Below are 487,587 nucleotides of genomic sequence, written 5' to 3' on the forward strand. Positions count from 1 at the left end.
CCCAGCCCCAAGTGTCACTAGTGCCGAGGCTGACAAAGTCTAGGTTCAGGGCATGAGCTACTCTGCCTGAGAATATATCTGACGTAAAGTCCTACCATGACTGAAGCAAGAGCGTGTGGACAATGAGACAGATCAGAGAATACACAGGGCTGGTATTGGAGAGACAGACTCTCTTAAATATCTGTGTAGCTATTTGGTGGAAAGAACCCAGGTTTGGCACCTGGGATCCAGCCCCAGCTCTGTCACTCAAACTTAAGAACCAAATCTTTGGCTCCTCTGAGCTTTGGTTACTTTTACCCATAAAACTTGAATGATAACATCTTCTCTGTGGAGCGTTGCAAAGAAGTGGCGCAGAATAGATGGTCATTAATATTAACCACTTATCTTCTACCCTCCACCCACTCCTACACACACACACACACACACACACACGTGCACCCACACTCACACCATGCAGGCACACACACCACCTCAATTAATATTTTTTATTGGAGTTCAATTTGCCAACATATAGAATAACACCCAGTGCTCATCCCATCAAGTGCCCCCCTCAGTGCCCGTCACCCAGTCACCCCCACACCCCGCCCACCGCCCCTTCCACCACCCCTTGTTCGTTTCCCAGAGTTAGGAGTCTCTCATGTTCTGTCTCCCTCTCTGATATTTCCCACTCATTTTCTCTCCTTTCCCCTTTATTCCCTTTCACTATTTTTAATATTCATACACCACCCCCATTAAGAAAGAGCTATAGACATATTACAAGTGGGGTTTCTGAATACAGAGTCTGGGCAACTGTAGCTGAGAGACGGGAAATCCTCTACACAAAAGCACGCAAGTCCTCCTGTAAGCTAGCTGCTTGCATGGAACACCACAATGGAGGCAGAGTCAGACATTACCCAACAATAAAGTATAAACATGAGGGGACAAAGGAAAACATTCCATAGTCACCGTTAGCTTAGAATTTCACCAATATTCTAATGAGGTGGGATTAGAAGTGAATGCCATATATCCTGCTCTGTGATAACTGTCGCCAGCGTGGTCATTAAGAATGGAGTTAACTGGTCAGTAAGCTCATGGCTCTCATCCCATAGTGTGGGTCACTCGCCGGGTTACTGCTTCCATGGACTTCATAAAGCTCTTCCCCATGAGGGCACATCCCCACATATTGCCATTAATGTGTATTAAAACAGGCAGACCTCAGTACTGACAATGGTCACGTCTGTGTTGCGGAGGGTGGGCAGAGTCAAGAAGTCATCCTCATGTGGCTGAACGTTTACCTAGGCTTTACCCTGGCTGGATTTAGATGAACACTTTTAAACAAGTTCCTTACAAATGGAATCGATGTTAAAAAGGCTTGAACCTTGGTAGTTGTAAGAATTGGATCAGCTTGGGAATTCTCCTCCCCGAGAATATAAGAAAGCTGAGATTACATGAAATTTCTATGCATGTATATCAAAAAGAAGTAACTTATAGCATTTTCTAATGCTCACCATAAAGCAGAGGAAAAGTCTCTTCTGACTGGGGATTAGCTCTGCTGAACTCAGGTCCTCTGTATATTACCACTTTACTCAAACTTGGGCAGATCACTTCCCCCTCTGGGCCTCAGTTGCTTTTACAGGCAATGAGAGAAAAACTCCCTCGCAAACAGCTGCGTACAATATTGCTAAACTCTGTTCCAGCCTGGACCTTCTCTCATCTGAGGGGTAAGCACACCTACCTATTATCTCTTTTATCTCTCATACACATACGCTCTCCTACTACGTAGCTGGGACTTGACGGCTTACCAGATGCCTGAGATGCTTCACAAGAAAGCCTCAAATGCTGCTTTTGTGCTTTGGTGAAGAAGGAAGGGGGAACACATGGAAAAAGCCAACTGGTCCTCCCCTGTGGCGGGGTTCATTCTCCTGGGTCTCTCAGACCACCCAAGGTTGGAAAAAATGTTTTTTGTGCTCATCCTCCTGATGTACCTGGTGATCCTGCTGGGCAATGGGGTCCTCATCCTGGTGACCATCCTTGACTCCCGCCTGCACACACCCATGTACTTCTTCCTGGGGAACCTCTCCTTCCTGGACATCTGCTACACAACCTCCTCAGTCCCTCTAGTGCTGGATGGCTTCCTGACCCCCAGGAAAACCATCTCCTTCTCAGCCTGTGCTGTGCAGATGTTTCTCTCTTTTACCATGGGAGCCACAGAGTGTGTGCTTCTGGGCATGATGGCATTTGATCGCTATGTGGCCATCTGTAACCCGCTTAGGTACCCTGTGGTCATGAGCAAGGCTGCCTATGTGCCCATGGCTGTCAGCTCCTGGGCTATTGGTGGTACTGCTTCTGTGGTACACACATCCTTGACAATTCAGTTGCCTTTCTGTGGAAACAATGTCATCAATCACCTTGCCTGTGAGATCCTGGCTGTCCTGAGATTGGCCTGTGTTGACATCTCCATCAATGTCATCAGCATGAGGGTGGCCAATGTGATCTTGCTGGGGGTCCCAGTTCTGTTTATCTCTATCTCTTATGTGTTCATCATTGCTACCATCCTGAGGATCCCCTCAGCTGAGGGGAGGAGAAAGGCTTTCTCCACCTGCTCTGCCCACTTCACTGTGGTGGTCATCTTCTATGGGACCTTATTTTTCATGTATAGAAAGCCCAAATCTAAGGATACCTTGGGAGACAACAAAGAGGACCTTTCAGATAAGCTCATTCCCCTCTTCTACGGAGTAGTGACCCCCATGCTCAACCCCATCATCTACAGCCTCAGGAACAAGGACGTGAAGTCTGCTGTGAGAAACCTGATGTCTCAGAAGTGCTTCACCAGGTGATATAGAAGGGCTCCACTGTGGTTCTCACCCTATTGGAGAAAGGACTTTTGAGCATTATAGCTGCCATTCAAAAGACAAGTCAAGTTATCCAGAATGGTCGCTTGCCCTTCAGCCCATTTTCAGTGAATGATTAACTTCTCAGATGTATCTTCTCAGTTTTAGTCATTTATCTGAGAGTTTCAACACATGCCAGACATTGAAGCTCTAATTACATATACAAAGACACTCTGAACACATATTAAAACCGAGCAGACTGGAACCATTAGAGTGAGTTGAATGACCTGTACTGTGTCTAAGCAACACAGTTGGGAGATCGAGGGATCTCCCAGAAACATTGCCATTCCTCTTGGATTCCCCAGGTGAGTCAGAGCAACAAGGAGAAAGTGAGAATTTTCATTGTGGACCTTTTTTATGATACTCAAATTGCCTGAAGTTCTAAGAAGAGACAAAGACAAGTTCTCCACATACAGAGCTTTTGGGTGGGAACAATCTATTCTGATTTACTGAATTTCTTTTTATTTATGAGAACATTGAGGCTATTTTTTCTCAAGGTAGTTCACTTCATGAAACACTGCTAATTAATCAAATGTAAGAAGGAGTATAGAGTTTGAATTTGCTATTCATCACTTACAGCAATTCCCAGTAGAATGCTAGTATTCAGTTAGATTTTCACCCATATTCTGATAAAAAGAAAGATGGTATAGATATGATAGATGGACAGACAGACAGTGGCTAAATATGTTTGAAGACTTTGGGGGTGAGGGGTGTAACATTTGACACCTTTCTTTGTTTTAGGACTTTGACACGTTTCTTTGTACCAGGACTTCTCAAAGTGTTTAGTATGCTACAGTACACTGTGAATGTCCAAGACACGTAAACTCTGTAGCATTTTCTGAGCATCCATAGCTCAGCAGGATAAAAGTTGGAAAGCATTTTCATACCTATGACCTTGGGAGGGTTGTTTAAACTTTCCCAGTCTATTTCTTCATACTTTAACACCTAACCCCTAGATTTCACGTGAATTCGATAGGAAATTATAGATAAGTGCCTTGTAAATGTTAAGCACAATGGAACTAGAAGATAGTAGTAGTATTTGTATCTTGAATGCTGCACAGTCCTGTGTGCCGTGTGGATAAGAACAAGACATGGTCCCTAGCTAGACGATACACACCCAAGATGAATGAGAATTTCAAAGATGGTAGCAGTTGAAAAGCAACATTTTGACAGCAACTTCAAGGAAATTCTTTGAATATGGCAGACTTATTTAAAAAGAGAATTTAGAAAGTTGATCCAATTTTGAGACTAGATGTTGGCATTGGGAAGTTTTGGCTTCAAGTGATATTTACATTTTCTTATACTTACTAAAACAGAGTTGCATAAGGATACATATTTTGTTAATAATATTTCCTATCCTTCTGTTCATCCTGTTCCTGATTTCCACTTTGCACCAGTAGAGAATAATCTTGCCATTGCAAATACACAAATGACATCTAGCGGCCATTTAAGCAAACTTCAGACGCTTAGTGGAGCCATGCCTTGAAGAGGCTTCAGGGGGTTTTCTTGTTCAACCCTATGGCATGCAGTTCCTTTCCAATGTCCCTGATTGTAGTCAACAGGCATTTGTTTGGAACCTCCAATGACAAAGAATTCAATACTTCTGTATTCTAACTTTTTCATTCAGCCCTAGCAATTTCCTCCTCAGTATGCTTAACTATACCCTCTTAGCTTCTACCTTCACTCTTAGTGAAGAGTGGGCTTAGTGTCTTTACATGAGATGCACCCAATCTCTTTCCTTCTAATATATGAAGATAGTTCTTCTGGTTCCTCTAGTTCCCTGAATCCCCTCCAGTGCAAACAGTCCCACTCCTTCCTCCTGTGCCAAAAATCACCCAACTTTATCCAACTGCCAGGTGCAGAACTGTTTCTAGAGCATCATCAACAATGGCAAGAGTTCATGATAATTCTGAAAACACTTGGGAACAATAATGATGCTGCTAACTCTATTTCCCCAGAATAACTGAGATTAGACTGGTATAGAGAATCACTCTTGAACAAGCTCAACTTTTTGATATGCTGTCCTCTGCACCCTTGCTTTTCCTCCTAGTAAAGGCAGCCGTATCATTTTATATTATGGATGACATGATCCTAATATAATTGTTAAGATAAAAATCACATAAATGGCTAATTCTACTCTTGCTCTCCCATTTCACATTCCTTGTATTTGAAATTCAGCCACCTGTCCCCTTGCCCATGCTTTCAAAAAGAACAAGATGCATCAACAGGAACAAGACAACAGAATCTGAGGAACACTGTTCTTGGACTCAGGTCATCAGTCTTTCTCAAAAATTATTGCTATCGTACCATATGATATAGGAATCCATTTTCCAAATGACAATAATCAGACTGCATAAACTTTGAAAGATTATTGGTCTCTACCACAATAACATTTATTTCATGGTGATGGCTGGACCCTAGCTAGTGGTTGACTAGAAGCCCAGGAATGATTAGGAGAAGTGATTCGATCCCCTTGCGGGGGGGAATTGATTACTTTGAGAGGATGTATTAGTTTCTAGAGGCTTAATGAGGTTAAGGGCTGATGAGGCTTGAGGAAAGGAAGGTCATAGAAAATGTCTGGATCAATGGTGATTGTATTTTTGAGGTTGAATGATTTGATGAGATAAGAATTTTGATAAGATTTATAATTCCTGCTTCAAAATCAAAATAAAAGGAAAGGTTTCAACTATAAGTTTGATCATCTTGAGAAGTAACTTTTTTGGTTTGCTAAATATTAAAACTTTAAAGTCCAAATGAGCTATGCTTAGTTATTTAAATATATGAAAATATTCAGTTCTCTCTCCTGCCTTTCCTTGTGTATTGTACATCAGGGTCAGTATTCACTCCATTTGAGGCTCATCTGGCCTCTTAAAAAGCTAGCCGCAAATAGCTCTCAATAGCACCTCTGGGCAGACACCAAAACAGTAAATCCAATCCTAAGTAAAATGTAGTGGCTCGCCAATGTTTTTAACAGTTAGGAATTATAGGAATTTAGCCATAGAATTTGAAAATAAATTGAAGTCTCTATTTAGCCATTTTTTGTTTTTAGTACAGACCAAGATCCCGTTCATTGCAAAATGTTTTCATAGGCATGAATGCTTGTGTTTGATCCAGGAATAATAAATGATTGACTGCTACCCAGCAGCAGGGTGGGGTGGGATTCCTGGCACTTTTATTTTTTTAAGCAAAGGAAAAAACAACTGAGCAGAAATGTGTTCTTTCAACAGCTTTTTGTGGAAACATAGATTAAAGAGACCTGTTTTTTAAAAATTCCTTATTGCAATAATTACAAATATGGCTACATGAAGCTAGTGGGAATACCACTTAAATCAATATAAGTTATCTGACCTAGATGTTGCCTTTAGGGGCATCAGCAAACAAGACATCTTCAGTTTATTAAATTTTTTATCTTAATGAGTTCTGAGTTCAAATATTTTCTTTTTAAATATAAATATTTGAAAAAATAAATATAAATACTTGCTTTTGTTAAAGCTAATTTGAAATTCTTGAGCATTGACTTGCATATGCACAGAAAAGCTCAGTTTTGTTGGAAGAAGCTAGGAAATCCACTGTTGGAATTTTAAAAACAGCTAATGTGTTGTAAATCATTAGATCTCATGGTGCAAATTTTTACAATATAGAATAATATTTGACATTATTTTAAACAAAACCTGATGCTAGGCATCAAAAAAGAAAAGTTTGTCTCGTTTAAGAAGTGTTCCAAATGGGCAATTCTCAAACTTTTTGTCCTGAAAATTAGCATTACTTAAAACATGGATAATATCTCACATTGATGAGAATAGAGGGAAATACTCTTATATTCCATTGATGTGAATGTAAAGTAGGTCAATTTTTTTAAATATAATGCTGCAAGTGGGCACCTGGCTGGCTCAGTTAATAGAGCATGCAACTCTTGATTTCTGGGTTGTGAGTTCAAGCCCCACACTAGGGTGTAGAGATTACTTACAATATAATGCTATAATAATAGGTAGACATACAGAACAAGGACATTAATTCAACCACTTTCCAAGAAAGAAAACTAAGTAGCCTAGAAGTCCAAAGCCCTGTTTCACAAGTGGTGTCCCCATGCATCTACTGTGGGGATGCCAGGTTTAGCAAATCAATATACAGAATGCCCAATTCAACTCAAATTTCAGATAAAGAAGAAATACTTTCATAAATAAATACATAAAAATACATATATCTAAAATGTATATATTTTATAAGTATATATACTTATACTAGAAAAAGCTTTCATTGATTATCTGAAATTGAAATTTTACTTAGTGTTTTATCTGGCAGCCCTAGTTTAATATAAAATAATAAGAACAACAAGAGAGGAAAGTTTTACCTTGCTGCTAAAAATCCTGTCCCAAGTCTCTTCTTTTATGATACCCCTTCCCTCAGGGAATGATTATTGCCAATATTCTGTCATAGGAATTGCTCAGCTAGTTTATTTTATCCTTATCCTTGGGTCTGTCTTACAGTGTCCTGCAATATTCTTCTTTCATTTTGCCTTTCTTTTCCATGCCTCAGTCTTTTCAATTTCATTTGCAGTTAACAGTTCCAAGTATATTCAAGAGTCCATTCTCTTACCTACCTCAAAACTAAAGACTGTTACATTTCCCTAGGGAAGGATATGAGAGATCAAATCCAGAACAGAGAGCACAAGTGACAAGTTAAATCTTTGGGGTGCTCAGCTGCAAAAGAAGGGTTGTTTCACTACCCTTGGTGTTTTTAGAAGTAAGCAAACAGCCCGGAATAGATGAGCAAAGACAAAATTCTTTCAAGAACATAGAGTTTACCTGGAGCCTGATTAGTTCAAATCCCATTTATCTTGATTTACAACCACTCCCACCCTGACCACTATCCAGAACTTTGGGGGCTTAAAATGGGCTGTTACAAATATAAGAAAATAGGATTAAATCAAATATTGAAAATTATATAGAAATTTGGACTATGACTTGATATTTGATGATACTATTTATGGTATGGTTATGGTGCTGTGGCTACAGTTTTAATGAGTCTTTATCTTTGAAGTACATTCCGGAATATTTTCAGGTTAAATGATATTTCTGGAATTAGCTGCTGAAGGTAGGAGGTGGAGTGTGTGGAAGTATAGATGAAACAAAATAAGTTTGTTGAAGGTGGATAATAGGTACCTGGAAGCACACTATTCTCTATGCTCTTGTGTATGTTTGAAATCTGCCATAATCAGAATTTTTAAGTAAAAATCATCATACCCATTCAGTGTAATATTATTCAGCCTTAAAAGGGAAGAAAATGCTGGCAAATGCTACATGAATGAACCCTGAAGACATTACGCTAAATGAAACAAACTGGTCGCAACAAAACAAAACAAACAAGCAAAAAAACCAAATACTATAAGATTCCACTTATATGAGGTACCTAGAGTATTAATATTCAGAGACAGAAACCATAACAGTGGATGCCAGTGTCTGGGGGAAGGGGATGGGGAGTTCATGTTTAACTGGTATAGAGTTTTCATTTGGGAAGATGAAAAGAGTTCTGGGGTGGTGATGGTTGCACTATGTGAATGTACTTAATGCTATTGAACTATACACTTTAAAATGGTAAATGTTAAAAAAATAAAATAAAATGGTAAATGTTATGTATACTTTATGACAATAAAAATGATACCAGTTTAGTTTTATAAGTAAAAAGTGCTACTTTCATAATGCATAACACAAATAAAAATGGGAAATGGCAATAAAATCTGAATACAGGGGATTAGAAACTAACTTTTAGTTCTTGAAAAATAAACACACATCCTTTTTGAGATGAGGGGGAAAAAATCTACCTCTTAGTCTCCCCAGATGGCAAAATTAAGCTTCCTTTTAAATATATTTTATCTTTGAATTTATAAAATAAAGAGAAATAGTAATAAACAAATAAATAAAAATTATCCTAGGAAAATAAGCAAGCATTGCCATGAGACAGTGTTTACCCAAATGATTAAGTATGACAATTTCTACAAGCCCATGTGTCCTCACGCTCCCTAAGAACCAGATCACAGAAGTCAGTTGAGAGCCATTACGTATTGCTGAGATCTCTGTATTGGCCATCTTCCCCAGCATATACCCTTGCTGCTTTTCCATATTCATCTTCCTTCCTAGGGGATACTACCTTTCATTCTAGTCCGTTTGGTCCAATTCTGGGAGCTTTTCCACACCAAACAAAAGCAGAAAGCAGATAAAGTGACAAAGCAGCAACTCTTACACAATTCTAAGAAAATCCCAGCACATGGCTCAAGGTGGCAAGTTTGTTCTCAAAATTAAACATCTCATGCTTGCGTTCTCTGTTTTTAATTTTCTACTGCCCTGAAAGATAACTGACAATACTCAGTTACCTCTAAAATGTCAAATTCCCTGGAAATAATTGAATTCTTGCAGTGTTCCCTATGCACCCATTCCACCACCCATATCTCTAACTCAAAGCAGGTGCCATGGGCTTGGGCTGAAGGCTCTATGGATCCTCTGATCTGGGGCCTCACAGGATACTGACCCTCTAGGGAATTCATTCTCATATAGTGACTTGGCCATGCTGTGGGTCAACCACTTCTACATCCATATACCTAAGGCAAACAGACTGAGCAACGAGCAACATGTAGTGAATGCAGCAAGAAAGATCCTGTCTCCATACAGCTAAAGCCAACAAGAGAAGATGGACATTGAATGAACAATTATAAGAGTGATGAATGCCATGATGAAGCATAGAACACCTTAGCTACCTGACCCAACCTGCAATGGCAACAGTCAGGAAGACTTCTCTAGCAAGGACTGGATGAGGGGATTGAAGTTCCAGCTCATCTTGGAAAAGAACCTTCCAAAGGGATGCTATAACTCAGAAGGTATCCAAACAGAGGGTGAAGCTGAATGAGGATGCTGGGCAGAGGAGCCCCTGCCCTAGATGGGCTGGAAACAGGTAAATAAGGAGTCATAAAAAGCACAGGCTTTGGAGAAAACAGCCCAGGGTTCCATTTCAAGCTTTATCACTTAATAACCACAGAGATGTAGGTAAGTTGCTTGACTTCTAAATTAGGGACAATTTAGAATATATACAAAGTAGAATCATTCAGTGAACAGCCATGTCCTACTCATCATGCAGCTTCAACAATGGCCAACCCATGACCAGTCTTCTTTCATTTATATCTTTACCCAACTTCTCTGACTCCATTATTATTTTTGAGGCAAATCCCAGACACTGTAATCATTACACCTATTTAAAAAAATACAGTGTATCTCTCAAAGGTAATGACATTTTAAACATAATGGTGCAATACCATACTGTGTGTAAAATTTTATCAATAATTTCTTAATAGAGTCAAATATCTACTCATTTCCAATTGTCTCCTAATGTCCTAATCATTTCTTTTCTTTTTCTCTTACAGTTTCTTTGAATAGGGATCTAAATAATCTTCACATTGTGCTTTGCTCATTTAAGTCTCAATTTCCTCATCTAACTGTGATCCCCTTATTACAGCCTGAATTTCAGAAAGGCAAGGCAGCAAAGATCATAACTGAACCAAAGCAGCCATCTGAGGATTAGTCAAGTAGTTATTACTCAGGATATACACAGGTCTTTTCCCTGGATTCAAGTTACCTGTTGCCATATACACAGTGTCCACTATAGAGGAGGAATCAGGAATGGGTCCTCTGACCCATTCAGGCCTCCTCTCCTCTGAGCCACAAAGGTCATGATGACCTTTGTTCTCAAGCCTTGCTGCTGCCCACGTAGATGCCCTAATCTCAGCCTGCCTGGAAGCCTCTTACCTCAAGACTTCGTCCCCTTTTACCAACCCTCAAGCTCTGTAGTCCTTTAACCTCCTTGCTCCCTCCCATTGGAGCCTTCCCTTGTCCCCTGCATCTGGCCCTGGTTATTGATCACTGTGTGCCACCTTGTTTTCTCTTGGCTGGAGCCAGAGACTATTTGAAATGTATCAACGTGAAGGAGATGAAGGGGAAAAGCCCTGAAGTACAGCCTCAAGGTCAAGCACCCATGAGACATTCAGGTTTTTACTACGGCCCAGGTTGTCTCTTAGTATATCACGTATACATTATTATGCCACAAACGTCATGGTCTCTTCCTATGCTTCAATTTGCATTACAAAAGGTAGACTCCTATCACCCAGCTTAGTGTGAGTCTCACTCATGCCAAAAGGAGAGTTGGGTAGGTGATGGGCTCTACAAAAGGGGTAAGCCACATAAAAATTCTGGGAAATTTTTATGGGAAAAATTCTGCCACATAAAAGTTAGGTAGAATATGCACAATAAATATTCATTGGGTACAACAGATGAACAAAATTCGTAAAAGGCACCAATCACAGTACCTGCCACATTGTGAATTTTCGATAAATATAATCATAAAATAAGTATTATTATTATTAGGTGATCAATGAGGTCTCTCTCATCTTGCCACCAAAGTCGTAAGTCAGGATGGGTTCACAACCAGTGCACACTGGAAGACCCACTTCCTTGGGGCCAGGCCAGGGGGCTCAGAGGAGTTATTGCTAGGCCTATGGATTTTCCTTCTCCTTTGTTATCTTCTCCCACTAACTCTGCACTGGTGGGGAAAGTAGGACATTATCCCTAGAGCCGTGGTGTAACCACTTCACATTTCAAACTTTGAATTGCTTCTGGAATGGCATAATTGCTAAATCTTCACATCAACTCCAAAAGGGAGACAGGCTGGGTTCCTAGACACATTTTACAGGTAAGAAACTTAAAGCTCAAACTAAAAATAACTTTTTCCCTGATTAAAGGGTGAGCCAGGACTCTGGACCCAAATCCTTATCTTCTGATTCCCAGACTGATGTTAGTTCTTTCCATTTTCCCATTTCTTTTACATTGTTTTCAATCCCAATGATGTGGTTTTTTTTTTCAGAGTGCAAATTAACACATGTCCATTGTAGGAGGTTTGGACAAAATTAAAATAGTCTAAGAAGAAATTTCATCCCCTATGGCTAACCACTCTAAAAGGTTTGAAGTAATTTCCCTCTGTCAGTCATTTTTCTACAAAAATACTTTTATATTTGAGATTATATTGTATGTGCACATTTATACCTTATGATCCACCTAATTTTATATCATAACCATCCCCACCAAGCTACTAAAAACCCTTTGTTGACATCCTTTAATGTGAACAATTTTCCATCTTATGACTATGCCACAGTTATTGACAATGCCATTTATTGATGGACAATTATTTTTCCAATATTTTTCTTGCAATTAGGGATGAGATTAACATCTTTGTTGAGAAAACTTGATCTCCTTCTTTGATTATTTCCTTAGGACTAAGTCCCTGAAGAGGATTGCTGGTTTGTCTGGACCATGAGGCTCTCACTAGCAGCTCAAGGAAAGCTCTCTCCAGTTGACACAGAAGCAAAGTAACTTCTAACTTATTTAAGTAAATTTAATAGAAAACTGTAATCTTTAATATTTCAAAATATGCTTTGTATGTTTTAAAACATATTGGTCTCATGTCTGACAGCTTTGGTAGATATAGAATTCACTAAATATTCCATTTGAAATGCAGCAAAGATCTTATGAGATCATGCCAAATTTCTAAGTACCATTAGAGTAAGTTAAACAGACCCTGTTGTATCTAATCTTCCCAGAGGTCCACAAGAATGGATATCATAACTTTGCCAGCCCCAGCCCATCATCCAAAGTCCAGACTTGAATAACTACCTGCTTATTTGACATCTGTACTTGGATGTATGATAAATCCTCCAACCAAATAAGTCCAAAATAGAACTCTCCGTTTCTCAGTGTCCTTCTTCCAATTTGTTCCTTCCCCATTTTTCCCATCTAAGTAAATGGGGGCACCACCACCTGTCTAGCTACTCAGGCCAAGAACCTAGGGATCATCCTCATTTAATCATTCCTTCACCCTCTACATCCAACGCCTCAGGGAGTTCTGTTTGCCATCTTCAAAATATATTGAAATCGAGCCCATTCAGCTGATGCACATACTTCCCTGCAAGCCTTTTTTTCATGTTTCAGAGCAGGTTTCTTCCCCTCTCCAAACCCTCCAATGGTGGCCTATTGCACTTGGGAATAAAATCCAATTCCCACACAATCTGTGTCCTGTCCACATCTTCAGCCTCCACTCCAGCCTCCCCTCACCCTTCCAAGCCCCTTTCTCACTATCAAACTTCCCAGTTCCTTTTTGCTACGAGACTCATCCTGTGCTTCATCCACACCATCACACTGTACCGCCCTTCACATTACTCAAGTCTCTGCATAAAGGGCACTTTTCTACATGCCTAAGATGGATGCCCTCCCATCCCCCTACACCTTTATTCTTCCCCACAGCCCTCATTACCACCTGACAAACAATCTCAAATTTTGTTTGTTTACTGACTACCTCCCCAATGGAATGTCTACTCCATGGGGGAAGGGACTTCATCTGTTGTGTGTATTGCTAACACATAGTATCCAGAACAGGGCACAGTATACTAATTAACATGCCCAAATAAATATTTTTTGAATAAATGAATGAGGTAGAATGTTTTCTCCATGAAGAATGAACATTAGACTCACTTAAGTTTATTACAAAGAAGGAAAAAGAAAAGGTCATTCCCTGCAACTTGAGCTACCATTGAGAGGGAGTAAACTGTAAGAGCACCATAAAGTGCAAACCACTAGACAAACAGATTATTATCGTTATGTTATTGTGACATCATACTGTAAGCTCTGTGCTCTGTAAAAATGGACATGACATACTGTCACACGAGTAAGGACACCAGTTGGTTGAGATGCTCACAAAAGGCTCTTGGCTGAAAGAAAGTTTGTTGTAAGCACACTAAATTTCTGAGAATACCGGAGAGTTCGAGCATTTAGGAAAGTAATCTTTTCAATTTTAAGAATAGAACCGGGAAAATTAGTTTTGTTTTCAAACCCTAATAAAAAATTAGTGTTTATCCCAAAGCAGTTATGTGTGGAAAAAGTGAATACTTTATCGATGAAGGCTAATCTACTTTAAAGCAACTGGATCACATTTCTGATTTCTCTATTTGCGCCATGAAATTATCCAGCCGCTGGAAATAGACAAGAGCGTCATCTAGTGGCCATGCGTATGAACTACGGCTCCTTGAAAGGTCAGGTCAGAGACCACCGTAGCCTAGGGTCCATCTTGCCAGCGGTTACCAGATTTCCCAGACATATAAATTTTTGTTTTTGTCTTTTTATGGAGACTTATAAGGAGTTGTCAAGATTTGATTCTGTTGACGCAGGATGTTAAGCAATAACAAATACCATCTGCTATCTAACAATAAAAACCATTTTAACACCCCCAAAATAGAAAAAACATAATCTCAGAATAAAGGAAATGTACTTCAAGTTGCAAATACTTGGACTTATTTTTTAAAAAATGCACCACGCAATCTTTTCTTTCCTCAGTAGGAAAATGAGACCTGGAAAGATTCATGGGCAGGTACCAATGTGAGACCGATATTTGGGAACTCTGCTCAGCTGATGAATCTGCCTGTAATAGCTTTGCTTAAATACCCTCCATGGAGGGGAGGCCCTGCCCTTGGGGGACATGAATTTCCCTGTAACTTAGGGCAGAATTGGCAGCCTCCACCCAAGCATCTTGGTTTGGGCCTGGGAATCTCCAGGAAGACACCTAAACCCTTCTTTATTTTGATGTGTAAAAGCAGCTCTCAGATCCAATAATCTCTTTCCTGATCTGAGCTCCCTAGTTCTTCAGCCTGTACTTATACTCCTAGCCAGAGACAATAAAGTACATTCTACGCCTTCCAGGGTTCTGATTGTTAAAAGTTAAGATCATAGACATTTGTGAGATAGATCCGGTGAAGAATCAGAAGTCTGAAAACTTCTTTTCCCAGACTAACCAGCTCAGAAGAGATATAGAAGTTTACTTAGGTATCAACCTTCTTGACAAACTCCAGCAAGCACCCGGGAAGCCATGGTCTCTTATATTACAAATTAAATCAGCCATACCTTTAGGTAAAGGATGTCCTCCCAGACAGCCACCTAGTCTCTGAATAATGCTGAGGTCTTTCATCGATCAACCGCCATTACTGACCTTTCTTAGTTTCATGCTAGTGGGTGGTGCTTTCAATAGGAAAAAAATGGGTGAGTGCTGTTTCATCTGTTTCAGCTGCGGGTGATAGAAAACTCATTTTCAAAAAAAAAGAAAGAAAGAAAAAGAAAACTCATTCTCAGCAGCAATTTAGATAAGATGGTTTATATCCCTTTGGTGTACAAGCCTAGAAGTAGGTGAGGCATGGTGCCCCCACAATATTGGAAACCTAGGCTCCTACTACCTTGCTGTTCCATTCCAAGGTCAGTTTATGGTCCAGCGTGACTCATGTAGCTCCAGCCATGACAGTCACATTATGGCCAGATGGAAAGCAGAAAGGCAAAGTAGAGTACTCTCTCTCTACTTCAAGACATTCCCCAGAAGTTGCATACCACTTCCATTGGTCACTCCTCGATCCAACGGAGGCTGTATTGTTGTTGTCACTTTTCTAATAATGAGGAGGAAGGGAGAGATTGAAATTGGGGAGACAACTAACTATGTTGACAACTAGCTTGTGCCACATGTATGCAAGATAAGACACAAGGCCAAATGATTACTGATGCAACCCTGTGGTCACCCTACAAAGGGTCAGCCTAGATTTTCCAGAGGGAAAATCACTAAACTTGACACCAAATTGTATAGGAAGCCACAATTAAAATCCCCTAAAATAAGATCAATGACCAGTAGGCAAAATTGGAACCAACAAGAAGTGCATCCAGTGAAATCATGATCAAGCAAGTGGGTTTTTTAACTCATCTTCTCAATTAGTGTTCTCATGCAAGAATTCTTTCCTGGTATTTCTCAGAAATGTTATGTTTTTCCAAAGCTTGAATCCTAATTAAGTTGAGAAATCTAGAAACTTGAGGAAAGCTTTCTCCCATAAGAATTGAAATTTAACAATCCAGTGGGGGGATAGGCAAACTAGGTGAAGGGTTTTTTTTTTTTTTTTTTGGTATATTTTTTTATTGGAGTTCGATTTGCCAACATATAGTATAACACCCAGTGCTCATCCCATCAAGTGCCCTCCTCAGTGCCCATTGCCCATTGGTGAAGGGGATTAAGAGCACAAACTTCCAGTTATAAAACAAGTCATGGGGATGAAAAGTACAGCAAAGGGAATATAGTCAATAATATTAAATAACTGTGTGGTAACAGATGGTGACTACATTTATCGTGGTGAACATGTTGTAATGTAGATAATTATGGAATCACTATGTTGTGTACCTAAAACTAATATAAAAATGTCAACTATACTTCAATTTTAAAAAAATGTTTTAGGGGATCCCTGGGTGGCGCAGCGGTTTGGCGCCTGCCTTTGGCCCAGGGCGCGATCCTGGAGACCCAGGATCGAATCCCACGTCGGGCTCTTGGTGCATGGAGCCTGCTTCTCCCTCTGCCTGTGACTCTGCCTCTCTCTCTCTCTCTGTGACTTTTTATCATAAATAAATAAAAATTTAAAATAAAAATAAGTAAATAAATAAATAAATGATTTACTTTATCAATTCAATTTACTTTATCAATTTATCAATATCAGGAACTGATTGTTGTATTATTTACTCTGAAAAAATAAAATTAAAAAAATTTTAGGATAGGAAAAAAATAAAACTAAAGCAGCCAAACAAAAACAATCTCAATGACCAACATAGAGATGTCTCTAGTTCAGAGGAATCCACTGATGTCAAATCCAAAGCAAACATAGAGAACGCTGAAGCAGGCAATGGAAAATTAAGGCAGATAATTCCTGGGTGGAATCCCATCAGGCTCGTCTGCAGCTGTTCCTCTATTAGAAGCAGTCGTGTACTGGAGCTGGCTCACACAGGCTCCAGAGAGCCACTTGTGTGCATCTCTTTCCAACTGTAAGTGATGTTACTTTGGGAGCTTGAAATCAACCATGGTGGGAATATTTATACCTCCCCCCAGAAGCTGGGAAATGCTAGCAGGGCTTTTCTTTTTTCCCCCAGAGAGTTTACCAGCACACACTGGTTTCAAGTGTGTGTTTGTGGATTGGCCTGCTTCTAACAGCAAGTCATTTTTACCAATAAAATAAATATTAGTAATTTTATACACATAGGATACTTATATAAGTCCTATGAATGGTTTTATTTATTTATTTATTTTTATTATGATAGTCAGAGAGAGAGAGAGAGGCAGAGACACAGGCAGAGGGAGAAGCAGGCTCCATGCACCGGGAGCCCAACGTGGGATTCGATCCCGGGTCTCCAGGATCACGCCCTGGGCCAAAGGCAGGCGCCAAACCGCTGCACCACCCAGGGATCCCCTATGAACGGTTTTAGAAAAAATGACAAATTTTGAGGCAAAATAAGTCCTTTTATTGGCAATCTCAATAAGTGATTTTGTGTTGTGTTATTAACTTTCCTAGTGGGTCTGAATGTGAATATTATTTGAAAACTTCCCAATAATGATTGCCAGCATTTCTAGGTGTTCAAGTATTCACTACAGGCTACAGTTCTTTGTTAATATTCAACGAAAGAGATGCAAAAGGAGTACGATGTGATTGCTTTTGTAGAACACTCCAACATGAAATCAGAAACTGCTCGAAAATCTAAATTGGCAAGAGCAATATTGAATTCAACAGCAAAATCAAGACTAAGGCAAGCAGACAATATTGTTTGTCATTTAAAAAGGAAACAAGGGGCACCTGGGTGATGCAGTCAGTTACGCGGCCGACTCTTGATTTCAGCTCAGGTCATGAACTCAGGGTCATGGGATGGAGCCCCACCTCGGGGCAAAGAATCTGCTTAGGTTTCTCTCTCCCTCTGCCTCTGCCCCTCCCTCCTGTGTGTGCTTGAGCTTGTTCTCTCTCTCTTTCTCTCTCAAGTAAATAAATAAATCTTTAAAAAAAAAAAAAAAGGAAATAACTTCTCTAAAGCAACACGTACCCTAATGCCCAACTTGAAGTTGTTTGGGACACTGTCAATTCAACCAATGTTAGTACCAAATGAAGGAAAGTTTTCTACATCTGGAATGCTTGTTGCAAAGCAAATATGGAAACTATCAGAGGGACTAAGTCATGCTTTGTGTTTTTAAGTTCATTTTATAAATCACAACTTTTAAATACCAAATTCTTGCAGTGTTCTCTGTCCATTTTTAAGTGATTTTATTTGGCACCTATTTTGTGGTCTCTTCCTTTTATCATTTTCTTAATCCAGAGTCTGCCTCAGGTAGAGGCCAGTTTTACATGTTATTAAAATAATCTTGTCACAGTATGTTGGTTCATGAGGATAATAATAATATAAATATATTAATAATATAAATAATATAAAACAGTATTATTTTCTGAAAACTTCTGAAATTTTCTGTATTATACTATCAGAAAATTATTCAGAGGTGCCTGGGTGGCTAAGCAGTTAAGTGTCTGCCTTTGGCTCAGGTCATGATCCCAGGGTCCTGGGATCCAGTCCTGCATCAGGCTCCCTGCAGGAAGCCTGCTTCTCCCTCTACCTCTCTCTCTCTGTCTCTGTCTCTCTCTCTCTCATGAATAGATAAATAAAATCTTTTTAAAAAATTATTTACTGCTTATTACTATGGCCTCTCATTTAAGAACATGTAGATAAATATTATTAAAAATGTGGAATGATTTGCAATATCAGGAATTTTGAGAACTGCTGGAAAGTCCAATTAGTCATTCCTGGCTATTGATATTAGTATCAGTTGGAGATTTGGAAACATTACTCTGGATCACTGATTTTCAAACTTTTTAAAGCAGCCCACCTTTACTATCAAACAAAGTTCAGCTTGGAAACAGAAGATACAGAAGATGTAAAAGGAAGCTCTGACTGAAGGAGACAGGATTTGAAGATGGAATTTTGTCCCCAACACTGCAACCAAAGTGCTGAGTGACTTGGGGCCCATCACTCAAGTGTCTCCGCTTGGTTTCCTCACTTGCAAATTGCAACTGATGCTCTACTGGACCGCGGGCTGTTGTGGGAGGCAGCAGAGATGATGCTCAGAAGACCTTTGCAAACCTGGGACACCTTTTTGAGAGTTAGGGGCCGGACAGATAAAGGATGTCCGCACACCTGATACAACCGCTGGAATGTGAGCCCTACAGGGAGAGCGAAGACTGGAACCCCAGACTCCACCCATCCTGGCCGCTTTTCTAGACTTTCTGTGAGGGCCTGTCCCTTTTAAGAACTGGAGCTTTGAGATGTAAACAAGACCTTGGATTTAAAGTGGAATCCTTTTTTTTTTTTAAGATTTTATTTATTTATTCATGAGAGACACTGAGAGAGAGAGAGAGGCAGAGACACAGGCAGAGGGAGAAGCAGGCTTCACTCAGGGAGCCCAATGTGGGACTCGATCCCAAGACTCCAGGATCATGACCTGAGCTGAAGGCAGAGGCTCAGCCACTGAGCCACCCAAACGTCCCTAGACCTAGTTGGGATAAGGCAGCAGGACGCAGAAAATCGTATTTCTCACATGAAAGTGATAGATTACGAGAAGAGGAGTGTGAATTGTGTGGAAGTTGTGGGTTCACCGAAATAGAAGGCAGAAAGTTGGGTTTCAGTCTGGAACTGCAATAAAATGTAGAGGAATATGTCAGTTCCCCTCTCTGAACTACAGATCTTCAGAACTGCTACCTCTGTAAAAGGCCAGGAGGGCTCGGATGACTCCACATTTCCATGAGGATTCATGCTGCCCCACTCCCTTGCTGAACTCAGAAACAGAAACAGAAATCAATTTTGTTCATCTGTGTCCAGAATGTTCTTGCTAAGTGGAGCTCTGGCATTCCTCAGCCCAGAGAGCTCTCTTTTGCAAATAATAGCTATTTTCTGAACAGTAGCAATAAAGTTTGCTTTTCTTAACCTTTTCCACCATCTTTAAAAAAATATTATTACATGTACTAAAAAGCAACACATGCTTGTTAAAATAAATTCAAACAATGCAGAAGTACACAAAGTCAAAAGTAAGTTTCCTCCTCCCCGCAAGCCTTTCCCCCAGTGGTAATCATATCCTTCCAGACTTTCCAGTAATTTAGGAGTTTTTTGGTTTTGCTTTTGTTTTCTTAGGGAGTAGGGGTGTTTATTTGCTCCCCCCCACCCCCTTTCATGGGACCGTTCTGTAACTTGTTGTTTTTTTCCCTATTAATAGTGAGCAGTTTCCAAGTCATTACATTTTTGTAGTGGCTATTATTCCATTTTGTAGATGTGCCATAATAATTCCAACAGGGACACTCAAATATTTCCCTATTGATGGATACTTTGATCTTTACAATGTTTTCACCATCAAAAATAATCCTCTAAAAAACAGTAATACTGTAAGAACAGCCCTGGACATGCAAGTTTGCATACATACGTTGGTGTTTCCTTGTATTGAGATGGCTGGAAATGCACAGTGCCCAACCCCTACACAGAGACTGACAACCCACATGGTTACTCTTACCCTATTCACAGCAGCATCTGAAAAGTGCGATTTCTATTTCCATGTCCTTATCTATAGCGTATTCCTAGCCCTGATCTCAACAACCTCCTTTAGTTCTTCATATGCCACCTAACTCTGGTTCTTGGCAGCCGGACTAGGATTAACTAGAGGAGCAAATTCAAGCCTAAATCTTGGTGGCACTAATAATGGTTAAGCCAAGGATACTTTGCTGCTGTAATCACAAACTTAGTGGCTTAAAACAACGCATGCATTATAACAAATTTGTTATGCAGATAACAAATGCATTGTCTTACAGTTCTGGAGGTCAGAGTCCAAACTAGGACTCAGTGGGCTTGAGTCAAGGGATAGGCAGGGCTGGGTTCCTATCTCCAGGCTCTCATGGAGAGTCTATTTCCTTGCTTTTTCCTTTCCAGCTTCTAGAGGCTGCCAGCGTTCCTTGGCCGGTGGGCCCTTCTCTCTCCAAGTCTTTCTTAAATCGCTCTGAGCTCTTTTGCTTCCCTCTTCCACACTTAAGGACCCTTTTGGTTGTGTTGGGCCCACCTGGATGATCCAGGATAACCTTACTTGGGGGCCATTTGGTTTTCAACCGTGATTCCACCTGCAAGAGTAATTCCCCTTTGGGTGTAATACGCTATATTCACAGGTTCTGGGGATTAAGATGAGGACATCTTTGGGACACCATTATTATGCCTAGCAGAGACCCCAAGAGCCTAAAGTCAAGAACACAGCCCACATAGGAGACTTCTAAGGACTTTTGATGTATGTCTGAGAAAGATCCCTCTGGGGGCCAGGCTGACAGTGGTGGAATAAGGACAGGGAGGTCAGTCAGAGGATATCACAGCAGTAAAGCCAGGGCAAAGACAGTCCAGGGCCAGGACAGCAACAGTGAAGCTTTGATCACGTACGGATTTCCCTAGATCTCTGACTTTGAAGAAAGAAGGGGTCTTTGCCACACACAGTCCTCATGAGCAGCCCATGGAGCCTCACCCTGATAAACATCTGTCAAGAACTGAACATCTGGGTTAACACACCTCAGCCCTGAGCCAGCCCACCACAGCCTCCCTGAGGCTTCGCACCTGCAGAGGCACCGGATTCCGTCTGTTTTGTCTAGAGGATGTCTGAGAGCAGGAAGATCCTCTAAACCCAGCTGTCAGGAGGAGCTCACGCCCCTGCCCTGCTCTTCCTCTGCATTCTTGGCCCTGCAACCAGGGAGGTGTTTCTCTCTGGGACAGACTGGATTCTGGAGTCAGTAGGATATAAAATAACATGTTTTCCGGAAAAGTACCTTCCTTAAAGGAAACCACTTGTTCCAAGGAGTAGAAAAGGGCCATTGTGCCTTGCCAGGTCCCCACTCTCCTTAGGACATGACACAAAGCCTCTGTCCAGGGAAATCCAGGGCAAATCAGATCCCCAGGTGCTCCAGCCTTCCCTCCATTCTGAAGATATGAAATGGGGCTGCTGAGAGTTGGCTTCCAGCCTTAGGAACCTTGGGGGTTCCTGCCCTTAGGGACCTGTGTGGGTTCCTGCCACCGCCAGCCTCGCTGTAAGGTGCAGGTGCCTCCCAGCAGGCAGCTTGGTTCCTCAGCTACGTGTAGAGGTGATGGGGGGGCTGCGAGCACCGATAGGAAGAAAGGGAGCACGAAGCTCCGTGCAGAGAAGTCCATTACACAGGACCTGGTAACAGCAGAAGGAACAGAGAGAACACTGGATTTGGAAACTGGGTTCAAGCGAGGCTCTGCCCCAGATTTCATGGCTCCCTGCTGCCACCCGATAAACACTCCTGGCCTTGCTGGCTTTCCGGTGTCAGCATGTCCCTGTTCTGGAGCTGCTACCACCTCCCACCGGAGTCAGAGGCCCTTCCTGCTGGTGGGTCTTACACTGGGCAGAAGAGCAGGGGCACTCAGGCCACCCCACACCACACCGCACACGCTGCACACACCTCATGCATGTACACACTCATGCCACACACGTCACACACATACCCCACCGCCACACCACACGTCCCACACATATTCCGCACATCCTCTTGCACCCACACACTCCACACACGTAAGAAAAGTAGGTTCACCCCTTCTCTGGGTCATCATTCCAGACTCTCCTTAATGCCAGCTACCCCATACTCATCTCTGAGCAGCTGCTCCTGCTCCACTGAGGAAGCAGACCATCTGGCATGCCACGCTCCTCTCCCCACACCCCGTGAGCGGCAAACACGCAGCATTTATCTGCATCCCTGAACATCCTTCCCAGCAGCATTGCTGCACCCACATGCCACCATCCAGGCCTGACCACTCTGACCCCAATCTGGAGCTCCGATCCTCAGACCCATCCTGGGAACCCCTCTGTGGGTCTCTTCCTTGCTGGGCTACTGTTAGTGTCTCCTTCTCTAGTCCTTGCTCAACCCGAGCTCAACCTCCCTCCCATTCCTAGGAACTATAATCAACTCTCCCTCGGTGGGCTGCCACTCCAGTCAAAATACAGTGCGCTTCTTCCCTTCAAATTATCTTCAACTGCAGCCTCCCCTTCCTCCATCCCCACTGATTCAACTGCCCCGGCACACACACACACTCCCTGCACACCACCGTAGGGCCACTGCCTTCACTCCGCTCAAACTATTCTCACCAAGGCCATTGTCAACCCTCATGTTGCAAAATTCAAGGTCTCTGCTCGGTGCTCACTGTCGCTAGCTCACCTGATGCTTCCAACCAGCTGACTCGTTCTCCCTGAGAATTATTCTCATCCTTGCAGGGTTGCCAGATAAAATACAGGACACCAGGTAAAATAGATTCTCAGACAACAAGCAATGTTCTGGTGTAAATATATCCCAAATATTGCATGGGATATACTTATACTAAACGCTGTGGGTTTTTTTTTTTTTTTGGTCTATGTGAAATTAAAATAGCCAGATGGCCTGCATTTTTATGTGCTAAATCTGGCATCCCTCCTCTCTGCTTCTCTGCCGCATGTGCTCCCCACCCTCTCGTCCCTCCTTGAGCTGCTCCTCCTCAGCCTCCTCTTCCTGTCAGCCTGCTTCAGGGTGCAGCCTTGCCTACCTTCCCTTCTCAAACTCCCTGATCTCTGGGGCAGCTTCTCCCACACCCTCGAGCCCTCTCCACTCAAGACTGGCTCTGCCCAGAGTCTTCCAAGACCTTCCCTCTAGCTCCTCTGTAATAATAGCAGATTGCAATGCTGGTGTGTGTGTGTGTGTGTGTGTGTGTGTGTGTGTGTGTGTGTGTGTGTGCTTAGATAGACTGTACCTGCCCAGCCCGACAAGCAAGGCTGCCCCCTTGTTGCCTTCATCATCTATGACCCAGAAACATGCAGGCCAGATGTGGCAAGAAGTGCTTCCCTCCGGAGCTGGCTGTTGTCCAGCCTCATCTCCTCCCCCTGAACTGCCTACTCCCTGCCCCCACATGTCCTCTGAATCACCACTCATGCTACTCCCTCAGGAACACCCTCTCCCAAACTCCTCCTGTTGAAAGTGCCCTCTTTTCTTTATGTCTTGCTCAAGGGCCACCTTCTCCCAGGCTCCTTGGGTCTTTCAGCTCTCCCTCCCCTGAGCACCTGAGTGTGTTTTCTGCAGCCTTGTTCAGGTCACTAAATTGGGAGTTCACCAAGTGCTGGGACCATGTCTGATTGACTCCCACATTCCCTGGGCAGAGCCTGGTACACAGTCGGCGCTCAGCCAGTGTGTGTTGAACAGTGGAGTGAATAAGTAAATAAGAGAACAAGTGACAGAATGAACAAATGCATGAGTAGGGAAGGAAGGAAAACTTAGTGAGTAGAAGGAGTAGATGGATGGATGGATGAGTGGGTGAATGGGTGGGTGGATAGATGGATGGATGGATGGGTGGATGGATGGATGGGTAGATAAGTGGATAGATTAGCAAGTGAATAAATGAGGAAACCTCAGGGCTTGACAGACTGCCTGCAGAGTGAGGTCAGGCTCCCCACCATCTCTTTGTTTTCAGAGTCATGTGATTCTAGTCTGCAGACCCTCCTTCCACTGACCCAAGGAGGTTGTGACCATGCAGCACAGGGACAGAGCTCTGGGCCTGGCATCCTGATATTTGGGTCTGGCTGAAAGACACCTGACCTAGAACAGAGCTGAGTTTTCTCCCCGTCCCAGTCCTTGCACTGCTGTCTCTGCCCATCTGGAGCCTCCATGCCCAAGTAGTTCTTTGTGATTAGACATGCTCACCCACCTCTGATGTCTGGGCACCTCTGAGAACAGGCCCCTACTGACTTCTGAGAAAAGTGGTGGTACCAGGACCCCTTCAAGGAAGGACTTCAGGAGTAGCCTCAGCTACAGAGCTGCTTTATATGAGGTCAAAACTTGGGGGACAGGGAATGGGGGTGGCCAGCACCGAGAGACTAAGCAGAGATAGGAGGTATTAAGGGCCCAAATCATAATTTGAACTTTCTCTCCATCTAATCCTGCTTTCTCCTTCCCCTCACAGATGTTGATCCCTATAAACATCTTGCATCCCAAACTTTGTCTCAGTGTTTGTTTGTAGAGAACACAACCTGCAGTTCCCTTTACTCAGTCCCCAGGATCTCCCTGCAGCCACTTCCCTTCCCCACGCATCTCTGAAGGCCCTGTTTAGGGGGCTTTCAGGTCCAGAGCGACCAATGACATGCTCCCAGGAATTCCTCCCTGTTCCTGGGCGGTGCCTCTCCCCAGGCTCCCCTACTCCACCCCTCTCTGCCAGCCTGACACTCTCCCTACATCTTCCCGCTTTGCACCTCTACAGCCCCAGGCCTCTCTCTGAGAGTCTTCCCTGTGGCCAAGACAGCCTGGGGGATCCCCTTAGAGCCCAGGCCCCCATGAGGGTCAGTTTTGCCACCCTCAGTAGGCAGGTCCTAGGAGACCCATCCATTCAGGGCTGAAGGGAGACATGTGAGCCAGGAGACCCAGGAGTTCATACCCTTCAAACCAGATTCTAAATGCGGCACAGCATTTATTTCCTGGTACAGAGAAAACAGATTTTCTATTAATAAAAAATGAGCATCTCTTTATTTGTGATGAAAACAAGAGCTTTGTTACATGCTGTCAATGTAACATAACATTTTAACTTATTTGGAATTCTCTTTCGGTTCATGATATTTTCATCATTCCTAAGTGATGCAAGTTACTCACAGTCTCTAAGAACAGAAGTGACCTATAAGAATATAGTAATAAAGTCTCATTCCAAATGTGTTTCAAAATCTTCTTTCTGGCTTTCTTGGTCATCAAATGGCTTGTACTTTCTGTGACTTTTTTTTTTTTTTCTTCTCTTCTGTTTCCTTCTGCAGTTTTCAAGCCTGATTCTTGAGAGACCTATATAAGGATATGCATTTTCAATTATAAAATAAATCACTCGTTCCCAAGGAAGCAGCCCTTTGGTTTCAGAATCGTAGGGCTGATTTCAGGCAACTGGTGGGGTTCAGGTCTCAGGGTTGGGTTCTGTGCCACGTGAGCTTGCAAGTGACCAAACGACTCAATGAGAGGGGCAGATAAAAATGTAAAAATGTCCACTCGAGGGCGATGTTTCCTCTGGTGGCAACAGAACCAGCTTCACGGGCATGCTGGGGTGCGGGGGGCGGAGGGGGACCTGATGAACTTAGCACCCTGTTCACAATAAATTCCAGTGATATCTGTCTCTGTGTAAATCAGAAGAGCGGGCCCCGGTGCAATCCGTCACTGCCCAGTCACTCACTCTTCACACCTTTCCTAAGCCCCAGCCTGTGGGTAGGATCCAGCTGAACTCTCAGGGGTGGGGGCTGCATTCCATCAAGTCCCACCACCGTGGATCTCCCAGGCTGGAGGGCCCAGCAAGCCGGGATGGGACGGGCAGGACAGGGAGTTTGCTGAATACAGGCAGGGAAGGCCAGGGACGCCAGACAGAGGCGCAGGACACCAGGGAAGGCTTGCTGGGGGGTGCGTGAGTCTGACCCACCAGCAGAACAAATCTGGGGGACCGTGAGGCCTCACATGAAGGTCCAGAAGTCCCGGGCACCCGTCGTCGGCTGGGCATGGTGACCCGGCCCTGTGAAGAGAGAAGCCTCCTTGCGAAAGGTGGCCACCGTGAAGCTGTGGCCAGGGCCCCCCTGAGGATCCTGGGCCCTCGAGTCACAGCTGAAGCAGCAGAGGAGGCAGGTGATGGCTACGGTGACCACAAGCAGCACTGCCACCACTCCAATCACGGCTGTTTCCATGGCCCCACGTGGCAGCTGACCTGCTGAGCAACCGGGCGTGTCTTAGAGCTTTAGGCCCCCCTTCCAAAACAGGGGGCTCTGGCCGGCACTCTGCTCTTCCAGCCGCTGTCCTCGTGGTCTCCTAGGCAGATGCTGGTCTGAGGCCCTGGGTCGAGGCCCCGGGGGCCCATCGGGCACTCCGCATTGCACCAGTCAGGCCTCAGTGGGTCCTGTTACTGTTTTCTAGGCCTTCGGCCACAATCCCAAGAGCCGTGGTCAACTCCACCGGCAGCTTTTTGGAAGAAGAGCCGTCCTGAGAGATGGGAGCTCAAGATTCCCTGGACTCGGAGGGGCTGAGAAAGAGGGAGCAGAAGACTTGGCTCAGAGGGAACCTTGCCAACCCGGCCCTCCGGTGACGCCTACCGATTTCAAGGGTTTGTCTGCTCAGACAAAAGACAAAATACTCCCCCTCGTGGGGATCCAGGATGCGCCTGGGCTCCTCCCCTGGAAGAACCTTGGGCCAGTCCTTGAATCAGCGTAGCTGCTGCCGTCCGGGCTCCAGCCGCGTGCAGGAGGCAGGAACGCAGGTGGGGAGGAGGCCACGCTGCTCTGGGCGAGGTCGGGGAGGGGGCACTGCGGGGTCACCTCTAGGGCCGTGGGGCCTCAGCAGGCACTGTGGTCCCTTTCACTTGGCCTCCTTTCTACGTGGGACGGAGGGTGCCGTTTAGATAGGACAGGGCATGCTCCCGCCAGGATCTGAGCCCCCTCAACCACTTACTCTGGGGCTCCTTTGCCCTGTGGCCCCTGTCTGAAGAAGCCCTCTTCTGCATGGCCTCCCCGCGGCCCCCCTGGCCGCCTGCTTCCTCACACCTGCTACCCACACTCAGGTGCTGTGAAAACTTACCCTGGGCTTCCCCGAGCAACAGGGCTGTACGCGGCACCGTGGCCTCCTAATGTGGGGGCCACCCCAGGGGCCAGGCCATGGACACTCATCCCTGGGTGCTGCAGCCTTTGTCCTGCTTGAGACAAGGCTCCGAGATGTCTGAGTAGCTGGGAGCACTTCCTGAATTCCTTCCACCAATTGTACTGTGGGCCAGGACCCGCACAGCTGCCTGCCCCTTGGTGATTGCACGTACCCCACCCCCCACACACACACCCACGAGTCCCAGCACTGAGCAGTTGGGTTCACCACTTACCCGTTCTGGGTGAGGGGTGAGCCAGGCCAGGCCGCCTGAGTAAGTCTGCCAGAAGGGCTGCATCCTCTCACTCCATCACAGCTCTCCCACAGCTAACCCCCCGAGACCACCCCACTTCCAGAAGGGAGGCTTTACCCAAACTACGAGGAATGGAGTAGTGCAAAACAATGCTTCCAGATACCAGACACAGCCGGGCATTATCTCATAGAATGGTTCCAGCAACCCTGTGAAGTGATCTTGTCTCCATTTTACAGACAAAATGCGTGTAGTCAAAAGCTCAATGACCTGCCTATATAGCCTACTGCTAGTAGTAGTGAAAGTAGTAGTAGTAGCAGTAAAAACAAGAGCACCAAAGGGCTATAGGGGGGTACGGGGCTCCCCTCCTTTCCCTCCTAGCTCAATACTCTTCCCAGCAGCAACAGGGCCACGGAGCAATCACCTTCTCTGCACTTTTACTGATTAGAGTGCAAAGGCCCAGAGAGGGCAAAGGGCCAGCCCAAGGTCACACAGCCTGGGTCCTTTGCAAGTTCTCCAAGGCCCCAGTGAATTTTCTTTAGTACTAGTTTTAGGAAGCTGCCTAACCGCAGAATGAGAGCAACTACTTGAACTAAAATGAAGCCTGTCAAATTCTCCTTCTTCCCTTTTCCAGCATGAGCTCAGGGCTCTTTCTCTGTGTGAGCAGCCCTGGGCAAGCTGGGCCCATGGCAGGAAGCTGGACACCTCAAATTATTGGTATTAACTGGAGCAACCAGAGCAGAGAGAAGGAAACATGATGAGCCAGTCTGTGGTGTGTAGTTTCAGATTGAATTACCAAGATCAACTAGCCAATTCAGGAGGTAGAAGGCACCAGAGGAGTCAGGTTTCAAGCCGAGTTATTTGCTCTTTGACTTCTGGTTTGCCTGTTCTTTGTGGATGCATATAGTTGGAGGCCACCTATTGTAAATGTGCATTTTTCAGCATCTTTAAACTGGAATAAAGGGCAATTGCTTGGCCTCTTATCTTCTGCCTTGTATAGGTTTCCTTAACTGATTCTGAGATTTGAGGGCCCTTCTTGACTCATCAGTAAAATAGGCCTCTGGGGATCCCTGGGTGGCGCAGCGATTTGGCGCCTGCCTTTGGCCCAGGGCCCGATCCTGGAGACCCAGGATCGAATCCCACGTCAGGCTCCCGGTGCATGGAGCCTGCTTCTCCCTCTGCCTGTGTCTCTGCCTCTCTCTGTCTGTGTGACTATCATAAAATAAAATAAAAAAAAAAATTAAAAAAAAAATAGGCCTCTGGTCCATTCTCACAATAGGCATTCAATATTTGAATGGAGGCTGGGTGGCACAATGAGAGAGACCTGGTGATAGCATGAGGATAGGCCCAGTCTGCTGTGAAGGCTCCTCCGGGTTTCAGGTCACACTGGCAGTCTGTACTGTGGGATGACCAGCAGGGCCTCTCAAGCCCAGAGCAAAAGGAGCGATCTTTGCTAAAGTGCATGAAGTGCACGTCCCTTTAGTGCTCTGCTCAGTTCAGGATCCTCGCCCTCAACCATCCCCACAACAGCTCTGTCCTGTGCTAAGTGGCAGTAGTATTATCAGGCAAGTTGAAAAGATCAAGACAGCCATAAATGCTTTCCCACAGCTCAGAGATGTCTGTACTAAGGGGTTTTTTTTCTGGGTGTCTTCTCTTATTCTTGTGACTACTGTCATCCTATGATATACAGCCCCTGCCCATGAACCTCAGATGCCATGGGACTCCCCAAGATAACTATCACTTAGATACCTATGTGTCTTCCCACATCCACTGTCATCAACTGATCAGAAAAAGACTACATCCTATGCTTTACCTTACCTTAGCAAGGGCAAAGATGATGGCAAACATCCTAGAGCAGAGAGCTAGAGCTCTCCCAGAGACTCCAGGCCATGCTTAGGAAAGACAGGCCATCTCAGTCTGACATGGAGCTCTGCAGAGAGATGAGGGAGAGGGGATGTTCCAAGCCGGCAGGCCACACACATCCATCTATTAAATATTTCCCACTTTTCAACCCCCCCCCAATACCAGGGATGGATGGGAACCCAAGCCCCCTGAGCAAGGCCCCAGGAGCCCAGAGGCCTAATCCTCTTGAGGCCCTACTGCTATACTTGGCATCCCTCAAGCCCCAAACGTCTGGCAGTGGTTATTCCAATCATATTTGCTTTTCCAGAGAGCATGAGGTTGGACAATTTTTCCTGAGCATCTGTTGTGAGGGCTGGTTCTGTGCTGAGGGCAGGGAGCCCTCAAAGGTTCTCAGATCTATGAGGGCAGAGGCCATGAACCCTGCCAGAAATCTCTGGGGAAGGACACCATGTGATCGTGTTCCAACAGAAATGCAAAAATAAATACTAATAACACATTGGAAACCTATAGGAGGGAGCAACAAATTCTTCTTGAACAAAGACCCAGAGAGAGGAAGGTACAAGAGCAGTGTGGACAGGACAAAAGGAGCAGGGGGCAGGAACCAGATCAGGGGGGGACTTGAATTACCATCCAAGAGGCAGAGACTTCCCCCCAGGGTGATGGGGTGTGTGGGTAGATCCCTTAGGCCACAGGGCAGAGATGCTTCAGGAAGGGCAGGGCTGGAGGCGGGCAGGAATCCAGGCAGGGGCACGGGGCATGGGCTAGGGCAAACATAGCAATGCAGGAGGTGGGGAGGTTGTGAAGGGCACAGCAGAGATAAAATCAGCAATACATACTGACCCAGGGCCCAGCCCAGAAATCTAGTGTGGTTGTCAGGGTGAATTTGTCTCCCTCTCCCCCTCGCACCCCACAATAGTCTCAGAGAATCCACCAGGAAATAGAAAAGAAACAGGATGTTCTGTTCCAATGAGTCACCAGGCCCCTGACTTTCTGGCCTGCTCTCGAGCCCCTCCCCACCAGCTCTCCGGGCCCCAAGGCTCTCCTCCCTCCACTTCCCTCCCAAGCACCAGCTGAAAGCCTTAGAATGAGATTTCCTTCCTCCCTGTGGAATTCCGCCAACTATTCGTGGGCTATTTGGAACATGCCTCCAGGCTTTGGCAAGAAGGAGTCTCTGCTATCTATCCCATTTTAGGGAAGAGGAAACTGAGATCTTGGAGGAGGCAAGCACTCTCCCAAGGCCACCCCGCACCGCATCCTCCAGCCAGGCCTCTCCACCCTCTGCTATACACAGGTACCAGTGGACACAGGGAGCTGGAGACTCAAGGCTTCGCTAAGAACCCCCGCCCAGTTACCAAGAAAATACTGAATTCAGCAGAGCCCACAGAGTGGGGCCTCTGCAGGTCCCGGAGCTCAGTCTGCCCTGGAGATGAGCTGGAAAGAACACTGGAGGTAGGGCCCTTGGGGACCAGCCTGAGGGGGTCTCACCCCTCTTCTCTCAGAGACCCCGGACTGTCCCACAGAAGCCCAGAGCCCCCTGCTACACAGAGAGCCCCCTCCAGTCAGGGCTGCGTGCAAACCCCAAATCCTCCCTCAGAGCTTAGGTCCTGAGCTCTCCTTCCCTAGTGCACTGGGGGCACCACAGGGCCCGCCCTGCCTCCCCCCGTGCAAGGCAGGCCCTCCAGCACCAGGCCAAAGGCACCGGGTGTCAGGCATTCACCTCTCAGAGAGGAAGGTCCCAGGGCAGTGCAGACACACACCTGGCTGCTCCCTCGCCCACCTGAGTTACAATCAAGAGCCTCTTCACAAAAGCTTCTTAGTGGTTTTTATTTTCTTGCATCAAGGCACAGGTGAACTGACCCTGCAGCCTCATACTGCCTTCTCCAAATTCGAGGGCACTGGCCCCTTCTAGGTAGCCCCCTGGCCAGGGGCCTGCGTCAGTCAGGAGACAGCACTTCAGAGAGCACAGCCCATCTTCTGTGCATCGACGTGCACCGGGGTCCCCTGGGCGTTACAGGCCCAAGGCAGTGTCCGTCCCCGAAGGACCACCCCCACTCTCACCCTGTGACCCTCCAGTGTGCACAGGGCACCCCCCCGAATCCCCTCAGTTCTCTCCTCATGGAGAGAGGGCGTGGGGCGTGGTCCGCAGAAGCCAAGCAGGACCAGGGCACAGTCCCCGGCGTTTACCACAGAGAGGCGCCCCTCTGCATGGGAGCATGGGGGTCCACATCCTGGTGATGGTAGGACAGGCGGTGGCTGCCATTCCCAGGTGTCAGCGGTGGCCTCGGTGGACGTGGAGGTGGGCGAGGTGGTGGGCATGGTGGTGGTGGAGGTGGCCTTGATGGTGGGCTTGGTGGTGGTGGAGGTGGTGGTGGTGGAGGCCCGCATGGCGCATGCCAGACACGTGGCCAGGATGGTGGAAGTAGTGCAAGTGTCCCAGCTGGCCCCGGCGCGGGAAGAACCAAGGCTGGGCCCACCGGACTCGGTTCCTCCTTGCAGCCGGTGGGTTCCTCTCCACGTCGGGGTCCTGCCGTCCGCGGCACAGGCAGGCGGCCAGCAGCAGCAGCAGCAGCACGGCCACAGCGGCGCCTATGACCAAGCCCACGAGGCCTAGCATCTGGGAGCTGGACAGTCCTTCCACTCGGCGGCTCCGTGCTGCTTACTCCCCTCCGCAGCCTCTGCCCGGCCTCGCAGTCCCTGGACCTTGTCTCAGCTCCCGCGGGCTGGAGAGCAGCCAGGGAATGTGGGCGCAGCCTCTCTGGGCTGGAGCTGCCTGCCAAGCGTGAGGCCAGGCGACTGTAAACTCTGGGGAGGTCCACGGGGAGGCTGGGTGGGGACAGAGGAGCGGTCAGGCGGGCTGTGGAAGGAAGGGCCCCGAGTCTGGGGACAGAAGTCCAGCCGCCTCCATCTCTGCCACCTGGCCAGGTGACCAAGCCAGCCCCTTCCCCTCCCTGGCCTCAGCTCCCTCCACTCTTAGACATACCACATAGCGAGTAAGAATGTGGGTTCTAGAACAATACGATTTACTGGCCCTGTGGCTCGTGCACAAGTTACTTAACTGTGCTGTGCCTCCTTATGTCTAAAATGGCCAGTAAGAGGACCTTCCCTCAGACCTAGGGTTTTCTAAGGGTTCGAGAAGTTAAGATTTATCAAGGGCTTAAGCCAGCCCCCGACACATGGTTGCCGTCAATATTATTGCAGTGGAGTCTGGACTGGGGAGACCTCAGCATTTGAGAGTCTCTGGCTCCCTGTCCTGCCACCGGAATCCTCCGGGACAGGGACAGGCCCTGTAGAACGAATTGTCCTGTACCTCGGGAGCAGAGTGAGGGACCGCGGGCAGGTTTTCATGGTTAGGGAAGCTGCGCACGGTCTCTAGGGCCTGGGGCCTGGCCAGTCTGGGTGTTAGCCCGTGCTGCTGGAGGCAGGAAGGAGGCTCTGAGCCCTGAGAGGCCAGACCCCGTCCCAGCCTCTCGGTTCCTGCTTCAACGGTCTGGACTGGCCATAAATGGCAGGCTTCTGGCCCCATCCCTGTGTTCTGCACAGCCGGAGTGACATGCCATTCCTTCCCGGTGAAGAACAGAGCGGGCAGGACTGAGCAGCCCCAGACTCCCTGCCCCTTGGTCCCGAATCCCCTCTGTTCACCCCAAACAAACCCTGTCCATCTGGCTCCCATGCCTCGGGCGCCCACTATCTCCCTGGGGAGCCCTTTCTGCCATGGGCTTGTCAAGCCATCACTAAAGCCCCTCTGCACACGCAGCTCTCCATCTCGCTCCACAAGACCACAGAGGCCCGGGGGCCCCCACAGTGAGGCCCTCACCCTTCCTACCCTTCCCTGGGGTGCTGTCCCCCGCCCCACCCCGGGAGGAATGTTTTCAGCAGCCAGCCTCTGCGTGTCCTTAGGCAAGACCATTCCCTGACCCAGCCGGGTTCCTCCTCTGGAAAAGTGCCAGGGCAAGAGGTGACCTCTGGGGACTTCTCTCTCAGACCTCAGTGAGACGAGCACTCTCAGGAGGCCTCAAACCCTTCGTGAAAACCTCCTCTGGATGAAAATGCCAAACATTCCCTTCAACCAAATTGCACTCAGGGGGCAGCAGCTCTAATGAATCCTGGGACTTTCACCCTCCAAGGGAAAGCCACTTAAACTTTTAATGATGCTAGAGCGAGAACTCCCTCCTATGGCTTCCGGGGCCCTGAGAGCCCAGCTGCCTTCTCTCAGGGCCTGTTAAGGAGAGAAGTCTGCGGCAAAGAGGAGGAAAGCAAACAGAACTTTCTCCTCCTTCTCTAAGGAGACTCCCACTCCACAGCAGCCCTGGGATGGGGGCAGGGACCTGCAAACTGCAGACATGCAGAGCTTTGGTCAGTGCAGAGGGCCTCTTGGAATCCCCCACACCCGGCCCTCACTGAGAGTTAGAGAAACTGAGGCCAGAGAAAAGAAAGAGCTTGCTTAAGGTTTTCCAGCTTTGTGGGCTACAGCGTATAAGGAAGACAGCACTATTCCAGGAGTGAGGGGGCATCCAGAGTGAGAGTCTGAGATCAGCTGGGGACCTTCCAAAGAGATAACATGGAGAGGGATGGGCAGATGTGGCTGACTGTGAATCTCTCTCTCACACACACACACACACCTACACGAGACATTTGTTTTCTTGGGTGCAAGAGTCACTTCCCATCTGGAGAGAAGACAGGATCCCAGAATGGGTATTTGATTCAATGCTTTAAGCACTTGGGGGAAGATATAATGGCCACAGTCCTCTGGGACTGCAGAAGTGTCTGAGACCTTCCTGGAGGCCTGACTGGACACCAGGGTTTGCAGGACTGATGCCTTTAGAGGAATGTGTCAGAAAAGCTGTTCCATAGCATTGTGATTATATTTCTCCCATAGGGTTTGGTCTTCTGCACACCCCACGGGCTGCCTTCCTAGCTGAAGGACTGGAGTTTCAGACCATGCAGCTAATAGGTCAGCCTTTTGGAGTTCCTATCATTTAGCTTCATGCTCGTATTTCCAGGGTGCACAGACTTATGCACACACTTACATACCTGTGCACCCCTGTAAATTGCCCTGTGGGTAAACTCACGCAACGAGAATTGCATGCACACATGCTCATCCACATATACATAAGTGCATACAAGTTCCATACAAGCTCACCAACTTGTGCTTGTACTAGATACAAGTGGTTCTTGGCTGTCCCAAGATGACAACCATTGTTTTCGGCAGTTGGTGGCACCACCTAGTGGTGAAACTGTAAAATTCAGTTTCGTATTCTGACCTGCCAAAAGTTAGTCTCCTTTTTTTTTTTTTAAAGTTAGTCTCCTGATCTTTGTTCGTGGATCATAATTTGAACCCATGCACTTAACTCCTCTCTGTTACAAATTCTGGTCCTGAAAATTTAGGGAATTTCTACGAGATATAGTACAAATGAAACCATACTGATAGATGCATTGACTAAGGAAGGGTGTCTCTGGAGGTCGTGCAGGGTCCCCAGCAGAGACTCTCTAGGCCCTATGATAGACAACCAGGGCTAGGACTACGGGTGAGCTGGCCACAGGCAGGAAACAAGCTGAGCAGATTTAGGAACTGCACAAGTGTCTGCCCTTGGAGGAAAGGCCATGACTCAGCCCATCTTTTGTTTTGCACAGAAAAGGAGGGATAATGGCCGACAGGTTCCTAACCTGGCTTCTCATGCCAGTTAGAGAAGGGAGATAATCCTCTGCCTAACCTTGGGCTGCCTCAGTAAATACTGAAAATAAGTTGCCCAGAATAGCAGCAATCTTCTGTCCTCTTCTCAGGAGCTCTCCCTGCCCTAATTATGGCCAAGTAGACCACCTCCACCTCCCTCCCTGCTGCCGACTAAACCATAAACAACCAGATTTTCTTCTTCTTTCTTCATTGTCTGAAGCCAACATGCTTGAAAATAAGCTACATAATTTTTATAGAATCATTTCAGTTACAATTCCAAAATATAGATCTAGGTCCCCCCTTTAAAGTGAGCAAATCGAGAAAAGTTGCTAGACATATGAGAAAAGATATCGAGTATTGTACCTTGTTACCAGGGTTACTAGAATCTAAAGAAAGGGAGAAACAGTAAAATCCCCAAATTTATATATATATATATTTTTTTTAAGAAAAAATGTGCAGGGGAGCCCATGCATATTGCTCAGTTCAAGAGTAGGAGAAGATAACATGGGATGACCAGCTCAGGCATTGAGACAGAAATAAAAGGGATAACTTCTGCCTTCCTCTCCCTTGGTTGTATTCAGGCTCTCAATGAGTTGGAGGATGCTCCCCATGGTTGGGGAGGGAAATCTACTTTATAAGGGATCCAATGGTAATCTCACCTGGAAATACACTCATTTCTATGGAAATCCAAGGTTTCTGTGCAAAGCATGTAGACTTCAACTGTGTCTGTGGATGCACATGCCTCTCTGTACTTTGGGAGGATGGTTTCCTCTATGAACTTAGCTTTCTTTTTTTTTTTTTTAAAGATTGTATTTATTTGTTCATGAGAAACACAGACAGAGGCAGAGACCTAGGCAGAGGGAGAAGCAGATTCCCTGCGGACAGCCTGATGCGGGACTCAATCCAAGGACCCTGGGATCACACCCTGAGCCAAAGTCAGATGCTCAACCACTGAGTCACACAGGTGTCCCAAAATTTTATATATATTTAAATAATACTCAAAACTTAATTCATACATGAATTTGGGGAAATTATGCAAAACAGGAAATTTACTTTCAGATTAAAAATCATATAAGAAAAAGACCACTTTGAGAACCTATCTTATAAGTCTGGAGGGAAAAAAGAATAAAGAAAAGAGAGAGAGAGAGAGAGAGGAAATGCCCAGGAATTCAAATTGTTTGCATAATAAACATTCTAGAAGTAGAGAGCAGAGCCCATGGAGGAATAATCCTTAAAGAAATTAAGAAAATTTTCTGAGCTGGAGAATTGAGTCTTTTTTTTTTTTTTTTTTTTTTTTGAGAATTGAGTCTAGCTGAAAAGTCACACTGAGTACTGAGCAAACTATTTGGAGGACCAGGGCAGACCATCTTGGTACACCCAGGTGCAATTTTGACATTAAAAAGGCTACGTAAAAATATATAGAAAGGAACTCAAATGGTCCAGCTGTATTGAAACAGTCTGGCAGTTTCTTACAAAACTAAACACATTCTATTACTTTACCCAGCAATCATACTTCTTGGTATTAACACAAAATAGTTTAAAAGTTATGTTCACACAAAACCTGCATGTAGACGTTTACAGCAGCTTTATTCTTAATTGCCAAAACGTAGAAGCAACCAAGATGTCCTCCCACCGGTGAATGAATAAATAAACCAAAGCACATAAAGACGATGGAATATTACTCAGCACTAAGAAGAAATGAGCCAGCAAGCCACAAATAGACATGGAGGAATCTTAGATCCATTTTAGTAAGAGAAAAAATACAATGCAACCTGAAAAAGCTACATACTGTATGATTCCAAGTATATGACATTCTGGAAAAGGCAAGCTATGGAGACAAAAGGATCAGTGGTTGCCAGGGGCTCCAATAATACAAGCAAGAATAGGGGAACACAGAGGATTTTTAGGGCAGTGACACTATTTCTCAGGACACCATCATGTTGGATACATGTCATTATACATTTGTCAAAGCCCTTACAATGTACAACACCAAGAATTAACCCTAATGTAACTATGTACTTTGGTTGACTATTGATGTATTGATGGAGGTTCATTGATTATAACAAATGTACCATGTGGTGCCAGATGTTGATAGTGGGGAAGGCTGCACATATCTGGGGACAGGAAGTATATGGGAGATCCCTGTCCATTCCACTCAATTTTGCTATGAACCTAAAACTGCTCTAAAAAAAAAAATAGTCTAGGGCAGCCCCAGTGGCGCAGCGGTTTAGCGCCGCCTGCAGCCCAGGGCGTGATCCTGGAGACCGAGGATTGAGTCCCACATCAGGCTCCCTGCATGGAGCCTGTTTCTCCCTCTGCCTGTGTCTCTGCCCCTCTCTCTCTGAATAAGTAAATAAAAAATCTTAAAAAAAAAGATTAAAAAATAAATAAATAAAAATTAAAAAAAATAGTCTATTCTGGGGCACCTGGGTGGTTCAGTGGTTGAGCATCTGCCCTTGGCTCAGGTCGTGATCCTGGGGTCCGGATGAGTCCTGCATCAGTCTCCTCGCGGGGAACCTCCTTCTCCCTCTGCCTATGTCTCTGCCTCTCCCTCTGTGTCTTTCATGAATAAGTAAATAAAATCTTAAAAAAAAAATAAAGAATAGTCTATTCTAAAAAAGCAAAAGGATTAGGAAATGATCCTATCAGCAACTGGAGCTGTTCAAATTGTCTCAAAGAATAGAGAAAGATAGAAACTTTTCTTTATTTTTTAACTTATAATATTTACTTCCTAAAACTAACACAACCCTGACAACTATAGCATAAAAACACCACAGACAAATATCCAAGGGGACTGCTGCTTCTCCCCAGGAGGCTGGATGGTGTGCCACATGCAGGTAAACACAGTACATGTTCTTGAGCCTCCTTTCTCCTTTCCTTTCTGTTTCCAGAAAGGAACAGAAGGAATCTGTACAGTCTAAGTCACCTTCCTTTCTTGACTTTTCAAGTGTTTGTAACTTTCAGAAGCCACCATTAAGAGATAACTGTGACACTTAGAACTCCATTCATTGATTTAACTAATATCTATTTAACCAGGCCCCACATTTGGTGCTAAGGCTAGGGAGAAGAAAGACACACTCTTTGCCCTCCAGGAGCTTTCTTACCTTGGGTAGGAGACAGAAATAGAAATGATTACAATGTACCAGGTAAATTCTGGGACCTAAGTGTTCACCAGTCCCTAGCAAAGTGCAAAACAGAAGGAATCTGTACAGTCTAAGTCACCTTCCTTTCTTGACTTTTCAAGTGTTTGTAACTTTCAGAAGCCACCATTAAGAGATAACTGTGACACTTAGAACTCCATTCATTGATTTAACTAATATCTATTTAACCAGGCCCCACATTTGGTGCTAAGGCTAGGGAGGAGAAAGACACACTCTTTGCCCTCCAGGAGCTTTCTTACCTTGGGTAGGAGACAGAAATAGAAATGATTACAATGTACCAGGTAAATTCTGGGACCTAAGTGTTCACCAGTCCCTAGCAAAGTGCAAAAGAGAAAGTCATTCATTAGTAATAAATTTCTTTCCTTTTCTCCCCCAACCTACTATTTTAATAATTGCTAGAATAATGACCCTTTACAAATTGATCTCACTTACACCTCCTACAAATCTATTATCCTCGTGTTGCACAGGAGACACACAGCTAGGAAGTGGCAGGGCCAGAATGGAGTCTGGGCCTGCCTGGCCCCAAAGCCTACCTCTCACAGTGCTAGACTGAGAGAGGGAAATGAATGAGACATGATGCCACCATCAGAAAGAGAAGCCATGTCTCTGAGAATCCACAGGTGAGGAAAAAGAGAATATGGGAGGAAATGGAAAGAAAGAGGGAAAAGTATTTCAAGACTTCTGCCCTAAAAATCTGAAAAACTCCTGATTAGGCTTGTATAGAACAATGTTCAAAGAGATAACAGTTTCCTGAGTGGCTTTCCAACCTATCCTCCACCAAAATGAAAAGTCTTCTTAAAGTAGACAATAATCAAAAAATAAGATGGTCGGATAGATGAATTCATGTGTCATAATGAAAAAGAGCAAATGGTTAACAATGGTTGAAATTTGATTTTAAGTATATAGCTATTCACACTACAATTTTTCTAGCCTTTCACCATGTTTGAAAGATTTCACATACCAACCCCCCCTCCCCCTCCACACACGCACGGTGTTGTAGGCAGGGGGAAGTAAGCAATAGTTGGGCAGGGGAGTAGGAGAACAGAGTTTTCTAGTGCTGTCCCACAAGGTAGCATTAGCCACATGGCAACTGAACACGTGCAGTGTGGTTAATCTGAGTTGGGGCTTCTGTATATGTAACATAGACTCCAGATTTCAAAAACTTGTACACAATAGAATGGAAAATATCTCATTAATAATTTTTATCCTATTCACAGGCTGGAATGATAATTTTTTATATGTTGAATTAAATAAAATACATTATTTAAATTAATTTCACCTGCTTCATTTACTTTTTTTTTAAGATTTTATTTATTTATTCATGAGAGACACAGAGAGAGAGGCAGAGACACAGGCATTGAGAGAAGTAGGGTCCATGCAGGGAGCCCGATGTGGGACTCAATCCTAGGACTCCAGGATCACGCCCTGGGAGTGAAGGCTGGTGCTCAACGGCTGAGCCACCCAGGCATCCCTTCTTTTTACTTTTTTAAAGTGTCTACAGGGGTGCCTGGGTGGCTCAGTGGTTGAGCATCTGCCTTTGGCTCAGATCATGATCCCGTGGTCCTAGGATCGAGGATCGAGTCCCGCCGCAGGCTCCCTATGGGGAGCCTGCTTCTCCTTTTGCTTATGTCTCTCATGAATAAATAATATCTTTTTAAAAATAAATTAAATAAATAAAATGGCTACACATGTAACATACATGCACACCCTGTATAGCATTTCTACTGAACACTGTCACCTACTGCATCCAGTCAGCATGGATCCTATTACCTTGCTCATTCACACCTGCTCTGGACCAAGGCCTATGCCAGGGCAGGCAGAGGTGAATCAAACACAGCCACAGCCTCAGAGAGCCAAAGGTCTAGGTCCTGAAGAGAAGCCAAGACAGACCTAAAAACACTATAGGATTTCAGTATCTGGGTAATCTCAGTGACTTCCTTGCTTGTAGGTGTTCATGTGGTGCCTTTTTGATTAGACTGAGGGCAGAACCTTTCTAGAGCAAATATAGAAATGTGGAGGTGGGGGGCAGTGTTTTGGGGTCAGCACTTCACATGCAAGAACCAGGGAAGGTAAACATCCCAGATTGAGGACAGTCCCACATGAGGAAGAATTATATTGTCCAAAACAGCAGTAATGTATCTGTTGAGAAACTCAGAAGAAGAAACACCTGTTTCTACCCTCTGGATAAGGACTCAGGCCTATTCACCAACCCACACAGAGGAAGCACCATTATTACTATGCAGGCAAGAACAAGGATCTTCCTAGGGTCCTGAATCAACATAACCCAATTCCCCATCTCCTTAAAGGTAAGTGAACCCTGGGACAGTTAAGGGCACCCAAGGGTTTGGCTCCCAGTGGGAAATCTGTCTGATTATGAAGACTGCCAAAGGCAGTGTTCAATTAGCCCAGGCTAATTAACCATGTGGGAGCCTGTACCCAGAGCTCAGGGCACCACTCTCCAGCACCAGGTTCTAAAATGCCACAGGAACAGACCACTTCTGGAGGTGGTGCCAAGTGAAAATGAGTCATCCCTTTGGTCTGATCTCAGGGGCTGGAGCTATGGGAGATGAGGAGTGTTGATGGGTGTCCTACATAATCAGCTAAAGGACAAGTCCCCACACTGCACGAATTTCCCAGAAGGCCTTAGTTGAACAACAGGTAAAGGTGTAAGGACCCTAGGAAAGGTGAGTATCACTGCTAGCTTGTGAAAGGATCAGAAACCCCTTCCTAGAACAAGATGCAGTGGTCCAGGCAAGAGGTGAGAAGTGTCTGCATCACAACAGGATCTGAGAGAAAAGCAGGTGGAACAGACTTAACATATATTGTTGAGATGGAATTAGAGAATTTTCTCATGCATTCAATAAAGAGAATTATGGAGAAGTAGAAGCCAAGTATAGACCTAGGGATCTGGAATGAACAGCTGAATGATAGAATAGGCAGGAATACCTCTTGAGGAACTTGTCAGTGGAGGAGAGAAGAGAGATGAGGCAGCAGCTGCAAGAGGAAATTATGTCAAGGAAGGTTCTATTTTAAAGATGTGAGAAGACAGAGCCCTCTCTTCCATGGGAATCCTCAAGGGAGATGGGTGACTCATGGAATGACATTCCTGTGGAGGATAGAGGGATTAGGGTCAGGAATAGGAGTGGAATGGGATACTTTGAGACTGACTCCCTATCTCAGTGCCTGGTGTCATGAGCCTCCAGCCAACTAGACACTTGAAGTAACCCTCCTTGGGCCTCATTACTCTTCCTTCCCGCTCACATTAAAACAAAACAAAACAAATTAAGCTATGTGCTATTTACTACAGAAGTCTAAAAAAAAGATGATAGAAAAATTGAAAGCAAAAAGATAGAAAAGATACATCAAGCAAATACTAAGCAAAATAAAGCTGGTATAATAATAGACAAAGTAAATTTTAGGGCAAAAAAATTTCTAGAGATAAAGAGGATCCATATATAAACATAAAAAATCATTTTTACCAATTATGACGTTTCATGTTCCTAATAGCATAGGAATATAAAACAAAATTTCTAAAACCATAAAGAGAAATTGACAAATTCATAATCAAAAGATTCTAACACATATCTTTACATTATTTGTCAAGCAGACAAAACAATCAGTAAAAATTTAGATTTGAACAAAGTAACTGTGAAGCTTGATAAATGGATGTATATAAAAACACTGCCCCCAGCAGAGAAGATACATTCTTTTCAAGCACACAGATACTATTGATGAAAAATTGCCAGAGAGTAGGTCATAAAGCAAGTCTCAACAAATTTAAAGGATGGGTATCATACAGACCACATTCTCTGACTACAGTGAAGTTATATTAGAAATCAAGCTGAAATAAGCTTTAAAAATTTAAACATTTATCCAACAACCTCCATTTGTTTGGGAATTAAGAAATACACTTCTGGATACAGTCAACAAAACTCAAAGACAACCTACAGAATGGGAGAAGATATTTGCAAATAACATATCAGATAAAGGGCTAGTTTCCAAAATCTATAAAGAACTTATTAAACTCAACACCAAAGAAACAAACAATCCAATCATGAAATGGGCAAAAGACATGAAGAGAAATCTCACAGAGGAAGACATAGACATGGCCAACATGCACATGAGAAAATGCTCTGCATCACTTGCCATCAGGGAAATACAAATCAAAACCACAATGAGATACCACCTCACACCAGTGAGAATGGGGAAAATTAATAAGGCAGGAAACAACAAATGTTGGAGAGGATGTGGAGAAAAGGGAACCCTCTTACACTGTTGGTGGGAATGTGAACTGGTGCAGCCACTCTGGAAAACTGTGTGGAGGTTCCTCAAAGAATTAAAAATAGACCTGCCCTACGACCCAGCAATTGCACTGTTAGGGATTTACCCCGAAGATTCAGATGCAATGAAACGCCGGGGCACCTGCACCCCGATGTTTCTAGCAGCCATGTCCACAATAGCCAAACTGTGGAAGGAGCCTCGGTGTCCATCGAAAGATGAATGGATAAAGAAGATGTGGTTTATGTATACAATGGAATATTACTCAGCCATTAGAAACAACAAATACCCACCATTTGCTTCAACGTGGATGGAACTGGAGGGTATTATGCTGAGTGAAGTAAGTCAATCGGAGAAGGACAAACAGTGTATGTTCTCACTCATTTGGGGAATATGAATAATAGTGAAGGGGAATATAAGGGAAGGGATAAGAAATGTGTGGGAGATATCAGAAAGGGACACAGAACATAAAGACTCCTAACTCTGGGAAACGAACTAGGGGTGGTGGAAGGGGAGGAGGGCGGGGGGTGGGGGTGAATGGGTGACGGGCACGGAGGGGGACACTTGACGGGATGAGCACTGGGTGTTATTCTGTATGTTGGTAAATTGAACACCAATAAAAATTAATTTATTAAAAAAAAAAAAGAAATACACTTCTATGATAATTAAAAAGAATAATAGTAGAAATTACAAATTATTTAGAACAAGACAGAAATAGAAACAGTACATATCACAATATGTGGAGTGAGGGGATCCCTGGGTGGCTCAGCAGTTTGGTGCCTGCCTTTGGCCCAGGGCCCGACCCTGGAGTCTGGAGATTGAGTCCCGCGTTGGGCTCCCAGCATGGAGTTGGCTTATCCCTCTGCCTGTGTCTCTGCCTCTCTCTCTCTCTCTCTCTCTCTCTCTCCCTCTGAATAAATAAATAAATAAATAAATAAATGTTAAAAAAATAAAATATGAGATTTAATGAGCTTAAAATTGAGAAAAAGAAAGCCAAGACTGGCAGAAGAAGGAAAATAATAAATATTAGACTGAATATAAATCAAACAAGGAATCGAGAAACAATAGGAAAAAATTCAACAAAATCAAGAGTAGGTTTTTGAAAAAAATACAATTGGCAAATGCTGAGCTAGACTAATAGAAAAAGGAGGACTCAAATAAATAGAATCAGAAATGAAAGAGGAGACACAACAAATGACAGAGAAATTAGAACATTAGAATTACTATGAACAATTACACACCAACAAACTGCATAATCTAGAAGAAATGGATACATTCTTAGAAACCCACAATCTACCAAAACTGAATCAAGAAGAAATAAAACGAATCCCACGTCAGGCTCCCTGCATGGAGTCTGCTTCTCCCTCTGCCTGTGTCTGTGCCTCTCTCTCTCTCTGTGTCTCTCATGAATAAATAAATAAAAGTCTTAAAAAAAATAAAAGAAATAAAAAGCCTGAACAGACCGAAAACGAATAAAGAGATTGAATCAGTAACCAAATACTTCCCACCAAAGAGAGTAGGACCAGATGGCTTCATGTGTGAATTCTACCAGAGAAGAATTTTAAAAAACCAGTCCTTCTTAAACTCTTCCAAAAAAAAAAAAAAAAGGAGAAAAAAAAAAAAAAGAACAAGAGGGAACACTCGCAGACTCATTTTATGAGGCCTGCATCACTCTGATACCAAATCCAAATAAAGCCATCATGGAGAAAACAAAACAAAACTGCAAGCCAATATCCCTGATGAACATGAATGCAAAAATCCTCAATAAAAAATCTAGAAAACTGAATTAAACAGCACATTAAAAAGGATTATATACTATAACAAGTCAGATTTATTCCTGGAATGCAACGATGGTTCAACATACAAAAATCAATCAATGTAATATACCACATCAACAAAATGAAGGACAAAAAACACATGATCATCTCAACTGATACAGAAGCATTTGACAAAATTCAAAACCCTTTCAGTATAGCAACTCTCAACAAAATAGAAACTACTTCAACATAATAAAACTCATATATGAAAACCCACAGCAAACATCATACTCAGAGGTGAAAGACTGAAAGCTTTTCCTCTAAGATCAGAAACAAGGTAAGGATGCCCCCCTTTCAGCATAGTACTGGAAATTCTAGCCAGAGCAACTAGGAAAGAAAAAGAAATAAAGACACCCTCATTGGAAAAAAAAAAAAAAAAAAACAAGGAAAACTATCCCTATTGGCAGATATAATCTTATATTTAGAAAATTCTAAAGACTCCACACACAAAAAAAAGCTGTTAGCACTATAAATGAACTCAGCAACATAGCAGGATACTACACACAAAAGTCAACACGCAAAAATCAGTTGCATTTCTATGAATTAACAATGAACATCTGAAAAACAAATCACAAAAACAAGTCCATTTACAATATCATCATAAAGAATTAAACACTTGGGAATTAAATTAACCAAGGAAGTGAAAGACTTGTACAATAAAAACTACAAAAATTGCTGAAAGAAATTCAAACAGACAAATAAATAGAAACACTTCCCATGTTCCTGGATTGGAAGACTTTATTTATCAAAACTACACAAAGTGACCTACAGACTCAGAGCAATCCCCAAGAAAATCCCAATGACATGTTTCACAGAAATAGGAAAACTCACCCTAAAATCAATGGAATCTTAACGAATGGGAAACAATCTTGAAAAAGAACAAAACTGGAAGATCACACCTCCTTTTTTTTTTAAAAGATTTTATTTATTTATTCATGAGTGACACACACACACACACACACACACACAGAGGCAGAGACACAGGCAGAGGGAGAAGCAGACTCCATGCAGGGAGCCTGCTGTGGGACTCAATCCCTGGTCTCCAGGATCACGCCCTGGGCGGAAGGCAGGCGCTAAACTGCTGAGCCACCCAGGGATCCCCAAGAACACACCTCCTGATTCCAAAATTCACTACAAAGTTACAGCAATCAAAACAGTGTGGCACTGGCAAAAGAGAGAGAGAGAGAGAGAGAGAGAGAGAGACCAATAGAATAAAATAGCCCAGAAATTAACCTCCACACATATGATCAGATGACTATTGACAGGGGTGCCAAGACCATTCAATGGGGAAAGGATGGTCTTTTCCACAAATGGCACTGGAAAAACTGGGGTATCTACGTGAAAAGAATGAAGTTAAACCCTTACCTAAAACCATATACAAAAAATTAACTCAAAATGGATCAAAGACATAAATGTAAGACCTGAAACAATAAAACTCTTAGAAGAAAACATAGGACAAAAGTTTTATGACACTGGATTGGCAATGATTTCTTAGGACACCAAGGACACAGGTAACAAATAAACATTAGATAAACTGGACCCTACGAAAATTTTAAAACTTTGTGTGTCCAAAAAACACTATCTACAGAATATAAAGGCAGCCTACAAAATGGGAGGAAATATTTACAAATCATATATGTGATAAGGGAATAATATCCAGAATTTCTAAAGACCTTCTAAAACTCAACAACAAAAAACCAATTTAATTCAAAAATGGGCATAGGACTTGTACTGACATTTCTCCAAGATAATATATAATGGCCAATAAGCACATGAAAAGATGTTCAATATCACAAATCATTAGGGAAATGTAAATTAGAACCACAATGAGATATCACCTCATGCTCATTACAATGGCTACTATTAAGGGGGAAAAAATGGAAATTAACAAGTGTTGGCAAGCATGTGGAGAAATTGGAACCCTTGCATACTGTTAAATGGAATGTAAAACAATAGTACTGCCACTGTAGAAAATAGTGGAGACTGCTCAAAATTTTAGAGGTTCCTCAAAAAATTTTAAAAAAGAGATGTCATATCAGCTAGCAATTCCACTTTGGGTATATGCCCCCAAAAATTGAAAGCAGGGTTAACATAGCATAACAGCATTGTTCACAACTGCTAAAACATGGGAACAACCCAAGTTTCCATCAGCTGGTGAATGCATAAGCAAAATGTGGTATGTCCATACAATGGAATATTAATCAGTCTTAAAAAAGGAAGACATCTTGCAATGGCAACAACATGGATGAACCTTGCAGACATTATGATAATTGAAATAAGCCAGTCACTAAAAGACAAATACCATAAATTCCACGTAGTAGGCTCATCTTCTTATGATTTCCTATTACCTTGTCTGTGAATTCAGTTTCCATTTACTACCACCAGGAATGATGACGGAGTGCCTGAAAGAGCTACTAAAAGGATGTCAGTTGGGCTTGGTGGCTCCCCATTCTCTGTGTGCTTATGGTTCAAGCATCAATAATTACTGACTCAGAGGGCAAATATCTCCAATGCCCACTACCTGGACCTGCCTGCTTGCTGGCAAGTTACAGTCCCTTACCAGTCATCCTGATGGTTGCCTCAGGCCCTTCCCCCTGCTCCTTGTAACTGTTGCCTGTGAGCTGAGAACCCCCAAACCACTGTCCTTATTGCAGTAATCCCTTCCTTACTTTGTTCGGCTGCGGTTTCTTCTAACAATGCAATCTCATTTGGCTTACCGTTTTTTCAGCAATTCCTCAACATTTCTGGTCTGCCGGTGGCACTCTCTCTGATTTTTCAGTGCTGTTAAGAATTGATTTTCATTTAAACATGTACAAGTTCTATCTTCTACAACATTTTGGTAAGATATCCACACAAGGATTGGATCTCAAAACTTGGCTGGTGCCAAGGACTCAAGAGCCTACTTTCTGGACCAAAGATGAAACACAGTTTTCTGATTTATAAATTTATTGATATGAAAGGCCATCCAGATTCATAAAAGTAAAAGTATACTTGAGATTTTAGCCTCATTGAAAATGACATAAAGATACTTATAAAGTTAGAGAAAGGACATATTAGTGAATATACTGCTGGATTCTGAGAATAGATCCTTTAACACAGATTTGGTCTCTTCCCTCAGGGTCTCCTAGCACTTAGAAGCTAGTAGAGGACACACAGGCACATAACTAGGGCACATAGATTTTATGTCCACCAGATTCCTTGCTCTGTGATCCTGCTGCCATAGTGATCTCCCTAGGCATGAGCCCTGGAATTCAAGGCTTCATAGTTGTTCCAACCACCTCCTCCCACCTCCCCAAAAGTCATCAAGAATGGCCTGATGTCCACCAGGTGGAGCCCAGGAGCTAGAGCCCATCAGCTCACAACAGCTCACCCCCAAATAAATCTTGCACCTATGACAAGAATAAAACATGAAGAGGAAGAAGGGTTTATCCCAGAAATACAAGGAGAATTTGACATTGGGGAAAATTATACGTCGATAGAAATCACTTCATGAACATATTAGAAGGAGAAGAGTTATACAATCAGGACACAGTAAAAGGTCTGGATTGATGGAGAGACAATGTACCTGAATGAGAAAACTTGATTTTACAATGATGTCAATTCTGCCCCCCAAATTAGTGGATGAATTAAAGGCATAATCCCATAAAAGGTTTCATGAAATTTGACAAGCTGGCTGCAAAATTTTTCTGGAAAAGAAATGTGCTAGAATAACGAAGACGCTATTGAAAAATGCTAGTATGAGGGAATCTGACCTAGAAGATATCAATATACACTAGTAATCTACAGTGATTAAAGTAGTGTGGTATAAGACAATAAAATTTATTTAAAACCTAACATCATGCCTAGAAAGAAATTCACAAATATATGAAAAATGAGTATTGATAAACAGTACTGCAACAAATATAATGCTAGAAAGTGAAAGTAATCTAGTTACAGACAACACATTCCAGGTGGCCTGGTTGGGGGAGGGAGGAATGGACTACTCAGGGGGATGAGGAAGTTTTGGGGATGACAGATAAATTCTCTGCCTTGATTGCACTGATGGTTTCGTGACTGTACACCTATGCTAAAATTCATCAAATGATATGATTTACATCTATGCAATTGTACATCACTTATGGTCAATAAGACTGCAACAAGAAAAACATGCTTAAAAGCCACACTTAACCTATGATTACAAAATCAATCTTTCTGTGTGGATATGCACATGTAAATGACCCGAAAAGTATCTAGATAGAAATATATAAAACTAGAATACCAGCTACCTTCGGGGAGTCGGGGAAAGGGAGAATGAAAAGGGGGTGTGACTTTTATACCATATACTTCTGTATTCTTCATGTGTTTTTAAAAAAATGTTTTGATGTGTAATTTGTAAAAATACATAAAAAACTATTAAAATCACTTAAATTTTAAAAGTTAAATAAAACTCCAATAACAATACCCAGTTCCAAGATAAAATGACCATTTTTGATAATGAAGTCCTCAAGCCCACAGAGGAATGGGCTCTGAGAACTGGAAGGAACCTCAAGGAGCAAGCATCAGGATGCCTGTTCTGAGAGTGGAGAAGAGGAGCCGGGTACAGTGAAAGGCACCCGGTCACAACCTGACCTGGGCAGACCTCCTTTGCACTGACTGGGGATGATGCTTTCAAGAACGGACACATCAGTGTCCCCAAGCAAACCCAGGACCCTGAGTCCGCCACTTCACCTCTCTAGAGCAGTTTTCCTGTCCATGCACTGAGGGTGTGCCAGAATGGTAGATACAGACTCATCTGCTCTGATATTCTGGAATTCTGTTTGTCTCTCTTTACCCAGTTTCCTCCCCATTACACTCTTTCCAGATTTTGCATTTCCTTGAGATCCCTATGAAAGTTGGCAGGACCTCTAACTCCTGGAAAACCTACCATTTGCATACTCACACGTTCATTAATTTTTAAGTTTATTCACCAAGAAGTGTTTATGCATTATTTAATTATTCACCCAGCCACTCATTTACTCGTTCTGGAAATACACATGGGCTACGCTGACTGGGGACTGACCTATGAGTGTGGCTCCTGACCCTGAGTCACTTTCTCCAACTTTTTCATACTAATTAAGATTTCCAAATAGATGCTGTGTAATTGGGTCTTTGGGACATCATCCCTGAAGCACCCCAAAGTTTCTAAGCTGGGCGCATTTCCCCTTCTCCCTCTAAATTGCCTCCGGGATTGCACAGTCCCTTGGCACATAGGGAGCTTTGAAAGGTGCCTACTCCTTTTGGCCTGTCTGCTCCCTGGGAAGCCATTGGCCACAATGGAGCTGGGAGCTGCCCAGGTCAGGGAGACCCTGGCCACCCACAATAAGCTACTGAGCACCCTGTGCAGCCTTGAGCACATCAGCACTTCCTAATTCCACCAAACCTGACACCCTCTAGAGAACTCCCACTGAATTTTGAGTACTTTGCCTACATCCACCCAATTCTAAAAGCTCCACTTAATTCTATCAAGTTTCAAACACTTTCCTGAATTTTGCACAAATCAAGGCATGTCTTTTAGTTTGCAAAGCTGGGTCAGTGTGAAACCATGTGTCCTGCCCACCAAGGCTCCCGGTCTTTGAATTATCTTCCAGGAAAGAGGGGACATGGGTCTGAAGGAGCCTCAAGGTAAGTAAAAAAGTGGAGATGTCGGGCCAGGGGAAAGGGCCTTGGCTGGGAGTCAGGAGCCCGAAGGAATTACTGGAGCCTTGGCTTCCCCTCAAGTGTGTGATGATGCTGGGCAAGCCTCTTCTCCTCTCTGGTCTGTTTCCACATAAAAAGGGGGTGGTCTCCATGAGAGGCAAGACCGCTTGGCTCTGCCAGGCTGTCCTCCAAGTTAGGAACAACTCATGTCTATCACCCAGCTGCTCACTCCCAATTTGCCTTAGCCTCCTGAAGTCACAGCAAGACAGGAAAAAGTTGGCTGTGGCCAGGCTAGGCGCTTCAACTTGGCCTTCCAAGGCAGGGTATGGTGGCACCCCAATGGGCTGACAGGGTAGGCAATAGGCAAGGAGCAAGAGTGAGAAAGAGGTGAGAACCACCTCTCAGAAATACCAACACAGGGCCATGGTGCACTAAGAAGAAAGGGTTCAAGGCAGCCTGGGAGAAATGAGAAGGCTCCCTGAGGGGGGTGGCCTCTGGCCCGATTTTTAGGTAGCGTATGTCCAGGAGTGAGGCGAAGGCAGAAAGGACACTATGGGCTCTGCAGACAAAGCTTCCTAACCCTGCTTTGGGAACAAGAGTTCCACAGCATGCAGCCACTTCCATCCCATCGTGGCCCCTCTTCCCACAGATCCCCCCCCTCCAGCTGAAGGACAGACCACAGAAGAGTAGGGAGACCCAGCAACTCAGCACTCAAGCTAGAAAGCAGACAAGACATTGAGCTGGTTCTGTGACCATATCCCTATTCTGATGTTTCTTTCTCCTCCTGGTTCAGCCCAGACAAATTCTGCTCCCCATCCCAAGGTCTGCTCCTTCTCCACTGACACCCTTAGGGTCCCTGCTTGGTCCTCTAAGCCCTGGCCACAAGTCTGGTGTGTGTGTGTGTGTGTGTGTGTGTGTGCGTGTGTGTGTGTGTATGTGTGTGTGTACATGGGGGGTCAAACAGTTGTTTGTGCATACATATGTGATTGGGGGCCCTAGGTTGGGGACATTATGTGGATATGTGTATATTGCAGTAGAGAGCCAATGGATGCCCATGTTTGCTAGTGACTTTAGGTGATAGATTATAGTCTGTGGACCCATGCAAAGAGGAAGCCACAGCATGACTTAACTACCAGGGGTGCAGGAAAGCACAATGCCACCTCAAGGCCACACACAGCCCTGGGACAGTGTCACTACTGACACCCTGTTAAGCAGAGGTGCCCCTCCAGGAGCCCAGTCTCAGATTCCCCAGCTGAATCTTGGAGGGAGCTTGCAGATCACGCTTCCCTGACCCCACAATGTCTCTAGACACAGTCAAGCAGAGGCAAGACCTTCATCCTGAGGTCCCAAGGCTAGGACAGAGCTCTCCCTGCTGTAGGAGGGGCCCTTCATTCCTGTGTAGGGCCCTACTTGGTGTGAGAGGAAAGTCCACAGGGCCACTCAGCCTGCACCTTGCTAGATGGTGTAGACCCAGCAACACCCAGATATTCTATATCAGGAAGGATTTTTGTGACCCTTAGCATGACTTAACAGAAAGAGGGGGAAAGAAAAAGGAGGAAGAAAAATGCCCATGGGAAAAAGAGGCTTCTTATTTCTAGAGGTATGCAGACAGTAGCAGGATGAGGCTAGGCACAGAAATTGGAGAGGATTTCTGCCTAGGAATGGTTTGAATTTAGTGGCCTGGGAGCATGTGTGTCCTCATTCATCCCCCTCATGCCTAGCATGGTGCCTGGTGTGTGGTTAGGACTCAATCTCTTCATTCTGGACCGGATAAACATGGGCCGAATAAGAGGGAACTATGTCATGCAAGGAAGGCACTCACAGGAACCAATGCTCATTCCTGACCCAGGCATGGGCAGGGCAGCGCATCCCATGGGTTTATTGACATCATGCCAGGTGCCTGAACACTAAGGAAAAGTTGACTTATGCTCATTATCTGGTGAGAAGATTGAGGGGAGAATGTCGGAAAAAGATGTTCACCCAGTGTGATAAAAGAACCACCAACATTCGGCACCTGATAAAAGCAAACTTCTGCTGTGAGCATGATGTAGGTTCACACAGCTGGGAGGACTGGATTCTAGACACACCTTGCCACAGACCCACAATGTGATCTCAGTTTCCTACCTGTATGGTGAGATCCAACAAGTTCACCTCTCAGGGAGCTGTCCATGCTGATGCCCTATGAACTCATGGGGTCCAAGCATCTCTGGCTCAGGCCCAGAGAAAATAGGAGTTGGGGGGCCAGGCCAACTAGTCCTTCAAATTTTAGCTTGAAAGCCCATGATGAAGGTCAATCCACACATAGTAGCTGATGAACAGGCCCTGTGGAGGGACAGGTAGATGAGCTTGCTGATAGGCTCAGAGTCCAGCAGTCCTTCCCATGAGAGGCACATGTCTGCTTCACACATGGAGACCAGAGCTAAGCTGAAGGCACAACCAGACTTCTGCAGGCTGAGAAATAAAGAAGAGCATTCCCAACCATAGAAAGAGTGTAAAGCATCTCAGAGGCTTCCTAAAAGCCGGGAGGACCCCTAGGAACCATCTAGTCCAGGGATCCTCACAGTGGTACTGTGGCCAGCAGAAGCCACATCACCCAGACAAACATAGTCAGAAACTGAGGATAGAGCCCAGCAATCTGTGTTTTTAACAAATTTTCTAGGTGATTCTGATACACATTAAGATTGGAAGACCTCTGGATTTTTCCCAAACTGTTAGTAGAACACTTATCTGCTGTAGGGGCGCCTGGGTGACTCTTGGTTTCAGCTCAGGTCATGATCTCAGGGTCATGATCTCAAACCCTGAGCTGTGCCAAGCCCTGCATCTGGCTACGCTCAGCAGGGAGTCTGCTAGAGATTCTCTCTCTCTCTCTCTCTCTCTCTCTCTCTCTCCACCCCCCCCTTAGTCTCTCCTCCACTTGTGGACGCACACAACACTCTCTCTCTCTCTCAAATAAATCTAAAAAAATTTTTTTTGCTATAGATCAATGTAAAAAGACCATGGTTAAGTAAGTTTGGGAATTACATGCCCTACACCACTTTTGGAAAGTCACAAATCACATTGGCAGACAAGGCTCTGAGAAGTCTTGCAGTAAAGGGCTTTCTTTTCTTTTTTCTTTTTTTATTTTTTTTTTATTTATTTATGATAGGCACACAGTGAGAGAGAGAGGCAGAGACACAGGCAGAGGGAGAAGCAGGCTCCATGCACCGGGAGCCCGACATGGGATTCGATCCCGGGTCTCCAGGATCGCACCCTGGGCCAAAGGCAGGCGCCAAACCGCTGCGCCACCCAGGGATCCCAAGGGCTTTATTTTCTATTAATTTAGTGTTGTCTCAAATTATTTTTTCAGATTGCCTACTAACATTTCCATTAACACTCTCTTAGGGAAATGTTGATCCAGATCAATGCTTACTTTTCACATGGATGAATTGCAGCCTAGAGGTGCACAGATTGCCCAAATTCAAGGGCAGAGTGTGTGTAACAGCTGAAAAAAGCCCCAGCAACATACCTCAACCCAAAAGAGACTCTGTGGATTCTCCACCACCCCGCACTCTCTTCCCCTTTATCCCAGCTATATGTCTCCTGAGCACTGCAATATGGAGTTGGTCAATAGGACAGAGATCTTTGAGTTCTTTCTGAAAGGATTTTCTGGCTACCCAGCCCTGGAGCACCTGCTCTTCCCTCTGTGCTCAGCCATGTACCTGGTGACCCTGCTGGGGAACACAGCCATCGTGGCAGTGAGTGTCCTCGATGTCCACCTACACACGCCCATGTACTTCTTCCTGGGCAACCTCTCCATCCTGGACATCTGCTACACATCTACCTTTGTGCCTCTGATGTTGGTCCACCTCCTGTCAGCCCAGAAGACCATCTCTTTTGTTGGCTGTGCAATCCAGATGTGTCTGAGCCTAGCCACAGGCTCCACAGAGTGTCTACTTCTTGCCATCATGGCCTACGATCGCTACCTGGCCATTTGCCGGCCACTCAGGTATCCCGTGCTCATGAGCCACCGGCTCTGCTTGTTGCTGGCAGGAGCCGCCTGGGTACTCTGTCTTGTCAAGTCAGTGACCGAGACTGTCATTGCCATGAGGTTGCCTTTCTGTGGCCACCGCATGGTTAGTCACTTCACCTGTGAGATCCTGGCGGTGCTGAAGCTGGCATGCAGTGACACATCAGTCAGTGAAGTCTTCCTGCTGGTGGGTGCCATTCTGCTGCTGCCTATACCCCTGGCATTCATCTGCCTGTCCTACACACTTATCCTGGCCACCATCCTGAGAGTGCCCTCAGCAGCTGGGCGTCGCAAAGCCTTCTCCACCTGCTCAGCACACCTGGCTGTGGTGATGCTGTTCTACGGCACCGTCATATTCATGTACATGAAACCCAAGAGCAAGGAGGCCCACATCTCTGATGAGGTCTTCACAGTCCTCTATGCTGTGGTCACACCTATGCTGAACCCTGTCATCTACAGCTTGAGGAACAAGGAGGTGAAGGAGGCTGCCAGGAAAGTATGGTGTAGGAGTTGGACGTCCAAGTGAGGGAGGTCTGGACTCTTCAGGTTAGTAGGTGAGGACTTCGTATGTCTACGGTGAGGACAGATAGGGCACAGGGCTGAGTCTGGAATCTTCACCCCAGTGAGGTGGCACCAAGTCCCCCTGATGCTGCCACAGAATTGCTCACAAAGCGCCGCTTGGCTCCTTCCCTGGCATTGCCCCGGTCAGCTCTCAGCCTCACTGCACATCCTCTCCTGACTGAAGCCCCCAAATGGCATCCCCTGCTCTCAGGACAAAGTATAAGCTCCTCAGTGGGGGCATTCGAGGCCCTCACAAGCTGGCCCTGCTGGTCCTGACTAACCCCCAGGCTTCTGCCCCACATTCTCCCTCCCGATCACCACACACAGTAGCTAGGCATGAGCCCCAATATTGCCCAGCACACAACTCCAGGATGGCCTGACCCTCAAGGCCCAGCTCAAATGCCACCTCCCCCAGGAAGCCTCTTCACTGAGTTCCTCCTGCTTTATTTTCAGTGTTACTATAAGAGCAGGAAGGTTCAGAATCTACTCTGTCCCAAGGTCCAGACCTACCCAACCCTAGGCCCCCCATAGGTTTTGCAAATAAATTCATAAACACATCATTAGAGGGGGGATAGGAGCAGAGCCTGGGGTCTTCCCTGAATCTGAGCAGAGCTGAGACAGGGTTCAAAGATGACAGGTATGGCCTGGTGCCCCGGGAGGTGACAGGAGAGGCAGTGATGTAGCCCAGAGTCCATGATCTCCAGAGTGGTCCAGCCATCAAGGTACCAACCACCCTGAGCAGCCCAGGGCCTATGTTCCCAATGTCTGTCTTGAGCAGCAATAGCAGCTGTTGCCATACCTTCCAGCCCAGCATCCAGGCCTCACCTGGCTCTGGGGAGACTTGCTCTACCCTTCCTTACCTCATCACAAGGATCCTGCCAGAGCTGCCCCTGCCTCGTGCTCAGCCTCTTCCCAGCTTTCCTTTCTGACAACTCAGTGAGCACATGGTGGAAATGGATGCAGATTCAGATATCTCCATTCCTTGCCCACCCCCCACCCCCACCTCAGTGGCACCAACTATATGATGCGGAATCTGGCCTGGGCCTCCAAGAAGCAGTCCAGCTCTCCTGCCCCCTGCTAGAGGGAAGCACAGTCTTTGCTAGAACCCTAGTTCCCCTCTAGTCCCTCTTTCTGCTTTGCATGTTGGTTGGAAGAGGCACAGAGGAGAGAAACACAGCCTTCTGCCTGAAGCCCCACACATTCTCTGACCACGCCAGAATGAAGGCTGCCCGCCAACAGGTCCAGCTCTGATGCCACGGGAGGAGTTTGGATGTTATCATGTGGGCACTGGGGTTTGCAATCACATTTTAGACAGATCACTGATTAGATACCATTTTTCACCCATGAAATTGGTGAAGAATTTTTCTAATACCTTATCGGTAATGAAGGTGCAGTGAAGAAGTGATGTCATACGCTGCGGGTAGGGATGGGAATAAGTTAATACACATTTCCTGAAAAGTCAGTTGACAGTATGAATCAAAAGACTTAAAAATTGCTACACTCTATGACTTAACACATCTACTTCTAAGAATTAGTTTAATATGATCAGTAGAGGCACAAAGATATACAAATAAGAATACATATAAGGACATTAATAAAAAAAGGACATTAATCATCATATTGTTTATAGTAACAAAAAGTTGTAAGAATCTTAACATCCAATCATAGAAGAATGTCCAAATAAATATTGGTGGTGTCCAATGATAGAATGTGATATAGCCTTCAAAAAATTCTTATTTTTTTGAAGAATATTTATTTATTTTTTTAATTTTTTATTTTATTTTCTAATAATAAATTTATTTTTTATTGGTGTTCAATTTTGCCAACATACAGAATAACACCCAGTACTCATCCCGTCAAGTGCCCCCCTCAGTGCCCATCATCCATTCACCCCCACCCCCCGCCCTCCTCCCCTTCCACCACCCCTAGTTCGTTTCCCAGAGTTAGGAGTCTTTATGTTCTGTCTCCCTTTCTGATATTTCCTACCCATTTCTTCTCCCTTACTTTCTATTCCCTTTCACTATTATTTATATTCCCCAAATGAATGAGAACATATTTTATTTATTTATTCATAGAGACACAGAAAGAGAGAGACAGAGACACAGACAGAGGGAGAAGCAGGCTCCATGCAGGGAGCCCGACATGGGACTCGATCCCGGGTCCCCAGGATCACACCCTGGGCTGCAGGCGGCGCTAAACTGCTGCACCACCGGGGCTGCCCTGAAGAATATTTAATATGAGAAATGCTCACAATGTAATTATAGTAGAAAAAAGCAGAATTCATAACTTTGCAGTCAGATGATCCCAATGTTATTTTTTAAAGTATTTTCGTTATGGATTTGTTAATTAGCATAAATGCAAAAAATCCTGGGAAACTATGACAAAATATTAAGAGCTGTTTCCACCAGGTGGTGGGATTAAATAGGATTGGTAGTTAGAGCCGATCATTTTCTTATTTAACTAATTCCAATATTTATAACATGAATGTGACTTTGAACTTAAAAATAAAGTGATGCATTTTTAAGAAATGGAAGATCAGGGGATCCCTGGGTGGCTCAGCAGTTTAGTGCCTGCCTTTGGCCCAGGGCATGATCCTGGAGTCCCGGGATCGAGTCCCACCTGGGGCTCCCTGCATGGAGCCTGCTTCTCCCTCCTCCTGTGTCTCTGCCCCTCTCTCTCTCTATGTCTATCATAAATAAATAAATAAATAAATCTTTTTTTAAAAAAAGAAAGAAACGGAAGATCACCTGGCTCCAGAATAGAGCACCAATGAGAAGGCCTCCAGCCCGGGGGGGGGGGGGGGGGGGGGGGAAGGACTGGTAGCAGGAAGTGAGGGAACTGTTGCTGTCACCCAGGCTCTCACAGTGGGGATAGGAGTAAGTCAGGGGAAGCCTGACCAGGGAGGGAACCACACAGGGTGAGGGCAGCTGAGAAATACTTGGGATATACAGATGACTGCAGAGCTGGGAGACAGAGACAGAGGCCTGTGGGTTGCAGGCTGGGTTTCTGGCTTATTTGGGTGGACAGAGCTGCAGCTCCCTGAGACAGTGATGGAGACGATGAGAGATGCAGGGGGATGGTGTTGAGTTCCACGCATCCACGGGTGGTGGCAAGAGGGTACTGTTCTATGAGCATGGAGAAAACAAGTGGGAACAGTCTTTGGATGGGAAGGAAGCCTGTAGAGACCTATGTACTGGACTGAACCCCTGATTTAATGGCCCTCACAAGTGCATGAGGCCTCTCCTTTGAGCAATGGACTCTCCAAAACTTTCATGAGTCCCAATCCTCACAACTTTCCGGAATGAAGACACCCTACGGCAGGGGGCCACACACTCCAATCCTCGGATCCAAGGGGCAAGATGGCAATGAGACCCGATCAGATTCCGTCCGGTGTCTGTCCTGTGCCCACCTCACTGCAGCCAGGCCCTCCTGGGGAAGCACAAGAGTCCTGGGGTCTCCAAGCCCCACAGCTGCCAAACCCACCAACTTGTGTAGTTTGAACTTTAAATTGGGCAGGGACTGCAAGGCTCCCCAGGGCATGGAGCAGAGAGCTATGTGGCAGGGGACCAGGAAGCTGGTCCTCGAAGCTTTGGCCCTGGCTCATCCCAGCACAGTATGTTTGCAGGTAATGAGCTCAGCACTTGTCTGCTCTGCTCTCCCAAGCCCTGGGTCAGCCCACCTGGCAGCCTGCTCCAGCTACCTGCATGTGCTAAAGCCATGGGGCTATAGGTATGATGAGGTAAGGACAATCCATGTAGCATGAGGACTATTCTCATGAAATCTTTTTTAAACATATGAATAAACCAGAATATTTGCTTGTGAAAGAGGACATGATACTTGCAATAGTGGCTACCACTTACTGATTACTTACCATGTGCCAGGCTCTGTGCTAAGAGCTCTGCATACTTCATCTCACTGGATCTTCAAGATCATCCCACAAGGAAACACTATACTCATCTCCACTTTACAGGTAAGGGAGGCGAGGCTGAGAAAACTGCTAGCAAGTGGCAGGTCTGGGACCTGAGTCCTGGTGGGTCTGACTCCAAAGCCTGCACTCACCTGCTCTGCCATCCAGTGAGGAAGTGGTCAAGCAGGAATCCTAGATCCAGGCATGTCAGGGAAATTGTAACAGAAGCTTCGGTCCTTTTATGTCCATCACCTTTATTTTTAAATAATTTGTGAAGCCTAAAATAAAATATTAAATGGTTCAAACTAGATTTGCCAGCCAATGAAACTGATATAATTTTTACCTTGCAAAGTAACCCTGGGTCTGTCAGACCTCAGGGTTGGAAGTTGCTAGATAGAATGAGGAAATGTTTCAGAGATTACTGGTACTAGAGGTCACCTGAGTAGTTCCATTCACAGGAGAAATTTAACCAAGTTCATACAGCAGAATCAGAACAGAGGCAACAAAATCAAAGCTGGATCCCTCACCCCTGTCCCAGGGCTCTCAGTCCTGGTTCATGGCACCACACTGCTTCTCAGGAAGTCTAAATTGGTATGTGGAATTCGACAATTATTCTCAGAGACACCTGGTTTGCAATCTCTCTATGAATCTGATTTTCCAGGACATGACAACGTGTGAGACCTTGACAGATAGATGCAGGAGTGGTTTTCTGAGTGTATTGTGAAACAATACCATACCTAAATATTCAGCAAATTTCAGGCTGTCCTCCTCGTGGCATGTGGTAGGATTATACAGAGCCAATGGAGTGTGGGCAGGTGTGACACATGTCCCTTCTGGGGCAGAGCATATAACTGCTGATGTGAATGCCTACTGTGTTCTTCCCCAACCAGAACAACTGGCAATGTCTGAATGGTGGAGCCTCCATCAGCCAGGGTCTCTGAGGAGGACAACATGGAACAGAGCCCCCTGAAAAGCTATAAAGAACATGGAGCATGAGAAAGAAATAAACCTTTGTCATGGTAAGCCATTTAGATTATGTGTGTTACCGCAGCAAAACCTAGCTCATCTTAACTGATACACCCAGGGAATGGCAGCTGCTCCCTGATGCCCCATCCTGTACCCATGGTGCAGAGTCAAAGCTGTCTGTTAGCTGGATGCATGGTATCTTCTAGACACAGACTTATTTCAGGACATAAACCTGTGGCTCCATGAGCTGGTTCTAATTTCCATGAATGTGTTATGACCAGACTCTTAAATTGTGAGAAGACCCACAATGGAGGCTCCACCATTCAGGCTACTCTCTGATGTAGCTCTTCAGAAACAGCAGCTGCCACGGCAGGGAGAAGATTGGCACACCCAACACTCTTAGCTGCATCCTCTGTTGCTGTATGTGTGCTGGTGGAGGAGATGATCTCAAGGTGAGACATCTGGGACCAGGATTTGGGGCAGCGGAATAGCACCAGATCTCAAATGGCGATCACCAGCAGCTCCTGGGTGCAGGCACTGGAGGGCAGCAGTGGTGGATTGGATGTGACCCTTTGATTAAGATAGCTCACAGTCTATGGAGAGAGAAACCACACACTACAATGCAAGACAGAATGCAATTAGCCTGAGCTTAAAGCCATGAGCATCACATCGTATTGTTGGCATAGTCAGCTCTCCGAAGGCATCTGAGCAGGCTGTGCAGAGGAGGGATGTGAGAGCCAAGCCTCGAAGGATGAGTGGAAGAGAAAAGCCACTCCAGGCTGAGGAAAGAGCACGAGAAGAGGGACGAGATAAGAGAGTGTGGACATTTGTTCATCAATGGGGAGTAGTCTAGTGAGGTTGGAGCAGGTGTGTATGAAGGGATGTAAGGGAGGTGAGGCAAGTGGGCAAGCCAGAGCCTGTTCTCAAAAGCCCTTAAATACCCCTGCCTTTCCCACTTGGTCTTTTTGTTAGAGACAAGGGCAAAGAAGAGAAATGTGAAGAAAGGTGGTTTCCCACCTTTTATCCACACAGACACATGCAACTATGTCAGGTGTCAGAATTTGAGGCTAACAAAGGTCATTTTGTAATAACACACTCAAAGAGACCAAACCCTTATACTTGCATCTGAAATGCTGTGGACAGAATCCAGACACGTGAAGTCATAACCTAGAAAAAGGTGCTTCCTTTTAACCTCTTCTTTACAGATTTCAAGTTTCACTTTGTCTTTACATCCCAGATTCTCTTTGAGGTTTCTAAAGCCCAGAGAGAGGAAGGGATGTTTCCAAGGGCACCTAGCATGAGGGAATGATTGTAAACTCTGTTAGAGCAGAAGCCACATCTGCTTCTGCTGTATTCCCATCTCCTAGCACAGGACCTGGCACATAACTATTTGTGCTCCAAAACTATTTGTTTCATGAGTGAATGAATGAGCCATCATCACACTCAAGTGATTCTTTATCTTTTTGCCAAACCTCAGCAAGAGAAATCTTAACCTTAATTGTTCATGTGGATGAAATTTAAGGTCAAGTACTGATCCAGATGAATCCGCTGCCCTGTAGCTCCAGAAACCCCCTAACAATCACCCTGATTCAGGCTGGAGGAGGGGAAAGTGGAACAGGCTCTGGCGATAAAAGGGGTCATGACAGAAGCTGGAACTCTTCTTGGGAGGTGGCAAGCACAGATCCAGCAGGAGCCCTGTGGCTGAAGAGAAAATCTTTGATCAGGATCCTCAGACAACATGTAGTGCTGGGCGGCTCACTAGAACCTTTGTGGGTATGTCTCATCAGAGCTACACACCACTTCCATTTTTCAAAAAGACTCTGAGTCTCAGAGAAGCTCCATGGCTTAGTCAATGTCACACAGCTAATTAGTGCTAACGCTGGGGTGCAAAGCTGTTTTTTTTTTTTTAAATCATGCATTGAATATCTGTTGAATGACTGCTCTTGGCCGCACTCACGTGGGAGGCGTGGGGAGGAAGGAGACAGGGTCCTGCTCTCAGGTGTAGTGGAGGAGACAGGTGCACAATACACCGTAGAAGAACACAGAGGGTCAGCCAAGGGCTAAGGGAGTACAAGAAGGAAGCAGGTAACCCCTCACAGAGCAGGAGGGAGAGAAGAGACAGAGATGGAAGTATGCTCTGAGGGACAGGAGGAAGCCCCCACTGGGGGAGGGAGTGAGGACATGCCCCTTAAAAAAGGAAATTCTTGAGGCACTTGGGGGGCTCAGTCAATTAGGCTGCTGACTTTTGATTTCAGCTCACATCATGATCTCAGGGTCCCAGGACCGAGCCCCATGTTGGGCTCTGCACTCAGCAGGGGAGTCTGCCTCAGGATTCCTTCTCTCCTTCTGCCCCTCCCCTTGCTCTCTCTCTCTCTCTCTCTCTCTCTCTCTCTCTCTCAAATAATCTTTTAAAAAATAAAATGGAACTTCTTGGGCAAGATGTAGCCCTAGGAAAAGACAAGGTTTGTTTAGCAGAGGGGGAGCCTGCCAGCCCGTACAAATACTAGATGCATTGAGGACAAGTGAGGGGAAAAATCTGATCCTGAGGGACGGACAAGGGCTCCAGTGCTGTCACAGGACACTGGCCTCTCAGTCGGCCCAGGAAGGAGGAGGTGACTGTATCCTCTGTATGTTAAATTTCATACTCAGCTCCTGTTTCTGCTTTAGACCAGGGACTACCTGGGCCATAAGACAGCCTGCCTGCCTAACAAGACAGCTGTGCCTTGGGGACATGAGGGGTCCCTCCTATGAATACCTGACACTGGCATTTCCCCAGGAGACAGGGAGACCAGCTCAGAAGAGCAATGAAAGCCACCTGGGAGAAAAGTGTGCCTCCCCCTCCTTTAGAACTAGTCCCTGACTGACATGGCCCTGACAGATTAGAACCTGGTTTTCCCTCCTCCTGTAACATCACTGCCAGTATCATTTATCTCACAAGGCAATATGGAGACCAAGAAGGGAGCCACTTGGCTGGCATGACCAGGGATAAATCATGCGACCAGTGGCTCTATTGGAATATATACGTCCTTGTATGTTCTTTTAAAAATTAATAGATGAGGGGGGCACCTGGGTGGCTCGGTCGGTTAAGCATCTAACTCTTTTTTTTTTTAATTTTTTTTATTTATTTATGATAGTCACAGAGAGAGAGAGAGAGAGGCAGAGACACAGGCAGAGGGAGAAGCAGGCTCCATGCACTGGGAGCCCGACGTGGGATTTGATCCTGGGTCTCCAGGATCGCACCCTGGGCCAAAGGCAGGCACTAAACCGCTGCACCACCCAGGGATCCCAGCATCTAACTCTTGATTTCAGCTCAGGTCATGACCTCAGAGTCCTGGGATCGAGCTATACACACACACACACCGCCTGGTTGGGCTCCCCACTCAGCAGGAAATCTTGTCTACCTCTCCCTCAGCCCCTCCCCCTGCTTGTGCTGTCTCTCTAAAATAATTTTTTAATCCTAAAAAAAAAAAAAATCAACGGATGAGAGAAGGGGAAAAAAAAATCAATGGATGGCCTATCATTCCTTTTTTATTTTTATTTTTTATTTTTTTTGGCCTATCATTCCTTAAAGAGAAATGACTGCACATCAGGCTTACACATCCTGTGGAGTGTGAATGTCTGATCCTTAATGCCCAAAGGAACCATCAAGTAAGTATCACCCATAGTTACCCACGGGCCTTCAGACCTCACATCGCCTCATTCAGGGAAGAAGGGGCAGCCTTATGATAGGTGTGGTATGGTATGTTTCTGTCCATTTATTTTTCTTACTGCTGTACCCCCAGCACCTAAACAAGACCTAGCACAGAATAAGTATTCAAAGCATATTCAGCAAATGAATGAATCTAAAATACCAAGTGCAAAACTCAGCCATATGGAGTTATAACCTAGAAAAGATACTTCCTTTAACAGCCAAAAACTCTTTAGATTACAGAGGAGTATGCCAAACATGAATCCTACTCTCTTGTCTCCCCTGCCCCCACCATGAGGAGAACAATGAAGAGCCTAGGGGGCTAGAATGTGCCTATGTGCCTTGTCTCCTTAAGTTACAGCAGAGCTGCAGAGCTGAGAGGGCCAGCTTGCAGGCCTGAAGTCCAACCCTCTCATTATACAGATGATGAAACTAAACCACCGAGGCAGGGATAACCTGCCCCCGGTCAGGCTGCTTGGGCTTCCAGGCCAGTGAGAGCTTCCTCTGACACCTGTGTGGTCCGGACAGGACTGAGGGAGAATGAGATGGCAAACCAGACGGCTGTGACCGAATACATCTTGCTGGGGCTCCAGGAGCACCATAAGCTCGAGATGGTCCTGTTTGTGCTCTGCCTGGGCATCTACTCTGTGAATGTGCTGGGGAACTCCCTCCTCATAGTGCTGAACATGTTGGACCCCCGTCTGCACAGCCCCATGTACTTCTTCCTCAGCAACCTCTCCCTGATGGACATCTGTGGCACATCCTCCTTTGTGCCTCTCATGGTGGTCAACTTCCTGAAAACGCAGAGGACCATCTCCTTCCCTGGCTGTGCCCTGCAGATGTACCTGACCCTGGCTCTGGGCTCCACGGAGTGCCTGCTCCTGGCAGTGATGGCATACGACCGTTATGTGGCCATCTGCCAGCCACTTAGGTACCCAGAGATCATGCGTAGGCAGACATGTGTGCAGATGGCGGTGCTGAGCTGGGGGATGGGCTTTGCCAACTCACTGCTGCAGTCCCTTCTTACCTGGAATGTCTCCTTCTGTGGCCACAATATCATCAACCACTTCTTCTGTGAGATCTTGGCAGTGCTGAAACTGGCCTGCGGGGACATCTCTCTCAATGCACTGCTAATAATGGTGGCCACAGTTATCCTGACACTGGCCCCACTTCTGCTCATCTTCCTGTCCTACATTTTCATCCTCGCTACCATCCTTAGGGTGCCCTCAGCTGCAGGCCGGCGCAAAGCCTTCTCCACCTGCTCTGCCCACATCATAGTGGTGGTAGTTTTCTATGGGACCATCTCCTTCATGTACTTCAAGCCCAAGGCCAAGGACCCTGACCTGGATAAGATTATTGCATTGTTCTATGGGGTTGTGACACCCTCACTGAACCCTATCATCTACAGCCTGAGGAACGCAGAAGTGAAAGCTGCTGCTATAGCCCTGCTGTGGGGAGACCTGCTCTCCAGGAAGATGTCCCATCTTCCCTGTTGCTCTTCAACTCTATCATGCATGGCAGGCTGGTAATGACTTTGAATTGCAGTGGCTAAAACCCACAAGGGTTTATTTCTCACTCTTGCTGCAGATCCATTTGCTGTTGACTGGGTGGTTAGGGTCTCTCTGAGTCATTGTCTTCATCCCTCTGGGCCTCTGAACCATTGCTAGTCACCATGACAAAGCCCGAACTGGCTCTCTGAGCTTCACTTCCACCGCCACTTCATCAGCCAATGCAAGCATATGCCACAGCTAACATCGAGGGGCAGGTGAAGCACACTCATCATGTGTCCAGAAGGAACAGGAAGACTGAGAAATGTGTGAATAGTCTAATGGCTGCCATGTTATCCTACAGTCAACCCAAGAGCCACTGGAGATTTGCCTTCCTGACCATCACTGCCCCACACGTCCAGTCAGTCATAAAGTCCTAGAGAATCCACTGCCTAATGGCTCTTAAATGGGTCCTCTCCTTTCTACTAATATGCCTCATCAAGAAGACTTCACTATCTCTCTCTCTCAGATACTGCAACAGCTGTTTTCACCAAGCTTTCTTCCTGCAAACTCCCTTCAAAATCTACCCTCTCTGCTCACTGAAACACCAATCTGAAAAAACCTCAAAAAACAAATCCCAATCAGATCGTTCCACTCTCTTGCTTAACTCCCTCCAATGGCTCATTTCCCATGAGATAAAAAACAGACCCCACCTCTCCATCCAACCTCATCCTGGCTACTTATCTCAGCCCCACTCCACTCCCACACATTGTTCGGACTCAGGATCCCCAAACTATTCCCAGTTCCCCAGCAAATAACCAGTCTTTCCTGCCTCTGTGTTTCCCCCTTGCTCTTCCCTCTCCTGTCCAGCCACTTCTTGACCTTTATCTAACAGGTACTGGACACTTGTCACAGACCAGGCTAGGCATTATACTGTGTTCTAAGTGTGTTACTGACTGGGGACCACTTGGAATGACAGGAATCTCAGTGGAGGAATACAATATGGACACTGGTAACCAAAGAGAATCCTCTCCCAATACCTTGGCATTGTGGAAACTCATTCAATTCTTACTCAAATCTGCCCCCCTCTTCCAGAAAACCCCTTCTGAGTGGGGTCTGTCCTACTCTCCATCCCTCTTCAGTGACTTCTGTACTCTGACTCTGTCCTGAATCCCAGCGATTTGGGTTAATGCATCCTAGTGACCTGATGTTCCACATCATAAAATGGACTACTATTTCTGATACTGGAACAGACATGAAGGCCACTCCTCTTGGCTCACCATTCTGCTGGCCACATCACTCTGCTCAGTGCACCAAGGAAGAGACAGAATTACAGAAAGCAGAGGACAAAGGGATTTTTTTCTCTGGCTTTTGACCTTCAAAAACCTAGGCTCTAAAGTCTTAACAGGAGAGGCTGAAGGCATAGACAAAAGATTTGGGAGAAAATCTAAGTAAAAAGGAGGTTTCTCCACCTCCAGATTAATAAAAGCTAGGGAAAAGGAAGAGAGAGGAGGGGATGTAGTGAGAGCACTGGCACAGAAGTGTCCCAAAAGAAAGAGGCCCAGAGCCCCATTGCCTTGTCCAAACCCCTGGATAGGTTTGCAGGATCTGAAAGATGCAGCAATTCATGCCTTATTTGTCAAGTAAAATCCCGAGTGGACCCTCAGAATCAAAATGGCTTCAAGGTATATGTGGGCAGCCCAGGCCTCACAGGTCTGTATGTGGCACAGAAGTCAGGGAGAGCCATAGCACTGCAAAGCATTATGCAGATGGGAACAAGAAAGCACTCGGGACCGGGCAGAATGATGGAACTCTCAGGGGATGGTGCAGTGTGGACCTCGGTGACCAGAAAACAGTCTCTCAACATCTTCCCATTATATAAGATCCTTGAGACTGCTGTGACCCTTGTGGAAGAGAAGAAATCCCAAATTGATGAAGGATCTCTCTCAGGCAAAATGGGGGCTCAAAACAGAAGTTACGTTCTTGTGATATTTCTTGTACATTTGTGACTTGTACCTGCTAGTCCAATTTCCTGAGACCTCAGCTTCCTTTCCTGTTGGGTGTGGGCACAAGGGAGGTCGTCTTGCTAATTTAAATCATCTCAGCACACACACACACACACAAACATACACACATTCCCTACTCCCAGCAGCTGCAGCCTGCCATGATGGGGCAAAAGCCTCAGGCAGAAGTTCCAGCAGCTCATTCCAGCTGGGCTCCCACCACCCCTGCTGATTTCCTCAGACCCTCTTTTCCTCTCCTCCCCATACCCTTGGCCCCAGGAAAAAAGGCAGCAGAGATCCAGCAAATACTTCATTGGAGACACGCCAGACTCCACCTGCATCAACTCAGAATACCAGTCACTCCTGCCCCAGCCCCATCAGTCCTGTAATCCCCCTCCCAGCATAGCATGGCACAGCATGGCCAAGACGCTGCCTTGGGAAGGAAGCCTGAGGCCAGAGTTGCTGAGCTGCTGGGAAGATCAACTGGAGATTCAGTTTCCCCAAGGTAGACTCCATTTCCTCGGGAATGATGCCATGTCCTGAGAGGGCTTTGTCTCCCTCGGAAGGAATCCAGGTCCTTATGAGGGCTCCATATCCCTAGGAAGGACTCTACACCCCTATGAGGGACTCCTTGGTCCTGAGGGGCTCTTGGGGCCTGCATGGGCTCCAGTCCTTAAGAAGGATCCATGGATGCAGGAAGACTCCAGGCCTTCAGGAAGCACGCCAAGTCCGTAGAAGAGCTCCTTGTCTTTAAGAAACACTCCATGTTCTCAAGAAATACAACCTGTCTCTTATCCCTGGGTAGGTTCCACACTCCCAGAAAGGGCTCTCTGCCCCTAGGAAGGGTTCATGTTCCCCAAGGGCCAGGCCCAAAGTCCCTCTCAGCTGGCACAGATGCTGTTGACAGTGGCCCCTCCTGGGCCCACAAGGCCCAGCTCCTCCTGCTCATTGATGCACAGCTGGTAACCACAGCCCCGGGCCCGGGCTCCAGATGGGACCCGGTGGTCAGTCTTAGCTCGTGGGGGCAGCAAGAAGCCCACACTGCCAGCGATGAGCATATGCCAAATGCTGTGAATGTAGAAGTAGTTGTCTCGAGTCTCCACAAATGCATAGAGTAGGACAGCACTGCCTGCAATCAGGCTGCCTGGACACAGGTAGAAAAGCCAGCGACGCCACGTGGGTGGGTAGCAGTGCCGGCGGCGGACGCTGCGTACTGTCTGGGGGAAGCAGAGAAGTGGGACTCAGGAATACAAGGCCTTGGAACCCAAGCCAGAACTAGTCATTCTCAGGCTTCCCCAGAGCCCTGGCTCAGATCTAAAGGCACCTGCCAAGACTGGTGTGGGTACCACGAATAGCACAATGATGATGACAGAGTCCAAGCCCATCTTAAATTGGGGACCAGATACTCAGGACCCTGTACCCAAGTCTTGCTGGGCCACCCCCCTCCCCAAGCCCTCCCAACCTTACCCAGGCTGTGGCCAAGATCCCCAGGGCGAAGAGACTGGGTCCAAGCAGGTTCCAGAGTCCATGCCGGTCAAGCTGTAGAGCCATAGACAGCAGCATAGCTCCCAGCAAATACAGCACCTGGAGAAAGAGGACTCCAGGCGCTGGGCTGGGTTGGCAAGAGGTACTTGGCAATGCCCCCAGGGAGATATTGGGAGTGAATTTCAAGTTGGCCCTACAGTTGTCCCCCAGGGCCCACTCTGGACTGACCTGCTTAACCACAGGCTGTAAACGAGCCATGGCAATGACAGTGACCCACACGGACATTAAGGAGCCCAGGAAATCACAGAACTGCAGCACATCGTAGTCCATGATGCAGAAAACCACAATGCCTGGCTGGTCACAAGCATGGTAAAACTGGAGGAAGAAATGACAAGCATTGAGAGAACTTGGGGCAATGGCCCAGATCCATGAAACTGGAGACAGAGGCCACAAGGGTGGTGTGCTGCTGTCAGAAAAGCAGAGGTTAGAGGTCACAGACTGAGCAGAATCCAGAAATGCCTGACTCCCTGCTCCTGAGAAGAATGTGGTAGGGAGGCCTAGTCTGCCTCACAAACCATACGTAGCTGCCAGCCCTGACCCTGTCCTCACCCTCCTAATCTCCTCCCACACACATCATAGTGGCATGCTCATTCCCCCCCATCACTTGACACTGCCCCCTCTTCATGTCTGGAAGAATAGATTGTTACAGTGATGGAAGAAAAAAATTAAAATGCTATAATGGGAAGGAAAAGGTCTTTGACCTATATAAACTTGACAAAAATCTACTAATTGGAGCTGATCTTGAGACCTACTAGCAGATTTTATGGGATCAAAAAAGTTTCCTAAGATCCTGTCCCCTGCATGTTACCCTAGGTCCTCTGGGAGCCATGGCTCTGAGGGCATCTCTTGATAGCACAAACCAGCTGGTGTAGTTGCCAGGGTTGGACTGGAGTCATCGGGCTGAACTGAGGCTGGGGCAAGAAAGCTAAGTGTTGGACCACCCAAAGGTGTCTTGGGAAGTGGCTTGATCCCTGACGGAAAGGATCCTTTAGGTACTTTCAACCTAGGTCTATTTCTTCATCATTCTATTGAAAGGCAACTCTAAGTCACAAGGGCTCAGGAGTCTAAAAGAGAGGCGGCCTTACAGACCTCAGTGAAACAGGCAACCCGGACCTCCTGGGGCATATCCTTGGCTGTGGGTGGAAAGCAGGGCGATCTAACCCACCGCTGAGGAAACAGGTCACTGAGCAATATCACAGGTCATTTACTTCTGGCAGCCGCATTCTCTGTAACTTTGGGGAAGAATAGAAATGGAAGTACCAGATCTGGTCTCCTGTTTGGCTGCATTAGGGTTGAGAATGAGACAGTGGAGGTGAAGTCAGGAAAGGAGTTCAGGAAAAAGGAGCATCCTATCCTGAACTCAAATCACAAACCATGATACCCCAACCTTAATCAAACAGCATCCCCCTTAGAAGCAAGCAGGTGGGAAACTGAACCAAGTCTGTTATGAAATGTAGCAGAATCCAGGCCCCGAGCAGAGCTGCCAACCACACAGTGGGAAAACAGACTCAAACGTTCTCTAGAGACAAAGGATGAGAATGAAATTGCTACGTTTCTTTGGAACTTGTTGAAGTTTACATCCAGTCATTCAAATTATAAAATTTGTAACTTTGATAAAGTGGAAAAGGTGAACAATGTAAGAACAGGGAGAAGCTAGAAGTTTAGAAAAAGAAAAAAATTTAAAAAGAAAACAGGGATATTAATTGGCATTGGGAAACCTTGGGTTTGATTGCGTCAAATTTTCAAGTCTTATTCTGGGTACCTCCCTGTATCTTCTGTCTTTCCCTTTGCTTTGGAGGTAAAGAATGCTGTCCCTTCAGGAAAGGGCTGCTTTGGAATGATCATGCTTTAAGTACTCCAAGCTTTTGAAATGGTTTTAAGTTTAGCGACATGGCTCCTTCTTACATATTATTAAATTGAGAGCGTGAGCTCTTACTGGGAAATCTGAGAGACTTTTCATGGGAGTCTGCATCTGCATTAGAATTAGTATCTGAACACACCTAAAAGATTGATTTTTTTTTCAATTCCTTCTTTCTCTTGTATGTGCTGATTAATTGGGAGTTAATTTAGTTTCTAAGCAAATCGATATTTTGGTCTTTTGCTATTTTAGCTATTGGGTATTGATTATTCTCTACCTCTAAGACCAAATGTAAGTACTATAGCTACTAAATTATTATTCGATACTATTTTCTGATTTGGATTTTATTCTAAAACATTAATTTTACATTTCAGTCTTCACCAAGCTTGCTCCATCTGCCTGAGTTTCAAGTATATAAAAGGAAATGCCCAAACATTTCTGGAAGAGGGACTTGTAATAAATTCTTCCATCTCAGATAAGACAAGATATATACCTGAAGAAAAGCAAAGCTAAATCACCTAATATCGAAGACACATATAAGGGAATAATTAATTGAAGGCTGATTTTTCTCCTAGGAATTTCTCTGCAATGAAAAAGGAGTAGTGGCTAATGGAGAGACTGTCTCCAGAGTAGAGAGGTTTGAGGAAAAATCATCACATGAGTATTCTATGACTGATTATTCTCCAAGCATACTAAAAAGTCAGAGAGACTTTTAAGGTAGTAGAAAACCTACAGGAGTTAAATTAAAATTGCATTGTGAAGTGAACAAGATGATGCACCTTTCACCAATCCTGATCTATGATTACTGCTGAATGTCTAAAAACAACATTGGTAAAGTCCATCACTGACCCCTTGATGGGGCACAATTCACTAGGGAAGCCAACTCACAACCTGTGTCAGCTTACTTCACTGAAACTCCTCAACCTTGGGAAGACAGTATCTTGTCATCATATATTCTGGATATATATTTGTTCCCTCTACCTGCAGTGCTTCCACTTGCCTTATTATTCATGGAGCAGAATCCACAGTTCATTGCCATGGTGCCCCACTTATTACCATCTTTAACCAGGAGATACAATTTATAGTAAACAAAGTGAATCATTCATCACTATAGAATTCACTGGTATAAATGTATTATCTATCACCCAGGAGCAACCAGCTGAACAAAACACTAGAATGGCCTACTGAAGGCTTAGTTATGGTATCGCCTGGGAGACTCTATTGTATAAGTCTGGAATACCGTCCTAAATGTTTGGTGCAGTTTGTGCTCAGTAAGCTTTAGTCATCTTATACTTTATGCCATGTATGTTCATGAGAGAATATCCCTACACTAATAAACTTTCCTCCAGGAAAGGAGGATGGAAGGAAGGAAGGAAGGAAGGAAGGAAGGAAGGAAGGAAGGAAGGAGACTTGCAGTATTGTTGATCCACTTGCAGTATTCCTGATTCACTGAAATTACAGGCTAATTTTTACATTTTCATATATATATAATCTTCCTTTGTCAACAGCAATAAAAAAAAGTCACGGAAATAACACGGAAAATTTGAGAAATTTAAGAAAAGAAATTTAGACTACAAACTGGCTTCTGTTAATATAATTCTCATCTAATTTGACATCCCCTTCAGCGTTGGACATTTGTGAGGTAATTTTTGAAAATTAACCTAAATTTTTTTCTGTGAGATTTTATATTTTGTATAACATAACTATATAGTTCATCTAATGCTTCAAAATGGAGTACCCAGGCACTACAGAACTGGAAATGCAAATACATTCACTCCATGCAGTGACTGGAATATTTGCACTTAGGATATAATGGAACTTACTGCTATTCTTTTATTTTCTGCCTCCTTTTCCTCTTGGAAAAAGTCATGGGATTTTGCCAAGGGCCACTAAGAATTACTTTCAAGGTATGAGGAACAGAAGAGGTATGATAAGGCAGGCTTGTAACCAAGATGTCCACAATCAGCAAGGAAGGCCCTAGGGGCCTCAGGTCAGCTCTTTGGGGAACAGATTAGAAGAATTCAACTAGCACTGGGAAAGATTCACAGCTTGAACTGCATGGGTTAGAGCTGTACAACTGCAATGTTTGCTGTATTTCCCTCGATGACTTCTTGTATTTGTTATACAATATAGCTCAATGATTGCATGTAGGAAATCTAGAGTCAGGCTGAGTGAGAATTCTGCTTCTACCACTCATGTTACACCTCAAGGTACTTAAATTGTCCTCATCTGCATAAAGGGATGATGATGATATAAGTACCTATCTATTACTCTAGTGGTACTGTGAGGAATTGATTAGCAGTGTTGACACACCAGATGTTATGCTGTTTCCATTATCTGAATTGGTCTGGCTATACACAAAATCAAGTGCTGGATTTGTGACCTGTTTTTCTGTTAACATACCTTACATATTATATAACATATGTTGCATTTTAAATATTTTACACATTTACACTTTATACTCTTGAAGAACAAACCTACCCCCATGCCCTGGATGGGAATCAATGTCCTACTCCCAGGTGTAGACTCTCCTGGCTTTAAAGACAGGGAAGAAGACAATCCTGTATGTCCTGGTACTGTTATCTGCAATATAACCAGTGGGTCCTTAAAAGTAGACTGTTGAGGAATGAAATAAGTATAAACTAAATAAAGAATGGTTAAGGAAAAGTAATGGGGAACCTGCCCAGGAAAACTGGATGACCAGCAGTTGTACATTTTGTCCCATATGGGAAAAGAAGAGGAGTTAGAGCAAGACTTCAGGCAACACGGTAGAGTCAGTATCTTTTCCTTGATCTTTTGCATATTATCCTATTTTTTTCTTTTTTAAATAAGCCCCACACCCAACATGGGCTTGAACTCACAAGCCCGAGATTGGGGGTCACCTGCTCTACTGACTGAGCCAGCCAGGCACTCTGCTCATTATCCTATTTAAGAAAGTGGAAGCTCTGTATGTGATGTCAGTCACTGATGTCCAATTGGGGGAAAAGGTCTTTTCTTTCAAGGACAATTTGCCATTGTATCCAGAATATAAGGAGTCATCTAGTACTAAACACTCTGGAGCCAACACCGGGATGCTTGAGCAAAGTACAGGAAAATGAACACACTCTCCCCACATCTTCCAGGCTCCTGATACACTTAGCTACTGTTACTGATTGTGAATCCAATTAGATCTGCATGCAGTCAAGAGTGGGCTGGTGGAACAGCTGTTGCTAGAGGATTTGGTGAGCAACAGTATAAAGGGCATCTGGCAGTTAAAAAGAGAGAGAGAGAATGAGAAACAGTGTCTACTATAAAAATAGAATGAAAAAAAAATAGAATGAGGCACTGTCAGAGCAGGTCTAAAAAGGGGGGCAGCCAAGCAAAATTGGAAGTGTGCTCTTCTCACCCAGCTGAAGAGGAGAAGGTCTCTGTACACAGCGTAGTTATAGCCTCCTCTTCCTCATCTGTGCATGCTCATCCTTGAGGACCCTACAACATGCCCCTCAGTTTCAGAACATTCACCCCCTACCTTCCTGCTAAATGATAAGTAGGGCTTTTGTAATTTGGACATATGTCTGATCTATTAATGCTGAACAAAAGGGAAGCACATATTGGTTTCTGTGATATTCTTGTCACCAAGACATGAGGAAAGTCTGAATCCATCTGAGATTTTTGCAGTGCTCACAGAAAGGCACTGTATGTCACAAGATGCCAAGAGCCCAAAGATGAGCTGAAAAGATCCCTAGATAAAATATCTCAGGGGGAAAGTCTACATGGAGGCTAAATCTCATTAACAGACTCACTCCTCTACCTTTTCCTTATACTGTTTATGATGCTTTCTGGTAAGATGAACTTTTCTGATTATGGAGGAGTGCAAAAACACAGACAGGGGACTGTGGACATTCTGTAATGGGAGGGGAAGGATTTAAAACTATTAAATCTTCATCAAAACATGTTCCTTTGAACTGGAATTTTATATCACACTGCCACTTCCCATGGCGTCTCAGGACATACCTGAGTCTACATAATTTCTTAGGATCCCAAGAGTCAGAATGTTCTATAAATTACCCAGTTATAGAGATCCTCTGTCTTCAAAAAGTTCCCATGAGAAATCAAGGAGGCCATGGTGACTGAATGGGGAGTACCTTTTCACACCATAAGAAAGAACAAGCTAAAGATATAGAAGTGTCCAGTGCAATGAAGACCATGAGCACAGTATAGCTAGCCCTCATATCATGAGAGATGAAAGTAAAGACTCCATATAGAGACATGGGAGAAAGTGCAGATCTCTTGTCACCATACAGAAGAGAAAAGGTGAAGCTGCAGACACCATTCCATACTGTAGAACAGCCAAGTGTATTATGGTAAAGGTCCCCATGGACAGCTGGAAACCACACACTATTTCTAGTGGCTGTTGGTTGTTTCAAGTTACAAAAAGCCTTGTTCATTTATCCTGATGTGCCTTGCAAAAATTACCATATCCTAGTGCACCATGCCGCAACACTGCTGTGGAAGACACCGTGAAGAGAAGACATCCTCATATAATGAAGGTGTAGACATCCCCAAACCCATGGAAAACACAGTGGAAATGCAGACCCTCACCCATCACCATGAATAAGGACTCAATGAAGACAGAGATGCACCGCATACCGTGGAGAAGAACATGGTGAAGGTGTAGACAGCAGCTTCCAGCACATATCGGCTCCGAATGGCCAGGACCACGGGGGGTAAAAACATGAGGTTGCTCAAGCAGAGCAGTAACGTGGACAGCAGCTGGAATCCGTAGGTGAGCGCATCTGCACTGTCGGTGCAGCCCCAGCCCCTCCACCCTGCGAGTGGGGAGGGCACAAGGTGGAAGAGGGCCCAAGGCAGCCACAGGTTCCCCACTCCTGCTGGTGGCCTCATGCCAGGCCCTACACCACCCAGTGAAGGGTGGTCTCACCCTGGCTCCGCCCTCCCAGTCTCTCCAAACCCATCCTCAATTCAAAGAGCCACCGCCCATCCAGGCCACCCCCTCCAACCCTTAAAGCCCACCGGGCTCCCTCGCCTGCCCAGCCCGCTCACCGGCCTTGCACTCGCAGGCAGCGTACAGGTAGTTGTGCGTACGCAGCAGCTTGCACTGGCCGTAGGGCCCACAGTCATCCACGCAAGGGGACAGGAAAGTGCGCAGCCGCACCTCTGCCGTGGCGTTCCGGCACCGCACGTACCTGCGCACACACCGGGCTGTCAGCTGGGGCTCAGGCCCTATATCTGTGTCCTGGTCCGCCCTGCACCACCGCGCCCCCAGCCCCCAGCCCCCATCCCGCTCACCGAGGCCCCACCCCACACAGGGAGCGCAGGGTCAGGAACCAGGTCCCAGTCTGTGGGAAAGGGATTCGCAGCCTGGCCACTCTGGAAGTGGCACTGACGGAGAGGAGGAAGCCAGCCAGGGACTCTTAGGGGAGAAGGGAGAAGAGGGGTTATCAGTGAGAGAGGGGAGGATCAGTGTGGGGTCAAGACCTAAAGAACCTTCACCCACCTGACTCCACTTCCCCAGCCCATCCTTCCTCCATATCATCCCCCAATACCCCCAGCCCCAGGCTGCTTCCCCCATTCCTCACCCCCACCTTTAGAACAGGTCACCGCTGCATCCCCCAGGCTCAAGGGCACCTCGTGAGTCAGGCATCCAAACACTGTCACATTTTCCTGGAGCAGGGAGCTCTGGGGAGGGCAGGTATGAAGATGAGGCTGTCACACCCTCCAGGCCCTGGCACCACCCCCACCACTTCTACACCGGTTAACCCCTCTCCAGAAACCCCTCTGGGAACTCACCAGATATCCCATTCCTGCAAATACTCTCCACTCCAAAGCACACTTTTCTCTCTCTCCCTCTTTCTCTCTTTTTCCCTCTCTCATCTCCATTCTTAGAAAAACTGGAGAACACCAGATCCTCCACAGCAGAGATATTTCAAAGACTGATGAGAAGGCAAGGCCCAGTTCTAAATGTTGTCTTTGAGCAGAATTGTTTAAACTCTGTCCAGACAAGAGAACACCCTGTTTCAGCCCAATCTAGCTTACTGGAAGGAGTGGGAGGGGGGTTGTTGCTGGATGTAGAAACTAGTTGTGAACAAAGAAAACTAAGGTTTTCAATCATTTTCACTTGGGTCTGAAGGCAGGAGGAGTGTAAAGAAATGTACTCTTCCTCAGGTGAAATGATCCTAGATATTGAAGGTAACAGAATGCCTGGGGGGTTAATGTAGCAACCTGTCTGGGATTTAAAGAAACCAGATATCCACAGAAGTAAATGTAAGGGGTGTCTACAAGAATAAAAGTAATTGAATGCTATAAGCTCACCTCATTCAAGGAGTTAAGGTAGCTTATTAAATGTGTATGATAGAATAAAATAAATGCATGAGGGAAATTTAAAAATCAAGATAGAAAAATAAAGTCCTTCCCTAGATATATGTGAGGCATATATTTGATGCTGACTTCCAAGCAACCAAAGCAAAAAAGGAAACATAATGAGTTACCAGATTTTATCTTATGAGTCCATAAGATAAATTTAATTAGAGTCTCAGGAAAAGCACAGCATCTAAAGTGGTGGTTCTCTGGAAAATTCTCATCAGAGCAGCTCTGTGTTCTGTCATGCATCCTGTCCTTAACCACAGAGTGAATTTCATACAACTTGCTTATAACTTCCCTCAATGCAAACCTGGGTAATATACCAAAGCATTATTCCATAAAAGTCATTCTAGTGGGAAGCCAAAGGAAAAAAAATGTCCTCCAGGTATGCAGTTCTCTGATCCAAATGTTCAGAACTTGACTCCAAGAGAAAAAAAATCAAAATACAGACAACAAAAAGAAATAAGAGGTATTCAAATTGGTAAAGAAGAAGTCAAACTCTCCCTCTTCACAGAAGACATGATACTGTACATAGAAAACCCAAAGACTCCACCCCAAGATTACTAGAACTCATACAGCAATTCGGCCATGTGGCAGGATACAAAATGCCCAGAAATCAGTGGCATTTCTATACATTAACAATGAGACTGAAGAAAGAGAAATTAAGGAGTCAATCTTATTTACAATTCCACCCAAAAGTATAAGATACCTAGGAATAAACCTAACCAAAGAGGTAAGGGATCTATACCCTAAAAACTACAGAACACTTCTAAGGAAATTGAGGAAGACACAAAGAGATGGAAAAACATTCCATGCTCATGGATTGGAAGAATTAATATTGTGAAAATGTCTATGCTACCCAGGGCAATTTACACGTTCAATGCAATCCCTATCAAAATACCATGGACTTTCTTCAGAGAGTTGGAACAAATCATCTTAAGATTTGTGTGGAATCAGAAAAGACCCCAAATAGCCACGGGAATATTGAAAAAGAAAACCAGAGCCGGGGGCATCACAATGCCGGATTTCAAGTTGTACTACAAAGCTGTGCTCATCAAGACAGGGTGGTACTGGCACAAAAACAGACACATAGATCAATGGAACAGAATAGAGAATCCAGAAATGGGCCCTCAACTCTATGGTCAACTAATCTTTGACAAAGCAGGAAAGACTATCCACTGGAAAAAGGACAGTCTCTTCAATAAATGGTGCTGGGAAAATTGGACAGCCACATGCAGAAGAATGAAACTAGACCATTCTCTTACACCATACACAAAGATACACTCAAAATGTATGAAAGATCTAAATGTGAGACAAGAATCCATCAAATCCCTAGAGGAGAACACAGGCAACACCCTTTTGAACTTGGCCACAGCAACTTCTTGCAAGATACATCTATGAAGGCAAGGGAAACAAAAGCAAAAATGCATTATTGGACATAATCAAGATAAAAAGCTTCTGCACAGCACAAGAAACAGTCAATAAAACTAAAAGACAACTTACAGAATGGGAGAAGATATTTGCAAATGACATATCAGATAAAGGGCTAGTACCCAAGATCTATAAAGAACTTATTAAACTCAACAGCAAAGAAACAAATCAGCCAATCCAATCATGAAATGGGCAAAAGACATGAACAAAAATTTCACCAAAGAAGACATAGACATGGCCAACAAGGACATGAGAAAATGCTCTGCATCACTGGCCATCAGGGAAATACAAATCAAAACCACAATGAGATACCACCTCATACCAGTGAGAATGGGGAAAATTAACAAGACAGGAAACAACAAATGTTGGAAAGGATGTGGAGAAAGGGGAACTCTCCTGCACTGTTGGTGGGAATGTGAACTGGGATAGCCACTCTGGAAAACTGTGTGGAGGTTCCTCAAAGAGTTAAAAATAGACCTGCCCTATGACCCAGCAATTGCACTGCTGGGGATTTACCGCAAAGATACAGATGCAGTGAAAAGGCAAGACACCTGCACCCCAATGTTTATAGCAGCAATGTCCACAATAGCCAAACTGTGGAAGGAGCCTTGGTGTCTATTGAAAGATGAATGAATAAAAAATAATAAAAAAAAGAATGGATAAAGATGTGGTCTATATATACAATGAAATATTAGCCATTAGAAACGATGAATACCCACCATTTGCTTCAATGTGGATGGAATTGGAGGGTATTATGCTGAGCAAAGTAGGTCAATCGGAGAAGACAAACATTATATGGTCTCATTCATACAGGGAATATAAAAAATAGTGAAAGGGATTATAGGGAAAAGGAGAGAAAATGAGTGGGAAATATCAGAGAGGGAGACAGAACATGAGAGACTCCTAATTCGGGGATCCCTGGGTGGCTCAGCGGTTTGGCTCCTGCCTTTGGCCCGGGGCGGGATCCTGGAGTCCCGGGATTGAGTCCCACGTCGGGCTCCTGGCATGGAGTCTGCTTCTCCCTCTCCCTGTGTCTCTGCCTCTCTCTATCATAAATAAATAAATAAATCTAAAAAAAAAAGAGAGAGAGAGAGACTCCTAACTCTGGGAAACAAACAAGGGATTGTGGAAGGGGAGGTGAGTGGGGGGATGGGGTGACTGGATGATGGGCACTGAGGGGGGCACTTGACGGGATGAGCACTGGGTATTATACTATATGTTAGCAAATCGAACTCCAATAAAAAAAAAAGTATTTTCACTACTTTGTCCTGGGGGGAAAAAAATCAAAATACTCAGAGGGAAAAATTAGAGTAGATGAACCAATATGTTTTTCAGAATAAATATAGTGGGCTGTTTGGGGTATATAACAAATGTCATAGCATGCAAATGGGTGTAATATAAGCAGATAAATTTAGAAAGGGACAAGGTGAAAGGTTACAGGGGGGTTGGGCCTCTACTCTTAAGATACTAAGGAAAAACAAGTATGCGTGGTACTGGTCTCTGAAACAGGCTCTTTCGTTACAATGTCAAATCAAGACCTCACTGACAGCCCAAAGGCAATAAGAGCCACAGAGAATTTAATTGTGAAAATAAGAAATGTTTTTGTGTTTAAGAATCTGCTCTGTCCTGACCAGCAGGAAGACTTGAAAAGCTGTACATCCTCTAAAAGACCACATCTAGCCACAAACCTGGTCTCAGGAAGGCTGATAGGAAAATGGGCCTGCCCCCAGAACTGGGGAATAGTAGAGTTAAAAGAATTGCTGGCTGGGGTAACAGTACATAAATTACTGGCTCAATGCCAGCCCAAGACAGTCACTAACGGTTCTGCCCTAAGCCCATTGTTAATTAATGCTAAAAACAATTACTAAGAGTTACAGAAGGCTGGCTTTTCAAGTGTGTGAATTACATAAAGCAAGGAAGACTCAAAGCCCGAACTAGTATTAGGCAGTGGCTCAAAGATGGACTTAAATTCTTTCATTCAAATTAAACAGCTCACTGCAAAAATGTGAGGTGGGAATTGGCAGCATTTCACATGAACCAGGCTCAGGGCACAAAAACCTATGTGTCCCTTAGTTACAAGTAGATCAACACAGAGACTAACGCAAAAAGAAAAAAAAAAAAAAAGACACACAGTTTTAGGTCTTCGATTTTCCAAAGCTTTTACATGTGATCCTATTATTTTTATAATAAAAAAGTAAATGCATACCAACTGGTTTGAAGAAAAAGAAAAAAGGAAGACCCAGAAATCTTAGTTCACCACAGCCCCAGATGATCCCGTGGGGTGATGTGGCAGCTCAAAGGGGGAACTTGACCTCAGGCTGCAGAAACACTGCCTGCCACCCTGATCAGACCCCCTTGTATCACTTATCTCAGAGCCACTATGACCAGAGGAGAGGGCAGAGGATGGGGGGAGGTCTAAGATGCTAAAGTTGTTCAGCTTGGGGGAGATGAGGGGCATCTGCAGGGCTGTCAAACAGGATAGGAATGTAACAACCGTACCACACCAATATGAGATGTAAAATAAGAGGGAGAACTGTGCAGCGGAAGAGGGAACATGGGAACTCCTTGTATTTTCTGTCCAATTTCTCTGTAAGCTTAAAATTGCTCTGAAAAATCAAGTCTGTTAACTTAAAAAAAGAGAAGGACAGAGATAGATTTACTGGATGTAGCTTCTGGGGCAAAACAAAGATTGGTGGGTAGAAATTATAGAGGCAGATTTTCATGGACTGTCAGGACTGCCTTTAGCAATCAGAGCTAAATATGGACTCTATGACCTCAAGAGGGAGTGAACTCCCTATCACAGGAGATATGCAAGAACATGGACACTTGCCATAGAGGCCCTTAAGAGGTAGAAGGTTAGCCTATAAAATGGATAACTGAGCCCACTCTGAGTTGGATTGGCTAACCTAGCCTACCCGTAGCATAGAGAGGCAACACTCAGGGAATGTTTGTTGATCAGACTTGGGCTGAGACATTGTCCCTAATCACAAAGTGGGCCAAAAGCGACCCAGATGTACTTCCAGAAGGAGGTAAGAACCCGCACACCCCTGACATCTTCTCCTTCAAGTTCCCCTCCAGAGCAACCTCCCCACTTTCCACCAAGAGTACCACATTGAGCTGGAGCTCCAAGCTGAGGACACCTCCGCTGTCCAGCACTGGTAGCAGCCTCAGGGCAAACACTGCAGGGCGTTCAGGCGGTAGGGCCACACTGGGGCCAAAGAAGATGTAGAAGTGGACGGAGAAGGTGTCCAGCTCATTGCGCAGTGTTGGGCGCACTGGCCAGCAGTGCTCTGGTGGGGATGTGGCCCCAGGCCCCTCCGCAGAGGCCCCCAGGGATGGCGGCTCTGGGGGCAGTGGCTGGTTGCCCAGGGACTGGGGCATGTTCATGGCAGCTCCAGGGACGAGGACACGGGACAGGCTGGGCTGTGGGCACTCTGTGGGCAGAGGAAATCAGTGCTGGGGCCTGCCACTCTCACAAATCCTGCAGCCTCACCACAAACCAGATCTGAGCCAGACAGGAATGAGCAAAGGGTAGGGAGTGATGAGAACTAGAATCCAATGTCCTTGGAAGTATGGGGCATCCAGGGTCACAGGATAGGGCCCAAGGGACTCCTAGTGGTCACAGCCAATAGGATGTCAGGGAGTCAAGGTCATCTCTCCCTCCCCAAAGGCAGTGAAGACACTGCTGAAACAGATGATGGGCCCTCCCACTGATCTGCATGGGCTTTGGCAAGGATAGCGTCCTGGCACCTGGGAAACTGAAAGAGAAATTAAATCAAGGATAGTAAGGTGGTCCCTTAGTTAGCCCCAGTCAGGTGCAAAAAATTATCTAAAGGCCTTCCAATGAATCAAAACATCAGGTGGAAGGGCTTTAGGGAGTGTGAAGGAGCCTGGATGGGGTTGGGGAGATTATAGGGACGTGGCAAAGGGTCAATGAACACAACCACCATGACTGCCTCTTCCCAGCCACAGAAGTTGACCCAGGCTGAGTGGCTAAGGTGGATGTGGGGCTTCTGACCTTGCAACCGCACACACAGCTGGAAGCGGATGGTCCTGCCAGGACCCCGGGATGGTATCTCCACACGCACGTAGACCCAGTGCCCCCAGGGGGGCAGTGCCAGCTCCAGCTGGCATACTGAGGCACCTCCACAGGACACAGAGCTTGAGTTGTGCAGAGGTGGGGCCTTGGGACGTAGGCGCAATGTCAGTGGGCAGGCCAACACCCCACGACTCCCCACACATACCAGCTGTGCTGAAACCCTGTAAGTAAAGCTGGGCACAAAGACCCTGGGCAGAGGGAAGGTGGGGGTAAAAAAAGACAGGTGAGAGGGCGAGAAGGACCCCAGAATAAGGAAAATACATTTGTGTCCCCCAGAGGGACAGGGGAGACAGGCGATCAGGATGCCTTTCTGCTTCCTTCCCTCTGTGCTAGGAGGGAGGTAGGCTGGGGTCCAACCCACCCTGGAGGCTCTGGGGGCTCCAGCAGCCCAAGTTGGCCAGCAGGAAAGTAGGAACAGGTAGATAGGCAGAGAAGCCAAAAGAACCCTGTTCACTGTTTGAGGCCAGGGAAGGAAGAGGGCAAGAGTCAGATTTGGGGAAGTATTCAACTTACTTGTACAGCGCTGAGCGATTGTGAGCGGAGAGAGTTTGCTCTGAGGGACGGCCAGGCACCAGCACAGCAACATCCAGCAAACGGCGGACAATTAGCTGCGGCTGAAGAAGGTACTGACACTCATCCTGGAGACCCTAAGACAAAAGCAGGAGTGGTGGGAGGGGAGAGACAGCAAGGGTGCTACTGAAGCAAGGAAAACAGAATCTGCTGAAGGATGGGGGACAAAGCTCCTCTGGCCTCTTGCTCCCAGGGCTAGAACTGAGGTCTCTCTAAGCTCTGGGTCCCTCCTGCCTGTTCTCCACCTCTGTTTTTCCTAGGTGCGTGGAATCTGCTATGATCCACAGCACTGGCTAAGGTCTGGGGACTCACACCCAGGCCTTCCTAACTATCAGGCCTATGCCTCCTCTATGCTAATCCCTAGTCCTGAGCACTTCCTAACAACCCCTCAAGGTCATTTCAAACCACCCCATTTCCACTCTGGCTCTCTTGGGGTTAGAAAGTTCCTTGAGGCTGCTAGTCCAAACCTACCCAGCCCACTAATCTGAATCTCTAAATTCCTTTATTCCCTACTGAGCCCTCCCAAAGGACTCTGCTTGTCCAGCCTCTGCTTTAACACCACAGGGAAGGGCCACTCTACCTCCTAGGCAATCTCCAGAGCGTAAGCAACTTGAAAATGGAAACCTTGTCTTATGCTATTTTTGCTCCCCCAGACATGGAGCCTAATGTAAAGTGCATATATGAATATCTGCTGAATAAATGGGTGAACAAATGAATCAACACAGGTACGGGTAGCTCTGATGTTTATGAAGCCAAAGCCTGTTCTCTGTCTCCCCTCCCATTGCTCTGCCACAGGGGACCCACAAATACATCTGCTCCTTCTGAATCAGGCTGGGTTTCTTCCATTACTGGACACAACAGCCACATCTAAGCTGCTCTTCTGGGTGAGGTCCCTGACCCTTGTTGACTCAGTTCACACCACCCCAGCACGTACGGCCTCCCTACTCTTCGGCAGGCAGCGTCCCTTCGTTCTGGTCCCTCCTCTGCAGCATCTGCAGCTACCTAAGCCTTCCGGACCCAGCAGGTCAGAGGAGGACAGGGCTCCTGGTGAGGCTTCTCTGTTCTTCTGGACAAATGGCCTTATGCCGGCCCAAGAAACTGGAGGCCACTTGTTTACATATGTGGTTATTCTGACCGAGACAAACCTCTAAACTTCATCCTGACAAAAGTTCCAGGCTCTGACATCCCACTGAGTTCCATACCATGGAACAAGCCAGCCAAGGTACTGACTTCCAGTAAAGCTTCCTGAGGCTGGAAGGAGGCCTTGATGATGCCAGGCTAGAAAACCTCACTACCCTCTGCCTGGAATCCTTCTGTGCCCTTTTGCATCACTGCATCCCAATGCCTAGCACACCAACTGGCAAATACTAGGTGCTAAAAAATGTCTATTGAGTTAAAGGGTGTCAAAAAGAGGAATCTTTCAGAGAGCTCAACATACCCAGTTGCTCAGAGACCTCCATCTCTGATACCCAAAGCAGATGTCCTTCTTTGGTGTCAAATCCTAAGTACCAGAAATACTAACACAAGTCATCTCATCAATCCCACTTCCTGAGGCAAGAATCACCACTACAATAACCTTGCAGCGAGCAAGCCCCTAGGGTGGGAGCACACATGCAGGAAGTGGCCCATTTCCTTGCTGGATGGACAATCCAGGGGAAAGAAACACTACTTCACATCTTTTGTGCTGTTAGCTGAACTGAAGAAGGATCAGTGGACATGACCTCAATGGTTAAAATGTGCTCCTTCCTCAAACTATAATGTTCATATCTAATGCTTCTCCCTTATTGCAGGTTCAATCAGTAGATAGCAGGGAAAGTGCAAAGATGCAGCAGCCTTCACCCTGTGATAGGATCAGAGAAAGGGCACTGGAGGCCAGGTCTGCAGGAGCTGCCAAGGCATAAGCCAAATGAGAGAGTCCAAATTGAGCCAACATCAGCAGTCATGTAAGGAACAGGGCCAAAGCAAGGACACTTGAGAAACCAGGAGGGTCAATATAAGAAGTAGAATGGGAACCAGTCTGAAAGGAGCTGGGGACAATGGCCTTTGACTGGACCCTAGACTGTCCTAGTATGCCTGGGCTGAGTTTCCTAAGGAAGGCCTTAGCAGCATGGCCAGTGCCAGACTCTGGATAGGGATTTTGGACTAAGGTGCCCAAAGACACTTGCCTTTCCCTGTAGGAATATCCCAGTACCCAGCACAGCCCCTGGCCCACAGTCAGTCAGCACCAATCAACACAGAAGAGTGCTGGACAGATTGTAGGGGGCAAGAGTGGAAGCAGAGAGATGACTGGGAGGTTACTGTGGCAGTCCAGGAGAAAGCTCATGGAAGGTGTGCTCAGAATGGGAAGAGAGAAGCAGATATATTCAGAGCACACTTTAGTTTAGAAGTAGAGATAACAAGACTTTATGGACTAGTTCTAGAGAAATAAAGGGAAAAGAAAAATTAAGTATGACACCTAAATTTGGTGCTTGAGCAAATGGTGAATGACAGTGCCATCGACTGAGAAGACTAGAGAGAAGAGGCTTGGGCTGGGAGAAGTAAGTGGGAATCAAAGAGATTTTTTCACTTTTGGCTTTGCTTTGATTTGTACACACTAAGTTTAAGACATTTCTTGGATATCCAATCAGAGACACCAAGTAAACAGTTAAATATAAAGTGTGAGATTCAAAGAAATTAGGACTCACAGAATACACTTGGAAGGCATAATCTAGAGGTGGTATTCAAAACTAGAGACACCTAGCAAGAGAATGGAGAAGTAAAAAAGGAACTGTCTCAGGACCAAGCACTGGGGTCCCACAATATGCATCAAGCAGAGACACTAAGAAAGGAGACAGAGGAGTAAGTAGGGGGCAGAAGGAATATCAGGACAGTTCCATAAAGTCACAAAGGCCATGAGGAGAAAGTGTCTCAAGAAGGAAAGAATAATAGAAGGAACTAGTTAACAGCTAGTTACTACTTAACTCTGGAGAGGGGAAATGGGGACTGGAAGGAATGAGGGGAAGAAGACTTACTTTTCACTGTATGCCTTTTGTACCTTTCGAATGTTGTGCCAGGTGCATATATTACCTATTCGAAACACAAATATAGTAATTTAGAAGGAGAAGGAAGAGCAGAATGAGCACTGTTAGTAGAGTTTAATATCTTCAAGTTGAGATACAGACCAACCCTTGGTCTAGTTTGTGGATTCAGTCAAATCCTTTCTTCTCTACAATCTGCTTCGTTGCTTTCCTTATTCTTGTTTTCACCTGCTTTTGTTTACTTTCAGATCTTGGAGCTGGCAAGAGGAAGCATATGCTCCAGACATTTGGAAAACTCTCCCCTAATGAGCCATGTGGTGCCAGATGTTACCTATAATCCAAAGGCCAGTCCCTCAGGGCAGACTGGGCACCACAGAATGAACACATGCTCCAAGACGGAGAAGCCAAGATGATGGAGGGCAGTGGGCAGGAAAGAAGAGGTTGACAGGAAAAGGGGAGAAATGAAAGGAGAAGTGAGATCAGTTTGGGACACTATGAATTTGAGAAGATGGCAGAACAATAAAAATTGACAATGCCCCCCACTATGGCTCTGTGCTGGGTGCTAGGAATACGGTAGTGAATGGCAGACATAGAAGTTCACAGACATATGGGACCAGAGCTCAGGAGAGTGGCCTGGACCAGATAAGTCACTTCCCTTTTACAGCTTTTTAAGGGTCCCAATCACTCTCAGGATAAATTTCAAACTTCTAGGTCTTTCATAATCTGGCCTCTGCTCACTCCTTCCACTCCTTTACCCAGTCCAACAAACATTCCACACTGAACAGCTTCAGTTCTCCCTTCTACACATTAGCCCATGCTACTCCCACCACCTGGAATGCCTTTCCTTGCTTTTTTTTTTTAAGATTTTATTTATTTATTCATGAGAGACACACACAGAGACAGAGAGAGAAAGAGAGAGAGAGAGAGAGAGAGAGAGGCAGAGACATAGGCAGAGGGAGAAGCAGGCTCCATGCAGAGAGCCCAACGTGGGACTCAATCCTGGGACTCCAGGATCACACCCTGGGCTGAAGGTAGGCACTAAACCACTGAGCCACCCAGGGATCCCCCTTTTCCTTGCTTTTTCAACATCAGACCTCACTTCCTGTTTCTTAAAACCACCTCTACCATACTACCACGCTGAGTTAGCCATCTCTCCTTTGTTCTCTTAAAACATCTCCTGTATCTCACTAATATATATCTTATTTATCTGTATCCCTCACACCCAATCCAAGGTCTGGGACAAAGCAGGTGCCCAAGGACTAAGGTCTAAAGGGAGGTCTGAGCTCATCCCCAAAGCTGAGAGGGCCCTAGAAACAGTGCTGCCTTCTATGGTTGGGACTGTTCAGTACCCACTTGAGGCCAAGCCTCACAGGAAGTCAAGACAATGGTATGAGGAGAAAGCAAGTCAATATGGAAGCCTAGAGGAATGCTCTGGACATCACCCACAGGCTGGAGTCTAGGCAATTAACCAGAGAACTTAAGAATCCTTAAAGGCCCATTTAAGATTCCAAAAGATAATCAAATTCTTAGAGGAACCATAAGGATGATCCTTGCCCATTCCTCACCGCCAAGCCTCTAGAAGAGGCCTTAACTAAACACCTACATGTCTCATGGTATCCAGGTCTGCTGTCATTCGCAGGCAAGGTATAACTGTGTCCCCTGGTTTCTAATATTGCCATACCTCAGGAGTTCTGCCAGCTAGCCTGGCAGACTTGCAATTCCAAGTCCCCAGACTCCACTTGCTACATCTAGATGTAAATGGCTATGTCAAAGCTGGTTCTGATCTCTCCTAACCAGGCTTTGCCTCCTATAATCTCAATCCAGGCCTAGGGCCCCCAGTTCCTCCTGCTCATCCAGAAAGGTTTTTGGATAACTAGAGCAGGGCTTCAGAAGGATGTTCTCTGTCAGTTCTCACAAAAAGAATCAAGGATCAATGTTACAATCAGGAATGGGCTCTTTGGGATTTGATCAAAGACCTAAGGCATTCCTCGGAATAGAATAATCCTTAGTTCTGATAAGAGTCAAGATCTACCTAGAACCCAGAGCATTTCCCGGTGAGTTCCCAACATGCTGTCATCCACAGAGCTCCCAGACCTTGACAGGAAGTCCTCTGGTACAGCCCTCTCAGGAAAAACAGGCCTATCACTGAGGCCTCAAGATGCTACCTCAGCCATAGTTCCCATTTCTGACAATAGCAGTGTCAGTGCACTTGTGCCTGTACAATTTTCAACTCATTCCAAAGCATCATAATACCTTCTTTGAACACTGAGCTATATAGTAGGAGGAAGAGAGGCAAGTCTGGTACCAGTTACAGAGCTGCTGCCCTCAAGGAACTCAGCTTAGAGAGAGAAATCTGAGTCAAATTTTCACTTGACTAGAAATTTCTGTCCCTTTCAATTCTCAGTGGTCAAGTCCCACCAGCTTTTATGTTCTTCAGCATCCTGTTCTTTAAATCTTTGCCCTGTGTATGCTCAATCCTTCGCCCTTACCATTGGCCCCACACACATGGCCATCCCACTCTGCCAACAGCTCATCATACCCTCCCTTCCTGCCAATGGACAAGAGTGAGACAACTATAGATCCTCTCACTACAATGAAGAAATCTGGCCTGTATCTGGAAGGGCAGGAAAACTTTGTGGAATTTCTTACCCTTCCAAACCAGAATGGAGAAGCATCCTTTGAACTTCAGACTTTAAAAACTTCTATTCTATTAACTCAGTGCCGACATTTGGAGAAAAAGGAAGCAAGAGTTGGGATGGACACCAGCTGCCCAAGACATCATTTTGGAGGAAATGGAAAGGGCTTCTCTGCCCCCAAGTATTCTCCTATGGTCTTCCAGAGGGGGTTAGGGAGCTGAAATCATGGTGGAAGAGGAATATTTTCTCCCATATGGACCAACAACTGGGCTGGAGGCTATGAGAGCCTATAGGGCTATTATCGATCAAGATGTAGAATAAGACCAGTTCTGGGTTTGTGCAGCAGCATATGACCAGTCCCTAGATGGCTTCTGATCACCTTGAATAACCCTTGCACTTTCTAATAGGGACACTACTCCACAGAGCCAGGGCCTGTGACCGATTCCAGACCTGGCACTTTCCCTTCAGCTTACCTGGACCCACTATGTCCACCTAGGGCTCTACAGATTCCAGACCTGGCACTTTCCCTTCAGCTTACCTGGACCCACTATGTCCACCTAGGGCTCTACAGATCATGACCTTGGGCCCAAGGTGAACTGCTGGCCTCTAGCTATGCCCCACCCTAGCCACCCTTATGCTGTTGCCCACCCTGGCACAAGGCTGGTCTTCTAGGTAGCCTGTGGGGGAATTCAGCAGACACAGAGAAGCAGTTTGGCCCCTCCTACCCTGGGCAGCATCAACCCACCTTGACAGAGATGTGGCCATGGGCCTGGGGAAGGTGAGCAGCCAAGAACCAGTCCCCAGGTAAGGGGCTGCTGACGTTAAAGATGCCTGAGGTGCGGTTGGGCAGTGTCCAGCTGAGGGTCAGTGAGAAAACCCCAGGCACAGCCGTGTCCCCTGGGAAGTGTGTGTGCAGGGGATTGATGACAGGGGGTGCCCCGGACCGGAAATACCTGGGGGACCAGAATGAGGAGAGGAAGGCAACAGGCAATGGGATGGGAGATGGGAAATGGGGAAAAGAAAGAACTGTCACTCATCGCCAATAACACAGTGCATTCCCTATATTGATACACACAGCAAAGTGGTTCCAGGTCAAGGAGTCAGGACATAGAGTAAAAGGTCAGCTCAGGCTCTCACACAGTCAAACAGTAGTCAGGAGACAAAGGTCTTGTTACTCACTCAGTCACACACTTCAGTCTGGACACAGGGGAGAGGTCAAGGCCAGGAGGTCAGTTTAGATACTCATAGAGTCATACTCTCTGCAAAGTGCTCTGGGGTTAAAAGGGGTGGTCAGGATGTTAACATGGACACTCACACAGTCACACTCTGGTCTGGGCAGTGGTCCCCAAAGGTGCCCCCCTGCTCCTTGAAGATGATGAGGTTCCAAACAGCCAGGAATGTGTCCTCGGGAACATGGAAGTGGAAGAGCTCAGTGCTGGCAAAGGAGCGGAAGGGACTCAGCTTGCGGGGTGAGCACGTGGAGTAGTCAGTCAGGAAGAGGCCTCCTGGGGAGCAGGCAAGAGAGAAAGGAGCAGGGTAGGACACAGGGCATTTCCGTTAAGCAGCAGGAACACCAGTCTTCCTCACCAATAGTAGCAACTCAACAAATACTCTCCTCTGAGCCAGGAGCTAACTCTCATGCTGCCCTAGCCATCATCTGCTTCACTCCTTATAATGACCTTGGGAAAAATGACCTGTTTTTACAGATATGGAAACTGAGGCTCAAACCTAGACCAAGCTGAGGATTCAAACCTAGCTCTATCTACATCCCAAAGAAGGACACTTTATATGACCCCACTGTCCCTCACTGGGGAGTCATTGTTCTCTTAGCAAGCTTCACAAAACAGAGGTGTGAATGGTGTGTGTTGTGAGAGGAAGAGGGGGAACATGGGCTCCTTGGCAACTGAGCAGGCTAGAACTCCACCTGTGGAGCTTGGGAGTCAGTAATGAACTGTGTAGCTTCCTTGTTTATTTTCTTCCCCTTTCTGTTCCCCTGTGGTCCCAGGAGCAGTAAAAACCCCAGAAGCTTCACAAAAGCTGTCTGTGTACTGGCTCAGGGCAGGGAGGAGGAGGGGAAAGTGTGGTAAGGATGCAAGGGGCCTGCTTGGGTGGCAGAGGCAAGAACAGGAGCTGGTAGACCACCATGAGAACTCCCAGGAGAGGAGGGGAGTCATCAGTCCCTCTAGGATTCAGAATGAACACCAGAGGGTGTTTCCCCAGAAGAAAGCCCAGGGAGGCACTCAACTGGTGACCCAGTGGAATCTCAAACCACTTGAAAGTATTTACACTTGGGGTTAGGGGGACTGGTCATCTCTAACTGAAGTGCCAAGATACAAGATACCTGATCATTGTTGTTTGGGGCAGAGCCAAGGTAAACAAAAAAGTCGGGTGTCAGCAGTTCTCAGGCAAATGCATGGGCACTCGGACTGCTGTGACAGGGGAAATTACCCAGTAGTTCAGCTGCATAGAAGAGTGTCCCTGATGAAAGCAAAGTTCCAGAGAATCTGACTGCTCTGGAGACTTAAAATCAGCCCTAGAGAAGCACAGAAGGATGCCCCCAGGACAGATGAGGAGGTTGGGAACTCCAGCAGCTTCAGGACAGAGCAGGGAGTGGAGGGGAGACCCTAGAGGGGAGCTTTCAGCAAAATAGGAAATACCCACAGGGCTTACCTAGTCTGACAATCTCCCTTCCAGAAATGGGAGCTATAACTCCAAGATGAGGTATTTGAAATTACAGAGAAAGAGGCATCTGGGAAAGGGAGGCTGCTGAAGGAAGAAACACAGGTAAGGAAGGCGTCATGGAAATTCAAGGTCACCCTGCAAGGAGCTGCCCTAAATATGTAGAGACCACTGGCCCTAGACTGGCCTCTGCACATCTTCAAAGGCCATGTTACACCCAAGGACTAGTCAATCCAGTTCAGACCACATGATCAGTCTCAACTGTCAGCAAGGAAGACCTGCCACCTTGCGAGCTGAGCAATGATAACAGGAAGGCAGCAAGCCAACAGCACAAAAATGGAGCTCTCCAGCACCATCTGCTGGGGTTAGGGGAGGGCTTCTCCCCAAAGCTGGTACCAGGGATGGGTCATCAGATGGGCCACTGCTATTATTAGGAAGAAATGTTGGCCAGGCCCCCAGTGCAGACCCTCAGAGAACTGGTGGTGAAAAGCAGCTAATAACTTTTGGGAAACAATGGATAAGTATAAAGTAAAAAGTACAAGTACAAAATACCTTGTGACTCAAAGGAACGTGGCATGGCCTGGAGCATTGGGAAAATGGTTAAGGCACACGAAAAGTGGCCAGGACTACAAAGATAACAGAAGGGGCTGGTGGGAAGAGGGAGTGAGCAGCAACTGGACATGGTGGGAGGAACCTAGAAGTTCTGAGGGCAGATGCTTGAGAAAAGTGTCATAGCCCCATTCTCTCCAAGCTTTGCTCTGGCATTTCACGATGGCCTGCAGAGCTGTGTCCCAGAGGAAGCATGAGTAAAGCTCTAGTCAAGCTCAGAGGTACCTGTCCTGGATGCTCCATACTTCCAAATGAAGCTAGGGCAATTCTTCATCACCATCTGAAACACACACACACACATACACACACGGACACACACAAATACACATATAAGCAAAGGCTGGCCCTGCTAGGGATAGCATTAGGTAGAACAAAAGGTCACTTCCTGGAATGGCAAGGCACACCTAGGCTATGCAACTATAGTCAGTTGAGCCCAAGGAAAAGAACCAAGGATTGGAGTAGGACCAGAAGACCCAGGAGGTACCTTCCATTCCTGAAATGAGATGGAAGCCAACAATAAGCATTTATTAAGACTATGCTATGTACTATGATGGGCTATGATGGTCCTGTGACACTGTCAGCCTCTCCTCAGGTGACACCTGTCACCACCACTAGGTCACAGAGCACCCCTACAGGCCAGGCCACAGTTGCCAAGGCAGTAATTATTAACAAAACAATAGCCCTTTGGAGGGCCTATTCAGAGCTCTTTTCCAACTTCATTACAATTCTTGCCAAAGCACCTGAACCTGCTTCTGGACAATCACCGTTTAATCCACATCTTTCTACAGTTCTGTGGCTGTCACCCTCTTCTCCTAGGTACCCCATGCTTGGTCAATGAGCTAAAGCACAAAGAAGCCACAGTGGCAGGGATAGAAACTATGAATTGGGCTCAACAGTATGGATTCTCCTTCACCTAAACTGAAAAACTGGCCTGGCTACTACCTCCACTGAGTGTCTAATTTACCAGCAGCAGTAAGCAACATTGAGCCTCTCTATAGCTCCTTCCTTCAAAGAGTCAGGCTAGGGGCACATGGATTACTTCTATATGTTGTGGAGGGCACCAAACACTGCCTTCAACAAAGAAATCCATTTGGAAGGTGATACTTCAGTGACCTGTCTATAGGAGGAGCAAGGAGAGCTAAAGAGGAACATGTGTGGGCCACAACATGTACTCTCCCCCTCACAATAACATCGGCACTCAGAAGACACAAAGGCTCACATGAACACCACAGAAGATACTAACACACAAGCATGTATGCACACTGCACATGACCAGCTTTCGCAGACCCCTCTGGTACACAAACACATTAAGTGCCCAGATGCCAGGGAACATACACATAGAGCTTGAATATTTCTGCAGGGGCATGACCTTTGGCATGTATTGATCTCCTCAAGCCTGTACACTGAACTACACCCCCAAAGCTCACTGAAACCCAACTCCCACCCCAGCTGCTCTGCCACTAATGCCAAAGACTCTCTTAGGCACATCTCCATCCTAGCTAGAGTGCCACCCACCAGAGGGGGCTGGGGCTGACGCTGTGAAGACCACAGTCATCTTAAAATGGGGCCAACTTTATGGCATATCTCCTACAGTGAGCCCCCCCGCCGCTCCTGCTCCCACATTCCACCCATTAAGAAGTTGGACTCCCCCCCTCTACGAATCACTTCCTCCCTGGCTGGTGGTCCTAGGCTGACAACTGGCAAATGAGGAAGAGTTTGTGGATTAAGCCCCCTTGTGGGCAGACAGGGGAGACGACAGGTTGTGCTTAAGTCTCTCAACTGGCTCTATTTTCCTGCTAGGTATTATGTTGCAGTGAAGAAAAAAAAAAAAAAAACACTAATATGAGATAGGAATTAGGAAACTTTTTCTGGCCCCAGTACCACCATTTACAAGCTGTATGACCTTGGGAAAATTGCCCTCCAACTGAGCCTCAGTTTCCCCATCTATAAAGTGGCCTCTGTATTTCAAGACTGCTCTAAAAGTGACAGGAATTATTCCTAAGCAAATCAAACTTATCTAGATTCATTACAAGAAGAAAACTCATTATAATGGCAACTAACCCGTGTTCATATGTTTGCTACATGTGGTTCTCAAAACTGTTTCCTTAACCCTGTTTTAATGCATGCTCAATATCTCAAAGTTTAGGCCAGATCTTCCCACACTGGACTAGAGGCTCTCTGGTGTAGGGTCACATCTCCCCCATCAAACTTCCCTTGCAGAAGAAGTTTCCAAGTTTTCTTCCTTGGAAAACCAATAGTCAAAGCAGAGTCAGATTGACACCAGGAAAGAAAACCTTGGCATCCTGGGGACTATCAGGCACGTGCTGAGCCTCAAGCCCAAAACTTCCTCTCTCCTGACCCTCCCAACTTCTCTCAGTTGTGTGAGATGAGACCTCGCTCCTCCCTTTTTCTCCCCAATTCTTCCCCAGTGATGCAGTTGCCCAGGTCCCACCTCTCCTGAATCCCTCCAGTCCATCCCTCCCTGCCAGAACCCCATATCCCTGCTTCAGTGCTTCCTGCTTCTGCACTCACCAGCCCCCGGACCAAGGACAGAGAACAGCAACAGCAGCAATAAGGCTGGAGGCAGCTGGAGCCCAGACCTGAGTCGAGGCTGGGAGAGGGGCAGGGTATGAGAGAGAGGGGTAGGTAGTGGGAGAGACTTGGGTAAACACAGAGATGAGGGCAAAGGATGAGATAATGGGCACCGGGGCTTAAACAAGGGCAGGGAATGGGATGGAAGGAGGGGTTGTAACGGGGACTGGGGCAAGGGCAGGGTTTGGGCCCCGGGTTTAAGCAAACACTGGGCATGGGGCTGGGACAGGGGTTGGACCGGGATTTGTGAAAGGAGGTGGAACAAGGGCAGAGGAGGGGTCCGGGGCCAGGGCAGGCACGGGGACTGGGACAGGAGGCGGGGCCTGGGTTGGGACCTGGATCTGGGCGTTCGCTGGGACCCAGGTCCGGGCTGGGGCCGATTTGGGAAGCGGGGCGAGGGCGGGGCTGGGGTCCAAGGGCTGGATGAGGATAGGACGAGGGGCCGGGACAAGGGCTGGGCCATGGCCCGGGGCGGGGGCGGGGCCGGACAGGCCAGCGCGGGGCGCGCGCAGAGCTGACCCACGGCTCCGCTCCCCACCCCCAGGGGGTGGCTTTCAGTGTCCTCGTGGGCCCGGCGCCGGGGTCAGGCCGGCTGAGGCCGGGCCGGGGACCTGGGTAGGAGTTCAGGCCTGGGCGACTCCGGGCTGCGCTGGACCGGCGATAACCAGGCCCCGCGGCGGCGGCCTCTGTCTGACGCTAGTATGACGCTCCGCCCCTCTATCAGTTCGATTGGTTCTTGTCAGTAAAGCCCACCCCCTGCCCCATCCTATTGGTCTTCAACTTGATTCTGCGGGCCTCCGAGGACAGACTCCGCCCCAGCCCCAGCTCCTCGACCCCCTGCCTTTCTCACCCCAACCTCGGAGCCGCGATGCCAACCTCCGGTCCTCACAGCTCCCCCACTGATCGAGCCACCCACATCTCATAGGAACCCTACAGGGACCCTCACAAACCCAGACACCTACGGTTGTCCCCACAGATGTCAACAGACTACCCAAACACTCTCACAGAGGTCCCGCAAACCCCTTTAGAAGAAGTGAGCCCTCTAGGCTCGACCCCTCTGGATCCAATGCAGCCTCCTCTGCAGACCAGTGCTGTTGCCACGGAGATTTCTGGGCGTTCCGGTTGCCCTGGTGACGGATCCCTCCTCTCCCGGCCTGGGTTCCAGAGGTTTCGGTCAAGATCCTCCCTCATTGGCCGGCCCGGAACCCCTCATCCCTCTCCCTCCCACCCTTCGCCAGATCTGGCCAGAGTTCCTTTGCGAATTCCTACAGGTGTCCAACTTCCCTGCCCAAGTGGTAGACTTGAAGGCAAGACCTCTCACTACATGCAAGGCGGGTCTCATCCAAGAGCCTTCCATCCCTCACTTAACATTTCTTCTTCCCACCTTCAGACGAGATCCTGACCTAAGGACTTGTAACAGCCAAGCCAAAGCCCAGAGGTATGTGGTTTCTCCAATTGTTGCTCCTCCAAACTCTCATCCCATTCCCCTCCTAACACCTTCTGTCCCTTCCCACCTCAGTCCAACCCTCTTGCATTCTCTAATTTTCACCCTTACACTCCCCCTCCTCCACTTTTCTCTGCCCAGTTCCTTCTGCCTCTTCTTCTCCTCCTTTCTCTCCTCCCATCCTCTGGTTCTCCACCCTCAAGTACCTTTTTCCTCTTGCTGAATGTCTGGTCAGATTCCTATCATCCTACCTATTTCTCCACTTCTTGTCCCAAACTTCCCCCTTTGGAAAGACTCTAATGAATGTTAAGTGATGTGTTTTGTATCTCTCGAGCATGGGGGGAAAGTAGGGAGCATGGAAAGTTAAGGCTGGAATCCTTAGGCAGTGTTGCAAAGAATGATAGGCCTTGAATGTCAAGGCCAAGAAATTCAGATTTAATCCTTAGGTGAAGACAACAGAGTGTTTTTAAGCAAAGGAATGCCATTGTTAGGTTTGCATTTTTAGAAAGATCTCCATTGTGTCATTAAGGAGGACTGACTTCTTTTGGACATCCTTATAAGACAATTTGGTCACACCCCACTCCACAGCATCCTGAGCTTACTCCAGCACAACACCAACTCATCTGTATTATATCATTTTGGTTAATCTGGTCTCCTCCCCAGATTCTTTCAGCTGAATCCAATGCTTAGCACAGTGCCTGGGTAAAAGTATAAGATTGGGTTCTTTTTTTTTTTAATAAATTAATTTTTTATTGGTGTTCAATTTACCAACATACAGAAGGATTGGGTTCTTTATAAAAGTGTAAGTTACCAAAAAAAAAAGTGTAAGTTACATAAATCAATGAAAGTGGCTGAGTGGATTAATATGCTGAAGGAGGCAAAGGGGCGAAGTCACTACATAATCCAGGTAGAAAATGATGAGAACTTGAACAAAATTGGAGGGAAAAGAAAGGAGAGAATTGATTTCAGGAATATTTAGAAATAGAAAATACAGTCCTTGGTGCCTATTTGAAGATGAGGTTTGAAGAAAAAGGGTAAGACTACAATAATCCCCAGAGTTCAGCTTTGATGCCCTGTTGGGACATCAAGTTAGCAATGTCCAGCAAGTAGTTGGGTATGAGTGTGAGTTACGGGGATTCAAAAAGGTCTGAGCTGGAAATACGGATTTAGGAATCATCCACATACCAGTTGGAAATAACTGAAGGCCTGAACATGAGTGACTCATCAAGGGAGGGTGTATGTTGCTCCTAGACAAAACCAGACTGCAGTCAGGGCCCTGCCTAATGCATTGTGGCATTATCCTACACTCTTAAGAGCAAACCTTCACTTTGGCTTGGCATCCTAGTCTCTAGAACTCTACTGCCTGACCTCCATGGTCCTAAGGCCCAGGACCCTGCTCTTAGACTAGCCAAGTTGCTATGTTCAGCCTCCCTCCTGGGTCATGGTCCTCTGCTACCATCTACTGATGGGATTCTGACTGCTTCAGCCTTTTGATTTTTAAGCTCCAGCTCCACAATGCACAGCCACATGTCACATGGGGTCTAGGCACACAGATGAACCTCCTGGCACCATACCTTGACCCAAAGTTCATCTTGCTTTCCCGTTATATCTCAGGTGCACTGAAAACCTTATCCTAATTCCATAACCCCCAGTGAACTCTAACTTGCAGACCCTCCACTCCCAACCTAATGAAGCCTATACCCTGTTCTACCACTAGATGGAAGCAGACAAGGTCACAGAAGAGCCTCATACCACCATGGATGCAGAGGAGCACCCCTCTTCAAAGGACCCCTCTGCTGAGGACTTACAGGATCTCCCCAACCCTGAAACACCTTTGGAGCTTTCCATCTCTGAGACCGCTTTAGAGCCTCTTACCTCTGAAACCCCTTTGGAGACTTCCATCCCTGAGACTCCCTTAGAGACCCACACCTCTGAAACTCCTTTGGAACCTTCCATCTCTGAGACCCCCTTAGAGCCTGACACCTCTGAATCTCATGTGGTACCATCTACTTCCCAAGCCCCTTTAGAGACCCACACCTCTAAACACCTTTTGGAGCCTTTCATCCCTGAGACCTCTGTAGGATACTCTGAGATCCCTTTGGAAACCCCCATCCCCGAGGCCCTATTGGACACACACATCTTTAAGGTCCAAAAGAAACACCTTTCTTTGCATTCCTCATCACAAGACCATGTCCCTTTATCTTCCCCTGATACTCTGAAGGAAGACCTCTCTGAGTATTCTTCCAGTGAGGCCTCGTGGACAAGGAGGGCCATCCAAATCTCTGAGATCCTTCAAAAGCACTCCCTTTCAAGCCCTTCAGATCCAGTCCACCTGGATACATCTGCAAAGGAAAAGGAAGAGGAAGGAGAGGACATGGAGCAGGTGGATGCCACTGACAGCACCGCACACACCGCTCAGCCTGGACACCAGCTGGGCAAGAAGAAGGGGAAGAAAGGAGTTAGCCGTAATTGCACCTGCACTTTTCCCCATTCTCATCACTGTCTTATACCTGCCCCCAGGAGGAGGGGATTGGGTTACTCTTTAACCTGGCCCCTTCTCTTAGTTTTAGGGCCTCTCACTTCCTCTTGGTTACTCAGCTTCTCCCTTCCCAGATTATACAGTCCACCCAGTGGTCCCTGCTAAGCAGGTAGAGCTGATAGAAGTGGCTAAGGCAATGCACAGAGACAAGTTTTGTGCTCAGGTGAATCATCTTTTCCAATGGGACAAGAATGCAGCCCTGAATGCCATCCAGACAGGTGAGCCCAGAAAGCCCTTCAGAGGCCAGTAACAGGCCCCTGGTCATCCTCCAATCCAACTGATCAGGGAACCTGCCCCGATCAATGGATAGCTGCCCCTTGTGGAAATGGCAATGCTAACTGCCTGAAATCTAGGAGGGGAGCAGCCAAGTGGGCCAAGGGGGATGGCATGGGTGCAGAAAAAAAAGTGAGGATGTTCATATAAAGCCCAGGTAGGGACAGGCAGCTAAGCTAAAGTCGTTTAAAAAAAAAAAAAGAAGGGCCATAGGCCAGCCCCACATCTAAGGCTCTGAGAGCCTGTACCAAACCAACCTCAGGCAGAGATGGCCTAGAACCCTGGATGGTCCAGGAGGCTTGTGGCTCTAACATGGCAAAAAGTTCCACCTTAGTCCTCTTGGTGGAATGCCATTAAAAGGCTGTCACCCTGCGTGCCAGACCCATTATCACCTGAGTACGCAAAAGCTGTGAGTCTCTTCACCAAAGAAGAGTCAGACCTTCAAGCCCTATTCATTCCAAGTATCTGCCCAAAACCAGTAGTCTTGACAGCCCCATTAGTGGCATGCTATGCTTATCTATACCTGCATATAAAGTGCATGCAGACGTTCTATGTAAACACATGCCCTCCAGTGTGTGAGCATGTACCTGTGTTGCTGAACTTCATGTCTATAGAGAATACCTTCAGAGAGAAGGCCACCCTGACCTGCTCTGTAGATTCTGTGGCTTCTAGACTGAATTCAACAGACATCACTGCAGTTATTTTTGTCTTTCATACTTCCTTTCCCTTTATAATAGGAAGAGAGTTATATTGAAACTAGATGGGCCTAAGATATAAAGACAACCAGGCAATCCTATGTCTCTCTTTCTCCTCCATGCAATTTACTTTCCTCTTCTCATTTTCACCCAGGACCCTTCCCCCTCTATCCCTGGCCAAGAGAATCACAATGATCTCATTTCTTTCTCAGTCTCAATTCAAGCATTGAAATGGTTTTGTTTGCTTATTTTAACATCTACTGTCACTCTTATTCTTCCTGCAAATGTGGGGTCATTCAGTCTCTTATTCTCCTTCTCAGAACCTCCTGCCTACTCCCCATTCTTCAAGGCCACTGCATTTTTTCACATGGAACTTTTTCATTTTCCTGTTTAAACAGGCAGTTTTATGTAGTAATTAAAGTGTCATTCAATCCTGAAAAAAAGCATCTAGGGTTCCCTCCTAATATTGGGGATCTTAAGTCTTTAGTGAATCAGTATGTGTGCCGTGTAGAGAAAGATCAAGTGTAAGTTTTTCTTTTATTTATTCAGCATTTATTGAGCACCAATTTTGTGCCAGTCATTTAGCTAGATGTGGAGCCAGTGGCTGGTGGCATGTCAAAAATAAAATCCCTCAAATAATTTGTACACTAATGAGAGAGACCAATAAGTAAAAGGATAATTATAATTCATTCTAATAATTGGTATAATTGAGGTGAGCCTAGAGTACTGCATGGCCAGAAAAAGGGGGCATCCAATCTTGGGAGCTCAGGGAAGCAGCCTTAGAAGGGATGATTTACCAAAGGTGGCCAGAAAAAGTGGGATAAGGTGGGACATGACAGGGCAAGGCATCAGTAGGAAACTACAAGAAATGCTGGAAAGAGCTCAGCTCTGGAAGGGCAGAATTGTACAGCTATTTCTGTGCAAAGTTAAAGAGTTGGGATTATAGGGATGCCTAGGTGGCTCAGTCCATTAAGCATCTGCCCTTGGCTCAGGTCATGATCCCAGGGTGCTGGGATCAAGTCCTGTATAGAATTCCTTGCTCAATGGGGAGCCTGCTTCTCCCTCTGCCTGCTGCTCCCCCTGCTTGTGCTCTCTCTCGCTCTGACAAATAAAATCTTTTTTAAAAAAATAAAAATAAAATAAAAATTTTAAAATTTTCTAAGAATTTAGATTATATCCTAAGGGCAGCTGAGAGCTACTAAAAAATTTTAAATGGGATAATAACATGAACAAATTTGTGTTTTTGAAAGACTATTTTGGCAGTAGCATAGACTGGAGAAAGACAAGACCAGACATAGGAAGACTACATTGGGCACTGGTAATAATAATGCAGATAAGAAAGAAAAAAAAATTTTTTAAATAATGCAGATAAGAAGTAGATGGGTAGAGGTGAAGAGAAATAGAACATTCAAGAAACGTTAAGAAGGTAAAACTGACCTTTGAATCTTTGGATGTATAGGATATGAAAGAAGGACATGCCTGAAATGACATCTATGTTTTTGGCTTAGAGACTGATTGGATGATGATGCCATTAATGAATGCCTAAAATAGAGTAGATGCATAATAAGTATGTGTTGGGTGAACAGAGGACAAAGGATGAGGGCCAGGTTTGGAAGGAATAATTAATTGGCTATACCACATTTGAAGTGCTTGTGGAACATACAGGTGAAAGAGTCTGGAGACAGCTGGTTGTAGAGGTCCGAAGCTCAGAAGAGAGGTCTGGACTGGAGACATCTTTCATGTAAAGATAGCTGTATGTTTGTTGTATGGAGATGTTCTAAGCAAAAAGAGATGTTATCATGCAAGTGTGATTTATGTGACCATGGAATTGACTGTGTTGTACCCTGTCTGGTATTTTCAGAGTAAGCATCTGTGCCATAGACACCTTTGTCACAAGTAGTACACTGCAAAATTAACTGACCATAAGACAATTTGCCATAAAAGATAAATAACTAGTTGACAGTTTGTTAGTTTCATCAACTGGTTGACAGTTTAGTTTCAGTTCTCCGTTGACACAGTACTCCTATTTTTATATTATATAAATCTTAGTCTTCCTAAGTGTCTATACAGTGATACAAAGCTTTGAACCCACACAACTTCCTAGACAACTTTGGAAGGTCTATCAATGGACATGTGACAATATGCCAAGAACAAACAGCAATGTAGAAGGCTTTCACAACACAATACAAAGCTCAGTTGCAAATATGTATCCTAGTATTTGGAAACTGATACCTCTTTTATTGAAGGAAGAAATTTTAGCAAAAAAAGAAAGCATCATGCCAAACAAGGGGATGAATCAACAAGCAAAAAACAAACCTACACACACAAAAAAACATATAATACTATGAATTAAAGACTTTGAAGACAAGTGCTTAGGTATAATCCACAAAATAAAATCAGTTATCTGCACAGTATTGCCATGAATCTATTCTATGCATTTTAAACTCATTTTAAATTAATTTTGCATTTTGCAATAAAAATAAAGCCATTTTTCATTTTGATTTCACTTTTCCATGTTTCATTATGTCCTTTTTAATGAATGTCCCTTTTATTTTTCATAATTTTATCTTTTGTGGCAAAATTGCTGATGGCCAATTCATCATGCAGTTAAAATGTTTGCAGTGAAAATGCTTGGCACAAAGATTCTTAAGGTGAAACTACCTAGAAGTACCTTGTACAGAGTCCAAATGGTATCCCAGATGTTTCCTCCCCCTGCCAGTCCTTGTCCACTTATAATAGGAAGAGTATTTGGAATCAGAGCAGAGAGGAGGGTCTCACTCTGGATTACATGGCCTGATGTCAACTGTCCCACTTTAAGAGCACTGACACATCTAATGAAGTCTGAGGTTTAGTTGCCAGTCTCTGTTTAAACTCTAGTCTTCCTCTGAGAACTGGGCACTGTCTCCTCTACCAGTGCTTGGACGTGACCCTTCCAGGCCCTCAGGCAGGACCTTGATCTATGGGCACTGACCCTTGTTCACCTCCACACCTCATCTGCTCATTCTGTCCTGCTGCTCTGGACAGAGTTCGGAATTCCTCTAGTGGAATCCTGGCCCCTAGTCACCTCCATTGTGACTCTGCCTGTACTCTGACCTTTAAACCAAGCCTTACTGGTGTAATGGGGCTCTGGCAGCACAGGCTGTCGGTATCCAGACAGAAGTAGCAAAGCCAAAAGCCACATCTGGACAGACTTTAGGCCCTGAAAGACCATGGGTAAGGCAAGAAAACCTAGACTGACAATTAGGCACAGAATTGTGAATTGTGGCCCTGGCCAGAGTCAAAGAGCAGAGGACGCTAACTCTTTCCCATCCTCCTTATGGAACTTCAGGGCTATGCCGAATACTGGGTCTCTCTTCCCTCCTGAAGGAATCTGCTCATTCATTTAGTCAGTCCATCAAGGAGTCTGTGCTTTCTGAGCACCTATTTTTGAGCCAGGCCTATGCTAGGACTAGAGATAGTGAAAAAACAGACCTTTCCTTGGAGGAACTTACAGTCTAAGAGGAATACAGGAGAAAAGTCCATTATAATGCATTGTACTGTGATAGAAATAGCATGAAGAATCAGAGAAAAAAAGAGAAGGGGCCCCTAGACAGACAGAGGAAGGCAGGGACAACTTTTTGGTGGATGTGACACTTCATTATGGCCTTTAAATGGGAACGAGTCCTGGGCAGCCTGGGTGGCTCAGCGGTTTAGCGCCGCCTTTGGCCCAGGGTGTGATCCTGGAGACCTGGGATTGAGTCCCATGTCAGGCTCCCTGCATGGAGCCTGCTTCTCCCTCTGCCTGTGTCACTGCCTCTCTCTCTCTGTGTCTCTCATGAATAAATAAATAAAATCTTTAAAAAACAAAAACAAACATAGTTATGAAATAAATGTAAAAAAATCTTTAAAAAAAAAAGTAAATGGGAACAGGTCCTACAGCTGAAGGTTCTAACTCATGAGGACTCATCCAGGATTCTTGCCTAGAAGTTGGAGTACTCTCAGGTCTCAAGAAGGGTGAGAAAATCTGAGTGGGATGTGCTCTCTGGTTCTCCTCCCATATTTGCATGCCTCCACCCTTGCCTTGTAGTGAAGCCAGTTTCAGATCCCACTGCTGAAATCAGACTCTCAAGGATTGTGGCATTTTGCGGGTGCCTGCTCTGAGGGATACTTCTTTGCCTCACAAGCTTCTATTGGTCTTTACCATTCATGACTTCTGGCCTACTTCTTTCTCCTTATTCTTAGAGAACCATAGGCAGCCCTTCTCAAGTTCATAGATAGCATTAATTCAGTAACACCAGGAACACAGAAAGGAAATATGAAGGTGGTCCCAGAGCTGCCCAACTCCTCCTCCTCTTCTGGTTCCTTCAACAACCATGCTTCTTAGGTGCTAGTCCTCACCATCTTTTCTGCACCTGGCCAATCATCTTTCCTTCTCTCACTTTAGACACTTCAAAGAAACAAAGTTGGGCTCTAATGAGGGAAGGGGAGGAGATGAGAATCTTCAGTTACAGACAACTTGGCAAGATTCTCATTCATCTTCAAACAAAATTTCTTTTTTTTTCTTAAAGATTTTATTTATTCGTGAGAGAGAGAGAGAGAGAGAGAGAGAGGCAGAGACACAGGCAGAGGGAGAAGCAGGCTCCATGCAAGGACCCTGATGTGGGTGGGACTCTATCCCGGTCTCCAGGATCAGGCCCTGGGCTGCAGGCAGCGCTAAACCGCTGAGCTACCCAGGCTGCCCTTCAAACAAAATTTCATTTATAATCTTGAAGACTGTCTTTAGTTATTCATGACAGGCTAGAAGAGATGGAGTGGATCCTGGGGTGGGAAAGAAACTACAACACTTGTGGAACACTGACAAAACCTGGCAGGAAAAAGTCTAAAGGGGTGGGGATAAAGACTCATGGTGGAGGTGAATACACCTAGGGAGAGAGGTGGGAGTACCTTGGGAGGGAGGCTTGGGCTATTTTTCCTTGTCACTTTTCCTTATAACTCAATCCCTCTTCACTCAGGTCTCTACATCGGCTGGCGTTGTCCCCATTATCTATGGGACTGTTTCCAGATTGGAGATGAGTCCAAATGCTTTTGTGGACACTTGTTGAGAGAACACCAGATCATCTCAGGTAGGGAGAACTGACCAGCCCCTATCAATGGGGAGTAATAACTAACTCTGGTCATGTGTTGAGATTATGAGAGAGGATGTATGTGTGTTGGTATGAGGGAGGGGGTTGGCACAGGAAGGCCAGGCCTTTTAGGTGGCCAGTCTAATCCTACCATCCATCCACATTCCCATAGACATATCCGTGCCCTGCAATGTAGGCCAGTGCCGCTGCCTCATGTTCTGCTTTATCCCTTCTCGCCCAGAGGAGGTGGGTGAGTTCTGGCTCAAAAGACGAGCTACCTTTGACCCCAAGGCCTGGAGGGCCCAATGTCGTTGCAAACACAGTCATGAAGACCACGCAGCTACTGGGTCCCATCCCTGCAGGATAAAAGGTAATTTCTAGGGTGAGGGAACTAGAGTGGTGGGCATGGGTAGGACACAAATAGTTTGGGGATAAGGATAGGGGGACTGGTAGAAGAAACTTCTCAGGTTTGAGGCTGGTAAAGAAGAGGTGAGAATGGAGTCAGCCCGTGGGGAAGCCCCAATTCCCTGTATTTGTTTTGGCTTCGCCCCTTGCCCTAGGTTGTTGCTGTAACTGCTTTGAGTCTAATTTCCTCTGTGCGGCCTGCGACCGGCGCTGGGAGGAACATGAGACTTTCTTTGAGACTGAGGAGACCCGGCGACGAGGAGGAAGGCCTCATGGTGAGGGGGCAACCTGGAACAGGGGACCATTCCAGGGTCATATCCATAAGACAGGGCAGGAAGGTGCTTCCACCTTCAACCATCCCATCCAGCACTACCTCACCCTCTCACCCACTGCATCCCATACTTGCACTGGTTTCTACCCCCAGGAGCAAATTACATGCCTTTTGCAGAGATGCCTACCCTCCAAGAAGCCATCGTCAGCAACTCTGACTCTGAGGCTCTACAAAATCAGGGGCCCTCTGGCCGTCCTGGCTCCCACGCCAGACCCCCTGGGCTTCCTGGCCCACATAGCCTCTGGCCTGGCCCTATGTCTGGCCCCCATACCTGACTCTTTCACCTCTGCTTTTCCCTCCTCCAGGGACAGACACTGTCAACACTTGGCGCAGGCCTCTATGAGCCTGGCTCAAATCAGCAATAAAAGGAAAGGAACTGGAATCTGGCCTGGTTCTCTATAGGGCAGATAGAGCCCTGCCCAGGGATAGACACTCTAGGAATTTAGAATTGGCACCTGATGGGGACGAGAGCACCACACAGAAGAGAGGTTAGATCAAGCCACCTGCCTCCACCAAACCCACTTTCAAGCTGCTAGCTCTGGCATCAGAAGGACAGAATGGCTTCGAGGAAGCCAAGGAGGGAGGGGGTTTCCAGAAGGATAGAGTGAACACTGGTGTTAGATGCAGTTGGGGACTCCAGTAATAAAGACTGAAAAGTACCCATTGGATTTTATAATTAGAAGGTCTTTGGGCACTTTAGATAATGCAGTTTCAGTGGGGCAATGGGGGCAGAAATCAAACAGCAATAAGTTTCAAAGTTTCTTTAGGAAGTGTGGATGAAAAGAGCAGGAGAGAAGTCAGACAACAACCAGAGGGAGATGCGATGTCAAGGAAGCATTTTTTAGGAGGGGGAAAGGGGGGAGGGGCCAGTAGAGAAAAAGATCTCAAAGGATGCAGGAGAGAGAGAGAAAGAGATGCCTAGTGACACAAGTCCCAGAGATGGAAGGAGAGAATGAGGTCAGGGCAGAGGTGAAGGGATTTGCTCTGGACAGGAGAAACACCACTTCCTAAGACTAAGAGAAAGGAAGGAAGAAAGAAAATGATGGGTCTTCACTGAGCTGCAGGAAGCAGGATCTTGTGGAAGTTTCCCTGTGAAGTAGGAGACAAGGTCAGTTCCTGGTTGGGAAGGAGAGGGGTAAGAGTGGGGAGTAGGAGACAGGAAGAGAGAGGTGAAGGTTTGGGAAGGCTAATGTGGGGAATCACAGAAAAATCTGATCGGTGGGTAGTTGAGGACGGCTGGAAGCAGGAACCTAGTTAAAGAGGAAGAGAAACACATAGTTAGATTGATAGTTGGTGAGGAGGGGCATCAGGGAGGATGATCAGGAAAATAAAGCAAAAAGAAGGCTTGAGGATGTAGAGAGAGCTGACCATACAATGGAAAGAAAGGAAAGCCAGGAAGCAACTGACAGATTGAAAAAAGGAACAGTCAAAGGAATAGAAGTCTTAATGAGGTCCAGTAGCCCATATCGTAGTGGGGATCAAAGTACAGGAGACAGTGGTCAGAACCTACAGGGAGCTGCGGCTCTAAGATGAGAGCAGCTGCCAGGGATCACAAGGACTTGGGAGTAAAGAACTGTGGGCAAGGGGCCAAAATCACTGAATGTGGTCAAAATCAGTAGATCACAGATTATTTTTTCTGAGTAGGAGATTCCGGCACTAGTGTGTCTGTGATCCTAGGCAAGTCATTTTGCCTCTCTGGGTCTGTTTCTGGCTCTATAAAAGAAGAATCTCTGTGCTACCTGCTCTCCCTGAGAACCCCCAAAAATAACCAGTTTCAAAGTGCTTTGTAGTTGCCTACCCTGCCTGATTGGTTTTCTACCTCTTCCCAGATCCCAGCTCCTCTTACCTCTTGAGCTTCTCCAGACACCTCTAGGGGCTCCTGCTGTCTCAGAGGCACCATGAGAACTGCATTCAATTCTAGGGCACATAGAAAAGGCCAATCTGGGGATCCCTGGGTGGCTCAGCAGTTTGGCGCCTGCCTTGGCACCTGCCTTTGTCTCAGGGCATGATCCTGGAGTCCTAGGATCGAGTCCCACATAGGGCTCCCTGCATGGAACCTGCTTCTCCCTCTGCCTGTGTCTCTGCCTCTCTGCCTCTCTGCCTCTCTCTCTCTCTCTCTCTCTCTCTCTCTCTCTGTGGGTTTCTCATGAATAAATAAGCAAAATCTTAAAAAAAAAAAAAAGGCCAATCTACATTCCTCCTCATTTGGGACGCTATCTATACTTTCACAGGAAGGGATACAATCTGGATGGCTAGAACTCCTAGGGCAAATCACAGGAGTCTGCCCTGTGAGGAAATATCTGCCCTTTGGAGGAAAAAGGCACTTTCTAATAATAATATGGCTGTACCAAAGATCGTTACTATCTCTGGAAGTAAAGAGTTCTTTCTGACTAGTGATATGCAATTAGCGCCATAATGACTATTCACTAAAACTAATTCTAGTTAACAATAAAGGAATGGTTACTGTGATAAACTCATTCAAATCAATAATATGCAAACACTATAAAGTCTACATAGACTATGTAATAATACGGAAAATTGTAAGGGGCAGAATAGGAATATATATGCAATACGTATGTCATATTATGAAAGGAAATTAGACACGAAACGTTATTCATTCCACAATCTTTGAGCACCTATGTATGTCAAGGCCGTGTGCTGAAACAACAAACCCTAATGATAGATACAATGGGGCTTTTGCCCTAAATTTTAAACGTCAGTCTAAAACTGTGTGAGTACATTAGTATTTTGTGACCCCTGCTCTTTCTGTCAAAAATATATAATCCGATGGAATACCTGGGTGGCTCAGTGGTTGGGCATCTGCCTCAGCTCAGGGCGTGATCCTGGGGTCCTGGGATCGACTCCGGCATGGGGCTCCCTGCAGGGAGCCTGCTTCTCTCTGCTTGTGTCTCTGCCTCTGTGTGTGCCTCTCATGAATAAATAAATAAAATCTTAAATACATGTATCAATTTATTAAGTATATATACATATATATATTATATTATATATTAAATATATCATCATCATATATGTATATATATGTACATAATTAAAATCCGGCAAAACAAAATATACTCCAGACCTAACCATGACGCATTTCCCTTGTCCTTCTAACCCGACTAACTGAAAATGCCAGGCACAAGGCTAACCTGCACACAGCAATTCTGATTAGGAAAGAACACTGGGTCCTATTCCTTGGTATTAGTCGTGGGGCAAAGACAAGACACTCCCGCCAACCACCCCCCCGCCCCTCGTTAAAAAAAAGGGGGGGGATGGGAACGCCCTGAAAACAAACTGCAGACCTTCCATCTCGGCGTAGGTACACAAGAACGTAAAGGAATGGGTGCCGTTCGACGAGTAAATTAAAAATCTCTGAACTGCTCAAAGAGCTGAAATGCCCTTGTAGGGAAGAAGCTGGGTGGGCACCTTCCCCACCCGTGAGGGACAGGACCCCGTCCCGGCCACCCACCCGCCTGGCGTCGCCCCGCCGCTTCTGCCGGGACTGCCGGGCCTCGGCGCCCAGGGGCGGCGGCGGCTCCCGGGGCCAGCGGAGCGCCCGCAGCACGCGCCCTCCTCCCGGCCAGTGCGGGGAGAGGGTCTGCGACCTTCGGTCTCCTAGTCCTACCAATGGAGAGAGCCACTCTCCGGGCGAAACGACTTAGGGGGGGCCAAAGGCGGAGGAACTTTCACTCTGACCAAAAGTCGAAGCTAACGGCGTGGAAAACTCGCCCTCCGGCTGGCAGAAGCCAATGGGACGAAAAGATTCGGCCTCCAGGGGGTGGCGGCGGAGCCCGCGGAGCGAACGGCGCCACCCTCCGGGCCGAAGGGCGGCAAGCGGGGAGCGCGGCCAATGGGATGACGGGGCTCGCTCGCGGCCGCCCGCGGAGCCAATGTCTGCCGCTCGCCGCCTCGGCGGCGGCGCCCCACGTCGGCCCGGCGTGCTGGCCCGGGGAGAGGCTCGGCGGCTGAGGGCAAGATGGCGGCGGCCCTGGCGGTGGCCGCCGGGCTGCGCGTGGCGCGCAGGGTGGTGGCGGTGGCGGGGCCGCGGGGGGCACAGGTGAGAAGCGGCCGTGGACGCGCCGAGGGCGTCCCGCGGGCTCGGCCGCCGTCCTCGGCGGGGGGGTCGGCGTTCCCCCCAGACGCAGGCGCGCGCCCTCGCGAGGACGGGGCCTCCAGCCGCGCAAGCTGCGGGGCTGTGGCGTGAGGTCGGGCTGGTGGGCGGCGGCGGCCACGGCCTGTGCAGGCTCGGCGCCGAGGTCGCCACAGGGCCAGGCCTTGGCTGCAGCCTTCTAAGCCTACCTGAAGCTCACCCAGCCTCCTCAGCGCCCCCTGCAGGAAGTGAGGTTTGTGAGGTTTGTCTTCTCCGAGCCAGAGACTGGCCCCCGGCAGGCTCCCAGCCTTCTGAGCGTTTTGTTTTTTTAAAGATTTTATTTATTTATTCATGAGAGACACAGAGAGAGAGAGAGAGCAAGGCAGAGACACAGGCAGAGGGAGAAGCAGGTTCCATGCAGGGAGCCGGATGTGGGACTCGATCCTGGGCCGAAGGCAGGCGCCAAACCGCTGAGCCATCCAGGGATCCCCATTGAGTGTTAACCTCTCATCTTCCCCCACTTGCCTTGAGAGAGGACTCAAGTTCATCCCAACTCTCTCTCCCACAGCGCGACAGTACGGCAGACTTCTCTGAGCCCCCTGGAAAACTAGCGCTGGGGTTACTGAGTTCACTTAATTCTTCCCTTCACTGACTAAAGGGACTGGAGTTAAAATCCACAGTAAGAGATCAGATGTGACACCTAGACGTGCTTGTGTCCAACAGGGCAATTGTATGAAAACCTGAATAAAACAGCTAACATAGGGACAGGTGGGTGGCACAGTGGTTGAGTGTCTGCCTTCTGCTCAGGTCGTGATCCTGGGGTCCTGGGATCCAGTCCTGCATTGGGCTCCCTGCAGGGAGCCTGCTTTTCCCTCTGCCTGTGTCTCTGCCTCTCTCTCCATGTGTCTCTTATGAATAAATAGATGAACTCTTAAAAAAAAAAAAAAGCTAATGTAGCTTAAAGATCAGACAAGGAATGAGTGGGAAGTTAGTAAGGTGTGAGTAAATGGAAAGAGCTCCAGTCATCTTAAAAGATGATGCAAACCACTCCCTTTTATATTTGAAGCAAAGAGGAGGGATTTATCTAAGGTAATTCGGTGGTAAAAGAATTGGGACCTAAGTTTGCAGTTCTCATCCTATGGCCTTTACCTTGAACAGTCACTAAGTTTACTAGACACATTAGGAGCAGGAATGGATGGCTCTGTCAAACCCTGCATTGTAATACAGCCTTTAACTGACCCGACTCTTTGCTGCTGAGACTCTGAAATGGAAATTTTCCTTTGTATGGGAACCACTAAGCGGTTCTTAGAAGGATGAAGTTAATGACTAACAGAGCCCAGCCTCTGCCAGCCGCAACTTACTATATGGAAGACGTATTCTTGGCTTCCTCCCTTGAGTATGTCTGACCCACCTTCAGGTCCGAGCAGCTGGGTCTGTGACTGACAGAAGCGAAGTGACCAAGGCCCAGCAGGCAGCTCCTAGGGGAGCAGCCCCAACTATCTTCTCCCGGATCCTGGATCGAAGCCTCCCAGCTGACATTCTCTATGAGGACCAGCAGGTGGGGTGCCCTGAGGCCCTGTCCCCTTAGGAATGTCTCAGCTGCCATCAGCCTGTTGAAGTAACATAGTGGCCTCTGGCCTGTCACTGCTTCCAGTGTCTCGTATTCCGTGATGTGGCCCCTCAGGCTCCTGTACACTTCCTGGTCATTCCTAAGAAGCCCATTCCTCGGATTAGCCAGGCTGAAGAAGAAGACCAGCAGGTGGGAAGAGCAGGGCCAAGGTTTGGCTTGTGGGGGTGGGGAGCCCTGGACACAGAGGTTTTGCTCCCTGTGAAGGAAGCCACCTGTCTACCTCCCCTTTCCCTGCAGCTTCTAGGACACCTTCTCCTTGTGGCCAAAAAGACAGCAAAGGCTGAAGGCCTAGGGGATGGATACCGACTTGGTGAGTGACTTTTGGCCTTGAGCTATAAATTCTCATACCTGTCCCTCAATGTAATCTTTAATCTTTGACCTTTTCCATGATCCTGACCCTCTAATCTGAAGCTCTTATTTCAGTGATCAACGATGGAAAGATGGGCGCACAGTCGGTGTATCATCTGCACATTCACGTACTTGGGGGCCGACAGCTCCAGTGGCCTCCAGGTTGAACCAACCAACTGACCTAGATCCCCAGAACTTGATGCTTGGAAGGTGGGGGGAAAGGGACCCTATGATGCTAATAAACTTGCTCTCCCTTGATTTTGGATCACTGTCTTAAATATATAATAATTATATATAATATGCATGTTATAGATAATTAAATATATAAAGATTTATACCACAAATAGGAAAGAAAACTGATTAAAGATCATGATCTGAGAGCACCTGGGTGGCTCAGTTGGTTAAGTGTCTGGCTTCAGCTCAGATCCTGGGATCAAGCCTCAGCAGGGACCCTCTTTCTCCCCCTCCCTCTGCCTGCCACTCTGCCTACCTGTATGCTCACAGGCTCTCTTTCTGTCAAATAAATAAATCTTTTTTAAAAAATTAAAAAGTTAATGATCCCTCTTGACTATGGTCTGAATGAGAGACATTAATGAGGCCCATCCTATAGTTAAAGAAGCATTTGCCTATAGATCTGTGAGTCTTCATGACTAATGGTCTACCTGGGTCAAGCTAGAAAAGTAACAGAAGCAATAAGCCTGTGTGAGTTGAAAGAGACTGAAACCTAGGAGTGAGGCTTGCTCAATCCTGACTCTCATTTAGATGCCAAGCCAAGTTCTAAGGAGGGCCTGGGAGGAGGATGGTTAATGTGAGGGCCCTTTACTGAAGGAGAAGTAATCACACCAAAAAACTGCTACCCTTTGATCCCCATGTCTCACCATTTTGCTTTTGAGTTGTTTGATGTGTTTTCAGCCTTAAACATTTTAAAAAGAATCCTTCAACTTTTGAGAATGAACTAAGAGGAGGTTACTGTTGCCCCTACACCAGCACACCAAGTATGCTTTTGTCTGATATCACAGCCCTGGCCTTGTGTCCAACACTAAGAACCACCGTAGAAAGTCTCAAAAGAATCATGCTTCAATGTGGAGGTCCCAGGAGAGCGGAACTTTAACAGCTGGGCTGAGGCGGAACAGAGTCTGGACGGAAAGCAAACTTCCAGAAAGCGGCGGGTTGAAGACTTCCGCCCCGCAGAGAATTTGCCTCCACCCCCACCCAGCCCCTTACGCCCAACTCGCGTTCTGCGCAGGCTCCTGGAATTGTTTGTCGTCTCTATGGCAACACGGTGGCTAGTGCCGGGAGATGGAGGTCGCGGAGTCTACCCGGCGGCCATCGCGGGCTCGGTGAGAGCTGCAGCTTTGGCTGCAGGTGTAAGGGGGCAAGAAAGGTCAGGGGACTTACCGTGCTGCGCTTTTGACAACTGTGATGCATTCGCTTTCTTTTAGATCTTTAGCCGTACAGCCTGGCGCTGAAGGGCTCGGGTCCACTTCAGAACTGTTGCCTTCAGATGGCAATCCTAGGTCGGCCCTGGCAGCCGCAACTGCTGCAGCTACCGCCGCAACCACCGCCAAAACTGCGGCGTTCCCCACGAAGACCCCAGAGTGCCGCTCTGAGCCGAGTGTTCTCGGTCGTCCTGGGGAGCCCTGCACTGGAGCCAGCTTTACTCACAAGATAGGCTGGAGGAGACTTGGCTTTGAGCCTGTCTGTGTTTCCCGTTTCAGCCAGGATCCCTGTACTACAAATGACCTTAGCTCTAGTCCCGTCCCTGTTCCTGGCTCCAGTGCTGGTCCTAGCCATGGCTCTGGCCCTGGCTGTGACTCTGGTCAAGGCACTGGTCCTGATTCTGGCCCTGGTTCTGCCACTGACACTGGGCCTAGTCCAGACTGTGGCCATGACCCTGAGCTCAGCCCCTACAGTCTCCCAAGCTTCAGAAACCCTGGGGAAGAGCTGGTCCCTGACTATAACTCCTGGAATCACTACAGCCACCACTGGGAACCTCAGAAACAACCCTGGAAATTTTTGCAAGTTTCAGGACCTGGTGCCCAAGGGCAACAGAAGACCCCCCAGGTTGAAGGGAAGTGTAAGGTTCTCAATGAAACATTGCCACGGGGCCACTGCCTTCTCTACAACTGGGAGGAGGAGGTATTAAGGTTTTGACCTGCTCCCTTTTCCCGAAGACTACCCCCAGTTTCCTGGGGGAAGCAGTAGTTTATGATGAGGGTGGGTACCATAAAGGATATCATGGTCACTCAACTTGGGGCCCACAGAGAGCCACCAACCACCTGGATCAAGTCCCAAGCATGCAAGATGGCTCTGAGAGTTTCTTCTTTCGACATGGACACCAGGGACTCCTGACCATGCAGCTACCATCACCCATGTCCTTCAGCACCACCCAGAAAGACTCCTACCAGCCCCCACGAAACTACTATCCACCAATTCGAGGTGTGAAGCATGAGAGAGTGGGCCAGCATGAGCCCATTAGAGAAAAAAAGAGAGAAAGGAATTCCCAGTAGTACTATGGCCAGTCCAATGGGTAGAAGGGTAAAACCCCATGATTTTCCTTCCTTTTCTCACATTTGTTTCCTCTGGGACTGCTGCTTAACCAGATTCCCCCATTCTCTATTCCCTGCCCTCCCACAGGAAAGCGTGAAGCCATGCTAGAGATGCTCCTGCACCATCAGATCTGGTGAGAGGCTGGGTGAAGGGTAAAGGAGAGGGGGAAGACAAAAATCAGGGAAGAATGGCTCTGATGCCCTCCAGGACGGTATAGTAAAGAGGTGCAGGCAGAGCAGGAACCCAAAGGGAAGCACCCTGAGGTCGAGTCTGTGACACACCACGACTACCGAAAGGAGCTGGTACAAGCCAGGCCTCCTGCCCCAACCAAGGTGAGAACTTATTACATACCACTTATACAGCTGGGCTCTAGCGGGCTGTGGGAAAGCAGCAGAGGGTATGAAAGGGAGCACAAACCATGAGTTTTTCGGGTTCTCTCTTTTACAGCCTCATGACTACCGATGGGAGCAGCCTGAAACCTTCTGGATACAGAGGGCACCACAGCTACCGGTGTGTGAGGGTGTTGGGAGTGGGGGAGAAGAAGGAGGGGAAGAGGCTGCTGTGTTCTGGCTTGGCACAGAGCAGGATCTGTCCTCATCCTGGCCCTCCTCCAGGGTGTCAGCAACATCAAGACCCTGGACACGCCATTCCGGAAGAACTGCAGCTTCTCAACACCAGTACCTTTATCGCTGGGGCAGCCTTTGCCCTATGAACCTGAGGATTATTCCCACCAACTGGGAGAAATATCTTCCCTTGCCTGTCAGGGAGGAGGACAAGGTGGTGAAATGGGTAGAACTACTATCTAAGGCTTGAGGAGGGAAGAGGGATGTGGAATATAGAGTCTATCTCCGTCTGTACTGGAGAGGTGGGAAAGAAGTAAATTCTGTCTGTACTTGGTGAACGGGCTTTCCATAAAGGGTCCTCACTCATCCTGAGACTGCCAATTCAGTGATTCCGTATGTTACCATGTTCACACTCCAAAATCTTTCCTTGGACTCACCCCTAACCCAGACTCTGACACCATGACATTTTCTGTTGTTTTATATTTGGCCAAAATATTCTGGTTTAGATACAGATATTTACAGAAGGTAGGGAAGAAGGGAATCAGGCCAGAGTGAGGCAGGTATATGTACAAGGCTGAGCTGCAAAGGGCAACAACTTCCATATAAGGTAGGGTTTTTGTGCATGTTCATTTCCATCCTACACAACAATGTCCATTTCTGGTGTGTGGAGAGATGGTGACCACTGCCCACCCAGGTACCAGCAGCAGGAGACTGTGTGACTTGGGAAGAAGTAGGGTTTACAGGAGTCCAGCAGGTCCTTTCCGCTCTCCTAGGAGCCAGTAAGTTCGCATCTTTCCTTTTCCCTGGAAGTGGGGGAGTGAAGATAATTCAGATTCTTTTATGTTACCCCCTTTATCTCCCTCTTTTCCCCATTGTCCCCATAATTGCTTTCATCCTCCCTTCCCATGACCCCTCCCCATGGCCCGCCATCACCTTCATCTCCACATCCCCCCGAAGCTCTAGCTGGAAGCATCCTAGCTCATCCAGGGCATCCTTGGTGGTGGAGGAGACATGGATCTTCAGGGCTGGGGTGGGATGGGGGCGAGGATGGTGGGAAGATGAATCAAAGAAAAGACAACAGAAGAATTGGTGGTATCGGAGAGAGCTTTACCCAACCACCACCCATCAGAAGGTTCTCAGTCTTCCCAGGGCATGCACTAGAACTAAAATATGTCCAAGGATGGGGCAGTCAGGAGCTGTAGTCTCTCAGATTGAGAGATTTGGAGGAGCTCTGAAAAGAAGAAAAGGACAACACATACAGGCTGAGGCTAGGGTTGAGGGCTAATGTTTTACCTTGACCATTAGACTCCATTCGGGAAGCAGTGTTCACTGTGTCACCAAAAAGACAATAGCGGGGCATCTTCAGGCCAACAACCCCAGCACAAACGGGCCCTAGGAGAAGAAACAGGTTGGGAGAGCCTGAGAAAAGCAGATACAAGGGCTGGAGTGAGAGTCAGCCTTACCCGTGTGGACCCCTATGCGTAGCCTCAGCTGGTCATGGGGTCGGTGGCGGATGCGGAAGGAAGAAACGGCATCCAGTAATGCTAGGGCCATCCGAGCAATCTCCGGGGCGTGGCGTTGACCATTTCGGCCTGGGAGACCAGACACCACCATGTAGGCATCTCCAATCGTTTCTACCTGATTGAGATGGGGATTAAAAGGTCACCTCTATGTGTATCAGTGGGAATAGGGAAGTGTGGAAGGAGATAAGCTGGACACCACTATGAGTCATCCTAGCAGCCTGGGAGGCCAGAACATTAACTAGATAGTAAATGCTATGGTCCTGAGAATTGGCAGGGGGCGGGGGGTGCGTTTTAAGGGTATCCTTAAGTCTTCCTATCCCACCCCTGTACCTGGCGAACACTCAGTAAATGTTTACTGAATGAATTGATACCCTGTCTCCAACAAGACATGGACAAGTAGGTTCTGCGGTCAGGAAATGGGAAGCAAGAGAACAGGGTTGACCTGGTGCGGAGTCAGGCAGGCCCATTGAAATAGGCCTCAGACAGCCTGAACTGCCCAAGGTAAGATAGCAGCCACTTGGCTTTGTTAATTGTACTGAAGCTATACAAAAGAACGTCCTGTTTTTAGGGACTAGACACTGAACTGTTCAGGGATAAAATGGGCGCTGTGCCTGCAACTTACTCTCAAGTGGTCCAGAAAATAATTCTATAGATACACAGATTTTTAAAAAAATAAAATAAAAAATAAAACAAAGCAAATGGGGTAAAATAAAAATAACTGGTGAATCTGCATTAAAGGTTTATAGGAGTTCTTTGTTACAGTAATAACAGACTTGGTAGAGTAAATCCAAAGGGAAGGGACAGAAATAGTATTATCTGTGCAATGTAAAACACTTTCCACAATCTATTATTCTCATCTTATAGGTAAGATATGTGAGGCTTAAGGAGCTTTCCAGTTACTTGCTCAAGGCCAACAATTAGTCACAAAATCAACACCTGAGCTGCATTGATTTTTACTCTGCAGCACAATAAAGCCCACCCTGTGCCAATTCAATGACTTCAATATGATTCTCATCTTATAGGTAAGATACGTGAGGCTTAAGGAGCTTTCCAGTTACTTGCTCAAGGCCAACAATTAGTCACAAAATCACACCTACACTACATTGGTTTTTACTCTGCAGCCCAATAAAGCCCACCCTGTGCCAATTCAATGACTTCAATAATTTTTTTTACAAGGTAGCTTGTCCCTCACCCTAATAAATCATCCCCTAGAGGGGATGGAGAGATGAGAAAAGATGGATAGGCTGTATTTATATGCCAAGGCAAAAGTGGCAAATAGAGGCTAACTCCTGTGATGGTTCCGATTAGGGCAGCCTAAGGATTCACAAGACTTTAGACTGAAATGTACAATTAGAGTACCAAAGCCTCATGTGTCTACAAAGGGCACCCAGTACTAGGGTGCTGGAGACCCAAGAGGACAAAATGACTATAAAGCAAGGGAAGGTGTGTAGAGTTCAGGGAGATTGGGTTTTCAAGGTGGTGTCAGGAGGAGGGTAGCCCCAGCTCTCACCTTGTAGACGTCAAAGTTGTCAATTATGGCATCAAAGCAGGTATACAGGTCATTAAGAAGTGTCACCACCTAACAAGGATGGGAAAGTAGAGCCCCTGAGACTTGAGCCTAACTTTCTAAGAATTCTTAACCCGTAAGTCCTAATAAAATATGGGAACTCCAGAACAAAATGAATCTCCCCTCCTATCAAGGATCCCTATGCCCCCAATCCCTTGCCCCCAAGCTCCCCCAGATCCCTATCCCACCCTTACTTCTCACTCATGGTTCTCACCTGCATGGGGGTGCTCTCTGCTGACAAAGCTGTGAAGCCAACAATGTCACTGAAGTAGATGGTAACACTGTCAAAGGCCTCAGCCTGTACAGTCTCTCCCCGTTTTAACTGCTCTGCCACTGAACTAGGAAGCAAGGGCCAAACTCAGAATATGAGGATGGGATGGTGGGAGCAGAAATGCATAACATGAAAGCTAAGCAGGGTAGAAGAGAAGGAAGGTGGGTGGGAAGACATTACAGACTAGCTCAAGGCAAAGTATTTCAGTGGTGGAGGGGATGGAAGGGGCCCCTTGGGGATGAGGGTGAAATGTCTCAAGTTGGGATTGTTCTGCATCCACTTGCTAAAGCAAGGTATCATAGAGCAGTGTCCTAAGAAGAAGGAATGGGAAGCCAGGAAGAAGGCAGCATAGCTATTTGAAGACAGAATTAAAACATACGGTCTACAGCCAGAAAGGCTCACTGTGCCAAGATATAACAAAGGGTTCTAAGAGCTGGGAAGTGAGTTCTCTGGAGCTTGCTCAGGGAAAACTCAACAGAGTAGAATACCAAAGGAAAATTTGAGAAAGGTGACCAAAGTCTCACTGGGGTAGAATTTGGTAGAGCAGAGCCTCAGCCTTGCGTTTCTCCTCCAGATAGGCCTGTGTGCGCTCCTCCACCAGCTTTTCCAGGTTATTGGCATACTGTTCCATGCGCAACAGCAAGTTGTCCAATATGCTCGTGCCACCCTCCCTGTGGGGGAGGCCGGGATATGGTAGCTGCTCCTGGATTCTGAAGACTCCAAGGACTTCCTACCCAACCCATTCTCTTGGCCTCCCAGCCCCACCTCATCCACCAAGACTGATGAGGTTTCTATCCCTGGAGAGCCCCTGCCCCTTAGTGCCCTCTCACTTGTTAAAGCGGCGAATGAAGCCCTTAATTTGTCCAAAGTCAGGCCGCTCAGCTGGTTCCTGGGCCCAACATCGCTCCATCAGCAAAACTAGCTCTTCATTCAGTTGGGTCCGGTCAATGCTAGGCCGGAAATATGGCCGCTGACTATTTCGGACCTTCTGAACAATCTCTGAGGGTGATAAAGGGTTTGAATGAAGAACAGAGTTCCGCAGGAAGAAGAGTCTATGGGTAGTAGATTGACTCTCACCTTTGGGGCTGAGGTCCAGGCCCTCCAAGTAGAAAGGACCACTTCGAAGTGCTATCTCCTGTAAGATGATCCCAAAACTATAGACATCAGCCTTCTGCATGCCTGTGGTTGGCAATGGGTTCCCACTGAGCAGTTCTGGTGCAGTCCACAGCTTCTCTGAAAAGAGGAAACACACTGGCCAGGTCCTCAAAAAGAGTATTCCCCAAGCCCGTAATGCTCCCCATTTTACTGTCATTCTATCTCCCTCTCCCACCCCCCACCCAGGTGGAAATGATCAAGGCCAGAGGAGCAATATAAAAGTGGGTTGTGGGGAAAGTCTCACTGGCATAGAGGGCGTGGCTGTCATCAGGTTCAGCAGTTGATCGGAAGCTGGCCAGACCATAGTCTGTGATTTTGAGCACAAAACGACTATCCACCACACAGTTGGAGGACTTGAGACTCCCATGAGATGCAATAATGCTGTTATGGAGAAAGGCCATGCCCTGCAGGATACAGATCAAGTCATGGGTTTGGATGGTATCTGGCTCATGATACCCGCTCCCTTCTCCATTAGTTAGCTGTCTAAAGATCTCAGGACCATAAAAAGCAATGAGTTACTTTTGAAAGGCATCCTTTACAGTAAGTTCCTACCCGAAGAAGCAGGCCGAATGCAGAGTCATCCGTTCTTGGTATCATAAACAGTATGTGGGCACTAGACACCAGGGACAGGAGAAATGTTTAAGGGGAGGGACAAGGGGACATCTGGGTGGCTCAGTGGTTGAGCATCTCCTTCAGCTCAGGGTGTGATCCTGGGATCCAGGATCAAGTCCCACATCGGGCTCTCCACAGAGAGCTACTTCTCCCTGTGCTGTGTCTCTGCCTCTCTCTGTGTCTCTCATGAATAAATAAATAAATATTTTAAAAATGGGGGGGGGGGACAAGGGGAGCTATCAGTTATTACCCTGGAAAGGGCAGTCAGTCTTCTGATATTGAACAGAACTATGAGAGTGAATCCAAGAATGACATGATTGACACCCATGATGGCCTCAAATGTATCGCCACTACTTAGGAAGTCATGGCTAGAGACCCAGGTATCAAGAATACCTAGATGCACCACGGAAGACTACCCAGTTGTAAACTTTAACATATAACCACGTGTAGGCAGGCAAGTCAGAATGGAAGGGAAAGCAATCTACTGGGCCAGAGAGAAAGTAGAGAAAATAGTAAATCAGTGAAACCCAGGAAAATGAACAAAAAGTAGAGGATAGCTGCCAAGCCAATGCAGAAGCCAGAAGAGTAAAACCTGCCTCCACAGGCATGGAGCCAAAGAGAAAAACCTTAGCCTATGAGGGACTTTAAGGCAGCTCCTAAGAAGACCGAGTGGTGCTTCCCAAAATGAAACCCTGGGCACCCACCCAAGTCAGCTCAGGTGGAACAGAAAAAAGATGCAGTGATCTGTATGCTAACCAAAACATCTCTGTCTGTCTAAATATTTAGCTCCAGACCTAAACAATTCATAACTCTAGTCTCTGTGAACTCCTCCTTTTTATTTTTTGATAGCAACAAAACCTTTGGGAATCACCAAATTTGTGAATACAGAAAGGATTAGGCTTCTGGCTTTGCTCTAAATCACTTTTCCATCAAATCATAATTCTCTCAAGAGTCATGTTTTTCTTGTATTTATCATCACAGTCAGCCACCACATCAACTTTACCTAATATTTTCTCTCATTTGATGGCAAATTTTCACACACATACACCACACACACATGCACACACACACACACACACACACACACAATTTTTAAATAACTTCATGAGAATTAAACAGAAAAACCAAAGCCAGCTTCAGGTGTGATACAAGTGACCCACTAGGCTAGTTCACTGGCTGTAGGAATCACAGCCCATGCAAGATTCAAATTCATATGTCTGCAAATCTGTGGACCACTGAGTCACTTCAAAATAGCTTAAAACTAATATATGGGAAGATACCAAAGGTTTAGTATAATCTTCTTTGGTTTCTCTTAGTTTTGCTAGTAAATGTTCTTTTTTAAATTTGTTTTTCTGGAAAAAAAAAAAGAGCAGCTATGCCAAATATTGGTCAGAGAATAAATGATGAGAAAAAAACAAAAGAGAAATATGATTGGAGACCCCATTCATCTTTTTCCTGCTAAGAAATCTTAACATCAACTCTTGGAGGTTTAAAAAAAAAAAAAAAAGATGATGGTGAGGGATCTGAGATATCTAAGGTAGGAAAACAAAAATTCTTTACAGGTGCAGGACTCTCTGCAGCAGATAAAGCTCCCCCAATTAAAAACCCCAGACCAGGGAGCCCTGGGTGGCTCAGTGGTTTGGCGCCTGCCTTTGGCCCAGGGCGCGATCCTGGAGACCGGGGATCCAATCCCACATCGGGCTCCCGGTGCATGGAGCCTGCTTCTCCCTCTGCCTGTGTCATTGCCTCTCTCTCTCTCTCTCTCTCTCTCTCTCTCTCTCTCTCTCTTTCATAAATAAATAAAAATTAAAAAAAAAAACCAGACCCTTTATTTACCCATTACTACCCAACCATAGGAATAAGGGGAACTGGAAAGAATGGGACTTTCAAAGTACTAGGAGAAACTGAAAGCAAAGATCAAGAAACAAAGGCATATTAGGGGTGCCTGGGTGGCTCAGTCATTAAGCGTCTGCCTTCAGCTCAGGTCATAATCCTGGGGTCCTGGGATCAAGTCCCACATCAGGCTCCCTGCTCAGCAGAGTCTGCTTCTCCCTCTGCCCCTTCCTCCTTACCCCCCCTCCTCTAATAAATAAATAAAATGTTTTAAAAAAAAAGAAACAAAGGCATTTATAGCAGATGAACTCTTAAGGAAAAGCAGGGAAGACTTACCTTAACCAGGTCATTAATGAGCGAATAACGAAACATCCAGTCCAGGTTGATGCTGTCATTTTCCAGAATATCCTGGTAGTGACATGGAATAGATTATGTACCCATCCTAGTCCTACTAGCTATCAGGTACTTATCTCCCCCATCCCTAGAATCTCTACCTTTCCCTTACCTGTAAACTCCCACGAGGACAATACTCAGTGACGATGCAAATGTTGGGAGGGTCAATGCAGGCACCAATGAAGCGCGTGAGGTGGTTGAACTGAACATCTCTCATCTAACAACAACAACCAAAGATGGGAGAGGAGAAAAAGAATTGAAGGAGTTGAAAAAGTAGATACAGAAATATACCACTACATGACAGGACCTTACTCTTAATTGTACCTGCAACTTACAATCCTTTATAAATAAGCCCCTTTCCTTCCTAGCCAAGGTTACTATTCCCCTCTCCTCTTCCCCCTTTCCTCTCCTCCATCCCTATCTACCCCTCACCCTTAACTCATACACCGTTACATACATGTTTGAGTTCAAACAGAACCTGCCGGGTCAGCTCAATGCGCTTCTTATTCACATGTTTGATGGCGACAACATTTCCCTGGTGGTGGGAGTGAAAGGGGGAAAGGGAAATTAGTATCAGGGGTTCCTGGGTGCTAGCAAATCCTGGAGAAGTGTGGGGACATCCAGGAGCTCAGCTAGACACAGAAAGGAAGGTTATGAGGGGCAGAGGTTGATGGCAAGAAGTGACAGATGGGGATGAGACAGGATGAAATGGTGGGGACCAGAACAAGCGGATGACTGTTCACCTTGAAGTGACCGGTGTTGGCAAAGATCTGGTATTTCCCATGGGCTGTCATGAGCGAGCCGTAACTGGATCCCCGCTGGGGCCAAGGGCAACATGGAGGCGGAAGGATGAAAGGAACATTAGATGATGGTGGCAGAGCAGGGGCTATCGTTACAAGCCAATGTGCTGGGAAAGGTCCAGGGTACGAAAGGACAGGCACTCAGAGGGAAGCAAAGGGACAGCTGAGACCAGAACTCACCAGCGACAGCGTGAGGCGACTGCCTGCACCTTTATGATATCGTTCTGAATTGCCAAACTGCAGCTCTTCCCAGCGAATGCGCCACAACATGCTAGCCAGCTCCTTCTCCAGCATCAGCTTTCTGTAAGGACTGCACACCTCAGTTGACTGGCAAGCCCAATCCTACCACCCCGTGAGCCGATGGTGGGGGCACGGGGGTTTCCCTGCAGTTCCTGAAGCTGCAACTATCACACCCAAGTTGGGACTTGGTCCAGGACTATCAGGGAAGGGTACATTCTCTACATATGGCATATGTGCCCTGTACTCATTTGAAAACGCAGAGGTGGAAGGTAAAAAGGTCTTTCTTACAATGGTGGCATTTGTGCAAAGTTCACCCTTACCCTTGTAAGACCCCACTCAAAACACCTGGTTAGGACACCCAGTCTAGGACCAAAAGTGGAAAAACAACACGTAGGCTAAAAGACAGCTTCACAAGAAAGGCTAGAGAGGAAGGGGTTAGGCCTAAGAGACAACCATCAAACCGAGAGGCCCACTAACCCCCAGAAGCCCTGAGCGGTGGGATGGAGAGGGCAGGTCAGTGGGAAGCCCAGAACTCACCGGAAAATGAGGAAGCTGGAAACACCAAACATGATGAAGGTGATTCCTGTGCCCAGGGCCACAATCGCCAGAGTGGAAAGTGGGGCTGAAAGAAGGAAAGAAGGTCCAGAGGGGACCCTGAGAAAGACTGTGTGGAGTTGTGGACAGGGAAGGGGTGGTGCTCGGGGTGCAGGGAGCAGACAGATGACTTGAGGGAAAGTAGGCGGAGGTGGGGTACAAGTAGAGGGAAAAACAGAGCTAAGGGTGGGGGTGGGAAGTCAGGGAGAGGAGATGAAAGAATGTAAGGGGAGGAAGGATTACTCCCAGCCCCCCGCACACACCCACTTTTATCACAGGATGGGTCGTCCAAGTCAAAGGCACAGGGGGGATTGTCCAAGGGGGGGGCCCCCTTCACCCAGGGAATAGGCCGTCCCGTCCACCAAATCTGCTTCTCAGCTCCTGAGTAGTGGGCTGCAGGCTGTGAGGAAGGAGAAAACTGGGCCCACAGGCCTGCTCCCACCAGCCTCTCCCCCAGACTCCAGGGTTTGGCTGCTTTCTCCCCCACCTCCCACCCACCCAGGATAGCGCTCCCACAAAAAAAAAAAAAAAAAAAAAAAAAAAAACAACACAAGTCCCTGCCTTAGTATCCCTGATTCTGCCTCCACTGGACCCTGGAAAGCTGGATATTCAGGGCCCACCGTCTCCTCCCTGCCTCTGCCCCCATCACCTGGAAGTCCCCAGAGTCCAGGTCTCCCATGGCCCACAGGACAAAGTCAGTCTCTCGGTCATTGTTCTTGTCCATAACAACCAGGCCAGTTACACCTAAGATAGAAAAGAGGAGCCCTTCCTTTGAGATCCACCCTAGGCCCCTCTCCTGCGCTCCCATTCCTCTAATTACCTCAGATCCCTCCCGGCCCTCATTCTTAATACACGTCCGCCTCCACCATGTTCTCTGACCCCTCCTGAATCTTCTTCTGCCCCTAGCACCAGTGTTTTCTTCTGCCCACTCCACTCCCAGGCCTGACAGTGGTGCTCTGGCCTCCACCTGACCCGCTTCGTTACCGTGGTATCTCCGTCCCTGCATCTTCTCCACAATTCGGAGTCCGTCTTCCCGGGTGCCTCCCTCTTGTATTGTCTCGTTCAGGACTTCAGCATACAGCAGGATCCCATCATAGAAGCAGCCAGCAATGAGGTTCATCTAGGGGAGGCAACATCATTAGTGCTCTCCAAATGTCCTGCCAGGACCTTCCCCAGCCCCCATCTCCCATCTCTGGGGTCTCCTTCTACTCCTTCTCTCTTCTGGTTTGCTTTCTTCCCTCCCCTTCTTTCTTTCTTTTTTTTTTTTTTTAAGATTTTATTTATTTATTTATGAGAGACACAGAGAGAGGGGCAGAGACACAGGCAGAGGGAGAAGCAAGCTCCTTGCAAGGAGCACAATGCAGGACTCGATCCCGGATTCCGGGATCACGCCCAGAGCCTAAGGCAGACGCCCAACTGCTGAGCCACCCAGGCTTCCCTCCTCCTCTCATTCCTAAGATGCCACCCCTACCTCACTGGACAGAAGAGCAGAAGGAAAAATACTGGATGAAAGCAGATAGTCCCCAGATAGGGCTGGCTCCATGGCCAAGGCTTGATGCTGAGTTAGGGAGAAGAGCCTTTCCTCCAAGCTGGCCTGACTTTCAGGAAGAAGAGATCTACTTACCAGGGAGGGGGCCAGCTCCACACCGAAATCTTCCCGGGCTCTTATCAGCAGACGATTCTGGAATTCCTGATACTCAGGATTTGGGGGTTCTCGGTAAGTGATCACCAATACTGTCTGTACCAATAGCACATGGGGAAGAGTGAACAGGATTCAAGATAGGCATGGGGAGGAGAGGAAGTAGGACACAGAAGCCTGGTGAAATATTCATGGTACAAAATACACACAGGTGAATCTGGAAGGGTTCTTAGAATCTGAAAGGATACTAAGCGCTGTGTTGTGTATGCACCTGTGTGTGTGATACACGTGCAGTGTATGTTTAATACATCTGGGAAGAGGAGAGTGGCACTCCTCCATGAAAGGTGCATGATTCTGGAGCCTGGAAAACAGATGAAATCAATTCCATCCCCCAAACCTGTCCCCTCATCTTCGTGAATCCCCTTGCCACCAGCTAGCCTCCCTGCCTGGCTGCCACAGCACTCACAGCTGCTCCATCCCATCCTTTCTGGATACCTAATCCACTATCAAGGACAACACTGATCAACAGCTCCTCTCTAAGGTGTTAATTACTGTTAATGTTATCAGTAAAGTATTTATATTTTCATTTGGGCCACTTGGACACAGCACCTCCACCCAGTGAATTAAACAGATTTCAGGTTCTATGACATGTGAGGGAAATCCTCAGAGAAAATGATTCCAACTGTGAAAAGTTGTGGGCTCATTCACTTAACATGTGTAGAACAGCCACCATAAGCAGCACTGTCCTCCATACTGGCATGGTCCTATATGTCACTAAGTAAGAGACATGTGTCACAGAGAAAACACATAGTCATATGCCTACATGCATGTCATAGATAAGCAAATGACACATGTGATCTCAGCCATGCTCACATCTCACTGGCCTTGAGTCAGTGCATCTCTTTTTTTTAAAAAAAGATTTTATTTATTTATTCATGAGGGACACAGAGAGAGAGAAAGAGGCAGAGACAGGTAGAGGGAGAAGCAGGCTCCATGTAGGGAGCCTGATGTGGGACTCGATCTCCGATCCCAGGATCAGGCCCTGAGCCAAAGGCAGATGCTCAACCGCTGAGCCACCCAGGCAATCCAAGTCAGTGCCTCACTAGGGTGCCTGCCTGGTGCCCACCGACCTAACACATTTCCCTTCCTTGGCTGCTGGACATATTGGCCTGTGCCTACACCTCAGATTGTGCAATCACTGAGATCAGCCTCTGCCTTGGATGGGAAATTGGCATTGCAACTTCAGGGGAAGACTTCATTCCAATCAATGCATTTTGCGGAATGATAGATTAAAATCTACTCACTTCTACCAGTTTTGTTCATTCTTGTCACTGAAAACACGTGTGGACACAGAGACATTAGATAAATCATATATATATATATATATATATTAAATCATATATATATATGACTTATTTTATATCAATTCATTCTAGGTGGGAAATAATAAAGTTGATTTCCAATATGTACTCATTACATTAGACTATAGTTTTCTTCAAAAGGTAATTATTCTTATTGGAGCATTTGGATCCTTGATCATACTTGTAATACTCACACCCTCAGGTAAAATTTAAAAGGAGAAGGAGAGGGGCAGACCCAGTGGTGCAGCGGTTTAGTGCCGCCTGCAGACCAGGGCGTGATCCTGGAGACCCTGGATCGAGTCCCACGTCAGGCTCTCTGTATGATGCCTGCTTCTTCCTCTGCCTGTGTCTCTGCCTCTCCCTCTCTCTGTCTCTAAGAATAAATAAATAAAATCTTTTAAAAATTTAAAAATAAATAAATAAATAAATAAATAAATAAATAAATAAATAAATAAAAGGAGAAGGAGGCTGAGGATGGGGTTTGTTCAGTAACACCTGTATTAAGAATATAAGTAAAATAGAAGACTAGGATATTGTTGACAATGTATAAAAATCAGTAAAAGAGCTCAAAAAGATTGGGCTTAACACAATTTACATTTCAATATAAAGGCTGATAATAGGTTTTTAATGCTTTTTAAATACTTCATAATTCTCTAGGTTTATCTGTTTGCTAGACTAGCAGTTCCCAAACATTTTGATTCCACGACCCCTTTACACTACTAAAAATTACTGAGGACCACGGACCACAAAGAGCTTTTGATTACATAGATTATATCTATCAATATTTCGACTTTAGAAATTAAGACTGACAAATTTTTAAAACACAAGAGTACACAAGTACACCTACAGCTGCCAGGGTGATAAGAGCATCACATGTCATGTAGCCTCTGGAAAACTGCACTGTACAATCACAGAGGGAGAAGAGTGAGGAGGCAAATAAACATCTTAGGATCATGTTTAAATAGTTTTGACCTGATGGTCCTTCTGAAAGGATTTCAGAAGCCCCCAGGATTCTAAGACCACATTTTGAAAACTGCTATGCTAGACTGTTTTGCTGTGGTTACTAGCTACTTAAAAAAAAAGAAAAAGAAAAAGAAAAGAAAAGAAAACCCCCAAAGAACTTCTATGCTTGCTCAGGGCTGCACAGAGAGAAACAGGTAAAGGTAGGTGATGGTGTCCCTTTTCACAGTGGACCCCAGGTGAGAGAAAAACAAGCAAAGGCTGCCAGAAATGGGTGTAGCTCTAGGTGAAGCCAGAAGTGCACCTAAGTACCAGCCTGGCTTTGAGGCCTACACTTAAGGCCCTCTCCTGCCACAGCAGGAGGCGCTGTGAACAGTGGCTTAAACCCACAGAGAATAGTCTCCAGAAGAGATTCTGCGTTAGAGTCCTTGGTTCAGCACTTACTCCATCCTAGCCGCTGGTGTTCCCCTCGGTAATGCAATCTCCTGCTGGTCACCTAGGTTGTGACCTCTGCCTAGGTCTCTGACCCTGAAGTCCTCGAATGTACAACCTGGGCCTCTGGATCCTTAGAGTCTGGTCATTTGTTTATTTAGTTCTATTGTATCTACTTATTCTTTCCTACCCTGGTTGTTCATCTTGGTGTATAGTACCTGACAGAACTACTCTTCTGTAGACGAATTCCTAGTCCTATCCTCGCTTCTCCCCAACACACACCTTAATTCAATTCAGTAGGCATGTGCTAGGCATGGAATACAAAGTTGAGCATGATCAATCAGCTATGGCTTACAGAGACAGAAAAATCGTATCAATATACTTATTTTCAGAGACCTCTCCCCCAGTAGGCCAGGTATCTCTGGGGTAAGAGTTCTCTGCTCTTTAATCCTTGGGTGGAGCTGACCATCCAACTTTCCTCATGCCCTGTCCAGCTTCAGCATTGGAACAGAATAAGCAGCTTCTGAAAAATACCTCATTACCCTCTTACCCTCACCCCACCCCAAAGCCTTGATTTTCCCCTTAGCATATTCTTGACTGCCTATTCCCCTTTCTCTCGTGTTATAGCAAAATCCCCCTTTGTTTTTCTAACCGAGTAACACCTGCAGCAAGTGGGAGGACTGAGAATTAATTTATCTGATTATTAGCTGACTAGATCTCATTTCCCTCAACCCTAAGTACTGGGACCCCTTGACTGGTAGCAATTTCCAGATGAGAAAGAGAGGTATTCCTTCCACATACAGCCCAAAACAATACAGATTCCATAGCCTTTTAGAGTCTCTCTATGACTCTCCTATTCTTCCTCGACTATACTAGCTAAAGTACAATTCCCTCATTATTCCCTTTTCATGAGAGGCTTTTTTTAAATTTTGGTTTTTGTTTTTTGTGGGTTTTTTTGTTTTTTTAGTAACATTCATTGCAAGTTGTCCCATGTTTGTATTTATTTGTTTATTTAGTGTCTGTCTATCCTACTAAATGTAAGCTCCAGGCAAGGACTACATCTATTATGTTCTCCACTGTATACCAGTATCTAGCACAGTGACTGGGACATAATAGGTGCTCAGTAGACGCTAACAGAATGAGTCAATCTTCTGATGAATCAAACATAGACTGTATAATGTGGTAAATTCTACAGGAGACAGAGTTAAGAATAGGAAATTCACTCCAACCTTGGAGATTCAAGGATTGTTTCCCTGAAGGGGAAATAATTCATCTGAGTCTTAAAGAAAACATACACATTATCCAGACAAAGGTGAGAAGGTTGTTTTTGGCAAAAATTACACCATAAACACAACCTATCTTGCCACTGCCCACAGTCAAGTGTGACAGTCACAGACTCGTACCCTGACATGCCATTCACAGGTACAGCCAAATATATAATGACCACCATGTAAAACTTTACTTGTTGGAGAAGATGATCACCCAAGTCCAACCCTTGTACACATCTACTGAATTTCAGATTCAAAGAATCCCAGGGGAAAAGACTTTAGAGTTATCCCATATGTAACCTCAAATCCTTTTCAGGAAAAGGAGGGATATGGATAAATAAGAAACACATATACATAAATTAGTTAAAAATTGGTAGGAAAATCAGGGAACAGTGCATGGGTATGAACAGGCAAAGATCTGGAATGAGAGAAGGAAGAGCATTCCAGAAATAAGGCACAGAAAGCACAAAGGCAAGAGGACAGGGAGGCCTAGGGGTCGGGGGACTGAGAGAGGTCACTTGGCTGGAATACTGGGTGTGAAGGATGCTATGAGGCAAGATTGAAAAACCAGGCTAACATATACTGTAGAAGGTCTGAAGTGTCATGATAAGGAGTCAAGTCTTTATTCTATACCAAGTAAGTCCTTGAAAGTTTTGAGCAGAGGAGTGAAATGAACAGAGTCCTATCAATTTCCCCTACAAATTATTTCATAAATTCATTTCTTTCTTTTTTCCTTTTCTTTTAAGGTTTTATTTATTTGAGAGAGAGACAGCATGAGCAGGATTAGGGGCAGAGGGAGAGGGAGCAGACTCCCTGCTGAGTAGGGAGCCCAACGCGGTGCTTGATCCTAGGACCCTGGGACCACGACCTGAGCCAAAGATAAGACGCCTAACCCACTGAGCTCCCCAAGTGCCCCAATTCATTTCTTTCCATTCCTACTACTGCCACTGTTGTTCGAACCCATATCACTTCATGCCATTTGAGACCCACATACAGGCAGTCTTAATGCCTCTGGTCTCTTCCTCTTCAGGTAGGATTACTACCTGAATTGTCTCTATATTTCTCTTTACAAAAAAAAAAAAAAAAGAAGAAGAAGAAAGAAAAAGAAAAAAAAAATCTCAAGGACCCTACATTCAAGTCCAAGTGCTTTGATCTTAGGTTCAGAGCTCTCCTTAACCTGATTATATCTCTGCAACATTATTTCCTGTATCTGCTTCAAGCCAACCCTTCTTTCTGGGCAGGTCAGTACCTTCCCGGTACCCCAAACAGGCCCATTTCTATCTTTGTCTCTTTGCTCAGGCTGCCTGGATCCTCTTTCCCACTCAGACTAGGAAATATGACTTCTATCCTTCAAGTCACCACAGATTCTCACTCCTTTATAAGAAGGCCTCCCTAAACCCAGCTCACACTGACTCTCCCTCCCCTGAACTCCTTAAAGTCCTTAGTGTTCTGTTCCAAGACACATAATCATATTCTTTCTCATTCTTGTAACTAATTGTACCACCATCATGCCTCGTTTGTCCAGAAAGGATGGAAGTCCTCTCAGGGCCTGGGGACAGGTCTCTTCTGGGAACTTTTCTCCCTCACAGTATAGTCTACTAAAGGGACTTAAGAGAGTGCTCCAGGATCTTGGGAGGTAGTGCTGGAGGGAATCACAAAAGTGGACAAGTAAGAAAGCATGATATGAAACTCAACAAGCCTCTGTTCATTTCACTCCTAGAAGCTCATAATTCCTGCCCTGTTCTGGAGTTTCTGTGGGTCTTATAAGAGACAGAGAATCTCCAAAGAAGCTCCTCTTCCCCCTCATGCATGTTTGGCTCAAACGATACCTGAAAGGCCTCTCTGAGGGCCTGGGCCTGTTCCCGGGTACGATTGTCCTGCCAGGGCCGGCCTGTAGATCGTGTGGGCCCTGCACGAAGACTCTCCCCGAAGACGTCCAGGTAAAAGAAGACATAATCCCCATTGGTCAGGTTCTCCCTCTGGGCCTGAAGTAGGATTTCATGCAGCATCTCCAGAGGGCCACAGATATACACAACTAGGAACGGGTACAAGACAGGGACATTCTGAGAAAGCCCCCAAACAGCCTCTTCTCTGAACCATCTGCACTTCCATCTTTAGCAAGGAAGAAAGTGCCCTAACCTATCAACCACCCAACATATGCTCCCTATCCCTTCTCCCGGGAGTCTATGTCATAAGGACCCTCAGGCCTTATGGACCATCTGGCAGAGGTCAGAGTCTGACTCCAGACCCCAGAGGAAGGGAGCTATCAGCTGTAAGCCCCTCCTCTTCACAGAGCTCTTGATTGTTGCACCCCACCCAGCCCTCCTCACTGCCCTGCTCTGCCCTGCCTTCCCCTAGCCTCAAAGGCACTGACATCTCAAAATTTCTCTCAGTGTCAGCTTTTCCCTGTCTTTCCCAAACAAATCTGCTAAATCCAAAGGTTCATTTATGGAGACCTCACTCCTTTTCTGCCACCAAGGGGTCTTGGTGTCCCAATCTCATAAGTCTCTGCTCACAGATGGACACACATTCACTACTCGAGCACGAATTTCATACTGCTCCCCAAATTCAATTCCCCCGCAATCCCACATTCTTCCCTGATGCAGGATTCACTTCTCATTCAATCTTAAATCTTATCCCTTGTTTACATCTGCCTGTGCCATCCACGGGCTCCCCTAATATAATGCCTCAACCTTCTCACAGGTGCTCTGTCCACAAGTGCTTCTCGACCCCAACCACCATGTACAGTTCCTCCATGCCCACCTCCATCCACAATTCCCCAGCGCTGAGCTCCAGGGATCCAGCGACCCTCCTCCCCTGACCCTCAGATAGCCTGGGCCACACTCACTGCGCCCGTTGGCCCGGATGAAGTGGGTGGCCTGCTCAGGACCCCCTGGCTCACGGGCATACACCTGGTGCTGCACACTGAGGTTGCTGCCCTGCAGGGCCTCAAAGACGCCCTCGATGGTGAAGTAGTGAGGCCGGTCATCTGTGCGAGCATCCAGATACAGCAAGGCAGCACGGGCAGTCCAATTGAAGTGCCCGTGTAATGTCACTACAAACTCACCCAGCTTGGGAGCAGAGGGGCCAGTGCGCACCAGGGTACGATAATGCTCATTCTTAGCTGCAAAACCAGAGGCCACAGCACCGGCAGTCAGCAGGGGGAGACGCCAATGTGAGGCAAAGCGGGCCACAGAGGCAGCAGGGTACACGCAACCGGGGCCCAACAGAAGATCGGGGTCATGGTACAGCTTGAGGTCCACAGCGCGCAGCGGTGCCAGGTACTCAGAGCAGGCGCCATCTAGTTCAGAGCTGACAAACCTCAGGTCCACGGGCAGTGCCCGACCCAGCGCCTCCACAGCTAGTGCCACAGCAGGACCCACCCGTGGCCAGGCCCAGGCATAGCTCAGGTTGTGTTCTGGTAGCACTACCGCCAGCGTCAGGTTCCGCGCCCCGGGAGGACGCACCCCACCTGCCAGGGCTGCCACCAACAGCAGGAGTGATGGCAGTGCCATGGGGAGAAAGCAGCAGCCCCCCCGCCCCCAGAACCTGGCGCCACTCTGGCCTACCAGGGAGGCAGAAGCACCACCCAGCCTGGGACCTGGGGAAGATGGCCAGGAAGAGAAGTGAGGAGAAGCTAGGTAGGCTGGGATACAGAAAGTGGTGGGGATGGGAGAGGAGCAGATGGCAGGAAGCCCCCCCGGGGATGGGTGAGGAAGGAGTGGGTCTACCAGCCTGGGGCAAGGACTGAGGGCTGAGTTGGGTGGCAGGAAAAGGGAGGGACCCAGGGGGCCTGCGACGGGGATGGGGACAGTGAGAGGTGGAGAAGCCTGATAAAGCTGAGAAGGAAAAGTGGGATGGGGTGGGGGTGGGGGGGAGGCTGGTACAAAGGAAAGGCCTGGGGGTACCTCACCGCTGAAGGGGCTAGGAGGAGGGCTGAGGGCTGCGGAAAGGAGGACCAAGGGGGCAAGGTGGGAGGGGGCCCGCGCCGCCCAAGGACTGGGACCATGGGCGGGCGGGGAGCGAAGCGAGGCCTGGGCCGGAGGAGAGGGAAAGGCAGGGTAAATCTCCCTGTGAAGGCTTCTCCTGAAGCTCCTGCTTGGACTAACGGGCCCAGGGCGCCGGTCCCATCCGGAGCTGCGGCGGCCCCGCCCGTGTCCCAGCTCCTCTGTGCTCCGCTCCTCCTGGGCCCGGGCGGCCGCCGCTGCCGGCGCTTCCTCCCGCCCCCCGCCTGGGCCCCCGGGCGCGCCGCTAGTCCAGGTCAGGTCGCCGCGGCCCGGCCCGTCTCCGCTCGCTGCGCCGGCGGCGGCGGCCGAGTGTGACTCCCCGGGCAGGCCGCCCGCGCCCGCCCCCGCCCCGCGCCTACCCCGCCCTCGCCCCCGCCCCCGCGGCCCCTCCTCCTCCCCCTCCCGCCCCACCCTCTGGCGCCTGCTGTCTCCCCCCCCTCCACCCCCTACCCCGGCGCCCGGGGACGTCCCAGGTCTCCAACCCATCCAGGGACAGCTCAGGGGCTCCGCGCTAGGGCCTGGCAGGCAGGCGAGGTTCCCGGGCGCCCTCTCACTTCAAGGGCCTACTTCTGTCTCCCCCAAGCCCCAGCCCGCTCCGCCACTCTCTCCCCATCTTGCACAGGGCCGCGAGCCCAGAACTTCTCTTCTCCCCACTCGCACATCCCGCTGTTCTTAGAGTCCCCTCTCCACTCCCCTGAGTCCCTCCAACGCTCCAGTCTCCAGGAAGCAGTCAGGAATCCCCAAATGTTTGGTATCCTCACTTGTTCTCCACCTAATAAACCAGAGCACCCTTCTCATTGCCAGGAACCTCTCACTCCTTCACCAGGAACACATGCCTGCTACCTGGAAGACTGACGCCTCCAGGACCTAGGGACTCCGATGACTGATTTTGCCTGAGCCCTTACAAAGCCCATGGGTTGGTCTCCTTCTTCCTTAGACCTCAGCCCTCCAACCTCCCTCTTCCTTCGCCATGCTCCCTTCTGGGCCCTCCCATGCCCTCAGAGGCCCACCATAGCCTGCTGGGCCTTTACCACACCATCTGCTCCAGGGACCCAGCCCAGGAACAGCCTCCCCTCTTTGTCTCCCTGCACAGCCCAGGCTTGCACCTGATAACAGCTCATGGGCTGACTAAGCAGAACATTTCCCCGCCAATGGAAGCCCACTGTATCCCCCTTGGGTTCCACCCTGCTCCCAAGCCTCCAGCCTAGAAGGCTCTCCCCAGATACCCCCATCTGGCATGCCAATCTGATCCTGAGAACAGCTTATGAGGGATGATATCATGGTTGCTGGGAGGGGCTGCTATAGGACCTTGGGGAGTTTCTCTCAAATTGTCATAAAGGAGATGTACATAAATCTATTCTCCTCCCCCTTCAGAGAGCCACAGTTTGTCTCCCCCTCCAACCCTCTTCTCCGGAAACCACAGTGCCAAGAAACTGAGAGCTCCAAGAGTAGAGGGAGGGGTGTAGGTGTGCAGGGAGAGAGGAGGGGCCTAGTTTCTTTGAGATGAAGGCGACACCTAGTGGTTTTTTGGGGAAATTAAGGACAATGACATTTTATTCTTAGGTGTTTATATATCTTTATTGAACACTGGCTGACTTGCACGCGCTGTAGGGGTGAAAATAAGAGAAGCTGAATAATTCAGCCCTTACCTTGGAGGAGCATGTAGTTGGCATCCATGGGGCACAGAGGCCAAAGGCAAGCTCCCCAACATCTCTTGCCCCAAGTGCAGTAGAAATGGAAGCCATAGGACTTCTTTAACACAGAGGGATGATAACTCCAATTTCAGCTCCTGATACTGTTAGTAAAAAGGAATTTTGTCCTATCCGAGCAAGGAAGAGAAGGACAACACAGTCAAAAGGGTGTTGGGATAACCTGATAAAGACATGGTTCAAACTTCAGATCACATCAATCAAATGATATGTTTAAGCAACTACACACCGCTTAGTAAGTGAATCCATCACACAATCTCTGCCAAAATCACCAAATTTCAGGGCTAGGATGAATCTTATAAATATATTGTTCAACCCCTTTATTTAAAGATAACTGAAAACCAGGGTCCCAGGCTGGCTCAGTTGATAGAGCATGCAACTCTTGATCTAGGGGTTGTGAGTTCAAGCCCCAGGTTGGCCACAAAGCCTACTGAGAAAAAAAAAGATAACAGAAAACAAAATCCCAGAGAAGGAAGCCATTCCTCCCCTAGATGGCTTTTTAATAGCAGAGACTGAATCCAGGTAAGACTCTGTATAGATACTCTCTAAGGTAGGGCTCTGTATAAATACCTTACTAACTCACAAACATACTGTATGAAGCCATGCTTTTAGGATAATGACCACCAAAGACCCAGACAAGTCTTTCTGGAACACCTGTAGCTGCTGTGCCAACCAATACAACTGTTGCCCAAACTCCCAGACAAGTTCAGTTACGTGATATGTCATTATTCTGAATATTAAGGGTAACTCTAAATTATGTTAGGGATTAAACTCTCAATCATCTTGCCCTCTTCCTTCCAACTGGCCACTAATACTAGAAAGCAGAAAAGGGCAGGGAAATAAAAGTTAATTGCTTAATGCAGTTTCTTATTAACATCGAGTAAATGGTTTTTGTTTTTTTCCTTTTTGAGGGGAGACTGAAAATACTATATAAATGAGAACTTTGGTTATCTATGTGTGCCCATTATCCAAGTGATCACTGCTCTCATTGATGGGGATGATAAGATTTTGGCTATATTTGGCAACCACACTGTACTTCAAAGAAAACCTGAGAAATCTGAAGGCCCTGCTAGCCTGAGCAGCACCCAGCCAGGCTCCACCTTTCTTTCTCTCTGCCGGGTTAGTATGGCCTCCTACTACTTCACAGACATCACCTATAATTTCTTCTAGATAAGGCCAGCCCAAACACCACATTTTAAATCCAGAACTAAACTGCCAAGCATCAGACCAGCTGGCTGCTAGAAGCTGCTGTGATTTTCAAACTGCCTTCTTCCTTAGTGGGAAAAAAACTCCTACCTCCTGTCATACTCAGGCCAAAGGAGGCTCAAGAGCCTTGCTGAGTTCTGGGGCCACCATGGGATTTGGACTCATGCTAATCCTCTCCATGGCAGGCCCTGATGCCCCAAACTGACTCCCAGTTCAGCACTGAGCAGCTTTACAACTTACCTGATTTCACAGCTAACTCTGGACCTTCAGGTGTGCTCCACGCCAGACCACACCTCCAGACCCGAGGGATTCCAAATAAACAAAAACAAAAGCAAAAACAAAGCAAGACAAAACAAAAACTACACACCTGCCAGTCTTCTCTCTGCTTGACTGACCTGATCTGCAGACAAGGGCTTTAACGAAAGGTGAAACTTTCTCCTGCACACCAGACAGACAGGTCCAAAGTAATCTGCCAACAGAGGGCAGAGAACAGCCATGGAAAGTAGGATAAAATAAGGCAGAAAAGATACATTTCAAATGCAGCATTTCAATAAAGGGAGAGGAAGAAGCCGTGTAAAAAGAGAAACACAGTGAAACATATTGAAGGCAAAGAGCATTTACAAAAATTCTGTATTTTTCTTTTAGCCCCAGTAAGGAAGAGATAGAATCCTGAAAATAGGTGAAACCCCACTGCTGCTCCTCTCCACCTCCCTATTTCCCTCATGCTCTGGACAGCGGTGCACAATATGGTTCTAGAACCTCAGGTCCAGTTCACCTTCTCATAATATTCTATATCCTTGAAGAGTGGCTATATATTGTTTAAAGGATCAAGGGTTTGGGGGCAGCCCGGGTGGCTCAGCAGTTTAGCTCCATCTTCGGCCCAGGGCCTGATCCTGGAGTCCTGGGATCAAGTCCCACGTGGGGCTCCCTGCAATGGTGCCTGCTTCTCCCTCTGCCTGTGTCTCTGCCTCTCTCTCTGTGTCTCTCATGAATAAATAAATAAAATATTTTTTAAAAAAAAAGGATCAAGGGTTTTTACTTTTAATTTACACATCATTTTCTTTTATTTTTTTTTATTTTTTTTTTAATTTTTATTTATTTATGATAGGTACACAGTGTGAGAGAGAGAGAGGCAGAGACACAGGCAGAGGGAGAAGCAGGCTCCACGCACCGGGAGCCCGACGTGGGACTCGATCCCGGGTCTCCAGGATCGCGCCCTGGGCCAAAGGCAGGCGCCAAACCGCTGCGCCACCCAGGGATCCCCACATCATTTTCTTTTATACGTTAAAAAGGTTTTGAATTTAAAATATTTTCTTTTGGGGCGCCTGGGTGGCTCAGCAGTTGAGTGTCTGCCTTGGGCTCATGTCATGATCCTGGGGTCCTGGGATCGAGTCGTACATTGGGCTTCCCACAAGGAACCTGCTTTTCCCTCTTCCTATGTCTCTGCCGTCTCTGTGTTTCTCATGAATAAATAAATTAGAGAGAGAGAGAGCATACAAGCAGGGGGAGCAGCAGACAAAGGGAGAGGGAGAAACAGACTCCCTTCTGAGCAAGGAGCCCGATATGGGGCTCAATCCCAGGACCCTGAGATCATGACCTGAGCTGAAGGCAGATGCTTGACTGACTGGGCCACCCGAGTGCCCCTGAGTTTAAAATATTTTCAAATCAGATCTCAGCTTCTAACTTAGCTGTCTAGATATGTATTCTGAAAGTTGATCTGGTACCATACTCTGAGGCCCAGAAACACCAATTTTGTGAAAAGACAGTCCACATGGGTAGTTTTTCTGTGGATTCCTGAGAAGTTTAAAAATGGTCAGGAGAAGCAACTGTATATGTTTATGATGATTTAAGCTTCAGGTGAACCTATTTTCTCACTCACCTACTCCATCAAAACCTGGTCCAGCACCCCTGTGCATTCCCAGTGGCTTCCGTTGCTCTTCCACACATGGCCTGTTTTCACAGGTATGTATACTGCTTTCCCTATGTTCCTAATACCACCCTTCACTATTTTTTTAAAGATTTTTTAAAATTTATTTATTCATGAGAAACACAGAAAGAGAGAGAGAGAGAGGCAGAGACACAGGCAGAAGGAGAAGCAGGCTCCATTCAGGGAGCCAACGTGGGACTCGATCCCGGGACTCCAGGATCACGCCCTGGGCCGAAGGCAGTGCTAAACCGCTGAGCCACCCAGACTGCCCACCACCCTTCGCTATTATTACTAACCCCGGTAATTACTTACCTACCACTCGTTTAGGAGCACCTGATAACATAAAGTTTCAGATTTAATATTCTCTATTATATTTCTCTCTCCACTCCACTTAAAAATCTACTTTCTTCTCAAATTCTTTCACTGAGAAAAAGAGGCACACATTCCCTCCCCCACAAATATGTCACATAAAAAGAAGTAAAGGAAGGGTGCTTGGAGAGCTCAGTCGGTTAAGCATCCAACTCCTGGTTTCAGCTCAGGTCATGATCTCAAGGTCCTGAGATGGAGCCTTGTATCAGGCTCCATGCTTTGCAGGGAGTCTGCTTTAAATTTTCTTTCTCCCTCTCCTTCTGCCCCTCCCCGCCATCACTCTTTCTCTCTCTTTCTCTCTCTCTCTTTCTCACATGAAAAAATAAATCTTAAAAAAAAAGAAGCAGCAGCAGCAAAGGAAACATGACCACAACAGTTTCTAAAGAATGGAAATGTATTAATCAATTTTAAATCTTTTGGTCTACTTAGAATTTCTTAGAGAAGCCAAAGACTGGGAAGAGGAGGAGGAGAAATCTGAAACAGGATCTGACAAAACTGTACTCTTCTTGAATGGCTGCAGTATGTCATGAAAAACAAAAAGAGTAGCTGGCTGCGGCAATCGTAGAATTGAGTGGCAGATAGACTACAAACAGGAAGACCATTCAGAGGCTCCTGGAGAAGTGCCTGACCTAGGATAATGGAGAGAAACAACAGGACTTGGTGGCAGACTAGCCCCACAGAATGAAGAGGAAAGAGTCAAAGATTACTCTAAGGCTGTGGAAGGGGGGGAAGTGGTGGGGAGAGCAGGGGTGGGGGGCAAGGGGGTCACACAGGCAAAGGCCAGCAGAAAATGTAAATGTGAGAAGCAGCTGGATGGGAATTTGCCATCTATGAAGCCCCTGCTCATCTAACATGGATGCCCCTGCTCTGGGATGGAGCCTAGAGTTGTCAGCTGTCACAATTTTTTCTTCAGACTGTTGCAACAGCCTCTGTGACAACTCTCTAGGCCTCCAGTCTCACCTCCCTCCAAGCCATCTTCCACAATGTGCTCAGATGCCAAAGCGACCTTTTGAAACAAAAACCTAATTATGTCACTTCTCTGCTTAAAATCCTTAAATGGTTCCCCATGGAAGATGTGTTTTTTGGACTGTTATATTTAGCATCAAAACTCGTCCTTCAAACACAGATTTAAATGTAAAACAAATGAAGCCCAGCTGCTCCAGATGCAATAGCAGAGGCAGACCCAGACCCCCATGCTCCCTGCTCTTAGTGCCTTCTCAGACAGAGCCCCCAAGCCTCTGGACCTCTACCCTTCAAACAATGGTGGGGGGAGCACAGATTTTCCTAAATATATGTATATGAGATGGTTTCAAGGAATCCACTTCCAGATCCTCATCTTCCATATGTACTCTTTCCTAAAACTGATCTGGCAAGGAATGACCTTGTGCTCACACAGACCTCCCACTTTATAAAATAGAGCCATGTCCCTTGCTCATGCAAACGCTAATTATGATGAATTGTTCTAGGGGGTGAAAACTGATGGGACACCAAGCAAAGGGATATATAAATGAAAACATTGATCTAGGAAAACTTTTATTTTTTATTTTATTATTTTTTAAAGATTTTATTTATTTATTCATGAGAGACTCAGAGAGAGAGAGAGAGAGAGAGAGAGAGAGAGAGAGGCAGAGACACAGGCAGAGGGAGAAGCAGGCTCCATGCAAGGAGCCCAATGTGGGACTTGATCCCGGGACTCCCAGATAACACCCTGGGCCAAAGGCAGGCGCCAAACTGCTGAGCCACTCAGGGATCCCTAGGAAAACTTTTAAAGATGAATCAAGGTGCCTTAAATTAATAGGGCTTCCTGCCTTTTCCCATCGTATAACTATTAAGGGTAAAACACCATTGGTAATGTGATGTTTAGGGGTAGCCTGGGTGACGCAGTTGATTAAGTGTCTGACTCAGTTTTAGCTCAGTTCGTAATCAAGCCCCAAGCCCCACATTGTGCTTGGCACTCAGTGCAGAGTTTGCTAAAGACTCTCTTTCCATCTTCCTCTGCCCCTCCCCTCCATTAAATAAATAAATCTTTAAAGAAAGAAAAAGAAAAAGGAAGTGGCATGTTTAGCCCAGGCTGGGATTCATTAGCCAAAAGAAGATACATTAGTGACATTTTGTAAAAGTAAATGAAATACACTAAAATAATTGGATTTTACTGTATATAAATTATACCCCAGTACCTTGACTTAAAACAAATAAACCAGGGCACCTGGGTAGCTCAGTGAGTTAAGTGTCTGCCTTCCACTCAGGTCATGATGTCAGGGTCCTGGGATGGACCCCCATGTCAGGCTTCTTGCTCAGGGAGGAGCCTGCTTCTCCCTCTGCCTCTGCCTCTGCCTGCCGCCCTCTCTCTCTCTCTCTCTCTCTCTCTCTGTCAAATAAATAAAATATTTTAAAAACTAAACAAAACAAAATAACACATAAGCCAAAAAACTGTAACTGGAAAGTTCTGCAGACTACAAAAAAAATTCAAATACACTAAACAAAAGCCATGGGTAAACAGTTAAGTAACTCAGTATTTGATGTGCTTTGTTTATAAGATAGCTAAAAGTCTACTTTATCGAATTGCCATGAGATATCTGTTACAATTACGGTCAATTCTCAGTTCATTCCAACTTGTAAAATAATCACTATTTTACATCTCCTATTAACAATATATAAAGGTAAGCTTGGATTATCAATGTGAGATTTCAACTTAAAATTGTGCAAAGGGGTTACTATTATTTTAGGGAGCTCATGAGCCAAAAATTGGAGGTCTGTGGCTCAAAATAACACTCTGAGGGGCACCTGGCTGGCTCACTCAGAAGAGAATGTGACTCTTGACCTCAGGGTCATGAGTTCAGGCCCCATGCTGGGCATGGAGTCTACTTTTAAAAATAAAGTAAAATAAAATAAAATAAAATAAATAACACTTTGAAAATCATTTGCTACATAGTGACTCTTGATCCTATCAGATGTTAGTCTCCCTTCTGGCTAATAAATATTTTAAATAACAGCACCTTTACTAATCTAAAATGAAATTCATAGATAATATAAGCTATCTACACACATAATTTCAAAACACTAATAAAACATCCTGTGATATAAAACAGAAATAAAAGACAAGAGCTGGTAGTAAAATAATAGGTATTTTAATACATAAGTGGTTGGACAAGACAAGACTTATGATAGAAGACTCAAGGAAGCACTCAGATGTTTGCACCTAATTATAAGGAATAAGTAAATAAGGATTTAAGAGAAGATCAGAAGCCATTCCATTAAAAACAACAACACTAGATTAAAAACCAGTGTTAGGATAAGTAATAACAGACCAAATTTATTTATATATGATACCCTACACAAATGTTTGGTGGAACGTTTGAGAATCATGCAGAACTCAGGAGATCTAAATCATGCAGAATTCAGGGCTTTTAACAACCAATATGTATTGCCAGCCATTGAAGTGCAAAGACTGACAAGATAAAATTCCTTCTCTTGTGGAATACATGACCCACTGCATAGGTAGAAAAGTAAATACCTGTAAAACGATATTCTTAATTATGTGGATCTGTTCTCACACTGAAGTCTAGCATCTGTGGCTTCAACTACTAAAAGGCCAGTAGCACCCACCTCCCATCACTACAGCAGTGAAAAATGTCCTATGAATGACAAAAATGCCCCTCCAAGAGCAGTACCACTGCTGTTAAGAACTGCTGGCTTACAGGATAGAGAATAAGCTCATTAGTCCATCAGATCTGGTGCCAGCTTTTCTTCCCAGTTTCTCAGCAGCCACCGTGCCTTCTAAACATACAGAACTATTTGTAGTTTCCATGGGCCACATTAGTCCATGCCCATGGTTCTTCCAACAGCCTAAAATGTCCTCTCTTTCCTTGCCTTCTGACTAACCACTCATCTTTGAGGCCTTTTAGGCCACATTTCATAACCTTTACATTGTCTTTAAAGCAGGTAGTTACTTTCTACCTACCCCACTAGACTGAATTCTATGAGGGGAACAATTCTATCATGTTTAATCTTTGTACCTTAACACCAGCAATACGTTTTAGATGTCATATAAATGAGGGCATCTGGGTGGCTCAGTCGGTTAAGCATTTTACTTTGGCTCAGGTCATGGTCTGGAGATCCTGGGATCAAGCCCCAAGTCAGGGAGTCTGCTTATCTCTCTGCCTCTCCCCCTGCTCATACCCTCCCTCTCTCCCTCTCCTTCTCTCTCTCTCTCAAACAAAGAAATAAAATCTTTTTTTAAAAGATTTTATTTATTCATGATAGACACAAAGAGAGGCAGAGACACAGGCAGAGGGAGAAGCAGGCTCCCCTCCAAGGAGCTGGACGTGGGACTCGATCCCGGGTCTCCAGGATCACGCCCCAGGCCAAAGGCGGTGCTAAACCGCTGAGCCACTGGGGCTGCCCCAGAAATAAAATCTCTTTAAAAAAATAGATGTCATACAAATGTTTTATCAATCAATAAACAAGGGATGCCTGGGTGGCTCCGCGGTTGAGCGTCTGCCTTCTGGCTCAGAGTGTGATCCTGGAGTCCCCAAATCAAGTCCTACGTCGGGCTCCCTGCATGGGAGAACCCTCTGCCTATGTCTCTGCCTCTCTCTCTGTGTCTCTCATGAATAAATAAATGAAATCTTTTAAATAAACAAACAAACAAGAGTATAGGGACACCTGGGTGGCTGAGTGATTGAGCATCTGCCTTCAGCTCAGGGCGTGATCCCAGGATCCAGGATTGAGTCCCACATCAGGCTCTCTACAAGGAGCCTATTTCTCCCTCTGCCTATGTCTCTGTCTCTGTCTCTGTCTCTCTCTGTCTCATGAATAAATAAATAAATCTTAAAAAAAATAAAATAAAACAAAATAAAATAAAATAAATAAGAGTATAGATGAAGGGTTTCACTTTACAAGAAAAGGAATCATTTCCTCTGAGACTGCAGGGAGAGATGGAGTAATGGATTCAAAGATGTAATTAGTGATAGATATATTTAACTTCTTTGTCCAGCATTGAACTCAGTAGTCCATAAACATAACCTCCCACGCTATCACAGTCTTGATCTGTGCCATGACAAATGTTTCCTTTTCACTCACCAGCATGGACAGATTCTATAACTTCCTGTTCCCTTTTGATTTTGTAAAAATTCAACCCAGGGATGCCTGGGTGGCTCAGCGGTTGAGCATCTGCCTTTGGCTCAGGGAATGATCCCAAAGTTCCAGGATCGAGTCCCACGTTGGCCTCCCTGCATGGAACCTACTTCTCCCTCTGCCTAGGTCTCTGCCTTCTCTCTGTGTCTCTAATGAATAAATAAGGAAAGAAAGAAAAGAAAAGAAAGAAAGAAAGAAAGAAAGAAAGAAAGAAAGAAAGAAAGAAAGCCAAGCCAATCTGACTGGTTTAAAAGCCCATCTCAGGTCCAGTGAGAACTCATCTCCTCCCCTTTTCCAGCCCACACTTGAGCTGTGGCTTAAGGATCCTGAAGTTGAAAGGGGAGTATGGTCCTTTCTATGGAAGGATTCAACTCAATATCTTTTACAATATGCTGAAATGAATGAAAGATAACAAGAAATAAACAGCTCTGTTGCATTCCTAAATGAGGAGGCAGGGTCACCTTCTGAGTGAGAGAAAGAACCAGGAGTTAAAAGTTCAGCAGAGTAAAGAAGACAGACACAGACTATGGATAGAACATCAGATACAAGCCATGGATAATTTCTCCCCAATTAAAAAAAAAGGCACATATACATATTACACACAAAATTTTGCACATCATTTTAGGGGTACATAGATCCAGGATCTCCTAAAACATCTGAGGGGGCCAAAGGGCCCCCGATTAACAAGTTTTAGACTAAGAGAAAGCAAACAGGAAGGTAACAGTTCATTGTTTGTAGGAAGGAGTGGTATTCATGCAAGTAAAGCAAATGCTGGAAGTTCAGGCATTTAAGGACATGCATACACTCAGAAGTAGTCCATGCCAGACGCCAGTCTTCTAAACGCAATGTTTAATCCAAATCATTCTGATTGCTTAACACTATTCAACTTAGTTTTCAGTACCATGCCATGATGCATCCTTCTATATAGTAAATATAACAAATAATTGGGGAACTTCAAGAAAAAGGACCAGGTATTCGATCATACCTTAAAATATAGTTGTTAGACTAAGCATCAGTAATACTGATTGCCTCCCCAAGGGGAATGAGGTATCTAAAGGACAAGATGGATGGATTTTTTTTCATTATATGTCATTTTCTAATTTTTTAATTTTGTCCCATGTGCAAGTATCACTCATTCAAAAACTTTAGTTGATAACTAGTCATAAACAAATAAATATAAAAAATAGGGACACCTGGGTGGCTCAGCGGTTGGGCACCTGCCTTCGGCTTGGGTCGTGACCCCGGGATCTGGGATCGGATCCCACATCAGGCTCCTGCAGGGAACCTACTTCTCCCTCTGCCTGTCTCTGCCTCTCTCTCTCTCTGTGTCTCTCATGAATAAATAAATCTTTTTAAAAAGTATAAAAAATATTGATATACAGTGTTTGATACTTTAAATGTTTTAAAGGAAGGTAATGGAATATCAAAGAGAAAGATGGCATTTCCTTAAATACATAAATCCAAATAATATGAGTCCCTCATAACTTCACTAGGAATATTTAAAATATTAGAGGGTGAAAAAAATAAATAAAAATAAAATAACATATTAGAGGGTGAAATGGGGACATCAGAGCTGCTGTAGATTAAATGTTTGTGTCCTCCCAAATTTGTATGTTGAAATCCTAACCTCCAAAGTATTAACAAGTGTGGTCTCTGGCAGGTGATTAGGTCATGAGAGTGAGCCCTTATGAGTGAGATTAGTGCCTTTACTAAATAAACTCTGAAGAGCTCCTTCACCCATGTGAGGACACAACAAAAAGATTATTCTCTATGAGGAAGCAGGCCCTCACCAGACACACAATCTGCTGGCACATTTATCTTGAACTTCCCAGCTTCCAAAACGGTGAGAAACACATTTTTGTTGTTTATAAGCCACCCAGTCTATGGTGGTTTGTTACAGCAGGCTGAATGAATTAAGACAAGAGCTAAGAGGCTTTTTCTGAAAAACAGTAACTTGGGGCAAAAAGATAATGAAGTATTATTGAAAAGTGTAATCCAATATTAGCAGATCTTAGAGTCAGGACTAGAAAATTTTCAAGAAATGAGTACTTAAAAAAAAAAAACTCGCCAAACATGATTTAGATAAATTTAAAAGCAAAGTTTAGATTGGTTGGGGTATCTCTGGCCCAAGAATAAAGTCATGAAAGCAATATGATTTTTCATGAAGTAAATCTTGACCAAACACAGGACAAGATGAACCATAAGGCTGGTTTGGACTCTTTCTCAAGGACTGAGCCCGATTATTAAAACACATAAGTACATACATACGCAGTCGGATGAGAATAGGGCTCTAAAAACAAGTGTGATGTGTACGACTACAGGACTTCCATGTGAGTAGATGAGCCTGTCATTGTTCTCAAGCACCTGCTAGGTCCCTGAAAGAGAAAAATGGAGTGGTAATGTGATGCCAGCTTCACCAGCCAAATGACAGCTGAGAACATCTCTCATCAACTATTGAGAGTAACTAACTAAACCACCTAACAAAAAGGTCACAGAAGGTTGCCCATCATCTGAGTTTCAGAAGAAAAGAACCCTAATGTTTTTCTTTCGAAACTAAGCTTTCCACTAGCCTGACAGGGGTCAAATAAACAGATTCCAGGATCCCCAGACTAAAACTTACTTATAAGGAAAATAAATGTAAATGTACTTATTAATAAATTGTAAAGCACTGTATAAGTGTTATTATGGCAATTATTAGGGATGTTTCCTACCCAAACATGAACTAAACCCCACCATCAGCAGTTTGAGACAGGTGAAATGTTTTAAAAGAATGAATTTGGTTTTATAATATTGTACAGAGGTTTTCAGCTTTTCATCCCTTCATTGCAAAGTCTGAGAATAGGAGCCGGTCAGTGGCACATGACCAAAAGAGTTTAGAAACTATTAGGTTTAGTTCATGTATAACAAATATTTGTTGAGGAGCCTTCAGAAGATACAAAGTTAAGTCAGAATATATTTCCCTGCCTCATCTACCCTTAAGGAGGAAGAGACAAAAGCCCATTTATGCAGCAAAGTGATTCCGTGATTCTGTGAGGTAGTGATGGATATACATCTTCCCACTCACACTGGCTGGCTGACCCACCCCAGTTGGTCTTTGCTCTGTTTCTTATCCAGTCCCCTCGTCTCCCTCTCCAGTGAGGCTGACACAGGCTGAGTCCCTGTGGAATTCAGTTCATGAGAGGCACTGGCAGAAAACGAGAGTCGGAAGGAAGCCAGAAACCAAAATGCTCTTCCCCTTCTCCCTCCGTCTTGGCTCGCATCTCTGACAGAAGTTGTGTTGACACCAATGGATCCAGCTGCCCTAGGCTGGCCCTCCAAAGTTCCAGCTTCTCACTTACCCTGGCCTCTGGGCCTCCTCCCCTTGTTCCTTCTGCTTAAGGATAACAGAAGATTCCTGCTGTTGTGAACCTCTGGATTGCCTCACCTTCCTTTGAATGGCTTCTCAACTCTTCCTTCACTTTTATGGCTAATTCTCTGGAAGTAATTCCCTCTGGTGTAAACACTAAAGTGATTTCTCTTTTCCCAGCTGGACCTTAAATGTGGCAACTAAATAAAAAATGAATTTACTTGTATGGAGAGCAAAGACCCTGATTCCAAAATCTGCTAAATTCAAAGCTGACTGCTATTGGTATAAGTCCAAGTGAGTTATGCAGAGAAGCACAGAGAAAGAACTGATTTTCCTCTTTTCCCAGGAGAACACAGGAGAAGAAAAGAGTTTTGGGAAATGAGAGATATGGGAGCATTATGGTTTCTACTTTCCTGTCCTCAGGATAATATGGGGAAGGAGCTGCTGACAAGGACAAAGACATAATTGAATCCCTCCTTAAAATCTGAGATGAGTCAAGAATAGACCTGCATAGAGCCAGTTTAAGACCTTCAGAAACCTAAAACATTGAAAGATTATGGTACTCTATCCCCTCTCCCAAAAAAAATGAAAATCAATCCCTTACATTTACAATGTAAGTATAAATAAGTATAACAAATTCTGATTTTTTTCCCAAAGTAATTACTTTTGCATTTTAAAAAATACATTAAAATCTTATCTGAATCTGTTTGACAGCCCTGCTTTGCTGGCACTCTAAGCAACACCCTTCGTCTGCCCATTGGGTCATCCAGTAGTTAGTCTGTGCAGCCTGCCTTGTCCAAAGCTCCCGGGGCCAGCCTCTCCAGGATAGCACATCACATGTTTCTATGGGGGTGCAGAGTGCTGGAGGCTGAGTCACCTGAGGACCCAGGAGTGGAGTAAAGGGACTCTTCAGTTCACATGGGCCCAGGGGGAGCTATGGGCTTTAGAAGGGAAAGTGAGCTGGTATGCCAACCCTAAGAGTCTCTGAAAGAGCAAGAGGGACGCGCAGGGGTCACTGGCTGGTGGTAAGGTTTACAGTGGATGTATTTCCAAGGGGTTATCCATGTACGGGAAAAGCTAATGCACCATCCATCAAAGTCATCATCCATCAAAACCACCCCTGGCCATCATCTTCTTAGAGCCAACTGTAGGGGAGGGAAGAGCATGACAAGCTGTGGCAGAGAGAGGAAACAACTGAAACCAATAACAAGAGTACAAGCCTTCCCTATAAGGACCTGGCTGTGTACAAGTTCTGACAGATAGAACCAAATAGGCAGGGAAAAGGCAGAAAGCCCAGAGATGGAGCTTTGAGCTAGACTGGGAGTTATAAATCATCTTAGCTTCCACATGAGTGCATGTGCGCACACATACACACCACTGAACTGAACCAAATATACTGGAAAGAGCACTAAATTTTCCTCTGTCAGTGGGGGGAAACATCAGTTTTAAAAGTAAAAGTTAAAATCTCTGCGTTTCCAAGTCTGTGACTATGCAATTATGTATTTATCCACTTCATGATTTTAGCTTGTGTCAGAGGTCAATAATGCCTACATTTCTATCTCCAGCTTTACTTGTCTTCATGCTTAGGAGATTCCTTCTGCCAAGGATGCCCTCCCCATTCCCATCCCATATTTCACATATTCGAATCATAATACTTCAAGGTCTGATTCAAGTGCTGCCTTCTGCAGATAATTATATTTTACTTGAACCCTCACAGTGTTTTATCTGCCTCTTTTCCAAGGAGGCTTTCACTTTTTGCCTCATATAGGAGCAATATGGGTATATCTCCTTCTTCCTGCTGGCAGTAAGCTACTTAAAAACAAAAGACATGTTTTATTCATCTTTGGATTTCCTTAGCACTTACAGTATTTGTTGATAGGAAAAACACTATACTTCAGAGTCTAGATGATTACTCCTACGATGATGTCTTTAAAAACTGTTCCTGAGGGGCAGCCTGCGTGGCTCAGTTGGTTGAATGGCCAGCTCTTGGTTTCAGTTCAGGTCATGATCTCAGAGCCCTGGGATCAAACCCTGCATCAAGCACTGTGCTTGGCGTGGAGTCTGCTGGAGATTAGCCTCCTCTCCTTCCACTCCTCCTGCTTGTGCTCTCTCTCTTTAAAATAAAAATAAATAAAATCTTTTTAAAAAATAAAATAAGAACTGTTCCTGCAACTTCATTTTTGATGCTCCCTCCAATCAGTTTAACAGTCACACAAGAAAATCAACCTCACCAATAATTATTGCTAATATTTATTGTGTGCCATATGCAAACTACTGGGCCATGAACTTTGCATCTAGTATCTCATTTAATCTTCCTAACAATCCTCAAAGACAGTACTATTATAGTGTCCATCTGGTAAAGACACTGAGGCCTAGAGATGTTAACCCATTGCCCAAGACTACCCAGTAAGTGACAGAAGTGGAATACAACTACTTCATAGTCACATCCACATTCAATCAAAAACAATATTATGCAGACTGTTCATTTACTTCATTAAATCAATTCAGAATAATTTTTAGCTTTTTAAATAAAATTTATCTTCAAATAATAAGTATTTACCACAAGTATATTTACCACATGCATATATTTTTATAGTGTCTATAATATTGAAACAATGAACGATTATTTTTTCTAAAAAAAAGAATTTTTAGAAATAATGCCTAATTTTAGCAAGTGCAAGTATACAGGAAAATGGTACTCTCATACACAACCAGTGGGAGTACAATGTGGTACAACTTCAATAATGAATATAATTTTTAATTCTTATTTTATTTTTTTGAAAATTTTGTTTATTTATTCATGAGAGACACAGAGACAGAGGCAGAGACAGAGGCAGAAAGAGAAGCAGGCTCCCTGCAGGGAGCCTGATGTGGAACTCAATCCTAGGATCCCAGGATCATGATCTGAGCCAAAGGCAGATGCTCATAACCACTGAGCCACCCAGGTGCCCCTGTTTTACTTTATTTTCAAAGATTTATTTATTTATTTATTTATTTATTTATTTATTTATTTATGAGAGAGAGAGACAGAGGGACAGGGAGGGAGAATCTGAAGCAGACTCCACACTGAGCACAGAGCCCAATGTGGGGCTTGATCCCCAACCACAAGATCATGACCAAGCCAAAACCAAAAGTCTGATGCCCAACTGACTGAGCCACCTAGGTGCTCCCCACCATTTTTAAAAATAGGCGCTACACCCAATGTGGACCTTCAACTCATTACCCTGAGATCAAGAGTCACATGCTCTACTAACTGAGCCAGCCAGGTGCCCCTAAATCTGATGATACAACTTCAGAGAGCAACCTGGCAATCTCCATCAAATGCCTTTAAAATATTTTTTTACCAAAATGAATATATACATACATACACACATACATAAATAATAAATAAGTAAAATATTTTTACCATTAACCTATCAAATCCACTTCAAGAATTTAGCTAAAGAGAACAATTATAGGACAGCCCGGGTGGCTCGGCGGTTTAGCGCCGCCTTCAGCCCAGGGCCTGATCCTGGAGACCTGGGATCGAGTCCCACATCGGGCTCCCTGCATGGAGTCTGCTTCTCCCTCTGCCTCTCTCTCTCTCTCTCTCTCTCTGTCTATGAATAAAATAAAATCTTTTAAAAAAAAAGAAAACAATTATAGATTTAGCCTCAAAGATACCCAATACAGCATTATTTATAATAATAAAACATCAGGAAAGATCTAAATTTCTAATAATGGGGCACTGTATAATTAAACTGTGTTACATTCATACATTAAAATCTGAGCAGCCCATTGCATATTATTTCAGATATATGATATCAACAGTTATTCAGCAGATATCACTTAAGTGAAGACAGAATGTTGAACCATGTATGGAATGAGCCCAGTTTCATTAAAAATACACACACAGAGGCGCCTTGGTGGCTCAGTGGTTTAGCGCCTGCCTTTGGCCCCAGGGCATGATCCTGGAGTCCCAGGATCGGGTCCCAAATCGGGCTCCCTGCATGGAGCCTGATTCTCCCTCTGCCTATGTCTCTACCTCTCTGTCTCTCTCATGGATAAATAAATAAAATCTTAAACACACACAGAGTAGAAACCTGGAATAGTATAAATCAAAGTGTTGAGAAATGCTATCTTTTGGGGATAGTATGGTTTAGAATTTTGTATTTAACCGTGTTTTCTTTTTAAAATATTTTTAAAAGATTTAGTGATTTATTTATTTGAGAGACAGAGTGTGTGCAAGAGAGCAAGCATGAACAGGGGGAAGGGCAGAGGGAGAGGGAGAAGCAGATTCCCCACTGAGCTGGGAGCCCAACATGGGGCTTGATCCCAGGACCCTGAAATCGTGACGTGAGCTGAAGGCAGACACTTAACTGACTAAGCCACGTAGGCACCCCTATATAGCTGTATTTTCAATGATATGTATTACTTTTGTAATAAAAAACTATGAGATTTTTTTTAAAAGGTATCAGAAATGAACCGATACCAAAAGATTTTAAGAAGAGTACTTTTTTTGAGAGAAACAGAGAGAGAGAATCTTAAACAGACTCTATGCTCAGCATGGAGCCCAACAAGGGGCTCGATCTCACAACTTTGAGATCATGATCTGAGCTGAAATCGAGTTGGTTGCTCAACCAACTGACCCACCCAGGCGCCCCCAAGAGATTTTTTTAAATCTCACTGAAATAGGTCTGTAGTTACCATTTAACAAATATACCAGTCAAAGCTGATGAGAGTTTTTATGTATAAATTACCAGTTTATTTAAAACATCTTATGCTTCTTTTATACAACCACACGCAGTTAATGTGCAGCTCAATAAATACTTGTTGAATTGAATAATCTTTTGTTATTATTATTTATTCATGAGAGACATAGAGAGAGAGGCAGAGACACAGGCAGAGGGAGAAGCAGGCTCCACGCAGGGATCCCGATGTGGGACTCGATCCCAGGACTCCAGGATCACACACTGAGCCAAAGGCAAGCGCTAAACCACTGAGCCACCCGGGCTGCCCATGAACTGAATAATCTAATGTACAATTTTTATAAATGATTTATATGAGGAGGAACACAGAGAAGTTCCTGGTTTACACAGGACAGTAAGTTCCTCTGTTTATAGTTCAATTACATTTGACACTGTTAACCATCACCTTGTTCTTGAAATTCTCATGACTTCTACCAAAGCTCATTTGCCTAGTCACCCTCCATCTCAGTGTCCACTAATCTCTCACTGTAGTGTCCTCTTCCTCCTCTGGATTGTGAGCTCCTCCCCCACCACCACCCTGGTCCTCAGCTTTCTGCATTCTTCTTTTCATGCTCATTTCCTCAGTGAGTTCACCTGCAGTCATGGCATCATCACCTCCACATAGATAATTTCTGGCAGAACATGACCTTGTTTCACTGGGTGTGGGCATGTGTGCTATCACTGCTACATCTATGTGGTATTTTAGTGTTGTGCAACAGTAATGATTAGAATTTTACATAACTCACCAAGGAAAAGATTGCTTGGAGGATACGAGGGAGAGTTGTTGGCATCGATGGTGGTGAACTCCTTCCCCCTCTTCATAAAGTAAACCAAATAAAAATATATAAATAGAAGAAAAGTTAGCAAAGCATGTGTTTGAAATTCTCAGGTTAATAGTATACCTTGTTTGGGAAAGGAATACACTAAGTAAATGAATTAACTGGCCAACAGACGATTTTTTTTCAGACAATTTTTTTAAAAAGACCCTAGATTCTACATTTATAAAACTCACTTAAATGAATTTATATATGGCATATAAATATGCCAGCACATACTTTTATTAATCGCATCTTTGTTTTATTATTTTGCTGGTAGTCCTCGTCAGCCAATCACATTACTCTTGTGGACTCAGCTTCAAAACAAACTGCCTCCCTCCACTTCCAATCAGATTTCTGCCTGTAAGCTTCTCCTATATGAAACTACAAGCTACAGGGGGCATGCAGATTTATTATTCAGACCAGGGTATATTAATCATAGATCTTGAAATAAGCTAAAGTATTCCTCAGACCCAATACATAGAACAAAGAGGTCAGGAATAGGAAAATAGAACTTTTTATTAATTTTTGACTAATCCCAGCAGAAAAGAAAGCAGGGAATAGAGAGCTCTACAGAATATTACTCCATAGAAAAGGTCATCAAAACCCTTAAGGCCATGAGCGAGACTAGGCCCAGATATTAGCTCAGAATAATAGCAATAAAAGCCAAGATTCATTGAAGGATAGAACCAGCCTTTAACATCTACAGGTTTTTTTTTTTGTTTTTTTTTTTTGTTTTTTATTTTATATAGTCACACACACAGAGAGAGAGAGTGAGAGAGAGGCAGAGACACAGGCAGAGGGAGAAGCAGGCTCCATGCACTGGGAGCCCGACGTGGGATTCGATCCGGGGTCTCCAGAATCGTGCCCTGGGCCAAAGGCAGGCGCCAAACCACTGCACCACCCAGGGATCCCGAACATCCCAAAGCTGATAAATATGCTTCAGACAAGCAAAACAGGAGAAAAGGAGATGGTTGAGGAAAACAAAACTTCTAAAGGTCAGAGCCACTAACACCTCTAAATATCTAGGCCTATAATCCTGGGCCATACTCCGTGGTGACTGCTTATTAGAGTGGTACATAAAGAGGCAGCTTCTGGGGCTTGCCAGCCATGCATAGGGGTTATTAGAAGTATGTATATATGGAAGTTACTCCTCAGAAAGGGAAGGCTGGCCAAACTAAACCAAAGATCAAGAGCCAAGGAAAATGAATTAGGCATCATAATCAGAGTGGCAAAGACAGGAAAAAGGGTGAACATCAGCTTCAGGGAAGCAGTAAGAATGTAACACAGTTTGTGGGATGGTTCGGGTCCATAGACTGGGATTTCTCTGTATCCTGCTGAACCTTACCAGGTTAAAGGCAGAACTCTTAAGGTAATACAGCTGTGTGGGAGCCTTCTCCTTCCTTTGAGCCCCTGCTACCTCCTGGAGTCCAGGTTTCTCCAGATTTGACGGGCAGAGGATTACCATGTTATTAGGGACACACTTAAGCTGCCTGGGAACTCCAGATCTACTCCTCTGATGCTCTATAGCCCATCCACCCTATCAAATATTATAGGTAACTTCAGCACCACCAGGAGTCCAGCCAATTACTCTGAAATTTCTCTGCAACAGACCGTAGTGGTACACCTTCCATGACACCATAACATAGGTTTCCTCCAACCATCTGGCAGCTCTCTCTCAATCTCTTATTGGCTCTTCCTTCTCTACCTGTCCCTTGGGTTCATTGGTATTCCTGGAGGAAATTTATTCTAAATTTTCTTTGTTTCTCCACTCAACTCTCTTTATCTATACCCAACCATAACTCCAATAACTGTTTCTATGTGCCAAGCATAGATTGACACATTTCTATCAGCTCTACATTAATATAACAAGTTACCCACTGGATCTCTTTACTTGACGGATTTACAAGCACTTCAAACTCAATGTCCAAAATCAGACACATGATTTTCCCCCCAAAATAACTTCTCACCCAAGTTCTCTTATTGGTAACTGGCACCATCATCCACCTACATGCTCAAGCCAAAGACCTCCAAGCCATCCTTGAATTCTCATTTCCCTCACTGTCCACATATAAGCCTTGCTGGATATACCTCCAAAATATGCCCTTAAATCCATCCACTTCTCCACTGTTCTAACCTACACATGGTTAGAACCACAATCATCCTTCATCTGAACCAGTGTAACTCCCCTTTAACTTGTCTCCCAGAGTCTAGAGTTGATTCTCTCCAATCTGTCTATTAAACTGCCAAAGTACAGTGCTGGCGAACTCATTCCTCTATGTAAAAACCTAGACTGGCCTCCCCTTTATAGGATTAACTACAAACACCTTATCATGGATTTCAAGGTGCTCCGTTATCTGTTCCCTCTGCCTAAAACATACACCCCATCTTCCACATGATCACCTCAAGACTACTGAGGTCACCACATAAACCTCTCTACTTCCTTTAAAGATTTATTGGCGGGGGGAGGTTGGAAGAATCTCAAGCAGACTCTCAGCTGAGTGCAGGGCTGGACATAGGGCTCAATCTCACAATCTATGAGATCATGACCTGAACCAAAACCAAAAGTCAAATGTCTATTAGTGACGGAGCCACCCAGGTGCCCCATCACTACTTACTTTATGGACTTTATAGTTCCTCGTCTATAAAGGAACATATATTCCAATAATACTCTGTACTTTCTCTGTAATATATTTTAAACTTAATATTGTTCAAACTTACCCATATTTATTTGTATTTTTTAAAAACATTTTATTTATTTATTCATGAGAGGCACACACAGAGAGGCAGAGACAGAGGCAGAGGGAGAAGCAGGCTCCACTGCAGGGAGCCCAACGTGGGACTCCATCCCAGGCCTCCAGGATCACACCCTGGGCTGAAGGTGGCGTTAAACTGCTGAGACACTGGGGCCGCCCTATTTATTTGTATTTATTTCCTTACCTCTACAAAATGCTGTATCCTCAGTGCCTAGGACACTCAATAACAGATTAATTATTAGAAGAATGGAAAAAATGAGTAAATGACAAAATCTAAATAATGTGGATGGCTCCTCAAAAAATGGTTCCTTAGGATGAGAGATAAAAGGTGGATGCTAGGGGTAATAGCAGACCACAAGAATCTGTCCTCACAGGTTTGACAAGGGCAGGGTTAGCAGATGTGTTTTAACCATATGCTTTTTCTTTGGCAATGTGTGCAGCCAGGGACATTGGTAAAGCTGAAGCAAGCAGACATGGGTAAACAGTACCCTGCGGCTGAGTGAGCTGCTCAGGTATGCCAGATGTCTCTAGCGTTTACCCTAACCTACCTAGATGGGCCCAATCAATCGCTCTTGGCAACAGGTACACAGGCCTGCATAATTCCAAATTCAGTCCTGCCTCACCTCTTCAAAGCTGGTAGATGAGATGACTTGTACCTTCTACTCACATGAAGGTCTTGTATATCTTCACAGTTGCTGATAACACATCCTTCAGTAGTTCCCAACCAGTTTAACATAGTCAGATCTGATCACGTAAACAATCTTTTTTTTTTTTAAGATTTCACTCATTTATCCACGAGAGACACAGAGAGAGAGAGAGAGAGGCAGAGACACAGGCAGAGGGAGAAGCAGGCCCCGCAGGGAGCCCGATGTGGGACTCGATCCCGGAACCCCGGGATCACGCCCTGAGCCAAAGACAGACGCTCAACTGCTGAGCCATGTAAACAATCTTTAAGGTACTGCTCCGATGCTCTTGAATAAAAATTCTTCAGTCCCTCAGAGAGCCACCTCTCTCCTGCTTTTCTATTTGAGATAGATCTGGATATAAGGGAAGAAGGGGACTTCGCAGCTGTAAGAAAAAGTTGGACTCCTTGAGCAAGATCTCCAGAGTAGTATTCTTTTGCCTGTGCTGCTTACTCTGCAATTGTGGCCTAACCCTGTGGCTGGTACAATTCTATGGTCTCTCCCAGCCTCACATAGCCTGAGCAGTGCCTTCTGACAGGACAAATTGCACTGTCTTCCCCTGGCACTATTTTTCTGAGTGGTTATGATGCCTATTACAGTCATCAGATGCTTGTACATTCAGTACAGATACCAAGAAACCCTTCATAGCCTCTGCACCAAGGGCTTCCCTATTCCCCCCAGGAAATGCCCCACATCTTGACCCCTTAGGTCAGACATTTTCAGTCTCACTGATGTCTCTTTCAAAATCTCTCTCCATTTAATGTCTGCATTTCTTTTTCTATTATCTAGTTCCAGTCTTACTAGCAAGAATGAGTACTATATTAATGATGTCTGCTATAGATATATGATACGGGAGTCACACCATGAATGCTATATGTAATGATCTTTTTTTTTAATTTTTATTTATTTATGATAGTCACAGATAGATAGAGAGAGAGAGAGAGAGAGAGGCAGAGACACAGGCAGAGGGAGAAACAGGCTCCATGCACCGGGAGCCCGACGTGGGATTCGATCCCGGGTCTCCAGGATCGCGCCCTGGGCCAAAGGCAGGTGCCAAACCGCTGCGCCACCCAGGGATCCCTATATGTAATGATCTTTAATCTCTTCTTCCTCACATCCATTAATTCAAATTAATCTGCCCTCTTTGCATCCATCAAAATCTTACTCATTTTTCAGAAGTGGTTCAATCTTTATTTCTTCCACAAAGGTCAACCTCAGCCATAGTGATCTCAGCCTGCTCTGAATTAACACCACTTATTATCTGGTTATTAATATTTGTACTAGTTTATAAATGCTAATAGTAAATAACACTTATCACTGATATCTGAGATGGCTTGAAGAATGGTGGTATCATTAACACAAAGTATGACTGGCTTTCAGGGCATATAATTGGTTTGTTACAGAAGATAGTTGGTTCTCTATCAGGAAGGAGATCTAGGAGTTCTGTGAAGATACCAACAGTGAACTCTTTGGGCAAAAAGATATTATAAAAAATAGGATTGGAAAAAAAAATAGGATTGGAGACAAAAACAAACTGTTTTGTTTAAGCCAAAGTCTGGTCATTTTATCTTAATAGTAACAGAAGCATGAAAAGTCACTTACTATGGTTTTCTATCCTGCACAGTTATAGCACTTCCCATATTGCACAATAGCTGGCCCTATGCAGCTGATTCTCTTCTCTCTATAGATCAGTGGCCCTTTGTGGAGAGTGGTTACTGCTCTATCATACAGTGAGATTAAACAGATTGTCAAGGATCTGAAATACTCCTTTCAGTTGAGGAATTGCAGATGGGGCAATAATATTTTCTTGACTTTGCCAAGCATACATGGATGCTAAAACACAACCTCTTCCACTAAAATGTAAACTCCATGGCACAAGGACACTGTCTAGGGTGATCATTACTGTATCTTAGTGCCTGACATGCAGATGGTACACATTTTACTAATGAATAGTTAATAAATATTAGATGAAGACAATACACAGAACAAAAGTTTAATATTTCTATTCTACGATATATCTTTTTTTAAGAGGATCACCGTTATTTCAGAATCTTCCTTTCTTACTGACTCTGTTATACAGTGAGGAAAGGCTAAGGAAGTGATCAAAATGGATAAAAAACATAAAAAGATCTAACATAAAAGTTAAAACTATAAAATTTCTAAATATAAAAGAAAACACAGGAGAACATAAAAGTTAAAACTATAAAATTTCTAAATATAAAAGAAAACACAGGAGAAAATCTGTTATTTTGGTGTAAGCAAAGACTTCTTATGCAGGACAAAAAAAGCATTAACTGTACAAGAAAAAAAGCAAGAAATTAGACTTCACCAAAATTTAAAACTTCTGCTTTTCAAATGACACTATAAGAAAAAAGGCAAGCTGACTAGGGGAAATATTTTCAATTCATGTACTCACACATATTCACAATTCATATACTCATTTGTATCCAGAATATATAAAGAACCCTTACAGCAACAAGACCACATTCCAATTTTTTAAACAGGCAAAATATTTAAATAGACCTCACCAAATATGAGATATTGGTGGCAAATAAGCACATGAAAAGATGCTCAGTATCATTAATCACTGGGGAAATGCAAATTAAAGCCACAATGAGACATCACTACACATCTACTAGCATGATTTTAAAGAAACCCGTTACTGGTACTGAGTGCTGATGGAGATCCAGAGCAACTGGAACTCTCACACAATGCTGGTAAGTGTCGAGTGCACAGGCATTTTGGAAAACAGTTTGGCACTTTTTTTCTTTATCAGGTTAAATATTTACTTACCACAAGATCTAAGATTTCTCTCCTAAGTATTTATCCAAGAAAAATGCAAACATGTCTACAAAAATACTTGTGTGTGAATGTTCACAGCAGCTTCCAAAACGTGGAAAACAACCTAAATGTCCAGCAGCAGATGAACGGATAAACTCAGTATCATTAATCGCTGAGGAAGAATGAAATATGGCTTAGCAATAAAAAGGGATGGACTACTGATATACACAAAAGCATGAATGGATATGAAAAACATAATGGTGAATTAAAGAAGTCAAGAACAGGACCCATACTGTATGATTCCATTTATATGAAGCTCTACAATAGGCAAAACTATCTATGATGATATAAATCTGATCAGTGGGGTTGCTAGCGGTGAGGTGCTTCTTCAGACCGCTTCTTGCGAGCGACTCCGCAACCAACATGTCTAACAGAAACAATAACAAGCTGCCCAGCAACCTGCCACAGTTACAGAATCTGATCAAGCGAGATCCGCCAGCTTACGTCGAGGAGTTTCTACAGCAGTATAATCACTACGAATCCAATGTGGAGATTTTTAAATTACAACCAAATAAACCTAGCAAAGAACTGGCAGAGCTAGTGATGTTTATGGCACAGATTGGTCACTGCTACCCAGAACATTTAAGTAACTTTCCCCAAGAGCTGAAAGATCTTCTCTCCTACAATCACACTGTCTTGGATCCAGATCTTCGAATGACATTTTGCAAAGCTTTGATCTTGCTGAGAAATAAGAATCTCATCAATCCATCAAGTTTGCTAGAACTTTTCTTTGAACTTCTGCGTTGTCATGATAAGCTTCTGCGAAAGACTTTATACACACATATTGTCACTGATATCAAGAATATAAATGCAAAACACAAGAACAATAAAGTGAATATTGTGTTGCAGAATTTCATGTACACCATGTTAAGAGATAGCAATGCAACTGCAGCCAAGATATCTTTGGATGTGATGATTGAACTCTACAGAAGAAACATCTGGAATGATGCCAAAACTGTCAATGTGATCACAACTGCATGTTTCTCTAAGGTCACCAAGATATTAGTTGCTGCTTTGACATTTTTCCTTGGGAAAGATGAAGAGGAGAAACAGGACAGCGACTCAGAATCCGAGGATGAAGGACCAACAGCAAGAGACCTGCTAGTGCAATATGCCACGGGGAAGAAAAGCTCCAAAAACAAGAAAAGGTTGGAAAAGGCTATGAAAGTGCTCAAGAAACAAAAAAAGAAGAAGAAACCAGAGGTGTTTAACTTTTCAGCTATTCATCTGATTCATGATCCCCAAGATTTTGCAGAAAAATTATTAAAACAACTAGAGAGCTCTACGGAGAGGTTTGAGGTGAAAATGATGCTCATGAACCTCATCTCCAGATTGGTGGGAATTCATGAGGTTCGAATTACATTATGTTTCTCATTTTAGTGAATATTAGAATTCTTGGTGAAAGGAAAGCCACTAAGGTAGAACAATGGCTTAATTTTATCCCTCGAAACTATTTAAACCTATACAGCTTATAGAAGAATAAAATCTTTCACTCCAAAATAGCAATTTTTATCACTTTGTTTTTTTATCAGTAAGTATGGATGTTAAATTGTACATATATTCAATTTATGGACAGACTATTTTGTGTTCTATTTTTCTAGTTGTTTTACATATACATTTTTCTGAGCCAACATAATCCGTGTATTTTTATTGACTATTACTACATTTTGCAGTGTGTTTATTCCTTTATAGCTTTCCTGACTTCCAGACCTCTGGTAGGAGATTATCATTGTTTGCAAAGCTGAATTTCCTGGTCATTTATTTCATTTTGAATTAAATTGTAGGAGATCCTTGGTGGTATAATGTGTGTGTGTGTGTGTGTGTGTGTGTGTGTGTGTGTATATATATATATATATGTCAAATCACTATGCTGTATATATACACACACACAGATATGCGTACATATGTGTGTATATATATATATATATCTCTATAGTGTGTACATAGTGGAAACTTCGCACATACTCATGGACTCACTGACATTGTAGAAAAAGAGATTTCCAAAAAATGAGGCCATGAAGAAATGGCCATTGAGGTTGTTCTGTATCATTTTGCTCTGGAGACGTGCTGCTCTGTATGTCATTAAATGTATTGCTTTCTTCAAAAAAAAAAAAATCTGATCAGTGGATGTCTGGGGGAGTGGAGTGAGGGGAGACTGCAAAGGAGAACAAGGGAATTGGTTGGGGAGGGGTTTAACACATTTCTACAGTCTGGGAGCATGAGTATATAGGTGCAAACATCTGCCAAAACTCACTACATTGTACACTTAAAACACATACATCATCTTATTCATAAATTATATTTCCATAGAGTCGAAAAAACAATTATTTTGCAATAGTTAAGGAGTTACTTAGGTATTTTTTGTTACCAATAGTTGAGTGAATTTGCACACCCTCTCATGATTAACCCAATCAAGTCCATTTTTTAAAAGGATTTTATTTATTTATGTGTGAGTGAGAGAAAGAGAGAGAGTGAGTGGGTGAGAGAAGGAAAGAGAATCTGAAGCAGACTCTACAGTGAATGAAGAGCCCAATGCGGGGCTCAATCCCACAACCTCGAGATCATGACTTGAGCCAAAACCAAGAGTCAGATGTTTAACCAACTGAACTACCCAGGTGCCCCAACCCAAGTCAATTTTTAAAAAATCAGGCCTAAGCAATGATAACAGTTGGAAAAAAGCTTTTTTTCTTTTCTTTTTTTTAAGATTTTATTTATTTGAGAGCGAGAGAGGGAACATAAGCAGGAGGAGGGACACAGGGAAAGAGAAAAACAGACTCCCCACTGAGCAGGGAGCTCGATGCAGGGCTCCATCCCAGGACCTGGGGATCATGACCTGAGCTGAAGGCAGACACTTAACCAACTGAACCACCCAGGGACCCCACGAAAGCTATTTTTTTATCAGAAGGTTAATGCTTCAAAAGTGAAGAATCCCCTCTGTAGGAAAATAAAACACTTCTAATACATACTCTGACTGGGGCTTGGACCTTCCAAAGAGGGTGGAGAATCATCTGGTATGTGTGTTGGCAGGGACACATACACACCCACAGGAGATGGGCAGAAATGACTCCCTGGCCACTCTCTATATGGCATAGGGGAAGAATGGCTCCACCATCAGAGAAGCAGGTGGTTAGAACAGCCAGATGGATAGTTTTTATTTGTAACTTGACTTATGTTTATTATGATCATTTTTCAAGTGGTCAGACACTGAAAACGATCTCGTGTAAACACAGGAAGGGCAAAAAGCGAAGTAAAACCTGCCTACTGCCCTCTTTGCCTGACTCATCTCGTACTTCTCTCCTTCATCCCCTGAACTGTCTGCACCTCAATCTCTATCTAGTAAATGCTAATACCACACCAGAGGACTTGGGTTAAGCCAAAAGTAAAGAAAGGTCTAGGGTGGAGGTGTTGGTAAGAAGTGAGGGGAGGGGTAATGAATTCAAAGGACATCTGTGCTTTCTCGTTGCCAGCATCCATGCCCCCTTCCTAAGAGTATTCTGATATCATTTCAGGCAATTACCTCTTCTGTTCTGTGTATGCCTTTCTTGGAAGAGGAAAATCAGGTTTTCCCTCCCTCCAAGGGAGAGAAACCAGGGACTTTCTCGGGGAGGGAAGGGGTCCTTCTCCTAGACCCTTTCTCTATATATCCTGATAGGGCCATAGATGGCCCTTGATTTAAACTTAGCCAATCAAATGATCTCCTGGCACTTCACTTCTTTAGCAGAGTGATGCAAGAAGCAAAGAAATGGTTGGCAATGGATTCAGGCAAGACAGTCGAGCAGCTCCTGCCCTGTCAGCACCAAGCCTGCTTCCTCAGGTTACCCTTCTACCCAGTGAGGCTCTCCGCAGTGGAGAAATATTTTAAATCCCCCTTCCTCTACTACCCCCATTTTTTTTCATCCCCCAGCCCCCTTAGAGTTAATGTCTGTTATCAGTTTGGTAGATTTTCTTCCAGAAAAGTTCTATACATCTCATTCTTGTTTTTAAACAAATGCATGTAAGTGTCATATAAATTGGACATGACCCATATTGTTATGCAACTTGCTGTTTATGAGCTGCAATCTTCTATTTCTTTTGCATCTTCTCATCATGCCTGATTAAAACTGTCCACACAAAAATTCTGCCAAAATTGGTGTTTAGTAGAAGTAGGGTGGGACTCAGTCAATCTCATTGTTTTACATGACGCCTTAATTATCCATAATATGATGGATTTGGGCAAAAGTTCAGCTAGTTGCACAATGGGGATACTGAAGAATACTAACAATGTGTCAAGCTGAAAGTTCTTCTAGGCAATACAAAAAAGGTTAAGCAGGGAAATCCCATGGTAAAGACATTGTTTCAAGGATAACATGGCAACCATGTATATAACATAGACCAGGAGTAGGAGAGATTAGAGAGTAGGGGGACTAGCTCAGGGGCTAACAGAAGATAGATCTGAGGAAATAAAATTCCTGATTATAGTGGGGCCAGATAAATGGAGAGAAACTTTTACTGAATTATAAAAAGTTAGACTAGTAGAGTGGGAGACTAGGATTAGAAGGGCTAAATTTGAATTCTGACTCTGAAATGTATTAGCTGTGTGATCTCTGCTCCATATCTGTTTCTCTGTCCGTAAAATGTAGAATTTAGAATATTGGGGCTTTTACAATTTTTTTCCCAGTGGACCCCCCCCCCTTTTTTTTTCTGAGAGAAAAACAAGGCAAGATTGTTCTGGCTGAAGCATAGGTAAAGGGCTTGGAGCCTCAGCTAGCCTCCATTTCACTTCTCTCAGCCACCTCTGAGGCATTCTTGAGGAATCTCCAGAGGGCTAGGGAACAACATTTGAGAAATTCCTAAAGACTCTACTACAGACTCTAATATTCAACGACTCAAGGGGGTAAACTTGGCAGAGGTGCCTAGGGAAACAGTAATGACTTTAAGAGTTGCCACAGAATCATATGATAGAAAGGGTAAACTGACCTCCAATAAATTTGCCTGCTTTTCCTTCCAGGCCAAACTCAATTTAATGTCCCAAATCTCATCCAAACCTTGTGCAAGCGGTAATCTAACCTCCATATAAACAATACAGTCACAAATAGTTCACTGCCTAACAATTCAGTTTGTTCCAATTTGAGATCCACCAAATAATCAAATAATCTTCCTTACTAAACCAAAGTCTCTCTATCACTGTCATCTGAAATAAAGGTCCTGGGGCACCTGAGTGGACCAGTGGTTAAACGTCTGCCTTTGGCTCAGGGCGTGATCTCGGGGTCCTGGGATTGAGTCCCACTCAGGCTCCCCTCAGGGACCCTGCTTCTCCCTTTGCCTATGTCTCTGCCTCTCTCTGTGTGTCTCTCATGAGTCAATGAAAAAATCTTTTAAAAAATGAAATAGGGGATCCCTGGGTGGCTCGGCAGTTTAGCGCCTGCCTTTGGCGCAGGGTGCGATCCTGGAGATCCGGGATTGAGTCCCGTGTTGGGCTCCCAGCATGGAGCCTGCTTCTCCCTCTGCCTGTGTCTCTGCGCGTGTGTGTCTCTCTCTCTATGTCTATCATGAATGAATCAATAAATAAATATTTTTAAAAATGAAATAAATGTCCTTATTCTACCTTCTGGACCTAAAGCAACTAAATCTAGCACCTCCTCCACAGGAGAATCCTTTAACTGTTTGAAAAGAGCTATCAAGTTTCCTTTATTATTCTTTATTCTCTCTTGCTCTGACCTGCCAAGATGCTCCATGGAGGTGGCCTATTCTGGTTCTGGGTCAATTCAACATTTTCTAAGCATCTAAGAGCTTACATGTGCAAGTAGATTTTCATTTATTTGTGACTTTAAAGACTTGATCAGGGGGGCACCTGGGTGGCTCAGTCAGTCACTGGGCATCTGCCTTCAGCTCAGGTCATGGTCCCAGGGTCCTGGGATTGAAGCCTGCATCAAGCTCCCTGCTCAGTGGGGAGTCTGCTTCTCCCTTTCTCTCCATTCCTCCCTGCTGCTTGTGCTTGTTCTCTCTCTCTCTCTCTCTCTCTCTCTCTCTCTCTCTAATAAATAAATAAAAAAAATCTTGAAAAGATGTCATCAAACCAGATGATCTTCCTTAAAACAAATGACTAGCTTTATAGTGAAATGTAAATAGAGTTCAAATTCATTATCTGGTAACTATTCTTTTCTTGCTAAACATTAGCTGCTCCAATTTATCAGGAATAGATTGCTTAGTTTTTTGACCCACAGCTAATTGTGAAAAAATCTATCCAGGGATCCAAAAGGACCTAAGACTTAAGGTCCACTGAGGGGACTATAAATAATAGAAATAAATTTAGCATCCTTACTTCAAAACCTATAATCCCATTAACTCTCAGGGAAATATAATTCTCACCAGTATAAAATTCAATTATCACCAAGGTGACGTGGAATATTATCAATGTTAGTAAGAAAGCTTCATCACCATTCTCCATGCCACGCACTGCATATTCTACCACCAAGTCTATAAAATCAGGATCTGTGACTTGGGCCTGGGTATCTGCCAGTCTGGGTAGTTTGGGGATGGGACGGGAAGTAGAAAGTATGACTGAGTCCCTAGGGAGAAATCAAGCTGGTAGAGCCATAGTCCATGATGCCTGTGGGAGTGCAGAGCCTTTATGGTTTCCTGTGCCCCAGTTGTCCTGGTAACCTGAGGCCTCCTTATTTGTGTTGGCATCATGGGGCCAGGAGCGGAAGCAAAGCTGGAGCATTAGCAAGATTCGCAGGAAAAAAATGTGGGTAATGCAGCAGTTATGCCATAGGAAGGTCAAGGCTAGGGCATAAGAATTACCTGGTTAGGCGTGAAGTGGGGGTAGTGTCTTATAAAAATCAGATCTCCAGATTCTACTTCCAATGTTTCTAATTCAATAGGTCTAGGATGAGCTCAAAAACCTGTAATTTTAAGAAGTTATCTCCTAGAAAGTAAGACAAAGACCACTCTTTTGGAAACCCAGGCTAAGCAAACAAATTAGCAGTCAGAGAGAAGAAGTATAACCACCTATCAATTTCAGAAAGCCCCTATTCTAGCACAGTTGTTCTCAACGTGAGCAGGATGGGAGGGTAGATTTTGCCTTCCAGGGAGACAGTTGGCAATATCTGGAGACATTTTTGGTTGTCACAGTGGAGGTCAGGGATGGTGCTAAACATCCCACAGTTCACAGGACTGGCCCCCAACAAAGGATTATCCAGCCCAAAATGTCAGTGCCATGGTTGAGGATATTCTATCCTTCAACCCCATCACCCCAAACCACAGAAATCAGTGCTACATAAATAGTTTTAGACCACAGTACAGAGAATTACATGAGGACTCCTGGAACAAATGAGACCCCAAAAATAACTTTTTTAAAAAAAGAAGTGAATGTTCTTAAAGATATGAATAAGGAAGAGACTAGAACAACAGACAACAGGGGTGCCTGGCTGGCTCAGTCAGCAGAGCATGTGACACTTGATCTCAGGGTCATGAGTTCAAGCCCCACATTGGGCACAGAGCCCACTTAAAAACAAAAAACAAACAAAAATTAGAACAAAAAACAATAAAGGGAGGGAGGTATGAACAATGATGGTGAACCAAGAAGGAAATCAAGGGAGGATGAGGCACTAGGTGGCAAGAGTGGGCAGTGAATGCACTCCCTCAATGGATGCAGCCTCTCTCCACATGTAAAAAATTGGTAAAGATCAATCTATTAAAAATAACATATGCAAAATGAAAAATGAAAGGAAAATGGATAAAGGAACTGTGAAGAGAGGAGCTTTAGGACACATCAAGCATAGATCTGGAGTAAAAGAAGGGAATAAAGATTCTTCTGTAAAAGCATACTAAAGACTAGCAATGATAAGAAAATGAGAGGACTCCTAGAAGCAGGTCAGGAATTGTATGAGAAAGGAAAAAAAATTAATTATGACCTTTGGCCCTAATTTGCCCCCCACCTCAACCCCACCCCAAGAAAGATGGGTCTGGAAAAAGTTCATTGATTTTACCATGCAGACATAATGAAAGGAAAGGGAAGTTGGAGAAAGAGGAGCACACCTAAGAACTCTTCTCAAAGGAGAACAGGGTGGTGCTCAAAGAGAATGGAGGAGAAAGCTCAAAGAGAAGGAGAAAAGATGTTTTGGGGAAAGAAGGGAAAAGATGAAGGAGAAATTTGGTAGCCACTTAATGGAGAGGAACTTTAGGGACTCTTCCTCTTTGGGAAAAAGAAATTAAATGAGGGATTTTTTAAAGCATTATTTTGAGGATATGAAAAATGAGATATACCTGCTACCCCTTCTAAGGAACCTTCAGTAAAAAGTGACATTACTCATCAGGGCTTTGGGGATTGGGTCTGCATTTTTTCTCAGTTGTGACAACATATAAGACTGGCCTATAGGCAGATCAAGAACCCATTTACACACATTTTTACCATGTTTGAAGTGACCATAAGCTTTCTGCAGCAGCCAAAAGACAGTCATATGACAATATACTAACTCCAAAAGTTTAGAGCTGTACTAACACAAGTCATTCACCTCATGGGGCTATTTAAATTTAAATTTAATTCTATTTCTAGTCACAGTAGCTCTATTTCAAGTGCTCAAAAGCCACATGTGACTAGTAGCTACTGATTAGATAGGACTGGTCAAGAACATTTCCATCATCACAGAAAGTTCTATTGGACAGTGCTGGAGTGAAGAAAAAAGCTTAAAATAAATAACAAAAATAAACCCCTTTCAAATCTTTAAGGAGCGACCACAGTGAAAAACAAGTACATTTTTTCCATATTGTTTCAAAAGGCAGAATTAAGAGGAAAAATGAGATGTCATTACATGATAGATTTCAGCTTACTAATCCTCTAGTACCTAAAGCTAGATAACAAACAGTAGAAGGGTAGCCTCCAACCGCAGAAGGAAGTAACTCATTTCATTCAGTACACACAGTCAAGCAAAAACCAGATCATCCTTCAGAAATAACGAAGAACTAGCTGCCTTCTAAGTATCTAGCTTTGAGTCTGTAATTTAAAAAAAAGAATAATTTACAAATAAGATAAAAGAGAGAAATAGAGAGTCATAAATAGAATTTTAAAAGTCACTACTGTCACCAGCAGATTATAGAGCAGGCAGGAACAACGAAAACACATAAGTGGACATGGAGTTTAGTCAAAATTAATGGTGGTTAGTTAAGGGTTAATTATTGGTGATGTGGGCTATCATGAATGTAATGATTTGTAAGGAGAAAAAAATTACACGAACATGTTAAGAATGGTTCCAATAGGGCAGAGACAAGTAGGAAAACTTCAACATGGATTATCAACGGAAACTTAACCGTTGTTCATATCAGTACTAGAACCAGAGAATCTTCTATATTCTCTGACAGAGAGAATACCAGGCAATCTGAGTATAGCAATCAAATGTTCTTGGGACTCTGGCCCACTCATCCCATTCTCCTGCCATTCACCACAGTCTCATTTGTCATCTCACTCAACTCCTGAAACTCAGTCTCCTTCACATAATCTCCTCACCTGCACAGGAACAGCTCCTCTCATCTTCATCTCAATACAGAATAGCAAATGATGAGGTCTCTTAATCTTTTATCCTAGCTATGAACTTACCCATCCTCATCTTCTAACCCAAAATGTACTTGATTATAATGCAATATTCCAAATATATATTCATATACATATACTGACTTGTTATATTACCTATGCATTTTAGCATATACACGTATAAGAGAGAATTCAAGCACCCACATGTGATAACATCCATTGTTGGTTAAAGCACTGAGGAATCTGGTGCCAGATTGTGAAATTCACTATTCAGTGCCTAGCATAACACCAGACTTAAGTGGGGTCATTCAATGGACTCTATAATTGACCATGTCATGCTTCTGGATGCAAAATATTGGAAGAGACTGAAGTAGATGTAAATTTGAAAACTTTTATTGTAGTAGGAAATACAGTGAAACATCAGTGTCTTAGAGGAAGAAGAGCTTAATCATAAGGGGAAGGTTGAAGCCTTGGTGAAAGCAAGCATAAGAGTTTACAAACAGTCCAAAATCAGAAAAAAAGGTAAGAGAAGAGGAAGGAAGACAGAAGTACATCATGCAGAATAAATAAAATCCAATTTAAAAAAAAAAAAAAAAAAAGGGGATCCCTGGGTGGCGCAGCGGTTTAGCGCCTGCCTTTGGCCCAGGGCGCGATCCTGGAGACCCGGGATCGAATCCCACATCGGGCTCCCAGTGCATGGAGCCTGTTTCTCCCTCTGCCTGTGTCTCTGCCTCTCTCTCTCTGTGTGTGTGTGACTATCATAAATAAATAAAAATTAAAAAAAATTAAAAAAAATAAAAATAAAAAAAATAAAAAAACCATAAGGTCTTACCAAAGAGAAAGGAGGAAAAGAAAAGATTTCAACAAGAGAGTTTTAAAGATGGAAAAGAGCCAGAAAGGGCTGTAGGCTTTAAAAAAACAAAAAAACAAAACAAAACAAAAAAAAAAACAATGAAGAAGTAGTGGTGTATGTTGGCAAAGAAAAGTGTAGAGTTGAGGGGAAGGAGAGAATTTATGGTAGAGGAAGTTAGTGTGAAGTTTTCCTCTAAAGATGCCCAGCAGAGCTAAGAAGGAATGAAGGTAAAAGCCACTGGGAATAAGGTAGGGCTGAGGCTGAGACAGCGCAGGAGAAAGCAGCAGGGCCGAAAGTAGGAAATTCTTTTTTTTTTTTTTTTTCAAAATTAACTGACCCAGATTTTCTTGTTTGGGGCCAAAAGCAACTGCAGGATTTAAAGATCTTTAAAATAAATTATAAAGATCCTAATCCTTTGGCCCAAGATAAATAAACTATAAAGACCATGACAGAATTAGTGTCAGTTTCTGAGACAAGTACCGAATACCATTGTAGAGTTGATTTTAGAGTCCCGACTAATAAGTGCTGTTACAGAAATGCTACTTGTAAATAAAACACCTTTAGCTTTCTCTTTTTATCAGCCACAGGGTAAATATAGAAACTTCATAGTTACATAGATGTCCACAGAAGATAATAAGTAACCTAATATACTTGGTAAAACCAGTAATTTGTCTTTGTATACTGTAGCCCAATGCCCCATCCCAAGAAATGTTTTACTTGGTTCAGGATTCACAGGACAGGCTACAGGGCTGCACAGAAGAAAGGTAAGGTTAAAAATAAAGACCATAAGATAAATGAGATGTGTTGTGCTGATACAGAACTTAGGCATTAGAAACACAGAATTCACTCAAGTCAGTGAGGGGTAAATGGCACAAAAAGTATGACAATGCCATATAACTCATCTTGATAGCTCCGTTGTGAGTTCTAAATCAAATATTGATTCAGATTTTTCAACTTTTCTATTTTTAAAATGTCAACATTTAATTGTTTGATAAATGGAGTTATGTGACTTTAAATGACTATTAAAAATAGCGTATCAATGCCTGATTCTTTGGCAAATAGGGAACAGCAGGCAGTACTGTTTAGACACAGATAACCTCACCTTTAAGTCATTCACTTCTTCTCTTGCTCAGAGCCCATTGATTCTACCTGCGAGGCCAAATCCAAATTCCTGATGCCAGCATTCAAAGCCTTTAAGGACCTGGCCACAACAGTACCTCTATGACCCTAAGTCCCACTACTCCCAAAACCTACCCTCCACTGCCCCAGAGCGCACAGATCTCTGGACGACCTTATCTCTGGTCATTTCCAACTTCCTACCTGATGTGGAAGTCTCCTTCCATCTACAGGGTCTTGCTTGCCAAGGCCTACACCGGCGCTGCGGTGCTCCAGCACTCCAGTCGGCCGCGCCCGCTCCACAGCCCCGCACTCTGCCCCTCTCCAGGCCACACCACCTTGCCCACTGGCCATTTGGCCCCGGGCCCCTCTCCTTCCCCAAGACCAGCTCTCTGGGGCCTTCTCCCTGCCCCCACAAGATTCTCCCAGGGGACAGTCCCCGCCTGCCTCCATTCAATCACGGGCTCTGTATTCGGTGTCTTATTAGGAATCTCGCACTGGGGGTGAAAGCAGGACCTGGACCCCGCGGGGCCCCTCCCCCCTTGGTTCTCTCTCCGGGACTTCGGTGACCCTCCTGAGTCTCTCCCCCCGCCCAGCCACCCTCGGGGGCTCCCGCCACCCAAATCTCCCCACCGTGGCCACTCCCTCCTATCCGGCGGGCAGCGGGGGTCGGCGGTGACTCACCGGAGGGCTGGCGGCCGGGGGGCCGGAATGCGCTCACTTCCTCACCGCGCGCACCTGCCCGGCGCCGCTGGAGCGCAGCCCGGCCGGGCCTCCGGCGGATGTTTTTTCTGTCCCCGGGCGCGGGCAGCGCGCGCCAACCGCCTCCTCCTGGCCGTGCCCCCCATAACTGGCATTCCCGACGGCCAGTGCCCCAGGAATCCCAGAGTTGGGCCCTAACCACTGACATCCCTTACACACAAGCATACACACAGTAACCACAGCGTGGCCTCCGGCCCCAAGCAGCTACGGGGATGAACACTTGAGCGCACACACCAGCAGGAATGCAAGTGGGTTCAAGCAACACCTTCCCGGAACCCACCGGAACTTATGAGAGGGGTCCTGGTTCAGCCCCAGCCTTTCTTTCCAGAAGCCCTCTACTCCTGCCCATATGCCTACCTCCTCATTCACAGATGGCTCTTACTTCTGTCCCCATTACTTCATGTACACCAATCCCCGCTGGGGCCCCGTTTCCTTCCAGCATCACCACCACCTTCAAGCTTCCTAGCTTCCCAGTCATGTCTGCCCCCTACTGGGTTGGCTCCAGGTTGCAGGAGCAAAAGACTGGTCCAGACTTCCAGATTGTCAACAGGGCCCCCTTCCCCAGAAGGGTAGCAGCAGAGCCACTGACCACTGACAAGACTTCTGGGCCCTTGTGCTAAAAAGGCCTTCTCATCCAACTTCTCCAGCCAAGAGAGCAGTCCAGAGCCATGCTTCCCACATGACAGCCTACATCGGGGTACCCTGTTTCATCGGTGTTTTTTCTCTTGGTACTCCTCTGAAATAGAAAGGGTATCAGATCTGACTAGGGTGAATACGTGGTACAGTCGGCATCTCCATCCACTTAAGTAAGCTATCTACTTGGTAGAGGACACATAGGGAGCCTGAGGTGAATGAATGAAGTCGTTTCTGAGTGGTGAAGAGGTGAGAGGCAAAAAGGTCAGCCCAAAGTAGCTGAATCTGATCCACTGGGTGACAGGGAATGGGAGTCTTGCAGTAAGAGGGACTAGAGACTTAGAAGGAAAAATTGAATGTCAAAGTGATTGGTCTTCTGAGTTGGATAGGGTCTTTGGAGTGTGGCAAATTGGAAGAAAGGGGCCATTAGTAGCAAAAAGATGGCCAGCACTAGAGTGGTCAGAAAGAACTTGAGAGTTCACATGAGTGGGGATGGGAAGCAATGGATCAGAATCCTAATGTGAAGAGCAGGAGTCCCAAAGTTAACTGGAAGGATGAGAAATGACACCTCTTTCCACGGCAGAAGTGAGGGTACCAACCTAAGAAAAGTGGGTTTATCAGCAACTCAGTTTCTCAAACTGGAGGTGGTAAGGATGACATGCAACATGAATGTGAGGAGGGCAGAAGTCTGTGGTAGGAGACAGCAGCCCCCAACAGAAGCCTTCAGCTATGCAGAGCTGCTCGCTGTCATTCAAACCAGGAAGTCTACCCATTTTGTCTCTGAGCTCTAGTACCAATCACAATAGCCTATATTTTCTGAGGGCCACGTGCCAGGGACAGTGCTAAGAGCATTAGATGCTTTACCCCACTGAAAGCCTCTTAACAACCGAGTTACTATGCTACCAATGTAAAGATAAGGAAACAGTTTTAGGGATGTGAAGTAGCTTGGCCAACATCACAGTCTTAAGTAGAATCAGGATCTGAATCCAACTAGTCTTGACTATAACCTATGCTCTTAATCACCTATCTTGGGGCTCTCTACAATCTGCAGGAAACCCAAAAGAGGATGTCAGAGGATTCCTCAATTTTCATTCCATAGAGTACAAGTGGAAATAGAGGTACCTCTGTGAAACTGGAGTGACATACCATTAGGGCATTTAGAGATGTTCCTCTTTGAAAGAACCATCCCCAGATATGGGAAGATCTTGTACCTGCTGCATGTTTGGAGGTACTAAACAATGGATAGAGCATTCTCGGTATGCCTGTGGAAAAAAGACACCCTCCTCCCCATCTCTGAGGGGCAGCCATGTCCCTAGTATCCTTCAGGGAGACTCTACCCTAGGGTCTGAGAGAAACATTCTGCACTCCAGGTGCCTGTTCGCTCTCCTGGAGCCTCTGGCCGTCGCACCCTACTGCAGCTCCTTGGTTTGGCTGGGGCACAGGATTAGCCATCCCCAGGAAATGCCTCCCTCCGGTCCAGGCAAGGATCCCAGCACACACACACACCCCTGGAGTGTGTGTGTGTGTGTGTGTGTGTGTGTGTGTGTGTGTGTGTGCGTGTGTGTTGGGGGCAGGGTGGAATGCTTCCTTCTCTCCAGGTCAGGGAAGAGATGTGGGGACCACCTGGGGGCCCTCACCCCTCCCACCTCCTTGCTGGGGAAGTGCCCAGTCCAGTGCCCCTTCCATGGCCACCTCCCTCCCGCTAGCTGTGCCGGGGCATGAATCAGCTCTCACAGCTTGTTAAAAGCTAGACCTCTTGTTTTCCTGCCCTCACCTCAGGAAACAGAGTTACAGCTTTTCCAGCTCTACTCAGCAGGGGGCCAGGGTCCTCACTTTATAAACATCCCCAAGCCTGTGAGAGCAGAGGGCACGGAGATGGTGTGAGACAGGAGCCCAAGGGAGAAAGACAGAAACTAAGACCCAAGGAAAAAAACAAAGAAAAGCCAAAGAGACAAGACCAGAGTAGCCTGAACAGAGGCCAAGAAGGGACCGTGAGGCCTGTGCTGCAGGAATGACCCTAAGGATGCTCTGGGCTGGACAGGCGAAGGGGGTCCTGGGAAGCTGGGGGATGATATGCTTGGTGATCTCTCTGCTCCTCCAGCAGCCAGGAGTCCACAGCAAGTGCTACTTCCAAGCTCAAGGTAAAGCTGGGGGAGGCATCAGGAAGGAACAAGGACAGAGGGAGCTGGGATGAGGGGGGCTTAGAGGTGATCATCTACTGGAATACCCAGACTCCCTCCAGCTCAGAAATGGGAGAGACTAAATAAGGGAGTGAGAGGCACTTATTTTCTCTCACTCTAGACCACAAGCGTTTCTGTCTGCCACCACCGCTCCCCAACACACTAACATCTCCTGTTCTTCCCTAGCCCCCTGCCACTATGAAGGGAAATATTTTAGCCTGGGTGAGTCTTGGCTCCGCAAGGACTGCTTCCATTGTACCTGTCTGCATCCCGTTGGTGTGGGCTGCTGTGACACGTGAGTGACCAAAGATGGCCAGAGAGAATGGCTCTGACATGAGTGACTTAGGGACAGCCAAGGGGTAACCAGATGGCTGTGATGTGGGAATGAACAGAATAGAGGTATGAAGCTGGCCCCGCCTGAAGGTACCACCAAGAGCTGAGAGATCAGGCTGCAGGCTACAAAGTGAGGGACATAGGGGTGGGTCTAGAGGAAAAATATTTCTGCTATGAAATGAAAAAATCCAAGTATGGTAGGCAAGAGCTTAGTTAGGGGGACTAAGAGGGCACTAAAGATATGGGAGGAATGCCGACGGAGAGGAGTGTGGGGCAGGGGTAAAGGTGGCCCTTCACTGTGCTGATTCCTGTCCCATTCTTCGGTTCCCCAGGTCCCAGCATCCCATTGACTTCCCTGCGGGGTGTGAGGTGCGTCAGGAAGCAGGAACCTGCCAGTTCTCCCTGGTGCAAAAATCTGATCCTCGGCTACCCTGCAAAGGGGGAGGGCCCGACCCAGAATGGGGCTCAGCTAACACCCCTGCTCCTGGGGCTCCGGCTCCCCACTCCAGCTAAACTCAACTGATCACCCTCCTGCTAACTGCCCACTGCTACTGCCACTCCCAGGGAAACCACTAGCAGCTGCCAATTTATTCTGAATAAATAAATTAATGCCACAGCTGAAAGCCTGCCTCTCACTGTCCATGTCATTGGACCTCGCGTGGGAAAAACGGGCCCTACTAGAGTCCAGGTGCTGGGTTCTCAGGATCCTGAAGAAAGGCAATATCATGGTGCAAGTTTCAGATGGTTATGGTGCTGGTGCTGGGACCTGGGGCTGCATATGAGGCCAGGGTAGGACTTGTGGGCAGCACCTTGATGGGGAGGTCCCAGCTGAAGGTGTCTACGGGCACTTGCTCAGGCCCTGTCCAGGTCACAGGCTCGGGCTGCTCCAAAGGAGGGAGGAGCACCAAATCGGGTTCTCGAGATGTTACAAATTCAAAATGCAGTCGCCACTTCAGGGACACTGTGGGGGAAGAAAAGATAAAGGTAGAGGCATTAGACGCCAGGAGTAGAAACCAATGCAGGATGTGGTTAGTGAATGAGAAAAAAAACATACACACACACAAAACACAGTAATCAGAAAGAGAAGGAGAAGTCACTGGGTTAGGATCAGCGGTTTCCCTAAAGAAATCTGTTAACTAGAAATGTGACAATCAGGATAGCAGGATAGCAACAATAACCATAGTGTGAGACAGTCAAAAGTTGATAGCTGGAAGTAAACATGCTGGGGAATCAGAGATTGATGTACATAAGATCTCAGTGAGTAGGGGTAAGGAAGGACACCTGCAAAGCTCTTAAGAGTTTAAGAGTCGGTGCATCTAGGAAGCAGGTTGACAGTCTGAGAAGGTATTAAGGGTCAGAGGCTGGGTGCGGGTATGTCCAGGAGTTCGCTAGGAATCAGGACCCAGGCCCCATGACATTCTATGGAAATGGGGCATTTTGCTCTCTTCCCTCCTCCAATTAGGGTCAGGGTCTCACCAATGGCTGTGCAGAAGCCCGGGGTGGAGCTGAGAGGAATGGGAAGGGAGAAGCTGGTTCTGGTTGTATGCAGGCAGGACTCCTGGTGCCGGGCATGAGTCACATGAGACACAGAGGGGACACCCCCCGTCCTGCGGCGCCTCTGATACTCAGGCTGTACACGCTCCTCGGTCTGTAAGCTTACTGAAAACTGGGAGCAAGAAAAGAAGTGGGTGCTAGCAGGCACTGGGAAGCACAGACTCTAGATGCAAAGCTTGAGCCCAACCTCAAGCTATTTTACCAAAAGGGATCTGGGTGACCACACGATTCACTTCTACATACCACCCTTCTTCATGCAGGTCCTTTTCCTTCTTCCCTAGCCCCCCAGGCCCAACACCCCAAAGGCCCCTTGCCTCCTCACCTGCAAACAAGCTACAGTTCCTTCCCCTAGGTTTAAGGTCCCCACCACATCCTCGCCGAGTCTGTATACAGATTTGAAGATGCCAAATGTCCCAACTTTTCCTCGGCCATCACTGATATTGTATAGATCTGGGGAGAATGGGAGACTATAAGCTGGGAGTCACACTGGGGAGTACCAGGGCTGTGGGATACCAGTGAATCCTCAGAAGTATGTGGCAATTAGGAAAATCTGTAATACTATGGGGAGGTGGGAGGGTGGCAATTGTGAAAGGATTCTCACGGAGGCTGCGGCAGGATGTGGCAGCCATGAGGCGCTCCCCAGCCAGCTCAGCTAGCCATGAATCCTTCTTTCCACCTTCATCCTCTTCCAAGAATGGACTAGATGGGGCTACAGCCTCATCCTGGGGAAACCGGACATCTTGAAGGCCTACAGAGAGAATGAGTGGAAAGGTGGTGCTAGGAGGGTAGAGACAGTAGAGGTTAGGGTTTTAGATTCCAATCTGTGAAGACTAAAGATAATGAGAGCCATGACCCAGGTACACATCTTAACCGATTCTCCAGAACCCTCCCCTCCCCAAACCCCTCACACCTTTACTAAAACATAGAAGCTGCCCTCCAGTCCCCCTCACAAGAACCTCTACAGATCATTTCTGCTTTGGTGAGGCTCTTCCCCAGCCTTTCCCCCCAGAAATCCTTACTTACCGGTCAGCACAAGGACCCTCAGAGGAACCCTGAGTAAAGTGATGGGTGAGTTGACACGCTGGCAGCCAATGGTCAGTTTGTAGACATACTTGACTGACTGACCCCGAAAGGAGGGTGGTCCCTCTATGGGCAGCACTTCACTGTAGGAGTCTGGTTGGGAAGTAGTAGTCAGGACAGCCAGAGGCAGCCAGAGAAGTCCTCCCTCCAGGAGCCTTACAAGGCAATCCAGGGGTGGGGAGGAGGCAATCACTCACATGATTTGGACTCTCCAGGATCTAGCCTCAGATCACAGAAAAGGATTTTTGGTGGAGTGGAAAGGATACACTGACCTCTCTCACCTGAAAGAAGAAAGACTGTAATTTAATGACCCCCCTTGTACAGTACTGGATAAGCTAGCACAGCAAGTGGGGGCAGTAAGCATTGCCAACAAAGCTTAGCCCAAATTAAGCTACCACTCTTTTCTTATTGTAAGATAGGAACAGTCTTATGCCCCCAAAGCAACAATTACATTCCCCCACATCCCCAATATGACAAAGACTATAAGGACCCACTAGAACAATTTAACAAATTCATTCACTCTCAGGTGACAATGACTCCACCCCCTTCCAAAAGCAAGGGCCCATCTCTAACCTCGGTGTGGTAGAAAGACAGTCTGGCTCTCAGGCTGGACATCTGGCTGACTGGAGTCAGGGGAGGTAATACTACTCGACTCTCACTGGCATGGAACTGACAGTGGATTTGGGCACTGGCCCAGGCTAGAGCCTCACTGTGGGAGGAGGAAAAGAAGGCATCAGAGGGAGTTCCTGACCTCACAAATACTTTCCCCAGCTCCCTAACCCCCTGTCTGGGAAGACCAACACGGTGAGGCGGCTGTCCTAGGAATCAGAGACTCTAGACCCCCAAAGAGAGACCATTAAACAGAGATGTATACTGTGGGTGAGAGTGGGAATGGGGGAGGACGGGGGAAGGGAGTGTGGAGGGCTCTGTCAACCACATCTGTTAAACAGCCCTTTCCTACAATGACAACACAATGAGCAAGAAGGTGGTGGTGTAGCTACAGGACAGCCTGCGCTCAGGCTTAGCTCTATGGGTACCAGGCTTCCTCCCAGAAGAACCACCTTCTTCAGTATCTGCCTCCGCACCTGGATGCAGAAGTGGCGGTGGGGGGCAGAGGGTTGGTGACCGTCACTACACACTCCAGCGCCTCCCCTGCCAGAAACACGGGACCTCGGCTCAACTCTGCCACCACTTCAATCATGGCAGCTCCGGAATCAGATCTAGAAGGAAACCGGAGGGGTCAGAGGTCAGTACCATGGCAAGGAGGGGGCGCATGCGGCGAGCCTGGGGGCGAGGACGGAGACCAGCGGTCACCGCCACGGCGTCTGAGGGAGGCACCAGGATGGGGATGCGGGGGGCGGATGGGAAGGACGGGTGGCAGCTATCTCCCAGGGGGCGGACGTCGCTCGGGGTCCCGGACCCCCACCCCTCTCGGCGCCAAGTTAGTCCCTTCACCCTCCGGAACCTCCAAACCGGCCTCCGCCCCCCTCCCTCCAGGTCCCAGGTCCCGGCCCAAGGCCACGGCAGCCCGTCACCTCGTGCCCCTCGCCCCGGCACCTCGCACGGTCCAAAACCGGGTCTCGGCACGGCGAGGCCTCACCTGCCCGCCCCTCCGGGACCGGCCAAGTGCGTGGCAGCGTCCGCGGCGGAGGCGGGACTTCCCTGCGGCCTCCCCCTTCCCGACCCAGCGCCTTCCGGCCGGAAGCGCCCGCCCGGCCGGACCGGAAGGGGCTCGGGCAGTCCCGCCGCCTGGGTCACCTTCCCACGGGCTGGCACCCGGGCGCAGGCGCTGTCCCAGACGCCAACCGGCAGGACCCGGCGCCCTCCCCGGGGGCGGGGCTGGCGCCACGGCCCGGGAACCGGGCTGAGGCGGCCGCGAGTTCCCAGGCCGGTTCCGGGGGCGGTTCCTCGCGGGCTGGCCCCCGGGGCTCCTCCCCTTTCCGCGGGCTCAGTCGCTCTTTGGCCCGGCAAACTAATCACCGCGGCCCAATGACGACGAGGCCCGACCCTTCCCTCCCAGGACCCAGAGAGACAACCGAGGGGGAGCCCGAGGCGGCTTCATTGCTGTCGCCGCCGACGCCGCTGCAGCAGGAGCTCCCCGGCTCCACAGAGACACTAGCTCACCTCGGCTTTCCCCAGCGCCCGGTCCTCCGAGACGACACCTAACAACCACAGTCACCCGCATCTGGACTTGGCTGGCGAGGTATTTTGTTCCAGAAGACTTGGGACCCGGGATCACCGAGGCCGTGGAGACTCAGGATCCAGGGATGATGGGAACTGGAGTCCCAGCCTCGGAGCAGACGAGGTGTGCCAAAGGGGATCCACAGGTTGATTGCCCTGAAGATGCTGGAGACACTGAGGCTGGGCAGGTTACAGACTTGGAGAGCCCTGAGGACAAGCGACCCCAAAGTGAACCGGGCTACAGCAATCCAGAGGACTCTGGGCAACTGATGGCTTCTTACGAAGGTAAAGCGAAGGGCTACCAGGTGCCTCCCTTTGGCTGGCGCATCTGCCTGGCTCATGAGTTTGCAGAGAAGAGGAAACCCTTTAATGCCAACAACGTCTCCCTAAGCAACCTGATAAAGCATCTGGGCATGGGCTTGCGGTGAGTAGATCCCATTGCCTAGGGTACCTTAGGTTTCACTTTGTTCCAGCACAAGACTTTCAGCAGAGTCAACAAGACTTTCAGAAAGGGTGAGAAAGCAGTTGAGTGCTTTGTCCCAGTCAAGTGGCCTCCCACCCCCAACATATTCTAAGCCTGTGGTTTTGGGGGTTGAGACCAGGTCACACCTCTGCAGCCCCCTTTCTCCCAGTACCTTATCTTCCTAGTAGGAAAGAACAGGAACATCTGGCCCTGTGGTCAGCCCTGCCTCTGACCTCTCACATACTCCCTCTTTTCCAAAAGACACCCTTTGGCATTTGCTATACTTTGTGGCAAGGTGGGAAAGGATAGTCTGGCTGCTTTGGTACTGACACAATGTTGTTTTATTCGGGAGTGGGAAGTTCTCAACCCTGATTCCCCTGAGCAATTGGGGTACTCCTTCTGTCTCATTTAGGCACACTACATTCTTTCTTTCCTCCCAAGCTTTAGCTCCAGCAAATGAGTGACAGCCTGCCTGCTTTCACCCTAAGGAGAGGGTGTGAGAGGTGCTATTCACCCTATTCTGGGATAAACAATCCCTGATATAAAAACAAAGACCTCTGGTCAGAGAGGCACTGCCATAAGTGTCCCCAGAGCTCTCAGTAATATAGTCTTTTAGAGCCTTTGCTGATGCCCTTTCCCCCAAGGGTTACAGACACCCCCAAGTGCTTACCCTGAGCTGTAGAAGTCCTTTAGATCCCTACAGATCTCCTCTGAATTCAAAAGCTGATGATGAGGAACCAAGATCTATTAACAGGAACAGGTGGATATGAGGACAGAAAGCATCACCCTGAGGTCATCCTTAGTCAATCCATACTGTAAACACAGCTGGAGATGGAAGTATAAAGGTTGGAAAACCCAGCCTAACAGCCTCTGAAGCAGGAGATCCTTCCCTTTCAGTCAGTGCTATAGGGTTGGGTTGGGTAGCCCATTAACCCCAGCCCTAAGTAGTGGGAAGGGCTTGGTACTGCCTGGGTATCTGGCTCCTTTGCTAGTTCCTGTGGGTGGCCTGTACCAGAGAACAATCATCCCTCCAGGCTACTTCAGCAACTGACTCAGCCTAACTTTGACCCCCAAAGCTTATGGGTCAAAATAAGATCGAGGGCTAGAGTGCTGAGAGAAGCACACTGGGTGCATGTGGTAGGGACACTAAGATCAAGAACAAGTTGGCATTCTAACTCCTCAGCCCCTAAGTATGAACTGAGTCAGAGGCCTGAAGCTGTGCTCAGCCCCCTGGACCTTGGGTCCACATACCAGGACAAGGTTATCACGGACACAGGGCTTTTAGAATGGGGTGCAGTCCTGCATTGAGGAGAAGGCTGGGGTAAGACAAGGATCAATTCTGAATGATAATTCTCCAATTGGGACTGGCATTATGGAGAAGGCCATATAGATCAGGAATGGCCAGCTGCTAAATTAAGGGAATGAGAGGTGACCCTAAGAGGATGCCAGACTGGGGGTACTCTAACCAGGAGTTGCAGCAAGCCAGAGTTCCCTTGGCCTCACTGTGGGAAGAACTCAATTTTGATTGCTCTCCCTTCCAGCTAGAGTCCATTCAATAAGTATTTACTGAGTGCTTGTTCTGTGCCAGATACTCCTTTGTTCTGCCTATCTCCATATCTTGCATTTCTCCCTCACTGCCCTAATCCCCGCTGCACCCTCCCTCCTATCCTCAATTCTTTCTGGCCTCTAGTTTCAAAGTCCAGTTTCCTCTAAGCTGGCAGAGTGGACCTTCTGCCTTTTCATCATCTCATCCTTTGCCTTCCCTCCTCCTCTCCCTGCTCCTAGAATGTACCCTTCCTATTCTGTAATCACATTCCCCCCCCCCTTGCTCCCCTTCATGTTCATCTGTCTAGTGCTTCATTGTTTGTGCGCTCCCTGGTAAATTCAGCAAATATTTACTAAATACACACCATGTGCCCTGCCCTGTGCTTGAAGCTATGGGTAACCAACTAGTCTTTGTCAATATCCCTTTCCCCAAGGAATTTGAAAGTATGTCAGATTCCTGTGAGGAACACTGAAATAACAAGACAGTGTCTGATTGGGAGTTCAGATAGTGTATGTACAAGGAACGATCATACCCAAGACAGATACTCCACCTTATGGCTTTCCTATCTATTATGTTATTTGCTCTTTCAACCATTCCATGAAGTAGGTAGGACAGGAGGTACCCTATTTTGTAGACAAGGAAACTGAGGCTCAGAGGAATTACTTACCCCAAACACATGGTTACAAGTGGTATGCTTGAACAATGGGTATACAATGGCTGGGCAGGGAGGAGAGTGAAATTGGGAGTCTGGTGGGGCAAGGGTTGCTTATCAAGGATCCATTCTGAATGGGAATTTGTAGGATTTAAGATTAGAAGTTAGGCTGAAACAGATGTGTCAGAGCCTTGAATTCCAACCAGAATCATTTGCCTATTAGACACAAAGCTGTGACAAGACCAGGAAAATTTAGGGATTTTTTAGATTTTTACTAGACTATTATGAGAGAGTAGACTCAGAAAGCTTAGTTTAAATGCTGAACTTTTTTTTTTTTTAATTTATTTATGATAGTCACACAGAGAGAGAGAGAGGCAGAGACACAGGCAGAGGGAGAAGCAGGCTCCATGCACCGGGAGCCCGACGTGGGATTCGATCCCGGGTCTCCAGGATCGCGCCCTGGGCCAAAGGCAGGCGCCAAACCGCTGCGCCACCCAGGGATCCCCTAAATGCTGAACTTTTAAAAAAGATTTAAAAGGATATGCCCCTGGGACACCTGCGTGGCTTAGCAGTTTGGGGCTGGAGTGTGATCTTGGAGTCCCGGATCAAGTCCCACATCCTCCCTGCATGGAGCCTGCTTCTTCCTCTGCCTCTCTCTCTCTCTCTCTCTCTCTCTCTCTCTTCTCTCTCTCTCATGAATAAATTAAAAAAAAAAAAAAAGGATATGCCCCAAAATATAAACACTGGTTGTCTATGGGTGGGATTTTTTTCCTTCCATCTGGTACATTCTATAGATTTTCACCTTCCACAGTTAGGAAGAAAAATAATAATTTTAAAAAGAAAAAAATTATTCCAGAGGACTGGGCCTATGGGGGCGGGGGGTAGTCGGGAAACCAAAACTGGCTCTTTTCAGCACATCAGACAAAAACTCCTAGGCTAACCTTAAGTAGTGGCAGTGCAGTTAGGGGTGAGGCAAGGTCAGAAAGCTCCTGGGGGGGGGGGGGGAAGAAAGCTCCTGAGAATAGAGAGGAGAAACAAAGATGGTCTCATGCTGTGAGCTGGGAAGAGGAGGGGACCCTGAACCCTAGAGAAGTAGAGAGGAGGAGAGATTTGGAGGGGAAGGGAATGGGTCCACTGCAGACATTTAATGGGAAGTTACAACTGGGTACCTGGAGAAAGGCAGGTGATGGCAGCCTGGGAGGTATGGCCCACTGCCCCTTCCACTCACACTGCCTCTTGCTCCTCAGGTACTTGCAGTGGTGGTACCGGAAAACCCAGGTAGAGAAGAAGACACCTTTCATCGACCTCATCAATTGTGTACCTCTGAGACAGATCTATGGTGAGCCTCACCCCAGCTCTGCTCTGCACAGAAAGGGCCCAGACTCTGGGTCTGCTGCAGAGCTAAGCAAAGAGGCTTCTAGCTTACCCACAGTGAACTGCCCTATCCCCTAGGGTTTTCTTTCCCTAGCTTTACTGAGATATAATTGATACCAAACATTGTGTAAGTTTAAAGTGTATAATGTGTTGATCTGCTATCCCTGCTTTTTTTGAGAAACTCATCTTTATAGCCTAGAAAGTGAATAATGGGCTTCTTTTCCTCTCCCCATGCCCCACTAACCATCCTGATTCTACCTCTAGGTTGTCCTTTGGGTGGCATCGGGGAGGCACTATCACCCGAGGCTGGAGAGGCCAGTTCTGTCGTTGGCAGCTTAATCCTGGAATGTACCAGCACCGGACAGTCATCGCTGACCAGGTAAGAACCAGTAGGTGGGGGACAGGTCCAGAACAGTACCCCAGGCCAGGAAGAGCCTCTTGGCCCATGTAGGATGTAGAAGTTAGATATGCTCCTGTGCACATGATTCATTCCTATAAGTATATTTAAGATGCTTTCCAGGTGCCCACCCTTGTGCCAGGATGTACTAGGAATGAGATACTCCAAGAGCACACATTTCTCAAAAGCATAAACAGCCCCAACACCCCTGTGCCCTCCATTTCTCTACTAAATGCCTCCTATGTCCTTCACTCCCCAGCTCCACTAGCTTTGCCAGTACCCAGCCACAGAGGGTGCAGGGAATTTCTAGATCATATAACCTGGTTAAAAGAACATGTAGTAAGACAGAAGGGAAAAAAAGCCCAAAGTCTCTAAATACATCGGGGGGGGGGGGGGGGAGGTGTGTAGAGTACCCACTGTTCACCCTGATTTGCCAGCCTTAGCTAGAGATCAGCTCCTCTGCTGGTGACCACTCCTCTGGAGGTATCCCTGGCTGAGGGCCTGGGAAGCCCCTCTTCTCCCCAGCATAGATCTCTAGCCTTTTTCCCTTTTCTGAAGCTTTACTTCTTTTCCCTTGTCCCTTCATCACACATGGGCCCTCGATTGCCAGAGTCACATGGTCTACCTTTCATCATCTCTCTAGCGACCTCACAGGTGGAGGTGTCAGCCACGTTCCCATTTCCTGTCTGAGAGATGCCTCCAGCTTTCAGCTCATCTTCAAAGAAAAAATGACTAGCAGACCTTGAGTCCAATTAATGACAATGCCCTTCCTAGTTCAGGTTTACCAGCCCTGCCCAGTGCCCCAAGCTTCCTCTCTGGCTCATCCATTAGGTATCCTGAGGGGAAGTGCCTTCCAGAATCGTGACTCTAGAGTTAAAGTAATTATTGCATGCTTAACATGTGCTAGAGATTGTACTATGCATTTTTGTGTGATATTTAAGATTTAAAGACAGTTCCTACAAGGTAAGTACCATTATTATGCCAATTTTATAGATGAGGAAACAGATCCAACAAGATCTAGTAACATGCTCAAGGTCATGTGGTTGGCAAATGGAAGCATTGGGATTCAGAACCAGCTCTCAATGTGGTTAAAAGCCCATGGTCTTAACCATTATCTACCATTCCAACAATGTAAAAAATTATTCTGTACATACATAAAAAAATATCAGGCATACACTGAAGCAAGGGAAGAGATATTAAGCTTTCATAGCCCCTATCCTCCAAAAGCTTAAGTTTGTATTAGAGGAATAGGACTTTGAGAAAATGGAGACTGTGAGACCACATAAGAGACAAAATGAGAGGGATAGATAGTACACTGAGAAAAAAGGGCCACTGCTCTAGACTTCGCCCATTCTCTCCCTACACATGCCAACTGTGCCCAATTCTAGTGGTAGAGTCGTGGTAGAGGGCAGGCCTCATTAAATTGGGGAGGACCTTGCCCTCAAAGAACCCATAGAGCAGCCAGGGAGTCAGAATGTAAACAAAAACATTATAACATGCTAGACTAGAGAGGTAGGGGGACAGACAGGAGAATGACTCACTGCTCCAGGAGAGGAGATGCCATTTGACCTAGACTTTGAAGGATGAGAGGTTTCACCAGATGGAGAGTGAGCAGGAGTAAAGACATGGAGGAGAAAACAGTGTGTGTTCAAGGAACAGCAAGTATATGACATGACCAGAATATAAGTATTCAAACAAGTAATGAGTCTGATGGGCAGGGAGAGGCCAGATCCAGAAGGGCCTTGAAAGCCAGGTAGAAGACTTGAGACTTTAGCCTGAGGGCCATGGGGAGTCACTGAAACATAAACACAGACTAGCATATCTTGATTTGTCTGTAAGAAAGATCACTCTGCTACCAGATGGGAAGAGGCAGAGCATAAAAGCAGAAATGGTGAGGGCACGAAGACCACCACAGTAAGAAGAGAGGGGAAGCCAGGGAGAGGAGGAGGAGGAAGAGGAGGCAGGACCTGATGGTGACTCACAGTGTGGGAGAGGGGCCTGGCGGACGAGCGAGGCTGTGGCGCAATGATAACCCCTGTAGGCTCTGAAAAGGGACGGGAGATTGGTTTGAAGTGCCTGTGGTCACCCCATTCCGGCCCATCTGCCTCTTGGTTTAGTTCACAGTATGCTTGCGTCGGGAGGGAAAGACTGTGTACCAGCAAGTCCTGTCTGTGGAGCGCCCAAGTGTCCTACGCAGCTGGAACTGGGGCCTGTGTGGGTACTTTGCATTCTACCACGCCCTCTATCCCCGAGCCTGGACTGTCTATCAGCTTCCTGGCCAGAATGTCACCCTCACCTGTCGCCAGATCACACCCATCTTACCCCATGACTACCAGGTGAGGCTCCCACTGTGTTTCCTCCATTGCCCTCCCTTCCCTAAGACCTGTCTCTGTTGGAAACTCCACAATCTGTGAAACAATGGGGACAGGAACATGACATCATGCTGGTTTTCTGGGACCTCCACTCAGTGGTAAGACAGCCTGCCTGGGAAAAGGGGGAGATATGAGGGGAAACAAAAGAGAGTCTACTGGGGACAGGGGTTAGTATTTGAGCCAGGTCCTCAGTGTGGAGGAGTGGGGCCAAGAGGGGCTACACAGGACCATCTGAGTCTGATCTTTTGATCCCAGGACAGCAGCCTGCCTGTAGGAGTCTTTGTGTGGGATGTGGAAAATGAAGGGGATGAAGCCCTGGATGTGTCCATCATGTTCTCCATGCGGAATGGACTAGGGGGTGGGGATGACGCCATAGGGGGATTGTGGAATGAGCCCTTCTGTCTGGAGCGTGATGGAGAGACGGTACAGGGGCTGCTGCTCCATCATCCAGCCCTTCCGAATCCCTACACGATGGCTGTGGCTGCACGACTCACGGTACGTCAGAGCCTGCCCTAGGCCTTAACCCCCAAACCCCGACCCTCAGCCAGCCCTGAGCCCACCCCATCCTGCTGCAGTCTCTTCGTTTCCTCAATTCCTGAGTCCCATCCTCACTGTAGCCCTTAAGCCTCTGGCACTTGGAGGTAGGAATTATAATGGGAACTGGAGAGTTAGCCCAAAGCCAGCATATTTGTGGAGCTTCTCCTCAGTCTTTGGCCCCTTGACAGGCGGATACCACGGTAACCCATATCACAGCCTTTGACCCTGACAGCACTGGGCAGCAGGTGTGGCAAGATCTGCTTCAAGATGGACAGCTGGACTCCCCTGCTGGTAATGATGGGATTTGATAGGGAGGTGGTGGGAATAGAGGCTATCCCTGTCTTGGGAGGAAGGGTGACACACCTGGCAATGAATTTCCCATTATTAGGGATCCCTGGGGCAGAAGGGGATGCCTGTGCCAATTTCTCTTGTACTTCTCTCAGGTCGAAGCACCCCCTCGCAGAAAGGAGCAGGCATCGCTGGGGCTGTGTGTGTTACAGGAAAGCTGCCACCTCGAGGCCAGTGCCGCCTGGAGTTCTCACTGGCTTGGGATATGCCCAGAATCATGTTTGGAGCTAAGGGCCAGGTCTACTACAGGTGAACGGGCCAAGAGACTACAGGGATCCCAGATGCTAGAGCTCTGATCTGGAACCTAGGTACTCATTCCTCTTTCTTTCCATCCCAGGCGGTACACGAGGTTCTTTGGCCGCGATGGTAATGCAGCACCTGCTCTTAGCCACTATGCTCTATGCCAGTACATAGACTGGGAAGAGAAGATCTCAGCTTGGCAGAGCCCAGTATTGGACGACAGGTGCCAGTGGGGCCAGTCTCTTGCCTTTCTCCCGGGCACTCACACTCCAGTTGGGACTCCTTGGTTCAGTTTCCACCCACCACAATCAACAGAGTTGGGGTGGGATTCACTTGATGCCCTCATTCTGCAGAACTCCAGAATCCTTTCTTTCCTGGGAAGTCTACACTCATTAGACCATTCCAACCTCCTGGCTCCCCAGATCCTTGCCTGCCTGGTACAAATCTGCACTGTTCAATGAACTATACTTCCTGGCTGATGGAGGCACAGTATGGCTGGAAGTTCCCGAGGACTCCCTACCAGAGGAGCTGGTGGAGAGCATGTGTCAGCTCCGCCCCATCCTCCGGGAATATGGTCGATTTGGCTACCTTGAAGGTACGGGCTGCTGGTGGGCTGCAACACAGCAGGCCGTATCCATGAGTCCAGTAGGTGCCCTACCACAAGGCAGGATAGTGGGTTTTGCCTACCCCAGGGGATCGTTGGGATAAGAGGGTAAGTGGCAGGTGTGGAGTATGCCAGTGCCCCCATCCCCAACTCAAGGACAAGCTAGAGACATTGAAAGGGAAGCGGGAATTTTGGCAAGTATGTCTCTCTCCTGCCTCCAGGCCAGGAATATCGCATGTACAACACATATGATGTCCACTTTTACGCTTCCTTTGCCCTCGTCATGCTCTGGCCCAAACTCGAGCTCAGCCTGCAGTATGATATGGGTGAGGGTCCCTTTTGTGCCCCTTCTGCCCTCTTAGCCCCCCACACCCCTGAATCCTTGTGCTCCCTTGGATTTTCTCCTTCCTCTCCACCCAACATACCTGCATCCTGCCTACAGTTCCCCTCTAGAGTTATAAACACCATTCTGCGCTCCACCTTAAGTCTGCCCATTCCCTGCCCCCTCCCACTTATGTGTCTGCTCCCCTAGCTGTGGCCACACTCAGGGAGGACCTGACACGGCGACAATACCTGATGAGTGGGGTAATGGCACCTGTGAAAAGGAGGAACGTCATCCCCCATGATATTGGGGACCCAGGTAAAAGTCCTTCTACCCCAGAGTTCACTTCCCTCCCTCAACTTTTGCACCCTCTCCTCTACCCACCAATGCAGATCAGTCAGGTTTCCTCGCCTCCCACAGATGATGAGCCATGGCTCCGAGTCAATGCGTACGTGGTCCACGATACAGCTGACTGGAAGGACCTAAATCTGAAGTTTGTGCTGCAGGTTTATCGAGACTATTACCTGACGGGTGACCAGGGCTTCCTGAGAGACATGTGGCCTGTGTGTCTGGTAAGACATGCATGTGCAGGGGCCAGTGTGCCAAGGGCCTGGCTGGTGTTTGGGGGAAGGCCAGCTGGCTCTTATTGCTCTTTAGTATCTATCTAGGTCTTCAGTGTCTTGGTCCCTCTCTAGGCTGTGATGGAGTCTGAAATGAAGTTTGACAAGGACCAAGATGGACTCATTGAGAATGGAGGCTATGCAGACCAGACCTATGATGGATGGGTCACTACAGGCCCCAGGTTGGGGAGTAGGGATTTACAGGATGCCTGAGTTGGGGAACCAGGCACCCAGGAATTGTGGGCTCAAGGAAGAATGACTCATTTCTTGTTATATTGCATGGGAGTGGCTGGAGCTGCCAGTCTGACCCCCAACCCATGTCCCTGATCAGTGCTTACTGTGGAGGACTGTGGCTGGCAGCTGTGGCTGTGATGGTCCAGATGGCTATTCTGTGTGAGGCACACGATGTCCAAGATAAGTTTTCTTCCATCCTTAGACGGGGCCAAGAAGCCTATGAGAGACTGTTGTGGAATGGTGAGTTGGAGGATCCTCAGGAGTCTTAAGGCAGCTACGGGGGCACAGGGAGCCTTATTTTGTCTTCCTCTACCCTAGGCCGCTACTACAACTATGATTGCAGCCCTCAGCCCCAGTCCTGTAGCATCATGTCTGACCAGTGTGCGGGCCAATGGTTCCTGAGGGCCAGTGGTCTAGGAGAAGGAGACACTGAGGTGAGTAGGACTAGGAGGAGGAGCCAAAGAGAAAGGTGGGTTTTTCCTGGAGGTAAGAAGCAAATTTTGGAAACCATGATTCTGCCTTTACCCCCCCCCGCCCAGGTATTTCCTACCCGACATGTGGTCTGTGCTCTCCAAACTATCTTTGAGTTCAACGTCCGGGCCTTTGCAGGAGGAGCAATGGGGGCTGTGAATGGGATGCAGCCCCATGGTGTCCCCGACAGATCCAGCGTCCAGTCTGATGAAGTCTGGGTGGGTGTGGTCTATGGACTGGCAGCTACCATGATCCAGGAGGTAAGGCACTCCCTTCCCATCTTTCTACCATTTGTACCTTGAGCTGGCAAACTTCCTCAGCCATCAAACTTCTGTAGAGCCTTAGCCATCTGGAAAGCCTCTCTTTTTTTCCCAGCCTGCCTTCCATTTCCTACCTTCAGGCTTCTGCCTATGGATCAAGTTTCTTTCTACCACTAGCTGGAAACTGTCAGAGGGCAGAGGCCCTACTGTCTCTATCTGTCCGGCTGAAGTAGCTATTCATAGATCGCCAAGTAATGTGGCTGACATCTCTTCCTCCAGGGCCTGACTTGGGAAGGCTTCCAGACAGCTGAAGGCTGCTACCGAACTGTGTGGGAGCGCCTGGGCCTGGCCTTCCAGACCCCTGAAGCATACTGCCAGCAGCGGGTGTTCCGCTCATTGGCGTACATGCGGCCACTGAGCATCTGGGCCATGCAGCTGGCCCTGCAGCAGCAGCAGCAGAAAAAAGCCTCCAGGCCAATAGCCACACATGGCACAGAACTAAGCACAGGGCCTAAACTTGGACCAAAGGAAGCCATGGCAAACCCAAAGTGAGCTCTCAGCAGTCTTGGAGGGAGGCTCTAACAGCCCAGCCTCCAGCCTGGCTTTTCCTCTTCCTCTTCACTGCCCCCCCCCAACCACCCAGTCTCCTGCAACCCTGAGCCACCAAGACAATCAGGCCCCTTCCTTTCCCACCCAAATCGCGCCAGTAAAGAGGGGTTGAGGGTGACCCAAGAGTCAGAATCACTTATTTATTTCTCTCTATACCCAATCCCCCCATTGCATGAAATGTTCAAGGAGGTCAGTTGAATTCCCCCAGGCCCATTCATGGGGTGGTAGACTTACATGGGTACAAATAAAAGACCCAGAAAGCCAGTTAAGTGTGGTGTGTTTGAACTCTCAGGCTTCCTGACACAGGAGCTCACAGGTTAGCCCTCTCCCACTCCTTTCACTTGGACACAGACTAGGAACCCCGGGCTCTGGCTTCGCACCCCCCACCTGGACATCTAGCCTGAATATCTGCCCTGTAAGATAACAGATGTGGGGCTGTGTGTAAGGAGCCATCCTCCATCTCTTGTGAAATTTGCATGCAGGGGAAGGAGGGGACAGGAACAGGGGGACTTTGAGGAAGGGACAGGAAGTGGCAATTTCAAGGGAGACTCAGCACCAGGAGCCTGAGGCAGGTGGTAGAGCGGGCTGCAAGAGTTGCCAGGGGCCTGGAGCTCCTGGTCTGAGCTGTCCTTTGGTACCTCTGACTGCAGGGCAGGCAGCTCCAGCTGGTGGGGGTCTTCACTGGGGAGGGCACGAAGCTGGCGGGACAACACTAAGGAAACAAAGACCCCTCAAGGACTAGCCTGGCTTCTGCCTATCCCTTCCCTAATGGTATTCTCAATCCTCTCACCTCCATGCTCAGCTGGCAGGCTCCCCCTTGTGTCAGAGGAGTACATAGCAGGTACAATGAGCAGACAGAAGGAGAACAGTAGGACCTGGAGAAGGAAAAAGAAAATGAAGAAGGGCTCTAGGTTGCAACCCTATCCCTGCCACCTGAAAAAAGGACCTCTCCTTCCATCACCATCCTCACCAAGACACAGGTGCTGCTGCTGCTCGTTTTGTTTGATATCTGAATCAACATGGCCTGGAGTCTCCTCAGCTGGTCCAGAAGGGACCTAGAAGAGAGGGGACAGGGAGCAGTCCCTGGTCTGGCACCCAGAGATACAATGAAACCCCCCTGTTAAGGCCACCCCTCCATCTGTGCACTGAGTTCTCTTTGGCTCTTTGTCCTATTTTTGCAAATGGATTCTTCCTCTCTGTGGACAGAATGCTTGAAGTTCCTCATTAAAACAAACACCTTTCTGTCCTGCCCTGAAAACTCCTTTGCAAATACCTTCAAGGGTTCTACAGTGCCTGATCAGCCACGCACATAACCCACCAGGAATTCAACATTCACTTTCTAGCTCAACACACCTGTGTTCCTTCTGCCCAGAGTGCTCCCTACCTTGACCCCCACCCCAGATTCTGATCTACTATCAAATGTTATCTGCCCCACTGAGTCTTTCTTACTCCTTCCTTTCTCTTTCTTGTTACTTATTAGTTACTTGTGATTTTGTTCCCAATTACTGTGAGCTTTTTGGCATCAGACCCACTAAAGGCTAAGCACCAGACCTTGCAAGTGGGAGCTGCCAAGTGAGAAATCCAGTGTGGAGCAAGGGAAAGAGTGAGACAGCATAAAACGGGAGGGACAAGAGACTAATGTTAGAGAGTTGCTTACAAATTCTGTTCTTCCAGGAGCTGTACTTTGTTCTGTAGCTCCAGGTTCTGGGCTGTATATTTCAAGACCCTGTGGGAATAATAGGATGTGGGGATATGGCCTGTATCCCCCTCCTTCAAAACCCCAACACTTCCAACTACCTCTGTCCCCACACCCCCACCCCCAGGTCCCTCTCCCTTCTGTACCTGTTCTCTAAACCTCCCAAATACACCTTCTTCTTCCTGCGGCTCTCCTGGGCAGATTTTTTGTTTCGGATCTTCCTCCGCACTCGTGTCAGAACTTGTTCCTCCATCTAAGAGAAGACAAGAAAAAGCGGTCTCATTAGAGGAATGTTGGACCAAAGAGTTGGAAGGCAACTAAGTTCAATCTTCTCACTGCAGGAATCCCTTATACAGCTTCCCTGATCAATAGGCACTTGGCTTCTGCCTGAAGGCCAGGAGTTAATACCCCCACAAACCAGACCATTTTAAACAATTTTATTAATTAAAAAAACAAAACTGGGGCACCTAGGTGGCTCAGTGGTTGAGTGTCTGCCTTCAGTTCAGGTCGTGATCCCAGGTCCTGGGATCAAGTCCCACATCAGGCCTACCTCAGGGAGCCTGCTTCTCCTTCTGCCTATGTCTCTGCCTCTCTCTGTGTCTCTCATGAATAAATAAATAAAATATTTAAAAATAAAAACAAAACAAAAAATCTTGGGGCACCTGGGTGGCTCAGTTGGTTAGGAGTCTGACTCCTGATTTGACTTCAGCTCAGGTCATGATCTCAGGATCATGGGATGGAGTGCTGCGTTGGGCTTTGTGATTAGCAGGGAGTCCACTTGAGATTTTCATTCTCTCTCCCTCGCTTTCTGCCCCAACCCGCTGCTTGCATGCACAAGCACAATCTCTCTTTAAAATAAATAAACCTTTAAAAAAATATTTTTTTTAATTTATTTATTTATTTATTTATTTATTTATTTATTTATTTATTTATTTATGATAGGCACACAGTGAGAGAGAGAGAGAGGCAGAGACACAGGCAGAGGGAGAAGCAGGCTCCATGCACCGGGAGCCCGACGTAGGACTCGATCCCGGGTCTCCAGGATCCCGCCCTGGGCCAAAGGCAGGCGCCAAACCGCTGCGCCACCCAGGGATCCCTAAAAAAAAAAATCTTTAAAAAAAAAAAATTTTCCTTATCCTAAGCTAACCGACATCTGCCTCTATGATTTCTATCAATTGAACTTACCTGGTACCTATCTCTGAGACCATATAGAATGAAGTTTTTTTTGTTTTTTTTTTTTTAAAGATCTTATTATTTATTCATGAGAGACACAGAGAGAGAGAGAGAGAGAGAGGCAGAGACACAGGCAGTGAGAGAAGCAGGCTCCACGCAGGGAGCCTGATGTGGGTCTCGATCCCGGGTCTCCAGGATCACACTCTGGGCTGAAGGCAGGTGCTAAACTGCTGAGCCACCCAGGGATCCCAGAATGAACAGTCTTTAATTTAAGCCATTCAACATTTCTTCAGAGTTAAAAGATCTGGGCAAAAATTTTAACTTCTCGGGATGCCTGGGTGGCTCAGCAGGTTAGAACCTCCCTTCAGCCCAGGGCACGATCCTGGAGTCCCAGGATCGAGTCCCACATCGGGCTCCCTGCACAGAGCCTGCTTCTCCCTCTGCCTATGTCTCTGCCTCTCTCTGTGTGTCTCTCATGAATAAATAAGTAAAATCTTAAAAAAAAAAATTAACTTCTCACCTCTCTTCGGGATGGACTGCATCCTCTTAATATCTGTCAAAGATCTGGGTTCAAAACTAGACACTGAGATGTGCTCTAGCTAGTATAACGGAGAAGAAGATGGTCACTGCCCTTCTAGAGGCAACACCTCTACTGATACAGCCTTCAAACCCCACTCACTTTCTTTGTCATCTCAAACTAACCCATCTTGTACTTTTAAGAAAATTCTCTCAACCTTCTGTAGTGTTGGTTTCACAACAGTACCACAATACTGTGCTTGTGAAGCTGCCATTCATTGCCTGAAACTTAAAACTTGGGATTTTACAATTATTCTCACTATATTACTTAGTCCAGCCTTGATGAACTCTAACCATTTAGCTACAGGTGGATTACCATGAGTTTGCTTGCACAGTCCTTTCCAAGACCCTGTACTAATGTTGCATCGATGACTTTGAATTCTTCTCAAAGAAAACACCAAAACTTGTATGAGCCCCACAAAACCAGGATCTGCCTCTGCATCCACCATATTAACGTCATGCTCCAGCTTCCTATTACCAACAAATTTGCCAAGTTTTCTAACCTCAGTCCTTCCTGACATAAAGTTAACTAGAAGTACACACTTGGGATCCACAACACCCCCCTCCAGCCTTCACTCCCACCAATGGGAGTCTTACCTTAGTAAGAGGAAGCGTCCCATGCAGAGTAAGCCCCTCCTTCTCCAACAGCCTCTTCTCTTCATCTGTCAGTATCAGCCTAGCAATCTCCTGGCATTAGTTACCAGGAGGTGGGCAGCAGAGTTGCAAGGGGATGACAGAAAGGAATGGGGAATCCGCCCCCACCCGCGCAATGTGGGAATGATCCCGCCATAAATCAAGTACCTGCTCTGCGGGCTCCTCCACTTGCAGTGGGGTCGTCTGGGCCTCTTCTTTTCCATAGCTCCCACCATCTGCAAAACGAAAAGTATAAATAGCCGGACCCACGAAGCCTCTCCTCCCCTCAAACCTCACTTTCTTCCTCATCATATTTCAAACTCACCTAGATCTATGGAAACATGCTGTTGTGAGAGAGAGTAGGTGTGATCATGGTGCACGAGACAGGAATCAGAGGAGCTAAGGACGTTCAACGATGCTGGGGGACTCAGCACGGAACTCAGGAAATCCTCTGCCTCCCATTCACTCAACGCCTGCACAGGGTTCAAATAAACAAGCCTTGACCTATCAACTACCCACCACCCCATGAACGCTCTCCCGGGATCCCCGCGCCTCCCGGGCTCGCAGCCCCCACCCACCTCGGAAAGCGGCGGCCCGGCCCCCAAATCGCCGCTTTCCTCTAGCAGGAAGTCCAGCAGGTCCTGGTCACCCAAGTCCAACGCCAGCTCCATACCGGATAACAACGGGAAAGATGTACAGAGCAGAGAGACCTATCCGCAAGCCCGGACCTGTCGCTCTGAAATTGCACCAGCCCCAAGACCCGATTCTCCGCAACTTCCAACACCACGGAAGTGACGCGCATACCCCCAAGGCACCACGGGATTTGGAGTTCCCTCCGACGCGGAAGTGGCCTAGCCGCGGCGCGCCACGTCCCGGGAGCTATGCAAATAGAGGGGACGTCCCTGCGGCCTCCTCACACCCTGAGGGCGGGCAATCTGGGAGGCCGCCTCCGCCTCGGCCCCAGGCTGAAAAAAAAGGAAGGGTTAGAGACCAAAAGGGAACTCGGGCGCAGTTCGGGCGTCTTCCCGGATCGCGCCGCACCCTTGTTTCCTGCCGGGGGAGCCGGCGGGGGAGGGGGGGGCGCCTGTTTAAGGCCGGCTCCCGAGCATCGAGAGCTGGGGCCAGAGCAGCTTCCTGCTGCCCCCACAACCATAGAGCGCGGGCCCAGGGCGCCGCCCGCGGGTGGGGGACGTTCCGGGGACGGAAGTGGCCGAGAGAGTGTCGAAGGGAGGGCGAGGCCGAAGCCCGATTACCACCGGGAGAGCGAGCGGGTTATCGGGCCGGCGGGCGGGGCACGAGCCGGGCAGCGCAGGTAGGCCGGACCGGGCCGAGCCGGAGCCTCAGGGTGGGGCCGCACGGCCAGGACCGGGAAGCGAGCGCGAGGGCGGGTGGCAGCGCGGGTGGCAGGGCGGGCGGGGCCCTTGCGTCCGCTGTTTCGGGTCCTGTTGGAGAGGTCAGCGTCCAGTGTATCTCGGCTTGGGATCGGAAGTTAAGTAGGTCGTTTTAAGGGAGCCAAGCCTTTCCTGGGATCAAGTCCTCTCTGTCTGGAATAAGTTTTGGGGAGGGTGAGGAGTTGGGTGACAGTGAGGCGCAGGGCGGGGATCGGCTTTGAGGTTAGCTGATAGTATGTGGGTAGGAAAGCTGGGGGTGAGTTTGGGAATTAGGTAGAGTTGGGTTCAGGAATTAAGGTTAGCTTATGGAGTTAAAAACCGGAGTTGACATTAGAGTTACCAGTGTGAGTCGGGTCCGTTTTATGTAGGTAGAGTTTGGATTAAGTCATTATTCTGTTTCTGGCCAACGTAAGTCAAAGTTAGGGTTCAGGGCCGGGTTAAGGGTCAACACAGGATTTAAATTAGAAGTCCAGTTTTTTAGGGATTAGAGAACATTAGCATGGAACTAGGGATAAATCGCGAAGGAATGGATCAGAAGTCAAGTGAGACAACAGTTTTAGGCTTAGAGATCAACATTTAGAGTTAAGGTCAGGAAATTCGTTCCTAGAGGTAAAAAGTAGATCAATATTAGGGGTCAAGGATTGGGGACGGGTGTCTGCCAGGAAAGGGATGAATGTCAAAGCCAGTGTTGGGAAACAGGAACCAAATTAGGGTCAGGGTTAATATTAGGGATTAGGGTTACTTTTATGGGGGTTATGGCTGAGATTAGGGTAGCTGACCTTGGATAGATTTAATTTAAGAGATTGGCAGTAGGTAAGTGCTCTCATTTTGCAGGGAGGTCTCATTCCTACGTAGTTTCAGGGGTTCTCTAGCCCAGAGATAGGATCAACTCATTTCAGGTTAGGGATCTGGGCTTCAACTAGAATTGCAGGTATCTGGGATTCTAGCTTCTTTATTTCTGTTCTCTAAATCCAGTGTTCTTGCTGTGGTCACCATGGTTGAGGGGCATAGGTTTATGGACTATGTTGTTTACAAGAGAGGTGTATAAGGCCTAGTCATAAGTGGGGGGACTACTTAGAGGGGACTGTGATTAAGGGGAGGCTGACCACAGATATGCTGTTGCCATGGGAGAAAGAAATGACTGAATCCTCTGAAGATTCAGCCCCATACCTCCCAGTCCCTTCCTTCTCTAGTTATTAAGTCCTCTTTCCAGCTCTCCTCCCTGGCCCTGCAGTTCATGCCCTCCCCACACATCCCCTTCCTGCAAGCAAGGTCCTGCATACAGAATTCTCCCCTTACCTCTAACTCTCCCATACTGTTATCTTACCACCAGTTCCCAGCTACAGTTCTCCCTCCCTTCCTACCCCTGAATCTGCACACCCTACCATAGTTTGCCCTCTCCCAAATCTGAGCTTTCCCATCATCTTAAAGCACTTTCCCACATTTTCCCCCACTCACCCACCTGCATACCTCCCGGTCATCTGCTGAATACCCCATGCCAGCCCAACATAACGGTCAAGTACCCCCAGGCCCTGCTATATGCCAGCCCCTGTCTCTAAGCCTCCTTAATTTCTTGGTCCAGTTGTAGATCCCCTTCCCCCACCCCCCAAACAGAAAAGAGGAAATGAGACCCAAAGAGGAAACTGGGTCTTGCTGATCCCACGCCCAGCCAGGCCACTGACCACACCTCCCATTTCACTCCCAGCCTGACCCTGCCGCTGACCACAGCACTATCCCCTCCCCAGTAAGACCCAGCCACCCCCACCAACTCCGGCTTTGCTTATACACTGCCAGTGTCCCTTCACTCTCCCTACTACCCCATCCCAGCCTTATTTAGTCACTGACCACTGCCCCATCTCATCTCAGCCTCCTGAAACCTAATCTAACCTCTGACCTCACTCTGTCATTCTGACATAATTATTTCCCTATCCTGATCCAGTGGCTTATCATATATGTATTTTTCCTACCACCATTTTCTCCAGCCTTTCTCTACACCTTGGCAGACTAGATACAGTCACTAACCTCATCACTTTTGCCCCTACCTGGTGTTAACCAATCACATCCCCATCTTCTGTGCCCCGGAGCCTCATCTTCATATACCTAGCTCAACCCAATCCTTTCCTTACCCCCTTCCCAATTCCTTATCTAAACTCAAGCCACCCTGGCCACCAAGTGGCTACTGATGACAGGCTGTGGGACTCCACTTTGACTTTGGCGCTGGTCCCTGAAGGTTGACAGGACAGTCATCAGGTCCTGAGAGTTTGACCTCTTGAAACTACAAATAAGTGACATTCTCCTCTGTGTCATCACTTCTCACTTGGGCTAATGCAGTGTCTTTCTGACCAACCTCCAAGGTAACTGCCAGCATGATTTTCCAAAATCCAGTTCTGGTCATGTCCCTTTTCTGCTTAAAGCCTCCGTTGGCCTGCTGTTGCCCTCCAGTAGGTAAAATACTCCTTCCTCTCTACTCCTCCGCTGTCTTTCCACCCTAACCCTGACTTCCCCATCACTGCTCCCTTGCAGGTACCATGCGCTTCAACCAGCCTGCCTGCTCACTTCCCCCAGTGCTCCTCCGTGATTTCCTGCTCCTCCACCTTTGCTTATGCTCTTCTCTCTGCCTGGAATGCTACCCCTGACTCACCTCCTACTGGGATAGTGGAGACAACTTGGGCTTTGGAATCAGAGAGACATGGGTTCCAATCCTGGTTTCACAACTTATTAGCTGTATGACTTTGGAGAAGATCCTTGAATGAGTATTTAACATCTTTGCACCTCAGTTTCTTAATCTGTAAAAATGGAAATAATCATACCTATCTTGCCGGGTGGTTGTAAAGGTTAAATGAAATTACGTATACAAAGAAATTGACATAATCATCAGTTAAAGGTAGTTCCTTATGATTTTTTTTTATTATCTTTATTTTAAGCCCTAACTTCAAATGACACTTTTCACAGACATTTTTTTGGTACCTCTTCCCTAACCTAAAGGGATCTCTCCCCTGAACACGCGCCTCTTGACTCTTACCACATCCTGCCCTATGTTAAAATTCTGTATTTAGCTTATCCACTCAACTAACTGGGAAACACCCCCCCCACCCCCCCCACCCTCAACGAAAGCGAAGGCTAGGGCTTGCTCTTCTTGCTTCCCAGTCACTGGGAGTTTGGCTGAGGGCTTTTTTCACAACAGACCCTCAGAAATGCGTGTTGGGTAAATGGAGGGAGAATGTCTATGTAAAGGGAGGAGAGATGTTGGGGCAAGTTGCTCTCTTACCAATAGAGGTGTGTGTGTTTGTGGGGAAGCTGTGTGCGTGGGATGGGGTCTTTACAGGAAGATAATGTGGTTGTGATGGGGTCTGTGTAGGGACTGCATGTTTGAGATAATGTATATATGGAGACAGTTTAAGTAGCTTTGTGGGAAAGAGCTCTGTGCATAAACCAGGGTGCAGATGGGGAAAATGAATATGCCTAGATCGGTGTAGGTGGTGAGGGGCTGTGTTGAGAGAGATCAAGTCCAGCCCTTCAGCTGCCCAGTCCAGCCTTAAATGAGCCTCCAGCAGCCCAAGGCCGGATATGTCATTCTCACCCACAACCCCACCCCCACCCCTCCTCCCCGTGGTTGCCGACTCAGAGGCCAAATTTGGTAACAGACTGAGTGTTACTCCCCCAACCCTCATACATTCTGACTTAGTCTTCAGCTTTCTCTCTCCCTTGTCCCTTTCCATAGCTCCCTGTCTTTCTGCAGCTCCCTTTGTGGGGCTCTACTCTGACTCTATTCTCCATGTACCCCAAATTCTTTACTCCCAGTATACTTACATTCCATTCCTTGCTGGGATTTGACCTCTTGTCCTCCACCCCCACCCCACCCCCAATTGCCCAACTCCTCTGGAATGCATCTCAGGAATGTCTTGAGGGAGGAGGAGTTCCCTGGGAGGGGGATATGGTGTGTGTGGGGGGGCATTGTTGCTGTTTCATAAAACGTGATAGAAAAGGGAGCAAAGTTTTCAGGCCAGAGCAGGAACTGGATAGCTTCTCCCCATACTTCCAAGGGCCTCGTTCTTTGCCCTCATCACCCTCAGTTAACTTCTCCATTCCCTTTCCTCCCTCACCATCTTGTCACTCTGTGGGTATCCACTCAGAACCAGCCTGGGAGGGTAGGCATGACTCATCTCTCTTATCGGGGTCTCACCAGAGGTTTCCGTGCTTGAAGAAGGGGGTGTCCATATGTCCGGAGGAAATGGGGGAGGCTTTCAGCTTAGAGTGGAGGATCCTTTCAGTGCTGCCCTCAACATCTCTGACTCCTCCACTTCGCTGACCTTCCAGCCCTCCAGCAGCCTCACAGCCAGGTCTGTCAAGCTACTGGGAGAGGTGACCGAGAAATGGGGAGGTGGGCAGAGAGCTGGGGAGACTGGAAGAGTCCTCATTTGTTTGGAAATAAGAGAGCGAGCCATGGTTTCTTGGGAGACTCTGGACTGTTTCTAAGGTCAGAAGCGGTCTAGTGCATCCCTGACCCATACCTCTCCCACACAGGCCCGCCTCCTGTCTCTGGTTTTTCAGTTTCCTCCACCTCACCCTTCCTAACCTCTTCACCCTCCAAAAACCTATCCCTTCCCAACTTCCCTGGCTCTCAGCCAGCCCCTGTACCCCAGCACCCCCACCTGTTCCAGCCTACCCCTTGTCCTGCGTTCCCCCCTTGGGCTGGCAGCCTACCGGGAGGGGGTGGGTGGCCCAGGTTTGTTCATTCTCTTAGTTGAAAGGAACCAATCTCTGTACCAAACTGGGTCACATCATCAGCTGCCAGGCAGACTTGTCCTCTCATGCCCTGGGTGCCGTCTGCCACCTGCCAGGAAGGGTGCCTCCAGCCTACTGAGATGTGGTGCCAAGGAGGGACAGGGAGGTCAGGGCATGGTGGATATCTTGAGCTGCACTGAAAACACCAGCAAGTGAGACAGCGGGACGGACTTGAGAAGGACTTACTGAAGATGGGAGAACTTGCGAGGAGTTGTCGTGAGGGCAGGCTGGGTATTCGCTTGGTGACTTGGAGCAAGGACCAAGTTAGAGGGACTGGGCTCTTCATCTGACCTGCCTTGAAACTCCCCCACCCACCCCACCATGGTCTCTGATATCCATTCTGCAAAACTGAAGAGCTGAGATCCCTCTGGATTAGAGAATCATCATTCTAGCTTGACTGCCAGGGAAGCCAAATATGGGGCCAGGCTCCTTGGGAAGGCCCCTCCCTCTCTAGAGGAAAGCAGGGGGCGAGAGTAGGCTGTTTGGTCTCCCTGCTAGGCTAGCTAGAGTCGGTGTTTGCAGGCTTCATTTGCAGGCTTCAGGATCTCTTGGGAATTACCTAACATAACGTCTTCATTTTGCAGAGAAGGAGGCTAAAGCTGTCAGAGGGAAGGTCACATGATGAGTCAGGGCAGAGCTCTGAAAATCCCAGACAGGAAAAAGCAAGACCTAGTAAGAGACAAAAAGAGAAAAAGACTGAACCAAGAAAAAATGAAAACAAGGCTGAGACAGGGCTAGAAAAGGAGCAGGGGGGATCCCTGGGTGGCGCAGCGGTTTGGCGCCTGCCTTTGGCCCAGGGCGCGATCCTGGAGACCCGGGATCGAATCCCATATCGGGCTCCCGGTGCATGGAGCCTGCTTCTCCCTCTGCCTGTGTCTCTGCCTCTCTCTCTCTCTCTCTCTGTGACTATCATAAAAAAAAAAAAAAAAGAAAAAAGAAAAGGAGCAGGGTAAGGGGCGAGAGAGAGAGAGAGACACTTGGCAGAAAGAAGGGAGGCACACATTCTAGTAGTAGGGACAGAATGGTGTCCTCAGGGAACACTGCATTGCAGACCAGACTCCTTCACATATCTTAGGTGGTTAGGATTGGTTCTTTAGGTGTACATAATCTTTCACTCTTTAAAATTCTGAAATAAAACAACTACGTTACTATTTGCTCTGGTAAGTCCCTCTCAAAAACACCTCTCCCTGGGGCTCCATCTTGGGGACCTCCTCCCCTCTACTGAGGATATGTTTTAATGCCCTGACCCCACGGGCCAGGTATAGCCAGGCTGGAGAAGAGAAGCTGCCACCATGGTTGCACTTTCGCTGAAGATCAGCATTGGGAATGTGGTGAAGACGATGCAGTTTGAGCCATCCACCATGGTGTATGATGCCTGTCGCATCATTCGTGAGCGCATCCCAGAGGCCCTGGCTGGCCCTCGTAAGTCTGAGTACCCCGGTGGCAGGTGGGGGAAAGTCCCTTATTCTCAGGCTCTTGGCTTTAAGGGATGACCCCGTTGTCCCTCAAGGCTACACATCCCTCAGGCCTGTGCTCAATGGTTCCCTCTCTCCCCTTTAGGCCCTCAGGCCCTGGGGAAATAGTAAGGGGCAACAGTGCAGCTGTTCAGCCACACTGGGGTCCTCGTGAGTCTAAGGGAATCCAACCTCTCTTTCAGCCAGCGACTTTGGGCTATTCCTGTCAGATGATGACCCCAAAAAAGGTATATGGCTGGAGGCCGGGAAAGCTTTGGATTACTACATGCTCCGCAATGGGGTGAGTATCACTTCAGCAAGGGCCGCCAACATTCTCTTCCATCAGCATCCCTGACTTCACCTCCTGTTTTCAGTACCTATACCTGTTGTCTCTGACCCTCTCCAGGCTTATTATCACAGGCAATCAAATTACCCTGCTTTTGAGTGAGCCACCACAGTCTTGCTTTTAGTCACCTACCTTCCTCCCCGTCTGGCTGTGGAAAAAGGAAGTAGTACCTCCAGCTTCAAGTGGGCCCCTCCTCCTATTCCTGCCCCAACAGGACACCATGGAGTACAGGAAGAAACAGAGGCCCCTGAAAATCCGTATGCTCGATGGAACTGTGAAGACTATCATGGTGGATGACTCTAAGACTGTCACCGACATGCTCATGACCATCTGTGCCCGCATTGGTAAGGGGTCTCGGTGGGGCAGAGGGCTCAGGAATGGAGGCTTCAGCTCTACCAAAAAACAAGGATGCCATGCCCAGGATGCTACCAACCCCTCGCCCTCCCCCAGGCATCACCAACCATGATGAATATTCCCTGGTTCGAGAGCTGATGGAAGAGAAAAAGGAGGAGGTAACAGGAACCTTACGAAAAGATAAGACACTGCTGCGAGATGAAAAGAAGATGGAGAAACTAAAGCAGAAGTTGCACACAGATGATGAGTGTAAGCAGAAAGAGAAAAAAGAGGGCCCTGGAAATGGTTGGGGGAAAGGGGTGGGGGTGGGGGCAACTGTTGATTGGTTAGTTATTGAATACCTGCTTTTGCAAGACACTGTTTTAGACGCAGGATGCATCAGTAATAAAATAAAGTCCTACACTCACAGAACTTACCGGTAAGAGAAGGTAGGAGATAAAGAACAAACAAACAAAAAGCCAGAGACCAGACACCACAGGCACCCTAGGGCTTGGCACTGAGGGGACTCTGTGTGTCCCAGTGAACTGGCTGGACCATGGCCGCACGCTGAGGGAACAGGGGGTGGAGGAGCATGAGACACTTCTGCTGCGGAGGAAGTTCTTCTACTCAGACCAGAATGTGGACTCCCGGGACCCAGTACAGCTGAACCTCCTTTATGTGCAGGTGTGGAGAGGATTTGCCTGGGCTAAGGGAGGTAGGGAGGGGGGCAGAGGCACTGCGAGCGGCATCCCACAGTCACACACAACACTTGCTGCCATGTGTCCTCCAGGCACGAGATGACATCCTCAATGGCTCCCACCCTGTCTCCTTCGACAAGGCCTGTGAGTTTGCTGGCTTCCAATGCCAGATCCAGTTTGGGCCCCACAATGAGCAGAAGCACAAGGCTGGCTTCCTCGAGTGAGTGATCCCCATCCCACACCCTGTTAGGGCCCAGGACTTACTGCCATTGCAACTTCAACAGTCCTGCCCACCCCCACCCCCACCAGGCCTTCTCTCTCTGTTTCCTCTTCCGATGCACTCAGGGTTTGACCCACATGGGTACCGTTTTTGCTGCCGTCAGCTATATATCTCCTCACTGGTCCCATGTGGAGTATGAATGTAGTCCAGAATCTCTGCCTCTACCCTGTACCTCTCAAGCAAGCATGGAAATTTTTTGAGCTTCTCTGAAGAATTTCACTGCAGTAGCCACAGGAAAACAGTACATTTCTCCTCCCAGGGAACACAGACTTACAAAGCTTCACAAGTCTCATCCACTGATACTCCTCAGATTGTGTAGAGTTCAGCGTGGCTTGCTTAGCTTTCTATGTGCATGGTCATCCTCCTACTGAGCTCCTTCTCCTGGTTTCCTGTGGTAGTGCTCTAGACCCTCTTCCTCAGGGACAGCCTGCAACTCAGGTTCCCTCAGTCCCTTCCCCTGTAGGGAGAGACACAGGCTGCACTCAAGAACTAATGCTAGATCGTCTCGATTTCACGGATAATCCAGACTCTGTTCCCTCAAGCCTTCCTTCTCCCCAAAGATAACACTGTCCTAGACATTTCCTCATGCCCCCAGGCCCACAGTCCATGGCCTACATATCCCTGATGCTGTCCACTCCATGCTGACCCTCCCTTTTCTGGTGTAGCCTGAAGGACTTCCTGCCCAAGGAGTATGTGAAGCAGAAGGGAGAGCGTAAGATCTTCCAGGTGAATGGGGGTAGGGGAAAGTGTTTGGGATGCCTTGGGAGCTTTGCTACTTAATCCTACTGACTGAGTGGACCCCTGCCCCCTTCCTTATCTCCTTCCACCCCGCTTCCACCCATCAAACTCTTCTCCCACCTCTCCTGTGCCAAGAAAGCAGAAGACCTGGGCTTTTCGTTTCAGCTCCATTACTGCATTTGCTGTGGAATTCAATTCAATGTTCTTGTTTTCTTTTCTTTGCCTCTAACTCGGGATGACAGTGCCTGCCCTGGGTGGGATTGATAGGAGAATCAAATGAGACAGTATGCCTGAAGTTACTGTGAAAAGTATATCTTTGTACAAATGTAAAGTGTTATCCCCACTTCTTGAGTACTCAGCCCAAAAAGCCTTCTATTTGACCTTCTACTTATCTGTTCGTGTCTCCAGAACATCTGCAAGTTGTTTAACTATATTCCTTGAAGTGTCGCTTCTGTGTATCCTCTGTCCACCCCCATCCTGTCACCCTCTCATTTCTCATACCCTGCACCCTCTAACCTTTCCTGTGTCTCCCACAGTACGTTCCCATTGTGGTTAACGTCGCAACTTGTCTGTGACACCGTCCCCCCATGTTTTGCTAAACGTTTTTCCCCATTTCCCACTCTAAGGCACACAAGAACTGTGGGCAGATGAGTGAGATCGAGGCCAAGGTTCGCTACGTGAAGCTGGCCCGTTCCCTCAAGACCTATGGTGTCTCCTTCTTTCTGGTGAAGGTGGGTGACAGACCCTTCTCACTCTGTCCACCTTATTCCCATTCTTCCCCTTTCCCCTCAAAGTCTGGCCCTGCCCTTGGTCACATTTTCCATCATCCCTAGGAGTCCCATTCTCTACCTTGCTCTGACCTCGTGGAAACGTGTGGGGTTGTCAGCCCTCTCTACTGCTCACTTGGCTGCTGCCCCTGTGCCCTTGCTTCTCCCTGGAGGAGTTTGTGGCTCCCTGCAGACACCACCCCCACCTCACCCCCCCCCCCCCCCCCCGTTTGGCTCTCCCACACTCCTTAGCACCCCCTGGTGGTCTAGATAGGATCTGCTCATTCACTCCTTGTCTGACCTCTCTGGCCACCATACCAAAGAAAAGACAACCTCTGCCTCACAGGAAAAGATGAAAGGAAAGAACAAGCTGGTGCCTAGGCTTCTGGGCATCACTAAGGAGTGTGTGATGCGGGTGGACGAGAAGACCAAAGAGGTGATCCAGGAATGGAGCCTCACCAACATCAAACGCTGGGCTGCCTCTCCCAAGAGCTTCACCCTGGTGAGTCTGGGGGCCACAGGGGAAAGGGCTTTGGAATTTCCAGTCCAGGGGCAGCTGCACAGGTCTTTCCTATCTCTCAGGATAATGTACTGAGCCCCAGGATAATCATTGAGTGACTCCAGAAAAAAGGAGAACTCTGCAACAGTTGCAAGACCACAGAGGTCAGAGTAGAGGAGAAGCTTTCCTGGCGAGTAGGTGATGTTTAAATGAAGCAGTCTTAAAAAAAATAAAAAATAAATGAAGCAGTCTTTAAAATCATCAGGACTGGGCAGCCTGGGTGGCTCAGCGGTTTAGTGCCGCCTTCAGCCAAGGACCTGATCCTGGAGACCTGGGATCGAGTCACACATTGGGCTCCCTGTATGGAGCCTGCTTCTCCCTCTGCCTGTGTCTCTGCCTCTCTTTCTCTCTCCCTCTCCCTCTGTCTCTCTCATGAATAAATAAATAAATTCTTTTTTAAAATAAATAAATAAAATCATCAGAACAGGGACACCTGGGTGGCTCAGTGGTTGAGCATCTGCCTTCCTATCAGGGCGTGATCCCAACAGAGAGCCTGCTTCTACCTCTGCCTGTGTCTCTGCCTCTCTCTGTCTCTCATGAGTAAATAAATAAAATCTTTAGGAAAAAAAATCATCAGGACAGAACCATCACCAGCGAACTGGGCTTGTAGGAAACTTGAGAGAGAAAAAAAAGGTGATAGAAAAATAATCCTCAGCAGCAGCTATGTAGTAGTTTTCCCCCTGGCTTTATATTTTGGTGTGCTGGATGGTTAACTGATACCACCTTGATGAAGTACCCCCATGAAGGGATGAGAGTTTAATAAAGGCTATTTTTCCATTCTAGGTACTAGGACTAACCCTCAGTTACAAGTCATTCAATGATAAATACTTGTGTCTTCCCAACTTTATTATCAGGACGAAAGAAAAGAGATTTTCTGGATGGCATGTGTTTGATACTATGTAGCACAAAGTCTGCTCCTCATAAATAAATTGTTGCCCTCCAGGGAGGCAAAGAAAGAAAGCGGAAATCAAAGAAGGGCAGGATTCCTCCCCAGAGCTGCCCACATTCCACCCTCTTCTATCCTGGGTAGATGCCGGCTGTCTCACCAAGCCCCCACCTTGTCACCCTAGGACTTCGGGGACTACCAAGATGGCTACTACTCAGTACAGACGACAGAAGGGGAGCAGATCGCACAGCTCATCGCCGGCTACATCGATATCATCCTTAAGAAGGTGCCACCCCAGCCTTCTGCTCAGTCTTCCCTTACCTTCTGCCCAAGCCAGTCCTTTCAAAGTGAGGGGGACCCAGATTCTGGAAGAAGGCGGACCAGGGGAAGATGAGGCTGCCTTTTCCCTCCCTTTCTCTTTTTTAATTGTTGTTCCTTTTCCCTTCCTACAGAAAAAAAGCAAGGATCATTTTGGGCTGGAGGGAGACGAGGAGTCTACTATGCTGGAGGACTCAGTTTCCCCCAAAAAGTATGAAGGGAACTGGGCTGATCCCATCTATCAGGGGCAGGGAAGGCAGGGAGACTCTAGTGACTACTGACGGGGTGGGGGGCAGGGGTGGGGGGAATCCCTAGGATGGTTCTTTAACCAGTTGCAGGCTATATCATGACACCTCACGCACCCCCTAGACCACAGGACCTGCAAAGGTGGTAGAGCTGGGTGGGAGGAGGGTGAGAGCACAGACTCCTGAGTGCTGCCCAGCATGTCCCCTCTCTAGGTCGACAGTCCTCCAGCAGCAGTATAACCGGGTGGGGAAGGTGGAGCACGGCTCTGTGGCCCTGCCTGCTATCATGCGCTCTGGAGCCTCCGGTCCTGAGAATTTCCAGATGGGCAGCATGCCACCAGCCCAGCAGCAGATTACCAGTGGTCAGATGCACCGAGGACACATGCCCCCTTTGGTAAGAGTGCATCCGCTGCCACCATGGTACCAGCTGGACCCAGCCAGGAGCTAGGCAGTCTTTTCCTACGTCCCTATTTTTTTTTTAAGATTTATTTATTTATTTATGATAGACACACAGAGAGAGAGAGAGAGAGAGAGAGGCAGAGACACAGGCAGAGGGAGAAGCAGGCTCCATGCCGGGAGCCCGATGCGGGATTCGATCCCGGGACTCCAGGATCGCGCCCTGGGCCAAAGGCAGGCGCCAAACTGCTGAGCCACCCAGGGATCCCCTTACGTCCCTATTTGTATTCCTATCTCCAGCCTAAAGTTCTCCTGTACCTTCTCTTGCCTTTAAACGCTCCCTGTTTCTCCTCCCCTCGTCATATAGACGTCAGCCCAGCAGGCACTCACTGGGACCATTAACTCCAGCATGCAGGCTGTGCAGGCTGCCCAGGCCACTCTGGATGACTTTGACACTCTGCCCCCTCTGGGCCAGGATGCTGTGAGTATGGGAAGGAGGAGAGGCCAGCGGTGCTGGGACTCTCTGGAGGGATTGGAGTTAACCAAACCAGAGCAGATCCTGAGCTTTGCCTCTCTCCCTCTCTCACTGTCTGTCTCTCTCTCAGGCTTCTAAGGCCTGGCGTAAGAACAAGATGGATGAATCAAAGCATGAGATCCACTCCCAGGTAGATGCCATCACAGCCGGTACTGCCTCTGTGGTGAACCTGACGGCGGGTAAGCCAGATGCCAAGTTCTCTGTATGGTGGGACGGGGGAGGAGGAGCGCGTGCAAGCACAAGTGTGACTGGCTCTGGGTGGGACTGCACCTTGACTCATAGAAGAGACTGCCTATACGTCTCTCTCAGGATGTGCATGTGACTAACACCTATGACTGGGCGCCTTCCCTGCCCATCGGCTGGCCTGCCCACCTCTGACACATGCTCCTCTTCCTCCTCTACCCCCAGGAGACCCTGCGGAGACAGATTATACAGCCGTGGGCTGTGCGGTCACTACCATCTCCTCCAACCTCACGGAGATGTCCCGAGGCGTGAAGCTGCTGGCCGCCCTGCTGGAGGACGAAGGGGGCAGTGGTCGGCCCCTGCTGCAGGCCGCCAAGGGCCTTGCCGGGGCGGTGTCAGAGCTGCTGCGCAGCGCCCAGCCAGCCAGCGCTGAGGTCGGGGGTCGCGGGCTGGCACCAGGGAGGAGAGCCCAAAGAAGGGGGCAGGCCAGGCTACAGGGTGGAAGTATGGGACCTATGGACCAGGAGGACCCATGGGCATATGGGCAGGAATTAGGCAGCTTCTGACTGGCGTCCACTCTCCACAGCCCCGTCAGAACCTGCTGCAAGCAGCTGGGAACGTGGGCCAGGCCAGTGGGGAGCTGTTGCAGCAAATTGGGGAAAGTGATACTGACCCCCACTTCCAGGTTAGTGATCTACCCAGCCCCTGGAACATAAGCTTCTTGGAGCTAACCTCTGACCCTGAATCTAGCTCCTGATCCTGTTACTACAAATTGACTCGTCAGAGCCAATCTGAACTTCTGTTTGCAGGGGATAACACTGGGAACCTCCAGTCCCTTTTTGGGGGATGAGAATTCAGAATACCTGAGTCCAGACCAAATCTACTAGTTCACCCTTGGCTGATTGATATATTGTAGCTTCCTGTCATCTTTTCCTTATCTTCCCTATATATAGCCCTTGTCACAACTTGACATCTTGAAGCCCCCTCCCTGCCACCCCAAGGACACTGTTCCTCTAGCTCCCCCTTCTCCACCCCATGCCAGTTTCCTCACCTGACTTGTCATCCTGGATTTCCCATGCAGATATGTGCACCCAGAGGGGCTGGGGTTCGATCTGCCCCCGATTCCCCCACGGTAACGGCCTCTGGCCTGGGCCTTCCTAGCTTTGTCCTCTCTGAGCCGCATACACTCGCTCTGCACCTCTCCCCCCAGCCCCCTAGGGGGAACAGAATGTGATGGGAGACTGGAGGCATATCACAGGCAGGGCTGGGGAAAATGGGATCTGGGAGGGTTGTATGGGGTCTTGTACTCAAGGGTGACTCCAAACCACAATTGAGAAGAAATGGAGGAGGGAAGCTAGGAGTGGGAGGGACCCCAAGAGGCGCCTCTCTCCATCCTACTGTAACAGTGCTGCCTGTCCCTCCCATCGCCGTCCGAGTGTATCCGCCTCATGCATTTCTCCCTTTGGTGTAGGCTCTGTTTCTCTTGGTTTGGGTTTGTTCCTTGGTGGGGGTCTGTCTCACTGGGCGCTCGAGGAAGGGGCTTGGGTTGGCTTCTGGTGGCTTCTGCATACACTGTCCTATGATTGGAGTCGGGGAAGAATGAAACAGCTTATGCCTCTGAGAAGGGTCCATAGACCCCAAGCCCATCCTTGGGCCCTGCTGACAGCCGTTCCCTCACAGGATGTACTAATGCAGCTGGCTAAGGCCGTGGCAAGTGCCGCAGCTGCCTTGGTCCTCAAGGCCAAGAGCGTGGCCCAGCGGACAGAGGACTCGGGGCTTCAGAGCCAGGTCATTGCCGCAGCAACACAGTGCGCCTTGTCCACCTCCCAGCTGGTGGCCTGCACCAAGGTGAGCCCCAGGGCTTGTGCTGGCTCACACCAAAGGGTGATGGTGCTATGCCCAAGAACCTCTCATTTCACCTCTTTGGCTCATCCTTACCTATCCCAGGGACTGTTGCAAAAGCCACAGATACCTCCCACTGCCCAACTCCTTTCCATGGCCTTCATCTCTGACCCTGTTTGCCCACAGGTGGTGGCACCTACAATCAGCTCACCTGTCTGCCAGGAGCAGCTGGTGGAGGCCGGACGCCTGGTGGCCAAAGCTGTGGAAGGCTGTGTGTCTGCCTCCCAGGCAGCCACAGAGGATGGGCAGCTGCTGCGGGGGGTAGGAGCAGCGGCCACAGCTGTCACCCAGGCCCTGAATGAGCTGCTGCAGCATGTTAAGGCCCACGCCACAGGGGCTGGGCCTGCTGGCCGTTACGACCAGGCCACTGACACCATCCTCACTGTCACCGAGAACATCTTCAGTTCTATGGGTGATGCTGGTAAGAATACCACTCCTGGGAAGACAGAGAACCCCAGTGAAGGCTCCCAGAGCCCAGTGGACATTCCCTTGCAGACCTGCCACCTCCCGCTAAGGACTCAGCACAGGAGACTAGGTGTTGTCTCTGAAAGCTCGGTTTCCCATCCATAAAGCAGGAATATGACCATCCCTTTTCTGACTTCTTTGGTGCATTTAGAGAATATACAGAAGTGTACACCAGAGCTGGAGTTGGAAGGTGGCGTTATGAAGAGCTAGCCTTCTCCACTCCACCTTACCCTCTCACCCCAAAGCCTTCACAAGGAGTATCTCATCCTCTCAAGACTGCTAAAAACACCCATTAGAGACTGTCTTCCTCCCATAGAAGCCTACCAGGAAATCTCACTCTCCAAGAGCCTAAACTCAAAAGACAACTCCAGGGGAATCCCTTCCAGAACCTTTGTGTCTCTAATTGCCCTTGAGAGCACTTAGGTCTACCTTGTCAGCACCACTTTTCCCCACCCCTGGTACCCCCGTAGTGTCTCTGGTTTCATTACCTGATTGTATCCTGTCCTCTCAGGTGAGATGGTACGACAGGCCCGCATCCTAGCCCAAGCCACGTCTGACCTGGTCAATGCCATCAAGGCTGATGCTGAGGGGGAGAGTGATCTGGAGAATTCTCGCAAGCTATTAAGCGCCGCTAAGATCCTGGCTGATGCCACAGCCAAGATGGTGGAGGCTGCCAAGGTATAAAGCCTTCTGTGCAAACTCAGACTGAGACCTGAAGGGAAGTAGAAAGATCCAGATGGTCACCTTTTTTGATGGGAGAGACCCAAGAAAAGCAGGAGATACACAAGAACAGATAGGGGTGCTCAGGAAGTCAGTGTACCCTAGGCTTCAGGTGGATGGCGGCCCAGGCCCCCAGCTGGTGTGACTGCTATAGTGCTTGCTAACTGACAGGCCACCATGCCCCTTTTTCTTCCTCTCAGTCGAAGGTCTGCTGTCCTTACTTGCCCCTACTCTGCTGCCACCACCTGCCTGCTTCCTGGATCTCTCCCAAGAATGCACATAAGCATTCAGTCCACAGGGTCCCACTGGCAACAGTACAGACAAAGACAAGACAGTGAGACATGGGGACACAGGGTGCAGAAGACCCGTCAGGAAGAATCAAGGAGGCCCTCACACTCTCAGGGCTCTGGGGCTCTCCACTTGGCAGGAATACCCAGGCCCCCTGATCCCCTGATGTGGTTTTTGAGATTCCCTGCTCTAAACTGTGTCCTCCTTGGCCCAGAGAGCTCTTCCTCACCCCCATTTGCTAGTGGCATATTGTGGGGAGTAGGGAAGGAAACCTGACTCCTCACCCCAAGAGGGAAAGAAAAAACAGTTCCACCTGAAGAGAGCCCAGAGGAAATCCAGGGCCTCATGACACTTCCCCTTTGCCTGCCCTGAGGCAGCTCATCTCCGGTGAGATTACCTTTCAGTGGGGAGAGTTAGAAGTGACTTTAGGAAAATGTTTGAGTCTGAAGGGTCAGAGCAGAGCGTATTTGGGGGCCACAGGGATGCTGAATGATGACTATCTTTCTACTTCTCTCAGGGAGCAGCTGCCCACCCTGACAGTGAAGAACAGCAGCAGCGGCTGCGGGAGGCAGCCGAGGGCCTGCGCATGGCGACCAATGCAGCTGCACAGAATGCCATCAAGAAGAAGCTGGTGCAGCGCCTGGAGGTGAGGCTGGGAAGCAAACCAGGAGCAAGAGAGTGGGTGCTGTGGGAGGAACAACACCAGGAGGGACATGCAAAAAGAGACTCAATCAGCATTTCCTCATGGATAGCATGGCCAGGGTGGGCTGGGAACTGGGCAGGGGACCTCCTGGGGCTTGTCCTGACTACTCTGTCCTCACAGCATGCAGCCAAACAGGCTGCGGCCTCAGCTACACAGACCATTGCTGCAGCCCAGCACGCAGCCTCCACCCCCAAGGCCTCTGCCGGCCCCCAGCCCCTGCTGGTGCAGAGCTGCAAGGTGAGACTCAGTGGGAGGAGGTGTGGAAGGAGGGAGACTTTCCCCCAGTCTGTGGGGAGGTGACTCTTATGACATTTTCACCCACAGGCTGTGGCAGAACAGATTCCACTGCTGGTGCAGGGCGTCCGAGGGAGCCAGGCTCAGCCTGACAGTCCCAGTGCTCAGCTGGCCCTCATTGCTGCAAGCCAGAGCTTTCTACAGGCAAGGCATCCTTCCCCACCTCTCAGACAAGACCCTTCCCACCCTCTGAGTCCCCGAGATTGCTCACAATTTTAAGCTTCGCCAGTATCCCCCAATGGCCTCCTTCCCAGACTGAGCTGCAGCACTCACCGTGTCCTAACCATCATCAGTCCCTGTACCTAAGCAGATGGCATATTGATCTGCCTGCCTGTTCCCCAACAGCCAGGTGGGAAGATGGTGGCTGCTGCAAAAGCATCAGTGCCAACAATTCAGGACCAGGCTTCGGCCATGCAGCTGAGTCAGTGTGCCAAAAACCTTGGTACTGCATTGGCTGAACTTCGTACTGCTGCCCAGAAGGTACGGGAGATGACTGGCTTTGGAAAATGAGGGTAGGAGCACCTGGGTAGTGCACTTGGCTGAGCATCCAACTCTCGGTCTAAACTCAAGGCCATGATACCAGGCTTATGAGACTAAGCCCCACGTCAGGCTCCACACGCAGCACAGAATCTGCTTAAGTTTTTCTCTCTCTCCCCACCATGCATGTGTCACTCTTTCTCCTCTCTCCTTCTCAAATAAATCTTTGAAGAAAGAAAGAAAACAAGGGTGGAGTTCTGGGATGATGGGTAGTCTGCAGAATAACCTACAACAGGGGTAATTGTATAACCTGGGGCATCCATGGACATGGCAATACATCCTGTGCCTGAACCCCCTTATCATTCGTTGTAGGCTCAGGAAGCGTGTGGGCCTTTGGAAATGGATTCTGCACTGAGCGTGGTACAGAACCTCGAGAGAGACCTGCAGGAAGTGAAGGCAGCAGCTCGAGATGGCAAACTTAAGCCCTTACCTGGGGAGACCGTAAGTATTCTTAAGACCTCGTTCTTCATCGGGCCCTGGGGTTTACCTTCCCACCTACACTCCAGAGCTGCCCCAAACCAACAGCTGGGGCAGCCCTGGTGGCTCAGCGGTTTAGCGCCACCTTCGGCCCAGGGTGTGATCCTGGGGACCCGGGATCAAGTCCCACGTCAGGCTCCCTGCATGGAGCCTGCTTCTCCCTCTGCCTATGTGTCTGCCTCTCTCCCTCTCTCTTTTTCTCTCTCTCTGTCTCTCATAAATAAATAAATAAATAAATAAATAAATAAATAAATAAATAAATAAATAAATAAATAAATAAAATGTTTAAATAAAATAAAAAATAAACCGCCAGCTGATCCTGCCCCGCTTCTCAAGTTCCTGATCCCCCGTTCATTCTGCACCTGAATCTCCCCCTTCATCCCTAGATGGAGAAATGTGCCCAGGACCTGGGTAACAGCACCAAAGCAGTGAGCTCTGCCATTGCCCAGCTGCTGGGGGAGGTTGCCCAGGGCAATGAGAATTACGCAGGTATGTGGCCAGAGCCAGGAAGGGGAGCTGACAGAGGAAACCATGGGAATCGGGCCTGGCAATTAAGGTGCCTTTTCCCTTCTGTCCCCCCAGGGATCGCCGCTCGGGATGTGGCAGGTGGGCTGCGGTCACTGGCCCAGGCTGCTCGGGGTGTAGCTGCCCTGACGTCAGATCCTGCAGTGCAGGCCATTGTGCTTGACACAGCCAGCGATGTTCTGGACAAGGCCACCAGCCTCATCGAGGAAGCAAAAAAGGCAGCTGGCCATCCAGGGGACCCCGAGAGCCAGCAACGGCTTGCCCAGGTCAGGTTTGGGGAAGAGGCCCAGCTAGACTAGAGCAAAGTCTCATCTACATCATCGGGCCTGCCCTTGACCACTCCTGTCTGGACTCCACCCTTCCCCTAAGTTTTAGAAGGAGGGTCTCAGGCTGAGGGGGTGCGTCACTGAACACCAGTTTGGGGCAGTCTTGTTACTATCAGTTGATATCCTGACTTCAGCCCTTCAGGCACACATCCCCTTTCCTCTTCACTTCCGGGGGTAATAGAACAGTTCTTTCCCACGTGCCATGAATTGGGGGCGGGGGGCGCTCTCCCAAATGGTGTCCATTTTGGCAATGCTTGTCTCCTTTTCCACCTCAGGTGGCTAAAGCTGTGACTCAGGCCCTGAACCGCTGTGTCAGCTGCCTTCCTGGCCAGCGAGATGTGGACAATGCCCTGCGAGCGGTGGGAGATGCCAGCAAGCGGCTCCTGAGTGACTCGGTAGGAGGCCTGGGGTGTGGGGGAGCATGTAGGAGCGGAAGAACTCCAAGCTTTTCTTTCCGCCTCTAGACCTCTCCTTGACCTTGACTTCCCAGATGTACCCCCTTTAATTACTACCAGGGTGTGTGCCCACCTCCCAGCACTCTATGACCAACTCTCCCTTGCAGCGCTCCCCATGCTTGCTTCTGACTTTGTCTCTGACCCTGCAGCTTCCACCCAGCACCGGGACATTTCAAGAAGCTCAGAGCCGGTTGAATGAGGCTGCCGCTGGGCTGAACCAGGCTGCCACAGAACTGGTACAAGCTTCTCGGGGAACCCCTCAGGACCTGGCTCGAGCCTCAGGTCGATTTGGACAGGACTTCAGCACCTTCTTGGAAGCTGGTGTGGAGATGGCAGGACAGGCCCCGGTATGAAAAGGCACAGGGCCCAGCTCAGGGGTTAGATGGGAGGTGCCCATGTGCCTGCACAGCCCTGACCTCCGACTGGCTCCCTCCCCTCCTCTTCCCAGTCTCTAGCAATGTTTGAGTGTCTGGGACGGAAGAGCCCTTTTAGAGACAGATAAGAAAGGACTGACTGGACGATGTGTTGACCTTTTCACCTTCAACAGAGCCAGGAGGACCGGGCCCAAGTCGTGTCCAACTTGAAGGGCATCTCTATGTCTTCGAGCAAACTTCTTCTGGCTGCCAAGGCCCTGTCCACAGACCCTGCCGCCCCCAACCTCAAGAGTCAGCTGGCTGCAGCTGCCCGGTAAGTAGGAGCTGGGAAACCCAGCCCTGGAATGTTGAAGAGCCTGGGGAGGGGACATCTCATGAGACGTTCCAGCTTAGGAGTGGTTACACGCAGAAGAGAAATCGTTCGAGACTTCCATGCAAATAGGACCCCAAGAGTGATGACACGGGCATGGGCATGCATGTACTCAGCTTCCTGTTCCTCCCAGGGCGGTAACTGATAGCATCAACCAGCTCATCACCATGTGCACCCAGCAGGCACCAGGCCAGAAGGAGTGTGACAATGCCCTGCGGGAATTGGAGGTGGGCACTTGGCAGGCTAAGTGGTATAGAGGTTGAAGAAGGTATTGTGGGTTTTGGGGTGAAGGAGGTGTCTGAATCTTAACTCTGTCCTCCCCCCTATACAGACAGTCCGGGAACTCCTAGAGAACCCAGTTCAGCCCATCAATGATATGTCCTACTTTGGCTGCCTAGACAGTGTGATGGAGAACTCAAAGGTAAGTGCAGCAAGGGGCCCAGGAATGAGGGGGCAGGAAGATGGAATAAGCCAGGGGCTCCTCTGGCCCTCTGAGGATAGGGACGGACCCTCCTGATACACTCTGTTTCTCAGGTACTAGGTGAGGCCATGACTGGCATCTCCCAGAATGCCAAGAACGGGAACCTGCCAGAATTTGGGGAGGCCATTGCCACAGCCTCCAAGGCCCTCTGTGGCTTCACCGAGGCAGCTGCACAGGTATTCCCCTGCGACGATCCCTGGATGGCCCCATGCCCCCCTTCCCCGCCTCCTCAGCAGCCTGACTCTGATGTAGATAACCAAGAAGTCATGTTTGCAAAACCAACTCTAAGGAAACTGCATTTACCCTCAGTGGAGATGTTTGTCAGCAATCATGGAATACCAACAGTTCTGGTTGCTCCCCCCCCGCCCCCCGAGCCCCTGCTACCTTGGGTTATGGTGACACTGTCCAGTCATGGGCTATGCTAATAAGCATATGCAAGTCCTTTTTCACGTAACTACCACTTTATTAGAATAGTACCAGTGACTAAATATCCAATTAATTGAGTTGCCACTTAGCTTTGCCTTTCTATGCAACTGTAAAGTATAAAACAAGCTGTTAGCTGTGAGAATGTTTTACTTTAGGGTATGAATCCTTAAGTCAGACTGGCTTTGAGGGTTCATCTCAGACTGTTTCCCTAAAGCCCACCAGCCTGCTTCCTCAGTCTCCCCTACATCCCTTTGCCCTGTCCTGTTGGGTAGCCTATTCTATATGGTGTGACTTATTTCTGGAAAAGCATAAAGAGGGAAAAGGAGAGCCACCATGTGTTAAAGTATAAATCGAACCTTCTGATGGTCTTCTAATCATAAAAAATTTTTGGCAACCATCATACCCATCCCTTCCCTCTCTCCAAATCTCTGAAGATTGGAAGTGTTGTAAATATCCATGGTCCCACTAGTCTTCACAGTTTTGAAACTCTTCCAAAGAGGTTTTGTATGTGTGCATGTGTATGTGCATGGCAGGGTGGCTTTCAAACCTTTTTTGACTTCTACTTAGAGTGAGCAATACTTTTTACCTTACAATCCAGCAGATACACATCTAAACAGAAATTTGATGAAACCCTTATACCGTGTGTTGTGTTTTTGTTTTTGTTTTTTTATTTTACCTATTTAATCTTCTGAGATGTTCAGACACATTTAACAAAACAGGAGAGGTTTTTTTCTTTTTTATAGTGTAATTATCATTTGCTACTGTATATCTCCACTCACATAGTACCCTGCCTACTAACCTTAGCCCTATGCCCCTTTGTCCCCACTGTCCCTGTTGGATCCCACTGGAGAGAGATTCTTTAGTCTCACCCACCCGCATCTTTGTCCCTCCCCAGGCTGCATATCTGGTAGGTGTCTCTGATCCCAACAGCCAAGCTGGGCAACAAGGATTGGTAGAGCCCACACAGTTCGCCCGTGCAAACCAGGCAATCCAGATGGCCTGTCAGAGTTTGGGGGAGCCTGGCTGTACACAGGCCCAGGTAACTTAAGGGAACGGGTACTATGGGCAAGTCTGGGAACCGGTGCTGGGCCAGGATGGACTGACCAAGTGGAGAGGGAGGGAGGGAGATGCAGAAGACGTGGAGATGCGTCTCTGACCTTCTACACACAGCGTCTCTGACCTTCTACACAGTCTTCTCCTACCCTGTTTCTTGTCACTCTTGGCTACTGCTAAGTTCCTAACTTTCCCATGATGTTTGAGTTCATTCTTCTACTTACCCCATTACAATCTCCCCATCAGTGTGTCCGTCTTCCATTTGCCCCTTCCTGCACCCTTTTCATCATTGGGGATCTCTGTCTCCCAGATCTTTCCTAAGTAAATTCAGTCTTTCCTAATTAGACTTCCAGAGATACTGCTCGCCATCCCCCAACCCACAGGGCTCCTACCCAAGTGTGTCCATTTCCCTCCTGCCCTCATCATGGCTCTTCCACATGTCTGTCTCCGCAGGTGCTCTCTGCAGCCACCATCGTGGCCAAGCACACCTCTGCGCTGTGTAACAGCTGCCGTCTAGCTTCTGCTCGGACTGCCAACCCTACCGCCAAGCGCCAGTTTGTACAATCTGCCAAGGAGGTGGCCAACAGCACAGCCAATCTTGTCAAGACTATCAAGGTTGTCAGTGTTTGAAATTCCCAGCCCCCCTCTGACCTGTCCCATCTTCTCTCCTCTAGTCCCTGCATCAGTCCCTAAGACCCTTATACCACGTCCTGTCTACCTGAGTCCAAGCCCTTTCCTAGTCATACTGGTCATCACCAGCCTCTCCCCACTGCCTTAGCCCAGGGGAAGAGACCTGGGCTTCACCTCCTTTGCCAACAGTCAGTCCTGAGAGCCTGTCACTCCCACTCCCAGGCACTTGACGGAGCTTTCACAGAAGAGAACCGTGCTCAGTGCCGAGCAGCAACAGCCCCTCTGCTGGAGGCTGTGGACAATCTGAGTGCCTTTGCATCCAACCCTGAGTTCTCCAGCATTCCTGCCCAGATCAGCCCTGAGGTGAGGCAATGTGAAGAGAGAACTGGTGGGTCAGCTGCCTCCTCATCTTTGCAGGAGTCTCGAGATTCAGCCGCCCTGCCTCCTCTCTCCCTAGGGCCGGGCTGCCATGGAGCCCATTGTGATCTCTGCCAAGACAATGTTGGAGAGTGCCGGAGGACTAATCCAAACCGCTCGAGCCCTAGCAGTCAATCCCCGGGACCCCCCACGCTGGTCAGTGCTGGCTGGCCACTCCCGTACTGTCTCAGACTCCATCAAGAAGCTCATTACAAGCATGAGGTATGGAGGGGGTAGAGAACCTGTGTGACTAGGGAACATACACTGTAGCAGAACAGGGGCAGGGGTAGTGCAATCAGATGGGATAGTGTTGGAGGAGACATGTTGTCCAAGATTTGGAGGATATGGGGAAAGACAGACTAGCCTTGTTTTAAAGGGATGTTCTTGATGTTGGAGCCTATGATGTATTTACAGGGACAAGGCTCCAGGGCAGCTGGAGTGCGAGACAGCCATTGCAGCTCTAAACAGCTGTCTACGGGACCTAGACCAGGCTTCCCTTGCTGCAGTCAGCCAACAACTTGCTCCCCGTGAAGGCATCTCTCAAGAGGTAACAGGGAACAGGGTTATACAAAAGGTGGCATCTGGGAAGAGGGTGGCAGACTTGAGGAAGATGGGGTATCCAGGAGTGTGCTCCATAGAGACGTCAAGGGTATGGGAGGAACAGGCCCAGGGGAGAGTGATTTCAATATGGAAGGAAGTAGCAGACCCAGTTCCAGGTCACAGTCAGGGCTCAAGTTCGCTTCCTTCCCAGGCCTTGCACACTCAGATGCTCACTGCAGTGCAGGAGATCTCCCACCTTATTGAGCCACTGGCCAGTGCTGCGCGGGCTGAAGCCTCCCAGCTGGGACACAAGGTACCTAGAGTGATAAGTGGGGAGTCCCACGGCAGGGCAGCAAAGATTCCTGGCCTAGCTGACCTCCATTCAAACCCCTGGCCTCAGGTGTCCCAGATGGCCCAATACTTTGAGCCACTCACGCTGGCTGCAGTGGGTGCTGCCTCCAAGACCCTGAGCCACCCGCAGCAGATGGCGCTCCTGGACCAGACTAGAACCTTGGCAGAGTCTGCCTTGCAGTTGCTGTACACAGCCAAGGAGGCTGGCGGAAACCCCAAGGTACTGAGAGTGGGAGGGAGGGGCTACTGCTAGTAAGAGGTCGGAGAAACAGGAACACCAGAGCCCACCTCCACTCACTCACTCTGCCCCACAGCAAGCAGCTCACACCCAGGAAGCCCTGGAGGAGGCTGTACAGATGATGACAGAGGCCGTAGAGGACCTAACAACAACCCTCAATGAAGCAGCCAGTGCTGCTGGGGTTGTTGGCGGCATGGTGGACTCCATCACCCAGGCCATCAACCAGGTTAGAGTCTTGGGTGTACCTGTGGTCAGAGGCTTCCCTGGACCAGTGTCCCTAAGCTCAGTGTCAGAGACCCTGATAATCTTTCTCCTTACTCCATCCGCCCCCCTCAGCTAGATGAAGGACCAATGGGTGAACCAGAAGGTTCCTTTGTGGATTACCAAACAACTATGGTGCGGACAGCCAAGGCCATTGCTGTCACTGTTCAAGAGATGGTGAGTTTGGGAGAGTATAAGACTAACCCCAGAGAGCTTAGTTTGGGCATAACTTTACTTCTTCTGTTGTCACCAGGTAACCAAGTCAAACACCAGCCCTGAGGAGCTAGGCCCTCTTGCTAATCAGCTGACCAGTGACTATGGCCGCCTGGCCTCACAGGCCAAGCCTGCAGCTGTGGCTGCTGAGAACGAAGAGGTAAGCATGGGGGCAATTGCTGTGAAAGCCTTCCCCTGCCCCTCACAGAAAATCGAGGTGGCACTGCCCTTGTCCCCATCATGTCGGCCTGTGGGGCCATCCCACCTTTCCTCTAGTCTTCTATAGAAAGGAGAACACACCCCCAGGGCTACTCTACTAAAGAGTGATCAGGGCTCGTGTAGGGACAGGACCAAAGTCACAGGGATAGAGGAGACAGCCAATGATCTAGAGATTTCCTGGTCTGCCAACCCTCCTCTGGGCTTATGGCTGCTTCTTTGCTCTTTTGCAGGCCTGTAATCTCTTCTTAGTTTTTCCTTCCCCAAGCTCTTGGCTTTCCAAGAAAGCAAGTAATTGGATCTTACCACGACACACCTAATCCCCAACCCTAAACCCCTCCTTAACCACGTCCAGTCCAAATTGTAAGCCATGGCCCGCTGATTCAAATATCCCAGCATAAAGTGCTTCTCCCCCACCTCCTCACTATGCTTAACATAATCCTCACCAGTTGGTGCCTACATGCTATTATTTTCCATGTGTAGGAGGTGACCTCCTGCCTGAGGGATATGAAACAGGAAATCTGCATGCTGGGCACTTCTTACCAACCCTTTAGTCTACGATGCATGTTCTGTTAGGTTCTTGGTGACTCCTCCAAGCACAAGCCCCGAGTACTTTTCGTAAAGCCCATCTCCCTCTTCCATCCCCTCCCAGATAGGTGCCCACATCAAGCACCGGGTGCAAGAGCTGGGGCATGGCTGTGCTGCTCTGGTCACCAAGGCAGGCGCCCTGCAGTGCAGCCCCAGCGACGCCTATACCAAGAAGGAGCTCATAGAGTGTGCCCGGAGAGTCTCTGAGAAGGTAACTGTGCTCATCCCCGTGGCCCCCCAACCCTGCAGCCCTGCCCAGTCTCCTCCGGCCTTCCCTGCTATCTCTCCCATCCCTTCTCCTGAGCACCAGTGACCTTTCCCTTCCTCGAGGCATTGACCAGTCACCACATGACTCTCCTCCCCCAGGTCTCCCACGTGCTGGCTGCGCTCCAGGCTGGGAACCGTGGCACGCAGGCCTGCATCACTGCAGCCAGCGCCGTATCTGGCATCATTGCCGACCTTGACACCACCATCATGTTCGCTACAGCTGGTACCCTCAATCGCGAGGGTGCTGAAACTTTCGCCGACCACCGGTGAGGAGGGAACCAGGCCTCCCAGAGGCTGGGTGGGGAGTGAGCTCAGGAGAGACTGCAGGCCTTGGGGGAAGGCCTGGGAGGGGCTGACTAAGCTGGGCCTCCCTCAGGGAGGGCATCCTGAAGACCGCAAAGGTGCTGGTGGAAGACACCAAGGTCCTGGTGCAGAATGCAGCCGGGAGCCAGGAGAAGTTAGCACAGGCTGCCCAGTCGTCCGTGGCCACCATCACACGGCTTGCTGACGTGGTCAAGCTGGGTGCAGCCAGCCTGGGAGCCGAGGACCCCGAGACACAGGTATCCACCTGACACCCCCACTTCTGGCCAGAACCACTCACTGCCTGTTCCCCCTTTTCCCTCTCACGGACCAGAGCCTCTGCTCCCTGATGCAGGTAGTGCTGATCAATGCAGTGAAAGATGTGGCCAAAGCCCTGGGAGACCTCATCAGTGCCACAAAGGCTGCAGCTGGCAAAGTTGGGGACGACCCTGCTGTGTGGCAGCTCAAGAACTCTGCCAAGGTCAGAGGGAATGAGAGCGACATCAGGAGAGGGGAAGATTGGTGCGCTTCCCCCTGTTCCTCAACATGACCCTCTCTCCAACTCCTCTGATGCCCCCAGGTGATGGTGACCAATGTGACATCACTGCTTAAGACTGTGAAAGCCGTGGAAGATGAGGCTACTAAAGGCACACGGGCCCTGGAGGCAACCACAGAACACATACGGCAGGAGCTGGCGGTGAGCAAGAGTCTGGGGCACCAGGGACTTGGGTCGGAGAGGGATGGTGACAGATTGTGAACCTGACTTTCACAAATATTCACAGAAGTGTTAACAGTCACACCCATTGTCCTTGCTCACTACCAGACTTTGTAAGTGAACTGTGCTGGTGTCTTTCCCCTCCTCCCCTACTTCTTAGCACTTGATAACTGCCTCCTCCCACCCTCCTGCTCTCCCCCCGCCACCCCAACAGTGACCTCCCAGCCACCACGTTCAGTGGGCTCTTCTTGGTCTTTATCTTTTTCAAACATTTCTAAAGCATTCTACTTTGCTAACAAGTTTTTCTGGATTTTTTTCTTCTTTGGCCCTCCTGACTCTTGTCTTGCTTCTTCAGCACCTCTTCTATAGTGTCATGGAGCCACCTCCAGCCTGGTAAATGTGGAGGCTAGCCCAAACTGGTACAGATCACCTGCTTTCTCTATCCTTTTCTCTGACAAGCTTAACCGGTTCCATGGTCATTCTCTAGCAAGTTGACTTCAATTCTAAGTTTAGTCATTCTCAACCGCCTGTATGACAGACCACCAAGATGCCAGGCCCTCCAGCTTCTGGCCATCAGACACTTCCTCTTACACCAGTAGCCACTTCCAGTCATGCAGGTTTCCCCTAAATCACCTGTGACTTCCTAGGGGCTACTGCTTGCCCTCTGATCTCCCCTCCCCTTCCCTCCTCCTCTCCTCTCCTTCAGTTGCTGTCATTCTCATCTCTTTCTTATCCTGCTCATTTCTGAATTCACCTTTCTATTACTGTCTTTGGCGATGCCCAAACTGAAACTCAACCTTCTGCCTCCTAAACCTGACCATTCCCTCCTCTTTTCCATCCCTTTCAGTGGTACCTTTTAATAACTCAGATCCTAAAGCCAAGAATGCAGCTATAACGTCCATTTTTCTCTCATTCCCACATCTAAGTGCATCACTAAGACTTGTCAGCACTTCCTTTGAGTGTATCTCATTTTCTCTTTGCCCCTCTCTCCCACCTCCACCTGGTCCAAACCATCACCAGTCCTGCGGTATATGTATGCCACACTATGCTCCATCTGCACTTCCTCTTCACTCATCACCCCAATGCACTCTCTGTATGTAGGGGCCAGAGAATGTTATGTCACTTTGCTGCTTGAAACCTTTAGTACCCTGGTGTCTGTGGTAAAATCCACTCTTATTACCATCACCTTCCAGACCCACGGCCTCCCCCCCCCCCGTCCCCTCTTGTCCTGCTCTCCCCCCTCCCGCAGTCCCAGCCCTAATATATGCTGGCCCCTCCTGCTGCTGCTCTTTGCACTTGCTCTATTTCAGCTTCCTGAATATCTGGCTCCTTCTAGTCCTTCAGGTTGCAGCTTAAACGTCCTCTCCTCAGGGGTGCCTGACTGGCTCAGTCAGTGGAGCATGCAACACTTGATCTCAGGTCTTGAGGTCGAGCCCTACTTTGGGTGAAGAGATTACTTTAAAAAAAATTTTTTTGAATCTTTAAAAAAAAAAAAGGCTCTCTCCTTCAAGAGGATTCCCTGGCCACCTACCGGAGAAAGGACCTCATTTTTATTTCTCAGCACAGCACCTGCTTTATTTCCTGGACAGCCCAGTCAGTATTTTATTTTTCTATTTGTTTACCTACTTATTGTCTGTTTCCAAAATGATAGTGTAGGGACACCTGGCTGGCTTAGCGCGTGTTGCCTTTGGCCCAGGGCATGATCCTGGAGTCTCGGGATCGAGTCCCACATTGGGCTCCCTGCATGGAGCCTGCTTTTCCCTCTATGTCTCTGCCTCTCTTTTTGTGGCTTTCATGAATAAATAAATAAAATCTTTTTTAAAAAAATGATAGTGTAAACTCCACAAGAACATGGACCTTGTCTCCTTCGTGCCCCATTGCATCCCTAGCACCTCACACAGAATCTACCACCTCCTGATTTTTAATTTGCTGGATGAACATATACGTCAAAATATTTTTATGACTTACATATTAGATAAAATTCTAAGTTTCGGGCAGCCCCAGTGGCGCAGCGGTTTGGCACCGCCTGAAGCCCGGGGTGTAATCCTGGAGACCCGGGATCGAGACCCACGTTGGGCTCCCTGCATGGAGCCTGCTTCTCCCTCTGCCTGTGTCTCTGCCTCTCTCTGTGTGTGTCTCTCATGAATAAATAAATTTTAAAAATTCTTTAAAAAAAAAAATTCTAAGTTTCTTGGTCTGATCCTCAAGGAAGGCCCCATCAACCTTTTGCTCCACTATCTCTATAATTCTAGAACATTTCTTGGTACTGTCTCCCTTGACATCCCAGCTATCCATGGCTTCCTGTTTACCTAAAATGCCTTCCTGTTATCTAGATCTCTTAGACCCAGCCCCTTGCCTCACCTCTACTACTCACCCCTTCAAGGCTTCTCTATAGTTTAGGAATAAAAGCCCAGCTCAGAGGTTCTTAAATTTGAAACAAATAAACTCTCCCCCGTTGCTTTGGTCAGAAGTGGCCAGCAGCCTTATGTTAGCTGTGATCTGTGAACTCCTTCAGGGTCTTGACCCACAATGAATACTTGATGAATGCCCCTTATTGAGCATGTGGGTGAATGGATCAGATTACACCAGCAGAGTGCTACACTGTCTTGAGTCTCACTCACTGTACAATTTTTCTTCTTGTTCAACCCCCAACAGGTCTTCTGTTCCCCAGAGCCACCTGCTAAGACCTCTACCCCAGAAGATTTTATTCGCATGACCAAGGGTATCACCATGGCAACAGCCAAGGCTGTTGCTGCTGGCAACTCCTGTCGCCAAGAGGACGTCATCGCCACAGCTAATCTCAGTCGTCGTGCTATCGCAGATATGCTTCGCGCTTGTAAGGTAAGAACCCTGATAGTGAAGCGGAATCCGAGGTGGTATGGCTGCTTTGGGGCAGACCACGGGAGGGGAGAAAGCGCAGGGTCTTGGGAGTCCTGGAGCTCTTTGGGATCCTAATGCTAACTCTCTGGGACAGGAAGCAGCTTACCACCCAGAAGTGGCCCCTGATGTGCGGCTTCGAGCCTTGCACTATGGCCGGGAGTGTGCCAATGGCTACCTGGAGCTGCTGGACCATGTGCTGCTGGTAAGGAAGGCGGGCGTTGTCTGCACCCTGTACCAGCCCCCCTAAATGAGGTCTCCTCTCTGTGTGCTTCACACCCAACTGTCAATTTGTTTGTTCAGAATGCCTCCCCACCCCACCTTCTATTTCCCAAATCTGTTCTCATTCCCAAGCCTCCCTTCCACTGGGGCCCCATCATTCTTAGCATCTTTGATTTTCCCGCTCACGTCTTCCTCTTCATTTCTCTTTTCTCCTCTCTTCCCACCTGACCACTCCCTTCTTTACCTTCGATGTCTCTTCCTTCTTCTCATTTCATCATTCTCCTTGCTCCTTGCCAGCCGGTGAGTGACACACGACACGGCCCCACTGTCTCCACCACGTGTGTGGTATGGTGCCCAGAGCGCACCTGCACAGAGGGCATGGGGTTTGAGGGCTCTGGTGTGGAGCGGTCTCTGAAGGGGGCAGGGGTCACGGTCGGCCCTGTGTCTGAGCTCTGGCAGAAGCTGAAATCTGATGCTTTTGCTCCCTGCCCTCTTTCTTCGCCAGACCCTGCAGAAGCCAAGCCCAGAGCTGAAGCAGCAATTGACAGGACACTCCAAGCGTGTGGCTGGTTCAGTCACTGAGCTCATCCAGGCTGCTGAGGCCATGAAGGGTGAGGGATGACCGGGGGCAGGAAGGAAGGGCAGCCTTTTTCATGGGGAGAGCTCCGCCTCCTGGTTGGGCTGCTTTGAGCCGCCCTCTGCTCATAGTCCCCACAGGTGCCAGGTGCTGGGGACACTAACCATGCTGCCCAGTGCTCCTGACCTCCCTGCTCTGCCTTAGTCCGTTTCTTCCTCCCTTTGCCCCACCAGGAACAGAATGGGTGGACCCAGAGGACCCCACGGTCATCGCTGAGAACGAACTCCTGGGAGCTGCAGCCGCCATAGAGGCCGCAGCCAAAAAGCTGGAGCAGCTGAAGCCTCGGGCCAAACCCAAGGTCAGGCCTCTGAGTCCCTCTTCCCGCCCCGCCTACTGGCAGATTATCCCCACCTTCACTTTGCTTATCTCTCTGCAACCTTTGTCTGTTGTAGGAGGCAGATGAGTCCTTAAACTTTGAGGAGCAGATACTGGAGGCTGCCAAGTCCATCGCGGCGGCCACCAGCGCCCTGGTAAAGGCAGCGTCAGCTGCCCAGAGGGAACTAGTGGCCCAAGGGAAGGTACGCACTCAGATACGAGGAATGGGAACAGCAGCAGCTTTGCTGTCCACACTCAAATTGATGGGGGGCAGGGGGCTTTTACCCACCCATAGAGAGCGCAAGTCTTGAGTTGGCTCCCCCTTCATCCACAGGTGGGCGCCATTCCAGCCAATGCACTGGATGATGGGCAGTGGTCTCAAGGCCTCATTTCTGCTGTGAGTACACAATCCCCACTAGGTATCTCACAGGGAGGTCTGTGAAGGCAGGAGAGGGGAAAGACTAGGGCAAGAGGCATATTCTAATCTAAGCCTCCTCACTTTAGGCCCGGATGGTGGCTGCAGCCACCAACAATTTGTGTGAAGCCGCCAATGCAGCTGTACAAGGCCATGCCAGCCAGGAGAAGCTTATCTCATCAGCCAAGCAGGTGGCTGCCTCCACAGCCCAGCTCCTTGTCGCCTGCAAGGTCAAGGCTGACCAGGACTCTGAGGCAATGAAACGACTTCAGGTGAGGAACCCTGATGGTCCGACTGTATCTTGGGCTGTGCTGCTTTTTTAAACCGTTACCCCCAGGGCACCTGGGTGGCTCAGTGGTGAGCATCTGCCTTTGGCTTAGGTCTTGATTCCGGGGTCCTGGGATCGAATCCCACATCAGGCTCCCCATAGGGAGCATGCCTCTCCCTCCGCCTATGTCTCTGCTTCTCTGTGTTTGTCATGAATGAGTAAATAAAATATTTTTAAATAAATAAATAAACCGTTACCACCAAGACATGTTTTTCTGTGAGGGGGTAGAGAGACTCTCTCAACTGAGTTCCCTGCCTCCCACTGCCTTCTCTCTGCCCAGGCTGCTGGCAATGCAGTGAAGCGAGCCTCGGATAACCTGGTGAAGGCAGCACAGAAGGCTGCAGCCTTTGAAGACCAAGAGAACGAGACAGTGGTAGTGAAGGAGAAAATGGTTGGGGGCATTGCCCAGGTGAGCTTTGCCCCAGACGCTCTAAAGGACATTGTCAGCAGGACAGTCACACTGCCTGCACTGGCCCCATGACCCTGTACCCCAGGCATGTACTTGCTAAACTGAGTCCCGGATCTCCATCCCTCAGATCATTGCTGCACAGGAAGAGATGCTTCGGAAGGAACGAGAGCTGGAAGAGGCGCGGAAGAAGCTGGCACAGATTCGGCAACAGCAGTACAAGTTCCTGCCTTCAGAGCTTCGGGATGAGCACTAGGGTAGCCACTTCTATTTAATGCAGACCCAGCCCAGAGACTGTGCCTGCCACTACCAAAGCCTTCTGGGCTGTCGGGCCCAAGCCGCCCAACCCCAGCACTCCCCAAAGTGCCTGCCAAACCCTGGGCCTGGTCCTCCCCAGTCCCGCTGCACATCCCCTGTCCCCTCCCTGACTCCAAGTGCCTTCATGCCCTAGGGCCCCCTAAGTGCCTGCCCCTCCCTAGAGTATTAACGCTCCAAGAGTATTATTAATGCTGCTGTACCTCAGTCTGAACCTGCCAGGGCTCCTGCCCGCTCCACCCTGCCAGCAGCTTCCAGCCAGTCCCCACAGCCTTGGCTCTACTCCTCTTTTTTTGATACTGTCTACCCCAACCCCCAACTACCTGTGGGGGCCGCGGGGTTGTAAGCCCCAAACAGGTCATGCTCCAATAAAGGTGATTCCGCCTGCGACCTCTGCCTGGCTTTGTGAGGAGATGGGAGAGTCCTCTTGGGGAAAGGGAATGCGGAGGAGAGACTGGGATTCAGTTCTGTCACCAAGGTCATCTGGCTCAGAAATGGATTGGGGGCTCATGATGGCAATCTGCCCCCTGCGGCCCCTTCCTCCTCCTTGCACCCAGATCCCCAAAGTCACCCAGAGCTGGGAAGCCAAGAAGTCCTATTCCTGTTGTCCCCTAGCTCACTGGCCAGCGCCTACACCTTACCAAGTGCCATCCTTCTACTGCTAGGACAGCAGCTGCCACTGCTCTTTGTGGCTACCAGGGACACTCCGTTCTTCATAACTGCTCATGGTATTTGAACAAATCCAGTTCCTGGCCAAACTCAAATTTCCAAAAGCACTTTTGCTGAAAAGAATAAGCCTATAAGATACAAGTGTCTGAGCCTCAGAGAACTATGGCCACAGATTTGGTCAAGGCTGTTAACAAGCAAAGAATCCAAGTTGAGGCTGCATCAGGTAGATTCTATTGCTGACCCGGCTGGGGCATGTATAGGCCCTCCCAGGCCTTGTTGTTACTCCTGCCTAGAATAGCACTAGAAGAAAATGGAAAAAGCTTGACCTAAGTGTAAGGCTTCATTAGAGGGCACAGCTCCCCTCATGGCCAGGCAGGTACCAGTAGCCCTGTTCCAGGAGCCCTGCTGATCTGGAGGTTAAGTGGAAGGATGAGGTCAGGGAGGTAGATATTGTTTCCATTTCCTTCCACGTCCCCCCCCCCCTCTGCCCACACGGCACGGGCCAGGTGGCCATCCTCTTAGGTCTGCCACAATTCTCATGCATGATTCTTTTTTTTTTTTTTTTAATTTTTTTGTATTTATTTATGATAGTCACAGAGAGAGAGAGAGAGAGGCAGAGACACAGGCAGAGGGAGAAACAGGCTCCATGCACCGGGAGCCCGACGTGGGATTCGATCCCGGGTCTCCAGGATCACGCCCCGGGCCAAAGGCAGGCGCCAAACCGCTGCGCCACCCAGGGATCCCTCATGCATGATTCTTTAACCAGCCCTGTTGCCCAGTATATATCCTTGCCTCTCCCTCCAAGTAAAATTCAACACCACCCACTACTTCTCTTGGGCACTTTTCACCTTGAAGCCACATCTTCTATTCCTATTCCATTAGAGTAAGTTTAAAGTAGGTGGAATTACTTTGTCTTCCCCAGGGCAGCCCATCAGGGAAGGTGCCAACTTCCTACCAACACTCCTGTCACCTGTGATTAATTCATTCAATATTTACTAAGCCATGCCCACACTAAGCACTGGAAAATAGAGATGCATTATCACCTCTCTGACGCAGAGGCCTGGCAACTCCAGTGCATACCACTGTGGCCCCCTCAACCCAGATTCAATGTCCTAGCATCGTGAGTTGAGAACCAGAGAGATCAAATCCCTTCTACAACCTCTCAACAAGCAGTAGTCCAGACTGTCTGAACTCCAGCTATCAGCCCAGGACAGCTGCTTATTCCTGCCACCACTTCGCTGCCATGTCCTTAGGAACTGTGACCAATCACACACCTCTTACTAGTGATGCCTCAGGGAGACCTCTGGGGAGGGGCTCAAATACCCATTAAACCAGCAATTCTGGGCAGCCCCGGTGGCACAGCGGTTTAGCGCCGCCTGTAGCCCAGGACATGATCCTGGAGACCCTGGATGAGTCCCACGTCAGGCTCTCTGCATGGAGCCTGCTTCTCCCTCTGCCTGTGTCTCAGCCTCTCTCTCTCTCTGTCTCTATGAATAAATAAATAAAATCTTAATAAACCAGCAATTCTTAAAACCAGCACTTAGGGGTGCCCGAGATGAGACCCTTTCAGGAGTCCATAAGTTCAAGATCATTTTTTTAAAAGATGTTATTTATTTATTTGAGAGAGAAAGAGAGAGCATGAACAGGGAGGAGAGGGAGAAGCAGGCTCCTGCTGAGCAGGGAGCCTGATGTGGGGCTCAATCCCAGGACCCTTTGAGCATGAGCTGAGCCAAAATTGAGGCAGACGCCTAACAGACTGAGCCACTCAGGTGCCCCCAAGCCCAAAAGTATTTGTTGCCAATGATATAATTTGAGCTTTCAAGTAAAAATTAGAATTCTAGAAAACTTAGGTCTGCTACCATGAGCTTCATAGCTTCTCAAAACTTAAAACTTAGACTTTTCCATTGAAACCAAACATGATATTAAGGAATTTGATTTCTTTTTATAATGCATAATGAAATGTGTCAATATTTGGAACATTTGCATAGCTCATGGATCAATATTTTCTAAATGATAAATGCATGATGTTACATAATTATCCCTGGGTAAAAAATCCAACCAAAGTGCAACACAGACCAATGTAACATAGTACAAAAAAGTTATTGATGTGGTTTCAGATTCCACATTGCAAGTAACCCTTAAGAAACCACCAACTGTCAAGTATTGAGGTAGTAGCAAAGAATATACACAATTACCTGAAAAGACTATAAATATACTACTCTTTTTCCAGCTATATATCTGTGTGAGGCTAAATTTTCTTCTGAATATACAGCACTTTAAACAAACCACCCTAAATATAAGGGAAGGGAGAAGAAATGTGTGAGAAATATCAGAAAGGGAGACAAAACATAAAGACTTCTAACTCTGGGAAATAAACTAGGGGTGGTGGAGGGGGAGGAGGGCGGGGGGTGGGGGTGAATGGGTGACGGGCACTGAGGGGGACACTTGACGGGATGAGCACTGGGTGTTATTCTGTATGTTGGTAAATTGAACACCAATAAAAATTAATTTATATAAAAAAAATTAATTCCCTTTAAAAAAAATAAAAATAAACAAACCACCCTATAACAATAAAAACAGAAGTAGATTTTGAGAATCCATGTCCTCCACTAAGCCAGATATTAAACAGATTTGTAAAAATGTGATACAACTGCCATCCTAACACTAATTTAGGGAGGTGAATATAGTTTTTATTAAAAACATTTATGTTCAGGACAGCCCAGGTGGCTCAGCAGTTTAGCGCCGCCTTCAGCCCAGGGCGTGATCCTGGAGACCGGGGACCGAGTCCCACGTCACGCTCCCTGCATGGAGCCTGCTTCTCCGTCTGCCTCTCTCTCTGTGTGTCTCTCATGAATAAATAAATAAATAATCTTAAAAAATAAATTAAAAAAAACGTTTATGTTCAAAATAGAAAACTTTTGCACAGTAAAGGAAACCATCAACAAAATAGAAAACTAACAGAAGATATTTGCAAATGATATATCTGATAGAGGTTAATATCCAATATATGTAAAGAACTTATACAATTCAACACCAAAAAAAAATCTGATTAAAAATTGGGCAGAGGACCTGAATAAACATTTTTTCCAAAGAAGACATAGAGATGGCCACAAACACATAAAAAGATGCTCAACAGTATTGATCATTAGGGAAATGCAAATCAAAATCACAATGAAATACCACTCCACACCAGTCAGAATGGCTAGTATCAAAAAGACAAGAAATAACAACTGTTGGTGAGAATGTGAAGAAAAGGGGACCCTGTGCATTGTCAGTGGGAATGTAAATTGGTGCAAATACTGTGGAAACCAGTATATTCTTCAACAAATTAAAGATGGAAATACTATATGATCCAGTATTTTCACTATTGGGTATCTACTCAAAGAAAATGAAGACTCTAATTCAAAAAGATATATGCACCCCTATGTTTATTGCAACATTATTTACAATAGCCAAGATATGGAAGCAGCCTAAGTGTCCATGGATAGATGAATAGATGGTGTGGTATACAGATATACACAGATTACTCAACCATAAAAAATAATGAGATCTTGCCATTTGTAACAACATGGATGGTGGACCTAGAGGGATGGTATTAGGCTAAGTAAAATAAGTCAAATAAAGACAAATACCATTTGATTTCATATATATGCAGATTCTAAAAAACAAATGAACAAACAACAAGGGGTGCCTGGGAGGCTCAGTCAGTTAAGCATTCACCTTCAGCTCAGGTCATGATCTTGAGGTCCTGGGATCAAGCCCCATGTTAGGCTCCCTGATCAGCAGGGAGTCTGCTTCTGTTTCTCCCTCTGCCCCTACCACCACCACCCCTTGCATGCTCTCTCTCTCTCAGATAAATAAAATCTTAAACAACAACAACAAAAACAGACTCTTAAATAGAGACCAAACTGGTGGTTACCAGAGGGGAGGTAGGAGGATGAATGAAATAGATAGAGGGCATTAAGAAGTATAAACTTCCAGTTATAAAATAAATGTCATAGAGGTAAAAAGTACAGCATAGGGAATATAGTCAATAATATTGTAATAACATATGGTGATTACAGTTATCATGGTGAGCACTGAGTAATATATAGAATTGTTGAATCAATAGTCGTACAATGGAAACTAATATAACATTGGATGTTAATTATACATCAATTAAAAATCCTGTAAGTTAAAAAAAATCCTTTATGTTAACAGGGTCAATGTATAATGGGTTTATTTCTGTCATTTTTAATGAATTAATAAATATTTTAAATTTCTCAGTTTCCATTTTATTTTTTTAAGATTTTATTTATTATTTATTCATAGAGACACAGCTAGAGAGAGAGACAGAGACACAGGCAGAGGGAGAAGCAGGCACCATGCAGGGAGCCTGATGTGGGACTCCATCCCGAGTCTCCAGGATCACGCCCTGGGCTGCAGGCGGCACTAAACCGCTGCGCCACCGGGGCTGCCCTCAGTTTCCATTTTAATATGTTAATTATTGATAGATATAATCCACTCTAACAAAAGGTTTTGGATCTTCAAACTATTCTTGATTTGTAATAATGTAAGTGGTTCTAAGACCAGTAAGTTTGGGGGCGGGGGGAGTTTGAGAACTGCTGCACTAGACCATGAGTTCCTTTAGATCCAGATAATATTAATATTTCTGTGTGAGTAAAAAGTTTACCCAGCAAAAGTTTATGGAGTGTCAACTCATGCCTGATGCTTTGCTAGGCTTTGGGGATTCGGATTTGAATAAGATAGTCCCTGTTCCAGAGAACTCACCTGCCAATGAAGAAGACCCATAGGTAGGTACAAGAACAATTGTAACAAGAATTCTGAGAATTATAGGAGCCTACACCAAGAACACACATCCGTTAGGTGAAGGAAATGAGATAGGCAGTGGTCAGGGAAGGCTTCCCAGAAGGGCTATCATTTGATCTGAGTTTGTTTGTTTGTTTTTTAATTTAAAGATTTTTTTATTTATTCATGACAGACACACACAGAGAGAGAGAGGCAGAGACACAGGCAGAGGGAGAAGCAGGCTCCATGCCGGGAACCCAACAGGGGACCCGATCCCAGGACTCCAGGATCGAGGCTTGGGCCAAAGGCAGGCGCCAAACCGCTGAGCCACCCAGGGATCCCCTGATCTGAGTTTTTAAGGCCACCAGAATCAGCCCACAGAAGAGCATTTTTTTTAAAGATTTTTATTTATTTATTCATGAGAGAGAGAGAGAGAAGGAGAGAGGCAGAGACACAGGCAGAGAGAAAAGCAGGCTCCCCACACGGAACCGATGCAGGACTCGATCCCAGGTCTCCAGGATCACTTCCTGGGCTGAAGGCGGCGCTAAACCGCTGAGCCACCCGGGCTGCCCCAGAAGAGCATTTTAGACAGAGGGAACAAAATGCAGAAAAGGTGGAAGCTTTAAGAAAAGTATGGCTATTCCCAGGTCCTGCATATAATTGAGTATGAACGCAGCATGAGGTACAAGTCTGTGTTTTGGGGATGAGGATGGGGATGAAAGGAAATGAGGAAGAGAGATAGGCAGGGGCCAAAACGATGGACTTCAGATACCATATTAAGAAATGTGGATTTCTATCCTCAAAGGAGGGAGGGAGGAGGGAGGGGTTTTGGACGATTTTAGGATCGCATTGGCACCGATTTTTTAAAAGACTTTGCTAACAATGTCAAGGTTCAGTTGAATGAATATATGAAATGGAGAACGAGGAGTAAGACCACATCCGACACAGGCAGGAGGGACCGTGAAGAGCTGCCCAAGACAACCCCAGAGACCTGGCGGAGGGACCTGTGGAGGAGGCAATGTAACCGCAGCATTAAGTGGCTGTGGAAACTGACGGACAGGGGTGCGCTTGGAAGCCCCCAGGGGTTTAGCACTGGGTGCTGGGAGGGTGGACGGGTCTCCCACGAGTTTGGGGGAGCAGGGAAATGGCTGGAATGAACACTGCGAGGTCAAGTTGTTCCACGTGTAGCAAGCAGGCAGCTAGGCGGGTCTAAACACCTTTCCGCACCCCGTCCCCGCGGCCCGGGCCCAGGGCCCACGGTTCCCACGGTTCCCACCCCCACCCGCCAGGGCCAGGCCCCCGCCTCGGCCTCAGGGGAGCGAGGCGAACCGCCGCCGCCGCGTTTCCCCCGCCCGGGCTCCCCTTCCCCCTTCCCCCTTCCCCCCTTCCCCCCTTCCCCCTTCCCCCCTTCTCCGAGCCGGCCCTCTCCTTCCTCCCCCCCCACCCGAGGGAAAAAGAAAACCCGCAGCCCCGCGCCTCACGCTCGCGACCCGGGCCCCGGCAGCCGCCCCCCGCCTCCCGACGCCGGGGCTCCCTAACTCTTCCCCTCGCCCCCCGCCTTCCCCGCCCCAGGCCGGCCCCGCCTCCCCACGGGGAAACAGCCCAAAAAAGGGCAGAAAAGAAATTTTGGCGTAAAGTTGGCCCGCAGGAGGAGACGGGAGAGTCCGCAGGGAGAAGGGGGGGAGGCGGGGCGGCCGGGGCCCAGGGAAAGCGGGGCGGGGGGAGGGGCAGGGGAGGGGAGGGGGCGGGAGCGCGCCGCGCCGGCCGGAGCCACCGGGAAAATACGCGGGGCGCGTGTGGGGGCAGGGCGGGCGGGGTGCGGAGCTGGGGACCTAGGCGCCCCGCCACCGTAGGGGAGGGGCCCAGGCTCCTGGGCAGGGGCTGGGAGGGGAAGCCAGGGGGAGGGCAGGCCCGCCCTCCGGGGGCAGCAGGCCGGACCCCGCTCCGCACTGGGCCGGGGCTCTGGGGAAAAAAAAAAAAAAAAAAATCCCCTCCTGCCTCAGTTTCCCCAAGTTCCCGGTGAGACTCACCGCTGTCACTACCACGTCGGTAACGCAGACCCAGAGTCTGGGACTCAGGGTAAACTGAGGTACTCGAACCACGGAGGAGCCCCGCCTCCCAAGAGACATTTAATCCAGGGGGATTTACAGGAAACTTCTAAATTAAGGGCAGCGGCTGCTGCAGCTGAGGGGGGCACGCGGGTCCCCGCGCCCGCGCAGCTGCCGTGAGCTCACGCCCCGAAATAGCCCCAGGGGCCCCAGCCGCAGCTGCCACTGCGCCGGGCTGTCACTCAGAGGAAACGCAGAGCCCCCAGCCCGACGGTCCCCTCCCCTCCGCAGGGCCAGGGTTTCTCCAGCGGACAGTACCCGCTACTTTTACCTTCCGACGGCTGGGGGTGGGGGAGGGGAGGAGCCCCGAGGGGGGCGGTCCCGAGGGGGTGGGCACAGGGGGCGGCCGCCGCCCCCCACCAGGCTGCGCTTCTGCCCCTACAAGGTTTGCGCCGCGATGGGGGAGGGTCCCGGCCCCCGGCTCCGCCCGGTCCCTCCCAGCCTTTTAGGCGCCCGCGCGGCTGGGACATCCCAGTCCGGCTTGGTCCTCCTCGCCCGCCACCCGTGCGCCCAGTCCGCGCAGCCAGCCCAGTTCGTCCCGTCCGCACTGCCCGCCGGCCGGCCCGCCCCCCACCGCAGCCATGGACGCGATCAAGAAGAAGATGCAGATGCTAAAGCTGGACAAGGAGAATGCCATCGACCGTGCGGAGCAGGCCGAGGCCGACAAGAAGCAGGCTGAGGACCGCTGCAAGCAGGTGGGGGCCCCGGACCCAGCGCAGCCCCCTCCTCCCCAACAAGGGAGGGGTAGGCCCTGCCCTGTGCTCCCTAGCCTGAGGCCTGCAGTCCCAGAGTCACCCATCCAGTACCATCAGGGACCTGACCAAAGCCACACTTAATCTCACCCACCATAGCCTAGGGAGCTGCAATCCCCCAATTTCCACACCTGCCCCTGCAAAGCAGGGGCAGCCCCAGCTTTGGGAGGCTGGAAGCTTTCTGTCCTACCAGGTCCCCTTCAACACAACACCCCTGGCTGCACTGTCTTTCCCCTACTATCCTGCTTCCTTCCTGACAGCCCCTAAATATCTTTTAAAATCTCCCTCACACAACCTTGCCTCCTTCCTGACCTCAGGGCCCAACTAACCAAGGCCTCTCTCCCCCAGTTGGAGGAGGAGCAGCAGGCCCTCCAGAAGAAGCTGAAAGGAACAGAAGATGAGGTGGAAAAGTATTCTGAGTCAGTGAAGGACGCCCAGGAAAAACTGGAGCAGGCTGAGAAGAAGGCCACCGACGTGAGTGCGGACCCAGGGTAGGGTGGGAGAGTGCACCGGGAGGGGTCCCAGACACGGGGAAGTAGGGGAAAGAGGACCTAGACATCCCCAGCACCAGCACAGAAATGGTTTCCTCTCAAAAACCCAGGCTAGGGCAAGCTTGCACAATTAATCTAAGGCAGTGGGTAAATCAAAACCACCCACCACTTCCCCCAGAAGACAGCCCTGTAACTCCATTTGGTTCCAGCTCTTAGAATGTACAGTGATCAAGCAGTGAGTCATCGTAGGGGGTGGGTGGTACAAGAATTTACCATCTACCTCAATTAATCCTCTAGCTGGAAGTGGAGAAGAGGCTGCAGCTCCATTTGTGGGGTATGGGTGTAGGTACTATTGGGTAGGAGTGGGGAGAGGAATCCAGAGATGGGATCTGACTTGAGTTACACCCCTGGGGGGCCATTAGAAATTCCTGGGCCTTGACCTCTGGCTCCAGCAGCCCTGCTGTGCACTGGGACCCAGCTCAGGTTCTAATGGCCCCTCATTTACCCTCATTAAGCTGTCAGCCTTGAGACCAGGCCAGGCCACAGGGCCACAGGACAGGACCACAAATGCCAAGGCAGCCACCTTAGCAGGTCCTGTTTGCTCAGATTTCTCTGCCCACCTCACATCCCCTAGCCAGACTTCTCTGTCTTCTGCCGTTCCCAACCCCCACCTTGAGGTTGGGGAATAGCCATATGAGTTTTCATATGGTACTTGTACTGTTCTCTGCCTCAGTTTCCCCACTTGCCTTCCATCCAGGATTAAAATGAGCCTATAATTGGAGATATGGGAGGATTAGCAAAAGTATGTCTGAACATCTGAGATGACATTACTGTTTATGTTGACCATTACCCATGTTCCCCAACCCCCACCCCAGGTTGGTTTCTCTGACCTCCAGGCTTGGTTTTGGTTCTCCCCCAGCCCTGGCACTTGGGAGGGAACTGACCTACAGCTGCTAGCAAAGACAGCCCTGGGCATCTGACGCTCTATAAATAACTAAGGCCCAGTGCAGCTGGAGGCAGGACTGGAAACCCAAGGAGCTGGGTGGGGGCTGGAGGGGAGGAGGAGAGGCCGAGGACAGAGCTGGGGACTCAGGGCAGCAGTGCCAGGAGTCAATAGCAAACACTGCCCGGACTTATTGTATGACCTTGAACACCACACTTCACTCACACCGTGCCTCGGTTTCCCCCTTCTCTCTTCATGTTTATCCAGTAGGGACAGTAGTGCCTATCCTATAGTTGGAGAGCAGCATCCATAACCAGGAAGAGCTTGAGAAGCAGAAAATGGCAAATATCAGTCCTGTGATGAGGACCCCAGGACTTCTCAGACTCTTCAGAGCCATTTGTCCTCCTACTATCACAAAGAGGGCTTTCCTTTTATAGAGTCTCATCATTCTCTAGAGTGGACCCCTAAGGTTCTCCCAGGGTCATTCTTCCCAACCCCCAGTGCTGTCCCCAGAATCCTTCCACACTGAGTCATCTGGCCCTCTGCCCATGATGGCCTTTGCCACTCTAGGTGGCCTAAAGCACCTGGAGGACAAGCTACTACTTTCTATATATGGTGCTGTGTTTCCCCTGCTGTAGGGTACCACCCAGGACCTGCTTCCTACACCCTCTGCCCCCAGGGCTGCCACCCATCCCTTCCTGCTTTCACTTCTTCCCCTACACTGGCCCTTTCTCCTTTCCAATCTTAAATCTTGAGGTCGTTGTCTCTGAGGGAGAAACAGGGATAACCTAACATTTATGGAGTGCGGATTCTGCAGGCAATGTGCTCAGATGCTTTCTGCATATTATTTTATTGTTTCCCAAACTTGGCTTATCATCAGAATCACTTGGAAGCTTAAAAAAACAAAACAAAACAAAAACAAAAAAAAACTAAAAGATTTCCAAGCTCTTGCCCTGGAGATCTCATTTCAGTGGACCTAGCATGGAGCTAGAGAGCCTGTTTAGTTTTATAAGCCTCCCACCCGGTCCTGTTGATTATTAGAAGTGCTGTGTTATCTTAGAACAGCCTACAGAGGAGGAACTGCTTGTGTCAACTCAGATTTAAAATTTACAAAGGAGGAATCCGAGGCCTCGAGAAATGAAATAAGTTGTCCAAGGTCACACAAGTGTCGAGTGAGCTCACAGATGGCAGTCTGACTCAGAGCCGATGCTCTTAACACCAAACTGCACTGCTTCCCTCACTTTCCTTCATGGGAGGCCCATCTTGGCTCTGCCCTCTCATTTTCGGAAGGTATCATTTTCCATGGACCATCCCCCAAACCTCCAAGGTTTTGCCTCCATATTGCAGATCAGGGGCTGAATATGTATCACTCACACTGCCCTGCACCGCCTCCAGCTGCCTCCCCCTGGGCAAGAAGCCCCTTGTTACAGCCTGGAGTGTCTCCTCTGGGCCGGAGAGCCTCCTGAGGCCCTCGCTGGGAGTCTGCCTGGCAGCCAGTGACATCACAGAGCTTAACTCTGTGATTGGCTATTTTTAGCAGTGGTGCGATCTGGTTGGCCTGATTTTCCTCACCCCTTAGCTGAGCAGCTGAGCCAGGCTTTGCCCTGGAGGAGTCAGGGCTCCTCAAACCTGGTCTGACTGAGCACTGGCGTGCTTTCAGCGACGCAGAAGGACCTGCAGATAACTATCAGGAAAATAACCATGCACAGTGCTAGAAGAGTCCCTGAAGCAGGGGAATGGAGCTCGTTAAGGAATGCATGTTTTGGGCTGGGATTACAGAGTCTGAATAGAAGATGGCTGGTTAGGGGGAAAAATAGACGAAGTCTGGAAGCTAGGAAATAGATTCTTTCTGACAAGAATCTTACCAGCCTCTGGAACCTTTCTGATCCTCATCCAAGGCAGACAAAGCCCCTCTGACTTCTGGCCTTTGACCCACAGGCCGAGGCAGATGTGGCCTCCCTGAACCGCCGCATTCAGCTGGTAGAGGAGGAGCTGGACCGGGCGCAAGAGCGCCTGGCTACAGCCCTACAGAAGCTGGAGGAGGCTGAGAAGGCAGCTGACGAGAGTGAGAGGTGGGCTGGGGGCCTCCCAGGGGGTGGGCCGGGGAGGGGCGGGCAGCCTGTCTCTGCTGGTCCTGACCCCACTTCCGCCCCCTCTCCCTGCCTCTCAGAGGAATGAAGGTCATCGAAAACCGAGCCATGAAGGATGAGGAAAAGATGGAGCTGCAGGAGATGCAACTGAAGGAGGCCAAGCACATCGCTGAGGATTCAGACCGCAAATATGAGGAGGTGACAGCCCTACCCCACTTCCTTCTCCCCGTCAATCCCCAGATACTCCCAGCCACTCACCAGGGCTCTTCTTCTGTCCCTTTCCCCCCAGGTGGCCAGGAAGCTGGTGATCCTGGAAGGAGAGCTGGAGCGCTCAGAAGAGAGAGCAGAGGTGGCTGAGAGGTAAGGCTACCTGGGGATAGCAAATGAAACTCAGCCTGGTCCCGTGGCTCTGGGGCAAGTGGGAGGCAGTTTCCCAGGCTTGGGGCCATAGGGACAGGTCCTGTCCTCTGACCCCTAACTGCTGCCCCCAGCCGAGCCAGGCAGCTGGAGGAGGAACTCCGAACCATGGACCAGGCCCTCAAGTCCCTGATGGCCTCAGAGGAGGAGGTAGTGACCTCACTGGGCAATGGTGCTTTCTTTTAGCTCACCTGCTCCCCAGTCTCAGGCTGCTCTCTCACCTGTTGGGGGTTGGGAAGGGCCTTGGGCTTACAAACTCTGCCTGCTGTCACTCTCACAACTCTGCTCTCTCTTCTCTCCTCCACCCCTTCCTCACTGTGCCATCTCCACTGTCTCCCACACTGTGTCCTCACACCCCCCCCCCCCCGCCACACACCCCCTACAGTAAATGTGGGGACCTAGAGGAGGAGCTGAAAATTGTTACCAACAACTTGAAATCTCTGGAAGCCCAAGCGGACAAGGTAGAAGGGGGTAGAGGGCCAGTGAGGATGGGGTCCTGCAGGGGAGGGAGGTGATGGGCCCAGGCAGGGAGGGGCTTGTTGTTCCCTGGAGACAAGATCAGGAGTAGCCTGTGGGCTCAGTGGAGTGAAAGATTTATGGGGGCAATCTACTGATGGCATGTGTATGTCCCTAAAAGTATTCCACCAAAGAAGATAAATATGAAGAGGAGATCAAACTGCTGGAGGAGAAGCTAAAAGAGGTGAGAGTCCTTCCAGTCCCCACTCTCCCCTCGAGCCTCCCTGTCCCTGCCAGAGAGACTGCCTATGGCAAGAACTTTGGAGATAGGGATGGAACAGGAGAGGTTGACTGAGAGGGCCGAATTTTTGTCATTCCTCCCTCTTACCTTTACGCCCAGGCTGAGACCCGAGCAGAGTTTGCCGAGAGGTCTGTGGCAAAATTGGAGAAGACCATCGATGACCTGGAAGGTAAAGGGATACTCCCCTGTACCCCCAAACCTCTTTAAGTGGGTCCATGCTGCCCATGACTGTACATCTGTCCCTTATTTTCCCATTGCATTTGTCCTGGATAAATTAGTGTTGGACCACCTAGGACTCCAGCAGCTCCAGGAGCTGTGCCCACCATTCAAGTACTTGCATCTGGTTGCAGCATGCCAACTCCAGTGCTTCTCAAACTTGAGTGCATATGAGAACACCTCAGGGAATTTTTAGTTATTTTTTAAACTTTATTTTTTTAAGCTTTTATTTATTTATTCATTAGAGACACAGGCAGAGGGAGAAGCAGGCTCCATGCAGTGAGCCTGACATGGGACTCCAGGATCACACCCTGGGCTGAAGGTGGCACTAAACCAGTGCTGAGCCATCTGGGCTGCCTGAGAATTTTTATAACACAGATTCCTGAATCCTACTTCAAAGTGATTGCTGACTCTGGGCTTGAAGAATCTGTATGTCTGACAGGCTGCCTGGTAATGGCAATGCTGCTGGTCCTCAGACCACTGCCCTAGACAATTCTGTCTTCAGGTGCAACACAATACACACTATATCACAAAGATCTTTTTATTAAGTATAGAGGGATTTGATTTAATATCTATGTTTTCATGACATTAATGGAAAATACTATCTTAAGCTAGATTTGATGAAAACAAACACCCAGGTATATTTGCCAATCTGTGGCTGTTTCTCATTAGTAGCAAAAATGTCCTTCCTATCTAAACTGTATTTTCTTTTTATTTTATGATAACCCTTTCACTTTCGAAATTCCCACTTCTTGTGCTTCCAGCCTTCTCAGGCAAGCCATAATTTTATCTCCAAACTTTAGGACCTTAGACCTTTCAGGCTCTAGTACCCTCCCCCTGAAGCAAGCACTCCCACTTATTCAAAGCACTGTGCCCCCATGTCCCTGGGGAAGGTAGGAGCTCCAGAGGGGGAAGAACCGATTTGGGCTACAGAGAAAAACAAAAAAAGACGGGTACAGAGAGGGGAGGAAGGAGCCCTCATGGCTGTCCAGCCTATTCTCTGGTCTATTTCTCTCACTCCATCTTTGTCCACCTCTGACTCTTATTCTCTTTCCATTACCCTCTCTCCTTCCTTTCCTCTTTCCCTCCATTCCCTCTCCCCACACTCCTACCTGGCCCCCCTCCCTTGAACCTCCCCCAGATGAAGTCTATGCACAGAAGATGAAGTACAAGGCTATCAGCGAGGAGCTGGACAACGCACTCAACGACATCACCTCCCTCTGAGCCCCACGCCAATGTGGCCCCCTCAGCCCATTCTCTCCTCCCTTTCCATTCTCTCTGTGGGCAGGGGGCAGAGAGGAGGCACAGAATGGCCAGCATCTTGCAGCCAGCCTGGGTGCAGCCTTGGAGAGCTCCAACCGCACTTGCCGCCCACCTTGGCTCATGCTTCAACCTCCTATCCACCCACTCCACTCTCCAGCCTCTACCTCTTTCTGCTGCTTAATAAACTCACCTTGGTCTCGGTGCTGTTTTCCTGCCCTGCAGAGAGCACTTCCATCACTCCCACAGAGATCCTGGCTTTTTTGCAGACAACCCCAATCTTGTGACAACCCCCCCATACTGAGCTCACCCACAGAACACTGTAATGCACACAGAACCCCCCACCCCGTCTATCACTGTCTTGCTGCTGCACGTGGGCACACACTACCTGTCAATCCCCGTGGGCCCTCTGCCACCTCTGAGAGCCTTGCTCTTGCATTCACCTAGGCACCCAGGCCCGTCGCTGACCTCACAGCACCCTGCTGCAGTTCCAGGAGAAAGAGGGGGCTGGCAGGGAGCCAGGTGGGGAGGTGCTGAGAAAGGGCCAGGTGGTGGTGGGAGGTCTGGGGAGAGGTTTGGGAAGACACTGGATGCTGACATGGGGCTTTCGCTGCAGATCTGTTTTCTGCCTGAGTCTTGTCTGTCTGTCTGGCCCACCCTTTTCTGGCTCAGTCTTTGTCTTTCCTCCTGTTTCCAACTCTCTTAAACCTTCCAAAGAAGGAGGTAAATTAGTTAATGACTCAGCCTCCCCATCCCACCCTTAGGCCCCTGAAGCCCTCAGGGAGGTCTCCCTGTATGTCTCAGTCTCTCCATTTGCCCCTGGTTCGGGCTCCTCAGATCCCTTCATGCTCAGGTCTCCCTGTGCCTCCACCCCCCTCCCAGCCTGTCTCCTCCTCCTTCTCCCCTCCTCACGTGCTGCTTCTCCTCACAGAGACCTTGGCCAGTGCCAAGGAGGAGAACGTGGAGATTCACCAGACTCTTGACCAGACCCTGCTGGAGCTCAACAACCTGTGAGGGTGGCTCAGCCTCAAGCCGGGCTGTCGGCGCCACCCCAACGCAATAAAGTGGATGTTACTGGCATCACAGGGCCCTTTCAGCCTCTCTCTGGTGTTGGCGATGGTGGTGGTAGTCTTACAAAGTGGAAAAGCGGAGAGGATGTCCGAGGAGAACAAAGGAGTGAGCAGAGCCTGGTCCATGCTCCACTGTAGGACTTCCTTTTCTAAGGGAGCCGAGGGGTGGGGGCCCTGAGTTCACTGAGGGTTGTGAACGGGCTGTGTGAAGCAGAGAGGGCTCCTCGGGTCTGGGGGAACATCCGGGCCCTTGCTACCCTCAGGGCAAAGGAGCTGCCAGACAACACAATCTGAAGGCAAAACTGCAAAGCTACACAGATTTTACTGGAGCAGGGTCAAAGCCCCAAAGCCACACTATGATTTTAAGCCTAGAGGCTAAGCCTGCCCTACCCAGAGACAGACTGCTGTGTGGATGCCCCCAGCCATTTGACCTCAGTCACTTTTTTTTTTTTTTTTAAGATTTTTATTTATTTACTTGAGAGAGAACGAGAGGGAGAGGGAGAAGCAGATCCCTGCTGAGCTGGGCTCCGTCCCAGGACCCTGGGATCATGATCTGAGCTGAAGGCAGATGCTTAACCTACTGAGCCACCCCAGGGGCCCCAAGTCACTTATGCCCCCCTTCCCATCTGTGCTAGGCAGTAATGCCCCCCATCAAAGATGTTCACACCCTAATCCTGTGAATTGTTACCTTCTGTGGGAAAAGGAATTTCATGATTGACCTAAGGATTTTGAAATTGGGAGAGTATCCTAAATTATCTAGACAGGTCCAAATGTAATCACAATGGTTCTTACAAGAGGGAGGTAAGACCCAAGGCAGTTGTAAGACATGACGATGGAAGCAGGAGACTGGAGTGATCTGAGGAAGGGGCCAAGGTATGCTTGGCTTCTAGAACCTGGAAAAGGAAACCCCCTCCCTTCAAAGTGTCCAGAAGGAACCAGCCCTTATGACACCTTAACTTCAGCCCAGAAGATTCATTTTGGACTTCTGACCTCCAGAACTCTAAGAGGATAAATTTGCATTATCATTCAGTTTGTGGTAATTTGTTAAAGGCAGCAGCAATAGGAAATAAATACACCATCCTCCTGATTTAGGGAACAAAGCTGCCTTCCATATATTTTATTAGAAACATTTATTTTAAAAAAAATATTTGAACCTTAAAAAGGAAGTGGTATAAAGGGTAGGAAAGGACAAAGTCTCCAGCTCCCCCTCAGATTCTTCTGGTTGACTTCTCTCTGCACATTCTCCAAGTTCCAAGGCCTCTAGGCAACAGTCTCTGTGACCTCTGCTGGGTGATAGCTAACATTCCCTTTGGTCCCATTCCGGAGTCTGCACAACACAAAAGCCCAGTCAGAAAGATGAGCTCATTTGCATCCAGCTAGGTGGGGCAGTGCCTGAGGAAGAGGATAAGTATACCTTCCCTGCTTTCTCATTTGCACGATGAAGGCGATGCTGGTGACAGCAAAGAGGAGGCCAAAAACCACGGCCAGGATGTCACCTGGAGGAAGAGGAGAGGCTGCCTCAAAGTGAAGAGGAATCTGTAGGATTCCCTCAGCCTGCTATAGTGTATCCCCCACCTCTGACCCCCAGATTCTCCAGCTGCCCTCAGTGTTAGAATCCAGAAGAGGTCAGCAAAGGGATGGGGGTGGATACATAAGAAGGAGTAAGATAAGCACCTTTTTTTCTTACCTAAAAACAAAAAAAGAGGCTGTTTGGGAAGGAAGAAGCTAAGAGATTCCTGGAGCTTCATTCTAACCAACTTGCTCTGGGGACAACAGGAGTACCCCCTCCCCCTTGATCTGACACTGTCTTATTGGGGTTGGAGGTCTGTTCTTCAGAAAAGGAGAGTGGGTAGAGGTGGTCCTACCCCTGGGGCTAAATGATACCAAGGCGTCAGGAGCCAGAGAAGGGGCACAGACTCACCAGCACCAAGGCAGGAATTCAGGTGGACTGAAGAGAAAAAAGACACATTAGAACCAGGGGCTGTGACTACCAGTGACATGGGAGGATGAGGGACCTGGGGTGGGCGGGTGGGGGGGGAGAGGGAGGGAACATGGCAATATGGGTCACCACAAAACTTCACCTGGCTCAAAAGACCTGGGGCTGCTCTCCACTTGAGCAGGGAAGGAGGCCTCGATTATTCGCCCATTCAAAGGCTGTGTGGCTCGGAAGTTCAGCTGTAGCCGAGAGTCATCAGGTCCCCACAGGGAGCCAGAGAGGGTATGGAGCTAGGGAGGTCAGTAGATAGTGGGAGTGGGCTCATGACAAGAAAATGAAAGAGTCACAGGCCTATTCACAGCCAGCACCTAGGGCTTCACCCGCTATGTCCCCCACTTCCTCTGTTTATGCACCTTGATCTCATCCTTATACCCCTTTCCCCCACATCCCCTGGGTCGACACCATGCCCCAGCCCCACCTGCTTAGCACTCAGCCTCACTGTCTGGTTGAACACAGTCCAGATGACCCCCTGGGCACAGGGGGGTGTGGTTAGAGACCCCTCATAGCGGAAGTAGCGGCTGAGGTCAGAGGGCAGCAGCGCGGATACATCCAGTCCTGGGACCCAAGTCTCTGAGTCTGTGGAGAGGACCTATGCTGGAATCCCACCTAGATTGCTTCTCTCCAAAGCTTTGGGGTATAGGGGTACAACTTCATCTCCCAGAAGCCATGCTGATGCAACTTCCTGAGACCACCTCTTTCTTCACTGTGTCCCTTCCCATAACTCAGCACAAGACATAACTCAAAAGAAAGTGCATGAGTCTTCACAGAGTGAAAGAAGTTCTCCCTAGGTCCTCCCTGAGTCTTCACTCTTACTTTGCATACTACGATAACAAGCTACACTATGGATTTAAGCCCAAATGAATCAAAAGGAAAAATTAGCTGAATAGCTTGTAAACAAATATAGACATTTGAAACCATAAAAAAGACACAAAAACACAAAAGCACAGTTCCTCTAGTTCAGTAAAATGTAAGTAGAGTAGTGAGATTTAAAATAACTCAGAGTAGCTGAGAAGGGAAATATTCCCAACAAAAGTACAAATTTAAAATATTTGATGCTTATTAAGGAGAAATCGTTTTCAGAAATATTTTTGCTCCCCAGACTCAACCTCTGAAATTTCACTTTTTTTTTTTTTTTTGGTCTTGTTTTGTGTTTTTTATTGGTTTTTGTTTGATTTTGGGTTTTGTGGGGTTTGGGTTTTTTTTTGGGGGGTGAGGTGGGGTTTTTGTCTGTCTTGGTTTTTAGCCATAAAGCTTGTGGGCCTCTGCTCAGCTTTATAGTTATTGTCAAGGTCATAGTCAGTCATTTCACACATTGTTTCCCTTCCTGTGGGAGGGAGCCGATCATCCATTCTCACTCCGAGACTTCCCAAGGACAATTCTTTATGAACAAGGGTATTGAGGACAGTGGCCAGACCAACAAACTCACCTTCTTCAGTGATTTCTTCCAAATGTGACAGCAACTGCTCATAGGCACTGTTTTCTTCTGGACCCTCCTGGGAAATGGCAGTACAAGACAGATTCTTATAGGCATCTAGGGCTATGGCTGGAGGCCTGAAGGTGAGGTGGGCTTTGCATACTCCTCCCGTTTCTCAGCTCTGAGGATGCTGAGAGAACATAAAATCTTGTGTATTATTACTTGGTCGATTTACTCTAGCAGGTTACTGACCTAACCTGCTTGGTGGGCTGGTTTCAATGGCAAATTGGAGAAGCAGGAAGATGGGCCACTTGACTGTGACCTGGGTCCTGCTATCTTTTCCAGTCTCACTGATCCTACCTCCACATACACACTCATGGTCTCCCCACAGAAAACCATAATAACTTTTGTATTCTCATTTCCTCTACATTCACCTTAAGAGTTCATGTGTTTGAGTTTTGGAGCAAGGACATCCTATCTCAGATGCCTTCTCTGAACTTTGTGCTGTGAGGCTGGCGTTAAAGAGCCAGTTAGGCAGTGACTGAGCCTAGAAGGTATCTCCCCATCATCCCTGCATTTTACTAGTCTCTTCTAATCACTATGTAGGTAGCCCTGATTGTTACAGGTCCCAAAGAGGTCACTAAATATTTCTCTAGGCTTTACTGCATTTCACAAAGCGGAAATTATGAGTTATAGGAGTATTTAAGAAACTCCTCTTCCTGGTGTCCCTTCTGTTCCACTTGCCATTCCCTGAGTGTATCATAGTCCACATATAATGTTGGCTCTGCATGGAATATATGGAATATCTCCCTTTCCTTCCCACTACTGCAGGCTTCAAGTCTGACCTCTGGGAACTTTCCTCTGACCACCTCTGCTATGTATGTGCCCTCCATATGTGCCTTTCATTGTCAGCTGCCTCCACCGGCTGTGGGCTCCTTACAATCAAGGAGCCAGGGTTTCCGAGTCCTTGGTGTGGCTCAGTGCCTGGCTCACAGTGCGTGTTGGATGAATTAATGAGTGAATGAGGCCTGCCAGGTGCCAGGGTGCCTGTGTTAGGATGGGGTCTCCGGGGTCAAGCTACACTGAGCCCTGGGGCGTGGCGTGGGGAAGCAGGGAATAGGGGTGTCCAGCGCTGGTACCTGCAGAAAGGCGGCCAACACGGCCAGCCCCCCCGGGCGTCCCAAGGCCTCCTCAACTTTGGCAAATGCAGTGCTGATGTGAACCACGTGGATCTGGAGAGAAACGGAGGGTAGAAGTGGGCAAGACCCCCGGCCCAGCGTCCCCCTTGGCCTCGCCGCCGCACGCTCACCTCGGCTGGGAACCGGTGGCCGTCGACCGTGTGCTCCGAGCCCGGGCGGCCCGCGGCCCCCCAGTGCAGGTGCAACTGCAAGGCCCGGTACTCCCGCCCGGGGCCCAGGGCCATCTCCAGCCCCGGAGGCAGGGTCAGCTGCACTGCGAGGGAAGAGCCAGGTGAGCCGGGGGTGGCGCGGTGGGGGTGGCGGTGGCGGTGGGGGGTGTCTAACTGCCTGGCGCGGGCGTGGCCGGCCCCCGCTCTCGGCCCCGGCCCGTCCCCCGACAGGCTCCGCCCCCTCCGGGCGGCTCCGCGGCGAGACCCCCCTCACCGGTGTGGCCATTGTTGCGCAGGCGCAGTTCTGGGAGTGGCGGGAGCTCAAAGCCCAGGAGCTCCAGCGGTGGCAGCGCCGGGCAAAAGGCGGCGAGCTGGGGCCGGATATCTACGGGCGACTGGAAGCGGCCCGCGCAGGCTGGGGACACCTGGGGCCAGGGCGGGTCTCCTGGAGCGAGAGAGTGTGGACGGGAAGTCTGGTGACAAGATCAGGGCCGGTCAGGGAAGCGGGTAGAAAAAGTGAGAGGGTGGAGTGAGAAGGCATCGGGCGGGAAATAGAAATCGGGGCTGTGGGCCGAGAGGGCAGCGGGCCGTGCTGCGGGCTGGCGGGCGGGTGCCGTGGGTGGGACGCCCGGGAACCAAAGTTCTGGGGGGTCAGGTCGGCAGAGCAGGGTGCCCAGGTTGGGTGTGCAAGGGGTGGGTGTCTCACCTCCATAGCGCCAATGACTGTGGTCATCCCCTGCATAAGTGAGAAGGACGGAAAGCCGATATTTAAGCCCAGTCCCTCCCCAGCGGCCAGAAGGAAGTGCGTTCCCCTGCTGGACAGGGGCATAGGAGGTAACGGGAAGGCCTTACGTGGCCAGGTATAAAGCACAACAGATTGCAACCAACATAACACCGTAGCTTGGTAGATCAAAGATCCTACAGGCCCCAGAGATACCAGTTTGCAACCTTGTCTTAGTCTGTAAAGTGGGGAGTGGGGTGGGTAAAGGGGTTTGGTCCCCAGGCCCAAAACAATAGACCCTCTTCCCTTTCTCCCTGTCTCCAACTCCCTTCCCAAGGTTCTTCATTTCTGAGTCTCCTGGTTTCTCAGTCAAAAAACCAGGTTCCCCTACTTACTATTCCTTCTTCCTAAGTCTCGCTTTCCTCATCTGTAGACTGGGGATGCGGTGATCTCTACAAGCCCTCCTGGCTCTTCCACTGCTACCCACCCTGCTACCGTCTTTCTTCTCTCCCCTCATATTCTTTCTTCTCTCCTCATATCTCTTTCCATTTTCCTCATCTCTCTCTCCTCTCCAACCTCCGCCTTTCTTTTTCGTCTCTTCCTGCTCACCTCTCCATCTGTGCTTTTTTGTCTCCCCACAGATCCCCTTCTAGCTCTGAAAGGGGGGAGGGGAGTGTTTAGTGGCATGAAATCCCAAGGGGATGGGAAAGGCTACTGTCAGCGTACAGGCTCCTTTTCTTCGCTGAATAATCCCTGCCTGGGCTAGGGTTGAGCACCTGGAGGACAAACCTCCTGGAGCCTAGACTTGGAGGGCTGATAACCACTTACCTTTGTTGTGCCTGTGGGCATTATTCTGGGAGCCTGGGGTGTCCCTGGGCGCCTCAACAGTAGGTAGATCCTCTAACTTCAGAGAGTCCTCTTTTCCTGGTTCAGTCTTCATTCCAGATGGGTCCTCCTCTACAGGTGGGTCTTCCTCTCCAGGTGGGTCCTCCTCTCCAGGCAGGTCCTCCTCTCCATGTGGATCCTCTTCACTGGGTAGGTTTTCCTCATCCAATTGATCATCCTCTCCAGATGAATCTCCTCCCAACCCAGGTGTCCCCTGTATCCGGGACAGGCTCTGGGGATGGACAGGCACCACGAGTGGCAGTATCAGCAGCAGTTGCACACTAGGGCCCAGAGAAGGGGCTGGGATCAACAGAGGGAGCCAGGGACCGGGGCACAGGGGAGCCATGCGGCTGACTGTGGGGTGTCCCAGACACGGTGTGTACGGGCTGTACGTGCATTGGAAACAGGAGCTGGGTGGGGGAGGAGCAAGCCTGGAGGGGAGCGGGCTGACTCACAGAGGGCCCTTTTGTAGAGATAGAGCCAAAGTCCCGTGGGTCTGCCTGGCCCTGGGCCCCTTCCCCGATACCAAAGCCTGGATGTGAGAGGCAGGTATATGCACAGGCAGGAGGTTATCGGGGTCATAGGCTCAGCCTGGAACCCAAGGCACCACCTGGCACTACACAGGCTCTCCCTGGCACCACCCAGCTGCTCACCAGCCAGCCTCAGCTAACCCTGGCCTGCTTCCCAGCCCCAGGCAGAGAAGGGGAAAGACAGGGAGCTGGGGCCCGCACAGCCTCTGGCTGAGAGGGAAGCAGCCCATGAATATATCCCTGGCCGAGCCACAGACCAGATAAAGGGGTAGGACAAGCTGCTGGGGAAGCCTGGGAGTGGGTGGACAGATAGGTAGATGGGAGGCAAATCTGAGTATAAATGAAAAACTGAGTGTATATAGGAGAGCAACGGTGATGTTTTAAAGTAAATTTATTTTTCATCACATTTTTACACCTCTTCTCAAAAACCTTCATTGGCTTCCACCTGCCCATCTTCCTGTAGTTGACTAGAGCTTGTTGGGGGAGCTGCTTCCTACTATTCTCCCTCATATTCCAGCCAAATTAAAGTATTAATTTTTCCCCCAGACCTTTAACCCCCTTTGTTCATCTAGTTCTCACTGCTGGGAATACCATTCAGTCTTATATTTAACAAATATTTATTTAGCATCTACTATGTCCAGCATTAGGCTATGGACTAAAGGTATAGAAATGAATAAGATACAGTCCCTGTCCTAAGGATCTCACTGTCTAGTGAGTGAGGGCAAACACTATCACAATATTCAGGGGAAAGAGATTAATTCTGCCTAAGAAAGTAATACATAAGTAGGCAAAATATGATCAGGGCTTTGAAAAAGAAGCAGTTCAATTGCTAAAAACAAGGTGGAGAATGGGATTTTGTGCAAAGGAAAGGCATCAGATATCTTGTGCAGGAGAATGACGGAATCCAATTCTCATATTAGGTTGTGCTAAGGGCTGGGGGAGAGCAAGGGCAAGGAGAAGAGTGAAAGGACCCCAAGAATGGACTTGGGGTTCCCAGTATGGCTGTTCATTTGAGAAACATTTATTGAGCCCCCTCCAACCCTCCAAGAACTGTTCTAAGCCGTAGGGATGCAGCATTGAACTAGAGGACAGCCTCTACTGTTCTGTAGCTCACATTATAATAAGGTCCCTATGGTTTCAACAAACCAGAAGAAAGTAAGACCATCTCAGGAAGTTCCTAGCTTGGGCTAACACTCAGTAGATATGCACCTGTATGGTTGTATGGATTGGAGAAATATATTGAAGTATTTCTAATTTTGTTGAGAACTAGCCCCTAGCTTCAGGGTGGCTCCTGCTACCTCACTCCTCCCCGGGAACTCTACTGATCTCTTATCTAAAGAGATAATGCCTGGCAGAGCGGAGGCCCAAGGACCCCACTTGAATGCCCCAGCCAATCTCCACTGTCATGAATGGGTACTTGTGTACCCACTACCCTGTTAATGATTTTTACTCTCTCTTCTGTCTAAATCCCTTCTATGGTTCAAGACTCAGCTCAAAAGCCACCTCCTCCACTCTCTATCATGGAAGAGATTTCTGGTGCCGCTGAACCACCACAGTTCTTTGCCTGCACTCGCTAATCACCTTGCCCACCATCCAACTTATATTATGGTGATTTATGACATTTTATCTGCTCTAATAGTCTTGAGCTCCATTAAGGGCAGGGTCCAGTATTTGATTAAGTCTTTTATTCACCAACCATTATTGAGCATTTTTCTCTCTGCAGATCACCTTGCCAGGACTTGAGAAAAACCAAATTGACTGAATAACCAAACCTGCCCTCAGGGAGCTCATCGTCAATGACTTGTGTTTGTCAAACCACATCTGTTCCAAAAGCATGACGTCATGTTTTTACGGCACCCCAAATTATCTGCCTTGTCAGGTTAACTGTCATACTTCATACCAAAACTTGCACAGAGCTGAATAACTGCTATCCTCCAGAGAGGCAGTCAGCCTAACAATCTAGGTTGCTATTTCTGGAGTCAAATTAAGAGCCATCCATGGAAATCTGATCCAGTGTGCAATGTGGAAGATCAGCTCATTGTCTGGGTCAGTGGTGATGTCAGCACCTTGGTTAGACACTGACATATGGAAGGTACATGGTAATATCTGAATCGGACAGACCTGGACAAGACAGAATGTGGTAATGACTAATCTAGTTGAGTTGGAAGAGGTCATGGAAAGCACAGAAGACAGAAGCCCCATGCTAAGTGGAGTCTGGAGACTGTATGTGCAGAGATCTTTCTCCAAGATCCATCCTTGCTTTACTGCATTTTCCCTCTTTCCAAGTATTCTTCCTATTTCCATCGTTTTCCTTTTTAGGTCTCTGTCAGGATACCCTGGTACACTTCTCTGCAGTGCTCTATTATGTCCACACATCTGCCTGCCATCTCACTTGGTTTTAGTATTTCAGAGCCCAGATCTGTGTCTATGTGCAGGTGTCTCTGTTTCAGTCTTTTAATTTTCCAAACACCATTCTCCATGGTGCTCTTTCATAAGTGCTCTGTTTCTGTGTGTGTGTGTGTGTGTTTCTGGTCTGGGTGGGGAATAGAGACTCTGACCCTGGATCTTGCCTTTGCAGCTGGGAGCCTGCCAAACTCTAAAACAGGTTTGAGTTCCCAGAGTCTTGTTCCCTGACCCTCCCCAGGTTGGGACATGGTGTCCTCAGGACCAACTGACTGGGGCACACCCTGCCTGATGCATCACCTCTGCGGCGTTTATAGCCAACTCTTTGGTCATTAGAGTCTGTGTCTTCAGGCATTTAGGGCCATGTTTCTGCTCATCCCAGGGCTGCAGAAGAGACTCATGGTGATACTGACTACTATGGGATTATATGCCTCCTTCCACCCTTGAACCCTTAGTGTGGACTGCCCCACATTCACTTGAGACAGTATAACCAGTTGGCCTACAAGGTTATCACCAATTTCCTTGTAACCTGAGTCCAAGGTACAGTCTCACCCAAACTTTCTCTTTCCACCTCCAACTCTCCATATTGTTTTTCCCTGATCTAAGTCCAGCATTTCTCCTTAGAATTCTTAGAATGTCAGAGAGCTAGAGGGGCTTCAGAACCCTATCAGTATTCTGGTTCTTGTCTTGGGGTCCAAATTCTTAGGAGTTCACTGTGGTAGGAATGTGAGGCCTGAAGGTTTCTTAACATTTTGGTGTTTAATAGTATTTTTTTTCCTAATTAAACAGTAATGCATTCATGCTTAAGCACAAAACTTGGGAAAAGCAGAAAAACATAAGGAAAATTTAAAAAGCACTGTATTTGTCCCAATCACCCTTTTAACCTCAGTGATCTTGTGCCTGGCCTAGATTAGGTGCTTAAAAAAATATATTTGTAGAGTGCATTAACTTCAATCCCATCACCCAGAGATAACAACCACAACCTCTTGATTGTTTATCCTTCCAGTCCTATGTATGCTATACATAAATGGGATCATATTGTACAAACATCTTTGTTAGCCTTGCTTTTTTTGGTCTTGGAAATATATTTTGTGTGTTTTTCCATATTGATAGGGGTTTTTTTTACATCATTTTTAATGCTTTCATATTATTCCTTCAAATAGCTGTACCATAACTTTCCTAGCCCATTCTCTACCACTGGACATTTAGATGGTTTCCAGTTTCCTATTGTTACAAACATCACTGTACAATCCATCCTGATATATATATTTTTGTCCACATATCTATTTCTTTGGATGCATCCCTAAAAATGGAATTGCTAGGAGAAGAGTAAGCACATTTTAAGACTTCTCATACATACTCACAAAATGGCACTGCCAATTTACCCTCCAGGACCACTACCAATTTTTCAAAAGACCTAACTAAGGAGGATCAGGTCTGTTTATCTTTGACTGGGTAGCACAGACTAATCGACTCCAAGCTTTAGCCTTTGACCAGAATTACAGCAATTCCAACCCCCACGTTGGTTATTGACGTTTGCTGACCAGGAGCTAATTGGCTGTCAGGTTTGGGATCAGTATGAAAAGAGAAAACGACTTAGTAACGTAAAACCTATTGACTTCTATCTGAGGGCCAAAATATTTCAAACCTTGTGACTTGTGAGCTTTCCTAGTAGTGAAAGCAGTGGGGACAATTGTGCCCCAGAGTTTGGCGCAGGCCCAGGACAAAAAACATACCATAATGATTGCCCCCTTCCTAATTTTACACCTGGGACACTGAGGCCCCCTGGTGTCTGCACTCCCAAATCTCCTGGACTCGAGGTCCAGACGGCTGCCCCAACTTCGCCCCACGCCACAGGCGGACTTAACCCCTCCTGCCCCACTCGACGTTGCCTGAGCCGGCCTCGCACCCCGACAGCGCCGCCCTGGCGGCGGGGCGAGGCCTTAACGGCGGAGACTCGGTGCGGGTCGGCGGGCCCCCGCGCACGCTCCGGCCTGCGTTCAGCCTCCCGGCGCCAGGGGGCGCACTCCTCCCGCCGGCCCCGCCCCCGGAGCGGTTGGGATTTGAATCTCCGGCGGGCCGCGGCCGGAAGCCTGGTCAGCTGGGCATGGAGACGTCGGGCGCCGGCGGACGGTGCCCGGTGCGAGAGCAGCGTGCCCGCTGGGAGCGGAAGCGCACCTGCACTGCCCGGGAGCTGCTGCAGACCGAGCGGCGCTACCAGGAACAGCTGGGGCTGGTGGCCACGGTGCGGCGGCGCTCGCCCTCCCGTATGGGGCGGGGACCGCAGGGGACGGGAGGGTCTCTGCGAGGTCGGGGGCCGCGCCGCGCGGGCCTGGGGCTGCCCGCCAGCACCGAGAGAGCGCAGGCGTTCCGCAGTTCCTGGCGGCGCGGCGTCAGCGCTCTCCCTGCAGCCTGGGTAGCGGTGTTCTCCTCCTGCAGTACTTCGTGGGGATTCTGAGAGCCAAGGGCACCCTGCGAGCGGCCGAGCGCCACGCCCTGTTTGGGCCCTGGGAGCTCATTTACGGCGCCAGCCAGTGAGTAGAAGGGGCGCGGGGTCAGAGGGCAGGGAGGGCCCTGCTCTCTGGCGGTGCTCGAGCTTGGAGTGGGGGGACCCAGACTCCTGTGCGGAGCCTGCCAGTTATCTCACCTGTGGTCTTGGCCCAGTGCCTTCACCTGCCTCAGTTTTCATCTGTAAAATGGGGTAATAGCACTACCTTCAGGGCAAGGTTATGAGAATTAAATGAGCTGGTGCTTGGGTAGTTGTTGGACCGGTCTTTGTCCTCACCTACGCAGAGACCTGCTTCCCTACCTTGAAGGAGGGCACTGGGGACAGGGGCTGGAAAGCTTCTGCCCCCACCTTGAGCTCTACACCCAGTTCGCTGCCAATGCAGAGAAGTCCCGGACCACCCTGCAGGTAACCTGGAGATAATCTCGAGGGCTTCCCCTCTTGCCCTGCGCATTGCCCCTTCCTCTAGTGATCCAAACTTCATACTGTTGCCACATGCATAGCACCCTGTGGGTCCCCCCCTCGTCTGTGCTGGGTTCACTGTCGGGGTTCTCTCAAGAGCACACAGCTTACAGAGGGCTGAGCATGTGTACACAGAGAGTGGCTTCTCTCTCTGTGGCTGCCAACCCTTTCCCCGTCACTCCAGGAGCAGCTAAAGAAGAACAAACGTTTCCGGAGGTTTGTGCGACTTCAGGAAGGCCGCCCTGAGTTTGGGAGCCTTCGTCTTCAGGACCTGCTCCCTCTACCTCTGCAGAGACTCCAGCAGTGAGTAAACTCAACTGGCCTCAGCCAGCTTCTCTTTTCTGAGTCTATAGGATTGCCGCTCTCAGCTTTGTGGGGTTTATGGCCTCTGTCCCATTGCCTCTCTCCTGGGACAAACTGCTCCTAAAAAGCCTCTTGCAAGATTAAGTGTGAACCCACTGGAGTAGCTGGGGTCTGTAGCCTCAGGCCCTTAGCTAGGAATGTGGAACTCTGCACTGCAGTGAGGGGTGCAGTAATAGAGCTAGTGACAAGCACGGTGCGTGGGAGAGTTTGTTGAGATGAGAGGTCCGCCTAGCTTAGGTTTCTGTTGGGGGGGGGGGATGTTAAGGAGCCTGCAGTCAGGTTGCTGACTCTGCAGTGTGGGGTGGAAGAGGGCCATGTGGTGTGAGCCCATGTTCTGAGTCTCAGATGAAAGAGGTGGGGACACAATCAGAAGCAGAGCCTTCCTGGCTTTGCAACTGAAGTATGTGTGGGGAGCGTTCTGTATGTCAGGCGGAAGGAATGCTGCCCAGCTCTGCTTTCCGCTTGTGGATTTCCAGCGGTCTAATTCCAGGTATGAGAATCTTGTCGTGGCTTTGGCTGAAAATACAGTTCCCAGCAGCCCTGACCACCAGCAGCTCACACGTACGTTCTCACTCCCTGAAACACTGAGGAGAGGCTGCCTCCCCTGCGTCCCTTTTTGAATCTGACCTCCAGCAAGGTCTGGTGTGTCCCTGTCTTCCACCCTCACCCTGGTCCCCTCCAGAATAGCCTGTCACCACCCTCAGTCAGCCAAAGTCCAAGCTGTGCTGGGAGGGAGGCGGGGGATGTTGTTCCAGGGGCTGCCCGGCTGATAAGTGAGACTGCCCAGAGAGTCCACAGCATTGGTCAGAGACAGAGGAATGACCAGCACCTCCAGCGCATTCAGGGTTTGCTCAGCGGCCGCCAGGCAAAAGGGCTCACCTCAGGTAGTCTGCACACTCTCCTCCTCTCCCCCTGCCCCTTCACCCCCACCCTGTCCTCAAATTGCTCTTTTCAGGCCCTCCTTTTTTTCTATTGCCAGCACATGCGCCCCATTTCATCAGCCTCCCCTTCCTTCTGCTCTCGTGGCTCCTGGTCCTGGAGCTGTCCCAGAATAACAGCTCTCCCACCCCCCAGGTCGCTGGTTCCTGCGCCAGGGCTGGCTGTTGGTAGTGCCTCCCCGTGGGGAGCCTCGGCCCCGAATGTTCTTCCTCTTCTCTGATGTGCTCCTCATGGCCAAACCTCGACCCCCACTGCACCTGCTGCAGAGTGGCACCTTTGCCTGCCGTGCCCTCTATCCCATGGCCCAGTGTCAACTCCACAGGGTCTTTGGCCACTCAGGAGGCCCCTGTGGTGGACTGCTCAGTGTGAGTCATAGGTGGGAGCTCTAGGTAAGGTAGGAGAGGCTCAAAATAGATCTCAAATGCCTGTGTACCCATGCATCTCCTTGGCCTCCTTCAGAGGAACTAAGCTACCTGCACTGAGATAGCAGGGGGCCTGGGGTTTGTTCCTGCCTAATTCTCACCTCAGCCCTGAATTCCCTCCATGGAAACAGCAAGGGCTTCAGCTTTAGCCTGGACCTTTCTGAGCCATGCACTAAGAGGTGATTTCTCCCTAGCTGTCCTTTCCCCACGAGAAGCTACTGCTTATGTGCACTGACCAGGAGGAGCTGTTGCGCTGGCACCACAGTTTGACTTTGGCCATCAGGTGGGTTCCCTCAGGAAGAGTGCTGTGAAGAGGCCCGTGGGTGAGAAGGGAGCAGTTTAATCCTGTCTCAGGTGTTACATCTGCTGGGCCACTGCATCCCCAATACCAGAGGTGATTTTGTCTGAGTAGAGTGCTCTTGCCAGTGCCTAAACGGACTGTCTTCTCTCCACAGTAGTCAGAAGAACTAGAAGAATCTTAAAATTCCAGAACCCAGGATACTTGAGGGGTAGGTCAAAGTCAAGAGTACAGAGAAATCTTCACCACTAACTAAACGAAACAGATCCTTCATGGTGTTGAGAAGTCATTTCGTGTTTGCTTGGGACCAAGCCATGGCAGCTCATGTGACCAGCCCCCGGGGATCAGGAAACCGAGTCTGACCCCGTGGAAGCTCTGCTGAACCAGCCCCTCCAACACAGATGAGGGGATTCAGGACTGGTCACGTCGGTGCTGGCTCTATGGCTGATTGTTTATCAAGACTGCACCTTTGTAAACGTGGATGTTTTTATGTTGTATGCATTTTCTATAATTTATTTTTCCACTGGATTTTAGTAAAATGTTTTTTTTTTCTTCCCCTTTTTGGAAAGGCTTTTCTGTCTCAGCTCTACGATATGAGGAGAGGTTTTTGTGCCCTGAAGGCTGGCATGATGGTGGCCTCAGGAGAACAAGGAAAAGAGCTGGAGCTCCCTCTATCTCTCAGCTCTCACACTGGAAGGTGGCCTCTTTTTATCCTAATAAGGGAAGCTTTTCAAGAAGGCCCAGTTGTTCTTGGGCACCTAGTATGGGTGTGTGTATGACCAGTTGGAATGAAAAAGCACACAGGACTATCCAGTCACAAGAACAGACTCTGTTTTACTAAACCTCCAGCTATCATTTCTCCTTGGCGGGGGCTGTGCCTGCAGTCCTTCCCACAGCCTTGCTGCATCTTCTCCTTAGACCCTGCTCCACTTCCCAGGGAGTAGCTAGATTTCTTGTCTCCGTGCTCCAGTTTAAGGGCTCCTCCCAGGCCTGACTGTCACCAGCCTCCTCCTCCTCCTCCTCCTCCTCCTCTATATATGAGTCCTCAGGAAAGGGTATGTTGGCCTCTGTGAGGGGAAAGATCAGGGATATTCCTATCTCAGAGACAGTCTCTACCCCCACCCGACTCTCTCCTCCCAACCCTTTACCTGGTTCTGGAACGTCCACACCCTTATTTGGCTTGCTCTCTTGTAACAGTTGGTGGATGGTCTGAAGCTTCATGTTCAGAAGCTCCTGCTGGGCTCCAGCCAGGGTAGTCACACTGTAGAAATACCTACTCAGCAGCTACCTAATCTCTGTCCCCCCCTCTTCCACCTATCACAAGTTCCCCTGGCCACAGGGTCATTGCTCTTACCGCTCAAAAAGGGGGTCCAGCTGGGCCATCAGATTGTTCAGGTGCTGCTCTGTCTGGGCCAACTGTTGTGTCAGTTGGGCCAGCTGTTGCTCTGGGGGTGAAGGAGAAAAGGAGAGCAATGGTTATTTATACCTTCTGCTGCCCCCCTGACCCCCTACCAAACACAGACTTGTGCAAAACCTACCTGACTGCAATGATTCCTTCTTGCCTGCCTCCTCTTGGAGAACTGCAGCCTCATCTTTCCCCTGCTGTAGAAAGAGAGGGCTAGACTGCAACAAGCTTCCCCATCACCTCAGTCTCCAAGCCAGTGAGAGGGGGAGGAGGAGAATTTCAATTAGAGAAAGCTATGGAGTTTTTACTTCAGAGAATCGCTATTACATCTAGTCTAGCTCCTCACCTGGGACCTGAAGCAACATGTCACTATGCCCCACATATATGGTTGTTCAGTCTAATGAAAGACTCCCAGGAATGAGCGGCTCTCCAGTTTGATAAAGCTCTGTTAGTTTGTATACAAAGCCAAAATTTTTCCTTTGTACACCTTCCATGTTGCCTTCCAAAGATCTTTTCAATGTGATAGCCACTCAGGAATTTGAAGACGATAGTCCTTGCTCACTCCCCTTCCCCATGTCTCCTCTGGTTTAATATTACCAATTTTATTCAGTGAGTGCTCATTTGACATGGTTTTCTCTGGTTGCTCTACTGGGCATGTAGTATTCTTAAAAGTAGTGCCCAGAAGAGAATAAAACTCTCCAGGACTGTTCTGATCAGAAGACCAGGTGCACTACCCTGTTCCTTGCATTGACTGGGGAAGTGGGTTGTCACCATACACAAGTGAACTTTATTATTCAACTACTAAACCGCTAAATTAAGTTTCTTCCAGATAGTACGGGGGTCCACAAATAGAGTTTATTATCGATTCTCTTTAAACTTCACCATCAAATCCAGTCCCTCATCCTAACTTGTCAAGTCTATTTGGAATCATGATTAGCTCTCCCTTTTAATTTCCTATCTCCAAATTGGTTCAGCCTTCTATTTCCCAATGCAGATAAGTAGTCGGGCCAGGGTTGAAGACAGCCGTGGAAGGTATCATTTTCCATTTCAATCATTTCGACACACTAAAATGTACTGTCAGTTTGTATCTCAAGGCCTCCTTTCTAAGAACATAAGACAGGTGCCTTGAATACTGTGGCCATAGCAATCAACAGTGTATCAAGACTGGAATCTTACCAGGAGCCACACTTTTGTAACACGGACAGTTACTTGCCGGGTTTAAGTCCCAGCCCTACCAGTTACTACTAGGTCTGCGTGACTTTGAGCAAATGACTTAACTTCTTCATTGGACTGTTGGGAGCATTAAATGTGGTGGTCATTATTTGTTGACAGTTTACCAACGGCTCTTCACATCTGCTGCCTCGCTGGATGCTCAAAATAACCCCCTAGTGTTGGGAGAGTCAAGAACTACGGTCTTCGTTTTTACAGACCGACGGAAGAGATGTCTTGTTCACGGTACCATAGCGCCCCCATGGGAGATTCAGGCCCGGGGCATCCCCACCCCTGGTCGTCCCGCACCTGCAAACACTTGTACAGCACAAAAGCCACGACAGCTGCGGTGTACAGCGCCCCCAAAGGCAGAGCTCCCGCCCTGGCCGGTTCGCGCTGGTCCTTGGGCGGCGACGGCCGCCGCGGTTCCTTGGCCTCCGGGCCGACCTGGGCGGGGTCCCCTGCGGAGGACGGCAGAGGCGGGTCAGCAGAGCTGGGGCCTGGGACCCTGGGGCAGTCCTAGCCTCCCTCCAGCAGCCCTCGCTGATACCTGGCTGTGCCCGGAGGTCGGGGCTGGGGCGGTCTCCGAGGACCCCGGGCAGTGCCGACACAAGTAGCAGCCCCAGCAAACCCGCGAGCCAGAACGAGCCCGCCATGGCGGACCACAGAATGAAGGCCCCGGCGGCGCCAAGGTTGGCCGGGAGCCCCAGTGCGCATGCGCACGCGGGGCGGCGCGTGGGTCCCGCTCCGGGACGCGCTGGGAGGTCACACCCATTTGGTGTGTGGGCGGGGCAGCTTATTAGCATAGGACTTGGGCCCAACTTTCTTTAATGAAATCATTTCTTATCTATTTAGGGATCCTATTAGCCAGAATGCTTCTAGAAGCCTATAACCTTATAAGATTGTGCTGGAACACGGATTTGAGTTTTCATGTCAATAACCTATTCACCCTAATCATAAAATGGGTAGTCTCCTGCACCTTAAAAGCGCAGCATGTGCAGCGATGTTCGCAGCGCGTGCTGAAGGCCTGTTTCCTAGGCTACAGACGGAGGACTTGTTCCTTATTTGCGCCTAGGGGAAAGTCCCCGGACCCTTGGCAGAGAGTGCCGCGTGCGCGTGCACGCTGACTTTCCCTGCTTTGCACTGCAACGTCCGCCAAGAAGCGATCCGTTTGCCGCGGGGAGCCGAGCGGCGTGTGGCGGGGCGTCGTCCGTCAGCTCAATCTAGTTACGCAGGCAGCGCGCCTGGTGCGCGCCAACCACACGGGGCTCATTCTCAGCGCGGCTGCTTTTTAGCAAAGGCCGTCGGGCCCGCGTGCGGCTCCTGCGTAGCCGTTCGGAACATGAAGTGCAGTCAGTCCTTCCCATGCTCGTAGACGGACTAGTTCACCGCGGAACTTTTCTCTCTTGTGGCTTAACATACTTTATCCTTTTTTTTCTTTTCAGTTCCCTCTTCCAACAATGGCTTCCTCTTCCCCACCCTCTCGAATCCGCAAATGCCGGTAGCAGCCACCATTCATTGCGTAGCGTGGCACACAGGAGAATACGGACTGGTTGCCTGGCCTAGAATCTTGCCTCCAGTACTCGAAAGCTAAGTTTGGACAACTTACTTAATTTTTCTGTTTGCCTCAGTTTCCACTTTGAGAAATGGAGGTAATGATAATACGAATGTACCTCACAGAGTTGTTATGATTAAGTGGGATAATACAAGTAAGGTGCTTAGAATCATGCCTACCTACTAGTGATTTTTACCTTGGGGCACTTGAATTTTTAACTCTCTTAAGCACCTTCCACTGCTATTTCCTTTCTGTACAGTTAACGTCTACACACCCTTCAGATCTCAGGGGTTTCCTTTTTCAGAGCCCTTAACTTCTAATTTATTCATTGGTGCAGCTTTGTACTTTCTTTAAACCACCATCCTATGTCAATTTTATATCAATAAAACTGGGGGAAAAATCCACTTCAGTCCATTCCAGTTAATTAAAAATCAATTAATCCATTAAGATTCATTATAAAAAGAAAAAATCACTGAACTGTAAATTGCAGGGGAGCAGGGGCCATATTTCTTTTATCATTTTATTGCTACAGCTTAGCACAGCACCTGGCGCTTGTTGAATGAACTACAACCCCACGGATAAATGTAATTAAGCTTTTTTTTTTTAACAAAAAAGATTTTATTTATTTATTTGAAAGAGAGAGAGCACAAGTGGTGGGGAGGGCAGAGAGAAGCAGACTGCCCACTGAGGGACCTAGAAGATCATGAACTGAGCTGAAGGCACTTAACTGATTGAACCACCCAGGCGCCGCCCCTAATTAAGCTCTTTTTTTTTATTTTTTTTATGATAGTCACAGAGAGAGAGAGAGAGAGAGAGAGAGAGAGAGAGAGAGAGAGAGAGAGAGAGAGAAGCAGGCTCCATGCACCGGGAGCCCAGTGTGGGATTCGATCCCGAGTCTCCAGGATCGTGCCCCGGGCCAAAGACAGGCACCAAACCGCTGCGCCACCCAGGGATCCCCCTAATTAAGCTCTTTTAAGGAATAAGGAAACAAAGGTTCAGGAAGGTTAAGTAAGTTCATCCAGTAAAAGGCAAGCCAGAGATTCCAAGGCTTTTCTGTCTCCCTATCAGGTGCTTCATTAGCACCCCACTCCCCAGCTCTACCTTTCATCACCAGGACTTCTCCAGGCAAACCTGGAGCGTTTCCCTGTGTTCCATGCTGCCTTTTAATTCTGGGACACACAGGGTCATCTTTCTAATTAGATCAAGGAAAGAAGCCATTTCCCACTCACATCTATCTCCAGAGCTTCGCACATTAGCAAGCAATCAGCAAATGTGACTTAAATGAACGAGGTACATGTGCACTAAATAAATGAATGAAATGGGAGTGTATCTTCTTGTTCTTCCAGAAATGGAGGGGGCAGGGCAGGGAGGAGAGATCCACACTCAGGGGAGTTGTCATAGTCTAGCCGACTCTCTAGAGGCAGCCTGGTTGCAGAACAGTGTAGTCCAAACCTTGACCCTAAGCCAGTTGGCACAGTCAACATAAAGGAGAGGGTTCGGGCCAGGTATAATATGATAAATGGCTCTCAACTGACTGATGCCTTTAGGAAATTTGGGTCCACTATTGTCAGATAGTGGTCTAAGGAACTTGAAATCCTTCCACATCAATAGCAGCCCATGTGATTGGGCTGTATCTGGGCAGGGCTCACTCCACTCCCTGAAGTGAACAAATGGCTCAGCTTCCCAGGATATACTGGGGGTAGAGTTTTCTTTAATTCAACTAACTTTTGAGATCGGCATTTCTTAGGGACAGTTTGGATGAAGTGGGTTGGGAGGGGGAAATCTAAACTCCTCTATCCCCTAAATTCTTTTTTTTTTAAGATTTATTTATTTTTATTTATGATAGACACACACAGAGAGAGAAAGAGGCAGAGACACAGGAGGAGGGAGAAGCAGGCTCCATGCAGAGAGCCTGACGCAGGACTCAATCCCGGGACTCCAGGATCGCGCCCTGGGCCAAAGGCAGGCGCCAAACCACTGAGCCACCCAGGGATCCCCTCCCCTAAATTCTTATACCAGTAATAATAAAAATGATAATGGTCATCTTATCCCCTACAGTCAACCTTAGAGCATGGAGAGATCCCTGTCCCATTCCCCTTTGTAGCATGCTAAGTGAGGAATACATTCTCTCATGGTCTCAGAGTCCTAAGGCCTGGCTTCCTTGTCTCGTTGGTCCTGCCTCATGCTATTTTATCTTCTGGGAGTCTTCATGGGCTCACCTGCACAGTAGCACCGTAATCTCAGGCCAGCCTGTCTCTTCTGTGGCCAAAGAAGGTGTAGGGCCAACAAGGGGTGGGCGGAAACTCAGGAGATGCTGGGTGGCGCAGGTGCAGGCACAGGGCGGTGTCTTTGTTCTTTCACTCATCCCTCCCCTCCCCCTTCCTCCCCGGAAACCAGTGACTCTGCCACCACCAGTATTGGGGATGCTGAGCTGTGGGGGCCAAGCCCAAGGAGGGGTGAGAATAAAGGGGCCTGCAGCGGCTATCAGGCCATAAACCAGGCTGACCTCTCAGCACAGGGCTTGCAGACTCACCTCCCATGTCAGCAGTCATGAGCAGAAGTGACAACTACACTTCAGATCTGCTAGTGCCTGGTGAGCTGGGCGGGGCAGGGGGAGGAGGAGGGGTCATATGTTCCCATGTCCCACCTGCTAGGACCTGGAGGGTTGGGCTGGGCAGTAACACCCTCCATCCTCTGGTGTCCACAGGAATCCCCTCCGTGGCCCAGGCCTGGGGACTGTGGGCCCTCTTAGCGGTTGTGTCGCTGCTGCTTCTCATCTCGCTGGCTGCGCACTTGTTCCGATGGACTAGTGGCCAGAGCAGAAGCCATCCGAAGCAGGAACGGTGAGTAGGGGACAACGGAGAGAGGTGATCGAAGAGTTCCCCCTTACGAAGACGTCCCCACCCATCCCGTCATCTCTCTCTTGCAGCTCTGGAGGATCTGTGGAAGAGGTCCCCCTATATGGGAACCTGCCTTATCTTCAGACTGGTAGGAAGCTGGCAGAGGGGAGGGGCACAGAGGCCACGCACGTCCTGGGTGGGTGGGATGAGGGATTGCAAGAGGAGGAACCAGAAGTGACCAGATTAGTACTGTTCCCTATCCCAGGTCGGCTGTCTCAAGAACCAGGGCCAGACCAACAGGATCCAACTCCTAGAGGCCCCGCCATGGTGAGTCAGTTGCGGCTGAGAAGAGGGGAGGGAAGGAAGTGGGGGCTTTTCCAAAGGTCCAGGGAACTTCTAACAGCCTTCAATCTCCAGGCTGCGGAGGAAGTGATGTGCTATACCAGCCTGCAGTTGCGGCCGTCTCAGGGCCACATCCCCAGCCCTGGAACCCCTATTAAGTACTCAGAGGTGGTACTGGATTCTGAGCCAAAGCCCCAGGCCTCAGGCCCAGAGCCGGAGCTCTACGCATCAGTGTGTGCCCAGACCCGCAGAGCACGAGCTTCCTTCCCAGACCAGGCCTATGCCAACAGCCAGCCTGCACCCAGCTGACATGAAGGGCCTAGCAGAATGAGATGAGCCTCGCCCAGCCTCCGGTGTGGCAGGGGTTACTGCTACCCTGTCCCCAGCATAACTGTCTCCCAACCACCCCCCCAAAGACAGGTAACCGTTGCCCAGTCACAGGAGGTAATGTTCCCCAACCTCCCCTTCTGAACTGTGAGGGAGACATCTCAGGGGAATAAGTAGATCCCCAGTTTCTTGGGAATGGAGGAAACAAAGGCAGTGGCTCCCTCTCCATCTCTCTCTCTCTCTTTTTTCCTATCTATTCCTCTAAGGTCTCAAGCTCCCAGGTTTTTCACTTCCTCCTCCTTGTGGCTTTTAACTAGATCCTTTCTGCTCTCGCTCCCTTAAAGTCTACCCCTAACACTTCAGTGCCCCTTCAGATATAGGAAGTGGGCAGTGATGGAGGAGGTAACAGCCCCAGAGCAGAAGGTGGGGCCGGAGGGGGTGGTGCTCCATGAGAGCCCACAGTCTGGAGGGATCCTGAAACCTAGCGACCTGAGGAACCCAAGCCTGGCTTCTTATTTGAGAACTCTGGCTGGCGAATACCAATCCATGCCCTGCTGCCTCTGTGTGTCCCCATGTTTTCAAATAAAACTTCTCAGAAAGTGTTTAGATTTTTATCTAGAGGGCTCCAGATCTGCAACAGACTCTACAGACTCTCTCTGGTAGGGGTGTGGGCTTTGCTCTCTGCACAGAGCACTTCTGGGGGCGTCTAGCTGGGGAAGATGGACCAAGAGAGTCTGTGCCATGAAAACTGCCAGGCTGTGTGCTAGGGGTGGAGGCTGGAGCCCGGCTCAAGCTGTACTTGCTGCTGCTGGAATATCGTTAGCATTTGCACTCAGAGCCACCAGCTCCCATCACCTGGAGCCTGCAAGCTCACCAGTCCCTGACCTAGTACTCTCCCCACGGCCTCTATGCCTGTGCTGCCACCAGCCGGAACCTCAAGCTTACACCACCTCCCCCTGGGGCTTCTGTAGAGGCAAGTCTGGCTTAGCAGACCTTTCTGAGGTTTCAGGGGCAGAAGACAGCGGAAGCCAGGCTTCTACTGCCGAATTTCTCTCCTTCCTACTCACGACCCAGAGAAAACCAGAGTAGGACACAATGCTCTGGAGCCCGGCCTGGTGGTCGCAGGGAGAAAGCGGACCCTTTGCACACAGAGAATAACCTGAATGCCCCGGGGTTTCCGGACCTCTGTGAACCCCAACCTGGGCCTCCCCCAGAAGAGGCCCCGGTAGTGGTAAAGAACAGGCAGCTGAGGCTGTGTGGGAGGGAAGGTGGCTTTGGGGGGGGCCACCGGATGCGGGGAACCACTGGCAGCGGGATGTGGGGTTCTGAGGATTGCCAGTTGGAAGACCACTCTGTCCGCGGCCTGGGGGATGTGAGAGGGCCAGACTCCGTAAGAGAAGGGGTCTGGGGTCCCGCCAACCCAGTGGGAGGGGCCGGAAATTGCAGCCGAGGCCTCAAACATCACGAACGCAGGCCTTCCACTCCGCCTTCACACCCGCTCTCCCAGGCTGCGAGGATCTCGGCTCGCTCAAGATCACCCTCCCCCCAGCACCCCCGCCTGGCACCACGCGGTCTTGCCACAACTCCTGCGCGTGCGTAAAGCTGCCCGGTCCGTGGCACGCTGGGAAATGTAGTCCTGTAAGTTTCCCCGCTCGCTTGCCCGGGAATCTGCCCCGCCCCACGACTCCGCGGAGCCGGGACCCTGCGGATCCCTGAACGGCGCCTCCTGGTTCACGGAATGTAGCGGATTCGCTCCGTCTGGAGCTGGGTGCAGTTTGAACCTTATTTTCCATCCGGTCCGCGAAGCCTGTTATCTTTTACTTTCCTTCTTCCCTACAACCTTTTGATTTATCTCACTGTCTGTCTTGTCTGTCTCTGAGGCTCGTGCCCTAGCCGGGGCCTTCTGGACTGAAGGCCGGGATCGTGGCAACTTCCTAACTGACCCCTGCGTCTAGGAAAAAAATAAATCGGGGCAGCCAGATACACCTTCCGAGGACCCCCTTGCCTCATCTCTCCAGCTGGTCAACTTGTTTCCAAATACCTGGCAAGTCTTTTCGTTTCTGTATCTCCAGGGTTGCTTTCCTTAGTGGCCTCCATTCCCTGACTGGTGTAAGATTCCAGCCATAAGGAGTGCCCTGCCCAAGGGTGGATCACTAGGGGAAGCCACCAGAACCCGGTGAAGCCTCAGCTTTTCCCCTCTTCCTGAGATCCCAGATGGGAAGATAGGGGATAAGCCAAGACCCGAAGAGGAAGGGTCTCTGGGACGGTCAAATGTTCAGTGATAGGAAGTTCTTAAGGATTACTTGTAGGTGGGGAGGGGCCTAGGAAGCCGTCCAGCCAAGACCCCTCCATCTTTGGCCTTGCTCTGTACTCTGTCAAGAGGAGTCTAAACTTCCAAGCTTGTTTAGGCTATAAGGAGGGAAACAGAGCCGGGACATGGAGAGAGACCAAATCTTAATGATTTTATTCGAAACTTGGATCCAGACATGCCCAGAGCTAGATTTGCCTCCTGAACTTTTTGGTTATGTAAGCTAATACATTTTCTTTTTTGCTTAAGTCATTCTAAGTTAGATTTTTCTATCTCTTGCAACCACGAGTTCTGACTAATTCTGTGGGGGAGGGATCCCTGGGTGGCTTGGCGGTTTAGGACTTGCCTTCGGCCCAGGACATGATGCTGGAGTCCTGGGATCGAGTCCCGCATCAGGCTCCCTGCCTGGAGCCTGCTTCTCCTTCTGCCTGTGTCTCTGCCTCTCTCTCTCTCTCTCTCTCTCTCTGTCTCTCATGAATAAATAAATAAAATCTTAAAAAAAAATTCTGTGGGGGAAAGACCAGCACACCAGGGCCAGTGGAAGATGCTGAACCTCTGAGATCTTCCCTTATTGCTCAACTCTTCCAACAGCCACCCTCCTCTAACTTAAATGCACTATTATGCCATTTGTACAGTGTTCCTGCTTGGTGTGTGCCTCTAGCCAGGCTTTTACATTTCTAGAATTCTATAGATGGGAGGAGGTGGAAAGATCTGGCCCAAACTTATATCCACTGGAGGAGCCACCCTACCAGCTTCTTCTTGAACATTTCCAGGAATAGGCAGCTCACTACTTTAGCAAGTGCTCATTTCCAATCTTTCTTTTTGAGAGAGATTTTTAAATTTGGAGCCAAAATCTCCCTCCCTGTTACTTTTGTCATCAGTTCTGCCTCTGAGCTACAATCATATAATTACCCGTTTCCCTCCACATGACAGCCCTGATAGATGGCCTAAGTCTTTTTTTCCCCCTTCCAGGGAAAAGCTTTCTGGAGTTCCTTTTACAGACCTTATTTGCAGCCTACTCATTGTTCCCACTGTTTTTCTTGAGCAGAGTCTTTCTTAAAGTGTGATGCTAAGAAGTGAATATATTACTGGCAACAAACAGTGGAGAGCCCCTCTCATCATTGGACACTAAGTCTATGGGGCTTTGTTTGTAAGGAATACACTTATTTAGCCTTGCTTAAGTGAAGGGATGTTTATTGTTAGGACACCTGGGGCAGGTAGGAAGCCAAATGGAATAGGGATCACCCAAACAGTGGCTATGGTATGACTGGGCCTCTGCAGACTCTTGCTGAATTTGGTATCTACAATCACAACATTGCTGGGTACCTTGGTGACAGGAGTATGTGGGTCTCCCCATTCCTGCTCCTCCCGTCCTATGACTCTCTGACAGGGTTTCTGTTTATTTATTCCCAATTTTTTCCTACTTTGCTAATTTGCTTCCTTCTCCTCTACTGTAAAGTCTCAACTTCTGGTTTCTGTTTCCTCACAACTGCTTCATATTTTCTTCTCTGTCTCATGACCTGTTAAATGTTTAATTATAGGAATAGTGTGAGCATATGTTTAAAAAAATTAAATAGAACTGAAAGCTATACAATAGTGGTTCTCCACTAGAAGTGACTTTGCCTTCCAGGAAACATTTGGCAATGTGCAGAGACATGCTTGGTTGTCACAGCTGGGGAGTGTGTGCTATTGATGTATAGTGGGTAGTGGCCAGGGATGCTGCTGAATGTCCTACAACACACAGGCCAGCCACTCACACCATACAGAGTTTCTGTCCCCAAAAGTTAAAGGTGCTGAGGTTGAGAAATCCTAGTATGGGGGGAAAAAGCCAAGACCCGAAGAGGAAGGGTCTCTGGGACGGTCAAATGTTCAGTGATAGGAAGTTCTTAAGGATTACTTGTAGGTGGGGAGGGACCCCATTCCTACTTCCACTTGTAGTTCCCAGAGGCACCTACTGTCTTCTGTTTTTAAATCTTCTGGTGATTATCGCTGTGTCTGTCAATAATATTGAGACTACTTAGAGCAAGGGGAGTCTGGGTATATGGAAAGCCTAGTAAGGGACGCCTGGATGGCTCAGCGTTCGAGCGTCTCCCTTCGGCTCAAGGCATGATCCTGAGTCCAGGGATTGAGTCCCACATTGGGCTCCCTGTGAGGAGCCTGCTTCTCCCTCTGTCTATGTCTCTCATGAGTAAATAAAATCTTTAAAATAAAATAAAATAAAATAAAATAAAATAAAATAAAATAAAATATTAAATAAAAAAAAGAAGCCTAATGAAACTCCCTTCTACAACCCCTCTGACAACTCCCAGCTATAGAGGACAAACTTTAAATGGGCTGTGCTAAGTTCCTGGCAGAGAGAATTTCCTGCAGACGAGTGTCTGGAGAACAGCCTCAGAGCCAAGAAAAAGGACCTTCAGGAAGGCAGCAGGTCCCAGAAACCGCTGGCTTCCCAGGAACAATCAATGGCTTTGCTGAGTCTCTCCAGCGCTCTAAAACACTAGCAGGTGGATTGAATTTCTCAGCCTTCTCAGCCTTCAAGGCCAGGAGAATGCAGACAAATCAGAGGGCGGAGAGACCTGCTGGAGGAAACAAATGCATCTCTGAGTGATTGAGAGCCCGGGGGAGGTAATGTGTGAAGGTCAACCACAAAAGATTTCCCTGAACTAGAAACTGTGATATCAGAACTAAAAATTTACATACATCAAGCAAAAGAAAGGATGGTCACTGCTGAAACCCCACAAGAGGTCCTGAAAATTAAACAGATGAAATATCTCAAAACATGTAACAAAGATATGGAGATGCAAATTATGTGGTGAAAGACGGGAGACTGAAACAGACTCAGGAGATTTAACTGGCAAATTGAGGAGTTCCAGGAGAAAAGCAATAGGAGAGGAGATGTTATAATTAAATAATAACATGAGATGTCCCTGAGCTGAAAAAAGACTTAGCCCTATACTTGGTTAAAATTCCTGAACTCTAAGGATAGGGGACATGTTACACATTTCCAGGCAAAAAGGAGAGTTGTTCTTATTTGCAACCCTCAAAGTCAATTGAGACAGCAAAACTGAACGTTAGGTAATGAAAGAAAAGGCCTGCAACCAGGACCTAACAAAGGGGGAAAGAAAGATAGGTGAAAATTTACAAAAATCACTCATTGTCTCATGTGAGAAATTCTTTGAAGAAGAGACTCTTAATGAAACAACAAATGAATTAGAACAGACTTCAAGATAGGGGAAGGTCAAGGGAAGAGGAAAGAAAACAGTGAAGTGTAACGAACCATGATCTATATATTTATATCTATATTTCTATATATTTATACATGTCACATAAATGCTAAATACTCTTGAAACAAGGAATATGAGAGGGAAATTCTAATAAGGGCTAACTTATCTCAGTAGAACTCTGAAATCAGGCAGTGAGGGAAAGTGAGTGTTCCAAGATCTGAAGATCTGAGGGGGGAGGAGGAGGAGGAGGTGGAGGAGGAGGAGGAGAAAGGTAGTGAAAGTAATCTAAAGGCCATATCTTAGACAGTGGGGAGGAAGTAGAAGATAAGTAGAGTATGATGGAAATAGTTCTGTTGTCACATACTAGAACAATCATGTGCATCTATTTAAGAGAACAGGACAAGCAAGGGATGGCAACTATTAATAGAATGACAAACTCCAAATTAACATGGAGAAAATGGGATGAATGGCTATTCATTCAATCCAGCAAAGGTAAAGAAAAGAAGAGTTCACAACAATGTTTACACATTTAAAAACAAGTAAGATGGGGGATCCCTAGGTGGCGCAGCGGTTTGGCGCCTGCCTTTGGCCCAGGGCGCGATCCTGGAGACCTGGGATCGAATCCCACGTCGGGCTCCCGGTGCATGGAGCCTGCTTCTCCCTCTGCCTGTGTCTCTGCCTCTCTCTCTCTGTGTGTGTGTGTGACTATCATAAATAAATAAATTAAAAAAAATAAATTAAAAAAAAAAAACAAGTAAGATGGAAATAAATCAAATACATCACTCAGTATAATAAAAATGAGTGGGGACGCCTGGGTGGCTCAGCGGTTGAGCATCTGCCTTTGGCTCAGGGTGTGATCCCAGGTCCAGGGATTGAGTCCCACATTGGGCTTCCTATGAGGAGCCTGCTTCTCCCTCTGTTTATGTCTCTGCCTCTCTGTCTCTCAAGAATAAATAAAATCTTAAAAAATATATGAGTGGACTGAATTATTCCATTAAAAGACTCTGTGACTTTGTTATAAATCAAATTCTGGTCAATACTACTTAGAAGAAATATACTTAAAGCAAAGTGGTCAAGAAAGATTCAAAATAAAGACATGGGAAAGGAGTACCAGAGAGATCAACAGGAAGCCACTTCTTTCTGTAATACTGGTACCCGACAAGGGGAATTTAAGTTGCCGGCTAGAAGTGGTGTGAAGATTGCTTGCAAAGGGTTAGGAGGGAACTTTTGGGGTGATGGGAATCTTCTGTATCTTGATTGTGGTAGTGGTTATGTGACTGAATACATTTATCAAAACTCATAGGATTGTACACTTAAAATTTATGAAATTTATTGCATGTAAATTACAATATTGTAAAGCTGGTTTTAAAAGAGAACAACATTATAGTATTTACAAAATGTAAACACTGAATGAAAAAATAGTGTAAGACTGGATACCCTCTTAATTACCCTGTATCTCTGAAATGCTATAAGATAGGAAGCTTAAAGAGAGAGAGAGAGAGAGAGAGAGGGAGAGAGAGAGAGAGAATTAGGGGAGTACTTAGTTCAATAAATTATAAAAAGAGTAAGAAACCAAAATTAATCAGGAAATATTAAAAGCTGACATGAATGAAATAGAGAACAAACTTTTGTTTGTTTTTACTAAAAAGCATAAAATTTAAAAAGTTCTTTAAAAGGGCTAATAAAGGGGCACCTGTGTGGCTCAGTGGGTTAAGAATCTGCCTTCAGCTTGGGTCATGATCTCAGGGTCCTGGGATCAAGCGCAGCACCTGGGATTGGGATTGAACCCTGCATGGCAGGGAACCTGCTTCTCCTCCCTCTGCTACTCTCTCTGCCGCTGCCTCGCTAGTGCTCACTCTCAAATAAATAAGTAAAATCTTTTTTAAAAAAATTTTATTTATTCATGATAGTCACACACACAGAGAGAGAGAGAGAGGCAGAGACATAGGCAGAGGGAGAAGCGGGCTCCATGCACCGGGAGCCCGACGCGGGACTCGATCCTCGGTCTCCAGGATCGCGCCCTGGGCCAAAGGCAGGCGCCTGATCCCTGGGTGGCGCAGCGGTTTGGCGCCTGCCTTTGGCCCAGGGCGCGATCCTGGAGACCGAGGATCGAGTCCCGCGTCGGGCTCCCCGGTGCATGGAGCCCGCTTCTCCCTCTGCCTATGTCTCTGCCTCTCTCTCTCTGTGTGTGACTATTATGAATAAAAAAAAATTAAAAAAATAAAAAATAAATAAAAAATTAAAAATAAAAGGGCTAATAAAGTAGACAAACCTTTTATAAGCACAGAGAAAAAAAAGAGTAAAAAAGGCAAGATTAGTTCCGAGAAACAAAACATTAAAAAAAAGTATATAAATGTGCAACTTAAAATTTCTCATCGACTAACTTGAAAATTTAGAGGAGGGATGCGGGACGCCTGGATGGCTCAGTGGTTGAGCATTTGCCTTGGGCCTAGGACCTGATCCCAGGGTCTGGGGATCAAGTCCCACATCGGGCTCCCTGCATGAGCCTGCTTCTCCCTCTGCCTATGTCTCTGCCTCTCTCTCTATGTCTCTCATGAATAAATAAATAAAATCTTTAAAAAAGAAAAGAAAATTTAGAGGAAATGGATACATTTCAAGAAAAATGTAAATGACCAAAACTGGCCCAAGAGAAAGAAGAAAGCTTGAATAGCTCAACCTACCTTAGAAAAGATTAGAATAAGAAGGCGATTATAGACCTATTTTTGGAAAGACTGCATTCAAAGGGGAACAGAACTAAGATTTATCTATTCTTACTTTTTTTTTTTTGAGAGAGAGAAAGAGAGAGAACAAGCAGGGGGGAGGGGCAGAGGGAGAGAGAGAAGCAGACTCCTCACTGAGCAGGGAGTCTGAAATGGGGCTCAATTCCAGGACCCTGAGATTATGATCTGAGCTAAAGTCAGATGCTTAACTAAACCAACCACCCAGACACCCAAGTTTTATTTATTCTCAAATAATGATAATTTCTATGCCATTTAATCTAGTCAAAACTACAGGAAAAGAAGAAAAGCTCCCATATTTAATATTTAGAGCCAGCAAAATTTAATACAATTCCTAATAAAAATTCTAAGTAAAAATGAAAAAGAGGAAAACTGCTGGAATATAATAAAGACTTTTTACTAAAACCTAACAGCAAATATTGTCCTCAATGGTGAAATACTAAAACCACTTCCATTAAAATAAACATTTAGACAGAGATGCCTGCTATTATTCTTATTATTCAATACCTCTTGGACGTTTTACCAAATGCAATAAGTCCTTAGCCACATTCACATTTTTGTCAAGTAAAAGAACATATCCACGGGTTCTAGGGATTCAAGTGTGAACATTTGGGAGAGGCCATTATTCTGCCTGCCATGATCTGTCTATGGATTAGAGCCTCCTGGCACCGGTGGATTAAAGTTACAGAGATGGATATAACCTGACTTTCAGGGTCTCAGGAGACTTCTTTTACTTCTAGATGTGAGCTGGATTTCACCAAAGTTTTTTTTTTTTTTCACCAAAGTTTTTACAGATGAGCCCCTTTCCACACAGCAAATTCTTTTCTAGTGCCCTCATAGCTGGGCTCCCTCCTCTTGTCTACTTTTCCAACCCAGAGCCCTGTAATAATACACAGCGCAGAGGCCAGGAGAGAGCAAGGTGTGGGTTTTGGTGTCTGTCCTGTAGATGCTCACATGCTCTAATGGTTACAGAAAAGCTGAAATGCACAGCACTGGCCCCTTGGCTCTAAAAAGCCAGCAGGCTCTCCTGACATTTGGGCAGGTGAGGCCCAGCCTAAGTTACAGGCGTCCTTCGTGATGTCCAGTCTTTAAAGGTAATGTGAATGTCAATTTTGCAAAGACCGCATGTGACACACATGGGGAAGAAGGATCCCGCTCTCACATCCTATTCAGAAAAGAAGGCACTGGAAAGGAAAGCACAGTGTCATAGGGCATGTGTAACCATCACGAAAAGAGCTAAGGAGGAAGGAGACACAGGCCAGGTCTCCTTAACGCACCCATGCCATTGTGCTTGGTCTAACTCACTCCAGTTGCATTTGGATGCCCTACCTTCTAAAGCTTCTCCAAGGGCCCATTTAGCCAGCATATCCATTGATTCTTTTTTTTTTTCCTTTTGGTTTTATTTTATTTTATTTTATTTTATTTTATTTTTTTGAGCACATACTGAAAACTTGGTTTGGCATTTTATATGCTATCCAGGCCATGTTCACTTGTGTATTGGTTCTGAAAACAAGGGCATTATCTACAGTTTACTGAATTTCTGCAAATACCCCTGCAACAGATCTACATAGGTGCTGCCCCGGCCCCCGTACCCCACGCCAAGTACCCTGACCCCGCACCCCTGCCCCCAGCTGCTCTATAGGATCCTACTCAGTCTCACGGGCCCCTGAGGCCCCCAGGGAGCCAACAAAACGCACCATGGTCTGTTCTCTGGAGGAAGCCCTGATAGGATGACTGGGGGAGGGGACCCGGTTGTTGGAAACTTTAAGCAAGGACGGTTAACAGCTGCAGGGTCACCTTAGGAAATGGTGAGCCTGAGAAAATAAATACATCTATCATCTGTCCCCATGGCCTTTTAAGACTTTTCTGCAAACGGCTCATCATTCCTTGCGATGGAAAAAGATAACAGCCATCATGGGCACCCTTCAGCCCCCAGAATTCTCCGAGCTTCATCCTCCCAGCAGGTCTTGCCATAGATTCTCACCTCACACACACACACCTCCACAGATGGCCAAATCCAAGGATGCATGCTCACATGTGCACACTCACACACATGTACACCTGCCTATTCTCAGGTGACAACTGTACTTTTCTACTGCACTAGGTCCTTTTTCTGGGAAGGCTGGGTGGTGCTGTTGAGCAGAGCTCTCAGGAGCCCCACGGGGCCCTGATGGCACCCCTCTACACACCACTAGTCCTACACCACAGCTGCTAGCATGTGGTGAGGACCTCTTTCTCCTTCCTTCTTCCTCCCCACAGGTGCAATGTGTGAAGAGGTTCTGCGGGGGCAGATGCCACCCACAGCAAGGGTTTTTTTTCCCACCTACGTATCATGTCTTGTCTCAGCCTCTTTCCACCGGTGGAAGCAAGCCCTTCTGGGGTCATAGCTTGGTAAGAGAATGTTAGGGAGCACCTCTGAACCACTGCTCAACAATCCTCCCTCCTCCTCCCTTCTGTCAGCCAGGCCTTCACCAGCCAGGAGGGCCTCCTAGCCCTGACTCTTCTCTCACAAATACCCCCTTTGTCCTCGGGGCTGGGTGTAAGGGGACAATGTTAAGACTTTATAAGGAAAGAACTTTACTAGGAAAGTAAAAAAAAACAAAAAACAAAAAACAAAAAACCAACAAATCCAGACCAAGAAAATATCAAAGCCTCAAATCCAGCGTCTGTGTGCTCAGCACCCAGCCCTGTTCTGTTTCCTTGCTTCCCTTCTAAGGAGCTGCTGCCCTCTCATCCCCACCCAACTCCTTTGTTCACCTGCCCCCCGGGCCTCCACAAGGGTGCATAAGGGGTCAGTGCTGCAGGCTTTTCCAAAGGTGCATGAGCTAGGGGCTGTCCCTCATCCTCACCCCCAGCCCGGGCCTATCCCCAAGCCTGTGCCTCCTGGACTCAGCTCACTGCATCTAGCTCAGATGTTGGGACACAGGATGCCCTGAGTCCAGCATGGGGCAGGATGGGATGAGGAAGGGACTGACTGGCCAACGGTGTGATGGATAGGGAACAAGGGTGGACAAGGCCAGGGAAAGGCTGTGAAGAGGGAATCTAGGGGAGTTTGTAGAAGAGAAACTGTGTGGTCCTAGCTCCTCTGTATCCTCCAAAGGCCTGCCACATTCTCAGGAAGGGCTTTGGAGTGAGAGCCTCCCTATGTGTGAGATCCTTAGCAGCTCTGCAGGACAACAGCAGGAGTGGGAGGGTCTCCCCCTCCCACCAGCCTCCAAACTGATAGGGAAATGAGCTCCACCAAATCGAGGGCCCCTTTCTGGGAACCCATACCTGCTGGGAACCCCAGGATGATGAGGAGCAAGGGCTCCACACTAGGACCCCTCCAATACGATGTGGAGGCTGGAGCTCCACTCTGCAGCAATGACTGGGGAGATCCTCTGGGTTTAGTCAGGCACCAAAGAGCTCTGACAACACATAGATAAGCCCATGGACAGAGCAGCCAAGGTTAGAACATAGGGCAAATCAGGGTAGATGACCAGGAGGACAAGTATTTAGAGCCCAGCGCTGCCAAAGTGGGTCTGGGGTGCATGAAGGGGGAGCACAGGCAGGACACAGGGACGGGCCTGAATAGTGATCCAGTGACACCTCCACGCTGCAACCCCACGTTCTGGACTTCAGTTTCCCATCCCCTGTCCCTCTGGCAGAGGCTCAAGGATGCCGTCTGCTTCATTGAACCCATCTGTGTCTGACACTTGCTGACATCTTCCTCTTTTGCAACTGGAAGTCAGAGGGTAAAGCACTAAGCTGTGCAGTCACAGAAGGAAGACAGAGCCTCCGAGTGTGAAGGGACAGAGGGGAGAGTGTCTGGGAAGCTCTGGGGCTGGTGGAAGAAAGGGTAGACGGGTGGGAGCCGGGTTGCTCAGGGCAATGGCTGAGGCCATCACCTATGCAGACCTGCGGTTCGTGAAGGCTCCCCTGAAGAAGAGCATCTCCAGCCGGTTAGGACAGGGTAAGGGTGGGCAAGGCATCTCCTTGATTCTGCATCCCCAGGCTCCCTCATGACCCCACCCTCACCTCCACCATTTCTCTCTTCAGACCCAGGGACTGATGAGGATGAGGAGCTTACCTATGAGAATGTACAAGTGTCCTCAGTCTCAGGTGGGCCCTTGAGTTTGGCTTCTTCTGGAGTAGGAGACAAAGCAGGTACGGAGAGCCCAGAGAATGTGTGTGTCTGTGTCTTGAGCTGGGAGTCCAGGTATTCTTGGGGGGGGGGGCAGGCACAATATCCCTGGGAAAGGAGGGGGTGCTTAGGAAAGAGAATGACCCGTGGATAAATGGGAGTCAGGGAAGAATAAAGAGCCCAGGGGCAAGGTGGAGATCCCAAAGGGGTGACAGGGGCTGCGGGGAGAGATTGGGGCAGCCCCTGTGGGGAGACGAATTCGGATGGGAAATGGGGAGTCACGGGACAGAGAAAGGGTAGGGGAGAGGGATGAGAGCACTTCTGGGGAGACGGTTGGGACACGCGGACGCGGGCAGGGCTGAAAGAAACCTAAGGGGAGACCCAGGAGGGAAAGGAGGGGGTCCCGGGAGAGCGGATGCAATAAGACCCAGGAGAGACAGGAGTCCTGGGGGAGATGCGGGACTCCGGAGAGTGCTAAGGGTGTCCCCGAGCATCACAGACGTCGCCGAAGGCGTCCCGGACCGGACTGGGGACGGGGGGGGGGGGGAGGGGAGAGGGGGAGATGGTGGGAAGAAGGGGAATTTCCCGGGGCTTCCCGACTTCGAACTCGAGTCGCCGCGGGTCCGCAGGGCTCCAGGCCGAGCAGCCAACTGCGTCCTGGGGCTCCGTGACGTCACCGGCTGCCGGGCGGCTCCTCGCGGGTGAGTCGCGGGCCCTCCCCGCGGGCGCGCGCCCCCGGCTGCAGGGCGGGGCCTCGGGCGGGCGCCCCTCCCCCCGTCCGCGGGGCAGCGCCGGGGGGCGGCGAGGGTCGCGCGCCGGGGGGTCTGGCCTGGGCTGGTGCGGCGGTGCGCGGGTCGGCTCCCGGGAGTGAGCTCGGGGAGCAGCGCTCTGGGCGCGGCGGGCAGCCCCGAGGCCCCCCTCCCCGCCCCTTCACCCCCATACCCGTGTGTATCATTCCCCCAGGTTGACCCAGATCTTCCCTCCTCCCCCTTTACGGTGTCCCCGTGCACATACCCCCCTGTCCTCTGTCCTGGTCTGAGATTTGTTCCCATCCCACCAGGTATCGCCCCTCAATCCTTACCAGTAACGATTCCAACCCTTATTCTGGAACACCTTCCTTCCGCTACCTGCGGAAACTCAGTACCCGACGAACCCCACCATACCAGCACCAGTCCTCTGAGGGATACTCTTGCCCGTGAATATCCCCACTCACCCGGCCCCTCAGCCTACAAACTTTCCTGGGGCTCTCTGCCCTTCTTCCCACTGTCTCCCTAAGGCCGTGCAGCCTGTATGCAGTACCTCTTTCTTGGCCTGCTCCTCACCTGCCTGCTGTTGGGGGTGGCCGCCATCTGCCTGGGAGTGCGCTGTGAGTATGACTGTCCCCCACTGCCCATGTACCCTGAGCAATATTCTCCCCTACTCTTCCCAACAGCTGCCCTTCCTCTGGGCAGGGCCCAGTCACTACCACTACATGCTTAGCTTTTCGTCTGGTTTCCAGCCAGGTCTGTTTTAGAGTGCCATGTCTTCCTAAATTGTCCTTACTTAACCCAGTACTTCCTTAAGCTTTAGGCAGTCAGATCTTACATTTCAGCCCGTTATGCAAAAATTTGCAAGAAACAGAAAAAGGACTGACGCTGAAGAGTCCGGGTACCAGGGCATAGCTGAAGAAGATGTTCTTCAAATCTCTCATTATGGCCGAACAGATCTGCAGGTTTCTCAGCAGCTCCAGCAGACCAACAGGGTTCTGGAAACCACTAACAGCAGCCTAAGGCAGCAGCTCCACCTGAAGATAACCCAGCTGGGGAAGAGGGAAGAGGATCTGCAGGGGTCCAGGAGGGAACTAGCCCAGAGTCAGGAAGCACTACAGGAGGAACAGAGGGTTTGCCAGGCTACCCAAGAGCAGTTACAGGCCTGCCAGTCTGAGAGGGAGAAGACAAAGGAGGACTTGCAAAGTGAGGAGGAGCAAAGGAAGACCTTGGAGCAGAGGCTGAGCAGCTTTCGGGACACACTGAAGCTCTTATTCAGATGCCCCTTATCAGGTATCTGCTCTGGGAGAGGAGAGATGGGAGGGTCTGCTGTGAGGGATGGATTGAAGTGAGGAGACACTCATGGCAGGGGTCTCTCTGGCAGGGAGCCATTGGGTTGTTGAAGAAAGGGACAGCAAATGAGAGTGGTGGCCAACAGAGAGGAGGATCAAGGTGCATTCCAGATTTAGGGTGACTCACCTAACTCTAAGGCAGATCCTGCAGGAGGGAGGAGGGGGGCAGCCAGCAATGCAGATCACACTGTCCAAAGCACCAAACTCAGGTCTCCCATGGCTTGATATCAGTGTCAAAGATCTGAGAAGCCCCTGAATTGGGTTGTGAAATTGGTTGTTTGCACATTTTTCTAAAAAAGAGGGTCTGTAGCTTTAATTATTTCTCGCTACATCTGAGATTCCCAGGGGTTAAAAATTACTGATTGATGAAGTGCAGGCTGGTGGTGGGGCAAGGTAGCTGAAGCTCTCAAGCGTGGGTGGCACTCATGATGAGGTGGGTGGGGTAATGTGGGGTAGGGAGCTGGGGTGGAGAGTTCATCTATTTTGAAGGCAGGAGCCCAGGCAGTATGTGTGTGGGGGGGGGGGCGCGATGAGGGAGGAGGCCACATAAAAGGGGAGAGGCTGGGCAAGAAGCAGGCTGAGGTTTGAGGCAGGGAACCGGGCTCTAGGTGACTGGAATGTTTGTGTTTGTGGACTGGCTACCTATGGTCCAGGTTAGGCTCTGTCTAGCTCAGGGGCATTGGGATACTCCCCCAAGGCTTAAGACGGTGAGATGATGTGCAGACACCCAGCTCTCATGTCTTTAGCCTTCTCATTCTCTGTGACCCTCAGTCACAGGCAGTGCTGCCCCCATTCCCTCAGCATCCTGAACTGCTCTTCTGCTCGAAGGCTGGTTTCAGACCTCCACTCTGACTGCAGCTGCCTCCTCCAGGCTTTCCCCACCTTCTTTAACCTTAGTGAGGCCTCCAACCCACATCTCCCATTTCTTCCCTTTGCATCAGCTGTCACTTCTCTCCACCCATCTTGGCTTCTGGGACCCATCACTTCAACCACTTACTCCTTTGTTCTGTGGTCCTGGTGCACAGACTGGCAATCTCAGCTCTGGATGAACTGCCCACCTTGCCCAGGCCTGCACCCAAGTGTTCCACATTGTACAAGCATTTGCTTGGTGCCGCCAAAACGCTAGCCTCAACCTCAGCCAGTTGCTCAGTGCTGCTCGGAAGCTGTGCAGTGCTCAGCTTGCTCTCTATGATGGCTCCTTACCCTACCATCCTCTCTGTCACTTTCAGCAGGTGCCTTACTCTGTCAGAAAAATTCCCTCCATTTTTCACCACCGAATCTATATGTCCATTCACATTTTTGCTCACCCTCATCTTTTGCAAGGATAAAGGCAACAGCTTGCTGCATCATTTCTCCTAAACATACCTCTCCACCCCCATCCTCACCCCTGCTGTCCCCATCCACTTTTCATGTGGCAGCCAGGGCAATCCTTTCAAAACAAAAATCTGATCATGTCATTCCAGTTAATTAATCACATCAAAAGTTATGGAATGCACACTATATGTCCAGCACTGTGCCCAAACACTTGGAATATAGCCAATAACAAAATTCCTATATGTAAAACCCAACATTGACTTACTCTTCCTGGTAATATGAAAATAAGAAAATCCTTAGCCTGGCTTCCAAGGTCCATGCCTATCTTTCAGCATGCCACTTACCCTTCACCCTCTTTCATTTGGCCACACTGACTTTGTATTCTTTTTAGTTGCCATAGGACAGAAACTCAAGAGGGTAGCTGGGTGAGGACATGAGAAAATGTAGATAGAAGAGAGGGAGCTGGGAAGGAAAGATCTTTGAGTGACACAGGTAGGACTCATGGAACAAAGCAATGAGAGAGGTGGGTTGGGATGAGGAGCTCAGATTGGGGTACGGGCTATGAGAGTAAGAGGGATGTTTATTGCTTAGAGATAATCAGGAACAGAGAAGAGACGAATTTTGAGGTGGAAGGGAGGGAAATGGAGAGAGTTCACATCAAGAGTCTGACGATTTCAGCAGTACAGGAACCAAAGTTATTAACTTGTAGAAGAGTGGAGAGAGGGGGAAGGAGGTGGCTGGCAGCTTGGAGAGTGTGGGCAAGTTTCAAATATGCAGCGAGGAATGCTGTAAGGAGCTCCTGAGTTGAATAAGAGGCCAATGAACACTTACGGGGCGGCCCAGGTGAAGCCAGCCAAAGTGTAGGGGTGGGGAGACTGCAATTATTCAGAAATTGAGAATAGTATCACCACCCTATTAAGATAAACCCCTCAGACTGTTAAGGAGTGCTGTTGTGAATATTAAAGACTTTTACTAAATCTGCATAGGAATGGGATTACCAGGGGAGGCCCAATACAAATCCACAAAGACGAAGGGCTAGGAATGAGTGAAGATGCTGGGATTAGACCAAGGTGGGCACTGTTAGCGACCAGATTGCAGGGTCGTCAGTCTCCTCCCAAACAGAGAGATCTCCCTTCTGGGTCTGGGCTGTACTGTCACATTCTCTCCGGTTTGTAGACAACTGCTGTCCCATGGGATGGATACTGAATGAGAAGAGTTGCTTTTACATCTCATATACGGAGAGAAGTTGGGAGGAGAGCCGAAATCACTGTAAATCCCTGTCCTCTGACCTGGCCGAATTCGGTGAAAGTTCTGTTTATTCTCATACGGTAAGCATACCCTTACTGGCAGACTGTAGTGGGTACTGTGAAGTAAAGGGGTAGATGTCATCAAGTCAGGAATGGCATTGCACGCGTCCCTTTTCTGTGCAGCTTCTCAGCACAGTGCTCCAGGCAGCCCCTACCAACTGACTGGAGTTGGTACGAGAGTTGAAGCTCATGAACCTTCTTTACTTTAACCTGTTTCTCACCTTGGCTTTCTGGTCAACATTACAGGGCTGTTTAACAGCTTCTTTCACTCTCTTGGCCTCTCAAGCAGAGAGATCCCATATCTGGTGGGCTGGATTGTAGGGATTGGCTCCTTATGATCAGAGCAGCCCACAGAAGGACTCCCCTTCAAAGACTGGCAGAAATTCTTACCCAGCAGCAAGGTGAACTGAAGGGCCAGCCTGCATCTGCAAGGTGGCACTTGAAGGCAGCAGGGACAGGTCACCGATGAGCTGATGTTATGCATGTCAGACAGAAACAGTCCTCTTGTCAAAGCTCAGAGACCTCCCTATAGTGTTCATTTTCGTCCATCAGCCCACATCCCCTCCATCCTATGCTGTCCCCCATCCACTGGAATATTCCTCATCATTCTCTACATACCTCTTGTCTCTCTGAATCGCCCCTCAGATTGCATACAGCAACAGAGCGAGGAAGATGTTGACACAAATTAGTCCGCCTGGTTCATTTTGGGTTGTTCACAGCTTTGTTAAGAAGTGGCAGCAGGGTGACAATAAAAGAGGCTCTGGGTAAGTCTGTTAGGACTCCTGGGAATATTCAACTCATAATTCCTTCATAAAGACATAGCAATGAGATTCCCCTTCTGCTCCCAAAGTTTTGGGAGGTCCTACCCCCAAAATTCTTTCACAAATCAATATTGTAATTACCTACTAATCCTTTTCCTTTACTTAGTAACTCTTTAGGACAGTCTTATTCATTGTCCCCTCCCCAGTACCTGGCAGTCTCAGGTACTTTTTTTTTTTTTTTTAAGTTACTAGGTTGGGACCCATATCATTTTTGTCTTGAAGCAGCTGAGGCTTTAGCTAGGACTTCATAGCTCATAAACCCTGGCATTCTAACTTCCCATCCATTGACAAGGCTACCCAAACTGAGGTGGCACCTTCTCATTCAGGGCCTCTCGGGGGACTAGAGTTGCCTTAGAGAAGGTAGGGAGCAGTGAGGCAACTTTGAAGATCAACTCCAGGGACCCTGAGACAGGGGAGTCATCTACATTCCCCAACAGGAGTTTCCATTTTTAAGATCTTAGGTGATTTTTCCTTCCCCCAGGCCTAAAGCCTCTTTGGGTTAGAGTAGACATCTGTCCCTGAACCACACTCAAATGAGGCCTTAGGCAGGCAAGGTGGGTTAGGACTTCATGGTGTTTAACGCAGGGCAAGGGGAGAAAAGGGAGGGTGGGCTGGGGGTGGGGGCAGAGCTTATCCCAGTTCTACCTCACCACTCTTTAGGTATTATGGTCAAGTCTCTAGATGTTACAAGGTACAAAGTAGTTGGCTAAAAATACAGTCAGAGATCTGTACTTCTCTTCTTCCCTGCATCTGTGAGATGGCAGCTTTCAAGCATCCGGATGAGGACCACATTTTGACCTGAGTTGGGTAAGCAGGAGAGATCCACTGAGTCATGGGAGTTGGGGGAGCAGGCAGGGAAAGGGACTCAGAGCAGGGGTAAAATTTATGCCCAAGAGAGCTGGTCACCTCTACAGCCTTCAGAATCTTGGTCTGTTTGGTGGCGGGGGCGGGGGAGGTTGGGCAGGGAAGGCTTAGAACCACTGGGAGGCTGCCAATGTGGCTGTCCAGGGAGGTGGGATGAGCTGGATGTGTCCTTAGCAACAACCATTGAGCTCACTGATGCTTTACTCTTACAGGTACTTATGCCAACAAGAGCCTGTGGCCCTCACCTGACTGCCATCTGCACACCCTAAGATCATCTCCCTCCAGCATGCCCCCACTCTGCCTAGACAGTGCCAAGGGCTGATCCATGCCCAACATTCCTAGCTAGCCTGCTGTCTGCTTGAAATCCCATCCCAGAAACTGGAGTACTTTGGGAACTGGGTGAAGAAGTCTCCAGAAGAGATTTTGGCCTCCCGAGGAATTTCCCATTGTGGACTTGTAGGGAGGGTGGAGGAGGGCGCATGGGCTGAGTGGATAAGGGCAGCCCGGAGCCAGCCAGGCAGTTTTATTGAAATATTTTTAAATAATTTGCACGTGTTAGTCTCATGTGTCAGCAATGCTTTGTCTGGTTCAGTGATCGCCCACGGGAGAGCAAGCCCAGGGGCCAGAGAGGAAATGTTCTGTCTCTTGAGTCCATGCTGAGGTTCCTCTATGTGGGGAGAGGAGGCGGTCAGCCCATCTGGGGCTGGCACCATCCAATGTGTGTGCTCTGTCCTCACGGGGCATCCTGAAGGCCAAGGTTGGAGGCCAGAGACCACAGGCCCCACCGCTAAGAGCGCGCCCCAGGCAGCTGCAGACCGGGTGTGGGAGGCTTGGCGTGGTGCCCTCGGTGGCAGAGGAGACTGCCCGCCTCACAGTTCAGGTTGCGGTAGCGGGCAACAGCTGGTGTGGGGCGAGGGCACATGGATAGGAAGCCAAAGCTGAAAGGGCCAAGACAGCAGCCGGGGCAAGGCAGCCCCTCATCAGACTCCCGGGAGCTGAAGGGGGCGGCGAGGGCTCTGTCCGCTCCAGGGCTGCCGCCCGGGGAAGGCTATGCTGGGCCCGGTTCCACGGTTCCCCAGCCCAGCCTTGCGGGGAGCTGACCACCACAGCTGGGGGTTGTTGTTAAGGGCAGGTCCTGGTCTAGGGGACCAGGGCTGGGAGGCCGAGGAACAAGTGCTGATGAAGTTGTCTGTGGCCACGGCCAGGGGCAGCTGGGGAGCCGGTCCTGGGGGTTCTGGCTCAGGGCTGCTGCCCTCACACTCCATTCTTTCTTCAGCCGAGGGGCCCACAGTGGGAGGGCCAGGACCTGGCAGTGCTGTCTCCATACGTCGGGGAAGCTCAGGGGATGATGGTAGCGAGCGGCAGCGACGGGCAGGTGTCCCAGGCTGGACCAGGGTCTCTGGAGCGGTCACTGAGGGCAGCTGCATGGAGGGCAGTGGTGATGGCAGTACAAGGGGCAGGGGGGCAACTGGCTTGCTGGGTGTGTCCAACAGCTTGATCTTGCCTCCCCTGAGGTCTTCCCGGAGTGAGAAGGGGTTGACTCGAGTCAGATTGTCCCCCCAGTTGGGAGGTGATTCTGGTGATGGGGGCAGGAAGAGGTCTGACCGGCTTCGGGAAAGCCGGGGGTCTGGCCTAGGAAGTGTGGCTGAGGGACCCCCTCTTGAAACAGACCCTGTAAACAGAGAAGTTTGTGGTTACTGTTCTCAGCATTCATTGTAGCTCCTTGAGGCCTCATTATTCACCAGGAGGTTGGTGGGACTAGAGCTTTTTTTTTTTTAAATTTTTTATTTATTTATGATAGTCAGAGAGAGAGAGAGAAAGAGAGAGAGAGAGAGAGAGAGAGGCGCAGAGACACAGGCAGAGGGAGAAGCAGGCTCCATGCACCGGGAGCCCGACGTGGGATTCGATCCCGGGTCTCCAAGATCGCGCCCTGGGCCAAAGGCAGGCGCCAAACCGCTGCGCCACCCAGGGATCCCATGCGCCACCCAGGGATCCCGGGACTAGAGCTTATAAGAGGGAGTCCCACTGGGTACTTTGGACGGGGGGTGGGGGGGGGATGTCACCTCTAGCCCTCCCTTACCTCTTCTTTCCTTCTTCCCTCCCTTGGCTCTAGAATTTGAAAATGTCTTATTTGAGATATCCTTTCACCACTCCCACTTCTCAACTCATAAATACACGTAGTCTTAATTCCTTGAATTCTAAGGAAGAGAGGCAAAAGGAATTCAGTTGGGTCAGGGTCATGCTCACTTACTCTGATTGTGTGTCAGGGGTGCCCTGGGACAGGGGCTGGCTCAGGCAGCTGCTCCAGGATCCATTCCAGGTGCTGGGTGATCTCGGTGAAGGGAGCACGAGTGCTTGGTTCCATCTGATGGGCGGAAACAGGGATAGCTTCACTCAATGCTCCTCCAAAAGAAGGTCTCTACATTTTCCTCCCACCACCTGGAGCAGGAAAGCCTTGCCAACTGACGGATGGGGGTGGTGGGCAGGAAGAAAGAGTGAGGCTCTTACACTGCAGCAGTGGATGGCCAGGAGCAGGAAGGGTAGAGGGCAGTCATCCCCCACCAGGGTCCGGAAAGCAGGCACGTCCAGGCCAAAGTCCTGCAGGAACAGAGAGGCGGAGCCTTCAAGTCTGCCTCCCTTGGGTTCTCCTTCTGACCCCCAATCAGGACCTCAACCTCCAGGGAACCCTCCTTGGTTAAGAGCTGCCCAGTCTGGAGCGCCTCCTTTTCAAACCTGGAGACATCATTCACCTCAGTTCGGGGCAGGTAATCCGGGTCTGCAGGTACTCTCGCGATGAGTTCACAGAGGACAATCCCAAATGCAAAGACATCGGCCTGGAAAGAGGAGAGAATGTCACTGGGAGGAACTGATAGTTTTCATGTCAGGATTTTGTCAGAATATGCCAGATTTTGGGGGAAGTCTTGCTGGTTTCATGTGTTGGAGAGGTGCCTATGAGGGGCTTAGGGGGGATTTGGGGGTCTCCTAAATATTCAGTATGGCGGTTAAAGAACTTGGGATGGGGCCTTATAAAAGTATCTCAAGGGTCCCTGGAAGGCCTTGGAATCTGAAGGCTTGATGTCTTACCTTCTCATCATACAGCTCACCCCGCAACACCTCTGGAGCCATCCAGTATGGAGAACCTACCACAGCCAATGGCTCCTTTCTTGCCCCTTCCCTGCAGGGGTAGGGGCAGAGTGATCAGAAACATTCCACTCACACCGCCCCCCCAAACAAAAGGGGATGAGGTCAGCCCCCTCCCCACTCCAAAGGAACTGTCTCTGGGGGCTTCACTTAGATAGGGACCTTCTAGAAAGTTTTTTTTGGGGGGGGCACAGGAGCATTCACCTCACCTATACACAGGAATCTTTTCAGCCAGCCCGAAGTCACCCACAACAGCCGTGAAGCCTCGGTCTTCCCGTCGTATCAGACAGTTCTGACATACACATAGCATCCCCACATACCCATTACCTTCTGTTCTCTGATCTCCCAGTATATACCCCAAATCCCTATCACTCCAGAGTAACCTCAACTCTCTCTGACCTCCCAGTTCTCCAGTGTACCCCAATCTTTCAATATTATCACTTCAAACATAGCATGCTTAGCCCCTCGAGCCCCCCCCACTCCAGTCCCCATTCTCCAGTGCCTTGTTACTCCAACATCGTAACTTGTCTACTATCCACATTCCAACATCCAGGGGCCAGTTATAGTGTAACAGTCTCAAATCCCTTTCATGCCTCTATTCACCTGGCCAGCCTACCTTGGATGTTAGGTCTCGGTGGAATACACCTTTGGCATGCAGGTACCGTAGGCCACGGGCAATGTCCAGAGCCAGGCGGAGCCTGACAGGCCAGGATAGAGGTTCGGGGGAGCTGAGCAGCTGTTCCAGGGTCCCCCCATTCATATACTGGGGCATAGAAGGAGGAGAATAAGTGTCAAGGAGAATTCCGTCTGTACTCTAGGTCTCCCACTTATAAGTCAGGGGACACTCAGGAGGATCGCAAAGGTCAGAAGGGTGAGTTTGTGCTCTAGGGTCCCTCCCCACTCATCTTTATGGCTGTCCTGTCCAAGACATGAGCAACTGTTTAAATTATTAAGTTTAAATAAAATTAAACATTTAGTTCCTCAGCCACACTAGTCATATTTCTACTGCCACATGCAGCTGTAGAACATTTTCATCACTGTGGAAAGTTCTGTTGGACAGCATTGTTAGAGCACACATAGAGAATGTAACCAACTGAGGCATTTTATTTGTGGTTAGCCCAAAGGGAAGTTCAGGGAAGCCTCTCATGGGAGGAGGTCCTGCTGCCTCTCATTATTCCTCTGTAGATGCACTTGGCCCTGACTCTCTCCCCCCTAGGTGGTGTGGTGGTGGTCCCCTCCTTCCGGGCCCATCCTCACCTCTGTAAGAGCGTGCAGCTGCCCCTGGTGCACACAGACCCCCATGAACCTGGAAGAGGATAGGGAAGATAGAAGGGTAGACTGTTAAGAGTCCAGGCCCCTCTACAGTTCCCGCTTTTCCCGCGGGATCTTTCGTCTTCTCCCAGCAAGCTTCTCAGCAAGCGGCCGGGGCCGCTCACCTTAGGATGTTGGGGTGTCGGAGCCGGTTCATCAGCTGCACCTCCCGTAGCGTGTTTCCTCGGTTACTGGGGAGTCTGTTCATTTTCAGCACCATGACTTGCCCTGACTGTCGGTGCCTAACCTGGGGACGGCAGATCCGCCAGGTCGCGCGAGGTGTCCGGGTCTGGGTCCCCTAGTTCCAGCCTCCCGTCTATGGCTCGGTCCCGCCCCTCTGCCCTCTCTGCTGATCCTACCTTATAGACCTCAGAGAAGAAGCCGGCCCCGATCTTTTCGGCGCAGTGGAAATCGTCCACGCGCGCCAGGCTGGACACGGCGCTGCGGAGAGCCCGGTAGGAGGAGGGGCGGCCCCGGCCAGGGCCTCCACCCGTGCCCCCCGGCCCCGGGGGCCCCTCCCCCGGCGCCTCTCCGGGCCCTGGCCCAGGGCCCCGCAGTGGGGGCCGTTCCCCGGCCATGGCCGGGCCCCCAGCCCGGGCCTGCCTCACATGGCAGGGTCCCCGGGGCCCGGGCAGGCCGCGCTTGCCATGGGCGTGCGCCCAGCCCGATCCCGGACGCCGGGGCTCCCGCTCCCGCTCCCGCCCTGGAGAATGGAAGATCCGCGGAAGATCTTGGGCCCGCCCCCGCCGCGCCGGCTTGCAGGGCCCGGGTAGACGCCGCTCCGCTTCGCTCTGCGTAGGGCCTGGGCCTGGGCCTGGGCCGGGCGGTGGCGGTGGCGGCGGCTCTCCTGGGCGCCGGCGGGCAGGCGGGCGGCGGGCGGCGGGCGGGCTCCCCGCAGGCGGAGGCGGGCGGGCTGGCGGGCGGGCGGGCGGCCGCTGCTCCGCTTCGGCGCTGGGGCTCAGGCTCCGCGGCCTGCCGGGGGCGGGGCTGAGCCGGGCCTCCGCTTAACTCCTTCCAGCCCGGCCCCCGGGCGGCGGCCACGCCCCTTCAGGTAGGCACCCCGCAGGCGGTGACCGCGACACCCTAGGCGAGTGGGTCTGGGACGTTGGGGCCACGAGAGTTCAGGCCCGAGCTAAACGGCTGAAGGAAATTACGGGCTGGTTGTGCGTACGCGCGGCTCGAGTGTCTTCCAGCTGCCCTTTCTCTCTTCCCACCCTCAGGCCACGGACTTGAGAGCCGGGCTCAGGAAGCCGCCGGATTCCTGGGCTCCGTGGACCAGCGGGGCAGAAAAGTAGCCCCTTCCGGGCCAGCCACAATCGGAGGGAGCCCAGCAGCCTGCCTGCCTTCCCGGCCCCCGCTCTGGCCCAGCCTGCCCATTTCCCAGGTCTCCACCCCTGCGCCTCTGGATTCCCGGACACCTTTGCCCCTCTCGGGCGGCTCTGATGCCCTCGCGAGCCTGTGGCCAGCCCGTCCCCGGTGTGGCCCCGCACACCTCCCTACTCCATCCTGCCTCCCTGGGGTACAGTTCAAACGAGCAGAGGAGTATCCGCCCAGTGACCACCCGGCCTGAACCTTCCCCTTACTCTTTCCTGCAAACGGCCCTATCTCTCGGCAGAGAAGCCTCCACCTGCCCGGAAGCCCCTCCTTCCGTGGGGTCCCGCCCCTCAGCAGAAACCCCGCCCCCCGAGGGGCCCTTCCCTCAGTGAGACCCCTCCCCCCAGGGCCACCGTTTCTCCAGAGAGAGCCGCGGTCAGCGGGTGCCAGGACCCCTCCCAGCGACGTCCCTCCTCTGTGTGTTCCTCCCTCACAACGGGACCCCACCTCTCAGAGAGACGCCACCGGTCTTTGTGACCCCTCCTCTCAACGTGGCTCCTCCCCTCCGTGTGCCCCAGCCCTTAGGAGTGTGACCGCCTCGGGAGGGTTCGGCCCTCCACCTCGTAGGAATCCGGTCTGCCCCCTCCGGCTAGAGGGAGAGCTGCAGCCGGCCTCCTTCCCGTCGGCGCTGGGCCCGGAATGCGCACGCCCCGCGCACCCGCCGGACCCAGAGCTTCCGGTTCTCCGCTGGCTGCCCCTCCCCCCGGGGCGTCGGCGAAATAGCCAATTACCGCCTGGGATAGAGTGACGCCGCTGGATCCGGCCGACGCCTCCGGGCCGCGGGGGTGGGCGGCAGTGAGCAGCTTGCCACCTAGCGGCGGAAAGGAGGGCGGCGGGCGTGGAGGCTGCGGGTCTCCGGAGCCAAACGGGCTGCGACAGAGCTTGAGGGAGGAAGGGTGAATTCCGTTCAAAAATTCTCCAGTACTGCAGTTCTATTTTTGTGGTAAGACGGAAAGGAAAATAATACAAGTACAGGCCGCATCCGTGTGGGGGTGCTCGCCTTCTAACGGAGTTCTGGCCCGTGTCTGTGAGCGTTGGAGCCGAGTTCGATTGAATTGTCCAGGGCTGGGGCGCCAGGGCGGCTCAGTGGGTGAGCGGCTGCCTTTGGCTCAGGTCGTGATCCTGGGGTCGTGGGATCGAGTCCCGCACGGGGATCCCCGCAGGGAGCCTGCTTCTCCCTCTGCCTAGGCCTCTGCCTCTGTGTGTGGGGGGTCTCATGAGTAAATAAATGAAAGTCTTAAAAACAGAAAAGAATTGTTCAGGGCTAATGAGTTAGAGAAAAAGCAGTCTTAGCTATAAACGATGCATTGGAGTCGGAAGAAGGCCTGGTGCACCATACAACATTTGGAGAGAGGATGAGAGAAATTCAGTCATCCTGGAGCCAGTGGAGATGGGCCAGTCTTGAGAACAGCATATGCTTGGGTCTTGTACATCATATTCATTCTTCCAGAGGCGATTTGCTTTCAGCAAAACAAACCGTCATCACCTTAATGTTAGCAGCCACAACTATTTAATTTGGAAGTTTGATTTCTATAGTGGTGTGAGATCTATAAACACTAGGAATTTCTGCTTCGTTTTGCTAAAATAACGTTATAATTGGTAACTCACATATATCTGACTCTTGATCTGAGTTTGAGGGTTACTGTTGGCGGTGGTAGTAATTCCAAGCAGAGAGCCGGGATCCTGGTTTAGAAAGCTCACTGTGGTTGTGGTATGGAGGCAGGGAGACTGCCGATGTTTCAGTCAGGAGAGGATGACAGACAACTAGGATAGGGATAACAGGGAAGGAGAGGAGGAAACATTCAACCACTACGGGAAAACTTGCTGATTGATTGGCATCCAGAGTCAGTCAGTTCAGTGGAGAGAAAGCATCCGCCAGGACCTGTTTTTTTTTTTTTTTTTTAATTTAAGATTTTACTTATTTATTTGAGAGAGAAATAGAGCACTAATAGGGGGTGAGGGAGAGGGAGAGACAGAGCCCCCCTCCCTGAGCAGGGTGCCGGATGTGGGGCTCAATGCCAGGACCTGGAAATAATGACCTGAGCTGAAGGCAGATGCTTAACTGCCTGAGCTACACTGGCACTCCAGCCAGGATCATTTTTTAGTACCTTAGATGACTGCATGATATCAACTGAGATAAAGAATCCAGGAGGAGGAAAGTTGGAAAGTTTGGGTGGGGAAGACGTGATTGCCATAAGAAAAGGGGTGATGATAAAGGAAACTATGAAGGTAGATGCCATCATCCAAGTAGGGTGTAAAGACGGCAAGAAATGGGCTGACGGTCCTGGGGAACACCAACATTAAAAGGATGGGTGGGGGGCACCTGGGTGGCTCAGTCAGTTAAGCGTCTGACTTTGGCTCTGGTCATGGTCCCAGGTCCCTGGGATGGAGCCCTGCTTCTGGCTTCCTGCTCATCAGGGAGTCCACTTCTCTCTTGCCCTCTGCCCCTCCTCCCACTTGTGCTCTCTCTCTCTCTCTCTCAAATAAATAAAATCCATAAATAAATAAATAAATAAATTGGTGGGTGGATAAAGAGAATTCCATGAAGGAGCCTGAGAAGAAACAAGCTGAAAGGTAGGAAGTGAATCTAGAGGGGCTGGTGCCATGGAATCCAAGGAATGGAGAATTTAGGGAAAGTGGAATAATGAACAGCATTAAATAGTAGTAGGGGGGTGTCTGCTAAGATAAATTTTACGTATCCTCAGGCTATTAGAAGATCCTTTTGTTGTTGTTTTTCAGACTTTTATGATGGAAAATGTCAAACATGAAAAAAAAAAGAACAATAGAGGAAGAACAATGAATCCTTATTGACCTTGGGTAAGACCATTTGTGGAGACTCTTGTACAAAATCACTTACCCATGTACTCATTGTACTGTTGCCATAAGTGTCCTGGCTGAGGTGAAGTGCCTGCTTTCATGTACCTCGTATGCCAGTGGTTCTCCAAAGATCAATTCAGAGCCAATCCTGTTTCATATATATTCTCTTCCCCAACTAATTATCTGGTGTATATTTCTGATATTATATCATTTCATTAATAAATATTTCAGTATTTTATCTCTAAAAGATAAGGATTCTTCTTTAAAACAAAATCACAGTACCATGTCATATCTAAAAACCCCCAATAATTCCTTAATATCAAGTATCTATTTGCTCACATTTCCCCTATTGTCTTATAAATATTTAGTTAAAATATTAAAAGTCAAATAAGGTCTATACTTCATACCTGATATATCTCTTGAATCTTTTTAAATATTTAAGTTCATCCTTCACCTTTTCCCCCCTTACTGTCTTTGTTTAAAGATTTTTTAAAAATACTCTCTACACCCAATGTGGCACTTAAACTTAGAACCTTGAGATTGAGAGTCGCATGCTCCATCGATTAAGCCAGCGAAGTGCTCCTGTTTTTTTTTTTTTTTTTTTAAAGTAACCATGTCATTTGTCCTATAGAGTTTCTCTAAGTCTGAATTTTTCTGACCTGCTTCTGGTATAATTTAGCATGTTTCCCAGTCCCATATATTTCTGGTAGATTGCTAGAGACTTAAATTTATTTTTTTATTTTTATTTTTTAAAAATATTTTATTTATTTATTATTCATGAGAAAGAGAGAGAGAGAGAGAGAGAGAGAGAGAGAGAGGCAGAGACACAGGCAGAGAAGCAGGCTCCATGCAGGGAGCCCAACGTGGGACTCGATCCTGGGTCTCCAGGATCACGCTCCGGGTGGAAAGCAGCACTAAACTGCTGAGCCACCGAGACTTAAATTTAGATTTGATTATTTTGGCAAAACTAATTCATAGGTGAGTTTTTATTTTTTATTTTATTTTTTTGCTTAGGACTCTTATCAGGAGGCATAGAGTGGCCTTTTTGTGAGGAAAACGTTGAAGACCCTTGTCCAGACCAGTTTCTCAAACGTGGCACAATTGACATTTTGGGCCAGATAATTCTTTATTGTTGGGTGGCTGGCTATGCATTGTAGGAGGTTTAGCAGCATCCCTCGTCTCTACCCACTGGATGCCAGTAGCAGCTCTCCTGGTTGTGACATCAAAAATGTCTCTAGGCATTGCCAGTTGTCCCTTTGGGGGACACAATTATTCCTGATTGAGAACCACTGCTCTAGTTTCATTACTGTAGGAGTTAGAAAATAATATTCTCATTCTATTCTTCCTTCCTTTCTCTACAAAGAGAAACTTCCACACTTGGTTGTTACCCAGAGATGTATTTCATGTAGGAAAGACAAGAAAAATGCTTGTTTTCCTTTAATTTTACTAGCTTCTAGTGAATTGGTTCCCTTGCATCCTGAAAAAGTGAGTTTTTTTTTTAATGTCCGTTTTTGTTTTGTTTTGTTTTTTAGAGAAAGCATGTGAGCAGCTGGGGGGGCAGAGGGAGAGGGGGAGGGAGAATCTTTTAATTAATTAATTAACTAATTTATTTATGATAGTCACAGAGAGAGAGAGAGAGAGAGAGAGAGAGACAGACAGAGACACACAGGCAGAGGGAGAAGCAGGCTTCATGCACCGGGAGCCCGATGTGGGATTCGATCCCGGGTCTCCAGGATCGCGCCCTGGGCCAAAGGCAGGCGCCAAACCCCTGCACCACCCAGGGATCCCCAGGGAGGGAGAATCCTAAGCAGGCTCCATGCTCAGTGTGGAGCCCGAGGCAGGGCTCAATTACATGATCCTCAGATCATAACCTGAGCCAAAATCAAGAGTTAACTGACTGAGTTACCCAAGCATTTCTTTTAAGATTTTATTTATTTATTCATGAGAGGCACACAGAGAGACATAGGCAGAGGGAGAAACAGGCTCTCTGTGGGATGCCTGATGTGGGACCAATCCCAGGACCCCAGGATCATGGCCTGAGCTGAAGGCAGATGCTGAACCACTGAGCCTCCCAGGTGCCCCTCCGAGAGTTTTTTTTTTTTATAGTACCATTATGAACTTATAATTTAACACATGTATGATGTGTCTCAATCATGGGCTGTTTTTATCTTTTTTTTTTAAACCAGTTTGGGGCAGCCCCGGTGGCTCAGCGGTTTAGCACCACCTTCAGTCCAGGACATGATCCTGGAGATCCAGTCCCACGTCCGGCTCCCTGCATGGAGCCTGCTTCTCCTTCTGCCTCTGTCTCTGCCTCTCTCTCTCTCTGTGTCTCTCATGAATAAATAAATAAAATCTTTAAAAAAAATAAAACCAATTTGGATCTTTTAAATTTTATTTATTTATTTTGCCATACAGAAAGTTTATTATTAAATTGACAAATTTTATCTTTGTGTTTTTATCATTTTTAAATTGTCCTATTTTGACCAGGGGGAACTTATTCAAATTGGCTCCTGAGTCCTTTTGATACAACCCTTAAGGTTTCTTGCTATTTGAAAGGGTAAAATGTTCCAGGCTCATTTTGTGCACTTCTGGACTAGAGGTAGTATCAGCTATTTTTTTCAATGATTCATAGTTCCTCTTAATTGGAAGTGGTATTTAGAGACCACAATCTAGCTTCTAGGGATATAAGGTTATTTGACCTTAGGAAGAGCGGTTTCATGAATATTAATGAATTAATGAATATTAATTACATGCACTTGAGCTTGCTCTCTCTCGTTTTCTCTAAAATAAATAAATAAATCCTAAAAAAAGGTTATGGGGTGCCTGGGTTGCTCAGTTGGTTGAGAGTCTGACTTCAGCTCATGTGCTGATCTTAAGGTCCTGGGATTGAGCCCCAAACAGGCTCTCTGCTCAGGAGGGGTGGGGGGAGTCTGCTTGTCTCCCTCTTCCTTTGTTCCTACCCCTGCTGGCCCTCTCTCTCTATCGAATAAATAAATAAAATCAAAAGATTTTATTTATTTATTCACGAGAGACACAAGAAAGAGAGGCAGAGACACAGGCAGAGGGAGGAGAAGTAGGCTCCATGCAAGGAGCCCGATGTGGGACCTGATCCTGGGAATCTGGGATAACACCCTGAGCCAAAGGCAGCTGATCAACCACTGAGCCACCCAATAAATAAATCTTAAATTTTTTTTTTGAAAGAGAAAGTGCCGCAGGGGAAAGGGTAGAAGAGAGAGAGAGAATCTCAAGCAGGCTCCATGCTCACTCAGTGCAGAGCCCAATGCGGAACTTGATTTCAGGACCCTGAGATCATGATCTGAGCAAAATCAAGAGTCAGATGCTCAACTGACTGAGACATCCAAGCGCTCCAATAAATATATCTTAAAAAATCCAGGGGCATAAAACAACAATTACTAATTCTCATAAATCAATGGGTTGACTGAGGTCAGCATTCTGAACTAGATTAGCTAAAGTATTTTGCTTTGTACCATCTTTTTTTAATTTTTATTTATTTATGATAGTCACAGAGAGAGAGAGAGAGGCAGAGACATAGGCAGAGGGAGAAGCAGGCTCCATGCACCGGGAGCCCGATATGGGATTCGATCCCGGGTCTCCAGGATCGTGCCCTGGGCCAAAGGCAGGCACCAAACCGCTGCGCCACCCAGGGATCCCTTGCAACAGCTTTCATGTCTTTGGGTTCTAACATGACTGTCAACATTCTAGTGGCCAAAGTAAGTCCTATGGCTAAGCCCAGAGTTTACTTTGTCTATAGTGGGGATGGTAGGAAGGGAGAAAAGACTTCTAAACAATGATACAGGATATTAATTAATTTTCTTAAATTAAACCAACTCTGCATTTATAGAGTAAACCTAACTTGATCTTGATGTTTTTCTTCTTCTCATTCCTGTTTTCCCCCTCCTCCTCCTTCGCCATCTGTATTATTAAGTTTGGGTTGCTTTTTTTTTTGGTATTTATTAGGTTTTTTTTTTTTTAAGATTTTATTTATTTATTTATTCATGAGACACAGAGAGAGAGAGAGAGAGAGAGAGAGAGAGGCAGAGACACAGGCAGAAGGAGAGAAGAAGGCTCCTCGCAAGGAACCCCACCCCTGGACCCCAGGGACCACACCCTGAGCCAAAGGCAGATGCTCAACCACTGAGCCACCCAGGCGTCCCTTTTATCACTTTTAAATTTAAAAAAATTTTTTTTTTTTTATTTATGATAGTCACAGAGAGAGAGAGAGAGAGGCAGAGACACAGGCAGAGGGAGAAGCAGGCTCCTCGCAGGGAGCCCGATATGGGACTTGATCCCAGACCGGAATTCACCTTGAGCCGAAGGCAGATGCTCAACTGCTGAGCCACCCAGGCCTCCCGTGGTTTTTGTTATACTCACTGAGTTTTGGAACTATCACAATCAGTTCTAGAATATTTTCATCATCCCAAGAAGAAACCTCATGTCTACTGGCAATGACTCCCTATATTCCCACTCATAGTCCTAACCAACTATCAGTTAACTTTCTCATTGTATAGATTTGCCTTTTTGGACATTTCATGGAATCATGCAATATATGGGCTCTTTTTTTAAATTTTTATTTATTTATGATAGTCACACACACACACACACACACAGAGAGAGAGAGAGAGAGAGGCAGAGACATAGGCAGAGGGAGAAGCAGGCTCCATGCACCGGGAGCCCGATGTGGGATTCGATCGCGGGTCTCCAGGATTGCGCCCTGGGCCAAAGGCAGGCGCTAAACCAAACCGCTGCGCCACCCAGGGATCCCTATATGGGCTCTTCTATCTTACTTTCACTGAGCATAATGTTTTCAAGGTTTATCCATGTGATAGTATCATTAGTACTTCATCCTTAATTCAATTACTTAATTCAGTAAAAATTGCTGAATAATATTCCATTGTGTGAATATACCATGTTTATCTGTTCATTGGCTGATTGTCATTGGGTTGTTTCCACTTTTTGGCTATTATGAATGATGCTCCTATGAACATACATGTACAGGTTTTTGTGTGGACATACTTTTTCATTGCCTCATGTCCCTTTGATGTGTTGTTCATCTGTTCCTCCTTTACTACCTTTGTTTGGTTTAAACTAACAGTTTTTAGTGTATCATTCTAGTTTTCCTCTTCTTATTTTTATTTTATTTTATTTATTCATGAGAGACAGAGAGAGAGACAGAGACAGAGACATAGGCAGAGGGAGAAGCAGGTTCCCTGCAGGGAGCCCTATGTGGGACTCCATCCTGGGACTCCAGGATCATGCCCTGGGCCAAAGGCAGACACTCAACTGCTGAGCCACCCAGGCGTCCCTTATTATTTTTTTTACCACATATTTCAGTTACTTTCTTAGTGGCTGCTCTAGGGATTACAATCTAGTCAAATTGTTGAAAGGTGAACACAGTTACCTAAACCTTAGGTAGTTGATTTGCTTTGGGTAATCCTCTGAAAAACACTTAATCTTCTGTAATGATGGAGGTGGAAGTTCCCCAATAGGACATCTAACTGGTAGTGCTGGCTAGTAAGAAAGCTATTGATAATTGATTTTTTAAAAGATTTTATTTATTTGAGAGAGAGACAGAACATGAGCAGGGTGGAGGGGCAGAGGGAGAGCGAGAAGCAGACTCCCCACTGAGCAGGAAGCCCGAGATTCAAGATGTAGGGCTTGATCCCAGGACCCTGAGATCACGACTTGAGCCAAAGGCAGATGCTTAATCAGCTGAGCCATCCAGGCACCCCATCTTACACATAGCTGATCCTTAGTACTTTTTCCTGCTACTTTTTTTTCAGAAACCTCACAGTAACATTCCCCTAAGTGACTAATTAGATTTGGTACAATATCTGTTTGTCAGTTCTGGCCCTGGGTCTTCTCTTTGATGTAGTTCGATGTTGGTGGTTCATTTCAAATATTTTTTTTTTCATGTTTCTATTCCTGGTTTACTAAAAAGCCTTTTAAAAATCACAAATGGAAAAAAAATAAAAAATAAAAATCACAAATGGATATTTAATTTTCTAAAAGATTTCCCCAGTGTCTGGTAGAGTGATGGAATGGCTATTTCTTTTGGTTTATTCATGTTAACCACATGATAGGTTTTCCAGTTCAATCATTGCTTTACTCCTAGAATATTACTAATCTTAATATATATTATTTCTTTACAATATTGCTAGGTTTTGTTTAGCTCATATTATATGCCAGACAGCTGTGCTTCATGCTAGAGTACACTTGTGAACAAAATAGACAGATAAAGTATCTGCCCTTAATGGCCAGCTCTCCTTTATGCTGAGCCTTTGGCAGAAATCACTCAAGATATACTGTCTTCCAGAAACTTGCAGAAAGAGGGCCATGATCATTTAGTGGTATCTATACCATTGGATTGGAGGAGAGCAGACAAGCATCCTGCTATTTGCTATCTCCCTGGTTTGATGTTTTATTTAGGATTTTTCATCTGTATAACTTAAGTGTGGTTGTCAGGTCTTGAATATGCCAGGCCTTGAATTATGTAAATACTAAGTAGGTAAATTAAGTGTGATGTGGGTCTTTTGGTAGGGGGCATCTACTTTGACCACTTTTTCAGGTTCTTCTATGTCTATTTATTCAGATGTTCTGTATCTTTTTTTTTTTTAAGATTTTATTTATTCATGAGACACACACAGAGAGAGGCAGGGACACAGGCAGAGGGAGAAGCAGGCTCCATGCATGAAGCCCGATGTGGGACTCGATCCCAGGACTCCAGGATCACGCCCTGTGTCAAAGGCAGACGCCAACTGCTGAGCCACCCAGGTGTCCCTCATTTTGGGTTTTGATTTATATTTTCCCAGACAATATTAATTGCACTGAGACTTTTGGTTTAGTTACATGGAATTTCACTTAGTATTCTTTTATAATTAAAAAAAATTCCTGTGTGACTATGTTTTTAGCCACTTCCTCATGACACTTAGGGGGTTTGTGTAGTCTTTTCTTTTGGCTAGCTGTGCCAGTAGTTTGCTATGTTGTCTTTTTTAAAAAACAGCTCTTAGAAAAATCATTTCTATTGTTTTTCTGATTTCTGATCTATCGGTGTCTATTGTTAGCTTCATAAATTTTTCCTCCTCTTTTCCTTAGCTTATGATGTTCCTCTTTTTCTAGCTTCTTGAGTTGACTATTTATTAGCTAATTTAGTTAGTTGGTTTTAGACTTGTTTACCTGGCTAGTCTGTCTGTAGTCTATTCTGCTGAAGTCATCACAGTCTGCAGCACATGACCTCCTGCCTCCTTCAGCACAGCTGATTGGTAAGGGCAGCCAACTTATCTGCTGTGAGGCCAGGCTTTAGAGACAGAGGTGGTATAGCTATCAGTATTCATCTATATCTGCTTCTCCTTTCTTCCTGGGCACATGGAATCTTACTTCCAAGCTGCAAAATGTTAACAATTGGTAAATCTCGGTAAAGGTTATACATTTTTAAAATATTTTATTTATTTTTGAGAGAGACAGAGAGGGAGGGAGGGAGGGAGAGAATGGGCATGAGCTGGGGGGTGGTGCGCAGAGGGAGAAGCAGACTCCCCACTGAGCAGGGAGCCTGATGTGGGCTCAATCCCAGGACCCTGAGATCATGACCTGAGTCGAAGGCAGACGTTTAATTGATTGAGCCACTCAGGTGCCTCGTAAAGGTTTTTGGTGTTTTTTTGTTTTGTTTTTTAGGTTTTATTTTTATTGCGATTTTTCTGTAGGTTGATTTTTTTTTTCTAAATTAAAAAAGTTTAAAAAAATATATACCAGGGCCCTAATTCCCAGAATAACCTGGATGGGGCCAGCCATGAATATGTTTAGAAACAACAATCTAGGTAATTCTGAAGCACATCCTTGCTTAAGAAATCACTGTTATACAGATGGTGGAGGAAGAGGAGCTCATTTCCTGATGAGCCACAAGCACACTGAAATTATGAGGGAATAGAAACTCATGGTGGCAGATAAATCCATTTGGGAAAGGGAGAGACAGATTGTGGATCGAGAGAGAGAATGAGGGGGAGAGAGAAAGAAAAGTAAGCAAATTTGCAGAGAGAAGCATGTGGCCCTAGGGAGGAACAAGTGAAAAAAAAAAAAAACTGCCTTAGCTCCTATCAGCTTTCAAGTTTCTCAATTCCAGTTTCCATGAAGCCACCAAGTAGGCTGTACAGTTCTTGCCGTGGGTACATCAAATTCATCTTTAAGATAATCTCTCTTCGGGATCCCTGGGTGGCGCAGCGGTTTGGCGCCTGCCTTTGGCCCAGGGCGCGATCCTGGAGACCCGGGATCGAATCCCACGTCGGGCTCCCGGTGCATGGAGCCTGCTTCTCTCTCTGCCTGTGTCTCTGCCTCTCTCTCTTTCTCTGTGTGACTATCATAAATAATAATAATAAAAAAAAGATAATCTCTCTTCCTCTCACTCTTGACCCTGTTCCTGTATTTGGGCCAGGAGAGCAGACAGTTGTTTGTTGTCACAAACCCTACTCCCACTGGAATGCTTATTAAGCAATATTATCAACAGTTTATTAGGTGCCAGCAACCCTGCTTTACTTGTACCATTGAAGTTAATCCTTACTTAAGGATTTTATAGATGAAAGGAAAAGAGATCCAGGGAGGTCTACCAGTTTACCCAAGGTTGTACAGCTAGTGAGACTTTCAGATAGAAGCCTGTGTTCTTAGTCGTGATGTCAGTATGCACTTGAGGCTAAAAATGGTCTCTGAAGGGGCTCAGCTGGCTAAGCGTCTGACTCTTGATTTCTGCTCAGGTCATGATCTCGGGGTCCTGGGATAGAACCCCAAAACAGATACTTGTTCATTGGGGAATCTGCTTAAGAGTCTTTCCCTTTCCCTCTGTCCCTCCCCACATTAGCTTGCTCACTCTCAAATAAATACATCTTTAAAAAAAATTGCCTCTGAATTCAGCTTTGATTGAATTCTCACTTGTTATTTATCTCTAAGTGATGGTGTGTAATCATGCTTTTTTTCTTTGCCCCAAGAATCATTTAAGAAGGCATTTAAAAAATGTCTTCGAGGTATCTGGCTGGCTCAGTTGGTGGAGCATGTGACTCTTGACCTCAGGGTCATGAGTTTAAGCCCCATACTGCGTGTGGAGGAGCCTACTTAAATAAAATAAATTTTAAAAAGTCATAGTGTTTGTGTTTTTGTTTGTTTAACCTAATTTTTATTTTTCATTTACAAGTTTGTGTGAGAAAATGTGGCTTGATTATTTTGTGCTCGTTAGGATTTTTGAGATTTTTCTTTGTGGCTTGTTATAAGGTAGAATTTTTTTAAAAATATTTTATTTATTTATTCATGAGAGACACACAGAGAGAGGCAGAGACGTAGGCAGAGGGAGAAGCAGCCTCCATGACACAGGGAGAGGGAGAAGCAGGCTCCATGCAGGAAGCCCAATGCGGGACTTGATCCCAGGGATCACACCCTGAGCCAAAGGCAGATGCTCAACTGCTGGGCCACCCAGGGGTCCCTGTTTTTTTTTTTTTTTAATTTAAATGTAGACTCCAGGCCTGGCATGGAGCCTAACGTGGAGCTTGAACTCCTGGCCCTGAGATCAAGACCAGAGCTGAGATCAAAAGTCAGGTGCTTAACTGATTTGAGCCACCTAGGCACCCCAAAAGGTAATGTTTTTGTTTAAATAAATCTCCATTGTGGCATTTACTGTGTTTTGATTTTCTCTGTACCTCTGTCTCTTCTTTAAAATTTTTGTAAAATCACTGAGGTCAGGATTTCATCTATTAATTAATCTATTCATCTCTGTATTCATCAGAAGGTAATTGCCTGGCAGAAATGTTCAATATGTTAGTGGACTGAATAAATTAATGTTGATCCTTGTGGATTTGAATAATATTATACATGTAAAAAGGCCAGAAGAAGACTGTGCCAGTTCCTTTGCTTTGATCCATCCTCTGTGCTCAGAGCAGTGATATCCAGATAGTTGGCCTATTTTCAGGAAAACTTATAGTTGAATAAGATTCAATTGGAGCTGCATCCTAGGAGGAAAATGCACATTTTAAAGATCATTGAAACAGTATGGAACTTTACAAATATAGTTGCATTTAGAAATGACTCTGAAAGCATGTCAAAGTTTGTTATTTAAAAAAAAGTTTGTTATTTTTTTGAAAATGTGGGTTTTTTAAGCCCCTAAAACATTTGCACTGGCAAATAGAGAAAGGAGTCAGAGTTGGAAAGGGTTTTTTTTTTTTCTTTTTAAGATTTTATTTTTAAGTAGTCTTCACACTCAACAAGAGGCTCAAACTCACAACCTCAGATCGAGAGTCGCATGCTCCACTGACTGAGCCAGCCAGGTGCCCCAGAACTAGAGTCTTAATAACCATCCAGTACCTCTCTTTCATTTTAGAGATGTGGCTCAAAGACTTGAAGTGATTTTCCCAAACCTGGGCTATTAGTCGCATGCTCTTGTCAGGACTAGACTATACAACCAGTTTTTAAAGTTCCCTGTGTATAGCTAATAATTTGTCTTTATTCAGTTTCTGGTATTCCTTTTTAATATTTTGAGGGTATATTAAAATCTACCAGTCAGTACCACTGTTTCTGGTCATTTCCACTTAGATTCCTCCCATCCCCACCCTACTTCTTGGATGTCAAATGCCCAGATTTGGATATAATCCTTGGTTTACGGTACAGTCTCATCATTGGTCCTGCTTTAATTATTAATGTATAATAATAAGCATTTATGAAGCCACTATCTCAAACAAAAACTGAGACTCGACAATAACAGACACCTAACTGTATGGTCTCTCTTCCCATTTTGTCTCACTCCCTGTGAGGTAGGTAGGCATCTGAAACTCAGGCTAATCATTACCTTGCTTTCCTTTTAATGTAGTTTTGTTGCATCTCCCCCTTTCTGTGTATTTCTGTTGGCCTCTTTCACCCCTCCTCTCTGGCAACTACCACTTTGTTCTCTATATTTATGAATCTATTTCTATTTGTTCATTCATTTTGTTTTTTAGATTCCACATATAAGGGAAATCATGTGGCATTTGTCATTCTCGGTCTGACTTACTTCACTTAGTATAATACCTCTAGATGCATCCAGGTTTTTGCAAATGGCAAGATTTCATTCTTTTTCTATGGCTGAGTAACAGTCCACTGTGGGTGTGTATATATATATATATATATACAGCACATCTTCTTATTCATCTATCGGTGGACACTTAGGTTGCTTCAATATCTTGGCTACTGTAAATAATGCTGCAATGAACATAGATTGGGGTGCAGATATCTTTTGAATTAATATTTTCATTGTCTTTGGGTAAATTCCCAGAAGTGGAATTATTGAATCATTGTGTCCAATTATTTTAATTAAAAAGGTGTTGTGTTGTATGTAATCTTTTGGAGTTTATTCTTTTCACATCTTGTTTCACTTTTGGTGGTCTCTTTGTCTGAGGAATTTTTTTCAAGGACTCCATGATTTTCTTTTTATTCATCTTCATTCATTGAGGGTATTTATGCTTGCCCAGTATTGTTTTATAGACTGATGTGGGATCCATCTGAAATTTTTTTTGATATTCTTATTGGTTTTTAAAAATTGAGATCTAGTTGAAACTAATGTAACATTAGTTTCAGTTATACAATATAATTTGTTATTTGTACATATATGGAATTTTATAGCAATTCCTGGTCAGGATCAAAGGCAGAACCACAGAAAGTTACAGACTGCTGTTTCGGAGACCTCACAGGCTGTGTGGAATGGTCAGGGCACCGTCGTGGCTTTCCTAACTAGACCCCCATTTTGTGGGGTTACTGGTGTAATCCCAGTGAAACCTTCTCTCCACCAGCATTGGCTGTGTGGCTCCCCCCAGGAGCAAGCTGGGACTGGGTTGCCATGGTGACTCTCCCCTAGAATAGGAGGCACAGAGGCAATGAGCATTCCTGTGGACCCCTCAGCTAGTTCTTTCATTTCTTACCCAGGTTAAAACACTTTTTGGATCTTCGGGGTCTTTTTTTTTTTTTTTTTTAGATTTTATTTATTTATTCATGAGAGACAGAGAGGCAGAGGGAGAAGCAGGCTCCATGCAGGGAGCCTGACGCGGGACTCAATCCCAGGACCTCAGGATCATGCCCTGAGCCGAAGGCAGGTACTAAACCGCTGAGCCACCCAGGGATCCCTCTTCAGGGTCTTAGAAATATTGTTTACACAGATGGAAACAATAGTTACAGGCCATTTCATAAAAGGAGTGGACGGTTTCTTCATCAACACAAATCTAAACTAATTGTGGCCTGTTTCCTACCTTGTACTAATTCACACACCGATTCTAATTACCATGGTCAGTTCTACAGAATTTGTTCTAGTCTCTACATTCTAGTCTATACCCCACTTTCACACTGACCTTTCAATTTCTCAGCTTCACATGCTTTCCCCTGAACCCCCAAATTCTGTTACTGTCCTCAGCCCTTCCCCTTCCTCCCATTCCCACCAAATCCCAACCAAACACTAGGAATTGCTATTTAGTTAGCACTTAACATCAGCTAGACACTGGGCCAGTTGCTCTTTATGTATCATCTCGTGCTACTATCTTCTGCTATTTTGTCCTACTCAATGAAGCAGTAACATTAGTGTCCCCATTTTATGGATAAGAGAATGAGGCTCCATGAGATGAATATGGTCTAGGTCCTTATCTCTCATGAAGCTAGGATTTTGTTTTTGTTGTTTATTTTTATTTTATTTTAATATAATTTTTTAAAGATTCCATTCATTCATGAGAGAGAAAGAGAGAATGAGAGATAGAGAGAGAGAAGCAGGCTCCATGCAGGAAGCCCGATGTGGGACTCGATCCTGGGACTCCAGGATCATGCCCTGGGCCACCCAGGGATCCCATTTGTTTTTATTTTTATATTATGGTGTGTTGGGCTCCAAGTAAAATAAAACTTAATTGGCCTTAACAATAATAAAATTATTTCATATAAAAAGGTTGGTTAATTCAGTGGCTCATCAAGGACCCAGGCCTTTCTACTCTATCATCCATTCTTGCTGTATTCAGGCTTTGTTCCCAGGTTAGCCTAGCTTTCTACAAGGTTTCATGATGCCCACTAAAGTTCTATTATCACATCCATAGAAATTCTAGAGGCAGGAAAGGACATCATTCCTTCGTGTCCATCTTTCTAATTTGTCATGCTTTTTTTTTTTAAGAATTTATTTATTTATTTGAATTTATTTATTCATGAGACACACACACACACACACACACACACACAGGCAGAGACACAGGCAGAGGGAGAAGCAGGCTTCATGCAGGGAGCCTGATGCAGGACTCGATCCCGGGACTCCAGGATCACGCCCTGGGCCAAAGGCAGGCACTAAACCGCGGAGCCACCCAGGGATCCCTTGTCATGCTTTTTTTTTAAAAAAGATTTATTTATTTATTTGTCGGGGAGAGGGAGAGATAGTCTTAGGCAAACTCTGAGCTGAGCATGGAGCCTGATGCTGGGCTTGATCTCACGACCTTGAGATCATGATCTTTTTTTTTTTTTTTAAGATTTTATTTATTTATTCATGAGAGACACAGAGAGAGCGAGAGAGCGAGGTAGAGACACAGGCAGAGGGAGAAGCATGCTCCACGCAGGGAAGCCGATGTGGGACTCGATCCTGGGTCTCCAGGATTAGGCCCTGGGCTGAAGGCAGCGCCAAACTGCTGAGCCACCCGGGCTGCCCTGAGATCATGATCTGAGCCAAAATCAAGTCACATGCTTGACCAAGCTGGGCCAAAGGCAGGCGCCAAACCGCTGAGCTACCCAGAGATCCCCTCATGCATCTTTTTAAAGAGCATTTTAACTTGCTTACTTTTCTTAGGACCCTGTCTTATCCTGGCAGACCTCCCTTTATTGTCTGGAATGCCATAAGCCCATGCCTCACTAATCACTGGCAAGGGGAACAGGACCACTAGGGTGGGCTCAGACTAATCAATACTCATTCCCAGGGCTGGCTCCAAGCTTCCCTCAAATTCCTGGCTGCTCCATAGAACAGCATTAAGGTTCTGTAGGAAGAAGGGAGATGGGGGTAGGAAATAGGCATGCTGTGTGTAACCAGCAATGTCTGTTACAGAATCCAAAAGTCTAGCTTGTTAACCTTGACACACTGCTGCTTTTCTGTGCTCTCCCTGCAGTTCCCATCTCCATCTAGCATTTATCCCTAAGAGTGAGCCAAGTCTACAACCGTCACTCTAAATAACACATGCCAAGGCCACCCTTGGCAGAACAGTGAGGAACGTGAAATGTATTCCTTGGCGCCCAGTGCTCCTGTGCAATCTGCAGGTCAGTGACACATGCTTGGTCAGCCTGGGCATGTCACACTCAAGTGGGGAGAAGAGCAGAGGCTCTGCCTCCTGGAAAGGAGCTGGCCTTGACTCAGCCTCAGAGTTGAGTTCCAGTCATGCTCCTCCTTCTCTGAGAACTCTTCTTTCTGGTCTGTACTTCTCTGCCCTTAGAAAAACAACTAGAATTGTTTTTTCTTTTTTCTTTTTTAATTAAGTTCTTGTAGCCAGTGTGGGGCTTGAACTCAAGAGTTGCATGCGCTACCAAGTGAGTCAGGCAGGCACCCCCTGAATTGTTTTCGTTTTTTTTTTTTTTTAATTTTTATCTATTTATGATAGTCACAGAGAGAGAGAGGCAGAGACACAGGCAGAGGGAGAAGCAGGCTCCATGCACCGGGAGCCCGACGTGGGATTCCATCCTGGGTCTCCAGGATCGCGCCCTGGGCCAAAGGCAGGCGCTAAACCGCTGCGCCACCCAGGGATCCCCCTGAATTGTTTTCTTAACAAATTCTAATTTGTCCCCTAGTCTTAAAACCCAGTATTACCGTCTTCCTTTCCTTGAACTCTCACAGTAAGAAAATCCATATCCGCTGAATTTACTAACCATTCACAGATCTCCCATATGTGTTAGAAGCTTAGAGAAAATATTAGACAATAGGGAAGAAAACTTTAGTAGCTGAGTGCCAGGTCCTGAGTAAATTCTTTCCCATACTGACTTTATCCTTAACAGCACCCTGGTAGGTTAGGTTATTTTAATCTTACGTTCAAGTTTAGGGAAGTCACATTCAGAAGGTTTTTTTTTGTTTGTTTGTTTTTTTAAGATTTTATTCAGGAGAGAGAGAGAGAGAGGCAGAGACACAGGCAGAGGGAGAAGCAGGCTTCCTGTAAGGAGCCTGATGTGGGACTGGATCCTGGATCTGGGATCACGCCCTGAGCCGAAGGCAGACGCTCAACAGGTGAGTCACGCAGGCATTCCGGACATTCAGCGGAAGTTAAGTTGCCTGCTCAGAGAAGGTAAGGTTGGCTCAAGGCCACAAGCTAGTAGGAGCCCATGACGGAGTGACCTCCTGTGCTCTTTCCCCTCCAACCTCCCCTTTCTCACTTCATGGTCTTGGCTGTTACAAAAACACATTTGTATATGCTAATTTGAGCCTCAGAACAGGAGTGAGATAAATCCTAGTATCTGCACTTTGCAAAAAGTTCAGAGATACTACATGACTTGGCTGAAGTCATGTGGAGCTTTAGCTTTTCTGCCTCGCAGAGCATGGCATTATTTGTTGGATGATAATCCAGATGATGGTGAGTATTCAATAAATAATGCTTGTCAAATTAAATGATTGGAAATAAACTGAATGTCACTGCTTAAAAGTCTCTAGGTTCCTTTTTCTCCCAGTCACCTCCCTCTGGCTCCCCTCAGAGACCCGCTTTTCCCAGGAACTTTGTCACTTTCTTTTTTTTTTTTTTTTTTTTTTAAAGGAAAGCTTTTTTTTTTTTTTTTAATTTTTATTTATTTATGATAGTCACACACAGAGAGAGAGAGAGAGAGAGAGAGAGAGAGAGAGAGGCAGAGACACAGGCAGAGGGAGAAGCAGGCTCCATGCACCGGGAGCCCGACGTGGGATTCGATCCTGGGTCTCCAGGATCGCGCCCTGGGCCAAAGACCGGCGCTAAACCACTGCGCCACCCAGGGATCCCACTTTGTCACTTTCAACCAACACAAAGAGCAGCACCCATGTGTCTTCAGGAGGGGGTTTAAGAAGGAAGGGTTGTCCTCCCATCTCCCACCTTAGGGCTTCCTTTGCTCCCTGGAACAGGAAGGCCACACTCAGTCTTGTCCTTGCCCCCACATGGTCGACTGCAAGTAGTTCTGGAGCTAACAAACCAGTGAGCGCCCCCCACTCCACTTCTGTTCTGCTGGCATTGGCCCTGGCAGTTACTTCACTAGCGCCTCCTCCCCTCTCTCTTCCCTTGGTACCACCTCCTGCCTCTGGCTCCGCCCCACAGCCCTGGACACAGTACACACAGATTACAGCTCCCGCTCCAAGGGTAACAAAGGAACTGCCTGGATTCCCATGGCTGTGGCCAGCACCTCCATACCAGGGCTGAACCCTCAGAATGCTCATTATATCCCGGGGTAAGACTTCTACCCAGAGCACACCCCTGCTTGCTTCTGGGAATAGGGGTATAAGGCCATGAGGGTTGTGCCACCCAGACCTTGGGGGCCAGTACACAAACTGGTGTGGTACACCCTGGGCTGAGATACTTATGGTGTTGGATGGAAAAGGAAGAGCAAGGGGATGGTGGTAGCTGGGCCTGCCATGAAGCTCTGTGTTGTCTTCTCCATGGTAACAGGGTGACAGCAGAGGGGAAGGGTTGAAAACCCAGAGAACTGGGAAATGGCTGCTCCACATATATGCACAGGTGAATCTTGAAAAAAATCAGGCCTTCAGAGGTCTCTGTTCCTATCTCTGGGGGTGATGGAGTGGGGGGAGTCTAGAGGTGAGTGGGTGAGTCCTGTGCCATAGGTACACTGGACACTGCCCCCTACTTCGGTTCAGCATGGGCCAGACCTACGGGCAAATGACCGGTCAGCTACTTCGAGGATTTCCTGGCCTAGCCTGGCCCCCTGCCCATCGCACACTTCTGCCTCCCATCCGGCCACCAGCGTCTCCTGAGGTTCCCAGGGGAAGGCTGCCTGTCAGGCGCCGGCATGAAAGGCTCAGCTCCGGCATGATCCCTGGATACACAGGTATGTACGGACAGTCTGAACAGGTGTTCCCAGCCCAGAATGTGCACCCCAAACACTGATTGGAATCTTCCTGGCCCCCTCCCACCTAGGTTTTGTACCCCAGGCACAGTTCATCTTTGCCAAGAACTGCAGCCAGGTCTGGGCTGAGGCTCTAAATGATTTCACACGGTGGTCTGGGGGACAAGGGAGTCCAGAGCTGCCAAGGGAGGCCAACGGTACAAAAGATGTGGAGAAAGACCAAGAGCCAAAGCTGGAGCCAGAGCAAGAGGCAGAGAAGGAGCCAGAGCTGGGGCAAGAGACAGAACAAGTGAGACCAAGAAGGCTGGAGGGAGTGCAGGGGCGGGGGTGAAGTGGGGAGCCAACCTCTGTGTGGCCAGGCCTAGGGTGGCCATGAGTAGCATGGCTGGGGGTACAGGGGATGTGGACTTGACTGCCAGCTCTACCATCCAGGGAGCTTCTGTTAGAGCAGGGGCTGAATCTGATAGCCTTATTTTTTCTCTGCCGACTTCTCCTCACAAGGCTTCCCCCTATTCCATGGATGACAAAGATCCTCGCAAGTTCTTCATGCCAGGTGAGAAATAGGTGATGATCAAAGGCAGGGGGAGGCCCCCAGGAGGTCCTGACTCAGTGTTCCCATCCCCCCAGGCTTCACTGGTTATGTGCCCCGTGCCCGCTTCCTCTTCGGCTCCAGCTTTCCTGTGCTCACCAACCGGGCATTGCAGGAATTTGGACAGATGTACTCAGGGGACAGACCCCAGAAGGATCCCAGACATCTCCCTCCACTTTCTAGGACCTACCCTCAGGACCTGGGCCTTTTACCTAATTATGGGGGCTATGTGCCAGGTATGGATAGCCCCAGAGGGGACTGGAATATTTTTGTGTGTGGAATGGGTGGAAGTGGTTTTAGGGGCTGGAACTAATAGGTATGGGGGGGGCGGCTTGGATCATGTAGTTCAGCTTTCTCACTGGGTAGAGAAAGAGCTCACACTGCGAAGTTGGGACCAGATTTTGGAGGGCTTAGGCACTAGCTGAGAAAAAAAAAATGGCTCTCCACACCACTGGCTACAAGTGACAGACTCTTGTCCATACAGGATATAAGTTCCAGTTCGGGCGCACATATGGACATCTCACCCATGATGCACTAGGTCTCACCACCCTCCAGAAGCAGCTCCTGGTATAGGCACCTGGACTCCAAAGTCTCTCTTCTCTTTCTTCCTATCCCAGACATCCTTTTGGAAGGAAGAGAGCTGGGCCCGAGGGTGGAGGGGGAGGCACAAAGAGAAATGGTTTGGAGGCCGAGCACCTTTTTTATTAATAGGTGTAATAAATAAATAAATAAATACATAAACAGAAGCCTGGGCTCCTCCTCCCTCTTCTGACCACCAGGCACTGGCCACAGCCTATTTACATTTGGGGGGTTAGGGAGCTGGCCCCAATACTGTCACCTTTCCTCCTCATCACCTGGCCTAGGGAACCCTGCAAATGGGTCTCTGGTCACCTCCCTCCATAGGGAAGTGCTTATCCATATCTATGGAGGGGCTGGCCCAGATGGGCCAGGGAAATCCTGGCAGCCCAGTGCTGCATCCCTTCCCTCCTTTCCTGGGTGGAGGTCTGGATGAGGTCACTGGGACAGTTAATGGGGAGTAATTAACACTGAGCACAGGGATGTATGGCCCCCAGCTCTCAGTCTACTCTCTGTGGCCAAGCCAGAGGGCTTGGGAAGGGCTCTCAGGCTCCAAGTCAGGGGTTATGAGGGTCCCTGAGGCCACCAGCATGCACAGGGCCTCAGTTTTGGCTGCTTCCAGGGGTTGGACTTGGAGTTGGGGTCAAGGTCACATAGGCCAGAGGCACCAGGCCGGTGTCAGGGCCACGGCTGCAGCGCAGCCAGTCTCCTCCAGCTGGCCCCAGCACTCGTAGGATATCTCCCTTGTGGAAGCTCAGCTGTCCAGGGCCTGTGGCCAGATGATGGCACAGTGCCTTCACCTCGCTGGGGAAACAACAAATGGAGGTCAGAGAAACCCCACCCAAAGCCAAACCCAGCCTCCCAGTCCTGTCTTCCTGGGCTTACCACGGAGGCTTGGACGGCAAGACTGGAGAGTGTGGGTCTTGCAGGCTCTCCTTGGGCTCTGGCTCTCGGCGGGCACCCACTGTCTGTGCCACTAGTTGGAACATGGACTTGTCCAGGCTCAGCCAGTCGGAGGGGAGCCTAGGGGAGAGCGGCCAGGGCTCTATATATCCGTGCCCTGGCTTAATCAGATAGGCTCCCCAAATCCCTCCATCCACACCACGGGCTGCCTCTCACCTGTTTGTGGGCCGGGTCTCCCGCTGAGCCTTTCGGGAGCCAAAGAGGTGTCCCCACTTGATGCCCCCAGGGGAAGGCTCTGAGGCTCCTTCCTCATTTTCTGCTGGGGGGGCAGTGGACCCCTCCCTCTCCCGGCTGCGCCTCAGCTCAGCCAGCACAGAATCAGGGGGGCTCCCCATCCAGAAGGGCCAGCCCCTGTCCCGGCTGAGGGTCTCCTCCGGGGCAGGGCAGGCCTCTGCCCCCTCAACGACTCCCTCTCGCGGGGGTGGTCCCCCGCCTCCGGCCCCTTTCTTTTTCTCAATGCTGCTACTGGTGCCCCCACGGGGGAACCTAGAGCCCTCAGTGGAGCCGTCGATGTAGACCTGGGAGCTCTGCATGAGCTGGTACCACCAGCCGGCCTGCCCGCCTCGGGCCCACCTGCCGCGCCCTGAGCCCCCTGCAGCCTCTGCCACCTCTTCTGTCTCGTCTTCCTCCTCGTCCTCTCCACCTTCAGGGGCGCCCACCCCCTTCACCCGCTCCCCGTGGACCGCCCTGTCCACGTCTCCGGGCCCCTCCTGGCCCCTGGCCCGGGCCAGCTGCAGTGTCGAGTGCGCAGACAGCAGCAGGTCCTGGGACACCCGCAGCAGCTCCTTGTGCTGCCGCTGCTGCTGCCCACTTTGCAGGAGCCGGTGCTGGAACAGCAAGTCGAGGCTGAAGGGCAGCAGGGCCAGGGGCTGTAGCAGCAGCAGCAGCTCCTCGAAGAGGCTGGGGCACACGGTGTGCGCTGCACTCAGGAAGCCCCACGGTTGGTAGTGGGTCTGGATGATATCTAGGGGAGCAGGAGAGAGGGCCTGAGCCCCACAGAGAAGCAGACCCTGGCCTGGAACGGGCCCCCCAGAGGCCGCCCCGGCAGAGCTACTGGACACTCAGGTGTGCTCCACTGCAACGGAGGCTGCCTCGTGACCTCTGCAACCCTAAGTGGTGGCCCTAAGTTCAGGGGAGAGGTGTGGGGGGTGGTTCCGGGCCACCCTGGCTTCCAGATTGCTTGAGTATCCTGCTGACTCCAAAGCTCTAACATAAGTAGAAGCTGGGGGAAGACTGGGGTGGAAGCCCACACTCTGAAGACAAAAGCTTCGGTGGTTGCCCTCCCCACCTCTACCATCTCTACAGAGCTGTGCCTCCCTCTTCTAAGCCCCTGAAGTCTGGCCTATATTGAATTTGCAAGAGAGAGCAGTGTTCCGGGCCTTACCTTCGTGGTTATAGAGGTGATTAAACCAGAACTCCAGGGACCGGATGCTGTAGGAAACAGGTAGAGAGAGCTGAATCTTGTGTGGAAACAGCCAGATGATAAGGTACAAAGGAGAAAGGGGCTCAGACATAGGACTGAGACAGAGGTGAACATTTTCTTTCAATGGCAGGGATGCTACCTGGTTCATTTTTTTTTTTTTTTAGTTATTATTTTTTTTAAGAAAATGAGTGAGAAAAATCAGAGAGGGTGGCTAAACATGAGAGACTTCTAACTCTGGGAAACGAAGAAGGGGTAGTGGAAAGGGAGGTGGGCGGGGGAATGGGGTGACTGGGTAACAGGCAATGAGTGGGGCACTTGGTGGGATGAGCACTGGGTGTTACACTATATGTTGGCAAATCGAACTCCAATAAAAAAATACAAAAAAACAAAACAAAAAAAAGATTTTATTTATTCATGAGAGAGAGAGAGAGAGGTAGAGACAGAGGCAGAGGGAGAAGCAGGCTCCCTGCAGGGAGCCTGACATGGGACTCGATCCCAGGACCCCAGGATCATGCCCTGAGCCAAAGGCAGATGCTCAACCACTGAGCCACCCGGATGTTCTTGAAAAAAAAAAATTTATCTACTTATCTGACACAAAACACTGTCTTCATTAAAAATGTTTGTATTTTGGGATCCCTGGGTGGCGCAGCGGTTTAGCGCCTGCCTTTGGCCCAGGGCGCGATCCTGGAGACCCGCGATCAAGTCCCATGTCCCACGTTGGGCTCCCTATATGGAGCCTGCTTCTCCCTCTGCCTCTCTCTCTCTCTCTGTGTGTGTGACTATCATGAATAAATAAATAAAATAAAAAAATGTTTGTAATTTTAAAAGATTTGATGTATTTATTTGAGAGAGGAAGAGAGAGAGAGAGCACAAGCAGGTGGAGACACAGAGGGAGAAGCAGGCTTCCCGCTGAACAGAGAGCCTGAGGGCGGGGGACCCTGAGATCATGACCTGAGCCAAAGGCAGATGCTTAACTGACTGAGCCACCCAGGTGCCCCTACTGGTTCATTTCATGTAAAATAGTTCTGGAAAGTCAGTGGGGGGTGGCCCAGGTGGCTCAGTTTAGCGCTGCCTTCAGCCCAGGGCCGGACCCTGGAGACCCAGGATTGAGCCCCACGTCGGCCTTCCTGCATGGAGTCTACTTCCCCGCCCTCCCCACCCTGGTGTGTCTCTCATGAATAGATAAATAATCTCTTTTTTTTTTTTTTAAAGAAAGTCAGTTGGGATGTTGTGGGGAGGAGTAGTGAACATGTGTTTCACAAGCCAATGACTTCCCTCTAGAATGGAGCTGGTTTGCATAGGACCCAAGAAGTCAGGGCAGCTACTGAGTGAGAGTGTAGGGTACACATCCCGAAGGGAACGACCCAGGCCCAGACTTGAGAACGAAGGATACTATGATATGGATTTCAAGGTAGACTTATGGTGGGCAAGATTTGGAAGTCATGCTGGAATTGACTGGTTCAAGGTTTACAATATCCAGAGAACCAGATTAATTTCCAAATAAACCAGAATACAGATTTATAAAAGCATAAGACCATGTTGTTGATCAGTGCCAGAGGGTTGTGGGTGTAGTGGGAAACCAGGGACCTGATGAGAGAGGCTGTAGCTGGATGAGGAGAAAGTGAGCCTGGGCCCTGGCCGCAGATCCTTCAGGTCTGCTTTGCCACTCTTGCTGCCCCACACACTCACTTGAGTAGGCCGAGAATGAAGGCGTTGAAACGCATGGTGTGACTGGTGAGCTCTGGGAATTGGCTGACCTTGTTGTAGAGGCCATGCAGGACCTTGGTGGACGGGCCTGAGGAAGCCAGAGTACACAGTCACATGCCCCGTCTCCTGGATCCAAATCTCAGCCTAGGGTCCTCCTCTTGCCCCCCAGCATTTACCTAGCTGTGTGGAAGCCTCAACCACACTCCACGGCATGTTCTTACGTTGCCCAATGATGACATCTAGCACAAAGGCCTTGAGCCCATCCTCCAGCACAGCCTGGACTGCAGGGCACAGGTACTTCAGAACCAGGTGGCCCACATTGGGGCTCACAGAACTGTTCCCCAGCTTTGCCTGTGGATGCAGTAGAGAAGAACAGGGAATCATCTGAGGCCTGGCCTTGGACCTGACTTTCTTAGACCTCAGCATGCTTCTCTTGTGATTCCCTTCCCGATGTACCCAATTCTGGGTTCTAGGTGCAAGAGAGCAGAAGGTGGTAGCACAGAATGGGTGAGGATCAGCAAGGTAGACCTCAGCTCTCCACAGGTTCTTGCCTACCTTCACTCCAGGATCCCGGCTTGTGCCAAAATGGGCCACGATGAGGTCCACAGCAGTGTTAACCGCCTTCACTAGCCCTGCAAGTAAGTATTCCATGATTCGTTCCTAAGTGAGTCCCTGGGCAACTCAACTGAAACTGAGCCGTTGGTGGAAGTGGAGGGGGTGGAACGTTCACTATCTCTCTCTGTCCCTGTACATGGGTCCCCATCTTACCGAGGACTAGACCTTGGCCCCTTCCTGGTTTTGCCCAGTTCTCAAGCCTTGTAATGTTTTCCCCACCAGTGGACCCATCTCAGTGACTGCTTCTTCAAGACCCTCTCACTCCAGTTCTGGATCAAGCTAACTACCCATCTTCTCTGCTCTGAGAAACCAGGCTAGTGGCTGCCAGAGAAAGTCCAGGGCCACTCAGAACAGTGATGGACAAGTACATTTCTCGGATATGTGACTTGCGGTACCCTCTGCTATACTCTCACATTGCCAAATCTTCATCCCTCGTCTCAAGCCCTGGGTTCTATTTCCCCCAGAAAACAGAGGCCATTGGTCATCAATTCAACTTCCTTGTCCACCCAAAAGACGTAACTACATTCTGCTCAATTCTTTCCCCATCATCTCACTGAAACAGCTCTTTCCCAGTCCAGTGGTCCCTTACTTGCTCAATATCTTAGTAGATGTTACCATCATGCTTGCCCAAGCTGTTAGGCCTCTAGTACTTGGAGCATTAGAGCACACAGCCATTTATTTGTGACATGGCAGTCTCCTCACTCGACTTAGCTCCCTGGGGTAAGAGACTGATGCCTGATTCTTAAGGATTTGATAAATGATCCTCACGCACTCATGCACACTTGTCATACATAATGCACGGACTTCTATCTCTTGCCCCAGTTCCTGTGTTAATTCCTTCCTAGCACTTGGGGTTCTAAGATAGGGAAATATTCTGGAGGGCTAGATAGCAGGGCAATAAGCATAAATAGGTACTGACAACAGAATTCCTGGCCTGAGCTGGGCTTAATATTCACCTTTTTTCTGAAGCAGGTCAATGGAAATGGCCTCTGAGTTGCCATCTGGGGACAGACAAAACTCAGCTGGAGGCTTCTCAGTCAAGGAGAAGGGGTCTTGGAAGTCAGGGCAAGTCAGTGGTAATGGCTTCACTATTTGACCTGGAAAGAAGAGAAAAATCAATCTCAAGCAACTCTCCTTCTAAGAGTTGCAGTTCAGTTCTGTGCCTCATACCCTCTGAGACATGTTCCTTTGGGACTGACCCCTTCTCTAGCCCTGCCCAGCTGTAGTAGAGCCTGCCCTGGGTACACTGGGGACTGGGCCCACACACCATTCAGCCGATAGTTCAGATGGCCAGCAGCACTGAAGGAGCCAGGGAACTCAAAGATGGGGTTCCTTCGGGCCAGCCGAGCTTCCTGTGGCCGTCGGTCTAGGCTCCCCGACAATCCAGGTGGCCCTAACGGGTTCTTTCTCCTGTATTCTCGCCACTTGAGTGCTTGAGGGGATAAGTGGTTGGCTGAAAGCAAAAGAGATTAGCAGAAGAGAAGGGCAAGAATTAGCAGGAGACAGCATTTCGTATCCACCCCGTGGGCCCATATAATATACGAGGGCTGGGAGTATGTGGATATTATCCATAGGTGCTGGGGAAGGATATGCAAACATTTTAACCCTTAACCCCAGGCTGGAGTATAGGACACCAATCAAGGGGGTGGAGGGTGGAAATGCCTATGGTGGAGGGTAAAGCTCATACCGTTATTGGGCCTGGAGGCCATACTGCCTTCACCACCTCCCCGGGCTAGACTTTCTGCTCGACTGAGGCTCGATCTCCAGGAGCCCAGAGGAGGCAAGCTTCCTGTTCCATGGAGACGGTACTCAGCCAAGGTCAGTATCTTCTGATCCGCCTTCTGTGGCTGCTGGGAGGTGGCAGGCCGGGCAACAGGAGGACAGGAGTGGCTCCATGGGGGTGGGCTTTCTGTGGCTGTGGCCTGCTCTGGAGGAGGGGAGCACGAGGTGGAAGCAGAAGAGTCGGTGCTGGGCCCAAAGGGGCCAGCACTGCGGATGGGGGAGTAGCTACCCAGGGGTGACGGCCGTGAAGTTTCTGGCTCAGGCCCAGCTTTCCTGGCACCTCTGTTGGTGGGTGCCTGTGATTCCCCAGAGGAAGCTAGGGTTGGGGCTTGAGCAGTGGAGGCAGCCAGTGAGGCAGGCTGCTGTGCACGGCTGCAGCCAGAGAGGCTGTAGAGCTGGGAAAGGCTGTGGAGGGCCCGGGCCTTGGCCAACTGCTTGGGGAAGTGGTGCTGGAACACAAAGGGCTGGATGGGCAGCGTGGTTGGCCTCTGTTCCTTGCTGTAGCGAAGGACTGGTCGGCTCTCCGCACCACCCCCTGTGGCAACAGTGATGGAGGAGAAATCAGACAGACAGACCCTGAGACCCCCACGAGAGGAAGCAAAGCAGCAGACAGATGAGGCTCACTGGGGAGAGGGGAAGAGATGGGCAGGACCTGGGTTGTAGGAATAGACTGGGTTAAGGGAGATCCAAGTTTGGGAATATGACAGTGCTCCTCCCATCTAAAACTTTTTCTTTTTTTTTTTTTTTTAAATTTTTTTTTTTTGTTTTATTTATTTATGATAGGCACACAGTGAGAGAGAGAGGCAGAGACACAGGCAAGGGGGAGAAGCAGGCTCCATACACCGGGAGCCCGACGTGGGATTCGATCCGGGGTCTCCAGGATCACGCCCTGGGCCAAAGGCAGGCGCCAAACCGCTGCGCCACCCAGGGATCCCTAAAACTTTTTCTATTGTTTTCATGATGCTGAGCTCTCTTGTACTCTTGACTATTCACCCCTTCTTCATTTTCTTGACTTCAAGGGTGGGTCTGTCTTAAGGCTCCCTTCTCCCTTTATACTTTTTCCCCTGCATTCAGACATTCATATGGATGACTCCTGAACCTGCAGTGTTAGCCCCAACCTTCCACCTGATCTATGGATCATTCTGCTTGAGGATTATGCTTTCACTTAAATTTTGCTATTTTAAGGGTGCCTGGGTGGCTCAGTATGTTAAGCATCTGATTCTTGATTTTGGCTCAGGTCATGATCTCATGGGTAGAGAAATCGAGCCCCATGTTAGGCTCTGTGCTCAGCAGGGAGTCTGCTGGAGATTCTCTCTCTCCTTCTTCCTTTGCTTCTTCCCCTGCATGCGCTCTCTCTCTCTCAAATAAATAAAATCTAATAAAGAAAAAAAAATTCTTGCTCTCCCTCTGCCGCTCCCCGCCAATTTGCTATTTATTATTTTAAAATATTTTATTTATTTATTCATAGAGAGAGAGAAAGGCAGAGTCACAGGCAGAGGGAGAAGCAGGCATAGGGAGAAGCAAGGAGCCTGGCATGGGACTCGATCCCGGGTCTCCAGGATCACACCCCGGGCTGCAGGAGGCGCTAAACTGCTATGCCACGGGGGCTGCCCTTGTTATTTATTTTAAAGCAGTTCATTTATCACCTTTCCTGTGATAACTTCCATTTCTGTCAATGACAGAACTACCATATCCTTTGTTTCTAAGGTCTAAAGAGTTGGAGTTAGAGCCACAGGTTTTCAGAGTAAGATACCGTGTACTTTTAAGATTTTGCTCATCATCGCCTGTCTCCACTAAAGCCAACTCATTTCATTCTTAATCAAATCTAACTGTAATCTTTATTTGCATCTGGAATCAGCATCCCGTCACCCTATCCATCCCGTTTCCATTCTTTCATGATCCTGGCATTGGAGCCTTAGGGCTGACATTTGTTCCCTCTACACAGAGCTGTGGTCCTCAGGATTGGTCCTCTCCTGTTCTTTCGGCCAGTCTTCAGGTCAGCGTCTCTCAAGACATGGGGCTTAGAACTAAACACAAAACTCCAAGATACTGCGCAGCTGGGTTGCCTGCAGGTAGGAGTTGGGTTTCTAACAAAACACTGCGCACACTGAAAACATCTGAATGACACAAGGTGGCGCTATAAGCATCTACGGAGCCAGAATCCCTGGGCGTGGCTCGCTACAACTCTGGCTCAACACATCGGTGAGACAGGAATTAATATCCTTACCTGACAGATGAGGTGTTGGAAATTTAGAGAGATAATGTCGTTTGCCCAAGGGCACACAGGTAGATGGTGGCAGAGCTAGGCTTCTGAGTCAGAGTCTGACTTAGGGCCTTAATGTTCTATCACTTTGCACTACATAGGAAATGGTATCCCTCATCTTTTCCCATTTATTTACTCCAGTGAGTTTTTTTTTTTCCAGTGAGTCTTAAGGGGATGGTGATCACAACCTCGTTAGGGAGGGGCTTCCCAGTCTTCCCAGGGCGCATGTTCAAACTGTATCCTCCTGTCATCCCCAATCTGTGCTTAGAGAGCAACCTTTGTCATTCTCCCTTGCTTACTAGCTCCTTCAGCCACACTTCCTTCTGTCCTTGAACAAGTCAAGTTCATTAACATTCAAGGGTCTTTTGCACCTGCCATTCTGCCAGAAATCATCTCATTATTCAGGCATCAGCTCAAACATCACCTCCTCAGTGGTGCCCAACCGAGTCCTCTCACAAGTCACACTTTGTCTCACTATCCTGTTTAATTTTCTTTTTAGCATTTTATCACTGTTAGAAATGATCTTGTTTATTATCTATTATTCCTCATAAGGGCTCCAAAAAGCAGAGTTTTTGAATTGTTCACTGATATATCCCCAGTGCCTAGAACAGAGGCCAGTACATAGTAGGTACTGAATAAATATTTGTTAAATGAATGAATCCTCACTGTCACCCTTGGTTCAGCCTCATCTCACTGCATCCAAATTTTCTTACATAAATCAGATTGCTCCCTAAAATACCAGTTTTATCCCCTGTGGCCCTACTGCCCACAGAATAAAGTCTAATCTTCGCAAATGGGTATCCACACCTGCCACCTATTAGGCTGCTCTTCCCTCAAACTTCCACACCTGCCATTCTCATTGACACCATTCTTCCCACCCCATTCCCATCTTTAAGCACACAGCTTTTCCTGCTGGGAATGCCTCCTTCCCTTCCTTTCCATTTTTTTAAATATCAAATTTCAAGGCTAAACTGACCCTGGCTATCAGATTAGGCCTTCCCAGCCGTAGCTTTATTTACCCCTGATATAAAGTATCTTTGAATTGGACTGTTTATTTCTATTCTTTAGAAAATCCTCCCCAGGGCAGCTCAGGTGGCTCAGTGGTTTAACATCGCCTTCAGCCCCGGGGTGTGATCCTGGAGACCCAGGATTCAGTCCCGCGTCAGGCTCCCTGCATGGAGCCTGTGTCTGTGCCTCTCTCTCTCTGTGTGTGTCTCATGAATAAACAAACAGAATCTTTAAAAATAAAAAATAAAAAAATAAAAAATCCTCCCTCAGTCCCCAGGATAGGGTTTGAGGTAGAGGAACGAGATCAGAGAGGAAGGAGGGGCCTCATCTGGGGAGTGGGTCTCAGTTTTGTCCCCAGGGAATACAGAGACTAAGGTTTCTCACTTTTCTATGTGACAGCACTTGAGAAAATTGGAGTCAGAGACCACAGTCACCCAAGTCTGCTGTTTTGTAGGTGACACAGCTCCAGTCTCTCAGTCCCTTCTTCAAATGGAGAGCCCAGAACTTGCAGGTGAGCACTAACTGAATGGTCAAGGACTATCAGCTTCTCCCTTCTGGAGTCTATTTTTTTTTTTAAATTTTTATTTATTTATGATAGGCACACAGTGAGAGGGAGAGAGGCAGAGACACAGGCAGAGGGAGAAGCAGGCTCCATGCACCGGGAGCCCGACGTGGGATTCGATCCTGGGTCTCCAGGATCGCGCCCTGGGCCAAAGGCAGGCGCCAAACCGCTGCGCCACCCAGGGATCCCTGGAGTCTATTAAGAATGTATCATTTTAACTATTTGGAAGCCCTTCCAAACTGCTGCCTCATTCTGAGTGTGCAATCAATTAAATATTCCAGATCAATTCAAGTACAGCTTACCTATTAAACTTCACAGGGGTCCCTGCTTTTGTTTTTTTCCAGATTTGGTAAGATCTTTTTGAATCTTGACTCTGCTGCTCAGGATCTCAAAGAGATCTCAGCTTCTTTTGTCATTCATGAATTCATTGAATTATCACTCATTCTTTAATTTTATTTTTTTATTTTAATTTCTTAAAAAAAGATTTTATTTATTTATTCGAGAGAGAGAGAGAGAGAGAGAGAGAGAGAGAGAGAGAAAGGCAGAGACACAGGCAGAGGGAGAAACAGGCCCCATGCAGGGAGCCCGATGTGGGACTTGATCCCAGGACTCTGGGATCACACCCTGAGCCAAATGCAGATGCTCAACGGCTGAGCAACCCAGGCTTCCCTCATGCTTTAATTTTAAAAAAACATATAGAAAAGAGAGAAGAGCCCTGTGGGAGGTCACTGAAGACTTATGGAACAGAATAGCATCTCTATATGAAAAGTCTTACCCAATAAAACAACACTTTTAATACCTCTTCCATCTCTGACCAGGACTGTTCTTGCCCTCAAAATGCCTGCTACAGCATCACCTGTGTCTAGAAACCCCCGCCAGACGGTGAAGTCTAAGAAGGGAGTGAGTTCCAAAGGACTCTGGCCAATCTGCTGTTTCTGATGCCCTTTATCCCGTTTCATCTGCCACCCTGAGGGCAGATCCTCTGTGTCTGAGTTTCCCTAATAGCAGAGGTAACACCATTTATGGTTTTTTTAAACCCACTTCCTTTGAGAGGCCAATGGACCCAACCAGAGGCTACAGCACAGCACATTTCCCTCTATCTCCCCTTCCCTCGCTTTATCTCTCCTTCCAAACCCTCTGAGATTTGGCTTCCACCTTCACTACTCCCAAATGTTACTCTCAGGATTCTTCAGCCTTCATTAACGCCAATGATTTCTCTTCAAAACTTTGTTGAACCCAAACTCTTGTTTGAAACTTCCTCTTCCTCCACTGCGTGGGCCTTCATTCTCTCCTAGTTTCCCTTTTCTTTTCCTAATTCTTCTCAGAACCTTTAGGTGTTGTTCTGCTCACCCTTCAATTACTGTATCCTCAGGGCTCTCTGTCCTGGTTTCCTTCACAACTCCATACGTTCCCCCCCCCCCCCCATCCACTCAAAGCTCAACTACATCTGTTATTCTGATGACTCTGATCATGGTGATCTCTGGACCCCCGGGACATCCTTTCTAATCCACCTTTCAGTGGAGTGATCTTTCTAAACAACCAGTGAGTGACCTTTCTAAAATGCAAATGAAAACATGCCATAAACTGTTAAAAACAAATTTCACCTCCCTGAATAAAATAGTTCCATCCATACCACACCATGGCTAAACCAAATTATCTGCAGTTTCTGAAAAGCATCAGGTTATTCTGTACTTTGGTGGTTTTGTGTAGACTTTTTCTTACAAGTCTCTACAAAGCCTATTCCTCATCATCTTTCTAGGCTGGTTTTAAATCTAAATTATGTTAGCAGTCCTTCTACATTTTAGTCTGTTTAGAGATCCTTCTCAGACCAGTATTGTACACTGTCATCTCTGGTTTTTGTTTTTAAGTAACCTCCAACTCAGGGCTTGAACTCACGATCCTGAGATTGAGACCGGAGCTGAGATTAAGAGCTGGGGGCTTAACCAACTGAGTCACCAGGGCACCCCAATCATCTCTGTTTTAATTATGCTTCCTTTTCTGTTTTCATCCTTAGAATTCCTTGAGGGCAGAGACTGTCCCTCGTATCTCTCTATTGCCAGCATTTCACCTAGAGTGTTTATAAAATTACTTAAATGTAATAAAATAAATAGGGAAAGGGCAGGCCCAGGCAGCTTAATGGTCAAGTGTCTGGTTTCAGGCTCTTTGAAGAGCGGCAACAATCACTGATCAAAGAATGAATTTCACAGACAACCACTGTGGTTTGCCTATGGGACATATTCCTTAAGCGCTGCAAATACCTAAATGTCCCAGACTAAACTTGGGCCTTATCCCTTTTCTAGGAAACCTACTTTACGTTAGTGTTTGCGGTCCCTATCCACGTACCATCATCTTTCCAGTCATCCAGACTTAAAACCACAATCTTCTGTGCACTTCCTTTCCAATATGTCATTCTCTAAGTCTCGAAAATTTCAGTGTACATTTTATCCTCTATTTTGTTTTTATCCTACACCCCCAACTGTAGGACATGACCTGTACTGGAAAGATGATTGATCTAGACTGAGGAAACTTCAGTGGTTATGGATGGGGTGTTGCCAGGGCCCCAATCACTGAGGAGGCCATGCATATATCCTGGTATTCTCCAGCCTCTAGGTTCCTTACCGTCAGCTCTAGCTCTTGTATCCTTCTGGGTATGGCTGTTGGCTGGGCTCCCTGGGAGAGCAGGCCCTGGATCCATCAGCTGGGCCAGGGGGCCTTGCCCAGCAGCTCTGAGGCTAGCAGGTGGCACCTCACTGGACAGGGGGCCCTGACAGACCTGCGTAGACCAGGGCTCTGGGCCAACTAGGTCCATGCCTGGCCCCAAAGGCATGGGTGGTAGGCTGTGGCTACAGCGAGTGCCCTCATCCAGTGGGCCTACCCTATCTTGTTGGGCTTCTTGGATGGGTGAGAACTCCTGGGAGGAGTCCCCAATGCTCACTCGAAGTGGCGGGGAGCCGGAGCCTGCAACTTTTTTCCGGCCCTTGGCAAGCTCAGCAAAGGAGGTGACCCGCCGAGGCGGGGAGCCAGTCCCAGCGAGGGCTGCAGGACCCTCACTCAGACGCACCGGGCAACTCAACATGCGTTCCAGTGAGCCCAGGCGGACAGGAGGGCTGCGCGCGAGGCTGCGATCACAGCTTCGAGAGCGCTGGCGTCCAGTGCTAAGGTTGGGGGGTGAAGTGTTAGTGTACACTTGCCCCTCAATCACAGTGGGGCCCACAGGAGTTGCTGCTTCCACTGAGGAACCCACTGCTCCTTGTTCCTCTGGCTGGACTTCTGGCCTCTGGAATAGGTAATACTCAGAGGGCTGGCTGGGGCCAGGGTCTGGGCCTGGGCCAGGTGCAGGGCTGATCTTGGTGTGTTCCTCAGAGCAGCTGGTAATGGAAGAGCCAGCTGGGCTTGGGGATGACTGAGAGGACAGGTCACAGGTGACAAGTTTATAGTAATTCTGTGTGGCCACAACAAGACGTGCCTGGCTCTGGAAGCAGGCTGTGAGGTCAGCCACAGCTGGGCAGGGCTCACAGTGTGGGCGGTAGGAGTTGCAGTTGGCATCGAGCTCAGGAGATGAGGCATGAGGACAGCCATAGCTCCCTTCCCTTCCTCCGCTGTCAGGGTGGTGGGACTCATAAGACATCTTAGACTCGGCTGGAGAGGGCTGCAGGTCCAGATAGAAGGCGCCTGGGTCTGAGTGGCTGCAGAAGGAAGAGTTGCTGCAAGACTGTGGGGCGGAGTTGAGATTGGCACGGGAGTTGCCATGCATTTTGTTGTAGAGGGTGCTGAACGTGACTAGCACACCATCGGAGCTGTTGCAGGAGGAGTCACTCACATAGCCCATGGACTGGTCAGCTGCCTCGGACTGACTAGATGTGCTACTGCAGCGGCAGTGCTGAGGTCCTGAGCCTGAGCATCCTGGGTTCCTTGGCGACTCATCTGAACTGAGCTTCCATTCCTGATCAAAGGAAAAGCCAGAGGTATCACTGGCTCCACCCCCACTGCCACTCCCACCAGGTCCCCCACACTCATCCAGCTCCATGGTCTCTGCTTCCAGGTCTGGCCGGCAGCAGTGGCTAGTGCTGCAGTGCTGGGGGTCCACAGTGGCCACTGGCTCCTGTTCCTGCCCCTCCACTACTCCAGCCCGACTACGTGTTGCCCCCCATGGCCTGCCCACTCTAGGGCCAGGTGGTGGCAGCTGGAAAGGGGATAGATGGAAGGTGGGCTGACCAGCCCCATGCAAGTGGAAGGACTGCTGGGTGGCGCTATCACCAATGCTGTCATCATATAGGTCGCCAAGTCCTGGCTCAGCCACACTCTCTTGCAGCAGGAAAGGGTTGTGTCGTTTAGGGGCTCCAGGGCCTCTTCCATCCCGAACTCTACTCTTCGTGCTGTCTGCAGGCCGTGTGGATCCCCCAGAAGCAGAGTGCAGACTGTTGAAGAGCAGTGAGTCAGCTTGTCCCAGGTCTTGATCAGGCTGGGTGATGCCCAGGTCAGGAGGGCAGAAAGGATTGGGTCTTGTGCTCCCACTACCTCCACTTGCCCCTCCACAGCACTGCCTATCTGGGACTTGACAGTGCACCAGGGGGATGTGGTGGACGATGAGGGTCTCTCCAGTCAGCTTTGGGGGACTATCCATTCTGGAAATTTCGAACAAGGGCATCAACAGCACCAGACACTGCCTCCGGAGCCCAGTGGGGCAGAACACATTTCATCAGGAAAGCTTGGCACCTGGAGAGAGAGGGAAAGAAAGGGAACCTAATGTCACCTCCCTGGAAGTCAGGGACATGCCCTTTCCCATAGCATGTTCAGATGGAGAGCCCAAGAGGAAAAAGACTCAGAGTCAAAATGGAGCTTGATAACAACACAGCCTGATGGGGCAGGGCTACCCCACCATACTTTCTGTACTGCACAGGTCCGGCTCTTGAGTACCCCCTTCATTTGGCCATGCATTCACTTGTGACAAAAGGCAAACCCCTTTTTAATGCCACCTACATTGGCGATCTCAAGGACAGCACTTTCTCCTTTTCTTTCAAAGACATGTTCTTAGCAGTAAACAATGATTAGTCCCAAGTACAAAAGAGTATGACTAGTACATAACTTAGAAAAATAATCTAGGATGACTGAAATGGTGCTTGGCGCTGAGGGGGATAGAGAGATGCCTTAGACACAGCTACAGCTTGCAGGCTCTCAGATAAGGGGAAAATCATGAATACCATATCATGGACTCATAGCAATATGCTATAATTTTGCAAGAAAACTATTTTAAAATATTTTGTATCATTTGCCCCTATGTCACCTCATTTTCTTTTCCTCTGAGCCCCAGAATTCCTGTCCCTCTCTGATGGCTATGGGGTAACGATGCTCACTCTCCCTACTACTGTCCTGAAGCTTTTATCTATTTTTTCTTTTTTTAAGATTCCATTTTTAAGTAATCTCTACACCCAACATGGGGCTGGAACTCACAACCCTGAGGTCAGGAGTCACATGCTCCAGTGACTGAGCCAGCCAGGCACCCCTGTCCCGGAGCTTCTTGAATACAGAGACTGAGTTGGGCATTAGAGTGACTACAAATATGGCTGATGCCAACTTCTTCCTTCTAAGAGGGCCTAGGTGTCAATTTCTAACTCTTTTGTATCACTCAGGCACACAGAAGGTCTAGAAAACATGATAGGCATAATATATTCTTGTCCAGCTCAGGATACAGATCTTCTGAAGTACCCAAATTCTCTCCAGTTTCAGCCCAGAACTTTCACTACAGGAGTCCCCTAGAAAGTCTTTCTTCTCAGTTTTTCCTCTGATAGGCTAAGGTAAAGTTCTCTCCTATTCAAGGTCTCCTGGCCCCAAGGACACAGAGCCCATTCTGAGCTTCTCCGGTGTGCTGGTCAGATTATGGCAGAATGGCTCCCTCAAATTCTAGTCTCCTGTGCTACGAAGTTCAAGTCCTAATAGTTCTTACTTGCTCAGACTCCTCGTATCTAATTTCTGCTAATTCATTCATTTCTCTTCCTTCCCTTTTTATTCCCGTTGTTTTCTTCTACCCACTGTGAATCTAAATTCCCCACTGCCTAAGTTCTCTGTCATTTAGTTGAATGCTTAATACAATCAATTTTTAAAAATTTAACTCATTTAGATTATAGGATCACAGCTCTTTGTGTAGAGTACAGAAAAGATCTAGGCAAGTCACACATGCCCAAGGATATGAACAGGCAATATATAAATGAAAACATCCAAGTGGCTAATAAATCTGTGCGTGAGGAATACAGTTTAAAGGTTTTTTTTTTTATAAATTAAATTACATCAAAATGAAAAAGCAGGTATTTATCCTCTTTTTTCCTCCTTTCCTTTCTGAAAGGAAGACTTCTTTGTTGGACTTCAAACCCTTTGTGAGTTGATGGGAGTAATGAGTTGATATGGAGAAAGGAGGAAATCAGAGAGGTAAACTGAGCTTCAAGGTTCAAGTTATAGAAGAAAACATGGGAATAAATATTTGTTATCCTGGGATTGGGTGTGGTTTCTTAGATATGACACCAAAAGCAAAAGGGACAAGTAAGAAAACAGACAAGGTACACTTCAGAAAAATTAAAATCCTTTGTGCCTCAAAGGATACCATCAAGAAAAGACAACTCACAAAATGGGAGAAAATATCTGTAGAGACTTCTAATCAAAATATATGAAGAACTGTTACAACTCAACAATAAAAAGACATATAACCCAACTGAAAACTGAGCAAAGAACCTGAATAGACATTTCTCCAGAGAAAATTTACAAATGGTATACATTTTGAAATAAAATTTATGATTCATAAAAAAAAGAAAACTTACAAATGGCCAATAAACACATGAAATGATGCTCAACATCACTAGTCATTAGAGAAATGAAAACCACATTGAGATACCACTTTACCCCCATTACGATGTCTTAAGATAAAAGACAATTACAAATGTTGATGAGGATGTGGACAAATTGAATCCTCAAACCTTCCTGGAGGCATAAAATGGTACAGCCACTTTGGAAAAACAGTCTGACAGTTCCTTAAAATGTTAAACAGAGTTACCATATAACCCAGCAATTCTACTTCTAGGTATATCCCCAAGAGAAATGAAAATACATGTTCACACAAAAGCTTATATATGAATATTCACAGTAGCATTGTTCACAGTAGCCAAGAAAGTTGGAATAAGCTATTGTCCATTAACAGATGAACGGATAAACATAATGTGACATAAGGGCTGGATGGCTCAGTTGGTAGAACATATGACTCTTGATCTCAGGGTTGTGAGTTCAAGCCCCATACTGGATGTAAAGCTTACTTATTTTTTAAATTTGGTTTTCCTTTTTTCTTTTTTAAAATAATCTATTTTATTATTTTTAAAAATATTTTATTTATTCATGAGAGACACACAGAGACAGGCAGAGACATAAGCAGAGGGAGAAGCATGCTTCCCGTGGGGAGCCTGATGTGGGACTTGATTCCAGGACCCCGGGATCATGCCCTGAGTCAAAGGCAGATGCTCAACCACTGAGCCACCCAGGTGCCCCTAAAGATTCTATTTTATTTCTTTAAATTTTTATTTATTTATTTATTTTAGATTTTATTTATTTATTATGATAGAGACAGAGAGAGGCAGAGACACAGGTAGAGAGAGAAGCAGGGTCCATGCAGGGAACCTGACGTGGGACTCGATCCCGGGTCTCCAGGATCACGCCCTGGGCTGAAGGTGGCGCTAAACTGCTGAGCCACCCAGGCTGCCCAAATTTTTATTTTTTAAAAAAAGATTTTATTTATTTATTCATGAGAGACAGAGAGAGAGAGAGAGAGAGAGAGAGAGAGAGAGCATCAGAGACACAGCAGAGAGAGAAGCAGGCTCCATGCAGGGAGCCCGAAGTGGGACTCAATCCTGGAAGTCCAGGATCACGCCTTGAGCTGAAGGCAGACACTTAACCGCTGAGCCACCCAGGCGTCCCTAAAGATTTAAAGTAATCTCTTCACCCAGTGCAGGGCTCAAGAGTTACATGCTCTATAAACTGAGCAAATGGATAGATAGATAGATAGATAGATAGATAGATAGATAGATAGATATGTATAGATAGATATGTATAGATAGATAAAGCTTTAACAAAAAAACTGATGATAAAAAATGTGATATATACATGCAATGGAATATTATTTAGCAATAAAAGGAATCAAGTAGTGATCCATGCTACAACATGAATGGACCTCAAAAAGCTAAGTGAAAGAAGCCAGGCATAAAAGGCTTCTTTGTATAATGTAGGATTCCATTTATGTGAAATGTCCAGAATAGGGAAATCCACAGAAAAAGAAAATAGATTAGTGGTTACCAGGAACTGGGGGACTAGGGAATGGGCAGTGACTTCTAATGATGGAGGTTCTTTTTGAGGTGATGAAAATATTCTGAAATCAGACAGTGGTGTTAATTATGAAAGTCTATGAGTAAAATCAAAACTACACATTTTTATGGTATGTGAATTATATTTTAGCAAAGCTGTTATTTAAAACCTTTTCTTTTAAATAGAAAAAAAGGATTAGGCTTTATGAGAAGAGGAAAAGAGAGGTGAGGAAGAGAATGGGTGTTGAACAGTGGAGGAATTTGGCATTTGCAGAGACAAGCTGAGAAAGAGAAAAGAGGGAAAGCTCCTTAAAGTATGGGATTTTGTTGAGAGAAATAAAGAGGATTTTTAGGAAATTTAGCTATGAGGTACATGAAATAATTTCCCCTTCACTCCTCCCCATCTCTTCTCTTCCTTCACCAAGAAAACTTGGGTTCAAATATGTATGCCACAAGGATAACAGAAAGTTGGAAACAACTTAAAATTCCAATAATAACAATAAAAAAAGTGCAGAGCAGAATATCATTAAAATAATGTTTAATATGATTACTGACTTGGGAAAACGTTCACAAAAATATTAAGTGAAACTGCAGATTACAAGCAGCATGTAGAGTACAACACCATTTTTGTAAATAAATATATGTATATTTTTGTCTTAGTTCAGGCTGCTTTCACAAAATATCTCAGATGCTTATAAACAGCAGAGATTTATTTCTCATGGTTCTGGAGGCTGCGAAGTCCAAGATCAAGGTGCAGAATGACTGTATTCTGTCCTCTTCCTGGTTCACAGCTGGCACTTCCTAGCTGTGTCCTCACATTGTGTAAGGGACAAGGGATCTCTCTGGAGCCGGTTTCTAAAGAGCACTAATCCCATTCATGAGGGCTTTGCCCTCATGAGCTAATCACTTCCCAAGGCCCTACCTGTACTACCACTACCTTTGGGGGTTAGGATTCAACATATAAATTTTGGGAGACACAAATATTCAGACCATAGCAATATGCATAAAAGAAAATTTGAAGGCATATACAAAATGTTAATAGTGCTCTGTTGAGTGATTTTGAATTACTTTTAATTTTACTTTCTGTTTCATCTGTATTTCCCTTTTTTTTTTAAGATTTTATTTATTTATTCATGAGAGACAGAGAGAGGCAGAGACATAGGCAGAGGGAGAAGCAGGTTCCCCACAGGGGAGCGAGACTCGATCCCAGGACCTGGGATCACACCTTGAGCCAAAGGCAGATGCTCAACCGCTGAGCTACACAGGTGTCCCTGTATTTCCTTTTAACTTAAATTCAATTTACTAACATATAATGTATTATTAGTTTCAGAGGTAGAATCAGTGATTCATTAGTTGCATATAACACCCAGTGCTCGTTACATCACGTGCCCTCCTTAATGCCCATCATCCAGTTACCCCATCCCCCCACCATCTCCCCTCCAGCAAACTTCATCAACGTATTTTCTAACTTGTATATAATAAATATCTATTATGTACATAATTTAAAGTTTTGTTCTCTCTCTTTCTTTCTTTTGGAGATGGGGCACACGGTAGAGGGAGAGTGAGAGAGAGAATCTTAAGCAGGCTCTATACCCAGCACATAGCCTGACACGGGGCTCAGTCTCACAACCCTAAGATTATGACCTGAGGTGAAACCAAGGATCAGACGCTTAACTGATTGAACCACCCAGGTGCCCCATTTTGTTTTCTTTAAGGAATATAGATACTGTGGATTCAGGGCTCAGAGAGGGCAGCTTCCCCTTCATATAGTACTAGGTTTCCCCAAAGTCCAGGCTATCATCTGAGGCCTGGGTTAAAAGCAGCGTAAAAAACTGTCTTGTACATATGGCAGTCATTTTAGGAGTACCTATAGGCTATAGTCATCACTTGATCTTCAATGCATATCAGCACCTCCCCCGTTTAACGCACCATTTTCTTTTCTTTTTTAAAAAAGATTTTATATATTTATTTATGAGAGACACACAGAGAGAGGCAGAGACATAGGCAGAGGGAGAGGCAGGCTCCCTGCAGCGAGCCTGATATGGGATTTGATCCCAGGACCCCAAGATCACAACCTGAGCTGAAGGCAGATGCTCAACAACTGAGCCACCCAGGTGCCCCTAAAGCACCATTTTCAAGTGGCATTCACAAATAAAGAACTTATGATTCTGATCCACAAAACTATTACTGAGTCATACATGCTTTGAAATGGAAAAACAGTGACACAGAGTCTAGAGGGTTGATCCTGTAAACCAGGGGTAGAGAATAAATGAATACAGAAGATGATGAAGAAACTTTGGCTGGAGGGTTTGGCAGACAGTTATATTAGAATGTTTCGTTTATGTATCTGTCCCCCAAACTACAGTGCATTCCCTGAGATCAGAAACTGGAATATAGTCAACTTTGTGTCCCTGGAACCTATACATAGAACTGGGAACATGGTAGGTGTTTGGTCATTTGTGGACTCCTATTTTACCCATTTAAAAACTTGACGGTTTGTCTTTTTATTTTTGAGTTGTAGGAGTTTTTATTTTTTTAATTTTTTAAAGATTTTATTTATTTATTCATGAGAGATGCACAGAGAGAGAGAGGCAGAGACAGGCAGAGGAAGAAGCAGACTCCATGCAGGAAGCCTGATGCAGGACTTCATCCTGGGACTCCAGGATCATGCCCTGGGCCAGAGGCAGGTGCTAAACCACTGAGCCACCCAGGGATCCCCGAATTGTAGGAGAAATTTCCTTTGTCAAACATATCTTGAGAATATTTTCTCTCAGCCTGTGGCTTGATCATTTGTTTTCTTGATGGTGCTTTTTAATTAATGGAAGTTTTTAATTTTATAAAATCCCATTCATCTGGTTTTTTCTTTTATGGTAAAAACTGTGTTCTATCTAAAAAATATTTGCATATCTCAAGATCATAAAGAAAATTTTCTCCCCCCACTCCCCAAAAGCTGTATAATTTTAGCTTTTACATTTGTGTTGAATCCTATTTTAACTCTAATGCTCTTATCGCTGGTTGATTCATTTTATATTTTTGTATCTTAGGTCTTATTCTTCCCTGATTTCCACACAACCAAGGGAAATGCCTGCCAATAGTTCCTTCACAAACAACTCTAGCTCAGTGAACTAAGGTGAAGTTTTGCAGACATCCTGAGATTTTGTACTCATGCCCCCCACCCCCTGAAACTTGCGCATTTTTTGCAAAGCACTTTTTAAAATATATATCATTAATCCTCACAACTCACCAAAGTAGACAGAGCCACTTTCATTTTAAAAAACAAGGAAATCGACAACCAGAAAAACAAAAGGATTTGCCCAAGATCACGCAGTGAATAAATGACAGATTTCGACAGGACTCAGGAATCTTAACTTTGATCAGTTAAGAATGTAATGACAGTATACTGTATACGTGACTTTATTTCAAATACCACACAGAACATAACTCTTAGACTTCTTCTTGGGAGTGACTTGTTCTAAAACAATAAAAGTTTAATACTGTGGCCCACGAGCTCTAACGAAGTAGAAGAAAAAACAATGGGGTAGAAGAGCTCATTCCAGACTTATCCTGTACCCTGATTAAATGGAGAGACATGGGAGATGAAGATGGGGAAGAAATAGAGAATCCAGAATAGGAAGGAAGTGGAAGAAAGCGCTCAGAAGATGGGCCCTCTAGCTATGGTAGATAGTGGTGGGTTTAGCCAGAATAAATTTATGAAGTCTAACTCTCAGAACCAGGGAAGCTTTCCATGAGAGCCCTTTATCTGGCTGCTATCCCATATGGGTGTCTCCTGGCCTATCATAATAATACTATTTATTAGTGATCATTTATTGAGCTCTTACATGCCAGGTGACTTACATATATCATCTCTAGTTCCATGTAATTTTTTAAAGATTTATTTAAGAGACAGAGTACGAGGAGTGGGGAGGAACAGAGGGAGAGGGAGAGAGAGAATGCCGAAGCAGACTCCCCATTGAGCACAGAACCCAATATGGGGCTTGGCAACCCTGAGATCATAACCTGAGCCAAAATCAAGAGTCCGATGCTTGGGATCCCTGGGTGGCGCAGCGGTTTGGCGCCTGCCTTTGGCCCAGGGCGCGATCCTGGAGACCCGGGATCGAATCCCATGTCGGGCTCCCGGTGCATGGAGCCTGCTTCTCCCTCTGCCTATGTCTCTGCCTCTCTCTCTAGCTCTCTCTCTGTGCGACTATCGTAAATAAATAAAAATTAAAAAAAAAAAAGAGATGCTTAGCCGACTGATGCACCCAGGTGCCCCACCACTATAATCTTTTAAAGTAGGCCTAATCATTCCCATTTTAACATGAGAAAACTGAAGCATAGCAGGAGTAGGCAGTTTGCCCACAGATACACAGGTGAGATGGGACACAGACTCAGGTCTGCCCTTCTGCCCAGTTCTTAATTCTTTCCACTGCAACTGTCTCCCAAAGAAAATGACCAGGGCCACACCCTCTTCCCAAAGTGCCGGCATCTACCCTGCTACTAGAACGGCTGCTTCCTTCCTTTCCTGTACAGGCCTCCACCCTGGCTTCCACTTACGTAACGTGTACTTACCCACTTCTCTATTCTTTGAACCTATCCATCCCCTCATACTACTGCCCCAGTAATGGGAGTGTTATTCAACACTCTTCAATCCACTTCCTATCCCAGCTCTCAGCCCTCACCTCCCTGCCCCACTGGTAGTCCCCATGGCCTTTCCCCTGTTCTGTAGTTCACATTCTGAGATGCTTCCTGGGAAGTAACACCCTCCCACAACTTCCCAGTGTATTCTCCAACTACACATTTGCACAATGTGGAACCACTGACACCTATTAGCAGGTTTTTGAATCATCCGCCAAGGTGGTCAATGGAAATGGGAATTTAAGCAACTATATCTGCTCAGCAATAGGGTAACTCTGGGCAGGAAAATGTTCTATACTCCAGAAGAAAGGTCTGCCCTCTCTTTGGTCATCAGCATCTGTCTGCCAGTCATAGAACACCTTCCCTCTTTTTTTTGGCCTCTTGAAGGAGGACTGGGAAGACAGTGGTACTCAGCTGCCATTCTCTAACAATCTGGCCTTGACCTGAGGTCTAATGAGGAGCATCAGGAGGATTGATAACCTTTTTCCTGTCTGGGTCCTCTCTGGGGCAGGACTAAAGGGAGGAGAGGAAGAGGGTGCATTTGGGAGTATCAGCTTATGCCCAGGTCCCTTCTTGTTAGCAACCTAGGTCTGTATAAGGAGACTGATTATAACAGGTCAGGTACTCTCGGCATTACAGTGATTGCCTCCCCACACTCCCCCAATAGACCAGGGAACCTCTTGGTCAACATTCTTTCTTATTCCATCCTCACCAAGAGCCTGGTGGCTCCCATGGCACCAGAATATGGTATGTGTGTCTATGGGCATGTATGTTTGTGTATGGACAAAGAAGAATGGGCTGGATGCTTCCCAGCTCCTCCTCTCGAAAGCTGCTTGAATCCCTGCATTTTCTCTATCATAAACTTATAATAGCTTTAGGGGTGTCTCCTCTCATTAAGCCTTTGTTCCTAGATCTGACCTCCTCCACTCTGGCCCACACTATAGCAGCTTCAGTAGAAACGCCCAGAACGGAAGAAGGGGATCTTTTGCTGCTTGACAAAATAGCATTGGCCCAAGCCTCTGCACCACAGCCCAAATATATGCAAGGACAAGCTCAGCTAATGTTTTCTCTCCTGCTTGCACTCTCATTCGCTCGCTCTCTCCCTCTCTTTCGGAAAGACAAAGCCAACCCTCAGAAGCCAGGGCCCAAATGTGCTGATCGGTTATCCAGCGTCTCTGCCCTGCCCCTCCCCCAGCTCCGCTGAGCCTTACCTCTGTAAGGAGCCTTGAGCTGTACCGGAGGCTTCCTTTCCGTTTGCACTCCCACCAAGCTCTACCTTGACAGTTCCTGCTGAGGCATTGTTCCACGAGATCACACAGGGGGGACTGAACCGATTTCCTAAGATCTGATTTCTGCTAATACAATGGCATCGTTGCTAATGCAGGGAGGCTGCGCAATCCCAGCCCCAATATCCTTGCTGCCGCCGCCGCCGCCGCCGCCGCCGCCGCTGCCACTGGTGCTGCGGTGACGTTGCTGCTAAGGGAAGGGGGAAGGGAGAGGAGCAGGCATGCCCACAGTAAAGCCACTCAGCCTCCCTCCCCGTCAGTCCCCGTGGGCCCTTCAGCCTGGGGAAGGGGGAGGGGAGAGAACGGAGTCAGCCACAGAGGGCAGTCGGTGCTGGAAGACTGAGCACTCTCAAGGCGGCAAGGAAGATTGGGGAGAGAGCTGGGCCTAGCTTCTCTCTTGTCCTTAGGAGTCTCAAGGAAAAAGTCTGGGCAGAGGCTTAGAGCTTCCTTTAGGCCCCTCCTTTTAGATCTTAGCCAGAAACCTCTCCCTCCTCTCTTCAACCCACTCTGAATGACTTCTTGTTTTCCAGTTTTTTCCTTTCACTAAGATTCCAGACTAGCCCCAGGGTGGAGTAGCCAGCCTGGGAGGGGGTTCCTGAACCCTGAAGGGAGGTTGCAAGAACCGGTCATCATTCTACTGGCAGGTAGAGTCCTTGCGGATTCCGGTTAGGCTTAGCACTAGGCTTTTTAGGGTGTGCCTCTTCAGAGAAATGAGGTCTGTCTCAGAAAAAAGGGAGACTGGGCCATAGGCAGCCTTCTGTACACAGGGTGGTGGTGAACCTTAGGACCAACCTGGCTACGGGCCCCTTCCTAACACAAGGTCCAATTCAGTGTCTGGATTTTCAGAGGGCCTGTTAGTGTGGCTGGAATAGCCACCTTCTTTCACCTACATTAGTTTTTGGACAAGTGCTGAGCGGGGTCCAGCTGGGCCTTTGTTGAGACAGAATCCATTTAGCCAGGCTGAGGGGCCAGGAAGCTTATTTTCAGAGGGAAAGGAAGGCTAAGGAAAGGGAGTGGTCTCCCCTCAGTCAGAGAAACATCTCAGTTCTACCTGTAGACCTACAGAGCTCTTCACCCCTTCTAAGCTCCACTGTCCTCAGGTTCTAGGCCAGTACTGTGGGAATCAGTAACTAGTGGAGAAGCCACAGGCAGAGCCAGTTGTACCGCAAGCAGCAACACTTTCTGTCCACTTCATGCCACTGCCCCCTGCTCCCGCCCTTGAACACAAAGACAGTCACAAGTTAGGGTTGGCCTCTAAGCACTAAACCTGCCTACAGTCTCCGCTCAGTGTTGACCAGTATCTGGATTCTACAGCCAAGCCCTTGGATTTCAGGTCCCTAGAAAGAAGCCTGGGGCCCACTGGCCAGGACTATGAAACCACCACTAGGATCCAGAGAGATGTAGTTTCTTTCCCTTATTGCTTCTCCCATTCTCTACAAGACCCACGGGGCCATCGACAATCCGCTGAGATGTACAGAGTTGTAGAGAGTATAGAAGCAGGTGAAGACCCCCAAACCTACCTCCAACCTTGACCTGTTGGAGGGGCCATGGCACCTTGATCCTATAAAGCAGGAAACAGTGAGGAAGAGAAGGAAAGAGGGAGGCCGCTTCCTAAAATGGACAATTAGTGATCCTCAGAGGGAGCTGGAAAGCAGCAGATATGGTGTCACTGTACATGCATACCCTTTTCATTGAGCTTCGTTTTACTATGCTTTCAATACTGTATTTAAAAGTTTTTTAAGTTTTTTTTTTTTTTTTTTTTTTTACAAATTGAAGGTTTGTGGCAACACTGCATGGAGCAAATCTATTGGTGCCATTTTTCAAACAGCATTTACTCATTTTGTGTCTCTGTGTCATATTTTAGTAATTCTCACAATATTTCAAACTTTTAAATTATTATCATTTTTGTTATGGTGACTTGTGGTGAGTGATTCTTGATGTAACTATTGTTAATTGTTTTGGGGTGCCATGTAAGATAGCAAACTTAAATGTTGTATGTGTTCTGACTGCCCTACTGACTGGCTGTTCACCTGTCTCTCTCCTTTCCTGTGGGTCTCCCTCTTCCTTGAGATACAGCAGTATTGAAATTAGGCCAATTAATAACCTTACAATGGCCTCAAAGTGTTCAAGTGAAAGGAAGAGTTGTCTCTCTCTCATTTTAAATTAAAAGCCAGAAATGATTACGCTAGTCAGGAAAATGTGTTGAAAGCTGGTCCTCTGTGCCAAACATTTATCTATATTGTATATACAAAAGAAAGTTCTTGAAGGAAATTAAAAGTGCTACCCTGCTAAACACATGAGTCATAAGAAAGCAAAACAGCCTTATTGCTGATATGGAGAAAGTTTTAGTGGTCTGGATAGAAGATCAGCCACCACATTCCCTTAAGCAAAAACCTCATTCGGAGCAAGGCCCTAACTCTCTTCAATTCTATGAGGGCTGACAGAGGTGAGGAAGCTAAAGAAGAAAGTTGGAAGCTAGCAGAGGTTGCTTCATGAGGTTTAGGGAACGAAACTGTCTCCAGGGAAGTGCTGATGTAGAGGCTGCACCAAGTTCTCAGAAGATCCAGCTAAGAGAATTCATGAAGGTGGCTGCACTAAACTACAGATTTTCAATGAAGACAAAACAGCCTTATATTGGAAGAAGATGCCTTCTAGGACTTCCATAGCTAGAGAGGAGAAGTCAATGTCTGGCTTCAAACTTCAGAGGACAGGCTGACTCTCTTGCTAAGGGCTAACGCAGCTGGTGGCTTAAGTTGAAACAGTGTTCGTTACCATTCTGAAAATCCTAGAGCCCTTAAGGATTATGCTAAATCTACTCTACCTGTGCTCTGTAAATGGAACAAAGCCCGGATGACAGCACATCTGTTGACAACATGGTTTGCTGAATATTTTAAGCTTACTGTTGAGACCTACTGCTCAGAAAAAAAGATTCCTTTCAAAATATTACTGCTCTGGTCACTCAAGGCATCTGGTCACTCAAGAGCTCTGATGGAGATGTACAATGACATTAATGTTGTTTTCAAGCCTGCGAACAAAACATCCACCCTGCAGCCCATGGATGGAGGAGTCATTTCAACTTTCAAGCCTTATTGTTTAAGAAATACGTTTCGTCAGGCTATAGCTGCCACAGATGAGGATTCTTCTGATGGATCTGGGCAAAATTGATTGAAAACGTTCTGCAAAGGACTCACCATTCTGGATGCCATTAAGAACATTCGTAATTTATGAGAAGAAGTCAAAATATCAACATTACCAGGAGTTTGGAAGAAGCTCATTCCAACCCTCACAGATGACTTTGAGGGGTTCAAGACTTCAGTGGAGGAAGTAAGTGCAGATGTGATGGAAATAGCAAGGGAACTAGAATTCGAAGTGGAGCCTGAAGATGTGTCTGAATTGCTATAATCTCAGGATAAAACTTTAATGGATGAGCAGTTTCTCCTTATGGATAAGCAAAGAAAGTGGTTCTTGAGATGAAATCTACTCTTGGTGGAGATGCTGTGAAGGCTGGTGAAATGACAACAATTAATTTAGAATTTATATAAACTTAATTGATAAAGCAGCAGCAAGGTTTGAGAGAACGGACTCCAATTTCAAAAGAAATTCTACTATGGGTAAAATACTACCAAACAGCATCAAACGCAACAGTGCAATTGCTTGGAAAGGAAGAGTCAATAGATAAGGCAAACTTCATTGTCATTTTATTTATGTATTTGTATTTATTTGTTTTTTAAAGAATTTATTTATTTATTTGAGAGTAAATGAGAGAGAGCATGAGCAGGGGTAGGGGTAGAGGGAGAGGGAGAAGTAGAGTCCCTGCTGAGTGGGGGAGCCTCATGTGGGGCTAGATCCCAGGACCCTGGGACCATGACCTGAGTTGAAGGCAGATGCTTAACTGAGCCACCCAGGTGCCCCTTATTTTTTTTATTTTTTAAAAAGATTTTATTTATGTATTTTTTTTTTGAAAGAGAGGGAGCATGAGCGTGAGCACAAGTTGGGAGGGGGAGTGGGTAGAGAGACAAGCAGATTTCCTGCTGACCAGAGAGCCTGACTCAAGGTTTGATCCAGGACCCTGAAATTAGGACCTGAGCTAAAGTCTGATGCTTAACCAGACTGAGCCACCCAGGTGCCCCTTTTATTGCCTTATTTAAGAGCTTGCCACAGCTGCCCCAACCTTCAGCAACCACCACTCTGGTTAATTAGCAGCCATCAACATTGAGGGCAAGATCCTCCACCAGCAAAAAGATTACAGTTTGTTGAAAGCTCAGATGATGGCTAACATTTTTAGCAATAAAGTATTTTTTAATTAAGGTATATACATTTTTAAAGACATACTTCTTTGGTATTGCTAATGCTATGACTATACTTAACAGACTATAGTATAGTATAAACATTACTTACATATACACTGAGAAATCAAAATATTCATTTGACTTGCTTTATTGCAATATTCATTTTATTTCAACAATCTAGAACAGAATCTGCAATATCTTTGAGGTATGGCTATATTTCTCTCTCCCCTGATAGAGACCTGAAAGTGGGCTGGATAAGCAGCTTTAGGTTAGGGCAAAATATCCATGACCAAGTGCTTAGAGTTCTAGTTTCTTACTATAAAAGCTCTAGGCCCAGGGTCTTTGTCCCCAAAATTTCTGTGAGGCTAAGCCATGTATCACAGGAGAGCCACTACTTAGGAAATGTTTCTAGTTGCCTGTCGAAGGTGGCAGTTTTCATATTTTCAGTGCTTGGCTTACTTCACCACATCATCACCTACATTTAACCCACTACTGCCAAAGACCTATAGTGCTTTTGATGAAAGATCAAATTATTTTCTGGCTAGAAGCAATATATAAATATTTCACATTATAAACCTCAACTCGCTACTTATTCGTATTCTCACCTGCAATTTACCTTCCACTACTGCCAGATTCACCTCCTTAAAGAACCATCTTTCTTTCATATGTCACTCCTCTTGCTTCTTTTAATGGTTTCCCATTACCCAGAGAATCAAATCCAAACTCACTTTGGCTTTCAAGGTCCTCCATCTTGGCTATCTATCTAGTCACTCTCTACATAACACCCCACCATGTAGTCCCTTAAACCTGTTTCATAATTTCATTTCCATTCTGCTACCTTTGCTCACATTCTCCTACCTGTTACGCTTGGCTCTATTGAGAATTATCCAAAATCTATAAGGTCCAGATCAACTCCTCCATCAAGTCTTCACTGATTACCCCTGAACCAAAAAGAATCTCTCTGCTTTCTGAACTGTGGCTGCCAAGTTGTTGGTTTTATAGACAAGAAAAGAATCCCACAAAAACTAGTAGATCAATATGGGATTGCCAATTTCTTACATTGCCAAGTAGCATCATTAAAAAAATAGTAATAAAACTTTCTATCAACTACAATCATTGCATAAGAGAAAGCATAGTCATTATTTTTCTCATTTCATTGCACATTGATGCAAACTTCATAAAAAATAGCATCATCAGTCTATGATCAATTTTGATTAAATCATTTGATATGTTTAAAGTTTTTTTCTTTTTTTTTAAATATTTAATTTATTTATTCATGAGGGACACAGAGAGAGGCAGAGACATAGGCAGAGGGGGAAGCAGGTTCCCTGCAGGAAGTCTGATGTGAGACTCAATCCCAGGACCCCAGGATCACAACCCGAGCCAAAGGCAGATGCTCAACCACTGAGCCACCTAGATGCCCCTGTTCTTTTTTCATATCTATCTTAATGAATGTCTCTTTTAACCGCAAAGTCCAAGTTAAATTCATCTTTGCTCAAGACAGAATCATTTTTATTGTTTCCTACAAAACCCAGCACAGTGCTTGCCAGATACAATGTGGTTAGTCAAGTCTTGTTGAACAAGAGTAGTATAAAAAGGAATGGCCTTGAGAGTAAGTGAGAGTGAGAAGTAGGCAGATCTGACTCAAAAAGCTTAGAAGAGAAGACCCCTGCTATTCATGTGCGGAGTGGAGGGGAGGTCTATTAAAAGAAAGCTTTAAAAAAAGGAATAATTTCATAACCTTGAGTTAGGCAATATATTCTTAGACACAATACCAAAAGTACAAGTGACAAAACACACACACACACACACACACACACACACACACACACACACTCTCTCTCTCACAAAGCAGACTTAAGAATTTAAAGCTTTGGGCAGCCCCGGTGGTGCAGCGGTTTAGTGCCACCTGCAGCCCGGGGTGTGATCCTGGAGACCCGGGAGACCCAGGATCGAGTCCCACGTCGGGCTCCCTGCATGGAGCCTTCTTCTCTCTCTGCCTGTGTCTCTGCCTCTCTTTCGCTCTCTCTGAATAAATAAATAAATAAATCTTAAAAAAAAAGAATTTAAAGCTTTGCTTCAAAGGACACAATCAAGATAGTGAAAGCACAACCCATAGGATGGGAAAAAATACTTGCAAATCATGTTTCTGTTAAGGGATTTCTATACAGAATATATAAAGAACTCTTACAACTCAACAGTAAAAAGACATATAACTCAATTAAAAAATAGGCAAAGTATTTGAATAGATGTTTCTCCAAAGAATATATATAAATGGTCAATAAGCACATAAAAGAATCCCAACAGCATGTTAATTAAGGAAGTGGAAGTCAAAACTAAAATGAGATACTGCTTCACCCTACTAGAATAGCTAAAATCTGTAAGAAACAGTAACAAGTGATGATGTAGAGAAATCAGAACCCTCATATATCACTGGGAGGACTGTAAAATGGTGTAATCACATTGGAAAAGTCTCTAATTCCTTAAAATGTTAAATATAGAGTTACCATATGACCCAGGAATTCTACTCCTAGATATAGACCCAAAAGAAATGAAAACATATGTTCACACAAAAGCTTACATATGAAAGTACAGAGCATTATTCATGAGAGCCAAAAAGTGGAAACAACCCAGGTGTCTTTCAATGCATGGATAAATAAAATGTGGTATGTTCATAAAATGGAATACTATTCAACAAAAAAAAAGGAATAAAGTATTGAAACATGCTACAACATAGATAAACCTTGGAAACCTGCTAAGTGAAAGAAGCCAAATACAAAAAGTCACATATGGTTTGACTGCATTTATATGAAATGTCCAGATTAGGCAAATGTATGGAGGCAAAAGTAGTTTAGTGGTTGCCAGGGGAAGGGGAAAATAGGGAGTGATTGTTCACAAGTATGGGATTTCTTTGTGGGATGATGCAAATGTGCTAAAATTAGATTGTGTGATGGTTGCTCAACTCTGAATATGCTAAAAACAATTAAATTGTATACTTTAACTGATGAAACATGGTACATCAATTATATCTCTATAAAACTGTTAAATAGAAAAAGCAGGAGCCCAGTGAATAGTGTTGCTCAGCTCCACAGAGATAGAAGTCTTCAAAGGTTCTGTAACTGGGTGGGGCTGGTGGAATTTCAGGTGTACAAAAAGCAGAGGCATTTCTGGCATCACTGGCATGCCAACCAAAGGACCTCAGACAATGCCCTCTTTCCTTTTTTGCCAAACACAATAATTTTTTAAAAGAATAGACCATGTTAGCTTTACTTTCTTCTTAGTCATTTCTTAACTACCAGAAGTGTGTCTTCTTATAATACTTGGCCTGTCTGAAATAGTTTAATTTTGAACTTACACTACTTAAAGTTTCTGACACTTAGCCATCTTCTACTATTGAAACCCTCTTCTCCCTTTGGCTTCTATAACACCAATCTTCCTAGTATCTCTTCTTATATCATTCTTTCTTTATTGTTTAACAAAGCAATACCTGGCACACATTTAAATGTAGATTTATAGTAAACTATACTCAAATTTTAAGATTTTTAAAAATAACAATGAAAAAAAAATCTAGACTTACTGCAAGGCTAAGATCTGAAATCTTTCCAACTTGAGAAGATGTTTGGCCCTTACCATTGTGCTGCTGATTTCCACATCTTACATTCTTCCAGAAGTTCTAGAATCAAATCTCTAACAGCCTACTAGACCCTTTTTACCATTACCTCAAGTTCAACATATCCAAAGTCAAACTGAGTTTTCTGTTTTAAATTAGCTTTCTTGGAACTATCAGTAACACAAGCCTGAAAATGCTAAGAGTCATCTGGACTCTCTTTACATTCAGACAATCACCAAGTCATGCTGAGTCTTTTTTCCCAAAGTTTTAGGCATTGACCTAATAATTTATTGTACTTTTACTATATTCTAACTATTATGCTAAGCACTTACTTACATCATCTCATTTAATCTATATAACCACTCTCTAAGCTAAGTATTAGTATCTCTATTTTATGGATGAGAAATGAGGCTCAGGGATGTTAAATAATCTTCCTAATGTAACACAGTCAGTAAATATCTAATCTGGGACTCAGATACGGATCTGTTTGATTCTAAAGTCAGTGTTCTTAATCACTCATTATATTGATTTTCAAGTTCCCACACTTACTTCTATCATTCTAATTCAGATCTGCACTAACCTCTCCTCTGAATTATTTTTTTAAAACATTTATTTATTTATTTTTAAATTTTTATTTATTTATGATAGCCACAGAGAGAGAGTGAGAGAGAGGCAGAGACACAGGCAGAGGGAGAAGCAGGCTCCATGCACCGGGAGCCCGATGTGGGATTCGATCCCGGGTCCCCAGGATCACGCCCTGGGCCAAAGGCAGGCGCCAAACCGCTGCGCCACCCAGGGATCCCTCCTCTAAATTATTATATGGTCTTTCTACTAGTTTTATGGCTTTTATTGTGGCTCTTTCCTCCCAGCTATCCTATATAATGACCCAAGATTAATACCCCCAAAGCACTGCCTTCAATATATCACCTTATTACTAAAGTCTTCAATGGCTCCCCACTGCCTACAGGATAATCCAAATTCCTTAATGTGACTTTCAAAGTTCCTTCTTATTTATCCAATCATGTTACATCACATGCCAAATTATTTAGAATTCTGAGTTGTGGCTCACACTGGGAAGGTATCTGGAGTGCCCTCTCCCTATTTCCTTTGCCTTTTTTTTTTTTTTTAAAGAAGCTAGCTCAAAATCTACTATGTCTAGAAGCTTTTCTTAATCATGGAAAATTTCTTCTGAACTTCTTCAATACGAAGTCTGCATAACTCATTTGGTAACCAAATATTGGTCAGTTTATTTTATTTTTCTCTTGATGACAGTACACTTTTACAGTGTGGGGTTGTCTCATATGTTCGTAAATAATTGTTAGCACAAAGCCTTGGAACTTAGTAGGGCACCACTGATGTTTATTTAATAAAGCTACTGGATGGCAAGCCCAGCAGGCTAGCTGGATCCAAGCTCTTTGGGGAGCTTAGCTTAGCCTGAGAACAGCACACTGATGAGAAGGGGGAGTGGAGAGGAGAGGAGAGGAAGATGAAAACCAAAAAGCTGAGCCTTAGTAAAAAAAATCCTCAATGCCAAGATCTTAAGCTCTTAACCCCTCATTTCCCTCTATTTTCATACTGAGGATGGAAAGATGACTAAGCAGCTGTGTCTCCAGTCAGCACTTCCCTACCCAGTCATGATAGAGCATGAGCTCTATCCACCCTGTCCCTAGAGCATACATTTCGAAGTGACAACCTGACAGTCACATCCTGTGTGTCAACAGGTTTTATGTGGCTTGTGCAGTAAATATGCCACCATAAAAATTTTGGAGATTTCTAAAAAATAATAATAATATCTGGATCTCCAGTTTGTCTTGCTTGAAGAATCAGAACTGACCATACCAGGCCCTCATTTCTAGATGGTAACAACTGGCTGGAGTTAAGAAGGGCTGCCCTCATAAGATAGGCATGTGCCCTTCCGGTTGACATGTTCCCACCACTTCTTATGGTCTTTTGTACGTAGACAGCTTCACTGGTTCACTTTATTCATTTGCATTATTTTCCAGGATCCTCTAAAGCATTTGAGTTTGCAACGCCTGCCTAGAATAACAATTATGCTTTTTTTTAATATCCTTAACCCCCGATTTATTTTACATTTCCACAATGATGTTCACTGCAGTATTACTTGCAACAGTAAAAAAAAAATAAAAATATTCTAAATATCCAATAGAATTGGGTATTTATGACGGTTGATATAGAAAAAGGCTTAAAAACTAATAGAAAATTAGGATATAAAATTGTACAGAGAGACTACTTCCTGAATATGGCGAACAAGATATTAAAGGAGTCCTTTCTACTGGAAAAACCCACTAGATCTTGTAGAATATATATTTTAATGCATTTCAGGGCTCACAGTAAATAGGAGAAATCTCTAAGGCTAATCCCCCATCCCAAAAAAGGGGAAAAATCATGAGCTGTGGAGTAAGTAAGGAGGTCAGGATTCCTTGTGGACCAATTCCCAAAACATTCTAATTGTGGTCAGAATGACATGACAAGCTTTGGACTGCTAAAAGGTGGTGGGTTGAACTGAGACTCCCACATTAAGTTGAGACCCTTGAAGTATGTTCAGGTGATCCAGGGCTGGTGGTTCCTCCTTAGCTTTTTCATTGGAAGAAACTACCCCAGCTTTAGACAGGATTCTCAAAATTAAAGAGTAAACAAAATTAATTTATATCAAAGATCACAAATACACATAGAAGCAAGACACCATGAATGAATAACAGAGAAAACACCAAATAACAGATTTTTTTTTTAAAGATTTTATTTATTTGGCAGAGAGAGAGCACAGGTAGGTGGAGGGGCAAGCAGAGGGAGAGAGAAAAGCGGGCTCAGCAGAGAGCCCGAGGGTGGGGCCTTGATCCCAAGACCCTGGGATCATGACTTGAGCTGAAGGCAGATGCTTAACTGACTGAGCCACCCAAGTGCCCTCAAATAACAGATTTAAAGGGCATTACTTTTTTTCTTTTCCTCCAAGATTTTATATATTTATTCATGAGAGACACAGAGAGAGAGAGGCAGAGACACAGGCAGAGAGAGAAGCAGGCTCCACACAGGGAGCTCAATGTGGGACTCATCCAGGGACTCCAGGATCACGCCCTGGGCCAAAGGGAGGCGCTCAATCGCTGAGCCACCCAGGCGTCCCAAGGGCATTACTTTAAGTATTAAAATAGTCAGATCTAGGATACAAATCAACTATGTGTATATATATGAAATGTTTTTTTTTAATATTTTATTTATTTATTCATGAGAGACACAGAGAGAAAGGCAGAGACACAGGCAGAGAGAGGACAAGCAGGGTCCCTGCAAGGGAGCCCATAGTGGTACTCGATCCCAGGACTCCAGGATCACGCCCTGGGCCAAAGGCAGATGCTCAACCACTGAGCCACCCAGGCGTCCCTGTATGAAATGTTTTATTTTTTTTAAATATTTTTTTTAATTTTTTATTTATTTATGATAGTCACACACACAGAGAGAGAGGCAGAGACACAGGCAGAAGGAGAAGCAGGCTCCATGCACCGGGAGCCAGACGTGGGACTCAATCCCGGGTCTCCAGGATCGCGCCCTGGGCCAAAGGCAGGCACCAAACCGCTGCGCCACCCAGGGATCCCCTGTATGAAATGTTTTAAATAAAAGATAAAATCTCAAAGATAATCAAATAGCAGGAGATTATTACAGAGATCTAGAGATGGTGAAAATAAAACATATGTGAATATAACCACTGGCTACTAAACATTCCTATTCCTGGACCAGGCTGTTTTATAAGGGGGGGGTGCTAGGTGAAAAAAGGAATGTGAAGGTTAAAGGGGGATACATTATACTCCCAGATACAGATGTGAACACTCAAAACAGTGTGTGAAATTGCTCTAAAAATAAGTATTTTATAGAAATGTAAAGCACTGCTATTGCTCTTTAAAAATGCTAGCATTCAGGCACCTGGGTGGCTCAGTCAGTTAAGCCTCTGCCTTCACCTCAGGTCATGATTGCCAGAAGCCCCACATGGAGCCTGCTGAGTGGGGAGCCTGCTTTTCCCTCTTCTTCTGCCCCTTCCCTACCACTCCCTCGTGTATTCTTTTTCAATAAAAATCTTTAAAAATTTTTAAAAATGTTAACATCCATTGATGATTTTTGTCTGAATCAGCTATTATTCTTTCTACATTTATTAGCTGGCATTCTAAATACAAGAAAAAATTTTCTTCTTTCTTTCTTTCTCTCTCTCTCTCTCTCTCTCTCTCTCTCTCTCTCTCCCTCCCTCCCTCCTTCCCTCCCTTCCACTTCTCTTCTTCCCTCCCTTCCTTTGGTATCAGTATAGAATCTTGGGCTTTTTTAAAAAAATTGAATGAGTTGTAACCTATTGTTGGTATTATTGATTTTGATGCTCAGATTGTCCCATTATCTGGCAATAGTTGGCTTTTTTTTTCATTGTGAAGACCTTTATTGCTGTGTATAAACGTTAACTATTTATTTTATTTTATTTTTACTTTTTTTTTAAAAAAAGATTTTATTTATTCATGAGAGACAGAGAGAGAGGCAGAGACACAGACAGAGGGAGAAGCAGGCTCCCCACTCAGCAGGCTCCATGTGGGGCTTCTAGCAATCATGACCTGAGGTGAAGGCAGAGGCTTAACTGACTGAGCCACTCAGGCAGGAAGCCCGATGTGGGACTAGATCCTGGGACTCTCGGATCATACCCTGGGCCAAAGGCAGATGCCCAATTGCTGAGCCACCCCGGTGTTCTTTATTTTTACTTTTTAAAGTAGGCTCTAGGCCCAGCGTGGAGCCCAACATGGGGCTTGAACTCACGACCCTGAGATCAAGACCTGAGCTGAAATCAAGAGTAGGATGCTTAACTGACTGAGCCATTCATGCTCCCCAAAAAGAAACTATTTATTTTTTTAAAAGATTTTATTTTATTTACTCATTAGAGATACAGAGTGTGAGAGAGAGAGAGGCAGAGACACAGGCAGAGGGAGAAGCAGGCTCCATGGAGGGAGCCTAATGTGGGACTCGATCCCTGGTCTCCAGGATCACGCCGTGGGCTGCAGGCGGCACTAAACCGCTGCACCACTGGGGCTGCCCAAAACTATTTATTTTGAAATAATTTTTGAACTATCAAATATAGTTCAGAGTTCCTATATGCCCTTCAACCAGTACCGTTACCATTACATAATCCTCATACATTTGTCAAAACAAAGAAATTAACAACGAACATATTACTATTAACTAAACTTGCCAACTATTTAGATTTTGCTAGTCTGCCCACTAATATCTTTTTTCTATTATTTGACTTTTTTAAAAACTAAATGTATATATAAGTTTCATAAAACATATGTCAATTAAAAACAAAATAAAGCACAAAAAACCCCCAAAGATATTCAATTATATACTGGAGGCTGTAGATAAACAGTTTGGATGTTGTTATAAGTGTAGCTCAGTGAAAAAAAAAAAGATCTGCATTTTCCACAGTCAAGATACTGAATAGTTTTGGAAACTATTTAGGCAGGTAATTTTTAGTGAAAGCAAGCAGTATTTAAACATAGATAAGACTATGTGATCTTAGAAGACCTCTGCCCCCAGCCTTTCCCAATAATACTCTGCCTACCTTTAACCTCAGGACACTCTTCTTTGGAAATTAACTTCTGCTTGTGACCTAGTCAGATATCCTGTACACCAGCAACAACCTATATTAGGTAACACCTTGGGCCATGTTTTCACCATAAACTGCATGACTGATTCCAATAGGAAAGGTCAGAAGTAGTCAAATCATACCAAATTAAATAAACTATGATATACTCTACAGTAGCCTTCCTTTATCTGCAGGGGATATGTTCTGAGACTACCAGTAGATGCCTGAAACCATAGATAGCACCAAACTATATATATATATATATATATATATATATATATATATATATATATGACAATGTGAGCATCAAAATCAATAATACCAACCTTGTTTGCCTTACAACAACAATATATATATATTTTCCTATACATACATGCCTATGTTAGTTTAATGTACAAATTAGGCATAGCAAGAGATTAACAATAACTGATAATAAAATAGAACAACTTTAACAACACACTATAATAAAAGTTATGTGAATATGGTCTCTTTCAAAATACCTTATTGTATTGCATTTATTCTTCTTGTGAGATGACAAAATTCCTCTGTGATGATGAAGTGAGATGAAAGACATAGGCACTATGATAAAGCACTACAGCTACTGACCTCTTGACAACTATCAGGAGGAGGACCATCTGCTTCTGGAGGGACCATGGCTAAACGTGCATGGGTTAACTGAAACCTCGGAGAGTAAAACTGTGGATGACTACTGTATACTTCTCCCTGATTTAGAAGCATCTTGAAACAATTAATTAATATCTCAGGAGTTACTCAGGCAAACAAGCAAGCAATCAAACCACAAGCATCCTGCTGTGTATAAAGCTGTGCTGGATGTTCAGGGGTAAGAGCCCAACCTCAGGGGCTCATAATTTTGTTAAAATCATTACCAACATATTTCTGCAGAGGGTTAAGACAGCAAGAAAGACAGTTCAGGATGTGAGATAAGGGTTAGAACAGTGGTTTCAAACTTTTTCAGCCCTCATACATAAAATAGAGCTACTCTGGTTGAAGCAGGGTAGGCCTGATGCCCCTTACACTCCAAATCTCTCTCTCCACTGTGGGTGAACCCTAGGGTGCACTTCAGAGAACCCTAAGGCTTAGAGGGAGAAATTCTGAAAACCTCTAGGCAAAGGCAAAGGCAAGACTGACCAACATGCTTTGTTGGGTTGCGGAAATGGAATGTGAAACAAATGATTACTGATAGAAATCATTTCTTTTTTCTTCATGGCTCCCAAATCAAACAGGTCTGGAAAACAAGGTCTATTAGCTACATTAATAGTAGATTTACTTCTGAGTACAGAAGATAAGTACTTCTCTTTGAAATGTGTGAGAGATGTTCAGAGAATTCAGAGATTTAGGGACATCTGGGTGGCTCAGTATTGAGCACCTGCCTTTGGCTCAAGGCATGATCCTGGGGTCTGAGGATTGAGTCCTGCATCGGGCTCCCTGCAGGAAGTCTGCTTCTCCCTCTGCCTATGTCTCTGCCTCTCTGTCTCTCATGAATAAATAAAATCTTAAAAAAAAAAAAGAATTCAGAGATTCTGAATTGGTGGTGATAGTGATTCCTGTGGGTGTCTGCACTGAGTTACAAGCAAAGAAAAAACAGGCTGTTGGAGGCCTGAGAGCATCTGGCTATGGCATCAGTAGTCTGATTCCACAAATGAAATAGAAATAGCAGCGAATGCCCAGAAATCATCTTTCTTCCTGGTTTCATGTAGCTACTCCTAGCTGAGGAGGCCACTGTTCTGAACTGATATTATGTTATTTTGGACTCCAAATGAGGCCAGCCAGCATGCTGGGAGCGTGCTGGAAGAGGCCTGAAGGGTTGTCCCAGACACACCCAGCTGCTTCCTTATCAGGACTCCCTAATATAGAATCCTCTTTCGAAGCACAGGGCTTGTTTTGCTTTCAGCTTCTCAAATTATGTTACAGAAAGGTTCAGCTCAAAGTCCATTCCCTAAAGTCGAATACAAACACTAGAGAAAAGGCCTGGTTCTGAAATAGAATGGGCTTTTTCCTAGGACCACCTGGTGTGGGTATATCTTCTTTTCCCCAAGTCTATCTCCTCCCTTATGGACTGGAAATATGCAGACACTTTTATTTTTTTTTAATTTTAATTTATTTATGATAGTCACACACACACAGAGAGAGAGAGAGGCAGAGACATAGGCAGAGGGAGAAGCAGGCTCCATGCACCGGGAGCCCGATGTGGGATTCAATCCTGGGTCTCCAGGATCGCGCCCTGGGCCAAAGGCAGGCGCCAAGCCGCTGCGCCACCCAGGGATCCCCAGACACTTTTAATGTAATAAAAATCACTGACACAATGTCCAGAGGTAGAACCTCTGGTAGGCACCAAGCCTTTTCCTTCCCAGGTTCAGCTGTGTCTGAAGCTCCCAAGGCTCCAATTCAATGAATGGAGACTGCAGCACTGGGAATTACAACCAGGAAAAGAATAAACTAGAAGCCACTGGCCCACACTGAGCTGTAAAGGGTTCCTCCTTTCCTTTATTCCATCAAAATCTGGTAATAATAAACCTAGCTTTGTCCCAGGGTCTCTCTTTGCTCAAAAGAGGTAATACCTAGAAAAAAAATTCTTCTACTCATCCAGCCAGCAAGTGTATAACATTCTCCAGTAGGTCAACTATTTGACTCCTTCCTTAGTTCAACTCATAGCACCTATTTGGCAGAAGGTTCAATCACATGACCTCTTAAGGATCCCTTTCAGCTCTAATTACAAACGAAGCCAAATTAAAACCTTGGGCCCAAGGAAAGGTTCCTATGCAACGGGTGCTAATTAATGTCCTTCAGTTCACCCTCTTGCCTTACAACAAAAATACACAGACACACACACACACACCCCTACCTCCAAGTGCCTGCCTTCTCACTCCTACAGTTAGAAGTCTCTAGAGATTGAGGATTTCCTATAAAACTTACCTATCTGTTTTGAGGATGTGGGTTAGGGAGAAAGAAGAAGACTACAGATAATTAGGAAAGATTTAGTTCCTACCTTGACAGACCAGGTTCTTCAGCTGCGGGGATGAAGATGAAGATAGGGAGATTAAACCTTCCAATGCTGGCTGTAGGTGAGCAGCAAGGGAGGAGCAAACCACCAAAACCAGAGACACTGTGTCAGAGATGGACCATCAAAGGCCCAGCTCGGGGTGCTCTGCTAAGAGGACAGCTCTCAAGTGTGTATTTGCAGGAACAAGTTCAATGGGACAAAAAAGGCCCAGTGTTTCTTCTTTAGCTGTTCCTTTTGGATCCTAAGCTCCAGGAAGCAAAGTCAGAGTGTTCTCTGCTCCCCCTCCCCCAAGGCAGTGGACTGAGGCACGCAGGCTGGTAAGCTGCTGTCCTATCAGTCTATCAAAAGCTGTATATAAAAGGCCACAAGTGCACAGTGGACTATGAGAAGAATCTAGATTGAATTACACAAGCCAGTTGTGGAGACAGCGTGGGGGAGATAAGAGAAGAAGAAAAAAGTCTAGCTACTCTTCAAGGAAATATTACCATCCAAGAACACTCCTCCCTCAGCATGACTGCTAGAAGCCATCAAAGCCTTGCTCCCTTAGGGAACTAGGTTCCAGTCTGGCCTTTTTCTTAGTAGAGGGGTCCTAGTCCCTGAGAATTCTCTGTCAGAGTCAAAGACTTTTCCCAAAGGTGAGTTATCTTCTGATAGACTTTAGAAAATAGTCTCTGAGTCCAGCTCACCATGCTTGGTGAAGAGCACTGGGACTGCCTCACTAGCAGGTGGCAGCAAAGACCATTTCTGTGTATCAGATACTATATTTGCTTTAGTTATAAGACTAAAAGGAGAGTAACTGATGTATACTTAAATCTTAAAAGCAGGTTGGCTAGGGGCTGGCCTGAATCCTGAGTATTCAGGAGCATAGGTTCTATAATGATTCAGAGCATGGATTTTGATGTTGACAGGGCTGGATTCAAATGTGACATACTACTTGCTAGCTATGGACTTTGAGAAGTTACTCAACTTCACTAGACTTCTGCTTCCTCATTTGTAGAGCTGTCATATCTTCCTTCAAAGGCTTGAGGTAGAATTAAATAAGATATTGCATGCAAAGTGCCCTACACAAGGTAAGCACTCAGTCATGGTCACTATTATTATACTTTTGGCAGATGATCATTGGAATCCTTTCCTCTCTTCTTTCTCAATTTCCCAGAAAACCTACAGGCTCCAGATCCAGGGAACTGGTAGGCAAAACCTCTTACAAAGATCCAAAGGAAATGGAAAGAGCTATGTTTAATTTCTCCTTCCCCTGCACTAGGACTGAATCAGTCAGCCTGTGCCGATTTCATTCTGGCAGGACTGGCAGGCTGGCCCTAAAGCCTAAAACTCTCCTAAACCAAAGATACTAATCCATCTCTAGTATTACCTGTTGTGGGGCATGCTCTCAGACTGATGGTGCTTCTCCAGGGGCCCCAGATCAGATCCCAGTAGATGTAGCAAGGAAACAGTCTGATCCCAAGCTGGCAGGATAGGTCTGTCCAGGCTGTTGTCTGCCCATCACAGCTGCCTATGAGGCCTATGGGTTAATAATAGCAACTCTGATGCCAACGGATTAAGACAGCACTGTAGGAGGTGTTTATTTTTACACTCTGGCGTCAGTATCAAGTTCTACTGGTTACTGCTCAAATCTAGGACAGCTTCCTGCTATAAGAGTGGCCTCAGGCTTCTCTAGGATGCTAAGTTGGATTCTGAGGGAAGTGAGCCTTGTTGAAAACAGTTCAGAATTCACAGAGACAAGGAAGGGAAAAGGAAACAAACAGAGCTGTCGCACGTACAGCTGTCTGGTCCAAAATTTCTGGGAGCAGGAAGACTTCAACTGAGAACTGTTCTTTCTAGCAAGAGTCATACAGGCCCTGCACAAAAGACTTAATACACTGTTTTGGAAGGGTGTACACATATATACGTGATATAAACTAGCTGCACTGAAATGATCTGAATAAAGTCAAGAAAAGACTGTCACTTGGGGCGCCTGGGTGGCTCAGTTGGTTAAACATCTGTTTTCAGCTCAGGTCATGATCCTGGGGTCCTGGAATTGAGCCCCACATCAGACTTCCTGCTCAGCAGGGAACCTGCTTGTCCCTCTCCCTCTGCCCCTCCCCCTGTTTGTGCTCGCACTCTCTGTTTGTCAAATAAAATCTAAAAAAAAAAAAAAAAAAAAAAGACTGTTACTCAACTAACCAGAAGCTCAGCCTTATCAGTCACAAGTCCCAGATAAGTGCTGATATCTGAAACAATAACTGGTTAGGCTGATCCTTAATTGGTTTGCATAGAGTTTTTAGCAGGCAGATCAAATCCCTTGAAAATTTATTTTGCCAGAGCTCTTCCTAAACATGACACAACAGTAGAGAAATACCAAGAAACCAGCCCTCACCTTTCTGGCCTGGAGCCAGTACCCAGAAAATCTTTCCTGAAAGCATTTTTATCCCTCAAGGCCTATAGGTTGGGGTCTGTCTTAGGGACCCTGCACTTTGACTACAGTCTCTGGAACTCTGTGGATATCCCACTAGTCTCTCTGAAAGGCAGCTTCTAGGGATCCCTGGGTGGTGCAGCGGTTTAGCGCCTGCCTCTGGCCCAGGGTGCGATCCTGGAGACCCGGGATCGAGTCCCACGTTGGGCTCCCGGTGCATGGAGCCTGCTTCTCCCTCTGCCTATGTCTCTGCCTCTCTCTCTCTCTCTGTGACTATCATAAATAAATTTAAAAAAAAAAAAAAGAAAGAAAGGCAGCTTCTAATTCAGATTTCATCTTGCCCTATTAGGCAGATAGGGATGTGAGGAGTCTGACAGCTGGACAGCCAATGTAAATAACCTACTAAGGGGCCATGTGCACAGCAGACTGCTGTGGAATGATAAAAATGTACCACACACCAGGTAGGAATGCTGAAGTACAAAGAAAGCAGCCAAGCAGTCAAATGCACAGTAACAGTGACTCTATCATCTTCCTGCCTGTGGCTGACTCATAACCATCATCAGTGACACAACATATCATTACCTTCAGCATCCAGGGTGCTGGCAAGAAGGTAGGCTGGTGAGCCACTCATTCAATACATTTTTTTTCCCCTTTTATTCAAGGCTTATCTACCTGGTCATCAGAACAACAATGCAGTCTCAGAAACAACCAGATTTGATCACTAGAGACATGGGATTTGATCTCAGCTTTATCTGGAAGCTACTCATGCCCAGGATAGTGGCAAGATGCCCAAGGACAGGAACACTGGTTTCATTCTTGGTTTTTCTCAGACCTGCTGGGTCATCTCAGGGCAGAGTACCTATCCTCTCAAAGGTAAAGGGGCTAATTGTATCCATCTTCTGGCAGTTGTGGCAAGGCAAAATATCTAAGAAATTAAAATAATAAGTAGAGGGATGCCTGAGTGGCTCAGTGGTTGAGAATCTGCCTTTGGCTCAGGGTATGATCCCAAGGTCCTGGGATCGAGTTCCACATCGAGCTCCCCGCAGGGAGACTGCTTCTCCCTCTGCCTATGTCTCTGCCTCTCTTTCTGTGTCTCTCATGAATGAATAAATAAAATCTTTAAAAAAAAAATAAGTAGCAACAGGGGCACCTGGGCGGCTTAGTTGGTTAAGCATCTGCTTTTGGCTCAGGTCATGACCCCAGGGTCCTGACTTTGAGACCCACATCACGCTCCCTGCTCCTGTGAGGAGCCTGCTTCTTCCTCTCCTGCCTGTTACTCCCCTTGCTTGTGTACGCTCTCTTTCTTTCTTTCAAATAAATAAACACATGACCCCCCCCTTTTTTTTAGATTTTATGTATTTATTCATGAGAGACAGAGAGAAAGAGAGGCAGACATAGGCAGAGGGAGAAGCAGACTCCCTGCAGGAAGCCCAATGCAGGTCTTGATCCCAGGACCCCAGGATCAAGACCTGAGCTAAAGGCAGATGCTCAACCATTGAGCCACCCAGGCACCCCAGTAAATAAAAGCTAAAAAAAAAAAAAAAAGTAGTAGCAAATGTAAATGCTGTAAATTCTCTGAACCAAAGTATTCTAGAAATATAATTGTCATTCATGCATATAGGTGTGGAGCCCTGGCTTTTCAGGTCATGGTGGCCATGCTGGAAAGTGTAGTTTCTTTCCTTCAGGCCTATAACCCCTACTCCCCTACTTCTGGTTTGAAGTACAGTTGAAATAGTTAGGAACCTGCTTACCTAGACAGAAGGTATTAATTTCCACTAATGTGTAACGGAGAAAGTAAAAACATGCAAGCAGAAACACCTAGACTCATCCACTTGCTCCATCTACAAATCTAATTCTCCCAATGCCCAAGCCCAGGATACTGATCTGAGGCTTGTATCCCAGTGAAACAGCATTTAGCAGCAGTACTTAGCAAGTGGACTTAGCCTAAGGCCTGAGAAAGCAACATTAATGCAAGGATGAGTTCCAATGCTCAGTTAGAACAAAGGCAACACTATATTCCAAACCCAACACAAGCCTTCCCTCTTTCTAGCCCAGCAATCTCTGACTATGGGATTAGTTTGCCAGGTCTCCAGAGCTCATGAACAGGAGAACTAGAAATCTGTTCTTCAATGATGCTGACACCTCTTGTTCTGCAAGTGTCTATGCTGGGATTCAAAACAAATGTTCTGACATCCTGCAGCCTCTGGTGAGACCCACCCTCTGTGTAGCAAACTCTATGTGTAGATATGTAAAGGGCCAAAGAGGATATATTCAGGCTTTCATGGGCCACGTGTGTGTGTTTTGTTTTGTTTCACAGTTTTTTAAAAACGTAAAAACTATTTTCAGTTTGTGGGCCATAATATGCTGCCTCTAGACCTTAAAGGCCTGTCTATTCAAGGTCTGGATCTCCAAATTCTGATCTGCTGAGCCTGCCCAGAGATCCTCTTTCCACTTCCTGCAGGGCTGATGTGTATTTCAGAGGCACTCCCCTCTAAGGAGCCACTGAGGAATGTGAAGGAAGAATTCTAAGGTTATTTGTATTGGAGCTAACAGACAGGCTAATTCCTTTTTTAAAAAAAAGCACCTAAAAAACATTTGTGGAATTTAGCGTGTTGCATTAGCATTCTGGAGTGCAGACAGAGCCATAAACAGTCTCATCTTTCTATTTCTGCCTAATAATACTATACCATGCCTCTCCAAGGCCTGTTTTTGTTTTTGTTTTCCTGCTCCGAGGTTCCAAAGCCACACTTTAATTGGCTGAGGTCCCAAGTCCTCCTCTCCTCCCCATCCCTTCCACTTCTGTATGTGGTATGGTTGTGGATAGCAAGGAAACTACCAACAGTCAAAAGGGTGTAGACATGGTAAATATGGATGAGAGGTGGTGGTGGTGGGGTAGGGGAGATGAACTCATTTTTGATCAAAAACTTAGGGATGACTGTGAATTTAGCCTCTATCATAGCTACAGGTTTTATAAACTGGTTCAAAATGCTACAGAAGCAACCTAAGGACAGTGTGCACAGGGTCAGGAATAGTTGGGAGTTATGCCTCCCCACATAAAATGGATTAGAAAGAAGTAAAAGACTTACAACTAAAGATTTTAGTATTAGTAGCTATTATTTTTTCCTTCTACGGATTTTATTTACTTATTCGAGAGACAGAGAGAGAGCAAGAAAGAGCAGGATCAGGGAGCCTGAGACCATGACCTGAGCTGAAGGCAGACATTTACCTGACTGAGCCACCCAGGCACCCCAACAAAGTAGCTATCATTTCCCCTATTCTGCAGCTGAGGAAACCAAGGCTCTGGCAGACATAACTTTATCCAAAGCCACTGAGCTACAAAGTAGGGGAGTTGGGCTTGGAATTCTTGTCAGACTCGCTCCAAAGCCCTTGCTTTTTCTACTGTAATACACTCCTAATATCCTTGGTGGAGAAGAACAATAAGCAAATGTCTTTATCTGAGTCCTGTTTAGTTTTTTGTTCTAAATAGCAGCAATCTGTTGGTCTGCTCTTTTCTTTTTCTTAAAATATTTATTGATTTAAGTAATCTCTATACCTGATGTGGGGCTTGAATTCACAACCCCGAGACCAAGAGTCTCATGCTCCTCCAACTAGGCCAGTGAGGTGTCCTGGTTGGTTCTTTTCTATAGTCTGAATACTAATGAATGACAAGGTGCTTAAAATCACAAGCATGACGATTTTGTGTGACAGTGATTCAGGTCAAATCAATATAGGTATATTCACACGTAAACTGGGGCCTTATCTGAACTAACACTTGTTTATTCTTTGACAACAATAAATAGGATTTTACCATGTAAATCTTTGCCTAATTGCCAAATAAGTCTCTTTTCAATAGTGGTATATCTTTGTGTAATCAATGTTATCTTGTAATCAATTTGGCCGAATTGTAGTTCCCCACCTTCCGAAGCCCCAGATTGTTAGTTGCCAAACATCTATTCTCCCTTTCTCTTTCGAATTAACAGAATCCTGATATTCAGCTGGGTATAATGTTTTCCAATTGAAATTCTTCTTCTCTTAGATAGGAGTGACTATTTGACTAAGTTATGGTCAAAGTGTTGTGAGAATTCTGGGTAATCTCTTTATGATGAACAAAGTATATCCTTCTTGCCTTCCTCCATCCTGATATCAGGAAGGTAGGTATGATGGCTAGAACTATAGTAGCCATCTTGAACCACAAAGATGGCCTAGGTATATTAGAGCAAAAAAATCAGAAGGAGCCTGAGTCTCTCATTTAGACTACAGAGCTGCATACCAGCCTAGGACTGTCTACCTCTGCATTTTTGTTGTTGTTGAAAAATAAACTCTGATATTATTTAAGTCCTTAGTTTTGGGTTTCTGTTACTCCTGTCTACTTCCACTTTATATATTTTACATCCCAATAACCACTAAGTCTCTATCCATCCATCTCCACCCCCAATGCTACTACCCAAGACTAAGCTATACTTACCAGTTGTCTGAACTCCAACATCAACCTCTAACCTGATCTCCTTTCCCAGCACAATCCTTTGAAAATGAAGACTGGGATCCCTGGGTGGCGCAGCGGTTTGGCGCCTGCCTTTGGCCCAGGGCGCGATCCTGGAGACCCGGGATCAAATCCCACGTCGGGCTCCTGGTGCATAGAGCCTGCTTCTCCCTCTGCCTGTGTCTCTGCCTCTCTCTCTCTCTCCCTGTGTGACTATCATAAATAAATAAAAATTAAAAAAAAAAAATAAAATGAAGACTATTTGTATCATCTTTTTGCTTAAAAATATTCAAAGATTTTCCAAAAAATTCAAACTCTGACCTTCATACTTTACCTCTCTGGTCTCATCTTTTGCCATTCCTACCTTGCCCTGTAGTTACATCTAAATTTACCTCTTTATTGATTGGAACATGGCCCCTCAATTTGGCCAACTCTTATTCATCCTTCAGGTTTTCAGTTGAAACATTACACGTTCAATGGCTTTTCCTAGACCACATTATGTGCCCTGGTTACACGCTCCCAAAGCACCTTGAGCTTCTCTGTACTGTGTTTTATAATTGTTTATTTAGCTTGTAATGCTAGACAGGCAAGCTCCATAGGACAGGAACCTTGTCTATCATTATTTACCATTTTTTTAAATTTTTAAATTTATTTATTCATGAGCGATAGAGAGAGAGAGGGAGAGACACAGGCAGAGGGAGAAGCAGGCTCCATGCAGGGAGCCCGATGTGGGACTCGATCCCGGGTCTCCAGGATCACACCCTGAGCTGCAGGTGGCGCTAAACTGCTGCGCCACTGGGGCTGCCCTCATTATTCACTATTATATTTCCCAAAACTATTATATCCCCAGACAGAGTCTGGCATACATAAACATTTTTGAATGAATGAAATTTTCAAGAGGGCAGCTAAGCAACATGTATCAGAATTTGAAATAAGTATTCTCCTCAGTCTACTTCTAGAAAATAAATTTAAAAGAAATAACATGATAAAAGTACATTAGGATATATACATAAGGATGATTGCTGATGCACCATTTATAGAAGCAAAAATTTAAAAAAATATTCTAAGTGCTCTGTCATTAGTGTATTGATTAGATAAATTATGAGGTAGCCATAATGAAATATTCTACAACACATAAAAAAAATATTGTTTTAGAACAGTTGTTGAGAAGAAACTATGTCCATGATACAGGGTTTTTTTCAGGATTAAAAACATTTTATTTAAATTCAATTTAATTAACATATAATGTATTATTAGTTTCAGGGGTAGAATTTAGTGATTCATCAGTTGCATATAACACCCAGTGCTCATCACATCAAGTGCCCTCCTTAATGCCCATTACCCAGTTACCTCATCCCCTCACCCACCTCCCCTCCAGTGACCCGCAGTTTGTTTCTAATAGTTAAGAGTCTCTTATGGTTTTATTTATCGTCTTATTTTGTTTTTCCTTCCCTTCCCCTATGTTCCATGATATAGTTTTTAAAATTAATTATATCATGATATAGTTTTTTTAATAAAGTAACTTATAAGGTACAATTCATGGTGTGATCCCATTTTTATTTTTATTTTTTTATTTTTTATTTTTTTTCCATTTTTATTTTTTAAAAATGTATAGACATTTAGTTCTTTTTCTTTATCTGTATTTTGAGTTTTCTGGCAGTAAATGGGCTGATGATTCTTTTAGGCCAATTAGGATCCTTTTAGGCTGGAGGGTCTGCGCCTCATGGACCATATCATCATAGGAGACATGAGGGACCACCCATTTATAGCCAAAAGAGGACAGACACCTGTACTGAGGCAACAAGTATTTATTAAGTGCCTAACATCTATTTCAGAGAAGAAGAAACTCTAGGCATGTTGTAGGGCAAATTATAATTCGTTGAGAAAGCTATTCGTTATTTTAGAAGATCTAAGTTATATTCAAAGTTCTAAAATGCCTTACGTTAGCTTGAGAAAATTATGGAAATAAAAACAATTAATTAAGGTGAGAATGTTCTTAAAACTTGTGCCTGCCCCTTTCATGAATAATTTGGTAAAGTAACTGGTCACATCTTTGAAGAGGGGACATTTTCTTGTATTTTTGTTTATCTTGAATTAGCTAGTTCACAGGTAGACATAAATTTGATGGTTATCTTTACAAGAGTTAAGAACACAAGAATTACATGAAGTACAAAGAACTATAAAGCAAAGAAGTATAGGGACACTTGGGTGGCTCAGTCACTTAAGTGTTTTGCTTTCGGCTCAGGCCATGATTTTGGGGTCCTAGGATTGAGCCCAGCATGGGGCTCCTTGCTTAGTGGGTAGTCTGCCCCTCCCTCTGCTCCTGCTCTCTCTCACATGCTCTCTCTCAAATAAATAAATAAAAATCTTAATAAAAAAAAAAGGAAAGAAGTACATTATAACTAGTATATACATTTCCTCTCTTCTTGGCTGCAGGTTAAGGATAGAGTCTTGCTCATCTCAGTAGTCACTTAACCTAGTATAGAACCTGCCATGTAGCTCAACATGTTCACTGAATTGAACTAAGGAGGAACTGAATCTTCACCAAATTAAACTGGAAAAAAACTCTTTTCTCCAGAGCAGAATTTGGTTTATGACCGTGGTAGACATATTTACACACTAGTTCTACTTCTTTTTGGGGTGTGGGGTGCTGGGAGGACCAAGTGAGTGCAGCGGCTGGGTTCTGGAAGTGCAGGGTGAGTATGCCTAAGTATAATTCCTCTCCCAGAGCCTCCCTCACACACAGCTTTGAACTCCCTCTACTGCTAGTGAGAGCTGAAGCTACAGAACTAGTACAGCATGTTCCAGCCAGAATGACAGACCACACCCCCTCCTCTTTCTTCATCTCCCCCCTTTTAACCTCACCCGTTGGTCTTCAATTCTGTTCTATGAGCTGCCTCCAGTGGGGCTGCTGAGCATCTAGGAAAGAATGCAGGATGTATCTCTAAGAGTCCAGCGCTAGCTGAGGAACAGTTTGTTTTTTTCCTAAAAATGGTCAGTCTATAAAGTTATGTAAGACCCAGCTCTCTTTGCTGGGAGCTTTTCCAACTCCAGCTGGAGAGATTCCTCAAGCTATTTAGAGTTTCAGGAAAAGAGCTTGGAATTTCCTGACTGGCCAACCTATACTGGAGATATCTCTGGGCAGAGATGGGGAGGTTCCAGCAAAGAAAGCAGGAACTGAACTCCATTGTCCCTGAGTTGTGGACCCACTGAGTTCTCCTGGAAACAGCCTGATCTACCCGCTGTTAAAATCTCAGAACAAGGACAAGCCCCATTGCCAAAACCAGAGCCCAAACAGAATCAAGTCTTTGGGGCTCACTCAAAAGAGGCCAGGTCTGGGAAATCTTAATAGCTTGACCTAGAAGCATACCAGCAGGGCTTTGGAAGGGCTTCTTTCTCTATACTTTAGGCAGATGTATAGAGGAATTTGCCTGTGGCCTGAAGAACCTCAGATGCCAAAGTCTTGCACAAGGACTAGATGAATCAGTCAATAAACACTGACTGAATACTATGAAGTGCCAGATACTGTATTATGCCATCAGAACAGACCTGGTGCTTTCCTTCATGGAGCTTATAGTTCACCTGGGGAGACTAAACAAATAATAACCATGACCAAATGATCTATGATGTAGGCCTTTGGAATATGCTACATTCACGGGAAAGACAGCTAATCCATAAAAGCAAGCTCTGTCCAGGGAGGCCAATTAACATATTTGTTAATCAGAGATCAGTTTACATTGATTTGGCAACTGAAATGATCTGTATTTGAACTGAAAACTCTAGTCCTTGAAGGAGTCACTGGACTCTATCAATAGTCTGCTCCCAGGGATCCCTGGGTGGCGCAGCGGTTTGGCGCCTGCCTTTGGCCTGGGGCGCGATCCTGGAGACCCGGGGTCGAGTCCCACGTCGGGCTCCCTGCATGGAGCCTGCTTCTCCCTCTGCCTGTGTCTCTGCCTCTCTGTCTCTCTCTGTGTGACTATCATGAATAAATAAATAAAATCTTTAAAAAAAAATACTCTGCTCCCAGTTGAACTCTACTTTTATGGCCATTCATTTTGCTAGAGTTCAGTCCCTGCTTACTTCATATTGTTTATGGAAATCACTTCAGCTAGAAAATTACTGTCCATTACAGTGAAGAAACAGAGCCCTGGTTTGCTCTTCCTAGCTATAGGCCATTCATTTTCTTTTTTTTTTCTTTCTGGTCAACAGAGAGAGTAATGAAAAGGTTGGTATGTAATTCTGCTCTTAAGGACTAATTCTGCAGCATGGGGCAAGTTAGTTTTTTTAAAGATTTTATTTATTTATTTACTCATGAGAAACACACAGAGAGAGGCAGAGATATAGGCAGAGGGAGAAGCAGGATCCCTGAAGGGAGCCGGATGTGGGACTTGATCCCAGGACCATGGGATCACGACCTGAGCCAAAGGCAGACCCTCAACCTGAGCCACCCAGGTGCCCCAAGGCAAGTTATTTGATTCTCCTCAGCCTGAGTTTCTTCACTTACAAAATGGGGATAATAATACCTCTCTTATGGGGTGGTGGTGGGAGAAGTACAGAAAACATCTGGTACAGTGAGTGACTGGTATTTAGTGAGGGCTTGGTAAATGGCAAATATAATAAATGTGAGTCAAGAATCTCTTCTTGAACCCAATCCCTCCTATTACCTTTTCGAGACCATACTACTGTTCAATTTACTAATTTACAACAGGGAATCTTGTCACCATCATACCTGTGTTTTCTTTTCAATAGGCGTAACATCTCAAATTCCTTTAACCTTTCTTCATGACTCTGTTCTTTATCCCCTAAGTTGTAAAGTGGCTCTGTCCCAGGAAACATCCCAAAGGAATACAAAGAAAGAACGTTAGAGTAAGTTTGCAACTTATCTGTGAATCAAGAATTTCCTAACCAGTGAACACAGTGAATTCAGGCCCTGGACTACCGGAATTGCTCAGTGTCAGCAGAACATAGTGAAAGTGAGTCCTCCACATAAACTCATGGGCTGACAACAGTCTCCTAAAAAGATTTAATTATTTCCAGACATGTACCATCCCCAAGGGTGACTCTCCCCAAGCCCTATAGCTTCTGTGGTAGAAAAGTCTTTCTAGTCTATCCTCTCTTTCAATTCCTATAATTATTACTTTAACTCTAGGCTCTCCTTCTACATCATTTTCAAGGGTTATATTCAATCTCTGGGCAAAGATCCCTATGGGCCAGGAATTGAGACTATTGCTAGGAATACAATGGTGAACAAAAGGGATCTTATCCCTGTCCTCACTGAGCTTACAAACTACTGAAGGAAAACAGACAATCAGACAAATAAAAACATAATTACTAAGTGTGATAAATGTCATGAAAAGTAGTATAGGGTATTAGAAGGACTTGCTTAAGACTAATTAAAGCACTGGTTAAGAAGTCAGGGAAGGCCTTTCTGATAAAACATCTAAGTTGATCCATGAAAGGTGAGTTAAAAGGAAGTTAAACAGTTTAAGTGTGGGGGAAAAACATTCTAGGCAGAGAGAATGACATGTGTGAAAGGCTGGAGGAAGAAAATGGTTAGTACTTGGGAGTATCTTGGGAAAACTGAAAGGAAGCCACTGTGGCTGCAAGTGTTCATCATATTTCACAACCTGGATTTCACTGGTGATCTTGACATAAATCATTTCAGGGGAGTGGTGGGAAATGAAGTTAGACAGGAGATGGTTCAAAAGTGAATGTAGGGGTGATTGGGTAACTCAGTGGGTTAAACATCTGACTCTTGATTTTGGCTCAGGTCATGATCTCAGGGTTGTGAGATCAAGCCCTACGCTGGGCTTTGCGCTAGGCATGGAACCTACTTAAGATTCTCTCTTTCCTCCTTCTCTCCTCCTCCAGCCCTGCACATGCTCTCTTTCTCTCAATGAATGAATGAATGAATGAATGAATGAAAAAAATTGAGTAGCGGAGACAGCACAGATAGCCAAGCAAGGTTAGCTGTTAAAGAGAGTAGAGAAGTAAAAAGTAGAGAGAGGGAAATGGGACAGTACCACGAGGGTGATGTGGGGTCAAAGGATTTTTTAAAAATTAATATTTATTTTATCTAATTGATAGATGGATATGGTTACAAAGTTAAAGACTATTTCACACTTACAATGAAAAATAACAATCCTCTGCTCTACCTTTCTTACCTGTGTCATTCTACAGAGACCACTACTTTCAAATCTTTTAGCTGTCTCAGCTGGCATTTATGTCCATGTTTATAAATAATATGCTTATTTAGCTATTTCTTGGTTTTAAACATTTTCTTTTGACTCCTAATATAAAAGATAAAAACTCAGCAATTTCACACCCACCTTCTTCACAATTTCTGGTTAAACTATAACATCTGCTTACTGTGACTTGGTAGTCAGTGGACCTCACTATTATTATATAATTTATAGTTTCTATTCTTTAAAAACGTTATTTATTTATACATGAGAGACACACAGAGAGAGGCAGAGATATAGGCAGAGAGAGAAGCAGGCTCCATGCAGGGAGACTGATGTGGGACTCGATCCTGGGACTCTCGGGATCATACCCTGGGCAGAAGGCAGACGCTCAATCGCTGAGTCACCTATGCATCCCCTAATTTATGGTTTTTAATACTTGAGACTCTTTTGGTTTAGTTTGGTACACATTTGTCCCTAATTCTTCCCAAATTGTATAGCAGAATAGTAAAAATCCCTCTCAATACAATTTTCCAAATGGTCAAATACAGGTTTTTTGGCTTTTTCCCTGAAAGATCCTCCAAGAACTTTCTATTCTCCTGATGCATTCTGAATGGACTCCTTTCTGCACTTATGACACTACTATCATGCTGGGCTTCTCTTTATCATCATCCTAGGAATTTCCTTTGCCTTTCTCTTATGCTAGTTGCTCTAGGTTCTAGAACCCACAGTTGTTGTTTTTCTTTCTTTCTTCTTTACTCTCCCCTTTTTGCTGGAGCATATCCTTTAGTAGTAGTCTCCTAAGAAATAATACACAGAAGGAACATTTTTTAAATGAATGTCTGAAAATATATAGCTTAAACTTTCACAGATGATAATTTGGTTGTGCCTAAAATCCTAGGCTAGAAATTCTTCTGGGGCACCTGGATGGTTTAGTCAGTTAAGTGTCTGACTCTTCGTTTCAGCTCAGGTCTTGATCTCAGGGTCATGAGTTCAAGCTCCATGTTGGGCATGGAGCCTAGTTTAAAAGAGAGAGAGAGAAAAGGGATCCCTGGGTGGCACAGCAGTTTGGCACCTGCCTTTGGCCCAGGGCGCGATCCTGGAGACCCGGGATCGAATCCCACGTCCGGCTCCTGGTGCATGGAGCCTGCTTCTGTCTCTGCCTCTCTCTCTCTCTCTCCGTGTGTGTGTGACTATCATAAATAAATAAAAATTAAAAAAAAATAAGAGAGAGAGAAATCAATTCTTTTTTCATTTTTATTTTTTAAGATTTTATTTATTTATTCATGAGAGACACACAGAGAGAGGCAGAGACATAGGCAGAGGAAGAAGCAGCCTCCCTATGGGGAGCCTGATGTGGAACTTGATTCCAGGACCCCAGGATCTCGATCTGAGCCAAAGGTGCCCCAGAAATCAATTCTCAGAAATTTGAAAGCACTGCTCCATTGCTCGCTAATTAGATTCCATTATTGTTCAGCCCAATGCCATTCTGATTCCTGATATTTGTATATAATTTTTTTTTCTAAAGAAGAGTTTTAGAATTTCTTCATATCTCCAGGGTTCCAAATTGTGATGTTGAGGTACGCTTGGGTAGGTTATTTCTATTTGTTGTATTGGGCACACAGTGGGCCCAGACTTTCAATTTGGAGTCTCATGTTCTTCAATTCCGGGAAATGCACTTATCTGCCTTCCTTCCTTCCTTCCTTTCCTTTCTCTTCCTTCCCTCCTTTCCTTCTTTTTTCTTATTTCTTCCCCACTGATGTTGAAGATTTAGAAAAGAGAGGAATTAAATGATAAGCAATATCCTGAGAAGCAGTAGTAGCTCCAGAATTTCTAAATAGGTTGAACTTAGCATCAGCAAACAGATCAGAAAGGGTGGGCAGGAGTGGGGTGGCATTAGGTAATTGTCTTGACGTTCCATCTATATAGCAATCACACTTTTTTTTCCCCCAGGATACAGATTTATTTGGGGTAGCTTAAACAATGTATCATTTGGGTATAATACTCTGTGTTGCATGGGCATAAAAAACAATCTCAAAACAGCTTAAACAATGGAGGAAATTTATTAGTCATATCTATCAAGAAGGCTAGAGGTAGAGTTATTGTGGGGATAGTTAACTCAGAGCCTCAGCATGTCATTCAGATATTCTCTTAGGATGGCTATCACCATCTCAACCACCATATCCAGCTATGTTAACTTTCAGAGGCCAGTGGGGAAGAAGTTAGATAACCTCTCCGAAATAAACTGTTTGGTTTCAATGGGGAGAGTCATGGGGCAGCGAATCAACTGCAAACATTTCAGGGTTCTACAATGATTAAAAAGATAATGTAGGGGCAGTCCCAGTGGCACAGCAGTTTAGCGCCGCCTGCAGCCTGGGGTGTGATCCTGGGGACCCTAGATCGAGTCCCACATAGGGCTCCCTGCATGAAGCCTGCTTCTCCCTCTGCCTGTTCCTCTGCCCACCCCCCCTGTGTCTCTATGAATAAATAAAATCTTAAAAAAAAAAGATAACGTAGGAGGATGTGCAATCCAGTGTATCAGGGAGGGATTAGCCTTTGCTGGGACCTGGGATATTTCCTTAATTCCAACTAGTGAAGAGAGGATGGCTGTATAGATATTTGCAGATTGGTAGTAGAAAGTCAGAGAGTTCATGTTTTAGGACTTATTTTTTCTTTCTGCAGTTCATGAGTCAAGGTCATCAACTGAGAGAATGGAAAGAAAAAAGGAGGGTAAGAGGTTATAAAGGTAGTGAAAGTATAAAATATTTGTTATAAAGAGTGGAGGAACAACTTAGAAAAATATAGTAAGCTTGCTGGCCAACATAAATTAGGTGATAATGAATTTAAAGTGATAATAAATCTGCTGGGCTGTACAATTTTCTCCAGCAATGTGTGGCTATTTGAATACAGACAGAGGGAAGGTGAGGGGTTATGTTCTTTCAGGGTTAGGGTTTTACTAGACAAATATATTTTTAAGAGAATAATTGTAATATGAATGAAGTTAAAGGGCTACCATTGAGGATACTCCAACAAATGAATGGAATACACTAAGCCATAAACCATAGAGCCTACATAGCAACATGGAAAAATGCTTATGAAATAATATTAGTTAAAAGAAAGTAGAATACGGGGCGCCTTGGTAGGCTCAGTCAGTTAAGAGGTTCCTGGAACTAAGCCTTGCATCGGGCTCCCTGCTCAGTGAGGAGTGTGTGTCTCCCTCTCCACTGCTTGTGCTCTCTCAAATGAATAAATAAAATCTTTTTTTAAGATTTTATTTATTCAGAGAGAGAGAGAGAGAGAGAGAGAGAGAGAGAGAGAGAGAGAGGCAGAGACACAGGCAAAAGGAGAAGCAGGCTCCATGCAGGGAGCCTGACATGGGACTCGATCCAGAGTCTCCAGGATCATGCCCTGGGCTGCAGGCGGCGCTAAACCGCTGCCCCACCAGGGCTGCCCAATAAATAAAATCTTAAAAAAAAAAAAATTAAAAATTAAAAAAAAAAAACTAGAATACAAAATAATTTGTTTTAAAGATTTATTTATTTATTCATGAGGGAGAGAGAGAGAAAGAGAGAGAGATTGAGGCAGAGACACAGGCAGAGGGAGAAGCAGGCTCATGCGGGACTTGATCCCGGATTCCGGGATCACGACCTGGGCGGAAGGCAGGCGCCCAACTGCTGAGCCACCCAGGCGTCCCTACAAAATAATTTTAATGCTATAATTACATTCCTAAAAAAAATTATATATGCATGTAAACGGAAAGGATAAGCAGATGGGATTACAGGTGATTTAAATTTATTTTATTATCATTTTATTTTAAAATTGTTTTAATGTATCTTATTTTTTAAAACTTCTACTTATGCTCATGTTCAGCTTGATTTATAGATCTTCTTTTTGTAAGGTCTTTATCCAGTCTACTAGTGTTAATTGACCATTCTATCTTCATTAAAACTTGTTTTATAGGGCCCAAACCAAACTCATCCTGGGGCCAGGCTAGAATTTCTGTAGATGTTTACTACATTCATGGATCTTTGGTGAAAGCAAAAAAGCCTCAGGAGGGATCCCTGGGTGGCTCAGTGGTTTAGAGCCTGTCTTTGGTCAGGGCGCGATCCTGGAGTCCCGGGATCAAGTCCCGGGATCAAGTCCCGCGTCAGGCTCCCGGCATGGAGCCTGCTTCTTCCTCTGCCTGTGTCTCTGCCTCTCTCTCTCTCTCTGTCTATCATGAATAAGTAAATAAAATCTTAAAAAAAAAACACCTCAGGAATGTAGATTTGCTTAACAAGGTTTAAGTCAGTTCAGTTACCATAATTCATTCATTACATAAATATTTTTTGAGCTTATATTATTTGTCAGACATTGTGTGAGGTACATGAATATATGACAGAAAACAGCCTAAAGAACAGGGAGACCAGACCTTTGGTTCAGTCTGACATTCACAAAGGGCCTCAAACTTAGCCTTTATCCTTATGTACAAATGAATTTTTATATGTATATTATATAAATGTAAAATTGTTTTACTGACATATAATTAACATACCATACATTTCACGTATTAAAAATGTACAATTCAATGATTTTTAGCATATTCATAGGGTTGTGCAACCATCACCACAATCTAATTTTGTAATATTTTCATCACCTCTGAAACCATTATGTTGTACACCTGAAACTAATATAGAATACAACTAATGTTGTATGTCAACTACACCTCAATTTAAAAAAACGTAGCTTTCAAGAACTGTTCAGTGGTATACTTTCACTTTATACTTGTCTTTATTTTTTAGATTCTCCATGGTGAGCATATTTATCTATAATAAGAAAAAAATACAATATATTTTTCAGAAAACATTCTTAAAAATAGACAAGATTTTGCTTCAAGTTTCAAAGGGAAAATGTCACAATACTTTTCACTTCATCTTTCTCCATAAAAAGACATTTAAGCTTAAATATTTTCTAGGTTAAAGTCTGGGCAATTAATAGCATTTCCTGAGAACTCCACAATCCTTTAATCTTGAATGAGTGAGAGATTTATAGTCCTAATCTCCAAAGGAAGAAAATCCAGTGTGGAAATGATATGCCCCAAATAACACTCTTAGACAGTGGCACTATTTCCCTTCAATTCTTGGGTCCTCTACATGGGGCTTCTCCCACCCGCACCCCCCACCCTCTAAAAAAAGCTTTTACACTTGATCAACTCTGAGAACCACTGATTAAGAGGCTGAGATTAGAGTGTGGATCTAACAGTAGTTCTCAGAGTGTGGTCGATGGACCAGTAGAATCAGCTTCATTGGGAATTTATTATTAGAAAGGTAAATACTTGGCTTCAAGCCAGACTTACTGAATCAGAATTTCAAGAGTGATCTAGGTGATTTTTATGCACACTCAAGTTTGAAAAGGACATCTAGAGGAAACTGGGCAAAGAGGCTAAGAGTACTCAAAAGGAAGGAGGTGCAGAGCTCCCCAATGTTCGGTGTATATATTTTAAAGCATATACATTATTATGAAATAGTCTAAAAAACAAAATTTTTTATATACTGGGGATCCCTGGGTGGCTGAGCGGTTTAGCGCCTGCCTTCGGCCCAGGGCGTGATCCTGGAGTCCCAGGATCGAGTCCCACATTGGGCTCTCTGCATGGAGCCTGCTTCTCCCTCTGCCTGTGTCTCTGCCTCTCTCTCTCTCTCTGTACCTCTCATGAATAAATAAATAAAATCTTTTTTTTAAAAAAGAAGCGGAATAAAAGATATTAAATATACTATAAACAAGAAAGTATGGCTAGAAAAATTTTCCTTAGCTTTGGGCTAAAAAGGGTCAACAAGTTAGCACAGGTCTTAGATTAAGGGGCAAAAGATATCTATAATTCATTCCTAGTTTGATGCAGTCTGTTAAATTAAAGCTATCAGTTTCATATAGGAATTTAGGAATCAAATGTGCAGAGCACATTTTGGTTATCCTTCTCTCAAACCATGATTGGCTATTAGGGGGTGGTCAATCGAAGATGATGGGAACTCCTATTCAACCATTTATTTTGAACATGTTTCTACTTTGGAGACATGGCTTAGCAGGAGAAACATCTTTATCAGTGGCTTTCAAATTGTGCTTTACAAAGCTCTTTCAGGGGACTGAAAGAAAGGTAGATGAAGGGGATGGAGAGGAAAGGAGGGAAAGAGAGAACCAGGTTAGACTCTATTTCCCCAACTCCTTGCCTTCAACCAAAACAGCTCAGATTTTATCTTTTTGTCTCCACTTTCTTGTGGAATATTTAAACAAAGAACTCCCCTCTAAAACAAGATTGCGATTCTCTACTACAGATCTTCACAAACCAACACAAAGCCACAGCTGTCTTTTGTTCCCCAGAGATCAATGACCCTTGTTAACTATTACTACAACTTGGTTGTTTAGAAAGGACTCACGAATACATAATGAGGCAGGCCTCAGGCTTCCAGGCCTCCCTTTTCCAATCACTATCATTAGGGATGAATAAACTAATGATGTTGTAGGTTGCTGTGCTGGATCTCAAGCAAAGCACATTACAGAAATCAGCCTATAAACTGAAATAACCACTACATTATCTCAGAAGTTAACTATAGCCATACGTAGAAAGAAAATAAAATTTTAAAGAAGTAGACTAGTAGACTAGTACAACCAAGTAAGAGACATGCTTCAAAGCAGTTACCTTAAAAGATTTAATTCATTCCAGTAGGGCTCCTATTCAAAATATTTCTAGAACTTCTGGGGTGCCTGGGTGGCTCAGTCAGTTAAGCATCCAATTCTTGATTTCAGCTCAGACCTTGATCTCAGCTCAGGGTAGTGAGTTCAAGGCCCGAGTTGGGCTCCACACTGGGTGTGGAGCCTACATTAAAAAAAAAATTCTAGGGGATCCCTGGGTGGCGCAGCGGTTTGGCGCCTGCCTTTGGCCCAGGGCGTGATCCTGGGGACCCAGGATCGAGTCCCACGATCGAGTCCCACGTCGGGCTCCTGGTGCATGGAGCCTGCTTCTCCCTCTGCCTGTGTCTCTGCCTCTCTATCTCTCTCTGTGACTATCATAAATAAATAAAAATTTTTTAAAAAATTCTAGAACTCCTATAAAAATTTTAAAAAGTTAAAAAAATATGTTACGTTAAAAGAAGGGGGAGGGCACCTGGCTGGCTCAGTCAGGAGAGATCATGTGACTTGATCTCAGGGTCTTGCGTTCACGCCCCATGTTGAGTGTGGAGCCCACTTAAAATAAAAATTAAAAAAATATATATATCAAAATATTTCTAGAACTCCCCTTTTGGAACTGCAAAAAACCCACCAAGCCAACTCACAAAATTGTGGGATGTTATCAATCATTGTTTTAAGTCACTAAGTTCTGGGGTGGTTTGTTATATAGTAATACATAAGTGAGACAGAAAAATTTAAATTATTATGCTTTGGGGGAATATTTAAAGGAAATGATTAGTCTTATAGAAAAACTCTAGCTATACAGAACCCGCAGAGAATAGGTTAGTTTGGATAAAAAGAGCTCAGCTGTATATATATATTTTTAATATTATTTATTTATTTATTTATTGGAGAGAGAGCAAGCACAAGTAGTGGGGAGAGGCAGAGGGAGAAGCAGACTCCCTGCTCAGCAGGGAGCCCAACACCAGGCTTGACCCCCAGCCCCAGATCATGACCTGAGCTGAAGGCAGGCGCTTAACTGACTGAGCCACCCAGATGCCCCAAAACCTGGCTGTATACTTAAGTAAATGGAACACAACACTTTAAAAAACAAGGAAATAATATTTTGTAAGAGAACTCCATAATGAATGGGATCAGCAGTAGGTCCTCAACTTTTCCTTCTTGAGTTTTTGCTTTCTTTCCTTAGGGTCACCTGAACCCTATCTATTCTGAGTTTAGGAAGACTGCTATCCTTTTTTTTCTTTACCTGAGTATGGATAAAAATAACTTTCCATTTCTCCCTGAGTACACTAAATAAATATAAGCCTATATTTTATTTTTAAAAAGAGTTGTACAAGAAAAGAAAGTACAAAAGTATAAAAAACAATAAACAAGTTAAATATAGATTTTAGGTTACTAAGATAAGCAAGTTAAGTATAGACTTTGGATCCTAAGATAACTAAAGTCTAGCCAGAATTTGCCTGGACCTGTTTTTCTCTCTACTCAGTTATCAATCCATTGCCCTTGACTATAAGACTTCACACAAATGAAAAACAGCAGATACTTCAAAGCTTGATGTCTTATCTTCCTGGAGGAGATAAAAGACAATCCTATTAAATCAAGAATTCTAGAGAACAGAGGATTTCTTCTTGAAGTATCAAAATTAATTTTTAAGAAACTTCAGATATTTGGGGGGTGCCTGCGTGGCTCAATTGGTTAAGTGTCTGCCTTCGGCTCAGGTCATGATCCCAGGATCCTGGGATGGAGCTCAACATTGAGGTCTCTGCTCAGCAGGGAGCCTGCTTCTCCCTCTTCCTCTGCTGTCCCCCACCCCCTTGTGCTCTCTGGCACTTTCCCCCGCTCTTGAATAAGTAAATAAATTCTTAAAAAAAAAAAATAGCACTTTAGATATTTTGGTAAAACTCCTTTTATTATTTTTTTAAATTTTTATTTACTTATGATAGTCACACAGAGAGAGAGAGGTAGGCAGAGACATAGGCAGAGGGAGAAGCAGGCTCCATGCACCGAGAGCCCGATGTGGGATTCGATCCCAGGTCTCCAGGCAGGCGCCCAGGTCTCCTGGTCTCCAGGATCGCGCCCAGGTCTCCAGGCAGGCGCCAAACCGCTGTGCTACCCAGGGATCCCTGGTAAAACTCCTTTTAAAATACACTTTTACTGGAGCACCTGGGTGGGTCAGTTGGTTAAGTGCCCGACTCTTGATTTCAGCTCAGGTCATCATCTCAGGGTCATGCAATAGAGCCCTGTGTCAGGGATCACCGTAGGGTCTGCTTGCTCCTCCCCCACCTAGCACATGTGCACGTCTGCACAGGCGCGCAGGTTCTCTCTTTCGCAAATGAATAAATAAATCATTTATTTATTTATTTATTTATTCATTTATTCATTTATTTATTTATTTATGATAGTCACACAGAATGAGAGAGGGAGGCAGAGACACAGGCAGAGGGGGAAGCAGGCTCCATGCACTGGGAGCCCGACGTGGGATTCGATCCCGGGTCTCCAGGATCTCGCCCTGGGCCAAAGGCAGGCGCCAAACCGCTGCGCCACCCAGGGATCCCAAATCTTTTTTTTTAAAGGTACATTTTTACTTAGACACTTTGTTTTGTATACAGTATACAGGTTATAACTTAACTTTTTATTTTTTAAAACTTTTTCTTAATGATTCACTATGAATACTAACTGATATACTAGGCTAATACAGTTTTGTTCTCAGTTTTGTTCTCTTTTGTTCTTTGTTCTCTGTTAAGGACTTGCATAACAAATCATCAAACATACTTCTATTCAAAAGGCAAGAAAAAGATGACATGATCTTACAAGGAAAAAAAACTCTTAGAACTAGTAAATTATCTGGCAGAGCTGCAGGATACAAAATCAACACATAAAAATCTGTTGTGTTTCTATACACCAGCAAAGAACAATATGAAAAGGAAATGAAAAAAACAATTCCATTTACAATAACATCAAAAAGAATAAAATACCTAGGAGTAAGTTTAATCAAAGAGGTAAAAGACTTGTACAATAAAAACTATAAAAAATTGGAGGAAGAAATGAAAGAAAACATAAATAAATAGATATCCTGTGTTCATGGATTATAAGACTTAAAACAGTTAAATGTCAGAACCTGCAATGTATGACAACATAAAGAGACATTATGCTATGTGAAATAATCTAAGTACAGAAAAGAAAACCTGATTTCACTTACATGAGGTATATACAACAGATAATTAATTAATGAAAAAGTGGAGAAAAAAAAAGTGGAATTGTGGTTGCCAAGGGCTAGGGGACAGGGAAATGGAGAGTTGCTGTTCAATAGGTACCAAGTTTCAGTCAAGTAAGATGAATAAGCTCTAGAGATCTGCTGTACAACAAAGTACCTATAGTCAACAATACATTGTTAAATGTTCTTTCCACATTAATAAAAAAAAATCTCAATACTACCCAAAGTGATCTGCAGATTCAATGCAATCATTTTCAAAATCCTAATAGTATTTTTTGCAGAAATAGAAAAATCTATCTTAAAATTCATATGGAATCTTAAGGGATCCTGAATAGCAAAACAAGCCTTTTTTTTTTTTTTAAGATTTTACTTATTTATTCACGAGAAACACATAGAGCAAAGACATTGGCAGAGGAAGAAGCAGACTTTCTGAGGGGGGCCTGATGCAGGACTTGATCCCAGGACCTCGGGATCATGGCCTGAGCCAAAGGCAGATGCTCAACCACTGAGACACCCAGGTATCCCACAAAACAATCTTTAAAAAGAAGAATAAAGTTGGAAGGCTCCCATTTCCTAATTGTGACACTTACTACAAAGCTATAGTAATCAAAAGAGTGTGGTATTGGCATAAATACAGACATATAAACCAATGGAATAGAATAGAGAGCTTGGAAATAAACTCTGGCATATCCGGTCAAATGATTTTTGACAAGAATGCTAGGACTAGGGCAGCTCAGTGGTTTAGCGCCGCCTTCCGCCCAGGGCGTGATCCTGGAGACCCTGGATCGAGTCCCTCGTCGGGTTCCCTGCATGGGGCCTGCTTGTGTCTCTGCCTTTCTCTCTCTCTCTCTCTCTCTCTCTCTCTCTCATGAATAAATAAATAAAATCTTAAAAAAATTTCTTAAAAAAAAAAGAATGCTAGGACTATTTGATGGGGAAAGGGCAGTCTTTTCAATAAACGGTATTGGAAAAATTGATATCCACATGCAAAAGAATGAAGTTGGGCTTTTGTCTTACACTATATACAAAAATTAACTCAAAATGGATCAAAGACTTAACCATAAAACATGAAACTATAAAAAACTTAGAACAAAATATAAGGGAAAAACTTTGTGACACTGAATTTGGCAATGATTTCTTATATGTTGCACCAAAAGCACAGGCAACAAAAGAAAAAAACAGATAAACTGGATTTCGCCAAAATTTAAAACTTTTGTGCATCAAAGGACAATCAACAAAGTGAAAAAGCAACTCACAGAATGGGAGAATATATTTGCATATGATATATCTGATAAGGACTTCTATCCAGATTATATAAAGAACCCCCACAACTCAACAATAAAGACATGTAACCCACTTAAAAAATGGGCAAAGGATTTTAAGAGACATTTCTCTAAAGAAAATATAAAAGTAGCCAATAACCCCATGAAAAGATGCTCAGCATCACTAACCATTAAAGAAGTACAAATCAAAACCACAATGAAATACCATTTCACAACCTTTTGTTACTAAAAACAAAACAAAAACAAAAACAGAAATAACAAGTGTTGTCAAGGATGTGGAAGAACTGGAACCTTTTATATGGCTGGTGGGAATGTAAAATAGTAGAGCCTGTGGAAAACAATCTGCTGGTTCTTCAAAAAAAGTGAACATAAAATGACCATATAATTCAGCAATTCCATTTTTGGGTATATACCTAAAAGAATTACAAGCAGGAACTCGAATAGATATTTGTACACTCATGTTCATAGCAGCATTATTCACAATAGCTAAAAGGTGGAAGCAACCCAAGTGTCCATTAATAAATGAATGAATAAGTAGAATGTGGTATATATATCAATGACTATTATTCAGCCTTAAAAAGGAAGGAAATTCAGATACGAGCTGCAAAACGGATGAACCCCGAAGACATTATGGTAAAAGAAATAAACTAGTCACAGAAATATAATATGGTTTAACTTATATGAAGTATCTAGAATAGTCAAATTCATAAAGAAAGCAAGCAGAATGTTGTCAGAGGCTCTGGGGAAAAGGGAATGAGAATTATTGTTAAATGGGTATGGAGTTTCAGTTTGAGAAGATGAAAAAGTTTTATAGATGGACAGTGGTGATGGATGGATAACAGTGTGAATATACTTAATGCCACTGAACTGTACACTTCGGAGTGGTTAAAATTTCTCCAAAGAAGATATACAGATAGCCAACAGACACGTGAAAAGATGCTCAACATCACTCATCAGGGAAATGCAAACCAAAACCACAATGAGATATCACCTCACACTTGTCAGAATGGCTAAAATCAAAACACAAGAAACAACAAGCATTGGTAAGGATGTGGAAAAAAGGAACCCTCTTGCACTGTTGATGGGAATGCAAACTGGTGCAGCCACTATGGAAAACAGTATGGGGTTTCCTCAAAAAATTAAAATTAGAACTACCCCATGATCCAGTAATTGTACTACTCGGTATTTATCCAAAAAATACAAAAACACTAATTTCATGGGATACATGCATTCTTAAGTTTTTTATTTTTATTTTTTAAAAATGTATTTACTTATTTCAGAGAGAGAGAGGGAGAGCACTCATATGCACAAGCATGAGCAGGGGGAGGGGCGGAGGGAGAAGCAGATTCACAGCTGAGCAGGGAGCCCAATGTGGGGCTCGATCCCAGGACCCTAGGATCATGACCTAAGCCAAAGGCAGATGCCCAACCTACTGAGCCACTCAGGTACTCCCATTCCTATGTTTATTGCAGCATTATTTACAGTAGCCAAACTATGGAAGCAGCCTAAGTCCATCAATAGATGAATGGACAAAGAAGATGTGATATATATATATATCATATATATATATATATCATATATATATATATATCATATATATATATATATATAACGGAATATTATTCAGTTATAAAAAAGAATGAGATCTTACCATTTGCAACAACACGGATAGAGCTAGAGAGCACAGTGCTAAGCAAAATAAGTCAGTCAGAGAAAGACAAATACCATAAGATCTTAATCATATGTGGAAGTTAAGAAATGAAACAAATGAACAAAGGAAAAAAAAAAAAAAAAGAGACAACCATGAAACAGACTTTTTTAAGAGACCGGAGTGGGGGAAGGGCAGACGGCGAGGAAGAGAGAATAGTAAGCAGGCACTATGCCCCCAGTGCAGAGCCTGACATGGAGCTCCATCTCACAACCCTGAGATCATGACCTGAGCCCAAATCATGCTGGACACTTAACTGACTGAGCTACCCAGGAACCCTGAGACTCTTAACTATAGAGAACAAACTGATGGTTACCAGAGAGGAGGTGGGAAAGGGAATGGGGGGATAAGGGATGGAAATTCAAAAGTATAGTTATTATGATGAAAAAAAAAGAATTAAAAATAAAGAATAGTTAAAATGGTAAATTTTATGTTTGTGTGTGTGTGTGTGTGTATATATTACCATAATTTAAAAAAAAGAGTTAATGCAGTACAAGAGGTTCTGCTACAAGTTACACTTTTTTGTTAGAAATCTACCCCCCATCCCACTCTCATCTCCACTCCTAGCTATCTCTCTCAGAGCCATGTTGACATCTGGCCACTCAAAATAATATGGTCATTTTACATGACAGACTCATTTGACAAGTACTATAATATTATATGCCAGTGTCCGTGTAGGTGTTTTTCGGGTAACCCAAACATTGATCAATCATACTATCTCTATAGAGCCTGTCCTTACCTAATGTGTCATGAACCATCCCAGTCAAGTGACTTTTAATAGAGTGCTCAGTCATTGTGTATGAGTAACAGAAGGGTGAGTTATTGTCCTAAGTTTTCAGAGAGAAAATTAGAACACATAAGCCTCCCCATGAACTAGGGTTGCCAGATTTAGCAAACAAAAATACAGGACACTTTATTGTTTACCTGAAATTCAAATTTAACTTGGCATCTTGTATTTTATCTGGCAACACTCTGAAGTATTGTAAGTTGAAGAGAAAATAAATTTAAAAATCCAGAGTGTTCTGGGCTGAGGTCTTACTTAATAGGGAGCCTAGACAGGTGAAAGTAAAAAAGCTCCTTAAAAATGTATTGGTTTCAGGCAGCCCAGGTGGCTCAGTGGTTTGGCGCCGCCTTGAGCCCAGGGCGTGATCCTGGAGACCCAGGATCGAGTCCCACGTCAGGCTCCCTGCATGGAGCCTGCTTCTTCCTCTGCCTGTGTCTCTGCCTCTCTCTCTCTCTCTCTGTCTCTCATGAATAAATAAATAAAATCTTAAAAAAATGTATTGGTTTCACCTTCCCCACCAAAAAAGGTATTGGTCTCCAGATGCAATGCCCATGTGGACTCCAGTTTGGGAGCCCCTCCCTGCTTTGGGCTTCTATGGTCCAAGACTTACTTTATAAAGGCAGATCAGAGAGTGGGAAAAAAGAGAAAATGGAGAAGGATAAATCAAAGCTAGAAATGGGTGAGGGCATACTCAGCTTCTTGTTAGGCCAGGCCTCAAAAAAGAACTTTCAACACTTAGAACAATCAGAGGAAATCAGATTTTGACCTGGCTCAAAGTGGAAGAGAAACAAAGGTGGTAAGCGTAAGTGAAAGGAGGAGCATAGGTAACAATATAGGGATAGTCGTGGGATCTCTCTTCCTTCCCCAAAGTCTTATCACTGTCTCCTAGAAACTCCAAAAATTATTTGTACTTACTAATACTCTGAGCCCCAGTTACAATAATGCCACTACTGGTCAGGCAACTACTTTCAGCTTATCAACTCCTACAGCTTCCCAGCCATTTTTTCATCACTCTGCAGTGTCATCTATTTCCCCTACAGAACCTGGGCCAAAACTGAGGTCTCTGAACCCTGTCTCACCTTCAGGAATCTGAATCTGTTCAGGTTATCCTCCTAAGAATCAACAAAAACAGGTTTCAGGCTGTTCTTTGAGAATTCCATCTTTAAAAGGCTCACATTCTCATATATTACTGATACTGTTCACATAGGGGTGAGCCCTGTCTGACTCAGGTCTACTGAGAGGCCATAAATGGCCCCATATGGCCTGATCATACTACAGTAGTATTTAGGAATATTTGATCTTAATCATATTAGGCCTGCCTGGGATGTCTACCACTCCAATCTCTCAGGGTCGTCGGTGGGGGTATCCAGGAGCTAAAGGGCAAATATCAATGAGGGATTTTATTCTTCAACCTCTCCTGAAGCACCAGCTGACAGGCTACACTGAGTCAGCTTTAAAGGCTGTGGCTGACCTCCAGAATATTTCCCCGCAGGGAGTAGTTAGTCTCTAGGACAAGAGTAGCAGGTCGCTTGGGCAAAAGCTCTTTCAAGATTATCTGGGCAGCCTCTAAGGCACTTACCAGTAAGAATTTCTGCAGTACCCAGCCCTTTTTTTCAGTACACAGAAGGTTAGTGGAAAACATCTGATACATAGAAGGTCCTACCTGAATTAAATTAGAATCATGAATTGAAAGACTGAGTATATTCAGTTTTAGGCTCCTGATAGGAGTAGCTGCAAATAACCCTCCAGATGCTCTTCCCTTTTCCCCTCTTCATGTGCCTCGAGACACCTTTCCCACCGAAGCACTCTGCCTTGTACCTTCTGCATTGGGCTCCTTCATTCATTTATCCACCCATCAAATATTAACTGAGTGCAAACGTGTGTCAGGCACAGTGCTCGGGAGCTGGGGTACAAATGAATAGAGTGTGGTCTTTGCCACCAGGACGGCCCCCTGCTGTCTGCTGGGCCAGCCTGGCAGTCCCCAGCCAGCCCTGGGCGAGGGATCAGCATGCCCTTCGAAGCTGGTAAATGCAGTGGCGGCGGGACTCGTCGGGCAAAATGTCAGGCGTTTTCCGAAGGTGAGAGTGAGAGATCTAGCCTGGCTCAGGCGGATACCCGCTAGGGAGGTCAAAGGGGCGGAGGGGGCACAGAGGGCCCGGCTGGCACTGGCTGCAAGGAGGCCCCCCATCCCGTCAACAGTCCTGGGGCTCGGTGCTCGGCGCCTGCGCTCCCCCCCAGGGCTGCCACAGGAGATGTGGGTACAACGATGACGGGGGAGTCAGCTGAGGGTGCCACCGAAGGGACAGTTTGAGGAGACGGTTGGGGTGGATCTGGGGTGACGCCCAAAGGAATGTTTGGTCCTTGGTGCTTGAGGGTTCAGCGGATGGTAGAGCAGAAGGGTCAGGAGGAGGGCAGGTTTGGTCGGTCCGGAGGGTGGGAGCGGACCCGGAGGGTGCGGATGAAGGGCCAGCGCGCAGGGCTGAGGGGAAGGGCGGGGGCGCACCCAGGGCTTTCTCCTAAGGGATCACTTGGAACGTGAGGGCAACGGGTCTTCCGGACCCCGCCAACCCCAAAGGGGCGTCCCTACCTCGTTTCTCGCCTCAGCGTGATCCTAAGGTGCCGGCGGTGAGGGTGTCGGCGGCGGCGGCGGCGTCTCGCGCCCTCCTGGGGTCGCGCTGCAGCCGGGACAGGCCGGCGTCCCCCTCCTCTCCAGCCGGGGTGGTAATGTCCAGTCCCCCCTGCAGCCGCGGCACCGATGGTCCGATCTGGGTTGCCCTCATGCCGCCCCCGCGGACGGCGCGTTGGTTCGGTCCTCCGGGCCGGCGGTGCTCGCCCACCTCCCCCGCGTCTTGCGGCGATGGGCGCAGCGAGTCACGCGCAGTGCTTTCCCGCGAGGGGAGCGGCGAGGCTTCGGCCGCGGCCCCGCCCTCCGCGGCCCCGCCCCCGCCTCGCCCCGCCCCCCTCGGGGTGGGGCGCCGCCTGCGCCGCTCGGGTGCCCGGGAACCCCGTGGATCGTGGGCGCGGGGCTAATAGCTTCGGAGTTAGGTGTGTTTGCACACCCACCTTCGCCCAAAGCAGCAATTCTCAACCCTGGCACTCCAGCACAACCTCTTCGGGAAAGCAGAAACTCAGAATAGAGCAGTAAAACCAAGGCCTGACCTCAGCCGAGGTCTCCGTCAGGATCACTGGGATGGGAGTGTAGTGGTCGTTGGGTGGCGCCCAAGCTTTGATGTTTTTAAAAGTACCCCGTGTAATCGCCAGGGTTAAGAAGCCCTGGTAAAACCTGGAACTGACAAAGACACTCTCCTCGGACCAAAACTTGAGTCAGGCTCCTGAGTTCTCTGCTGGACTAGGCCTGACCTTGGGCTTCCCTGTAGAATCCAGTTTGAGCAAGACTCCTGCTAAGTCAGTCTGGTGAGAATCCCCCCACCCAATTTGGTATCTGATCACCTTCCATATCTTACCACCCTGACCTTTAGCAAGAATTCTGAGACCTTCCTAGCAATTGCTATCCATGGTATGAATGTTTTGTGTGTCTCAGAAATTCACACACTGAAATAACTCCAGAGGTGATGGTGCTAGGAAGTGGGGCCTTTGAGAAGTGATAAATCTCTTGAGGCACATGAATTGGACTAGTGCTCTTAGGGAAGACATCTCTCAGAGGTCCCTAGCCCAATCCACATCTGGAGAAGGGAGAAAGGGGCCTCACCATGCTGGCACTCTGATCTGGGATTTCTAGCCTCCAGAACTGTGAGAAATAAATTTCCGTTTTTATAAGCTACAGAATCATATTTCATTATAGCTGTCTGCGAAGACTAAAGACTAATTTTGTATCCGCTGACCCCTACTCTGCCCCTTGGCTATAAAATGCCCACTGTGCTTTTTGGTGTTTGAGTTGAGCTCAGCCTCTCCCCTACTGCAAGATCCCATTGCAATGGGTCCCATACCTATTGTGATGCTCCTTAAGGTCTGCCTTACCATCTTTAACAAGTGTCAAGAAATTTTTTTTTTCTTTAAGAGAACTCATGCTCTTCTGCTTCTCATGGCAGGCAGGATGTATGTGGGACTTTGAGGATCTGTTGTCTCCTTCTTCCAGCCAAAGTGGGGGGAGGGCAGGCAGTCATTCAGCAAATAATTAGCTCACTTGGTTCCATGCTCAGTGAAAGAGTTAGAGACTGAGATCCTACCACTCACATAGTTTTGGGTCAAAGTCAAAATGTTATACTGTGTAATGCATCCTCAGGTTTCACAGAAGTGGTGTGAGATGAGTTTTGAAGAATGAGTAGGAGATAAAAGGTGTGGGGAAATCAGCGTGTGCAAAAGAACAGAGTAGCAAAATAACTGATATGATTGAAGTGTGGGATACAATGGAGAGAGCACAGCAGAAATGGTCAGGTGTGTGTTGAAGAACCTCCTATGACATTCTAAAGAGTTATGGGTCATCCTGTAAGCAGTGGAGAGACACTGAAGGGCTTTACGCAGTCAGAGGAATGACAAGTCAAATTTAAATTTTAGAAATAAAATTCTGAGGGGGGCGTGGAGAGGGCTAGGACTGCTAGTAGGGAGACCAGTCAAAAGCTGTATGCTTGTATAGTTAAGTGGTCCAGGGGAGGGACTTAATCCAAACTAGGCCAATTGAATCCCTTCCCTGAGAATTTGGAATTGGGGCAGAGCTACACCCTTACTCATGGTTGGACTTACAATGGAAATTTGAGAGCCGTGACCATCTTTTACTTTCCAAATGGCCTAAGTAACAAAGAAAATCAGTTTGCTGAGAACAATCAATCTGTTGCAAAGAGAGGAGCCAAGTCTAGATACAAAGAGACTACTCCTCAGGTTCTTGGGTGATCTTCTAGCAGTGGGTTCCACTTCTGAGGTTCAGCTTGATTCCTGCCTTGGGTTCATGGCACATCTTTCTATCCTTTCATATAGTCTCATTTTTGTCTTCAGGAAGCATAAGTTACCCCTGTTATTTGTGTTAAGGGATACTTTTTAACACGGTAAAATCATGAGTCTTATACAAAAGAAACAAAAACAAAAAAAAACCCACATATTAAATTCACTAATTAGTGAGGAAGCCAGTAAGATACTAAAACTGATTCAGATGAGGATTTGACTTTTGTAAATGTGTATTTTCTACCAGACAAAATTGATTTGCATCATCAGGAACAGGAATCATTTGCATTGTCATGGGCAGAAACATTTTGCATCATTACCAGTGCTCAAACAGATTTGCACTTTAGAAATCTCACTCTAGTAGGAGTGTGGATATTGAATTAGAGGAAGGTAAAGAGACCAATTAGGAGATTCTGTGGTAATTATGATGAGAAGTGAGAAGGTCTAAATTAGAGCAGTAGCTGAGGGGTTAGAAAAGAGGTAGATTTAGGATACAGAATCAATAGGACTTAACAGTTAATTAAATGTGTTGTTGGAGGCAGGGGGTAAAATAGAGCAAATAGAGCAAATGACTAGGTTGACTCCCAGAGTATACCAGGGCTGAATCTTCTCAAAAACTCTGAACATATCTTAAAATATTTGGGGCTAGAATTGCAGGAAAATGTCGGGGCTAAGAGTTGCTCCCTTGTTTCTCTCTTTCTGATGATGGTAAATAAGGTTATTTCCTCTTCAAATTCTTAAAGAAAAAGGTGCAGGGTGAGCCAGTTGATCCTGTGACATTTCCCCATTCCTAAGAGGCTATAAATGAAGAAAGAGTGTAAACCTGGCCTGTGTAAACTGGAATTGTCTCTGTGATTCTGCTATTAGCAGCTATTCAATCTAGTTCAAGGAAAAAGATGACCTTACTGAACCCAACTTACTGAGCCCCTCCTGTGAAAGAGTGCCTAGTCTCTCTTTGGACATCTGCTTCATTCTTCTAATACAGGCTGGGTTTTTTGGCTCACTTACTTTTATAAAGCAAATCATGGCCACTTTAAAATGGAGGCCCCACTTCCTGAAACTCTATGACCTTTCAACTACTGTCCTCATCACTGACCTAGTTTCTTGGAGTTATAATTCTAATTTCTAGAGAGACAGAAGCTGTAGTGAGTTATATATCCATTCTTGGCCAAGTGTGGCTAGGGGTAGTAGAGTCAACTGGCATCAAACATGACCATCTAAATTCACCCCCTCCCCCCATCAGGAGCTGTATGGGAAGGGTCAGTAATCCATGAATTTAGTACCCTAATTATCTGAGAAGAAGCCATTTCAAAAATCCATAGGATCATTTGATAAACCAGTGCTTGCATCTTTGGTAGTCAATCCATTGAAATTCTTTGATTCTACCTTCAAATATATCTTCTATTCATCCACTTATTTCTCTGCTATTCTAAGACACCACCATGCCATACTTGGACAACTTTAATTGCTTCCTAGTTTTCCTGATGTCACTTTTGCACCTCTATTGTCCATAGTATAGCCTGAGCAATCTTTCAAACTGCCTTTAGAGCCCTCCACTGTTTTCCATCATATCTATCTAACTGCCTACTCTCTGATCACCATGTTTTGTCTACATTGGCTTCTTTTTCATTCACACAAAGCTCCTGAGGGACTTTTAACTAGCTATTTATTCTGAGTATAAGGCCTTTCCATCAGGTTTTTGCAGGGCTAGGTACTTCTAGTTATTTAGGTCTCATTTCACATGCTACTTTCCTCACAGAAAGGGCTTTTCTGACTACTAAAGTAGCGCCCCCTTCCTCTTCAAAGTCCCTCACCATTAAAGTATCTTCATAGCACTTATTATCTGAATGATCTTGTTTACTTTGTTATTGTCTCTCTTATTAGAATGTAAGATACATGATGAAACCTTTTTGGCTTTTTTTTCTTTCTTTCTTTTCTTTCTTTCTTTTTTTTAAAGATTTGAGCCCAAGGTGGGACTCGATCTCAGGTCTCCAGGATCAGGCCATGGGCTGAAGGCAGTGCTAAACCACTGAGCCACCCGGGCTGCCCCCTTTTTGGCTTTCACTGTATCTCCACATCTACAACAGTGCCTATATCATGGTGGATGCTCAATAAATATTTGTTGTATGTATAGATGAATGTGATGAAGGGAGGGAGGAAGGGAGAGAGAGAAAGAGAGAGAAACTGGAACCTTGAAAGAATGGGATTTGTGGGATGACTATAAAACCGTTTTATTTTGTCTTCCACTCTTTAAACCCATTCTATGAGACTGCATACTTTGAATTTTCTGGTCATTTTTAGATAGCAACCAGTATTAATCAATTTATTTTACCTTAATAATTAAAATAGCCAAACTATGAAATAGTTTTTTAAATTTCAAACTTTAAAATTACGGTTTTTCCTATCTCTGAGCTTGGCCCTGCTATAGGTGCCCATGTTAGATGGGAAAAGGGAGTGAGGCTTAGTAGATGTCTATCTCTTCTCCCTTACCCCACTTCTTCAGAGTTTGAGCAGGGTGGAGGGAGAAGAGATAAGGAAGGTTCCTACTTGTCTAATGCTACCACAAACTAGTTTTAGTGGTTGACAGGTATCTAAAAAGCGGACTCTTTCTCAAGGAGCCCTTTTGTATGTTCTTCAGAGATTCCTTCTCTGTTGGCAGAGATATTTCTCCTATATTCTAATCACTTTAATGTAGGTGAATTCAGCTCTAATTGGTCACTTACAACTCCTTTAGAAATCTCTAAGAATCAGTGGTGCCTGGGTGGCTCAGTCAGTTGCACATCAGATTCTTGGTAGTCTACTTCTCTCCCTCTGCCTGTCCCCTCTGCTTGTGAGCACTCGCTCTCTCTCTAAAATAAATACATGAATCTTTAAAAAAAATTCTAAGAATTAAAAAAAATCAACTTTATTGAAGTATAATCTACATACAATAAAATTCACAGATATTAAATGTACAGTTTGATGAGTTTTGACAAATACACGTACCCATATAAACACTTCCAAAATCAAGATATAGAAAATTCACCTCATGCCCCTTCACAGTCAATCACACCCTCAGGCAACCTTTTATCTAATCAAAAATCTCTAAGCATTTGATAGCAGATCTATTGCTTTCTTCTGCTGAGATCTCTTCAACTTTTCAGATGGTCTCTCTAACAGAATAAAGAAACCCTAACTAGGTCTGTTACTTGGCCCATATTTGGTCTGTGGGGAGTTCCCATTAATCCCTTTGTCCTGAAAAACAGTGGGAGTGTGGGCCAATCTCACCATAGCTGCCTCTTCTATCTGGCCATAAAACAGATAGCTAATTGTTCTCCTGCTTTTTAGATTTTCCAGGTACGAGTTAGGTATGAGTTCTCTGTATCCTCCAAACACATTTATTACATCAGTCTCTCCAAATAATATCCTTAAAACCCTCTCAACTTGAACTGAGCTGCGGGTGGGACTTAAAACCTACTAGCAATTCTCTCTAAAGATCCCTTATTAATGTCTGAATTTTTGGCTCTTTTCTCAAAGTGGGTGAGGTGATTAAAAGTTGCATACGTGTTTTTCACATTCCCCTTTTTCAAGTCTTGCATGGTCATCTCACCCCTCAGTTTGGAATGTGGCATGTTCTCCTCTGCACAGATAGAGACTCCTATCTCCTAAGATACATTTAAACCACAGTAGAGGATGCTGATTGTTCAGGAGCTTTGGCAGATATCGTAGATTCAAACTATTTTCTTTTCCTTTTTTTAAAAAAATATTTTATTTATTTATTTATTTATTTATTTATTTATTTATTTGAAAGGGAGAGAGTGAGTGGGAGAGAGGAGTTGGGGTGGGGGATGCAGAGGGAGAAGCAGACTCCCTGCCAAGCAGGGAGCCTGACTCAGGGTTCGATCCTGGGACTTCATTGTGACCTGAGCTGAAGGCAGATGCTCAACCGACTGACCCACACAGGTGCCCCTCCAAACTATTCTCTTACAAATGGCTTATAAGGGAGACCATGAGTGACCATATTTCATAAAAAGAGACCCCTAAAGTATAACTGAATACTAGATATCAAAGGATAAGATTCGTTTTGAAAGGACAGGGTAAGAGGCAAGTTTAGGACAAATGCAAGGTAGTAGATTTTATTAATTTACTATTTTCCTGAAAAACATTAAAAATCTAAATGTGAGTAGTGAATACAATAATGAAACAAAGTTCTTGTCCTTAAGGAGATGACCATGGTCTAGTAGAGAAGATGGAGAAGTAAACCACAACTAAAATAGGCATCTGAGTAATAATTCATTCAAATCTTGGGAACTAAAAATAAGAAAAATGTACAAGGTGGTCCATACAAGGAAGGTCTGGAGCAAGGAAGAAGCATCCAACTCAGCATAGGAGGTTGGGTGTCAGTGAAGGCCCCCGGGGAAGTGACCAAAGCTGAGAATGAAGAGCAGTTAGAATTCACTAGACAAAGGAGGGAAGTTTATTCTAAGAGGAGAGAATACAAAGAGACAAAGCATAGAGGCTTCTGAAGACAATGAAATCTTTGAAGAATTACAAATAGTTTGGGCAGAAATGAGAACATATGGAGCAGAAAGTGATGATGAAGCTGGAGAGGAAGGCAGCATAGAGGTAGGAAAGCTATGATGAGTCATTAAAGGATTTTAACTTGGCAAATGACAGGATCTGATTTGTATTTTGAAAGGTCATTCTCTGTGGTATGGATAATGGATTGGAAAGAAACAGTCCGAGGCAGGAGACCAGAGAGGCATATGTTGCCATAATCTAGGCAAAAAATGATGAAAGCAGTGGGACTGGGGACAAATAGTAAGGGATTTGAAGGGATTGAAGATTTGAGGACATTTCTAAGACAGAGTATATGTAACTTGGTAAAGAATGGGCTAGATTAGAAGAAGGAAAGGGAGGAGTCCAGAAAGACTTCCAGGTTTCTGGTTTGAGCTAGTGGGAGGTGATGCTGCTCAGGAAAAGGATTAAAAAATAATAATAATAACAGACAGAGAAGCAGATCTCAATATCCTTTCATTTGTTCATTCATTCAACAACATTTGCTAAAGGCCTATTATATGCTGTGAACAGACAAGTATATCAATGATTCCAATGCCCTGTGATAAGTGTCACTGAGAAAGGTATGCACAGGGAAACAAGTAAATAAAAAGGACAGGTATATAAGTCACACTGAGGAATTAGAGTAAGCTCTTGGTGGAGACTGCCTAATCTGATCTTTCAAAAAAATATTGAAGGGAAATTCAATATAACATACAATTCACCATTTTAAAGTATACAACTTAGTGGCATTTAGTACATTCATTATGTTGGGGTTTGACATGATCAAGTTCGCTGTTTATAAAGATTACTCTGGAAGTAGTACTGGTGATACTTTAGACAGGGGAAAACCAGGAACATGAGTTGGGAGATTTTATGCAACAATTCAGGTGAGAGATGATAAAAGTCTGAGCAAGAGTAGTGATAATGAAGGGAATGGAAAACAAAACATAAAAAAGATGCAAAGTTTAAATTACTTGATGACTTATTAGACATTAGAGGGAGAATATAGAATGATTTCCATCACTGCCTGGGGTGACTGGGATGATGGTGATGGCATCCTGGGTGGATTTTTGGGGAAAAGTGATTAATACAAGTTTGTGGATTGAGTAGGAATTTCCTAAGATTCAAATAAATGAAGGATTTCAGAATCAGTTTAATAAATGGATCTGGTTCTAAGATAGAAAGCTCTAAGACAGAGAGTTGAGAATCTTCTTTCTGTTGGTAAATGAACTCATGCATTCACTTGGGAAAAGCATACTAAGAAAGATAAGCAGAGAATCTAGTACTAAGCTTTGGGAACCAATATTTAAGGTGTGTAAAAGGGATAAAGCTATATGGTTAAAGGATATGGTCATACTGAGGCCGAGATAGAGTTTAGCAACAAAGGGCAGAAAAGTGAAATGGAACTGAAGAAGGAGAAAAAGGAGGTGGGGAGGGTGGTGGGGATCTGTGGGCTAGTGATACTGCTTGGACATTATTGTCATTGAGATCCAACAGATCATACACATCTCTCCACTCCAAAATAAGCAATTTATTACTCCATAAACTTCTCAGAAACATTTTCCAAATACATACAATTTCTTTTCAAAGTAATTTTACAGGATGAAGAAAAATGTTAATCAATTGTGGCTTATACCACCCTCAAGAAAGATTTTTAAGCATTCCCAGCAGTCTCCTTCTCCCAGTTCTGATGCCTGAAAAGGTGTCAGTTCTTGGGTCAAAGGGGTCAAAGAAGGGAAGAAGGCGAAATCTTGAGCTGTCTTAACAAGGCAGGAATCAGCTCCTTTTTTTGGGGGGGGGGGGTCCAGAAACTCTCCTTCAGCTCTTTATGACCAACTTGTCATAGCTGCCTCCTCCTTTTGAGATCCAAGGCCAGTAAAAGACTCACCTTGAATCCCCCAGTTAAACCTGAGAAGGGTGTCTGGGTGGGATATGTTTGTGTGGGGCCCTGGCAAGGTTTATGGTTGCTCTGGGTATAGGAAACAGCGCCCAAAGTAAGATTCTTAGGTCATATTTTCTTTTCTCTTTCCCACATTGCCCCCTTTACCCACCATTTCCATATTTGCTTCTGGATTAAAACTTGGAAGGGTTGGTGGGAGGCCTGACATCACTTTTTCTTGAAATTGTACAACTCTGACAGATATCTGGGGGCTCTTTCTTTACTGTTCCTTGCCTTACCTGGGCACAACCATCTAGGGAATGAAGAGGCTGAGCCTCTGGAGTGAGAGCAGAAGGGCAGGAGTGTGCTGGTTTCCCTGGGACTCTAATCCATCCTTATTAAGTTGTGTGAATACAAGAGATGAAGAGCAATGATTCCTTTGGGATTTTCCTAAGGGCCTCTACTTTTTAAAAAGATAGCTGCTTTTTTTTGAATACCTTGGACTTCATTGTCTTGCCAGAAGTGATGAGGGCCCCAAAACCCTGTTTGTGGGAGAATGCATAGGCAGAACGTCGAGTGCTTGCATGTTTTAGCTTGGTCCGCTTAGGGAGTGGCAGTAGAGGTCTTGTGCATTGATGAATTCTGTCCATAATCTGCAGCCAGGACAGAGAGGACAGGGTTTTTAGCCACAGAGGCAAAGGCAAAGGCAAAGGCAAAGGCAAAGAAGGGCCATGAATTATATCTGGGTAGATTCCTTGTTCCACTCACCTTGTCCACGTTGGCAGGCCAGAATAGAGGTTTGAGAAACTGGTAACCAATCACAGGCAAAATACAGAGGACTACACTGAGGACAATACTCAGCCATATTTGTGGCAGGTTCAGAGTGTTTCTGGCCACACCTGTAAACAATAAGGTATGGGAGGGAGGCTGAACCAGAGCCTAGAGGAAGGGGACTGTCAGCCAGAACATATCAATGCAGAAGAATTATAGTGAAGTCCTTTGTACAGCCAAAGTCTCTGTGAATTCACATACTTTTCTCCTTCTAAAGGCATGTGAATTCACAGAGTTATTCAGGGTTTTGGAGGGGAAAAATGAGTGGCTTGATGAGATGTGAGAGCTAGATACATCTAATATCTACTTTCTCTATATTTTATTCCCACCAAAGTAGAATGAAAGATAGGTAAATTAATGTGGGAGATAATAAAGCAGTATGCCACAGTAGAAAGGATATTGGACTGGGAACCAGGAGAGCTAGATTTGAGTAATTTAATTTTTAAAAACCCTCAGTCTCTAAAATGGTGCCCTTTCTACCTCAAAGGATCCTTACAAAGATTAAGTTAGATAAGAAATTTGAAAATATCTTAGAAAACCTAATAGGATAAAATATTTCTCTAGATAGATTTTGAGTCCTTTTGGGGCAGAGACAATGTCTTATTCCTATCTATGAGCCTAGCACATAGTAATAACTGCTCAGTGAACATTTATTAAACAAATATACTTGGTTCACACTTCCCAACCCTAACCCCCACCTCCTTGTCACACCCTGGGTGGGCATAGCCTTACCTAGGAATTGGAAGACGTTGGGGAACATTAGGCACAAGCCATCACTGTACAGGAAGAATAAGATGCAAAAGTAGAAACCCAGACTACCCCAGGTGAAGATGTGGCTTATTATCGTCCAATAGGTTGTATCCAAGGCAATCTGAAAAACACTCTCTTATGTGTAATACTCTACAACCTGGGATATATCAGCTACCTCCCTTCTCCAGCCTCATAGTAGAGGATGATCCCTCCCCACTTTCCCTCCCTCCTTCTTTCCCTCCCTTCCAGACAGGCGGCCCACCCAAGCCCCCCAACCCCCTACTCCCCACTCCCCCAGCCACACCTGCATTGTGACCACCCAGAGCAAGGCGGTCTGCACTATCAGGGAGAAGGACTGGTAATCAGAGATCTCTTTCCCATCCTTGCGCACTGAGTTGTAAATGGTCCCCATAGGGATAAAGAACAGCATGAAGGAACTATAGATCCCATGCATTAAACACTTCACAAATTCCTTCTTGTTGAAATAGAGGTTGTGCTGGCCTGGATCATACAGCTCTGGGAAGCGTAGACTCCATGTTTCATTCACATCCTGGAAGTACCAGAGGGTAAGGAGGAAGGCTCAGGGTCTCTCCATAGAAAGTCCCATCTCTATCAGAGTAGAAGTTTCTCCCCTCACTGAGTCTGCTGACAGTCTGTCTAGGAACTTCCTCATGGATTACTTGAGAAGTGGAACCAGAGAACAGAGCAGTGGCCACAGACCCTTCCCGAAATCCTACACTCTAGGCAATGATCTAAGTAACAGAAGAAAGCTAGGAGAAGGTCAAGATGGTGATAAGGACCTGGAAGCAATCAGAGTTGGGGAGATAGAGGGTAATTAGGGTTGGGGGTAGCTGGAAGGGAGAATGGGAGCTTGGGATGAGGGGGCAGTTGTGACATGAGTCCCCAGTTTTAAGTGTTCCTTTTGTGGAATTTTTTTTTTTTTGCCTCAAAAGCCAGCGAAAGAAGAGGGGAAAGCAAATGGGGACCAGCTAATCACATGGGGGTATCCATGTTCTGTGATGCTCCTCCTATTCCCAAACTACTAGTGAACTCAGATAACAGGATTCTCTATGTGGATGCCATTGGATCATCTTCATCTCCTAAATCTGAAACTTTGGATAACAAAGCTTGGGGCTTGTTTTTGAGAGGTTGTAGATCACTAGAATTAGCCAAATGAAGCTGCATAGGGCACAACTTGTCCCTCTTTTTGCTCTGTGGCTAGCAGCTACTTTGTGGAGAATTTTCCTTCCTACTCTGATGGAGACCAGGAACCATGATTTCACCATGTCCTCTTTTAGCTATTTTATTCCTCTTTGGAGGTTCTTTTCTATTCATTGTGCCCAAGACTAGAGGCTGGGATAGAAAAGGAGGGAGAGGTATGGTACCAGGACCCCCAATACCCAGGAAATTTCTGACAGGGACAGATGATATCCCCTAGACTGACTCCCTATGACTCAAAATATATCCACATTCTCATGCTTGGCCTTCAGAACTCTCAATTAGAACATCCTGCATTGGCTTATCTTATCATCTATGTATGGGTCTCTCTTTTCTTTGTTTTTGTTTTTGGTCTCTCCTTTCTTGAAGCATCTTGCTTTACCTAGTCTTACCCTAGTAACTCTATTTCCTTTTACTACCTTTTATTTATACTCAGTTTACTATAAAGCACAATTTCTATGTTTCTTTTTATAAAAATAAAATTGACATAGAAAACTTGGATTTCTAAAACTGATGATTATTCTCCGGGAGGAATATTCTTTACTTTATCCCATGATACTTCTCCAGGTGATGAGCTCCCTTCCTTGCTCTATAAATTATTCCATTTACAATTGACTTTGTAGAACTCAGCTCTTGTTGTTCTCCCCACTCTTGAGAATACTCCTCAAGGGCCCAGGGGCTTAGCCCTGAAGAGAAGCTTGCTGCTGGTCTTACCTGGTCAAACAGACTCAAGCCCAGGACAGGGAGGCAGGTGTAGACCAGGTTGTAGAAAGTGATAAACCAGGTATCATAAACTGTCTAAGAGAATACCAAAGAGATTTCTTAGATTCCTCTCTTTTCCAAAGTCCCAGCTCCACTTCCCAGGTTCAAGAGAGCCCCTTCTGGCCCCCACTTACCCACCACTACATTAACCTAGAGCAAGATTTGGATTTCAGGAATCTGATAAGGAGGCTGACCCCAGTCTCTATTTGGTCCTACTCTATTTAGAACCCTGGGTTCCAGGCTGGGGCAAGGCCACATCAAGCTTGTTTGTGGCCAACCCTACAAGGTTGATTTGGACCAACTCTTCCATGATCTGCACTGCCCATCCCTGCACAGAGAAGGTCTACAGTGCCTGTGAGGGAATGCTAGCTGTATCCCTCCACTCTCAGGCATGTAAGCCTCTGGGTTCTTTTATCTGATTTATGGCATTCAGTAGCTTCTATAACACTGGACACTTTCAAACACAAGTAAGCATAATAGACTCAATGACTCTTTCCCAGCTGGGTGCTCCATCCTGGGGCCCAGAGAGGGCTCCTTTACTAGCCACAAGAGGTCAGCAAAACACATACATACACTTCACCTCTCACAAACTAGAATGGCTTTGTTAGACACTGGGGATATAGAAGTCTACTATTTTCTGCTCAATAGTCTGTTTGCCCTGGAACCCAAGGCAACAGAGGTAATAGGGATCTCCTAAGGTAATCGTTCCTGAGGTTGTTTTTCTTGGGAATCTTTGAGAACCCCGAAAAACTTCTCATAGGAAAGAGGAATTCTTATAGAACATCAAAATCCAAGTGCCACTTCCCAGGTGGAGGAGATTTCATACTCGATGTGGAGTTAACTCATTAGAGCGACAACAATGTATATTTGGGGCAGGGAGAAGGGCTGTTGGGGTGGGGAAGTAGAAGTAAGGGGAGCTGTATTCTGAAGTATGGCTACAGGTGAACACCATAGCCAGCATGTCTGGCAAGACTCAGAAGCCCTTTGAGACTTAGCCTGTTCCATAAAGATTGCTTTGGATACAAAACAAAACAAAACAAAAACAAAAACAAACCCTCCAAGATCCAAGCATTTCCCCATATTATCTATTTTTGGAAACCAGGTCTCTCTGTCAGGTAAAAGGTCAAAATATCTCATGGGAGTTTTGGAGGTAAGAGTCAAGTCTAAGTTAGAGCCAAGCCAGAAAAAGTTAAGGTTTGGAAATCTAAGGTTCAGTTTAAGGCTAGGAGATGGGATCAGCATGGGTAAGGAGCTTTGTGCTTAACCAACTGAGCCACCCAGGTGCCCCCACGTGAGGAGCTTTATGGATGGATGGCAACATGTCTCTAGAAAAGAAACATGAGCTGGGTGAAGTGGGGGTGAGTACAGAAGATCCAGTTGACCAGAGTGGGGAATGCCATCTGACCTCCTACCTGTGCAGAGAACCCGCTGAAGAAGGCATACCAGAAGTGCACCAGGGTGAAGGCAAAGTTTTTGTAAAAGAAGTAGCTGAGAAACTTGCACATGCGATTATAGGACCAGCGGCCATGGACCAAGAGTAGACGCTGAAGATAGTGGAACTGGGAGAAGGCGTAGTCACTGTTGAGCATGGCCTGCATTCCCTCCTGGCCACTGATGCCAACTCCAATGTGAGCAGCTGAAAAGAAATCCCAGAAGCTTCTCAACCTCAGAGCTAGTCTGCTGGGCTCCCAGGCTGGGAAGTGTAAAAGAAAGGCTGAGATCATGTTGTACAAACTCCTTATTTTACATTTGGAAAACACTGTTACGCTCAGCTCAAAATGGCATTTATTTAGTGGAGCCTTTTCTCCTCAGTGGATTGCTCTTTTCCCTAGTGGACTGTCAAAAACCAGCTCCTTCATCTTCACTTTGTTTTGGATGCTGCCACTCAGGAATGCCTGGCATGGCTAGTACTAGAAAGCTCTCCTGGATGGTCTTTGTGCCTACTATAGCCACCTTGGCTCTTTCCTGCTGTCCAGATGCTGAGGTAAAAACCTCTTGTTATCTCTTGAAGCCATTTACATCAATTATAGATGCAGGATGGATGTCAATCTAACATAATATTTAATTACCTAAGTTTATCTAAAGAGCTAAAATCCAACTGTTAGGAGGAAATAAGTGATGTTCATACTTTGTTAGTGAGAAGCAAGTTCTCCAGGAGGCCTCACTTTTCTGAATGACTTTTCTGAATAAAACAAGGATTATACTTGATGGAAAATAAGATTGAAGTTCCTAAAAGTTTTAATTAGTATGTTGTAGTGTAGGGTACATTCATTGATCTGGTATATACCTGTGGCATTGCTTAATGGAATAATTGAAGCCTCTAAGGCCCTAAAAACCAGAGAAGTTCTAGAAAGTGGGGAAGAAAGCAAGAACATTTTCTAGAACTAAAGCTGAGGCTAGAATATCTGCTAGTGTTTCCTGGATGGGGAGATATTAGAAGACCTAGATTAGAGGACCTCTAGATGTTGTCCGTATTTCACAGAACCACAAGTTGCTGGAAGCTAACAACATTCAGCTAAAATTAAAACCAGTGTCAGCCATTTGCTTCTATTAGTCCAGGGCATCAGTAAGTCTGCTATTCTCTTCCAGTCAGGGGAGTCAGGGGAAGTACTCATGAACATTGCCTTAGGGAAGAAGAGATCCCTACACTGTGCCTCACAGCTAATTCTCTGGTTGGGCAGTCCTGTCTTTTGCCTAACATTGCTCAGGCATACATCTATCAGAAAAGCAACAGACTGTGACTCCCACCCAGGGGTTCTTTACGTAGGCTTTGATGCCATCTTGGAAAGATGGTATGGTAGTTGCACATCCGGTTCTGTAAATACATGCATATGATTTTATGGGAGCCATCTGTATTTGTGTGTGTTAAGTGCATGAATTTGAATGTGTGTGTGTGTGTGCATATGGACTGATATATGCATGTGTAAATAAGTGGGAATGCAGGTATAGAGGAGCATAAATGAAGGTGCAAAATATTATAAACATACAATACATATATGCAGGAGTGAACCAACAACACAATGTCACCCAGGTTTGTCTTTGCCCATAGAGAAAGGAAAGGGCAAGCCCTTGGTTGAAGGTTACTGTTCCCCATCCCTCACATGCCTTTGATCATGCTGACGTCATTGGCCCCATCCCCGATGGCCAGTGTCACCACCTTCTTGTATCTCTTCACCAGCTCTACCACCTGGGCCTTCTGAAGGGGTGTCATCCGGCAACAGATCACCCCCTTGCACATGCACGCTGTTCTCAGCAGTTCCAACTCCAGGTTCCCTTCTAGAGCATAGGCCTGCAGCACCAGGATACATCCACATTTCAGGTTGCCCAAAAAGGCTCTCAGGACAGGATCTTCCTAAGTCCTTCCCCATCTCCATTCTCTCCTATACTATATAGGTCAGACATAGTGGCTCCCAGGTGCTCCACTCCCAAGGGAGGCCAAGTCCCCAAGTCAGTTCTAGGCATCCTTACATCTGACCCTGACTCCAATGGGAAACTAGTCAGCCTCTCTCACTAGGTCAAATCAGTTGATTGGGCTATAAGGCCAGCTGACCTTTTTGGAGGACCTGGTTCTGTTCACTTCCCCCTTTCCCCTAAGTGACAGGCCACATCAGTAATAGAATTTGGATAAGGAAGGAACATGCCTTTGGCTTCTCTTTCCTCATTATTCCTGTCTAGAGAAGGATAGGGAAAGGTGTCTGTCAGGAAAGAACACCAGAAGAGAGGGGAAGGGGTGACTCATGAAATAGAGAAGGGGTCTTAAAATTTCCCTGGAGTGGACTGGACCTAGGAAAAAAACTCCTTGGGAGAAGAAGATAGAATTGTAGCTCTGTGTTGCCCACCAGACTGCAGCCATTGATGATCAAGCCATAGTTGCCATTGGGCACCTCCTCAGGTAATCTGAAGGACATTTGGGACTTCGTGGTGAGGTAAATGTTTACTGGGTCTGATTCCAGTAGAGCCTCAGGTTTCATCTTGTCCCTTGCTGACCTGAAAGCCAAGAGGAGTGGTTAATATCTGACTGGAAGCTCCAGATTTTAGAAAGGAAAAAGTGTCCCAGAATGAAAATGGGCAAGGTGGATACAGAACCTCTACTAAACATCAGCCAGGACCTCAAACTCAATTGCCTTCTGAGAACTGCCATTGTCTTAGGTCCCTATACCTGAGTTCTTGCCGAATGGTCTCATCATTCTTGCCTTCCACAATAAACATCCCATCCATTTCATCCTCAAATATGTTACAGGCATAAGCAATGTTCACAGCAGTCTCTGCAGGAAATGGGGAACAAACATCACATTTTGGCCAGGACAGGGACTTTATGAAAGTGTACACATATATAGGCACTAATGGTGGGCAGCAGAGCCCATTTGTCCACATTTGTTATGGATGTATCCAAATGTATTTTTCATGAGTCTGTGGAGACCATATTCAAACACACAGGAGGCTGTCAACCTAGTGCAGACTTGTGAGTCACTTATCAATAACTAGGATCATTCTGGCTTAGCCTTTATTTCATTTTTAAATTCATTTTCATGAATTTTTATGTCATCCTTGTGTAGAGGCCATGCTAACCTTTTCTGTATCATTCCAATTTCAGGATATGTGCTCCTGAAGTGAGCATCATTCTGGCTTAGCCTTCCAACAGAGCCTTCCCTTATTTCCTAAAACAATTCCAGTCTGTGTCCACTTCTCCAAACAGTCAGGATATATCTCCCTGTGCCTGTTTTTATGACAGATTTTATGGCAGACTGAGATAAGTTTCTGTTACGGTCTTTTCTTTACATTGAGAACTCTGAAATTTGAATAAATTCATACTAAGGAAAAAATTTACAAAAATTAAATCCTGAAGACTTGCTGCAAGTGGTATCAAAATTCAGAGGAGAAACTTCAATTGTCATTGAAACTTTCTTGGAAAAAAGACTTTGAAGGATGTGTAAGACTTGTTTTGGGAAGGAAAAAACATTTCAAAGGGGAAACAACCCAAACAGAGGCTGTGGAGTAGAAGCTGGATTGTTTGGGACACACTAAAGATAACAGTCACATCAGGATGGAGATAACTATATGTAGGCAGCAACAGATTATTAAGATCTTGAAGACCAGACAGTGGAATCTGACTTTACCACATAGAGCTGCTGAAGATACCTGGACAGAGGAATAATATATAAAAGTCGTATATTTTAGTAAGATTAAACTGATGGTTGTATGTAGGCTATATTGAAATCAATAAGGAAATGAGACAGATATCAGTTTAAAAGTTTTTGCAAAAGTACAATCAATGGGGACAAAGGATGAACTAGGGTGATGGCATAGTCAAGGGGATCATCAGAAGATTTGGTGTGACACAGTGAGACAATTAATCTTTGGGACAACAGAGAGGGTATAGTCAGAGATAATCCCAAGGTTTTTAGCAAATGGGTTCCTGGATGACGAGGTCATGTCTGATTGAATCATCTCTGTGTCCTTCATACCTAATACAGCATCCAGTATAAAGTGTACTCTTAGCAAACCATGTACAAGACTGGGAAGGAAGGTGTCCTGTAAGAACTTGACCTGGGTTATAAGGTATTTGTCAAATATATGGCTAAGAAGAAAAGAATATATAAAATAAAGAAATGGCTAAAGTGGATAGGGAGGAGGATTGGTCATGTGAGAACTCCCCTTTACCTTGCTTATCTCCAGTTAGGACCCAAATTTTAATTTTGGCTTTGTTCAGGGTGGCGATTGTCTCAGGTACACCATCCTGCAGCTTGTCTTCTATGGCTGTGGCCCCTAACAGCTTTGAACAGAGAGAGCAGTGAGTGAGGAAAAGGAAGAATGTCACAGCATTTAGTGCTACCCAACAACTCGACTGGCATCTTATCATCCTCTTTAGCAAGCTGGCTCTATCCTGACATGAGGATCCAAATAGTATAAAATTCAGCATATTCTGCCTCTCGATAACTGTAGCTTTTCAACCACATAAATCAAATTTAGAAACAGAATATTAGGGGTCAAAGAGGGACAAGACTTGCCCAAGTCATACATGAAGCTGTGTGCCACTTCTAAACAATCTTTTTCTCAACACACTTTCACTTCTTTCTTGCTTCATTCACAGCATACTTCTTGGCTTCCAGTGTTGACCACAGGATGGGCATCATGACTCAGTCTGAGGAACTGACGGACAAATAACTGGCTGATTTCTGCTAGGCCTCCAGAAGGACAGACTAGAAATACTAACCACAGAACTGATTATGAAAGGAGATTGACATTTGGGATCTCTATGTTTTCCCATTTGGTATCAGTTATTTCTCTTCTTATAGCAGATCCAGCCTGTATCAGTCTGCTCAGAATCTTTGGAGTCATCTTTAACTTCTCTCTCTCATATCCTATAATCTAATCCATTAGCAAATTCTGTTGGCTCTACCTTTAAAAAATGTACAGAATTTGACTACTCCTCACCACTTCCACTACTTCTATCTGGTCCAAGCCATCATCATCTCTCACCTGCACTATTGTAACTATCTTCTAATTTGTCTCCCTGGGTCTGTGCTTGTTCCCCTACAGTATAATCTTAACACAGCAGCCAGAGTGATTGTTTTAAAAAGCTAACTCATCGGAGTGCCTGGGTGGCTCAGTCAGTTAGGCGACTGACTCTTGGTTTTGGCTCAGGTCATGATCTCAGGGTCCTGGGATTGAGCCCTGTGTCTGGCTCTGCACTCAGAGTCTGGTTGTCCCTCTCCCTCTGTTCCTCCCCCTATTTGCACTGACTCTCTCTCTCTCAAATAAATAAAATATTTTGAAAAAAGCTATCACATCACTTTTTTTTAAAAAAAATTATTTATTTATTTGAGAAAAAGAGCAAGAGGATCACAGAGGGAGAGGGAGAAGCTGACATACCACAGAGTACAATATAGGGCTCGATCCCGGGATCCTGAGATCATGACCTGAGCCAAAGGCAGATGCTTAACCACCTAAGCTACCCAGGCATGTATATCACATCACTTCTTTGGTTGAACTCTTCAGTGGCTTTCCATATCTCATTGTAAGATCTTACACTGGCTCATGAAGGCACTCTACTACTTCTCTGTCTCATGTCCTTTTATTCGCTCCTCCTTACTTACACCATGCCAGCCACACTAGCTGCCTTGCTGTTCAACTAGTTAGGCTTACTCCTGTTTCAGGTCTTTCACTCATGCCATTTCTTCTGTCTGCTTAGTTTGCCAGACTATTTCCCTATTTCTTTTTTTTAAGATTATTTATTTATTTATTCGTAGACACACACACACACACACACACACACAGAGAGAGAGAGAGAGAGAGAGAGAGAGAGGCAGAGATACAGGCAGAGGGAGAAGCAGGCTCCATGCAGAGAGCCTGACATGGGACTCGATCCAGGGTCTCCAGGATCATGCCCTGGGCTGCAAGTGGCGCTAAACTGCTGCGCCACCGGGGCTGCCCTTTCCCTATTTCTTTAGGTCTCTACTCAGACTAAAGGAAGACTAACCATCCTGTAAAAAAATACTAACTATACTCTGCCCTCTCCAAAACATACATGCATATGCTGATGCAGATACATCAGCTTTCTGATGCTTTCTCCCTAGCTTTCTTCCTGGATTTATTTCCTACCATAGTACTTTCATTATCTAACATACTATGTGTGTTACTTTTTTGCCTATTTTGTCTGTTGCTGGAACATAGGAAGCACTTAACATATAAGCACTTAATTCATATGTTGAATGAATGAGTGAGTATTTTTGTCTTGATTATTCTTTTAGTTCATTCTGGATTATCTAATCTGTGCATTCATTATTCAGATCCTCATTTCTCCCAGGTTACTTAGCTTCTGTGAGCAGCTTTGGGATAAAATTTACAACTAGTGCATTATCCTCCCCCGCACCGCACCCCATATGGATTTCAAAAATCCAGGACATCCTGAATCAGCTTGGATGCCAATATCCTGCATCCAGAGAGAGTCTGAACCTATTGATTTTCTGCAAGCCATTCTCAGAGACCTTGCTCAGTCTACTGACTGCCACTACCCATCCTGCTCCCAATCTGTGCCTGGCTTCCTCATACTAACCATTAAGTCTTTTTCTATCTCTTCATAGACATCTGATATCTTATCTTCCCGATTCTCCAAAGACAGGCAGGCTTCACTGTGCCTCTTGCTCCAGGCCTGGAAGAACGCATTATCCAATTCTCGGTAGGCCACCATGAGGGTGCGGAGGCCTTCAATGGCAAAATCCTAGAAGACATGTGTGTGTGCTGAGTAGGTCTGGGGTGGGTTAGGGTTGAGTTTAGGGAGAAGCAGACTGATCCCATCAGCCGAATGCCTACAAAATAGGGTCTAATGGCTAGTACCATGGGGTGGGAGGAATACCTAGCCTAGCCAGAAAACAACTACAGAGCTTTCTCAGCCAAATGTCCTAACGGTGGGGCCGGCATAAGTACTTATGAAATATAAAAAGTTCTAGCTTTTACCTGTAGTTAGATAATTTGCTGTATGACTCTGGGAAAAATTAAGCCTTCTAGATTTCTTTGTTGTAAAATTGGGATAAAATAATTCACTGCCTACAGAGAGGATAACGATGTCTATGAGAACGGAATACTAAAGTAAAAGGGAGTTGTTATAAAACATAAAGGAACAACTATTTTTTGTAAGCATATATTGATTTTATTTTCCTCTTTCCCTGCTTTCCTTCAAGCATCTAACAGGCACCTCAAAAGCACACACACGTGTATATTTGTCTACAGCTGATTGGCTCAATTGATTGACAGTCACAGCCAGTAGTGTTAATGATATTTCACTACTGAAATGCTCTCTGGGTGAATTAGTATTGTTTTGTTCTGTGTCCACCAATATATCCTAACTAACCACAGTTAACTATCTTGCAAGTATAGTCTTGGTCATAAGGTGAACCAGATTAGAGTGAGTAGTTTAAGGGCAGAACTCTAATCCAACTGAGGGTGGGTTAGAAGATTTTTATGTACTGAGAACTGCACATGAATAAAAATTCTACATGATCACTATCATAGTGAACTGCAAAATAATTCACTTTAGCATTATAAGAACAAAGAGAAAAAGAATTTATCTTCTTGATATTCTGTATTAGTTCCCTGTGAAACTCCTGAGTGACATTAGCTGTCAGGTAAAATGAACATAAAACAGTGCATGTATGGAATGCCATCCCTTAAACCTCTGTAGTGTTAGCAGATGAAGCTATGAAAAGAAGCCTGAGAGAAGATCTCAGAGACTTCTTAGAAGGAAAAAATATGGCAGAAGCTGCTCTTGCATAGGATAGTAAATGAGATCTTATAAGCTAACAACACACTGATTCTTTTTTTAAAGATTTTATTTACTTGAGAGAGAGAGAGAGAGAGAGAGAGAGAGAGAGAGAGAGAGAACAAGCAGGGGGTAGGGGCAGAGAGAGAAGCAGACTCTTCACTGAGCAGGGAGCCTGACACGGGGCTGGATCCCAGGACCCTGAGGTAATGATCTGAACTGAAGGCAGACGCTTAACCAACTGAGCCACCCAGGAGCCCCATACAGATTCTTAATCCATTTAACAAATAATTTAGGGATCCCTGGGTGGCTCAGCGATTTAGCGCCTGCCTTCGGCCCAGGGCATGACCCGGGAGTCCCAGGATCGAGTCCCACAAAGCTCCCTGCATGGACCCTGCTTCTCTCTCTGCCTGTGTCTCTTCCTCTCTCTCTCTGCATCTCTAATGAATAAATAAATAAAATATTTAAAAAACAAACAAAAAAAACCCAAATAATTTAGCAGTCTGTGTTGAAGTTATTTCTTACTTACCCTTTACTTGTGTTTTTTTTTTCCTTTTCTATTATGGTGGGTAAACTAGGGCCCTGAGGCCAAATCCTGACTGCTCCTTGCTTTTATTTTTTTTTTAAGATCTTATTTATTCATGAAAGACACACACACACATGCACACACACACATACACACAGACACACACACACAGAGACAGAGAGAGAGACACACACAGGCAGAGGGAGAAGCAGGCTCCATGCCAGGAGCCTGATGTGGGACTTGATCCTGGTACTCCAGGATCACTCCCTGAGCCGAAGGCAGGCGCTAAACCGCTGAGCCACCCAGGGATCCCTACCCCTTGTTTTTATATGAACTGTTTGGTGATTTCTGTCTTAGAGGGCTTAGAGCTGTGCTTTTGTAGGACTTTTTGAAGCTTGACTCCTAAGTATAAGCTTCACTCTTACAAGTTTATCATCAGCAGTTAACATATTGTAGTGTAGTCAGGCTCCATTATGAGTGTCTATTAAAATGGGTGGCAGGATGTAGGTTAAAAGATCTGAAACAACTTTATGCCCCCTTTGGAGCCAGCCTGCTCTCTGAGAAGACACTCTAATTAATGTGTTGTGGAAGGTTAAAAGATAAGTTTTTCAGAGTAGCCCATAAAAAATACTGAGGCCTCTGGGAACCAGGATAGGACATAAGAACTGTCCTGTATGGAATACTGCATGGACTTTTTTTGAAAACTTGAAATATAATGTATAGATCATAAAATTCACACTTTTAAGGTATATAATTCAGTGGTTAAAAAATTATACTCATAAAGTTGTGCATCCATCACTACTATCTAATTCCAGAATACTTTGATCACTCCCAAAGGATATCCTGTACCCATTAGCCTTCATTCCCATTTTCTTTTCCCCTAGCACTTGGCAATCACTAACCTACTTATTTCTATAGATTTGCTTATTCTGAATATTTCATATAAATTAAATTATACAATATGTGGCCTTTTGTGATTCTCTTATTTCACTTAACATAATGTTTCAAGACTCATATGCATGTATCAGTAGGTCATTCCTTTTTGGGACTGAATAATATTTGTTGTTTAGACATACATTTTATTGATCTATTTATCCATGCCATTCATGATGGGCATTTGGGTTGTTTCTACTTTTTCACTATTATAGATAATGCTGCTCTAAACATTTGTGTACAAATTTTTGTGTGGATGTATATTTTCATTTCTTTTGGGACTACACCTAGGACTGGAATTGCTAGGTCACATGATTACTCTATGTTTAACTTTTTCTGCCAGACTGTTTTCTAAAATGGCTGCCACATGGAGTGCCTGGGTGGCTTAGTCCATTAAAATGGTTGCATCATTTTATATTTCCATCAGCAATGTATGAAGGTTACAATTTTTCTATATCTTTGCCATTAATTATTATTATCTGATCATCTAGCTATCCTGGCAGTTGTGAAGTAGTCTCTTGAGGTTTTGATTTGCAGTTCCCTATGGGCAAATTAAACTGGGTATCTTTTCATGCGCTTATTGACTATGTGTTCTTTGGCTTCTGATTAATTGTTAATGTGGATCAAGCCAAGCATTTTCTCCAATCTATTTCTTCTTAAAAAAATTTCTTTTTCTGATCTGCCCTCCCATCCCATCCTCGGTACTATTCCCTTAATCCTTTATATACCTAGTTTCTACTCATGAATAGAAATCCTGGAGGGTATAGATTTAGTTTTCCTTTCCAGTGCCAGAAGGCTGGAGCCACTGTCTTTCAGATAGATCTCAAATCCTACTAACTAGATGGTGGAAGTAGGGTAGGGTAGTCGGGGCGGGAGGTTACCCCTGGGGATTCTAATCTTGTGCTAACAGAAGACAGTGACAAAAAACATTTCCCTAAATAGCCCACATCTGGTGCTTTCTGCTCCATGCCTTCAAAGATGTGTATTCTCATCATAGCTGGTGAGATAGGGCTTCCCATATCAATATGCCCAATTCCAAAGCAAATTCTAGGTCTGACCATGGGACCTCTTGAGCCAGGAATCACAGAGAATACTAGTTGATTGTGGTAAGTGCTCCTACAGACACACTCCTCATCCTGTGTCATCTAACATCCTACAGACACACTCCTCATCCTGTGTCATCTAACTTCTTGACACAGAAGTTAGCAATGTAGTCAGTAGGAGTACCACAGAATGAAGTAGTTTTAATTCTTGTCAATTAAAGAGACATAAACACATCCATACAGAAATACATGGATGTAAAGACATATGTGAAAACATAATCCATGTACAAAGAGCCACCCACAGCTTCCCTCCCCTGCAACCTTAACACTTACATCTAAATGTTCCATAGTCACATCTCTGAGGGATCTACAGGATGGATGGAGCAGCTGACAGAGGATGGTGTCTGCACCCTTGCAGAACAACATTACTCGATCTTCAGGTGTCCTCACTAAGAATAAACAAATAAAGCAGAGTAACTATATACATCCATTGTTACAAGAACTTGTTTGGGCCACTGAGGGATGGCATGAGGTTGTTCCCATGATATTTGTTTCTGATTCTTCTGGGGGCTAAGCACTCAATGAGTGGTCACAGAAGGTTAGGGCTGGTGAGAGTGGGAGGAGACCTTACAGAACCAGCTTTTCTATGGGTTCAATATCATCTGTGGAAGTCTGATGCAGAATCACATTTAGCTTCCCAAGTCCAAGTTCCAGACCAAGGTCCATATCCAGTAAGGACCAAGAATTAAGAATGACCTCTTCCTCTTCAGTCTGAGGCTCAAACTAATTGAGAGTAAGATAGTATGAATTTCTCTTATATTGTGTGCCCCTATCTCTACTCTAAGTTCAGGGTTTATGGATTTATTCTCTGTTCTTATCTTGGCTTTGGGGGTTCAGACAAGCCATGACTCAGGAACAATAAAGAAGTATATGGTAGCAGACTCCCAAGGAGAAAATATATAGAGTATGTGAGGGAGAAAGTAGGAATGGCCTTGTGTTTGTATTTGAGGCATGATACCTTTGAGAAAGCATGTGAGTGGAAGAAAACATTTGTGTGCATATAAAAGGAACTCTGTATATGAATGTGTATAAAAGACAAATAAGTGGGATCCCTGGGTGGCGCAGCGGTTTGGCGCTTGCCTTTGGCCCAGGGCGCGATCCTGGAGACCCGGGATCGAATCCCATGTCGGGCTCCCGGTGCATGGAGCCTGCTTCTCCCTCTGCCTGTGTCTCTGCCTCTCTCTGTCTCTGTCTCTTGTGAATAAATAAATAAAATCTTTAAAAAAAAAAAAAAGACAAATAAGGGGAGAGGACCTACCAGGAGGGGCACCTACCAATAACAGACATCCTCTTGCGCACATTGTTGAAGTCCAAAATAGCCAGCAGTTGGTAGACTTTGGTCTCACCCATTTCAACTACCATGATTGTCTCAGATGTGCGGGAACAGAACACAAAGCCAAAGTTCCTGGCTGCAGTGACAAGGGCACCTTCATCTGGGGACTGGGCCTGGTACGCCAGATTACCTGGAAGGAGAGAAGATGGCAACCAGAGCCCACAGAGATGTGCAGCTGAAATCAATCCAGAAGGGACACCAAGGGGCTTATATAAAGATAGAGCCCAAGGGGGGACATTTTTCTTCAAACTTCCTCACAAGTTTGGCTCTAAGAGGCCAGGTTGTATACAGGTCAGTTTTTTTTTTCTCCTTTCCAATATTTTCAGTGTATTTCACAGACCTGAGTCAGTATTACAGAGGTACATGGGACATGCAATATACACAAATGAACAAAACATAGTTCATTCTCTGATTTTAATGGGTAAAGATGGGTCAGGGTGCTTGTTAAAATGCAAGTTCCTGGGCCCTACTCAAACTTACTGAATCTAGAATCATGAAATTTGGGAGGAGGGAGGAGGAAACTGAATTTTTAACAAATCTCCTGGGTGAGTTTCATGTAGGTTGTTCTGTGTAAATTGTTCCTACATAAGACTGGCTACACTTTGATGAACATTCCTATAAAATAGGACAATAAGGATAGGATATATAGAACATGACAAATGGAATGATGATAATAAGACTGAAAAAAATATATATATGAGTATTGTGGGAGTAGGAGACCTTAGTTTTGTCTGGTCCCAGGAATTCAGCTAGGTAGCTATTAAATCATTTTAAACACCTGCAAACTCAACTGAAAATCTAAGAAAAGAATAGCTGCAACTCTACAAAGAGAAAAGCGATCACTTTCTGCAAGGTAGGAGGTGTGAAGAAATGAATCTGAGGTGATACATGGGAAAATAAACCTTGCGGGGAGGGACTGACGGGGAGGGATCCTCCATCAGTTAGCTACCGGGACATGACATAGCAGCTGAGTGCAAATCAGAACTTTTAGAAGTCTGCTTCGGTGAGGGACGCCCATGCCTGAAAGGTGCTCAGGCAGTGAAGCAGAGGCAGAATCCTAGGTGGGACAGTGTGTTTCAGGAAGACCGAGGGGCGCCTGAGTGCACAGAGTTCCCAGACATTGGAACGGGGAAGCCAGCTGGAATCAGTGAGCCCAGAAGTGGGCTCTCAGCTTGTGGCTGCCATTAACCTGGAACTGTTACAGTTGGCATGACTGCTTTCAGAGCAGGGGCCTAACAAACAGCAGAACCAGTGAGACCTCCCTTCCTCCCCTGGGAAGAACGGTGCAGAAGTGTGTTGCAAGGCACACAAACAGGGTTGTGTGCCTGAGAAAGAAATGCTCAGTCATGGGTTGGGTGAGCACAGAGCGCAGACAGAAACCAGTGAGACAGGAGTGACTGACTGCTTTTCCCTGAGGGTGCACAGAAGTGGGGGGGCAAGCTTCCCGCTAGAGGCTAGAGATTGGGAGGCTGCCATTTGCATTCTCATCCTTTAAAGCTACACAGAAAGGCTTTGGGAAACAAAAGCCACAAAGAGCAATCTGGAGCTGATTACTTAGCCTGACACCCTAGCCAGGGCAGTGCAATCTATGCTTCCCGCCTCCTCACCCCCATCACGGGCAAAGACACTTGAGAATCAGCGCAAAAGGCCATGCCCTCAGAATAGCAGTGAAAACATCCAGCCAAGACCATGTTTGCCAATCATTGAGAACTGCAAAAAACTCCAATGCCAGGGGAATATAGCATATAGAAGTCATCGTTTATTTCCCCATGATTCTTTAGTCTTTAAATTTTAATCTTTTTCTTTCCTCTTTCAACCAATTTCTTATTGTATCAACTTTAAAAAAACTTTTTTAATTTTCATTTTTATAGTTATATTCTATCCTTTCATTGCATTTAATTTTATTTTTGTATATATGTAAGTTTTTCTTTACAATTTTGGGATGTAGTTTCTTCTAAAAGGCCAAAATTTAACCAGAGTCTATTGTATGGCTCTGTTCTTTTCACCTGTCTGATCATATTTGCTTTTTTTCCTTTTTTTCTCCTTTTTTTCTGTTTTGTTCAACTTTTATTTTATTTTATTTTTTTTAGATTTTATTTATTTATTCATGAGAGTCACAGAGAGGCAGAGACACAGGCAGGGGAGAAGGAGACTCCCTGTGGGGAGCCTGATGTGGTACTTGATCACAGGATCCCGGGATCATGACCTGAGCCAAAGGCAGACTGGTCAACCGCTGAGCCACCAAGGCATCTCTAGAGTTTTTTTTTTTTTTTAAGATTTTATTTATTTATTTATTCATGATAGACAGAGAGAGAGAGAGAGAGAGAGAGAGAGAGAGAGAGAGGCAGAGACACAGGCAGAGGGAGAAGCAGGCTCCATGATGGGAGCCCGACGTGGGACTTGATCCTGGGACTCCAGGATCACGCCCTGGGCCAAAGGCAGGTACTGAACCACTGAGCCTCCCAGGGATCCCCCCTAAAGTCTTTTTTAAAAAGATTTATTCATGAGAGACACAGAGGGAGACAGGCAGAGACATAGGCAGAGGGAGAAGCAGGCTCCCTGCAGGGAGCCCCATGGGGGACTCCATCCCTGGACCCAGGATCATACCCTGAGCCGAATGCAGATGCTCAACTGCTAAGCCACCCAGGCATCCATTGTTAAAATCTTTTTAGATTTTCATCTTTACAGTCACATTTTATCCTTTCAATGTATTTAATTTTATTTTTGTATATATATGTTTTCTTTCTTTACAATTTTGAGATGTAGTGTCTTCTAACAGATCAAAATACACTCGGGATATAGTATATTGGTCTGTTCTGTTCACCTATATGTTTGTATTCCTTTTTTTTGTCTTTTAATTTTCACTTTTACAGTTACACTCTATCCTTTCATTGTATTTAATTTTTATGGACATATAAAGGTTATGGACATATAAAGGTTTTGGACATATAAGATTTTCTTTCATTAAAATTTTGGGATCTGGTTTTCTAACAAATGGACCAAAATACACACAAGATCCAGTGAATTGCTCTATTGTGTTCACCTGTCTGATTATATTTTATTAAAAAAAATTTCTTTTCAGTTTCAAATCTCTTCTGAGTTATTTAGTGTATATTTCTCTGAGGTCATTGTTGCCATTTTAGTATTTAAAAATTTTTTTTATTGGAATTCAATTTGCCAACATATAGCATAACACCCAGTGCTCATCCCGTCAAGTGCCCCCCTCAGTGCCCATCACCATTTTAGTATTTTGTTATCTCATTCATCTATTCTTCTCTGGAAAGAATGAGAAGATGGAGAAACTCACCTCAAAAAAAGAGAACAAGAGGCAGTACTGACTGCCAGGGAACTAATCAATATAGACATAAGTAAGATGTCAGAACTAGAGTTCAGAATAACAATTATAAAGATACTAGCTGGGCTGGAAAAAAAGCATAGATGACACTAGAGAATCCCTTCTGGGAGAAATAAAAGAATTAAAATCTAGTTAAGTTGAAATAAAAAAGGCTATTAATAAAATGCAATAAAAATGGCGGCCCTAACTGCTAGTATAAATTAGGCAGAAGAGAGAATTAGTGACATAAAAGAGAAAATGATGGAGAATAAAGAAGCTGAGAAAAAAGAGAGATAAGCAACAACTGGATCACGAGAGGAGAATTTGAGAGATAATACCATAAAGTGAAACAATATTAGAATAATTGGGATCCCAGAAGAAGAGAAGAGAGAAGAGGGAAGAAAGTAAACTGGAGCAAATTATAGCAGAGAACTTCCGTAATCTGGGGAAGGAAACAGGCATTCAAATCTGGGAGGAACAGAGAACCCCCCTCAAAATCAGTAAAAATAGGTCAACATCCCAACATACAACAGTGAAACTTGCAAATCTCAGAGACAAAGAGAAAATCCTGAAAGCAGCTAGGGACAGGAGGTCTGTAACCTACAAGGGCAGAAATAGTAGACTGGCACCTGACCTATCCACAGAGAGCTGGTAGGCCAGAAAGGACCAGTATGATATATTCAGGGTGCTAAATGAGAAAAATACACAGCCAACAATACATTATCCAGCTAGGATGTCATTCAAAATAGAAGGAGAAATAAAAAACTTCCAGAACAAACAGAAACTAAAAGAATGTGTGATAACCAAACCAGCCCTACAAGAAATATTAAAAGGAATCCTTTAAGTGAAGAGAGAGTCCTGAAGTAACACAGACCAGAAAGGAACAGAGACGATATACAGAAACAATGACTTTACAGGTAATATAATGGCACTAAATTCATATCTTTCAATAGTTACTCTGAATGTAAATGCACTAAATTCCCCAATCAAAAGACACAGGGTATCAGATTGGATAAAAATGCAAGACCCACTGATATGCTGTCTGTAAGAGACTCATTTTAGACCCAAAGACATCTTTAGACTGAAAGTGAGGGGGTGGAGAACCATTTATCATGCTAATGGACATCAAAAGAAAGTTGGGGTGGCAATCCTTATATCAGACAAATTAGATTTTAAGCTAAAGACTATAATAAGAGATGAGGAAGGACACTATATCATAAAGGGTCTATCCAACAAGAATATCTAACAATTGTAAATATTTATGCCCTAACATGGGAACAGCCAATTATATAAGTCAATTTATAACAAAATTAAGGAAACATATCAATAATAATACAGTAATAGTTGAGGACTTTAACACCACACTCACTGCAATGGACAGATAATCTAAGCAGAAGATCAACAAGGAAACAAGGGCTTTGAATAACACACTGGACCAGATGGGCTTCTCAGATATATACAGAACATTCCATTCTAAAGCAATAGAATACACATTCTTCTTGAATGCATATGGAAAATTCTCCAAAACAGATCACATACTGGGTCACAAATCAGGTCTCAACTAGTACCAAAGAATTGGAATCATTCCCTGCATATTTTCATACCACAATGGTTTGAAACTGAAAATCACAAAAGGAAATACGGAAAGCACTCAAATACATGGAGGCCAAAGAACATCCTACCAAAGAATGAATGGGTCAACCAGGAAATTAAAGAAGAATTTAAAAAATTAACAGAAACAAATGAAAATGAAAACACAACTGTTCAAAACCTTTGGGATGCAACAATGGTGGTCCTAAGAGGGAAGTATATAGCAATACAAGCCTTTCTTAAGAAATAAGAACCTTATACCTAAAAGGGCTGGAGAAAGAACAGCAAATAAAGCCTAAACCCAGCAGAAGAGAATTAATAAAGATTTTAGAGCAGAAATCAATGGAAATAGAAACCAAAAGAACAGTAGACTAGATCAATGAAACTAAGAGGTGGTTCTTTGAATGAATTGAATGAATTAATAAAATTGATAAACCCCTGGCCAAACTTATCAAAAAGAAAAGAGAAAGGACCCAATGACCCAAATAAATAAAATCATGAATGAAAGACGGGAGATCACAACCAACACTGAAGAAGTACAAACAATTATAAAAGCATAATATGAGTTACTATATGCCAACAAATTAGGCATTCTAAAAGGAATGGATGCAATCCTAGAGACATATAAACCACCAAAACTGAAACAGGAAGAAATAGAAAACCTGAGCAGACCTCTAACCAGAAAGGAAATTGAAGCAGTAATTAAGAGTCTTCCAACAAGAGTCCAGGGTCAGATGACTTCCCATCTTGGAATTCTACCAAAAGGGAATTCTACCCAAGGGGAATTCTACCAAACATTTAAAGAATTAATACCTATTTTTCTGAAGCTGTTTCAAAAAAATAGAAATGGAGGAAAACTTTTTTTTTAATTTTATTTTTTTATTTATTTATGATACTCACACACACACACACACACACACACAGAGAGAGAGAGAGAGAGAGAGAGAGAGAGGCAGAGACACAGGCAGAGGGAGAAGCAGGCTCCATGCACCGGGAGCCCGACGTGGGATTCGATCCCGGGTCTCCAGGATCGCGCCCTGGGCCAAAGGCAGGTGCCAAACCGCTGCGCCACCCAGGGATCCCTGGAGGAAAACTTCTAAACTCATTCTATACAGCCAGCATTATCTTGATCTCAAAACCAAAGACCCCACAAAAAAGGAGAATTACAGACCAGTATCCCTGATGAACATGGATGCAAAAATTCTCACCAAAATACTAGCCAATATGATCCAACAGTTCATTAAAAGGATTTTCACCATGACCAAGTAGGATTTATTCCTGGGCTGCAAGCATGGCTCAATATCTGCAAATCAATCAATGGGATACACTACATTAATAAAAGAAAGGACAAGAACAATGTGATCCCCTCAACTGATGCAGAATAAGCATATGATAAAGTACAGCATCTTTTCCTCAGTAAAGCTCTTCATAGAAGGGACATACCTCAATATCATAAAAGCCATCTATAAAAAAACCACAGCAAATATCATTATCAATGGGGAAAAACTGAGAGCATTTCCCCTAAGATCAGGAACATGGCAGGGATGTCTACTCCCACCACCACTGTTCAACATAGTACTAGAAGTCCTAGCCTCAGCAATCAGACAAAATAAATAAAAAGCATCTGAATTAACAAAGAAGACATGAAACTTTCACTCTGCAGATGATGTAATACTCTATATGGAAAACCCAAAAGACTCCACCCCCAAAATTGCTAGAACTCATGTAAGGTTCAGCAAAGTCACAGGATATATCAACGCACAGAAATTAGTTGAATTTCAATACACTGACAATGAGACAGAAGAAAGAAATTACGGAGTCAATCCCAAATACAATTGCACCCAAACCCATAAGATACCTAGGAATAAACCTAACCAAAGGGGTAAAGAATCTGTACTCAGAAAACTATAGAACACTCAAGAAAGAAATTAAGGAAAACAAAAAGAAATAGAAAAACATTCTATGCTCATGGATTGGAAGAACAAACATTGTTAAAATGTCTATGCTACCTAAAGCAATCAATGCATTCAATGCAATCCCTATCAAAATTCCATCAATTTATTTCATACAGTTGGAACAAATAATTCTAAAATTTGTATGGAACCAGAGAAAGATCCCAAATAGTCAAAGGAATATTGAAAAAGAAAACCAAAACTGGTGGCATCAGCATTGTGGCCTTCAAGCTGTATTACAAAGCTATAATCATCAAGACAGTATGGTAGTGGCACAAAAACAGACACATAGATCAATGGAACAGAATAGAGAACCCGAAAATGGACCCTCAACTCTGTAGTCAACTAACCTTTGACAAAGCAGAAAAGACTATCCAATGGGAAAAAGACAGTATCTTCAACAAATGGTGTTGGGAAAATTAGATAGCCACGTGCAGAAGAATGAAACTGGACCATTTTCTTTCACAGTACACAAAAATAAATTCAAAAGGGATGACAAACCTAAATGTGAAACAGGAATTCATCAAAATCCTAGAGAACACAGGCAGCAACCTTTATGACCTTGGCTGCAGCAACATCGTACTAGGCATGTCTCCAAAGGCAAGGGAACAAAAACAAGAATGAACTATTGGAACTTCATCAAGATAAAAAGCTTTTGCACAGCAAAGGAAACAGTTGACAAAACCAAAAAGCAACCTACAGGATGGGAGAAGATATTTGCAAATGACATATCAGATAAAGGGCTAGTATCCAAAATCTATAAAGAACTTATCAAACTCAGCATCCAAAGAACAAAAAATCCAGTCAAGAAATGGGCAGAAGACATGCACAGACATTTCTCCAAAGACATACAAATAAATGGCCAACAGACACATGAACAACTACTCCACATCACTCAGCATCAAGGAAATACAAATGAAAACCACAATGAAATACCATTTCACACTACTCAGAATGACTAAAATGAGGAAACAACAGGTATTGATGAAGATGTGGAGAAAGGGGAACCCTCTTACACTGTTGGTTTGAATGCAAGCTAGAGCAGCCACTCTGGAAAACAGTACGGAAGTTCCTCAAAAAGTTGAAAGCAGTGCTACCCTATGACCCAGCAATTGCACTACTGGGTATTTATGCCAAAGATACAAATACAGCGATCTGAAGGGGCACCTGCACCCCAATGTTTATAGCAGCAATGTCCACAATAGCCAAACTACGGCAAAAGCCCAGATGTCCACCAACAGATGAATGGATAAAAGATGTGGTATATATATAATGGACTCAGCCATAAAAGAAGAAAGAAAGAAAGAAAGAAAGAAAGAAAGAAAGAAAGAAAGAAAGAAAGAAAGAAAGAAAAAAGAAAGAAAGAAGAAAGAAAGAAAGAAAGAAAGAAAGAAAGAAAGAAAGAAGAAATGTTGCTATTTGCAACAATATGTTTGGAACTAGAGGATATTATGCTAAGCGAAATAAATCAATCAGAGAAATACAATTATCATATGATCTCACTCATATATGGAACTTAAGAAACAAAACAGAGGATCTAGGGGAAGCGAGGAAAAAATAAAACAAGATGAAATCCGAGAGGGAGACAAACCATGAGACTCTTAGTCATAGGAAAAAGCTGGAGTGGAGCAGGATGGGATGGCATAACTGGGTGATGGACATTAAGGAGGGCATGTGATGTAATGAGTACTGGGTATTATATAAGATTGATGAATCACTGACCTCTATGTCTGAAACCAATAATACGTTATATGTTAATTACCTGAATTTAAATAAAATATAAAAAATAAATGACTATTTTCACCTTTGAAACTCTTACCCTGGGAAGCTAAATGACTCACTCTGTTGAATCAGTCTTTCAACTTGATGGGATGAGCACTGGGTGTTATTCTGTATGCTGGCAAATTGAACACCAATAAAAAATAAATTTATTATTAAAAAAAAGAATGAGTCTTTCAATCTTATGTTACTCAAGGTATTTCTGTAACTCTTCTTTAATTTTTTTTACAGCAGAGTAAATTAAAATTTATTCTTTCCCATTTTTCCATTTATAAGCTGATTTTAACTCATAGTTTTCAGTGTCTATAGTTGAAAAAATACTTTCCTAGATTGTGAAGAAACATTTCAGAAAATTAACAACAAAAATCCTTGAATTCAATCCTCAGTTGTGACATATACTATTTTTTTTTCTCTCACAAACCACTGTATTCTAATAACTGCTTTAAATTATTTTGGTCAAAAAAACTATTTTGGTCATAAAGAGAATGGAATGAAAAACTCCACTGTGGGGATCCCTGGGTGGCTCAGTGGTTTAGCGCCTGCCTTTGGCCCAAGGCGCAATCCTGGAGTTCCGGGATCGAGTCCCACGTCGGGCTCCCGGCATGGAGCCTGCTTCTCTCTCTGCCTGTGTCTCTGCCTCTCTCTCTCTCTATGTCTATCATGAATAAATAAATAAAATCTTTAAAATTAAAAATAAAATAAAAACTGCACTGATCAATGCAAACAATGTAGCACCGAAAAATGCATAACCCATCTTTTAAAATATCACCACAACCTGAGGTATATTTTGGATCATTTCTCTTCTGAAGGTTAATTTGAGTTTTAAAAACAGTTATGTATCATTATAATCTTATAATTGTGAATAAGGCACATGGGACATATAATTTAGGTCAGACATAAGATGTATCTATGGGATAATGAGACTATTTACTTGTTTCCTACCTTGTCGCTTAAGGCAATAAACAAGGACAATTCCAAATATAATTCAAATAATAGCAACTTGTTAGACTGTCAGGTCCAGAGACACCTGTGGTGGGGTGGGATCTCATGGTGTCAAGAGACATGAGATGTGGCTTCTTATCTCTGCCTTCTTAACTATAGGATTTTAGGCAACTCATTTAATCTCTTTTAGCTTCAGTGTCCTTCTCTATACTACTGAGGTCGTTTTTCTTGTTCTGTTTACTTAAGAGGGCTGTTATGAAGATTGTGGGATATAACATAAATGCAATCAATTTGTAAAACTCTAAAGTTATATACAAATATAAGGTATTACTAAGGGTAGTATTATATTAAAGGTATATTGACTTTAAAGGATATAATTTATTTGGTTGCCTAAATTCTGATTTGTTACACACACACACACGTCTTCCTAATTTTTTTTTAATTTTTATTTATTTATGATAGTCACACACACACACAGAGAGAGAGAGAGAGAGAGAGAGAGAGGGAGAGAGAGGCAGAGACATAGGCAGAGGGAGAAGCAGGCTCCATGCACCGGGAGCCCGACGTGGGATTTGATCCCGGGTCTCCAGGATCGCGCCCTGGGCCAAAGGCAGGCGCTAAACCGCTGCACCACCCAAGGATCCCCAATTTTTTCTTTTTAAGTAGATTCCATATCCAGTGCAGAGCTCAACCTGGGGCCTGTATCCATGACCCTGAGATCAAGACCGGGATCAAGACCAAGAGTCAGATGCTCAACTGACTGAGCCACCCAAGTGCCCCAAAAGCCTTAATTTTTAATCAGTCATTTCCCATTCATTATTTCTAAAAGAGGTTTGAGTAAATTCATGGATGTCATAGTCATATTGATTACTAAAGAAACTAGAAACTAGGATATGTGGGGATACTGTAAAATTGTGAAGCAAGAAGAGGACAACTGAACTCATCCTTTAGGAAGTCTTGTCAGAGAAAATGGGGCTGATCTTGGGTACAATTCAGATAGGCTCTGTGACAGAACACTGCTGAATCTCAAGAGCAGAAGCTCTCTAGGTAGTATCAAGTTTGACTCCTATCCAATGACCGAATCTTCTTTAAGAATAAGAGGTTGTCTTCTACATGAATATCTCTAGTGACTATAAACTCACTACTTGTCTATCCGTTTCATTGCTAGACAATGTTCCCTATTAGAAAGCTCTTAGACTAAGTCATTACAAATGATATCAAACCAAGCCCCCTTTAGCCATCCTAGATTCTATGACATATGCTCAGTCAGTGAGGCCTTAGACCCCTCCTCACCTTCCACTTTTTCTTCCGACATCACAGTATGGCACAATGAGAGTGAGAGGAAAAACAGGTGCACCCAGCGGTCTCCTGTTTTCACTGCTTCCACCAAAGTCTTGTCATAAAATGAAAACTTAGGATCAGCCAGTTTGTTGTAGGAGAAGTCGACCTTTTCACTTTCCTGGAACATAAAAGCCAGAACAAACTTCTCAGTGGCAGTCTGACACTTTACAGAAGACCGATGTGGGGACAACTTCTGTAATATGATGAGAACTCTGAACTCTTAGGAGGAGGATGGGAAGAGAAAATCAAGATAAACGGAGGAAATTCTGCGCTGGTTTCTAAGGCCTTTGTAGCTCTGACCTGGACCATCCATTCACTTGGGCCAGAAAAGATCCATCCCACAGAAGACAAACTGAGCACTGCTTGACAGACCCTTCTGCTTCACTTTCTTCCCCAGCTACCCGGAATGATCAGTGGCCATCTTTAGGTTCTACTCTTCCAAGTCCCAAATCCATGATAATCAAACCTGAGGATATAAGGGTAGGTAATTGCTCCATAATAGTAAATGGGGTCTGGAAAAAGTTTTTTCTCTAGCTGCCCTGATTTTGGGTGCTGAAAAGGGAACAGAATTTTAAGTACAGTGATATCACTGTGTTGCACTACTTCTATTTAACTCCACGCAGGGTTAGAGAGGAATACTGTATGATAGAGGTAAGGTTGTATCATTTTACTTAACCCATCAGCATACCTGGTTCCTTATTGCTTCTAATCCTCATGGTCATTGCCCTTGTCTCAATCTTTGGACCTAATATTCACTAACATTTTCCTGGCTCCTTTAGATACAGACTCTCATTCTCCATTTCAGCTAGGCTTTTAGGCGCCTTGGGTAAATATTTTTTTCTGACTCAATTTGGCCCTGAAACACTATTATCTCCATCCTGGAGTGTCATGTTAGTGACAGACTTCTCCAATCCATACCAGAACTCTCAAGGATATTTCTCTAGTTCTTTGTAGTTGTGGTGCTACCTGTGTTGGGCCCCAATATGTCAAGTACAGTCAGAACTGTCCTCGTCATGCTATGTTGGGAAAAGGGAGTTTGTATTAAGCTATATTGGCTCTTTTCTATATCCCGCCTAGAAGGCGTTTTGTCATAGCAGTGATCAAGTATGGTCAGGTTCAGAGCCAAGCCCCAGACCTGACCAATCACAGAATTGTGAGCTCTGAAAGTTTGTGAGTTCAGTAATTTAAGATAATTCATTACATAGCATCTCCTGAGGCTTTTATAGAATTGGGCTCTTAAACTGGCATGTTCTTTGAAACTGAAGCTGGTGAGTGATGAGAGAAAAGTTGGAGAGGTAGGCATGAGGTAGATCCTGCATTGCCATTTACATGCAGTCCCTAGTCATAGCAATTTTCTGCTAGAAGTGCCATAATAGATTTGTGTCAGAGAAAGTCCTCTGGTAGCAGCATGGAGAATATATTGGAACTAGCAAGATGAGAAGCAGGGAGACCAGTTAGGAGGCCATTCAGTAATTCACAAGAGAAATGATGCAGTAACAATAAATACTAAATTAAGGGGAAGATTTGAAAATATAGGAAGGTAGAATTGATACAACATGGTATGAGGGGTGACCGAGGCAAAGAGTTAAGAAAAATTTTATATTTCTAATTGGGCCCCTGGATAGATGATAACACTATTCACTGAGATAGGATACCTATCAGGAAGAAGTTTTTGACAGGCTGAATTGGAGATACTTGAAGGACTTACAGATAGCAATGAAAGTAGACATATATAGTTTTGAAGCTTAGGTAAGATGTCTGAGCTGGTTTCTAATCTCCCCTTCCAGACAAGTAATGTTTGAGAACATTGGACTTGGCTGGATACAGGAGTGAGGCAGGGTGGGCTTGGAGCTGCAGTATAGCACAATCTGAGACAGCATTTATGCATAATTCTGAAACTGAAATCAAACATCCAGTTAAGGTTGAAAGGCAAATCCAGGTACTAGACAAAAGGATGGAAACTGGGATATCAGGTGAGAGGAAGGGGATTCAGAATGGAGGGTAGAGGTGGCAACTGAGGAACTCCTTGAGGTGCTGTGACATAGCTATAGATAGTTTTTATAAAATATTTTTAGTTTTGGCTGTGGGTGGGAGGGAGCTACAAAGGATTCCTTGGATAGATGGATTTGGAGGTCATTAGTAAGTAGGTGGTAGTTAAAGCCATGTAAATACATGAGATTATTCAGGGGAATTATACAGATGGGGAAGAGGTTCAATAAGAGAGGTTGAAGAACACCAGTACCTATGGCCAAGCTGATAGGAAAAAGCAATCAAATAGGAAGAAAAAAACAAGGGTTATTTAACAGAAGCCAATGGACAAGAAAACTTTAAGCAAAAGTGGAGTTTAAGTGTTAAAATCTGCAGAGAAGTTGGGTAAGGACATAAGAGCAAGGTAGTCATTAGTGACCTTGGCTAGGATAGTTTCAGTGGATATGACAGGACAGAGTCTGATTACAGAGAGTAGGTTGAAGAATGAAAGAAAGGTGAGGAGTTAGAGATCTCTGTAATTGCCTGTTTACTTATATGGCTCCTCCTTGAGTTGGCCAAGTCTCTGAAGGTAGGGAACAAGTCTCTTTTGTTTTCCTCCAACCATTAATATTTACTCAAAGTCTGACATATGGTTGATGCTCAGTAAGTATTTTGGACTGATGGAGACAGGTAATGGCCAGAGGGTAATGCAGGAATAGCTCTAAGTGCTTTTAAAAATATATGAATAAAGTAAAATATAAAAATTATTATTACTGGTTGCCTCTGGCTAATGGACTAAGGGTTATTTTAACTATTTTATTTTAAATTAATAGTCTTTTTATTTTTATTTATTTATTTATTTTTAAAGATTTTATTTATTTATTCATGAGAGACACACAGAGAGGCAGATACACAGGCAGAGGGACAAGCAGGCTCCCTGCAGAGAGCCCAACGCAGGATTTGATCCTGGGATCACATCCTGAGCTGAAGGCAGATGCTCAACCACTGAGCCACCCAGGCACCTCTAAATTAAGTCTTTTTTAAAATAGTCTTAGGTTATAGAAAAATTGAGCAGAAGTACATGGAGTTCCTTATACTCTCTCTCTCCTTTCTACTCCAATATCCCACATTAGTGTAGCACATTTGTTACAATTGAGGAACCAATATTGATACATTAGTATGAACTAAAGTCTATAGTTTACATTAGAATTTATTCTGTATTGTATAATTCTATGGGTTTTGAAACATGCATATTGTAATGAATCCACCATGACAATATCACACAGAATAGTTTCACTGCCCTAAAAATCTCCTGTGCACCAAAGCTTCATCTCTCTCTCCACCTCTCCCTAAACCCCTGGCAACCACTGATCTTTTTACTGTCTTTACTGTTTTACCCTTTCCAGAATGTCATATAGTTGGAATCATACAGTATATATAGCCTTTTCAGTTTGGCTTCTTTCATTTAACAATATGCATATTTTAAAAGATTTTGTTTATTTATTCATGAGAGACACACAGAGAGAGGCAGAGACATAGGCAGAGGGAGAGAAGCAGGCTTTCGGCAGGGAGCGTGATGTGGGACTCAATCTCAGTACCCCAGGATCACGACCTGAATCAAAGGCAGATACTCAACCACTGAGCCACCCAGGCATCCCTAGCAATATGCATTTAAAGTTCTTCCTTTTGTGTCTGTGTGTGGCTTGATAGTTCATTTCTTTTTGCTGCTGAATAATATTCCATTTTATGGATGTGCTAAGTATTTTTTTAAAGAAAGGGAAAACTTGAACTGAGGTGAAAAAACCACATAGGAAGATAAGTTTCAGGTATTAAGAAGGAGAACATAGAGGTTCCTGCAGAAGTAGGAAGGGATGGAATCTAGAATACAGAGATGAGTATTGAAAAAAAAAGTGATACCCTTTTCGGGGATGTAAACGTAGGCTATTTATGAATGGAAAAGGGTATTTAGCTGATAGTTGGAATTTTTCTCAGTAAAGTTGAAGACTATCATCTGCTGCATATTGAGGGTAGACGGGGGCATGGTAGAAGGCCTGAGAGTGGTGAATTCTTTAACAGTTAATGTGCAGAATTAAGTATGAAGCTGATCACAAATTAGTAAAAAATCATCCAAGTGGCACTGGACGCCTGGAAGTTGTTGGAGTCTCCGAGTTTTTAATGAGTCTCTGACCTCCAAAAACTGCTTGGTACTCTGAGATTAGGAACAGAGGTTTGGTTACTTAAAAGATGAGATTTGCTTGGTGATTAAAGAGAACAAGGAGTAGTAAGGTATTGAGAATGTTTATGAGCTTGGTACGGACAGGGGGCAAGAAAGGAAAGGAAATCAAGTCATGAAGGATTGACAGACTGGAGAAAAAGAGAGCTGAGGGTTTGTAAATCTTCCTAAGATAAGAAAGCAGGCAAAGCAGGAGTCAAGTACCAATAGGGATGGACAAATAAAGTGTGTGATCAGAGATCATGACAAGGGGGTACCATTCTGGATGGTGACGTGGAAATGAGAGATTAAGGTTTTTTGAGTACAAGAGATCACCTGAAAGACATATTTTTTCAGATATCTGAAATCATCCACGGTGATAGATCTTGCATAAAAGAAGCCAATACTACCTAAGATAATAGTAGGGATTGAGTGGAGAGGGAGAATAGGAGCCAAGTTTCAAAATCCTCAGTGAATGAGGTGAAGAAGTCAGAGGTTGTGTAGATGTCACCGACAAGAAGAATGAAAGAGGAGTATTGGCAGAAGTCATAAGCATCACAGGAGGAAAGACTATATGAGGGAGAAAAAGTAATGGCTTAAAAGTGGTACAGGATAATGAAGGCAGTATTTTTAGGCTTTTGGTATGTGGAATAGGAGAGATGGAGGAAAAGGGATGTTCTCAGGGAAATTCATGTTTGAATCAAGGTAGGGAGAAAAAAGCATTTTTTTAATGAAGAGCTAAGTCTATAGGTAAGCTTGTTTATAAGAGAACAAAGATTCCACTGATCCAGTGGAAAACATGTTATGGTTAGTCAGTAGTGGAAAGAAGAGGTAGTGGAAAGAAACTCCAGAATAACTACTTATTCTCTACAAACTATAACTTTGTTTATATTACCAAGGTCAGTATCAGAGTGCCTAGAAGAAGACTGAAGGCAAAACAAAACAAAACAAAACAAAAAAAGGATTTTCTTTCCCCTTTCCAATCTCTTTGGATAGATATGGATGAGGCAGTAGTTGGGAGCTGGAGTTAGCTATTTGGTACATAAGTCAAGTGGCTGAGGGTATAGAATTGGTTCTAGAAGGAAAGGGATAGAGTGAGGAGTACCATGAAGGTAACAGAGAAAGCCCTATGAAGGGATGTTAAAATCAAATCCATAAACAAAAGCTGAGATCCAATACTGCAGAAAATAGTCAAAATGAACTAGTTAGAAATAGAAAAGAATGAATAGGAAGATATTTTTATAATTGTGTGGGTTAGGACTATTGAATATGTCACAAATCCTAAAGCTATAAATCCTTAAAAGCACAAATCCTAAAAAGACGGACAGATTCGATCACATATATTAGAAACTTCTACACAGAAAAAAATATATAAACAAAAACCAAAAGACAAAAATGGGGAAAGTAACTGTAATGTATGTGCCAAAAGAAGACCTATTATTTTTACTATATACAGAGTACTTTTAAATAAGAAAAAAGGGCAAAGAATATGAACAGGTGACTCACAAAATAACTATAAATAGGAAATAAAGTGGGTAGAGGAAGGAAAATAAACACAAAAAATGATTCAACCTGATTAGTGATCAAAGAAAGGTAAGTTACATGAGATGCCATTTTGCACCAATTAAATTTCTAAAGATTAAAGGATTATTAATATCCAGTACTGATAAGGATGTGGGGAAAAAAAGAATTCTCATATATTTTTGGTGGGATTATAGATTTATGTAATCTATCTAGAGAGCAATATGGCAATATTAAGTGCATTAAAAATGCAGCTACCCTTTCACAAGTAAACTTCACTTCTAGGACTTTATTCTAAGGAAATAATTATCAGAAGAAGAGACAAAAAATGTATGTACCAGGGCTCTTTCCACAAATGGTATTTATGTTAGCAAAAGAAAATGGAACAAAAATAGGGGATTAGTTAAATAAATTAAGGTACACCAACACAACTGGATATGCCACTCTTTCAAAATGATGTTAGAGACCTAAATTTTTTTTATAGACCTAAATTTATGGACATGGAAAGAAGACTACAATATATAACCAGTAAATAAAAAGGAGGCTGAAAACATGCTATAATGTTTCCTCTTCCTTCCTTTTCTTTTTTTCCCTCCTATTTTCTTTCTTCCCACCTCTCTCCCGTCCTCCATATATCTATCATCAGATCTCTATGTATACATGTATGCATATATACACATGAAAGCTATCTGAAAGAATATATTCCCAAATTTTACATTGGTTTTCTACAAGGGATTGAGTAATTTAAACTTTTTCTTCATACATTTCTGTATTGTTTGGACTTACTGAGCATAGATTTTATCTTTTAAACAGAAAAAAACCAAGAACATTATTTTCATTTTATTTTATTTTTATTTTTTTTAAAGATTTTATTTATTTATTCATGAGAGACACAGAGAAAGAGAGGCTGAGACACAGGCAGAGGGAGAAGCAGGCTTCATGCAAGGAGCCTGATGTGGGACTTGATCCTGGGTCCCCAGGATCACACTCTGGGCTGCAGGCGGTGCTAAACTGCTGCACCACCGGGGCTGCCCCATTATTTTCATTTTAAAACATGAATCCAAACACCCTCAAATAGACATAGGCCACTTAATATAATGCTTTCTGATATTTTGGGGTCAATAAAAACTTTACTATTTCAGGGGCCAAGGGACTCCCAATTTGTGTCAAAGATGCTGCTATGCAGCATGGCCTCAGCAACCACATGCATTTCACAGGGAGGTTTTTTTTAAAGATTTTATTCATTTATTCATGAGAGACAGACAGAGAGAGAGAGAGAGAGAGAGAGAGGCAGGCAGAGACACAGGCAGAGGGAGAAGCAGGCTCCATGCAAGGAGCCCGATGTGGGACTTGATCCTGGGACTCCAGGATCATGCCTGGGCCAAAGGCAGGTGCCAAACCCCTAAGCCACCCAGGGATCCCCCTTGCAGGGAGCTTTAATCACTCACATCAGAGACATCCACATTCTGTTCATTCTTATAGACACCACCTGTTGGTAAGGAAATAGAACAGGGACTTGGCAAGGGTTTTAGAGAAAAGTTTAAATTTTGTTGTGTGGTAAAATACATATAACATAAAATTTTAATCCTTTTTTAGTGTACAATTCAGTGGCATTAATTACATTCACAATGTGCAACAATCACCATTACATATTTCCAAACTTTGTTTAGCATCCTAAACAGAAAGTCTCCAATTCCTCCCAGTCCTTGGTGAACTTTACTTTTTGTCTCTGTGATTTGTCTATTCTAGATATTTCATGTAAGTAGAATCATACAATATTTCCTTTTGTGTTTGCTTTATTTCACTTAACATAAAGTTTTCAAGAATCATTCATGTTGGAGCATGTCTCAGAACTTCATTACTTTTTATGACTGAATAATATTCCTTTGCATGGATATACTGCAATTTGTTTATCCATTCAACTGATGTTGGAAACATGGTTGTTTTTACCTTTGGGCTATTGTGAAAAATGCTGCAATGAATGTCAGCATAGATCTATCTGCTTGAATCCCTGTTTTCAATTTTTTGAGAGGAATAAACCTAGGAAACAGCTTATTTCTTCTGATTCTATCATCCTAGACTTCCAGTCAAGCTACTTCGAATACCCTCAGGCCACCTAGTCCTCTGTGCCCTGATATGATCTACTCCCCAAGCCAATGGTAATAAAAGGTCATTTGCTTGGGCCCCAATTCTTCTATCTTAAGTGCAAGTGAGGTTAGGTTGGAAGTTATTGCTGGATCTTGGAAAGACCTTCTACCTCAGGAAGACTTCCAATCAGAAAAGTTACCTAGAAGAGATATGAAAATAGTGCAAGAATGTTTAGTATTCTTGGCTAGGAGATAGTACAGACAGAATGGTGGTGGAAGACAGTCTGATGTCAACCACAGAAATACTCATGGCCCTTTCAACTTTATCCAGTATATTGTCACATCTTACAATGAGCCAAGGAATTAAGATCCTCACTCAAATCAACTTATCTAAAAACAGGCTTTCAGACTTTATACATAGGAAACTTGTTTGGCAGGGATAACAGGAAATAGTAGAGTGCTCTAGCTTTTTTTAACCTTAAATTTTTAAGTATTTTTTTAATTGAGGTAAAATACACATAACATACAATTAGCCATTTTAAAGGGTACAATTCAGAGGCAGCTAGTGCATCCACAATGTGTAACTACACATCTCTCTAGTTTCAAAGCTTTTTCATCACCCCAGAAGAATGTCCCATGTGCTTTAGCTTTTTAGAGGTAATCACCCTCCTCAGCTAGTTAGTGCACTGGGCATGAATGTTCACATACTAGAAGACTTAACATTGTCACAAAAATAAATTTATGCTTAAGGCATGAAATGAATATGGAATTGGTCATCAGAGACACTGACCAAAATGACTATCCTTTGATTATTGGTCTAAAGGGGAACCAGGAGATTAGCAGCTTCAACAATATGCTGGTTTCTCTGTCTGATTTAATAAGCGAGTGAACTGATACTCTCAAGACATCAGGAATTTCTTTGAGGACAGAGATTAAGTCTTGTACATCTTGGTATTTCCAATGTCCAACATAATGGATTACTTCTATAAGGTGTTAAATAAATACTTTTTGGTAAGCAACTGAATAGAGTAGGGGATCTTTGCCTAGTGAATAGAGAAGGTTGTGAGAATAAGAGGTAAATGTGAATTTCAGAAGCATATAGATTTAGAGGTAGATTAGTCCTGAAAACAATTTGCAAAGTAGAATTTCCCCAGGACTCAGGGAAATCAGGAAGACATGCATACCGTAGAATATCCCATTAATAGAACACTTATTGAAAACCATGATGTTCTGAGTCAGGGTTCCTGTTTTGTCAGAGAACACGTATTTGACCTGGCCGAGTTCTTCATTAAGTGTGGTGGTGCGAGCCCGTGCTGGTGTGTTCTTTGGTGCATAAAACATCTTCCGATCCCAGTTGATATAGCAACTGTTGCCCAATCTTATTATCTCAACACTATAAAGAAAGCAAGAAAAGAAGGGTCCTGCATTAGAACAGATCAAATACATCATCCTGGTTTCCTTCTTAATAGTCCTGTGATAGGTCAGGGTGAGCATCTGAAAATCAGAATATCTTCCTTGGGAAACTACCATGGATTTTGAAGGATCCTTCCCACCAGCCAACCCAATATAATTCTGATTTTGATCATTATTCAGGGCCTTCCTACCTGAGGCATACTTGATTACTTTTGCTGGGGCATAAGCCTCCTTTCATTCTTTCTTCTTTCAAAACATACCCAGGAAAAGTAAAATATTTTGAATTTCTACAGTAATACAAGGCCTGATAGAATTAAGAAATAACTAATAAAAGTCTGCCTAGGTCTAATTAGAGGATTACTGTGGCTGTCATGTTAATCCACTGGTGAGGAAGAGAGGGAAACTTGAAACACTTAGAAGCTTCTTTGTTTCAGAAGAAGAGAAGGATCTGTGAAAATCAGAAACAGCTATGGAAGCTGACCTTCTGATAAATTTCCTGGCTGACCTAATCTGCCTGTGGGGTAGCTTCTCCCTCCCTCCCACCCTCAAAAGCGTTCTCTTTACTTTATCTGAATTTTCCCTATTGTCTTTGTCAGATTCCTCATCTGTTCCAAATAAGGTACATTATAGATTTTTTATGGTTAACAAGCATCTTAATTTTAAAACAGTTAAGATTTTAAAGGGGCCTCCTTCCTATCATCATTCATGCTTAATGTGTGTTTGTTCAGGTTGCTTCTAAGAGACAGCTGCATTGAGCAACATGATTTTTTAATTTAGGGGAGGTAGGTGGGCTCTAGCCTGCATTACTGACTACTAGACCTTATGCATTGAATCTTGATCCCTCCCTTCCTTTGCTATACTAACCAACATAGCAATTTATCTAAACTCTAACATTTAGTCATATTATTTCTTTCCTTAGAAAGATCTTTGCTGCTTTTAGGATAAAATCCAAACTGCCTGGCCTGGCATTTAAGGCCATCTAACACTTTAGCCTAGGCTATTCACTTGTTCTATGACCAGATCAAGCTTTTAAAAAATACCAAACCTTCCTACATGCTGATTTTCCTGTTTACAATATTGTTTTGTTATTTTATACTTGGTGAATTCTACTCTTTTCTCAAATACCAGTTTATTACTTTTTCTGTAAACCCCCAAGGTTCCAGGTAGAACCAACCTATTCCTTTTCTAGTCTCCCATAGCATTCCCATACATATTTCTATTACATCATTTTCCATATTGTACCATAATTATTTAAGTATTTGTTTCCATGTCTACATGTTTATCTAGAGAAACAGTTGCCTTATTATTCACATTTCTATTCTAGCACCTAATATAGTGCTTGGCACATAGTACGTGCTTAATCAATATTAAATTAATAAGACAGTCATTTAGGGTACTTTTAAGATTGGAATGTCACAGAGCAGAGTTTAAGAAACTTGGGAAGAAGGATGCGAAAACATGTCTGGGTGTGCGTATGTGAAAGGGAATGTTGAAAACAGCAAAAGGAGATCAAAGATTTCTTTTACCTATTTCAAATTTTTGCTCATGAAAAAGAGGAGGAAACATCCTTCTTTAATTCAACTATTTTTTTTAAAAAAGATTTTATTTATTTATTTGAGAGAGAGAGAGAGAGAGAGAAAGAGCATAAGCAGACGAAGAGGGAGAAGCAGACTCTCTCACTAAGCGGGGAGCTCGATGTGGGGCTTGATCCCGGGTCTCCGGGATCATGACCTGACCCAAACACCTAACCAACTGAGCCACCCAGGTGCCCCTCTTCTCTAACTTTTAGAAACCAGAATTTAGGTCATAATTATACTTACCTACCATTTGCCACATTGTTTCTACAGGAAAACAAATATTGAGTTCTGATGAACTGATTTACAAATGAATGTTTGGAACCTATCTCACTGATTAACTAGGGGCTGCCTGGTTTGTGCTTCAACATCACCAAATTTTTGTGCATTTTTTCTAATTATCACATATGTTTATATGTCTTATTTAGCCATTTACATTATAAGCTATTTGAGGGCAGGGACAATTTTCTTTTTGTTTAACTCACATAGTATCTAGCACAGTATTCTGGATATGGAAAGTACTTAATACAATCTCTAGACATTTTTTTAAAACCCTTGGACAATAAGTTTGGCAGTTTCTTATTATCTTTTTTTTTAAGATTTATTTATTTTATTTTGTTTTTTTTTTTGAAATCTTGCATAATGGATTTTACTTTAAATCTAGACATGTGCCAGATAAGCATCAGGTAAGGAACTATGTGCACAGAATTAAATCTAGAGGAATTACAAATTTTCATTCATCCCCAAGATTTTGTCTTGGTAGTCCTTGCTTAGTTGTTGTCATATGGCTACTGTTGATGCATAGATGACATATCCCAGGAGAGCAATACAATGGAGAGGAACAACACTGAATAAATCCAGTCTAGGGTGCAGACTAACTGGCTTTATGGTAAGGAGGTCGTGCCCTGGGGAACAGAGGGAAACATCAAGTCCTTTAGGTCCCTCTGGGCTGTGGCTGCCTAGTGGTTACAGCCATCTTTCAGCAGGGCACCTATTTATTTATTTCAGAGAGAAAGAGAGTGAGAGCAAGCACAAAGCAGGAGGGAGAGAGAGAGAGAATCCCAAGTAGACTCCACACTGAGGGTGGAGCCACATGTGGGGCTCAATCTCAGGACCCTGAGATCATGACCTGAGCTGAAACCAAGAGTCAGATACTAACTGACTGTGCCACCCAGGAAACCCTATCTCTAGACATTTCTCAGAGTGTTTTGTACACTCGGCACTGTGGAAAGTAAAGAGTTAAGGAGCACACCATCTATGCTTTCTTAAAAAATGTTTCTTAACGCACTCTATTTGGGGAATTAAGCAGGAAGTGTAAAGTCAGCTCCCTCCCCCTATAACACAAAGTGGTCAAAAAAAGCCTACCTGACATAAAGGGAAATGGGCACCATAGTGTTGAGAATAATGAAGTAGGACCAGAATATGAGGATGGCAGAGGCAACTGATGAAGACACATATTTTTTCCATGGCAGAAAACTCTGGAAGTAGTAGCCTTTCTTGTGCTCCCAAATGCCATGTCCAATTGCTAGGATAAAACACATGCTGCCTAAAAACAGGAAAATCTGGAAATCAAAAAAAGAATTAAATTAACATTTCATCCAAGGTATATGGTGCTTCAGATCTACCTTTTGGAGACTTATCTCTCAACAAACTTCCCTCTGTTCTTTGAGGTCGGGGGGCCCTATAGGTCATAGGCTTTAGGCAGTAGTGTACTGGATGAAAAGAAAGCCTAGCAGGAGCCATCATTGAGATCTTGAAGGGAGATAAAAGTAACTAAACTATATTAAATACCAATGAAGTATCAGGAACTGTGCTAAGAACTTTACATATATTATTTAATATTTATAATACCTATCTTTTAGTAATAGATGAAGAACTTGATATTAAGAGTAGAAAAGTATTTTGCCTCATGTCACTTAGCTACTAACTAGGAGAGACAGGTTTGTTTGTTTATTTATTTATTTATTTATTCATTCATTCATTCATTCATTCATTCATTCTAGTAATCTTTACACCCAATGTAGGGATTGAGCTCATGACTCCAAGAGCAAAAGTCACATGTTCCTCTGGCTGAGCCAACCAGGCATGCTGAGGAGGCAGGTTTTAAAACAGTTTCAGAACCCAAGCTTTCAATCATTCCATTATTGAAGTGAGGTGCAGTTTTAGCCAAAGTCTAGAATACATAGCAATGGCTTAACAGTTGGAGGTAAGTGGGTGGTAAGGAAATGGATAAAAAGGCTGAAAATATGGCAATTATGTCTCTAGTAAAGATTTGGTAAAACTGGAGGACAGATCATGTGCTTCCTGAGCCTACAGCTCTGAAGGAAGTGGTTAGAAATAATTAGAATATTAGTGTGTGTTGGCTGCCTCTGAACAAAGGGAGTAATTGACCAGTTGATAAACAGAAATGAAAAGGAATAGAGAGAAATTTGGGTCATCAAAGGATTGGAAAAGCCTATTGCTTTTAGACACCAAAGATGAAGAGATAAAATTGAGATCTTAAGCAAACAAGGCCTAATAATTATTTCCAATTGAATAAAGTGATTCAGCCTGGAGGCAAAGTTCAGATTAAAGATGACACCATTTTTTTTAAAGATTTACTTGAGGGAAAGAGAGAGAAGAGGAGGAACGGGAGGGGCAGAGGGAGAGGGAGAGAGAATCTCAAGCAGACTCTGCATTAAGTGCAGAACCTGATGTGGAGCTCAATATCACGACCCTGAGATCATGACCTGAACCAAAACCAAGAGTCAGCCACTTAACTGACTGTGCTACTCAGGTGCCCCTAAACCTTCTTACCCAAGGTTATAGTTTCAGATAATCTCAATCTGCTATCAGGTTGAGAGAAAAGGACATAGAGGGACAAGGAAGCAAAAAAAAAAAAAAGACAAATTTGGGAATGATGATTGGAAAAGAAGTTTGGGAAGAGGAGATAACTTTTCTGAACTCATTTTACAAGGCCAGCATTACCCTGGTACCAAAGCCAAACAAGGATACTACAAGAAAAGAAAACTGTAAGCCAATATTCTTGATGAATATAGATGTAAAACTTCTCAACAAAATACTAGCAAACAAATTCAACAACACATTAAAAGGATCATATACCATGATCCAGTGGGATTTAGACATTAATTAGAGAAAGTGAAGACACAAGTAATTGGAAAGATATTCTATGTTCATGGATTGGAACAGTAAACATTGTTAAAATGTCCATAGTACCCACAATTATCTATAGAGTCAATGTAATCCTAATCAAGATTCCAATGGCATTTTTTTTTTGCAGAAACTGAAAAAATAATCCTAAAATTTCTATGGAATCCTGAAAGATCCTGAATAGCCAAAGTAATCTTGGGAAAGAAAACAAAGCTGGATGTATCACATGTCCTGATTTCAAACTACATTACAAAGCTATACTAACCAAAATAGTACTGGTATAAACACAGGCATGTACACCAATGGAACATAATCAAGAGTCCAGAAATAAACCCATGCACATATCTCCAATATTGGACAAGGGAGGTAAGAACATGCAATGGATAGAAGGCAGACTCCTCAATAAATGGTGCTGGAAAAACTAGATACTCGTATGTAAAATAATGAGAGTGAACCTCTATCTTACACTACTCACAAAAATTAACTCAAAATGGATTAAAGACTTAAATGTAAGACCTGAAACCACAAAACTACTAGGTAAAAAACAGAGCAAAGCTCTTTGATATCAGTGGCAATGATTTTATGGATGTGACAACCAAAAAGCACAAGAAACAAAAGCAAAAATAAACAAGTAGGATTACATCAAATTAAAGGCTTCTGTGCAGCAAAAGAAATAAACAAAAGGCAATCTATGGAGAGAATATATTTGCAAACCACATATCTGCTAAGAGGTTAATATTAAATATATATATAGAAATCATACAACTCAATAGCAAATAGCAAAAAACCCCCAAATAATTTGATTTAAAAAATGGGCGAAGGACCTACACAGATAATAGATTTCAAATATTTATTTTATATTTAGATTTCAAATACCCAATAGGTACATGAAAAGATTATCAACTAATCACCAGGGAAATGCAAATCAAAACCACAATGAGATGTCACCTTAGAAAGGTATAATCAAAGAATGTTAGAATGGGTATAATAATAATAAAAAAAAACAAGAGATAACACTAGGGAAGATGTACACTGCTGGTGGGAATGTAAATTGGTATAGTCACTATGAAAACAGTATAGATGCTCCTGAGAAAATTAAAACCAGAACTACCATATGATCTAGTAATTCCACTTCTGAGTATATACCCAAAGGAAATTAAATCACTGCCTTGAGAAGATATCTGCACCTCCATGTTCACTGTGGCATTATTTACAACAGCCAAGACATGGAAGTCACCTAAGTGTCCACTGACAGATAAATAGATAAAGAAAATGTCACACACACACATACACGAACACACACACACTGGAATATTATTCAGCCATAAAAAATAAGAAAATTCAGCCATTTGTGATAACAGGGATGAACTCTAATGGCATTATGATAAGTGGAGTAAGAGAAAAACAAATACTCTGATAGTCTATAAGTGGAATCTAAAACAAAAACAAGGGCAGCCTGGGTGGCTCAGTGGTTTAGCACTGCCTTCAGCCCAGAGCATGATCCTGGAGCCCCAGGATTGGGTCCCACATCGGGTTTCCTGCGTGGAGCCTGCTTCTCCCTCTGCCTGTGTCTCTGCCTCTCTCTCTCCTCTCTGTATATTCTCATGAATAAATAAATAAATAAAATCTTTAAAAATAAAATAAAATAAAACAAAAACAAAACCTTGTAAAAACAGAGAGCAGACTGGTGGTTGCCAGGTACCAAGGGTAAGTGAAGAGGAGTGGGGTGAAGATGGTCAAAGAGTATAAACTTCCAGTTTTAAGACAATTAAATTCTGGAGATGTAATGAACAGCATGGTGACTATACCTAACAATCTATACCTAACAATTTGAAAGTCACTAAGAGAGTAGATCTTAAAAGTTCTTACCACCAAATAAACAAAAGAACTGTAACTCTGTGAGGTGATGGATGTGTTAATATATCCTTACTGTAGTAATTATTTCACTACATATTTGATATACACATATATCAAATCACAGTATGGTACACCTTAAACCTATACAATGTTATATATCAATTATATGTTAAAGATGAAAAAATATCAAAAAATTTTTATATTAATGTAATCATATAGTACATGCTCTCCTTTTGACGAGATTCATATACTCAGCATAATTATTTTGGGATTCATGTATGTTTTTCCATCTACTGATGGTATTCCATTGTATGGATACTGCACAATTTGTTTCCTAATTTATCTTTTGTTGGACATTTGAGTTTTCCAGTTAATGGCTATTATAAACAGCTGCACTGAACATATATGTACAAGATTTTGCATGGATATATTCATTTCCTTAGTGAACATCTAGAAGTGGAATTGCTGGATCCTACAGTAAATTTATATTTAACTTTTTAAGAAACTGCCAAATGCTTTCCAAAGTGGTTGCACAATTTTACATTCCACTAACATTACATGTCCACATACCGCTAGAGCAAATAGATGTGATGTTATTATTGAACCACCTCTAAGTCTAATCAATGGTCCTCACACCTGTGTTCTTTGTCACAAAGTGTGACTAGCTCAAAGCAACACATCCCCACTGTTAGATGACTGGAGTTCTCATCTTTGAGTCACTGACAGGAAAAGTGTTTTTGATGGGAAAGTCTTTGAAAAGAAGAATATAAGAGGCAGGAGGAGTAGGTCTGAGACTATTCTCAGAAAATGAGATTAAAAAAACTTATTATGAAAAATTTCAAGCACATATTAAGTTATATAAATAGTATAATGAATCCCTATGTACCCATCACCCAGCTTTAACTACTATCAATTCAGGGTCAGTCTTATTTCATCCAAGCCCTCTCTTCTCCTTTTGTTTTAAGCAAATTTCTCACATTATATAATTTTTTAAAGATTTCTTTATATATTCATGAGAGACACAGAGAGAGAAAGAGAGGCAGAGACACAGACAGTGAGAGAAGCAAAGCAGGCTCCACACAGGGAGCCTGACACGGGACTCGATCTCGTGTCTCCAGGATCACACCCTGGGCTGAAGCACTAAACCGCTAAGCCACCAGGGATCCCCTCATATTATATAATTTTATCTGTAAACTGTTTAATATATACCTTTAAAGGATATTATTTAAATACATAGCCATGTGTTTAATTTTATCACTTAAAAAATTAAAACTAAATCCTTAGTATCATTCGATATTTGAGATTTGAGTGTGGAGTGAGTAATGGGATGGGGGAGAACAAAACAGAGGAGGGTTGAGAAAAAACAGTAAAACCTACCTTTATTTCTAGCCAAATGCAGACTCATACTGAGTAGTTCAGCTATTTGTAATGGTCTCTCTGGGGCCATAAACCTTTCCTTCTTAATCTTATTCCTACTTCTTATCCTTTTCTTCAATGAGTCATGTGGGAGCAAGGCTATCCTCATTATTTAGATCAAACCTCAATGATGAATTTGACAATTCATCAAATTCCTTTTTGGATAGTCTATATGGCCAACATTAAATTGGGGCCCATATTTTTCTACCTGCCACTCTTCCAGGCCCTATATCATCAGCTCTAACGGGAAAAAATGGGACAGGTGAAATGATTAGAAAAAAGTATTATTTATAACTAGAAACTTATTTATAACTTATTTGTTATAAATTATTTTTTATTTGTTATAAATTATTAAAATAAATGATTTATTTCAAAGTTGTGGGAAAATATTGCAGGGGACCTTCAGCATACTCCATCCCTGTTGCCTGGATAACTGAGAATTACCCATGATTTCCAGTGATGTGTCCTGCCTTACTGTTGGACCAGATCTGTCTGCTCAGATTAAGCTACCAGAAAGGAAAATTATGTCTATCAGACCAAATCCCTTAGGGCAGGACTTGTCCATCGGTGTGAGGCTACCAGGGGCAGGACACAGTTTGCTCTTTCCTCATTCCCAGAACTTTTCCTGCCATCTCAAGGCTTTCTAAGTCCTTGTAGATGTTCTATGTCTCTTATTATTGTGATGGAGTTTATTGGTACATAGTTTCTAAAGCTTCACCTCGCTTCCATTCTACAGTAAAAAACAAGTAAGATATTCGTTGTAGCTACAAACCCTAGAGGTTGCTTGTTTATTATCAGAGCCAGTCAGACCCAAGAAGAGTGGACAGACTTCCATTTAGCAAAAAGTGATACCAGTAAATCACTGTTGACAAAACTGACAGAGAACTAGTAAGGCTGTCACTGTCACAGGGGAGCTCCCAGGCTTCATAGGCAGCAGTTAAAAAGAAAGTACTCCTTGATTCTTTAACCTTCACATCTGTGCTTTTCATTGTTCTTCACCCCAAAAGTAGATCCTGGATTTCTGGCACCACTCAAATTTTAAACACTCTGCTTCTTCTTTTTTTTTTTTTTTTTTTAGATTTTTAAAAAATTTATTTATTCATGAAAGACAGAGAGAGAGAGAGAGAGGCAGAGACACAGGCAGAGGGAGAAGCAGGCTCCACGCAGGGATCCTGGGACTCCAGGATCATGCCCTGAGCCGAAGGCAGGTGCTAAACCACTGAGCCACCCAGGGATCCCTAACACTCTGCTTCTTTACCCAACAGACACACTCTTACTTAATAGACTAGGGTTCAGGAAGCATTGTCACTGTGAGCTCTGGTCACTGGGGAGAGAGAGGGGATCAAACTTCAGCTCAGCTCTGGGCTCGTCAGGAAGCAGCTTGGCTAAATACGCTTCTTGTATCTGCCAGATTTTACCCGAAGAAACATTTCCAAAAATGCAGAAAAAAAATGAAGTGTTTAAGCCAGGAAAGATTTCTGCTGCAGCTTCAAGAAATGAAAGTGCATTACATCTAACTACATTAACAATGTTCTGGTGAAAAATAGCAAAATACTGCACTTCGCTAATTCAAGAACTTTCCTCATTTAATAACCACTCAAAAGATACTTGTTGAGCACTATTTTGTGTAAGACATTTCCAAGAATATAGAGATGGTTATGATCTAATTTCTACCTTAGAGGCTTATAATTTGGTAGCTCAGATTTTCATTCATTTTTTTTCACTCAACAAATAATAATAAAGCTCTGTTATATGTTGGGGATAGTTCTAGGGGCTGAAGATAAAGTGGTTAAAAAAAAAGACAATGTCTTTACTCTCAAAGAATTTACAATCCTGTGGAGACAGGTGGCCAAGAGGTAAGAAATTTAAAAAAAATTAACTAGTGCTAAGTGCTGTGATGAAAATAAAATAGGTTAATAGAATAAAGAAGGTATTGGTAAGGGTGGCTACTTTAGATAGAAAAGTAGCTTCTCTGAAAAGGTGGCATCGAATGACAAATAAGAAATAAGCCATGTAAAGATGTGGAGCAGGCACTGTCAGCAAGGGTAAAGGTTTAAAGGTAGGAACAAGTTTGCCTTCTCACTTGATTTGTAGTTTTCCTAGGTATAGATTTCTAAGTCAAATAACTTTCACTAAGAACTCTGAAGGGATGACCTTACTAATTCCTAGGATCCAGTGGCATGGGTAAGAAGTCTAATGTCAATCTATTTTTCAATTTTTGGGTTGATATCTTATTCTTAACCCCGTGAAAATTTTGAGGGACTTCTGAATACCCTTGGAGCTCTAAAAAATCATGAATTCTTGTTGGACACGTTACATTTTCTTCAATTCTAGGAAATATTCTTCTATTTCTCTTTGACAATGTCATCCCCTCCGTTTTCTCTGGTAGATTAATTTGGGGGCTCTTTGTTTGGTTTTATATTAAAAAGAAGTATTTATCTCATATATTTTATCTTTTTATTAGAGAGTTCTTTGACTCTTTTTTCTAGTTCTTTTATTGACTTTTAAATTTCAGCTAATTTTACTTCCCCAAATTCTTTTTTTGTCTTTAGATTGCTTTTTTCCTTTCCATTTTTTAGCAACCCTATTCTTATTTTATTTATGCAATTGTGTCTTCTAAGAATAGTGATAAGAATTTTTGGAAGTTCTCTTCTTTTCTCTTCCCTGAATTGTATCTTTTCCTGGGTCAGTTATTCTATTTGTTCATCTTCATCCTCCTTGTTTGTGTTCCTGACTTCCCTCTGGTCCACTTAAAGATGGGAGTAAAAGAGTAGCTTAATTATTATAGGTTGGCTTAGTTTCCTTTGGTTAATTTTGTTTCCCCAATAGGCCACTCTCCTGAATGGGAACAAGTAAGCACAAATTTTGTATAGGTAGGCAGCATGTGTCATTTGACAGGTCTCACCCTCAAGTGCGCAAGGAGAATGCAAGCACATGTGAGCCCCATAAATTAATTAATTTATGATATTATTTATTTGAGAGAGAGTGAACATGTGCGTGTGTACATGCACATGTGTGGAGGGGGGATAGAGGGAGAGGGACAGTCCAAAGCAGATTCCCGCTGAGTGCGGAGCCTGATGATCCCACAATCCATGAGATTATGACCTAAGCCAAAATCACCAGTTGGATCCTCAACCAACTGAACCACCCAGGTACTCTGCCCCTTAAATTGAAAATAAAGTGGGTTTTACTCTGAAGTGATGACAACCACATTAGAAGGCCTTGTTCTCTGAGATGTCTCAGAGTCTGCTGATAGTTCATCCTCTGGCAGGACTATTAGGTATTTATATCCTATTTGTACTTCTCTACAGTCATTTCATTAAGCTTCTCAATGTTGTTGTTGTTGTTGTTGTTCTTGTTGTTCTTCTTCTTCTTCTTCTTCTTCTTCTTTTTTTTTAAGATTTTACTTATGTTCTTCTTAAACTGGATGCCCCAAAGTGAACACAGGTACCCCAGATAATATTTCATATTTTCTGTATATGTGCTGCCGAAGCAAGCACTATTTCATATTTTCCGAATGAAAGATTGATAACGTGAATGGCCATACAAATATAGGAATTTATAACAGCTACTCTGCCAGCTTTGCTGCCCCAGCATTTGCACTGACTCTCTGTTGCCTCTATCTTGTGAGAACTTGAGCAGAGAACTATATTCTCTCTCTGGAGACCTCCACTGCAGGTACCACTATGTTCCTGCTCTAATTGGCATTGGAGTTCTCCAGGCCTGCTATTCAGCTATCATCCTAGGACTTCCTTTCACTTGCCCCCATGTTTCCTGGCTTCCTTACCTTCTTTCTTATTTTACTTTCTTGTTTTGCCTGAGTATACACACTAGGAGCTTCCTAAAAGAGGAGACATGATGAATAAATTTTTTTGAATCTTTACACATATGGATATTTCTTTATACTTGAATTTATTGATAGTTTCACTACATTTAGAATTATATGCTGCAAATAATTATCTTGCACACTCGGCTATTCTGACTTTTGATCCTGGTATATGGATATGGAAGCTTGTGGGATTTTCTTTTTAGTTTTATAATTTCTTCATATGTGGCCAATCTGCCTTTTAAACAGGACTTGTCATGTGTTTTAATTTTGTCCCTGCAGAGAGACAGCAAGTATAGCAGAAAGAGCATTGATTCTGAAAAGTTATGCCTAGATGGATAGATGTGATAATTAAATAAAATTATATATGTAAAGCATATGGCACAAATTAATGCCCTTTTATATAGAGGGCTACACCCAGATCTTGTAAATCTTTATGATTCTCACATCTGGCACATACTAGGCACATAATAGATTCTCAATAAATATGAGTTGATGAGTCATAGAACTGTCTCTGCCATTATTTATGATATTTATCTTTACTGTGTCTTAATTTGCTTATTTGCAAATGAGGAAAATACTTCTTGTTTATTGTCATGGATGCAGTGAGGCTCCAGTAAGTGAATGATGAATATTCTAAAAAGTTAATATCACCCTAACAGATGTCAAGTATTGTCACTGACCTTCAGATAGGTAAATAAGTATGTGCACCTTCCTAGGCATATGGGAGACATCCCGTTTTGAAAACAAGCCAAGGCTAAATGACCTAACTTAGTGCTTAATGATACATGTTCCAAATACTCTCAGAGGCATATTTACCTATGTCACCTTCCTGAATTCTCAAATATGATTGTCTTCCTCATTAAGAAACCAGGAAATGTCACTTAGTTTCAATTGCTGAAAGCTATGCAGACAGTAGTAGAAAGAGAAAAAGTGGATACTAACTTCTGGTCTCAAAGCTGAATAAACTTTCCTATTTTTCTAAAACCCCATTTACTAAATCCAAAGGATTCAGGAAAGAACTGTGATATTTCCCATAATAAATAATAGAGGAGAGGCAGTTTCTAATTCAGATATTAATGAGAGATATACAGAAAGTAAAGGCATTTTTGAAAATTTCAGAGTCTAAGCAATAGAGTAAAAATAAAAATGAAAAATCATTGAGTTAAGTATAGGAAGCCCTGAAACTGCTCAGTTATGCAAACAAGTCTATATCTAACAAGAATAAAGATAACCTGTATAGGACAGCATGGAAATAAGTCTTCAGTTTAAACTCTTATCAAAGTTATTACTGTCTATTGAGTGCTTTTCAAATTTCATTTCTTAGCAGTGGAAGATCTATTTTCCAACTGAAATCTTATAGTACAGACAAATGTGAAGTTGCTCTTCTGGAAGTAAGAACATCAGAATGAGGGGAGCCAGAACAGAACTCACTTGATCCTCTCTATTTTTCCTACAGCTGACCTTAGACTTACTTCGCTAAGAAAACAGTTTAAAAAATCACCCAGCTTAATTAAGTTAAGGTGTTATACTAGTCCAAATAAAGTTTTATTAAAGGGCTCATGGGTAAAACAGGCTATGAGGAAATAAAAATGTGTCAGTTTCTTAGGCAGGGTCCTTGATCCATTCCAGCAGCAGTAATCAGAGCATGAGATCTTAAACAAATTTTGACTATCCTGTACAACAGAGGTGTAAATTAGAGATTCCTTGTCAATTGGGTCTGTTCTTTTCTGCTTCTGGCATTAGTAAATAGGGTACCAAAACTGCCTGAGTTTTTCAAACAACTAAAGTCTAAGTCGGAAATGTCAGCTACTGCCATGGAAGGAAGAGAAGAATGTCTATTTATAAAGAAGCAGAAAAATGACTTTAACTTACCCAGAGCACAAGGACATTCAAGAGATGGTCCATGTGTGTCCGTTTAAAGGTGGACTTTCCACAGTTCTGCATTAATTTGGTGTCTGGTCCTAAGTGAAACACAGAGGTCAGCCCTTAGAATCACTAAATATACTCAGATGATTGAAAATTGATTGGATTATACCTTTATGATCATCTAATAAAACCTCTTGCCAGGGGATAAAGCCCTGGAGAAAGGCTCATAGTTGTGCCAATAACTCAAAAGATAAAAATTTTGTTTCTAAGGATAATTCCAACTATTTACGCAAAGTGCATCAATGCTGACCCATCTTTTTGCAGCACCTTAGAGAGTCTAGTCTTTCATAGATGAGCTAAGTCAGAAGAGGAGCCCACAAGCTTCTTCTTTTTTTTAATTTTAGTTTTAATTCCAGTTAGTTTAAATAGTGTCATATTAGTTTCAGGTGTACAATATAGTAATTCAACAGTAGAAGCCACAAGTTTCTCATCATCATCCAGTTTATTTAGTTTAGAAAAGAGATTTTTTTGATAAAGCAATCTCTACCTTCTTTTGAGGAAACTCTTTGCTGAGACAGGATCCATTTCAAGTTTCTAATTGGGAAAGGAAGAACAGAAAAGGCAATGGCAGTGGCTTCTTCTGAGGTGGAAGCTGGGACTTTTCTGGGGCTGAGAGACAGAGGCTGTATTTCTTCACATTAGGGCAAATGGTAAGTAGAAGTAAAGAGTTCTTTTTTTTTTTTTTTAGAAGTAAAGAGTTCTTAGTGGCCAATGGGACTAGAGTTGATATTACTGAACAGAAATATGGCTGTAGAGAAAATGTAAGAAGTGGGCAGCCCCGGTGGCGCAGCGGTTTAGCGCCGCCTTGTGGCCTAGGGCGTGATCCTGGAGGCCCTGGATCTAGTCTCACGTAAGGCTCTCTGCATGGTGCCTGCTTCTCCATCTGCCTGTGTCTCTGCCCTCCCCGCCTCTGTGTGTGTCTCTGTCAATAAATAAATAAATAATCTTTAAAAAAATGTAAGAAGTTTAGAAGAAAGTGTAAGTAGCAATTTCCTTGGTTTTTACAATCTGAATGCTACTCTTACATGTACTCTAATGAAGGAATTTCATTAATGTTTACACATGAGCGAATTGGAACTTCCCTGACAATGTGGGCAAACCCTGAGAATGGAGGGCATAGCTAACTATTCATTCCTTCTAAGGTATTTTGTGAACGTCTGAAGTCATGAGAAGTTTGGCTCAAAGCCAGGAAGCTACAAGGGACAGAATCTTCCAGGGATCCTTAGAAAGAATGACCGACCTCATGTTTCAAGAAGAATGTGGAGCTCATGGTAGAATGTGGGTATCATGAGCAGGAAAAGCAACTAAATTCTGCACTGAATACTCAATATGCTCTTAAGTGGTGTCAGTTCTCTTCTGCTGAGTTTCCCAAAGTCCCCAAAGATTTCTCACTACCATGTAAACCAAGAGTCAGAGAGAAACCTTAACTAGGTTTGTGCTTGTTGGCAACCTCACTGCCATTGCTTAGGGAGAAAAATCATTTGTTGAAAAATGAGTTTTTGAATGGCAATGTGTAGGGGTAGCTGCCAAAGTACAGTGAAGAAAATAAATGTACTTTTGAGTTTGGGACTAGAAGTTGTCACTCTAGCTCAAGAACCAATGAAAAAATTCCACCAAGGCCTCCTTGGACTCTAAAGCTTCTTTTTAGGGGTTTGATCCCATTAATCTCCACAGAAGTGAAGCAGCTAGGACTCCCATGTCCAGGAATTAATTCTCTAGAAAGGGAGCTCAGAGTTGGATAGTAGTCACTGTGGTAAATCTTCCCTGATGCTTTCTTCAGTGTTCCCCATCTTCTTCCTACGGTTATGTCATCAATGCCCATTATCACCAAAGGCACAAGGTGGCACAGAGGCTTCCTCCATTTTCCCAAACACATAATCCCCCCCAAATCCCTCACTAAGCATAAGAGACTATGGCTCTAATTGACTTCTCTAGAGGGGCCACTGCTAATGATTCACATGTGCCTTTTCTGTGGCATGAATCCCTCACATTTTATTTTATATTCTTCTCCATAGTGAGCATTCTCACCAAGAGCATTCTTTGTGTATTCTCTGCTCGAAGTAATCCACATATATATACCCTCTCCTCTCATATGTTCCCCTTTCACATGTTAACTCCATGTGTACTCTTTCTATATGTATACCTTCTTTTGTGTCCAGATATGACTGGAAAGACTCATAAGTGCCCTGTGCTCTTGGAACACAAAGACTGCCTTTAACAAAGACAGAGCTGATAATGTTAGCAGCTCATTACTTGGGGGGAAATGTCTTTTTTTTTTCTCAGAAGAAATGTTTTTCTTAAACCTTCCATCCATTCATCTATCCATCTACCTCCTTCCCTTTCTATCTGTTTCAAAGCCATAGTGTGTATGTATGTGTGGTGTGGTGGTGGTGGTGGTGGTGGTGGTGGTGTGTGTGTGTCTCCCATATCTACATCCTGGAAACTGAGTACCCACAAATTGATCATGAATGGAATCTAGCATGTTGGGGGTCTGTCACTGAAAGGAGACTCACCAGTATAAATCACCAAGCCATAGCACCAATCTGTATTCCTGATGACACAGCCTCGGAGTAGCAGCTTGTCATGGTTCAGGAGGTAGTTTTTTCCCTTATAAGTCAGTATTCCTGTGAATTTGTCCAACTTGTTATTGGGAGACTCACATTTCACTTTTCCTAAAGAAAAATGAAGGAGAATTCTGGTTCTGTAATCTTAGGCCTTTCCTAATAGGAGGCTTAACAGAAAAGAAGAAAAAATCTTCTTTCAAAATACATACACATCCTATCCTCTCTCAGTTGCTGCCCATTTCTCACCAGCTCCCTTTAGAAAGGCAGACAAAGGCTTCTGGGCATCAAAGAAGAGTAATTCTGTTTGTGATATGGGTCATCCAGAGACAGAAAAACCCACATGATAACTTATCACCTATCAGTACTGTCAGATCATATGAGCTCTGAATCTAAAGAAAATTTAAAAACTACTTAACTTAAAGCAAATCTAGTATTTTTTTCAAAATGGAAATAATTTGGCTTTTTCCTAATCACTGAAGTAAAATATGTCCCTTGTAAATACATATACAATACTAAGAGGAGAAAGTAAAATTGCCCAGAGATATATGCTATTAATCTTTTGAAGTACATCCTTCAAGTTTTTCTATACATGGATTTGTAAACATGTATGTTTCCAAAAATAAGCTCAGTTTATAGACACTGTGCATAGTCGGCTGTAATCCGTTTTTTTTTTCACTTATTAATATGTTGTGAATATTTTTCCATGTAAATAAATATCAACTTGCATATTATTCTTAATAAGTTATGAAGGATTCACTGTATGGATGTACTATATTTAACCAGTCCTCTACTGATAAACATGTGAGTGGGCAAACTTACTTTCTGACTTACCATCAAAGGCAGAGAGCAGCCCCAGGTTATCTTCCAAGTTGCTGGTAACTGAGATGGCCTGCTTCACTTTCAGGTTGGTTTCGCTAGAGCAAAGGGCACACAGTCATCAGAACATAGGAAACATGCATAATTACAACAGCACAGGGCCAGCTTCTCCCATTTCATCTTGGGATTTTAAGAATATAGATACTGCCTATAGAGCTTGGACTACAGGTTTGAGCTTTAAGAGTCACCTCCACTGTTCTCTCTCAAAGACAGTATTGAGACAGACAGCTCTACAAGGAAGCCAAGTGTTAGCCCACTTGCTCCCCTCTCTCTGCTCTCATTCCCTGAAACACACCACCACTGCTTTAACTGATCCATGAAATCTTGCTGTTCAGGTGCTCTATCTAGAGGCTGAAGAGACACCACAAAACAGCCTGAAGGTGGCACTGCTCCCTTCAAGAATAAGGAGCAGCTCTTAGTAAGAATAAGAACCTTGTACACATTTCCAAGTAAAAATACTCCTCACTTCATAAATATTTATAAGACCCAAGAAGGAATTCCAGTTAACCGTTTGCGGATATAGGAATTCAGAGACAGAAACAAAAATGGAAGCCACATTTCAAAAAGCTTGCAGGCAACCAAGAGGAATAGTTGTAAGAATGCAATTGATAGAAAACCCCAGAGGACAAGCTCTCTGAAGATGGCTTCTATTCTCCTAAGACCTTATCTTTTGCATGTTAATGAATTTCTACCTTAAATCCTTTATAGAACATGGTATTTCATCAGTAAATAATTACCTCCATACTCATCATCCCCATGCCTTTAACCCCCACTGGAAACTTCAGAACTCTATTCTGAAATTTTACATTCTATTAACCTCTTTCCTGTCACTCAACATTAGTGAATACAGCCAGAGTGTCTCCATTTTAGAGACGGAGAAAATGGAGTTTATGCGTCCAGATTCTTTACCCAGTGGATGTTTGATTATGGAATGTTAAGAGCTCAGCCTTAGACTTGAGATCCCAAGGGTCTGGCTTCCTATTTTCTCTTATCTGAATATTTCTAGCATCTTTGGCACTTCCATCTGGAATCAAATTTATTCTCTGCATCATGCTCTCCCTCTCAGTGAGAAATTAAGCTGGATCAGTGGTCTTAAATGATTATCAGGAAGAAACACTTACCCATCCAGTTCTGCTGTTTCTATGTATGTCAGACCGTATGGCTCACTGCTAGAGAGTAACAGTACATCAGCCTGTGGTCAGAAAAGCCAGAGAAGATGAGGAAAGCAGGAAGGGGAGTTTTAACATTACAGTGTGACAGAAGCAACTACCTCAGGAACAGATGTTCATCCTAAAACCTTATAGATATTTGGTTTATTTTGTCTAGGGTTCGCTGCTGCTACTACACACTAGTCATATTTTATCTGTAGCTGTGGTAAGAGGCTGGCATAAACAAGCTTACCACATGTGCTCCTTACCACAGGAGCTGTTGATCTCCACATGTGAAGTAATGCAGATAGAGGTCACCAAAAGCAGTGGCAGCAGAAGTGCTAAAATAGTTCCTTTGTACTCACTCAAGCAAAAAAAGAAAAAAGCCACAGCCCAAAGAGGTACTCACCGTGACAGACTGATTATTTTTTAGTTTTATTATATCTCCCACTTGAATATTCATCCATTTGTCCTCCTTTATCCTGTAAGAAAATGAGCCTTGAATACCTGCTTTGAGAATTTCCCCATAGCCCTGCTTTGACAATCTAATTAATTAATTAATTAAAATAAAAAGAAAATAAGCTGAGATGAAATCAAGGCTTATAGGAAACCCAAACTGGTTTGTGAGGCATCCTTGCTATAATCAAGAATGGGGGCCATTTCTCTTGACTTCAGGTTACAAGGGTTTTCTAAAACTCTATAAAAGCATATGTAGTCATATGTGCACATAATTATTCTTTAACTAAAAGTAATATATGCATATGGTAAAAAATATTTCAAATAATAAAGAAGTATGAAAAGGAAAAACTCTCTCCCCATATTTTAGTTTTTCTTCTCAAGTAACAACTGTAACTTTTTTCTTTTTTTTTAAGATTTTATTTATTTATTCATGGGACACACAGTGTGAGAGAGAGAGAGAGGCAGAGACACAGGCAGAGGGAGAAGCAGGCTCCATGCAGGGAGCTGGGACATGGGACTCGATCCTGAGTCTCCAGGACTGGAGCTGAAGGCAGCGCTAAACTGCTGAGCCATCCGGGCTGCCCTATTTTTTTTTTTTTCTGTCTAGAAAATATCAATCCAAATAATATCCAAATAATACAAGACATACATTTAAAAGTTACATACTGGATATATAATTTGCTGTACTTTCCATTTTTAATGTAATAACATATCTTGCAGAGCACTTATAGAAAATGCGGCTCAGGGATCCCTGGGTGGCGCAGCGGTTTGGCGCCTGCCTTTGGCCCAGGGCGCGATACTGGAGACCCGGGATCGAATCCCACATCGGGCTCCCGGTGCATGGAGCCTGCTTCTCCCTCTGCCTGTGTCTCTGCCTCTTTCTCTCTCTCTGTGTGACTATCATAAATAAAATAAAAAAAATAAAAAAAAGAACAAAACCTTTCTTTAAAAAAAAAAGAAAATGCGGCTCATTCTTTTTGATAGATAAATTGTATTCTATAATATGGTTGTAACCACTTTTATTTACTTATACAAAAATTGGATTACTTTTTTTAAAAAATTCAAGTAGTTAACATGTAGTTTATTACTAGTTTCAGGGTAGAGTTTAGAGATTCATCAAGTTGCATATGATGGCCAGGGGCTCGTTCTATCATGTGACCTCAAAATTGGATTACTTTTGCCTCCTCAAATCCTCACTTCCCACAAATGGCAGCTGGCAATAGGAGTAGATTCCACAATAATACTGGCTCTCTTCCTTTCTTTTTTTTGTACCTCAATTTCCCCAATTGCACAGGCCATGAAGCTTTCCTTCCTGATAAAGGACTAAGCAGTGCCACGAGCATATTGGAAATATGAGCTACTTCTTTGCAACAATTCTATTATGTCAAGCACCCAAAATGCTGACATAGAGAAGGCATACCTGGACACCATTGCTTGTTTTGCATTTGAACGATGCCTTGTTATCTGTAGGCATGACACACATTACTACTTTACCAGACACAAAAAAGGCATCAGTTTTCCCAGAAAATCTTTTCTGGGAAGATAACTTCTTTAACAAGGGCCAAATTTCTTTTATAAAAAAAAAATTTTTTTTTTCTTTTATTTAAATTCACTTTATTTTAGATAATTTTCTTCCAATTCCTGAGCTATATTTCTTCATGTCTTATTCAATCCAATTTTCTCTGCACATTATTATGTTTTTAAAGATATATTTATTTATTATGGGGGAGAGGGGCAGAGGGAAAGCATGAGAGAGTCTTAAGCACTTTCACAACCCTGAGTACATGACCGGAGTAGAAACCAAGAGTCAGGGATCCCTGGGTGGCGCAGCGGTTTGGTGCCTGCCTTTGGCCCAGGGCACGATCCTGGAGACCCGGGATTGAATCCCACGTCGGGCTCCCGGTGCATGGAGCCTGCTTCTCCCTCTGCCTGTGTCTCTGCCCCTCTCTCTCTCTCTGTGACTATCATAAATAAATAAAAATTTAAAAAAAAAAAAAAAAAGAAACCAAGAGTCAGAGGCCCAAACAACTGCATCACCCAGGTGCCCCTTCTTGCATTTTATAATACAAAAGTCTTTCTTGTAAAACCACTATTTATATATCCTTGTATCTCCTTCCCTTGGATCCAAGTGTCATCTCTCTGCAGATAAAATCTGAATATGTTTACTAATTTTTGTCACTAATTTTCAAATCTGCTTTATAGTACTGAAAGGGAGTAGCTACAAGACTTGAAGAAAAACATCTGAATATCTGTTTTTGCTTTGTTTTGATTCCATGTTCACTTTTGCTAGTTCTCTGGCATTCTGTCTGTCATGATTTTCATCAGTAAAATGTAGTAAGAAGGGCTACATCCTGGCTTCTCCTGAAGATTTAAAAGCTTATATTTTATTGCATAAGGAGGTGTCAAACTATTACTAATCTGTTTCTAGACATTATAACAATCATGTGTCTTAGATTTAAGAGAGGAGAAGATATTTCCTTCTGACTTAAAATATTTAATCCTGCTGTGCCATAAGCATATTTTTAATTTCCACACATTGCATTCTAACTTTTGGTTTAGAAAATATGATCAGAGAGCTAGAGAAGGCAGTCCTTTGACTCCAGAGGAAACTGTTCACAGTATATTGTTTTAATGTGAATGGTACTTCCTGGAATTCTGTAACACTGGTATTTTTCCTACTACAAACACTTAGAAATGCTAGATATACTAAGGCAAACATTCTTTCAAAGGCAAGGCTACGCTTACCATACAGTAAGGAGCCAGGAGGAGAAAAAAAAAAGTCTGAAATCCAGAACAGTCAGCATGTTCTGAAGTTGTTCTTGCTCTGAGTGAAGGAAGGAATTACCAATCTAAATTAGTGACTTGAGTTTTAATTTAGCACACTGAGGGACAGGATATCAAGCCTTAGGATCTTGAGAGGTAGTGAGATGCAACTAAGAACCCCTCATAGGGATCCCTGGGTGGCGCAGTGGTTTGGCGCCTGCCTTTGTCCCAGGGCGCGATCCTGGAGACCCGGGATCGAATCCCACGTCGGGCTCCCGGTGCATGGAGCCTGCTTCTCCCTCTGCCTGTGTCTCTGCCTCTCTCTCTCTCTCTCTCTGTGTGACTATCATAAAAAAAAAAAAAAAGAACCCCTCATAAAGCCAGGACTCTGAAAGGGCAACACCATTAGGGAAAGGGTGATCTAAAACAAATCAACCCACTGGCAAGAAAGTTTGTCTATCTTACTCTGGAGGGCTGAGGGTTAGAGAGTAGAGAACTCCAAGAATTTATAACCTTGTGAAGTATGGGATTCAAATTTATAATTCTTCAAAATTAGGTCTCATTAGGTGATATCCTTGAGTTACCTGGCAGAAGTAAACACAAACCCCTCAAAAGGGATACAACCTCAACTCGGTACTTTTTAAAAAGATTTTTTTATTTGAGAGAGAGAGAAAGAAAGCACAAGCAGGGGGAGAAAGAGAAGGAGAAGGAAAAGCAGACTTTCTGCTGAGCAGGGAGCCCAATGTGATGCAATGCAGGGTTCCACCCAGGACCCCAGATCATGACCTGAAAGAAGGCAGACACTTCACTGACTGAGCCACTCAGGTGCTCCCAACTCAGGGCATTTAGAATTCTCATAAAGAAAGTTCCACTAATGATATACTTGTGTGTGTGTGTGTGTGTTTTAAGATTTTATTTATTCATTCATGAGAGACACAGGGCGAGAGGCAGAGACATAGGGAGAGGGAGAAGCAGGCTCCCTGCGAGCCCGATGTGGGACTCAATCCCAGGACCCTGGGATCACGCCCTGAGCTGAAAGCAGATGCTCACTGGTTAAGTCACCCAGGGATCCCTAATGATGCACTTGTAACCAAAATTATTGAGAAATGAAATGACAGAAATTTGAACTTGCAAAACAGACAAACCTTTTCAATAGCAGCTCTACTCAAAACCACGTGTACTAGAAAAAGAAAGCTACCGAATATGGACTATTTCAACAACAGCCTCATTGAGTATTAAATTGAACACTGGCTTATAAAGTCTAACCAGGGCCCTACTTCTGATCTCCCACCCTAAAACCACTCTATGACAAATGCTTTTCCAAGTTTTTTCAAAACCCAAGTGCTCAAACTACTTGGGGAGTTCATTCACCTAAATCCATTTGGTCAGTGACTCCCTACCCTTGCAAATTTCTAATACACTCAGTTATGTCTTTTCTTTTTCTTTTCTTTCTTACTTTAAATTTTCTTTTTAATCACAACTGACTTTTTTGTGGTATCTTATGAGAGGCTTAAACAGACCAAAAAACACTTGAGGAAATAATCCACTACAAGTAAGAATCAGCAGCCACAATAAATAACAGGATTAGGTGCCCAAGAACCTCACATAAAAGAATTAAATATGATTAAAAGTATAGCACTTGGATGTTCTGTAAGGCCACTGTGAACAAAGACTGGACTTCAATTTTGAATTCCTTCAGGTCTGTACTTATTTGCAATCATGATACTGTATACACTGGTCATTTTTCCTGTTTTTTAATCTCTATTTGTTGAATTCTTCCCCATCCCTTAAGGCCTAGTACAGATATTACCTCCTCCAGAAAGTCTTGATTCCTTTAATCAGCCATGGTTGCTCATTTTTATTAATTCCTATAACTTTTTGTATCTCTTATGATAGTCTTCATATTTTGTTTTATATAGGAATTATGTCTGCCTCCCGCATTCCTGCCAAAGGTAAATTCCTCAAATTTTGTAGGACACCATCAAATACTGATCCATTGAAAACACTTTAGACAGCATGACCAAGCACCACAGCAATGGGGTCAACACCAATACTTTATTTTATTTTATTTTTATTATTAGTTTTTAACCAATACTTTCTTTAGATTGTTAACAACAAAAAATAACCTGATCAAAAGTTATACAGTAGAATGGCCATAGAAGCCGTGCCAGAATTAGATGATGTTCTAAAGACAGATATCTCCATGCTGAACACTACACTAATAATAATCACTTATATGTCATAAATTGCTAATTGTCTTAATATCTATTATTTCATTTTAACTTTTACAACATCCTCTAAGGTAAAGAATATTATCTTCAGTTTATAGGTAAGAAATATGAGGATCAAAGAGGTCTGAGGTCACATGGCAAAATCAGGGTATACTAGACCTAGAAACAAATTCTTACGTTCAAACTTAAGTTCTTTTCACTTTCCTGAATTACCTTTCCAAAGCACCCAACCCCATCAAGCTTTAGCAAGGACAACCTTCTTCCAGAGCTGGTCCTATCTAAACTGGTTTCCCTATGACTTACCTGCCATTCATCACCACCATAACAGAACGGTTGTTGACTTGATTGTCATTTTGATGCCTTTTCTAAAATTACACAAAAAAAAAATGTTAAAGAAATTGGCAAAGAGCAAATAGCATGTAAAAGGTTAATAAATACTACTCAATGTAGTTCTCTTTATTTATAATTTTCCTTTATCTTCCAAGCCTTTCTATCACTAAAACCAGGGTAAGAGGTTGGTTGTCTCAGAGAAGCTGGGAAAAGAGTTCAGAGAAAGAACCAAGAAAGAAGAGACAAAATCTTGGCTCTGAATTTCAAAAGCCAGAGCCTGGGGGAATGAGAACAAACAACTTAGTCAAGTTGTTTGACTTTCAACACCACAGAGGAGAGAATAAAAAAAATGATAGACAGGACTAGAGTCTCACACACCTTGGTAGGAGCAGGGAAAGTTAAGAATTCTCAAGCATATGCCCATCATAGTCAACATACAGAATCTTCTATAGTAGATGCACTAAGGAAAGAGCAACAGAGGTCTTTTATTCAAAGACCAAATAAAAGGGGGACAAATACAAGGCATGTCCTGATGCTCACATAAATCTTCTACTTCCAGTTGAGATTACTCCCTGGGAAAAAGGCAGGACTAGGAAGAGGGCAGAAAGAATCTTGAATTTGTCAGCATGTGTATCTAAAGAAATGGAGTTCTAACTCAGGAGTAACTGGGTTATTCTGAATTGGCAAATTTAGCTTTCAGCTCTCATTAAAAAGGTTTGGGAGGGTGGTGTAGTAGTTGCGAGATAGACTGAGTTTAGTTATAGAAAAATAAAGTTAACATTTTTGCACATCTGAGTTGGGACTAAAAATTTCAACCACTACATGGCTAATTCTGAATTTAAAAGAGTTGCAGAGTTAAAAAGCTAGAGGAATATCAAGCTTGTAAACTTTGATCTAAAAATCTATCCTAAAAGAAAAAAAAAAAAAAAACACGGGGGAGTATCTTCTGATTCTGTATACTTTAAGTCCCTTGACTTCCCCTGGAACTTGTCCGTCTAGCTGGTCTTCTACGACCCAGCAATTGCACTGTTGGGAATTTACCCCAAAGATACAGATGCAATGAAACGCCGGGACACCTGCACCCCAATGTTTATAGCAGCAATGTCCACAATAGCCAAACTGTGGAAGGAGCCTCAGTGTCCATCGAAAGATGAATGGATAAAGATGTGGTCTATGTATACAATGGGATATTACTCAGCCATTAGAAACAACAAATACCCACCATTTGCTTCCACGTGGATGGAACTGGAGGGTATTATGCTGAGGGAAATAAGTCAATCGGAGAAAGACAACATTATATGGTCTCATTCATTTGGGGAATATAAATAATAGTGAAAGGGAACAGAAGGGAAGGGAGAAGAAATGGGTAGGAAATATCAGAAAGGGAGACAGAACATAAAGACTCCTAACTCTGGGAAACGAACTAGGGGTGGTGGAAGGGGAGGAGGGCAGGGGGTGGGGGTGAATGGGTGACAGGCACTGAGGGGGGCACTTGACAGGATGAGCACTGGGTGTTATTCTGTATGTTGGCAAATTGAACACCAATTAAAAAATAAATTTATTATTTAAAAAAGAGGAAAAAAATAAAAAATAAAAAAGAGGGAAACAATAAAAGTAAATGTTCTAGAAGAAAAAAAATTAAAAAAAAAATAAAAATCTATCCTAACAAAATGAGAGGACTCTCTTAGGGAAGCTGGAGGCAGGTCAATAGGTCTGACTTCCCAAATCCCACTAATAGGCATGGTCCTGGGGCCTCACCTGGCCTTCTATAAGGAGCAAAGGGGATGCCAAGCAGCACTCACTGGGAGCCAGTTTCTCCCTCCAAAGCTAGGAAAGGAGTTGGCCTCTGTTTATGTCCTAAGGTGTTCTAAACCCACGGGGTTCCTACTGTACATATCTGATGGAAGTGAAAGTTGGAAATAGAGCTAGAGAGGACAAGGGGATGTGGAAAGGGAAGAAGAAAACTAAGAACAGGACAAAGAGGGAGGAGAGGACAGGAAGAGAAGAGGAATATAAAAATGGGAGAAGGGGGAATGGAGGAAGAAAGATGAGAGCAAACTTGGAGAAAGCCAAGTGAAGGAAAAGGTGGGTTATTAAAAAGGACCTGGAACCTGCTGGGGATTTATCCCAAAGATACAGATGCAGTGAAACGCCAGGACACCTGCACCCCAAGTTTATAGCAGCAATGTCCACAATAGCCCAACTGTGGAAGGAGCCTCGATGTCCATCGAAAAAAGAATGGGTAAAGAAGATGTGGTCTATGTATACGATGGAATATTACTTAGCCATTAGAAATGACAAATACCCACTATTTGCTATGACTTGGATGGAACTGGAGGGTATTGTGCTGAGTGAAATAAGTCAATTGGAAAAGGACATGCATTATTGGTCTCATTCATTTGGGGAATATAAAAATTAGTGAAAGGGAATAAAGGGAAAGGAGAGAAAATGAGTGAAAATATCAGTGAGGATAACAAAACATGAGAGACACCTAACTCTGGGAAATGAACGAGGGGTAGTGGAAGGGGAAGTGGGCAGGGGGTTGGGGTGACTGGGTGATGGGCACTGAGGGGGGCACTTGGTGGGATGAGCACTGGGTGTGAACTCCAATTTAAAAAATAAAAAAAAAGGAGCTGGAAGGAAGCCTGGGAAAGGGAATAAATAGTGGCAATGGAAGACAGAGAAAGGCCTCGCACTGCCCCTTTCTGGCCATGCATAGACTACAAATCTTGAGGCTCAGGGAATTACATTTTCTTCTGGGATGGATAAGAAAGCAAGGAAAGGAAACATCTCTTTCCATTCAGTGCTTCTTCCTTACACTAGGTAGTTTTGAGAAGTTTTTTTGTGCCCCCCCCCTCCCCAAACTAGGTAGAGTGAAAGACTAGAAGTCAAGGAAGCCATTTCACCATGTCATCGATGGCATCCTTCACTGCTGTTATGGACAGCACCACCAGCAGGGGTATCACAGTTGTGTACCATGCCAAGGAGGAGATCTGGGGAATCAACTGTGAGAGGGAAAAAGAAGAAACTCTGGTCAGAAAGTTTAAAGGACAACATATTTCCTCCCAGCATCACACCCCCCACCTCTTTCACCGCCACAGGTTCCTAATAAATTCAACTATCCTAGTTGCTTTCCATTGTTTTGGAAACATAAGCAATATAAGTAAATATATAATAGAGAAGTAAATATAGGTAAACCTCTCCAAGAAAGGACAAAAGAATAGGAGATGATAAGTTGCCACCTATCCATCTTAAACTCCACTACTTTTGTCTTGACAGCAAAGGGCTATTTATTTCTCCTCTGATAATAAATGTTCTGGTGAAAGGTAGGGTAAGAGTGCACTTCGGAAAACCACATCCCCTCTCTCATCCCTCAGCATAAGGGAAAATGAGACAATCTTTCCCTCACTAAATTGGGCTGACCCTGCCCTGCTTCCTTGCCCTGTGCTGGTACTTTTATGTTCTAAACCATTCCCTTTCTCAGAATTCCTGCATATTAACTTTCTCTCAGGGAGGCTGGGACAATGAATGAGAAATGGAGTTGTAGTTGTGGTTGGGGTGAAGAGTCTGTGACCTCCTGTAGTCAACCTGAAGAGTGGCCATGGAGACATGATGAGGGAGCTCCACTTCCTTGGGATTCAGTGACCTTGTGTCCTTCCTCTTATTGAGATTGTTTCATCCTGCCTAATCCTGACCTATTCTATAGGACTGTCATGACACTCCAGTCCATCCACTTGCCTGTTATCTAAAGAGACATTTCTTAGTTTAGAGAGGAGAAGAACTGATTACACAATCAGATCCCAGAGGTATTGATAAAATGCTCTGTGGAAAAGATCCCAAAAGTTAATACCTGTAGGAATAGCAAAATGAGGAAATATGCATTTGCAAGTCTCTGGAATTGTTCGAATAGGTTCAGAGGCAAAAAGTTAAAGACATTATATCTTGAGGTCTTGATGGTATTGTTCTGTGAGTGAAAAAAAAAAAAAACAAACAACAACAAACCCAAGCACAATTAGAAGAACAAAAGACCCCATCTCCCACTCTTAACAAAAAGCTCCAAGACCCACTCCTTGAAATAGGGAAAAGCCACAGTTCTTCCACCATGGGGTGAAGGTGGGAAGAAGTGTTTGTCCCGCACTTTTCTTGGAGACCTAGAGAATGCAAAGAAGGCAAGGCTGATAAATATGGGATTTTTTTGAGGCACAGAGTTCTTTGTTTATTGATACTATTAAATAATAATGATAATAAAATCAACAATAAAAACTTACATATATTGAATACTACATGCAAAGCATTGTTCTTTTTTTTTTTTTTAAGGATTTTATTTATTTATTTGTGAGAGACACACAGAGAGAGACAGAGGCAGAGACACAGGCAGAGGGAGAAGCAGGCTCCATGCAGGGAGCCCAACATGGGACTCCATCCCGGGTCTCCAGGATCATGCCCAGGGCCGAAGGCGGTGCCAAACCACTGAGCCACCTGGGCTGCCCACAAAGCATTGTTCTAAAACATTTTATATGTAGCAGTTTATTTATTCCCCACAATAACCCTATAAAGAGAAGACTATATGATTGCTTTTTAAGGATAAAGAAACTGAGGCACTGAGGTTACTTGCCAAAGACCACATAGTCAATTGCAGAGTCAGGACTGTGCTGTCCTGGGTCCAAATTCACTTGTATAGCTATCCAAATGCCTTCTTATCATAGAATCAGAGATCTTTCAGTATTATCTTACCTCTCACCCACTAGTCCTTCTCAGTCCTAAATAGTAGGCAAGTCTGTCATTTGTATTAGCTCTTTTCCAGAGCTAAGAAGTTTTTCTAAGCCTGGCCAATTCAGTTTGGTCTGCCTTTTCATACTGCTTTCAATACTGAAGGATGTCAGATGCCAAAAGCAAATTACTCTTTCAACTTTAGGCCACTGGGGGTTCCTACACTGGTCCCTGTCATCACTGGGAAGTCACTTGCCTTTTAATTGTCCTGAGAAGGTCTGAATAGTTTTGGTTTACATCTGAGCTATGATTTTGTTGAGTGAAAATGGGAACTTGCTAACTCCTCAATCCTAATCTCAAGATGTTGACAGGATCATTTTACTTTCTATCCTTGGGTCTTCAATAATTTGACTTAAGACATCAGAGCTTAAATATAAGAGCTCAAGAAAAGCAAAAGAATAAGACCAAACAATTTCCTAAGGACAGGGCTTCTCCCCTACCTCCTCCATCTATAAGGCCAAAACAGAAAAACCCCACATGCAGTCCTAAAGTTTAGATACCGCTCAAGTATTAAGAATCTTGCTGGACTGCCTTGGGAAAGCATCAGAGACCTTCTCCTGGAGAACCAGAACCATTCAGTCTTAAGGCTAAAACTTGCCTAAGAGGGCTAGCTAGATAGGCTTTTGAGTCAAGACTTAACCTGTCTATCTCCCTAAGGAAGAGAAGCTGGTCATAGAGCTTATTAGGAATTTAGAGATCCAAGCTACAACTAAGATTTCCTTGGTGTCTTCTCTATGATTTTCTAGTTAATAATCAAACACTATAGGTTTCTCAAGGCTTGCTCTGCTCATAGCTCTATTCTGGGCTATATTAGTAGAGGCTGGAAACAAAATTAAACAAGGTTTCTCTCAGAGAAGCACATAGGTCTGTCTTGAATGAAGTTCTAACTAAATGATCTCTATCGGCCCTTCTAACCCTGACAAAATGTTATCCTAACATAGAAATAGTTTTCTTTGATCATGAGATACTCTGAATTTGTCAGCTTCTAAGCCCAAATGGTTCTGATACTTGGAACCAAAGACCATTTTTGATCTTTTGCCTGACTGAAGCACTTGGCCTTTCATTACTGATTTTCCATTTGATTTCATAACTAATTATCATATTTCAGATTTATACTCACTTGGTAGCATTTATTTAGCAAACAAAGGTAAAAAAGCCTTCCTGATTTTATCTCAAGATAGAAATATCAGTACTTCTTTACTAACTTGGCAACCAGAGTGCTCTGCTCTATTCTTTAATGTCAAACCAGAAACAATATCCAAAGAATGTAGAACATTCTGCTTAAGTATGAATTTCTTCAGTGTTTATTTTTTGGCAGAGCTATAAAATGTAAGCATGATAGAGGTGGTGGATTTTGGTTTGGGCTGTTTTTTTATTTATTTAGATAGTAAAACCTGACCATTGGCTAAATGGGGGAATAGAGAAGAACATAAGGTCAAAGTCGTAATGGGAATCAGAAGTTAGGGGTTGGGAAGAGGAAAAGAAGTAGGAATGGAAAAAAGTAGAGAAATAGGAGGAAAATTAGCAATGGGCCATGGAAATTAAATGGTTGTTAAATACATAAGAAAAGGTCAGATCTGCTTATTTATTCAGCATATATTTATCAAATGTCATTTATGTGCCAAATATTGTGATACAAACTATGGATACAGAGATGAACAAACTTGTACCCTTTCTTCAAGGGTCAATGGTTTCCTGGAGAAAGAGAGAGAACATTATTCACAACTATATCTAACTCCTACAACCACCATGTAAGCTGAGTTAGGCTCTTTTCATAAATGAGGAAACTCAAAGGATAGAGAAGTTAAAGAAAACATGCCTAAAGATGCAAGGTTAGTAAGGAGTAGAGATGTGCTCAAATTCAGGTCTGTCTGATTGTCAAAACCTAGTTTTATTGCCCTATAGTGCCTCTCACACATGTCTAGAAGATAGAAAGGGTGAAAGAGGGAGTACCTGGGTGGCCTTCGGCTCAGGTCATCATCCCTGCAGAGTCCTGAGACTGAGCCCTGCATCAAGGCTCTCTGCTCTGCGGGGAACCTGCTTCTCCCTCTCCCTCTGTCTGCTTCTCCCTCTGTCTCTGCCTGCTTCTCTCTCTCCCTCTAGTTCTCCTTCTCTCTCTGCCTGCTTTTCCCACTCACTCTACTTTTCCCTCTCCCTCTGTCTGCTTCTTCCTCTCCTTTTGTCTGCTTCTCCCTCTGCTTGTCATTCTACTTATGCGTGAGCTCTCTCTGCGAAATAAATAAATAAAATCTTTTGAAAAAGGAGGGGGGAGAAAATCTGTTCCCATGGCCATACCCTGAACACTGTTATTATCCAGAACCTAACTCAGAAATCATAAACTAATGTCTTACAGAGACTACAAATATGTATAGTTATGTATTTATATATCTATAGCTATAGATAGATAGATAGAGCTGCACATGCACAAAATAATGCATATAAAAACATTGCTTGTAACTGTAAACAACTGGAAACAACCCAAAAGTCAATTTTAAGAAACTGGTTACATAAACTATGCTATATTCTACATAGGAAATACTATGCAGGTAAAGAAAGAAAAGAAGGAAAGACATCTATTATGAAAATATCTTCAGGAGATACTGTTAAGGTTCAGAATAGTGTAGGAAAGTGGATTTATCTGCACAAAGAAACACTGGTGAATATACAAGAAAGTAACAAAAGTGATTCCCTACAGAGAGCAGATATGGGCAAGGATGGGTGCTGGAGTATGAATTTTAAATATCTGTCTTTCTTGAGTTATTAATAAAAAAGTGAAAAATAAACAATCTGAAAATGCCCAATAGAAAATGGACAAAGAGATAGTTTCCATAAGAAGAAATACAAAAGGTTAATTAACATGGAGAGATTATTGAACTGACTTGAAATTAAGGAAAGACAGATAACAAAATACCTTGGGGTCCTGAGATGGAACCCTGTAATGGGCTCCCTGCTCAGCAGGGAGTCTGTTTCCCCTCCCTCATCCCACCCCCTCTTCCCACTCTTACATTCTTTCTCTAACATAAACTTATCTTAAAAAAAAGGATATATTCACACAAATATGCCAAAATATATGTATAGTGGAGTTCATTCAGAAACATCATAGAAAAAAAGGAGATTATTATTTTTTTTGAGGGGGTGCCTAGATATGAAGGGAAGCATTTTATTTTATTAAGATTTATTTGTTTTAGAGAGAAAGAGTGTGTGCGTGAGCCAGGGGAGGGGCAGAGGAAGAAGGAGAGAGAAAATCTCAAGCAGACTCCGCCCTGATGTGAGGATCAATCTCACAACCTGAAGATCATGACCTGAGCCAAAACCAAAAGTTGGACACTTAACTGACCAAGCCACCCAAGTGCCCCTGAATGGAAACATTTTAAATGTTCATCAATAGGATACTGGTAAAATAAACTAAGGTATGTTGAAAATAGTGGAAAACTATGCCACTGTTAGATCTGTATGTATTACCATAGATGTTGAAGTGGAAAAATATTGTTGAATTATTATTTCATTTGTTCAAGAAAAAGTCACAGTATCTCTTTTCTAGAAGTTATATATGAAACTCCAAATCTGAGATATATTCTCTCATAAGCCTAGGTCACTAGAATCAATTTTGGTTTCTGATCCCTCACTATACCAGCCCCCATTGTATAGGAGCTTGAAAAAAGTAGAATCTATGTTGTAGGATCTACATATACAATGAATTCTTGTCCCAGTCACAGAAGGGAATATTAGAAGAGAATATCAGCCTCCTTCCGAAGTAACTAGAGGCCTGATACTCACAGGATATCCAAACACAATGTTGAGTTCTCTGCTGTTGGCTTGCAGATATCTCACTTGTTCTGAAAAAGAAGAGAGAAATGATGAGAGGGATAACCCTCTATAGATCAACCTGGGATGCTGGCTGCAGGACAAGAAGCTTTTGACAGGTTTTGTACCATGAATGTCTCTAGTAATCTAGATTATGTTTCCACAGACAACAGAATGGCTGTACCAATGTTACTGCTAAACATAGAAACCCAAGACCTCTTCAATTAGTCAATTCCAGCACCTTATTTTAAGGTATCTGAGGTTCTTTCCAAGGCAGCTTTTCCTAAGTCTTGCTTAATGAAATTTAAATCAATATATCATTATTAGGCATTTATTGCATAGAGGCCAGCGTGTTTGATACTATGGGGGATTAAAAAGATGAGTAAGACACAGCACAGCCCCTGATTTCAAGGGACCTGCAGTTTTGTAGGAGTGAGCCTGATAACTATAACACATGACAAAACCATCACATCAAAACGCTTTGTTCATTCAGAACAAAAAGATCTATTGATAGAATATATTTTAAAATATATTAGAATGTATTTTAAGGTTTTTCAAAACACAATTATGGGCTCACTATTTGTAACAGTTCATAAAACCTATGTGTTTTATTTTAACCATCTGAGTGGACATGAAGTAATATCTCATTGTGGTCCTGATTTTCATGTTCTCTAGCGACTAATGATAATGTTGAGTATATTTTCATGTGCTTATTGAATATTTATATATACATTTATTTATTTTAAAAAGATTTTAATTTATTCATTCATGAGAGAGAGAGAGAGAGAGAGAGAGAGAGAGGCTGAGATGCAGGCAGAGGGAGAAGCAGGCTCCATGCAGGGAGCCCCTGGTGGGGCTTAATCCTGGGACTCCAGGATCATGCCCTGTGCCGAAGGCAGACGCTAAACCACTGAGCCACCCACGGATCCCCTATTTCATATATTTATATAGTTTTTTTTTTTTGTAGATATGTCTCTTCAGATTCTTTGTCTTTTTTTAAACTGGGTTAATTATCTTTCTATCACTGAGTTATAAGAGTTCTTTACATATTCTGCATAGAAGTCACTTATCACATAAATTATTTGCAAATATTTTCTCTTACTCTGTTTTTTTTTTAATTTTTTTTATTTACTTATGATAGTCACAGAGAGAGAGATAGAGGCAGAGACACAGGCAAAGGGAGAAGCAGGCTCCATGCACCGGGAGCCTGATGTGGGATTCGATCCCGGGTCTCCAGGATCGCGCCCTAGGCCAAAGGCAGGCGCCAAACCGCTGCGCCACCCAGGGATCCCTCTTACTCTGGTTTTAAATGTCATTTTTATTTTTTTGTTTTTTTCTAATGTCATTTTTATAATGTGCTACATTATAATGTATTGAATATGATATTAGATTTTCTATTTGTTCCATTGTTCTACCCATCTTTTAAATTATGTAACTTTTTAAAAATTAGTTTCCGGGGTAGAATTTAATGATTCATCAGTTGCATGTAACATGGTGCTCATTACATCAAGTGCTCATTACATCAAGTGCCCTCCTTAATATCCATCACTTAATTACCCCATCCCCACTACCACCTCCCCTTCAGCAACCCTCAGTTTGTTTCCTATAGTTAAGAGTGTCTTATGGTTTGTCTCTCTCTGTTTCATCTTACTTCTCCTTCCCTTCCCTTACATTCATCTGTTTGTTTCCTAAATTACACATGAGTGAAATCATATAGTATTTGTCTTTATCTGACTTATTTCACTTAGTACAATATCCTGCAGTTCCATCTATGTCATTCAAATGGGAAGATTTCATTCTTTTTTGATGGCTGAGTAATAGTTCAGTGTGTGTGTGTGTGTGTGTGTGTGTGTGTGTCTTCTTTATCTACATCTTCTTTATCCATTCATCTCTTGATGGACATTTAGGCTCTTGCCATAGTTTGGCTATTGTGGACATTGCTGCTATAAACATTGAGGTACATGTGTTCCTTCAGATCACTATATTTGTATCCTTTGGATAAATACCTAGTAGTGCAATTCTGGGTCATATGGTAGTTCTATTTTTAACTTTTTGAGGAACTTCCATACTGTTTTCCAGAGTGGTTGAACTAGTTTGCATTCCTACCAACAGTGTAAGAGGGTTCCCCTTTCTCTGCATCTTCGTCAACATCTGTTGTTTCTTCATTTAAGCCATTCTGATCAGTGTGAAGTGGTATCTCGTTGTGGTTTTGATTTGTATTTCCCTAATGCTGACTGATGTGGAGCATTTTTTCATGTGTCCATTGGCCATTTGTATGTCTTCTTTGGAGAAATGTTTGTTCAGGTCTTCTGCCCATTTCTTGACTGGATTGGTGTGTTGAGTTTGATAAGTTCTTTATAGAATTTGGATACCAGCCCTTTACTGACAAGTCATTTGCAAATACCTTCTCCCATCCTATAGGTTGCCTTTTAGTTTTGTCAACTATTATCTTTGCTGTGCAAAAGCTTTTTATCCTGATGAAGTTCCAATAGTTAATTTTTGTTTTTGTTTCCCTCGCTTTTGGAGATGTGTCTAGCAAGAAGTCACTGTGGCTGAGGTCAAAGAGATTGGTGCCTATGTTCTCCTCTATGATTTTGATGAATTCCTGTCTCACACTTAGGTTTTTCATCCCTTTTGAATTTATTTTGATGTGTGTAAGAAAATGGTCCAGTTTCATTCTTCTGCATGTGGCTATCTAATTTTCCCAACACCATTTGTTGAAGAGACTGTGTTTTTTCCATTGGATATTCTTTTCTGCTTTGTTGAAGATTAGTTGACCATAACGTTGAGGGTCCATTTCCAGGTTCTCTAGTCTGTTCCATTGATCTATGTGTCTGTTTTTGTGCCACTACCATACTGTCTTGATGATTACAACTTTGTAATAGAGTTTGAAATCTGTAATTGTGATGCCTCCAGCTTTGGTTTTCTTTCTTCAACATTCTTTTGGCTATTCGGGCTTTTTTCTGGTTCCATACAAATTTAAGAATTGTTACAGTTCTATGAAAAATGCTGATGGTATTTTGATAGGGATTGCATTGAATATGTAGATTGCTTGGGTAGCATAGACATTTTCACAATAGGTAACAATAGTTGATTCTTCCAATCCATGAGTTTTTCCTCAAATTTCTTTCATAAATGTTCTACGGTTTTCAGAGGACGGATAGATACTTTACCTCTTTGGTTAGGTTTATTCCTCAGTATCTTATGGTTTTGGGTACATCATAAATGGGACTGATACCTTGATTTCTCTTTTTTCTGTCTCATTACTGTTAATGTAATATAAACAGTATTTACATTACTGTTAGTGTAATGTAAATGTAACTGCATTTCTGTTAGTGTATAGAAATGCAATTGACTTCTCTGCATTGATTTTTATCCTGTGATTTTGTTAAATTCCTGTATCAGTTCTAGCAATTTTGTGGTGGCACATTTTGGTTTGCTAGAGTATCATGTTGTCTGCGAAGAGTGAAAGTTTGACTTCTTTGCTGATTTGGATGCTTTTTATTTCTTTTTGTTATCTATGTTGAACAACAATATGGAGAGTGGACATCCCTGCCATGTTCCTGACCTTACGGGGAAAGCTCTCAGTTTCTTCCCATTGAGGATATTTGCTGTGAGTCTTTCATATATGGCTTTTTTCTCTCTTTTTCTTATGCACTTTATTTTTTATTTTTTTAAATATATAGTTTATTTAAAATCAATTTGCCAACATATAGTATAATACCCAGTGCTCATCTCATCATGTGTCCTCCTTAACACCCATTACCCTATCCCTGAACCCACCTTCCCTTCTGCAACCCTTTGTTTCCCAGAGTTAGGAGTCTGTCATGGTTTGTCTTCCTCTTTAATTTATCCCCCTCTCAATTTCCCCTCTCCCCCTGTGGTCCCTTTCACTATTTCTTATATTCCACATGAGTGACATTTGTAATTGTCTTTCTCTGATTGACTTATTTCACTCAGCATAAAACCCTCCAGTTCCATCCATGTCAATGTAAATGGTAGGTATTCAACCCTTCTCCTGACTCAGTAATATTCCATTGTATATATGTACCACATCTTCTTTATCCATTTATCTATTGATGAACATTGTGGCTCCTTCTAGAGTTTTGCTATTGTGGGCATTGCTGCTATGAATACCGGGGTGCATGTGTCCTGTTGTTTCACTACATCTGTATCTTTGGTGTAAATATTCATATACAGCTTTTATGATAGTAATGTATGTTTCCTCTATTCCTACACAATGGAGAGCTTTTATCAAGAAAGGATGCTATATTTTGTCAAAAGCCTTTTCTGTATCTGTTGAGAAGACCATATGGTTCTTATCCTTTCTTTTATTAATGTGGTGTATCACATTGATTGATTTGTGAATGTTGAACCACTCCTGCAGCCCAGGAATAAATCTTGCTTGGTCATGGTGAATAATCCTTTTAATGTACTGTTGGATCCTATTAGCTAGTATCTTGGTAAGAATTTTTGCATCCATGTTTATCAGGGATATTGGTCACTTTTTTAGTGGGGTCTTTGTCTGGTTTTGGAGTCAAGATAATGCTGGCCTCATAGAATGAGTTTGGAAGTTTTCCTTCCATTTCTCTTTTTTGGAACAGTTTCAGAATAGGTATTCTTTCTTCTTTAAATGTTTGGTAGAATTCCCTTAGGAATCCATCTGGCCCTGGACTCTTGTTGGGAGATTTTTGATTACTGATTAAATTTCTTTGCTGGTTTATGGGTCTGTTCAGCTTTTCTATTTCTTCCTGTTTCATTTTTTTTGGTAGTTTATATGTTGCTAAGAATTTATCCATTTCTTCTACACTGCCTAATTTGTTGGCATATAATTGCTCATAATATTCACTTCTAATTTATATCTTCTATGTTGGTTGTGATGTCTCTTCTTTCATTCATGATTTTATTTATTTGGGTCCTTTCTCTTTTCTTTTTGATAAGTCAGGCTAGGGGTTTATAAATCTAATTAATTCTTTCAAAGAAACAACTCCTAGTTTCATTGATATGTTCTACTGTTCTTTTTATTTCTATATCATTGATTTCTGCTCTAATCTTTATTAATCCTCTTCTGCTGGATGTAGGCTTTATTTGCTGTTATTTTTTTTAGCTCCTTTAGGGTATAAGATTAGGTTGTGTATTTGAGAATTTTCTTGTTTCTTGTGGAAGGCCTGTATTGCTATATACTTCCCTCTTAGAACTGCTTTTGCTGCATCCCAAAGCTTTCGAACAGTTGTGTTTTCATTTTCATTTGCTTCCATGTATTTTTAAAATTCTTCTTTAATTTCCTAGTTGACCCATTCATTCTTTAGTAGGTTGCTCTTTACCCTCCTTGTATTTGTGATCCTTCTAAATTTTTTTCTTGCATTTGCTTCAAGTTTTATAGCATTGTGATCTGAAGATTATGCAGAGAGTGATCTCAATCTTTTTGTACTGGTTGAGACCTGATTTGTGACTCACTATGTGGTCTATTCTGGAGAATGTGCTATGTGCACTTGAGAAGGATGTGCATTCTGCTGCTTTAGGATGAAATGCTTTGAATATATCTGTTAAGTCCTTTGGGTCCAGTGTGTCATTCAAAGCCCTTGTTTCCTTGTTGATCTTCTGCTTAGATGATCTATTGCCGTGCATGGGGTGTTAAAGTGCCCTACTATTATTATATTATTATCAATGAGTTTAATTTTATTATTAATTGGTTTATATATTTGGCTGCTCTCAAGTTAGAGGCATAAATATTTGCAATTGTTAGTTCTTCTTGTTGGATAGACCCTTCAACTATAATATAGTGTTCTTCTTCATCTCTTGTTACAGTCTTTGGTTTAAAATCTAATTTGTCTCCTATAAGGTTGGCTACTCCAGCTTTCTTTTGACACTCATTAGCATGATAAATGGTTCTCCACCCACTCACTTTCAATCTGGAAGTGTCTTTGGGCCTAAAATGAGTCTCTTGTAGGCAGCATATTGATGGGTCTTTTTTTGTTGTTGTTTTTTGTTTTGTTTCATTTTTTTACCCATTCTGATACCCTATGTCTTTTAATTGGAGCATTTAGTTCATTAAGCTCAGAGTAATTATTGAAAGATATGAATTTAGTGCCATTTTATTTCCTGTAAAGTCACTGTTCCTGTAGATTGTCTCTGTTCCTTTCTGGTGTCTGTTACTTTTAGGCTCTCTCTTCACTTAAAGGATCCTTTTTAATATTTCTTGCAGGGTTGGTTTAGTGTTCACAAATTCCTCTAATTTTTGTTTGTCCTAGAAACTCTTTTTCACTTCTTCCATTGTGAATGACAGCCTTGCTGGCTGCATATTCTTGGCTGCGTATTTTTCCCATTCAGCAATTTGAATATATCGTGCCAGTCATTTCTGGCCTGCCAGGTCTCTGTAAGACAGGTCTGCTGCCAGTCTTATGTGTCTACCCTTGTAGGTTAAGGACTTCTTGTCCTGAGCTGCTTTCAGGATTTTCTCTTCATCTTTGAAATTTGCAATCAGCACTACAAAATGTTGAGGTGTAGACCTATTTTTGTTGATTTTGAGAGGGTTCTCTATGCCTCCTGGACTTGAATGCCTGTTTCCTTCCTCAGATTAGAGAAGTTCTAATAATTAATCTTTTGCCTGTTTTTCCCACTTCTCATCTTCTGGGACCTCTATAGTATGGATAGACATTATTTGCTGGGTCACAAAATAGTTCTATTTTCTTTTTTTAAGTAAGTTCCACACCCAGCGCAGAGCCCAATGCAGGACTTGAACTCACAACCCTGTTGTTTATGGACATTATTTATAAGTCTCCCTTCATGATCTAATAGTTTTCTTTCTCTCTTCAGTTTCCTTATTTTCTATCTTCTGTATCACTGATTCACTCTTCTAATTCGTTCATTCTCATTTTTATGGCCTCCACTTGGGACTGCATCTCAGTAATAGCATTTTTAATTTTGACCTGACTAAATTTTAGTTCTTTTATTTCTACAGTAAGGGATTCTCTAGTGTCTTCTATGTTTTCAAGCCCAGCTAGTGTCTTTATAATCATTGTTTTAAACTCTAGTTCAGGGGTACCTGTGTGGCTTAGTAGTTGAGTGTCTGCCTTTGGCTCAGGCCATGATCCCGGGGTCCTGGGATTGAGTCCTGCAGCAGGGTCCTCACAGGGAGCCTGCTTCTCCCTCTGCCTAATTTTTTTAAAAATTAGCAATGCATAACATTTATTTCCTTGACATTTGTCTTCCAAAGAGTTCACAGTGTTTCAGTGTCAGTTGAAACAGGGGAAGAATCTCAGGGAAGAATCCTTCGCATAATAATAGGCTATTGGTAATATTGTCTCTCAGTTCTTTCCAAATCCATAAAGATGCATTTTCTGATGAGTGACTGAGCTCGCGGTCCAAGTCCCTGCTCCGCTGTGTCGGCTATACTTGGACACAAGCTCGAACTTGTACATAAACCCTCGTGTGTTTGCATCGATGTCAGCTTCTCGGTGGTTTCTCGGATTCGCAATCTTGGGCACAACAGTCTTTGGCCCAGGGCGCGATCCTGGAGACCCGGGATCGAATCCCACGTCGGGCTCCCGGTGCATGGACCCTGCTTCTCCCTCTGCCTGAGTCTCTGCCTCTCTCTCTGTGACCTGTGGTTCTGAGGAGTCCCTTCTGATGTGGACGTGGCCCCCAACAGCGCCTCCAGAGTGCTCCAGGGGGTCCTGAGGAAGCCGGGCTCCTGTGAGTGGGGACGTGGCCCCACGTGTTCCTGAGTCATAGTCAGCGGGTCCTGAGGACGCCGGCTCTCCTGTCACTGTGGACTATGCCTCACATCCTCGGGAAGACTCACAGCAGGTCCTCAGGAGGCTGGGGGCTCCTGTCAGCCTGGACATGGCCCCACGTCCCCCCGAAAACTCACCGCGGGTCCTGAGGAGACGGGGGTCTTGTAAGCGTGATCGTGGCCCAAATGTCCCCCTGAAGACTCCCCGCGGGTCCTGAGGAGGCTGCAGCTCATCAGCATGGACGCATCCCCACGTCCTCCTCAGGCCTGCCTACGTCTCAGCCTCTGTCTCTCATGAATAAATAAATAAAATCTTAAAAAAAAAAACCCTCTAGATGTTCAAATATCTTACTTATATCCATATTGATTAAATCCCTGGCAGTGAGTACTACCTTCTGTTCTTTCTTTTGAAGTGAATTTCTCCATCTCATCATTTTGTCCAGAAAAGTAGAAAGATAAAAAACAACAATAACAGCAGAAAATAAAACAAAAAACAAACAAAAATACTAGACCCTGAGTGTGTTTTGGTCTGCTCATTAAAAGAAACTAGATCCCAAAATAAGAAAGTAAAACTTACATATATATAAAAATAAAATACAATTAAAGAAAACAAAAAATTAAAAAATATAATGTATATATAAAATAAAATTTAAAAATAATTTAAAAAGAACCGAATAAATAGGAAAATAACTGAAAAATAATGCTGCAAGACTAAAGAATAAAAATACAAAGGATGCCATATACTATTTTATCCAAAAGCTGAGGTTTTGCAGCCCTCTGTGATGAGTAAACTTGGTACTATCTAGTTGTTTGTGCTGATCTTCTCATGGAGGAGCCTGTTGCCCTTATTCACCTTATTCTCAGGTGGAATTGACTTATTGGAAATGTGTCTCTCTTGCACAGAGGCTAGGCTTAGTGTAAGCAGCTCTGGATTCCACTATGTAGCCTGTTTTGCTCTTTTGCTCCTCTCAGCACCAATGGGCAGGGTGAACATGGAAGTGCCCCACTTTCTAGCCCTGAGCTGGAAGTTCGCACCCTCCATTCTTCAGTGAGCCCTCACAGAAAAGCAATTAATCACTCTTGTCTCCCTGGTTTCCATCAGAACTCTGTGTTCACCTGACTGTGACTTAATGTTTTGATCTCAGGCACACGACCAAATTTCAAAACTCCAAATTTCATGGATTCCTTTGGTGCAGACTTGTGCTGTTCCTCTGGGGGGAGGAAGGAGGATCTCACTACCCTCTGCCTTATGCTGGATCCTTCCCAGGAAGGAAAGTGAAGTGGGGTAGAATCTCAGGTGTGACAGCATGGTCTCAGGATCCCCAGATCACAAGAAGTTGGGGGGTACCTAGTGGAACAGATTGCCCAGACATAGGAGTGGGGAAGCCATCTGAAAACAGTAAGTCTAGGTGCCAGCTTTCTGCTCTATGTTGCCATAAACTGGGAACTGCTGCATAGTCATGCAGCCACTTTCCTGGGAAGGATCTAGCATAAGGCAAAGGTAGTGAGACCCTCCTTCCTGTCCCTGGAGGAACATCCCTCACTGTGGGAGACTTGTAAAATTCCCAGTTTTGCACTCCACTGCTTGTAATACTTCGTAGTAGCCTCTGTAAGCAGGCTCCATTCTCTCTACCATATCCTCAGCTATATCACCCCTGATTCAAGTCTCCACACTTCCTACCTTCTAAAAGGTGGCCACTTTTCTGCTTATAGACTTACAGCATTTCTTTTCTAGATCTGTGATTGGTTTTCAGGTGTTCAGAATGATTTGGTAACTAGCTGTATTCAAGGGACGAGACAAATTTAGAGTCCCCTTACTCCTCAGTTATCTTAACTCCTCTCCATTTTTTTTTAAGAGAGAAAGGGAGGACAGGAAAGGGGAGGAAGAACCCTAAGCAGGCTCTACACCCAGAATGGAGCCCAATGTGGGGCTTAATCTCATGACCCCGAGATCATGACCTGAGCTGATATCAAGAGTCAGATGCTTAACCAACTAGCCACCCAGGTGCCCCTAAATCATGTAACTTTTTTTTAAAAAAGATTTTATTTATTTATTCATGAGAGACACAGAGAGAGAGAGGCAGAGACACAGGCAGAGGGAGAAGCAGGCTCCACGCAGGGAGCCCGATGTGAGACTCCATCCTGGGTCTCCAGGATCATGCCCTGGGGCCGAGGTGGCGCTAAACATCTGAGCCACCTGGGCTGCCCTAAATCATGTAACTTTGAATACAGGATAGCAAGTCTTGTTTAAAGACTTCTTGGCTCTTTTGTTTATTTTCTCTTCTAGATCAACTTCACAATAATTCTGTCCAGTTCCGTTGAGATTGGGGTTTTGATGAGAGATAAAGACAGAAAATTGTATTTACTAGAATTCTGGGGATGAGTGAAAGTAGGTTATTAGATGAGGCAGAACTATGTCCCAGGAGAGAAATAGTCAGCTCTGGGAAACTACATCACATTTTATTTGAATTCCTGTTAGTTAACACTTAGTGCTGTATCAGTTTCAGGTATACAATATAGTGATTAAACAATTCCATATATTCTGCTAATGCTCATCACCAATTTTACCCATCCCCTACCTACCATCTCTCTTGTAACCATCAGTTTGTTCTCTATAGTTAAGAGTCTGTTGCTTGGTTTCTTTTATCTCTTTTTCCCCTTGCTTATTTGTTTCTTAAATTCCATATGAGTGAAATCATATGGTATTTGTTTATCTCTGATTTATTTTGCTTAGCACATCTGGCCTCCATCCATGTCACTGCAAATGGCAAAGATTTCATTGCTTTTTATGGCTGAATAACATTCCATTGTATATGTATATCACATCTTCTTTATCTATTCATCCATCAGTGGACTCTTGGGCTGCTTCCATACCTTGGCTATTGTAAATAATGCTACTATAAACAAAGGGGTGCATGTATCCCTTTAGATTGTTTTGTATTCTTTGGGGTAATATCCAGTAGTGCAATTGCTGGATCATAGAATAGTTCTATTGTTTTTGAATGAGCCCTGTTTAATGCAGGGCTTGAACTCATGACCCTGAGATTGACACCTGAGCTGAGATCAAGAGTTAGACGCTTAACCTACTGAGCCACTAAGGTGCTCCAGGGTAGTTCTGTTTTTAACTTTAAGGAATCTTCATAATGTTTTCTAGAGTGACTGGACCAGTCTGCATTCCTCCTAACAGTGTACAAGGATTCCTTTTTCTCCACGTCCTCACCAACACCTATTGTTTGGATCACAGACTTTTGAAAAATTGCTGAGGAGATGATACGGCAATGGGACTTTTATGGTTTGTCATGTAATCTCCTCTGTTCTTCTGGCCATCAGCAAAATTTACTAAACATCATGATGTCATAACATGAGTAAATTTCTTACAGAAAATACCTATGTGACCAAAGTCTGCACATTGGGCAATACAAAAATAGAGAATTATGAGGAAATTTAGGGATTTGCACAAATTATAGGAAAAGTGAAACGGGGATGTCCAGTTACTTTTACCCCAGGATTTGAGAGATTATACAGATTAAGTAGGAAGGAGCTGACATTTTTGCACTGCTAGTCCCCCACTTAGTGACATATTATAAATCCCTGTGAGGAAGATAGACAGTTGTTGGCGTACCTCTGGGAAGCCATTTTTTTTTTCTTAAAGATCTTACTAATTTATTCATGAGAGACACACAAGAGAGAGGCAGAGACATAGGCAGAGGGAGAAGCAGGCTCCATGCAGGGAGCCTGATGTGGAACTTGATCCCGGGACTTCAGGATTGTGCCCTGACAAAGGCAGGCACTCAACTGTTGAGCCACCCAAGTGTCCTGGGAAGCCATTCTTTTGTGCATTATGATCATGTCTGTGTAGTTATGTTGCTAGCAATACATATGAGTCTTCCTTGGGCTAGGTTTCCCATCCAGCTATGCATCTTATAGTATGTTCTACTGAACTAGTGCATTTCTTTCTTTTTTTTTTTTTTTTGTGCATTTCTTTCTTAAGGTTTCATTCTAGTGATTACTAGGATTACATGAATAAAGATGGGCAGAGTTGAAAAGGAACTGATAGAATCTTTTGTTGTGCATTGTTTTGACTAGTTAGTGGCTTATTTACAACCTTGTGATACAAGAGCTTCAGCTAACCATTGTGGCTTAGGTTACCCAAAGAAGTGGAAGATGTATGGCTCAGATAATTTAGTCACATCTAGGATTTAGAACTGCTAGTTGGCCCTTGCTATTTGTGCAGGGTCTTTTTTAGGGTCCCAGTAGCTGTCTGATTAGGGCAGAGTATCAGGGCAGCGTTGGTATTTCTACCGGTGTTAAGTTTATTCAATCCCTGAGTAGGCTAATCTACTATGTTCATACTCAATCAGTTTAGGCAATGAGAAGTGAAATCAGTCTCCCCCATGCCATTTGCCCCTCTAATCATACCCAACAGATCAGCATAGCCTCTCCATTTATCAAAAATATTATTTTAAAACTCTTCATAAAGTTCTACTATTTTCTTATTGAATCTTACATTTCTTATCAAATTTAATCCTAGTTTTTACTGCTTATTTTTTAATTTACAAAGGTCTAACAGGTTTTTCCAGCAACTTATCTGGGTGTAGCAGACTAGTCTCTCTAAGCCCACCAGCCCCAAAGATGTACATGGAGTCCAGGCTCTGTACAGCAACTTAATACAAACCTCCCTGTTTGAGAGTACAGTAAAGCAGGTAGATCCCAAAGTTCAGAGCCTGAGTTCATGGAGACAGACTGAGACTCCAAAGTAGGGATAGGAGTAATCTTCATCTAGTTCTGGCTCTTTGATATTAGATCTTCCGTGAAAGAGAAAGGAGAAAAGAAAGTAGGATTTCCAACAGGAAAGGAAGAGGAATTGAGGGCTACAAAGTCAGACTTCTGAAGATGTCTCTAAAAAGGGAAAAACAAGAATGACAAGAAAAGTGGTTAAAATGTCAGTTGGCACAATCATCTAGGAGAAGAAACTCAAAGTTTGAGGGAGATAGAAGACAAGTATAAGGAAAGAAAGTAGCCAGTCATGTTTGAGATAATAAAGGCAGGTAGACAGATTCCAGACTGGATAATAGAAGATTAATTCAAGATTCACCAAAACAACAATGACAACAACACCGATTTCCTAGGGCTTGTGACTATCATTGAAAAAAGATTGGGATGACTAAGTGTTTTCCCCGTTACTTGTTAATTCTGGGTTTATTTCTGTTTGGCTGAGACAAGAGTGACAAAATGTAAATTATGGATGAGAAGTTAGAACTATGAAAGACTAGAAATTAGTTTAGACAAGGAGAGTCTAAAAGATAGTCTAGTTGAAGAGGTCCGGACTATGGAGTTCAAGGGCACAAACACTAGCTCAGACTCAGGTGACTAGAAAATGCATCCATCTTTGGTAACTAAGGGTTGAATCTACAGCCTATTGAGTAAAGGCCTGGTTTCAAAGGGATCTGTGTTGAGATCAGAACTGGACTGTGGGTGGTAAAATAATTGAACTGAAAGTGCCAGACATCTTGGTGAAGCAAGGCAACTTGGTATTATAAAATGTGCAATGGACCTAGAGTTTAAAACTATGGTAGCCTCCAACAGTGGTTAATAACATGAGCAACTGAGTCAGGCTGCTAGGGTTCAAATCTCAGTCCTCCACTTACCAGTTATGTAGCCTTGAGGAAGTTACTTAACCTCTCTAAGATTCATTTTCTTCATCTGTAAAATTGAAGTGATAATAATACCTACTCATAAGGTTTTTGTGAAGATTAATAAATTAAGGCATACAAAGCATCATTTTATTTTATTTTATTTATTTTCATTTTTCAAAGCATCATTTTAGACCAACTGTTGATATAAAAATTGCTCAGGAAATTCTGGCTATTCTAGATTGGGCTTTGTGACTAAATTGTTAAGTGATTTAGAGCAAGTCACTTTCTGTTTCTGGGCTTTAGTTTCCTCATGTATAAAATGGGGTTGCAAAATGTATTTAATATGCTAATGTGAGGGTTAAATGAGATGTTAATTAGAGTGCCTATATAATTCCTGACACATCAAAAATGCTCACTAACTGATATTTTTTGTCCTTTATCTTACACTATGTCAAGGAGAGTCCATAACCATCATTGATGGTTTATGCCCAATGGATTTTGAACTTCAAGCTATCTCCTGTGGATATACAAAGCTGATCTAGTCAGTGGAGAAGGAAGGGTACAAAAACCACAGTCTGGGGAGAGGAACTCTACTCAATCTCTTGGTGGGGTGGTAGTAGAAAGGAAGTGTCAAAATAGAAGAAGCCTCTGTCTAACAGTGTTCTTAGCATTTTGATTCCAATAAAAAAACTTGGTTCTTATGCAATCTTGATATAATCCAATCTCAGGTTTTAAGGGTTAAAACTACAGAAGATTGGAGATTAGCCTAGACAACAAATAGCAGAAACTAAAAAGGAAAATGAGCTCTGTAGGAGGGAACTAGAGAAAAAGGCACACTGAAAAATAAGTAACCAGGAAGAAGGTGGAGGAAGGGAGAAAAAGGGAGGAAGGCCAGTTGGTCAAGTGGCAATCAGGCTTAGAAAGATCTCAGCAAATATCTCCTTGCTCACAGTGGGAACTCAACCACAAATGGAATTTTCCAGCTAAGAAAAAAAAGCAGTAAGATGATTTTTAGGAGTGCAAGTTTCTAGTAGATTCTCCAGGCTCTCTCTCCTTATACCATCAGACTCCCAAATAGAAACTCCATAATGACCCCTTGTTGTCATTCTAGATCAACAGGCCTACCTGATTTCACCCAAGTCACCTAATTCATGTGACTAAAATTTTCCCATCTCTAAAAAGTGAGGATAGTTGACAGAGGAAGGATAATTGGCCAATTTCTGGTCAGATTAGTCAGCATCAGTTTGCTTTACGAATATTGTAATTTCTTAGATTCCAAATAATCACAATTTATCCTTTTGTAGTCAAATAGTATAATCTAAAACATGATAACTACGGGTAAATTTAGCTAACCATATGACTTCCAGTCTTGGGTACACATAAAAAAACTTCTATTTCCTCTCCTCAGACTACATCTCTAAAATATCTGGTGTTTAGCCAACAGATGATATCTCCATCTAAGGAATGGTAAGTAGAATAGCTAAATGACATAGAAGAGAGTCACCACAAGAAAGGTCAGGGCCTGTAGTCCTACAGAATAAACAGTAACTCATTTGCTTTCTCATCACCACTTCATTACATTTCAGGTTCAGTCTATTCACTGCTATGTCTCATGGTTTACATTTAGCTCTTTTATCATATTTATTTATAACATAATTTTCTCCCTCTAAACAAAGAACTACTTAAAGGTAGAGATCCTATCTTTCTTTTTTTTTCTTTAAATCTCTGTATCCCATTACTTAGAGTAGGCCTTGGAGGGCAGCCCCGGTGGCGCAGCGCTTTGGCGCCGCCGGCAGCCTGGGGTGTGATCCTGGAGACCCGGGATCGAGTCCTACATCGGCCTCCCTGCTTGAAGCCTGCTTCTCCCTCTGTCTGTGTCTCTGCCCCTCTCTCTGTGCCTATGAATAAATAAATAAAATCTTAAAAAAAAACAAAATATTAGGCCTTGGATTTAATAAAGATTCATCGAATGAACAAGCACACAAGTAAATGTTTAACATTTTATTTTATTTTTTTATTTATTTATGATAGTCACAGAGAGAGAGAGAGAGAGAGAGAGAGAGAGAGAGAGAGAGGCAGAGACACAGGCAGAGGGAGAAGCAGGCTCCATGCACCGGGAGCCCGACGTGGGATTCGATCCCGGGTCTCCAGGATCGCGCCGCGCCCTGGGCCAAAGGCAGGCGCCAAACCGCTGTGCCACCCAGGGATCCCCAAGTAAATGTTTAAAAACATGTTTTGTTAAATTGTGCTCAGATTTCTGTCTAAACCTCTCCAATGGAGGATAATCACCTCCTCCTTGTGGGAGTATCTACACAATCACAGAACAGCTGGGCTGAAAGAGAAACCTCAGCTAATTCTCAGTTGATCTTTCTATGCTCAGGTCAGCAAACAGGAGGATATTCAGCATGGTTGAAGAGGATGGTTAGAGTGCAGTGTCAAAAGGACCTAGAGGGATCCCTGGGTGGCGCAGCGGTTTGGCGCCTGCCTTTGGCCCAGGGCGCGATCCTGGAGACCCGGGATCGAATCCCACCTCAGGCTCCTGGTGCATGGAGCCTGCTTCTCCCTCTGCCTGTGTCTCTGCCCTCCCCCCTCTCTCTGTGACTATCATAAAAAAAAAAAAAGGACCTAGAGATTTATTCATTCCATAACAGGAAGCCTGTATTTCCTAAATAAGTCATGGGAATAAAAAGCACAGCATCAGGAATATAGTCAATAATATTGTAATAGCAATGTATCAGGATAGATGCAGGCTACACTTGTAAATATAGCATAATGTATAAACATGTCCAATCACTACGTTGTACACCTGACATTAATGTAACATTGTGCATCAGCTATACTCAAAAAGAAAGAAGGAAAAAAGTTTAAAAAAAAAAGAGGTAAAACTCTTGAGGACATGAAAAGCAAGGAAAAATAGAGAACAGTTTTGCACTGGAGGAGGTAGAAGAGATAACAGGAATACATGTTACTGGAAGGTATAGTGTGCCTCAAAGGAAGAAGAGACACTATGAGGGAGGTTGGTAAAATTTAAATGGGGGTGAGGTCAGGGGTATAAGAGTCTATAAATTGTATGATGGTTTTCTAGTAATGCTGATTTCCTAACGTGGAGGGTTATATGGTAGTTAAAGTAGCAAAATGTCCTGGATGTGGAGAAATACACACTCAAGTATTTAGGGGTGGTAAGACATCATGGATGCAACTTGTTCTCAAAAGGCTCAGAAAATGGAGCACCTAGGTGGCTCAATCAGTTAAGCATCTGTCTTTGGCTCAGGTCATGATCCTCAGGTTCTGGAATCCAGCCCCACCTTGGGCTCCCTGCTCAGCTTCTCTCTCTCCCTCTACCCCTTCCCCCTACTCCTGCTTTCTCTCACTCACTCACTCACTCACTCAAATAAATAAATAAATTCTTTTAAAAAGGTTCAGAAAATAACTAATTATTATATATAGTTATATAATAATGTTACATATAAATATAATATATATGGTATGTATACTCACATACACAGATGGAGCAAATGTGGTAAGATATTAGCAATTAGGAATCTGGATGAGAAGATTCTGGATATACTTTGCACTATACTTACAATTTTTTTAAAAGTTTAAAAATAAAATCACATTTATTTTTAATTAAGAAAAAAAAGAATCTGGAGAGGAAGCTCACCAAAGTCTGGAATGTCATGAGAAGTTCAGTTCTTGAGCTACTATAGCTTTTCTGTTACCTCTGCCTCTGCCCATCCCCTCCATACCTTCACTAACTTTCCTATCCAAGTTGAACAGAAACAAGACTAGAATTGCTCAAAGGGTTATCAAAATAGTAATAAAGAAAATAAAATAGCAATAAAACAAATGGAAAATCAAAATTGTAATAAAAGCAAACAAAACAAAACAAAACACCCATCAAATCCTAATTTAATAACAGAGTGCCATAGAAGATTGGTCAGTTGGCACAGTTCAGAACATGATGAAAACTAAAGGGGGGGGCACCTGAGTAGTTTGGTCAGTTAGGGGTCTAATTCTTGATTTCAGCTCAAGTCATGACCTCAGGGTCATGAGATGGAGCCCAGCATCAGGCTCCATGCTCAGCAGAGAATCTGCTTGAAATTCTCTCTCTCCTCTCTTTCTCTCTGCTCTTCCACCTTACCCCCCACTCATGCTCTCTCAAATTCTAAAATAAATAAATCTTAAAAAAAAAAAACAAAGTGTTGGGACGCCTGGGTGGCTTTGAGCGCTGAGCGTCTGCCTTTGCCTCAGGGTGTGATCCCAGAGTCCCAGGATCAAGTCCCACATCGGGCTCCCTACATGGAGCCTGCTTCTCCCTCTGCCTAGGTCTCTGCCTCTGTGTGTGTGTGTGTGTCTCTCTCATGAATAAATAAATAAAATCATTTAAAACAACAACAACAACAAAGTGTTGCAGAAGGGGAGGTGGGGGAATGGGGGTAACTGGGTGATGGGCACTAAGGAAGGCACATGATGAGATGAACACTGCGTGTTATACTATATGTTAGCAAATTGAATTTAAATATTTTGAAAATAAAAAAAAAACCACCCAAAACAAAACTAAAGGCCCTTCCCACTATTCCTGTTGGAGATCTTTGGTTTCTTTCTTCTCCTATCAAGGGAGATGCTGACAGGAATATTATTCATATCACTCCACATAGATATAAATTGGGTGGTGGGCTTTGCCATTCTGACATCATTTGGAAAGTGGAATCATGATTTTTTTTTTATCAATGTGGTAAAGGTAAAATTAATCATGTTTGATTGAACTGCTAGATATCATTTTCAGGGCTTCCCAATCATAAAACCTTTCTTGGGACAGGAGAGGAGAGGTTGGGAAGCTTACAATAAAGGCTATCAGTTAGAAACAAAATGCTAGTTGCACAAAGCTGGATCTAATAGTAAATCATGGTGATGCTAAAGAAGCAACTTCACTCTAAGAGATTCAAAATTCAATTCCCTTTGGGGATGCCAGATTTAGCAAATAAAAATACAAAAATAAAGCATGTCCCAAATATTTACATAGGAAATATTTACACTTAAAAATTATTCATTATTTATTGAGATTCAAATTTAATTGAGAATCATGTATTTTATCTTTCTACCCTGCTCCTGTTACTGAGGTCAGGAAAAGTTCCTACAAATTCACTTGTTGCTTTAAATTTTCTAAAGAAACATAATTCTAGGGCAGCCCGGGTGGCTCAGCAGTTTAGGGCCGCCTTCAGCCTGGGCCAGATCCTAGAGACCCAGGATCGAATCCCACGTCGGGCTCCCTGCATGGAGCCTGCTTCTCCCTCTGACTGTGTCTCACATGAATAAATAAACAAAATCTTAAAAAAAAAAGAAACATAGTTCTAGAAACTAACTCTAAAAACTTTAGATGTCTTTTTTATTCTAAATAACTTTATTGAGATGTACATACCACATAATTCACTTATTAAAAATAAAATGTACAATCAATGGTTTATAGTATGTTCACACTGTTACATAACATGTATGTCTACTTTTTTGTGTTTAAAAGTGGTATTGTATAGGATTCTATTACTAAAGCTCTGATTAATTTTCTGCTCTAAATGCCATAATATCTATGCCCCTCCTCCTTCATATTTTTCCTTTTTTTCTTTTTCTGTCCTTCCCTTTTAGTTTCTCCAACTTCTTTCCCTTTGTGATTATACTATCTTCTTTAATGATTTTTAAAATAATCCAAAATAACACATAAATATATTTTAACTGTAAAAGATCTAAAATCAGAAATATAAAGAGAAACTAAGTTTCCTTTCCTCTCTTTCTCCATTTCCCAAGGAGAGCACCATTAACAGATTGGTGTATATCCTTTACATCTCTTCCTTTTCAGAGTATTTATATATATATAAATGTATATATACATACTTTCCAGAACAGAGGGAAATCTGTAGGCACTGTGCTAGGCAAACAATTTAGTAGAATTATACAAGATATATCCCAAACAGCAAAGCAACAATTCAAAGTAGGATATAAATAAGACTTAAAATGAATTGTAGAGACCTAAGAGAACTGAAATGATATGTTCACAAAAAGCTTATACATTAATGGCTATAGCAGTATTATTTGTAATAGCCGCAACATGGAAACAACCCAAATGTCTATCAACTGGTAAATGGATAAATTGTGGTATATATATATATATATATTGGAATGGTATTCAGCCTTACAAAGGAATGGAGTACTGATACATGCTACAACATGAGCCTTGAAAATATCAAGTGAAAGAAGCCAGTCACAAAAACCCAGATATTATATGATTCTATTTATGTTGTGTCCAATTCGATAAAGATAGAAAATAAATTAGTGGTTACTAGGGGCAGGGGAAGGCAGGAATTGGGAGTGACTGCTAATAGGTATGAGGTTTCTTATTGGGGTGATGAAAATGTTATAAAATTAAATCATGGTCGTAGTGGTACAATTCTGTTCATGTATTTAAAAAAATCATTAAATTGTATTCTTTAAAAGGGTAATTTGATGGCATGTAAATTATACCTCAATAAGGTTATTTTTTTTATTTTTGAAAAGATTTATTTACTTGAGAGAAAGAAAGAATGAACAGTGGGGAGGGGCAAAGGGAGAGAGGGAAAGAGGGAGGAAGGGAGAGAGAGAGAAAGAGAGGCAGATTCCTTGTTGAGCACGAAGCCCAATGCAGGGCTCAATCCCAGGACCCAGAGATCATAACCTGAACCAAAGGCAGATGCTTAACTGACTGAGCCACCTGGGCGTCCCAAGGCTATTATTTTTTAAAACTGCAAAGGCCAAGCGCTGTAAGAATTCAAGATGGAAAGATAATGAGGGGGATGGGGCAGGGAAAGTCAGTGGCTGGAATTGCTGGAGAAGGCTTCATGGAAAAAAACTTGGACTAAACCTAAAAAAATAAATATAGGTCCAATATAAATATAGGAGACAGGCATGTAGGTAGGAAGACGCACCTAATGAAAAGTTTGCATTGAGATTAGAGAAGTTGTATGACAGTACAGAGGTAAGAAGAGTCTAAAGGAGGCAGGAAACAAGACTATAAAGTCAGGGTTTTAATGTTAGGCTGATGACCTTAAAATGATTAGTAGCTGACAAGGAATCCCAGAAAGATTTTGAGCAGAGAAGAATACAATAAAATTGGAATTTCAGAAGGTTTATATGACAGATTCATAGAGGAACAGATTACAGATATAACAATGACTTGAAAGATTGCTGTAATAATAGTCAACACTTCAAAATGATGACAGCCTGAACTAAGAAAGTGGTGAAAAATAGAAAGGAGAGGGTAGATAAGCAAGATACTAGAACCAGTCTATATTCACTTTAAGGTACTGTAAGTTTTCCAAACAGAATAGGCTGATAGCCTAGATAAGGGCAGAAGCCAAATTACTGTGTTTGCCACTCTTATTTTGTTGACTAAAGTTAAAAGGCCAACATCTTGGATGAACCAGTATTAATTGCTCACTGCTCAAAACAGCACAAGCAATAACTCTTCTGTAGTTGGTAGGCCAAGCTTACTCAAAGGGGTACAGGCCAGGAAAAGTGTTTTCAATTATTTTTCACTGGCAAAACTTTGGACTTTTGAAATAATTTCAGAAATAATTTTATCAATGTTCAAGTTCTTAATTACCTTCCTGAACAATAATAACAACAAAAGCATCAAAGCTCCTATTGACTATTTTTTATATAAACACTTACTTTGTATTTATCATGTACCAGGTACTGTCCTAAGTGCTTTACAAATATTGCTTCATTTAATCCTCACAACATACTTAAGAGGTAGCATTATTATTAGACTGGTTGCATAGATGAGAAACTATAGCATAGAAAAATTAAGAGATTTGCCCAAGATAACGTAGTAAGTGGCAGAGCTAGGATTCAAACCTAAACAGTATGGCTCCCGAGTCCATGCCCTTAACCACTATGCCCCTCATATGATTTTTACTTCATCGCATTTATTGTAGATATAATTTGATATTTTTCTGTGCTATTACTTGATGTGCTATCACTTAAAGACTGTCTTTCACTAAACCTTAATTTCCACAAGAATAGGGATTCTGTTGACTTTTGTTGCCATTATATTGCCAGCATGTAGCACAGTAGCTCACATTCATTTGGTGATCAATAAATATTTGTTGAATAAGTATATCAGTCTTTATTGATGATTGCCACATTTTTCTTCTGCCTTGAATTTACTACTGCCTAGAGTAGTCTGCTCTTCCAGATTTTCTGTTCATAAGAAGATACAGGAGAAACTGGTCAGTTAACTTGTTTTCCCTAGCCTTCTTTCCTTTAGCAGTTCTGAAAGTTGGAAAGGACTCTCTGGTTTTTCCTTCAGTTGGGATGGTCCCTGACTTCTTCTTCCTAGAACTAATGCCTGTACCTGTGGGATGGAATTCTTTCTGGAACTAGGGCTTGTGCTCTTGAAATGAGTTCCCTCCAGGAATCAGAAATTGCACAATGGCATAAAGAAGGTTTAATATGACCCAAAATCAGTGACTTAATTTCATTTTCTACACCTTCTTCATTCCTCAAAAGGAAGCCTAAACATAGAACTACATTCTGGCTTGCTTTTTCAAAGTTTTATGTCAGAATTTTTTTTTTTTTATGTCAGGCAGTTCTAAATATAGAACTACATTCTGGCTTCTGTTTTGAAAATTTCATGTCAGAAAAAATTTCTTTTTCTTTTCTTTCTTTTTTCTTTTTTTGAATTTCTTTTTCTTATATCAGGCTTGGGTGTGATTACCCCAGCTCCCTAAGTACTTGCATTCACCACAGGAGAGCATGGAAGTGGTATAGAAATCCTAGCACCATAGTCAGATCTATTTGCTCTAGGCACAAAGAGGCTGCAAAGGATAACCTTACCCATTTCAGCAACCTCTATTCAAAATGACCACTTCTTTTTAGCAGAAGGCAGTTGTGAAGGATAGGGAGAGGAAAAGGAACACAGACCTTTCTGGTGAACTTCCAAATAAAAGTACAAAATAAAATGAAAATAGAAATAAAAGTACAAAAGGTAAAAGAATGGAACTACTCAAATCGAATTTTCAGATAACCAAACAGTAGGGCTTGTACTTCAGTACAAAGTATTTACTTCTGCAAAATATATTTCCTTTCCTGGTAAGTTGTTTGGTAGATTGGTGGTTTGACTGATAGATGGCCAGTCTTTTTATCTGTCATATGCACACTCACATGCACACACATTTACTTTTTAGAGGCAATAATGACATACAGACTTAGATATTTACTGAGTTCACCTACCTTCATTTTGTCTGCCCTCACTTTCGCTTTCAAATAGAGACATTGCAGAATAGTACCAATTATAATTCCATGGAATTTCTGTAAAGGAAATAAAAATATTCAGAATCAGAATTTCTCATTCCAATACCATTTCACTTAAACATGTGCTTAAGAAACTTGGAACTTGTTCTCTGAAATCCAAAATAATCTACCTCTAAGACATATATGCTAAATTTTAGAATTCATTTCATACATGTTCATCAGAAAGTTATAATTTCAAAGCTTGGCAAACAGATTCCACTTTCTGGCAATCAAATCTAGGCTAATAACTACACTTTGTCAGAAAAATCTGTAACAGATCGTTGGAAACAGGCAAAAGAATTATTGGGTGATCTCTTAGTGCACCACTTCTGGATTTCTGCCTCTGATTAATTTTCTATTTATTTAAGTATCTTATAATTCTGTAGGCAGAGATTAATTTATAGATTTTAATCCCATGGGGATAAAAATATTTTATGTCTGGTGAAAAAGATAACCTCAAAGACTATGACTTAGACACTACAGGACTTCAATTAGTTTTATGTATGATTCAGAAATCTTTCTTAACCTTTCTTTATAAAACTGCCTGTAAATACTTACCTCCTACATTTTCATTTGAATTGGTCTTAACATCTTACTGATTACCTCATTAATCAGTGAGTTCAATAAAATATTTGACACCTGCTCATTGTATTTATATGAGTCATGTTTTTCAACCTTTTGAAAATTATATTTTATCAAACCCCATGAGTTTGCTACACAGGAAAACTCTTCTCTTTATCCTTTTTTTTTTTTAAAGATTTTATTTATTTTATTCATGAGAGATACACAGAGAGAGGCAGAGACACAGGCAGAAGGAGAAGCAGACTCCCTGTGGGAAGCCTGATGCAGGACTCAATCCCAGGACTCCGGGATCATGACCCCAGCCAAAGGCAGACACTCAACCACTGAGCCACACAAGTGCCCCTCTTTCTTCTTAACTCAACCTAGAAAACGTCAATAAAGTATATTTTAATAAGTTTCTTTCAGGTCTCCCAAGCCACTAAGTATGGATAAGCAAAGACTAGAAAACCTTATAGGTGTTTTCATCTTAATCATCCCAAACAGGATTAGATGGGAAAAAATTCAAATCTTTAGGGAAATGTAATCTAAGTAAAAGGTTATTTCTAGCCAAATGATCTTTAGCTATCAGAAAAAAATATATATAACTAGCTGGACAACTGTGATTTGGAGTAACAATGTATCTTCCAACTAGTTCTGCTCTCTGTGAGGCTCAAGTGACCTCATTAAGGATACAATTCTTATTTTGGGATGCTTGGGTGGCTTAGCGGTTGGGCATCTGCCTTTGGCTCAGGGCGTGATCCTGGAGTGCCGGGATTGAGTCCCACATTGGGCTCCCTGCATGGAGCCTGCTTCTCCCTCTGCCTGTGTCTCTGTCTCTCTTTCTGTGCCTCTCATGAATAAATAAAATCTTTAAAATAAAAAAACAATTTAAAGGATAAAATTCATATTTCAATAATCTAGGCATAGTTGCATCAAATAACTTTAGAAACCAGGAAGTTAATAGCAGTTAGATGTAAAACAATTGGAAATGAAATTCTGGCTACTGTGACAAATTGGAGAGTTCCTATAAAAGTACCCAAATGAAAAAGAAAGAAAATTAAATATTGTGCAGGCCAAACAAAATTATTTGTGCTTGTTGGCTACAAGGTTTATTCCAACCTAATGTCTGTTTCCTCTGTCAACAGAATCAGTGTTTTCCTAGCTAATATTTGCAGCTATAATATTACCATTCTCTAGGCACCCAGTACTATTTTAAGTTGCCTACACCTTCACAGTAGGCTTGGGGTTTCTACAGCTGCCAAGAAAGAAGAGCCAAGGATGGGATGTCCTGAAATTCTGGCTTCTCTCCATCACCTACAGGGCCATCAGCAGCTTTGAGAGGGAAGTCTGGCCAAATACACACAAGAATCATAGCTAGGAATGTGAAATGGTTATAAGGCACTTAATGGGGCCTGAGTAATGACTGTTTAGCTAGAATCAGGAACTCACCCAATCTGGTGACATTCTCTGCATGTACATCACATTACGTAGCAGCCAACTAGAAAGTATATTTAAGCTGTTAAATTCAGAGGAGGAAAAGAAAAACAAAACAAAAAAACCCCAGAGGAGAAGAATGTGAGGAAAGGGAGAAAGAAATGGAATGTGGGAGGAAAAAAGGAAGAGAAGGAGGAAAAAAGGAAAAGAGAAAAAAAATTAGGAGCTAGAGAACCAGGTTTAATTTCAGTCTGCTCATAATTAATGACAATGTGACCTGAAGCAAGATACTAATCATTTGGAAACCAGAGAACCTTCCCTCAAATTTCTTCAAAGTGAGATTTTAAAAAAAGAAACAGGAGATAAATTAGGGAGATACAAGATGGAGAAAGACCCGCTAAAGAATAAATTTGTCAGGGACGCCTGGGTGGCTCAGCAGTTGAGCATCTGTCTTCCGCTTGGGGTGTGATCACGGGATCTGGGATCGAGTTGGCTCCCTGTGAGGAACCTTCTTCTGCCTCTGCCTGTGTCTCTGCCTCTCTCTCTCCGTGTCTCTCATGAATAAATATAGCAGCAATGTCCACAATAGCCAAACTGTGGAAGGAGCCTCGGTGTCCATCGAAAGATGAATGGATAAAGAAGATGTGGTCTATGTATACAATGGAATATTACTCAGCCATTAGAAATGACAAATACCCACCACTTGCTTTGATGTGGATGGAACTGGAGGGTATTATGCTGAGTGAAATAAGTCAATCGGAGAAGGACAGACATTATATGGTCTCATTCATTTGGGGAATATAAATAATAGTGAAAGGGAATAAAGGGGAAAGGAGGAAAAATAAGTGGGAAATACCAGAAAGGGAGACAGAACATAAAGACTCCTAACTCTGAGAAACGAACTAGGGGTGGTGGAAGGGGAGGAGGTCAGGGGGTGGGGGTGACTGGGTGGCGGGCACTGAGGGGGGCACTTGACAGGATGAGCACTGGGTGTTATTCTGTATGTTGGCAAATTGAACACCAATAAAAAATAAATTATTAATAAAATAAAATAAAATCTTGGGAAAAAATAAATTCATCAGAGAGACAGAGTTGGGGGTACTTTTGTATTACAAACTAAGTACATTAGTTTTCATTATAGGACTGAGAAGAAGAGTTATCAGAGGATTAAGTTAAATAAGGCATGAAAATGCAACAGGGCTTGATCCAAAAAAGTCAGTCAATAAATGGCAGTGTTTTATTTTTTTTAATTTTTATTTTATTTATGATAGTCACACAGAGAAAGAGAGAGAGGCAGAGACATAGGCAGAGGGAGAAGCAGGCCCCATGCACCGGGAGTCCGACGTGGGATTTGATCGCGGGTCTCCAGGATCGCGCCCTGGGCCAAAGGCAGGCGCCAAACTGCTGCGCCACCCAGGGATCCCAGTGTTTTAAATTTTTTTAAAGATTTTTATTTATTTATTCATGAGAGACACCGAGAGAGAGAGACAGACAGACAGACACAGGCAGAGGGAGAAGCAGGCTCCTCGCAGGGAGGCCAATGTGGGACTCAATCCCTGATGCCGGGATCACGCCCTGAGACAAAGGCAGATGCCCAACCGCTGAGCCACCCAGGCGTCCCGCGTTTTAAATTTTTAATATACATGCCCACTAAATTGGTTTTAAAAAAAGGTTTTAATACTGTGCTAGAGAAAAAGTGAAACCAGTGGAACATTTACAAACTGTTGATGGTATTGAAAATTGGACAACTACTCAGGAAAACAATTTGGATTTATCTTACAGAGTTCATGGGGGCATTTAACCCTCTAACCTCGACAGTCCATTTTTTGTATATAACCTAGGGAGACTCTCATAATATGTCATATACAAGAATATATATGGTAGCATTCCTCATAAGAGCCAAAATTAGAAACCAACCAAATAGCTATTAATGATAGAATAAAGAAGTAACCTATGGTATGTTCATACAATGGAAAGAAAGAAAGAAAGAAAGAAAGAAAGAAAGAAAGAAAGAAAGAAAGAAAGAAAGAAAAGAAAAAGTACAGCAGGGATTTTCAAATGGTGTTATGCAAAGCAGGCAGGCTTCTTGCGCTGAAATACAGTTATGGGTAGACAAGAGCAAGGAGGATGTAGAGGGCACTTCCTTTCTCTCAACCTGAATAAATCTACTACTTTCTGGGATTTTCCTATACTTTATATTTCAAAAAAGAAATTTCTCCTGCTAAAAACAAAGTTGGAAAATCATCTGGATGCTTCTAGGATAAGTGTTTGAATAAATTAAAATGTACAATTGTAGATGGAACTCAACCTCTAGCTAGACCAAGCACAGTTCAAAGTCCTAGGCAGCCTTTCTTAATATACCTAGGTCTGCCATCTATGTGGCCTTGGCACCAATTCCTAGCAAAAGCTGGAGCTCCTGGGAGCCATTTGAAGACATTCATCTCCTTACCTCAGTCTTTTCTATCCCATGGACACCATTCATTTAGATACTTGGTCTTTTCTTTCTTTGTTCTCATGACAATTCATTTTCCTCATTTTTCTTCCCATACCTCTTTGATTGCTTTGCAATGTGATGTAGCAGTTAGGCTGACCTAAATTTAAACCCTCCAGCCAACACTCATTAAATACATAACCTTTGGGTAATGAGATAATCACTCTGAACTTCAGTCTTTCATCTCTTACATTGAAGATAATTGCCTCACCTTGGTTGCGAAGATTATATAAAGTATACCAAGCATTTTCTACAGTGCCTCGCACATGGGCTATTCCCCAAAGGATTGTTCTCATCCCTGTTGTCTGTGTGCGCTTTCCCTGAATTATGATATCAAATCCTCTCATTGCATCACTACCCCTGGCTCCTAAAACCATCTTTAGTCCCAAACCCATACTGTTGGACATTTCCTCTTAGGTGCTCACTAGTGTCTCAGGACAATCATGTTCCAAAATGATGTTTCTCACCTTCTCTGATCTTATTATTCTAAAGTGTTCATGAAATCTAAGAATCACCTTCAGTTCCTCCTCTGATTACCTGCCAGGTCCAAATATTCCATCTGAGGATCTCTTGAAGCTATTACTTCCCAACTATACCATTTCAGATTCTTTTTACTTTCCTTCTGGATTCAATACCCTGTTATCTGTTTCTGGCTTTTATAAACTATCCACTGCTGCCCAGAGTGGAACACTGATCATGTCTTCTTGACCAGCTCAAAGCCCACAGTGGCTTCCCATGGATTACTGAATGAAGTCCAGATACCATCCACACATTCAAGATGCTATTTGAACTCTAACTATTCTTTCATCTTTCTTTTCCACTATTTGTCTTTATTCCAACTGGCCTATGTACAATTCCCTAAATACAGCCCAGATTTTCCTGTATCTATGCCATTACTCACCTTCCGAGGGTAATGCCCTTACTCTTATCAGTCAAAATCCTTCAGGCTATCTTAACAAAGATAAGCTCAAATTTCATGAATCCAATGTAGTTTCTCCCTTTCTCTTATCCAGAAATAACTCACCACAACTGCCATTTACTTCATTGGTATTATTCTCCTAATCATTTGTTCTTCCTTGTGTCATAATTATTTTCTGAATTTTATCTCCTCTATCAGATTGGCTGGTGTGAACATGTCTAATTAATTTCTGTGTCTTCTAAAGCCCTTGTACAGAGCCTGGCTTCTAAGTAAGGGATTGGATAAACTTGAAAAAAAAAAGAATGAAGACAAGCAATAGGTAATTATTAAGAATAATAGCCTTTTTGAAAAATACAAGTTATAAGATGTAACTTCAAGACAATTGCTAT

At 45.2% G+C, this 487,587-nt stretch overlaps 25 protein-coding genes and 1 non-coding gene across 53 annotated transcripts; 14 read left to right on the top strand and 12 right to left on the bottom strand.

Moving 5' to 3' along the window:
• Positions 1 to 1,856: 1,856 nt before the first annotated feature.
• On the top strand, positions 1,857 to 2,816 carry LOC129495060 (olfactory receptor 2S2-like). The gene has a single exon (XM_055302380.1). The coding sequence runs from the start codon at positions 1,857 to 1,859 to the stop codon at positions 2,814 to 2,816; it is 960 nt and encodes a 319-aa protein (XP_055158355.1).
• A 22,530-nt stretch (positions 2,817 to 25,346) lies between these two features.
• Positions 25,347 to 28,051, bottom strand: SPAAR (small regulatory polypeptide of amino acid response). Its single transcript, XM_055302270.1, has 2 exons — positions 27,421 to 28,051; positions 25,347 to 26,869 (listed from the first exon to the last, which is right to left on the bottom strand). The coding sequence occupies exon 2, from the start codon at positions 26,535 to 26,537 to the stop codon at positions 26,310 to 26,312; it is 228 nt and encodes a 75-aa protein (XP_055158245.1). The 5' UTR covers positions 26,538 to 26,869; positions 27,421 to 28,051; the 3' UTR covers positions 25,347 to 26,309.
• Positions 28,052 to 31,395: 3,344 nt separating this feature from the next.
• Positions 31,396 to 32,388, bottom strand: HRCT1 (histidine rich carboxyl terminus 1). The gene has a single exon (XM_055302387.1). It carries the CDS (start codon positions 32,202 to 32,204, stop codon positions 31,860 to 31,862), a length of 345 nt encoding a protein of 114 aa, XP_055158362.1. The 5' UTR covers positions 32,205 to 32,388; the 3' UTR covers positions 31,396 to 31,859.
• Positions 32,389 to 53,765: 21,377 nt separating this feature from the next.
• On the top strand, positions 53,766 to 54,704 carry LOC129494662 (olfactory receptor 13J1). Its single transcript, XM_055301548.1, has one exon. The coding sequence runs from the start codon at positions 53,766 to 53,768 to the stop codon at positions 54,702 to 54,704; it is 939 nt and encodes a 312-aa protein (XP_055157523.1).
• An 8,321-nt stretch (positions 54,705 to 63,025) lies between these two features.
• On the top strand, positions 63,026 to 64,855 carry LOC129495065 (olfactory receptor 13C7-like). Its single transcript, XM_055302388.1, has one exon. The coding sequence runs from the start codon at positions 63,846 to 63,848 to the stop codon at positions 64,827 to 64,829; it is 984 nt and encodes a 327-aa protein (XP_055158363.1). The 5' UTR covers positions 63,026 to 63,845; the 3' UTR covers positions 64,830 to 64,855.
• A 2,232-nt stretch (positions 64,856 to 67,087) lies between these two features.
• On the bottom strand, positions 67,088 to 94,845 carry TMEM8B (transmembrane protein 8B). 5 transcript variants are annotated; one of them, XM_055302661.1, is made up of 13 exons: positions 94,127 to 94,688; positions 89,622 to 89,811; positions 89,052 to 89,259; positions 82,597 to 82,721; positions 82,003 to 82,271; positions 81,093 to 81,418; positions 75,779 to 75,872; positions 75,483 to 75,606; positions 75,237 to 75,379; positions 74,823 to 75,001; positions 68,504 to 68,650; positions 68,258 to 68,374; positions 67,088 to 68,007 (listed from the first exon to the last, which is right to left on the bottom strand). In XM_055302661.1, the coding sequence occupies exons 1-13, from the start codon at positions 94,647 to 94,649 to the stop codon at positions 67,672 to 67,674; spliced, it is 2,781 nt and encodes a 926-aa protein (XP_055158636.1). In that variant the 5' UTR covers positions 94,650 to 94,688; the 3' UTR covers positions 67,088 to 67,671. The 5 variants fall into 5 exon arrangements, with proteins under 5 accessions (XP_055158636.1, XP_055158635.1, XP_055158639.1 ...); XM_055302660.1 differs by having other exon boundaries at positions 82,597 to 82,730; XM_055302662.1 differs by having other exon boundaries at positions 67,777 to 68,003; positions 82,597 to 82,730.
• A 211-nt stretch (positions 94,846 to 95,056) lies between these two features.
• FAM221B (family with sequence similarity 221 member B) lies at positions 95,057 to 105,308 on the top strand. Its single transcript, XM_055302416.1, has 7 exons — positions 95,057 to 95,624; positions 97,348 to 98,095; positions 98,244 to 98,387; positions 104,129 to 104,239; positions 104,412 to 104,609; positions 104,800 to 104,919; positions 105,069 to 105,308. Exons 2-7 carry the CDS (start codon positions 97,348 to 97,350, stop codon positions 105,248 to 105,250), a joined length of 1,503 nt encoding a protein of 500 aa, XP_055158391.1. The 5' UTR covers positions 95,057 to 95,624; the 3' UTR covers positions 105,251 to 105,308.
• Positions 105,309 to 108,883: 3,575 nt separating this feature from the next.
• On the top strand, positions 108,884 to 111,301 carry HINT2 (histidine triad nucleotide binding protein 2). The gene is made up of 5 exons (XM_055302371.1): positions 108,884 to 109,032; positions 110,483 to 110,623; positions 110,720 to 110,824; positions 110,933 to 111,005; positions 111,119 to 111,301. The coding sequence occupies exons 1-5, from the start codon at positions 108,952 to 108,954 to the stop codon at positions 111,208 to 111,210; spliced, it is 492 nt and encodes a 163-aa protein (XP_055158346.1). The 5' UTR covers positions 108,884 to 108,951; the 3' UTR covers positions 111,211 to 111,301.
• A 129-nt stretch (positions 111,302 to 111,430) lies between these two features.
• SPAG8 (sperm associated antigen 8) lies at positions 111,431 to 114,461 on the top strand. Its single transcript, XM_055302372.1, has 7 exons — positions 111,431 to 112,383; positions 112,486 to 113,182; positions 113,308 to 113,482; positions 113,681 to 113,726; positions 113,811 to 113,925; positions 114,041 to 114,103; positions 114,208 to 114,461. Exons 1-7 carry the CDS (start codon positions 112,343 to 112,345, stop codon positions 114,397 to 114,399), a joined length of 1,329 nt encoding a protein of 442 aa, XP_055158347.1. The 5' UTR covers positions 111,431 to 112,342; the 3' UTR covers positions 114,400 to 114,461.
• Positions 114,462 to 114,619: 158 nt separating this feature from the next.
• NPR2 (natriuretic peptide receptor 2) lies at positions 114,620 to 133,106 on the bottom strand. Of its 5 annotated transcripts, none has more exons than XM_055302370.1 (22): positions 131,872 to 133,106; positions 130,634 to 130,839; positions 124,769 to 124,882; positions 124,129 to 124,264; positions 123,794 to 123,888; positions 123,412 to 123,544; positions 123,088 to 123,172; positions 122,491 to 122,620; positions 122,254 to 122,328; positions 121,968 to 122,045; positions 121,623 to 121,727; positions 121,454 to 121,525; positions 118,917 to 119,076; positions 118,595 to 118,750; positions 118,348 to 118,516; positions 118,042 to 118,188; positions 117,461 to 117,584; positions 117,190 to 117,258; positions 115,620 to 115,794; positions 115,450 to 115,548; positions 115,090 to 115,181; positions 114,620 to 114,959 (listed from the first exon to the last, which is right to left on the bottom strand). In XM_055302370.1, the coding sequence occupies exons 1-22, from the start codon at positions 132,317 to 132,319 to the stop codon at positions 114,894 to 114,896; spliced, it is 2,934 nt and encodes a 977-aa protein (XP_055158345.1). In that variant the 5' UTR covers positions 132,320 to 133,106; the 3' UTR covers positions 114,620 to 114,893. The 5 variants fall into 5 exon arrangements, with proteins under 5 accessions (XP_055158345.1, XP_055158342.1, XP_055158341.1 ...); XM_055302367.1 differs by having other exon boundaries at positions 122,491 to 122,611; positions 131,653 to 133,106; XM_055302366.1 differs by having other exon boundaries at positions 131,653 to 133,106.
• Positions 133,107 to 173,209: 40,103 nt separating this feature from the next.
• On the top strand, positions 173,210 to 174,224 carry MSMP (microseminoprotein, prostate associated). Its single transcript, XM_055301905.1, has 3 exons — positions 173,210 to 173,339; positions 173,565 to 173,673; positions 174,044 to 174,224. The coding sequence occupies exons 1-3, from the start codon at positions 173,210 to 173,212 to the stop codon at positions 174,222 to 174,224; spliced, it is 420 nt and encodes a 139-aa protein (XP_055157880.1).
• A 60-nt stretch (positions 174,225 to 174,284) lies between these two features.
• RGP1 (RGP1 homolog, RAB6A GEF complex partner 1) lies at positions 174,285 to 178,019 on the bottom strand. The gene is given in 10 exon segments (XM_055301902.1): positions 174,285 to 174,672; positions 175,188 to 175,377; positions 175,588 to 175,715; positions 175,867 to 176,013; positions 176,289 to 176,438; positions 176,543 to 176,626; positions 176,919 to 176,981; positions 176,984 to 177,054; positions 177,431 to 177,565; positions 177,881 to 178,019. Coding segments are annotated over 9 exon segments (1,173 nt in total). The 5' UTR covers positions 177,547 to 177,565; positions 177,881 to 178,019; the 3' UTR covers positions 174,285 to 174,448.
• Positions 177,545 to 189,839, top strand: GBA2 (glucosylceramidase beta 2). Its single transcript, XM_055301494.1, is given in 20 exon segments — positions 177,545 to 177,591; positions 178,034 to 178,232; positions 178,322 to 178,950; positions 182,435 to 182,526; positions 182,826 to 182,843; positions 182,846 to 182,940; positions 185,076 to 185,294; positions 185,586 to 185,825; positions 186,056 to 186,158; positions 186,311 to 186,464; positions 186,553 to 186,678; positions 186,878 to 187,050; positions 187,281 to 187,385; positions 187,592 to 187,699; positions 187,802 to 187,953; positions 188,077 to 188,183; positions 188,333 to 188,475; positions 188,554 to 188,669; positions 188,775 to 188,966; positions 189,246 to 189,839. Coding segments are annotated over 20 exon segments (3,291 nt in total). The 3' UTR covers positions 189,519 to 189,839.
• On the bottom strand, positions 189,702 to 194,601 carry CREB3 (cAMP responsive element binding protein 3). Of its 2 annotated transcripts, none has more exons than XM_055301903.1 (9): positions 194,327 to 194,601; positions 193,979 to 194,126; positions 193,822 to 193,889; positions 193,618 to 193,707; positions 191,418 to 191,524; positions 191,233 to 191,301; positions 190,546 to 190,630; positions 190,366 to 190,450; positions 189,702 to 190,287 (listed from the first exon to the last, which is right to left on the bottom strand). In XM_055301903.1, the coding sequence occupies exons 1-9, from the start codon at positions 194,453 to 194,455 to the stop codon at positions 189,971 to 189,973; spliced, it is 1,098 nt and encodes a 365-aa protein (XP_055157878.1). In that variant the 5' UTR covers positions 194,456 to 194,601; the 3' UTR covers positions 189,702 to 189,970. The 2 variants fall into 2 exon arrangements, with proteins under 2 accessions (XP_055157878.1, XP_055157879.1); XM_055301904.1 differs by having other exon boundaries at positions 194,232 to 194,449.
• Positions 194,602 to 194,835: 234 nt separating this feature from the next.
• TLN1 (talin 1) lies at positions 194,836 to 227,604 on the top strand. Of its 3 annotated transcripts, none has more exons than XM_055301899.1 (58): positions 194,836 to 194,965; positions 201,089 to 201,251; positions 201,487 to 201,584; positions 201,844 to 201,973; positions 202,080 to 202,232; positions 202,504 to 202,646; positions 202,753 to 202,880; positions 203,606 to 203,666; positions 204,305 to 204,409; positions 204,792 to 204,947; positions 206,075 to 206,176; positions 206,343 to 206,419; positions 206,667 to 206,847; positions 207,217 to 207,330; positions 207,455 to 207,563; positions 207,793 to 208,001; positions 208,154 to 208,252; positions 208,649 to 208,699; positions 209,248 to 209,415; positions 209,596 to 209,890; positions 210,446 to 210,612; positions 211,460 to 211,588; positions 211,766 to 211,882; positions 211,970 to 212,083; positions 212,285 to 212,419; positions 212,789 to 212,917; positions 213,340 to 213,442; positions 213,536 to 213,744; positions 214,080 to 214,199; positions 214,409 to 214,606; positions 214,807 to 214,946; positions 215,137 to 215,230; positions 215,335 to 215,424; positions 215,538 to 215,660; positions 216,806 to 216,949; positions 217,417 to 217,578; positions 217,816 to 217,956; positions 218,051 to 218,232; positions 218,425 to 218,557; positions 218,762 to 218,863; positions 218,951 to 219,121; positions 219,216 to 219,365; positions 219,476 to 219,577; positions 219,654 to 219,773; positions 220,482 to 220,628; positions 220,784 to 220,950; positions 221,061 to 221,244; positions 221,340 to 221,465; positions 221,565 to 221,681; positions 224,355 to 224,540; positions 224,674 to 224,781; positions 225,304 to 225,409; positions 225,609 to 225,733; positions 225,828 to 225,953; positions 226,085 to 226,147; positions 226,255 to 226,437; positions 226,774 to 226,902; positions 227,030 to 227,604. In XM_055301899.1, exons 2-58 carry the CDS (start codon positions 201,122 to 201,124, stop codon positions 227,153 to 227,155), a joined length of 7,677 nt encoding a protein of 2,558 aa, XP_055157874.1. In that variant the 5' UTR covers positions 194,836 to 194,965; positions 201,089 to 201,121; the 3' UTR covers positions 227,156 to 227,604. The 3 variants fall into 3 exon arrangements, with proteins under 3 accessions (XP_055157874.1, XP_055157876.1, XP_055157875.1); XM_055301900.1 differs by lacking the exon at positions 194,836 to 194,965 and adding an exon at positions 198,166 to 199,384; XM_055301901.1 differs by lacking the exon at positions 208,649 to 208,699 and having other exon boundaries at positions 194,837 to 194,965.
• Positions 227,605 to 235,239: 7,635 nt separating this feature from the next.
• On the top strand, positions 235,240 to 242,785 carry TPM2 (tropomyosin 2). Of its 4 annotated transcripts, none has more exons than XM_055302465.1 (9): positions 235,240 to 235,474; positions 235,880 to 236,005; positions 238,904 to 239,037; positions 239,136 to 239,253; positions 239,345 to 239,415; positions 239,547 to 239,622; positions 240,110 to 240,172; positions 240,329 to 240,398; positions 242,637 to 242,785. In XM_055302465.1, exons 1-9 carry the CDS (start codon positions 235,361 to 235,363, stop codon positions 242,717 to 242,719), a joined length of 855 nt encoding a protein of 284 aa, XP_055158440.1. In that variant the 5' UTR covers positions 235,240 to 235,360; the 3' UTR covers positions 242,720 to 242,785. The 4 variants fall into 4 exon arrangements, with proteins under 4 accessions (XP_055158440.1, XP_055158437.1, XP_055158438.1 ...); XM_055302462.1 differs by lacking the exon at positions 239,547 to 239,622 and adding an exon at positions 239,858 to 239,933; XM_055302463.1 differs by lacking the exon at positions 242,637 to 242,785 and adding an exon at positions 241,587 to 241,909.
• CA9 (carbonic anhydrase 9) lies at positions 241,692 to 249,544 on the bottom strand. 2 transcript variants are annotated; one of them, XM_055302460.1, is made up of 11 exons: positions 249,083 to 249,544; positions 248,240 to 248,269; positions 247,808 to 247,978; positions 247,495 to 247,637; positions 247,325 to 247,417; positions 246,198 to 246,264; positions 245,211 to 245,347; positions 244,857 to 245,001; positions 244,697 to 244,723; positions 244,190 to 244,271; positions 241,692 to 244,102 (listed from the first exon to the last, which is right to left on the bottom strand). In XM_055302460.1, the coding sequence occupies exons 1-11, from the start codon at positions 249,483 to 249,485 to the stop codon at positions 244,036 to 244,038; spliced, it is 1,365 nt and encodes a 454-aa protein (XP_055158435.1). In that variant the 5' UTR covers positions 249,486 to 249,544; the 3' UTR covers positions 241,692 to 244,035. The 2 variants fall into 2 exon arrangements, with proteins under 2 accessions (XP_055158435.1, XP_055158434.1); XM_055302459.1 differs by having other exon boundaries at positions 245,190 to 245,347; positions 249,083 to 249,543.
• A 4,605-nt stretch (positions 249,545 to 254,149) lies between these two features.
• Positions 254,150 to 257,617, top strand: ARHGEF39 (Rho guanine nucleotide exchange factor 39). Of its 2 annotated transcripts, none has more exons than XM_055302673.1 (9): positions 254,150 to 254,317; positions 254,512 to 254,606; positions 254,866 to 254,986; positions 255,225 to 255,343; positions 255,894 to 255,964; positions 256,159 to 256,287; positions 256,478 to 256,707; positions 256,959 to 257,047; positions 257,220 to 257,617. In XM_055302673.1, exons 1-9 carry the CDS (start codon positions 254,180 to 254,182, stop codon positions 257,233 to 257,235), a joined length of 1,008 nt encoding a protein of 335 aa, XP_055158648.1. In that variant the 5' UTR covers positions 254,150 to 254,179; the 3' UTR covers positions 257,236 to 257,617. The 2 variants fall into 2 exon arrangements, with proteins under 2 accessions (XP_055158648.1, XP_055158649.1); XM_055302674.1 differs by having other exon boundaries at positions 257,223 to 257,617.
• Positions 257,618 to 257,876: 259 nt separating this feature from the next.
• Positions 257,877 to 260,386, bottom strand: CCDC107 (coiled-coil domain containing 107). Of its 4 annotated transcripts, none has more exons than XM_055302679.1 (6): positions 260,227 to 260,386; positions 259,986 to 260,137; positions 258,601 to 258,661; positions 258,417 to 258,507; positions 258,211 to 258,323; positions 257,877 to 258,129 (listed from the first exon to the last, which is right to left on the bottom strand). In XM_055302679.1, exons 1-6 carry the CDS (start codon positions 260,330 to 260,332, stop codon positions 257,915 to 257,917), a joined length of 738 nt encoding a protein of 245 aa, XP_055158654.1. In that variant the 5' UTR covers positions 260,333 to 260,386; the 3' UTR covers positions 257,877 to 257,914. The 4 variants fall into 4 exon arrangements, with proteins under 4 accessions (XP_055158654.1, XP_055158652.1, XP_055158653.1 ...); XM_055302677.1 differs by having other exon boundaries at positions 258,211 to 258,335; XM_055302678.1 differs by having other exon boundaries at positions 258,601 to 258,664.
• Positions 258,685 to 265,340, top strand: SIT1 (signaling threshold regulating transmembrane adaptor 1). The gene is made up of 7 exons (XM_055302680.1): positions 258,685 to 259,922; positions 261,122 to 261,328; positions 263,629 to 263,824; positions 263,939 to 264,074; positions 264,161 to 264,219; positions 264,337 to 264,398; positions 264,489 to 265,340. Exons 3-7 carry the CDS (start codon positions 263,770 to 263,772, stop codon positions 264,720 to 264,722), a joined length of 546 nt encoding a protein of 181 aa, XP_055158655.1. The 5' UTR covers positions 258,685 to 259,922; positions 261,122 to 261,328; positions 263,629 to 263,769; the 3' UTR covers positions 264,723 to 265,340.
• Positions 265,341 to 276,880: 11,540 nt separating this feature from the next.
• Positions 276,881 to 283,908, top strand: CD72 (CD72 molecule). The gene is made up of 9 exons (XM_055301495.1): positions 276,881 to 276,962; positions 277,049 to 277,156; positions 277,763 to 277,834; positions 278,410 to 278,499; positions 278,837 to 279,172; positions 281,722 to 281,873; positions 282,498 to 282,616; positions 283,334 to 283,480; positions 283,750 to 283,908. Exons 1-8 carry the CDS (start codon positions 276,881 to 276,883, stop codon positions 283,473 to 283,475), a joined length of 1,101 nt encoding a protein of 366 aa, XP_055157470.1. The 3' UTR covers positions 283,476 to 283,480; positions 283,750 to 283,908.
• Positions 283,909 to 284,022: 114 nt separating this feature from the next.
• On the bottom strand, positions 284,023 to 289,618 carry TESK1 (testis associated actin remodelling kinase 1). The gene is given in 13 exon segments (XM_055301594.1): positions 284,023 to 284,527; positions 284,530 to 284,655; positions 284,658 to 285,209; positions 285,789 to 285,815; positions 285,818 to 285,902; positions 286,046 to 286,135; positions 286,288 to 286,371; positions 286,622 to 286,712; positions 286,888 to 286,970; positions 287,295 to 287,441; positions 287,936 to 287,984; positions 288,115 to 288,236; positions 288,349 to 289,618. Coding segments are annotated over 13 exon segments (1,878 nt in total). The 5' UTR covers positions 288,568 to 289,618; the 3' UTR covers positions 284,023 to 284,324.
• A 222-nt stretch (positions 289,619 to 289,840) lies between these two features.
• FAM166B (family with sequence similarity 166 member B) lies at positions 289,841 to 310,564 on the top strand. 5 transcript variants are annotated; one of them, XM_055301596.1, is made up of 10 exons: positions 289,841 to 290,306; positions 292,103 to 292,180; positions 306,316 to 306,463; positions 307,284 to 307,418; positions 308,467 to 308,596; positions 308,988 to 309,211; positions 309,301 to 309,518; positions 309,731 to 309,782; positions 309,857 to 310,054; positions 310,303 to 310,564. In XM_055301596.1, the coding sequence occupies exons 5-10, from the start codon at positions 308,535 to 308,537 to the stop codon at positions 310,389 to 310,391; spliced, it is 843 nt and encodes a 280-aa protein (XP_055157571.1). In that variant the 5' UTR covers positions 289,841 to 290,306; positions 292,103 to 292,180; positions 306,316 to 306,463; positions 307,284 to 307,418; positions 308,467 to 308,534; the 3' UTR covers positions 310,392 to 310,564. The 5 variants fall into 5 exon arrangements, with proteins under 5 accessions (XP_055157571.1, XP_055157574.1, XP_055157572.1 ...); XM_055301599.1 differs by having other exon boundaries at positions 309,903 to 310,054; XM_055301597.1 differs by having other exon boundaries at positions 309,021 to 309,211.
• RUSC2 (RUN and SH3 domain containing 2) lies at positions 310,499 to 381,121 on the bottom strand. 5 transcript variants are annotated; one of them, XM_055301589.1, is made up of 12 exons: positions 380,824 to 381,121; positions 323,337 to 325,433; positions 316,790 to 317,419; positions 316,370 to 316,555; positions 316,059 to 316,199; positions 315,043 to 315,119; positions 314,664 to 314,838; positions 314,470 to 314,575; positions 312,742 to 312,788; positions 311,514 to 312,321; positions 311,280 to 311,417; positions 310,499 to 311,198 (listed from the first exon to the last, which is right to left on the bottom strand). In XM_055301589.1, the coding sequence occupies exons 2-12, from the start codon at positions 325,363 to 325,365 to the stop codon at positions 310,997 to 310,999; spliced, it is 4,539 nt and encodes a 1,512-aa protein (XP_055157564.1). In that variant the 5' UTR covers positions 325,366 to 325,433; positions 380,824 to 381,121; the 3' UTR covers positions 310,499 to 310,996. The 5 variants fall into 5 exon arrangements, with proteins under 5 accessions (XP_055157564.1, XP_055157566.1, XP_055157565.1 ...); XM_055301591.1 differs by lacking the exon at positions 380,824 to 381,121 and adding an exon at positions 352,885 to 353,060; XM_055301590.1 differs by lacking the exon at positions 380,824 to 381,121 and adding an exon at positions 334,900 to 335,365.
• LOC129494568 (phospholipid-transporting ATPase FetA-like) lies at positions 380,837 to 486,656 on the bottom strand. Its single transcript, XM_055301496.1, has 28 exons — positions 486,491 to 486,656; positions 459,075 to 459,133; positions 454,378 to 454,491; positions 453,434 to 453,532; positions 450,501 to 450,562; positions 445,154 to 445,226; positions 444,718 to 444,788; positions 443,552 to 443,634; positions 442,670 to 442,828; positions 440,103 to 440,191; positions 429,344 to 429,540; positions 426,176 to 426,384; positions 424,353 to 424,393; positions 417,156 to 417,321; positions 406,207 to 406,395; positions 405,206 to 405,321; positions 401,168 to 401,332; positions 398,773 to 398,884; positions 397,271 to 397,376; positions 396,951 to 397,098; positions 396,217 to 396,400; positions 394,524 to 394,747; positions 393,064 to 393,147; positions 391,436 to 391,681; positions 391,114 to 391,252; positions 390,319 to 390,449; positions 390,048 to 390,203; positions 380,837 to 381,262 (listed from the first exon to the last, which is right to left on the bottom strand). The coding sequence occupies exons 1-28, from the start codon at positions 486,654 to 486,656 to the stop codon at positions 380,837 to 380,839; spliced, it is 4,014 nt and encodes a 1,337-aa protein (XP_055157471.1).
• Positions 397,623 to 397,729, bottom strand: LOC129495358 (U6 spliceosomal RNA). Its single transcript, XR_008661516.1, has one exon. It is a non-coding gene; the product is annotated as a U6 spliceosomal RNA (small nuclear RNA).
• Positions 486,657 to 487,587: the final 931 nt, after the last annotated feature.

The sequence above is a fragment of the Nyctereutes procyonoides genome, unplaced genomic scaffold (genome assembly GCF_905146905.1).
Source record: "Nyctereutes procyonoides isolate TBG_1078 unplaced genomic scaffold, NYPRO_anot_genome, whole genome shotgun sequence".
In the NCBI taxonomy this organism is placed as follows: domain Eukaryota; kingdom Metazoa; phylum Chordata; class Mammalia; order Carnivora; family Canidae; genus Nyctereutes; species Nyctereutes procyonoides.

Coding starts and splice junctions, on each gene's coding strand:
- LOC129495060 (XM_055302380.1), top strand. CDS start 1,857: ATGGAAAAAGCCAACTGGTCCTCCCCTGTGGCGGGGTTCATTCTCCTG.
- SPAAR (XM_055302270.1), bottom strand. CDS start 26,537: ATGGAAACAGCCGTGATTGGAGTGGTGGCAGTGCTGCTTGTGGTCACC.
- HRCT1 (XM_055302387.1), bottom strand. CDS start 32,204: ATGCTAGGCCTCGTGGGCTTGGTCATAGGCGCCGCTGTGGCCGTGCTG.
- LOC129494662 (XM_055301548.1), top strand. CDS start 53,766: ATGGAGTTGGTCAATAGGACAGAGATCTTTGAGTTCTTTCTGAAAGGA.
- LOC129495065 (XM_055302388.1), top strand. CDS start 63,846: ATGGCAAACCAGACGGCTGTGACCGAATACATCTTGCTGGGGCTCCAG.
- TMEM8B (XM_055302660.1), bottom strand. CDS start 94,649: ATGGCCCAGCCCTTGTCCCGGCCCCTCGTCCTATCCTCATCCAGCCCT. Junction 82,272..82,596: donor AATCGCTCAGCGCTGTACAA/GTAAGTTGAATA, acceptor CCCTCTGCCCAG/GGTCTTTGTGCCCAGCTTTA. Junction 75,873..81,092: donor TGGAGCTCCAGCTCAATGTG/GTACTCTTGGTG, acceptor TGCCCTCCCCAG/AGCTCCCTGCTCCAGGAAAA.
- FAM221B (XM_055302416.1), top strand. CDS start 97,348: ATGGAAGCAGACAAGGTCACAGAAGAGCCTCATACCACCATGGATGCA. Junction 98,096..98,243: donor GGGGAAGAAAGGAGTTAGCC/GTAATTGCACCT, acceptor CTCCCTTCCCAG/ATTATACAGTCCACCCAGTG. Junction 104,610..104,799: donor CCATCCCTGCAGGATAAAAG/GTAATTTCTAGG, acceptor CCCTTGCCCTAG/GTTGTTGCTGTAACTGCTTT.
- HINT2 (XM_055302371.1), top strand. CDS start 108,952: ATGGCGGCGGCCCTGGCGGTGGCCGCCGGGCTGCGCGTGGCGCGCAGG. Junction 110,825..110,932: donor CTGAAGAAGAAGACCAGCAG/GTGGGAAGAGCA, acceptor CTTTCCCTGCAG/CTTCTAGGACACCTTCTCCT. Junction 111,006..111,118: donor AGGGGATGGATACCGACTTG/GTGAGTGACTTT, acceptor CTCTTATTTCAG/TGATCAACGATGGAAAGATG.
- SPAG8 (XM_055302372.1), top strand. CDS start 112,343: ATGGAGGTCGCGGAGTCTACCCGGCGGCCATCGCGGGCTCG. Junction 113,183..113,307: donor TCTACAACTGGGAGGAGGAG/GTATTAAGGTTT, acceptor TGGGGCCCACAG/AGAGCCACCAACCACCTGGA. Junction 114,104..114,207: donor AGAGGGCACCACAGCTACCG/GTGTGTGAGGGT, acceptor GCCCTCCTCCAG/GGTGTCAGCAACATCAAGAC.
- NPR2 (XM_055302366.1), bottom strand. CDS start 132,319: ATGGCACTGCCATCACTCCTGCTGTTGGTGGCAGCCCTGGCAGGTGGG. Junction 123,173..123,411: donor CGACCCATCCTGTGATAAAA/GTGGGTGTGTGC, acceptor TCCTTCTTTCAG/CCCCACTTTCCACTCTGGCG. Junction 122,621..123,087: donor TCCAGCTTCCTCATTTTCCG/GTGAGTTCTGGG, acceptor TGAGGTGTGCAG/TCCTTACAGAAAGCTGATGC.
- MSMP (XM_055301905.1), top strand. CDS start 173,210: ATGACCCTAAGGATGCTCTGGGCTGGACAGGCGAAGGGGGTCCTGGGA. Junction 173,340..173,564: donor GTGCTACTTCCAAGCTCAAG/GTAAAGCTGGGG, acceptor GTTCTTCCCTAG/CCCCCTGCCACTATGAAGGG. Junction 173,674..174,043: donor GGTGTGGGCTGCTGTGACAC/GTGAGTGACCAA, acceptor TCGGTTCCCCAG/GTCCCAGCATCCCATTGACT.
- CREB3 (XM_055301903.1), bottom strand. CDS start 194,455: ATGCGCGTCACTTCCGTGGTGTTGGAAGTTGCGGAGAATCGGGTCTTG. Junction 191,525..193,617: donor GGACGCTTCCTCTTACTAAG/GTAAGACTCCCA, acceptor GTCTTCTCTTAG/ATGGAGGAACAAGTTCTGAC. Junction 191,302..191,417: donor TTGGGAGGTTTAGAGAACAG/GTACAGAAGGGA, acceptor TTATTCCCACAG/GGTCTTGAAATATACAGCCC.
- TLN1 (XM_055301899.1), top strand. CDS start 201,122: ATGGTTGCACTTTCGCTGAAGATCAGCATTGGGAATGTGGTGAAGACG. Junction 219,774..220,481: donor TGGCTGCTGAGAACGAAGAG/GTAAGCATGGGG, acceptor ATCCCCTCCCAG/ATAGGTGCCCACATCAAGCA. Junction 220,629..220,783: donor CCCGGAGAGTCTCTGAGAAG/GTAACTGTGCTC, acceptor CTCCTCCCCCAG/GTCTCCCACGTGCTGGCTGC.
- TPM2 (XM_055302465.1), top strand. CDS start 235,361: ATGGACGCGATCAAGAAGAAGATGCAGATGCTAAAGCTGGACAAGGAG. Junction 239,416..239,546: donor AGAGCAGAGGTGGCTGAGAG/GTAAGGCTACCT, acceptor TGCTGCCCCCAG/CCGAGCCAGGCAGCTGGAGG. Junction 239,623..240,109: donor TGATGGCCTCAGAGGAGGAG/GTAGTGACCTCA, acceptor TGTCCCTAAAAG/TATTCCACCAAAGAAGATAA.
- CA9 (XM_055302459.1), bottom strand. CDS start 249,485: ATGGCTCCCCTGTGCCCCGGTCCCTGGCTCCCTCTGTTGATCCCAGCC. Junction 247,638..247,807: donor GCGCAACAATGGCCACACCG/GTGAGGGGGGTC, acceptor CTTCCCTCGCAG/TGCAGCTGACCCTGCCTCCG. Junction 244,272..244,696: donor GAATTCCTGCCTTGGTGCTG/GTGAGTCTGTGC, acceptor CTCTTCCTCCAG/GTGACATCCTGGCCGTGGTT.
- ARHGEF39 (XM_055302673.1), top strand. CDS start 254,180: ATGGAGACGTCGGGCGCCGGCGGACGGTGCCCGGTGCGAGAGCAGCGT. Junction 254,607..254,865: donor CTCATTTACGGCGCCAGCCA/GTGAGTAGAAGG, acceptor TCACCTACGCAG/AGACCTGCTTCCCTACCTTG. Junction 255,965..256,158: donor TGACCACCAGCAGCTCACAC/GTACGTTCTCAC, acceptor ATGTTGTTCCAG/GGGCTGCCCGGCTGATAAGT.
- CCDC107 (XM_055302676.1), bottom strand. CDS start 260,332: ATGGCGGGCTCGTTCTGGCTCGCGGGTTTGCTGGGGCTGCTACTTGTG. Junction 258,665..259,985: donor TGCTGTACAAGTGTTTGCAG/GTGCGGGACGAC, acceptor CTCTTTCTACAG/CAGGGGAAAGATGAGGCTGC. Junction 258,336..258,416: donor CTGGACCCCCTTTTTGAGCG/GTAAGAGCAATG, acceptor GCTGCTGAGTAG/GTATTTCTACAGTGTGACTA.
- SIT1 (XM_055302680.1), top strand. CDS start 263,770: ATGTCAGCAGTCATGAGCAGAAGTGACAACTACACTTCAGATCTGCTA. Junction 264,220..264,336: donor CCTGCCTTATCTTCAGACTG/GTAGGAAGCTGG, acceptor TCCCTATCCCAG/GTCGGCTGTCTCAAGAACCA. Junction 264,399..264,488: donor CTCCTAGAGGCCCCGCCATG/GTGAGTCAGTTG, acceptor TTCAATCTCCAG/GCTGCGGAGGAAGTGATGTG.
- CD72 (XM_055301495.1), top strand. CDS start 276,881: ATGGCTGAGGCCATCACCTATGCAGACCTGCGGTTCGTGAAGGCTCCC. Junction 277,835..278,409: donor TGCCGGGCGGCTCCTCGCGG/GTGAGTCGCGGG, acceptor TGTCTCCCTAAG/GCCGTGCAGCCTGTATGCAG. Junction 278,500..278,836: donor CATCTGCCTGGGAGTGCGCT/GTGAGTATGACT, acceptor ATGGCCGAACAG/ATCTGCAGGTTTCTCAGCAG.
- FAM166B (XM_055301596.1), top strand. CDS start 308,535: ATGGCTGTGGCCAGCACCTCCATACCAGGGCTGAACCCTCAGAATGCT. Junction 309,519..309,730: donor TGGGGCAAGAGACAGAACAA/GTGAGACCAAGA, acceptor TCTCCTCACAAG/GCTTCCCCCTATTCCATGGA. Junction 310,055..310,302: donor TTATGGGGGCTATGTGCCAG/GTATGGATAGCC, acceptor TTGTCCATACAG/GATATAAGTTCCAGTTCGGG.
- RUSC2 (XM_055301589.1), bottom strand. CDS start 325,365: ATGCCCTTGTTCGAAATTTCCAGAATGGATAGTCCCCCAAAGCTGACT. Junction 316,556..316,789: donor GGCCTCCAGGCCCAATAACG/GTATGAGCTTTA, acceptor TTTTGCTTTCAG/CCAACCACTTATCCCCTCAA. Junction 314,839..315,042: donor GCCGGGATCCTGGAGTGAAG/GTAGGCAAGAAC, acceptor CTGCATCCACAG/GCAAAGCTGGGGAACAGTTC.
- LOC129494568 (XM_055301496.1), bottom strand. CDS start 486,656: ATGGTTTTAGGAGCCAGGGGTAGTGATGCAATGAGAGGATTTGATATC. Junction 429,541..440,102: donor TGAATGTCCTTGTGCTCTGG/GTAAGTTAAAGT, acceptor TTTGATTTCCAG/ATTTTCCTGTTTTTAGGCAG. Junction 394,748..396,216: donor TGACGTCAGCATGATCAAAG/GCATGTGAGGGA, acceptor ATTTCTTTTCAG/CTGCTCACATTGGAGTTGGC.